Source organism: Cavia porcellus, unplaced genomic scaffold (genome assembly GCF_034190915.1).
Source record: "Cavia porcellus strain 051 isolate PalLab524CR breed Dunkin Hartley unplaced genomic scaffold, mCavPor4.1 scaffold_12, whole genome shotgun sequence".
Taxonomy (NCBI): domain Eukaryota; kingdom Metazoa; phylum Chordata; class Mammalia; order Rodentia; family Caviidae; genus Cavia; species Cavia porcellus.
The window spans coordinates 80,106,839-80,514,019 of NW_026947495.1; the positions used below are offsets into that span (position 1 = coordinate 80,106,839).

Here is a 407,181-nt window from a genome sequence, read left to right on the forward strand (position 1 = left end):
AGACAGAGCCAGGGTCCTCAAGCAGTCTTTCACGTTTCCTGGAGTTATGGTGGGGCTTAGAACTGGGGGAACCAGAATCCAGTCCTGGGGGCTCTCATGTGAGCTCCGCTGGGAAGGCTTCCTGCTCTTCACGGGTTCTTTCCAGTAAGATGATGCACCTTGAGATCAGCTGCAGCCAGGCATAGTTCTAAGTATAAAAGGGCCAGGGATGTAAGAGCCTGCGTGGCAAGCACAAGGTCATAAGTTTGATTCCCGGTACCCAAAAATTACCAAAGATAAAAGAAAGCGCTTCACAGGCACAGGCAGGTCTGGGCAGCCGAAGAGCTGAGGCGTGGATTCAGCGCTGGTCCTTCTCCAGGTGGACGCCCTTCTGCTCCGCCTCCCGTGCCCAGTGCGGTAGCTTCTGCCAAGTTTAGGTTTCTGAGCACTGCTTGTCAGAAAGCAGGAATCCAGAGCGGGACAGTGGCACGGCCCGTAATCCCACACTGGGGAGGCTGAGGTAGGAGGATCACTGCAAAATTCAAGGCCACCCTGCAATACACAGTGAGACCCTGTGTAAAAACGCAATGCAAACAAAACAGAGAGATCTGTGGGGTTTGGAAGGTTAATCCTTCAGGAGAAACAGCCGGGATTGGGCCAGGCAGGCCCAGAAATCCTTTGTATTATTTTCCCATTCACAGACAGCTGGGGTGCTCCTTCTGGAGCACCCCAAGATCTCCCGTTACAGCAGGAATCTTGGGAGTTTCACCTTTCTCCTTTTGAGGAGAGTGTCTTGATATCTTTTCACACCGTCCAGTCCTCAAGCTGTTTGGCCACACAATTTTAATAATTGTTTGTTTGAGACAGGTCGGCCTTATATGACAAGCATGCTTAATAATTCTGTTTACTCTCATTTTGTTTCTTTCCCAATTTTAATAATTGTAAAAGATTGGCGTGGCTCAGGTCCCTATCTGAGGAGCCACAGCCTAGTGGGCTGAGAGCATCTTGCTCGAGTCTGCAGATAGGGGGCCAGGACCACAGCGGGGCTGAGCCCGAGGATGGGATGCAGCACAGAAGATGGGGCGCCAGCGACTGCTGCCCTCTCCCTGCACCCCAGCTTGGTCCTTGCCGCAAGGCTCTGGGGCCTCCCTGGAGACGGTGTCTCTTGGGCAGAGGGCGCAGGGCAGAGAGGAATCAGGCCCCGAGCTTGCCCACCTCTGCCCACATGAGGCTGCAGCTCCACCCCGAAGCCCGCGGTCCAGGCCCTGGTACACTCTTGTCAGCCTAAACCGCCAACCTCGAAGCGCGGGTCTTTGCCTCAGCGCGTGAAACTGGAGACTGTGAAACAGGACCTGTGACCCATGTGCTATGAAGCAAAGCACAAGTCCAGTTGCCTGGTGTGGTGGCGCACGCCTGTGATCCCAGCACTCGGGAGGCTGAGGCGGGAGGATCACCTCCAGGTCGAGGCCAGCCTCTAAATAAAACACTCCTCCCAAGGTGAGGATGAGCTGGGCTTCTTGGCGACAGCCCTGTAGAGCAGAGAGAGAGATAGAAGCCAGCCTCTTCGCCCCAGTCTCCGCCGCCCAAAGCCACAAAGCAGGGAGAAGTGGAATGGGCCAGGGCAGATCCTGGGCTTGGGAGCCAGCAGGAAAAAGGCCCCAAACCCCGGGTCCCTGGGGCTAGGCAGATGGTTGCCATGGTAACTCAGCATCCAGGATCAATTGGTGTTACTTTGTTGGAAGAGGGGACCAAAAGTTTGTGGTAAATGAGAGAGAAAAGGCTTTTTTGGAAGAGGATCCAAAGTGGCTTAAAGATTCTGGCTTGAACTTTTGAATAATTAAGTGTCTTGGGAAAACAAAACAGAAATGCATCAAACCAGTCAGCCTCGCTCAGCCTCAAGGGGCAGACACGGCCGAGACAGGAGCACTAAGACAGGAACCCGAAGGCCTCCTAACTTATCTGAACAGGATCCACACCTCCCCTCTCCAGGGAGGTCTTGCTGTGCAGCCCAGGGTGGCCTGTACCTCCGGATCTTCCCGCCTCAGCCTTCCGAGTAGCCAGGAATAGGCAAGCAGTGCCATGTCAGGCACACGGGCTCGTTTCTGTGGGACCCGGAGCTCTATGAGAACTCTCCCACCTCGGCCTCCCGGGTACTCTCAGTGGCGTCCGCGTGCGACGACTCTGCACCCCTGCTTGTGTCTCCGCAGTCCACCCCGGGCCGTCACAGCTTCATTTTCCTTGTGGAGGGGCAGGGAGGCTTCCCCGCACAGTTCATCGCGGGCCGGGGGGGCCCCGGTGGAAGCTGCTTGACTCCAAGGCTCCAGGACCCCGCCCGCTGCTGTCGATGCTGGGTCTGAGGACTGAGTCGTGGGATCCATGATCCCCTTGTCTCAGGGCTGTGGTTTTATTGGAAAGTTTTTGGAAAATTACTATGGACTAGGAAAACAAACAACCTTTAAGACAAGGTGCAGAACTCAAAGGAAATCAGATCTATGGGACAGGCCCAGGCTCCCCTCCTAGTGTCAGAATTAGTGATTTATCCAGAAAACCTGGAAGCCAGGCCTGCTGGCTCACAGATGTAACTTCAGCACTTGGGAGGCTGAGGCAGGAGGATCATGGCCAGCCTGGGTTACAACATCAGACCCTGTCTCCAAAAAAAGACAGGATCTTGCTATGTACCTCAGTACCCTAGCTAACGAGAGCCTCTGATAGGAGTTCATGGTCCTCGCACAGAGGCCAGGTCTGCAAAGACCGACAATAGAGGTAAGATACCAAACAGAAACCAAGACGCACGAAATGGGGAACTTTCCCATGGTGTTTGCTGCTAGGTTTCAACTCAGAAACCCAAATGCACGGTTTGCAGCCAGGAATAAATGAGGGCGACCCCGTGCTTCGTGAGCGATAGGCGTGCTCAGGGTCGAGGGTGAAAGTGCCTGCCAGGGAGAGGCGGGCATCGAGGACAGCGGTGTCCCCCACCTGTCCCCTCTGAGTCCAGGCTCCTGTCTGCCCCACAAGCCTGAGAGGCCCGGCTTTCTCCTGGGTGCTGGGAAAACTTTTTAAGACCACGCCAGGGCCTCTGCAGTCGCCTTGAGTCAGCGCCTGGTGGTTTCCTTGCTGGTGAGCCCACCAGGAGGTGCCCACAGCGGAGAGGCCGGCAGGGCTGTGCCCAGTTCCTCACGGTTCTTTCTGTGTTTAGGCTTTTGAGACAGGATCTTGCTATGTAGCCCAGGCTGGCCTGAAACTCACAGCGATCTTCTTGCCTCAGCCTCCCAGCTGCTGGAATTGTAGGCATGAGCCACCACGCCTGGCGGCTACCCCTTTCCAAAGCAGTTCTGGGAATCCCCTTTCCTGAGTGTTTCCATGAGATGATCAAAAACAGTGACCGCTGCTGCCCAGCACCGTCCACCGGAAAGGCGGCCCCTAGAAACCTGAGGCTGCCCCTGTGTCCACCTTACTCACCAGATCGGGCACCCTGTGACTCCTGGCTCTTCCCCAAGTCACGAGGACCATGGAAGGGCAACGTTTCGAATCCATGCAGGACACTGAGGCAGCCAGGCCGGCGCAGCTAAAGACCCTCAGGAAGGAGCCTGGCAGTGATGCCGGGTGGGGTGAGGGGCCGAGTGTGCTGGTGCAGGGGGAGGGCGCGAGGGGGCCCGGGCAATGTACCTGCCACTGTCATCAGTGAGGTGCCCCCTTCCCCAGTGCTCAGTGCATGGAGAACCTCAGGTCGCCTTCATGTCTGCGCTGCTGGCCACAGGCCTTGGGCTGCCGGGAGGGGAGGGCTAGAGCTGGCTTCACCCGGCCTGCGCAGCGTCCTCCCAAGGCTGCACATTCTCAGGACCCTTGCTCTTAATGTGTTTGGTTTCTTGAGACAAGGTCTCGCTGTGCAGTCCAGGCTGGCTTTGAACTCACTGTGTGGCCCAGGCTGACCTTCCTACCTCAGCCCCCTGCTGCCTTTAGATAGTTAAAACAGCAGCTCCCTGCGTGACCACCCCTAAGTCCAGGAGTGGAAGGAGCAGCTGAAGCACGGGGAAGTGGGAGGGTGAAAGATGCCGTCCTGGACAGTGAGCTTTCCCAGGCCTGGCCGGGCTCCCCCACTTCCTTGTCCCGTTCTGCAGTCCCCCCATGAGACAGGCGTGAGCTGCGCTGAGCCGGACACCAGGGAGCCCCGTGGGGACCTCTGTTCCCAGTCTAAGGGTGCAGGACCAGAGGACCAAGGCGGCCCAGCCCGTGGTCAGGGAGGGCCACGACAGGCACAGTGGCCCTGGGTGCTGGGGACAAACCCAGCCCTCCACTTCCTCCACCTACCAGATGACTTAAATAATTTTCTTCCTCTTGGCTTAAATACTTTGCATATCCAGAAAGCCTTTAGATTAAAAAATAATTCTGGTTCCCGTTTTATTTTCTTTAGTGACTGTTGCTTCTGTTTTAAGTATGCAGATATACGTGGTCCTGGCACAGCTGTCATCCCAGCCCTCCAGAGGCTGAGGCAGGAGGATCACCATGAGCTCCAGGTCAGCCTGGGTCACATAGTGAGACCCTACCTCAAAAACAGAAAAGCAAACAAAACACTAAATAGGTGCATGCTTCCAAGAATCCTTTCAACAGAAGTGATAGGATTTGGTAGATTTTCCTAGCAAGTCAGAAACTGGCTTAGCAACATACCGAAAAAAAGTTTATACTAGATGTTTTGTTATTCATAAGCTTCTGTTATTACTACTTAGATTATCTAAGTGTTGTCTTTGCTCTTCTGGGAGTACCTGGGGTTTAATTTATTCTTCTACTCGTTTAAGGTGAAAACTTTGGCCATTCACTATAGCACTGTTCCTCTCTTCTGATTTCAGTATTTAGTGTTCTGTGAAATTTCATCTTCAACATGATTCCAACCAGAACCCAGGTTTTGTTATGTTATGTTGTAGTTTTTCACCCATTTCAAGATTTTTTTCTTTGCTTTTTTCTTTTATTGGGATTGAACCCAAGGAGCATTAAACTCTAAGCCCAGCTCTTTTTCTTTTTTTTCTTTATCCTGAGACCGAGTCTCACTAACCTGCCTGGGCCGCCTTGGGCTTCCGCCCATCCCGCCTCAGCCTCCTGAGTAGCTGAGATTACAGACGTGCACTGCCACGCCCGGCTCCAAGTACTGTCTTCTTTTTACTGTGTGCTACTTAGAAGTATGTCACCTGACACAAATACTTGAGGGTTTTCCATTAGTCTAGGAAACTTGATTCCTCATTTCTGCTGAGGAGGAGAGATTTTTTTTCCCTCCCCAGCCCCCGGTTCCTGGCTGGAGGTCGGACTGGAGAGAGGGGCAGGAGACTCACTGAATGGCAGTTCTTTGGGGTGGGGACTGGAGTGCAACCCATCTACATCATGGGGGAGACCTGCAAGGGAAGCCTGCTTGGATGCCTGGGATGGACAGGACAGGAAATCCAGGAACACAGCGAAGAGGAACTGTGCCACCTGGAGGACAGGGGCACAGCAGGGGACAGAGACCTTCCTGAGGGTCCATCCCTTGGCCTCTCCCACAGGCGGGGACATGCAGTCATCTTTGCTCCAACTCCTCCTGCGTCTTCTGCGGTGCTCTGTGTGCGCGGCTTCCCACCTGGCAGTTGAGTTGTCTGGTAATGTGAGAGCTTTTGTCTGGCGGATTGGTTTGGTGAGGGTGCGATTTAGCTTGTTTAATTTTGAGACAGGATCTCACTGTGTAGCTGTGTTGATTAGTTTTCTCTGGTTACTGAGACAAAAATACCCGACGCCCAAAATTAAGGGAGGAAAGGTTTATTTAGCTCACAGTTTGTGGAGGTTTCGTTGTGTACTCTGCTGGCTCCAGGCAGGGTGGCACGGGGCAGAGGGCAGCTGTCAAGGGAGGCAGAAGACAGCAAGAGCTAAAGGGGAGAGCACGGAGAGAAGACTCCTTCTGTCCCTTACGTTTTATGCAGGCCACTTTAGGGTGGGTGTAGATTATGGGTGTAGACCACCCATAATCCCAGCATTGGACCGTGAATCTTACACAAAATCTAGAAGTCCACCTCCCTGACTGCATGGGGCTTTGGGGCGACATTCAGGTACCATAACAGTAGCCCAGGCTGGGTTTGAACTTATGATTCTCCTGTCTCAGCCTCCTGAGTAGCTGGATTACTGGCATGCACCACTGCTCCTGGTTGCGTGACTTTTTTTTCCCTTTGATTTTTTTTTTTTTTTTTTTTTTTTTTTTTTTTTTTTTTTTTGGAGACAGAGTCTCTCTGTGGAATGCAGGCTGGCCTTGAACTCACAGTGATCCTCCTGCCTCAGCCTCCCAAAGGCTAGGATCACAGGCATGCATCACCACACCTTGCCTGACTTTTCAAAAAGAGGTATGGGTCATGTTTGTAGCCCAGGAATCAAACATTACGTGGGGAATACAGATGATCACTCTTTTTAGAATAGTACCTCTTCTGCCAACAGCTGTATTTTTGTGTTTGTTTCTTTTTAAGATTAAGGCAAAGCGATATTAATTTTACCCCAAGGCTTTTGCAGCACCCCTCAGAACCCCGACAGGCACCCAGGATTCTGGTCCGAGTCTGCAGCAGATTTGAGTGGGCAGTGTCCCTCAGCCAGGCTTGTGCAGCCCAACGGCCAGGCTGCCCCGGCCCAGTGCATGCATCAGGTCTGCAGCGCCAGGCCCAGCTCAGCCCTCCGGGATTTCAGTTCCCTAAACCAGCAATACATTTTCTTCCTTGTTGTTCTTTAATTCCCTCCAAGAAAACCTGGATAGAAATCAAGCCCAGCCAGTTCTGCTGGTTCTGGCCCTGAGCGTCACTTCTATCTTTAAAATCACTGGGCCTTCGCCATGTGCTGAGTGCTTTTAATTAAGCCAAATAAAACAAGCCTTAGCCTGAGCACGGAGCAGTGTGATTCCAGATTCCGGGCTTTACTACGGCGAGTGGGGGGGCAGCCAGGAGAGGGTGACCTGCGGATTTCTTCAGCCTGACGCTAATGTGAGGCTATCCTCTATGCAAACGTCTCTCTTAAATATTCAGCTCAGTGTGGAAACACTCACAGGCTCACAGTTTGTTCTTTTGCTCTTAGCTCATATTCTCCTACATTTCTTGTTGATTTCTGCTTCTCAAACTTCCACAGATTCTAACCACAAAAAAGGACCTCACGCCTTGTTTCCTTAATCAGGCAGGGTGATTCTGCTTGGTAGGATCAAGCTGTGTTCTGTTTTGTTTGAGACATGGTCTCGCTGTACAGTTCAGGCAGGCCTTGGGTTTGCCACGATCGTCCTGCCTCTGGGATGACAGGCGTGCACCACCACACCTAGCAGGAACAGTTGGTGCTGAGGACCTGGAGGGACCTTGTCCCAACCTTGAGGACCAGCCCCTGCTGGACAGAGCCCTGCTGCACATGGGCTGGACTAAGGCAGGGCTGGTGTGGGAACACAGCATTAGGTACTGACCTGCCTGCGCTGGCCAGCTGTGAAGCAGCCACAGACTCGAGACCTACAGGGCCCAAGAGAAGTCTAGAGGCCTAGGCTGGCAGGAGGGCGGCTTCCTCCTGTGTCCTGCACTTAGAGCTTACACTGGGCTGCCCTGGGAGGCCACGGGAGCCCCTGGGCCTGCCGACTTTGGAAACCTTTCCCTGGGCTCTGTGTGTGTCCGGGGCACCCAGCTGCTGCTGCTGCTGCTGTAAGCAGAGAGATGTAAGGTTTTCCCAGGCCTGCCAGGGTCCTGGTGTGGGGACAGCCTGCATGTGGCCCCAATGGCTACGGTTGTGACCATTGTCCTCTGGCTGCTGAGCAAGAATCGCCAGTCCTGGACGCCCCCCGGAACCCCCTGGACAGTGGCGTGGTTGCAGGGCCGTGAGGATGCCAGCAGGGGAGGCCCGAAGGCCACCCCCACGTCTTCCCTTCTCAGCGGTCTTCCTCGCGGGGGGTTCTCGTCCTTGTGTTTCACTCGACTCAGTGGCGGCTTTAGGGTCCTCTGCAATGGGGTCTCTTGGGCCTGGGGTCCAGTCCTGACTCTCCCCTGACTGTCCCCTGAACAGAGCTGCACGCGGTCAGGGTGGTGCCTGTGAAATACTCAGCAAGGGAGGAGATGAGCGAGCTCTGGCCGGGGTAGGGACAGGAAGGAAAAGGGGTCTAAAGGGAGAGCGGCCCAACGCGTGGGGCACTCGGGAGGCTGAGACAGGAGGACCTTGAGTCCGAGACCAGCCGGGGCTGCATCCTGAGACCCTATCAAAAACCAGCAAGACAGATGCATCAGGACAGGACCCGCACAGCACCGCTTTTCCATGGAGGTGGATCTGCTTTCCCACACTGCAGGGCTCTCCTCAGCCTCATTGCCTGCCAGGGAGGCGACGCGGGCCGAGAGGTTTTGTTGTGTTTAGTGCGGTGAAGATGCCAGGTTCATTGCCCAGGGCACCCGACCTACGCGGCAGCCTGGGTCTCAGCTGCTCACTGTCCCAATGAGGTGTAGGAAGCTGAGACTCAGGAGTGGGCGGAGTGGTCACAATGCTGACAGCCAGGATGGCAGCATCAGGACTGGACCCCAGGTCCATCAGACCCCGAGGACCCTACTCCTGCGCCACCAGGCCTTTGCCCACAGCATGGGGACCCAGGGCAGGAGACCTCGAAGGCCAAGTCCCCACCCACAAACCTCAGCCTGGATCAGATGTCAGCCACGGTCACCTGCTGCAGAGATACCCAGGTGTGATGCACCCGACAGGAAGCCATGAGTGATCTTCCAAGCTGGGCGGCCTCATACTTGCTTTTTAGCTTTTAATGGGACTGCTCAGGTGGGATTTTAGAACTGACTTGTGCAGTTAACCATCACTGTCAACTTGGCTGCACTAAGGGGTGACTGAACCGTGGGCCACTGTGATGTTCAGTGGATTCCCACTGATGTTCATAGCTCGCTGTGCCGTTAAAAGGTGGGACCCAGCTGGAGGAGCTGGGGTCTCTCTCTCCCTCCCTGTGCTGTGCTCCTGGCCATGAACCCGGAAGCTTTGCCTCCTCCTTCCATCACGCCGTTCCTGCCTTGGAGCCAACCATGAACCGAATCCTTTGGAGCCGTGAGCCGAGATGAGCCTCCCCTTTCTAAGCTGTGAGTGTCAGCTGGCTGGTGCGCCCCTCACAATGACAGCCGTCCTTGCCTTGCCACACAGGTGGACCAGCAGCAGTACGGGAATGTCAGCCACTTTCCAAAAAGAAAAACCCCCGAAACCAGGACCCTACATATCAAAAATGTTTGCTAAGTTGTCATCCCAAATAAATAATTGAAACAACATTTTTGGTAAGCAAGCCTACACACACCTGTGCTCCGTGTTTTCTTGCTAGGTAGAACATTGCAAGAATTATTTAAAGCTCTGTAGTCTTTCAGCACATGCAGGTTGCACTGCGACTTTTAGATTCTGCATCTCAACATGTAAGCTGAAGGCCTGGGTGACACGGAAGAGTCCAGCTGAGTGAGCTGACTCCAAGAGACTCAGAGTTCAGCTCAATCCTGGAGAAGCTGACCGAGATATAATACAATGTGTTCTCCTTGGGCCCTGGGGCGTTTATTTAGCAGCAGAACCACTGGGAACCCAGCCTGGGGCTCACACAGTTCTGGGCGCTGTGGGAGCCGGGAGAGCTGGGGTCACGGGCTCCCCTTTGCCCCGCTGGTGTCTATAGAAGTGGTGGCAGGCAGGGACCTGACTACCAGGCGCCGTGGCCTGGGTGCTGGTCTGTCTCTGCCTCCTTGCCCAGGGATTTCTGAAGTTCTGGCTGGTGAACTGGGCCTTGCTACCCCCAGCCCCCAGCCCCTCAGTTCTGAGGCTCTGGCTGCACCTGACCAGGTGCTTGGGTTGCATGGTGCGCCAGTCTTGATCCACCAGAGATGAAGGGGTCCTCTCCTCCACCTCTCGGACCATGTGGCAGCCTGACACTGCTGGGGTGCACCAGCTCGCACACCTGCAGGGACACTGTCAGCCAGTCAACTGGGAGCAGCAGGTAGCTGCAGGCCTTGTCGTTCACGGCCTTGGCAATGGGCTTCGCGTTGGTCACTATGAGGTCATCTGCACCTGCTGGGGTCACGGGGGACTTGAAGTCAAGGTTGCACTGCACAGAGCTGAGGAGCTCAGATGAGGAGCTAACCGGAGGGTGCAGTGGTTTTATTGCTGTGCTCAGCAGCCTTTGACACACCCCGGCCCGTGCAGTGGGTTCTGTCATTGTCACGCAGCTCCTGGCCTCCTAGATGCCACTGCAGGCACCGAAGAGAACTTTGGAGGTGCAGAGGTCAATGTCAACTGAGGGGTTCCCATGAGGGCCAAAGCTCCCTTGCGCGTCTTGAGTGTGGGCATGTGGGCTTCAAGGCCCAGAAGGAGGGAGAGGCTGCTGCAGATGCCATGGTGCACGCACCTTAGGTGAGATGCTGGTACTCCAGGCCCCGAGCAGGACATTTTGCTCTTCAGTAAAACCCTAGCATCTGCACCCTGCTCTCTTCATAGAGCGATCAGGCAGGCACTTGCATCCTTCGGCCTGGCCGGCTGGGCCTTGGCGCTTGCCTGGCGGAAGCTTGTGCTTGTCCCAGGTCCCCTCTGTGTCCCTCTCTGCCCTGACCCGGGCCCAGTACAGAGGGGAAAAGATGGGGGCAGGCTCACCTGGGACGTTTCCGGGACAGGAAGCCGGGTGCCGTGGAGTCCAGGGGTCCCCACACACAGTCGCTTTGCAGGTGCCACAGCCTGGGTGCCGTGGAGACTGGACTTTGGGGAACCCCAGAGGGGCGCAGTTTCTTCTGTCTGTTTGCTCAGTGCCCTGGACCCCCCTCTCCCTGGTTAGCCCTGCCAGCCAGGAAGCACAGAAAGCCCCACAAAGGTGCGTGTCCCCGAGTGAGGGTTTACGTTGTTGAGCCATATTTTGAGTGTTTCAAGAGAAAAAAAATAATGCTGCCATTTATTCATTCATTCACCTGATGTCCGGTTATTCTGCGGTGCTGGGGGCCGAACCCGGGCCTCCTGCGGGCTGAGCGAGCCCTGCACAGCTGGGCTGCACCCCAGCCCCCGCGCTTCTCTGAAGTCGGGGGCTTCAGAGCTTGTGCTCGGCTTTGGTCACTGTGTCCCTGAATCGTGCGCTGTGGAGCGGAAGGTGTGGATGGGGGGGAGGCTTTCCCACTTACTGGAAAAGGGGACTTGGTCTTGGTCTCGCCCACGTAGTGCAGGCTGGCCTGGAACTCACAGCCATCCTCCCGCCTCAGCCTCCCGAATGCTGGGATTACAGGTGTGTGCCACCACATCCAGCTTGAAAAAGGAATCTGGAGCAAGATTAAGCAACTTACCTCCATTTAGACCCCTCCATGCCATGCCCTGTCTCCTGGACCCCTTCCCATCTGCCCCCGTCTGTCTGTCTGTCAGTGTCTGCAGGTCTCAGCTCTGGCCCTGCAGTGCTCTTTGGGGATGCAAGTGTGGTCTCCGTTCTCTCGGCCTCATCCCACAGCAGGGCACTGTGGTGTCCAGGTGGATGAAGACCATTCCGGCCAAGCAGGCAGGGACCCCGCGGGCCGAACCGGTTCTTTCAGGACAGAGGCCATAACCGCTTTCCAGGAGCCCGCTGGCCACTCACGCTCCTGAGAAGCTTCCGTCTGTTCTGTGCTCGCTGTTTTCTGGGCCCCTTCCCCCGGGGCAGCCGCATTCTCTTCAGCTGTTAGTGTGTGGTGGACGGTGGTCTCCTGTCCAGGAGCAGCTGGCGAGACTTTTCCCTCTTTGGAGGCCCCGACTCTTCGGCTCCTCGGCTGCTTCCAGAAGGGTTGGATGTGCTGTGACCTCCACTGGTGGTTCCTGGCACCTCTCAGAACCTAAAGGAGAGCCCAGCAGAGAAATGACCATAAATTAGGAGCTGGATGTGGTGGCTCACACCTGTGATCCCAACCCTAGGGAGGCTGAGGCAGGAGAATCACCTGGGTTTGAGGCCAACTTGGGTCACACAGTGATTTCATTCCCAGGCTGAACTACAGAACAAAACGCTGTCTCAAACAAATAAACAAAAACAGAACTCAGAAGAGAGGGAGAGGGAGAGAGACGCAGCTGGGGGAGGACAGTATGGAGGAGTTAATGTCCTAAGGCTTTGTCATGCAGTTGTGCTCATGGGCACAGAGTGAGGTTTTGAAGCATGTATATGTGAAATGGTTAAATCAAGCCGGTTACATTCACCACCATCTACTCCGAAGTTTGGAGCTGAGAACTTCTTGTGTGTGCCCCTCACCAAGTGTGAGTCATGCGACATGCTATCCCTGGCCTCGGTCACTGGGCAGAGCTGGACGTCACTGGCACTGATTTCCGCTGTGTCTCCCAAGCCTGGTGCCTCGGATCAGCATGCCCCCCACTCCTGGCCATCCTTGGGTAACTGCTGTTCCACTGGTTCCCCCATGCATCCCACACATTCGGGGTTCCCCCTGCCCATCTGTAGAACAGGTTTTTTATTTACTCACCCGCAGTTAGGTTGATCCTGCATCTTGGCCATTGTGAGCAGAGCTGCAATAAACACGGGTCAGCAGACATTTCCTGGGAATAAGGGTTTCAGTTCCTTTGGCTGTAAACGAGGAAGTGAGTTTTCTGAATCATGTGGTAGTTCTATTTCTGGTTTCTGGAGGACTCTTCACAGTTTTTCCTTCTGGGGACCCTCATTTCCATCCCTGCTCTGGGGCGCCGTCTCCTGTGCTCCACACCCTGGAAACTATTACCTTTCACTGTTTTTTGATTTTGTTTTTGTTGTTTTGAGACAGGGTCTCACAATTCAGGCTGGCCTTGAACTCAGTTGTGTAACCCAAGCTGGCCTTGAATTCACAGCAACTCTCCTGCCTCAGCCTCCTGAGTGATGGGATTCCAGGCCCCTGGCACGTTTCATCTTTTTGAAGACTCCCATTCCGACAGGAAGGAAATGAGTGATTGTATTTGGCTTCAGTTTGCATTTTTGAGTGTAAGGTGATGGTGATCTTCCCTTGGCTCTGTTTGCCTCTCATGAGCCTTTTCTTGGAGCGAAGTCTGCCCCGTCCTTCCCACATGCTGGACAGGTCACCTTCTCACTGGTGCACTTTGGAGCCAAGGGGCTGGGACGCGTGAGCCCCTCGGCCTGGAGGCTGCAGCGGTGGAGTCAGGTTCTGCCCGCCCTGTCCAAGCCTGGTCTCTCCCACTCTTCTGTCCTGCTCTGTGCCAGAACCAGTGCGTAACACACACGGGACAGAGCTCTTTTTTTTTCATTTTCAAACGTAGAATATACCTGTAAGGCTGATCACTGGTAATCCAGGCCAACTATGCCCAAAATGCTGTACTCAGGGTACTCAGGGTAGGGACATGGCGTGCCTCACCATGCAGTGACACCAAACTCACAAGATGTCAAAGGGGCCATTGCGGAAAGGAGAGCAAGCGTTTGGAGAGGGGTCGCATGGTGAAGAGAACCTTAAACATGTGAGGTAGCAGCTACCAAGCGTGGTGTTTTGGGTACAGAAGTCTGTTTTATTGCTTTAATTGCTCTCTCTCTCTCTCTCTCTCTCTCTCTCTCTCTCTCTCTCTCTCTGAAACTTCTGGACAAAGAGCAGAGACCAAGGCATTTATGAAGTCAGCCTTGTAATTGCCAGGAAGCAGCGAGCTTGCCAGGAATCTCCCTGTGAGCTCCTAAGGGGGGATGAGCTCATGGACGCATACACATAAAGTCGGATCATTACAAAGCTGAATTAAAATGCATTAAATGTGGAACTCTGGTATACACCCCGGAGGGCTCCCCAACATGCAGAGAGCAGGTGAACAACCTGGGAGTTTAAAAGGGGACCTCAGATCCTCCCAGGCTGCGGTCCAGAGGTACTAAGCACCGGACCAGAAAAGCACTTTCCAGAAAGTGCTGTGTGTGAGGCCCTTGCCTCTCATGGACACGGCTGAGTGCAGATTTAGGAAGCGTGATTTGCCTTCCCTCTCTGTGGTCTCCACAGCCCCTGGACCAAGAGACGTGTGTCACTGTCCCCCGAGTAGGCGTTCACTGAATAAAAAGGTAAGGATGTATGTGCGGGCGTCTCCCGGATCCTCTCCCGGGGTAAGTTTGGCTTCTTTGCAGTTAGGTGTGTGGTGCAGCTTCTTAGCAAAGCTGTCGGTAAACAGTCAGGTGCTTCTGTTCATCCTGCGCTGCGGGGATAACAGGGAAGCCCAGCCCAGAGTGTCCCATCCAGAAGGGGACCACGTGGGGGCCCAGAGTTTCCTGCAGGCTAAAGGAGACACTTTAAAGGCCTAAAGGTAGAAGAAAGGGGCCACCGATTGAAAGGGAGAAATAAGTGGTTTTTTTTTTACAAAAGCAAGTTTAAAAACGTGAGTTAAAATCTAGGGAGCCCTAAGACAATGAAAAGCATTAAAACTGGGAGAAGCGGAAGGGGAAGGAGATTTATGTGCAAAAGTAAGATTGGTTTACATCCCATCATGTGCAGCAGTCAGCTGGACATTGTTCTCAGAAATAACCACAATGTGGGGGCGATTCCTCGCAACAGGAAGTGCCCGTGCTGAGACAGACAGAGGAGACTGCGCGTGGCATCCAGGAGGAAACGAGTCCAGCGCCTGGCCCGGGGTAAAAATAGCGGGCAACCTGTCGCTGTGATCCCGGCAGCCACGCACTCAGAGGGCAAAGCGGGGAAAGAAAGGAGCGCCGGCCTGTTTGGGTTTCCTTCCTCACCGGGCTGCACCCGCAGCCACCCCATAGGTCTGTAGTTCACTGAGATCTAGGGGAGAGTGGGGCCCCAAACCAGCCAGGTCCTGGCAAGCACCCCGCCGCAGGCCTGAGCACGGGGGCCTCTGGCAGCCAGCAGCCCCCCGGTGGGTTTTGTGATGAAGCTTTCATTTCGGGGTAACACCGGGCACCCTCAGAACGGGCACAGGGAGAAGGAGCCTTGCCTGCTGTACCTAAGGGGAGGCGCCAACCTCCAGGGCCCTGCAGCACAGGGTCCGGCCTAATTCAAAGGAGGTGAGCGAGCTCCAGACTGATTCTCATCGCAAAGCCAGGCGCTCCCCTGTGAGCCTCCTTCCCGCTTTTCTTCAGCAGCAGAAACTGCACAGAAGCCTGGCGGCCCAGCCCAGCAGGGAGGCAGGCTGCAGGCGGAGCTGGAGCTGGGTGCGGAATTCCGCTGATTCCCGGGCCGCTGGCAGCTCGCTTAGGCTCCGTCTCCCACACACCGAGCAACCTGTTTCATGCTCTTTCCTTTGAAGTGATTCCATGTTTGGGGCCCGTTACGCCATGAAAGGCTTTGTGCTTCCTTTCTTGGTTATTTGGGGAATAATAGAAATACCAGCCCGTTTGCCTCCGAGCTAAACCCAAGTGACTGCAGCCCAGGACCCTGCTTTTTTACACTTCGGGTTTTAATATTTGTTATTTGACATTTTCACCATTCTGCCTCTAACTTCCCTCTTTTTTCTGCTCCTGGAGACCGTCCCAGGCCCGTGTGTATTCTAGGCCAGGGCTCCGGCCTTACGCTTTGCTTTTTGTTTTGGAAACAGGATCTTGCTAAGTTGTCCCTGCTGACCCCAAGCTTGAGATCTTCCTGCCTCAGCCTTCTGAGTAGTTGTGACTCCAGGTGTCCCACCATGTCCAGCTCACCCCACTCTCTACTAGACTGAGGAAATTTTATTTTCCTACAGGCATTTGAATCTATAGCAACAATCATACATATGCCCACAATTACTCAGAGAAAGTGTTGTGTAGGTAACATTTATTTTTAAAAAATCAGTGTCTGCTACGTGGTGTAAGCCTGAGCCCATTTCATTTCCTGCGAAGGTTTTCTCAGGGGGTAAAGTAACAATCTAGCTCCAGGGTAAAGATCATCTCACCAGGGCAGTATAAGAAAAGTGGTTTGGAGGCGGTGGACCCAAGTTCAAATCCTGCCTGTGCCTGCCTAGCCCCTTTGCCCTTGAAACCTGAAATCCTTGTGTCAAGTGGAGATGCTACCCTGCAGCCTGAGGGGGGGCGGGCAAGGCCTGGCGAGGGCTAAGCGCAGGAAGGGACCTCAAACACCAGGAGAGTCTGAGCTTCAGGGCACAGCACCCGCCCCCTGTTATTTAAATGAGCCTCACTGTGCCCTCTTGGCAGCTGTCTGCAACCACTCAGGGTGTGGGAAGGCCCTCAGGGCCCTGTACTCCTGGGAATCAGACTGCAGGAGGAAAGCTCCCCTCGGAGTCCCCAACTCCCCCTGCTCTGTCCAGCTTCCCCTGGGTCCCCCTGGGCCGTGGACTCCCTGGGGAAAAACAAAAGGAAAGGGCTAAAGAAGGTAGAAAGTTCTTGATGCTGGCAGAGTTCTTTAAAAAAACTGAAGACAGGCATGGTGACACCTCATAGTGCTTGCACTCAGTGAGGCTGACCTGCAAGTGAGTTTCAGGCCAGGCCTGGTACGCCATGAGTTCAAGGGCAGGTTGAACCGTGAGATAAGACCCTCCCTCAAATAAAAACAAGCAAAAAAAAAAAAATACAGCATAGAAACAAAGCACACATGAGTTCAGTGCAGCCCAGTGACAGAGCGCTTGCCTAGCACATGCAGGGCCTTGGGTTAATCCCCAAGACCTCGTGGATGGATGGGTAGATGGATGGATACAAGGATAAAAGACAGGTAGACAGGTAGATGGGTGGATAGATAGCTGGATATATGGGTAGACTGGTGGATGAATAGATATATATATATATGGATAGATGGATGATAGATGTATGGGTAGAAGAATGGATGGATGAATGGATGAGTACATGGATGAACAGATGAACAGATAGATAGGTGGATCCATGGATAGATAGATAGATAAATGGAAATGGGGTGGTGGATAGATATGTGTATGTATGTATGGATGAATGGATACATGTGTGCATAGATGGATACCTGGATAGATAGATGGATAGACAGATAGATATATGGATAAATGGGATGAGTGGGTAGATACATGTATGGATGTAGATGTATGTATGTATGGATGGATGGATAAAATTCCCTTGTTTACTTTTCTTATCCTTTTGCTCCCAATCTCCTGGATCCATTAGTTCGTTTTTTTTCCAAAGAAGAGTCCAGCCATGCACACCCTCTCATTCTTGGCCAGTCTCAAATTCTGGGGAACAATATGGGAAGTGGCCTGAGGCCGCTTCAGTTCTGCACCTGACCCTGAGCTACTTGTTTGCTTCCTGGTCTGTCTCTGCCATTTTCTTCAAGAGGGCATCAAAGTGACCCTTACCTTGGTGGAGTGAGAGGGGTCTGCATCCCGTGACCCTCGGACAGAACCAAAGTCCCCAAGTGACTTAAATCCATGCTCTTTGCGTGCTTCACCAGGAGAGTGGGGGAGAGACAACAGACAGAGACAGAGACAGAGACAGCAACAGCAGACAGAGACAGAGACAGAGACAGAGACAGAGGCACTGACAGCACAATTTGCACCCAGGTGGAAAACAGTCCACACCCACCCGCCATGGGTCAGTTTTTCCTTCACTCTTGTCAAACCCTCAGAGAACAGGGAGCTCTGGGTCCCCCAAAGCAAAGGCAGGACCTGTGACTCACCCACCCAGGGGTTCACGGAGTCACCCAGGAGAATTAGCTGTGGATCGGTCAGGGAGAGGCACAAAGCGTTTGTGTTAGGTGGGATTTTAGAAGTCTGGGCTCAGAGTAGACTGCGGCTGAGAGGGTGTGCGGGGTCCGGGTGCAGGTGCCCTAGGGTGTCCTCTGGTGGGTGTCGGCAGAGGTGTGGCCCACGCAGAGTGCTCACCCAGCTTGGAGCTGAGATTCTGGGCCCCCTTGGGGAGGAGCAGTCTCCAGGTGGGAAGCCCAGCCGCAGCTCAGCTTACAGCCTTGTCCTGTCTCCAGGACCCTTACATTTTTCCCGAGTGGATTTCCCCGGAGGGAGAAGGCTTTAAGTGACTTTGCGTGCTAAAGCCGTAGTTTTTCTTTCTTTGTTTTTGGTACTGGGAATTGAACTCAGGACCTTGCACTAGCCAGGCAGGTGCTGCACGGCTGAGCTACATCCACAGCCCTCAGGTTTTTTTAAGTACAATTTTCTTTCTTTCTTTCTTTCTTTCTTTCTTTCTTTCTTTCTTTCTTTCTGTCTTCATGCATTCATTTGTTCAGGTTGTTTGTTTTCTGAGACAGTGCCAGGCTATGTAGTCCAGGCTGGCCTTGAACTCACTGTGCAGTCCAGGTTGACCTCAAACTTGACCCGATCCTCCTGCCTCAGCCTGCTGGATGCTAGAATTACAGGCCTGCACCAAAGTACAAAACAATTTTAAAACGACTGTATTTCCCTGCCTCCTTTTTACCTACCTTTGTTTTTTTTCTACCCTGCCCCAAACCCGAAGGTGGTCTGGTCCTCATTTGTGTCTCTCCACTGTGAGTTTTCTTCTAACTTGTTTACTCTGTGCACTTTTTCCTTGTGGAATAACAGATGTACAGCAAAGTACACTAATCTTAGAGGGAGACGCTGGTGAGTGTCGATGGTGCGCGTGTGCATGGGTGTGTGGCACTGGGGTTTGAACGGGGCCTTGGGTGTGGAGCGTGAGCAGTCTCCCAGCCTCTGGGGATGTTTGTCACACTCTTGTGACCTGAGTAAACTCAAGTCAAGACCTGGGTGTGCCCGGCGACCCAGCCAATTGGTTCCAGGTCCCCATCAAGGCCGTCTGATTTGAAGTCACAGACTTGCGGGGCAGGCGTTGTCGGTATTGTTTAATGTCTGAGGTGCTTGGGTCACGATTCAGTCGGTGCGATCCTTTGTACGGCTTCCCGGTCAGCAGCCCCACCCAGCACGGCCCCTCTTCCCCGGAGCCCAGGAGCCGCCCAGGGGCGCCGGCCACCCTTCCTCACCAACAATTATTCTGATTTATGATGCTATGATTATTTTCACATCAGTGTTCAAAGGGAAATAAAAACCCACTGTTGCCCCAAACTGAAGGAAAAAAATAAGAGAAAGGAGGAGATTGAGGGACAAGGATCTCAGCGGGGATCCGCTCAGGGGCCATAAGTCTCCAGGGCCCAGGCCAGGCTGACCACCTCATACTGGGCGTCTGCTGGATGATGTGAGACTTTCTCAGGCTGGGGGGTGGGCGGAACCCCGTCAGGTGCAAGTTCCTGCCTCCTGGGCAGTCAGGTTGACTGTCAGTGTTCTCAGGGAGAAGCTTTCCTTGTCCTCTTCCTGATGAAGAGCCTGAGGGGGCATCTTAGGCCAGTGCCCTGGGGAAGCCCTCTGCTGCCCCCTCTCACCTTTTGCATCCTTATTCTGTCTCTGAACCTGTTTGCTTCCCTAAGCGCTATCATGAGACATTCAGATGTGTTTCCCTCACCCCCAGGCTCCACCAGCTCATAAATCGATTACTTAGCCTGGGTCTTCTTCCTATTTTGCAGATGGATCATCTAGAAAACGGTTTAATTAAAATAGGCAGTGATATAATTAGCAAAGTTTTTTCCAGCAGTCTATGTTTTATCACAGACATGTTGGTTGCTTTCCACCTGATTTTTTTCCCCTGGTACTGAGAATCGAACTCAGGACCCTGCACTGGCCAGGCAGGTACTTGTGGCGCTGTACACTGAGCTGTATCCCTGGCTCTACCCTTAAGGTGGAGAGCAGTCCCTTTTATTGTGTGTTCATTTGGGGAGTGTTGCTTTATTTTTAATTTTGTCGTTGTTTGGTTCTAAAGGAAAACAAGTTTTGTAACATGCTTGGTGAATGAAGTTCGAGACACTTTATTAGAAATCAGTTATGCCCAGGTATGACCTGCTTACAGGCAGTCATTTGGAGAAGCGGGTGTGGTGGCCCATGGTTCAGGTGGTAACCCTAGCACTGCAGGCTGAGGCAGGAGGATTGCAAGTTCAAGGCCAGTCTGGGCTGTAGATGGAGACTCTGTCTCAAAAAAATCACTGAGTACCACAGAAATGCACACATGTGGCTTGGATGTGTTTACAAGTGGCCATGCAAACATGGCAACACAGTGAGCCTGGTTGAGGAATCAACCATTCAACAAGAGTTCATCTCAAGGGAACGAAAAGACTTCTCAATGTCCCAGCTTGGCTTTTGGATTTGGTGTTGATTTTCGGTACCAGGGATGGAACCCCCAGGGCCTGTGTACTGAGCTATAGTCCTGGCATTTTTTGTATTTAGACCATGTCCTGCTAGATGACGAGATGCCCGAGCTCAGCTCGCCACTCTCCTGCCTCAGCCTCCCAGAGTGCCTGTGGCTGCCCGTGGGTACCGGGAGCAGTTGTATTTCCAGACTGACTGGAAGCTGCCAGCCGAAGTCAGGGAAAAGAAAAATATTTGTGCTGAAGGGCAGTGGCCCAGGAGAAGCGGACAGCGGGTGTGGGTGGGGTCACAGCGCCCCTCGGAAAGTGGGGTTCAGCTCCTGAGCTGTCCTTCGGGCTTGGGGTCCCCTCAGGAGCAGCCCTGAGGACGAAGTCCACCCGAATCTGAAATAATAGCAGCGTTTCTGACGCACACAGCGCAGTAGCTGCGGCTGGGGTGGATTTGGAGTTTGGGTGTCCGAGGGTGCTGGTTCCTCCTCAAGGGTGGCTCTGACTTTGGGGTGGGGGGCAGCTGCAGCAGGCAGGCCCGGAGGGTCTGCAAGTGGACCGAGTCCTCCTCCACGCCTGTGTCCCCAGCCACCCCACGGCCCTCGCTCGCCGCTGGGACTTCCTGTGTGGGGACCCTCACCGTGTTTTTGATGAGAGCTGTCTTTTCCCTTCTTTTTGGCTGCAAAGCACAGTGGTTTGCTCTGTTGCTGTGACTCTGGCTGTGCTCATACAGGCCACCAGCTCCTTACCCTGGTCCCAGCGCTGCTGGCAGGGCAGGACACAACCCTGGCTTTGCACGCCAGCTGGAACGCACTGCAGGGGACCCAGGGTCTCCTTCTCAGAGTGCTGGCAGTGCTGGCAGTTGCCTGAGATTTTTTAAGAAAAACCAGCCGACAGATTTCCTACAGAAACCCATTTTGTGAAGTTTGTCACTTTTGCTTTCTGGATCGTGGACAGGAGTACCCAGTGTGTTTCACAAACAGGTGTGCATGTTCTAGAGTCGGGGACTTGGCCTTGCCCCCATTGGCTTAAATAAAAGGAGACAAAGTGGTCTGGTGTTTTGGGGAGTCCAGGAAAGTCTGAAGTCACAGACGGGGACTCTTCCAGATCCCCATATTGGGGGGATTTTTACAGATTTGGGGAGTGCAGGGATAGGAGAGCACCTCGGAGGTGAAAGCCCTCAAAACTGAGTAGAGTTTTGAGAAACACAGGTGGTGAACCTTGCCCGTCAGGAGAGTGATCTCTAAGGTAGACAGTTTCACTGCTCTGGGACCAGCAGCCCCTGTCTCCTGGGAATCTGAGCTTTTCCAATGCAGTCAGGGATTCAACCCCAACATGGCCTGGTCTGTGACATTCTCAGGGAGTAGAAATCTAGCAGACCCAGGCTGTGGGCCGGTTCTCTGAAGCTCATAATGAGCCGGTTGTATTTACCTGTAGAAGGGTTTTGGAGGATAATTTGGGAGAGGTGGGTAAATAGTGTTACTCCGTGTCATGATCCAGAGAGACCCGTAGGTTTAGGTGTGGCCTATGACAGGGCGTCTGCTGCTGCTGCTGCTGCTTTCTGCCTGTTGGGGACCTCAGCTACTGGCTTGGCCTCAGGTGTCGCCCTCGGGCTGGCTGATCTGGACCACCCCTTCGTGCCTGGCCGGTGCTGCTCTGGACCTCGGTGATCCTTGCTCAGTGTTTTAGCAGTGCAGGGAACCAGGCTCAAGGTGCATTTGCACCTCTCTGTCCCTCTGCATTCTGTCCCCGACACCAGGCGTCCTCGGTCTCCGATTGCTCTCTCCCTGCAGCCGCAGGATGAGAGGTGGGTCTCCCTCGCGTTTGGGTACTGACATGGTCCTGTGTCCTTGGAGGAACGACCTCAGTGTCCCAGGATGCAGGCTGGGGACAAAGACAAGAAGAGGTGCATCCAGAGCACTCAGAACCGGGCCTGACCCAGGGCGGAGCTGGCTGAGTGTGGGTCTATGTCCTGCCTGCCAAGCTGTCTCCAACTAGCTCCTGAGCAAGCCAGAGCTCTTCTTTGTTTGTATGTAGTTATGAGCCTGGCTTTAAAAGAACCAAGTGATTTATGGGGACTGGGGATTTAGCTCAGTGGCATAATCGCCTGTCTTGCAAGTGTGCAGTCATGAGTTCGATTCCTGGTACCAATAAAAACGAAAAAGACAAAAAAAAAACCAAAACACCAAGTGATTTTAAACACAGCAGCTTTATTTTAATTGGGCGTGGTGGTGCACACCTGTGATCCCAGCACTCAGGAGGCTGAGGCAGGAGGATCACCAGGAGTTTGAGGCCAATCTGTGCTCTGTAGAGTGAGACCCTGTCTCAAAATCCCAGAAATAAATAAATGAAACTCACTACGCTTAGACACGGGCCACCACTCACCCTCCCTCTCCAGATCGGGGAGCCTCCCTGTTGCCGTGACACCCCTGAGCCGAGCTGTCGCCCCGCAGTGCTGAGGGGAGAGGAGGGCGCCCAAGGGCAGCAGGAACACCCACTCTGCTGTGGGGTGATGACCCAGCTTGCCTCGGAGGAATCGGTCACCCAGGACGGGCACTGTGCTACCAGGCAGGGGCCTCTGAGGTCTCGTCTCTACCTCAGTTTCCCCACTCGGTCTCGCCAGGTGTCCCCTGCCTGGCTGCCGAGGCTGTATGATTTTCTTCTCCTTTGTTAGTTATGTTTTTATTCCTGTGTGTGCTGAAGGGTGGGTTCAAGACACGCTCTCATTTTATAATCCAGGCTGCCCTTGGGCTCACCACGTAGCCAAGCTGGCCTCAAATACGAAGTGACCCTCCTGCCTCAGCCTTCTAAGTGCTGGGGTTACGGGTGTGCACCACCAGGCCTGGGTTTCTGTGTCATTTTCTGAATTAAACACTCCGCCGTTTTTGGAGGAAATCGCACCCCCCTACAAAGCCAATGGTAAACAAACACTAGCATGTCTTTCCATCCAGCCACACTCATCGCTGGCCACCCTGAGCTGTAACAGACCCTCTGTTCCAGGGCCAGGAACCGGCTCGCCACACTGAGGCCCAGCACCGGGCATTGCCACCTGTGACTCAGCCTTTGATCCATGGTGCATGCTCGCTGTGGACACAGGGATGTGGCCCTGTGTTTCTGCAGGCTCATCTGCTGTCCAAATATCACGCTTTTTATTTACTTTTTAAAGGTCGGAAAGTTCTGCCCCACTTTCATAAACCCGCCTGACCTCGTGACTTTGTGCAATAAACACGCCCTTGGGCAGCGGGGGCAGTGGGCAGGCGGCCCTCTCTGAGCCCCTCTGAGTCTCTAGAGCTCTTTCTCCCCGGAAATTCTGCCTACCTTTAAAAACAAAAATATTCAACAGCAAACACTGAGAAGCCAGAGCAAGCACGAGTCTGAGTCCGGAAGTCTGGTCCTTGGGGATGAGCACCCAACATCTCCAAGGCCAAGGAAGAGGAGGCAGAGCTGGCGAGCTCGAGGACAGGACAGGCTCCGCCCCTTGTGGGGTCTCTGCGTCCAGCTCCGTCTCCGGATCCCCAGGGCTGAAGGTGACTCGGGGTGGCAGGAAGGGACGGACTTCTGCGTGGAGCTCACGATGAAAAGCAAAGAAGCCCCGCACTGCGCGTGCCCCCTGGCCGCTGGGCACGTGAGACCCTGCTGCGCATCTGCTGGAGTCTTCTCGGCCCACACAGAAAACTATTTCTGCAAACACTTTGGTGGAACAGACTGAAGTTGCTGATCGCAGCCAGCAAACCCACCGAGAGCCCGGTTGTGAGATCTCCAAGCTGGCGGAGGCAGAGGGCCGCCTCCTCGAGGGCCCTACTGGGCCGTTTATTTACTCAGAAACCTTTCCCCGCTGGGGACTGAGAACCCAGGGTCTTGAGCATGTCACATGCACGGTCTACCGTGTAGCAAGCACCATACTGTAGCCCCGGCCTCAGTAAATACTTTTGTTTTGTGTTGTTTGTTTTGTGAGACAGGTTTTGTATGTAGTCAGATTGGCCTTGAACTCCAGGAGATCCTCCTGCCTCAGCCTACCTAGTACTGGGATAGCAGGTGTACCGCTGTGCCTGGTCCCCAATGTTTTAAAGGCCTCTTTGGAATTGGAAATCGATTGCTCTGTGGTTGTAAGGGTTTTGATCTCTGTGGTGTGTGACAGTCTTGCTGTCTTGGCCTGTGCAATGGGGCTGTTCCCTGACTGAGAAGTGGATGAGGCTGGGGTTTGATCCCCAGCCCCACAAAAAGTAGAACTCACTGGGAAGCACCCTCAGGTGTGTCGTCCCCCGTCCCCCGTGTCCCCCACCCTCCCAGAGGCTGGGGATGGGATTCTCAAGCTCTCCTGGAGAGGGCTGCCTTGGACCGCCCCCAGCCAGGCACTTCAGGTTCATAGTTCCCCGGGTGAAGTTCCTGTTGCAGTTCCTGTGTCTTCTGTCTCAGAAACCGCTGTCCCTGGGGTGCGGCTTGTATAAACCGGTCCTGAAGGACCAGCGGTCTCTACCTGCACTCCCTGCTGGCTCATCCCATAGAAGCCGGGAGAGGCCGATGATCTGGGAATGAGCCGGTCAGAGCCCGGTCAATCTGCCTCCAGATCCTGGGTGTCTGTCGGCTCCGGGTTTCTTCTGCTCACTGTGGCCTCCTTTGAGTACAGAAGAGCTCGAGAGAGGCGGGGGAGGCCAGGGAATCCTGCAGTTAATTATCAGTATATTCCTGGATTAATTCCTTCCAAGGAATCCGTGATCACGTCACCAGGCCTAGGCGCCTTGCTGACCCTCTCTGTGAACCCTACAAACACTGGTAAGGTAAGGAGAGTATTTCACAGATAAAGAAGAGGAAGGCCACAGTGAAACACTTCCCCTGATTAGTAAGGGATGGCGTGGGGATTGGAACTCAGTCCACAAACCTTCTCCCTGCATCGCTCGGCCCCTTGCTGTTCTGCCTACTGTGTACTTTTCAAAAACGGAGAAAGTACAGCCTACTATTTAACGTGGGACTTTCCCTCGGTCTCGGCAGACTTTCCCACAGCCTTGCAAGTGCTCTAAGGGTTCTGTGGGCCACTGAAGGGTTCTGTGGCGGCGTCCTACCATGGTCAGAGGACGGGCCGGAACTGTCCCAGCCACCCGGCCCTCGGGGCCTGACGGTCCCGCCTGAGGGAAGGTGTTTGCAGGAACCTCCAGGTTTGGAAGGGAAATTGTGGCAGAGGTGGTAAAAGACCTGCAAAAAAACATCTCAAGTGTGGCCTCAGAGAAGTCTGGGCTTGAGGAGCAGGAGAGGAAACAGCAGGGCTCCCGGGGGTGACGTCTGCACGTCCCTGGTCCCCGAGGTGATGACCAGAGCGGGATGGGAGAGGCGGTCACAGGGAGGTGGAGGAGGACCCCTCCCCCTGAGAGGGGCCCAGATCACCGTGCTCAGTCCGGGGTGGTCCTGCCAGGTCACCCAGCGTCTTTGTTTCCTGACTGCTGGTTTTGACTGTTCCCCTATCCATGGCAGGATGTCCCCAAAGCCTGATTTGCTTTTTGTTTGCTTGTTTTTGAGTCCTAGGCCTCTGAGCTGCATCCCCAATCCCTTAAGTACTTTTTTTTCCAGTCTCTCTGATACAGGGACTTACTATGCAGTTTGGACTGGCCTTGAATTTATTTTGTAGCCCAGGCTGGTCTCAAACTCGCAACAATCCTCCTGCCTCAGCCTCCCAAGTGCTGGGATTACAGGCATGCTCCACCATTCCCGGCTGGTTCCTTAAGTGTAAACTGTAATATTTAACTATTAATACTTCTGTAATAAGGTTAGCTTGGAGTTGCTTCACGGCTTAGTTCTTATAAGAATATAGAACCACTCTATTCACCTCCATTCCAACCTTATCCCAGTGTTATATAGTCTTATACAGTATTCCTTTTCTAAATATTTTATAAAAATACCCACTGTTCTTGGTTTCATTCATTCATTTATTTGAGACAAGGTCTCACCAAATAGCCCAGACTGGCCTGGAACTTGCAACCTCCCTGCCTCAGCCTCCGGAATAGCCAGGATCACAGGTGTGCACGCGCATGCCTGGATATTTGACATACTCTTGTTCCAGAAGGGAATATAGGGGTTGGGGCTTGGTGTGTGTTCTTAAGAAGAGGCCAGTGAACCCAAATACTCACTGGTGCTCTCCACCTGTGCCCTCAGGAGAGTAAGTTTTACCTTTTCTCTAACTAAGTTTAAGGCAGCCCCTCACCTGCTGCATGCTGTCACTTTCAATCAGAAGTCTGTTCCTGAGAAGGAAACATGCTTGACTTTATGCATCTGCTAATTTTCAGCCCCTTCTCCCCACCACCCCAGCCCAGGCCTCTTACTGAGCATGGGCCACCCCACCCGGACCCATGTTAAGCAGAGCACAGTGTCTGCACTATCCGAGACCATTACTGTGTCATGTGCTTCCCAGAGAGTCTCTTCATGAAGACATCGTGAATATGTTTGAAACATCACACGGGTATTTCATCAGAATTGAGGTGTTTTTTATATTTGTTAAGAAAACAAAAACAACCAGGCATGGTGGTGCACGCCTGTCATCCCAGCACTCAGGAAGCTGAGGCAGGAGGATCGCTGAGAGCTCGAGACCCAGCCTGGGCTCCATAGTGAGATCCTGTCTCAGAAAACAAAATAAAAAATAAAAGTCCAACCAACCAAACTAAAATCTACACGCTTAGAGACACACACACCGTCCCCCAGTTCCTTCTGCCTGTCCTCTCTCCCCACAGGGACCTAAATCGGGGGAAATCAGAGCAGGGCCCCACGGTAGGTAGGAGACAGCATCGCTGTTTCCCTGCAGTCTGACCGCGCAAGGAGGAGCCCAGGAAGAGCCCGGCCCGCAGCCTCCCACCACCGCGGGCAGGCGGGCTGTGTCCCCGAGCCTTGCGCCTTTTCAGATGTGGCCGCTTATCTCCTGGGCAGGCAGAGAGTAAACACCATCCCCCGGCGGGCCTTGAAAGCTCCTCCAGACACAGAGCGCCCCAGAGGACAGTGCACAGCAGGCACGGGTCCCACCGGACGGCACCTTCTCATTTGCCGCTTATATAAGCAGGGCACCCTCAGCACTGCCCTCGCACCCAGCCCAGCACCCACATGGAGTACGGCCAGGGACAGGGCTGAGCCGGAGCGTGTGCGATGCGGCTGAGCCCTCTGCGCTCCCAGGGCCCTCTGTGGACAGCAACCACGTGGAGGAGTCTCTGCGGTGATGAACTTAGCCATTTATTCATTCATTTCTTTCTTTCTTTAATTTATTTATCAATTGTTTCTGAGACAAGGTTTCACCTTGAACTGATTAGGTGGCCCAGACTGGCTTCAGATTCATGGCAGTCCTCCTGCCTCAGCCTCCTGCGAGCTGGAAGGACAGGTCCGTGCCACCCTGCCTGGCTGAACTGAACTGAACTTTCAGAACGAAAACTCTGTAGTGAGCTGGGGTGTAGCTCAGTTTGATCTCCAGCACTGCAAAAGCAAACAGTTATCTATAGGTGAGTTCCTCACTGAAATATGTATCTGAGTTCTACACCTGGTGACAGCTGCTGCTAACATGATTATAAATCTCTGAGGGCTTTGTCTCCTGACAATTTCAAGACCCATCTTTGCTCTCCTGTGTGTGTGTGTGTGTGTGTGTGTGTGTGTGTGTGTGTGTGTCTGTATGGGTGAATGTGGTGTCTTTTTTGAAACAGGGTCTTGCTATGTGTTTCAGGCTGGCCTTGGGCTCACTTTGCAGCCTAGGCTGGTCTCAAATTTACAAATGATTCTCCTGCCTCAGCCTCCCAAGTGCTGGGATTACAGGACTGCACCACCAAACCTGGTTTTTTGTTTTGTTTTTTGAGACAGGATCTGGACATCTATCCCAGGCTGGCCTTGAATTTGAGACGATTCTCCTGCCTCAGCCTCCAAAGTGCTGGGATGACAGGCATGCACCACTGCACTTGGTTTTGCTTTCCTAATCTTGAGGGGTATGAAGATTTCTTGGCTCTGTCCTGCCCCCATGATCTCCCCATGGAGATAGCCATTTTAGGGTCAGAAACACTAACATTTATCAAGTTTCCCTTAGGAAAAGAAGGCCTCCATTGGGCATGGTGGTGCACGCCTGTGATCCCAGCACTCTGGAGGCTGAGGCAGGAGGATCACCATGTGTTTGAGGCCAGCCTGGCCCACATAGTGAGTCCAAGGCCAGCATAGAACACACGTGTGAGACCCTGTCTCAAATAGACAAAAACAAAGAAAAAGAAAGAAAAAAGACCTCAGTGAGGTTTGGATAATCGGACCCCGCAGGCGGGGTCTCTGCTAGGGCTGTGTTTCACTTTGTTTCTTCCTTCTGGGTGGCTTTCTCTTGAGATCGGACAGTAACACATGCAACTCCAACTAGACACATAAGACCCAGAGTACAAATACTCTCTCTTAGTTCCAAGTCTGTATTACTAACCTGTGTAACTCTTAAACAAAACTTCTAGAGTTCTGTGGAAATGAAAGGAGAAGCGATTCTTTTGGATTCTTTGGAAAAAGGAAGCCACAGGGCCAGGGATATAGCTCAGCAGCACAGCGCCTGCCTGGCAAGCACAAGTTCCTGAGTTCAATTTCCAGAACCAAAACAAAAAAGCAAGCCACATGTCCAGATTTTGGGGACGACATTGGAGCTCACTCTGACACAGCACAGACCCCTGGCGTGTGTCAGCTGTAAAGTATCTGTGCCTAGTGGATAAGAAAGGACTGGGGAATCTCATCCGCGGCTCAGAACTCCCCCGAGCGAATTCTCCCCAGGGGATGTTCTCTGTAGAGTGACTTATCGGTAGCCCAGGCTCACAAGGCTTATTGGCAGGAGAACTGATAAACGGAGGGAGCCTGGAGACACAGTTTCTCTCCTCTGTTGCTGGCTCTTCTTATCTCCCAGTGTTAACCGAGTTTCCGGGGACAGTACCTTCAGTGGTGCGTCTGTCAGTGACCTTAGCCATCAAATCGTCCTTTAGGGCAGTGCTTTCCAAGAGGCAATGGTCTCTGCTATAGAAGAGATGATCTGGGGCTGCAGCTGGGCAGAGGTGTCTAAGGAGCTGCTAGTTCCGACTCACTGGGGTGTTTGGTAACCCCAGGTCCTACTGCACTCAGCATCCAAGGTGAGATCCCCAAATACACCGAGCGGTGAAGTTCCTTGCAGAAGAGGGACCACTGTCAAAACCAAACTTTGCAGGCCTCAAAATGAGACAGATGTGCACACCTGGGAGGCTGAGGCAGGAGGATTCCTCGTACGTTCAAGCCCACCCTGAACTACAGATTGAGAGCTTGTCTCACAAAACCAAACTGTAACGGCGACACAGGGCCTGGCGCCGGCTGGACGTGGGCTCCACCGCTGAGCTAGCGTGCTGGTCCGAATCCTTTGGGGAGAATTGATTGACTTCTCCAAGGAAAGGTCAGAATAACCAAGTGGCTGCCAGCTTCAACTGTGATACTTATTAATAATTGGTTAGTTGGCAGTACTGCCTCAGTGGTCACTTTACATCAACCACTGTGCACGGCCATGTCCGGTCACGTTGGTCACACCTCCGTCCTGGGCAGTGTTCGCCTAGTGTCCCCACCACCCTGCGGCCGGCGACAGGAACCGAAATGGTCTCTGTCATCACTGTGCATTGGGACAAATGGAAAAGAGTCGCAAGCCAGGTAGGAGGCTCGGGAGGAGCACTCTGAGGACAAGGGGAGGACCGTGGTCCAGCTGCTGCGGGATGTGGACAGATGAGTCCGAGAAACGCAAACAAAAATAAAAATGAAGTAGAGGAAAAAAACACAGAAATGAACCTCGGTGAAAACAGAGCAGATCTCAGCAGATACCCGCACAGAGGTTCGGGCCTCCACCTCCTCCTCCCGGGCAGCCGCCCTGAGCTGCCGATGTCCGAGTCCTGTCCTTCCGACCCCCCTTGGAGCGTCCTGCGGTTCCAGCTCCAGGGCCTCCCCGCCTTGCACTGCCGGGGGGCTGGGACCTGGGCAGGCACTGAGACCTCCCGTCCCTTTACCCAGCTTCGCCTTCCTGTCCCCGGCTCTGCCTCCGGGGAGGATCTCCTCATCCACTGTCTACACCACGCTCCGGTGCCCGGAGACACAGCCGCACTCTGGCCCACTCTCACCTCTTCTGCCCTGCACAGTGGCCGCTGACCCCAGATGCTAGACGCCTCGTCCAAGTGTGACAGCCACCAGCTCCGCAGTGAGGACGCGAGCACCCGTGTCTCCCTGTGGCTGGGTGAGAGGTCTACGCCTGCAATCTCAGCTCAGCGAGGTCCCGCGCCTGCTGGCAGGTAAAGCTCTCGGAGCGCACCATCTGCCCTGCACCTGCCTGAAAGAAGTATTTCCCCTGCTGTGGAGACGCCCTGCTGATGACTTCACTTGAGATCTACACTGAAAACGCCAAATCACACCTCCAACTTAAAAACATCTGACATAACTTAGCCCCAAGCTGCACAGCAACTTCATTTTATTGTACTTTATTTTTTCTCTGTTCTGGGGATCGATCCACAACCTCGTGCTTGCCAGGCAGGCACTGTGCTGCTACGCTATCCGGCAATTTTAAGAAATTAGTTATTTTTTTAGCCATGCATGGTGGCACACACCTGTGATCCCAGCACTTGGGAGGCAGAAGCAGAAAAATCTCCACGATTTCGAGGCCAGCCTGGGCTTTCTAGTAAGGTTCAAGTGCACACTGAACTACATAGAGAGACCCTGCCTCCAAAAAACAGACAAAAATTACTTACAGTCCTTTCAATAATACTTTACTTCAAAGCTTAAAGAACTTTTTGTTTGTTTATTTTGGGATGCTGGAGGTTAAACCAGGCACCTCCTGCTTGTCAGCAAAACCCTCTGCTGACCCCTGGGGATTCTCACTGAACTGTAGTTGAAATTGTTTGGTGACTTCTGGTCAATTTTTCTCACAGAGGTTTACTCAAAGTTGTTGATGGCCTGTTTTGTTTTCTTTTATTGCTTCCAGCTGGTTTTAAAAACATGCTATTGAATGGAAGTATGCTAATCCTTGCTGGGTCTTCGCTTTGAAGTTATTTCTGAAAAATATTCTTGAAAGCAATCTCGATTTGTGGCTAAGAATATTTATAACCTCTAGATCCCTTTGCAGAAGAGAGTGGGAAAGTGCTGGTCCACTCCCTTCTAAGCAGAAAGCCACCAGGCTTCTGTGAATTCACTGACTGCTGCTAGGAGCTCAAAGGACAAAGTGGCCGGATGTGTTCATGGCACAGGGTGGCAGACTGCGCTAGTGCAGGGTGACCACCCTCCCGGTGTGACTGCAGGCTTTGCAGCCTGCGATTACCGAAGCTGCTCCCCTGTACCCTAACTGTGACTCTCAGTTTGGTAATATAATTTTTATTACAGAGGCTCTCCATCCAAGAACTTTAGAGATCGGGATTTCTGCAGTCACTATTTTGTTTTGATATTAGAGAACAGGAATTTCATTTTGCGTTGATTAGAGATAAACTACCTTAGGGAGCGCCTTGGTTTTACTGGGTTGATTGATTGAATGAGACAGGGTCTCGCTCTGTAGTTCTGTCTGGCCCTGAACTTACTACATAGCACAAGCTGGCATCAAACTCATAGCAATCCTCCTGCCTCAGCCTCCTGTGTGCCTGCAACTTAGTTGTTCTTATCAAACCTTTTCCCATGAATTTGCTTTTGAGTGGTTAATGTTTCATTAGAAAGTGTGCTCCCAAGATCTCTCTTTCATTTTTATTTCCATCTTGTGTGGCTCCCCTGGCATGAGGGCAAGTGCACAGGCTGTGAGCCGCGTCTGCATTTGCACTGACACAAAGGCGAGGGGCATAGGAGACCCCCCAAAATATTTCTCTAGGAGGCCAGTTTCTTTCTCTTGCATTTCTTGGATTTAAGCACTGGGTTTTTGGGATCTCACGAGTGATAAAGGTTAAAAGGTAAAAAGGGTTAGAAGGCGCCATATCTGCATTCAGGCGTCCACAGACGGGCAGGTTGTGTTGGGGAAGAGCTTGGTCCTGTGACAGAGGGTCCCCAGCCGACCTCTGTCTCTCCTGCAGCGTCCGACCCCGTCTTCTCTGTGCTTGGTGGGCGAAGGCCAGCCGCCTTAATGGGGGTGATGAATACTTTTCTGTTGATCTGCTCTGCAGTCTGTGATTTGATTTCTTGATACATGGATAAATATTTTGAAGCTTTTGCCTCCGAACACCTGGCTACCTTGTGATTCTGATGATAGTAAAAAGACAAATGCTCTTCAGTCCTTGAGTTCTTGGTGCTGGAGTCTCGTCCTGTGAGAGTTCTAATTCTGTCTTTCATCAGACCTGCCTCCATCTACACCGCCCATGCTGGTCCTTCAGCGGGGCGAGCCTCTCCCAGCCCCAGCCCTGGTGAGTGCCTGGCCAGTGCATTCTAGTGCACTGGCTCGTTTTGAGGTGTTCTGGCTCGTTTCGGGGCGTTCGGAACGTAGCAAACATGAGTGATTGGTCCCTTGGCACTTTCTGAATAGTGACAGATTGACAGGAAGTCTAAGATTACTTCTAGATAACATTGCTTTCAACTATGAGAAACAGAAATTCATCCAAAAGTTACTCATGCAGTTAAAAATAAAGAAGAATTAGCTCGTGTGACAAGCACTCAGGAGGTGAGTCTGCACCAGGGTTAGGCGGCCCGAGGTTCTGTGCTCGCTTCGGGCTGCCCTGCTCTTCCCTCTCTCTTCTCTTCTCAGATTCCCGTGTGCTTTGTTCTCTGGGAAGGTTATTTCCATGTAGCAGACACACACATGCACACACAGACCCCATAAGGAGAAAAGGAAATTTCTGTTTCCACATCTCTTGTTCAGAGGAGGAACTCTCCTCCGAGGTGGCTTCGGCCCGCTAGCCAGACTCCTGTCATCTGTAAACAAGACGGGGTGTCACACAGCTTCACACAGGTCAGGCTCCAACCACGAGACCCCTGGCTCCTCTGTGGGCTTTTCACAAAGTTCAGTTTGCTTTTCCTAACTGTGTTAAAATACTGCTTGTCTTTCCCAAATGCAGAAAGTAGCTACGACGATAGTTTAATGCCTAGGAGATCCGAAATTTATAGAAGATTTCAGTTTAAAAAAAAAAATTTTTTTTGAGACATAGTCTCACTATGAAGTTCACTCTGGCCTTGAGCTCACTTTGCAGCTCAAACTCGCAACAATTCTCCTGCCTCAGCCTCCCTAGTGCTGGGATTACAGAGGTGCACCACCATGCCCAGCTCTGAGTTTTAAAAATTTTATTTATCATTTTGAGTGAGGCTCTCACTATTTAGGCCAAGTCTCATCCTGCCAGCCGGTAGGTGCATGGGAAGGGTATCTGGCTTCTGTCTTGCTGGGCCCCACGTGGTTTGCAAGATTACAGGAAGAGCAAATGGGCTTGTTGTGGGCCTCCCGGACCCAGCATGGCTTCTCCCGACTCACAAGCAGGGCAGACTGGCTTCTCCCTAGCTTTTCTTCCGACCGAGTGTTGACACAAAGTGGTCTCAGCCTCTGTCTGCCTCCTGCAGCTGGTTGGACTGTGACGGAAGCGCCCACTGTTTTCAGGGAACTTCTCTTTCCAGCTGCAGGACTGCCAAGGTGGGCATTCAGACCTGGGCGTTTTGCAGACGTCTTCCTGATGCCTTCACTGCACGGAACTTGTTGGAAATGGTAGAGTGTGAGCTCTGGGTGAAAACGAGGCGTGAAGAGGTGGTGGCCACACTGCGAGCCTGACCTTCTTACCGCCCTCATTCACTGTGCAGAGGAGCAGGTGCGGTGCTGATGGCAGGGACAGTGCTATTGTCCGGGACGAGGAAGGAACATGTCAGCCCTACACCCCCACCACCCTGAACCCACCTTTCCCCAGCCGAGAGGTGTGTGCTACACCCTGCCGGTGCCAGAGTAAAGCGCAGATTAGCGCAGAAGATTTAGAGCAACGCAGGCAGCATTGCTCTGGTCTGTGTGCAGATTCCTAATCGCACTAACAGTCTGGGAACTCCTGGTTCTGGGTTTTAGCACAGTATCAAAGAAGGGCACCAAAATTATTTGAAAAGGCTATTTAAAGGCTATTAAATTGCTTTCTCTTTCAACTACATTTTAAGAGACTAGATTTTTGTCAGAGACAGAGTTAGAGACAGAGAGAAAGAAAGCAATCAGTAGGTTGAGAACAAAGTAACACACAGAATACAGAGTCGCCCATAAGTGTTACTGTCTTGTCCTCCTCCTCCTCCTTATTCTTCATCTGTGTCTTCTTCTCTCTGAGGCAGGGTCTCCCTATGCAATTCAGGCAGGCCTTGAGCTCACTTTGCCACCCAGGCTGCTTTTGAATTCTCAGGGATCCTCCTGCCTCAGCCTCCCAAGTGCTGGGATTACAGGCATGCACCACTATACCTGGCTTCACTGTCTTCTATTAAGAAGAGAATTCTTGCTTCGAAAGCTGTAATTAGTTTTCTGTATAATATTGTTCATAGGAATACATGGCGGGTTATTATTTTTTACTTTTAAATGATATTTGTACATTCTTCTATGTGGGGCTCCTAAACTGGAACACATCGGTCAGTCGCTGTGAGCTCTTTCCAGTTAACCTCGAGGGTCTCAGAGCCAGGGGCCTCTGGCTCCCTGGTTTCACTCCCTGCAGCTTGGTCGTGAGGCAGCTTGGCCCCGGCCTCTCCTGCACGCGTCACTTTCTGTGGTCACAATGCAGCCTCCAGTTTTGTCGCAGGGAAGAGGCAGGGATGAGTGGCATATGCCACAGTCAAGGCAACAGGATTTTCCCTGCACCAAGCGCCAATCCACAGCTGGGATCTCCCTTGGGAACGGCCAGCAAAGGACTCCCGGGGCTCAGGCACAGCAGCCTCACCTGCAGCGCTGCCGGGCTCCCCATCCCAAGCCAAGGCTTCTTTCCCGCTGCACTCAGCATGGGCCTGGGCAGCTCACTGCTTCCGCCAGAGCCGGGACATAGCCTGCTTCTGCCTGCCCTGTGTGTACGGGGTGCCCCGCCTTCCCTGGTCTCCTTCCAGGGTGCATAAGTCTTGGTTCTTCCTCAACAAAACGGTGACTATCGGGCAGCAGATTCAGATGTTTGTACAGGATCAGAAAGAACAAAGTGGTCATGGGGCTGGTCCTGCTCAGCCATAGGGTAGGGCACTTACCCAACATGCACAGGGCCCCATCTCCAGCAGTGGGGAGGGGGGAATCACCAGTAAGTCAAGGGTCCCGTCAGATGACCTGGTTAACAGTGATCGCCTTTATTAGCCATGACCAGAGACACAGGAGCTATGGGAAGGATTTAAAATAGGAATTTTCAGCCAGGCATGGTGGCACATGACAGTAATCCCAAAGCTCGGGAGGCTGAGGCAAGAGGATTGCCATGAGTTCAAGACCAGCCTGGGCTACAAAGTGAGTTCACGGTCAGCCTGAAACGTGCAGAAAGCATTTCAAAAAACAAAACAAGGTAGGGACTTTCATCTCATTTGCACGAAAATGGACGGAATCAGAGCCCGTGAGTTAAGTGAAATACGTCAGGCAGAGAAGTCCAGGCAGCACAGGGTTTCTGTTACATGAGAAGCAGCTACGCGCCACCACCCATCTACCGCGTTGCCTTCCTGACATGCACTAAAAACAAGAAAAGAAACAGGATGGGCCTTTCTCCTTTGGATGGGACACTTAATACCCATAAAGAGCTGTGGGTAGAGCTGCCCCGGGGCAGCTGGAAATACGGCCTGGCCTGCATGGGAGAGATGCTGCTGGGATTATGGCCGTGGAAGTCTCAGTGTGTAGGACAACATTGGGAGACACTACATCCTCCCCTCAAAGGTCCGTGAGTTGCAGCTTGCACCACACACACCCTGCTGAGGGATGCTGCTCTCTGAACTGCCCTCAGAGCTGTTCTGTAAGCCTGAAACTATTCCACGAAGCTCGTCTACTTTCCGAGCCACAGTCTCCTCCTCCTTGCTGACTTTCCAGTCTTTGTCCTGCGTCCTAGGATGACATCTAACTTGCAGAAACTCCTCCCTTAGCATCCCTAGGGCCTTCTGTCGCCTCCCCAGACAGCGGCTCCCTGCCTCGCTGCCCTCTCCGACAGGGGGAGGAGTTTCTGGGACTCCTGAGCCATTTCACCAGGGCCCTGAGCACTGGTGTGACCGGAGATCGAGGACTAAGCTGTGAATCAGAGCAGAGAGGCATGTAAGAAAGCTTCCAGAGCAAAGGGCAGCTTGTTCTTCCTCAGTGCACTGAATCTCATAACACACACTTGGATGAGCGCCCAGCTGGCTTTGCAAAGCCCTAAAGCATTCAAAGAAAAAAAAAAAACAAAAGAAAAAGAACCTAAAATCCTAGTGCAGTCCGAATGAGCAGGAAGGATGCCGCTTAAACTTTCCAGCTCGGCACCGAGGAACGGAAACGGTTTCTGTCTGTTCCTGCTGCTCCTCCACACACGGACGCTGGTTGTCCTAACCAGGGAGCCACGCGGTGAACGGTAATTATAGGCACATCTGCCAGCATCCTTGGCATGCCCCGGCTTCGCCCGGACGCTGAGCACGCAGGATTAGAGGGAGGATGGTTTGAGGTTAGGCCTCATTTAAATGCCTGCAAGGACTTGATCTCCAGAAATGCTATCAAAATGTGTTCCAACAAATAGGTAGTTTTTTTTCCACCACGGATACCTTCTAGTGGTGAAGCAACAAAAAATGTTTAGAAGATGAAAGTTGTGCTCATTTTTGTTCTCTGATTGGTCCCTTTGTCCTGTTAACTGATGAAGTTTTAAAATTTTAAAGGAGGCAAAAGAGAGTGAGTTGGCCCTGTGGTTGGAGTAGGATGAGACAGACCGAGGCCCTCCGGGCTGATGACGGAGTCCCTGTGACATGCAGTCTTCTCGTCTTCAGCCGCCAGCACCCTGGCTCCGCGTGTCCGGGAGGAAGCCTGGACACTGCATGATCGGCTGCCATGAGCCCTGGGGACTGCTGTGCTGGTTCCGTCCACACTCCCTTACAAACACTGGCATCACACGGTAAATAAGGGGCTCGGCAGAGACTGCCTGGGCCAAGGCCAGAGACAGAGCTCCTGCTGGAGAGGAGGCTCTGCAGAGGTTCCTGAAGCCAGATGAAGCTGCCCACCGGGCAGGCTGCATCAGACTCCCACCTGCAGGGGAGCAGAAAGAGCTGGACGCTGCCCGCCTGGGGCTTAGGTGTTTGGCACTGCTTGGTCCTCTCGCCTTTCCCCCACTCTTTCACCCTCTCCCGGGACCTGTGGGAGAAAGCAGAGAAACCAAGCAGAACGCCCAGGCCAGTTGAGGAACTTGGGTTGGTGGTAGGGATGGAAGCTCAGCTTGAACAGGTGAGAAAGGGGTCCAAGGAAGTGCACCCCAGGAACCAGATGCTGCTCCCACTTCCTTGGGAAGTTAAATGACACTGCAGGGACCCACGCAGATCAGCCAGCCACACCACGCCCCTTTCCCCCCATAACTTGGGGGCTGGCTAAGGCACCTGGGCGGATAACTTCAGTAGGTCCGTGGTGGTTTAAAGAAGCACCAAGCTTTGCAGATTGGTGTTGGATGAGAGACAGGATCGGGAAGTGGGATTCGAACCTGCTTCTTTGTCACCTGCGGCCTTGTCCTTTTACGAGCAGGGCTCACGCCCCAAACCCAAACTGGTGGGATTGCTGAGTCCCAGACAGGCTGAAAACCAGCTTCTGTATTTCTGACAAGGAAGAGGTTAGCAGAACTCCCACACTGCAGTAAATTTGTGGGAGCTGTCACCCCTCTCCCCTCCTCAGCCAATCCTGAACTGGCCTCCTGTCGACCATTAAATGTACTTAACCTTACGGAGCACTAGTTGAGATACTGCACAAATGCAGTAAGGATTTGAAAGATGTGCTCTGCCTCCAGTATGAAGGTGCAATATTACAAAATATAAAATGCACATAAAAGGAGCTGTGATTAGAATATCAGAGCTTCACTGCTAAACGCAGCTGAATGTTAATTGTGTTAAACGTAAACGGGTTAATTTTGAATTTCCTCAAATGCGGTGATCTGTTTTGGGATGGAGACAGTTCCTTTAAAATCACATTTGCATCACATTGCAGGAATGCCTAGTGGCCTCGCCCAGGAGCAATCTAACCACTTTATTGAACTTGGAAGTGGTGGGCTGGGCCAGTGCATAGACGTGCTGGTGCTGCACATACACTCTGGTTACCTCAGAGCCCTGCCAGCTACAAAGGTACTGGGGTTTTCCCTTCATCTTTATGCGTCTCACTATGCAGTTTAGGCTGGCCTTGAACTCACTTTGTAGCCCAGGCTGGCCTTGAACTCGCAGAGATCCTCCTGCCTCAGCCTCCTGAGTGCTAGGATTATAGGCATGTGCCACAGAACTTCAAAGATACTGTTTTGAATTTAAAGTGTGGAACAAAATGACAAATTCCTTGCAGAAACTTATTTTCAAAGTTCCATCAAAAACTCCAGGGGCTGGCACACAGTTCAGTGGCAGAGCCCGGGTCCAGAATGCCTATGGCTCTGGGTTCAATTCCAGCAGCAGCAGCAGCAAAGCCAAAGCGCTGCTGTGTGGTCCATCCAGTCCCCTGCTTGTTTGACACAGTAGGCAGCTTGTTTAATTCCCATTTATTGTAATGCTTTGTGTATTTACTCTTACTGTTTTTCCTCATTTTAGTCAGACTCTCCCCACCCAACTCTTTCTGCTAACTTCAGTTCCCAAGAATTCCCCACCCCCAGGCACTGCACAAAGGGAAGTCCTAGGCTGAGAGCTTTCCTCTGGCTCTGTTTCCGCATCACGGTGCCCTCGAGGCCTGTTCGGGGCACAGTTCAGGTCACGGCGCGCATTTCTGTCTGCCTTTGGAGCGGGTGTGCACGTACGGGGCATCGTGGTAAAAAAAGGGAGTTAAGGCGGATAAAGCAGACACTCTGAAGCTGAAGCTGCAGGACCAGGTTAGGGCCCGGCTCGCAGTGGGGCTCTGCTCGATTACTCTCTAGCATTTCTCAGACTCTGCAGTGTCTCTCTCCTCCCACAGAGTTTTCTACTTCTCTGTTTTCTGTTGCTGCTGGAACACAGCACCCCATCATCGGGGGCTGAACCTGCCTCGGGTGTGTCTCCCCCAGATCTGCACATCAGAGCGCTGCCATCAAAGCTTTCCTTCTCTCCTCCTGGACCAAAGACTCGGGCTTGTCCCCTCTTCCTGCAGCTTTCATTTGCATCGCTGTGACCCCTGTGCCTTTGCACCAGCTCCCTGTGACCCTGAGATGACAGTGGCTTCTGATCCCTTTTTAGCCTTCGTTCTGGGGATTAGAGGCTGAGGGCCCTGGGAAAGGGCCTTTCCGCCCCCCACTTTTGCTGTGTCCTGGCCTCCACTCTGCCTGTGATTAGGCCGCCTGCCTGCTCAGAGTCCCTACGAGGCACCCTGGCTGCCCCTGGCAGCATTCAGGTTCCTCGGGGTGCTGTGGGTCTCGGGGCCCTGCTTGCCAGCGCTGTCATCTCTCCTGGTGCCCATGCCAAGGACACGGGCAAAGCTTTGTCTCTGATCTCAGACCCAGAAGCCTGCGTGGTCCTCGTGGCCTCCTCCCCCTGGAGTCACCGGGCACCTCCTGCTGGAAACGGGAGGGGAGCCTACTTTTGGCCTCTGCTGAAATACCAACGCATCCTTGTCTCTACCCTAGCACTTGCCACTCTGCAAGGTCACCCCCAGAATCCCCTCCCCCGCCGCGCTGTGCTGGGGTGGTGGTGGGGATAATCACCCTGCCACGGCATTCTCTGTACTTAGTAGCTTGCAAACCATAGAAGCAAACTTCCAAAGACGTGGTCATCCCTTAATCCTTGTGTGTTTTTCCAAATTAGGCTTGGGAGGGTGTAGACGCACAGGGCTCTCAGGCCTGGGACATCCTTTTTAACTTTCTAAGTGAATTTCACTTTTACTCTGAGAGGAGGTAACTTCCTCCACTTGAATAACCGGTCCTTGAATGGCACATCACCGGGATGGGAACCATTAACACAGCTGATTCTGCTTAAATTTTAATAAAATCTTACTGATCTAAATAAATACTCAAGGCACTAGTAGATCAAGCCGCTGTGAAAAGGGGAAAGCTTTCCGCTGGATGAATGACCAGATGGGCTGATTGACATTCTCATTTGAACATCGCTCTCGGCATCCCTTTAAGTTAGTCAAGCTGAGAGAGAAAGCAAGAACAAATGTTCTCAATGTAAATATCTTGCTGTGTTTTTGTTTTTATTCAGTTGTTTCCTGTAGCATTTAAATTCTCTGTACAGAACGACCAGCTGATGGTCCCTTTTGTCTTTTCTATTTTTAAAAAAAATCACCGACATTTCCAGCTGAAAACCTCGAGCCCTAACGTGGTCATCATGTAAAAGGCAGGGGACAGACAGCTTCCCGAGCCCGAACTGCCTGGATCGGGCCCTCAACGTGTTGGGGGGCCTCCTCTGTGGTTTTTTGTTTGCTTTTGTCATTTTGAGGGTCTTGCTGCGTGGTTCAGGCTGGCCTTGGACTCACTTTGCAGTCCAGGCTGGGCTTGAATTTGCAACAATCCTCTTGCCTCAGCCTCCCGAGGGCTGGGACTTCAGGCCTCCACCAACACGCCTGGCCCCTACTCTATGTTTTACAACCGGGACATCAGGACACGCAGTCTACACAGCTGTCATAGGTGCTGAATGAATCACCATGCTGCAAGCCTTTAAATGGTGCTGGGCATGGCTTAGCTCACGCACCCTACGGGAAGAGCAGAGTGGGACCTGACCACTTGGGACACAGCGTTGTCACCAGGCCGGGCTGTGCCGTGAGGAAGTCCTCCAGGCCGGGCCAGGGTCACCCAGGCATGGGGTGAGGGCAGGGCTGGGCCAACCGCCAACACCCTAAAATTCCTTTAAAGACAAGCTAGACTCAGTGCTTTATGGGATTCTAGAAGGACTGCAAACATGGGTTTTTTCACTAAAAATACAACACAATTTGAGGAAATTTTAGAAGTCCCTGGCCACCTTTGCTTTGACAATTCATTTACTGCCTTCCCTAATATTTGGATTCTCACATTCTTGGTGTCAAACTTTTTCATCAGCAGAGGTAAGCAGTAGTTGCCAAAGTGAATGTGTCTTGATTTTCAAAGAGGCCCTTGATTCCTCTCATAAATGTCAGTTGTGAGCTGTCTCCTTATTAATTACCTTGAGAGCCTTAGGGAAGACTTGAAATTTATTCCTATGTGGTGACATTTTAAAATGGATTTATTAATTTCAACTAGTTTTTAAAAAATCTTTTAAAAATATTTACATGGTAACGCACTACTAATGGGTTCCGTCTCCGTTACTGGGCCTTGGTGGAGGCAGCACCATCTCGAATTTGCAGTATCATGTGGCTATTTTCGCTGCTCTTTTCTAATTCCTCTGGGTTGAAAGTGGAGTTTGGGGAAGGTCATTTCTGTTGTGCCACTGGAACGCGAAAGGCTCTAAGTGGCTGCCTCGTGGCCTCTGGGTCCCCGCGGTTGGCGGACGTGGCTGTCTGTGCGGCTTCTTCTTCCTCCCTGTCACCTCCTCCTCCTCGTCCCTCCTTCTCCTCTGCTGCTGCTGTTCAAGGACTTGAACTCAGGGCAGCTCTACCCCTGGGCTTAAAATTTTAACTCGAGGCAGCGTCTTCTTTTATTAAAATTGCTCAGGGGGCGTCCAGCTCCTGGCGGCACCAGGGCCTTGCTGGACTCTGGGGCCCTCTGCCACCGAGAGCCACCCCAGCTCCCAGGCCTACCTCTTCATCTTCGTGTTCTGTGAGTGGACCCGGCTGGCCGCCAGCAGGACCCAGAGGCCGGCCATCTGTCTGCAGCCTTCTTTCTTTCCTGCTTTTCCTTCTGAGCCCCAGTAGTACCCCTGGGAGTCTAGACACCGTTTTCTCCTGCCTTAGAACTTCCTCTTCAAAACACACCTGAAAAAATTACTGCAGAACAGATGCTTGGTAAGTGACAGTGGCCGCTGTCAGAGCCGAAGTCGCGGGGTCCCCAGGCCCAGGGATGAGGGGCTGAGTGGAATTCCGGGGACCGCCTGGCTCTTTGGCATTTGTTTCTTCTGAGTGAGCCACGAACCCCTTTCTCTGGAGCAGTCTGCGTTTTATTTATCCAAGAACGCGCCACAGTGATCAGGTTTTCAGTAAGCCTCCCTGCTTCCGTCCTTCCAGCAGAGGCCTCAGGCTAAAGGCCTGTGTTTGCCCTGCCGCCTGGCCTAGGCCAGGGATGGCAGACCTTTCTATCTTTGCACATAGTCTGCAAGTGCTGGGCTGCATGAGGCTGCCAGCTCAGGACAGTTCCACCGACAGGTGCCTGGGCTGAGTATGTCTCTGGGCCTGGCCAGCTTCCTCTCTCAAAGTGGTGAAAAGGAGGCGTGGCACTGGGCCCCGCTACAGAGGGTGCCCAGGGCACTCAGGGCCACAGCTGGCACCCAGGGCCCGGTGTGTTTGCCAAGCTCTCTACCACTGAGCTGCCACCCCAACCCGGGATGGCAGATCTTCATAGCTCTGGACAAGCGGCTGCCCTGCGGTGCCCTCTATGACAAAGGTGACTGGTCAGGCGCTCCACAGTGTGCCTGGAAGAGTGGCCACGGGACAGACAGTCCCATGGCTCTGGCTGCAGGCCCTGAGCTGGAGTTTCCGTCCCCAGTGTCTAAAACCGAGAGCTCTGTGAGAACTGTCCCTCCACTTTCCCACGTCTTCCTCCCCCCGTTTTTGACACCTCTCCTAAAGCTTAAGCTCTCTTGACCCCACTGGTGTAAGTGCAGAGTTCAGTCTTCCTGCGGGCTCTTCCCTGCTGGCCTGTCTTGGTCACTTTTCTCTGTTTGTTGAGATAAAATAACTAACAGGAAACTTCATGAAGGAAGGAAAAGTTTACGTCTTACAGTTTGTGGAGGTTTCAGTCCACACTCAGCTGGCTCCAGGGCAGGTGGCGTGGCACAGGGGCCTCTTCTGGCTAATCCTATGCAGGGGCCACTTTCCCCTCTCCAGGGCAGGTGTAGCACTTAAAAATCTCCTTGCCCTTCTTTGTACAGGAGGATGTTTAAAAGAACTCTGGCTCCCTGCAGAGTCTCTCAATTAAATTTCTAACTTCTCAAGCTGACACAGTGTACCAACCACAGCGCCGCCTTGGCCTTTCCCGAAGTACCCTGGTCAGTTCTGAACATTTTATCTTTTAGGAACTTACTTATTTTGCCTTACAGCACCTGGATTTGACCCAGTGTCTCACTCAAGCCAGGCAAATGCTGAGCTGCTGAGCCACAGCCCCAGGCCTCCCCTCCTTTCCCAAATGTTTTACTTTTTATTTGGAGGCACAGTGTCACTAAGCTGCCCAGTCCAGCTCTGCACTGTCAACCTCCCGTCTCAGCCTCCCAGATCACTGGGGTTACAGGCAGGTGCCACCACATCCAGCTTTTCTAAGCAGAAACATGAAGCTTGCACATATGAATGGGGTCACTTGTAATGAATACACACGTACACGCTGCATGACTATCAGTTTAATCATATTTATTTCTCATTTACCAATTCTGTGTGGGGAAAACACTCAGCGTCCTCACAGCATTCTGAAATGTTGTCCATAGTCATCACCCTGGACAGCAGGACCCTGTAGTTCCTTGCTCTTAGCTAAGTGACTGCCACTCTAAGTGGTAACTGCCATGCTAGACTTCTACAAGGTCCGCTGGTCAAGGTTCTACGTAGCAAGGACATTGTGCAGCCCTTCCTGATTTTACCTGGCACGGTGACCTCCACTTCTATCCATGCTGTCACAAGGAGGCTTTACTTTTTATGGCTGAATAGTTCTCCACTGTGTATATGCCACTTTTTTATTCATTCATCAGCTGATGGATGATGAGGTTGTCTCCATGTCTTGGCTGTTGGGAACATTGGGAACAGGGCACAGTTAATGTGGCAGCAGAGGTGTCTCCTTGATGACGACTCTTATCGCTCATCGGGTAGAAGGGAAGTCCGGTTTACGGTACAATTTCCTTCCACCTGGGCTAAAGAGTGAGCTGTGACATACTCCTTATTCCCCGGCTGTAGCTGGCTCTCTTCTGGCAGCAGGACACAAAACCCACCGGAGTTCTTCTGTCACCTCTCACAAAGCTAGACTGGCTACATTTAAGATTTCAGGGCCGTGAAAGAACCTTGTGGCCAGGCATGGTAATGCAGGCCTGGAAGCCCAGCACTTGGGAAGCTACACAGTGAGCGCTAGGCCAGCCTCAACCACTCAGCAAGACCCTGTCTCAAACGAAATTTGGAAATTAAGAATACCGAGACTAGACAGTCTGAGTAAACCAAATAACGAAATAGGCACCGTTTAGGTATAACCCGGCCCTCCCTCTCAATCCCAGTTCCCATCACTTCTAGTGGTTCAGGTGAGATTCTTCATGAATCAAATGAGAGGTTCTACGTTTCCAACATCAGGAAATAACCTTCTCTAACCTTTTTAGTGTATGTGAAACTGGCACAAAATAAAAACTCGTTGTGTAGTGATTTCACCTCATATGCAGTGGACAACACAACATGTGATTTTGTGTGACGCTGCAGCTTATTAGATTTCTTCCCTAGTAAGGAAAGTAACAGAGTAGCTTGCGGCTCACTCATTTATCCTATCTAGTGATTTCGCTCTAAACCCTGTACAAATCAGTGTATAAATGTGAATGTAGCGGGCAGCGGTGGTGCACACCTATAATCCCAGCACACCAGAGGCTGAGGCAGGAGAACTGCTGGAATTTGAGGCCAGCCTGAGGTACACGGTGAGAAGTTGGGGTCAGCTGGGCTACACAGTGAGACCCTGCCAGGGAAAAACACACACAAAAATTACAAAGTGAACATACAGGATACTTAGGTAAGTAGATAAGCATGACAGGAGACATGGCCGCTGTTGTTTCATATGTAAGAGACAGCATTTTATTTGCAGAAAATCTACAAACCACAACAACAAAAATAATGACCCACAGACAGATCCCATTTCTGCTCTAGTTACAATTGTGTCAGCAGAGATATCAGTTTTATATTTAAAAAAGAGGAAAGTTTTGGTGTTTAAATACACTTGACAAACTTCATAGTGAAAGAAAAAAAACCCAAAAATCTCATTCCCATGAGACTTAGAACACCTAACACAGATTTTTCCAAAATGGTCAGCCCTCTCATGTATTTTTCCTCATGCACCTTTGTGGGGCCAGGAATGAGCCAGAGGGTGTTCTGGGGTGCTTACACCAACACACACGGAACAGGCAATCTGCTGAGTGGAGTTTCCCAGAATGCATCAGTAGGTCATCCGTGCAAAGCACTGGGTATATCTCATGAAATTAGCTTTCTGCTTTAGAAATATACCCCAGCAGTTTGTTTTTAACACATGTTTGTAGTACATGATGATCACACCCCTCATGGGAAGTCAGTACATGTGTATCTTATTTTTAAAAAAATTCCTCTCCTCCCTCAATTCATCTCCTAGGTGCCTTTCCACACGCAAAAGATCTGTCTGGCCACTCGTGGGCTTCTCCTTTGTTTTGGCAGAGTAGTGCTCCATTGTGTATAAATACATCCCTTTTTTGTTGGTTTTTGAGGCAGTGTTTTACGATGTAACTTGGGCTAGCCTTGAACTCACCATGCAGCCTAGGTTGGCCTCAGACTTGTGAGTGCAAGGATTATATGCACAGACTACCATGCCGGCACCACATTTTCTGCATTCATCTCTCTGTTGATGGATTTTTAAGCTACTTCCAATGTGTGGCTATTGTGAATTGTGCATCTATCTATACATGAGTATGCATGGAGCTCTATTATAAGGTGTCTTTAGCTCTTTTGAGAAGATACTTAGAAAGGGAATAGCTGGGTCAAGTTTGGTGAATTAGCATTCTGAATTGCATAATGGCTGCATTAGATTACATTCCCACCAATAATACAAAAGCACACCACATCCCCCACCTTCACCAAAACCTGCTATCATCTGGCTCCTTTATGATGGCCATCTTGCTGGAATATGAATCTCATTACTGTTTTTGTTGCTTGTTTTTGACAGGGCTTGCATACTGAATTTAGACTAACCTTGAACTATGTAGCCTGGGCCTGCCTCAGTTTGTAAAGTGCTAGGATTACAGGCGTGGCCACCATGCCCAGTCATTGTTGTTTTAAAGTTTAATGGCCAGCAATGTTGAGTATTTTTTCCTGTATTTATTGGCCAGTTGTATTTCTTCTGAGAAGATTCTGTTCATTTCAGTTGCCTATTGTTTGAGTGGGTCTTGCATTTTGGAAGTCTAGGCTTTTTGTGTTCATTACATATTCTTCATTATCAGCTCTCTGTCCAAGAAATAGGTAACAAACTTTTCCCCTATTCTGTCGTTTGTCTGTTTTCTCTGTTGATTGTTTCCACTCTGTGCAGATTTTAACTTGATGGGACCCACTTGGTGATTTTTGGTGTTCTTATGCAGTTGGGGTTCTGTTCAACTATAATCCTAGCACTTGGGAGGCTGAAGCAGGAGGATCACTGTGCGAGGCCAGCCTGAACTATATAGGTAGACCCTATCTCAAAAAAAAAAAAATAAAATAAAAACATATAATTAGTAAAAAACAGGCAGCAACCAATTAGACTAAGACTCACTGAATAATGTCTGAGCCTGAAGACTCCACCTTGGCCCAGCAGAAGCCTCTGGGTTTCTACCTGAGGATATGTCCAGCTAGGGCCATGCGGGTATCTGGCAAAACTGTTGTTCACCAAGTTGCATGGAAGTCGTGTTTCAGTATCTGAGCCTAGCTAAACGTTAGCCCTGCAAGTATGGAACCAAAAGGCAATGCGGGTGCCCTAAGGAATGCAAGTGCTGCATCTTATTTGGGAAGAGTATATCACGCATCTCTTTAAGGTGCACATGTGTATGTTCAATCAAGTAATTTTGAACCTCAAAATATCAGGGAAATTCAAGAGTTTTTTTTAATGATTTGGGCCCAAAGGATGTACCATAAGGTCTTTATGCACTCTAGAAGTCTTCAGGTGTAGAATGAACTTTAGAACACTTTTAAAGCCATCTCATCTTGTCTGTAAGCCTGAGGTCCAGAGACAGTCTCTCTCACAGTTAGTGGCCTCGGACTTGGAACTCTTTCCTAGTGCCTAGGGTTTTCTCCTTTTGCTAGCAGAGGCAGGGTCCATGAACTGGTTCCCCCAAACGAAGAAATAGAAAAAAAACCAAAAAGCATTGTAAGTGTATGAGCTACGCACTTGTGAGCAGCACAATGTGCTGGCACCTGAGCGCCTTTCCTTGTTGGTACACAAAACCGCCGTCTTTGGAAGGGCGTCACCATAACAGTACACGGGATAGCAAAACCTGGAGGCCACAGCAGTTGTGGAGCCCGACTCTCTTTCCCTCTGCACTGTATGAGGCAAACTCCTGCACCTCCGCGCCTCTGCACCCTGAAACCCTGCAGCCCCATGCCCCGTAACCCCTGCACACCCCCGCCTCTGCGCCCCCCAACTCCAGGCTCACGCAGGCAACACTCGACCCCGACCCAGCCGCGCAAGCCTGCGCAGGTCCTCGATCGCGGCCATGCTGCACACCGGGGCGCCGGACTAGCACCTTCGCGGTCGTCCCCTTCCGGGTGCTGGAGCGCGGGGAGCAGGGGGGAGCTCAGAGCCGCCCCGGGCCACCTCCTAGGGGCGTGGGCGGCGGCGGAAGCGCGGGGCCGAGCCTCGCCCCTACCCCGGGCTGTAGAGACGTGCCCGCTCCTCGCCGGAGCTCAGGCTACAGCCGCTCCGACGCGAGCCCCGCCGCGGGGACCTGGTTCCCCCGGGCTGCAGGCCCGGCCGCCCTAGCCTCAGTGGAGGCCCCGGGTCGCCTCTCGGCACCGCTCACGCCTGGCCGCCCTCACGCGCCTTCGCGCATGCGCCGGCCGTCCCCTGCGGCTCCCTTTCTGGGAACAAAACTAACGCCGAGCCGCGGAGCTCCGCAATTTGCGTAGACCCGCACTTCCTACCGCTCCGACCCTCCGAGCGGCGTCCGCGAGGGGCGTCGCTTCCCTGCGCGAGCGGCGCTTCCGGAGCGAGCAGCGCGTACGCCCGTCGCGTAGCGCCCATAGGCGGAAAGGTTGCGCCTGCGCAGAACACTCCGCCCGCCCGGTACGCTATTAGCGTAGCGTGGCGAGGGACGCCCGGGCCTGCGCGACGCAGTTGGCGCAGCGGGCGTTGGTGAATCCACGACTTGGTGCAGCCGGGTTTGGTACCGAGCGGAGAGGAGATGCACACGGCACTCGAGTGTGAGGTAACTATAAAACCCCGATTTGTTTACATTCCCTCCCCCAGAACCGGCCCCGTGCGCCGCGGAGCCTGCGAGGTCCCGGACGCGGCGGCAGGCGGGCGAGGCGGCGGCCGGGGCGGGTCCCGCGGGGCGGCGCGGGGCTGCGGCGGGGCTGGGCGGGCGGCTGGCGGCTGGCGGCTGGTGGCGGGCGGCGGGGACTCGGCTCGGCCCGCGCCCGGTTCCTTGGCGGCTTCGCCCGCGATCCCCGCCGGCCGCTCCGCGCCGCGCCGCGCCGGGCCTGAGCGGGCCGGCCGGGCTTTGTTCTCGGCCCCGGCAGGGGCCGGGCGGCAGGGAGCGGGACCCCGGCTTCGCCTGGTGCCGGCGGCCCTCGGGCCGGGCGCGCGCGGCCGTGACGTTGAGGGCTCGCGGCGCTCACGTGGGCGCCGCACGTGGCGTGGGCCGGCGGCCGGGGGCTCGGCGGAGACGGCCCGGCGGGGGCCGCGGCCAGGCGATCGCGGGTCCCCTCCTGCTCCTCGGGTTTGCCTTGGGAGCAGCTCCTGGAGCCGCGCCAGCCCGCGGCAGTGCAGGCTCTGTGCGGCCTCCGGGACGTGCATCCGAATCGTGTGTGAGGGAGGAGTAAGTCGTGCATTGCAAAAACCACAGGTCAAGAATTTACTGTAATGCTGTCGAGAACCTGGACTTCCAGATCTCGGGATCGGTTTACACCGCGGCTCCCTGCCCAGAAGTTCTCTGACTACCTTCGTGGTGCGGGTCCGCGTTTCCCTAGACCTTGAGAACCCATGCCAGCTAACCCACATCCTGTCTGCCTGGAACATTTCACCAGAGATCGAAACAAGTATCCAGTATCAGTGATACCTGCTGTGCAGAAAACGAAACAGGGATATGCTGGCAGGCAAACGTTTCAGTTTTGTGATGTGTAGGAGGTTTGGAATACCGTCAGGTAGGATTACAGCAGAAGCCCAGGGTGAAATATCCCTACTGCGAGAAAGTATTAGCTCCCATCAGGGTTACCTGGATGACTTAACTAGCCAAGATTAATTGATCCTGAAAAAATGTAAATAATTTAAGGTGTTTCATGTTGTACTTCGTGCCTTCCTTTGGGAATGTGAAGAAGTAATTCTATTTTGGTGGCTAATTACAAGTAAGATACGCCTGTCTTTCCTCTGTCCAAATTCTCAAACCTGAATCCGGTCTACCTGCGGACACTTGGAGAAGAATGACTTTGAATGACTGGGGCTATTTGAAAAGCTGCGTTTGGGAGATCTTTCGTTGAGATGTGGTTCACTCAACATGTTAGGCCCCAACGTATTTTGGGATTTGGAGTTTTTGGATTTTTGTTTTGGGAATGCACAATTTGTGATTCAGTCATAAATTTCTGTTCCACTAGCAAAAGCGAGCACAGTTCTTTTGCTGTATTTTTTTTTTTTTTTTTTTCCTTTTTTGAGCACTGGCTTTAAAATACTTTTAGGATGCCTCAGGCTTAGAATGCAGGTACTGTTGTAGGGGATGTGCCCTCCCCCCCCCATTCCTAATTTATGGAAAGGTACGATGTAGGTATCAGCATGAAAAATTATTCAGCAGCTGGGATAATCACTTGTTTTTTTTTTTTTTTTTTTTTTTTTTAATTTGCGTGCTGAGGATTGAATCCAGGGAGTGCTGTGCTGCATCTTCAGGGTTTTTTGCTCAGTTGTCCAGGCTGGCCTTGAAACTCCTGCCTGGGTGCCTTCCCCTGTCTTTTCAAATAAAGAAAATTTACTTGTCAGTATTATTTTGTGTTGTCCACCCTGGTCTGTTTTCAGTATTGGCCAGTATTATAAACGAGGGCTTTGGGGTGGCATTAAAGATTTGACCCCTGTATCTACTGTTAACACTGGTTACCTTAACCATCTTGCTTTCAGTGATTTATCTATGAACCTTAAGCACTGAGGTTTACCTTCTGCGCCTACTGTGACCCTTGAGTGAGGCAGTGAACCTAAGTACTGCAGATCCATTGTTTAATCATCTTAATTTTCTATATAATTTCATTTTCTCCAGGTTGTGGAATACCTTTTCTTTTCTTATAATTTTGTAGTCCCCCGAATAAGGTTTGGTAATTTCTGCCACTCCTTTGGGAGGAAACAACTACTCTGCTGATTTTGGTACTCATGTAATAACTAAGGAGTTCTCTGCCTTTCTTGTATTTTCTGTTCTATAATTACACACCTTTTCCCCTGCCAAACTGCCTTCTTGGATGGGGAACAAACACCACAGCTTTTTGACACGTAGTGCTTATGAGCATTAAAGGAATTTTCAAAGCTTGTTTGTGTACCTCTTTAATCCAGTTTAAAAAATTCATTGAAAAAAAACCCTTAAATTTAGCACTAATTTAGGAAAATACTTTGAATAAAATTGTCAGCCTTTACCTGTGTATTGTGTCTTATGAATGAAAACATTCCTAAATTGGACATAAAACAGGAAATGGAAGAGAAATGTAATCAAAACAGCTAAATCTTTAGATAACATTTCACTTTAAACCAACTTCCGTGATTGTCATTCTCTCTTTTTTTTTTTTTTTTTTTTTATTGGTACGGAGGATCGAACTCAGACTGCCTGCTTGCAAGGCAGGCGCTTATGCCACTGAACTAAATCCCCAGCCCCTAGGACTGTCATTCTCGTGAAGATGGTGTGGGAATGCTGGATTTTAGTCCAACAGCAGAGTTGGTGGGCAGCATATTCAGGGCCCTCCAAACCCCGCAGCCATGGCTGTGTGCTTGTGATCTGGGCAGCTTCCTAGACCTCCATAGCACAGGCTCTGCCCACCTGCTGCCCTGTGGCAGTTTGCTGCTGCCCCCTAGTGTTCGGTTGCCCTTAAAATTTAGTTTTTTAAAATCTTTTCACCTGCACCCTGCTGGTGCCCCTGCCCCACCTTAAATTACCTGGTGAGTCTTGAGTCCCGCACATCTGGTCCACCTTTCCTGACCTTACAGCTGTTTAGAGTCCTGAATTAAATGGACTTGATCCTTCTGAGTTGTGTTATTTGATGACTTTTTGCTTCCAGCTTTCCAAATAAAATTTTGGGGTGGAGTTAAAAACCATACAGTGTTAACAAGTTACTTTGTGAAAGCGTATGTGGTTTTTTTAAAAGAATAATTTGAAGGTATATTTTTGAAGTTAGTTTTTTATAGAAATAACAATCTGGGCTACTTGTCTAACCCTAAGGGTGTTATAAAATCTTTTTTGGCTTAATTTAGTTCCATATAACTTGTTTCATCTGTATTAATAAAGTTTGAAAATGTCAAATTCACATGGTGAGCTTTTAAATTTATTTTGAGCTATGACATACACGATTTTTGAAGAAACAAAGATTCAGGGTCCTTTCATAAAAACAAGATTTCCTCTGGTTATTTATGTAAATGCTCAGGTGTCAGGGTGTACAAGTTGTCAGCGTTCCAGTCTTACCTTTTCCTTATTAGTCACTGTAAATCCTGTGGGTGGGCTCCCCAGTGACTTTTAGTTTTCCTGATGTAATTAAATATTTTCTTACGGTAAGAATGTACTGGAATATGTAGAAACGGTAGGTAGGTAGTGAAGCAATTTACAGCAGTTCTAGGAGTTTCCAACTGCTTAGGAAATCACACGTGATATCCAGAAAAGTTAAAACACACAGTAATTTATTGTCATCAGGTAAATAAAATGGTATTTTTCTATGTTGTCAGAACATTGAATGTTGAGTCTTTAGACTCAACATACAGAGTGGGATATGTAGTATGTGCTTGATTAGCTGTTAGAGTGAGGTACTACTGGTGGTTACAGTTCATACATGTATCAGTGTAAAAGCCTGTTCAGGTAGCATTGATCTTCACAGTCTGAAACATGACTGTGTAATTCTGTAAATGCTTTGCAATTCCTCAGTTTAAAGACGGTTCGCTGCTGACAGGGAGGAAGGGTCAGATGATAGTTACTACTTCCAGCGGGCGGAGCTTCACCCTCCACACGCACCCTCCTTTTGGAGATGACCCGTCCTGGTCAGAGAAGGTTTCAGGGATGAGAAAAGTGTGGATGTCGTAGGAAATAGCCTTGCATTATTGATGTAGGAGCATGTAGGTCATGGGTCAGCAGGCCGTGACCCAAGGGCACATTCACGGTTTTTGTGAGTCAAGCGTTCCTAGGTGGCAGCCACCTCCTGGGTCCCCCCATTCTGCACTTCTGTGCTGTCTGTCTGAACTGTCAGGGTTGGGCAGGTCCCACCCGGGTCTGCCTGTGTAATGTCCCAATGTTACACCACATGTTTGCTTACGTTTTTTCTAGAAATGCGGTGGCGAACAATCCTTGAAAGCTCTGAAATGCTCGCCATGAGTGTTCTAGAACCCGAATGAGTAAATTATAGGAGTAGCAGGACAGTCAGTGAGCACGTGAGCGTGAGTCCTCAGTGTCGGTGTCCCCAGGATCCTGCTGCTCACCCGCTTCCCCCCTTCATTTTCCCTCCTCTGGAGAAATCCCAGTGTTCTGTGCTTGGGTGTGTGGCCCTGGCCTGAGCTCAGGTGGTCACTGCAGTCTGGACTGTCCCTTCTTCTGTAGCCTGGCCCACAGCTTTCTCACTAGTGGAAAAGCTGCTTGTGCCTTCCTTGTAAGTTCTTCAGAGTAGGAAATACATGATCTATATTTATTTAGCTTTTATGTAGTACACGCTTGCAATTCGCATAGCTTCAGTCAGTCACCTTAGGGAGTAGATCCATATACCTAACATACCTCAGTTCTGTGTTTACTCCTCTGTCCAGCCTCCACCCACCTCCCTCCCTCCATCTCTAAGATCTCCTTCCCTCATTTGCATTGCTTTTTCTTACTGTTTTCTTTTTCAAGGCAGTTTCTCTCAGTAATCCAGGCTGGTCTTGAACTCACCTTGTAGCCTAGGCTGGCCTTGAACTCACAGTGACCCTTCGGCCTCCGCCTCCCAAGTGCTGGGGTAACTGGGGGTGCACCACCACCCCAGCTTCCATTTCCCATTATTGTCGTTAATATTGCTTCTTTAGCTCATTCCTTTGACAGCCTCCTCCCGTGTGTACTGGTTGTGGGTACTTGGGACATGCACGTTTGACGCTATGCCTCCTCCTCCCTGCTCTGCGGCTTGCCCTCCCTCCTCTCTCTCTCTCTCTGTCTCTCTCTTCCTTCACAAAGCAGTGCAGAGCTAGCTGCATGCTCGCAGGCGCGGGGATGCACACCCAGTCTGTTACCTGAAGGGGATCCTGCGGTTGTGCTTCATGTGAAGGTGCACAGTTTGCAAGCTGTTGTGAAGGAGACCGTGGAAGGCTGGTTTATACCGCTGGTTAGTATAAGCGGAGTAATACTTGGCGTGCTACATTACAAAAGGGAGGCAACAAAATAGAGGCCGTACCATCAGGCACTAGTCACCACCGCATTATGTATAAAAGTGCATGTAACAATCACATGCTGCAGTACGAGTGACACAGTGTACGTGGTGTGATTGAAAGATACAGAATGCTCAACAGCTTTACCACAGTAAGAGACACATGGTGAGTAACCCCTTGGAACACTGCTTTCCCTTGGTACATGTATGTATCTCTGTCTTAGCCACCTTGTGAAACCTCTGGTCTGTAATGTGCTGTGGTGGCCGCAAGGTCAAGGTCCTGAGGCAGGTAGTTCAGAAGGTTTACCTCTTGTGGTCATTGCCACTTGAGTCAGAGGTCGCGCAGTGCCAGCTGCATGGAGAAGCTGGTGCCCCAGCATCCTCGGAGCCTCCCTATCTGCTGGGCAGCACCAACCTGCCTCAGTGTGCGGGAGAGTGTGTTATGCGGGGGAGTAAAGGCAGTGTGTCCTCCCGTGTGGTATTTTTAAGGTCGGACATTCACCATGTACTTTGATCACACCCCTTGTATGTGTTATAAAATAATGAGATTGTGTTTCCTGTTCCCATGAATATTTAGAGTAGAATATCACTTTATAACTAATATTTGGGCTGTGCTTTTTTCCCTAGGATTTTGGTTTTAAATAAGATGTTCAAATTTTCTCAAAGTGAGTAATTTAGATAATATAAATGGCATAAATTCAGTTTATTTTCAAGAAAATCATACCAGTTTTAAAAAATTGAAGGAAATCAGAAAGATGTGCTAAAACTTAAGTTACTAAAAGATAGTACAAAAAATGCTCTGTAACTTCACTGTAAATATAATTTTGTGGATTTATAAAACAGCCGCTAAGGTTTTTCCTGAGAATTTTCACTTATAAACAAGTACTTGAAAGTATTTATGAGACTAAAATTACTTTCTTTAGAGACCATGGTATTTTAACTTGATGCTTAAAAAGCTGTTAAATAAGGGGGAGAAAAAAAGCTTAAACTTAGAAATGAAGAGCAAATGCAAAACATGGGTTGCACTGTATGCACATGAGAACCGGTAAAACTGCAGGGAAAGAGCTCCGACAGCTGCTGGGTCGGGCCTGCGGCCTGCCGCGTGCAAGAGCTAGCACCCAGGGCCAGTGGGATCTCCTGAGGCTCATGCAAGGATAGCAGTACTGAGACAGCAGGAACAGTTTTAAAACCAAAGCTGAGAAGGCAGCGTCATTACCACTCCAGACAAGCACTCTGTCCCTCCACAGGTGGCAGGGCCACCCACAGCCTCCGAAAGCCACGGTGGATGAAGTGGGCAGCTAGACCGAGAAAGCTGGAGGAGGTTAGAGCCCCACGGGCCTGCCCCTCACCTGGTAATTAGTTACAAGAAGTTACCGGAAGCAGTAGCATCAAGTGGATTAACATGCATGCCTCATCTGACTAAATCTTGAATTATAAGTGTTTTTCCCTCATATGTGATTTGGTTTTTATTGGTTAAGAAAACATTTTTAAAAATTACTGGTTTTTTTTTTTCTGTAGTCAGACTTCCATGTGAATATAGTTTAAAGAATGAGGTGGTTCTGTGTATGACCCCTGGTCCTTCCCTGTCTTTGCCCAGAAGGATCGGGAACCACCTTAGGTCCTTGCTGCTCCCGGCCACCCCAGGTGGCTGTCGCCCTGGGGCTGCCTCTGCCAGCAGGAGGGAGAGCCCACACTCTTTCCACCATGGTGCACTGTGCTGCATTTCCTTGGCCAGCTGTAGTACAGTGTGGTCTAGAACATCATGTAATAATGTCTTTTGAGGCTGTAAATGTTATTTACGGCTGGTATGTTGTAGTAAACTGTTACTTTTCCTTTCCTGCAGTCTTTTTTTTTTTCTGGTATTAATAATTTTCTTACCTTTTTCTTTGTAGTTCTTGGTGTCATACCAGAATCTCTGTTGGCTCTGTTCTGCAAGGCAATTCTGTAAGAAGGGAATATGGTTAAGAGGCCCTGTTCAGGAGTTCTCGTAGTAGTTTTCTTATGTATGAGAAATGTTAGCCTTGGTAATAAAATCGTTACTGGATTGGTAACTAAAATTGGTGGTGAAGCAGTGAAGCAGCTCTGGCATTTGGATCACGTGTTGGAAGAGCCTGCTAGATGGTCAGACTGTATCATCCCACTTTGTTGGACAATTATGAGGCCCTTGATGACTCAAAATAATTACAAGGACAGCTATAATTAATTTGGCAGAAAGCTTCCGTCTGGTGAAGCAATAGCCTGTTGTCAGCAGCATTACACACACACACACACACACACACACACACACACGTGTGCGTGCACACGCGCGCGGCAATGTCATATAACAGGAACTGCCCTGGAGGTCTGTGTCCACGGCCTCCACCTCCTCACCTCAGAAGGGTCGCTTTAACTGGCAGTTTTCACTGATGCCAGGCTCCCGCGAGGCAGAGGCTGGCAGCTGCACCACAGACTTACAGAGGAGAAGCGGGGAGGGGGTTGCAGTGAAACAGATCTGAGGCGGTGGCAGGAGCTAGTCTGAGAGTAAAGAGAGCTCCCTGACTTTACTGCAGTCTTAGAGGCACCTTGGCCGGAGGAGGTTAGGACCTGCTACCCAGTTAGCTAAAATAACAAACACTTCAGTAGCTTCGGAAGCCTGTCAGTATTTGATGTCTGCCCATGGCTTCCCAGCCAGTGTCTTTACTAATCTAATCTCAGATTCTTATTGCCTTCATAAATAGAGCGGTTGCAGTAAAATTATAGATAGCTTTCTGTACTGTCTGGTTCCAGGTTCTCTGCAAGCAAAGGTGGAAAAGGGGAAATGCCAGTTGTTCAGACTTTTAGTGAGAAATGTAGCTTTGTACGTAAATGTTTCAAACACCATGAAGATGGAGTTGGTGGGCTGTTGGTGGCTTTGGTTCTGTAAACAGGAACATTTAGAGTCAGTGTGTCTTAAGTTAGCAAAATGGGGCAAGTGTTGAATCATGCCCGAGCTAGCTTGCATCTACGGTTTTCACTGGAATGAATTTCAGTGAGAAAGACAGAGATTACAGAACTCTGCTTCCTCGTTTATTTATGTATTGGGCTCCTTTGGTTTCTGAGGGGAGCATGCGTTGTAGATGAGCGAGCTGATGGAGTGAGGTGCTGAACGGCAGCCGTGCAGCTCTCGGAGGGTTTTGTGTTTCCCGCTGAGAACCCTCTCTGCGCGTGGTCCTCTCACCAGTGGGGATTTAGTACGGACTCCTCTATTACCTGGAGGGCCTGACTGAGGCCGCGTATGCGCTGTGGGTGTTTCCTAGCCTTCTTTCCAAGGGACTTGCCCTTGCTGCTGTACTTTCGTAGTTTAAGTGAAATATAATGAATGCCATGTCTAATAATCAGACTGTAAGTTGTATACTTGCTGCCCAAAGAATTTTGTAGACATTAGTGCAGCCGGTAGGTGCAGTGGCAGTGCTGGGAGGAACTGGATAAAAGGTTTCTGATGCCAGGGTACAGAGTTAAGTAAAAATAACATGTTTCATGGATAAGTCAGAAATAGCTATGAAATCCAAGTTAACTTGCCATTAATAACTTACTGTGAATAGCATTTAAATAGTGCAAAAAATTATATAAGCCTTTCACCACATCAAAAATACATACATTATTTGGTTCTCTTAGTTGATGTAAAATAAAACTGATAATAGCACATCTTGTAAGGAGTAATAAGCGAGAGATTGCAGCTCCCCAAGGACTCGAAGCTGAGAAGCCACAGTACGCTCAGGCACAGGTCTTTAGCTCCTTGGCTGCTGTTTCTCAGTGGACCCATGTTCTCATCACCCCTGTGCACGGAGTCTGCACCCCTGGTGTGGAGTCACAGAAGGAAGCGAGATTGAGCCGTGCTTGCTCGCATGCCTGTGAGGACAGGGGTTCACCAAGCCGTTCGCGGGTGGAATTACCATTCTGCTTGTGCAGGCGAACATACCAGGATAACCTGCTTTATGTAAAGAAGTCCTGTAACGAAACCTTTACTAACGACGTCCTTCATAGGGTTGAGGCACTCCAGGTACATTTATTAGACAGTCACATTAGCTTACGTACAGCATGGTTACTTACGTGATCTCAGTTGAGTGATTTCTCTTTGAATTTTTACCTTACGGACTTTCAAGATACCAGTTGGGAACACTGAAAAGACTCATTTTAAAGCCGTTCTCAGCAGTTTTTAGTATTTTTAAATGACTGTTAGTGTATTTTCTATGTATGTGTGTCAGAGAGAATTGAGATGGGAATACTAACTTATGGCTGTTACATTTGCTCTTCAGCTTCCTGGAGTAAAACATTGTAATTTTTTGAAATAAAATGAATTGAATAAATTACACGCAAGGTGTATACTAAATTGATTGGCTTTTATAGTGACAGGCGCCTGGAATATTTTAGCATTTACTATTATTTTTCTTATTTTGCCCAGGAGTTATTTAGTAAGTAATCACATGATAGTCACAGTCACTTTATTGATTAGGTACTAGGAGCCAATTTCCTTCCCTTTTAAGAATGACGTATGTAGTGTATGTTGGGCTGGAGGCTGCAGTGTGGTCCAGGGTGTGTGGGTTTGCAGATGCAGACACGCTGCTGTGGGCGGAGAATCCCGGACTTGAGTGACCCAGGAGGGCCGCCCTCTCCACACCTCCGGGCCGAGGAAGTCGGGCTGTTTCGCTAAACGTTCTCAGGCATCTGCATCTTTGTTCACTTGTGTAAAATAAATGATCTTACTTGACAAAATGGCTGTGGGGGGACTTACGTTAACAGTGATACAAAACATTTATTTATTTAAAATTTATTTCATTTTATTTATTTTTTAATTTTTTTTTGGTGGGGGGGACAGGGTCTCACTGTGTAGCCCAGGCTGACCTCAAACTCACAGCAGTCCTTCTGCCTCAGCCTCGTAGTTGCTTAGGTGGCAGGTGTCCACCACCACACCTGGCTACTTAGAGTTTAAAATTTTACACAGTAGACATGACAACAGAAAGCCTGTAAATAAAGACATTTCTATTTTGTGGAGAATAGCAACCCTAATTTTTTCAGTGTTAATAAAATTTGTGCATCTGTAGTGCGTGCAGCATTGTGCTGAGAGACCCGTACATTATAGAATGGCTGGCTGAAGCTTACGAACTTAGGAAGTACCGCACAGGTTTTGGTAGATGCTGACAACACGTAAAACAGGCTTCATCATGAATGTGCATGCTTTGCCTTGTGGAGCCCATTTAATTTCCTCTGAGGTCAGAGCTGTGATGTATGTAAGTACTGTTGAATTGAGTGCCCTAATTTCTGTCTTTAAGGATCTAGTTAACAGGCATACCCATGTCCTCGGTGAAGCACGGTCTTAAGCCACTGAGCTAAAACCCCAGCCCAACACTGTTATTTTTTTAAGAATACAAGTTAAAAATGGTTGAGATTCAGTAAGATCTCTAGTTTAATCATTTTCACATAGGTGGCAGTGTCTCCATTTTGAAATGTGCTATACCTGTATAAGATGTTACCACTTGGGAGAGTTGGATAAAGAAGACTCGAGATAAACATTTTTACGACTGACTCTTTTATTTCAGTATAAACAGACTCATCGCTGAGTGTTCGGGGGTCTCCGGGGCAGTGGGGGTGCACCTGTGGCACGCGTGCTGTAGTGGGCTGTGTGTTGTTATTGAAAGGTCTGAGAGGTTCGCGTCACTGTCCTGGAAGCCCCATGGCACAGGGTACTAGGTGAATGTTGAGAGCAGACTCCCTCTAGGGGGTAACAGCTGACTTTATTTGAACTGAACCGCATCTGTAGACAGAAGGCAGCTGCGAAGCGTGAAACTCAGCCGTTGACCTGGAGGGAGGGACGCCACGCCTACAGGCAGCACCCCCTGAGGATGGGAAGGTGAACGGGGGCCCAGGGTCCACCCACAGCTCCCCTTGGCCTCTCCCCGCCTCCACCCGGTGTGACCACTGTCCCTACTGTGTAGACCTGATCTCCATGTTAAACACGAGCACACCGGGTGGAGCCTTCAGCTTGTAGCAGGGCGCACTCTGGAAGTGAGCAGCAAAGCATCAAAGTCACTTGTGGTGGCAGCTGCTGGCTATTACTGGAATTCACTTTTCCGTGTCTTGTCCAGTGAGGCTGTATGTGTGTTGACATCTCCAGCATGTCGTGGAAGTCTTGAGTGGATAGCTCAGTGTGTCTTTGCCAGACTGAAAAAGTATTCTCAGTTACAAAAGTAACACTTTGAATTCACAAAACCCAGAGATCCAAAACAAATGACAAACTAGGGTATTTTGGCTCAGGCAAAGCTGACTATCAAGGCCCTGCAAGGTTTGGTGGGATGTGGGTTTAGGAACCGTATCCCGTTTTTGTCTGCGCCCTGAAGAATCCCCTTGTGCTGTGCAGTATGAAAGGACGGGGTGCTGTGAAGCTGGGGAAGCTAGGGATATTGTAGGCAAGGCTGTTTCCCGCTCGTGCCGCGGCGGCAGGGCCGGGATGTGCTGAGAAGGAGCGCGCACTCCACTTCCTTGCTGCGGAAGGTGGAGTTCCCGAGCCGACCTTCCCGTCTGCTCTTTTCCCATCAGCTGAGCCAGCTTCCATCCATCCCTGTATCCCTCCATCCCTCCATCCCCTGAGCTGTTATCTTTGGGTGATTTGAGAGGAAAATCTTGCTTTTGCGGGTGTGGGTGCGGGCGCTGGGTGTTAAAGCTGGGTCTTTTGTATTTAGCTACATCTCGGCCTTTCTGTTTTTACTTCGTGACTGGGTCTCTCACTAAGTTGACCTGGCTGGGCTTGCTCTCCTCTTGATTCAGCCCCCTGAATAGCTGCGGTTACAGGGTTGTGCTGCCTACCACACTTGGTAAAACTGGTTTCTCTGTCAAACTCTTACAGGTAGGAAGGCATCTCTGCAGGAGCTGCTTGGCCGTGCTCACACAACATGCTTAATCCGGGGTTATTTATTCATTCTGTTTGAGACTGAAGCTCCTGTGTTGCACTGGCTGGTTCTGAACTCTTGTGAGCTCATGTGATCCCCTCACCTCAGCCTCCTGAGTGGCTGAGACTGCAGGTTGCTTCCTCAAGGCACACATCTGCTGTCATACTGGATAGAAACCTGCCCAGGCTTTAAGTCATTCCTGGGCTACTGTTGTGTCTTTGCATTCTTTCCTCCGGTGTACCCTGGAGTGAATGGATTGGAGGGCCCAAGGTGCTTACAAGCATCACAATAAATTAAGCATCTTGAACAAATTAGGTGCCATATAGTTTAAAAAGAGCAGCCAGTGGCAATTTGAATGTCAAGTATGCCACCCGAGGTCCATGCTCTGGAGTCATTCCCTTGGTGGTGTGAGCTTGTGTGTGTCCACCTGCATTGTGGCCCCCGTCTGCAGTGGAGACCGCACTTGTGACACTGATGTGCCAGAGGGTGGGAGACACACGCAGGATATCGCCCTTTGCTGGCTGCTCTGGAGTTCACAGGCCTGCAACCACTTGCACACCAGTGAGTTGGCCTTTCATGTTCATTAATACACACACAAAATTGATGTGTTTTAAACGGTGACTGAAACCAGGCATGATGGCACACGCCTGTGACCCTAGCACTGAGCAGGCTGAGGCCGAGACCAAGGATTGGAGCCCAGCAGTCTGGGTCTTGTAGCGAGTTTAAAGATAGCCTGAACTGCATAGGGAGACCCTGTCTCAAGAAACCAAAAAACAGGTACATAAATGGTGACTTTACTCGCAAGACTGTATAAGAAACTGAAATACTTGGATTAAAAAATGTCTCATACTTAATGGAGCTTTGGAATTAAATATATTTTATAGATTATGTGTTAAAATTCTTAAGCCATACATTCCACATACAGTTCAATCTAATTTAATTGGATAATCATTCACTCAACGGAAGAAAGCATCATTTAAAGTAAATAAGAGTGTTCCATACTTCACTGGTATAAACAGAGGCTCAAGTGTGAGTAGCTTGCTGCAGACTCATGAGGACAGATCGGAGCCTTGCTGCTCTGGCTCTGGACGCGCTGCAGGAACCTGCATTTGTAGTTCCCTTGTGATCTGGCTGTGGGATTAACCACGGATCCAGGTCACGCGGGACCAGTCTTACAACATGGCAGCGTGGTGAAGTGCCCTGTCCCTTTGCCTCTGCCCATCTGTTCATTCCTTCGCAATGCTGGGATCAAAGCTAGGCCCCCTGTGGGTGTTAGTCCGGTGTTCTGCTGAGCTGCACCCCTGCCTGGCTTTTCTGTCTCTAAGGGGATGGAGTATCACAGGTGCAGTTAAATAGGCACAGCTGGTCTGCCTTTCCCTCCAGCAGTGTTGCCACTGATGGATGCACACGCAGTGTATCTAAAAGGAAGGTAATTCGACGTTTTAAATCGTATGTAAACAGCAGGGCAGGTAGCTCTTGTGATGTCATTTCTGGGGGGCTGTGCCTTGAGAGTATTAGTAATCACCGCTGCCCTCAGACTTGTATGCCTCCTTCCCCAGCCCCCACCTGAGTTCTGGGCTTACAGGTGTGTGCCTCCACCTGGCTTGCAGTTTACTTTTTTATGTTTTTGAAGTATTCATATTAATATGTGTTCCCTCCCGTGTGCACAGTGTGACCACAGTGGTTGCATAGTATACCCCACTTATTTTATCTGTTCTTTCACTGGTACACTTGGTCGCCGCCGCAAACTGATGCTTCCATACCAGCCATCATTGTGTGTTTGCCTCCTTTTCCATTTGGGGGGTGGGAGTGGAACTTAGGACCTTGCACTTCTCAGGCAGGCGCTGTGCTGCCTAGCTGTGTCCTGAACTCTCACATCCTTCTCCTGGGGGCTGTCTGTCCTAGGGTTCGCCTGAGTTCTCCCTCTCCCAGTGCACATACCTAGGAGAGGCAGCTTCTCAGCCCAGGGCAGCAAGTGCTGATCAGCTTTCTCCGAGCTCAGTTTTTCTTTTACGGGTGTTTGGCTTTGGCCTGGGCATGTGATACAGACCTGATCGTCAGGGAAGGTTTGGGGGGACTTGAGGAAAGGTGGTCCTCCCTGGTTGACACGGGAGAGAGCTCCATCTGTTTGGAGAGTAAGTGCAGAGTGACCATAATGACAGCAGTGTCTCCTCGAGATGGAGGACAGGCCTGCGGATGAGGGTGAGCCTGTGGGTGTCGGAGACTGCAATGGGTCATCCATTCTCTCTGCTCCCTTTTATGGGCATGTTTTCTTTGATTAACCAGCCTGTGCAGTTTGATACTTGGAACCAAAGCATCACAGTACAAGGCAGCTCACATTTGAAAAATCTTGCAGTAAAAATTCTTGAAATTGTTCCCTTGCACCCAAATGCAGGTTTAGCTAACAGAATTTGGGGACTATAAAATGTGTCCGTATTCCATTTGGTATATATTTCTGCTGGCAGTGTTTGCTAGTATTGTTTGATTTCAGTGGCAGTGTTGTTACTATCTCCTGTGTGTGCCTTGGAGCATTGTCTTGATTTACATCATCCAGATTAACAACCCAGTCTCCAGTGGTCTGTAGCTGCACCGTCTCAGCCTCCCCGATGCCCAGAATCCATTTGGAATGTTTGCTGCCTTTCTCGGCAGTTTGATTTTCTGGTAGATAAGGTGGACCACAAGCCTGCCTTTCTGTTGGCTAGCACGCACACGAAGCACTCTGTATACTCCTGGTCCCCTCTGGTAAGGACATGAGCGGAAACTTCTAGCACTGCCTCAGAAAGTGGCTTCCGTGATAGGATGAGTGTGCTTAAAGAAAGGGAGAGTTTTTTTTGAAGGGATCAATGGCAGTATATCTTCTACTATTTAAGCACACATCGTACTTTTGGATCAGCCAGTCCATGGGTATCTTTTATGTAGTTATCTGTATAAGTAACATTAGAAGTCTTTTCTTACTGATGTATATTTTATATATTCTGATCTTCTGTATGCATTGTTTACACACATGTCTTACAAATTATCTTCTAGTACATGACTTGTTATAAGCTTTGTTTGACATTCTTTATTGTAATTTTTAAAGAAATTAGTTAATCAAAGTTTTTTCTTAGTATCATGTTTTGTGTCTTGTTTAACAAACCTTCCACCAACCCTGTTCACAGCAACATCCTTCCATGTTTTCTTGTTGAGGGTGGGCTTTTGGACTCCTGTGTGGTGTGGAGGAGGACCCTTCTCACGGTCAGCACTCTGTTGATTCCTGACCCGTACCAGTTCCGTGAATTTGGTTAGCGTAACTTTAGGAAAAGTCTGTTAATGTTAGTTATCTGGATTTTGATTGTCCAAAAGAATTTTTGCTTGTCAAGTTGTTGGGGTTCTGCAAAGGGAAAATAAAGGGCGCACTCACTAAGGGTCAGCAAAATGGGTGCTGCCCAGCCAGCCTAAGCAAGTAGTTTCTATTGAGATAAAGAAGAAGGAAACTCAAATTGCTTGGGCTCAGCAATTGTTTGCTGCTTGTCCTCCAGGACCTCATGTTTTTACCTTGGGCGGGGGGCAGTGTTGCAAGGCCTGCACTTCTCCCATAACATTGTCGACCAGATGTGTCCTGGACAAAATGGAGTCAGGGTGGCCTCCCTATATCAAGTCACACGCACAAAACAGCCCAGCTACTGCATGTTGATCAGCCTTGAATTAAATTTGTATATGGCTTCTACACTTTGTAGTGTTTCAGTAATGTCTTACAGAATTTTGCTTTTAATGATCCCATAGGTCTCATTTACTCTGTTCATTTCAAGGCATGATGTAATTTTGGAACACAGCTTCTCATTGTTTTCTACTGGAGGAAATTTTGACTTTTAGCACTATGGGGTATCGCTCAGTGGCAGAGTTTGTGCTTGACAGGCCCATGGCCTTGGATTCAATCTCCAGAGCTTGGAAAAAAGCAGGTTTTGTGTGCCACTGCTCCGGAGAGCAGGGCTGCACTTCGATCCCCTGCGGTGAGGTTTCTTCCCAGTTATGGCCTATCTGGTTTTCAAAAAGGAGTCATTGTCCCAGTCTGGTTTGCTTGTTTTTAACTTGACCCGTTACTTACTGTGTCCGCGGTGTGCCCTGAGGGTTGCCCTCTAGGGTCTGGTGACTGTGAAGCTGCTCCCCGTTGGCGCCCCCCACCCCGAGGGCCGACTCTGGTTCTTGCTGTGGTTGGTGAACACACCACACATCCCGACCTCCGGAGCCTTTCCGCTGCTGTCCTCTGGTGTCCCTGTGCGTGCGTTTCTCTGTGCGTGTGATTCTCTGCGCGTGTACGTGCTCAGGGATGCAGTCACTGTCGGGGGGGGGGGGGGGATGTGCTCCCCTTCCGCTTTTGTCAGATCGTGAAAAGAATTTTCCTGCCGGAGTCCACTCTCCGCTGTCACAGCGCGTGTGAGGGTCACCTAACGCCACATCCTTGCCTGCTTTTGTTACTGGCAGTCTTTTGTATCTTAGTCTTCTTGGTGAGTTTTTTGGACTCTAATGCGAGTTTTAATTTAAATGTCCCTAATGACTTCTCAGTAATGGGCTTTTCTCAGGCGGTGCTTGCACATGCTCCATTGAGTCGCTCCATGATTTTTCATTGACTTGAGGGAGTTTCTTACATATTCTTGACTGTACGCTGTGATGGTCTTTTGCCAGCCCACGGCTCGGCCCTTTGGTTCATTGATTCTGCATTGGGGAGGGGGACTGAACCGAGGGCCTGGTGCACAGCTCCCCCACCAAGCTCCACTTCTGGCTCATTCTGAAAGTTTTACTTTGACACAGGTTCTTGCTAAGTTATCCAAACTGGATTTATACTTGGAAACTTCTTGCTTCAACCTCCAAAGTAGTTGGGATTATAGGTGTGCACTGCTATACCAGCTGTATCTTTTCTTGAAGACCTTAAAATTAGTTTCTCAAGTAAACATAAATCTGTACTTTCTCCTTACAGTAGCCGCTGACTCTGTGTAGGTGCTGGGCACTTGAAAAGCTGTGAGTCTGAATTGCAGTAACCGTAAAATACATGTCTATTTAAAAATCATAGCACTGAAGCAATGTCCTGAGGATCAGACTCACTCACGGCCTCATGCTCGCCAGGCAGGCACTTATGCCACTGAGCTAAATCCCTGGCCTGCCAATAAACTTCATATGTAAGAGTTAAGTAGACTGTGATAGGAAGTTAATTTCATCTGTTCTAGAAAACTTACAAATTATATAATAGGCTTACTATATAAATAATTTCTGGATTCTAGAGACGTGCTGTTCTCAGAACTTTCTGTAATGAAGGACACCTTCCATAGTCTGCAATCCGAGATGGTGACTATTAACTATGTACTGAACATTTAAAATGTGTTAGGGTAACATTTAAAATGTGTTAGGGTAACAGCAAAGCTGAATTTTCCATTTAACTTTGGTAGATTTGGAGTTAAATTTCTGGGTATTACTTGTGGCTATTATAGAGCAGCACAGTTCTTTATTGCTTTAATATTAACTGTCTCAGATTTAGGTTCATAGTCTATCTGTAATTGATTTTTGTAGGAGTCGGGTTTTATTTCTTTTTCTCCTGAGAGGAAATAGAATTGACCAAGCGGCAAGGATACGAATGTCCTTTCCTGCTTTCAGATTCTTAGTTTGCTTTGGCCTATTTTTTCACGCGACAGATGCCACACTGCCTTTCCTAAGCGGCAGAGCAGGCTCTCGTCTTTCCCCAAGAGTGTGTTGGCCTGCTCGCCTCCCTGAAGGGCTGATTGGGATCGTACCGGATCTGTGGCTCATCCAGTCCTGAGAGTCGCACAGCCCCTGTGCAGGGCTTCCCCATGGGCGCCTTCAGTGTAAAGGTCCTGCACGTCTGGCCTTAGGCTTATTGCTGTTTGCTATTACAAGTGCTAGTGGTACTGTTTGTCACTTTCATTCTCTAATTCTTCTAATAGATAAAAATAGGACCCATCTAGGCCATCGCTCTCACATGCAGCAACATTACAAAATTAACCTTTTGGATTTTCTTATCAAATTCTGCCACTTGTGAGTAATGACAGTTTGATTTTTTCCCCCCCAAATTCTTCCCCATTTTATCATTTTTACATCTTTTTGGCTTACTTTACTGGCCAGTTCCTTTGCATGCAGAGATCAGCAGACTTCTTTCTAGAGAGCCAGCCAGGCCTACAGCCTGTCCTCCTGGGGTAAACAAAGGACACAGGCCCTGGTGTTCACGTGAGGTCACTGTGGACCTTGAGCTCTGAGCGGCCAGTGCAAATTGGTTTGGAAGACTGCGCTGTCATGAGTGGTTAAAAAACCCATACAGCCTTTCTCTTTTTGACATTACTAGGGATCACTTAGTTACATCCCATGCCATCTGAGTTCCCCCGGCCCCAAACCCCTTCTGCCCCAGCCCCTCCAGTAGCTGCGATCCAGGTGTGTCCTCCCTCCCCCAGATGAAAAGGACCATTTTTATAGGGAACTGGAGAAGGAAGAACGATTTGAGCCACAAAGGAAGCAGGATGAGGCCTTGCCCTGGGGGGCTGGATCTGTGGGAGGGGCTGTGCAGATGGGTGTGCGCTGCCACACACTAAAGCTCGTCTCTCCTGTCTTGCAGGAGGAGCAGAAATGAAGGTGCACGTGCACACCAAGTTCTGCCTCATCTGCCTGCTGACCTTCATTTCCCACCACTGCAGCCACTGCCACGAGGAGCACGGCCACAGCCCCGAGGAGCTGCACAGACACCACCACGGGGTGGCGGAGCCCGAGCCCAGCAGGTTCTCCTTGCAGGATGCCGAGAACGAGCAGCGGTACTACATTGAGAGACTCTTTGACCGATATGGGGAAAATGGAAGGCTGTCCTTCTTCGGTCTGGAGAGACTTTTAACAAACTTGGGCCTGGGAGAGATCAGAGTGGTGGAGATCAGTCACGAGGACTTGGGCCATGACCACGTCTCCCACTTGGACATGCTGGCTGTCCAGGAGGGAAGGCACTCCCACTCACGTGGCCACCAGCACGCCCACGGCCCCAGCAGCCCAGACAACCAAACTGCAAGCACTGCCACGGCTCGGAGGAACCACAAGTGTGACCCTGAGAAGGAAACCCGCGAAGTGTCCACGAGGTCCGATGACAAACACGTGCATGACCACAGCCACCGCCCCCATCACCACCACCGTCTGCACCACCACCTCCACCCCAACGGCACTCGCCACGTCCGGAACGACACCACCACCCGTGGGCAGCGCGGCGAGCCAAGCCACGCACCATCCACAGAGACCAACAAGACCCAGGAGCAGGCGGAAGTCAAGCCGCGGAAGGGGCGGAAGGACAAGGGGAGGAAGAACAGCGAGAACTCGGAGGTCATCACGCCGGGCCTCCCCCCGGCCCACGCCCAGGGCGAGCCCTCCGAGCACAATCGGGTGCACAAGCCCGACCGAGTGCATAACCCCGGCCACCCCCACGGCCACCCGGAGCACAGCGGCCATGACCCCGGGCACGGCCATCAGGACCACGCGCCCGACGATGAGGGCGAGCTGCGGCACGCCCGGAAGCGGGAGGCGCCACACGTCAGAAAGAGCGCGATGTATTCTGCTGCTAGCCACAAAGACCACAGCGAGGACGACCATCACCATGAGGTGAGTGTGGCCGCCGGACGTCGCAGGTCCCTGGAGTGTTTGGGATAAAGGTAAAGGTGCCCGTGGGCTGGTCAGTCGTGTTTTAACTTGCTTCGGCTGTTGGCACAAGTTGTCAGGTGACATTCCTGACGGAGTGGTAAATGAGCTAAGTCAGTGTGCCTAGTGTTCATTTTAGTCTCAGAGCGCAGTTCCTCAGAACTGTGTGTTTACACAGTTAGAAAATACATTCCTGCGAGGTGTGATGGTGTGTACCTGTAGTCCCAGCAGTTGGGAGGCTGAGGCAAGAGGATTGTTGTGAATTCAAGTCTTGTCTGGACCACATAGTAAGTTCAAAGCCAGCCTGAACTACAGAGCAAAACCTTCCTATCTCAAAACATGGAAACAAAAAGAACATTGTTTGTTTTACTTCTTCATTTTACCACGTTCCTATGAATTTCCAGGTTACATTTCACTGTTGCCATCTGCTGGTTTCTAAACACTTGCAAAGGAGGACTTTTTGTTACTTGACCCAGCCTCTTCAGGGGCTGGCAGGGTTTATTTTCCGTAATCCCGAAATCGTGGAATCCGCTCAATCTTGGAATCCGCTGTTGAGTGGCCCTGCCATCACTCTCCGCTGCTAGGCGTTTGGTGCATGCGAAGGGCCGGGAAAAGGCCTGCCAGGAGCCTCCAGGGCTTCTCTTCAGCTCTGCCACAGGGTGCAGGGCAAGTGTGCTGGACCAAACTGCAGGGGAAGCGGGAGGGAGGCTCCCGTGTGCCCTGGGTCTCCCTGCTCCAGCACACTTCCTCTGCTCACTCCTCCTTGGTTTTTAAAAGTTAAGCTCGTTAGTTTTTGTCTCCGTAAGGGTGTCCCAACACACTGGCTGACTCTGTCTTAGCGGTTTATTAAGGCTCAGGAAAACGTGTTGGGTGACTGTCCTGTTAATGTGCGTGTGACCGAAGGGCAGCAGCGTCACGCGTAGAAACCTGCCTTACCTTTGGCCTCTGTCACTGTCACCATCTGAGTGACCACCTTTGAAGTACGCTGTCACCAAATACTGTTTTATTTGGGGGAGTACCGGGGATCAAACTCATGACCTCACACTTGCCATGCGGGCCATACCCCAGGCCCCAAATACTGAGTTTCATCAACAGGAATGCTGAAATAGCATGGAGGTGGCAGCGTGACTTTCGGGTGTGCGACTGGGGCTCCAGGGCGAGGCTGGGCGCCTGCCCTACCTTCGAGGAGGGCGTCCCCCTCCTGGCTGAAGGCTCACGCTTGCTCTGTTTTCAAAGCTCCAGGGGTGCAGTCGCACCTTTTGCCTTCCAGCTCAGCGCCTCAGTCACTCTTGGCTGAGTTCCCCAGTACTGTGTTTGTCTTTTTTTTTTTTCTGGATTTTGCTGCTGCTGCAGCACTGGGCGCTGAACCCAGGGCCTGGCACGTGCTAGGCAGGTGCCCCGGCTACAAGCACCTCGGCCAGGGAAGGCGGTGGTGTTACGAAGTGGAGCCACCCACGGGCCCAGTTTGGCAGGGAAATTGTTTCTCTCATAGAATCTTGGAGTCGTGGTTATAAGTTATGATCTTTCACGTGGGCAGGAATGGTTAAAATCCATGAAAGGTCTTAAGATCTAGACTGCTGTAGTTGCACGTACCCTTGCCGGAAGTGCCTGTGCAGTCTTTATTTGGGTTAGATGCTGTGGCACCGCGATTTCCCAGGGTCCTGTAGAGTAGGTTTGTGAGACAGTGATTCTCGCCTATCCTTTGCACCCTCTCACCACGTGTGCTGTGGGTTTCCTTGCAGTGTCTGAACGGCACTCAGCTGCTGAAACACTTTGGTCATGGAGCCAACAGCCCCATCTCCCCGGCCCTGTTCACCTACCTGTGCCCCGCGCTGCTCTACCAGATCGACAGCAGGCTCTGCATCGAGCATTTTGACAGACTTTTAGTGGAAGATTTAAATAAGGAGAAGCATCTCATTCCAGAAGATAAGGCGAACATCGGGGCCTCAGGTAAGAAAGAAGTTCTAAGTTTTGTTCTTCTTAAAGCACTGCAGTACCTACACTTCTCTTAAGCTGTAGTTCGGTCAGATGCAGCTTGTAAAACTTGGACTTGCCCGAAGCCAGTTTAGGTGTGCACATGTGAAAGATCCTGGGAAGACAGGAGGAGCTCAGGGGCTGGAGGGGCACTTGGCTGAGAGTGGGCGAGGGAGCGGGGCGGAGGGGGAGAGAGGGAGGGAGGGAGGAGGGAGGCGGGTTCCGCACTGAGCCTCCTGCGGAGCAGGAGTGAAGGATGGGCCCTGTCCAAGTTAGGGCTGTGATGGTGGTGGCTCTCAGCGGTTAGGGCCTCTGGTGAGAACAGATGATCACGTGTTGTCCCATTCCCCCATGGCTTCACTTTACTATCCTCTGCGTTCCTTACACTTGCTGCTCTGCTGTGGGGCTTCCCTCTCGTCCCAAGAGCTTGCCAGATGTCACCTGCCTGTGCCAGCGTCCGCGCCTGCACCACTGCAGAGTCCAGCCCTGTGCATGGCCGGGGCCTTCTGCAAGGCTTTCTGCCTCCTGTCCTGGCCACACCTGAGCCACCCCAAGCTGTGTGCCGACTGTAGCCATGCCTCTCCCATCACACTTCTCAGGATGCGGCTCAGGCGTCCGGTGCTTCAGCTCTCCAGCCTTGGCTCGCAGGGCCCTGCGGTCTCGGGATCTTAGTGCACTTGGTTGGACTCGGGTGCTTCGACGCGGTGACTGCAGCTTCATCTCTACCCCAGTGCCTTGAGTGAAGGCAGCGCAGCATGTGACATAGGCGCTCAGGCGTGGCCAGGGCTGAGTTGCTGCGTGGCAGTTCCCACCCCGCAGTCGGATTCGGTCCCTGAGCTCCCATCGCTGGTACGCTGACCCCGCGGTGGACGCCTTCAGCACAGCAGGGTCTCCTGGACTGTCCAGCCAAACTCGAAAGCATTGAGGGTTACCTGGTCTGTGGCAGGGACACAGCTCTGCTGTGCTTACCCCAGGGGTGGAGGTCGTGTGCTACCTCAGGGCAGGGTAGTTACCCAGTAACTAAAGTGCTGCCCTGACTGTAGACTGGAAACTGTTCTAGCAAGATAAGGATTGAAAGCACAGAGGTTTCTAAAATGTCACAGTACAGGAATAAATAGTCGTGTGTAGGAGTATCAGATTCTAGCATGTAAGTTTTATCAGGTTAGAGATACTGCTTAAAGCTTGCAGGAATACACTGCATGTTCCAGGTTAAGTTCCCCAGGCACCTGCATTTTACATTTAGGTTAATTTTTTAATAGGAAAATAACCTTAGAATGCATAATTATGGTAGGCTGTGCTTATTGGGACTTTACCACATACTGAATTAAATACTTTTGCACAGATATTCCTGTATTCATTTCTATCTATCTATATCTATATGGTTTGGGGGGTTCTCTTCGAGACAGGATCTTGCTGTGTAGTTCAGGCTGGCCTTGAGCTCGTTTAGCCCAGGCTGATCCTGAATTTACAATGAGCCTCCTGCCTCAGCCTCCGAAGTTCTGGGATGCCAGGCGTGTGCCACCACACGCAGCCCTGTTCATTGGGCCTTGAGATGCATCTTGCAGTGCTGCCCTCGCTGGGTCAGATTCCTACGCCTGGCTGATCCTCCTGCCCTGGCCTCCGGGAGCTGACACTGCGGTGTCACCCTGCACTGTCTCATTGGATTTCCTCAGTCCTCGCGTTGGGCACTTTGGCTTCCAGCTGGGTAAGGAAAAGGAGGCTGAGAGGCCCACGGCTCCTGAGACAGGCAGGCCGCGCGCCGTGTGCTGTGCTGAGCGGCAGGGGTGGAGAGCAGGCTGTGGCCGGCCCGGCCGCCTCTCCGAGGGCAGCGGCTCTTCCTAGATGAGGATCCCGCGAGGCGCAGGCCCTCTAGTATCGCACAGTCTCGCTGCGGCTGGCCGGAGCGGGGCAGGTGGAGAGGAGTCTGGGTGAAATACAGTACATTCCTTCTGGGGGGGGAGCGAGAAGGGGACAAGGTCGCCCCACTTGTGCTGAAGTCAGCAGCTGTTTCCTCTAAGGTCTCTAGAAGGCGCCGTTGGTTTCCACATCGGCAGTGGATCCCAGCTCTTCACTTGCACTGTGCACAGGGCAGTACTGCCCTGACCCATTACTGTGACCACACTATTGACAGTGCTTGACGTGCGATACTGGAAGTTACAGGTTATTCACTCAGAAAAGCCTTAGAGGAAGCTATACTTGCTTTGCAAACAAGTACGTTACAGTAGTGAATATTGATTAGTGATTTGCAGGTGGTTACTAGCTTTGTCAGAAATGCAGCTTGAATTAATTATGTCCTGATAGATGCTAATAATTGTGAGTGAGAATGCCCTGCTAGTAATTATTTTTAATGACTGCTGCACCATTACGGAAGGTTAACTTGTTGTGTATAAATCTCCCATAGTGATACAGCCACTACCTCATTAACTTCGTTCAGATGCTGTAAACCAGACGCGCGTGTGCTGTGCTTCGTGGAAACCGATTGTTTCCCGGGATTGGCCCAGTCCTTCATAGGCTGACCTTGGCTTAATTACCAGGGTCTGTGAATGGGTCGCTAAGCAGGTTCTGCCAATTAAAATGCTGAAGCAGTGTGGAAATCTGCCATGTCTTGCACATGGTTTGCACCAAGTTAATTAGGAAGTTCCCACAGATGAGCGCTTCTTCTTACAAGCATGTACTTTCTCTCTTGATGAGAAAGGGGTTGGTGAATAACCGGACTTGAGGACCTTTCAGGTTTTGAGCGACCTAATTTGCAGAGTAAGTGAAGCTTGCCTCAGGCACGGAGTGCTCTTTATTGCCTGGGTGCCTTGGGTACAAGTAAAGAAAGTGTTTGCTAGCTGGTGTCGCAGTGCAGTCTGCCTGCTGTTAGTGTGACAGATAAGGGCAGCGTTTTAAGGACACTGTCAGTGGTTTTTCTTCTGCTGTAGCTTTTTGATTGTAAATAAATTGTGATTGAAAAGCACATTCTGCTCGGAAATCAAAATAGTTGGTTTTTTTTTTTTTTTTATTAGCTGCAATGCTTTCTTTCCTGTGCCTTGGAAACTAGGAAATTCAGATAGAGTTTCTATGAGTTTAAATTTAAATGTTTTACGTTCTAAAAATAAGCAAGTAGCATAAATAATTTTGTGTGATAAATTCAAAACAGCTTCACATTTCTGACAGTTTAAAAGGATTGTTTTCCTTTATGAAGATTACCGATTCTTAGAAAAATTGAGCATATTTGTGCTAGAGCTGGTTTTTCAAAACACTGAAAGTGAATGATTGGGAATAAGAAAACAGGTTTGTATGTGTACAGGGGATGGCAGAGCTGTGTTGCTAACAAAGCAGCTATCATGAATTGTAATCTATAGAAAATAACCTGGACGTTTTCCGATTGATTTTCTTACTCCTTTAGGACAGACAGGAATATTGAGAATTCATGTTAAATGGGAAACAAGTGTATTCTGATACTTTGATGTAGTCACAAGTTTGTTTTGTGGTACTCTTGTCTCAGCCTCTAGCTAGGTCTGCTTTTGAAAGCTTACTGTTTAGTATTCCTTGTTAACTTTCATATGTAATTTTATTTAATTTTTCTTATAGGTCTTCGTTTCTGTAAAACCACCTTAGTGAGGTAAATATATGAGTGATTAAATAAAGCATGTGGCCAAGAATTGTCTGAAAATATGTGATGATTTCATGGAGGAAATATGGTTTAAAAGTTGGAGGCCCCGGGGGTTAGCTTTGGTTTGTTTTGTGTTTTAATTCGGTGCCCGGCCTGGAACCCAGGGCCTCATGCCTGCTGGGCTCTGCCGGTGGGCCCCGCTCCCGATGGGCCCCGCTCCCTCCGGCCTCAGGGCCAGCTTTGACTTTGCTGTTCATCTTTTTAGTATCATGGTACAGTACATGTATCATATAGGTAGGCATTTGCATAATTGTTTCAACCTTTTCTTTGGTAAAAACTTCTCTTTTTTCATGTTTCCCTTTCAGCTTGTTTGTGTCTTTAATGTGAAACCAGTCTCTTGTAGACAGTATATGGTTGACATAATTTTTTTTTTTTTAGTCCTTTTTGCCAGTCCCTGTCACTTGATTGGAGAGTTTAACACATTTACAGTTAAAGAAATAAGAAAGACTCTTTGTCGTTTTGTTGTTTCAGTGTATGTTGGGGCCTTTTTATTTTATCCCTCATGTCTTGAATTACTGTCTTTTACTGTGTTTAGCTGATTTTTCTGGTAGAGAAATGTTAAGTTCCTCTCTTACTTTTGTGTGTACCTTATGCTTTTCTCTGAGTTACCATGGTCATTACATTTAACCCCCTGCAGGTGCTGCAGAGTTTTATTTACACAGGTCTGACTGGGGTAACACACCAGAGTCCCTGGGAGCTCTATCCTCACCTCTTTCAAATGCTGATGTCACAGAATTGTATGCTTATTTGTTCTGTGCCCCTAAACATGAACTAATGATTTTTAAAAGTGCGTTATTAGTTTCTTACTGATGTAAGAAATTTGCTGATAATTTTATTGAAGATTCCTAATATGTGATGAGTTGTTTCTGTTAAAACTTTTTATTGTACTGGAAGTGGAACTCAGGACCTTGCACTTGCCAGGCAGGTGCTTGTACCGCTGAGGTAGATCCCTGGCCCTGTTGAAACTTTAGAGAGTCTCTCTTTGGCTTTCAGGAGTTTGATTATATTCTGTTTTGGCATAGATCTCTGCTTTCATCTTACTTGAGGTTCATTTAGCTTGGGTGAGTTTATGTTTTTGTCATTCATTAAACGTGGCAGGTCTTGGTCCATGATTTCTTCTGATATTCTTGCTGTCCCTCTTACCATCTCTTCTTACAAGACTTGGAAAATAGAGATGCTGGGCCATTTGACAATTAGGCAATGCATTTTCCCCTCAGCTTTTTAAAGTTTTATAACTGTGCAAACATATTTGTACCTTGGTCACCTAAATGTATGTAAATTGTGACTGTGAAGTTGTCTGTCTCTGCATAAGCAAGTGCTCTACCCTGGGCCACATGACCGGCTTGATGTGCTGCTTCAGCGTGGTCTGAAATTGTAAAATGTATAAACCCAAAATTTTAAACATGCCTCTAGCCAATATTTTCTTAGCTTACTGAATTGTGTTGTATAAATTGTTCATCTTCTCAAATGTGTAATACAACAAGTTAATGAATGGTATTTACTCTACAGTATATTAAGATTTAGAAATTTAATTTGTTGCAGATGTCTTAATAGGAAAGTCCAGAAATATATGCATGTGTATTTCCCAGTGCAGAATGTAACATGACCCTAATAAAACAATCAGAATAACAACAAGGTTTATTCAACTAGATTTTTTGAAATAGTTTTTAATTTAGTATTTTAAGTTGACTGAGTTTTCTGGGACATTGATTTATAGAAATAAAATCAGTAATTTTATTGAATAATTTTGGTGAGTAGTTCCAGTGTATATTTGGTTAAAATAACTCAGATTAATAAAATTTATAATAGAGTTACCACGCCTGCTTACATACGTAGTATACCTAAGGTTTGGGTAGTTACTTGTTCTCTCAGAGTATCTGGGAATATGAATTATTGGCTTTCCCGAGTGATTCAGTACATGCTTCCTTAGATTCTTCGCTGACGTTGCTTTGAGGCTGTTGCTTTGAGGCACGTTGCCTCTTGGCTGGATTACTGCCACACTGAGGGCAGTGCCTGCCTAGAAAGGGAGGGGTGCACAGCACTGTGGAGAGGCGTATCAGACTCTAGAGTGAGGCTGCTCACCTCTGAGTGCTCCTTTTAGGGGTACCCGTTTACCCCACCTCCCCCTGCTGATGTTAGGGAGTCAGGAAGCTGCTGCTGTTGGTTTGTGGGGATGGTAACTCGACCAGCTCCAGAACCTCGTGTCTCAAATGTGGCCACCTCACCTGATTGGTTTTTTTTTCTCCTGGGATAATTTCTTATGTGCAGTTGTCAACATTAGTTGATGGAATCTCCTCCTGTCATTTGCTCCACGATGACAGTATTACCTTTGTAACGGTGTTTCTGTGACCTGGGTTCCTTGGAAATTGCATTCCTGCTCTTTTCTTTCCTCAAAAGTTTTGCAAGTATTGAAGTGACAGAACCCAAGTCTACCCATGGCAGTAGCAGGACCCTCATCCTTCTCATATGGTTGTGCGTTTACATCTTCTTTTGTCCCCGGGTTCCTGTTTTCGTCTGACAGCCATTATGTGTTCAGGGCAGGGTACCCTGCAGAACTTCTCTAGTGATGAATAACCCCCATGGGGCCGCTTCTTTAGTGGTGCGGCAGCCAGTGTTGGCTGCTGTGTCTTAATGCAGTGCCTAATGGATACACGTTTTTATCATAACGTTCAACATTTGGTGAGTTAGTGTCATCTCCCTGCTAATGTATTTCTCCTTGTTTTTGAAAATTTTAAATTATCCTGATGACGGAATGAGTTTTCCTTTGTTCACTTGTCCTAAGATACAAAATCTTGGAGCAGATTTATAATCCTGTTAGATTTAATTAGAAAAATAATGTTTTAGATTAAAACTTTAAAAAGTTCCAGTGAAATTTTCTTGGATTATAAAGCAGATTTTTTTAAAAAAATGCTTGTTTTTTGTTGTTGTTTGGTTGGTTTTTAGTTTAGGTGCTAGGAGGCATGGTGGTAAAAACACCAGGGTTCAGCACACTGGCCTTCGCTTCTGGAAGCTCAAGTGCTTTAAGAGTGGCCTGGATGAAGAGCTCTGTGTCAAGTCCCCGTTCCAGGTAGCACCACTGTGTTTCAGGGCTGCTGTGGTGATTTCTTTTGTATTCGCAGTGAATTTTGTACTGGGGTCTTTTAAAAAGTGAGAAATCGTGCAAAAAGTGAAACAAGAAAAGGTGTGGAGAAGAGAAATCCAGAATTGACTGAGCTCGGAATTGTCCTTTCGGCAGTAAAGCTACCCCAGGAAGACTTTTGTTGCTTTTTCATGTGAATATACTTTTCAGTTTTTTAGGCTTTGTACTAGAAAGATGGTTTTTAAAATTACGATACATTAGACACTTGGCTTCATTTAATGCATACAGGAGAGTTTTGTGGTCTTCAAATGGTTTTAGTGCTTATAGCCCTGACTGTAGACAGTAGGAAATTTTATTTAGATATTTAATTTAATTATCCTAAATATTAAGAGTGAGTGACACCTTTTTTTCATTTGAATTACTTTCTGAAGTTGCGGTCCATTGAAGATACTATTTATAACAATCTGAGTTTCATAATTCTTTTTCTAAGTATTCAAGTTGGCTATATTTCATGTTTTTGTTTTTAAGCACAATTGTGCTGTAAAACAACTTCTTCTCTTCTTTTTTAATTTTAAAAAACTTTGAGCGTAGCCTGGGGACGATGACTGTTCTGTGGCTCATGGGCCTTGTGTTTGCTCTTCTTTGGAACTTGGCAGTCGCCCTAATGCTCACTCCTCGTTTGTCCTCCTGCAGCGTGGATTTGTGGCATCATCTCCATCACTGTCATTAGCCTCCTCTCCTTGCTGGGTGTGATCTTGGTTCCCATCATTAACCAAGGCTGCTTCAAATTCCTCCTCACATTCCTCGTGGCGCTGGCTGTCGGAACCATGAGTGGGGACGCCCTCCTTCATCTGCTGCCCCACGTAAGAGACGTTTTCAGTTTTTACACAACTTAACGTAAGTAAGCATTTGGTAGGTCAGTTAATATCATCTCCTTCTCCTTGTTTTTGAAAATTTTAAGTTATCCTGATGAAGAGATGAATTTTCCGTCAGTAGCAAGCAGTGACATTATTATGTAGTAGTATTTCTGTTTTATTTGCAAATACGATGAAGTTTGGCTTTCTTCCTTTTCATAGTTTTAATAGCATTTTTAAAATAAGTTGAATCATTAGATTTTTAAATGCAGCAGTGGTGATCTGTATCTGTGTGATATATCAAGAAAGCCTTGAGAAAAATGTGTGAGTTGCTGTAGTGATAATGGGTATAGCCGGGGTCACAGCAGTGACCTGGTGAATGAGCTGGTGGGCTTCCCTTTATTTTTACTGTTAGTGGTCATGTTTGCTTCAATTTGCAAAGGACCCATACTCCCAGTTGTTCCTTCTGACTTGAAGCTTTCATTACAGTAACATTACAGTGGTAGAGGCATTTGAGTTTGCAGTCTCTGTTTGACCAAGAAATGTAGTACGCTTCACAGATGACTGAGCGAATGAAAGGGAAGACTGGTTCCTTTATGTGGTAGTTATGCAGAGTGCAGTTGGAGAATTTAAAATTACTCACATATGATCCCACTCCTGTGGAATCTAACACAGTTGCTCTTGTACAAGTTGAGAGTTGAACAGTGTTTACCTGGAGGGCAGAGTGACAGTGGGTGCGTAGGTCTTGGGTTGAGGGGGTCGGAGAGAGCATTCCAGGGGCTGCTGCACAGCAGGGTGGTGCAGAGACGCGTAATTACCGTTCAGTTTGTGAGAGGCTGGAAGGGAGAGTTTCAGATGTTTCCGGAAATGAGAAATGTGAAGGGAGGTATGTCGGCCTGGATTTGAACATGGTCTTCTGAGGTGCACATACATTGAAATATCACGGGCTGGGGGTTTAGCTCAGCGGCAGAAGCACCTGCCTTGCAAACATGCAGTCATAAGTTCAATCCCTGGTACCGATAAAAAAAAAAAAAAGAAAAGAAAAGAAAAGAAATATCACACGGTACCTGATCTATGTATACAGTTTCATGTGTCAGTTTAAAAAGTAGACAAGTAAAATTTAAAAACAAGATAAACACTAAAAGTTGTTTTTCTGTGTTTTCTAGAAGATTATAATCTCAGAATTATTCTTCGTTGTTGTAACAGTCGCAGGGTGGACAGGATCACGGCCACCACCATGCACACGGGCACGGGCACGGCCACTCACACGCGCACCCGGCCGAGAGCTTTGTGGAGGAGTACGACGCCGTGCTGAAGGGGCTGGTTGCTCTCGGGGGCATCTACGTCCTGTTCATCATCGAGCACTGCATCCGGATGTTCAAGCACTACAAGCAGCAGAGGGCGAGTAGCTTTAAGTTAGGGATTTAATTTGCGGAGATACAGCAGCAGAATTGTGGGTAACAGAGGACAGATTGTGGTAGTGTCTGATGACAGAATGGTGAGCAGGCAAGTCGTCTGCGTTTTGCAGAGCTAGTCAGTTACTGCAGTAGGTTTTCATATATTCCCTGATTTGGTCATTCTAGCAATCTTACTTCATTGTATCACTAAATATTACTATATTCAATAAGTTCAACAAACTTTCCGAAGCCTCACGTATAGAGACTGAGATGACAGTGAAAAGAATAAAATTAAAGGGAATGGGCTTTAATTTGTGAAACTTTGTTACATTACATTATTTAACAACAGGTATTACATCCATCTCCCAGTTTCATTTGGGTTAGTACTGTGCGCACTCAGCTTTGAAGTAGACCAGGAGAATCTCTTAGTTCAGTGTTTAAAAAGTGTACGGTTTAGTGTAAAATATTCATGTAGTTTGAGCCTGTGATTGATTCCCAAAGATTTTTTCTTACTATCTTGTAAAAACAGCTTTATGTATAGTTTCTCACTTAGAAGTGTGAACAAGGGGTTTATTGCTGGTTGTGGCTACAGATTTTATGCTGATAATTGGTTTTTCGTCTTGCAGGGGAAGCAGAAGTGGTTCATCAAGCAGAGCACGGAAGAGTCGACTATCGGCAGAAAGCTCTCTGATCATAAGTTAAACAACACGCCGGACGCGGACTGGCTCCAGCTCAAGCCTCTTGCCGGTACTCAGCAGTTCAGCCTTTTAATTCAGATGCTGAAATGTTGCTTCTAAACTGGGTTGTTTAGGGTTTCTTGCCTTTGTGACTTCCCTAATACTAGTTTCTAATATGCTTTTCCTTAAGTGTGTGTCTTCATTTTGATTTTATTGATTTTAGTTAGATTCAGCTTTATTTATGCGCAAGAGTGGGGCCAAATAGATCATGGGGTAAGAAATGCTTTGTAGTTATAGTTTATAGGAAAAAATAGGAGGAAGACAAACATGCCTTCTAAGAAGTAGACCAAGGTTGGGGCTGGAGATTTAGCTCAGTGGCTTAAGCGCCTGCCTTGCAAGCAGGCAGTCGTGAGTTCCATCCCTGGTACCGATAAAAAGGAAAAAGACAAAAGTAGACCAAGGTCTTGTTTATCTACTGCCCGCTCCTGCCGTATGGGTCAGCACCCTAAGGAAGCTTGCTTTGTACCTGAGAGAGGTGTCCCTGGCCTGCACTTACGCTCTCTGCATAAGCACCCACACATTCTGGTGCCGGGTAGAATGCACGAGGAGCCTTAGAGTTTTCAGGGAAACAGACATGTTTTCAGTGTCATTTCCCTCACTTTCCATCTGAGATTGTTCTTCCAATGTAGCAGATGCCCGCACAGAAGGGCAGCCTAGTCTGTAGAACTCTGCCCTGGGACGCAGTTGAGAAGGTCAGGCCATGGTAACACAGATCACTTTAGGGGCTACCCTCGGCTTTCCACACTGCTTATCAGATGTCACCTTCTGCATGAGCTCTGGGCTCCTGACCTCTGAGTGGTGTTATCAGGAGTACAAGTGGAGACTCTAGAGGACTTGGTGGTCAGCTGTTGGTAAACATAGGCAAGTTATTTAAATTGTCTTTGTCTTCATTTTCTTAAATGAGAGACGGTTAGAGTGGATCAACACTACCAGTCCCCCTTTCTCTGAAAAACGGTTTCATCTGTCTTTAGTTGATGAATTTCAGAAAACCTTTTTCTATTGGAATAGCTTCTAAATGCATTTAGGGAAACAGGTTTATTGAAGACTTTCGTAAGACGGTCACCTAGGGATGTTCGGGTGCGCTGGCGTCTGCCGGGGTTGCAGCAGCAGTGTGCATGTCAGTGCTGAGAAAGCCTGCCCCTTCTCCCACCCAGGGACCGACGACTCGGTTGTTTCCGAAGATCGCCTCAACGAAACAGAACTGACAGACTTGGAGGGCCAGCAGGACTCCCCTCCCAAGACCTACCTGTGCCTGGAGGAGGAGAAGAGCGCGGACCACCCCCACGGCGACGGGCTGCACGCCCTCCACGTGGCCGTGCACAACCACCACGGCGGGGCCAAGGCCACGCCGCGGAAGCACGGGCACCCCTGGCACCACAAGCACTCCCACCACTCGCACGGGCCCTGCCACTCGGGTTCCGACCTCAAGGACACGGGCATCGCCAGCATCGCCTGGATGGTCATCATGGGGGACGGCATCCACAACTTCAGCGATGGGCTCGCCATCGGTGCGTGGGGCCAGTGCGCGGCGGCTCGGGCTCGCGGGCTGTGCTGACCTCAGGCGCGGGTTCTGTCCAGAGCTCCGCACACGCGCTGCTGCTTGGCTCCTGTCGTTTGGGTTTCTGGAGTGTGGTTTTCTATTTGATAGGTATATTTGGAAGTGAAAACGTATTTGAGTTTTGTTTTGTTTTGTTTTTTTAATACTATTTTGTGTTTTTGAGACAGGTCTCACTGTGTAGCTCAGGCTGGCATCAAACTTCCAGTGGTCCTGCCTCAGCCTCCTGAGCACTGGAACTGCAGGCGTGCTCCCCACACCTGGCAGTATTTGGGGTTTGGGGGAACTGTAAACATGTTTATAGTATACGGCTTAAGTAACGTGGCCTCTCATCAAAACCATAGTCATCGCCTTACTGAAAAAGCTTCCTGAGCATTATATTTTCACATACTTTTATATATCTCTGAAAGAGAACAGTTGAATTTCAATCTTAGGTTTAATAAATTTTTCACATCTTTTAAAAAGAGATAAAAAATTTTTCCAGCATTAAAAATTTATTGTAACAAATTCAGATACACTAGCATCTTGGTAAACTGACCCCCTGTTACCAGTGTGGAGTCATGTGATCAGTGCTCGGTTTTCTTTAAGACCTAGAATCTCAACTCAGAAGCAGTCAGGTTTGATTTTGTGTCACAAACATAGAGACCTTGTTCCCAGGAGATGATGATGCTGAAGGAGGATTCTAGTGAGATTGTGTGACCTGCGTGTTCAAAAACGGTGGTCTGTGGGACGGGAGTCTGCCCTCGGTGTGAGGTGAGTGTGATGAGCATGAGAAACCTGGAGGCTGGCTTAACGCCACTCTTCCTGTCTCCGGTTCTCCTCAGGAGCGGCTTTCAGCGCTGGGCTGACGGGAGGAATCAGCACTTCCATAGCCGTCTTCTGTCACGAGCTGCCCCACGAACTAGGTAATTCTACCAGGTTTCACCACGTCTGAGGACTTACCACTTGTAAATGCGCCCCAGCTTTCCAAAATAGTGCAACATAACATGACTGATGGCGAGTATGAAGTCCACCCCAACGCCCCTGATTCAGCAGGCGCTCAGGTTAGACGTGCCAGCCTCCTTCCCTCAGAGAGGTCCTGACCTCGAGTTGAGCAGGACTGACGACCTGGGTGCCCCCGGGATGCTGCCAGAACCAGGCAGGCAGGCAGGCAGACTTCGTTCTCCATCCATGGGGTCTGGTGTGAGTTTCTCACGCAGGGAGGTGGGAATCCTCCTGCAGGCTTCTTAGGGGACTCGAGAAGCCTCAAGGATGTGTCTTCCTGTCAGGACCTAGAAGGTCCCTGGTTTGTCGCCTGCATAGGCGGTGACTGGTGACCAAAGAGACCAGCACAGTCAGTGTTCCTGCCAGAGCACTAGATGCTATGACAAGTAGGAACACCAAGATACTGCCAGGGTGTGGAGGCAGATTCATTTTACACTAGTGGGCACCCCTAAAATACCATGCCCTGAAGACTCAGGGAGGGAGGGTTTCATGGGATCTGCGAGGGGAAGTCCAGAGGCAGAGCACTTGGATGTCTCTGATTGGTTCTCGCAGTGTGTATCACATTAGTAGCTGTGCGTCACAGTAACCAGCAGTTCCAAAGTAACAAAAATAACAAAAACTGGAACTGGACTATTACCTGGGCAACCAGCAAACTAAAATATGCTGGTCAAGGGGGCATTTTTTTCTGTTAGGATTCAGCTCGGAGACCCTATAGCTATGTGATATTCTTTCTTCTTATGTGTACTAAGGGTTAAATTAAAATTTAAGATCAAATTCTTGTAATATGCTAAATTGTCCAGGGAGGTCTGAGCATTCACGGTATAGTTTGGCTTAATATGTATGTAAGCATTTAAGACAGGACTGAAGACCCTTGAAATCTGCCCCACACCCCATTCTGGGGATGGAACCCGGGGTTTCCTACTCATTTTATTGTTTTATTTTGAGACAGGCCTTTGTTAAATTGCTCAGGCTGGGTTTAAACTTGGACTCTTCCTGCCTCAGTTTCCCAGAGTACAGGAATTGCGGTAACATACTACCAGGCCCGTCATGTAGTCTTTTTGTTCTGAAGATTTCAGTAATGGGCATTAGCAGATGTTCATGGAAGTGTCCACTGGGTCACATTAATTTTACACCTTAGCAGGCACACCTCATTGCTTGTGCTCGCGAAGCCCTTTGACACCAGGAAGCAAAATGCTGGTTTATCAAATGATGAGGAGCCCATTTATGGGGAAGTCCTTTGATTTAATTTTAAGATGTTTATAAGTTCTTACGGAGAAGAGATTTGGAGAAAGGAGAAAACACGCAGAAGTCTTTGGGAATTTATAACCTAAAGCAAGACTAAGACAAAATAAATTTCAAATGAAGTGACTGACTTGATCAATCACTTTATCAGGTTATTGTACAAAAACATTTATACTACCAGCAGTCTATAATTGGAAATTAAATTTTTAAAAATGACTGTATAATGGCACAATAAAACCATGAGCTATTTAACTTACTTTAACCAATATGCATAATGTACGCTGAAACCCCCGGATCACCAACCAAAGAACTCAGAGGAGGGTTTAGGAAGAGACGCACACATCAGATGCACAACCAGAAGCCTCGCTGCCGTTTAAAGTGTTAATGCTTCCTGCAGATTTATTTAGTGCCTTCCCTTATGGAAAGGGAAAGGAACTTGAATAGCTAGGCATTTTGAAAAAGAAAAACAAAGTTGATATCAGGGCCTGTAAAGCCAGGATAATAAAAGCAGTTGGTGGTGTTAAAAGAATAAACTCACAGGTCAGTTAAAATGATGTCTAACAGTTAGATGTCCAAAGACAGAAGGTAAAAAAGCTTGGCTTTTCCCCACACCTCACACCGTGGACAAAAGGGAATTTAAAATAGATCACTCTGAATGGAGAATTTACAGGTACGAAACTTTTACAGGAAAACACAAGCTTCCTTGTGGCTTTGTTTCAGACTATTCTCAGACACAGCGCTTTTTACAGTGGAACCATTAAGCACAAGAGTAAGACAGATTATAAAGTGGAATTAAAAACTTAAAACAGTGTTAAAGAATAAAAAGGTGAGCTCTAGACTCTTAAAGATGATTTGAGAATTACAAATCTGACAGAAGGCTTAAGGACCAGACCATGCAAAGACCTCTTTCTTTAGTAGCAGGAAAACAGCCCAGCACAACAGTGGGCAGATCCGAGTAGAAGCTTCCCTGAGGAAGGAAGGCTGTGGCGGGCAGCTGAGCTCTCAGCTGGGGGACTGGCAGGGGGCAGCGGCTGGGAGGCAGTAGAACTGTCACGCGTTCCTCACGAGGAGGCCACGGTGTGGCCCACAGATCTCCCCCGCCTGTCTGTGGACTCCAGGAATGAAGCGTCAGGTGTGGCCCGGACGGCTTTCTGCGTGGGTACAGGGGCTTGCGTCATAGTCACCAAAAGCTGGGAGCAGGGGTGGTGTGCTCTGTGCGCAGGGACTGTCGTTAGCAATAGGAAGTGATCTGCTAGATACACAGTAACTTGGTGACTCCTACATGGAGTACGCTAAGTGGAAAAGGCCAAACTCGTACGTATTGGATGGTTCCATTCGTGTGATGTTTTGGGACAAGGCTGTGGGGTCACAAAGCACACCGAGATTCTTTAGCGGTGGTGCCTGAGGGAATTTTGGAAGATAGCAAACAGTTTACAAGTTTGGGGCGGTTAAGAATACACCGTATGTGTTTGTTAAAATTTATAATCTCTACATCAAAAGACACAAGCCAGGAAAAACTGCAAGTTATGCCGTATTTCAGTTTTAGTAGACACAGTTCATCCGGAGGCTTGGTTACTGGTGCCATTCGGCCCTCCTCGGTGGTGAGCCGATCACTATGCCATCTGGGTCGGGACCAGCACAGCTTGCCGCGTGTGTCCCGCCACGGTGCTGCGCCCTGGGGACCACGTCAGGCGCCCTCCAGCCACGTGGCCCGAAGGCTGTCCCACCGTACTACCCAAGGCCGAGCTGACAAAGGTGTCCCCGCAGCAGTTGCTGGGTGCACAGGGAAGCCGTCTTCACTGGCAGCTGTTAACCAGCTCTGGGCGGGGAGGGGTGCAAGCTGACCCCAAGCCAGGTCTCCGCAAGCGAATGAAGGTGTCTAGGGTGCAGCGAGGGAAGTGTGAGTGGCAGCATTGGGGCTGAGCTGGAGCTCGGTGGATGGGAGCCGCCAGGCCGAGCTGCACTGCGCTCCCTGGCGCGGCATCCGAGTGTCCGAGGTGACGGCACCGGTAGTTGGTAGCGGTTTGTTGGACACAGAGCCAGTGCCTCGTGTGACTGGACAGTGTCTGCTTATCTGTTGGAGACCAGGGCTCTGTAGCCTGAAGAACTGCAGAAGTGGGGACTGTATTTTTAGATCTGTAAATGTTAACATTCTGAAAAGAAGCCAGGCTGCGGGCCAGCCCTCCCGTGTGACGTGTCCAGGTGACTGGGCGCAGGTGCGCTGGGGACTGAGGAAGCTGTGAGGCAGCCTGTCGCCCTGCACTCCGAGGCTGAGCATGTCGCCTGTGACAGCGCTTGGCCCTCCTGGGTGTCTCCGAGCAGTAGTTAATCATTTTACCCCGTGTTGCAGCTGCAGGCCGGAGGAAGGAGGAGTCCCGGGGGCTTTTCCTCTGCGGCGTCTCCCACACGCCTACCTGGCTGCTCTGTCCGGGGAGAGGGGGACCTCGGCACGGGGGGCCTGGAGCCTGGGCAGCTCGAGAGCCTGTGCGTCTGCAGGGCCGCTCAGTGCCGCCCCCGGAGGGGTTTCAGGATTCAGGTGGATGCTGCTCTGGAGGGAAAGGGAGAGGAAGCACGGGAGAGCGCGCTCTGCCTTCCCAGCCCTTTCTCTCTGAAGGAAGAGAAGGAAGAGCAGAGCGCACCTGGCTCTTAGCAGGTGACACCTTTTGTATTTTTGTCCTAAAAGTACATTGTAAGTCCTCCTGCCGTGAACCACCTTTCCGTGCATGCAGTTCTTTGGTTTGACAGCTGTGGGCACAGGGCAGTTCTGTCCCCTCAGCAGCCCCGTTATGAAGAGGTATCCCCCTAATGTCACATATTCACCAGTCTCCCCGTTCATGTCAGCGTTCTGACTGTCCCCGTGTCGTGGCTGCAGGTGATTTTGCCGTCCTGCTGAAGGCTGGCATGACTGTGAAGCAGGCCATCGTGTACAACCTGCTCTCTGCCATGATGGCGTACGTGGGCATGCTGATCGGCACGGCCGTCGGCCAGTACGCCAACAACATCACGCTCTGGATCTTCGCCATCACGGCGGGCATGTTCCTCTACGTGGCACTGGTGGACATGGTAAGGGGCTCGCGGTTTCTTCTACCCTAAACCTGCAACTAGAGCGTGGTTCTCAGGCGGACGGTGTCCGGGAGAGACCTGGAGCCACGTGGTGCTTAGAGCGCATGGATGCTGTGTCCTCGTAGGGCAAAGCACACAGGGGAGCTCCCTGTGGGAGACAGTGGGATGCTGAGAATCTCTGATCATGTTGTGTCACTGTTTAGCATGGCTGCAGTGTCACACGTGGGCACAGAATAGTTACCTGTGGTGTTGGGACAGAAGTGTTCTTTCGCTGCTGAGCAGACTCTGTCTTTGAGCTTAGCGCGTGGGGAAGAGTGACCCTGTGTGGTAAGCTGGTCCCTTTGGGCATTGTGTGTGTTCCCAGACAGTCTGTGACTTCGCCCAGAGCCAGTGAAGCTGGACGCCGCTGGCCAGCTTCTCTCAATTGGCTGCAGGACTCCAGAGAGACACTCTCCACAGAGCTGGCAGTGCGGTGCAGGGCCGTCACAGGCGCCCTCTGTCTCGAGCAGACTGCCTCATAGTCTCGTTTCACGGTCACTCTGCTACGATCTTACCGCAGATTTAATGCCTGTTCTCAAAAGTCGTGAAACTTCAAGTAAAAGCAGTAACTCTATTTTATGTTCAGCCAGGTGTGGGCAGCCCGCTCCTCTTCCCGGACCTCTCCTCTCCCCGCAGCATCCTCTGGCCCCGTGCTTCTGGGACACCCCCCCACCCCACCCTGTGCGCAGTGTGAGGATGCACCGTGTTCAGCCAGGAGCCCCGCTCCCCCCAGCCCTGTACCCCGCAGCCTGCGTGTCCCTTCCTGGGCCGGCATCTCTGCTAACTCAGCTTCCCTTCAGCTGTCACCGCCCTGGTTCAGCAGATCACGGCTGGCTTTTGGGTTCCCCGGCTGTTCAGCAGGCAGGCAGGGCTACCTCTGGGTCCACAGCGTAGCTTAGTACACGTCCTTTGCTTGTCCTGGCAGTACTGCTGACCATGGATCTCTCTTCCTGCCTCTCGTGGGTGCAGGAACTCGCGTGGAGTGCTGTGGGGTCTGGGTCTCTGGAAGCAGAGTTTCACGGGTGGCTGTGCGTTCAAGGCAGAGAGGCGGCTGCCTGTGGGGCTGGGCTACACTGTGTGGTAGGCGTCCGAGGGAGGCCTGGGAACACACTGGGTGGAGGGCGCAGTGAGCCCGTGACGCTCACTGACGGCCCCCAGGCAGCTCCTCGGCTCCCGGGAACCGAACATGACTGCTGACCACACGAGTGGCAAACAAGGCGACAGTCTTTACAGTGTCACAGTTACACTGAAATCCGTAGGTGTTCGAGAGAAAAGGACACAATATGTGTATTTTCTAAGATTTTTATTGGCAACCAAAATCACACATTTTCTAAATGTGGTGAAGCAGAAATGGGTTAAACGTGGTGTCCTCATCGTGACAGGCCATGCAGCAGACATGGGTCTCTGGGGTGCCATCAGAGTGAAATGACCATGTCATTACCTCATAAAGCGCACCTCGGCTATCCGAAGATTTTTGTTTCTTCAAAGCCCTCTGATGTAAGACCTCGGCAGGGCTACACTGTTTCCTTCGAGGTCCCGTGGGGCGCCCAGGCGGGTCAGGGAGTGGGGCAGACAGTGGCCGCTCTGGAAGCTGCCTCACATTGTCACAGGGTGGGGGAACCTGGGCTGGCTGAGTCACTGCTGCAGGTCAGCTGTGCCTGCCCGGTGGGCGCAGCCAGGGTCACAGAAGAAAAGGTTCTCCAGGACTCGGCAGGAGGGACCCGAGAGGGGCTGCGCTTTGTAACCTCACAAATGCCCAGCTGTTTCTAAAGCTGCCTCTTCCTCTCCCCAGCTCCCGGAAATGCTGCACGGCGACGGGGACAATGAGGAGCATGGCTTCTGTCCCGTGGGGCAGTTCATCCTGCAGAACCTGGGGCTGCTGTTCGGGTTCGCCATCATGCTGATCATCGCACTCTATGAGGACAAGATCGTGCTCGACATCCAGTTCTGAGTCCTCACTGGGGAGCCCCAAGGACGCGTGTGTCCCTCTGCCTGGTGGCTGCCCTGCTCCCTACTGGCGTGCCCTGCTCGCGAGCCCATGGGGAGAGCCTGCCCCGAGACCGGGGCTCAGTGCTTGTCCCCGAGAAGGGGGCCCTCACCGTTGGAGACAGAGGAGGAAACTGGACTCTGAGAACTGAGGTCAATGTATGTTTGCTTCAGACTTTTTAAAGAATAATCATATAAAACACTAAAGTAGTCTCCTTATTAGTAGAAACTTCTGTGGCTATGCAGAAATAGAAATTGAACCAAAAAAATCATTTAAACCTTAAGAATATTGGAAATGAACTCTGAGCAGACACCTCTGCGTGCGGAGAGTGAAACGCAGTGCCCTTTACTCAGCTCGTGTCCACGCCCGGGGCAGGGATCGACTGGACGCAGCGCGGGAACCACAGGTAGAGTAGGAAGTGGCGGAGAGCTCAGGCTGCACTAGGGTATGAATTTAGCAGCGGGGAAACCCTTATTCTTGAATCTAGAGTTACTATTTTTGTATATATTTGCATAGTGTTTAAACTTGCAGCCTAAACTACTGAAATCTGTGATTGTGTGTTTGTGTGAGCTTCGGTTTAATGGCAGATTCATGATGGTTCTTTGTACTATTACAATACTTGGTGTTTGGGGTGTTTTTCTGTTTTTTCTTTAACCATAATTTTGTTTCGGTTTGGGGTTTATGGGGGAGGTGGGGCGTGTCAGAGCATGTCAAATGTTTTTTCCTTAAACATTACAGCCTTCTAGGACATATCAAAGAGATGAACCCAAACATAGTCTAAAGTCCTCAGTTTTCCAACTTGACAATACTAGTGAGGTCAGTTGGGAAATTGAGGTTCCAGATGTTCCAATTGCCAGTTTGGCCTGTGCTGTGAGTGGCTGTGAGCCACGCTGCTGTCCGTCTGTGCCCGCGCAGGAATGTCACTGCACGGTGACGGGACAGTCCCGGCGGGGCGGCCATCGCAGGGCCGGAGGCTGAGTGCAGTCTCTGGCTCTCTGTGCCAAGAAGTGCTGCAGTGCCTGAGGGCAGAGACTGGCGTCTGGCTCGTGCCTGTTCTCCAGCCGGTTGTACTTGCGAGCGATGCTTCCCGGGACTGGGCGTGGAGACCTGTAGCGCCAGTCTGCACGTGGACCCCAGCCTCACTTCGCACCAGTGCCACGCCTCTCTCCCCGCCAGGGGGTGGCCCTGGCACTGCCTGGCTGCCGTGGAGCTCTTCACAGACTGGCCCTCAGGCCTGAAAGGGTCAGCTCCATCTCACTGCGTCCTCTCCCTCCCGTCCCTTTCCTCTCCCTCTATGGAGTTTTGCTTCTTAAACAGAACCAGACCTCGAGAGCGGCGCATGTCCCTGTGTGAACAGGCAATTGATTGCCAGGGTTTCTCCCGGCCGGCCGGCAAGGAGGGGACCCAAGTGTCGTTACATCTTTAATTTATGCTTGAATCTGAAATCACTCCTGCTTTTCTGTGGCCTCTTTGTAATAAGTCGGAGTATTTTTTTAAACCACGAGATTGTTTTCAGCGTTGGGCACTGAATTGGGACAGCCCTCATCTCACCGCTTGGCCCTGCAAGCAACCTAGCGAAAAGGTGCTGACATTTGATTTCGCACTGCCAACTTCAAGGGATCTTACTTTCTGAACCAGGAAATACTTCAGTTCATTTCTGGGTTTTATACCCAAGGAGGATTCTGCATTCCAGCTTCAGACCCGCTTCAGTTAAAAGCAACAGCTGGAATATATTCCCAGTCTTAAAAATAAATGCCTCATTTAAAGCAGATAGGTTATGCTAAGGTATACAAAGTTTTATATTCTCTCGGAAGTGTATTATCTTTCTTTGCTAGATTTTCTTAACTTCATAAGAGGGCTGTAACAGTTGCTGCTAGTATTTTATAGGGTTCCACCCATGTTTAGTTTCCACATCATTTTTCTAATGTATAGTTTCAAGTCTTACTAGACAATCTTAATTCCACTACATTTCTGTTGGGCTCCAACATTCCATTAACTTGACCTGTGTACTTTTAACATGCGTTGTTGGAGGTGTTGATGTTACTTGTACAATGCTGTCACTGTGTGACATCCATATGAATTTTGATGTATATCACATTGCATTCAATCAGCTGTGATTATGCTTAGAGTACTTTAGGAACTATGTGCAGTGTGAATTTCCATTAACAGTGAGTCAGTGGCTTAAATGTGATGACGGTCCTGCAAGGTGATTCTTGCTAAATATCTAAACCTTTTTCGTTGTAACTGAAATCATTTTTTAAAAATTTATAAAGCTGGAAATGGTCATATGCTGTTTTTTTCATTGTCAACAGTGGTGTGTCATTTTATGTATGTTCCTAATGCCTATGGAACTCTCCCAAAATAAAGTTATTCCAAAAGAGCAGATCTGCCATGTTCCCTTTACTGCTTCGTGAGGTTTTCTAGATCAGCATGTCGTGCATATAAATACGGGCTGCATTCACACACGGTGCACTTGGAGTGAAGAACACAGTTACTCAGATTTATTGAAGCCAGAAAACTTGGTTGAACAAATACTCCGCCATCTCACAAGAAGTGGGCCCCACAATGGCCTCCCAAGGTCAGTCGTTGAGCTGGCACAGTAGCGCCACCCCCCGGCCAATCCAGTGCTCCTTGGGGTGGTCGGAGGGCAGGGTCATGGCAATCACGAAGTTGGTGGAGTGGCCCGTGGTGGACAGCGTTCCCCTCCGTTCACTGGTCTTGTACAGTGGCGCCAGGTAGCTGGGCCGCTCGAGTATGTCCACCCTCTTACAGGGCTTCAGCCACATCTGGAAGAGAGTGTGCACACCACCCGGGAGGTCAGGCTGGCTTTGTCAGTGCCCTGGCAGTGTCAGTTTCGTCAGCACTGCCGTGGCTTCACGAAACATTTTCAAAGAACTGTCATAACTAACTTCAGAGCCAGGCTAGAAATTAAAATGAGGGGGGAAAATGAGTTGTTTTGTTTTTGACACAGGGTCTTGGTAAGAAGTTGAAGCTGGCCTTGCATTCACTAGGTAGCCCAGGCTGGCCTCAAACTCAATGGCAGTCCTCCTGCCTCAGCTCCCAGTACTGGGATTACATGCATGCACCCCCAAAGTGAGTTCTTACTCTCAAAAGTATTCGTCCCTTTTCCATCGTACTCCGCTGTGGGAGACTTTCGGTGCTTACTATAATAAAACCAGATGGGCTATGAAGGGAGGGAATCACTACTGATACCCTATCTTCCCAGCAGCATCCCTCGGACCTCTGAAGACATTTCCTTCAACAGCGCCTAACTAGACGAACCCCTGCACGCTGTGTGTGGCCCCTGCTCAGAGCCCGGGCAGAGGTGCCTGGTCGGTCCTGCCCACTGCTGCTGAGAACCAGAGCAGCAGGTGTGCACAGCAGTGCACCCCCAGGTCAGTGCCTGGGACAGAGCTGGGACTCGGCGGGGGAATAGCCACTCTCTAAGATCCAGATGCTGGAGCCAGTGCCACAGTGAAGAAAGGAAGCACCCAGCGCCTGCTGCCACAGCTGCACAGCCTGGCAGAGGCAGCCTTGGCCCTGCAGCAACGCAGCATCCCCGTGATCTCGGGGAGCGAGCACCTCAGTGGCCGCAGAGCTCTCTTCCGGATGTGGCTCATCATGTATCCCAGGTTGGCCTTTAGCTTAGTTAAGGCAGTCCTCCTGCCTCAGCCTCCCACATGCTGGGTTACACTCTGCACCAAGCCCAGCTCCCCCTTCCTGTCCTGCACTGTGCCCCTGCTCTTCTGGGATACTGAAGGAGCAGAGGTTTGCAGGAGAGAGAGATGCCATGCCATCAGTGGGCGAAGAGTTAAAAGAAAGTTTGTGCCTCGGTTTACCTCTTGATGGCTCAGCATAAGATATCACCAGATGGGTTTGAGAAGAGTCCTCCACGGTGGAGATGAAGACCTCAACCCATCAACCCCTGGAACAGGTTTGCCAGTTCCCACCAGGGAAAGAATTTTCCAGACACATCGGTAAAAAGCAGAGAAAATACTAGGCAGAGTTGAAGGCACACACGCCGAGAGAATAGCAGTGCAAGCCCAGACTCGGGGACTCGTGAAAAGTCCACTCCCGTAGCAGGGTCTAAAGCCAGTGTGAAAAGTCAGCAGCTTCTCCATACACCAGGAACGGAATCTTGGAAAAAGCAGCCCCATGCACAATAGCCATCAAAATAATTCAAAATACCTAGGAATAGACTTAAGGAAGTGAAAGGCCTCTCCAACAAAAATTACAAAACAGTTTTCAAAAAATTGAAGAGGACACTCAGAGTTGGAAAGACCCCCACCAAGATCTTGGATTAGAAGTTATTCATACGGCCATACTCTGAAAGTGAGCTACAGATTCAATGCAAACACCATCAGAATGTCAGTACTGTTCTTCACAAGAGTGGAGAAAACATTCCTGAAATCCACAGAGAAGCAGAAACAACTCTGAACAAACAAAGCAGTCCCGAGCAGAAAGCAAAGGCGGAGATAACACAATACCAGATGTGAAACACACCGCAGGGCTGCGGCAGAGCAGCCTGCAGAGACCCAGACACAAACCCACACAGGGCAGCCACCTGCCTCTCAACACAGCTGCCCACACACCCTGGAGGAAAGACCGCCTCTCCAACGGGGCGCTGGAAAAGCTGGATATCCCCTGTAGAAGACTGAAGCTAGATCTGTCTATTTTATTTTTTTAAAGACCAAGTACATTTATTAGAAAGGAAAGTTATGAAATATCCTCATATCTTTCCTTAAGAAATTAGAAATAAAAGACAAAATAAAACCAAAAACAAATAGGAGAAAATAATAAAGATTAGAAATCCTCATCAAAATGCCAACACCATTTCAGAAAGATTAACATTTTGATTCTTACATTTCTGGAGAAATACAAAAGGCTGAGAGAATAGACTAAACAGCTTTGATAAAGGCACAGTAGAGCACCAACTCTCCCCCGTCCCATACTTATCACAAAGTTACACCAATCAGGACAAAACGGCATTGATAGGATAGGCAAAGCACCAGCGTACCAATATGAAGTCCCAAAATAGATACCCATGTAACAGACAATTGATTTCTGCCAAAGATGCAAAAGCAATTAAGTGGAGAAAAGATTTATCCTCAATAAATATACCAGAACAACTGGAAATCCACATGCAAAACAACCCAAACCTTATAGCACATCAGAAATTTCTTAAGACATCAAAAGTGAACTCAAAATGGTCACAGTGGGGTAAAGCAAAGCCAGGTGTGGCCTGATTCGGTGCTTTTGCTGGGCTCCTGCAGTTCAGAAAGTTTCCCCAGATCTGCACCCTGCTGGGAGCTGCTGGAGGAGGGAGCCGGCCAGTTCTGGTTCTGGCTTTGACTGCAGAATGGCTCCTGGCCAATCGCTCCCCGAGGCAGCACCGAGTCTCAGCACTCACCCCCAGCCAGCACAGTCCTCCACCTCCTCCAAGTCGTACTGCAGAGGCCCTGGGGTCGCCAGCCACCACTGTCGCTGTGACCTCGCATCCCCAGGCTCCAGCAGCTCCCCCCGTGCTGGGTGAAGGCCCTGCCAGCTCCCGCCTTCTTCTTCATTGAAGTTTTCTCTCTGCTCTCCCAGGGGGCTTCCATTCAGACTTCGGACTCTTCCTGGGTCCAGGGACCCTCCCTCCTTCCTGTCTCCCCCAGATGGACTATTCCCACATCTGGACGGAGGCTGTCAGAGAAGCTGTTTTCTCTGCTGCTTACTGCCCCACCGTCTTCCCGGAAGTCACCCTGGATCCCTGTCTCTCACCCTGTAAAAAGTCAGCTGAAGATGGAGAAGAAGACACAGAGGATTCATCAAGATGCCAGCAGAGGGGGAATTCCAGAGTGAGACCCCAATGGCTTAGGGAAGAACAGCAAGAATCGAGAAATGGGATCGTGTCAAATTAAAAACGTCTGCCCGGCAGTGGAAACAACCCACGAAACAGAGAGGATGGGAGAAACGCCAGCTACTCCTGACAGAGGATGCAGACCAGAATACATAATTTAAAAAACAAACGCCCAAGAACAAGTGTCGCAATCAATCGCCGGCAAATGAACCAAAAAGGCATGTTGCAGAAGATGAAATACAAAAGCCCCTAAGTGCATTAAAAGGTGCTCATCATCATCAGCCGTCGGGGAAATGCAAGCCACCCCACACGGTGGCCGGTGGCCGTCATCAAGAACACAGAAAATAGCAAACGCTGTGGGGCGGGGGGAGCCTTTACACCCGCCAGAGGGAGATAAATCCGTCCAGCCACTGACATCAGGGTGGAGGCTCCTCGGAAAGCTAAAAAGGGGACTGGCTGGGTCCCGCTGTACAATCCCGAGGCACAGAACCGGAGGAATCACAGTCAGCGGACTGCATGGTGGGGCCCCACGTCACCCCAGCGAGAGGCACAGCAGTGTCGGCCAAGGTGCCGGCAAGGAAGGGAGGACGGATAGAGACAGCGCTGCGATGTCCACAGGGAGCGCCCAGAACGATGAAACCAGGCGTCTGCAGGACAACGGGTAGATCGGGAATCAGCACGTTAGGGGAGCAAGCCAGACCCCAAGAGGACATCACACGTTCCCCTCCCGTAGGAGAGGACGGGGGGGGGGGGATGGGTGTGCTCCGTGCCTGACGTGTGCAGGTATCACGGGGCAGCCGACTGATTGCACAGCCTGTGCTGATCCTTACAGTAAGGCTGTGGTACCCTGTCAGCTGTACCACACTGTGCCTCAAGCACAATTTTCCAATGTAAAAACCACAAACAAAGCATAATTTCCTCCTGCTATTTATTGCATTCTTTCAGAGTCCTTAGCCAAGCTGCTAGGGTGCTAAGTGTGCAATCCATTGTGGAACTCGCCAGGCTTAAGCCAGTCAGTCCTGAAGAGAAGAATGGAGAAGCGACTACGACCATAAAAGTGGTCACGGAATTTAACCGGAGCAATCTTTTCTAGTGGTTGTCTTAAGTAATTAACCCTGCAGGTGATGGGGCTGGCTAAGCAGTTCAGGCTGGCTGTGAGTCACTTTGTATCCCTGGCTGGTCTCGAACTCACAAAGATCCTCCTGCCTCAGCCTCCTGAGTGCTGTGATTACAGGCATGTGGGCCACCATGCCCGGCTAAAACAGAATTTTTATGAAGAAGCCAAAAAGGCCACAAGTTTCTCTGTTTCCCCCACATAACGATGATTCCAGGTTATCAGAAGGGGAGGCCCCAAACAGTTTCTGCAGATATTAGCTACCACATCAGACTCGATGAACTCTCAAAACACTCATGGATGTGTTTCATTTTAAACCAAGGGGAATGTTTTCTTATGAGAATTTTTATTTCTCACTAGCTGACTTTATTCAAAGGAGTCACTACTTGATTATAAAACACATCTCCCACTCACAGCAAGCTACTTAAGTCTTAATGTAAAAGAAAAACCAAACAAAACGACTCGGGTTCTGAAGTGACAAACACTGATTTGCCCTGGTGACCTTCCGCTCCAGTGCTTGTTCTAAGGGTCCTGGGATACGGCAGATTTCTCACCCTTGGGCTGTAACCAGAACAGCACAGCCTAGATCCTGTCACAAACTGCATAAAGCTAACCACTGCCTTACGCCTAAGCAACAGTCACAATGTCCCTAGAGACGGTCATGTGTGGATTCCGTATCTGCAGATTTTCCTTGCTGGCCTGAGCTTCCTGACCTGACACCAGCACTCTCTGGGCAGAGCTCAACGCTGTCCACTGCGATCCCAGGCATGCGATCACAGCCAGCTGGAACCAGCATCCTGCTCGCGGTCCTCTGGCTGCCTCGGTGGGATCACCGTTGGTTCTGGGTTCACCCTGACCCCAAATATGTGGCACAGGGGCTCAAGTGACCCTAGGGATCTGGGGGCTGTGAGGGGCCGGATGGAGAGAGAACAGCAGCACTGCTGGGAGGAGCGACAGGGCTGTGAGCTTGGGTTAATTAATCAACACTAAACAGTGTCCTTAGACAGACGCGAAGGCTGGGCGTGGTGGTACATGCTTGTAATCCCAGCACTTGGGAGGCTGAGGCAGGAGGATGGCCTCAAGTTAGAGGTCAGCCTGAGCCACATAGTGTGTTTGAGGCCAGCTTGGACTCCATAGGGGGACCCTGTCCCCAGAAGACCTTGTCCCCCCAAAAACCCAGAAGTGAAACAAGATAGACTGCATATCAATCAACTGAGACGTGGACACTCAGCCCCCTTGTTTCCCCAGGAGCACTGGTCCGGTACTGGCTAACTCAAGGTTGGCAGCAACTTTACAGAACAGATTTGCCGTGAACATACATACATGGGACACATTTCACACACGTGTGTGTCTATCACGTAGACATCACTAGAAGATACTAACCACGGGCACTGTGTCGTAAAGGATCTTGGGATAGGATTCTGCGAGTTTCTTGATCTTCCTGTTCCAGGAAGCTCCATCCAGAAACAATCCATGAATGTAGACACCTAAATGAGAAATAAAAACATTAACAAAACGATCTCAGTGAGCAGTCTGATTGCGCTGCAGATCTGAAGTCCCTACCGGTGGCTCCTAGGCAGGCGCTAAGAGTCTGCGGCTGGTCCTGAAGCAAAAGCAGCCTCTCAGTGTTTCCACATCTGTATTTCAAGACATCTATGCTTTGCTTTGTAGAGTGATGTCACGGTAAAATTACATGTGGAAGACAGTAGAGGAAGGGAATTTTAAACTGGTCCACGGTATGAATCATTACAAGATTTATCTTAGCTGACCAATGATTATAATCGTGGTATCAGAAGCCGTGAAATCAGGAAGTTCTTAATGTAAATATTGGTCCCCAGTGACCGCTGGGCAATAGGAAGCAAACACTCCTCCGCAGACCTGATGTCCTGCAGGTCAGTGTGTCCTGTCCTCTTCAACTGTATTCCCACTGCTAGGAGTGCTCCTGCGTCTGTGTAATGCAGGGTGGCACAGGCGAGCTCTCCAGAATGTATGCCACATGCCAGCAGTTAAAGAGGAGCAGCGGGCTGGGTGTGGTGTACACGTCTGTGTCTGGGAGGCTGAGGCAGGAAGATCACAGAGTTCCAGGCCAGCCTGGGCTACAAAGTGAGTTCAAACCAGCCTGAACTGCATAGCGAGACCCTGTCTCAAAACAAACAAACAAATAAAAAATTAGTGTGCATTAGGGGAGCAATCACACAGGGCCACTGTCTCTGACTCTATGCATCTGCGAAGCCTGGGGGGTTGAACACAATATCTGCACATAAAGATGCTCACTGAAATGGTGTAGACCTCACAGGAAGCAGTGTAGAATTTACAGAGCCGGAAGTGTTCACTCCTCACCTGCTGTGTGGCCCTGACCAACTCACGGAACCTCAGAACCTTCTGCCACTGGAGAACAATTTGGAAACACTTTGCAGGCCCTCCACACCTGCTCCGTGTAGCTTGAGAACCTGTTAGCTGACCCTGGTGAAGTGTCAGAGCTGTGCTTCCGGTGAGATGGTACTGTCCCGTCCCCATCCCTGTGCTGGGCAGCATGATCACCATTAGCACAAGTATCCCCCTGTGGCCTGGGGACACTTGTGAGTGGCCACTTAAGTGGGCAGCTGAACAGTGGACGTTTGGGAAAACCCACCCTTTCTCTCTGATGGGTCTGAATTGACAAAGTAAATTTGGAGTAAAATTTCGGTTTTATTAATGAACCAAGCATTTGTCCAGTAGCTGTTATCCATGAAACAACAGTGACTTTGGGGCCCGTGAGATGCGACCTTCCCGAGAGGGACAGATGCACCTCTGCCGCCTGCTGACTCCCACGGGTCCCCCAGGCTCTGCCCGGCCACTGTCTCCTGCCTCCCTTCAGCCCCTGCAGGGCTCTCGATTGATGACCGAGTCACCCAGGCGGAGCCAGCAATGCGTCCAGAAGAGCCAGCACCGAGCCCTGCAGAAACCCACGTGGCCCTGTGCTTCTACCACACTGTTTGCAATCATGTTTTAACTGCACCTTAGCAGCCAGAAGCACACACATGTTCCAGTGTGTGTGAAGGATAGAGACCAGTGTGGGGAGAGGCCGGAAAGACAGACACTGCGCTCCTAGCCCAGGCTTTCTCAGGCAGGTAACTGTGTCCCCCGAGAAAGGGATCCCCTATTTCTCCAAATCATTTCATGCAGTCTGCTTTCTGATAATTATGTAAATGGCAAGGAAAGACACATAAGCTGGTTTCTGGGTGAGAATGTCTGTGTGTGCACAAAGTAATAAAATTCATGACTTAGCAAATATCTACCAGCAATTATCTGTCAGCCCGCGGCCAACACACTGATACCCAGCACAGTGGCTTCTCTAGCAGATGGTTCCGCCTTGCAGGACAGCATGGGAATACCACTCTGACTTCGCTGGTCATTAAATAAGCTGTGTTACGTGTCTTACTCCACTGTTTTCAGGGTATTTCTGGATGTTAATGCCTCCTTTAATGAAAGCAGCTATGCGTTAAATCCGTAAAGCACTGTAAAAAGGAATGTGAACTATTCCAGGCTATTGTAAAATAAAATAAAAGCTTCCGGGTACAGTGTCTAAGTTTAGCGTACAATGGTGGGGAATCCAGTACTCTGATCTTGGGTAATCACTAGCTTATAGACTCTATGCAGTGCTTTTATAAATTCAATCTTTTAGCTGAGTCTAAAAATTAATAACTGAGAGCCACTGTGAGTTCTGCCCAGACTGCAACCAAACGCTGCCTTCTGCCTTTTAAAACAGTGACGTGGGGAAAGCTTACAGAAAGAGAATCCTCCCGTGCGCGCATTGAATGCACTAAAGAAGGAAATGTAACATGACTGCAGAAATTAAGAGCCGAGCAGCAAGACAGGTGAATGGGAGAGGAGGGCTTCAACAGATGGAAGTCCACGCGGGTCTTTTTCTGGTGACCTAGCATTCCTTAAGATGGCACGGGAAGGGCAGAGTGTCCACCACACGAGTCTGGGCTTAGGAGCGGCAGGAGGTCAGTGTGAGCCAATGGTGGTGGGGAATGGCGAGGGGACATCCGGAGTGCCACGAGAGGATGGCCAGCAGGTGCCTGACTTACTGGTCAGGGCTTACTGGTCTGTGTCTGACTGCAAAGGGGGAAAGGCCACTGATAGCTTACTTAGTTACTGGGCACCAGGAAGTCACAATGGCTGGTTCCGCACCCTTCCCTGAGGGACAGAGGGGGTCTGGGGGTACAGGATCACCCTTCTTAGCCTTCCGTTAGCGCTTGGGATGGGCCGACCTCTTCCGCCCACTGAGAACACACTGAGACACAGAGATGAAAAAGAAGCCTGCAGCAGGGTCCTGCTTAGCATAAGGTCATCTTCCACCTCTTCAGTCACCCGGGGTTATTTGGTGCCTGCAGTGTCACTGACCTCTGAGCCCTCCGCTCTCCCCCCTGCACTGTACACTCCCCATAAAGAGCGGCTGGTTTGGAGGATCTGGGTCTCTGCCTGTCCTGAGGCGCTGACCTCGCAGCCCCCATCTGCGTTACTAAATTTGCCTCTGTGTCTCCCTTAATCCTTCTCCGTACCCCTCATACAGGCAGGTGGGGATCTCGGCCGGGTCCCTGATACTTAGTTGTCTGGTTTTTTTCAATGGAAGTCCAAGGGCTGACCTGACCTATTTATATATTCTTTAAAAGATTGTGTAGCTTCTGTATCGGACTAAGGATTGTCATTCAGCCATGACACCCTTGGAGGACGCCAGATGGAAATGGCTGTGGCAGCAGGGTTTGGGGCAGCACGTTTGATGTGAAGGGAGCAGAAGAATGAAGGCTGGCGGGTGGGGCCACTGACTGAAATTGCTAAGTTTTACATATTCAGGAGATGCCCGACAGCTGCATACAGCCCAGTGGATTGCAGAGCAGAGGGCTGGCCTGGGAGATGGAGGACATCAGCGAGATGTTTAAGGACCCCCAAAAGGTGAGGTCACATGGAGAGAGGGTGCAATTAGAACAGAGAACCAGTCCCAGAACTGAGACTCCAGTAAGTACGGGAGTGCAGCTCGGGTGTGGGCAATATGGAAAAAAGAGAGAAGCTGACACTCTAGAGGGAAGAACATATCCACAGACAAAGTTGGCACCGGTGAAAATTACTTCGAGGTTAAGATGCAGACCAGAGGAAATCAGTGAGATTTGTCAGCCGGGAAGCCATCAGTGACACAGAAAAGTATCCTCAGCGACCAGCAGAAAAAAGGCAGACAGCAAACAGACGTCAAGCACTCAGAGGCGGCAGGTAAAGACAGCTCTTCAGGGTGAGAGTTTGCTACAAAGGGGAGCAGACATATGGGGCAGTCACTGAAGAGTCCCGACGACAAGAGGGCTGGAACTGCGTGTCAGGGTTTAAGCTGCGAGACCCTGTAAGGCATGCCGTGCCGTGCCGTGCCGTGCCGTGCATGGCTGGGGTCACCCAGTCCTGGGACAGGTACTGTTGGTTCCAGAAAGAAGAGGCACAATTCAAGAAGGAAAACCCTAAACATCAGGAAAGACGTGGGAAGTGGAGTCCCGGGGTGCCGCCGTTGGCGGGCTTGTGGACTTGGTGCTATCTGCTGCTTCTTTTAGCTTGTGGTTTTCATAATGAAGGAAGAGGCAAGAGGGTACAGACAAGGACAAAGAGGGCAACAGAGGTCATCTGAGAGCGGGAAAACAGGTTTCCCAGGGGAGCAGCAGCAGGATTGCTTCCCATTACAAACCCCCCTGAGATCCGTGGCAATCAAGGTAAAGCAAAACCACTTCAGCACACTAATGCGCACGTCACCCGCCATCGAGATGACTTTATCTGTCTGTCAGTAGCCCCGGTGGAGCACGAATTAGCTGAGGGACAAGACCTGAAGCTGCCCCTGTTGCTTTCCTAGGAGAAGAGCAAGGGATTCAAGGGATTCACGCTCAGCGGTCCATTAGAAAGCAGAGCGGTCTTCAGAGAAAGCGACCTGCATTAACATTTGGACACAACACTGTTCCAAGTCAGCACCCTCTGGGTAAAACCTCAGAGTCCACAGCATTTAAAAATCAATACTATTTAAAGCAGTGGTCCTGTCCACTCAGTCTGAAGCAAGACTTCTGGGTAATCATAAAGGACCGAAAAGATAATCAATGCAAGAAATAAAGATTTCCTCAAGATGGGCTTGGCCAACATGAAACAAAGGCTTGTAACTGGGTGGGCATTTGGGACGATGCGTGTCAGAACAGAGAGCCCACCCCGGCCTCTGCAGGAGAAGCCTCCTCCTCTCCAGTCCTGCATCAACCGGTTCCCCATGGCTGACGCCACACAGTGGTTGATCATCACACACACCATTAATCTCATATTCTTTCTTTCTTGTTTTATTAATTAAGTTTATTGGTACATTTTAGGGATACATAATGACCACATTCATTACTAAGAATTTGTACCTTTACATGATATGACCTGATGCTTTTTCCCCGTTCCCCTCCTCTCCTTATTTACAAAAGCACTTCTGTTTCCCCCCTTTTCTCATACTTTCTTATTAGAAATAATTTCTAACTTTACAGAATTTTGAGAAACTACAAGAGACACACTCTTCCCCCCAGACTCACCTGTCGTCCCATTTCTGTTCCCCGTTGGCTCTATCATTGGTTCCTTCCCTCCCTGTAAAGATCCCCCCTCCCCGGGCCAGTGGACCGAGCACACTGACCGCCCTTTGGGCACCCGGGCCCAGCAGCCAGAGCCGAGCCGTGCACTCACCGTCCTCGGGCCCCTGCTTGTACTCCTTGTCCTCCAGCACTTCGTAGTCAAAGCCCAGGAGGTCGATGGGAATCGTGTGCTTCCTGGCATAGTTCTGCTGCGCGCCGGTCAGGAAGGCTTGAGTGAAGAAGAAGCCGGACAGCCAGAAGACAGGGGGCGGCCCGGACTCATACCACTGCTGCAGTGATGGGACACGGGCGCGGCTGTCAGTGCCTGTCAGGGATGGACCGCAGCCCTGCCCGAGAAACCATGTCCCCAACCTTCTGCCATCTCCCAAGGAAACCAGTGAACAAGCTCAAGGAACAAGAAGCCGTGCTCTTGAGGTTTGCAAAAACACTAAGGAACGCTTTCACGCTCACACCAGTTTAGGGGTCACATATGCCTGAATGCACACGGAAAGGTCTGCTTTATGCACGCCCAGTGGTCCCTCAAAAGAATCTCCAAACCTCAGCCCCTGCCTGCTGGGCACTGCGGCACAGTCTGTCAGGTTGCAGAGCTGAGCAGAAATGCACACAGGTGCTGGTCGTGGGGGAGTTGTTTTCAATTTTTTTCTCTCTCTCGAATTAATCACTAGCACCCAGTAGAATATCCTGGAAGTTTTTCCCTCACAACACAATAAAATCCAACACACGGAAACACTACACTATTCTAGAACTTTTGAAACAAGCAGGGCGGTGAGAGCTTAAGCATTGACTCAGCAAGGTGTCTTCTTCATTACCTACCTGACAGGCATTCTAATCGTGAGCTAGTTAAGTGATAATTTAACCAAGGGGGAAACTAGAGAAGCCAGAAGACATGCACTTGAAAAAGTTCCCCTGTAGAAGCCCAAGGCAGAGGCTCATCTTTCCAGAACAATCTTACCCCCTCGGTGTCTCCATCTCCTACAAGAGACGGCTGTATCATGAAAGGGGAGGTCAGTCATTTTACCTGTGTAGCAATTCTCCCTGCTTCTGATGCCATGATGGGAGATCTAGGGAACTAAGTGACCAGTAACGGAGGTTACTGCTACAAAGGACACAGCTAAGCACCAACACCGCCAGCTGAAGAGGAGGCGGGCTTGTGCCCATGCTACACTCCCCACAATGGGTCACTTCCATCTCAGACTAAAACGTGTTCAGCGATTTCCTGTCTAGAAGGCGGCTGGGAACACCTTGCTGGTAGCCTGCTGGCCCTCCAGGACACTCTGCCACGCTGGTCTGTGTTAATGTTAAACACTGAATTGAGAATCAGTATGCCACATGTCTCCTTCCCTTCAGATGCTATGGGAAGTCTGACTCCCCTGCTCCTAAAGGAGGTTTCAGGCAGGATCTCCACCTGCACCCCAGGAACCTGACCCTCCTCCACCTCACCAGTTACCGCGGGTGAGATTACCTGCAAGAATTTTAGTCTTGAAAGGAAGTCATTCACGTAGCTGCCCAGGGGTTTGAGGCTTGGGTAGGATTTCCCCATCCACATTCCCGGAATTTTGACGTTCAGAATGCTGCTAACGACTTCCTCCAGGTCCGTGGACATCACCACCAGCCCCTGAAAGACGGTGAGGGCAGGTGAGCAGGACAGCATGGCTTCATGCAGCCCTCCCCAGCACGGCTCTTCACAGTTCTCCTTCTCCACAGAGTGCAGCTATTCTCTTTGTTCAGTAGCGACACATGGAGTCTCTGAGCTCTCCCCAGAAAACACGAAGCTTGACTCTAACCACATTTGAAGGGGATCTATCAACCGATGCTTGGCCACTCACCACTAAACCCAGTCTAACTGTGCCTTCACCTCCTTGCCTTTCATGCAGGTGAGAATACATTTCCTGTCTGCCCCTTTAACGTCACGGTGATGAGCACACACTCGGGAGCATTACATGACCTGCTTTGAAAGCTTAAAATACTCTGAAATTCAATTGTGAAGGCCATTGTGAATCACTGGTTCCCACACTGTGGAATTTTGGCCACTACTTATTATCATTTCTGTTTCTCCTATAATCAAAAATATTATTTGAGTTAACATGCAGAGAAGATTTGAGAGTCAATTTTATGGACAAAGAATGCACATTTTTTAACCTTTTTTTCAAAGCCCAGTGAAACAATAGGGTGTGTATATATCTATGTCTGTCTATCTATCTACATATTTTTTGGTACCAGGAATCAAACTCACAACCTTGCACTTGCCAGGCAGGCACTGTGCCACTGAGCCACGTCCCCAGACTGGAGCTGCATCTTTGAAGGCACAAGCTAATGGTGGCAAAGCCTATAGACACAAGCAGCCACACTGCACCCAAAGCCCACTTATCTACGGCCCTGAGCCAGTCCTACAGTTAACCCTGACTTCTGAGGCTTTAGTTTAGAGAAAACAGCACATAAAGTAACATTCCTGCCTTCAAGGAGAGACAACACGTGTGCCATGGATTTGCCAACACTGGCATAAGGCCACTAATGCAGAAAATAAACAGAAGAAGGGACAACACAACCTCAGGAGCTAGAGGCAGATGGGCTGGCAGAGAGGGCACCAAGAACCAGCTAGGAGCTCACGGAGGGTCACTCAAAAAGTTTTACGCACTAATGGCCCAAGATGTTTTGGAAAGGAGAGTGGTGTTCAGTGAGAAGGATTTCGGGACCAGTCACAAAGTAAACTCTCAGACCAGCTCCCCCAAAAGGGCACACCAGCTGTCTGAATGAAACCTGGCAGGGCAAATGCAACTCCCTAGAGTCGGGTGCCTGGTTCCGCTGAGGTCCGGGTGTCGTGCTGAGCCCAGGGCTGGTAGGTGAATGCGTGGCCACTGCACATCGAGGTCCCCGTGGCTGCTTTTCCCTGCAGCTCCCACAGCGCTGACGTCAGCCTTTCTCCCCGGGAAGAGGAGGAAGACGAGGACAGACAGAGCGGACGAGTGTGCCTCAGTCACTATGGCGACACAACCCCATCGCCAACCTGCAGCCGTCACAGGGCTCCCTCAGCACGACGGGTTCCCACCTGGAAGGAAAGACAGAGCAGGCTCCCGACGTGAGGACACGTTTCTAAGTAAAGGGTCAACTTGTAAACCTCAGGGGACCACAGCTCTTCCTGCTGCTTCGCACAGTTTCCAACGAACGCATCCACACCTACACCAGTGTCTCCAAGAGTTCTGCTGTTCTCTCTTCTGGCAGAGTTAGTGTTTCTGTTTTAATACTTAGAACTTAGATCCACTTCAGTTTTAGTGTAGTCAGTGGTGAAAGGTCCAAGTCTGGTTTTAATCTTCAGCACGTAGAAAGTCATTTCTTCCAGCACCATGTATTGAGGAGGCTCTTCCTCCCACTGACAGTGTTTGGCTCCTTTGTCAAAGATGAAGTATTTGAAGTTGTTTCTGCATCTTCTAATCTGTCCATCAGTCCTGGGTCTCTTTTATTTACCTATTTTGCCAATGCTATGCTGTTTTTATCACTGTAGCTTCACAGTACAGTTTCAACTCAGGGACTGTGATGCCCCTGCCTTGCCTTTGTTGCCCCAAATTACTTTTGCTGTTCTAGGTCTCTTTTGGCTCCAAATGAACTTTAAGATTCTTGGTCACTTTTATTGGTCTTTTAAAATAAGGACTATTTAGCTTTGACATATTTTCTTTCCCAAATAGGAAGAGAACAGTGAAAGGTTATGGCAAAAAAGGAAATTTTAAGTCATTCACGAATCAAATAGTCCAATGGGAGGAACGGACACTTCTCAGTGACCTATGCTCATCAGCACTATTCAAATGTTTGATTCATTCACATGTTTCATTTCTAACTGTAACCTGCACGCTACTTACCTCTGAACTCACCTTCCCTCTCCAGCTCTACAGCCTGTGTCTACCAGCCACCCACGTCTCGTGGAGTCTGGGGCATTTTAAATTAACCCAGCCACAACTCCCGGACTTCTTTAAATGGCTCCTTCTCCAGAACTTTCACTGTCTTGGGGAAGTATTGAGGCGTCATCCCCGACTCCTCTGTGGTTCCCCAGGTGTCACCAGGGTGACTCTTCAGCGACCAAGACCACGCCGCTTCACTCACCACAGTGACAGCCAGTCGGGCTGCTCTGCCTCGATCCTTTCTATAGTGGTCAGCGCCAACGTGAAGAACGGAAAACACTTTGCTGCCCTGTTCAAAGCCCTCTGAAGCCGTCCCTTTCCCCTCAGGCTTTAAAACCTAATCCTAGACCTGACTTTGGCCAGGACGCTGTCCTGATGGGTCCATCCTGTGCCCTGGCACCTCCGTGGTGACTGAGCTGCCTTCAGGGCTCTGGGCTGGGTCCTCCCAGCTGGCTGTCACCTGGTAGGTCCCCCACCCCTGTCCTGACGCTCTTCCTCCTCAGCTCCAGGACTCCCCCTCTGCTGTCCTTTGGGACCTTGTCCCGGGTCACCTCTGTGCCTACTCCTGTCTTCTCGGTTTCCCACAGGGCGGGTCCCTCACCAATGCAGCCGGTGCTGGTTCACTCCACCCCACTCCTTAGTGTTCTGCGTCCTCAGCCTCGCCCCATGGCTCCCCATCTCCTAACTGCCCCGCTGGAAGCCTGTGAGCCCTGGAGAACGGGCGCAGCTTCCTGTGCTTGGAATCCAGAAGTGTGCCTGCACACGGCAGCACCCAGGACTGCTGACTAGGAACCGCTGCATGTCACCTGCAGGGTCGCCTCACCTTGATCGCCTTCTGGATGTTGATGCATGACTCTCGGATGGTCACCAGCAGCTTGTTGAAGCGCCCCATCTCCTGGACAAGGACAGTGTTCATGCTCTGGTTGTAGGTCGTCGGGTATCTCCTCATCGCTGCCTCAACGTCAAAGTTGCTGGGCAGCTTCCCCAGGATGTCACCGGCCACCTCGTTTACGACTTCTTCTGAGGACTTTGCACCAGCACCTGCAGAGCGAGACTGAAGGAGCCAAGCCATCACTCAGACATCTTCCTAAGGGCCCAGGAAGAGCCGGGAAGGGGAATCCCAAGGCGAAGCTTTGCAGGAGTGGATACCGTCCAGCTGCTTCGTTTATGACAAGATTTATTCAAGTAATGAAAACAATTGTGTAGTCAGTGTGAGGTGGGTTTGCATTCAGCTTCGGGGGTGTGGGAGCCAATGGAGGCACCCACTTAGGCGGAGGGGAGCCCAGGAGAGAGCTGGTCCCAAGTGGATCTGCTGCAGCTCTGGCACCTGGCAGTGGCCAAGAGCAGAGATGGAGTTTTCTCCTGGGACCAGCAAGGACAGAGAAAATCAGCTTATCTCCTCCCTGCAGCTGGAAGTCAGTGACTCAAGCCAGGCTCCCTGGAGAAGAATTTCCATTCCACTTTTGCTTTTTATGTTTACAGTGGCACTCTGTAAAGGAATTGATATTTTCTGGAAAATCTCTCCAACTCTGCTATGGTTGATACATTGTGTCAACTTAATAAGTTTAAAGACTTAAAGTAAGAGATTCAGCAGGGAGCCAGAATCCTTACTTTGTAAACATCCTCAGCCTGTGCAGAGGAAAGAACAAGATACACCTGCTGTGGGGCGGGGAGTAGTCGCCTGCTTACAGCTAAGGGAGGAAAAGAGACTGGCTCTGGCTGCCTTTGCTGTCTTCTACAGCCTTAAACTGTCGCCCCTGTGCCAGGCCACCCTGCCATGGAGCCAGCTGATCATGGACTGAAACCTCCACAAACTGTGAGCTAAATCAGCTTTACCTTTCTTCATTTTGGGTGTCAGGTATTTTGTCCCAGCAATGAGGGGAAACAAAGACAAACTCTTTAAAACAAATGTATGTGTGTGTGCATGTGTGTGTGTGTGTTTAGAGGATAAGCATCTTTAAATATGAATGAACATGTTTTTCTAGTCCAAGGAGGGGGTGTTTAGTTTCCTTTCTTTTATATTTCCTGCTTTCCATGACATACATATTAAAAATTTTATAAATTATACCACAAATATTAACTATGATTTTTACCTGTCTCTACCTACCCCTTACCACTTTAAGATCTTCTAAAGTTGCACAATAAAATAATTAAATGTTGATCAGTTTTAATTATGGGTTAGTAAAAAAGAGATGTGCTCATATAAAAATCCTTTACTACAATCTCAAAGGTGCTTGGTTTATGGTTAAGTATTTAAATAAATTTTAAAAATCACAGAGAACAGAAAAGACAGTGAAGATTTGGTCCAAACTAAGATCTATTTCCACTGTATTTCAAAAATCATATGCTGATTTTGATTTTGATTTGACATGCACATAGGGTACTAGAAACTCATTAGAAAGCTCATATTTTCTAACAAGAGCCATGATCCCATAAAAACAAACTAAATAGGGCCAGGATTTTACTCAGAGGCACAGCACCTGCCTGGCAAGTGTGAGGTTCTGAGTTTGATTCCTCGCATCCAAAAGAAAACCCCAAACAAAACTTAAAAATAAAAGTGCAGGCCTCTAAACTGAAAAATTGTTAGGAAAAATATTTTAATAATATTTAATACTTCTCCTTATTTATTTTACACATAGTAAGATCATATATGTAGGGTGGCAGATTTTTAAAGTAATATCCAACTAACACTAAGAATGAAGAGCGATGGAGTCCTATTTATTTGGAATTGTCTATCTTAGCTTTTTCCTTTCAATTATCTTTGCCATTTGGAACCATCTAAGGGTTGTTTTTCTTTTATCAAAGAAAAGTGAAATTTATTTTTAAAGAGTCATCAGGAAATTGCCCCTTTTTGGAGATCCTAGGCTGTTTAGTTCAATAATGTTTTAGGTGGTAACGATTTCCCTGTTCAAAATAGAGAACGGCAGTGACATAGACATCAAACATCTCTGCCAAGATGACAGACAACTCCAAAATCGCCCCTTTTTCTTCTTTATAGAATGTCTAACTGCAGTACAATCCTATGACGTCTCGCCACCATTAACCGGAGCCCTGAGCTCTGCAGTTTGGGTCTCCTTGCCTTGGAATTGAGAGTCCCCGAAGGAAGGACTGCTGAGCCATTCGGTAGCCACCCGGGACCTGGGATTGGGGGCCGGAAGGAGGTGGCTTATCACACTCGGGGAAGGTGCCCTGCTTGGGTAAGCTCGCCCGCTGGGTCTGAGTCATCTTCTGTTGGGCTGAGCCTGCCATGATCCGCAGTGCGACGCCCCATCAGCTTTCAATAAACCCAAGGTCACCATGTGTGTCCTGTTTTCACATTACTGCATGGTACACAAGTCACATGCTCCTAAAGATGTACTTATTAGGGTTTTTCATACAATTTTATACCCTTCGGGCAATAACTGATTTTAGTGCTACCAGTGTGTGTGCTTTTTGCCTCATTAGAAAATGTCACTATGGAATGGACTAGAAATACGAGTTTCATGGGCTCTTCCATTACTAACACCCAGCATAGCACCTCCAAAATTCTGGGTTTCTCAGCGCCTTTGCCTCTAGGTCTCACCCCAATTTTAGACTGGATAGCAATTCCAGACACAGGATCTGGAGCCAGACTGTGGAAGCCAGATTGCGTGGCCCTGAGTCCTGGCTCCCCACTGTACTCGCTGACTTTGGGAAAATGGCTTAATCTTTTCATGCCTGCTTTCTAGCTGTGAGATGGGGTTCATGAGAGCCCTGCCCCTGTGGGGCTGTCAAGAGGCAGCAGCGTGATGCACCGGGGATTAGTGCTAATGCACAGGCACTGTGGTGCCAATGTTAACCAACATCAGCTTCACCCAGAGATGCCACCCAAATGCAGCAGTTAGAATTCAGTCGGTGGGTAATGTGCTTGACTGGACACCCATCCTCATTTATTACAGTTTCTGTTAGTCACTACAGAAACTCTCGCCATTTTACTCATGTGCTTTGAAAAATTCAAAAACAAGTCAGCACATCTTCTGAGGGGGGGATGAGGCAGCAGAACTCCCTCCGTAGACAGTCTCCCCGGGATGAACGAAGGCAGCCCACCCAGGAGTACCCTGCCTCCGAGAGCTCTCTGGCAGTGCTGCCCCTGCGGGTGCTCCTGTCCCTCCCACCCGTGTTACTCTTTCTGCATTCACTGGTCCCACTCAGGTTTCGGATGCTACATAATCTCATAAGACCTGAGTGTGCGGAGGACTGTTCTGTGTGCACTAGAATCGCTGTGGAATGTGTTTTGCTACATTAGTAAGAGACTAAAACATAAAAATGTGTGAAATTCTAGATGGAGTCTGTTCTGAGTATTTTTGAAATTCTTTTTTTTTTTTCACTTGGAAGAAATTAAAAGGGGTGTTAAATGTAATGGGGAAAGACAGTACATTGTCAGAGAAAGACAAGCTGAAATTCCTAGGACGATGGAAATGCTCAAAGAAAGTGTCTTGGATCCAAAACAGAAGATTAGTGGGAAAAAAATCCCTTTGTCCACGAACTCTGTTTAAAGCCACATTTCAGGAATATGCAAGCTGTGACAGGATACCACACTGAGTGATTAAGTTTTTTAATGTTGCCATGAATGTCCCCTGAAATACCGCCTCTTGCTTTGAGCTCACTTCCCCAGGCAGTTCTCTTTCCCCAGCGTCCTGTGGGCTGTGGCTGCTGCCCCGATGTCCTGAATCAGTTCAAAGCATTTACCTCTCGGGGTCATTTTGACTCTGGGGAAGAGCCAGCAGTCACACCGTGCCAGACCTGGTGACTCAGGTGGCTGAGGACGGAGCCTCATGCTTTTACAAGTCTGCCCGTCCTTTGGGTGGTGCTCCGCAGCAGCACTCCCGAATTTCTGATCACACCTTAGAAAGACACCACAGAAAGAGGACTCTAGAACTGCGTGGGAAATGGCGGGAGCAATGGGATGAGCCTGTCTGCAGTGCCGGGGAGGACGGTGCAGGGGTTCACGGTGACATGTCTTTTGCTGTAATCGTATACTTGCTCGACTGCACCTCGAATGCACTTCCCGTCCTCCAAACGCCCCGGTCTCACCTGCCCAGGTCACACACCTGTGTAAGAAGGATGTTGTCGAACAGCAGCTGCGTCTCTGCCTGGTCTTTCGTGATGTCGGCATTGGCATTCATCCCGAAGACCTCGGGTGCGGGCGTCAGCGGCAGGTTCTTGGTGTAGTCAATGTAGCTCTTGTGCTGTGGAGGTCAAGACGACAGAGGGCGCTGGGAATCAGTCCCACCGTGGGATTTCACCCCAAAGGAGAATTACGACACTCAGCTCAGGCTGCACACTGAGGGTTTCCACAGTCTGGCAGTCAGGGACAAAGTTTCAAAAACAATCTGGACACATTCTGAAGGAAAGGGACCTGGGACATTCAGTTGGAATAGTTTTGTTGTTGTGTTGTTGTCTTTTGAGTACCAGGAATCAAAACTCAGGGCCTTGCATTTGCCGGGCAGACACTATGCCGCTGAGCTGCACCCCCTGACCCCCTGGAATAGGTTTTTAAACATGGGAAAGGAATTCTGGTATGAAAATTTAGAGATTTCCTCCAGGAAATGTTTCTGTCACCCTTGGAGTGTGTGTGTTCGCTACAGACCAACACCTGCCACCTGCAGCATCCACCTAGAGGGCGGCGGTGTCTGCAGTGGCAGCTACAGGAAGCGACTTGGTCACATGTGGCTGGACATCTGAAGCTACGAGGCTGTCCTGCCGTCATTCCCCAGAGGCCAGCTGTGTGACGACCGGGGATGGAGAGGCTCTGGCCAGCTCGCGTGTGTCATCCCCAGGCACCTTCTCCCAGGAGGCCTCAGCCCTGTCATTTGACCCCAGTGGCCCTGGTTCCCCTTCGTACAAGTGCAGAGCTGTATTATCAAGGTTACCGGCTGCTCCAGGGAGGCCCCCTCCTGTACCAGGCTTGTAAATAACTGCGTTGTACATACCGCCCGCTCCTCCTGGGTGTGTACTCACGTTTCCCGGGGACAAGGCCTCCCCACTCGGAGCCCTGAGCTCTTGGCCACCTGGTTCTTCAACTCCCTGAGGCCAAGACCCCTTGTGGACCCCTCCCACCCCAGCAAACCTGCGCCACCGCACTGGGGTGTGTGTGTACTGTCACCAGGCCCTGCATTTCGCTCCCGCTGCCCTTCTCCCCACTCACATCGCCAACAGGAGGGACGAAGTAGATGCCACTCGAGTCAAACTGGTAGTCTGAGTCGGCCACCAGCTCCAGGCAGAAGAACTTGTTCAGGATGGTGCGCAGTGTGCGCCGGTCCCAGTCGTCGGTCACCCTGCCCCCGTAGTTGCACTCCCCGGTCATGTAGCGCAGGGCGTCGAAGGGCAGCTCCTGAAACCGGGACTGGGTCAGAGCGGGGCGGCGGGCGGAGCACACGAGCTGTGGCCCTTCTGGTTCCCTCTCCAATGAAGGCAGACATCGCACAGGACACGAGCTGTGTGCTGCGCTCTGCAAGCTTCCCTGCCACGTGCTGCCGCCCCCCAGGGCCTCGCCCTCCTTTCCCGTTATTTCCTTTCCACGCAGTCAGTGCGGAGACTTGAACCCTCCACTCACGCGTGAAGGCCTCCCCCACTCAACCTGCCTTACGTGAGCACCTACTACGTGCTCCGCACAGACACCAGGGTGCCCGCCTACTGGTGACGGGCAGAGCAAACCCCGCACCACTCAGCCGGCCGTGATCCCGCCTGGGCTCTTTGCATCCCATGTGTGTTCTGACGCCTGGAATCATGTGGAATCAACTTCATATCTAGCTTGCCAACAAATCTTAAATGATTTTTGAGCCATGTCATGAATCTGTGGAAAAACTTTGAAACTGACATTTCTTTTCCAAGAAAGAGGAGTTTACAAAAGCAATTGGCCACACATTCTTTTCTAAGAGGCGGCGGCACCTGTCACGGCCAGGTTGACACCTGCTGGCCTTTGAGTGGTCAGAGGATGCACTGTTTTAGGGTACAGGGATCCCCAGTTCTCTCACGCTCGGTGCCCCTGTCCCAGGCGCGAGGCTCCTTTAGTTTGTACTGAAGTTTTAACAGTCTTTGTCCGTGTAGGTACCTATTAACTGGCATTTATTTATGAAAATTGCTTCTCCAGTTCTCTTTTTTTCCTTTTGCGTCATATTTTCTAGCATACAGAATTTTAGATGTTCGTGAATTCATATGGTATTTAGCGTGTTCACATCACAATTTCTTTTATCCTGAGCATAAATATTTATGTATCCACAAGTAGCATAGAGAATTCTATTTCTCACTGTTCCCAACAGGACGGTGCATTATCATTTAGAGAAAAAACAGTTGATTGTTCTTTTTTTAAACTTTGAGGCGGGGTCTTGCTAAATTGCTAAAGCGCCCCAGCTGGGCTTGGGACTACGAGTGTATATCACAGCACCTGACAATGATCAAAACATGAAACTGTAAAATTTTAATGTTTATATTGACATTTTAAAATGTTCCTTAAATATTATTGATTTTTAACTGTTTTGCAAGCTGTCTACTCTGTTCATGTGTTGAATGATTTTTTTTTTTTTTGAGACTGAGTTTCACTACGATGCCCAAACTGGCCTTGAATTTGCATCAGTCTCCTAAATAGCTGGGATTACGGGTATGCATTTTTCTTATTAAAAGCTCTTTATAAAGATATTGAAGCAGCCTGTCAAATAACTACTGGGTGTTTCCTCCAGTTTTTATTTATCTTTCATTTGCAGGGAGCTTAGTTGCTTATGGAAGTTTAATATGGTGCTATTTTATATGTACACAGCACTACTTTACCCAAGGGTCTTTTCAGCCACTTCGTGCCTTTTAATCCTCTTCTTCCAGGTGGTCACCTTGAAGCTGTGAAGTGTGCAGCTCCTCCACTCCAGGGATTGCCATCAGATTACAGCCCGGGGATGAGGCGGTTGCAGTGAGCGGCCACTGATAGAGTCAGGGGTCTGAAGTCAGATCTGCTCATACACAGACGGTGAATTCAGCAGTGCTGTCCTGTGAGCCACACTGAAGGACTGACATCCCCAATCCGGGACATCTCTGGGCCTCCTGTGGTGCCCAGCCACACACACAGGAGGAGTGTGTCTCGTTGCCCATCTCATGAAAATGAAAGAGATCCAGGTGCAGACGCACCTGCTCGGACAGGACAGCGGGCAGGGGCCTGAGGCCCGGCTGGCTGGCGATGCGGGCAGGGAGATGAGATTTCCAGGTGGTGTGAGCGGCAGAGGTGGCCACAGGGTGGGACATGCATCTTCACTTGCTCTCCAGCTCCGTCCCCAGCAATCCTGGCAGATGGGGGTCTCCCTGGGCACAGACGGGGTGACTCCAAGTGAGACCCCACACCCAGCAGAGGAGGGCGGTGCAGGCAGAGCAGACATTGGCAAGGTGACCTCAGGCTGCATCTGCAGCAGCTCACAGGACCCCGACCGGGGAGGGCCGGAGCTCCTCCACGCAGTGGCTGGTGAAGCGTGGTTTTGGGGTGACCGGGACTCGATACAGAAATGTCTGGGCACCTTGCCCTGAGGCCCTGGGGTGACGCCAGAGAGGCAGTTGGATGCTGGTGTGGGTGGCAGGATGTCCTGCTGCTCATGATGACATCGGTCTCCCTGGACACCACTCTCGTGGACATTAGTGTGGCAATTCTTTAGATGCTCCTGTAGAACCGAGGAAGTCCCCTCTCTCCCAGCTCCTGTTCCTGGTTTATTGCGTGTGCTTCTAACCACGATGAGTGCGGGATTTTTTCGCATGCTTTTCCTGTTCCTATCAACAGGATCAGGGACAGCTGTCTCTTTAGTCTGTTGATGTGTCAGATAATGTTAATGTCTGAATTATTCTGGATGTTAAACTAGACTTCTGTAGCTGCAAACATTTAATTGACATCATCAGAGACTGATTTAAATTAAAATATATTGTACTCTAGGTATTCAAAACAAATTGCTAAATGGAAGATCTCATTTTTTACTTTTAACATTGAAAAATATAATCTTTTACGTGAAATGCGTCATCAGATTTTCTTCTCTGTTGTTACAAGAAAGAAACTCATCAAACGTATTATTCATCTGTGTTTTCCTCATTGTGAATGCTATAAACCTGAAGGCCATCTCAACTTGTTTCACTGAGTACTGAACAGGAATTTGTCCTGAGACACAAAAGCTCAGATGAAAGATTTTTCACACGTTTACATACACCACTGAGCTCTCGGTCTTTATTTGCTGAGTCATTTTTCTTGTTTTTATATGGAATTCCATGCCTTCCTGTCTATGAGTCTTGATAAAAAGTCATAATTCACTAAAGGTTTCAAAAGCTTACATTGCTGACACTTTATTCATTTAATGAGTTAAATATTTCCAGGTAAATTTCCACAAAATTCTACTAAAATTTAGAAAACTCACTTTTTATGAAAAGCTCCTTATCCTTACAGGGGGCTTGAGCTTTCTCAGCAAACAGTTCTTCAGGGGTGCAAACATGATAAAAACCAGTCAGTGAACAAGTGTTAGAAAAGAGGCCCACAGGCTGCGTGTGTGTGCATGTGTCCGTGTGTGCGTGTGTGTGGGGTGGGGGGTGAATGAATGAGGGAGGGGGGAAGGCGGGAATTAGTGAATGGCTGATGTGACTCCCGTCTGCCTGGCTTCCTTCCGGAGCCTGAGCATCAGGTTGACACCGATGGCTGCACGGGTTTGCTTTCCTGACGAGTGGCCATGCCGTGAAAGGACAGTGACATTCCTCTAGCATAAAGTCATGCTCCAGAACAGGACACAGCTGGTCTGCTTGACTTTCTTTTCCAGTACAGAGCCCAGCCGATTCCTGGGCTTAAGTCCTTTGCAGAATGCATGCAATGCGATTCCTTTTCAGATCGCCCTGGGTGTGTATGTGTACATACAGGTAAAATGCAGGTTTCCGTGGGAATGAAGCACCATCTAACGTGCTGCTGGCGCCTGCCCTGCCATTCTTGTCCCGGGGAGCTCAGGGACATCCAGACAGAGGTGGCCGTGCCCCTCGGGTCACCTACCTCGTACTGGTTCAGGAACATGTGCAGCTGCTGGACGCTGATGCGTAGGTCCGTCTCATTGAACTCATAAGGAATGTTCCAGCCCAGGGGCCCAAACTTCCGCCGCTCTTGGACCAGAGCATGAAAGAAGCAGAGGCCATAGAGCAGTTTCTTGAATTCCTCCTGCAACAAGAAGGCAGTGCCTCACATCACTTCCCCGGCACCCCACTGCATAAATGAAAGTTTGAGGAATAAAAAAGATGTGGTATTTTCTTGCAACGGAGTACTACTCAGCCATAAAGGATGAACTGAGTTTTTTAATAGGTAAATGGATGCAACTCCAGACCAGACTCTAAGTGAAATAAAAAAGATACGCGGGGCTGGGGATTTAGCTCAGCGGCATAAGCACCTGCCTTGCAAGCAGGCGGTCGTGAGTTCGATCCCTGGTACCGATAAAAAAAGAAAAAGACAAAAAAAAAAAAAAACACCAAAAAGACAAAAAAACAGACACACATGTGTAAGCATCGTATTGTCTCTCTGATGTGAGAAAGTGAAATATGAGTAAATACAGTCTGACATGTACAATCGACATTGTGGAGTGGGAAGAAATTGTTAAAAAGGAAAGAGGAGCTAGGAATGGAGAAAGGAAGGGAAAGGAAGAAGTACGCAAGGAAGCCGCACCATCAGTGGCTCTTGGTTCCCTGGAAAGGAAGCCTCGTGCTAGTACTGGTTGGGGACTTTTGTGCCCCTACCTTGTACTCTGAGTAAGTACTCTGAAGATGACGGTATGCAATGCAGTAATCACTGTGTTTCTCCCATTACTTTGTTATGAAATTGTTTTATTTTTTCCATAAACTAAAAAATAATAAAAAATGAAAGTAGTAAAACTTGTTAGCTTATAAACATCATAGGAGAATATTTACTTCTAAGCATAACTGAAACAATTAGGTTTTTTAAAAAATCATCTTGTCAAGCAGCAACATGTCTATCTGAACACGAGCTGAGTCGGCTCACTGCTGTGTACACCCAGCGTTTCCGAAAGTGTGACAGGCTCGTCTAACAGTGTCACCTTACAGGATTTTGGGGCTTCCAACCAAAGCATCAGAAGGTAAGAATGTTACACTCAGCCATGCGCACACATTTATAGCAGCGCAATTCCTAATAGCCAGAGGTTGGAAGCAGCCCGCATGCTGTCAGATGAACAGAGAAGGGAAATGAGGCCTTTGCACACCACGGCACACTGCTGTGCCATTAGGGAGGACACACTTGAGTCATGTGTGGGAACATGGATGCACCTTGAGAGCACAATGTTAAGTGAAATAAATCGGACACACACGCTTAAATACCACGTAGTTTGTCTTATAAGAACCCCAAGTTATGAATAAAGAGCAAAATAAAACACAAGAAACAGGATGCTAGAGTTGCTGCAAATGGGAGGGGCCAAGAGACAGCTGGGAGGGGAAGGCAGGGAGAGGACAGGGAGGGTGAACCTGGGTTGCATCCAAGTACCAATTCCCCGTGGTGAAAGTGACCTTCACGTACCGCAAACACAGACTAATAAAACTAAAAAATGTAAGAAAAAAGAATCCCGAATTCTAATCTGTAGTCCTGGGTCACCATGAACAAAATTCAAAAGAGGTCAGTCCACCTGCTCGACCCCTAAAACCAACGAGGCGAACCTCACAAGACATTCCCCAACGTAGCCACTGCCGTGCCAGGAGCCTACCTGTCCCCCTGGCAGGGAGAAGGGCGTGCGGAGGCCACCATCCCAGCCAAGCTGGTGAGAAGGCCTCAGGCTGCTCAGAGGGGTGACATGGATTCCTGCAGCCTGGGCGCCCAGGAAGGTACAACACCCATGCCTGAGAGTCAGAGCAGCCATGGCAGGGCAGTCACTGCCACAGGGTGGTCACCACGTTCCCTCTGAGGGTGGCACCCAGGGTCCTGAGGGCAGACAGGCCTGGGGCAGGCACAGCAGCCAGGGGGTGAATGTGCTCAGGTCCATAGGGCTCGATCAGGGGTAAGGAGTGCTGGGAGCCAGGGCTGCGGCCACTGCCACGTGGGGCAGGTCACCGGCGGAGCTGCTGGGGCGAGCCTTCCCTTCGCAGGATACACTGGAAGGTGGCTTAAACTTGACAAAAGGCAAGCAGCATGCACTGAGCCAGAGAAGTGGAAGGAAAGCTCGATGGCTAATTCTGGAACTTCTAAAGCCGTGCTGGAGAGCCGACCTCACCGGCACAGGCAGGGACGTTGTCAGAGCCCAGATCGCTCAGCGTTAGAGGGAAGGATGCACAAACACAGAGCTCAGAAAAGCAGGGCTGACCCCTGGGCACTGAAACTGGACATGCCGGATAAATCACCAGGTCTAAAATGTGAGTGTGGTCAAGTACGTGCACTAGTACTTGGGTCATGTATACCCATGTGTATTCTTTGCGCGTATGCATTTCCACGTCCTCTCCAAAGAAGGCTCAGCACCAAAGATAATGCATGAGTTGACACCAGACATAGTCTGGAAGGCCATCTTCCACTAATGGGAAGCTGGGCTCTTCGAAAGGCATGACAACTATTTTTTTTTTTAAAACACAGGATCTGTGCTAAGTACAAAGAAACCAGTTTGAACATTCCATTGATCAAATCTGAACAATATTAGTATCAAGAGACTTAACTAACAAATTATAAGCCATCGGGGAAAGTCCTCAGAAATTCCAGACCAATTGCAGATTGCCGAACTGGACTGAAAAAACAGTCACGGCTTGCGGTAAACGCCAGCTGTCAAGAGTCGAATCCCAAGGCTGCAGCCGCCACAGGAAAAACTAGATGAGGCGAGAATCAGCAGCGGCGGCTCAGGCCGGGTGAGGTGGATTTTCACCGGGAGCAAATGTTTCCATGCCCTGAGATCTCTCTCCACAGACTATCGGTTGAAGTAGAGGAAGCTGTCCTTACACAGTGGAGAATCTCGGCTGAGACCTCATGCTCCTGGGTGCATCTGAGGACAAAGTGTCATCTGCATCGTGTTTTGGCTAAGAACTGGGACACATTCTAAGAGACACAGAAAGGCTGCAGAGAGGGTGCAGGCTCCAGGGGGCAACAGGAAATGGTAAATAAAGGCAAGGTCCAACCCGGAGCGATGCTTGTGTGAACAGAGAGAAGGTTTCAGAGGACAGTACACACTGGGACACAGACAGGCACTCAGACATGATGGTGCATCTTCTTAGCGGTAAGGACTGTCCTGAGAGAAGGGAATATTCCTGCTCATTAAAAATGTACACTGGCGCATTCAAGGATGAGGGACCATGGTGTAACCAACTCACCTGCTGCTGCAGTATGGCTGTGTGTGTGTGTGTGTGCACATGTGGACACATGTATGCACATATACAATCGGACCGCCACATTCTCTGCTGTGGATTCAACCAGAATTTTATATTTTGAAATTACTTTTAAAAAGTGCATCTGTGTGGAATAGATTTTTCTCGTGTCATTATTTCCTAGACAAGATGATTCATTAATGACTATTTTCTTAGCATTCACACTGTGCACATATTATATGTATGATGTAGGGGTATATAGTGTATGTGTGTGTGTTATATATAAATGCTGTTCCATTTTATATCAGGGACTGGGGCACTTGCAGATTTTGGCATCTGCGGTCCTGGAATCAGGCCTCTCTGCATGTAGGGGACAGGTCTGCCTATAGATCTGGTCTGCTGTCCGTGAGCATGTCTATCTCATATCTGCATCTGTGGTGAGAGAGGACAGACGAATGCTAAAAAACAGGAGTAAAATATCCCAAGTGACGGACATGGGTAAAGGGACAGGAGTGTTCCTTACGCTATTTTTATTCTTGCAATATGTAAGTTTAAAATTATTACCAAATAAAATGTCAAAACAAAAAAGCTGTGAGCCACTGCCCTGGCATTTGAGGTTCTGGTTTGAGTTGGGACTGTTTCCTGCCTTCCCGCACCTCTAAAACCTGGCGACTGCTGGTGAGATCTTTGGATCTAAAAGAAGGGAGGTAGAGTTACACCCTATAAAGGTCGCTGCCTCGCTGGAGCAGAAATCTCACCGCCTACGTGGAGGGACGGGATGCGTACCCTCAGGGCTTGATGACCGGGAAGACCAGGAGCATGACAGGCCTTGGAATCTCAGGTCAAGGTGTGAGGAGCTTACAAGCTTAGGTGCCTGTTTCAAGCGCCCAAGCTTTCATTTAATGAAAGCACTTCTTTATGTTTAATGACTTGGTGGGAATACAGGCTATGCACTTAGAGACCTCTATTTAGAGATCTCTATTTAGACATCAACCCTGTGAGCTCTTTAATGGCAACACCTCCCAAGGTTCACAACCCTCTTAAAGAAACTCTTCCATTTTCAATTATTGTGAAACAATTTTAGGTCACAGACATTCACGCAGAATTCTAATCATGGAAGCAAGTGGGTGTTTTCCCTGCTGCCTGGCGGTGCCGAGAAAGACCCTTATGAGCCCCATCAATCAGCGAGGGAAACCATTCTGGCTTGCATTATGGTTATAGTGAGGAAATATTCTTACGTTTTAATTTAGAGATATGGCTCCAATGGCTAAGGGCTCAGTTAATATCTTGAAACAAGATTCTCCAACCTTTGAGGTCTGGAGTGGGGATGGCTAACGGCTGACTTTCCGAACAGAAAGCTACATTATTAATGATCCCCCAGAAGACCTCGTGAGCAGCAATGAAGCCGGTGGTAAAATTAAAATAAAATATTAATAAAATTGACTTCAGCACACTCAATAATCAGTAATCAACTGCACTGCAGCCAGGGGGTCCTGCTTAATCTGCAGTTTTGCTCAGCACCCCATCCCGGTCACCCAGGGCCTTGGAACCGTGGGCCGGGGCTGAGGTAAGGAGATGCGGCCCTGACTCACAGGCTTTTTGCAGCTGCCAAAGAACTCGGGGTCAGAGATGGGGTCCATGAGGTACGACCGGATGATGTTAGCGCGCAGCCCTTTCGGGGCTTCATTGGTCATCTTGACTCCGTTCTGCAGCACCGACACGGGGAAGTTTGGAGAGGGGTAACTTGTCAGCCAGATCCGGAAATCGGGGTGCGTGGATTCTGGGCTTAACTCCTGGAAGAGAATGAATCAGATGCAGACGGGTAAAATAAGAGCCCCCCAGAAAATTTCAAGATCATACACACAAGGGTCAGGCTAGAAGGTGGAGGAAGCGTTTCTATAAGATACAGGTGTCACTGCTGACATTTTCAGGAAAAGTCCTAAAAATCTGTCTCCGCTCCTCAACGCACAGCTTCACACTGAAGGCCCGAGTGCCGTCTTTCTCTGGATGAAGTTAACTCCTACAGCTGCAAAGCCTAGCCAGGCACTAGGCAGCTCAGAGCTGGCCAAAGTAAGGACAACGGCAGCCCCCCAACTCTTCCACCTGCACCCGCAGTGCTAAAATGTTTACAGAAATCACTGTGAGCCCAAAGCTAGGTTAAGACACATCCTTCTTTCCAGAGCCAAGTGTGAGGCTAAGCATGCACTTAGATAGCCAGGGTTCACCGCGCAGAGCTGTTTCTAATGGCTGCTCTCAGGGTCTGAGCGCTGCCCGCCGTGCTGTGCCCTGCAGCGCTGAGCCGTGTTCTCCTGTGACCTCTGCTTGCTTAAGGGCTCAGATCGAGAGGAGGACAGTGTCTCCCTCAGCCCTGCCACCAGGGCCGCAGAGTCACACGCTGGGTGCCTGTCCTACTTCCTGTCCAGTCTCCTCCACTGCCTGTGTCACAGGTGTCCACATTTCTTGCAAATCACACATTTTTGTCACTAAAAAAATTTTGTGTGCTCATTTGGCAAAGAAGTAGGGTAAATAAAAAGGATACAGAGGTCTCTATAATCTTCTTTCTTTCTTTCTTTTTTGTCTTTTTGAGACAGGGTGTCACTATTGCAGTTTGGGCAGGCTTTGAGCTCACTTTGTAGCCCAAGCTGGTCTTGAACTCACAATGAACCTCCTGCTGAGGCCTTCAGGACAAACTCATCTGTCACCTGACGTCTTTGTGGATTGGTCAGTGCGTTGTCATTACCTAGGTTACTGAGCCATGTTTATGGGTTGTTTAAGAAGGGAGAGAGCAGGACTGGAGTCCTGGCTGTCTCCCGGGGACACGGGTCCTCTGTGTACATCTGCCACAATCGAGGGCCAGCACATCTGTTTACTCACTGTGCAGTGCGGGGTCTTCCTCCAGAAATTTCCACTCACCAAAGACAGGAAGAGTGGCGGGAAGCCCTTGAGGAGGGTGGGCAGGAGTCACACTGACCCTCCACGGCTTGCCAGCGGGAGGGCTGGATGGGAGCGAGGAGCCTCCCGTGTTTGCGGCTTGCCTTCACTACTGAGAACCCTGAGCTGGGTCCCAGCTCCCCGGGGGCTTGGCTGGATCTCTGAGCCCCGCTGGATGACAGGATTCCCATCCCCATAAGCCTCAATCCATGAAGGGACCCAACCGCGCGCCCCTCCTGTCCCTCTGGACAGAGTTCTGAGCGACAGCCAGAGCCCGGCTCACCTCGCAAACCTTCTCAAGGGTGGGCATCCAGGAGGTGGCCAGGTGGCAGTTCTGGAGGACCACCCACGTGCCCTCCTTGATGGCCTTCTCCAGCATCTTCATCGCGATGGGCCCTTGGCCTTGGCCCAGAGATAAAGAGCTAAGTTTAGCTCCCCCGTACCCCTGTGTAGGAGAAAAATAAAAAAGACATCACCTAACACTGCAGTTCTAGAAGAGTCCATACTGTCCTAGGAAACATGTTAGCATTAACTGTTAAAATGTAATGATGCAGCACCCCCAAAAAACAGGCCTAAAGCACTCAAAATTGATGAACACTTAGGAAGGAAGCCAGTCAGCCCAGGTGGGAGTCAGCCGTGGTAATAAGCGGAAAATCTGCAGGGTCTCTGGCTGATGTTATGAGGGAGGAAAAAAAACATTACGGAAACTTTCAGCTTAAGGAGGGGACCCCCAGGATCGGCTGTCCTGTAGCAAGCCACAACGTGCAAAGCTGTAAGGAAAACCGTGCAGGCACAGTTGAACTTGTCCTGCTTCTTCTCTCTCTTCATGTGAGTGCATTTTAATTGACGTGGCTTTTGCATACAATTAAGAGACTGAGCCCTGCTCACTAATTCAGTTGCAAGGGCTTCTCTGAGGGTTCCTGGGAATGTTTCCGTGGATGTGGCTGGATTCCACCCTGATTGTCTGCACTTCAAGGATCGTTCCTCTCCAGGGTAGTTAGCACCAGGCTGCCTCTCGGAAGGGGCCTCAAGTGACAGTAGCCGTGGACCAGGACAGTCCCCTGTCCTCTCTGAAGGCCCATGGCTTTGTCATTAGGCAGAGCTGTTTCATGGACCAGGACCCACACAGGGCCGTCTAATGCAGGACAGGGAGGAGCCAGAAAGCACGCCTGGGGTCACCACGGTCACCTTGATTGGAGAAGCAGCCCCATGCAAGACTAACCCTTTATGCTGCCAGTGGTGGCCCTGGACCACCCGAGTCCGGGCTACCACTGCCCTAACCAGGGGTCTGTTTCCATTCCACACCACTCCGTCCTTCACACACCATGCAGGATGGCCTTGTAAGTCCCAGGTTACATTGTGTCACTTTGTCCCTTAAAACCCTGCCGCTTCCTCCCACCCGTCTTACTCACAATCCTTACAGCAGCCCATAAAGAGCCCCGGCACCCCGGATCCCTTCATCATGACGTGTCAGCTTCACTGGGCTAAGAAGCACTGAGCAGATTAGCACGGCTGCCCCGGTCTACCTGGCTGGCCATGGAGGTATGAACACAGGGACTTCAGTCTGGTCCCTGGCCCCTTCCTCTCCAGGGCTGTCCCCTGCCCTGCTCCTGGCCACTGTGAACTGAGCAGCCTTCCTCTGCCAGGCCCGTCTGCCATGAAACTGGCTGGCATGGACTGAATCCTCAGAAATCATGAGGTAGACGAGTCTGTCCTCCTTTACACTTCGGATGTTGGGTACCGTGTCACAGCAACAGGACACCTTTTGTCTCTGTGCCTCACACACCTCAGACGTCTCTAATCATGACAGCCATGCCATGATACTTTATAAAAATACACAGAGTGCCTTGCTAGACAGTCAGTTCTCCAGGATGGAAAAAACACACCCATGCAAGGGAAACTGCCAAGTGGAGAGCATTTTAACCTGTAAGCTGTGTGACCTTGAAAAGCTGCACAGTTCTGTATCCTCCCAGAACCCTTTCTACACTGCTAAGCAGATCCCACCATTCCCCAGCCAGGACTCTGTGGAGTTAAGGCACAATGTGCCCAGTGGCTTGGCAAAGCTAACAGACTATATTATGCATTCAAAAAGAAAGTGGTGGTATTGATTTTAGAAATCTCAGTCGTATCATCCCAAATGTTATTTGATTATACCAATAGGGAGAAAAAAATCAACTAGAACACTGCCAGCCACCTGTTCATCACTCTGGCATCAGAGCATTTATAGTCAATTCATTCAGATGATTTTTCAAATGTAGAAACATTGGTAATAGAATTTGTCCACACTGATGGCGAACTTTTTAGAGTTTTCAGTGATAACAAACAGCCCACAGTGGCACGTGTGCCATGGGCTCACCACCGCTGGACCACAGTGTCCACTTGTCCTGGAGAGTGGAGGCTCCTTTCAGAGATAGGAGGGCTCAGAGGGACAGGGAGATGACCCAGACAGCTCCTCGCTGTCCTGCATTAGATGGCTCTGTGTGGGTCCTGGTCCATGAAACAGCTCTGCCTAGTGACAAAGCCATGGGCCTTCAGAGAGGACAGATGACCGTCCTGGTCCACGGCTACTGTCACTTGAGGCCTGCTTCACTGAGAGGTGACAGCGTTCCCTGGCCCAAGAAGAAGGAGAAGCCAATGTCTCTAAAGTCCAAATTCTTGTTTCCTAATTTGGGTAAGGATTTGTTTTTTAAGAACACTGCCATTCAGGCATCATTTTCTGGGGCTCCATCAACTCCTGGAGCCCCAAGCCTGCCTTTCTCTTACCCCTTAAGGTTTCGATCATAAACAGAGTTTTTGGGAAAAGTGACATCAGGTGGCCTCATCAGTCACACGGTACCTGGTCGTCAGCAAACTTCAGGAGTGCGGCCATGGGGTCTGCCCCAGGAGACAGCACGAAGATGAGGGGGGCGCAGCAGTGGCTGTCCGCAAACGCCTTGGACAGGTCGAAGGGGGGCGGCTCAATGAACGCGCGCCCCAGTTTGTTGGTTATGTACTCTTGCAGCATGGGAATGATCTGCAAAGGGACGAGAGTGCGTGTGAGAGAGAGTTGCCATCTCCCTGAGACCTGAGGGGTTCAGATGCAGAGGCGCTGGGCGAGCTCAGGTGTTGTTTGGTGGTCAAAACATCACTGAATACGCAAATAGTGACGGAGGAGAGTGGCTGACGCCACATTCCAAGGCGCTGTTCTTTCTGTTCTAACAGATTTTCTGGGCAAGGTAGGTAAAGGAACTCTAACTTAAATTTGAAAACACTGATTGTGTCCTGAAAACTCACAACTCAAAAACACAGAAAGTTTCACATAAGTGCTATAAAGTTTTTCATGCCACCAAAAGAGGGTTCAAATGTGTGGAGAGCCGCACACCCTGGAGACAGACAGTGCCCCACTGCGGGCAGTTTCTGAGGGCGTGTCTGAGAAAGAGCAGAAGCCAGCCCCGGGCTTGGGAACTCTGCTGACCGCCGGTGCCTGCCGGGTGCTCGCGTGGAGTGGAGCTGCCTGGGCCCACAGCACGCCACCCTCAGCTGCAGCTCAAGGGTCAACCTCAGCGTCTCCGGGTGACAGTGCCAGCTAACGGGACCCAGGCACGGTGCAAGCACATGGCAAAGCTGGCTGTGCCTGTCCCGTGTCGCTGTGTCTACGTCCACAAATCACGAAGCCGTGCACACTCCCTCCTCCTCCTCCTTCTGTCCTCGGTTTGCTGTGCTTTCAGTGAGGAGCTCAGCGACACCTGGAGCTGTGCCCGACCCCGCCTAGCGTCGCTGGCATTGGCATGGAGGGTATGGGAAGGAAAGCTTCAGGGCAGAAGGAAGCTCAGGCCGAAATCAGGGACCCTGTGACCCACTCAGGGTCCTGTTCCAAGACTTACAGGTGATTTTCACTGGTAAACAGTGAAAACAGGTATCAGTATGTCCTTCTCCAAGAAAATAAAAATATTTAAGCTTTATGCTGAGTCAATCAATTAATGACATTTTGGTTTGTGAAGTGAAATCTGTCAGTAACAAAAACTTCGGGCTAAGGGAGGCCACCGTCCCCCCAGGGAAGGAAGGAGGTGGGGGTGCCCGAGTAGGCTTTTTCTCCTCACTGCAAATCCCCACTGGATGGAGCTGAGGTCACAGAAACACATTATAGCTCATAGCTGACAAATTTCTCCCTGAAAGCTGACTGATAAGCTTCTTATTTACAGTTCAGAAGGGTAGGGCGGGGCTCAGGGCTCTTTATTTTGTAAATGGATACAAACATTCCAGCTGTCAGTATTTATGCATTTGATTCCTTTTTTTTGTCAACAAAATGCAATCAGAGCAACAACAAAAATCAAAAAAAAAAAAAATCAACTACTTGTTTCTAAAGGAACCTATAAACCTGCCTCAGCCTTCTTACTGGTGATTTAATGAGAATCAGTCACATTTTTCCAAGCCAGAGCAATAGAGAGCCTGGTATTGTGGCTTCTTTCCACTGCAAGGAGTTGGGTTTTAAGGGGAGAAAAAGAACAGGAGACCCCACCATCAAAAAGAAAACTCTGCTAGGTGCACTGTAAGCTGGGGGGCAATCAGTCACCAATTTGCCGGGGAGGTTTACAGGTTATCGCTTGGCTCAGAGGTGGCAAAGAAACAGAGTCTTGGACTGCAAGCCCCAACGTCCACCCTACTGCACTGGTAAGATCACACCATCCTGTGCTGGGAAGCACCCTTTAACAATTTAATAGCCAAAGTCCATCTTATGCCACCACCACCGTCAATCCGCACAGAAAGAGCCTGGTCACACTAGGGGTGAAGGGTTGGTGGCACTTCTCAGGTAACACAATGGCCCCTATTAATGGTTTCTGTGTGACAGCACTGTGTGACCTCTAGGTACTGGTGACTCGGTCACTGCACCACCCAGATAGACAGAGTTCAGCTGCAGTTCACGGTTACTAGTGGCACTGGCTTCATCCAGTGAAAGCTTATTCCCTGACCCTGCCAAGCCATCTGGGAGTGCACACGTAACTCGCGTGCCAACCCGCCATCCAGCCTGCTCGTGCCTCGTAAGCATCAACCCGAGATGCTGTGGTTTGGATCTCGGGCAGCCTTGGAGAACGGCAGCTGGCAGCTGATCGCCTGCATCCCGAGGTCTGTTCACACGTGACAGCAAAGCAGGGTCTGCTGCAGCCACGCGCCTCCTCAGCTGTGCACAGGGAAGAGCTGGGAACGTGCGTGAGCAGCGCGGTCACACACTCTGCACCCAGCCAAGGCCAGGTGTCAAGGCCCTGGCGAGATGGATGGACGTGCGGGAAAAGTTCTAAGACGGAGGGCTCAGGCTGGGCACAGCAGCCAGAAGCAGGACTCAGCCCGAAGTCAACATCTGCTGACTCGAAAACAAACAAAACACACAAACCAAAAGGAGAAACACCCCACTGCAGAAAACCCCTCAGCCCGAGTATGTAACTCCCTGTGTAAAGAGAGAAGGAACGTAGAAAGTGGTGTTTGATCTATTTGATGCTCAATGTATTATCAGACGGAAGAGTCAAATTTTAAAAAATGCAAAGCAGGAGAAATGATGCTTGCACAAAAAGAAAGAAAAAAGAAAGTGCCCCAATGTGGACATTGTTCAGTGATCACTTTTAATCAAACAATATAAACCACAAGGCTGGTTCCCAGCTACCGAGGGGAGGAAGGTCAGTGGTACCTCCAGAGCCACTCCTGTGTAGCAGTCCTTAGCTTAGAAAACAAGGGAAAAACTCAACATTTTAATGAAAGGTTTTATGAGAGAAAGCCACAGTAAGCAAGAGCTGGAAGCATTTCACTTTCTCCCTGCACTAAGACTCGGAAGCAGCAGCCTCTGAGGCTTTGCACTGAATTTTTCATGAAAATTCATTCTTTAAAGGGCTCCCAGGGGCAGGCTGCTCCCTCGGGTTCACAGGGAACCTCAGATCACCGCAGAACCCTCAGGGACTGGGGCAGGAGGAACATCAAGCCTGCTGCCCTGGCCTCACACTCCTGGGCCCCCCTCAGACAAAATATTAGTGCTGAAATTGTACTCTACAATCGTATTTTTTTTTTTTTTTTGTCTTTTTTGTTTTTATCAGTACCAGGGATCGAACTCACGACTGCCTGCTTGCAAGGCAGGCGTTTATGCTGCTGAGCTAAATCCCCCGCCCCTTATAATCATATTTATACAGAGATAAGAACAGACTTCTGGTTTTAAATTAACACACTTTCCTGGCCCAGAAAGTACTGTGGGCCCCACTGCGAATGGGGCTAAGAAGAGAGTGAACAGACTATAGCTCCCAGAGGAAAAAGTGCCTCCACCCAACACTGTCACTGCAGTGCACAAAATTCTATTTTTCTTTGTTTTTGAGACAGGGTCTCACTATGTAGTCCAGGCTGGCCTCAAATTCACAGCTTTCCTTTGGCCTCAGCCTCCCATGAGCTGGGATTACAGGCATGCACTACCACATTCAGCAAGAATTCTTTATTTATTTTTTGTCTTTTTGAGACAGGGTCTCGCTTTGCAGTTCAGGCTGGCCTTGAGCTCACTTTGTAGCCCAGGCTGGTCTCGAACTCGCAATGATCCTCCTGCCTCAGCCTCCCGAGTGCTGGTCAGCAAGAATTCTTAAATAAATTACTTTTGCACTGGCAAGCAGAAACACTGAAATGACACCCAGGATTTGGAGGCAGATTTACTGATGTCGATGGGCACTGATGGAGGTCATTCCCAGAATATCAGGGCCTGACTTCCGGTGGTGTAGAGCTTTTAGATGCACGAGGAGGTACAAAGTGAGCAGAGCAGCCTGGCAGCTCTGGTTAGCTAGCAGGGTGAGCTCATCGCTCACAAAGGTGGATTAATGACTGTCAGGGCCTGAAGCTTGGCAGAGTGGTGTGGTCAGGCATCCAGCACTTCGGTTACACTCTCGTAGTTACAGGGGCCAAGAAAGTCACTACAAAGCCACGAAGCAGTTACAGAGCTGGGCAGTTCCAAAAGAACAAAGTTTTAAGAAGGACAGTTTTTCTTGTATAGTTTTTTCCTTTCCCTTTTACTACTTAATTTGTTTTTTCTTTTTGGTTAGACTGGAGGTAATCTGTATTCATTTGATCACCTGTGAATACAGTAAAGTTTGAAATAATTATGTAAAACTTTTACTTGAGTGGTAACAAAATGGGCAGTTACGATATTTTTCCAGGACGTACACTATTTATATTATTCAGAGCCTACTGAAATCTCTGTGGGTGTGCGCCGATATATTTAGGTGAATTTATTGCATGTAGACTATAAGACCAATGATGATGTCCATGAGCGCAGGGATTTGCCGATGGACAGGTCCGCCGGCCTGCTGGTTCTATAATGTATTATTTAAAGAAGTCGGAAGCATTATCACCGATATTTTCCTTTGCTGTGAACCGTGACAAATGTCTCCACAGCAACACGTATTCTGCTGCTTTCTAAAGATGAAAGGGTACCCGGGCAGGCAGCAGGTGGAGGGCTGGCAGACAGATGCATGGTGATGCATGGTGTGCAGGTGGGTAATGAGGAAGGATCATAACAGGAGCAAAACAATAACAACACAACTGGTTAGGTGCTAATTTAGGTTTCAAAAAGTACTCAAACTTCGGAAAAAGGGCTACCCTAGGAGCAGACTGCCCCACCCCGTGATTACTGAGGAAACCCACATTGGAGTGGGCTGCACAGGCGGGTGGAGGTGGAGGGAGTCATGCAGCGGCCTCCACGGCCCACGTTACCTTGTCAGGCCGCAGGCAGCGGATGATGAGCATCCTCTGAAATTCATTCGCCTTCTTCTCCCACTCTTCCGGGAAGACCTCGTGGTGCGGCTCCTGGGTGACAGCAGTGTAAGGTAACGTTAGCGAGGATGCTAAGAGCAGGGCGCGGGGGGATGTACACAGCAATCAGAGGCAATCCTTCATAGCTAACTGAAATCAAGTAGGTGCGCATACATTTTATTGTTCAAGCTAAGATAAAGTATAAAATAAGAATGGTAAGAAAATTCAAAGCATCCTGGAGAAATCAAAGCTCACTAAGCGGATGTCAACACTTCTGCAACTTCAGGATATCCCGTGTGGTTTCTCCAGCCAGAATCTCCATGTTAAAAATAAATATTAAAATTTTAAAAAATAAAATAAAATACAATAGATATCGCCATGAATCAGCACAGTGAGGAAAGTATATACTTTCGGTTAGAAAGAAGCACTCACAAAATGTATCTGTTTCTAGGAAAGGTATTTTCATATTAATAAGGAACAATCAAAAGAGATCTGTACCAAACGTGAGTTCTTGTTCAGACCCAACCTTGTTATCAAGTACAACAGGTGACCAAATAAACCGTGGGCAAACCCAATAAAAAACAGGCAGGAGGTGGAACTAACAGAAACCAAACTGGTACTTTAATATCTGGCTGGTTGCTTAAAACATATCTAAATCTCACTTTTGTGCAAATGTAAATATATAACTGTAACTATGTGTTCAAACACTTTGGAATAAGCCTGAGGGTTAACACCTACCAAGCTGTCATAGACTTTTTTCCATCCATCCTTCAGGATCATGAACTCCTTGCGGATGCCTCTGAAGACAGGTAAGTCATCTAATCGACAGATCTCATCCCAGGATTTCTGAGGAAGCCACGTGCATGGATTGGCATAAGGATTATCCAGCCCAATGCCACCGGTCAGCAGAAACCTCCACTCAGCTTTATTGATCTTTGGAAGACGAGACACCATGAGGAATCAGAGGTGAGTTCATCGTTAGTGAGTTTACAGCATTTTAAGAGTTAGCTGCGTGTTGCTTTGCAAGTGTCAGCTATGGTCTCTGTGAAATTCCACCACTGACAGAGTACACTATTTAGGCATGAGAAACTAAAGTGCCTGTGATAACTAGTTTTCAAAAAGTTACGTTTTAAATAATGACTTCCCATCGCTTTATTCCACATTCTTAGATTACACATGAAAGTCTGGATATACCCTATTTGAATACCTGCTCTTCAAAATAATTAGAGTTCTGTTGACTTCAGAAATTGTAGAAAGAGAACCATTACTCTGTCATGTTCTTGATCATTTTCCACAAAATATAACGATTACTTTGAAACTTTTGCAAAAAATGTGAATAAGCTCTTTATCCTGTCAGAATTCAACTGATACATCACCATATGAAATCAATAAATCTTAAACACATAAATGTATAAAATAGGGATTTTAACACAACACTTTTCAATTCAAGTGCATCCTGTGTTTTAAATGAAGAGATTTAAAAATATTTAAAAATTTACATAAGATTGGTAAATCCCAAATCGTTAGATCTGATTAATTTGAACAAGTTCTCAAAAACATTAGCATTTATTCTATCATCTGGTAACAATAATAAGTATATTAGTAAATTTTTTTTTTTGTCTTTTTGAGACAGGGTCTCTCTATGTAGTTCAGGCTGGCCTTGAGCTCACTTTGTAGCCTAGGTTGGTCTTGAATTTGCAACAACCCTCCTGCCTCAGCCTTCTGAGTGCTGGGATTACAGGTGTGACCCACCACGCCTGGCTATTTAGTAAATTTATATGCATTGCTGTACGAGATTCTGATAAAAACAGGTTTGTTTTTTTTTTAACTAAGACATATCAAAATTAAGTGCTACTAACATAATAAACTGTGCTTGATTACATTCTATTTCTGGGAAAGTCTTGTCACCCCTTAACTGATGAGCAGCATCACTGTGGAACGGTTTGCAACTTTTTTATATGAATCCCCGTGCAAGTTAGTAAACCAACACAGCAACGTGTTAGCATTGTAGTTTTTCGTCCTAATGAATTTCGACGACACTGACCATGCGGTCGTGGATAAGAAGATTCACGGTGAGGCAGAAGGAGAAGAGGAGCTTGTCTTTTTCAAAGAGAGAGCGGCAGACGTTCACGTACAGAGAGTAGGTGAAATGGTCCCGGAGGATATGAAGCCTAGGCGGGAACAGAAGGGCGAGTGAGGAAGTGCGTTCTACAGAGAGAGACCCTGCTCTTAGGAAACCCGCTGCAAAGCACTTAGGGCTGTATTTTTCTCATAAATTCCTTGGCCAATCACCCGCCACACACGCAAGGATCTTCATCAACCAGGGGCCAATCTGAGAGCTCCTCCATGTAGAAACACTCCATTAGGGTGATATTTTTCTGTTGACTACTTTTCTAAAAAAACATTTTAATCTTCCTTTTGGAGAAAAGTCATTGCATGGTGTGTTAACCTGTTACATGGAGTGATCTTAACTACAAAGCCTTTCTGGGGTAAAACTTGACCAGTGCCTTACATAAATGCTTTCAAATGATTTATATTATGTATTAAGTGCATAGAGTAAAATTAATGACTTTTATTAAAGTAGCAGAAAATTTCATCCTGGTTCACTCTGCTCATAAATCCATAAAAGCTAGAGATACCACAACTTGATTCTATCCTTATTAATCACAGCGGCCAACCCTGGAGATGTATATAATAATCTCAGTGTTTCCAACTGACAGCTTTCTAGTAGGTGCTGACACGTGCGATCCGGCAGTTATCTGATGTTTACCAGTGATCAGTGGGCAAACATACCATCTGTTCTCATTGTAATGAGAATAAATTTTCTCAAGTGTTTGACCTGGCAGTGGATTCTTAATTGGAAACTTTTTTCACTGAGGAAAAAAAGATGAACACATTCACACTTGACCACCAGTGGTCCATGCATGACTGTCCTATGGGGCAGCTTGCACCCTCCTGATGGGATTGGCCCCAGATGTCTGACGGGGCAGTCAGTTCAGAGTCACCCAGCAGTGAGACACGGGTCACAGCCCCGTGAATACGTTGAGCAGGGCTGGCTGAAAGACCCTCCCTTAGTCCAGCCGCTCTGAAAAGCAGTGGGGAGGAGAAGGGACATATGCTGTCCCCTGGTCAGCAGGTCTGCTTCCGGGCTGCCACAGATGTGTTCACATCTGCTCAGAAAGCCCCGGTTGCTGTGCTGAAGCAACCCAAGTTCATTCATAACAGCCCTAATCTGGAAGCAAACATGCTCGACAGCAGAATGGACACTCTGGGCCAGCTGAGGGTGACACCGGTGTCTTCTCTGCTTGGCTGTTTGGGGAAGGGGGTCCCTTGTGCTCTGCAGCCTGCTGGCTGACTGCCCAAGATGAGTAGTGCATCTTGATTTAGTGCTTATTCAATAATAAAAGTGCTCTCTTTCTTTGCTGCCCTTGCAGAGAGAATTCCTGCGCTGGGGGAAGATTTAGGTGTTAATTAGGGCACCAATGTAGACGTGCAGTGGAGAGCTGGCTAAGAGTGACAGTGAGCAGGACACCAAGCCGTCCCAAACAGTAAGTGTGAGTTTCACAAACGGTGTTGGGAGCAGCGGCCACCTGCCCCCACAGGGACCCTGTATATGAGGTTCTAAAACAGGGCTAAGGCCCGCGAGGAGGGAGCTGGTGACTGGAAGGCAGGCAGGGAGTTCCCAGGTTGTTGATGACATCCTGTCCTGAGCTGGGTACACTCACAGAGATCCATCAGGGGATGGTTCTGATTTCCATGCATTTCTGCAGCTCTGTCAGTAACTTCTATGAAGGTTTTAAAACATATTTTCTCTACTCTTTGATTCCAGAATTAACCTTTGGGGTTACTGTGGTCATACATATGATCATCACTGTTTCTAAATTACGGAATTTAACTACAAAGAAAAAGCCACGTTTGATTGCTAGATTTCATCCAAACCTCACATGTGGGTAAAAAAAGATTTGGTTTTCTGTTTTAGATCTAAATTGACCCTTTGCCCTGTAAAAGCCTCATGTTTGGATCGGGGGTGTTTCCCATCAGTGGTCCCCCTATTGATAAACACATGGCTGAATGCAGTTAGGAGGCGGGCTCTGGTTGGAGGTGGGCTATGGGGGTGTGGCCTAGACAGTTTTTGTCCTTGCTCCTCCCCCTTTGCATCCTGGGGCCTACAGCATGAGCAGCTTCCTCCACCAGGCCCTCTGCCCAGCCTTGGAACTCGCTGACCATGGACTGACCCCACCAAACCATGAGCCAAAATAGACATCTCCTCTAAAGTGCGGTGTTGGCTGTCTTGCCCTAGCAGTGGGAGCGTGATCAATGCTGGGGTCTGCACCACAGCTGTGAAGAAGCAGGTGCCCTGTCTGGGGTGAGTTCTAATTTGACATAACAAGAGAAAACAAATGATCAAGAGTTGTGTTTAAAGAATGGGAATTGTTCTATCTTTTAAATATCATAAAAATGCCTTAAAATGACAGACCAAAGAAATATATTTCTCCAGACATCGACAGATAACTTGGGTTTAAAACTAGTTAGAGAATAACATTCTGATGATTATTCTTTTAATCAAGGTTGATAGTAAGAATTGTGGTAACAGCAGAACATCACTTATCACACAGCCACAGTGCAGTAGGCACGGGAAAACGTACTAGAAGTTTAATTTACCCCTCCCTTCTCCTCTGTCATGGGCCGAGACCTGAGCCACTTTGCCACGCCCAAAACATCACTTGTGTACTTTCTTAGTCTAATATTCAAGCCCGCAAAAATAGTGAATGATACAAACAGAAATACTGCTCTCTCTGGGATACTCAAAAATTTCAGTCCTGAACCCCGATAATGAAAGAAATTCAATCCAGATTTCAGTGAAATTAACGTTATGAGTTTCCTACAACTAATTCCGAACTGTGAGTGATGACTCTTCAGTTGTGTTTCCTTGACTGAGTGTGAGCAGTGAAGAAACGAAAGTTTAAAGCACAAGAAGTTTATAAAGGCAAAAGTTGCAATCAGTATCACTTTTGCTCATAAAGTAACTTCATGGTGGACCCTATTAAAAACGTGTTTTAATACCAAACTGAAACTGTCTCACTGATAACAAATCAAAACAATTTTATTCCCTCATAGTTTCCTATTAAGATTTTAACTCCATTATTTATTATAATAGCCAAAAATAGAATGAGTTTGTTTTGTCTTGTTTTTTTTTTTTTTAAGGCAGGGTCTCACCCTGGAGTCCAGGCTGGCCTAGTCACTATGTAGACGTGGCTGACCTCAAACTCATGGCAATCCCACTGCCTTGGCCTCCCAAGTGCTGGGTTACAGATGTGCCCCACTACGCCCAGCCTAGAATAAAGTTATTTTATGTAGATAAGAATCACACAAAAGAAGCTTCAATTACCACAAATAGCAAGGAGGTTTGAGGGCTTTTACCCTCATAGCTGACAAATTATATATATATATATATATATATATACACACACACATTTCTTTTTTCTAGCCTTATATTATATTGTGATCCTAAATCTCTGTAAATAGTTCCTTGGCTGACTAAATTTGTTAAATTTCCAGCACTCTTTTATTTCTGTACAGTGCTTAACCAAGTTCACTTTAGGCAAGTGTCTATAATGCTTACATCACTCTAAAAGAACAGTGAGAGCCAGAAGCTACGCTCTCCAGGCTATCACTCACAAGGGTTCATGTTCTTTACCTACCTCACCGGCAGGTGCTCTGACTTCTCTGAGTTTTCAATGGACAGGATGAAGAGGTTAATGAACCAGATGAGTGAATACTGGTACATGGGCTCGATGTTGGCCAAGTCAGCGATAGAGAAGAAGAGGATGGAGGAGTGGACGGCGATGGGGCGGTAGCCCATGCGGGTGCTGTCGATCTTTTTCTCCGTCTCTTCGGCCACTTCCTGCTTCTGAGAAATCTCATTAGCCAAAGCCTTGGAGGAAGACAGGATCTTAATGGCAGTTTCATCTTCTAATATATTGCCTTCTGAAGATGAAAGAACTTCTAGAATCTTGTCTTCTATTTCTTTTAACTGCCTGAAATAAAACACACTTTTCTCAGAAGAAAGGGGAACCCTTTAACATCACTTCACATACACGTTCTTTGAGAAGGGACAAGGAACTTGGAACCTAAAGAAATGCATCACTTTGTGACAAACAGCTGTGGTGGTGATGTCGTATAATTACGGTCTTGTGTTGCCATATGTCACAGAGATGGGCCTTCCTGCACTGGTTCTTCTCTAATGGCCATTTGTATGGTCCCCAGAGAGAAATACGGTGGGCCTACCCGCTCTGCCCTCCAGGACCCCAGCTGGCAGTGAGCAGGACACACCCATCACCACATTTGCTTTCTGAAATCTTACACAGCTTCTTGAGCTGTCTCCTTTCTATCAAGGATGCAGATATGCGTGGGAAGCATGTCATTCATACCATGTTCCAGCAAAAGCCAGTAGGAGCCCAAATTTTTTGTGCTAAAGCTTCGTTGAACCGTTCAAAATACATTACCTTGACTTGTGGCAGGTTTTCTAAGTTCTTCCAATGTCTAAGGACTTTCATGTAAAAACACTCAGTAATACACAACTTTTTAAATTTAAGAGAGAAGCACTGTGATTTCTTACAGTCATTCGAACTCTTCCCATTTGGTGTACCAGTTAAATTTAATAAAATTGATCTTTCAAATATACTGTAAGTCACTCGAAGTGATCATGAAACAAATCAAAATAATTCTGTGAAACCTTTTGTTCTCAGCTCCCTGTAATATCAGCGCTTGCTTTTCTTCCTCCAGGTCTGGCCTCTCTCGCGCCACCACGATGCCCAGCAGCTGGTCTTGCATGCCCTCTGGCGTGATCATGAAGTTCAGTAATGTCACCTGGAAGCAAGGAACGTGGTTTTAAAATGCATCCATGTTTTTACTGAGACAACCTCTGCTCACGGACCTCAAGCTCTAACCCGAAAAGAAAGCTTTCCCACGGCAGGACTTGTAGAGACCGGTGGTTATCATCAAAGATAGAGCGTGAGTGTGGGGTTAAGAGCCCACAAAAGTTTGTCACATTTGGAATTGTTGTACTTCCAAGGATTTGTTTGGTGATCAATTTGTTCTCATTTTACAATGGTCCAACTGAAGACTCTTTCATGCTGCGATTGGTAAGAATCAGGTTGAAAGTGATCCTTCACACTGGCTGATTTACATTTCTAGGGAGCCTACCAGTGTCCAAATACAAGAAATGTTACAAAGTGAATGATGAGAAAGAAGAATGCTGAGTCCTTGTCACCCGAGGAGTGTTTCACACTCTGATGCTGAATCACCACTGCGTGCTAAGAAACTGGCCTTTTCACCGTGTCCGTTGGGAGCTGTCTGCTGACACACACGGGCTCCCCCAAGCCACCTAACTGCTCCTGCACACAGATCTCTCAGCTGCCCACATCTTAACGTTCTTCCCCTCCTGGTTCTTTCCCACAAATAGGTATGCATGCTCCAGGTCTCTATTTTTAAAAAGCCAAGACCAACCAAATCATAACATCGCCCCACTATCTCTTCCAGCCATGGAATAGTATCTTCATGCTCACGACAACGTCGATGGAAACTGCTCTGCATTCATGCCCTTGGGCTCCGCCTCGTTCCCTCATGCAGGCCTCCCAGTCTGCTCGATGCCTGGACCCTCAACACCCTCAACAGTAAACCACAGCCGCAGCCACCGTAGGAGCCCCGGAGCCAAGGAACACTTCCTGAGCTTGGCTTCCGTCGGAATCCTTGCTTTCCTGGGGCTCATTATTTGGCAGCCTGCCTGGTCCCATGTCCCCGGGTGAGGGCTTGCCCGGGTCGCACGTCTTCCACTCCACGCCCTCCGCATGTCCTTGTCTCAGCCTCACTGGACTCTCTGGCACCCCGGGCACACCGCTGTGCAATGCCTCGTCAGGCTACAAGGTCTGCCCTGCTTCTATGCTCTCCCCTCCAATCCAGCGTGCGGATCACTGTTCTGGGAACCCCACTCTTCAGAGCGCACAGGCACTGGGGCAGCCTGGTTTCCTCACCTCTCTCCTGAACTAAAGTGGAAAGTGCTTTGTGTACTCGCTGCTCTGTTGCCTGGCATAAAGCAATGGGTGAGGGAAGGCAGACAGCTCAGGACAGGGTCAGGACGCTGACTTGGGCACAGCAAGTGCCCGGACACAGAGGAAGGGCATCCAGCCTGGTCGGGGAGCCAACGTTGCTCTGGGGACGGGAACAGCACAGGCAAAGGTGAGGGGCGAAGGAAGCCAGTTAGAGTGCGGGCAGCTCACAACCCCATCCCTGGAGAGCACAGGGGTGGACACGGGCGTTTTCTTCACAGACCACAGAGAAGCGAAGGGAAAGGTCACAGGTCTCTGCGAATCCAGCAGCCGCAGTCATCGGAAATGCCACATCACCCTTGGAAACACCCACAAGCTCAGCGAGTACCGGAAACCATCGGGGCGACAGGCTCCTTTTCTGGCCCAAGTCACCTCCCCACGGAAGGAGGTGCCCACGTGGCAGTGCCCTTGCACACTCAGATCAGCACTGAGCTGGATGCCAGTGACTGCCTCGTCCAAAAGCTCACAATGCATTTTACCGCACAACTCACCCGGATCGTGGCTGCTGAAAATATCTGCTTCAGCACGCTGAAATCTCAGCTCTTTGACAAATTAGAACTTTTAAATAGAATCAATAGAAAAGAAAACAAACAAACAAATGTGGCAGGTTATAACCAACCACACGCAACAGGCACACTCACGGGAGGGTCAGGGGCACAGCACCCACGCCGCTCTTGGTTTTGCTTTACCTGGGAAGTTTGCTGTCTAGAAGAGACTCAACCCACACTGGGCAGAGCCCGCCCAGCAGCCCAGGGTCAGCGTCCAGCCCTCCTCAGCTCCGCCTGTGCTACATACAAACTACACCACCGAGGCAGCCACCTACAACCCACTGAGGGCAGGCAGTGTTTGCCCAGCGGGGGAGAGGTTTCAAAAACAAGGGAGGTAAAGACGTTTCTAAACGTTTCAGGGAGTTGTACAGCCATCTATCTTCCATACGTACACAGACATACAGCTACATATGTATACCTGATACATATGTGTGTATATATGTGTATATGCATGTATGTATATGTATATACACACATACAATCTTTTCCTTTCTTCTTCTTCTTCTTCTTCTTCTCCTTTTCCCTATCCAGTTGTTTTCTTTTCGAGCTCTTTCCTAACCTTTCATTATTGCAGTATCTACTGCACATTTCGGATCTTAGTTCAGTGAGTTATTTAGCCCAGTGTGTCACCTGCTGGGGTAGCCAAGATGCAAAGGGTGCCCTTTCCTCCACACTGAGAAGGGGCAGCGCTCTCCTGACAGCCTGTCTGGCTTCTGATCTCTGTGTTTTCACCTTTGGTGTCCCAGTTCTGGCTTCGGGCTGAGAGAGTCTCTTTTTTTGCCTCGTCATGGAAGAGAATGCTCCCTCCAGGGGAACAGAGTCGTTTTGTGCTCCTGGTAAGGAGGTTTCCATTCTGGGGTCAGTAAGTGCAGACCAGCAGCCTGCGGTGGCCCTGGAAGGTGACTCCCACATCCCACCCAAACCCAGACGCTGCCTCACATGTCACTGAATACAGACCACGAGGACATAATCATACATTTGGATGCGGTAATAAGCAGTTTTTGAAACTCAGCAATTTGGAAAACTCATCTGTTATACAATTCTCTACAGCTGTGGCGTTTATTTGTGGAAGAATTAGAATTGAAGCTTCTCCCGTTGGTAAAAGGGTCTGAGTGCTGGGTGACATTGGCTTTGATCAAAGCTGTTGTTATGCTTGATCCATTGTGTCAAATTGAGAAGTTTAATGGAGAGACTCAGCGGGGGCCAGAGTTCTTTGTAAATATCCTCATCCTGCGCAAGAGCAGGGCACAGAGATTTTGTGAGTACTGCACTGCCTTTGGGGTGTGGGGTGGCCTGCATGCACTATAAGCCAGGAGGAGAGGCTTGCTTTTTTTGCCCCTTTTGCCCTGGCTGCTGCCTTGAAGTGTTGCCCCAGGGCCCGCCACCCTGCCATGGAGCCAGCTGAGTATGGACTAAAACCTCCACAAACTGTGAGCTAAATAAACTTTTCCTTCCTTCATTTTGGATGTCGGGTGTTTTGTCCCAGCAAGAGAAAAAAGTAACCAAGACAGCTGTCGGCACAGTGTGGGAAATGTGAGTTTGATTGGCTGGATTTCACTGCGTTCACCCAGAGGAGGCCTCCTTCCTAGTTTATTAATGTCACACCTTTTAAAATCGAGATTTTGCAAATGTAGCCATATATTCACAATTAACACTTAAAATCCTAGCAATGCAGTGTCATAATTTTATTTTCCTTTAGACTCCAAAGGATGATAGCAGCATGATACCATCCTCTGGGTGCTTTTGAAAACAAAACATACATAAAAAGAGCCTTAAAAAGCAGGATCAAGAGGAAGTGTTCTAATTCATAATGAAAGCAAGTAACTACCTCACTGCTTTCTAATCCCTGTTTAATCAGTCCCAGCAATTAAAAATAATGGAGCGTACGGTGCTCCAGGGATCTTCCGGAGTTCAACCCTGGCTCACACTCCGTTTCCTCCCCGCTGCGTTTTACGACTTCTCGCTAACCTGCTGCTAGAGAACACAGGTCTCTTAGGTTATGTGTGATACTTTCACGTTTTCCTGGAAAGTAAAAATGGTTTTGTTATTTATTGGAACACTGCTTCCCAAACACAGCTTTGGGATTTTATCGTTTCTTTTTCCAGTTATCTTCGAAATTCACACACTAATAGTAATAACCAACACTCGCCACTGAGCCCCAGCTCTCCGCCTAGCATGTCACGCAGGTGACTTCTGTAGCTTATTACGCATGCTTGCTTTACAGTTGAGGCGGTCTGCACGGCGAGATGAAGTCAGCTGCCTCTGATCCTACACCTAGTGCGTGACCGAGCTGGCCTGCATCGGTGCCTTCAGGACACCGCACATTCCCTCTTCTTACAGGTAGGTGACAAGTATTCCTTAGGTGTTTAGATGGCATGCTGCACTGTAACTACAGAAAAGCAGTGGCCAGAGATTTTCATATTTTAACGTTCTGTTTTTGAAACTAAGCTCGAGGGTTCTGCGTCTCCTGGTTCTCCAGGCACCCCGAATGTTCCAGGTGTGTCCTCAACGTGAGCTTGGGCTCACTGTCACTCCTCCCAGTTGTCCTTCTGCACCCCAGTTACGCTGCACACGCCTGGCTGTGCTAAGGGAGCTGTCCTGCTGTTTACCCCCCCTGGAGGGACCGAGATCCACAACCTGGTCCCACCTCTCTGCGGAAGGATGCCTGCATCCCTTCAGCATTTCCAGAGAAGCACAGCTGGATAACTTTCCCTCCATGTGTAACTTTCAACATTTAGGTCAGTGCTTCTTGTTACCCACCCTTCACCCCATGCGTCCACCCCACATTTACTGAGTATCAACCGGGACTGACAGTCAGGAAGGAAAACTAGAAAGAAGATCTCGCCTTAAACCTGTAGCTCAGCAGTACATCAAGCCACCTATGTCACAGACAAAAACTTTAAGCTAATTTTATTCTTTAAAGGAATTTTTAGTGTTTTGAAAGAATGGAGATTGAAAACAGTTCTTATGAGTAATTATATAAAAGCAGATAACACCAAGCACATTCTGGGCAGGGAAAATGAAGTTTCCCTCCTGAACTCCAATTCCAATAATTACCATATTATCATTTATTAAAAAGAAAGAATGTACCCACATTATCTATCGACTTTTAACAATGAAAATCTCAAAATGATATTAATTGTAGAAATTAGATTCTGATGGTCTCTCTTTTCCTAGCACACCGAAAGCTCTTTTATCACCTGCACACACACAAAAGCAACATTTGGGACTTTTTCTTTTTGTCTTTTTCGGTACCAGGGATTGAACTCACGACTAAACACTTGCGAGGCAGGTGCTTATGCCACTGAACTAAATCCCCAGCCTCCCTAAAAGCAACATTTGGAAATCATTAGGGCGGTGTCAGGAAATACAGAAAGGAACAAAGTCCAATTTTCTTAGGAAGACCGGTTGCTCTCGGACTCAAGAGGAACATGTAATCACTAAGTGTAAAGTCTGATAAAGGAGCGTTCACTGTGGGTGGCCCACCTTGACTGATGTTTCGGGAAGGTAATGCGGGTTCCTCAGCTTGGTGGTGATGTAGAAGCGGAAGTCGGGCGCGTACTCAATGATGGTGTCCCCGAGCCGGATGCAGAGACTCCCGCCCTGCTTGAAGGTCTGCTTCAGCAGAAGAGGCTCCAAGATGGGATCCAGTTCTTCCCCAACATTCTCCAGCAACACTGCAGTGAGGTCAGAGAGCGATTGTTAAGCACTGGCCTTAAACGTTCACTCTCCTGAGCTCTTCTCAGCCTGCCAGGCTGCGTCTGTCCTTAGGAATTCACAAAAGTGTTGTCGTTTTCTATGCATAGGGAATGATGCCATCGACATACTGCATTCCCAGGGAAAGAAGGGTTAACAGGTGGGAACCTGGTCCCCTTAGCTGCCTCCATAGGAGCCCATCAGCCACCAGTCCTGCTGTGTAGACCCTACCTCACCCGGATGCACTATGGGTCCTGCTGTGTAGACCCTACCTCACCCGATGCACTATGGGTCCAGGGAGGATGGCAGTGTAGCTGCCGGAGCAGAGTGTGCATTTCCCTGCCTGGCTCCTTATGTGGTTACTGTAGCTTTAACCATGAAACCCACTCGTGCTTGTGGCCAAACAGCTAGAAATTACAGGAAAGTATAAAGAAAAAATCAGAGAACTATTTCTGCTAAGACTTTCCTACTCTTTCTCTCCTTAAATATTTTCTTTCTTTGATTCATGCCACTTATATTTTGGTAGAAAATGACACGAAGCCATACAGGCCAGGCAATTGCTTACTGAATATATGATTTTTCTCACTTAAGCTTTTTTCTTCATCTTTTCTCATGCACATGGAGACTAACAACATATCAAATTTTGTGCCCTGATTATTTTGCTTGGTACATTAGCACAAATATTTTCCCATTATTAAAAAAGCTAGAAAATGTATTCATCTTCTCTCATTTTTTTTACTAGTATGAGTATTTGGAATTTTCTTGCTAAATAAATGTGCAAAACCTCCAGTTGTGAACACCTTTTTCTGATGTATTCTAGAGGAATCCGTGGATAAGAGGCCAGTGGTGTGTTAAGGCTCTTGACCTCTTCACCGGATCAAGTCTTGTGTAGGGATACTACAGAGCCAGCCTGGGCTCGGGCACTTTCTAGGGGCGCTGCCTGGCTGGGAGGGTGATCAGGGCCCCGGGACGAGAAGTACTTGGGTCTCGATTGCAGAGAAACTACAACATGCTCTGCACTTCGCAAGGTTAGCCCTGGCTAAAGAATCCCTAAAATGGTGCTCTTAGCAATTTCTGCCAGTGCTGACCCAAGGAGGGACGTCAGATGATCTTAAACTCAGTTTCTCCTTGCATAAAAAAGATTATTTTTCACGGTAAAGTAACGTGCATAAATTCTAATGTATGAAATACAGTCATCTTCTATTGTTTAGGTTGCTTCATTTTCCAGGATTATTATTAATGACACAGTCAACATCTTCTGGAATAAACCTTTGCGTTCATTTCTGGTTTCTTAGCTGGGTGAAGACCCAGAAGAGGAGCTAACGTTCAAGTGTTAGGAGCATTTAAAAATCTGTTTATGCTGCCAAACTAATCTCCCCGAAAGCTGTTTTATCTCAGAGATGCGATGGGCACTGGTTCTGTTGTGTGTTCTAAGTCTCATCTTACATCCTGTCACTGTACTTAGAAATGCCGACATCACACCGACACTGGGTTTTCCCATCAGACTCCCAACTTTGAAAGCCAGAGGCTACTATTTCCCTTGTTCTACAGATGAATCCGGCATGAGGCGCTAAGATAAAGCCAGCTAAACCAGCTAGTAAACAAGCCGGCTCCTGATGCACCCTCCGAATGCCCGGGTGACACTATCCGCATACAGTATATTTTTGTGACTTTTATAGTTTGATGGGTAAAATATATTGTTAAAGTTGGTGTTTTCAGCAAAATGTTTTTAGCTGCTTTTTGGCAAAGTGTATCTTATCTCTTGGAAGTTATGCTAATATACTTGCCAATTTTCCCACTCCTGGGTATGTTATTTACAGTTAGGTTCAGTTGTGTCAGAAATCCCAAAAGAGTGGTCACGCCAACAAAAGGGAAACTATATTTCCTGTGGACGGGATGCCTACCACGGTGCCTGGTACATAATAGTTGCAAAATAAATGTTTCTGTTTGAATGAATAAACAAGTATGCAAATAAAAGAAACATTAAAGAGGTATTTTTGCTTTTTTGATTACATGTGTATATAAATTCATTATACACAAGGGGTGGGAAGTAAAGTGCTAGGAGGCAGGAGAGGACAACAAGGAGGGCTGGCTACCAGCACTTCACAGTTCAATGGAAAGTCATTAAAAAGATCTTCTAGGGATGGGGATTTGGCTTAGTGGTTCACGTGCTTTGCTGGTAAGAGCGAGGTCGTGAGTTCGATCCCTGGTACCGAAAAAAAGGAAAGAAAGAAAAAGATCTTTTATACAGATTTATGTCTTTATCATTAATAATTTTATGACTAATATCAATGTAGACTTTACTCACTGGTATAGCTGATACTAATAATATTTCCTAGAATATTATCTTTCAAACCTTTGTTAAAGTAGCAGAATATCTTAAAACTTAAAAAAGAAAGGAGACTCAGCTTTCATCAGAATCAAGGCAGGTAGGTGAGGCAGGCAGAAATCTCTCTGCCTTCTCGACCCAGGCCCGGCTGGGAGGGACAAGCCCAAGCCACCGTCCCCACATTGCCCAGCTAAAGATCACTGTGAAAGGCTCCAGGAGTCTTCAGCGCTTATGTTTTAGAACTTCAGCTGTAACCGATTCTCTTACTTGACAGTGAGGTGCAAACATAACTATAAAATCTGCCATTGGTTTCTTTTTCTGCGAGGGATGAAAACATTCCACTTTTCTCTAATGATTAGCATTAGGAGGCGAGGAAAACAAAGCATTAGCCATTTAAAATGGATCCATTCCAAAATACCGGTTAAATCAACCCAAAGCAAGTCTCCGATGTGTGATGCAGGAGGCCCGGGAGGCAGGGTGGCCGGGGGCGGCCTCTGCACTGCCCTGCGCTCGCTAACTGTCTTAGTATGTCATGGAAATAATTAAGGCTTTTGAGCGATTGAAGTACATGTGGGCCCAAGTCCTTCAGGAGTGTCTTCTGTTGATTCTCGCAGTGCACTGCCTTGGCCTTAGATTGTAAGAGACCACGAATAAATTCTGGCAATTTACCTAATGAGATAGACAATTCTTTTTAAGGAAACAAGAGACAACGTTGATAACCATTGTTGATAACCTTGTACTCTGTTCTACACCATGTGCTATGTCTATCCTTGGTTTTGACTGACAGCTTTGTTTTGCCATATTTGACTGTATTCTCTCCCCCCCAAAAAAGTAATAAGCACTAAGGAGTAATAAAATCCAAAATGTGTAAATTTTGTTGTAAAAAAGAGAGGGAAAAAAAAAAAGAAAAAGAAAAAGAGCTCTAACGGATATAACAGCAAGTGTGTTTAGGGGTGTTAAATAACTGACTATTTCAATGTTTTTGGATCATTGAACACAGCTGTTTGCAGTCTCCCTGTTTGAATGTCCACCTTGTATTCTTTGATACTGTGATTTGAGCAACTATTTTCAAGATGATAATATGTAATCTATTAACAGGTGATTTCTTACTGTTATGTTTTTATTTTGTTGTTGTAGTTCTGTATTACGTGTACCCTTACACCGCTTTGTTTTGTTTTGTGTTTTTCTCTTTTTCCTCTTAAATAAAATAAAAAAATAAGTAAATAAATGCTGGCAACTGCTGGACCCCAGCTAGAAAGCCGGAGCTTAGTGTGCGGAGCCCTAGGTTCCCTCCGTGGTGCCACGAAACAACTGTGGACATCCTGCGAAGGAAGCACTGGTCACTGCTCCAAGTATCTGACACATGGTCACTGATGTCACCCTCACACTGCAGGGACACTGAACTGAGCTCCGAGTCGCAGATGCAGCCTGAGTCCAGAACCACTGCTCTGCCAGTCCCTGGCCCATGCGGATCAGCAAGAGATCACTACTTTGTGGCTTTATTACCCTGAGATGTAAGTGGTCCTGATGTTAAGGGAGCACCAGGCAAAACATTTGACATGACCCTCCCCCCGCCCCCATGTGAGTCCTGTATCCCTCAGGATGCTCTGCTCCACGCTGGGCTAGTTAGAGACAACAGCACTGTGCTGGGTAGTTTTTTAAAAGCTGGAAAAAAGGTTTTGAGTGTTTTTACCACAAAGGAAAAAATTCTTGAAATGATGAATGTATTTACCCTGATTTAGACATTATATAACACATATATGCATCAAAAGCACCGTATCTTACCCCAAATTATGTATAATTTTACTTCAGTTTAAAAGTAATCAATTTAAGAACACTAGTTGAGTGAACTGAATATTATGTCCATGTGTCCATTATATAAACTCAGAATTTTATAAGTAGATTTGTCACTTCATGTTTACCACAGCAGAACTTAAAATCACAATTAATATTTGATAACTAATTAATTAGTTTGCAGATACAAGACTTCTATAGGGTTACTGGGATATTTATTATGATTTGTCTATACTGTACTGGTTCTGGTAGCAAATGTAACCTGTTGAACTTTTCCTGGAGCTAATTATGTTGAATTCTCATGATGTTTACAGTTATTTGGTAAAAATTTGGTAGGCGACATGAATATTAAAAGATGATTAATACCCCCAGTTCTCTCAAATCAGAAGCATCCTGGCTTTTGTTCTGACAATGTGACATCTTTGTCAGACTGCACTCAAAATCCTTGTCAAGGGGCTGGGGATTTAGCTCAGCGGCATAAGTGCCTGCCTTGCAAGCAGGCAGTCATGGGTTTGATCCCCAGTACCGATAAAAAAGGAAAAAGACAAAAAAAAAAATTTTAAAAAAATCCTTGTCAAATTTCCACTTTTTCCACTCCACACCACTTCTGTAGGGAGGGAGAGTCGATGGAAGGACAAATAGAAAGCTTTACGTCATGTTGAGACAGTAAGGCATCCTCAAAGGGCCCTGTAGTGGCTGAGAATTGTGTCAATTTGAGAAGATTAGAAGTTTAACTAAGAGACTCTACAGGGGACCAGGGTCCCTCCATTGTGACATCATCAGCCTGTACAAGAGGAGGGCAGGGTGATGGTGTGTGTGTGAAGGAGTCAGTAGCCTGGTTACTATCTAAGGGAGAAGAGGCTTGCTCTCCCCCTTTATGCTTTGCTGCTTTTGCTGTCTTCTGCTGTCCTGCAGTGTTGCCCCTGTGCCACGCCACCCTGCCTTGGAGCCAGCTGATTATGGACTGGAACCTCCACAAACTGTGAGCTAAGTAAACCTTTCTCTCTTTCATTTTGGGTGTTGGGTGTTTTGTCTCAACAATCAGAGTAAAGTAATGAAGACAGGCCCCTTTCATGGTAGAAGGGCACAGGGAATGAGAGCCAAGGAACGGCAAGGAGCACACAAAAATGAAATCAGTTAAATGAGAAGAAGCATCACAACTGCACCGTGGCCGAGCAAAGCCTCTCTCCTGGGAGCCCTACCGTCTCCAGCATTCTCGTCTGATTATTGTCAGTCAGCCTCCCCTGATGACAAGCAGTAGCCCACACGGCTTCTCCGACATGGCCACGCGTGGGCCTGGGGTCCCCATACCTACCTGGGGTGCCGAACTGGATGCAGTTCTCCAGCGTACGGACGTAGTCAGGGTCGCTTAGTTTGATGAGCTGAAGGCTGTTGGTTTTTTCCATGTTCTTGACCCATTTGTTAGCCTGGCCTTGCGGGTCTATCATCAGAGGCCACCTCCTCGCGTTCCTGCAAGGGAGGACAGAGAGGCTGCTGGTCAGGTGACTGCTGTCTCTGTGCCCTGTCACCACGCACACACCGATTCCTTAAAGTCTACTGCCCCCGCAGTCTTCGTCTCCGTCACTTAGTGTGAGGAACTGTGCTCTCGCAGCAGACACACTTGGACCTTGTGGACACTGGAACAACTACAAATCCATCCCACGCGGGGCACTCGTGTTCTGTTACTGCTTTTGGAAAATTATCCTCTCCCAAGGTTGAATTAGGAAACCTTTGCCTCTGTTCCAAATTACGGCTCAGAGACAGCCATCAGGGTGTGTGGAGTGGAACTCAGAAGCTCCTGTCCCCCACCAGGCCCTGCCATGACTGCTTCTGTGACTTCCCTTCCCCAGCTCCTCCTTGCCGTGCTCGGTGAGACAGGAAAAGAGAGAAAACTGCTCGCTCTTTTTCTCTCTCCCTAAAGTTATAATGATCTAAAGAAAAAAGGAAAGGCATCATTTCAAACCATCTGAACTTTTTGTGGACAGAAATACAGTCTCTGTATCCAATTTCCTACAAATGACTCAAATTTATCTTTTTTCATGTACCGGGGATCCAACACATGACCTTGCGCTTGCCAGGCAGGCGTTTATGCTGCGCTAAATACCCAGCTCAAGTTTATCCTCCTTTACATGTACAAACAACACATTTTGTTTATCCATTCATCTGTTGATGGAGCTATAGGCCACACCCAAGATTTAGCAGTTATACGTCATGCTACTATAAACATGGGTTTACACACAAATATCTGATGATCTCTCACATTAAAAACTCAAAGTATAAATAAAGAGCAAAATAAAAGAGAACATAAAACGGGGAGCTAGACCTTTTGCCAGTGGGATGGAGGGAGGGACGCAGGGGTGAGGGAGGGGAGGAGAAAGGAACTGAGCCGGTTCTGTCTGTGAACCAGCTCCCCGGTGGAATGCAATCATTGTGCCCTGCAAACATCGGCTCATAAAACTAAGCACGGCATTCTCTGAAGGTCAGGGTTTTGAGCCCTGTTGCTTTATTACCCTCTCGTTCCCTGCTAGTGATCAGAACAGCGGGGCCTCCACGGCGTGGGGGTCACGGAGAGTGAGCCCACATCTGTCCTCACTGCTTCTCTTAGAGGCTTCGGCGCACACTGCCGAGTCCCAGCCAAGCTTGTCAAGCGATGGACTGGGGTGTTTCCAAAACCAAGGAGAGACTTCATTTCACCCAAAATACTAAGAGAAGAGAACAGGAGCTCCGGAGGAGGGAGCAGGAGAAAAAGAAAGAAGCGGACTGGAGTATGGTGATGTTTTTAATTCTCTCTTGTTAGAAAACATAGAATTTCATTGGGTAATTTGTCTCCCCAAAGTGAAAGTAATATTCCTTTATTTTCTTTATTTTTAAATTTTCTCTTTTAAGAGAAAAAACACAGAAAAGAAAAGCAGAAAGCCAAAGAGACTAACAACAGCAAACTCAAGACAAGAACAATACAGGCTTTCAAAACAAGATGATAGGAACTTAGCAATGGTTGTTCTATTGTACATTGTTATCTTCAAAAAAGTTGCTTAGAGTAATATTTTTAACACGTTAAGCTGTGTGCCTCAGATGCTAAGGAAGACAGTGCTGCCTTTCCACCTCTGCATTAAATAACACGTTCGTCCGCCTGGCTGGCACTGACCAATTGCTCCCAACAGCCCAAAGGACAGCTATGTTTCAGCGCTCTGAGCCTGAGACCCGCATGAAGGTGTCTCCCGGGTGTCTCGTGTCCCCACCAACCTGGACTTCTGCCAGAGCCCATGGCCTCTCTCTTCCACAGGGACCCCAGTCTCTCCCAGCTCTAAGCCCCCTCCCCAACACAGCCACACCACGGGGTACTGCTTCCATGGATGAGTCTGGGGTGGGGGCGGAATGCAATTTGGTCCGTAATATAAATTACACTTCGGGGAAAAAGACCAAAAGGTTAGTGCAATATCAATGAAAGAAGAACCAAGAAGATGAAGAGGTGTGAAAGGAAATTAGACATAAGAAGTATGAACACGTAAAAGTTTCTCTCTGTCACAGATATGAAGTATTTTTAGGCTTGGAGGATTGTGTGTTAAAGCGTTTATGCTTCCCTAAAGAAATTTGGGGACTTGCACTTCTTTCCGCCTCTCCCACATTTTTTTGTAAGCCATGAGCCCCATGATCAGGCTGTTTCTTTGTCCAAAATCCACCTCTTCCTGTCTTTTCATGTTCGAATCCTACCCAGGATTCAAGGTCAGCTCAAAAGCTACAGCGTCTACAGAGCCGTTCTTTTGATCTCTTTTTTCTCTGAATATCTTTAGTAATTCATTCCGATTACATTCATGGGACTTTCAAAGAACACTAGTGTTCTACTATGGTAATTCTATAATTTTTTAAACTAGATCACCCAACTAAATTGTATATTTCTTTGTGGGAAGGGTGCATAATCATTCTTTTTTTGTGTGTTCTTTTTTCCTACATCAAATAAAACTTGTATTCAATCTACTGGTTTTGGCTTGTTTTGTTGTATTTTGTTTTGATTTTTAAGACAAGGTCTCACTTTGAACTCACTGCATAGCCCAGGTTGGCCTTGAACTCATGGCAATCCTCCTGCCTCAGCCTTCTGAGTGCTAGGATTATAGGCATGCACCACCACACTGGGGATCTACTAATTTTGAAAATAGCAAAAGACATCTGTCAAGGGCCATACAAATTAAGTCAATGAAAACTTTAAATTCTTTAATAGAAGATTACTCACACATAGATAATAGTGACCCAAAGAACAGTATTTCAAAATCAGAGGAAAAGCTTTAGGTGGTGACAAAGTAAGCTAAGCCCATTGTAGCCTAATTTCTATTCAGTACCTAAAAGCTCTGTCACACACACATGCACACATACACACACACGCACACACACTCAAAGCAGATTCTAGGAATAACAGGGGAATGCGAGGAAAGTCAGAATTGGAGGATGAGCTACGAGGAAGAGAGAATTCCCTGCCATTTTCTCCCTTTGTTTTATCATTTGGCCTGGTCAAGGCACTGTGCAGCGGACACAGGTTGTCAACACTCAGCCTGGAGAAACGAGAAAGTGGCCGTCAGCGAGCCGGAGAGCAGGCGCTGGGGTGAGGACCTAAGCACCTGCGTTTCTTCTTCTCTTCTGCATCTGCGCGAGGTCACCTCAGTCCCGGAACTGAATTCCCAGGGTGGAAGCAAGCAGTGGGACAGTGGCCCGAAGCACTGAGCGGACAGGAGTCTCGCTGCATGGGAGAAGGTGGCGAGGCGGGATCCTTCTGCCCTCCACAGGCTGCGCAGGACGCTGCAAGTTTTTCTCCCTTTGCTTTTGCCAAGTGTCGCATGGAACTGTGCAACTGCATGGGAAGATAAAACTCGGACAGAACTGTCTCTCCGGCTAGAAAACAGGAAGGGGGTCTGTGGGGTTATGGAGACTGCAGGCCCGTCCTCAAGAAGAAAGACGTGAAGCCAGCACAACCCACCATGGGGATTCAGACACAGGTCCCGGGCTCACTGCCCACACAGCAGAGGCGGGGAGCTGCACCAGGAATCTGAGTTCCAGGTTAAACTGAGTAAGGCGCACCGAGGAGCAGGTCCAGAAAGCTTATCCAAGGCTTGCAAACCCAAACTGACACTGGAAAATGTCACCCACTGGAGGAAAGACAGATGCCGAGGTCTAAATCTAATCGAGTTCTCTGACTGATAAAAATAATCTCACCCAGAGGATTTTAACAGGATCCAGGGTTTCCCACTCAGAAGTCCACAATACAATCTAAGACTACATGACACACAAAGAATTCTATTACAGCACAGAAAAATATCCTTCAAGAATAAGGGAAAAGATAAAGAGCCTCCTATTAAGGAAAGGAAGGAAGCTTTGGCCGGCAGACCTGCCCTGAACAGTGAAGTCCCCAGTCTGCACAAAGCGATGCAACCAGAAAGGTGCAGGTTTAGGAGAAAAAGAACAGCAACACAGTGGCGAGCTGTGTGGTGGACACAACAGTGTCCCTTTTATCTACAGTGTGCCAAAGTGTTGAGATAAAAATAACACTGTCCAGAGGGAGTCCAGTGAAAGCTGTTCCAGCCAGGCCAGCAGAATTAGCAGTTTTCGATTTGCAGATTATCACGAAGAACTGGTCCATGCAAATCTTGAGATGGAGAAGTTACAATCTGGTGTCTGGGAGACGAAGACCCAAGCCAGCTGTTGGTGTAACTAGGTGTCAGTGGGCGGGCTGAGAACTGGGCGAGCCAGTGATGCAGATCCCAGTTGAGGGCTAAGGTGAGGTGCAGTGTCCCAGCTCACACAGGCAGGAAGCAAAAAGGGTGAACTCCTCCTGCCTCTGACCTTTGTTCTGTTCTGACTTTCAGTGGACTGGATCCTGTTCCACACCGGGAGGGCAATAAACTCACTGAGTCCATGCTGGTCTCACCCAGAAACATCCTCAAAAGGACACCCTGAAATCATGTTTAATCTGGATGGCTCTCATCCAGGCAAACTGATGCATAAAAATCAATCCTTAGATGCGGAGATATCACACAGATCACTCCTATATGATGAGCAAGGGATGCATCAGCTTTCTGTGGCTGAGGCCGAGTCTGACACACCCTGTTTAAATAAGGAGAGGTTCGTTTCGGCTCACGGTTTCAGAGGCTTCGGTCCAAGGCAGGGATGCACTGGTGGGAGGATGTGGTAGAGGAAAGTGGCTCACCTCAGCAGCCGGAAGCGGACTTGAAAGAGCCGGAGAGGAAGGGGCCAGGAGCAGAGATGGCCTCCAAGATCTCACCCTGCAACTCACAGACACACGCAGCAGTGTGCTTCACTAATGTCCCAGCTTTCTCCCGCCAGTCCAGATGAACCAGCACAGTGAGGAGAAGGAGACCTATGTGGTTGGAAGGCTTCTATGTTTTCCTTGAAACAGTAACTTTAAGTACACTATGAAATTTGTTACTAAAAATTCCAAGTGCTGTGGAAACACCAGTGCGTAAGCAAAAAGGGAATACTATAATTACTTAACAATCAAAACAGAAATGAGGAAGAAGCTAATAAAAATCAGATGTAAAAACAAAAAATAAAACAATGAAAGAGTAGATTTAAATTGAATGGCACCATTAAACACATCAGCAGCCAATAGTTTAAATACACTGAAAGAGAGAAGTTGTCAGATTAGGCTCCATAAAGATACAGGATCTCATTGTACTCTGTCCTTAAGATACCACTTTAAACTTAATAGGAAAGCTATGTTAAAAGTGAGGTAATGATATAAAAATATCATGCAAATATTCATCAAAAGAAATCCAAAAAGTAAACTTGAGAATAAGAAAAATTGTCAGAGATAAAGAGGGATATATACAATGATAAAGGGTTGATTCACCAAAAATACATAGTAGTTCTTGTGTACTTATGTGCAGGCATCTCCAAAAAGCGCTCTGAAATAAATGGAGATAAAACTGGCTTAGCTTAAGAGACAGCAAATAGGAAACCAGCACAGATGTCAAATACATAAACCACAGGGCTGTACATATAACTCAGCCTGAATAACATCCAGTGAGCCTTTTGCCTATAATACCAGAATGTATATTTTTCCACATGTGCATGGAACATTCTCAAGTATGGACCATATTTATGCCATAAAATAAACTTGAAAAAATGTAAACAATTGGAATTATAAAATGCATGTTTTCTGGACATAACAAAGAAATTATAAGTTACAACAATAACAGAAAATGAAAATATTTGGAAATTAAACAATACATTTTAAATGATCCATGAATCAAAGATGAGGAGGTCTCCATGATAATTAGCAGATATTTTAAAAGCAATGAAAAATAAATAAAAACATATCAAGGATGAAGTGTTGCTCAGTGGTACAGCATTTGCCTGTCATGCATGACCCTGGGTTCCACCCCCAGCACTGCAAATAAAACATCAGGATGTATGCTATGTAGCTGAGCTGATAGTTAATGAAAAATTTACAATATTATCTCCACAGTCTAGAAAAGAAAAATATAAAATCAATAATTTAATCCCCCCGCCTTAGGAAACCAGAAAAAAAAGCAGGTTATGATTAGAGAAAGAATAATAAAAGAAACAATAAATATTACAGCAGAAATCAATGAACTTTAGAGAAAAAGAATAGAGAAAAACAATGAAACCAAATACTTGTTCCTAAATTGGATTAACAAAGTTTATCAAACTCTAGCAGACTGATAGTCTAAGAAAAAGAAACAAGATACAAATACAAAAGTCAGGAAAGAAAGAAGAGATTATCATTACAGGCTCTACAGACATTAAAAATGGTAAGGGAATACCACAAAGAACTCTGTACCAAGAAATTTAATAATATGGATGAAAATGACCAATTTCTTGAAAGACAAAAACTACTAAAACTCAGAATTCAGAAACAGAAGCTGAATAGATCTTCTGCTATTTTAATCACTGAATTCATTTTCTTTCAACAAATAAAATTCCAAGAATAATTTCTTGGATCATGTCTATCAAACATTTACAAAAGGCATAATTTTTAAATTTAACGCAATCTCTTCCAGAAGCCTTCCCAATTCCTATTATTAGACTAATAGTACCCTTTTAGCAAAACCATACACATTACAATAAAAGAAAACACAAAGCAATATACCTCATCAACGTAAATGTAGAAATCTTCGATAAAACATTAGTGAATTGAATGAAAATCCAGGTTTATTTTATGCTGGGAACGCAAGGCTGGTCCAACATTCAACAATCTGTATAATTCATTATATTCGTAAAAATTCACTGAACATAAAAATCTATAAATTCATTTCAATAGATCTACCGATGTGGAAAAAATGAAGATACAGGAAAAGCACTTGACAACGTTTAGAATCCATTAATGCTAAAAGCCCTCAGCAAATTAGGAGGAAATTTCTTTCACCTGCACCTGCAGTAACAGCTGCGTGTGACGGTGACACTGCAGGGTTCCCACCTGCAAAAGTGTCCACTTTAGCCCTGTTCATCTTTACACCCCCCCACCCGGAGTAAACCAAGGAAAAGACAGCAAGGACACAGAGTTTAGGAAGAAGCGAAACTGTCACTACTTGTAAACAGAATGAATGAGAGTACCCAGCGGATCTACATGGAGGGTCAAATTCCTAAAAGGCTGCAAAGTACAAAGTCAGTATGTCACCATCTCTTTCAGAAAACAGGAAGATACTTCTAATTAGTCATGCCTAGCGCTAGTAAAAAAAAAAATAGTACCACTTACAATAGCATGCAGCATTGTTTTGTAAAAGTATTGTGTGTAAATATGACAGCAAAACACTAATGAAAGAAGTCAAGGGCCTAAAGAAATGGAGAAACATTACCATGTTCATGAATTAGCAGACACAGTAAGTGGTCAAATCCTCCCAAATTGATCTGTCGTACCAATGCAGTCTCAACCAAAATTCCAGGAGAATCTTTTGTAGTATTTAAAAGCCAATTCCAAAATTTATGTTGGGGGATAACCACTAGACAAAATAATTTTGGAAAAGAATAAAACTGTAAAACATATTGACTTCAGGGCTTCCTGAGAAAGTTTCAAAAGTCCTCTAATACAGCACAGCACTTGCATCAAAACAGACATAAAAAGTAAATAAAAAAAACCTCAGCAACAGATTCATATAGCACTCCACAAAAAGGCAAAGGCCAAATTCATAGGAAAAGGATAATTTGGGGGACACACTGGAATCCCCACCCTTTATTCCCCTACTCCGTGTCTGTGTATGTACACAAACACAAGGTTGCTCTATACCCAGTAATAATCAGACCCCGCTCCCCTCTCTCTCTCTCTCTGATACTGGGATTAAATCCAGGGCTTTCACACAGAGTGCACCCCCGCCGCTCCCAGCCCTTCTTCTGTATGTATTGTAAGTTTTGGGGCAGCCTCTCCTGAAACTGCCCAGGCTAGGTTTGAACTCTCAATCCTCTTGCTTCGGCCAGTACTATAGGCTTGGGATACCACACCCAGCCATCAGGCTTGTTTTCATAAATGCTCTCAGTGTCACAACTTTTTGATGCTAAAACAGGACCATGTTTGACTTCAGCTTAGAATATTTGTTTTTAAAAATTAGGTTTCCAAAAAATAACATTAAATTAATAAAATTCCAAAGGAGATGTTCAAAAGGCAACACTAGTTTTTAGAATGATATACACCAACAATCATTGTGGAAAGCTACACGTAGCAAGCACTGGATTAAATAGCTTCACTCTTCAAAGGAAAATAAATACTGAACTCAAATGAACATGCATTCCACTCTATTTATTGCTTGCTACTCCTCCATTATTAGTTTGCATTATTTTTTGACAAGAAAAACATTTTTCTCCATGCAATCTTTTTCCTTCCGTCAAATGCAAATCCTTGAATCCACAAACGCTTTAATGGTTCCCAAATGGAAACTAAATTTCACAGCCCTCGGTGTGTCTGGTTTTGACAGTATTGATTCTTTTGTTATTATCTAGAGAGGATTGTTATTTGGGGCTCTAGGGGGTTTTGAAAAGTACTGACTTCTACTGTGACAATCCCTGCTCTCAGCAGCCTACACAGACGGACACAGAATTTGAATTCACAGCGGTTGAGCCTTTCAGAGGGTTTTGCTATTTTCCTCTTTACCCCCACAAATACCAAAAAAAAAAAAAAAAGCAAGCAAGAGAGGGGGAGCGTTGCCCTCCATTATTGCAGCTCCTGACACAAAACTCATGTTTCTCTCCTGCGAAATGAAAACTTGCTGTTCTGTCTGTTTGTTATATTTTAAAGTGGGGTTATATCCGGCATAGGTCTCATCTGCTCACCAAGCAAACAATCCTAACTCTACCAGAGTACTGTTCAGATACAATCCAATTACATTTGATGCTATCATGAATCTTTTCAATTCTAATTAACTGATGACTTTTAGGTGTTAGTAGTCCCAAAAGTTAATTATTTTTTAACTTGCCCAAATTTCATACATTTGTCCAGTTTAGGTAATCTGCGAAAAGCACTGAACCCAGAATCAAGTCCTCCGTGAGCACTTAGTCTTGGTTCTTATCATCCAGCAAGCATCTCTGGAAAATGCAGTACCAGAAAAGACCAGATACTTCTACCAGCTCCCTTTCAAACTACTCGTTCCAGTCTCTCAGTACAAGATTACCGAAATACATGGACTAAAGCGCCTGCCACGGTTCACATCTAGAGGTGCCCCCAAAGCTTCCTGTGCTCACAGATGGGGCTTTTTCAAGGTGACTGGATCATGGTGGGTCACCCTGGATCAGTCCACTGATGGCTTACGGCTGGGTGTGATGGTGGGAGGTGGAGCCTTGTGGGAAGGGGCGGGTCCCCCTCAGTTTGGTCTGGAGATGTTTGTACAAACAGCCCTCCTCTGCCCTTGATCACATGCTAGTTCCTGCCTGCCACTTTGTGAGCTGTGTCTTTTCCACGAAGCCCCTCTCCCACACCACCCTGCTTTGGAGCCAGCAGACTATGGCTTAAAACCACTTCAAATGTTAGCTAAAATAAACCTTTCCTCCTTGAGTTGTGACTGTTGGAATATTGTACCCCAGCAATGAGAAAAGACAAAAGCCAAGAATGAATAATTCTAGTATTTTCTTCTTAGTGAAGTATTTTGCATTTTTATTAAAAAAAAAAGCAGATTGTGGGATCTATGACCCATTAACAGTTTACTGCCTCCCTCGTTCCCAAAATGTGTGTGTTGTCTTGAATAATAATCTTGAAATGATTTGAGTTTTGAAATTTTAAAAATTAGAGTGAAATCCATCAAAAATCTTATTATGATTAAAATATAACGAAACCCCAAAGAGAAGGTACATTTATTTTATAGAAAATAAGATGCCATCTGTCCTCAGATGGACATAGTGGCCACAGACACCTGCGAGGGGCGAGCAAGGTATGGAAACTGCAAGTCCCCGCTGTGCTGTGCAGAGGTTGCACCGCTCTGCAGGGCTCCACCAGCGAGACTCCCAGCGCTCAGGGAGAGCTTTCCTGAGAGGAAACCTGCAGCAGCAGCAAAGGAACTGCCGTTTTTCATGTGTAAGTTGACTGCTTCTGCTGGACAAAAGTGAAAAGCTGGCGTTCTAAGATTTCAGGAATTTCCCATGTCCGTCAGTCTCTATGGCACCTGGCAGCTGGAACATTAAAGCAGATGCTGGTTGCCAGTTACTATGATCAAGCAACTCAACAGTGAACTAGCTGCTGCCACAGAAGCATTTCACATGTACTTACAATCTCCGCTTTCTCTGCATTAATTTGTATTATCATATCAAGGAACCCTGTACTTAAGTTTAGTCTCCCGATAAAAGCCTTGTGATGTTTTCTTAAAATTAATTCAAGATTAGTGCCCGAAAAAATTTAAGGGAAACATTTACTTTATCCAATAGAACTATGTGCCTTAGCCTTTTTTTTCCTAGCCATGAGAAAGCTTTGAATACGCTTCCAGAGCCACTGAGAGGTCTATTAGTAAATGATTCCTTTAACTTTCCTCTAGATGGTCTCATCGATTTTTATCCTGTTTCACATTATCATCAAATCACACATCATCAAATCTTTATAGAACAATTCAGTAAATAAATGCTAAAGAAATCCACATCAGGATAATTTATTAAGAAGTAATAAAAGAAAGAAATATGTTCACCAGAGTCTTAATTGATGGCAGGTTTTCACACATACTAAACACAAAAATTAAGAGTCACTAGCCATCATATTTAGTGGTTGTTTCTATTTTAAGATTTTACAATTGTACTGTAGCAGAAAATGCACACACACACACACACACACACACACACACACACACACCACCAGTACACTTCTGTATCTGTTAGTTGCCCAGGTAACAGTTCCTGTTCCTTCTGTTTCTTAGAAACAGCTGGCAACTACAACGTGTATTGTAGGAACCAAAGACCACCAAATACTCTGCTTCTGTACTTCCTGCTTGCTTATCCCACATAAGCCCCAAACTACCAAGAATCAGGGACTGACAATTTTTTCTGGAGGTTAAATAAATCTGCCTTCAAATCATGGCTGATGTTTAGGTGTTACTGTTTGCCGTAGCAATATCTTAAACATTTTCACTGTACGTTGAACACCATCATATCAGTTATTTTTTTCAGTAGTCAACTAACAACTAGTCAAAACACTTGTGCAACACAGAGCTGAGTATTTGCTACAGATGATAGAAATACCTGTGAAATTCCCAACGTAGTAACCCGGAAAGGCTGACCTAGTCTGGACATGACACAGGGGATGAATGTCTGTCTGCACATTGGGACCGGAAGATGCCCTGGTTTCCAGGACGTGAGGCTGGGAGGAGGTGGCGTGGCTGGACAGGCAGCTGGGCTGTCCCCGCCCAGTCTCTGTGGCATTCAGTCCCTTACCAGATGAGTCCAGGAAGGGTGGCCACATCCAACAGCCCAGAGAGCTCAGAAACATACCTGGAGAATTAAAACTGGTCCAGGACTAGGACTGAATTTGGACTCCACCACCCCTATCGCCAACCCTCTGCTGCATGTTCCATGAATGAATAGCAACCAAACTCCATGTTTTCTGGGAATGAAAATTTAGACTTCATTTATATGGCAACATTTTGCTCTGTCTCCTAAAAACTGGTTAACAGTTAAGCAAAAGCCATTTCATTTGTTTGTTTACTGTGGTCTCTAACAGTCAACTATTTTAATATGAATAAAAGAACAGACATTCATATTTAAGTAAGCTAGTTAAATTTTCTCAATACTGTAAAATTTACTGCCTGCGATTATCAAAGGCTTGCAGATGAATGAATCTTCTGGTTATTTAATAAAGCAGTGAGAACCGTGTTTGCTTACACTATGATGATCCCGTTGTCGATGGAAAATGAGTCGGAGGGTAACCCGGCAATGTTCCAGGCTCGAATCGTCACTGCCTCTCCCAGGGTGCTCATCAGTGAATACTCATCGGAGCAGGGTATGTCTCTTTCTTTGCACAGATTTGTCCACTCCTTGGTTTGATTCTTTAAAACATCCAGAGAAACAGGAAGGAATGAGGCTGGGTGTCACCAATGGGAAATTTTGTAAACTCCTCAATAGCACTTCGTTCACTGAGAAAACAAACCTTTTTCTGGCTACCAATAATGGATAGGATAACTAAAATATACAACACGAAGTCCCTTAGATATGTTCTGTTGCCCTTTGTTCCTACCAGAAAACTCCAAAGCAACCAAACAGACCCAGAAGGCTTGCAGCTTGGGCTGGGCTGCTGTGGGAGGGAGCAGGGAGACTGGGCATCCCTCACCTGTCTGTAGTTGGACGTGAAGGCGCCCAGGTAGGCCACTACTCCCGAGGAGATGAGGATGTCCCCAGTCAGGTTGATGTACAGCTGCCCCAGCTCCAGGGCCGAGTGGCTCCAGCGGGTCTTCTCTCCTCCCAGGCCTCCAATCAGCTGCTCTGCCCGCTCTAGCTTCTTGCTACATAGGTCAACCTCAAAAACAAAAGTCAGCCTCTGTCAACATCTGTGGAAAACATGAGTTCCAAATTCTGCAAGACCTCACCCTCACAGATACTTACAGACTTCTACCTAGAGTTCCTTTTCTTTTTCTTGTTTTAATTTTGTGGAGTTCAATTTCAAAACAAAATTATTGCAAGATACCTTTAACCCACGCTGGCTCCACGCGTGCCTCTGTCTGCCTTTCCCTCCCTGAGTGGTCACTGTCTAATTCTTGTACTCAAAGTAGGTGCCCCAGAACCTCATGCTGCCCATACCAGGAGGGACACACAAGGCTGGCGCATGGTGCAGATACTTTCCCTGACCCTTCCTATGAGCCATGTGGGGCTGAGAGGAGAAACAAGAAGCCAATCTGCCCTTCCAATGAGCCAGCCAGCATGCATGCTGGGAGACAAGAAGCTCCACCACCACCCTGTAAGCAACCAGCTGATTTGGAGGAACACAGGCCGAGCTGCTAGCAACTGAGGTTCAAAACAACTTAATGCTTGCATTGTTTGATTGACTTCGCAGGCATAAAGCCAGCAGTCTGAACATCTATTTAGAGGGTAACAATATGCAATATAGCAACTCTAGGGGATTTGCTTCTGTCTTGTTTTTGAAACCCAAAGTTTTTCTCACTATTTTGTTTTGCTTTCCCTAATATTTTGTTTTGATTGGTTTTATTCTGTTCTGTTTTGTTTAATTTTATTAAGCCTGATGGTATCAGCAACAATTTTGAAGATAACAAGAAGCATCATGGGAAACATTGTTGATTTCCTCTTAATCTGTTTTAAAGTCCTGTATCACTTTCCTTGTTTTGCGTTGATTGATTTTGTTTTATTTTGCTTAGTTTTATTCTTTTTAAAATAAAAGTAAAAAATACCATTATATATTATTAAACTATTTTTTTCTTTTTTATTATTATACCAAATAATCATGTGGCGTTGGATATTTTAGGTTACAAATGAGCTAATCTGTTTTTACACCCAAAAATAGGCTGGTAAAAAAGGATAGAAATATAACTTTTAATACTTTAAAATACTTTCTGTATAGTTTCCATAAACACACATAAGCATTTTGATTGTGACCAGCAGTCTAACTTTGTTTCTATTAATGTGTGTGGACAACTAGTTGTAGACTAACAATAGGACACATCTTATATCAAACTGTAACCTTATACATGAACCTTATGGTTTGAAATAAAGAGCAAAAGAAAATAACAATAATCAGGCAGTTTAGTGTATGTGCTGCCTAAGCAAGCACAAACCGAGAAGTTTAGAGTGGATTATTTATTTAATAAAATAGCATAAAGAATCAAAGACATTTAAGTGTGCTTTAGAGATTAAACTTGAACTCAACTAATTTATTTACATTTTCTATTAATTGCCTGCATTTTTCAGAGGAGTGCATGTTATTTTGAAGTAATACCCCTTTGCATTTGCAATTATTCTATGTAGGTTCTGATTTTTTTAGTGCTGATTCTATGTGTTTTATGACTATGATAAGCTGATTTTATTGCAGTTTCCGTGCAGAAATAACTGAAGTAGACTAGAATATAGCACAACTATTAGTTTGAGAACACATTTCTGTAACTAGAGCTATTAAAATCCTTTTTAGTGATAACTAAATTTGAGGTAACTAATTTCCCGTACTTCCATTCCCCTCCACTCCAAACCCTCAGAGCTGGAGCACAGCTCGGCAGCCCAGCACTTGCCCAGAGTACAGGAGACCCTGGCTCGATGCTCAGTGTTCCTGGCAAAACATCTGGATGCACTGAATTTCAGATATTTTACTTTATTTTATCTTTAACTTAACTTACCCTGGAGGTCAGTACGCATGCACAACACATCTGGATTCCTTCTACCTCTGCTTCCCCTCTTTCCCTCCTCCAACCTTCCTCTTTGGCCTGTAGTTATCATTGATTTGATGATGATTTTAAGAGTTAAATCTTTAAAAGTTTTAACGATTCGTGCTTATAAGGCACAGTCTTCAAGGTGTTAGTGTTAACCTACTCAGAGATTTACAATTAAGCTTAACTTAGTACACCAATCAAGACATAAAACCCTGTTTTGTGCACAAAACATCAGCCAAACCTGATTTCATGCACGTGATTATGCAGTGTGGCGAGACGGGGTGGGGTGGGGCGAGCACACTGATGAAGGCAGCAAAGTGGGGGGCAAGGGGGGGGAAGCCACCTTGTGGTCGGACACCTGAGTTACTCTGATGGAATTACTAGGTGTTTTAACATTGTTTTTCCTAAAGGAAGACAAGTAGTGTTTATCTTGTGGTTCAGAATGAAAATAACTTACATGGAAAGGGGAATTCAACAATCAATAACAGTAGAGGCTTTTTGATTATGGAGTAAGAATTTGTCTTATGCTTCTTCCGAATCCTATACAAATTTATATTAAGTACATGCTTTTAGATGAATATAAAATACAGTTCCCATAAAGATAGGTTCGAAAGAACCACAAGGTATATAGTGGGTAATATTTTTGATTCTCCCAAATTTAAACATTTTCTATTTAAATCTCCCTCTTTAAATGTATTTTGCCTTTCTAATTATTTCCCCTCTTCCATTTATTCTGTCAGAGATGCTTATAATTTTGAAAAATGACTATGAAAAGTAGCCATTTGAAATTACTAAGCAAAACTATTTTAGCTAAAACTTTTCTTCCAAAAGCAGATAATGGATATAAGCATAGGTGTGTGTGTTCACCGTACATCATAATTTTCCAAAATTTTATGATAAGCAAAATAAAAAATGTAAACACATACAAGAGTCCAAAATGTTTATGGCAAGCAACTTCACACCCGTCTGTTGGTTATATTAATTCAGACTAAAACTGGTCACTCAGCAAACACGTCCCATAAGAGAGGAGGAGAGTGTCTTTTCTCTGTGCATCCTGAATTTACGTAACAGAAGTAGACAGCCTGGGACTGCCGGAAGGCAGAGCCCTGACTCAGATTCCGAGGCTCAGGTCTTAGACTCAGGGTCCAGAAGCTGGGCTGACCACGAGCAAGATGCTGACCCTTTAGCTGCTTCCCAGTGGCGTGAAGAGTTGCCGCCCCGAGAAGACTGTCCCTGGCATGAGGGAGCTCATCACCCCGCTCTCTTGGACGCTGACAGGATGCTTTTAATAGTAACTCTGAGCATTCTGAAATTGTGTTATCCTTGTTCGTTTTGAAATAAGAAAATTAGTGCAAAGATTAAAAACAAAAAGACCAATGCCTTACATAAGCACTTGATAAATGTTTATACATTATGACATAGTTTGATAATTATTTTCTAGGACTAATAGATGTGAGTAGTTAACCTGTGTAAACCATACGACGAACGAGATGGAGTGATGGTGGTGAACCTACGGCACATGTGCCGCAGCGGGCTCTGTGTTATGATTGAAAACTCTAAAAGGTTCACTACCGCGCAGTTAGAGCAACGGTTTTGGTCTTGATGTTTGTGGTGGACACTGTGCAACTCTGAGTGTCGATGCTGATCTCAGCCACTGTTGTGCAACCGTGTCACTCGGGGCTTCAGCGCCCATGTCCTTAACTGCAAGATGCAGAGATTTAATCACCTAGCACAAGAGTAAGCTACAGCAAAGACGGACTTTTCTTTTTTAATGGAAAGGACCAGAAAGTAACTATTTTAGGTTTTGTGAGCCAAACACAAGGCCAAACTGAGAACACTGTGTATTACACGCAGCCATTTACTTACGTGGCCATTTACAGTGTCAACACTCTATTCACTCCTGGGCCACACAGAAACAAGGTGCACCGTGGACGCTGCCAGAGCTCGACCAGGGAGAGAACAGGCCTGGACAGTGACCAGCCGCACACCTCAGCGACCACGTGCCTCGGCAGCACGGCAGCGTCTCCCTTGGTGCGTACCTGGTTTTCCAAGTCAGCCTTCTTCTGTTTGTTCAGCTCGAGGGTGTCCTGCAGCCGGGCCAGCTTGTCCTGCACGGCCTGCAAGGCTGCCTGCTTCTTCTGCAGCCCGTCCATGGCCACTTTGAGCTCCGCTTCAGCAGAAGCCAGTTTGATCTTTTTGGGAGCGACAATTTTTGCCACTCTGTGGGAAGTAAAATTGGAAAAATTAAATACCCATTTGATCGGATGGGACATTTTCTGTCTCTGAATTTACTTTCCTTTTATTCTTACAATGACTCAGATGACTTCCTTCTGTAAAACCCACTCTGATTTCAACATTCCACATTTCATCCAAAAATCAAACCTGATCCCAGACATGGGAAATGCCTCTCAGAGTGGTTATCAAAGGCAGGCAGTATTTTCAAATACGTAATTTGTTTGTTCCCGCTTAAAATATGGCCTGAGTGAATCTTTGTGATTTTGCAAAAGGGGAACCGGACGTTCACACAGAGTATTACAATGTCAAACTATGGCTTAATCAGTTAGAGCTTAATTCTGATATCGATGAAGTGAAGTATTTAATCTTATATCATTTTTGCCTTTTAATAAAAATCCTAGAATGTTCACTCAACCAAAACAGTTATAATTATGAATGGGGTAATAAAAGGGGTTATATGGGGAAAAGGATGAATCTACATTTTCTTTTCAGTATCTAGAAAATGGAGTTAGTCGTGTTATTCTTCTAAATAAATGATACAAAATGAAATTAAAATTCATTAGTAATATATCACTGAGCATGTGTAGTATATGATGATTTAAAGGCAGGATGTAACAGTTGTGCTTTGGAAACTCGGCAATGCCTACTCTTTCGTAATGCTTCTTCTATAATCCACATGCAAGCATCCTCAGCTCACTAGAAGATGCCTCACGCCAGTGGCTCCCAGAGGGTTGCCGGGAAACCCTGGGCACCCTCCCGATCTTGGCCCCTTCAGGGCAGCCCTGAGGTTGTCCCCAGTCCTTCTGGAGACCTCTGTGGGTTTTCATAATGCTCCTCAATCCAAAACAGCCGAGCCACACCCTATAGTGGACAGATGACGAAGCCAGGGTGAGGGGGGTCCTGCTGTCTCACTTGAGCCATGTCTTAACTGGTCTCGGAAAAGTCTAATAAAACCTCTTTTTTCTCACAGTCGTTTTTCTTTTTGGGGGGAGAAGGGGTAAAAATGTAAATTTCTAAGAAATATATGTTGTTAATACAACTAATGTTTTATTGTTCTTATTGAATAAACTATACAATTCTCCATTTTAATTCCATTTTTGTTTGTTGATTGATTTTTTCATTTTCCCATTTTAATTTCTATCATGGAGAAATAATCAAAAGCTTCTGAGGTTCTTCAATATTTTCTAAGAGTGTGAAGGGTCCCTGAGTCCACAAAGCCTAAGAAACACCAGCTTCGTCCTGTGTTAGGACAGTCTCGCCTCTAGAAGACAGTGAACGCTGACAGGTTCTGATGGCACCGTCCGAGCCACTTTGCCCTGGGGCAGCCGCTCAGCCGGTACTGTGCCAACACCCGAGCATGGCACACATGCCAGGGCACGCAGGTACTCACTTGTCATACGAGTCCATCGCGATCACCCACTTGCACAGCCCCTCCGCGGCCGTGGAAGCGTTGCGAATCTTCTCCGGGATGAAATCAGGGTTGGGGATGTAACTTTTTCTGATGATGTTCATATAAGCGGCAGGAATGTTGTCCTTGTCATACTCGTGCAGCGACTGGAGGAATCGAATGTCCCCAAGCAGTCTCTTAGCAGGGCCCCAGAAATCCTCGATTTTCTTCCCTGAGCCGGTCGGGTCAGGGATTTTGTCTGCTTTGATGCCTTTCAAGATGCAGATGGCTTCCATGACGAGCTTGACGCCAGCCGGCGGGCTCTTCATGGACTTCACCACGGTGATATCCTAGAAACAACGATGCTTCCATCGTGAAAAAGACATGAGGGCTTATACACGAATGCTAATTTGTCCCTGATTTCAAACTAAGCCGGAAGATACAGACATTCATGGTACCCGGTAGAGATAGCAGCAGTGGTAGAACTACTGGACTTCCAACATATTGACAAGCTTGTCCCAAAGGAAACATTAAAACAAAAGACAGCAGGTTCCCTCTGTGAGATACTTATGGCACCAGGTCTACTTCAAAACCAAGGTCAGAGTCTACAAGGTCTCAAGAACTATAAAGTAGCAGCCGCCTACCACAAACATTAGGTAAGTACAGAGAATTAGACACACCAGGTCCTTCGAATCCTACGGAGTCTCCTGCCATCCTGCTGTATATTCAATATGCACACTTTGGTTTATATTCACCTGTATCTTTTTCTATGTCTATATCTTACATAGACGTATGCTGTTTTAAAACATATAGACATATGCCGTATTTATTTTCTTTAAAGAAGTTTACTTTTGCTTTTCTTTAATGCCTGGTACAACTTTCATGCTGAATTTTGTATTTTTTATAGGGCTTTGGACACATATTGGCAAAGTGGTCTCCAGAAAATACGTTGTTACATTCTCCTATCTCACCCAAAAGTGCAGTCCAGATTCCTAAAGAAATCTACCTTTGCTTTCCTCACTGAAATAGTCCCTTTCTGCATCACATTTTTAAATATATTTAATCAAATCTAGAGTAAATAAATTAAACATTATAAAAGACTATTATTTCATGTATCACCAAAAATGGACACATGCCAGCAGAATATTTTGTTTAGTATATTCACACCCTAATCGCAAAGCATCTGAGTGTGAAAAGCCTGGGACTCAGCTACACTCGGGTTTGGTGTCTCTGCGGATTGGAACAGGAGTTCCCGAACGTGCTGGCACATCGAGGGCAGCTCACACCGTCGGGCAGCTTTTCTCCTAAGATTGAGGCACGTTATTTCTGTCAGTCAATTTCCTGTCAGTCAATTTCAACATGTTTTCCGCTCCCCTACATTGTGAGCTACTGTTGGGGTTGGCTGACACATGCCCGGGAAGCCTGGCTCTCACCTGCGCGGTCAGGGTGTCCAGGGCGGTCAGCGCCGACTCCAGGATGGGCAGGGCTCCGGCCAGGTCCGCGTCGCACTCGTCTTTGATGGCCTTGGCTGCCATGGCCTGATCGTTGGCCACGATCTCATCAGCCTTCACTACCTTTTCCGTTTTGGCGACTTCGATGGACTCCTTCTCGATGATCACCATCATCTCATCCACCTCCTTGCTGGCCACCCGTAACTGCGGCTGCAGGGCCTCCAGCTCCGTCTGCATCGTGGCCACCTGCGAGGACGCGGAGTCCAGCTTGTCCAAGCCCACCTCGTACCTCCTCTTCATCTTCATCACCTCACTGAAGGCAGAAGGCAAGACAAGCTGGTGAGGAGCTGACCTGCAGCACCGAAAACTCGGGTGTTCTTGAGCCTCGGGGGCTGCTCAGGATGAACTTAAAGGGCATAACATTTTTCAGACAAAGTTACCAGTCTGTCAAAAACCTGCATCGGTGACAGGAGATCATGCACAACTGCAGCAGATGGACAGTCTGTCTCTTTTTGTGTCTGCAATACCTAAATGTACGAATTCAAAGTGGTTAAAACACCAGATGCCAGGAGAGGGGTCTTCTACATTAAAATCAATCACGTCTTTCAAATCAATCATCTCGTAAGTTGATTCTAAAATATCATTTCTCCTTAAAACTTCTTTTTTATAATCGCTACTTTAAAGACTCTTGTGCTCAAAATACAGTGTTTGGATTGTTGCCTGAGGTGACAATGCTTTTAAAATAGGAATTTTTTCCTATTTTAAAATAGGAACCTTATCCTAAAATAGGAACCTTAAAATAGGATTTTTTTTAAAAAATTAAGACAAAAGCAAAAGATAAGATAGATAATAAAGCTCAACACTTTTGGTGCAGATGAGTAGATAACTGATCAGAAATAATGTCATGTTCTGACGGACACTTCAATTTAACTTTTCCCACGCATCATCTTATCTGCATTTATTGAAAACCATCCTTTTTCAATTTGTTTGCTTGATTTTGGAATTCTGGACGTGTTACAGTGCTTCAGTGTAAAAGGTGACGCATTTTAGGAATCCTCTGCAGACCACACGCTGAAGCAGGAAGCCAACCTGGGCTGGAAAAGATAACCGGAAGGACGGTGAAAAGTCTGCCATCAGAAGAGGAACAACTCCTGGACAGAAATGAAGCCGGAGGGCTTGATGTCCAGGGCTGCCTCCTACCAAAGTGGGTTTGGGTACAGGAGCCACTTCCGGCAGCCAGCACAGGAAAGGTCTCAGGCCTGGCAGCACAGTCTCAGCACCACACTCGCCCACACCCACCAGCTCCTGGCCAGTGATCTGAGGACCTACTGGCAGTGACACCAGGCAGGAGTGACCTACAGCTTTAGCCATAAAGGAAAGAGTGACCGCTGCGCAGGAATTCTGGTTAAGATAAAGGAGAATTTGAGAAAATAAATGTTTTTAATTTCAAAGAAAATTAAAAAGGAAAAAACTGAAAGATAAAATTTGCAAGGCAAACAAGAGTATCTGAAAATGCCTAGAAAATCAGGGCACTTCTGACCTTCTTAGAAGTTTGGATCTCATGATTAGAATCTTGCTTTTAGTTAAGAGCACTTTAAATATTGTGAGCACAACATCAAAGCCCTGGCCAGAAGTGAGAGCCAAAATCTAATCAGAATCTCTAAGAACTTTAATCCATCTGGAGAGGAAAATTAAGAAGAATGAACAAAAGAAAGAGAAAAGTCCATCATTATCTAAAAGAGCATAAGATCTACACAGAAAAGTAATTATCTTCAGAGCCAAAGAAATAATAAATGCCAGACAAGTCACATAGCAGTGTTTGGTGAAGTTTCAGATTTCACTGGACAGATGGAGAAGTTACTGAGGGGAATGAGGGGGAGGTTTTGCTTTTAAAGAACACACAGCAGACTCCTTTCAGGAAGAAGGTGCATGGATCGGGAGGAGACTCAGCAAGATGATAAATCTGGCCTTCCCAGGAGCCAGCCTCTGCCAAGGGGATCAGGTAGAGAAATATTTAACTTTGGAGCTTAATGTAAGTTTTAAAAATTTTATAATACTCATACCTAGTATAACTCTTAGAACCAAAGAAACTTTTGAAAACTTTCTCTGCAGTCTCACTTTGACACTGTCTTTTTTCTCGAGACAGGGTCTCACCAAGTTGCCTGGTCTTTGGAATCCAGGCGCACACCACCACACCCAGCGACACTGTCTAGAGCTCAGGAGTCTCTGGATGCTTTGCATTCACAGTTTCACATGGGAGTTTATAACAGAAGGAAAATTAGTCGTGTAAATCAAATAGTGGTCTCTCAGGTCTCAGCGGCTCAGAACCCACAGATAAGGCTTATGTTTTACCCAACTACTGATACCCAAATATTCATTTTGTCATGGTGCTTACTCAATATATCACTGTCAAAGAACCCTGGGGTCCTGCCTGGCGGGCAGAATTTTCCCTCTTGCAATAAACACAGCGACGCATTGATAATGTGTTAGGCAATGCATCCTCCTGCAAGGGTAAGACCTGCTTCCTACCCGCCAAGTATTTACGGATGAAGTCATTCCAGGGTTGAGCAACACTCTGGACACAACCGTTTAGCTACCAGAGCTTATGTAGAAATATGAAGCTTCACTTTTACCTTCTTTTCTTTTCTAATAACAGTTTGAAGGTGGAGATTAATTCGAGATAAGAGGTGGGAGTCACGTAGTTGTATCTCTGGAGCTCAGTATAGAAGGATGTTGACAGATTGATGGTCGAAGTGTGGAAGCTCTTACACATGTCGATGCAGCCGTTCCGGATTTCCACGGACATTTCGATGTCTTCCAAGAAGCGGGAGGCAACTGCATGCAGCGCGTCTTCAGGCCACGACTGCAGCGAAGAAAAGCACGTTAGTGCCTCACCAGGGTTACACATTTGCACGCTCAGGGCTGGACGTCAGGGGCCAGCACATGTCACACGCGCTGTGCATGGTTTGCTCCGGGATTAGGGAAATGGGCCAGCAATGTCTATTTCTGTGAGCATTTTACTGGTATTATCTCAGTTCTCCCCACAATTCTTGGGGCAAATATTAGCCTTTCTTCCTCCTAAATGCTGAATCATATAAATAACCATCTTGTTGATTTTTCTGGGGAATTTGTGGACATCTTAAACTCAAGAAGCCCAAATCACGATTCCTGTTTCTCCCTTCATAGGTACAGTCTCCCCAACTCGGAAAATAGCACCACATTCCCCAGGAAACAGGGACTGTCCTCCATCTCTCTCTGCTTCCTCAGCCCTACATTCCTTCATAAACAGGTGGTGCCGTCAGCTCTAAAATAGCTTCCAAATCCTTCTCCATCCTTCTGTAATTTCCACAATGTCCTGCCTCAGGCCTCTCTGTCATCATCCTGGGATATCCCACCAGTGGCAGGCGGGTTTCACACTCTGCACAGCTGCAAGAGAGTCAGCTCACAGGACACGTCCCTACTCACCACCCTGCGAAGTGCTTCGCCTACGTAGGATAAAATCCAAACAGCTTGCACGTTTGCTTACACTGACCCGGCCTATCCACCCGGCCTCAGCGGTACACTCCTCAGCTACTGTGCCTGGATCTCCTTGGTACTGGCACTTCTGTCTCTCAAGTTTCCTCCTAAAGATTACCTATTCAGAAAGCCTTTCATCCCTCCATGCTACCCAGTAGAATGAAATTACTTTTTTCTTAATTTGAAAGTAAGCTCAAGGACAGCAGAGAAGGTGTTTATTCTATTTGGCTTTTCTTCTCCAACTTTTAACAATAAGGCCTGCTACTTAGCAAGAAAGAGTTCAATAAATAGGTTTTTTATGAAATAATTTGACCAGAATGCAGAGGTTTGGAGAGACAACACACATTTCTCAAGGTTCTTAATGCTTATGTGTTAAATCCCACTCCCAGGATCTGGGCCTTAGCCCACAAAATTCCCACTAAAATGTGGAGAATGCCTTCTGATACATCGTTAGAGCCAGAGGGAGCACTAAACTACTGTGCAGTGAGCTCCAAATGGGTCTTCTCTGCCACCCTCAGCATCTGGCCTCTTTCTTTATCTGTTCAAGTTGGTGCGAGAGTTTACTACAGAAAATGTCCCTCTGGCTTTTTAGAGTTGTGTTAGGTTTGGCTACTAGAGACTAGAGGAAGAAGGAAGCAGCAGGCGGAGGCAGAGCAGGTGGCCTGGGCTTTGGTTTCAGCTGAGCAGTCCTCTTTCCACAGCTCCCTGCACCCCGTGAGATCCGGTAACGTGGTCTCCTTGCTGCCCTTCCATACCCAGCTGTAGTATCGGCCTCCTGCTGCTGTCCACCCCTTCCTGAGTCTCCCGCACCCCTTCTTAGTTGCCTTAACCCAGCCCCCACCTCTGCAAACAGTCCAAATCCTCAAATACATTCTGCTTTCAGGACACTGCTTGATATACACAATTCTAAAACTTCCTATACTAAAAAAACCTTTCTACAATATAATTGCATTCATAACTACATATGCTCAAATATTTTTATACTATATGATTTTTATAACTGCAGTTACATAAAATGCATAATGACAGATCTGAAAGTAGGTCAAACTACGACTTTGGGAGGAGGCTGTAAACAAGTCAAATAACCGCGACTAAACACCTGTGGACATCTGCCTGAGTTACACGGTGCTACCTGAAACCAGTCGATGGTGCAGCAGTTGACAAGGGCAGGGAACTTCCTGAGGCGGTTCCGGAAGGCGTCTCCGATGGGGCTCATGGCCAGCACCACGTGCAGCTGGTTGCGGCAGCGGTCGATGAACATGTTGAAAAGCGCCACGGGGCTCCCGTCGGTCTGCTTGGTTTTGTCCCGCTGGCGATCTAACTGCCGCATCTTCTCACAGATCTCTTGCTTCTCGTCTAAGGCGAAGAGGTTTGGAACCTCCCCGGCGTTCAGCAGGTTGTTCACGTCCTCTAGGAAGGTCTCTTGCTTAATCTGGGTGTCTGTGAACAGGAAGACGCCCTGCATGTCGCCCTCTGCACACTTCCGTAAGATCGCTTTTAGGTCTTCCCGCCACTCGTTGTTGCCGTAGCCCTTGGAGATCTCCACGTGGAAAACGGCATAGTCGCACATGTGGGCGGCCAGCCGGGTGACCGACTGCCTCCCACTGCCCCCCACACCCACCAGCAGGGCGTGGCTGCGGGGCTGCTTCAGGATGCGGGAGATCCTGCTGATGTGCTCGATGGCGAACCGGAATAGGACGAGGTTCATGGGCTTCTTGCTCATGTTGTTGTACTCCTCCAGGTGGGCCTCCACCGTCAGCCGCAGGGCGTCCACGTTCGCCACCTCCCTGTAGTTGGTGTCTTCCCGCTTGGGGTCGTGGAAATCACAGAACATTAAGCTCCTCAAGTCATCTTCTTGGACCACGCCGTCACCATCAAAATCCAAATGTTTAAAGAGCTCATGGAAATCTTCATACATGCGGCTTTTCAAAATTTCTTGAATGTAGCTGACAAGCCAATTTCTGTCTGAATTATCCAGCAGGCGATCGTAGTACACCCGAAGGACCTGGATAGTTTCAAAAAGTTATTTTAGGGATGAATGAAAGTTACGAAATAACAACACTGTCAGAAGATGTCTATAGGTTTGGTTAAAAGCTCAGTCAAACAGTCAAGACTGGCTTGAATTAAGTTCATTTTAAATATCAATTTTGACCACACCGACTTGGAATAATAAATAGTCACATTTACCCATCAGCTAAAAAAAGATCACTGAGGTCACATAGATACGAGGAAAATGGGGGCTACAAGAAGGCCAGGGACCACTTCTGCTTGTCACTTGGATGTGGTCACAGAGCTGGACACCGGTGTCCAGGGGTTGCCGCCTCATTCCTGATGACAACCCATCTATAATGGTAAATCAGTAGATGTGATTTGTTTTAAGTACATTTTCTAGTAAAAAAGGAGCTGTCTTGGATTAAGGGGGAGTTGTTTCTCTGTGTGTTAATTACTTTTGCTGGAAATCCTTGCCGAGGGTAATCTACCACATGAAGTGTCCGTTAGGTGCACATATTGGGACGGCAGAGTACCCAGGCTTGCTCCATACTGGGACTACTTCCTCAGAGTGGTACCAGCATGCCAGGCTTACACTCTGGATTGAACTGTGCCCCCATCTCCAAATTCATACAAAATGTGAATTTAAAAAACAGTGAGTGCTTACATTTTTAAAAGGTCACAATAAAGGGACCCCCTCACTTGAAGCACACTCAGCCCGTCACTCCTACCATTTTCTGAAGCAGTTCTGGAGTCCTCTTTCATGAGCACCTTTAGTTGTGCAATCACAGCTGCTTTAATGTCCAGAGCTGATTCCAAACGTTGACCTTTCACAATCATGATCATTTTCTCTGTGGGGAGGAGCCCGAGGCCCACAGTGCCAGACGCAATGACTAGGGAGGATGAGGATGCGCCATAAATGTTTTTACAGCCTGCCTGGGCTTCAGACAGCGCTTGGCAGCAGCAGTCCCTGAATTTCTGATCAGCCCTCATAAAGACAACTCACCAAAGAAGATGCCAGAACTGCTTCCGAAACTGGCGAGGAAGAGGGATTGGTGTGTCGGAAGCAAGGGGCAGCGTTCCGAGCAGGATTACCGGCCACGTGTCTTTTACTGTAATACTTTTCATTTAAACACTCAGCCCGTATTTTGGTCACACCTCGTGTGCTGAAGTCCTGACCTTCAATCTGACCCTGACGGTATTTGGAGAGAGTGTCCTTGGGCTGGTGATGAAGAAGTGACATCAGAGACTGGCCCCTGGTGTGACAGCACTAGTGTCTCCAGCACGCGCTCTCTTTGAGCCCCCTTTCCTCTCTGCCTCTCACAAACACTGATGCCACCTTGAGTTTTGACTTTTGATGTCCAGAATGGTGAGAAAATGAATCTCGACAGTTAAGGCCGGGCCTCAGCATTCTGTCCTGACTTTCCAAGCAGACAAATCCTCATGTGATACAGCAGTGCAGGCCTTGGTCAGCAAGACGGCGCGTCCTGACTGGGAATTTGGGAAAATCGCTCAGACTGTTTGCATCAGCTGTCGCCTAGCAAGTGGCAGTGAAAATATCTACTTTGCGAATCTCATAGGTTTGTGCCAAAACGCTTTAGAACCAAAATGTGCGATCATGGTAAACCACCCTGGTGTCAGGCTGACGGTACTGCCGCAGAATCATGGTTTAGCCGACACATCACTGGTTTAATATCACTGTTCCTTTCCTAACAATGGTGGCTGAAAAGGCAAACGGTGTGACCTAACGCTCTTGCAAACCTCAGCCAGGTCAACAGCTGTTTATGGGACAATCTAGTTTCCAATCTGAGCCAACGGCCACTGATTTGGACGGAGGTGGGGAAGACTTCAGACAGCACTCCCATGAGAAGGGGATGGAACGAAGCCAAGCCTGCATAATCAGGATCATTACCTGACATGGATCTAGACTGTTTCTATCTCAGGGTGAGCTCGCAAGACCCTCAGGCAGAGTGTCTCAGAGATGGTCATCATGCCTGCGGAGGGTCATCCGAGGCACTTCCTGAAATGAGACCCCAGGCCCCTGGTGGGCTCACTACCAGAGACAGTGCCCGGGATGCCAGGGCTTCCCTGCTCCTTAAGCCTGCCTCCTTTTCCTTACATGAGGTGCACACTCTCAAGGCTGTGATTCCAGGAGGTTTCGCACATTTGTGACCCTCGTTAGCACCACGGGCGTGGAGCTACTGAAGGTTCCCCGCACCTCTGCAGCCCCCGCCTGTTCACATCCTGTGTTCCCGACCCTCCCTCACCCACAGGGACCAGCTCTCTATCACTACTGCCCATGTTTTAGGTTTTTATTCTTTTGTTTTTTTCTTTCTTTCTTTTTTATCGGTACTAGGGATCAAACTCATGACTGCCTGCTTGCAAGGCAGGCGCTTATGCCGCTGGGCTAAATCCCCAGCCCCGGTTTTCATTCTTTTTGACACAGGGTCTCACTATGTAACCCATGCTGGCCTTGCATTGTCAGTGATCCTCCTGCCTCAGCCCCGAGTTCTGGGATCACAGGTGTGCACCACCAGGTCTGACACTTTACACATTTTTAAAAGTTAACATGTAAAACTTCCTACTGTAAATCTAGATATCTACCAAGGATGTAATTTCTGCTACCCTTATATTATAATTTATGCTTTTAGTTTCATGTCGAGTTATTAACTGCAGATTTTTAAACTAAAGGTAAAATTTGTCTCATATAAAATTTGTCCTTTTATTTTCAGCGTTGGAGATCAAATCTGGGCCTGGTACATGCTTGGTAAATATATCCTTGGGCCAAAATTCACTCTTAATGTGTATGCTTCAGCCAGACATGGTATTGCACTCCTGTAATCTGAGCATTTAGGAGGCTGAGGCAGGAGGATCATTGCAAGTTTGAGACCAGCCTGGCTACAAAGTGAGCCCAAGGCCAGCCTGAATTGCATAGTGAGACCCTGTCTCAAAAAGACAAAAATAAAATAAAGTGTATGCTTTAATGACTTTTAGAACAGTCACAAAATTGTGGCACTGTCAATCATGATCTAATTCCAGCACTTTCCATCACTCCCAGACATCCTCATGACCCCCTCCCGCCAGCCCTAGTAACACGCTCCTTCTGGACTTCCATACATGTGGGACCACACGTGATTTCTTTTAGCAAAGCGCCCCCAGGTTCGTCTATGACAGAGGACACATCACACCCCATATTTGGGCTGACAAGCTCTGCGGTGTGTTCCTGCAACCCTCATCTCTGCTCCTGTCCATCATCCCCTCTCCTGTCCCCTTCACCAGCTGGCACGGTGGGCTTCATGCCGGCATCCCACTGGCCTTCACGACATCGAACAGCCTCATGCATCCTAACAAAGTGAACTGCTGAATCCTTCTTTTGCCCTAGTCGTTGGTACCGTAAATGTCTGTTCTCTGCATCATCACACTGCAATAACGGGGACTGTTACCTCGTGAACCCACAGGCGCTTCATCACGTCCTTGGTCTCCGCCGTCTCCGGTCTGGACAGGCACACCCCCTGAATGACGCGGGAGAAATCCCGCAGGTTGAACAGATAGTGAGATTTGGCGGGCGTGGGCAAGAGGTTCTTCATGGCATCTTTATATAGCGTCATCGTGCCATTTACAATTTGTGTGGTCAGATCTAGAAATTCATCTGGAAATTTATAACTAAAGAAAAAATTAGAAATGCGGAATTATATTACATAAATGATACACAGTGTGACCAAACCGATGGCTAAATCAACCAAACTGATGTACAAACGTCTCATTTCTTGTTGAAATGATAGATTCTGACTGCTGCAGAAGCTGCTCCCCACTTGAGGCCTTGGGCCGAGCCGAGGGCCCTGTGGACTGAGCAGGATTGGTCCAGAGAATCCAAACCCACTCAAACCAGGACCAGACGCACCAGCCCACGCATGCATCCCTGAACCTAAACCCAGAGTCCATGAGCACTTCCCAGCTCTTCCACCCAGCTGTCTACACATAAAATCAATTAAAGAACACTGGAGAAGTGGGTATTTTCAAGGAAAAAGAAAAAAATCAAATTACATCACATTAAGCTGGTGGTGCATGTCTGTCTTCCCAGCACTCAGGAGGCTGAGGCAGGAGGATCGTTGTAAGTTCAAGACCAGCCAGGGCTACAAAGTGAGCTCAAGGTGAGCCTGAAGTGCATAGTGAGACCCTGTCTCAAAAAGCCACACTCATTAAAAAAATTACATCACACAGCAGAAAAAGAGAAAGAGGAGTGAAAGTGTGGGGCAGGGGGGGAGGGTGAGGGGTGCTGGGGTGGAGAGACAAGGAGAGAACATCCCGGGAAGGCTGGCTGTGCCTAGCGTCTAGCCTGACGGGCGTCAGTGTGCACAGGGCAGGGTAGGGGATGGGGTTCTCCTGAGCTGGGAGGAGCTCCGGGGTCACCCTGCTCAGGTCGGGCCTGGTCACCCTCAGCTCTCAGAGCACGGCTCCTGGAGGACGCCAAGGTCGTGTGTGGACTTGTCACCACTCCCCAGCAGTGACTGCTCAGTCACTGTGTGCTCCGCTCCACACCGGCAGGGGAGGTGGGGAGGAGACATGGCGGTGGTTCCCTCTCCCTGGCTGGGGACACCTTCCAGGAATCCGACCCTGGGAGACCGCTCATGTGAACATGGTTCCAAGAGACTTTACCCCTTGCAACAGAAAAGCTCGCAGACCTGAGTGACTCACCAGATCTGTAAGTGCCAGTTCAGGATCCTGGAGAAGATGGCAAACATGGACTTGTCGCTGAATTCATTGATGGTTATGATATTGAAATGTCTCATGTACCGAGGGGTTACTGGGTTCCGGCCACCGCCTAAGCATTAGAAAGGATGACCCGTAAGGTGTGGTCAGAATGGGCCAGTGCAATAGCGCTAATCCCTTACTGCCTTTAAAAGAGTTTGAGAGAAGTTAAAAATCACGACACACAGAGTTCAAAGCGACCAACTGTCTGATGTCAAAACTACTTTCTCCTCAAACTCAAAATGTGGCTTTTCCTGCTTGCATTGTCTGAATGAACTCAACTAACTGGACATAATAATTTTTTACAAGGATAATTTTGTTTCTGGAGTCAAACCTATGTTGGGAAGACCTTACATATTTATTATTTATTCTGGTACCAGGAATCAAACTCATAACCTCGAGCTTGCCAGGCAGGCTCTGTGTAATGGACATAATCTTGAGTAAGGTTTATGTTGACGAAGGAGATCACACCGCACAGAAAGAGGCCCTGCCCATGGTTAGTATAGAGATGAGGCCTCACACAGCGTTACCATAACCTGCCTGACCCTTAGTATCCTCCCGCGTCATTGAGGTTCACCCTGACACTGGAGGATCACTTCGATTTCCTCCACTGTGGGCGTGACTTGAGCCTCATTCCCCCAGCACCAGTCTCTACAGTAAATTCAGCTACTTTGCTGGTTGCCCGCAGTTTTCAAAATTGGGGGATCATCTCATTTTCATAAATTTGTTTTCGAATATGAGGCTTTAGGTAAGCAAGCAAAAATGTAACATATTTTAAGAGACATCGTCTTCAAAGTGTACAAGGCTGGGACCATAGCTCAGTGTACTCAGCATGTGCTTTACATGCACCAAAAACAAAATTAAAAATATAATAAAATATAACATATGGACATATGATGATCATCTTTTAAAGGAGATTCTATTGTGAAACCTTTGGTAAAAAGGGCTTCAGGAGTGTGTGGGATCTTTAGTACATATTTTGTAAAACGATACAGGTGCATGTTCGATGTTTAAAGGCAGATGACTGTAGTTTGTTTCTGTCACTGAATCGTACCATCCCATTTCTGAAAATACACAGAGTGTGTGGCAGCCAATCCTTGCACCTAGGAGTCACGGGCTCAGCCCATCAAACCAGCCACAGGTGTCTGTGACTTTGTAAGCTGAGGTTCAGCATTGATTCACCTGGACGGTTGGAAAGGTGCTGAGAGCTGGGGACAGAATGCTGAGAGGTCACCCTCCCCAGTCCCTCTCCACTGCCTCCTCCTGGAGGACGTTCGGGGTAGTGGCTCTTCTAGAAAATGAGTCTCAGGGGACGGCCGCCCAGCGATGTGGTCTGTTCTCCTGTCCAGCGCCCGAGCAGGGAGAAGTGGGCATGGGAGTAACAGTGACTGGCTGGGGCAGAGCTCCTGCAGCCTGGGAGCCACTTAACCTTTTATTTAGAAAAAGAAAAAGGAAATAAAGAAGGTCAAGATGGACCAGGGAGAGTGTGAGGACAATTACTGACCAGGGGCAAACTGTCCATGTGAAAGGTCAACTGAAGGTCAGGGTTTGGGGACAAGTACCAGGGGGACCCCTGCAGTACAGCATGTTCAGAGAAGAAAAATGTTAAAGTAGAATACAGACGTTCAAACTTAAAGTGTACCACTCGGAGTTCCGATCCTCTTTTTTGTTGTACAGTTTATAGAGCCTCACTGTCTTTTTTTGGGTACACTTGAGTATACAGTGCTGCGATTTCTGCTGACTGTACCACACTGCCTTGTAGATTTATGTTCTGTTCTGCATCACAGCGCTGCAGGTAGGAGTGAAGCAGACAGAGGCAAAGCCAGCGACTCGGAGTCTCTCTGACCGTGTCTCTGTTCCGACTGTGTAATGTACACACCCATGCACACTTGCTGGCTTAGTGACCAGTCCTCCTCCCGGCCTGGTCACAGGTGCTCACTCAGTCACCAGGTGAGGGAGTCTGCACCGACTTGAGGTCAGGACGAGAAGGGCTCAAGAGCTCTGCGTCCTTGAGTCACGTCACTTTAGACATCAGCAGAAGGCTTTTAGCCCCCCTGAAGTGTCCTCTGAATCTATACACTTCTCAGTGGACAAGGAGGAGGATATTTAAGGGCTCTTTTTGCCATTTCTCTCATGGAGTGCCTTAGCAGCCAGTCTAAACTCAGGGCCAGACGGCAATGGGACTTAATGGACCTGGATGGGGAGAGGGGTCTCTGAAACCAGGTTACTCTACACGGTTGAAGCTTTAAACCAAAGGAGAAGAGCCGCCCTGGGGTGATGGAGGTATCTGGGTTCTTGGAATGCAGGGGTGGGAAACAGCAAGCCACTTCCCGAAAGTGGGAGAGAACGGGTTAGGAAATGATCCAACCAGGGCCGCCCCCTTCACAGAGTCACCACTGTGATGCGTGAGGTCGGGGGGCACATAGTAAACGTGCACACACTAAACACAGCGACTCAGGGTCCAGTGAGGTTTCTCTTCTCCCAGTTACGTATTTAGAGACAGTCAGAGTGATCTTCTATCTTAAAAGTCACAGACTCAGAGCACGCACCTGGAGGCCCCATGGCACACATGATCTGAATGTCCACCAGTTTGATCACAGAGCAGTCTTTGAGGTCGTACCAATTCCAATGGTCCAGCCACTGCCTGAGTAGCTCGATGGGAGGCTGGGCCCCGTAGACCTCCCGAGCGGGCATGTTGACATCATCCACGAACACAACCTGAAACAAAAGGCAGCAGGTGCTGGAAACGTCCACGCCTCGATACAGCCTCCCACGACGAGTCAAACTATCACATTATTTTCTTTTAGCAGAGTATGTACATGGGAAGCAATAGTTTATTTTTCAAGCAAGAATAATATATATTTAGCTTTCATGGACTGGGGAGAAATTTTTCCTATTTCTTGTCCTCTAGGAATAGGAAGACCTCATTACTGATCTTTCTAGGTTACTAGTTTAGGTCTTTTTAATCCTTTTATAGGGGTTCTCAATATACCGCATCTCTTTTTCCTTGTATAATACTGAAATTCACAGAAATGGTGTCTGTAGATAACTGCATCCTTTGAAGTGAGAACTGCATACTTCAAGGAGCAATAGAGATTAAGTGATCTTGTAGCTGAGTTTAAAGGTTAGAAGAGCAACCAGTAAAGATTCTGTTGGGAAAATATGTCAGCAAAAGAGTTAGAAGGATAAATAATACCCCAAAGGAATGATCTACTTTTAATTCAGTGAGTGACTGCTGGTTTTTAACACCTAGGCATCTAGGCAAGCTGGTTACAGGGGTACACATTTATAATTCCAGCTGCTCAAGAGACTATGGCAGCAGGATTGCAAGTCTGAGGTCAGCTGGACAACACAGCAATACCGTGTTTCCAAAAGCACATCCAGTGCACAGAGAACTATAATCAGTGCTGTGGTTTAGATCAAAACTGTGCCCTCACTGTGTGCAGAGATGGGCTAGAAGAAAATGCTAGATCATTGTGGTTCTCTACTGACCCATGGATTATCCTGTTGGTTAGTTTGTAGTTGAGTGTGCTGCTAAGTGACTGGGCCTGATCAGAAGAGGTGGGTGACTGCTATGTGAGCGGGAAGGGCATATTCAGGTCCTTACCTCCTCCCTTTCCCTCTACTTCCTGGATGCCACGGGTTGAGTAACTTCCCTCTGCCAAGCCCTTCACCATGTTGTTTCTGCCTTGGAGCCAACAGACCATGGACTGAACCTACGAACCATGTGCCAAACAACTCGCTCCTCCCAATAAGCTTTAAGCATTGTGTATTTTGTCTCAGTGCTGAGAGTGGAATAATACTACCAGTTGTAGTAAATTTTTAATAAAAACTTGTGATAAACAAAACAAAAAATCCAGTCTCAGTGTGTTTGGTTTCCTTGTTCTAAGGGTAGTAGTGAACGTGCATAGGGCCAGTGTTTTATTACTGATATAGAAGAAGAAAACTATTACCATTATCTTGCCCAGAGGAGGACCGAACACTCCCTTTCTCCTTTTGTCCAGTTTTGACATAATAATATTCTGGGTTTGAGCTGCTGTAGTTTGTGCTGAGAAGTTGATGATCAGAGGTTTGTAGACTTCCTTATGGAGTTGATTTAAAAGAAAATTCTATATAAAAAGAAACAACAAATCAGAGCTGAAATGGTTTTGACATTTCAGAATAAACAGTAAACATCACTGGTGACAAAAACCTCAGATTCAGCCTTTCATGTCATGACATTGCAAAGAGATGGAATCTAAGGAGTGTCTTTCCACTTAAACACCAAGTTACCTTTCCGTAAGTTAGAAGACTTAAATTTATGTAATGGAATTTCAAAATGGAATTCAGTGAAAGCAGATAGCGTTCCAGCCATTCATAATGAGGATGTGTGTCGGGGAATCTCCCCAGGAGCTTTTCAAATACTCTTGCTTCTCCTCACCTAACCCTCTCTCTGTCCCTCAGGAGTTCCCATGAGGGCACATTCCTTCCCTAAGACAGGCCAGCTGGCGAGAAAATCTCGAGCAGATCACAAGTTCTTAATGAGTACTACCCACCATGCACACACATGGATAACAGAGCACAGGTGGAGCGCTTTTTGCCTTTCCAAACCTTCTGCCCAATAACTGCTTCCAGAATTCACTTTTATTGTTTAGAAGATACTGCATTGCTAACCCTAAATATCAGGTGGTCAAACAGTTCAAGTAATTTCCCTTTCCATAACACCATTATGCACGGAACATTATCATAATCGAGCAAGTGAAAGCACACTTGGAAATATTAACTCATTTATCAAGGGGACACTTTTTTCTTGGTATGGGGATCAAACGCGCCACCTTGGGCTTATCAGGCAAGCACTTGAGCCACTGAGCTAAATCCCTGGCCCACATTTTGTTGTTGTTGTTGTTATTTTTTGGTATCAAGGATCAAACTCGTGACCTCATGCTTGCCAGGCAGACACTTATACCACTGAACTAAATCCCCGCCCCCAGCCCACATTTTTAAAAAGGAACATGCATGGTGTTGCTGTTAATAACCGCACACAGTGCCCATGTCAGGAATCCCCAGAGGCAGAACAAGAGAAGCAGGAAGGAGTCACAGGCCGCAGAATTAGGGGTAGCTTTCAAGTCTTCCGCCAGCCCATGAGAGCTGTTTTGAAAATTTTATTTTCTTTTAAATAAAAGGAGCACACTGTAAAATGTGCTCTCTTGAAAATCACCTTTCAGGAGTTTTGTTCACATCTATAAGTACAAAAAAGGAAAAGCAAAGTGCAAAATAAGGACAGAGATATACTTTCATGACTTTTATGATTTAAATAACTATTTTCATGACTACCAAATTTGAATGCAAGCAAGACACGTGTTTGCTGGATGAATGGACAGACAGACAATGGACAGACAGACGGATGGTTGGATGGGTGGATGGATGGGTGGATGGATGGATGGTTGGATGGATGGGTGGATGGGTGGATGGGTGGGTGGATGGGTGGATGGATGGATGGGTGGGTGGATGGATGGATGGGTGGATGGGTGGATGGATCAATGGATGGATGGTTGGTTGGAAGGATAAACAAAACAAGAATGAAAATGAGTCTTTGCACTTGCATAAGTGTTGGCATAGAAAGTTTGGCAGTGAGCATAGAGACCTTTAAAATCAGAACTAAATCTAACTATGGTGTATAAATGGCTATAGAACCAAATCTTGGGGTAATTAATATTTAAAACTAATAAGAGCTGAAACGTAATATTAAAAGTTATTAGCAATAAAATAATGAAATTGGTGGTAAAAAGAACAGGGGATGCCATAGCAGTATCACACCCTCCTACATCTAAGTAGGAGGAAAGTGGGTCACAGGATGGAGACTGTCACTCACACCCCAATAACTTTAAAACCAAATTTACAGAAGATTATAGTCCGGAGAAAACTGCTTTAAAGTAGATTTAAATAATGCTAATAGAATTTTGAATACTTTACACAACCTAGTAAGTCACCAGGGAGAAAATAACACAATATCATATGAATAGATTAAAGAAACATTAAAAACTAAACAAAACTATAAATACAGAAGTATGACTCTTCATGACAATTTACCTGAGATAAATCTTCATAAACGATGCAGATTAACACACAAATACAAAATGCAGCTACATGTTGAGTCTTTTAACATGCAGACATACTTAAAGTACAAAGGATAGGCAGAAATAGATCATATGAATAATAAAACCAAAAGAAAGCAAAAAGAATGTAATTAAACAAGACAACAAATACACTATCATTCGGTGTACTGATCATGTCATATATGTTATAAGACCATTATCAAGTGTTTCCCTAAAGTCAAAGTTGACAAAAATTGATTAAAGATTAATAAAGAAGTACATTTTTATGATTCCTCAAAATTACATAAAATATCATGTTTTCATAGGCTACCATCAGGTAAACTTTATTCTTTAATTTAAATGAAATATCAGTATCTCTTATAATTCTCCCAAGAATAAATTCCACTTGGCCCATTAAAAAACTAAATGTTTTTTATTTTAACATATAACACTCTGAAAATTAAGTATATGCCTATAAAAACTATATGTTTTACAAATTTCCTGGCCAATTTATATGAGTTAATTAAAATTATTCTATGAAAACTATGTAGTTTTATGCAGAAGGGAAAATATTCAAATGTGAACAGAGTTGATATTTAAATGAGAAACAAAATGAATACTAAATTCTTTATTTTGTGGCAGCTATTTTAGTAACCCAATGACAACAATATGGTCCCCATCACAAGATTTTAACCTCTTCAACATATTGGTCTTAAGAAGGTGTCTTGTAAAGTTCTCTAAAGTGTCATTGGCATTCACTGCATTTTTATGTCATCTCTAGAGAGCTATTTATTTTTCACTGTTTATTAAAAAATATATATATCTAGACATTCACTAGTTTGAAGAGAAAACCACTTTAAATACTAACATTCCTCTTTAATGACTGAATTCAATGAGGTAAAACGTAAGTACATACAGGTAGCATCTGACATGAATTGTTCCTTCATACAATTACTTTTTAAAAATGAAACTGTCTCAGCATAGATTTTATTTCACTGAAGAAGAAACGTTTGGCCTTCAGCCTCAAAACTGTGCTGTTCAAAACCCAACGAAGTCTTAATCAATTGGGGCATCCAAATTCCACTTAAGGTCTTCTGTCAGTAGAATTTTGCTTAATACTTAAAAACCAACAATTTTAGTTCTAGAAATCCAGGAACTGCTCCTCAGTAAATAAAAAGGGATGAGAGCAAAGATTCAACTACAAAGAAAGTTCACTGCATCTTATATTGAAGGCAGAATACCGGAAAAGTTAGGAACTTGAAAAAATCATCAGAAAACAGTGATGTTCTTTAAATCATCTTGTAAAATAATAACAAAACAAGAGAACATTTACAGTATATAATGAAGCAGGAAAATGTTTAAAATTTAAGTGAAAAGAGAAAAGCAGGTTACAAATCGAGTTACCAATTTTGTGAAAAGTAGCGTTTTTAGCCGGGCGCTTTGCTACCTGCCTGCATCGGATGAAGATACAAAACACCGAAGCTGTATTTTCCTCCAGGGAAGGCCCTGAATCATGTCACCTCTCCACACTGGCTAGATAACATGGCTAAACCCCTCAGCTTCCTGCATTTTCAATCTCTTTTGATGGTGCACGCCTAATCCCAACACTCTGAAGGCTGAGGCAGGAGAATCACAGAGTTCAAGGCCAGATTGGGCTACATAGTGAGGTCAGGCCAGCCTGAACAAAGACTTTATCTCAAAAGAGAAAAGAAGAGAAAACACAGGCCACGCTGACACTTGAATGCCTCTCTCCTCCACCTGCTCAGATCTTTCCTGATACATCGAAGCGTGCGGTCAGTGATGAGAGCATGGTTTCATGATTTCGTGAGTGAGATGATTCAGCAAGGAAACAGTACCTGGACAATTATTTAACCATTTATCTAAAGGTCTTATGGAAGTATTAAATAATTAAATTTTAAAGATAAAATTAATAAAGAACTAGGAAGCACTATCATAAACTGGGGGAACACAGATGGCTGTGAGGCTGGGTGAGAGACGGGCGATGCCAGTGGTCCCCTCACCCTGGCCTGGACAGTGCCCCTGTCACTGCCATGAGATCTCAGTCACCAACCAGTGTGGCTCCAAGGATCACAGAGAAAAGCCAGCTTTTCACTCACAGTAATCGTCTAGAGAGAAAAATAACTCGGAAAATTAAATATCGAATGCAGTGAACTAAGACACTTTTATAGGGTGTAACTTTCACCCTGAACGAGCTTCTCTTGTTAAAATACAGACACACATGGGACAGTAATTTAACGACATTGAATGACATTGTCATCTGACAGCGGCTGCCTATGTGATAAATGCAGCACAGGACAGATGTGAAACAGTTTGGGCACAATGTCTGTAATCAGTTTTCCAAAGGTAGACAATTGCCCCAAGATCTCTGTGGATCAAACAAAATACTCGAGTATTTCCTAAAAATTACCTAAGCCTGCTGGTTAAACAACAGCACCCTCAGGACTGTTCCGCACATTCCAACCTGGGGTTTCTGTCACACTCACAGTGATGTAGGAGCTCTTCCCCGTTCCCGTCGGCCCCACAAATATTGAAGGCTTCTGATGTGTAGTCAGCAGGTTCATCAGCACAGAGTATCGGACTGTGTCCAGGGTCGGCACGATGATCTCATTGAACAGCACATCTTTAGGGATCGGAGGGGCGTCTTCCAGTTTCTTTATCCATGGTTCCCACCGCCCCACTCCCTGTCGGGGTAAAAGCCCATAGGGAAGTTATGACACACCCTGCCCTTGGCATCACTGTAGGAAAGATCAGGCCCAACCCACACCCGTACTTAACAACAGTTTACAAGTTAAATTTTATGGGTAAACTAGGAGAATCTTGGCTCTCAGGTGAATAAAAATGGAATGACAATAAATGTTGCTATATTTTGACATCCTAAAACTACTGCTTATACCAACTCAATGATCAGTTATTGGGTTGATAAATATTACATTCTTCAATAGCATTGAGAAAACTGCACTAATCAATAGATTAAAAAGAATTTCATTTGATCCATGTTAATAGAAAATTTTATTATTTATTAACATGGATCAATTGCATATCACTTAACCTTTATAGGGATATTTATAGGATTAGCTTATCATTTCAGGCATGATTTATTTTTTAAAAATTATAATTGAAACACAAACACAGTGTACTCAATCGTTTTTAAGCATATGGCTCAACAATGTTAACTACATTTACACTGCATTGTTACAAATCTACAATGCAACTTCCGTAAGAACATGGGAGATAGATAGCAGCAGCTCCTGAGGCTCTCTGAGATACCCCACTTAAAATCCAGGAATGGTGTGGTACGAGGAATCCTAAGCAAGGGGAAATATACCCTGCTGACCCAGGAATGAACTAAGCTAAGAGAAACCAACTGGAAATCCAATCCTGGTGCTATAACAGGAACAGATAAAATCTCAGCACATAAGCTAGAACCCAAGCCACTGGAAGCCGTGATTAGAATTTCCTGCTGCCGCTGCTGCATCCAAATTTGCAAGGTAGGGAGAGAGACACGCGAAATCTCTGAGAGTGGGAATCTGCAAATGGAGTTGGGAGTGGGACTAGCAGGAAGCCCTACATCGACTTGCGGTGAGTGAGTGGAACAGGGACCCTTTCATAGAGTAGGGACTCCAGCAAAGGACATACTGGGACCGGGCAGACTTGCCGGAACAGGGCACTGCAGTGACATTAGTGGCATATTCCCCTCTCAAGCGGGATTGGTGGGGAGTGCCTGGCCTGCATGACACCACTGACTAAGACCCAGTAGGCTAGCCCAAACCAGGTCCCAGTGCCTGGAGGTGCACCCTAACAGTGAAGCCTTCCATAGGTTGACTGGAGGGGTGGGCCCAGCAGAGGCTGCCCAGGTCTGTGTCTCCCTAGTACACTGCAGTGAGCGGGAACACCTAGCCGGCACAATTCAAACAAACTATAATGGAAAAAGAGAAAAAAATTGGGCCTCCTGCATTCGCTTGTATATAAGGAACAAAAAGTATGGGAAGAGGAAGCAACAAGAAAGGGTCCTCAGTCCCCAATCCTGAGAACACTGATCCAGGAAAGGGAAATGCAAAGGAAGACAGAAAACATGCAATATCAGACACGGCACCAATAGACATAAAGCTATATCTCCAGAGCCTCATAGACGAGTTTAAAAATGAAGTATTTCATGAAATAAAGCAAGATATAAGTAGAACAGTTAGAGGAATGCTAAGCACCGCCCAAGAAAAAACAGATGGTGGAATGGAAGAACAGAAAAAAAGGGGAGAATTGTTTGATGGAGAAAATAGAGAAAACATAGAATACGTGAAGCAGGTTCAAGGAGATTACCAGGAAACTAAAAACTCTATTGAAAGCTGGCATAACAGCTTGAAAGAAACTAAGGATAGATTATCTGAATTGGAGGGCAGATTTGTAATATGGGAGCATGAAATGAAAAACTTCTTCAAAATAACAAAAAAACAAATAGCAATAATACAAAGGCTAGAAGATAAGAGGATCTATAACTTAAGAATTAAGAACATAAAAGAAGAAGTAGGGACACAACCAAATGGACTGCGAAAGCTATTCACAGAAATAATCCAGGAGAATTTCCCTAATTTAGCAAAAGGTAAAGATACTCAGATGTATGAGGCATACAGTACCCCAGCTACCTACAACCCAAACAGAGCTACACCCAGGCATATAATAATCAAAATTCCAGAAATCCAATATAAGAACAGAATATTAAAAGCCACCAGAGACAATAAACAGATCACTTACAAGGGAACACCTATCAGAATTACAGCAGAATTCTCAGCACAAACGATCAAATCATGAAGAGCGTGGGGGGAAATAATTCAAGCTTTGAAAGATAACAACCTCCAGCCAAGACTGATATATCCTGCACAATTGTCCCTAGAAATTGAGGGAAAAACAAGGTGCTTCCAGGATAAAGAGGAACTAGGGGAATTTGCAACCACCATTCAACTCTACAGAGAATACTGCAGGATATTCTAAAAAAGGAAAATACCAAGACTTCAGAAACAGTGGCAGAGAGGCCACAATGAATGGACCAGAAAGCGAAATGAAAAAGACAAACTGACAACAAACGACAGAAAAAGAGCTCAACAGAAACGAGGCAGAGAAGATCGGATGGTAGCTATTTTGGAGAAAACAAGACATCATAATAGCTAGTGCTGATTTAGTATCATCTTGTTTTAAAGCCCCATCAAGCTTTTATTCTTCTGTCTCCATCGGTCTTAACAGGTTGTATCTTATTGGATTTTATTATATATGATAATATAAGCAAAAACTTTTATAGACAAGGAGATTATACAGAAACCATTGTTCATTTTCTGATAGTTGGTTCTAAATACCCTATAATACTGTCATTCTTTTGAATGGTTTTACACTGTCTTGATACGTTTGGTGCTACAGTATACGAAGTTATACTCAAAGATTTCAAGGAAAGAGACACTATGGTAACTACTTTTATGTCAGGATATCTTGTGGTGAAACACTATTTTGCTTAAATGGTTATGCTTTGACCTGCGCTGTTTTGTTGTTATGCACTCTTTTATCTCAGTCTCTTTTTCTTTAATTATTTACTTTTTATTTTTATCTTTTTAATTTAGGGAAAAATTAAAAAAGCAGGACACATTATAGTAACCCACTTTGATTTCCTATCAACTTGATTTGAAACCCTGTATAGCCCTCACCAGCTTGCTTTGACTGATTTTCCCCTGTTCTGCTTTGCTTGATAGTACCAAGTTCAAAAGTATAGGCAACAACTGTAAAGACAATAAGATTCATTATGACGCCCATTCTGGTTGACTATTATCTTCTTTTAAAGCCCTGTAATGTCTCCAATGTTTTGGTTTTATTCTTTATTGTTTTGTTCAATTTTATCATAACTGATGATATAGGCAATTTCTTTTTAAGATAGCAAGAGGCAGTATGGGTAACCATGGTTGATCACCTAGTATTTTGTTTTTACATTATCTGTCTATCCTTTTGATTTGACTGACTCTGTTCTGTTATGTCACATTTGGTTTTACTCTCTTCAAAAAAAAAGTAACAAGAACTGTGGGAGTAACAAAACCCAAAATGTGTAATTGTCATTGTACAAAAGAAAGGAAAAGAAAGTGCTCTAAATGATATAACTGCATGTATATTTAAGTGTATAAGATAGATAACCATATTACTGAATTTTGTTGGATCATTGAACAAAACCAGTCTCACTGTTTGAATGTCCACTTTATATGCTTTAATTTTGTAACTTGAACAAATATTTCTAAGATAACAATATGTAATCTATTAACTAGTGATTTCCTACTGTTTGTTTTTTCTGAAATTCTGTATCACTTGTACCCTTTTTGTTTTTTTTTTCTTTTTCTCCTTAAATAAAAAAAATCTACAATGCAGTAAAATTTCCTAATTTGTGATTATTCTGGGTTAATGTACTGCTATATTTTTACATCCAATTCGCTTGTGAATGAGAATCTTAACTTTCTTGACTGTTGTCAAAATATGTTAATTTTCTCCCTAGGAAAGTGTCACTTTCCTAATGCAGTCTAAAATCTAAACTCCCACTCATTTAAAGCGCATCAGAACTCAGACTCATCCGTCCCTTACTTCACCCTACCCAAAACCATCCTCACCCCCAACCCCATGAACCCCACGTATTCCCAGCCCTGGGTGGGACCCGAGCACTCCCACGGCCCACGAAGCGGCGTGACTGTCCCTGAAGAGGACAAGAACTCACTGAGGGCAGAATTATCCTTTATTCACCGCGCGTCTCCCAGAGCACAGCTGTGTGTATAGTGGAAATATTTTTGAGGTGTTGAATTACTGCAGATTCTAGACCTGATGAAGAAAATCACAACTTCCCACATACTTGACAACCTTTTCAAACACGTACACCATCATAGGAGGAGGAGGGAATAAGAATCAGAAAACCTGCACTGGGGAGTCACTGAGAGACTGTGTGACCCCAGAACGCTCCCTGGAGACTTCTGAACCCCAATTCCCTTATCCACAAAAGAACCCTGTCCCTCCTGTTTCACTGAGGTATTGGGAAACAAAGTAAAAATAACTGTGGAAAGTGTAATAAACTGTAAAGTGCTCTAAAATGCAGGGTCCTGTTAGTAACTTGAAATAAAATTAGCCAAGATAAAGCGGTGATCTTTGTGCTGGGCAAAGTGAAGAATTCCTGAGCGCTGAGTGGTAACACCTTTTAAGAGCCATAAAATTAAAAACTCATTGCAGTAATGCATTTTCTAAAAATTTAACTTCATCCTGAGATGTATCCACCATGATATATGTCCAAGAACAGTCATCAAAGGAGGCTTCATGAAATTTACAGAAGAGACATTCATGGGATGGGAAGGTGTTTTCTTTATTAAGTGAAAAAGGAAGCTAAAAATTGTCCATTGACCACGTGGCATGATGCCAATTTTACCTAAATTTATACATTTGGAGTAATATGTACTCCTGAACTTTGTCCTCAGGACAATACCTGTGGGAGTTGTTACACAAAAACAAACAGACACAACCCGAGCTTTACTGTCCAACCCTTTTGGGAGATGCTGGCATTTAACTGGCTGTGTCCGGACAGGACCTAGCCCCTTAGTGTTCTCAGGTACATGCGGATCTCTCTGCAAGAGGAGTCCTTGAACGCTATGTGCCAGGCCCTGGTGAGACACCATACTGTGACATTCTATTCAGAGAGTGCCACTGGGCCTTTGGGTATTGTTATCACCAAGCTGAAGCCCTGAGGAAAATGACCAGTCCAAGCCCCTCCAGTGTGTCTGACTCCAAAGCTGTTATATGTGTGCTGTCAGGGGGAGAGAGAGAGACAGAGAGAGAGAGAGAGAGAGAGAGAGAGAGAGAGAGAGAGAGAGAGACTCCACTTGCTCCAGACCCCTTACCTCAGTGATAAACTGATAATCATAAATAGTCCCCTTCTCAGGAAATGGGACCGTCAGCGCCTTGGAGGACACTTGCTCAGTTCCACTCTGTAATTTGAACCTATTTCGCGTCAGGTCTGAAATCGGGCCTTCCATGAGTTCTCGGAGGATCTTATTAAACTTCATCCGGTCCTCATCTGTACACGAAGCACCAATGGACCAGATTGTGGAGAAAATAAAAATGCCCTGCAATGGCGAGATGGGGAGAGAGCATAAGTTAGAGAGGGACCGCCGCTTCCCCTGGCAGCTGATGGCGGATGGGACGAGTGGGCCAGAAAAAACCCAGGGCTGACACCCAAGGACTTCGGGGCAACGGGTCATCTTTGTCACACTGAGTCAATTATCAATCCTTAAAGATAATACAATGCAAAGTACAAATTCCAGCCATACCAACACTTCAGAATGACTAATATGGTATAATGCATGGTATTAAATATATATATATGCATTCAAGAAATCAAGAGCTTGATATTAAAGGAACACTGAGATAACTTGATTAAGGTTTAGGGCACATTTGACAAGGAAATAGCTATAATATATGTTATTGATTTAAATTTTGACGTGCTGGGTTTAGTTTAAGTAGAACCAATTTCTCTTCTCTTATTTGCAGCAATACACAGAAATTAAAGTTTCCATCCTGCAAGCCAAAGACACCAGCATAGGCAGAGCGGGCAGGGGCAGACCAGGCCCTATGTGGGTGAGAAAATCAGTCCGCTTGTTCAAAATCAAATCGTTTTTTAAATGCTAAAGCAAACAGAGTCCTGACTATGCTCAGAAAAGCTCTAGACTCTAGTTCTTTTTTTTTTTTTGTACTGGGAATCGAACTCACGATCTTGCCCTTGCCAGGCAGGTCCTGGCCCTAGTCTCTGTCAGCCCGGCTGCCCTGTCTACTTTTTTGCACACACTGTTTCTCTTAGTGTCTACTTTTCCTCAAAAATTAATTGATTTTATAAAATATAAACTGTAAGAGTTCCACATTGACCACATTATAAGGATACTCTGAATACTACTCGCAACATTTTTGTTAAAAATATCCAGATTCTGTTGCTATGTGAATTTCTACTTGAAAAATTCCCTTATGATTACTGTATATTTTCTTGCTTTCTGCAACCTAAAAATATAACAATGCCCATCCATACACCTACCTTCCTATACACACGTATTGAAATTTGTTATCATGGAAAAAGGAAGAAAATTAAGGTGGGAAAACTAATTTTATTACGGTTTGGAGAGAACAGAGCATCTGTGAGACTGGTCAGGTGGCCTAAGATTTCAGCCGTAGAACTGGGGTGACCCTGGGGCTCCCCACAAAGCTCACAACACAGCACGGTAGCTGGTTAGGAAGCTCCCCCGGCTCCTGGGGCTCAGGGCAGGACTCTGCCCCTACCCTAGCTCTAGCCACTGTCCTGTGAATCAGGACACCGGGGAAGCAGGAGACACCTTCACTCAGAACACAGAGGCGAGGGCCTCACCTCGAGCAGAGAGTAGACTTCTCGGTCATTTCGCTCTTTGACCTTGGCTTCATCCACAAAAATATCCATGAAACAGTCTATGAGATTCATTAAGGATCGGACCAGGTTTGTATCTGTAGTCGGAGACAATTCCTGAAAAGTCGGGGGAAAATACATGCAACAGATTTAAATCAGGCATGTGATACAGAGGCGTCAAGCTGGGGCTTACTGAACTCATTCAATTCCAACAGCTACGTATCAGTAAGAGTTGCTGTCACAGTTCTTGCTTCCTGGAGAAACTGAGAACATCTGAATCCCTTCCCTCGCATGGAATTTCACTTTGGGAAATGCCGCTCCTTAACCTCTCCTACCAATTCTCAATTAAAAAAAAAAAATTACTGGCACATGTTTAGTTAGTTTAATCAAAGATACTAGTTCTGTGCTTTATTAACTTTATAAATCAAAACAGTCAAAGTCTCTCAGAAAAGGCAGTTAGGCTGCATTCCTACAATGCTTAATACATAAAATCCATCTTAAGAACGTATCTACAAGCATGGCTGTAACTCTAGGAAGCCCAGCTCTATGAAGTACATTTCCAAATCCTGAGGTCTACACAAATACTGGGGGAGCACAGCAAATGAGACGTGCTTGGCTTTTTGACACTGGGGTGATATTTCAGAGGGTAAACAAGAAGACTTTGGGGCCGCAAAGCTCTGTGGAGAATGCCCTGCATAAACCCCAGTCTCTGACACGGACTGTGAAGACTGGAAACAGCCGGCTTCTTATCACAGCCTCTGGCTCGGGAAGCAGCAGGAAGCAACAGTGAGGGCTGAGTTTCCAGCCGGGGACAGGGCACTAAAACCCAAATAGGGATTCCTGCAAAGGAGGCAGACCCTTGGGACTGCAGGAAGTCATGGGCGTTCGTAACTTCTTTCCTTATTTACTTTTTTGCTGGTGGTACTGGGGATTAAACCCCCACCTTCTGCATGCCAGTCAAGCACACCGTACCACTGAGCTATATTCCTAAAATCTCTTTAAGTTTTTAAAAACTTGAGACCAACTCTTGCTAAATTTCCCAGGCTGCACTGAGCTTGCAACTGTCCTGCTTCAGCCTGCCGAGTAGCTGGGATTACAGGCGTGTGCCACTAAGTCTGGCTTCATGATTTCTTTAAGAGACACAGAGAAAGAGCCCGCTTCAGGAAACTTTCATTAAAAGTCTTCTGTTTTGCTATAGAAAGGCTAAGTTCCAGTGTCAGCGTGTCAGCCCCTTCCAGCCTGCTCCTGACTTCTTAGGAGTAGCTCAGGCTACCGACCACTTCCTTTGTCAAACACCCTGGCCTCTGCCCTCTCTCTCATCTAAGTCACGGTGCGGTACACCTGATGGTCTATCCTTCGCTGCCCTTCCCCCTGGACTCGCCCTTTGAGTAATGAACATCAGCGGGATTTTAAACTTCATCTTCCAAATCTGTATCTTGAGCCACGCTCCTTCAAGTTTTCTACTACATGTCCAACAGCAAGAAAAATATCAGCCCTATTTTCCCAGATTTACTTGGAGCCAGTCATTCTAAAAGACCTGTGATCAAGACCTCCCCAAACAGAAATGGAGCGGACTTCATAACTTCCCGCAGGAGAGCTCCAGAGCTCACGGGGCTTTCTCAGCTCTCAGAGGTGCGGACGTCCATTCCCATGACCACTCTTCCTCCCCTACCTCCCCATCTTCCCTACTCCAGTGCGTACTGGGAGAAAGGAAAAGAAAAGTGGTCACGCCCATGTAAGGTCCTCTTTCCAATCCTTCCCTTGGGCACTGGATTATTTTAGAGAAAAAACCTTATAAAGTGGAAATTTAAAATGTACAAATCCATCAGAAATAAGCAATTACATTTTGGGTTATTTTTATTAAGATAGGATTGTGTAAACACATGAGTTTTGTTTTTGTTTTTAGAGAGCAAAGACTGACAGCAATACATTTTCTCAAATTCTAAGATTTAAAAGACTGTGGAGAATAATCATATAAATTAAAATCTTTTTCAATCTAATCAGAAAAAGAAAATGATTGGTTTTGCAAATGGGAGCGGGGACCAAGAATTGGAAGGAGGGAGGGAGAAGTAAGCGATGGAAAAAGGCGTGTTGTGTCCAACACCACGCCACACGGAATCATTACCCACTGCAAACACAGACTAATAAAAATCAGTTGGGAAATACGTTGTGCATTGGTCGATAACATAAAGAAACACTGAGTTGATATATTTCGGTAATTTGCAATTACCTTGCTCATTTTAATCTTAAACCTCCATTTCTCTCACCTTCGTATGCCTTCTAATAAACTCCACGGACACAGGCACCATCCTGTCAAACAGGCCCGTGATAAATTCCTTCTGAATGGCGCTGATCGAGGGAGGTAAAAGATTTAACCAGGACAGCATCAGCGGCCTCCAGCCTAGCATGTGCGGTTCCATGTAAATCATGCCACATCTGGAGACCTGGAAGGATGGCAGGAATCATGGTCAAGATGACGCTTACAGAGAAGCATGGTTATTACATGCTGGTGTGGGCCGCTCTGTTCTCAGGCAGGCAGAGCTCAGGTGACACCCTGGCTGGTCCGGGAAGGGCAGATGGGGGGATGGGTGGCAGCTGGTGACAACCTAGTGGACACCTTCTCACTGGCAGAGGAGGCTGGTGGCCAAGTGACCCATATCTGACCCTTCCTGCCTAGGTAGGAGATACTTTTTCTTGTGGATTTTAAAAGCAAAGGTCCTTGGTTTTCTGGGCCGGTCTATCCTGGGCTGGGGAAGGCGGCTGCTCCTGGGTCACTGTGCCAGTCACCTAAGGTGAGGCAATGTGAGAAAACCCTGATCACTACAGACCACGATGGTAGAGGAGGAAAACAGGGCATCAGGACAAGACGAGGTCCCAGCCCTCTGCTGCATCATGACCTGGAACACCTGTCCCTTAGAGTTCTCAGAAAGGTCTTGGAGCAAAACCTCAGTTTTATGTAATTCCATGACCTCTGGGCTCAGGTCTGACTTTACCAGATGAGCCCAGACACAAAAGGAGCCTGTCCTGTTCCATCTGTCCAGTATCCATCTGGGTTTGTGTTGACAGACATATCTGGGAATCACAGATCTCTCTCCAAATGAATACTGATATTTTTTCATTCAAAGTCAAAGCTGCTACATGAACTAAAAAGTAACATTTTCCAGTTCAGAAGCTGATGACAAAGTTGAGAACTTACAGTGGCAGGGGAAGCGACTTCTAAATCCATTGGCTCGAAAATCAGGTTCATCTGCGGTGACATCTGGATGATCTCGCCGCTCATCAGGCAGAGCTTCTTGTTGTCGTCCAGCACCGTGTTCATATTCTCTATCCACACCGCGTCCACGGGCCCATCAAAAATCAGCCACTTCCTGTCTGGAGTCTGTTTGATGCGCATTGTAAACAAAGAGCAAAAAAATGGGTTGAAGGAAATGTTATTCTTTTAAAATCAAAAATGTAAGTCTTAGAATTAATTTTACTATGCATATCCCAAGCGAGCCTTTGAATAAACTGTGTGCGCACACAGCTTTTGTGCCAGGCAGCGAGCGGCCTCGGAGGAGGCCGGCCTGTAATCCCAGCTGCTTGGGAGACTCAGGCAGGAAGATAAGAAGTTCCAACCCAGCTTAGGCAACTTAGTAAGACCCTGCCTCAAAATAAAAAATAAAAAGTGGGCTGGGGATGTAGCTCAGTAGTAGAGTGATCCTTCATTCAATCCCAGGATCGAAAAAAAGGCCCAATACGTGCACAGATGAATCCCATTGTTCATTGAGGTTTAATCTTCTCAAAGTTTCTGAACTCAAATTTCTGAGTGGATATTTCATCCAGATTTGTCTGTTCTTTGAGAATCGCAGATTGGTCTTAACATGCATCCTACTATCACATGCTCACATAGGTTGATTATTAGTGTGTATACACCGGATTCTTTCCTCCATGGGATGAACTTAAACCTAAGTGGGATGAACTTAAACCACACACACACACACACACACACACACACACACACACACACACATGGCCTTGCTGGGGCTGGCTGTCTTATGATGGAGTAGGAAATTCAAACCAACATAACAGTCACAGTCCCACGATTATTTATTAAATATGAAATTGTTTACATATTGCTCTGAATACAGTAAATGCTCAACAAATATGAGGCCAGGCCAGGTGCTGACTGAGGCGCAAATGCCGGTTCCACTGTTGAGATTCTCCCTCTGGGTTTCGAGTGATGATCTACCTGATTTAAGGCAGAAGTGGAGGAGGATTTGAACCCGCCTGGGTACGTTTTCAGCCCCGTGGCCGCCCATTCATCTAGGAGACAGACAGTGGTCACCTGCCTCGGGCTGCTCCCAACTCGGGACAGGTGAATCCCAGGGATATCTTGAGACCACATGTCCCAGGCTGTGGGTTTCCGTGCCTGGGTCCTGTCCCTCTGAGACTCACTGCCCTGTTCAGGAGACCTTGTGCGTCACAGTCAGAAGGACTTTGCCTCTCATTTGTGTCTACTACTTAGTTGCTGTGTGACTCCGAGGAAATAGCTTCCTCGAAACTCAACATTTCTGGGACAACGTTCATGAGAAATGCAAACTACATAGCTGAATCCAGAGTGGTCACACAGCCTGTGACTATTTCTGTGCAAATGAGGTAAACATGTACATTACCTAGAGACTTCCTGTGCTGTTCTGGGCCCCAGTGCACCCACAGTGGCAAGGCATGACCCGAGAAGCTACATCACTGACCCCAGACCTTGGCTGGCTTCACCCAGGCTCACAAATGTCTTCACGATTACTGGGAGAACTCTAGTCCGGGCAAGATCTCTGCTTTAGGAGCGCTGGTCCTTACCTTCCCACGGCCCCAGGTCTTTGTGCCCATAAGAGCTGAGATTTCTGTTACTACACAGACTCAGGAGCCCAGTCTGCGGGCTCCTGAAGTAGTAAAGACAACCAACGGTAGGATGTGTGGCCATCAGAACGGAGAAAACAATGCTAAAGCAAATTATTCAGCAAATAACCTGGGTGCCCCAGGCCGGGCCCCTTTGCTAAGCATCTCAGCACAGTCCCGGGAACCTGCCCACTGAGGGCTTCCATGCTGACATCACTGGTGCGTGGACTCTCATCATGAGTGGATGAGCAGGCGTGGGGCAGTGCCCTCTCCCGTGCCACAGTCAGCAGCGGGCACAGCTCTTCCCCACCCACATCCCAGCCACCAGCCCCTCTCCCTCCAGCACACTGGATGCAGGTGACAGAACTTCAAGACACCGTTTTCAAGATCGCCTTGAGGAGATGCAGCGATCAGTGGATGTGACCACGGCAGCATCCCAAAAAGTGGCCCAAGGAATCCAGCCCAGGGCACACACCTCTAACTCCAGCCACCTGGAGGACAGTGCAGGGCTGAAGCCTTGTCCCACAAGAAAGTGAAAAGATCTGAGGGTGCAACTGTCTGCTCCCTGGGTTTAAATCCCAGGGCCACACATGTGTGCCAAAGTGGGCAGAAAAGGAACCTTCCCGAGGGGACCAAAGGACCTGGGACTCGGATGCCCCTCTTCCTGGATAACCCGGCCTGGGAGAGCAGAGCGGATCAGAAACCTCCCACCCTGCGGTTTGTGTCTCACCGAGGAGGAGGCGAAGGCCCTGAAGCTGACTGCGAGGATCCCGTCCGACCACTCGTGGGACACCAGATCAAACTGTCCGTACAGCTGTCCCATGGTGACTGACTTCGGGTTCAGAACCGTGATCTGAACCTTGTTTTCTTCCATTAGCCCCTGAGTGAAAAACAAAACAAAAGCAATCACTGACTTATTTAGAGGAATACGATCTCTATTCATAAAAAACGTCACTGTATATACACAGGACCCTAAGGAGCCTATAAAGAAGCCACCAGGAGTCACTTTATTAAGCTCAAGGTCTACAACCCAACTGTATTTTACTTACAAGGCCAGTGAAAATCGGAAAGGCAGTGTTTTAAGGTAATCTTTACATTAGCATTTAAAAGCTCATAAAATGTATAATTTCCTATAAGAAATCGGGAAAGGTGGCACAAAATCTGGAGGTCTCAGACTGTGGAGCAGGAGTCGGCATTTTTATTTTGCAAAGGGCCACAGAGTAAATATTATAGGCTTTCCAGGTTTCTATTTTTCTTTCTTTAAAACACATTTTTAAAAAAATGTTAACACCATTGCCCATTACACAAAAGAGGCTTTGGGCTGAATGCGGCCCATGAGTTGTAATTTGCTGACCCTGGCTGCAGAATGATCTCTGAGGGGAAATTAGAACCTGTAAAGGCAGGGAAATATGTACTTCTTGTGAGGCGAAAGGCTTAATATTGGTAAATTGTCCATTTGGGGCAGAATCCTGGAAGTCATTTCTACGGCATTATTACAAGGGATGTTGGCACCCTTGGGTTACAAGGCTTTTAATTTTTAATTAATAGACTTTATTGTTTTAGAGCAGTTTTAAATTTACAGAAAAGCTGAGCAGAAAGTACAGAGACTCCCAAACACTTCCCTGCCCCAGACAACTGTTTCTCCAATAATCAACAATTTGCAGTACAGGAGTATATCAAAGGCTATATATGAAGTCGCTATTAATATAATATAATATACATTGTGATTAACGAAAGCCTGTAGTTTAAATTAGGGCTTAGGTTTTGGCTTGTGTAATTCTATGGGTTTTATCAAATGCGTGTGTCATATGTGATAGTACAATGTGGAATAATTGCACTACCCTGAAAGTGCACTGCAGTCTATATATTTATAATGACACACATATACACACACACACATATACAGGGAGAGAGAGAGAGTGTGTGTGTTCTGTTCTTCCCACTACTTCCAGAGCTTGGGATACAAGCTACCAACTTAAAGGAAAAATTGCGGCAATAATAATGTTACCCAGTAAGACAAGCTCAAGGTCTTTGGCTATTCTGTGTGTCCAAGAATAGCTTACTAATGCCACTTCTTACATTCACAGGCCTAGGAAAGCTCAATTCTCCTTAATCGGGATAGAGCTGCTGTCACCAAGAACAGATTTGTCCCAAAGGCTCGCGTGACCTCTAGCTCCTGCACCATGGCCTGGAGGGCTGGCACCTTCACGTACCACCATGTCCTCCAGCACACTCGGGTCACAAACCACACAGACGTCCTGAGCGACCTTGGCTTCCTCCTCCGGCGGGGCCCTGCTTTGTTCAGTCAGCACACGGCCAGTGAGGGAGAGAAAACCCAGCAAAGCACAAACAAGTAAAAAAGATAGGAGAAGGAAGCCAGCACAGAGCACAGAGTAAAAAGAATGAGAAGAAAAAAGGGAAGGGGAGGAAAAGAAGAGGAAACCAAGGAAAGAGCGTGGGCGAATAAGAGGAAGAAACATGACAGGAACGGCACGGCAGTCGGCATGGTGATAAATACACACGCACTGGGGCCCATGGGAGCACCAGACTGCTTCCTCCATCAGCCCCCAAATGGAAAAGGAAGAGGACAAGGAGATGAGGAGGAGGAGGAGGAGGAGGAGGAGGAGGAGGAGGAGGAGGAGGAGGAGGAAGGGGAGGAGGGGGAGGGGGGAGGAGGAGGAGGATGAACTAAACAGTGTCATATCGGTTGAAAGGAGGACTCCAGTGAGCAGTGATCACAAATCACACCCAGGACGCGAACACTGAAACTCATGCCATAAAGACAGCTGAGAATACACGCAGAGGTGAGCAGAAATGCAGCGCTAGCTGGAGCGGTGGAAACAGCCCAGTTCTGTGAGCACACTCCAGCAGGCCAGAGGCTTGTTCATTTAAGGAACTGGAGTGGTCATTATGTATGTACAGAAGCTTGTACTGCATACATAGCCTCAGGCACACACACAGACGTGCGTTCCTCTAATTAATCCACTAGTATCATTGTAGACATTTTCACCACAAATGCAACTTCCCAGGAAAATATTAGAAGAAAACTTTCAGGCTTTGCTCTATGTATTTTCAGACTTTTCTCTATTTTATTACCTTGACAATTAGAAAGACAAAAGACATAAAAGATTAGAAGGTATCACTGGTCACTTGAGAAATGCAAATTAAAACAACACTGAAATTCCATCTCACCCCAGAAGGAATGGCTGTCATCATGAAATCAACCAATAACAAATGCTGGTCCAGGGGCTGTGGGGAAAAAGGAACCCTTCTCCCCTGTTGGTGGGAGTGTAGACTAGTGCAACCATTGTGGAAATCAGTGTGGAGATTCTTTAAAAAACTAGGATGGGAGGTCCTTATTCAATGCAGACGTTCCCCTTCTGGGTACTTTTCCAGAAGATTTGAGAATACTATATCCAGTGATATATGCCCATGCAATGTTTATAGCAGTAAAATAGCTAAATCTTGGAAACAACTCAAAAACCCATCAACCGCAAAATAAAATGGATAAAAATGATGTGACGTTTTAATCCAATGAAATATCACTCAACTATAAAGAAGGATAAACTTGAGGCTTCTATAGGTAAATGAATGCAACTTGAGACCACACTCACATGTGTAATAAATCAGACTCACATGTGTAAATATAACACTATCTCCCTACTATAAAAAACTGAAAGACTAAGTAAGATCCAAAATGTACAACAGATATTGTGAAAGGGAAAGGGAAAGAAAATGCCCAAAAGTACAGAACAACTGGGACAGGGGAAAGGAGAAAAGAAAGAAGGGGAAAGATAGATACACCTACTACTAATCCCTATGAATTCATCAAAAAGAGCAGTTTGTGCTGTCATTGTTCGACTGATCGTTTTGTGCCTGTATCTTATAATCTGAACTACTTTGAAGATAACAACACGCAATACATTAACCACTGTTAATCTCCTATCATATTGTTTAGAAATTCTGTATCATCAGTTTTATTCTTTTTTCATCTTAAAATAAAAATTCTTTAAAATAGCAGGTAAATCTGGGGCATATTCTATATCCTAAACTTCCTACTTGCTTCATTTTGCTTTTACAATTTTATTTCTCTTTGACTCAGTCTTCTTGGAGTCGCCATTTGAAAGCACCTTCTAGAATGACATGCGGTCTCCCTTGCACAAGGCAGAGTGCGTTAACCTCACGAACCTTCTCACATATATCGTTCAGGGCACCAGCTAAAACACGGTAGGCGCTGGTCTTCCCTCCAAACGGTTCTCCGACGATCATAAATCCGTGGCGCACAATCATCATCTCGTATATCTGAAGAATCTTCTCCGAGAAGAACTTGGTCATTTGCAGATTCATGGAGACGCAGTTGTCTTTGATGGCTGCCAGCAAATCGTTGTAATCGGGCTTTGGTAATTTCACCCCAGGAAATAAATCTGAAGTAATCCCCTGATAAGAGATGATTTGAAATGTTTTTATACATTTATATTACATATGTATAAATATTTTATATCATTTGAAATACGTATGTAAAGATGGAAAGCAAGCTGTTAAGTAATAATAGGTCAAACCTCCTCCTGTTTTCTGCTAAAAGTTTTACAGCTTGAGCTTTTGTAGTTTTATGATATTTGTAAGTAGAAAGTTGTGCAAATAACATTACATGATTTCAAGGTCTATTACAAAGGTTGTCACATTGGGAAAAGGTAACAGACAATCAATATCATGGGACAAAGTGAGGGGTCCAGAGATAGACCCTGCTGTACCCAAACAACTCCCCACAGACACGAGGGCGGCTCAGCGTTTGACAGAGAGCCTGGACGACCAGCTGGAGCGCCTGTCTATGTTGCAGTGCTCCACACTACCGCACGCTCACATCTTTCACGCATACCTCAGACATCAGCGTGGAAGTATTTCAGCAGATATGTTGCATGGTTTGAGGAATGGCCCCCCAAATTTCTTGTCCACCCACAATTTTGGATGTGACCTTATATGAAAACAGGCTCATATCCATGTAATCAGTTAAGTAAAGCCACATGGATTAGGACACAGCCTTAGCCCAGGGACAGGTGTCTCAGAGAAAGGAGAAAGTCACACACAAGACCCTGGGATGACCCTGCGATGATGCAGGCAGGGCCGCAGTGACACAGGCACAAGCCAAGGAGCCTCGGGCACTGCAGAGACACCGGAGGCAGGCAGGCAGGAGGAAGAAGCCTTCTCTGGAGCCTCAGGAGGGAGCATGGCCTCTGGCTTGTGGTACTGAATTATGGTACGCTAGGAAATTAAAACAGTATAATCATATAATAATCACGGGTTTGGAAGGAACTCTGACCTCACATGTACTGTGCATGGATTCATAAAGTTAGTTACAAGACCTAAGGAAGTAATCTTCTCAGTCAGGTAAGACGGTGACCATCACCACCAACCACGTGAGAAGGATGACTATTCTTCTCACCCTGGAGGGAAAAGGGAGATTTCAGAGTCACGCTGCAATCAGTCCCTGCAAAGCCTTTACAGAGACGCTCCTCCCCTTTCTGCAAAGCAGGAAGTTTCCTCAGGGCAAAGCAGAGAAAAGGTCAGCACAGCAGGGTGGACAGAGCTGGCCACGGGCTGCATGGCAGAGTCCTGCTCCCCGTGACTGCCACAAAAGCCAGTTACTTTGCCTCTCGTGCCTCAGTTTCACCATGTGTTAAACAGGATAATGACAGCATCAGCCCATGGGGACGTCTGCAGCATTAAACAGAATACTCCCTGCAAGGCACTGCTTTGTAGGACCTGGCAAGGCTGGGGGTGCGGCTCCGTGGTAAGGTTCATGGTTAGCCATGTGAGGTCCTGGTTTGATGCCCAGCACACAACACACATGCACACATGCATGCACACACACACTCACATACAACACAAAGACATCTAGTCACACTTCCAAAGGCTTACGAAAGAAGCAACAAATTTTGGTGTCCAGTGACCCCACCAAAGCCAATATCCTCCCCTTCCTGCGGAGCTGGAAAGCTCGGAGGTGTCCTGCTTGTCACCATGGCAGAAGTGCAAACACTGGGGGAGGAAGGCAATGTCACATTGTGCATGGACAGTCCTGCCCAACAGGGACTTGTGCCTACTGGAAATGTTACCTGAGAAACATTGCCCAGTCCATGTCCCCAAGCACTGCACCGGCACAAGGACACAGGCACTGAAGTGTCTTTGTACATCCAGGAAATCTGTACAGTGCACCAGTACCAAGGAAACCAAGGGAAGTCATGGGGAGAAAGTGCACCATCTTCCCCTGCTGGTTTTCCCTGTAAAATATCTGCACTGCCGGCTCTAAGTAGGAAGGGCTGCCGCTGTGGAGACGGCCACACATAGTTGCTATGGTAACCAATGTCAGTGGACCACTCTAGTGGCAGGATCTCTTCCCCCATCACCAGACAGACACAAGGTCTGCAGTCTTTACGAGCTGACAGCCAGTGCCTGTGTGAGCTGCAAGGCAGCGTGCAGGAGCAAGGGTCTAACATGCACAAAGAGCCCGCCGGTCCTGGGACAAGGAAGGGGACCAGACGGAACCAAAGATGAAATGGAATCTTGGGCCATTACTCTTCCTTTCAGTTACCCTTAATCTGATCCTACTTGATTGATAATCTGATAACTTGATTGTCAAACTTGGTTCTTGTGTAAGATCATGCTTAAAATTTCATAAATGCCATCTCAGTCTTCTAAGGAAATTAAGCTCGTTCATTTTTTTCAGTCATTCACAGAACTAATGTTTACCAAGTGCCTATTCTGTGCTGAGGATTCAGTGGCGTGCTGGGCCAAGTTCCTTCCACAGAACCCACATTCTCGGGGAATTTGTAAGCAAATGTCACCTTTGCTGATCATTATATTCCGCAGTGAAGAAAACTTAAAAACCCCTTGTTCCTGAAACTCAGACAGCAAAGCTAGCTAAACACACTCCAAATAAAAACAAGGGGTGATCTATGTTCCTCGGCTCTGTGTTGTTCTTTATGGTTAAAGTTTCTTGCAGGGAGCTTTGAAAACACGGACATTTGATAAATGCATTCTTGAAAGAATTTTGATGCACTGGAATAATGAATATTCTTACCTTAAAAAGTGGTAAATCGTGGGCTAGAAATTTTGGCAGATTTACATCAATAATAGATCTCAGTAGCAAAATTTCTTCGTTTTCATTTGGGTACTTCAGCTGCAAGAAAACACACTCATGAGGGTTTCTGCAGCCGCACCCTCACTCACGTTCGCACAAACACAAACACAAATACAATTCCAACCGGCATGACCGCGGTGCTATTTCATGTGGTTTGGTTGCTGCTATAGAAACGGACATTTACACTCGCTGAATTTTTATTAGTTTGTAATAAAAACCTAGACTGAACTAGCTGCCTGTTCGCAGACACTAAACAAAAGGCTCCTAGCCACTAATTCAATGTATTTGGGTTACTGCCGTCATCTAGGTGTTGGGTAGAACTAGTTCACCCGATGCCTTTAAGACCCAGCAGCCCAGGGACGATGGTGAACATCGTTAGGAGTGGACAGTCATTCTGACTAAGTGGATTTAACTTTAAAACATATAAACAACGTTCTCTCCTTCATCATATTCCGAGGCCAAGACCTTTGCTCTGAATGTAGAGCTCTGCACTCGTCTCTGTGTTTTTCACCAAAACAACATCAATCATGTGTCTGCCGCTCTACCCAGCTTTGCTGTGTTCTGCTTGTTTTTAAAGGGGATGAAGCACTCAAAGACACCTGTAAGACATCCTGAAGGGTGTAAGTTTGACACCTCCTTTCTCATCCGCATCTAATTCAAAGTCACTATTCTAACAATCTGTGTTTCCTGATGCTCTTAAATAATGAACTTAGTACTCATAGTACAGAAACCCTTCTTCTTTTCAGGTTTATACCTCACTGGTATAAACCCGCCAGGCACCTACATGGCAGAACACAGCATGGTCTGGCCAACTTCACACACAGCACCTGGAGGCCCTGCTTGTGCCCGTGAAGTGGAGAGAGTTGAGGCAAATGCACACGAAACTCCCGACCATCGTGGGAGCCCGAGGTTGACTGAGAAGTGGTTTTGACCCTGAACTTGCTGTTTTGAAATTGCACCCACAGCAGCACCCACATAATCAACAAAAACCCAAATGCAGAATTATTCCACCCATTTTAGTGCTTAACAGCTCACTCGAGAGTTTCACCCACCTCCGTATGCTGGTTTGCCAGCACTCTCCTGCCCCCCAGATCTTCTCTCTAATGAATGTTGCTGGCTTACTTTGGTGGCCTCTGCCTTACAAAGCCCCTGTCTCCTTGCTGTCAGGCTTGTTGGCTCTGCCTCTCCTCGACTCCCAGTGCCAAAGCTGACCCTGTGCCTGAGTCCAGGCTTTGATCACTCAAACCACAAAGAAATCAGTGTCAGAAGCTTGCTACCCAAGGGGCCATTATTTTGAAGCAAATGTTCAAATTCTCTCTTGATATAACAGAAACCGGCTTCAAAACATTCCACAACTCTAAATTAGCTTTTGACAAAGAAGGATAGGTTAATTTGCAAGATTTGTTTGCAGCCTGACTTTAATGGCTTGATTGATGCCATAGTCAAGATTTCAGGGAAGACACAGGCTGGAAAATGCATTATCTAACCACAGGTAATCGTGACGTGCCGGGTTAATACAAATTGGGGCTTCTAAGCACCTGCATTTATTGCAAAACACAATGACTTGAAGTGATGTCAGGCTGACATGAAGTAGAATATCACTACTATAGATTACAATTCTTGATAACATTATGATAGAAGATAAAAATGCATGCCAATGTCCTTAGTTATGTTGCACATATTTTTAAATCTGTATCTTGTACAAATCATGAACATGAAAATTTTGTAAACCCCAAGGTCACATTATACTGTGACCTAGAATCACTTTGATGCCTTAAATACAGTTTTATTTCACAGGTCCACAAAATACTTCCAATGAAAAGTTAACCAAGTCTTTAAAAATTGGGTTTTTCATATAGTATGTTTTTACATGATTAGATTATTTCAAATGCAAATGTTTTATTGCAAATTGATTACTGCTAGGCCAGTTGGCTACAACTAATAATTACATTAAGTCACAATGTCTTAGGGCTTTTTGCATATATTTATCAATTACACATTATTTCCTTTAAAGTGATATAGGTTATATAAACTAGAAGCCTTCAAAATGTTTCTCAGCAGTCACCAGGCATAATGGCACATGCCGGTGCTCCCAGCACTCAGGAGACTGAGACAGGATCGCTGTAAGTTGGAGGCCAGCTTGACCTACATAGTGAATTCAAGGTCAGCCTGGACTTCATAGTGAGACCCTGTCCAGAAAAACAAACAAAAATAAATTCTCAGTGGTAAACAATCTTCTTCCCTGGTAGCACCCAGTTCTGTATTTTAAATTATGGAACAAGCAATCCTATCATGAAGAATCACACAGGTAAGGGTTTTTTATATAAAACTTTTTGTGGGTGCAAAACGATATTTTAGTGCGATCACTGATTCTGTTCGGTTAGCGAGAGCAATGTGTCACTCCATGAAGACACACAGACCAAGACGCGCGAAGGGGAGATTCCGGGTCAGAGGCGCAGAGTCTGTACCTTCAGGTTCCCGGCGGCAGTGAGCACCGACTTCACAGCCCGCATCCCGTAGTCATAGTGATGCTGCGAGGACAGCTGCTCCGAACACAAGCGGTAGGTGGCCACGATTTTCACAGACAGCGGCCGGGCAGTGACGAACCCACAGGAGTATAGGACTATTTCAGCGATCATGGCGTAGTCGGGGACCATCATGGCCACTGTGCGGAAGAGAGCCTAAGGGACAGGACAAGACAGGCCCTCTTTAAACAGGGACGCCCCGCAGCTCTGCCCTGGAAGTGTCCATCCGAGCATCACCGGATGAACAGATAAGGGAAACGTAACTGTACCCCGTGAGGCACTGATCTGCCACGGAGGAGGGTGAACCTGGGTCACCTGCGGGAGGACGGGTGCACCTCGAGGCCAGAAAGCTGAGGAAAGTCAGCCAGTCACATGGCTTTTCCAATACATAAATAAAGAAAATGAAAGATCACAGGAAACAGGGACATGGATCTTTTGCAAATAGCAAAGAGGGGAGGGGAAGCGGACGTACAAATGGTGAAGACGTGTTACACACAGGCACCAGCTCCTGGGGAGAGACAGAATCACTGTGCATGGCAAACATGTCCTAATAAAAACAAGTGTTTAAATAAAAATGACCATCACAAAAATAGCCCTGCTGTATAGTCACAGCATGTGATGGCTTTATAGTTTTTCTGCAATCATTAAATTATGAGGTTCAAGCCATATAAAAACAATTAAACCAACTGGTCTTCTTTTACACCCATATCATAAACAGAGCATTAACTTTGGTGTATGAACCGTTTCCATGTAAAAAATGCTTAGAGTCAGCTGTGCTGTGCTCCCCTCCGTGATGTGGGGGAGCTTCTGGTCTCTGCAGGATGTCTAAAGGCCGGGCTTCTTACCTGGGCTGGGAGATGGGGCTTCACACCAAACTGTACTTCATAACCTGGAGCGAGTCAGGCAGCCCTGCTAACGAGACCGTGCTAGGGAAAGGGCGCATGTGGGGACCCCCTGAGCCCCTGCCATCTGTGGTTGCTGTGCCCGTCTTCTAGGAAGTGTAACAATGGAAAGAGGACTAGGAAGCAAAAGGACCAGTGCCTGCATCTGCTTGGACAGCGGACACTGCAGAGGCACATGGCAGAGGAGAGCCAGGCTGCGAGCTGGGGTCCGGCCCCACAGCGGGAGGAGAGCATCCCCGCTCAGAAGTCCTAGGGAAGGGGCCACCAAAGGTCTGGGCAGACAGAAGGCATCAGACTGAGAAGACCTGTCGTCCAAGCCTTGGAAGCTGTGAGCAGGGGACCCAGGAGAGGAACTGTGAGAACTGTGAGCTGCTCTGCTGGCCCAAGGGCGGGCCAGAGGGTCACGTTTGAATGACCTTGTGTGTCCAGGCTTCCTTGCTGGAGGAAAGGAGAAGTCTGGGCTTATCTGTCAGGCTATGAAGTGGTGATTTAGAGACAGAGCAAACTTCACGCAGAGAGGTAGGTGGTGGGGGACGTTCTGGGCAGGGAGGCTCCTGGTGACATGAACAGCAGGGGAATGCGGCCTCTGGGAAATAGTCCCAATGCCCAGTGCTCAGAGGTGGTACTAAGAAACCTGAGCTTGAACTACTAGACAAAAAGGAGCCCCCAGTTTCTTAAAGTGTGGGGATGACATGACTAGACGGCTTGGGCAGACCACAGGGCAGCACTGCAGGGGGAGCTCGGGAGGGGAAGCCCAGGGGGGAGCCATGAGCCACATGGGAGCTGTCACCTCTGTCCCACCCCAGAGGACAGTGACGGGGTGAGACCGGGTGTGGTGAGGACAGGACCCACGGGACTTAGAGAGGACTTCTGTGAAACAGGAGCCCAGAAGAGCTTGTGAAGGGGAGGGGGTTTCCAGAACATTCCAACCACTGCTAACAGCACTTCCTGGGGCCCGGCTGCCTTGTTCTCCTTTTCTTTTTTACTTTGGATACGTTTCTCTTCCTTCAGATGTTAGATGTTTCCACAGACATTGAAAACAAGAGCTCTGTAGCAGCTCTAACCAAGGCAGCACAACAGGAGAACAACGGGAACCCGAAGAAGAGCTGTGAGCTGGAGGGCAACGCCGGGCTTGATGGAGAAGGAAAATGCGTCACCCCAGGAACCACGGGGCACATACTTGGTTCTGTCAACACGGATGCCGTGGGAAAAGTCTGTGTGGGGCACTGACAGATGCCACCGAGAGCCCAGTGATGGCTTCCAGCTTTTTATGACCAGCTCCTGACAGGGCTTTGCTTTCCCTGCTCTTATAAAAATTTAATATTATTTCTACCCTTTTTCCTATTTTGCTTTTTTTCTCTAAATAAAAATAAAAAATAAAAAATTATGCACTCTGGTTGCATCTACAGAACAAAAAAACAGCATAGCTGAGTGGAACATACGACTGGTCCAAGAAGTGCTTTCCAAAGGAAAAGTGCGAGGGAAATCTCAAAATGCTTCTTACATAAAGGATTCTCCAGTTTTTGTTTTTAAATCACACCTCCCTGAAGGAAAGCAAAGCACTAAGACATCCGGCACAGTGCACAGAAGGACGTGAGGCGGAGCCCAAAACACTGGCAGCAATTAGTCTAGCGAAGTCCTTCCAGTGAAGAAGAAACACTGCTCCCTCCTCCTGAGAAGCGGTGGGTTCCACACGGAACCGAGAGGCCGGGAGGACTGGGTCGGGGCCTGGTTTGGGAACCACGATTGCCAGAGCACGACTTCCTGGATCTTCTCAGTGCACAGTCATAGCCACCCGTGCCATCCCGGCTGCAAAGAGGCTCACAGACACACAGAGAAAACGCATTTCCCTGAGAAGCAAACACAAGCTGCTTGATTCAGTGAAGTGTCTGCTCTGTCCCAAGTGGGTAGTGTTTTGTTCTTTGCTACAACAACAAAGTCAGCACTGTGTATTCATGAGGGTTGATGCAGGAGGTAAACGGTGGCACTGGGATGCAGTTCACCACACAGCTGTCCCCTGACTCCAGCCCAGAGAGCATTTCAACCCCGAGAATAGCTCAGAGGACCTCTGCCCACCACCACATTGTTCATAAGGCAGGGAAACTAGACGACACTTACAGGTTCAGCAGGAAGAAAAGTGTAATGGATTTATAGAGTGACCCATGTCTCTAAAGATGAGAAAAGCTCCACGCTATAATATTAACTTGAAAAACTCCCACTGTACTGTCTTGTTTAAGCACTGTGTTTTTAAAAGGCATTTAAAACTGTGATCATTCAATGCAAATAGTAAGTAGCAGAATAGGTACCGTTTTAGTATTTTTATATATTTTGTACTGTGTTATAATCAGCCTTATTTTCTTTTATTTTTATCGGTACCAGGGATCGAACTCACGACTGCACGCTTGCAAGGCAGGTGCTTATGCCACAGAGCTAAATCCCCAGCCCCAATCAGGCTTATTTTAAAAGTAAAATTTGAAAATTGTACCTGGGGCACGTATGTATCTTTAAAGCATTCAAAGCTTTAAAAATTATCATCTAGAATAGTTTTCTAATATATTATAAAGCCTAACCGCATATTTTGCATGTAATTCCAGGGTGGTAATTCTTTCTTTTACGAAATGTTAGCACTTTGTAAACTGGAAAAACAGAGTGGAAGATGCACTCCCACCACCAGCATACCTTCAGATTATCTGGCAGCTCGGATCGCCCAGCATACCCAGGGTTCATGGTTATGAAGACAGCACAGGTAGGGTCCAGTTTTAGCTCGGTTCCCTCAAAAACTAGGATATCAGCGCCTGCATTAATGCCTGTGCGTAATGAAGACAGAACCGATTCAGCAGAGCCACACATAATGCAGCCTGTGTCCTTCATTACCGCCCATATTTCTTCTGTTTTCCACACAATGCCAAGAGAGACTCGTCCATTACCTCTTTGGATAGTAAGGATTTGTTGAGCAACCACAGAAAGTACTTCCAAATCGATTCTGTTGAACTCATCAAAGCAAGCCCAGGCGCCACAAGATAGCAGCCCCTGGGAGAAAAGAGTAATGGAATTTTTCAGCTTTATCTGATTGAATATTATGTTGACAGGCTGCAGTTTTCACCTGATCTTTTTAAGGATTTAATATCCTATCAAGGAAGTTGCTTCTTCACCTCTATCATTAAAGACAGCTTCCTTTTTCAATACCAATTCATTATTCTGTATGAATAAAGAGTTTGATCAACTGGAAAATTTTCCAATTTACTTTTTTTTTTTGCTTCCTGTATTTTTCTTGCATTTGGATGTGCACCTGAAATGTTGAAGTCTTTCTTACTTTTTATTTGCACACTGATCTATTTGCTGTTTCTGGGTGGACTCAGCGAGTGGGCTGTAACTGTTCTCCACCCATAGGGACCTCTGTTGCTAGCAAAACTGCTCTGGGAAGTGAACACCAGTGGCTGGCTGAGGTCACACAGGTCACAGCTAACTTTCAAATGGGACACTGGGTTGTCAGGAAAAACCAGGAACTCGGACATCATCAGCTCCCTCCAAATCCATGTTTACACATTAAAAAACTCAAAAAATCAATAAATATTTGTTAAGCACACATTATAGTGTGTGTGTGTGTGTGTGTGTGTGTGTGTGTGTGTGTCATATATGCCAGGCATGATGCGTGGCACTTTATAGATAAATTTTAGGCAAGGAAACTAACTCTGTACTCCTACAGTTAGCACAAGGCCTTGCTTTTGTATCCAGTGGATTACACTGAACCGTAATGGATTGAATGTGAACTCGATCTGTGTCAAGGAGAAGTACATTTTCATTATTTAGGGAAGAGTTTATCTACAATTGACCCATATAGCATTAGATAACGGAAGATTTAGATCACAGTGCACGGGATGTTTAGGAGGTCACAGATTCAAATAGCCATACTGACTGTGAGGTTTCCAACAGTAAGAACTACAGCATTTTAACGTGTACCCCCATTGCCAGCATGAACCTAACACAGAGCCAGTCTCCATATAATTAGAAGTGCTCGGCGACAAGGAAATGTAACACAATATATGTGCATGACTCTAAATCAAAGAATTAAGAATTTCACTAACTAGACTAACAAAAAGAACACCACACAGCACATATTTCTCTAAACACGTAGGACTATAATGGCTATTCAAACAAGTAGGCCTTTTAAATCTCACTATTTATTTCTTAAATAATCATTGTACTACATGCACAGATCATTACAGAGGGTAAATTAAAATGTTATTGTTTGCTTGATTTTTTATTCATCATAATTTTGACTTGCTTTTATTTCTAACTCCTAATTGTCTCGGTATCACACACACACAGGCTACTTCCCTGGGAATCGTTAAGGTAATACTTTAGTTCTATCTTTAAGATCTAGTAAATCTTTTATGTGAACACAGTTATGTTGCATTATAAACAGCTCCTCTCTGTGGGCAGTTATCCTATGATGAAGGGAGGAGGAGATGACGCAAACCTTAAAGAACTTTCCTAGGGCCAAGTAATCCAAGCCATCTGAGCAGTTGAACACAACGCACTGTTTGGCCACCGCCTTCGCCAAGTCCTTGGTGGTCTCCGTCTTCCCGGTGCCAGCTGGGCCCTCGGGCGCCCCTCCAAGGTGCAGGTGAAGGGCTCCAAATAAAGTTCTGAGAAAGAAGACAGGGGTCATCCACATGGAGCAGTGGTTTGGTTTGGTTTGGTTTGGTTTGGTTTGGTTTGGTTTGGTTTGTATTGTTTTGTTTTGTTTTGGTTTAATGCACATACAAAAAGCTTAAATTGAGAACCCAACATGCCATTTCCCTCTCCAATAATTCTTTCCTTCCCACCGACCAGAGCATCTCTGACAGGCTGCTTTATCTGCTCTTAGAGTTTGCTTCTGAATACTGTATGACTGAGGGAGTTTGCCAAATCCACTTTTGAAACTTAAAGGCGACTTGTGCACAGCATGGAGAATTCAGCTGACCCTGAACAACCTGGTCCTTTTGCTGCCCTTAGTGGCTCACAACAGAAGCCAACAGTGAGTGTTATCACACTTGGCCGTGTTTTAAAGAAGGAAAGGGAAGTCTTCCAACACGAGGAATGTGAAGCTGGTGAAGTGATTAATTAGGCTCCAGGCTGCACACATCCATATTGTCTTGAGGACCTGCCTGTAAACACAGAGTGTTTATGTATTTCCACATTCCGTGCTAGAGACAGAAAGCAGATCTTCAGAGCTGAGCCAGCCAGGCACAGGAATGGATCCACCCACGGGAATCTAGGCGCCTTGAAACACAGCCTGGCCTCTCTGTGGAGACTAAATGTATCCCAGCACCTGCCAGAGAAAGATGAAGAAGATCTACTCTCTTGAGGCCTGGGTGCAAGTCTGCACCATCCAGGGGCGGGAGGAACCGATTCCACGACCACAGCATGTGACCTGGCTAAGAAGCTGACATGGATGCTGGGAGGACCAGAGGAGACCCTGCAGCTCTCCTCAGAGGTGCGTCCCCAGCTGCTGTGGCAGGACATGCCGGGCTGCCTGGGAGCCACCTCCTCCTAAGACAGGGCTGGCATGGGTGGAGGAAACAGCTAGACACTAAGAAGCCAGGACAACCATAACTATAAGCTGTGCTTTAAAACAGACCGCAACTGCTAGGTCATAGCTGAAGTTACTCATGGCTCTCTGTATCAGCATTCCCTTAATTTCATGACCTAGAATCTTCCAGAAATGCAAAAATACCTATTTTGATGCAGTCCTGTTTATGTCAGTGGCCCCAGGCCTCATGCCTTTGCATTATCCATTTGTGATTGGTTCATTATTTAGCATTTAGATTGGGAGTGTGAGTGCCACACCAGCCTAGGGGTGGAGCCAGGATGTGATGTAATAGCAGGAGAAGGCGTGTTTTGCTTTCTTGCCAGTTTCCTTCTTGCTGTTTGCAGCCACCATGAACTGCGGCCCCACCATGCCACCCTGCCTTGGAGTCAACTGAGTGTGGACTGATACCTCCCAAAACATAAGAAATAAATCTTTCCTTTCCCAACTTTGGGCGTCAGGTATTTTTGTCTCAGCGATGAATAAAAAGTAACTAACACAGAATTTGGTACCAAGGAGTGGAGTTGTTGCTATGACTATACCTGATCATGTTTTTCATGAAGCTTTGGAAGTGGCTTGTGGGCAGAGTCTGGAAAGGTTCAGACATGTTGCCTGGATGCACAGAGCTAGAACAGCTTATGCTGTTCTGTAGAAAAGATTTTGGCCAGAGCTCAGGGGACCAGAAGATAGAAAGCCTGATGGTAAAGATCAGGCTTGGGAGGTTTTTATTGGAAAGAAGAACTGCATTTGTTGTTGGACTCCTCATGATGTATGTTATGGCTTGGAGAAAGTTTGTCTGCATTTTGCTCATGCCCAGAGATTTAGCCTGAGACTGAGACTAAGGGCAATGGACTGATTAATCTAGCAAAGGAAATTTCAAGGCAGTCGAATGTTGAGGCTATGGCATGGCTATTGCTGTGGGCTTTTAGCCAGCTTTATGTTGCAAATCAAAAACAAAGAGCCCAGCAGGATAATTTACAAGGCTGTGAGTTTGGCTAGAAGGAAAACTCCAGTAAAGTTGTGAATTGTAAAGACAGAGCTGACACTTTGATTGCTGAGAAGAAACAGAGAGATGGCCAGGGGGCATCCCCAGGAAGCAGCAGGTCTCCACCTTTTGCAGGCTCAAAACTGCAAAAGCGAAAGAATGCTCAGAGGGGAAGCTGCAGAACACCATGCTCCAGAATGGCAACAGAGGCCACATGAGGTTCCAGAATGGCAGCAGCCACATGAGGTTTTGAATGATGGCAACATCAAGAAGCCTTTCTTTACAATCAGGTTCACAGAGCCCAGTGATCCAGGCAATTGATCCCTACAGCCAGGAGAGAAAAAAGCCTGGCTACTGCTCTAGCTGGCAGCAAACCTTGGCGGCATCCACATGGTCCTGATTTTAGGTGCAAGGAAAATGCACAAATTATGAGGGTAAGACGACTTCCACCTCAATTGCAAAGGGCCTCCCCAGGCAGTGTGCCCCTGAAAGGGCAATTTGTAAAGATATAAAGATGAAGCCAAAGGTGCAGTGGAGACTCCAGAAGTTTGGAAAATCCAGGAACATGGGTCATCCAAGGAAAGGTGCAAAAAACAAGCAGAGAGGGTTTAAGAGAAAAGCTGCAGGAGCTGAAATCCATGGAAGTGCCCTAGGGGTGAAGTCACCCAAGCCTTTTGGAGCCTGCAACCAGATTGCTTCAGATGCTGAGCATGAAACTCTAGGACTTAATGTTCACCCTGCTGGATGTTGGTCTAGCTTTGTTTCTAATGCTTTATATTCCCCTGTTTGTAACTTTTGGAATGGTAATATATATCTTGTGATTTTGCATTTCAGAAATGTTTAACCTTGTTCCATTTGTACAGGGGGTTCCAGTTAAGAGTTTGCCATAGCTATCAGAGGACACTTGGGACTTGGACATCTCAGCAATGCTGAAAATGTTAGGAACTTGTCAACTCTTGGAGATGGACTAAACGTCTTTTGTACAAAGGATGTGCATGAGTCATTGGGGGCCAGGGGTGGAATGTCATGGTTTATGTTGGTGGCCCCCAAGCCTCAAGCCTTTGCATTATGCATTTGTGATTGGTTCATTGTCTAGTGCTTGGTTTGGGGGTGTGAGTGCTACACCCACACAGGGGTGGAGCCAGAATGTGATGTAATAGCAGGAAGAAGGCGTGCTTTGCTCTCTTGCTGGTTCCTTCTTGCTATTTGCAGCCTCCATGAACTGCAGCCCTGCCATGCTGCCCTGCCTTGGAGCCAACTGAGTATGGACTGAAACCTCCAAAAACTGTAAGAAATAAACCTTTCTTTTCCCAACTTTGGGCATCAGGTGTTTTGTCTCAACAATGAGTAAAAAGTAACTAAGACAAGTCCCAAACAGGATAGATGAAAATTAATCCACACTGAATAACATCACAGTGAGGAACACCAAAAAACCCCAAAGAAAGTTTTAAAAACTTCAATAGTGAAAAGATAGTTGCTTAGAAAAGCGTAATTAGCAGATTTCTCGTCAGTAGGAAGATGACATGGGAGCATCAGATTTGGAGGAAATACTATCTTTGATGGGAAACTACGGTTCAATCTATAGCCCTATGGCCAGTTAATCTGTCTACTAATAATTCACTGAAGACAACAGAGAGAGACTTTTTTTAGACAAAGAATTAGAACACACAGTTTTCAGATCCTCATGGAAACGACTGACAGATACAGCCAAAGTGAGCACGAAACTACACAGGAAGTAAAGCAAAGCAGAAAGCAACAGTGAGGAAAGAAAACCAGGTTTTTGGTAAAACTACGTAAGTACTGTCTGTAAAAATGCCTACCCCCATAGGAAACAGGGGTTTTCTGCCTCAGAATTTAAAGCACCAAACTGAAAACAAGAAACACCAGAGCCTTATTAACAGTGAAGTGGTTTGGCAGATCAGCCCCCATCAGAACGTATAAAAATTGGCCAGGAAGACCACCAGTGAGAGGCCAGAATCGAGGGCTTCTTTGGAAGGAGCTGCAGGTGTACTGTGTGTTTCACGTCCCTCTGCATGGCAGAAGGGAAAGAAGCACTTCCTTTTCCCAAGGTAACTGAGGGCTTTAGAGAACTTTCCAGAAAGCCTGCACACCATGTACTCTGTGGAGCTTGTAAAGCACAAGAACTGAGTACGAGAGATGCACTCTTCCTGCTGACCAAACAGAAGCATATCAGCTAGCTGATCCAGGTCCCACCAGCAGCAGCCAGACCTGAGCCATGCTGAGTGGGACCTCGTGCAGGAGGCCCAGGTGGGACAGGAGGGGACCCCAGCAGAGGGCTGTGTGTGGGGACCTCAGCCAGGGGCAGGGCTGGAGGAGGCCTTTCTACAGGGCTGAGGGACCCCAAGATCCCATAGAGCCTCCCGGGGGTGACTGGCACGTCCAGTCCTGCTCCATCGCTGACAGCACTGTTATGGTTTGTGTCCAGGTGTCCCTCAAAGCCTCATACAGTCATGGGAGAGGGGCTTTTCAGAGGTGGCTGGCTCTAGAATGCACGGTGCTGGGATTAAGGGTGAGTGATCTAAAGATCAGTCCACTGATTGGATTGGCACAACCCTAGTCCCAGTAGCCTGGATAAGACAAAAGGGGCACAAGGAGGCTTTTCTGTGCCACTCTCCCTCTCTCACACTTCTGCTGTCTTAGCACCACAAACTGGTGCCCTCTGTCATGTGCCACCCTGTCTTGAAGCCAGCTGATTATGGATTGAAACCTCCACAAACTGTGAGCTAACAAACCCTGCCTCTTTTAACTTTGGGTGTCAGGTGTTTTGTGTCAGCAATGACAGAAAAGTAACTAAGACAAGCACTAACCACCAAGAAACAGCTGCTACCCAGTAAACTTATCACATGTCAACCTATCCTTCCTCCTCCAGCCCCCAACATGTGGGAACAAAAGGTAGCCCCTGAAGGTGTCAATGCACCCTGAAGGTGCCATAAGAATGACAAAAAGCTGGGCACATCTGCCTTTCATATTCATGCTCTGAGCCTCAGTCAGGCTTATCCAGAGGAGAAGGAAGTTTTAAATCCTATCAGAGGTAATAACTTTGATATTAGATCTCTGCAGGCTTTTGCTCTCTAGGAAAAATAGTAATAATTATTAATGTTTTCAAAAGCAAGCATTCCTAAACTAGATTTCATCCAGGAACGGAAAATATTTGAAAGAGAAAGCTGAAAAGAACAGTGATAAAAAATAAAATTGTTTTGTCCTTGCATCCTGAAACCAGTTTCTACATTACACTAGTTAAAGTGAATAATTTTTGAAAGAAATTATAAAGCTAAGGTTAATATTTGAATTTGGAATATTAGAGATAGAAACTTGAACTAAAAGCAGTTGAAATTATTTCACTGTTCACAAAGACGACAGAAGTATTTATTAATTTTAGGCTTCATTAAGCATAGGCATTTTTAAATGAAAATTAATCTCTAAACAACAGAAATATGCGGGCTGGGGATTTAGCCCAGTGGCATAAGCACCTGCCTTGCAAGCGCACGGTTGTGAGTTCAATCACCAGATCAATTAAAAAAAAAGAAACAATAGAAATATGATCCTATATCATATCCCATATCGTATCCATAATGTATGAGAAAACATAAATTAAGAAAACTTAGTCACTTAATAAAAGCTAAGGCAAAGGCCAGGGTATAAGTGCCTGCCTGGCAAGTGCAAGGTTGTGAGTTTGATCTTTGGTACAAAAATACTACTACTACTAATAATAATAATAACAAAACAAAATCTAAGGTAAAAGTAGGGAAAACTAAAGAAAATGAAAATTAAAACTTGGGACTATAAAGCACAATACATGGTGAGTTGAGAAAGTCCACATAATTTACCAATCACATTAAATGGAAATGGATTAAAACTCACTCATAAAAGACGTACTTTCGCTTAGTTAAATCCCTGTTATGGTTGATATGTTGTGGCAACTTGTTTAGAAGTTTAGCAGTTTAGCTAAGAGACCAGGCAGGCAGCTCGGGTCCTTATTCTGTGAACACCCTGAGCCCGTGTAAGAGGAGGGCACAGAGGTGGTGTGAGTGCAGCGGCTCACGAAGCCAAGCGCAGGCTTATTGTATGAGTCATCAATGATATTTCTGAGTATTTAAGAAATGTTTCTAAAACGAAATCATATCTTTGACGAAAGAGCAAAGACCAGTCAATGGAGAAAGGATATTCTTTCCAATACACGGTGTACATTTACAGGCACTAAAGAGAACTGAGACACAAAATGGATTAAAAACTTATGTCCCTGCAAAAATTCTAGGCAGGAGTGTTTGTAGCTTCTTTACCCAACATTTGGAAGCAACCAGTGTGTCCTTCAAAAGGTGGCTAAATGGTAGCACAGCCACACCACACATTATTCAGAGATAAAAAGAAATGTGACATCGAGGTATGGAGATTTGGAGAAAACACAAATGCACAAGTGAAGAAGACAGACTCTAGATTTCAAGACTATGACATTAAGGAGCAGACTGAATGCACGTCAGAAGCGTGCGTAGCTGCCTGGGATTCAGGAGGACGGGGGACAGATGAATGCATAGCACAGAGGACATTTTTAGGAAACCATTCTGCAATCACATCCTGCATCTGTAAAAACCCGTAAGACTATAGTGTGCTGGACTCTGACACAGATGATGGCCTTCGGTTAGTCACGTGTCAGGATTAGTCCATCCCCTGTCACAAACGGAACCACACTAACACAAGACGTCAAGGACAGAAGAATGGGAGGTACTGACTTAGGAATTCCCTAGACTTTGTGCACATGTTTTCCACGCATCTAAAACTGCTCCAAAAGGTATATTTTATAAGAGGACGAGAACAGATAGTGAAGAAGGTAGGGAAGCAGGTGTATTTAGATCAGCAGCCGTGGTGCGTGACTAGATGTGAAGAACTAAGAAGGCCAAGGTCGCAGCTCAGCCTCCGTGAAGGTGACAGGGTGGACGGCTTCTCACCGCCATGGTTGGAGATGTAACCAGGCCCCTGAGCTAGTTTAGGAGGCTGCTTTTGGAAAAAAAAATGAAAATGCAAAAAGCTAGGAGGTCAGCACCAGGGCTCCCCAGCGGGCATGTGCATGGCAAAGCCCACGAGAGAGAAGGCAGGTGGCCGAGCCTGAGAGGGGCTGAGCGCGTTCAGGAGAACACGGAGCATGACACCAAGCACCTAGGACAACAGGCCCTCGGAAACTCAGGGTTTTAGGGGCAGGAACTGCATGACCCAGATGATCCAAAGGCAGCCAGAGAGTTTTGGGAAGAAATGAGGGATGAAGAAGGTCAGAAACAATGAGGGGCCAAGGAGATAGCTTAGTGGCACCGTGCCTGCCTAGCAAGTACAAGGTCTGGAGTTCGATTCCCAGTACCAGAAAAAAAAAAGAAAAACAGTGATTCGAGACACTAATACAGAGTAAGTTTATGTTACGGGAAGTGATTTGAAATTTTTAAATAAATTCATGGACTGGGGTGATGAGTTATTTCCAGTATACCCTTAAATTAAAAGGTTTACCTGTAACATCGGTCAGTGAGTGGGGTAATCACGAGCCTGGGTGAATTTCCCAGATATTCGTACCCGTATCGCAGACCAGCGTTGATCATCTTTGTTTCTAAATGATTCTCCTGCGGTAAACCAGATAAAGGAAGTTAGTTAGGACAACAAAGGTTTAAGCAACATACTGTCTCAGGCTCTTTAGTAAATAACCAGAGTGCAGACTTCCTTAAAATTCACTTGTCAGATGGCATGTGATTGCACTGAAGAAGCCAGGCCCTGGGACGCTGGTGTCCATGGGTGAGTCACTGAGGCCAGTGGCTTCCATGTTTCCCACGTGACACTTCTGAGCTTGTGCTGTGTCTCTCCCATCTTTGCATTCTTGTCAACACTGAGTGGGTACTAGGATCCTCACCATTTTATAGATGAGGAACTGGCCCTCTGTCACGAGCCTGTCCAGGGGAGGACCTGGCATTTGAAGAAATGCTCCATCACTGTGTCCCTAACCACTGCCTACACCGCCCCTCCAGTGGTTTCCAGGATGCTGGCTCTGGTCTTCCCTCTCCCCCTGCTCACACCTCTGCACAAGTGCCTGCGTTGTGAGGCCTTCTGCGCCCACGTCCCCAGTCCTCTGCTCCCTCTGCCTGCACCCATCAGGCCAGCGCTGCCCCGTGTACTGACCGTTCCTGCTTCTCCTGCCTTCCCATCACAGTTCCTGCCATCACTCAGAAAGATCCTTTATAAAATCCTTTCAGATCTCAAATGCCCTCCCCACAATTCTCATGGTGCAGAAGATGCCTGGATCCTGGGGATGCTCAAGTCAGCAGTGCAGCCACAAACTGGTAAGGACGGTGGCTGACTGTGCTGTCAGGAGGAGCCGTCCCTGGGGAGTGAGCTGGAAGGTGCATCTCCCTCCCCTGCTCCTCCCTTCCCTCCCGCATGGGGCGAGCAGCTTCCCTCCGCCAGGCCCTCCCACCGGGCTACTTCACCTTAGAGCCAGCCGACAAGCTGAGACCCCGAAACCTGGGAGCCCACATAACCCTCTCCTAAAAAACATGAGAATAAAAATAAAAAACTTCCCCCCTTTAACTCGTGGGTGTAGAGAGTTTTGCCCTAATGACAAAAAAGTGACAGAGAGACAGGTCATGTGTTTAGCTTCTTCTATGGATCAATAAGAAGCAACTTGAATGACTAAATTGGAATTTAAAAGTTTGATTTGTACATTCTTTAGCTGTATCATCTAAAATTTTTAAATTGGCTGGTCTTAGCATTTTTCAAATTGCAAGCATGGTGATTTGTCTACAACTGAGTAATTTTTGACCTAACTTTTTAATCTATGTATATAGTCACATACAACAATGCATTTGGGTACAGATACAGATCTAAACATAGATACTGATGATTCAGCTATTGCCTTCCTTAATCTCCAAGCTGGGTAGAGTCGGTCATCAGCAAAAAAAGTGTTATATTAGTGACACTATTTCCCACGCCAGCACACAGGCACAATTAAAAAGCCACGACCTGAACTTGCTCCATAATAACACACAGGGCTGAAACTCACCTGCCAATAGTACCTAAGCTGACTTAGCCATTCAAAGTCAGAGTCGTGACTGACGCGTTTTTGGACCAGTGTTGCAAGCACATCTCTAGCATGGACGTCCAGCACCACAAGGGCTCCCAGAGTAACGCGATTCTGCTTGGACAGTTTGCCCCGGACCAGCGTGACAATGTCATCAATTTGCTTATTACATTTTTCCAAGTACTGCTCGAGAGCCTGAAAGAAAAAAAAAAAACATATGATTTCCCAGTGTGACCAGAATCATTTTGAACGTGAATATTTTGAATTAGTATGGCAGTTGGGTCTTCTCTGTATTTTCCTCTTAAATTTCTACATGATGATTTAAAAATAATCAATTTTCCTTACTGCCAGAGATGCTAGGTTGACAAGCCCAATCTGGCGAGGTACAGTGGGTACAGGGGTTTGTGTCAGCCCAACGCCCTCTCCTTTTCTTTTTCAAGCCTTTCTCTGTTCTGTGCTTCATTTGGAACTGTCAATCATATTCACCCATCTCCATAGTAACATGGGACAGGGATGTGGGAGCCAATCAGAACTCACCGTAGTTCTTCCTGGGGAGCACTTCACACTGAGAGAAGAAAGCGCTTTCCTCTAGGCTTACTGGCTTTGACTATGAAGCTACAGCAAGCCTTCATCCTCTCCCAGAAAGAAGCTCCCACAAGACTAGAAAAGAGTAGAGGTGATGAAGCCTGAAATTCTGATTCTGTCTTTCACCCTGTGGATCTATTGGTCCCTCTGCTAACTTCCAAAGGGGGTTAGCATCGCTCAAAATATGAAGAGCTGCCATGGTGTGGAGGGGATTTGACTGTGTCCCCCAAAGTTGCCTTACGGAGCTGTGGTCTCCAGTGTGGCAGTGCTGAAGGAGGGGACCTTTGAAAAGTGGGGTCTAGAGAAAAATAACTAGACAGAGGGGCATCACCCTCATAAGGGATTAGCACAGGGCGGGTGGCTCTGGACCAGTTCCCCTGAGGATGGGTTGTTATTTCAGAAGAGATCCTGATTTTTCTCTTGCTTTCTTCCACCATGTCATCTTTCCCTCTAGCAACACCTTACCATGACGTCATGCACCACGTTGTGAGGTAAGCACAAGGCCCTGACCAGGCTGCCCAGCCTTGGAGTTGCAGCTTCCAGCGCTGAGCTAAGTAAACATCTCTGTAGCAAAGGTATTTTGTTATAGCAGCACAAATGGACCATGCCAGGTATCAATAAGCAGAACACTAATGGTTTTGCTGATGGTGAGCGAAGGCCAGTTCTAAGGACCAGCTTCCCTTGTCCTCCCTCCTCTGGTAGATGAATCTGACTCAAAGTCAGACAAGGGCTTGTGATGAAGAGCACAGCAGGATGATTGCAAACCACTGTGCCCAAGGGAGTGGGCAGTGTGCTCCAGGAGGCTGACCTGGTCACTTTCTCCACTCTCACGATGTTTGATAAACATTGCACACACAGTTTATTTCACCTTTTAAGAGCTTCTGCTGAGTGGCAGCAATGATACTGAAAGTGAGGGAAATCCTATGTGTCAATGCTCTGGTTTTCATGGAGAGAGACCCTTTCCCGAAAACCCTTGACCTTCAGACCTACACTTTTATTTCTTCCTGCAAAGGAAGTGACCTGTTGGTTGGCTGCAGAGATTTAAGCATGTGTCATTCATCTCCTTCTTCTTTAGGACTGCCTACCTACCAAGAATATGTGTTCCTCTCAAAGCCTAACCAATGGTCACTGGTGTCTTAGAGTTAGAGACACACATCAGATTAGAGAAGCAGGGTTGTTGCTGTGACTATATCTGACCATGTTATTTACAAGCCTTTGCAACTGGTTTGTAGGAGGAGCTTGAAAAACTTTGGAGATGGAAGGTGGAGAAGTCTTAGAAGGCTACAAGCAGAATCTGACTGATGATTTTGGTAAAAGCTTGGAATACCAGAATGCTGATAGAAACGCAGACAGCGAAAGCCAGGCTCACGAGGTTTCAGTTGGAAATAAGGATTCCATCTGGACAGCTGAACCAGAAGCCATGTCTGTTCCACTTACACAGAAAATTTATGTATATTTTGCCTAAATCCTGAAATCTTGTGGAAGACTGAGATTAAGTGTGGGGGACTAATTAATCTGGCAGAGTGAATTACAAAGCAGACCAACGCTCAGGCAGTAGCAAGGATACTGATAGTTGCCTTTACCAGATTTCAGATGACAGTCAGAAGCAAAAAGTAAAGCCAAAAGATGTGAAAGTTTCCCACAAGTGAAACGCCTGCCAACGTGGGACCAAGCTGAAGAGATCAGCTCCGTAAAAAGCAGCTAAGTACTCTGCATCAGGACAGCAGTAAAGATGCCTTGAAGATGTCTCAGGAAATCACCAGGCCCAACTCAACAAAAGTTCAAGCATGCAAAGGGTAAACTCTTTAAAAGACTGCTTTGAGAAGAGAATTCTGGGTATCCTACTCATTTGGGGTATCCTGGGAAGTATCATCGCAAGTTCAGCCATCCAGACACAGGCACTTACAGGCCACTGCAGCCAGGGTACAAGGGGACCTGGCTACTGCCTGAACTGGTAGCAGACTCTGGTATCATCCAGTTGGTGCTAGTTTTTCAGGCATGCAAAAAGCAAAAGTTGTGAGGTAATGGGGGCTTCAACCCAGATTTCAAAGGAAAGCCGGGGGGCTATGCAGTGAGCCCCTGAGAGGACGGTGTGTGAAGCTCTGAGAGTGAAGTGGAAGGTGAAATGGAGAGCCGATGAAGCCGGAAATTCCAGGAACACGGAATTTGTGCTGAGGAAAGCCACAGGCTGTGAGCAGATCCTCCCCAGGAAAAGGTCACATGGGCCGTCACAGGCAAGGTCACAGGGGCAGGGCTAGCCAATCTCTTTGGAGTTAACATTTCAACAAAACCTACCCTAGATGCTGAACATGAAGGTTCAAGATTTAAAGTTTGCCCTGATGGTTTTCAGTCCTGTAAAGTCCTTTCTAGTCTCCTACACCTCCTTTTTGGAATGGGAATATTTGCTCTGTGCCATTGTATGCTTGAAGTGTTCAATTTATTTTGCGACTTTCACAGGGGCTCACAGCTTAGAATTTTTCTTGAATCTCCAGCAATACTTTTTGGCAACTCTTAGAGTTGGACGAAACACATTTTGCATAATTAGATAAGCCTGAAGCTTTGGGGAGCCAGAGTGGTCTAAAATGTCCCCTCAAGGTCTCAGGAGTCAGACATGGGGCTTTTCAGTCACTGCACTCATCAGTGGGATGATCCATTGATGAGTTCATAGCTAAATATGCTGTTAGGAGGTGGAGCCTGGGTGGAGGAGGCAGGTGGATGGCACGTGCCTGTCCCTGGCTCCTCTTCTCTCTCTGCTTCCTGCCTGTTGTGAGTCGAGCACCTTCATCCACCATGCAGTTTCTGCCTGGGAGACAGACAACCATGGGCTGACCCCAGTGTAAACTGTAAGCCAAAGGCTTCTCCCCTCCCTTAAGTTCTGGGTGTTGGTTGTTCTGTGCCAGGGACAAGAAAGTGACTGAGACATATCAAATTCCATGCATGTCTAAATGCATTTAAACGTCATGGCTTTAGTTGGGCCTGGTGGCACATGTCTATAATTTCAGCACTCGGGAGACTGAGGTAGGAAGATTGCTGTGAGTTCAGGGTCAGCCTGGACTACACATGAATTCAAGGCCAACCTGAACTGCACTGTCTCAATCAATCAATCAATTAACTTTTTTTAAGAGTCTCATTATGCAGCCTCAAACTTGTAACAATCCTCCTGCATCAGCTTTCCAAGTGCTGGGATTACTGGTGTGTGCCAACACACCTGGCCAATGTCATGTTTTTATGATTTGTTTTATTTCGTTTTTGAGACAGGGTCTCGCTATGCAGTTCAGGCTGGATTTGACCTCACTTTGCCGCACAGCCTAGGCTTGAACTCACAGCAATCCTCCTGTCTCAGCCTTCCAAGTGCCAGGATTACAATCATGTACCCACCACACCCAGAAATGTCATGTTTTAAACTAAACATCCACAATTTCTAGATTCCAGTTGAATCATAGTCCCTGAAAATTGGGCTCACTTAAAGTTCTATCTCAAGGATAAGACTCGTGTTGAGTATAATTTATTTTTTAATTAACAGTAGCCACCTAGTTAATATTAAAGTCATCTTAATATTAATAAGTATTAATATTAAGTCATATTAAAGTGTAGGTATGTTAGACCATTGAAATAGTTAATGTTATCACTCAAAACATTACTTATTCAAAAATGAATGTATTAACAATTGAAATAGAGTAAATCAGCTGATTCCTTGTATACACAGGTAGTCTTACTCAAGACTCAAAAGAGCATTATACTACTCTATATCTGCCTCATCTATCTAAGCTTAGAAAATTTCTTTGTTCTATTATCTCCCTATTTTTTAAGGTAGAAAATATATATATACATACATATATAAAATAACAAGAGCAATGTTCAATCAGTTTTACACAATGTGAATAAGCTAGTGGTTTAGACATAGATTTTGGATAATTATTTGTATGAGTTCTCCTGCGCATCTGTGATTTGGAATTGTATTTAAGATCTGTACTTCGCTGCCTGCGGCATCCAGTGGATTTCTGAGTGGGCTCTCCCACTCGGCTGTTCTGGAGTGAGTCCATCCTCTCAAGGCAACTTTGGAAAAACCGCGGAAACACGGGTGCTAAGCGCTCACCTCCAGCCCCACTGCAATGGCCGTTTGCACTTCTTTCGTCCAAAACGTCTGGGACACGCAGAGCACCGCCTGGCCGGGCCACTCCCGCACCCAGTTAATGCGCTCGTTGTTTATATAGGCCTGGATGGCGCTCCCGATCACCTGGGTAGGAGAAGAAAATGCTAGCGACAAACAGGTTGTTGAACCAGCTACATAATGAAGACTAAAATTTCTACACAGATTACCCCACACTGCTCAGCATTCTTCACCAATAATGAAAGAATGACGTAGAACAGAACTGCTTAAATTCAAATTTATTCATATATTTATGGACCTAGGCATTACCTAACATTTTAATGTTGCCAATATAGTATCAACTTGTATGAACTACATTATGTAAAATAATTATTTGACCAGTTTTAGTGAAAAACATCCTATATACATTTTAATTGAACAAATAAAGGGCCAGGGCTTTAGGTCAGAGGCCCAAGCACTTGCCTAGTAAGGACAAGGTTGTGAGTTCGATCCCTGGCACCAAAATAAGTAAATAAATTTAAATCATTCCAGGTGAGGTACATCAAATGAATGGCTAATGCTTTCACGGTCTATGATCAGATCCCCACTTAGGGCACATAATCACATCACACAGTCCTCTAAAGAGCTCCTGTGTTTGGGGCTCACTCCGTCCTCAATTTTATGGGTCTAGAAGGCACCAAAAACCTACCCTGGAGAAAGGCTAACCTCTGTGAAAGGAGGTGCTGGGAGAACGGATTGTGCCTAGATCCCCTCTCACCACATACTAAACTAAGATCAAAAAGGATCAAAGATCTGCTTGAAGATAAAACAGGTAAAACTCTTGGGGTCACAAGGACTTTCTGAACAGAACCCTGGTTGCACAGGAAATAGGACCAAGAATTACCACATGGGATCATACTAAGTTAAAAAGCTCTGTGCAGCAAAAGAAGCAACCAAGGGACTGAAGCGACGACCTGCAGGATGGGAGGACATTTTTGTCAGCAGTGCCTTGGGCAGAGCCCTGATCCCTAGGATACACAGAGAACTGCAAAAAAGAACAGAAAAAAAGGCACAAAACGAAAGACCCGATCAAAAAGGGGCAAGTGGAGTAAAGATACTTCACAAAGAAACAGTAACGGCCAAAGAACTGAAACCCTTCCTCCAAGCACTTTGGCAAACAAAATCATAAGTATAGTTGAAATAGTCATAGATAAATCTACAGCAATGAGTTAACACTATTAGCAAACCCTGTGACCCGATGCAGGGCCCTAAACAGTGGTCACAGTGGACTCCTCTGCCCTGCCAATGGTCATGTAGAACGCTGTTTGTTGCTACTTCCAAAGACCTGTGAACACGCTCCCTTAGCCAGGGGTCTGACACACACGGTCATCCTAAGAAGATGGATTATTAAATCAAAGTAACCAACTCTATGGCTTGTAATATAATACAGAACAGGGAGAAAATGGGAAACTTTCAGAAGGTTTGATATTTACTGGGGGCAGTAAGGCTATTTTTAGGATGAGAACATTTAGACACATGGCAATGTCAAACCCAGACTCCACTGAATTTTAGCACTAATATACAGGAGACGAGGAAAAAGTAATTTCCTGCTCTCCGTTCATGGTCCCCTGCTCATAGGTTTTGTTTTTCTTGAACACTTGAATACAAAACCTGTATTATAGTAGAAAAGTGAACATGGGTGTGCAATCTCCACTTGTCAGTGTGACTTAAAATTCTCCAAATGACCGAGCTCACAGGGTGCGTCCTGCAATGTGACACAGATGCGGTCACCATGAGCTGAGGGCAGCAGGTACGATTCTGTAACATTCTGCTCCGCATCCTCCATATCAGAGAACAGAAAGACGCGTGAGTCTGAGGGGGATGGATGTGAACTCCAGGAAGGTGTGCAGGGGGCACCGAAAGGAGACCAGGTATGTACACAGGGACTGCCCGAAATGAAACAAGTGCATTCCTAAAACCCAGTGTTCTCCGGAAGCGTGGATGGCGTTTGTCACACTCCAAGTGAATCCCGACAAAGCAACTACCGCAGGCCAGCTGCTGCCCTCGGGTCACCTGTCCCTCCGGAAACGGTAATTCCTGCCTCCACCTCCCGCTACACCACCGCGCCTCTTCCAATGGGATCTTTATGGTGGCACTGCCGTTCCTGCATGCTTTCCTGAAAACAATAGCAAACACCCCAGCCACCTTGTGAATGGAGTTAATCATGATTCGCTCCAGCTCCACCAGCCACTTCTCCACCTGGCCTCGGGCCTTGGCGGTGGAAATGGTCTCCATGAGCTCCACCACCTCGCCTTCGCTGCTCTTCATGTGCGTGATGTCCAGCGTCTCTGTAAATTCCACCTTCGCGATTCCTTCAAAACATTTCTTCAGGTGAGGTTGCACCCTGGCGGGAAATCCATGCAAAGAGTTAACCAAATGAAAGCGACGGTTCCACATGTCCGTCCACTGTGTCTTCACTAAAAATTTGCCAATGAGCAAAGTGTGGGACCTGTGCTAGGGGCACTGAGCGTGGAAGGCGGAGCCCAAAACAAAAACCAAGCAAAGCACCACACAATCTCTGCCTACACAGAATACGAGGTCCAGAGGAGCTCAGAAAAGAGCAATAAAGTTATAGTTATAAAACCTGCAAAGCAGAGAGACACCCACAAGTCTTCATTTTTCAATGCAGTAAATTGAAAGATGTTCAAAGTAGCCATAAAAAACTATGTTTTTGATTTTTTGAGACAGGGTCTCCCTATGCGGTTCAGGCTGGCCTTGAGCTCACTTTGTAGCCCAAGCTGGCCTCAAACTCAGGGTGATCTCCTGCTGTAGCCTCCCAGTGCTGGAATTACAGACGTGAGCCACATTGCCTGGCTTAAGCCATTTTTAACTAACAGATGAATGCACCAGTTTAAAGACTCTTCAATACACCAAAGTAGCCATTTCAAACGAAATCTTCAGAGACTGCTTGAAAATTATAGCCTTTAAGTCCTTCAGTGCTTTAAGTACTCCGCAGTTTATCAAATCAACTGCTGTGACACACCCAACTGTTACACTATTCGGTGTAATAGGGATGGAAATGCGTGAGCCCCTCAGTTTGGCACATTACCAGTAACAGTTGCATTCATCTTTCAAACTGGCAGAAAGAAGCAGCTTATAAAATTCAGTTACAAATCTGAGGCTAAATTTATCTTTTTAAAAAAATCTGGGCCAGGTGACTCATTCTCTGAAGGCACATTATATAAAATAAATTTATCTAATAAGTTATTTATTCACTGCCTACTTTCTATCAGATACTTTTCAGCAGCAGGAAAATTTGGCAAAGATCTCTGCCATCGTGGAGCCCCACGGGCAGTAAAGAAGCAAAGCACAGTGTGCGCCTGGTGATCACAGACACGCAGAAAAATGTCTCATTTCACAACATTACTTATGTTTGGGGGCATTATTTAAGGTTCACTTGAAGAGAAGTCATTCTATAAACATGGTTTCACAGAGTTACGTATGTTCCATCTTATTCTAAGAGTTAAATTCAAGCAGATAGACCCAGCCTCGGACCACAGCCCATGGGAGGAGTTACCGGGTGGGATCTTTAGTCTCGGACAGGATCTCGAGAAGTTCATCGTTTGACAAGAAAAAGAATCTGGGGAAGAAGAGCCGTTTCTTTTCCAAATATTCATTCAGTCCTTTTAGAATGAGTTCCAAAAGTTCATTATTCTTTTTCATCTTTTCCAGCATTTTGTCAATAGTTACAACTGTCAGAACGTGTTTATTCTAAAAGCCAAAGAGAAAACACTCGACTCAAAAACCTCAGACAGTGACGTTGCATGGATTCATACATCCAAGGTTTAGCATTTCGAATCAAATGAAGGTTATGCAGATTTCAAGGTGAAAATTTGTAGTTATAAAGTCATCCTGCACTTTCCGGGTCGACCCAGCCTCCTTAACCCTTTGATCCTGAGCCACACTGCTAGAAAGAGAAAGAATGAGAAAGACAGACAGACGGACAGACAAGACAGAGACAGAGACAGAGAGACAGAGAGAGGCAAGCTCTGAGGATAAAGATGGGCAAAACAAAGTATCAGATACATCTTCCAGTCCCTTATTCTTTGAGGAAAAGTATTCTAGATAGTAAATCATCATTAAAATTACTGTTTTGAATGTGTTCCCAACAATAATAAAGTGGAGCAGTCCCTTTTCATAACCACAGTTTGAAAAGTAGGTGTTAGGAGTGGTGGGGGCAGTTTTCCGCAGAGACTGTGCCCACCCCACCCCTAGCAGTGTGGCTCAGAATCAAAGGGTTAAGGAGGCTGGGTCGACCCGCAGCACTGCGTGGCCCTCCGCTGCCCGGGGCTGGGCGCAGGTCCCCACTTCCCAGACTGCCAGTGACACAGGTGTGGCCGCTGGGATCCAGAGCCCGGTGCAGACAAGGGGACCCTGTGAGGGCTTTGCAGTGATTCAAAAGGACAGAGTGCTTAAAGAGCTTTCTTTTGTGCTGTAGAATTCAAAACAAGAACTATAACCAAAAGTTCAGATTGAGAACTCATTTTTTTAAAAATAGAGTATGCTGACTTCTAAAACTATCTGTATACTAATGGCTGGGTTTAAAAGAATCTTATTAAATACATATTAGACATATGAATCAAATATCATATAAACATATTAAACTAGAAAAAAACACTAAAATACTATCCAGATACAGTTGAAATATTTTTGTTTTTAAATCAGGGTCTCACTGTGCTGTTCAGATCGGCCTTGAACTCATGGCAGATTTCTGTCTCAGCCTCCCAAGTGCCTGGATCACAGGCATGTGCCCCTCACCCGTTTAAAATTCTCTTTCCCCCCACTTTCTTTCATACCTGATTAATATCACCCAAGCCTATTCTGGGTCATGTAATTCCACACTCAGTGTTTACCACTGACAAATTAGAGAAGTTCTTTATACATGGTCCTCAAAAGGTATTAAAATATAATATAGATTTCCATCACCAGGCAAATAACAAACATCATGAAAACATGCTAGATATTTATTAATATAATGGGGCATTTTAGTAGGTTTATGTGAAATTAAAGTAGGATTTTAAAATTTATGTGGATCAAAAATAATATTATTCTTCAAATAAACACTAGTTTCAATACTAACTAGTTAATTTCCACATTCAGCTATGACTGAAAGATCAATCAAAGCTTTCAGCTCTATACTATTTCTACAAGAATTTTATTATCACATGAGTTTATATACTTTGAATATAGCCCAAAAATATAATATTTTGCTTTGCCTTGAATTATAACAATGCAACTTGGAAATATAAAAATTTAATCACAGGGCAAAATAATTATCATTAATACTTGTTTTCACAATAAAGAGAAATTTAAAATATGCAATAAAATTAGATCAACTTACTTTTAGAGCACAACTTATTAAAGGAATTTTATTTACTAAGTTTTATATTTCAAATAAATATTGCACACACACACACACACACACACACACACACACACACACACTATAATTTAAAATGTGCCATTTTTCCAGTCCAATGGAGAATACTTTAATAAACCCAAATCCGAAAATGAAATTAGTGTTCCTCTAGCGCCATCTACTGGAAAAGTATACTTTTCTTTGCTAAAAAAAGAAAGCTGACTTGTTGCTGATAACAGGAAAAACTTACGAACTAACAGCACTTGTTTCATTCTTGCCAAAATAACTGATTGCAATATTGTTGTTTTTTTATATAATACCTAAAAGCTTTAAAATTAAGTTTTAAAAATAACAGGTTATATTCCCTTCACTAAATATAACTGTCAAACAAACAACCTAAAAACCCTGCAAAAACTTAGCAATTGAATAAATATTTTGCCAATCACTAGCGCGTCTCTGAAATGCTTAGGACCAGAGTGACTCACATTTCAGAATTTTTTGGATTTTGTAACATTTGAATAGACTTTTCCAGTTGAACATTATTAATCTGAAAATGCAAAATCAAAAAATAAAAAGCTCCAGATTTTGGAGCATTTCAGATCACAGATTAAGGACGCTTCACCTGTATTACATTGCTGAAGTCAAGCCTACGTAAGCAGATGGTCTCGGTGAACTCGGGTGATAACTGTGTACCTCTGTCCGCTGTTTCGGTTTCCATCCAAGATGTCTCCCCAGTGGCTGCGTTCCCAGGGGGAGCTTTGGTAGTGATGGGGTGGTGGGGCTCTAACTTGGTCAGCGGGCTCATCTGCTGGTGAGGGTGACCTTGACAGCATCTCGGGGAGGTGATGGAGACACGCAGGTGGGCCCTGGCTGCAGGCAGTGGTCATGGAGCCTGGCCTCGGGGACCCCTCTGGGCCCAGCCCCTTCCTCTCTGGCTCTTTTCCATGCTCCGTTACTCTGGTTTTTAGTGATGGGTGTCACCCCGCCATGTCCTGTGCCATGATGTTGCTGCCCTGGAGCAGCTGGCCATGGACTGTAAGCCCTGAAACCAGCAGCTCAGATGAACCTCTTTTCCTTTAAGTGGGTTCTGGCCGCACCACCCCCCACAATCACTGACTTGTATCAGATCTAAGGAAACGGTACATAAATGCACCATTTCACGCCCAGAAACTAAACTCCCGTCCCTCTCTCGGGACGTGAGAAGCGTGTTACACATAACAAAGCTCACTTCAGACAAGCGAGAGCCACGAGTTTCTGATTTCTTTTTTTTAAATAAAAAAGAGAAAAGTTAGAAAAGGAAAACAAAAAGCGAAAGGCATAAACAACAACAACAAACTCAATAAAGGTTTTCAAAACAGAATGAAAGAAACTTAATGATGGTTGTTATATTGCACATTGTTCTCTTTTTTTCAAAAAAAGAAAAGAAAATTAAAGAAAATAGAAAAAAATAAGGGAAGAACAATATCAAATTCAAAAAACTTATTGTAGAACCGCTAGTTGATACATTAATCATTGTCGTCTTAAAACATAGTTGCCAAAGTCACAAAATCAAAGCCTAGTGGCTAGACACTCAAAAACTGACAGTGCAGATACTTCTGTTCAATGTTCCAACAGAGATTCAGTAATATGGTCATCTGTCTTACATACTGTATATATCATTATACCTGTGAGATCACTTTCCTTCCCTTTTGCCTTCACAGTATCTATTATACTTCTTGAATCCCATTATTCTGTCATTTTTATTATTTTTTTACACTAGAGAGACAATGTGATATTTACTAATGTGAGCCATTTCACTAATGAGGATATTTCAAGTTGCCTCCATTTACCTATAAAGGCCTCAAGATCATCCTTTTTATGGCTTAGTAGTATTCCATTGTATAAAAATACCACATTTTTTTCATCCACTCTGCAGTTGACGGGCATTTTGACTGTTTCCAAGATTTAGCTATTACACATTTTGCTGCTGTGAACATGGGTGCACATATGGGTATGACATCACTTTTTCAGTTTTTCAGGGAAAATACCCAGGAGGGACATAGCTAGGTTGAGTGGAACGTCCAATCCTAGTCTTCCATTTTCTAATATCTAGTCTTCTGAGAATTCTCCATACTGGTTTCCACAGTGGTTGCACCAGTCTGCACTCCCACCAACAGTGGAGCAGTGATCCTTTTCCCCACAGCCTCGCCAACATGTGTTATCAGTTGTTTTCCTGATGGCAGCCAGTCTTTCCAGGGTGAGTTGAAATCTCAATGCTGTTTTAACTTGCATTTCTTGAATGACCAGTGATGGTGAGCATTTCTTAATGTATTTATTTGCCATTTGTATATCTACATCTGAGAACTGTGTGTTCCTCTCTGATGCCCATTTTTGGAGAGGGTCCTTGAATTTGGGGGTCTTGATGTTTTTCAGTTCTTTGTATGTTCTGGATATAAGTCCTTTGTCTGAGGGATTGTTGGCTAAAATTCTTTCTCATTCTGTGGGTTTTCTTTTCACTCTGTTGGTGATTTCTTTTGAAGTACAGAAACTTTAGTAATATGAGATTCCACTTGTTGATTCTTTGAAGTATTTCTCGTGCAGATTGCATTTTATTTATAATTCTCTGTCTACCCCTATGTCTTCAAGATTTCTACCTACCTTGTCCTGCAGTAGATTTAGCTTTTCTGTTTGAATGTGTAGATCTTTGATTCATTTTGACTTTAGTTTAGTGTATGATGATAGGCATGGTTCTATTTTCAGTCTTCGGCATGTGGAAATCCAATTTTTCCAACACCATTTTTAAAGAGGCTTTTTTCCAGTGAACATGTTTAGCCATTTTGTCAAATATCAGGTAGCTGAGTGTTTTTGTAGTTGTGCTTGCATCTTCTAATCTGTTCCATTGATCCTCAGGTCTATTTCTTTGCCAGTACCATGCTGATTTTATTACTGTGGCTTTGTAGTATAGTTTCAGGTCAGGAATTGAGATGCTTCCTGCCTTGCCTTTGTTGCCCAGAATTGCTTTTGTTATTTTAGGTTTCTTCTGTTTCCAAATAAATTTTAGGAATATTTTCTCTAGATCTGTAAGGTATGTTGATGGTATTTTGATTGGGATTACATTGAATCTGTGCAATAGTTTGGGGAGTATGGCCATTTTCACAATGTTGGTTCTTACTAACCAAGAGCAAGGAATATCCTTCCATTTTCTAATATCTTCTTCAATCTCCTTTCTTAAGAGTAGTATAATTTTCAGCATAAGGGTCTTTTGCATTCTTGGTTAGGTTGATTCTTAAGTATCTGACTCTTTAAGATGCTATTGTGAAAGGTGTTATTTCCATAATTTCTCAGTGAGTTTTTTGTTTGTGGACAGGAATGCTATTGATTTTTGAGCACTGACTTTGTATCCAGCTATGTTGTTGAATTTGTTTATTACCTCTAGTAGTCTTTTAATGGAGTTTTTGGGGTGGTTTATGTACAGTATCATGTCATCTGCAAATAATGATAATTTAACTTCTTCTTTTCCTATTTTTATTCCTTTTATTTCTCCCTCTTGTCTGATTGTTCTGGATAATATTTCTAGAACTATATTGAATAGGAGTGATGATAGTGGACATCCTTGTCTTGTTCTTGATTTTATTTTTTTATTATTTTGAAGGTAGTAAAATACAACAGAACAAAGCCAACTGAGACAGTGCAGTGAAATTGGTACAGAACTTCACAGCAGGTTACCGGGATAACAGCAATAGGTATCACAGTATATCTCATTATCATCACAATAGTTGTTCTTTCAATCATGTATAGCAAAATAAAATGAAGTACAGAAGATTATAGAATTTATCAAAACAGAATATTGAATAGAACAGTACCATTAATCAGAATAAAGTAAAACAGTAGTAAAAATACTTGCCTTCAAAAAGATGGTAGAAGAAAATCCCCCTTATTTGCTATATTGCACATGGTCAGTCGCCCAAGAGATGCTCGGATCTCTGGTTCCCATTTACTAAAGGGAGGCAGATGAAGTGGGATGTTTGACTCTGGGCTGTGCACCAGTAGGCTCACTACTGCTTAGCAGGGAGGCAAGCTGCTTGCTTGGTTTCCCAGCGTCCAAAGTTCCAACAAGGTACAGATTTCAGGAGATGCTGGAAGTCCTCCCCCTGGGGCGGCTGTAGCCTTGTTCCTGATTTTGGAGTAAAGGCTTTTAGTTTTTGTCCATTTAGTATAATGTTGGCTGTTGGATTGTCACAAATGGCCTTTATGAGATTGAGGGATATACCATCTATTCTGAGTTTTTGTAGGGTTTTTATCATGAACAGGTGTTGGATTTTATCAGAAGCTTTTCCTGCGTCTATTGAGAAAATCATGTGATTTTTATTTTTGGCTCTGTTGATGTGGTATATTATATTTATTGATTTGCATATGTTGAACCATCCCTGCATTCCTGGAATAAATCCCACTTGGTCATGGCGTATAATATTCTTGATGATTTGCTGCATTGTATTTGCCAGTATTTTATGGAGGATCTTTGCAACAATGTTCATTAGTGAGATTGGTCAACAATTCTCCTTTTTGGTTGGGTCTTTTTTCTGGTTTTGGCATGAGGATAATACTTGCTTCCAAAAATGATTTAAGGAGGACTGATTTTCTTTCAATTTCACTGAAGAGTTTAAGGAATGTTGGCATTAAATCTTCTCTAAATTTCTTATAGAATTCAGCCATGAATCCATCAGGACCTGGGCTTTTCTTTGTTGGTAAGTTTTTAATCATGTTTTGATTTCAGTAGCTGATGTTGGGTTATTTAAAACTGTTATATCTTCTTGAGCTTTAGTAGTTCATATGTTTCTAGAAATCTGTCCATTTCCTCTGTGTTTACCACCCATGTGAGTAGAGATCTTCAAAGTAGGTGTCCATGATCTTTTGAATTTCCATGGGATCTGTAGTAATTTCCTTCTTTTCAGTCCTTATTGCACGGATTTGAGTTTTTTCTTTATTTTTCTTGATAAGGTTGGCTACAGGTTTATCAATTTTGTTTATTCTCTCAAGAAACCAGCTCTTTAATTCATTCTTTGTATTTTTTTGTTTCAATTGCAATAATTTCTGCTCTAATCATTACAATTTCCTCTCTTCTATGAACTTTGGGTTTGACTTGCTCTTCCTTTTCTAGGACCTTGAGATGTAGCATTACTTTATTTATTTATACTTGTTCTGTTTTCTTGATGTATTTATTGCTATCTATTTTCCTCTTAGGACTGCTTTCATTGCGTCCCATAGGTTACAGTATGTTGTGTCTGCATTTTCATTGTATTGTAGGTATTGCTTTATTTCTTATTTAATTTCATCTGTAACCCACTGGTTGTTCAGAAGGTTATTTAATTTCCATGTATTTATGCAGGTTTTGCAGGGTTTTTTTGCCATTGATTTCCAACTTTAGTGCACTATCATCAGATATTATGCATGGGATAATTTCACTCCCTTTGCATTTACTTAACAGTGTTTTATGAGTTAATATATGGTCTATTTTGGAGAATGTCCCGTGTGCAGGTGAGAAGAATGTGTCTTCTGATGTGGTTGGGTGGAACACTCTGTAAACATCCACTAAGTCCATTCTTTCACAGGTATGATTCAGTTCTGTTATTTCTTTGCTGACTTTTTGTCTAGTTGATCTATCTCTTTGTGACAGTGAGGTGTTAAGGTCTCCTATTACAATTGTTCTTGTGTATTTTGTTTTTCATGTCCATTAGTATTTGTCTTACATAGTTGGGTGATCCTGTATTTGGTGCATATATATTTTTAATGGTTAGTTCTTCCTCTCGTAGTTTTCCACTTACAAGTATGTAGTGGCTTTCTTTATCTCTTAATCATTTTAGGTTTGAAGTTCACTTTGTCTGCAAACAGAACAGCTACTTCTGATTTTTTATGGGTTCCTGTTGCATGGAATACCATTTTCCATCCTTTGACTTTTAGTCTATGGGTTTCTTTTGGAGTCAGATGCGTTTCTTGTATACAGCATATTGTGGGATCCTATTTCTGGATCCATTCTGTCAACCTGCTTCTTTTGACAGATGAATTGGGGTCATTTACATTTATGGATATCACTGCTATGTACTGGCTTGACTTTGCCATATTATGTTCCTGTTGGTTTCCTGTTTTCCTCCCTTGTTTAATTTCTTGTCCAGCCTGGTGGTTTCTTTCTGTTGTTGTTCTGGAGATTGTGTTCATTTTTATCTAGTATGTCTTTTTAATACTTTTTATAGGATTGGCTTGGTAGATATGAATTTCTTCAGTTGTTCTTTGTCATGGAATTATCTTGTTTCTCCATTAAATTTGAAACACAGTTTTTCTGGCTATATCAGTCTGGGTTGGAAGTTGTTTTATTTTAGGGCTTGAAACACTTTACTCCAAGCTTGTGTTGACCTGAAGGTTTGTGCTGAGAAGACTGCCATGATTCTAATAGGCTTTCCTTGATAGGTGAGTTGTGTCTTTTCTCTAACAGCTTTTAGTAGTCTGTTTTTATGCTGTATGTTTGGGATCTTAATTATTATAGGTCTGGGTGTAGATTTATGTTAGTTATGACTGTTTGGCGTTCTATATGCCTCACTCATTTGTATGTCACATTTTTCCGCATGTTTGGGAAATTTTCTGTTATTACTTCTGTGAACAGCTTAGTTATGTCATTTGTGTTGTCTCCTGCATGCTCACTGATGCCTATGAGTCTTACATTGTTTCTCTTGGTGTCATCTTGAAGCTGCTGGATTGTCATTTCATGTTGCATTGTTGTTTTTGTAAGTTCTATCTTTTCATGGTCGCTATCTTCGATCCTGTGCTCAAGGTCTGAAATCCTATCTTCAGCTTCATTTAAACAGTTGTGCCAGCTTTGAATAGAATTTTTTGTTTCTTGGGTAACTCTTTGAATTTGTCTCATGGATTCTGCTTGTTTTCTACATTGTTCATCAAAGTTTCAATGAATTTCCCATGCTTCTGTATTTTTTAAAATATATTTCTTCCCTAGCTATATTGAGCAAATCCTTTACTAAGGTTGTTATTGCTGTCTTTACGTAAGACATTGCTTCTAATTTGATTCCCTCTATAGCCTCCTGGATTTGTTTCTTAATTTTTTTTTTTTTTGTCTTTTTCGTTTTTTTATCGGTACCAGGGATTGAACTCACGACCGCCTGCTTTCAAGGCAGGCGCTTATGCCGCGGAGCTAAATCCCCAGCCCCTGGATTTGTTTCTTAACTTCATTTGCTATCTTTTCAGAGATTTCTAGTGTATGATTTTTAAAGTCTTTCATTTTGCTGTTGCTTGTTATTGCACCCAATAGACTGGATGTCTGAGATTGCAGTTTGGTTTTCTGTTTTATCATTTTCACTTTCTGGGCCAATATTTTGTCATTTAATCCCAATAGTCACAACTGTCAGCAGTGTATGTCCCAGGGTCCTACTGTGTGGTTGATGTCTGCTGCATTGTTGGGTACATAGTGACTAGAAGCTACTGGGATCCTCTGTCTAGGCAAGGGGCCACCAAGTCTCCCACCAAACCAGCACTGCCAGTCCACTGCAGTTCAAGGTTCTTGGAGGGAGAATGGGAGCCAAATGTTCACATAAGTGCTTGGTCTAAGAGATGGGGAGAGTAGCCGAGGGCAGCGGGCCGAGCCAGGGTGGGTGCAGTAGTCCTCTGGGTCAGCAATGGGAGGAGTGTGCTGGGTCACTCACAGGCATGGCTCAGCTGCTTGAGCTGGGGCAGAGCTCGGAGGTCTTCCCCCACGTGGCAGTGGTGAGGAGGCACTGAGGTTCAAGCCAGGGTGGAGAGCAGTGTTCTTCTTCCACCAGGGAGACGGGGACTGAGGTGTGCAGGCTTGTCCAGCAGCCCGAGCCCGGGGAGAGCTCAGCGGCTTCCTTCTAGTTTCTGATTTCTGTCCCATGCTCTGCTCCTTCATGCCCATGTGACTTTGGACCAGTTGCTTGGTCTGTTTAACTTCCAAAGAGAGATACGAGCTCAGAGCTGGCATGAGAACTGAGCCAGGTAACAGGTCTGCAGTGATTAACACAGTGCCTAGAACCTTGTCCTCTCTCCCTCTCCCTGCCCGCAATCAGCAGGGACAGATGGACAGACAGACAGAGACAGACACTCTGGGGAAAAGGAGCAAATGAGACATTTGTATCACACATGTGACACCTACATCACTTCATCAGTTTTATGGAGTTAAAATGAACATCTTACAATCTACCATTCTTCGAGAAAGGTATTTATTGTAGTAAAATAAAACTGACTTTGAATCCCTTCATGCATTGCCAGAAAACCCTGGTCCACAGAAGGCAATTTTTGAACATGCACTGAGTGAACACAGGCAACTGAAGCCTGCAGACACCCAGAGGAACTCAAGGAACACATGGCTCTCTGTGCGGTACCTGTCTGCTGCTGAGTAACTATGTCCTCAGGAAACAATGAGAAGCTATAGCAGGAAGCTGCTTGTGACAGTGAAACTTTGTTGTCAACTTGACTGGTTTGAGATCCACCAGGGAGGAGCCCAGCACACTTCTGGGTGTGTCTGGGTGGTTGATGGGAGTGTCACTTAAGGTACTTCTGGTTACTCGCCCTTTCCACTCAGACACCATTACACTGCTGTTTCCCAGCTACCGTGAACTGAGCATTGTGTTCTGCTGGGCCCTTCTGCCATGTTGCTCCTGCCTTGGAGCCAGCCAACCACGGACTGAGACCACTGAACCCATGAGCCAAATAAACCACTTCCTCCATTAAGGTTTGAGTGTTGAGTGTTTGGTACCAGCTACAGGAAAGCGGACTGATACACTGATAGAAATTCAAATTTTGGAACTCCTTCTTTGACATTTTTTGTTTACTGAGCTTACAGAAAAAGCCATTAGTGTCCTATTTTCTGACCAAAGAGACAAGTTTACAACTTTTTTTATTTAAATTACTTTATTTGTTAATATTAAGAAGAAAAGGTAAAACAAATTTTCACAACAAAATAATGAAAAAGTAACAATTATTGATAAATTACACATCATCTTTAGTCACTCAAGAACAAAATATGGGCATAAAAATTTCTTCAATCAATATTAGCACAACCTTTCCTATTCAGTGAACTAAGTGACACTAATGGTATAACTAACTTGCATTTTTTCTTTTCCCTTCTATCCTTTCTCTTTTCCCTATCTTAGTTTCTTCTTTTTATTGAACAGTTTCCTCCCATTTCACAGTGACTATTGTATATTTTGAACCTTATGGTTTCACATATGTCACTGTGGTGTGATGTTTTTCAATCTTTCTGGGAAGATACACAGAAGGGGAATACCTGGGTTGAATGGGACCTCTAATCCTAATTTTTCCATACTGATTTCCACAGTGTTTGTACTAGTCTACTCTCTAACCAACAGTTGTAAAGGGTTTCTTTTACCCTACAGATCCAGCAGCATTTTTTATTGGTTGATATATTTTTTAAAAAGTTAAATAATTTTTTAATGAATAAGGAAGAGGATGAGATAAAAGGGGGCATAACAACATAACAATACAGGTTAAAGCATGACACTTTCAGCAACCTACTGCTTCACCACCAAATAACCCGACTTAATAGTAGTTACCCTAGTGTCTTTTTCTTTGAAATATTTGAATATAATTTCATATGCTATAGCATCAAACATAGCAAGACTGTGTAACACCATTCAAGTGGATGAAAGCATTGTAGAGTATTTAGAACCAGCTAACAGAAAAAATGATCAATGGTTTCAATACTATCTCTTTGCCTATAACAATTTTTGTTTATACTACCACATATGATAAAATCCAGCAAGTTACAACATGATAAAATCAATGGAGACAGAAGAACCATAGTTTGGTGTGGCTTTAAAACAAGATGTTATTAAATCATCACTAGCTGTTATTATGTCTTATTTTCTTCAAAGTAGCTGTTCATTGCATCACTAGCCATAATATCAAACAGCCCAGAATAAAGCCATTCCAATTAATGAGTGAAAATTTTATAAGGCTTCAAGGCCACATAATGGGGAATCATGGTTATCACATACTTTTATATATTTGAATCATTTCCTACACTAGGGAAACTATTCGGAGTACACAGATGTGAGTTTGATTTAGTTCACTTATGAGTATGGTTTCAAGCTGCGCCCATTTATTGATAAATACCTCAATGTGATCCTTCTTTATAGCTGAGTAGTACTCCATTGTATAGAACTACCACAGCTTTTTTATCCATTCCTCTGTTGATGGACATTTGGGTTGTTTCCATGAACTGGCAATTACAAATTGTGCTGCTATAAACATAGGTACGCATATATCACTTTGGTATGATGCTTTCAGTTCTTCTGGGAAGATGCCTAGTAGTGGAATAGCTGGAACAAATGGGATTTCCAATCCCAGCTTTTTGAGAAATCTCCAGACTGACCTCCACAAAGATTGTACCAGTCTACACTCCCACCAACAGTGTAGGAGAGTTCCTTTTTCCCCAAAGCCTCTCCACCACTTGTTGTTGTTAGTTTTCTTGATCCTGGCCATCCTTTCAGGAGTGAGATGGAATCTCAGTGTGGTTTTAATTTGCATTTCCCTAATAACCAATGATGATGAACTTTTTTCATGTATTTATTTGCCATTTGTATTTCTTCCTCTGAGAAGTGTGTATTCATCTCAGATGCCCATTTTTGGATTGGGTCTTTGAATTTTGGGGGTCTGAGTTTTTTTAATTCTTTATATATTTTAGACAAAAGTCCTTTGTCTGAGGGGGAGTTCACTAAGATCTTTTCCCAATTTGTGGGTTTTCTTTTCACTATGCTGGAGATTTTTTTTGACTTACAGAAACTTTTTAATAAGAGGTAGTCCCAGTTATTGATTCTGGGAAGTATTTCCCGTGCAGTTTGAGTCCTGTTCATGAATTCTCTACCTACCCCTATGTCTTCAAGGTTTCTACCTAATTTGTCTTCCAATAGATTTAGTGTTTCTGTTTTAATATTCAGATCTTTAATCCATTTAGATTTTAAGTTAGTACATGGTGATAGGCTTGAGTCGAGTTTTAGTTTTCGGCAAATGTAGAGCCAGTTTTTTCAACACCATTTATTAAAGAGACTGTCGTTCTTCCAGTGAACCTGCTTGGCTCCTTTATTGAAAATAAGGTGGTTGAGTGTGTTTGCAGTTGTGGTTGTATCTTCTAATCTATTCCATTGATCCTCTGCTCTGTTTTGATTCCAGTACCATGTTGATTTTACTACTGTTGCTTTGTAGTATAACTTCAAGTCAGGGATTGTGATCCCTCCTGCCTTGCCTTTGTTGCTTAAAATTGCCTTTGATATTCTAGGTCTCTTCTGGTTCCAGATGAACCTTAGGAGTGATTTCTCTAGATCTATAAGGTATGTTGATGGTATTTTTATTGGGATTGCATTGAATCTGTATGGAAGTTTTGGGAGAATGGCCATTTTCACAATGTTTATTCTTCCTATCCATGAACATGGGATGTCTTTCCATTTTCTGAGATCATCTTCAATTTCTTCCTTCAGTGTATTATAATTTTCCCTGTATAGGTCTTTCACTTCTTTCATAAGAGTAATTCCTAAATATTTCATTTTTATGGTTGCTAGTGTGAAGAGTGTGGTTTCTCTTATTTCTCTCTCTGTGATACAAAATCAATACTCAGAAATCAATAGCATTCTTATACACTAACGACAAGTTTACAACTTTTATGGGTCTTCTCTTGCTGGTCAAGTATCACAAATCTCACCAGCTTGAACGTTGATCTCTAGGTTAATTCTGACATTTGCAAACTAAATGACAGTGGAACCAGGAACCTGAAACTTAAACTTGGATGCAGAGAGTTTTCTAATTACTGCTGCAAGTGAGAGTCAAAGAAAATACACTTGTGTAGATGTAAGGGAATTAAGGCCCAGCCTGTTTGGGAAACTTCTAAAAGCATAAACCTCCCCATCATAAATTTCTGGACTACGTTAAATTAGTGAGGCCCTCGTTAGCTGTTTTGCACAAGAAAGGGAATGCAGTGGAATGAACGAGTAGAGACAGGAGCCCGCTTCAGTTTTACGATTCTCTGACTTCATTAGAAGCATAAATTCCATCATTAAGACCCAGAATATTCCTAGGATTAATGCAGATTTCAGGGCCCAATCATCTAAAATAGAGTTTTCAGAACTCTAAAATAGGGGTTTTTCGGACTCCTCAGAACTAGCAACCAATGGGTCTGCGTCAACTATTCGGTACCCATTAGGCTCCCAGCCCCTGCAAGGAAGCTGACTCCAGTCCCAGCGGTCCACCCGTCCCGGGGAGGCAGCCTGCACTCACTAAGCTTTGAGGATCCCAAGACTCAGCCCTGGCAGACTGGGGCAACTTGCTCTGCACCAGGTGAGTCCCTTGGAGCCATTTCTCCAACAACACATACTCGTGTCTTATCTCTGTGTTATGTTTTGGTAATCACCACAAGATTGCACACTTTTATTACTCTAGCTATCATGGTGACATGTGATCAGCGGTGTTTGATGTTGGTGTTCTAATCATTTTGGGAACACCACAAACTGCACCCACAGTAAACTTAATCAACACTATGTGTCTCCTGCTACTCCACCAATGGACCACTGCCCATCTCTCTCCACCTCCTCGGACCTCCTGTCCCTGACACACGGCAACTTGGAAATGAGGTCACTTAACAGCCGAGCAATGGCCACTAACTATTAAGGTCAAAGGGAGACTTGCAGGCTGCTTGCTTCAGTCTACAGCTTTAGTGAGAGGACCCCTGAAAGCCAAGATGGACTGGGAGTTAGGGTCCTTGTGCCTAACAGGAGGCCCAACTGTAAATGCAAGAAAAGGCCTTGAAGAACACCAAAGGCGCCGCTCTGGTGAACACACAGGTGATGCAGCTTCATGACCGAGGGACACAGCCTGAGAGGTCTGGGCAGACTGAGCCAGCCACGGTGGGGTCCCTTAGCCCAAGTCGCACCCACGCCAGCCCCTCACTCTCCGATTCTGCGAAGGCTGAAAGAGGTCAGGAAGGTGCAGAAGACAAGTTTGAAACTGACACAGGTTGTTGTTTTAAGAGATCTAAGGACCATAAACCTGCTGGGCGAAGCAGCTAGTGCTGCTGGAGACCCTGCGGGGAGCTGCCCAGATCCACCAAGGCAATGGTGTGGGGTCTCCGGTAAAGAGCAGATTTTTCAATACAGACAGAACGGTCTAATCGGAAGAACAGGCTATGTATATCTTTCATGGATCGTGAGGAAAAGTCAATGGCTGATTTCAAAGTTTGAAAGCATGAGCTGACTCTTACGAGGGGCTTGTGCAGCTGGTAAATTTAAGTCAAAGTTGATGCTCATTTTCCATTGTGAAAATCCCAGGACCCTTAAGAATCCTACTAAAGCTACCCAGCCCCTGCTGGGTAGATGGAGTAACACAGCCTGCTGGTCCACACAGACTGCTGAATAGTTTAAGCCACTCTTGAGTGCAGAAAGAAAAGATTCCTTTCAAAATTCAAGGTTGACAATGCACTTGGTCACCCAAGTTATGTCTTATGGACATATGCAAGATTCATGTTGTATTCACGCCAGCTAACCCATATCCATTCTGCAGCCCAAGAATCAAAGAGCAATTTGACTTCTGAGATGTAAGAAACTTAAAGATTTTTTTTTTTTGTCTTTTTCTTTTTCATCGGTACCAGGGATCGAACTCACGACTGCCTGCTTGCAAGGCAGGCGCTTATGCTGCTGAGCTAAATCCCCAGCCCCAAGAAACTTAAAGATTTAAGAACTCTTTCTGTAAGGTGATGCCAGCTATAGATACGCATAGACCTGGGCAAAGTAAAGAAATAGCTTCATGGAGAGGATTTACCAATTAGGGGCCACTAAGGACACCAGGACTCATGAAAGGTCAAAATATCAACATCCCCTGGAGTTTGGAAGTCAGTCCAAACCCTCACGGAGACTTCGGTGCTGGGCGTAACTGAAGATACGGTGGAAGCAGCCAGAGGACTAGAATTGAAGTGGGGTCTAAAGATCTGTGGTCTCCTGATGAAACTAACAGATCGTTCCCAGGGAGTGCAGGTAAGTGGATTCTTGAGAAGGGCCCTGCGGCTGATGAAGATACCAGAGACACCTGGTAAAATGATAGCAAAAGCTTCACAGTATTACAGAGACTCAGTTGATAGCAACAGGGTTTGCTATGACTGACTCCAACTCTGGAGATCCTTAAGTGGGGAAATGCTGTCAAATAGCATCACGCTTCTCTAGAGACGTCTCACATGAAGCATCCACAGATGTGGTGCACAGCCTTGTGGTCTTATTTTGAGAAACTTCCCAGCCACCCCAAACTTTAGCAGCCATTGCTCTGATCAGCCAACAACCACTGTCAAGGGCATAGCAGCATGAAGATCATAGCTCCCGGGGCACTCAGGGTCACTGGCATTCATAAATAACAAAGCATTTCTTACTATGATTATGTATAGGCTTTTTTAGACCATGCTACTGCACGCCTTCATAGACTGTAGCATACACGTAACTCACAGTATGGGGAAACTAAGAACGTGTAAATCGTTCTTATTGAAATGTTTGCTTTTGTGCTGTGATCTGGAATGGAAACCAAAGTCTCTCTGAGGTAAGCTGCAGTCATCAAGTTAGGAGATGGGAGAATCTAAAAAAAGGAAAAGGGTTGGATAAGGAGGGCCCAGAAAGGCGAAGGCCGGCCTGTGTTAAACAGGAAGCTCACCAAGCCTCTTCCTGAAGGTAATAACATCACGACAGCAAAGTATTGCTGTGCAGATGTTTCGAGACAGAATATTCCAGGAGGAGGGTCCGGCCAGTGGAAAGGCCTAGAAAAGAGTGCGTTTGGTATGTGTGATTAGAAAAAGCGGGGGAGGAGGAGGAGGAAGAGGGAGAGGTAGTGGGGGAGCAGGGAGAGGGGAACCAGAGTGTGGCCGGCAGCCAGTAAGTGAAATGGAATGTCCTAAGGACAGAGAAGTCAACGGGGAAGTGAAGAGATCACGAATTTTCTGTTCAGTGAAACTAGACTGTTTACTCCCCTGGATCCAAGAGCACCCACTTGCACAAGATTATCGTGACAGGTTCAACTGACAAGGCAAGGATTAAGAAGAAGAGCCGTGAGCATCTTATTGGGTGAACTGGTGAGACACATCCCCCATGCTCACCCCTTGATTCCCATGCCTGTGAGATCAAGCACACACTTCAGGGGAGTGAGGAACCCTAGAGATGCACCCTAGACTCAAAGCTCACTGTCTTCCCGCAGGCACGGCACGTGAGTTCTCGATAGGAGGCAGCCACCATTCACAAGTCAGTGCTCCCAGCAGGGCTGGAAACCTCATGAGTGTCGGCAAGGGACCACATCCCTCGCAATGCGGGTTCCTTGACAGGACAATTCTCCAGCATTTCGTAACCCAATGAATTAGACTCTTGATTGATTTTTATCTGCATCAAATTTACAGCCATGAAAAATAAGAGACTCTTTGAGGGCAATCACAGACCTCTGACTACACTGTAACAAGAGTTTAATAATTTGAATTGGCTATTTCTTTCAATTCTCCAGTGCCTTTGCACCAAGTCAGCCCATCTCCAAGACCTTGTGTTTTAATTCCCTGGTACCCTGATCTATTCCAGGAGCTGCTGGCCCTGGAAACTGCAATGAGAGACAGGCAATTTAGTAAGTTAGAGAACAGAAGTACTGGCAGAAACCAAGGGTGGAGAAATATCAAGGTGGTGTGGACGAATCATCGCCCCTTCCACACTGCAGGAGCCGACCCCTCAGGTCCCTCTTCGGGGCTGCCCAGCCCCTCGGGGCATAGCGTTGCACCAGGAGTACCACACGAATATCTACCATGGGCATCTGCAGCACTCAGCATGGTGAGGGGCGTCTACAGAGTGAACCTCCCCATGATCTCTACCAGCCCTGCCTTACTGACTTGTTTATACCCAAGTGACCATAGAGCCCAGTTTGATGAGAGGCAAACTGGTTTATGCTTGCTGTCCTGGATTCATTATTAATTGCCTTAACTCTCAAAAGTTCTACAGTTGGGATCACATATTGCATGATTATTCCATTTCCACACCTTGGCAACTGCTGGTTGACATTTACAAAATAAGTCAACCAGATAATTAAATGCTTCCTTTTGCAGGGCTATCTTTTATTACTCACTCACATAGAGCATAAATATGCTTCTGTTCTCATCTAATGACAGCTTCCACATCGCACCCCCAAACTTCTCTCTAACCAACCCTTCAATCTTGCTTTTTCTAAGTCCTTGTTTGCATAATCTGACTTGACCTCACCGTGGCCAATACATATCACACTATCGATCATGTCTCTTTCCAAGCAATGGTTAAAAACAAGCAAACTCATTGAAAAGATGCTGATGAGAAGGATTCCCATTCTATGGTCTTTTAAGACCACCCATAAAGTGGGGTATGTAATTTCCACTTCCGGAAGGTGCAAAGGTATGTTGCATCAATATTTATAAACTGAGCGCTAACTTCTTTAAATCATATCAAGGTATCAATGTCATGGACACAGGCCATCAAAGAGGTCAAGGTTGGGACAAGATAACTAAACAAAACTCTTGGACCTCCTTGGCTAACACATCAAAGCCAGCACCTCTGTTAACGCATCTGTGACCACATCTAACTCAGGCCTTTCCTCCGTGTCCAAGCACCACTACCAGACATTGTCGCTTCCAATTCTGCAGAACTCAGCCAAGGTTCCCAGCAATGGAACATAAGCAGTGTGAGGTTCAGGGTACCCAGGGGATAGAATAAATCCTGGGGCCCCCATTTCCAGTTCTCACCATCCAAATAAATAAAATACCCTTCGCATAACAGATCTAGAAAAGCTGCGAATTAAATTGCATTGTAATTTGGCAGCCCAATGGATTAGACTCTTGATTGATTTTTATCTGCATAAAATTTGCAGCTATGAAAAATAAGAGACTCTTTGCAGGCAATCATGCTCTCTGACTACATTGTAAGAAGGGAGTTTAACATTTTGAATTATGCTATTTCTTTCAATTCTCCAGTGCCTTTGCACCAAGTCAGTCCATCTCACAGTCTTTGTATTTCAAATCTCCTGCTTTACAGACCTATTGCAGAGCTGCTGGCCCACTGAAGACTTGGCGCATAAAACAGGCTATTCATTTCAAAGACCAAAAGCAAAAGTTAAAGTCAGTTGCTTTTGCACTGCATGCTGGGTACCACCAATGCCCACGCCAGAGACATGAGGCAGAAACTACCGTAGGGAGGCCATTTTGAAGACGCAGCCCTTCTGAAAGTGAGCAACTGTACCTAAAGCAGCTGCTCACGGTAAGCACCTTTACCTGTCCACACTGCACCAACCTGTGCACTTCCCCTGCCGAAACTCATCAAAGGGCAGGACGAAACAGCCCTCTTTGGGCCCGGCCTCAGGTGAATCCTCTGAAAAGCCAGACGGCCAGGAAAGATGCGCAGTGCTAGTCTACCAGAGTCTTCTCCAGCCAGCAGCACCTGTGGCTGGTTACGGGGGTCCTGGCTGAGCAGTAGGCAGCCCCCACTGTGGGCTTTGAGCTCAGAGTGTGACACAGGCTGCTGCGAGGCTGGTGATTCTGCCCAGAACCAGGAGGACTCCTGCCTGATCTCAGGCCGGTGACTGTGAATGGGTGCCTGGTGAGAAACATGAGGAGGAATCCCCATACTCCATCCAGGCACTCTCCTGATTCACTCAGAAGAGCGCACCAGCTGCAGATTGGGGACCAGTCTGGGCTTGGCTCACTCTCTAGTACCGAAACAGTGACAGCAGGCGCTCCTGGAAACCAGCAGCAGGTGCCTGAGAGTCACCCTGAGGTAATAGGGAAGTCACTACAGGTTCAGAGAAAGTCAGCAGTCTGTGTAGAAGTCCTGGAAAGACAGATGCAAACAAAGCCCGATCAGGAGGACCGAATAAATCCTTCAAGGCCCAGGAACTTCCAGGAAAACTTGACCTCACCTACAGCCTGTAGTAAGATGCCAGCAACAAAGCGCATGGTAATCAGTAGGACACAGCTCTCAGGTAGAGAATTTAACAGGAGCGTTTTAAGAAAACTCAGTGACATTGAAGAAAACAGAAAAATTATTCAACACCTAACAGAGGACATTAGCAAACAGATGGCAGTAACTTTAAACAACTCAAAGGGAAATCCCTGACTTGAAAATTCACTAAGCAAAATTTAAAGCACAATAGAAAGCATTAAGGGCAAGAGAGATCAAACAGAGAAATAATTCAGAATCCTGAAGTCAGGGTGTTTCAAAGTACATACTCAGAAAAGAAAAATAATGAAGAGTATTAAAGAGAGCCTAGGAGAACCTAGGGACAATTTTAAAAGATCAAACATCTAGGTTACAGGGTTTCAAGAGGACCAAAGGGTTAGAAAGCTTATTCAAAGAAATAATAACAAAAACCTTCCTAAACCTTGAGGATACAAATATTCAGGTGCAGGAGGTTCAAAGGTCAGAGCCAGGTTGAACTTAACGAAGTTTACCCTAAGACATCTGTGTCAGTCATCTTTACATTCTTGTGATGAATTGCCTTACAGAAGAAAAGATTTTGGCTCAAAGTTTCAAGGGCATTGTACATGGTTAGCTGCCTCCATTGCTATCTGCCTGTGGTAAGGCACAAAATCATAGTGGCAGAGATAGACTGAGACAGAGAGACAGAGACAGACACAGAGACATCCCCATCAGAAGCATGTGCCCAATGTCCTGCTTCTTCCAAGAAGGGTCTACCGTCCCAAATTTCCACAACCTCCCAAAAGCCACCAGTGGAGGCCAAGCCTTGAGCACCTGAGCCTTTGGGGACATCCCAGATCCAAAGTGTAATAACATATTATAATGAAGCTTTCAAAAATGAGAGACAAAGAAAGGATTCGCAAGGCAGCAAGAGAAACAAAATGGCCACCAGAGTGGTCCAGTGCTCCCAGCAGCTGACTTCTCTACAGAAACCTTCTAGGCAGAAGAGAGCAGCATGAGAGTCTCACCATACTAATGAAAAAACTGCCACCCTAAATGCTGTCCCCAGGAAAGCTATCCTTCAGAAATGAAGGAGAAAGCCATTCCCAGACAAACACAAGCTGAGGGACCAAGCCAGGCCTACAAGAAATGCTGAAGAGAAATCTTCAAACCAAGAGAGAGATGTCGAGTAAGTAGAAAAAATGAGCAGATGTAAGATATAGGTCACTGTAAGAATAAGTACACAGACTCAGAGACCTCTGCTCACTGCTGTTGGGAATGCGAATTAATACAGCCACTATGGAAAACAGTATGAAGTTTCCTCAAACAATTAAAGAAGAACCAGCATGTAATCCAGCAACCCCACTGCTGGGGGTACACCCACAAAAATGAAGCGGATGGAGGAGAAGTCTATGGGCACTGAGGTCCTATTCACAACAGCCAGGAAATGGAAATATCTGCGTGGTCACCAGCTGATGAACGGACAGTGAAAATGGTGCAGGTGAACCATAGGCCATTACCCAGCATCCTCAGAGGTGAAATGTGGAGAGGTTGATCAACCCAAGCTGAGTGACAGATAAGAGCCAGAAGTCTTGGGGTGCTACTGAACAGTGAGGTGATCACAGATAATAATGTACTGCCTGTTTCAGAGGGCTGGAAGAAAGGGTTTTAGAAGTTTTTATCCTAAAATTACAAGCGTTGCAGTAGACAGATGCAGTTAGCCTGATTTCAGCACTACACAGTGGATCCAGTACTGGCACATCACATGGTATCCCAGTGACACAATTTTATGTCTTTATAAATTTAATGCACTTTTCAAAAAGAAAAGAAAAGGTAGATAGATTGCCTCACACAGTGCCTGAAACACAACACCAACAAAATGGTCCAGCAGCTAGACAGGAACACACAGGACACCAGGAACACACAGGCCTGTGTGGCCTCAGTTAGGAGGTTTGTTTCTCCTGGCCCCGACCGGAAAAACAGCCAGCCCACTCTGCAGAATCATTGTCTCTCTTTCCCTCTTTCCCCCTCTTCCTGTCCTAACCTCCTCCCCTCTTCCTCCTTTTTTCCATCTGGTCCTTATCCCAATCCTAGATGACCCCACCAGAAGGAGAACGAGCAGAGACAGCTGTTCCCACATGACACTAACACAGGAGCCTTGGGGTCACCTCCTTCATGGGGAGGGAGAAGCTCACAGCAGAGAGGGAGCTTGAGGTCATGAAAAAGCTGAGTCTTCCAAACTACCCTGCTAACCCACAGGGCCAAGAAGGAAGCTTCTTCCAGTAGGAAAGGAGCTTTGGCCGAACATACAGGACAAAGCTCAAACATTATGTCATGTTTATACCCCAAGGTGCTGAGACACCTCAGTCAAACCTAATACACTAATCACAGCAATCAGGTTTTATCTTTAACCTCTGAGGCTTTTTGCTTGGCAAAGTACACCATTTAAAGAACGTTTGTCAGGCAAGTCCCAGAATGAAAGTGGTAAGCCTTGTAGGAAGCAATTAGTCTTCCAGCCTCTGCTACACAGATCATCTCATTAGATTTCCGGGAAAATACAGGAGTGTTGGAGAGTGCGGTCAAATGGTGCCCGAATGGGAACACACTGAAAAAGAAAATGCGGTTATTTGAAGGATAACTGAGACTCACAACCAAAGTAAGTGTCACCAAAGACACACAAAAAAACCATGATTATTTGGAAACAAGGGAAAGAATTATTCTTTGCTTACTGGCTGACTTTTAATTCAGCAGTTCTATAGGATCAAAAATGTGCCCTCTTATTTACTGGTTCAAGGACAGCTGACCCTTCCTAGGCACTGAAATACTTTCAAAACTCCTCACAGTGCGGCATTTTAAGAGGCTGTCCTGGACAACCTATTAAAAATAGAATTTTTAACTTTAAAAATTATACTAACTAGAAGAATTCAAGAGTCTACCTTTTATTTTGAGATGAACGGAAATTCTCCTTAACCCTTTCTCAATGAGAATGTGTGCGTGTTATAAGAGTGTTACATTGTGGGAAGGTACACTCTATGGATAGCAGATGGAATTTAAAATAAAGTGATTAGAGATGATTAGAGATTAGAAATGCTACAAAGTGACTCACAAAAAGTCTCAAGATATGGAATAAATTCCAGAGCTTAATTTTATAAAAGTTTGTTTCATACAGATTTGTTTGAGCTTTAGTATATAAAATGTGGTGCTTACTAAGCAAATATAAATATATAAAATGTGGTGCTCATTAAGCAAAATAACTCTATGTCAGTTTTCTGAATATTTTCCAAACAAATCAATAAAGTATCAGCCTTTGGGAATACACTTACAACTTTCAAACTTTAAATAATAAATATGCCTATTTTTAAGTCTGAAGATTTTTAGGACAGCACTCATCCTATTTTATAATCCTGTGCTTGATCAAAATACCCCTGCAGAAGTTTACATTTATATAAGATATAATAACTATTTTTCCTGTGTTTTTATTGCACAAACCATGCTTCAGAGGTGGTAAATAAACGCCTTCTGAATTAGGCAAAGGTATCCTGTTCTCTGTTACTGGTTTTTATTAAATTCCTCCTGAGCTTAAATGATCATCCTCGCTCCACAGAACTGCATCTGCTTTCATTTCCTCAGTGTATTCTGTTTGCATTTGTTGGACTCTCTGCAGTTCATCTGCACCCCACTTCTCTTTGCAATCCATTTTTTAGGGACCCTCACAGAGAAAGCTGCTGGTATTCCCACCAGAGCAGGGATGGATTAAGAGCCCCAGACAGAACCACAGGGCTTTAAATAACAATCCGAGCCGCACCTCCAGGACTGGTCAGGACAACATATCCACTTTGGCTTTTCCAGACTCAGCTGCTGGAACTGTAAAATAATAGCTGGGGGTGAACATCGAGGGAGAAAGAGAGCAGCTTACAGGAAACATCGCTGGCTTATGTGGAGTTTTGAAAACAGGCCAGGTCACTTGGACTGGATGACCACACGCACAGACAGAGCTTCTCACCCACCTGCTGGACGTTCTTCATTAGGTCCCGCCACGTCTTATCCACTGTCGTGAAGCGCCGGCCTTCCTCGGGCATCTGCGACATGATGTCGGGGGAGCTGAAGATGGGCTCCAGGTACAGCCACGTGGCCTGGACCTTGAGCCACTCGTCCAGGATCTCCTGCAGCAGCAGCAGCCTGCCCTCCCACTCCCTGTGAGGACACAGGGGCCGAGGTCAGCAGCAGGGCCACTTTCAGAGGACAAAACCCATCAGAGTGCACGGTGGCCACTGCAGTCTCCACCCGCTGTGTCCTCGAGGAGGAATCATGTGATGTGCCCAACAAGTCTGTTTCTAAACTAGTAACACCAGCACGCACATAGGTACATACACACACACACACACACACACATACACACACGGGGTGAAGACACACCTCTACACGGCCGCGCTGCACAGGCATCAGAAGAGCACACCTTTCCAAAAAGTTACAGATTCTCCTGGGACATGCTGGGGACAGTAAAAGGCTCTCAGGGACAGGAAATGTGGTTACATTAGAGACTCTTTCATTCCCTTTAACATTCTTTTTCTTTCCCTTTAATGTGGGTGCATAAGAAAGTTTATTTCTAGGATGAACTATTTCAACCTGTAGAAAGTAACTTATGGGTGCAACATACGCCTGAATCTACTGGCATGGCATTCATGAGAAGGGAGCATATTTAACATTACAGTGGGTTAGGAGTTCATTTCTAAACATGGAGAACAAATAACAGCTTCATTTCCCTAAGAGTAAATATTATAATTACACCATAAGCTAATATATTAACAGGCGCAGCTCTTGGGTCCCTGTCTGTGTTTTCTCCATCCTGACAGCATCTACTCGGCAGTAAAGAGACGAAGGTACAGAGAGGGGAGCACCAGGCTTGGGGCACCCTGTTGATGCACGAGAGCCAAGATTTGAAGCCGCACAACTGTAATCACTGGGCTTTCAGAGATGGGCCAGCCACAGAGACAGGAACCAGACCTAGCAGAAACCGGCCTTCGAGGCCGCATAGCTTTATGGGCATAGTAACACATTACTTAACTACATGTGGTGACCTGATATTTTGTATTTGTAAAAGCAAAACATGTAAATGGCTTTTTAAGTTCCCAAGCACTTTCAGATGGCTTTTTAAAACAATTTTTTTCAGACATGAGCACCTGCTTTCTTCCAGTGTTCTTCTCCATTACTCTAAGCCCTGTCTGGTGCAGGAAATTTCCCACTATGCACAGGCCGTAAGAAATATACAGAAGCACCTAGGAAAGCCCCCTGCAGGGGAGTGCATCTCCTGCTGACTTGCATACTGCTGCAGGGTGGCAGGAGGCAGGACCCCAAGCGCGGAGAACCAGCCGGTCCCAGCAGCGCGCGTTCTGGGAGTCCTCTTGGTAGAAACAGAGGCAGAGACAGCCGCGCAGTCAGCTTCCCCATCCCACGCAGATTCCCACAGAAGCCAGTACAGTAGCCTTTTTTTTTTTTTTTAAAGGTAAAATACAAACTGCTTACCACAAAGCTGAAAACGCTGACAGGGTAAAAACGTAACATAAAGGTCGGTGTCTGCTGCTTCAAAGTGCAGGTGAAGGTGACGATTTTGCTCCCTGGCACCTATTAGGTACCGTTCGTGCATTTAAGCAGAAATTAGCACAGATGTTTAGGGAACATCTCTGAATGCAAATTTGGAAAATATCATTTTTACCTCTAGTTTTAGAATTTAGGGGGATGACACAATGACATCGGATCTCAGGTAACAAGCAGGAATACCCGGTAGTAAAGGATGTGTAATCTTTCAAAAGTAGTGAAAGTGACCACTGCTGGCTGTGAGCCGCCTCCCGCGGTAAGCGCGAGGTGCACAACCAGCCCTCAGAGGAAACCTCACGGTCAGGAACTCAGGCTGCGAGCTCGAGCCCCGCTTTACCTTATCTGCTTCTCGTAGGGCTTGATGAAGGGCGATCCCCGCATCGTCTGCGTTTTGACAATGTGGTCATCCAGCAGCATCTGGATTTCATCCACTGCCGACAGAATGTAAGTCCCACTCTCCCTGTAGGGGAGGATGACGAACTCCATGGCGTCCCACTCCGCTATCATCTTCTCCATGGCCTTCTCCAGAGAGTATTCCTTGCTGGCAGACTCGCTGATGGCCTCGAACCTGTCGAGGTAGGGCTCCAGGTTGAGGTCTATGAAGGAGAAGACGGTGGAGTCCTCGGCCGGCTGCAGCGGGTAGCCCACGATGGCGGACATGGCCTCCCAGTGCCGGGGGCGCAGGCCGGGGTTGCAGACCACCTGCATCAGCGGGATGTACTGCTTGAAGTCTTCCACTTTGGATCTGACCTTCTTGGCCATGGCCAAGGCATTTGGAGAATCTTGTAAGGCCTTCTCCAACTTGTAGAGTCCTCTCCAATAATTCCCCACGTCCCCCTCTACTTGGTCTGGATTCACCTTGTTGTAGGGCCCTTCTGTCCACGCTTTGTACTTGTTGCTGAATTCCACGCTGGTTTCATAGAGACGGAGATACGGGTTCAAGCCATCTTGGATTTTTTTACGTTGAGGATATATGGACGGCAGCCAGCCAAAGGCCTCCTCTTCGGCATTAAACTGCAGGATCTGAAAAGATAAAAGATGGTGTAAAATGTATTGTTTCGAATGTGGAACTGCAAATTAAATTTTAAGGATATCTATCTCCATGTGAATCAGAAAACCCTCAGACAGTCCAAAAATTAAACTTCAATAAATCTGGAGAGATTGAGCAGGCATGTTTCTGGTTTTTCTTCTTTTTAAACTGACAAATAAATGCAGTCCATATTTATGGTGCGCAATATAGTGTTTTCAAATATGCATGTGTTGTTGAAAACTAATTAACATATGTACTTCCTTTCATACTTTTTCTGCAGTTGGAATGTTTAAAATCCTTCTCTTAGCAATGCTCAAGAACACAAAAAAATGTTTTTAACAATAATCACTGTGTTGTACAATAAGTATCTTAAACTTACAGTGGTACCTCATTGTAATCCAAACATTGTAATCCCTTTTCCCATTCTCTTTGGGGTCCAGGAAGTTTATTCCTGTGATCCCATTGAAACATTACTGGAATCTCTATGAGTTAACTCCAATTTACCACCTCCAGTGTAATCCATGGCGAGAATAAAAACACTAAGATACATTCATAGCTACTGGCAGCCAAGGGGTCCTGAGTTCAGTCCAGGTGAGGACTCTAGGAACAAAGGCCTCACCCGGTGCCTCATCCAGAATTTATTAACTTGTGAAGAAGGGAGTGGCCCAAGGATGAGTGACAGGGAGAATGGCAGGTGGAGTTGGGGGAGTCTCTGAGCTAGGCTTAGCTGGGAGGCTAGTAAGCCCCTCTGCAATATGCAGGGATAAGGGAATGCAGAAGGGCCAATCTGCATAACTCCACCGGGGTAGCATTTAAATGATTAGGAAGCTGTTACTTCAGTTTCTGATATGTAGTTTTGAGCCCTGGAAAGCCATGGCTCCTCATCTTGAGGCTCAAACCCAGTTGACATTCCTGGAGCTATTCGGCTCTGCCATTCTGCTGTGCTCAACCATTTACAGGGAGACACCACGTGAGGAACAGGAAACTGTCAGCTGGTTTCAAAGATTACACACTGCTACCTCAGCCAGCCCTACACACACTGCTTAGAGCTAACTGAAGGGAGAAGGAAACAGCTCAGCCAGCTCTGACATACCAGTACACAGAGACAGGGCTCTGTTTAGCTAATGCTTAAACAGTTGTTCTGTATTTGAGGAGAGCGTCCAAGTCATCTTCTACAGTACCTCGGTTTACAAGCTTAGTTCTTCCCTCGATTCTAGTTGCAAACTGATTGGATGAGAACTGAATCAAATTCAGTGGTTAGGCTTAATGTTGACCTTACAGGGAAATTGGATTTGGTTCCCATCTAGTTCAGTTTGCAAACAGAATTGCAAGGAGAGTTAAGTTTGTGAGCCCAGGCACCACTGTACTGTTTCTGTTTGATGGAAATTGCACATCATTGGACAGTGCCCTCCCAATCTCTGCTACCACTGACCTCCAGTGACCGCCATGCTACTTTCTGCCCCTAGGCTTTGACTTTTTGACCCCTGGATGAATGATGCAGGTTAAAGGTACCTTTCTGGACCAGAGTTATTTCACCCAGCACATCTGTCAGGTCCAACAATGACAGAACTTAATTCTTTTTTAAAAGTTGAATATACTCCTATTTCTTCCCCTTTTTAAAATTTTTTTCTTTTCTTAAATTACAGTTGCCAGTGAACAATATTTGGTCACATTAATGTGTGCTGGCATATTTGTGATTATTATAAACTCTCTGATTACCTGGCCAGATAGTCCTACTTTCAATGTAAGAAAAATGCAGGGCATCTTATGATAGTCTGCTTTCACATTTTTCCTTTTCATAAAAACTAGAGTTAAAACTCTCCAACACAATATGTGGCCAAAGGTCATGTTTTGTCTCTTTTGGCTTCTCCTAACAAGAAAGCTGATTTTGAAACAGCAGGGTTGGGAACACAGCGGCTGAGAAGAAAACACAGCAAGTCCAACTTAAAAATGCCGCTGAAATACCCATGTAGGCTTCTATGAACAACCAGCCATGATGACTCCCCCGTTACTGTTCAAAACTATGGTCCCAACTCTGAAGGAAGAACCACAGTGCAGATGATTTAAAAATGCAAAATAAAAATGGAGACACAGACCAAAACACAACTGTATCTTTAAGACAAAGAGGAAGGTCCCGAGATGCGCTAACACCAATGGAAACAACCATGTCATTCCGGTATGAAGCAGGAAAGGTCTACTTGGGTCATTTCTCTTATGCGATAATTAAATATAATCCAATTGCTTTTGCTTCAATCTATTTCTCTTTTCTTTACTTTCTTGTGTGTGTGTGTGTGTGTGTGTGTCTTTTTTTTGAGACAGGGTCTCGCTGTGCAGCTCAGGCTGGCCTTGAGCTCAAATTGTAGCCCAGGACTCACAACAATCCTCCTGCCTCTGCCTCCAGATCACTGGGATTGCAGGTATATGTCATCACACCCTGCTGTACTGCAATCTGCTTCTGCAAGGCCCACTCTGAAGTCACCTTTTTCTGTGAACCGGCTTTCCCCCTAAGCCTGTCTAACGCAGACCTTGTCCGCAGCTGCGTCCAGCTTGGTGTTCAGTGCCTGCGCCTTCTTCAGGTAGCGCTGCATGTCCTGCAGGTCCCCGAAGCTGTAGAACTCCTCGGCCTGCTTGGCGTAGCTCTCCAGCTCCTCCACAAACCGCTCACACCGCAACTAAGAGAAACAGCGTGCCTGGTTACCACTGTGAGAAGTTAAAATCCCCAGGCATCAGGAGAAAATTTAAATACTTGTAAAGATTATCAGGATGATTATTGCATTGTGTCACCAACAGAAATAAAGAGCTCATCTGGAAGAGGTTTGAGATCGAAAGCACACGCAGAACTTGGAAGTTTAAATCATTGCACTGAGGTTCCTTAAATTCTGAGACTGAGAAGCATACTCGGGGTTATCTACACAGGAAGTTCTAACGGACACATTGGCTAAGAATGTACTAAACAGCAGTATTCTTCAGTATGCTAAAGGATATATGCCAACAAACGATGCAGTATTTTTAAAAATCTCAGAATAATATTTAGGGACTAAAAGAATACTCTGGTTTGCTTCCTTTGAAGGCTGCAGAAATATCTCTTGCAGTTTCAAAGATAACTGGGAAAAACTGAATTTCTCCAATTCTTAGACACCAGTTCCAAGAACAACCCTTAAACATGATATTCCAAGGCTGGTTGTTTTGTTGTCCCATGAGCTCTCATTCTGGAAAGTATAAGGTAAATAAATCTAGATTTTAAAGCCTAACAGTTTTTGTTCCAGCATAAAATATGTGTTTACTGAGAAATTCTTATTATGATCATTGGTATCACAAATTAAATAGCTCTAAAAATAGCTATGAATGAAATATAAGAAATCAAACAAGGTTACTCAAAAATACATTTTTAAAAAATTTACAGATTATCTAGGTCTGTACTCTTTTCTGTAATTACCTGGCAAGTGTATTGTTCTGGTCATTTGGGGAGGGAAAACAAGAGGAAGAGTTTACTGACATTATGTGTAGTTTTTTTGAAATATTATGATTTACAATAAAGTACAGACAATTCTGGGACACCCAGCCATGTCATCTTCTAACATTCTATCATATAATAACTTAAACATCTAACATTTACTACCAGTGATCTTTTCTCACATATTTAAATTTTTTGACATACCTTAAACGTACATCAGAGATATAGTCCATAGTTTAAAATAAAAGATTTTTTTAAATTTTATTTTGAAAGTAATAAAAATGTAATAACCCAAGACAGAACAAAGCCAATCGAGACAATGCAGTGAAATTGGTACAGGATTTCACAGCAGGATACTGGGATGGTAGTAATAGGTACTATGGTATATCTCACAATAGTTGTCCAGTCAATTAGGTATAGCAAAATCAAACCAAAAATAGAACATTGTAAAACCAACTGAGAATACTGAATACAGCAAAAGAAATATAGCAAAACAGTGAAAACAACCTATGCCTTCAAACAGAAGATAGAAGGAAATCCCCCATATTTGCTACACTGCATATGGTCATCCTCCCAAGAGATGCTGAGACATCTATCCCCAGTAGCTATGAGGCGGGGGGTGGGGGTGGGGGGGCTTGATTTTCAGCCCGCGTGGCAGCAGGCTCACAGGAACCAATGGTTCTCCTCCTGGCCCTCGCAGGGGTTGCTTACCAAGAGGGCAGAAGAATAAGCTGCCTGAGTCCCACCATGGCCAGATCTTAGGAGTTTTCAAAACAAAAGATTTTTTGAGTGTATGAATTATTCTCCAGAACACACATTCCATGAATTAATTGTACTTTCTAATTGGGCAGAGACAGCGCGGGGCTTGTGATCAAAACCTGTCTCGGCTGGCCAACCTGGATCCAGTCTCTTTTTTTTTTTTTTTTGTCTTTTTCCTTTTTATTGGTACCAGGGATCAAACTCACGACTGCCTGCTTGCAAGGCAGGCAGCTTATGCCGCTGAGCTAAATCCCCAGCCCCTGGATCCAGTCTCTCAATCTGTGGGGATCTTTGTTTCTTCACCTGTAAAACGAAACTGGGACTACGCAGCCACTTATTCAGGGGGCTGGGATGGGGTGCTCACGGGGTCCTGTGTGCTCTGGTTTCCATGTGGCCCCCAAACACCCCACGTCGGAGACAAATCCCCAGCGGCATCCAGTTGAAAGCTGGGTCCCTCACAAGGTGACAGCCAAGTCCTCACACATGGACTGACGCCATTATCACGGGAGGGGGCTGATAAAAGGGTAGGCTCCCCGCCATCTCCTCCACCCTCCCCTGCCCTCGCTGTGTCACGCCCTCTTTCTCATGAGGGTGTTTCTGAATGCTTGTCCTTCTGCCTCCTGCTGTGGACTAATCCGGCAATCAGGATGGGACCCCTCAGACATGGACTTCCAGCTGCCAGAAGTGTGAGAAATAAACTTCTGGTCTTTGTGAATTGCCAGGTCTCAGGGATTCTGCTACAGGAGCGTAAAGCGGACTAAGACACTGTGTCAGTCACGGTGCTTGTGAGTAGATGTGAATGGAAAAAAAACAAAAATGAAACAACCTTGCTCTCAAGGACCTACAGGGAGACAGACTGAGAACAGCAGCGCTGTGACCCGACCTTGGGCCCACGGGAGATGCTCTCTGGTACCATGAAAGCAAAGGAGATGCCATTCTGAACCCCAGGGGTACGCCAGGGAGACAAGCTTGCTGGGGAGAGACAGGAGTGGAGACAGAGGGGGAAGCAGGGACTTGACCCTCGCTTGCGGCTATGGACCAGGGCACAGATAAGGAGTTCAGGTAGGAAGGAGGCAAGGCTGGACGGACAGACAAAGGCAATCCCAAATGTATGTGATAGGGAAAGCTCAAAAAGAAAGGTCTGGCTTTGGGTACAGTGTTTTGGAGAGTTCGCGTGATTATGTGACATAAAGGAGCAGGTCACCAAGAAAACAATGATGTCCCACCAACAAGAAAAACCTGAACTCAGCACCATGAACTCTACAGGTATATACAGTTTTAGTAAGAGTTATGTGGGCAATGTTTTCCAAAGTTTTCTCCCTAGTACCTTGAAAAATCAAGATAAGATCCCACAGAGATCAATAAACTACCCACTCACTTCTTAATCATCCAACAAGCATCATAAAAGACCCCAGTTTATGAGCACTATTTTCTTCTTTTATAGTAGGAGAAAGCATTATCTATGGCCTGTGAAATTAAGATGGCTGTGCTACGTAAAAAGCTAAAATTGAAACATTTTCAGAGAGCAAAAATCATTTAAAAATCGGTACCCATGATGCCTACCTTAAGACCGTCTTGATACTGTTCCGTCTTCTCTTTAATGATTTTCCTGTGTTCTTCAAAGATTTCGCCCATCCTTCCGTACCACTGGAAAACGCTATTGTTTAGCCTGATGTCCGCAGGAGAAAAGTTGGTGCACTCAATGAGGAAGGCCAGGCAGTTTTTGGAGTCCACTAATTTCTGTCCCAGTTCAACCATATCAGTTGCCTCTACTTTCTGAATGTAAGCCTGGGGGAAAGCCAAAGTGACAGATGACGCTTTAGAGAGCAGCCAGGGTCAAAACCAGCCCGAGGAAGTACACTGCATGAATATGCCTGATCTCACTAGAAAGAAAGGCTTTTGGTTCCCGATCAGGGTCTGCAGAGTACTTTACTTCTCTTCTCCCAGACACCTGACTACGAAGGCAGAGAAAAAAAAATTAAAAATACTTAAGAACACATAGAAAGCAACAGAAAACCAGAGGGGATGCTGCGGTTTGTGGAAGGTAAGAACCAGATGCTCGCTGATGATTTCATTTATTCCTCCAGAGTTACATTCTGGGGGGGGGGGGGCACCAAGTGCCCAAGACTGTGCCAGATGCAGAGTGACCAAAAAACCCAGCAAAAATCCCCTGAGGTTTGCCTCGAGGCGCTGCAGAGAGAGAGAGAAAACTGCAAAGGTTTAGCAGGGAGGATGCTGGACAGGCCCAGGCTTGCGGCAGGGGATGGAGATGTGAGGTGGGGGAGAGGGTAGAGAGGGGTGCAGCGGAAGGTTGGGCAGGGTGAATAAAGCAGAGTAAGCAGAGAAAGCTGCAAAGTGGGGTTCACGGTGGGCCTGGGGCAATGAATGGCTGGCAGGGCGTCAGCAGGGTGGGGGAAGGGAGAAAGACCCGGCTTTGAAGCTGGGGCCAGCTGCATGCCCGGCAGAGCACAAAACCTCGGAGGGAGGAAGAGCCTGCGGCTCTGGCAACACAGACGGACGCTCTGCCTGTACAAAGAAAAGGAAGAAAGGAAAACCCAACTGGACAGATTGGTAAGGAGTTCAGAAAGTGAGGAGCGTCTAGAATGCATGGAAACAAGGTAAATATACACAGCCGACGGTTAGTTGTATGCATCCTCTCAGAATTCTTTTTTCAAATATTAAATTTATAAAATTTTAATGATGCAGGTTCCCAAAGAAAACTGCTACCCAGCAAAAAATGAGAAAAAGGGCAACTACTTGTAGCTACCTAGTTCGCCTTGTCTACCTTGTGACCCAGCTTCTGTCCACGAAGTAACAACTCTCAACTTTTTAAAATAAAAAAATGTCAAAGCTCTTTTTAAAAAGTTTTTAATCTCCCTCTATCTCACTGTGCCTTGTACTTCAGATCTTACTTCTTTGCAGACACAAAGAAAAACAAGTTTGGAAAGAGAAGATTTCACAGCTAAGTACAAAGAACAGTAAGAAAGTAATTATGGAAAAGAAGAAACTTCTAACATTTGCACAATTCTGCATTGTTTTAAGTTGATGCTTTTACAATTAAAAAGTAAAACTGTCTATAACTATTTCATCAATATGACAATATTCCACTGAGGCTGTGTTTTCATGGTGCAAATCCAAATAAATAGGATTGAACCACAGTGGTTTTCACAAACAACAGATGTCTCCCTGGAAATACACGTGCATTTTAACTCAGTCAGCTTTCTTTGTAGTCAGATGGGTTTTTATTTTCCCATATTCTGACATATCACTGATTTCTATATTAATTGAATTTACCAGCTCTGCAGGAATAAACTTTTTTATGATATGGAAATATTTTAAAAACTGCACAATGAATGCTGTTTATTAATTCTATTAAAGATTATTGTGTATAAGGGAAATTCACAGTAAATAAGTCCCAATTCCTAATTGCTTTCAGTGATGGCTCTGAGGGCAAACAAATGATGCTCTTTATAGCCAGGAGCCACTTTTCCAAAGTAATTTTCCTTTAATGAAGATAAACTCACGGTTTAAGAACCAGCTACACTTGCAATCATCCATTGCCAAAGAATCTCATTTTGGCCTATGATAACTAATATAAAATACAAGATATTACAGGAAGAACAGTAGTGGGCCTCTGTGTTCTACACACACACGCACATGCAGGCACACACACAGACATGCTGAAAATCCCAATCTAAAGCCAAATAACTTCTACATTAAAACTGGCTCTAATGTTTTTAAGAAACTTGTTTAAGTGAATAAAGAGTGGGTATATATAATCACTAGAACTGCTACCTATTCAAAGTTTTGAATAGTTTTGAGAGTTCCACTTAAATATTTTAAAATCTAAAAATAAGAGAATTTTATTTTGGATTTTTGGAACACTAGAAAAAAAGAATCCAATAAAGGCTTAATGTTACCAGAATGAAAAGAGAAGAAAATGAAACGGTGGTTAACAGTTGTTTTGCATCATTTTATTTGCCGTTAGGCAGACTTCACAGAAGCAACATGAAAAGCCATCCCAGTGAGACGGTGTCAGCATGGAATAGGTTCTATGCCAAAAGGGTCATGCATTTCTCTGCAAACTATTACATAAAACACTAATTTATAACAAAATACAGCCCTCATAGAAAGCAAAGTTAAACATCTGATAAGAATTAAATATTCGCTGATGGAAAAGTCAGGAGGGACCGCGTGGTCCCCACCGAGACCGAGGTCAGCTCGGGACCCTACAGTCCTGCCCCGCCTCTCACAGGTGGGTGTGTGCCTTAGCCAGCCAGTCCTTCACCTCTCTGCTGTCTGCACCCCGAGTGTCCCCCCACGCCGACTTCCTAGGTCAGTGAGATGTTGGCTAGTGTGACACAAACAGGGACTTGGAAAACTATGTGTTCTATGTCTGTCACGCTGTGAGAGAACGCCCAGCTCAGCCCGCTGGGATGGAGACACGCTGGGATGGAGCCAAGGTGAACTGCTGGACAGCGGTTCCACCAACTGACCCCTGACGCAGCTGTCCCTGCTCGGCGAGGCACCCAGAGAGGACCCCACTGGGACAGAGGAGGAGCCCTGGGGAGTCCAGTCCACCCCACCGGGACAGAGGAGGAGCCCTGGGGAGTCCAGTCCACCCCACCAGGACAGAGGAGGAGCCCCAGGAGTCCAGTCCACCCCACCAGGACAGGGGAGGAGTCCTGGGGAGTCCAGTCCAAAGCCCTCATCAAGCTATGACTTTTCGCCTCGTCTGCCGCTGTCAGAGTGACTTAGACGGACGCACGCACAGCCGCAGTGCTCAGTAACGATACCTTCATCGCCATTAGTTCTGCCGTGTTTGGAGGGGTGCTGAGAGCTTTTTCAGCTATCTTCTCAAACTCCTCACACAACCTACAATGCCAGGCAGAATCCATTATTAAAAGATGCATGGTTAAGTTTCACACCCAAAAGTCTTCCTGTTTACTATCTCAGTCCTCCAAAGCATGAGAAAAGTAAGATTGTATCTGTTAGCATGTCATCTCAGGAATGAAATGCAAGTTTGTGTTCCTTTAGTCAGTCAACACGAGTGTAATGAACAGTTATTACATCCACAAACACAGTATGAAGGGACGGGGATGCAGAGATACATGACCTGGAGTGGCAGCCGCGGCGCTGTGATCCAGTGTGGCAGTCAGGACCCTAAGCAGGCACCTCTCCTCCCCCAGGGAGTGTGAAGGCCACACACATTATGAAGAGTTCTCACCTACCTCCAGGGCCCTGGGCTCCCTGTCACACTCCTCTGCACATGAGTTCACACATCCCTCACCTCTGGGCTCTCTGATTCTCCCTCTTCCCACACTCTGCCCTGAAGGAGGAAATCGTCTCTCTGCTCCCACTCCACTGCTGGTGCAGAGTTCCAGGCCGGCGTCTAAGGTGCTGGCTTGTGTTTTATTTCCCTTTCTACATTGCAAGTTCCTGCTGCAGATTTATTCATATTTTAAGCCTGGGGCCTATGCCTACCGCAAGGTTATAAAATAAAGCTCCCTTCTAAAGATAAATGTTTTCAATGATCTATTACCTTCTCTGATACCATAGTCATAAACATGGTCTGAGTATTTCTAGTGTTTTCCCCTGTAACAGATAGGAAAGCCACAGCAGCACAGTCACTGGGAGAGCAGTGACACCGGTGACACTCCGTGTCCTACATAAGCAGATATCTCCTTCATATCACCATGAGTGTGCCTGCTCAGCCTGGGTCAGCCTAGCCACAGAAGAGTTCCCACTCAAGACCACAGGTACTCGGGGCCTCAAGGCGAAATTACAGCAGAAGAAATGCCAAATTCGAGGATCTTTCTGACTGGTGACCACCGTGGTGGGAACCCATTTCGAAGCCCCACACATTTACAAACCCAAAGTTTTGGATCACTCATGCCAGGGCTCTCACCCACTGCTCCCGCCAAGTGACAGTCACTTTCCCTGACATCTCTTCCTTAAAAGCATGAACACACCCCATAAATACCTCACGCTCAGGTCCTGGTGGTCTTTGTACATCTTCACGATCAGCCTCCCACAAATAGCCTCCGCCCGTTTCGCCAAAGCTCTGATCAGTTCTTCGCAGTGCGCCTCAAACATTCCGAGGCGGACACTCTGGGACCCAGGAAACGTTTAGTACACGTGAGAGGAAAAAATCGGAAAAGATCTCATCATTTCGTCATTTCCCTCAGAGTGGGTTTTGCATGAGTGACCTAAAAACCTCAGAAAACTGAGATACTGCGAAATAAATAAGGTAGGGTTCAAATGTTGTAATTTCTCTGTATAAAAAAGCAATAGATGGTCATGGCAGAAAATTTGGCAGTTTAAAAGGACAAAAGAAGAAAATGTTAAATTATTAGTAGTACCTACTACACAGAAGCAAGCACATTTTGATGTAATGACTATAGTTTCCAAAGGGTTCATAGGCACGAAGCAAAAAAAAAAATTAGGTTCCTGGAATTATATAAACACTTTCTAATCAGCTCTGTGAAATTAGGGTCTCAGCTACCTGCACACAAAAGTCACATCTGTCCTTACGACCCCACGGCCAGGCTTTGCTACAGTGTGACGCATACCACAAGCTCATCACACACACTCCAGAGGACAGTGACTCTGATTCCTCCGCCGCGTCCTGAAACTGCGTGCTAATGACACAGAGAAATGCTCATAGGACAAGGTTCATAGCACAGTTACGTAAAACCAGCCGCTTACCTTTCTAGAGGTGTACTGTATTTCCTCTACTAGTTTTTGGTATTTGCGGATTTCCTCTATTATTCTCTCATAATGGTGATTTTCCTCCAGGAACAAGTCAGTGTCCTTCTCAGCTTTCTTGGAAATTAAGAAGTCGTACTTGTCATAGAGTCGCAGGTGCTCGGAAGGGGCCACACTCTCCCTCTGGACCACCTCCTTGATCTTGTTCTTGTGAGCACCTACGATTTCATCCAGGATGATGGGCTTCAAGGTGGTCGGCTTAGACTTACTTTCCTGGAAAAGGGGAGGGAATTGTGTACTTCTTTTAAAGGCTTGAAGCTGAAGTATCCAGGGCACTTAGTTTTGTAATGACATCAATATTAGAGTGATGTTGCTTTTTAAAATTACAGTGTCTTGTATGTCCTAATCTCCAATCCATAGGCAGATATTCAATCTAATCAAAGCATTGCTTTAAAGTGAGGAGTCTCATATAATTTTTTGTCTTCCCTCAGGCAACCTAGTTTTTCACTGTGGATGAGAGCACAGTTGCTTGAAAATATATACAAAATAAGATTTAGAATATAACCAGCAAAACGCACATTTTATTTGGGTGGCAATTATATGTTACCTGTTTAACCCACTACAATGCCTGTTATTAAAACAACATACACTGGCTCAAAGTCATATCATCATGCCTTGTTTTGTTTTGTTCCTACTCGCTGTGCAGCCCAGGCTGGCCTTGAACTCACTATGGAGCTCAGGCTGGCCTCCAATGCCTAGCAATCCTCCTGCTTCAGCCTCCCAAGTGCTGGTATTACAAGGTCAGATCATCATATTCTCTGGTCACAGATCTTTTTCCTCATGAGGAGAAATCTATCTAGAACAGAGAAGGACTGCTGGTCCACCCATTAACCGTCAGTCTGCAACTGCGTGAGCAAACACCCAGACAGATTAAAGGTCTCAGCTGCAAAGTTTGTTTTCTGCAGAGATGGGAAGGGGATGGGTAGGAAGAGGGGGCAGAGGGGATCAAGCTGCAGTGGCACATGGACACCTCCCCAAGATGGTGGCAATGACAGTGCATGGCACACGTACAGTAAGAATAATAGGTTGTGTTCTGCTATCACAGAATAACAGAGGGCGAGAATGGGCCAGAGGACAATTTGAAGGACTCAAACAGATCTTTTGTGTTTAAGAGAATAACTATGTCGACAACTGTCCCCTAAATTATTACTCTCCAGAAATCTACCAGAAGAAGGGATTTTTAACAGTGACATCCAGTGGATAATCCGCAGTGCTGGAATCCTAGAGAACTGCGTGTATAGCTCGGCTGTGGGGCATTAGCCGGCTGCGCCCTCTGTGGGCACTGCAAGAACTCATCGTGCTTAGGGCGCCCAGCTGCAAGAGGTACCAGCGCATCCTCTCCACCATCCCTGCGCCCCAGTGCTTAGCAGCACTCTGGCCTCATTGCTTCTGAAACAAAACCTTTAGGATTATGCTGCCTCTGCCATGTAGGGCATGCAATATGAAATTACTAGTTCCTGTGAAACTCATTAATACTCATAGAATGTGTCTTAAATTTATTCATTTGTCTAGCTTGTAGAGTCCATAGATCCAGCTTTCAAAATACAATTAAATACAAGGGCTTCAGAACTGCAATAGAAATTACAATTTTGATACAAAGCCTGATCACTCCTGTTGGTTCAGAGAAACGCTGTTTTGTAGGAGAGCTTGGCTTGCCAGTCAACAACATGAACAAACACCACTTCTGCAGTTTCTGCCGCAGATCCCTGCGTCTGTGTCCAATCAGCCCACTCGAAACGCTGTCGCTCGTTTCCAGTCCTGACTGTCAGAATCACCGAGGGGTGCACCGGGGTGGGGTCACAGGGAGCCTCTGGATTTGTACTGGAAAATGTCACCAGGGATTGCTGGTGTATGGAGTGTCAGAGTTATTTCCAGGTTCCAGGAAAGATCCACCTCTCAGAGCGCGACACCAATGAAAACACCATTCTTCTTCCCAGACGTCTTCTTCCGAGGGTCCTCATTCATCCTGCTCTAGACCTGTCACAGTGTCCTCCCCACATTAGGAACCCAGGAAACTTGGAGCCACTCCTTAGAGTCACAAAATCACCTCCAGTGTGTGCACTCGAGGGATTATAATGGGTCCTGCCTCGTCTTGAGCTGGGCAATTCCCCGTAACTTTATATTTGTCTGTTTCCCTGGGTACCTCCAATGCTTCTTGGAGAAGGCAGGATATTGAGACAGAAAAGAAGGCTACCAATGTGTTGGAATTACACACAGAACAAAGCAAACAGTAAGTGTCTGAAGACCTCTAATTAGGACAGTGTAAAGAACTGATACCCAGGAAACAACTGGTTCCAAACACACAAATCTGCTGAACAGGGCTCACCTCATATTCCCGTGGACAGCTGGGAAGCTAACCGGACAGGAAAGCCACAGGGCCACGGGAGAGGGGAAGCACTGGGGGAGGCCCCAGAGTGAGGAGGGAGGTCGCTGGTCCCCCTGGTCTCCCCAGCACAGCCAAGCAGGAATGGGGGGCCACCAGGGACAAAGCCACAGCCCAGGAGGACTTGAGTCAACCCCACGCACAGCCAGAACACCGGAGGCGAACACAGAAAATGAAGGATCCAAGGAGACAAATCTTTAGATCTGAGAAAGAGCCCTTGAGGGGAGGAAAGTAAGGGAAGTGAACTGTTTTTGCCTCGTTTCTTAGTAAAGAAGAGAACAACTTTAAAAAGTTGTACCCTAGGGCCAGGGATTTAGCTCATGGCATAAGAACCTGTCTGGCAAGTGCGAGGCCATGAGTTTGATCCCTGGTACCAAAAAAAAAAAAGTTGTGCCCACAGTTGACAACTCACAAAGTCCGTATGTGGACTAGCAGTGCTTGAAATAAACATTTACTATGTAAATTTAAAAACTCAGTAGAGTAAGAGAGACACACTTGCTACGTCCTCTCGAAATCCTCCAGTTCGCTTTACACACGCTCCTCCCACCCTGGCCACTCCTGGAGCAGCCCTGGAGTCTGCTCTTGTAAGAGTCCATGATCAAAAACAAACACAGTGGATGTTGCCGCCCAGTGCCATCTGACAGCAGGCTCGTGGAAACACGCTGAGATTCATCCACTTCACCCACGGGGCCTGGCACCCTGACTGCTGGCTCTCCCCGGAGTCCAAATGACTGTGACAAGTAAATATTCGGAATCAATTCAGAACATCAGGACCGTGGGGACAGAGCAACTCAAGACCTTCCCTGAACAGGACCCCAGAACTGCTTCAGAAAGTGCCAGAAACAATGGGAAAGTGTGCTCAAAGACGGGAGGACTTGGAGGGGGACTGAAGGCAGTATGACCTTCACTGTGGCACACTTCTTGTCACTTACATATTCAGCATATCATCTGATCACATCTCATGATCCTGTCATAATGAGGAAAAAGCCAGAGCAATAAATCACCAGGATCATGCGTCAGCCAACAGCAGAATCAGACAGACCAAGAAGACAGATGCTGGAATTATTACATATAAAACAGTCAAAAATTAATACATATCAAAAGAACCAAACGCTTAGTGAACACATGAGTAAATCCAAAGAATTATCAAAAGTGATTGGACCTATTTTAAAAAGACCTTATTAGAATTCCTGAGAACAAGAAAGTAAAAATTAGGAACTCAGTGAGGAGGATAATATGCTCAGAATGCAAACTTTTTTTTTCTTTTGTCTTTTTCGCTTTTTTTTATCGGTACCAGGGATCAAACTCACGACCGCCTGCTTGCAAGGCAGGTGCTTATGTCGCTGAGCTAAATCCCCAGCCTCCAGAATGCAAATTTTTACAATCACAATGTTCTGTGCAATAAAGCAAGGCACAAGTTGCACATCAAATGATTCAACTTTTACAAAGATATGGAAAATCTAAACAAATAGTTTAGGCATATGCAGATATTAGTAAGTCTCCTTTTTAAAAATTAAGAATAATAACTTCAAGATTCAAGATGATGATTCCTTTGCTAGAGGTCAGAGGACAGGAAGGGGTAATGGGAGCATTCCGGCATCAGAGGTATCTGCTCCTTACACCGGGCTACAGCTGCACAGGTGTTAGCTCTGTGGCTATTTAAACCTTGACCCGCTAGTACCCTGTGCTCTTGGATATACATATAACAGCTATAAACTATTTTTAAAAACATAACAGGGAGAAGATGGTACTGACTAATGTTACAAAACTCAAAAACCCTGAAAGATAAGGAAGCTTCAGATGTCCGTGTAATATTTAAATGGCTTAGACAGGATCTACAGAGACAAGAGCGCGCTATTTAGCGGAGAAAGTTTAAGTAATGAGGTGGGTGACAGAGCACAGGACAGCTGTACAGAGCTGGGGAAATGTGATGGAGGCCTGCAGCCATTGGCCCAAGTCCTAGGCAGACACCCATCGGGAGTCCTGACCCGCGGCAAGCTTGCGGGGGTGTCCAGCAGGGGCCTAGGAAAGGTCATCTATTCTACAAGAGAAGCTAATGCAAAAATGGTCATGTAATTTTTTTTTCTGAGCTGATCTTCCTGGGCAATTCATGTTCTGGGAAGCAGAGGGCACCTATGGATACCTTCCAGAAGTTACGAGAGGTGAACGCCACCATGCAAACCTAAGTAAAAAGAAGGTCCTTTCACTTACCCATTTGGAATACAATTTTGTCTCAACTCTTGGCACAAAGTTGACAACCTTAATCATGACATCGTAAACATTTTGGAGGATATCTATGTATTCCTCAAACTCAGGTTCAAATTTAATGGTGTCATTGTCAAGAATCAGCCTCATGATGAAACCGGGGTGTTCAAAAGCTCTGATAGAATCCTATGAAAAAGATAAAAATGTTTACATGTATAACCACTGGGAAGGACATTTAGCCATAGCTATAGGTGTATGTGTAAATACTCTGTAGACACCCACACCAGCTCCCACGCTCTCCACGGTGCAGCCAGGAGCTCGGCTGAAAGCAGACCACACGGCGGACTCCTTCCTCCAAGTTAGCCACAGGGCCCAGGTCTCAAAAACAGGACGACACACAGAGCAGTGGGTTTTGGAACCATGGAAGATTAAACCCAAGAGAAAGAAGTTCCAATTCCAAGGCCCTGTCCACACCATAACTAAGGGGAAGTTCTTCCCAAGAAAGAGAGAGAGAGCGAGAGAGAGAGCGAGAGAGAGAGCGAGAGAGAGAGCGAGAGAGAGACAGAGAGAGAGAGAGAGAGAGAAAGAGAGAGAGAGAGAGAGAGAAAGCACTGCCCATGGAATTCTCCCCAGCCTTCATGACCGCAATTTCCCAAGTGGGAGTTTCTACCTATTTCCCCTAATCTTTGCCTACCAGGATACTAATCACATATCCTGAATATGCGAGTTGACATTAACTGTTTTGCACAGCTTAAGTACGACAGGTCTAAAGATGTACTTCCTGCTCTCTAGTGCTAAAGACAGCTTCTCGTCTTCCTCCCTGAAAGAACTGCACCACGCGTGGCAGGAAGCGGCGGGGCCAGACTCACTGCGGGCTGCGCAATCAGGTCCGTGAAATCCTGCATGGAGACCAAAGCCAGGTCCTGCAGCTGTAGGGTCATGAGCGTAGCCGCGCAGTTGAAAAAAGATTCCAGTTTGGCACTGTTGTCACTGGTGGGCAGCTGCTTTTTTTTATTACCTTGGTAGTAAATATTCTGCACTTCTGGAAACCACCTTGAAAGAACAAAAGACTTTTTAAAAGTCAGCACTCTCGGTGAATTACTCTTCTTATATGAAGCATCAACAGTAATTTCTAGACATCCAAAGGTCATCATAAAGAAGGATATTGCTAAGTGACATTATCCAGTCTCGGAAATGTGAGTGCTGGAATATTTCACTTCTCTTAGGAAAGAAATTTTAAATCATAACCAGTAAAAAATAACTCCATGATGGGCTGTTATAAAGACATAAATCTTATTTCCAGAATAAGTGCTTCCTGCACTTTTTGAAGCAATATGAGAATTACCTCTACTGGACATTGTGAGATGCTTTTCTTCAGTCTCTTGACTGTTCTCCAGGGGACGTATTTGTTACTTTAGAGCTATAATAAATAACTGGTTAAAGAGCTTAAACCCACTAAGTATCTCATGCTATTCTGTTAACAGTTGCTTAAAGACAAATTGACACAGTCATGCATTTTATTTGCTCTTTCCCTGGGGAGGGACTGATTTAAAACAAAGTTTCAAATGCGTGTGCATGGAAAAGGGCGGCATCTCCATGATAAACCAGCAGTGCGATTTCACATGCACATCAGCGGACAGTGAAGTTTTCAACCCTGGCCAGCATTACAATGAAGTCAGATAATTTGACACTCAGTAAGGTAAAGGATTTGGATAGACATTTATCATGAGGCAATAAACAAAACCTGTACAAAGATGCCCAATGAACCAGTCAGTAAGGGCAAATGAAACCCACAGTAAGATGCTACTTCACACCCACCAGAATGGCAATAATCAGAAAGAAAGACCGTGCCTGCAGGCACGGATGTGAAGAAACTGGAATCTTCACATATTTGGATAGGAATGTAAAATTCTGCCATCCCACTGTCAGTTCCTCAAAAAGTTAGACACAGCGTTACCATATATACCAGAAATCCTATTCCTACCTAGGTATGTGCCTAAGAAAACCGAGAACACGTCCATACAGACCAAGCGTTCACAGCAGCGAGCAGCCACAGAATAGGAAGTGACTCCCGATGGAACCCGGGTCTCCTCGGCCGTAAGGAGCGCGCTCTGGAGTCGGTAGTGATGGGAATGTATGTGAGCCCCTCAGCTACAGCCAGCATGCTGGCGGATTTTCTGATAAGTGAATTGTATCACAACAGAAAACAGAACAGCAGGACCCAGGATAGGGTGTGGGGCAGGGTAGTGGTGACGAGGGTGTATGCAACGAACAAAAGAGACCCCAAAAACGTCCTCACACGATTTCTACATCGCCTAGGAAAGGGTTACAGCAGGAAGACTAGCTGGATTGGGAGAGAGAGATAAACATGGTTACAGACCTGCTAACACGACCTCAGTATAAAATTAGGAATAACGGCCTAGCACTCAGAAAACACGGGAGGTCTCTAAAACAGCCACAGCAGAGGAAGTCATGAAACTCTGAAGAGAACATACAGAAAAGAGACGAGACCGAGGGAGCCCCCACTTTTAGGGAATGATGAGATGGTGGCGTCAGAAAAAGACATGAAGAAGAACTAGGGAAGTCCCAGGGCACAGAAACAGGTTTCCAGAAGGCTGCACACCGGGCCACACGACTGCTGAGGCAGGGAGACGAGGACAGGGACAGATTTCAGGTTTGGCGCAGCGTCATCGTCAGTCACTGGCTAAGCAGGGCTCCACTGCGAGCCAATGGTCTGCATTTTCAGACAAGGTAAACACTCTGGCCGCTGAAGTGCAGACAGTCAGCTCTCTCCTGTACAGTCCATTAGGAAGCACTAAGAGATGAGCTAACCAATCTTTCTCAGCACAAATTTTTCAGTAAAGGTTTGTACTGTGCTTTCTACTTCAACAAGCATTTTGCTAAAATTGGCAGTGGTAGTGTATTCCTGGGGCGTCACCCTGAGGCATGGATCAACTTACGTGTTCAGAGGTCATTTCTTCTTTTTAATTAATTATGAGATTTCACTTTTAGCTTCTCAGTTTTTATGTTGCATAACATGTAATTAAAAGCTAAAATTCTTTCAAGTAATATCAAACAAAGAATTTGATCCTGACTCTGGAGAACAAAGGCAAAGGGAGGGTTTAATCTAAAGTGGTCAATATGCATTTCTAAGTGATGTCTGGGGATCAGAAGCTATGCTAGAAGTTTAGAGCCCTTTCTCATTTTAAATCTGATCTAATTTTCATGTCCTTCTTACATGAATTAATGACCCATTATAGAGATAATTTTCCACGTCACTCCAGGGTATACTGTCTGCCATTTTACAGCATTAATTACCCCACGTGGCTAGAACATTCTGAACGGTGAGTCCTTGGAGATGGTTAATTACCATTTGATAAGTGAAATGTCCATCAAGACTGTCAGCTCACTTACACAAGGCAGCTTTCCCTCCTGATCATTATTTAAGCTCTTTTTGCATTCCTTATCCAAAATCAAGAGGAAAGACATGTCTTGCATGTCTTAATAGTAGTTGTCAGATAGATTTCTGCCTAGTTCATGGTCCTCCCTGCACAGAAACCCATACTGCTCTCAGACCGGACTCAGAAAGCAGCTGTGAAGGGGAAAAGGGAGCTGGGAGTCACGGTCATTTCAGCCCCAGCACATCTAGGCTGCACTGAGCACCTGGCGACACATCACGACAAAGACAACCAGACACGAGACTCTGGGGAATGATCCAGAAGTTGTGCAAACGGGATTTTCTCAAGCAGTTATACAATAGACCCCGCCAGCCACATTTCCAAACTGATGTTTGCTCACGTGGAATTCCACGTGGAATTCTGCTCACGTTTTAAGCAGAATGTCTTTAGCAGTCTCTATGTGTCTCATGACGATGTTCTGGAAGATTGACAGCTCCAGGGCATCCTGGCGATTATGGAATTCTTCTGTGTCGACTAAACGTAATTTTCTGCAAGAGATAAAAGTGAATGCCAAGTCAAGAGGAAGGCTTCTCGGGCAGTTAGTACTTTTGCTAATCGGTGCCTTTTCAGAAAGAAAATACCATATTCCTAAGGTTTTTATCATTAAGAGTATGTTCTGTAAAAATAAATATTCATGAACATGCGATATTTTGAAGTGAAAACTAATTTATATTGATAAATTCAGCAGGAACATAGTCCGATCTTAGGAAACTACTGCAAAGTAGAAAAATGCAAAAACTGGGATTGGATGAGGAACATGGATTGCATTTGGCTTTTTAAATGAAGCAAAGGAGAAGAGATAGGTTCTGTCCTTACGGGAGTCATTCCTGAAACAAAACCCACCCAGGCTCTGAAGACAAAGCAGCCTGACCGGCAGCCTTACAGTGTGCTCCTTACGGTGTGGAGGAGTTCTCCCACCGTGGAGACTCAGCCCGCAAAATCTTTTGAACCTGTCTGAATTTTTTCTATCACTTGCTTGAGTCCACAGCGCTTAATACGATGCCCTCTGGGGGTACACGGCTGCAGATCTTTCTTATATGATGATTTTCTCAGTTAAGACTTTTCTCTGGCAGATGGCTAACCAAAATGAAAAACAGGATCAGCTCTTAGTACCACTATGGGACTCCCCTCATCTAACCACAGATGCCTTCCCTTGAGGAACTGCTGTTTAATTACAATGTGATTGAGTAATTTTAATGTTCTCTGGAAGACAGTAAACACAGTATTAAAAATGTCACATTTAGTTTTTTACCCAAAGACCAATGTAAAATACTGGTTAGTAAACAAAACACATTTCAAATCTACTTTTATATATTTCTTTCACATGCTATGACCCATCTCCAGTTGTACTGCACCTGGTACTTGACATTAATAATAATTAGGCACCATATAAGTACAACCGTGGCTAGAGAAGCTTTCTGACATCCTGTGCCAGACAAGGGAGTAACGTCGTGAATGTTTTACATCAAATATTTCTACAGCGCAGCACAACTGCATAGACTAAAAATCACCTGTCTCCCTCTACGCCTCTTGGGGAACAGGGTCGACATTCTTTTTTGTTTTAAAACTGTAGCTGGAAGTCCGGATACAGATGCACAGCTGGGAAGGAACACAATGAGAAATCGTTGCTAGGGCAGGAGCCCTGGGGTTCACTTTGCCACTGAGCCCCAGAGCCACTTTCCTTAGAATTTGCCTTGAGACAGAATTCAGGCCCGGTTCCATCCAGGATGCCCTGCGATGGAAAAGCCGTACAGGGCAACTTTCCCATGAAGTCTCTGTCCCATAATTTCCCATTTGGTCAGGGGGCTGAACTGCTAAACAGATGGTGACACCTCCCCGTTTTCTCAGCCGGGTCCCCTCCAGTCAGCCTGTGGGGAGCAGCGGTTGAAATCATTGGCTGAGACCACAGTCAGGAAGAAGGATATTCTTTCTTTCTTTCTTTCTTTCTTTCTTTCTTTCTTTCTTTCTTTCTTTCTTTCTTCTTCCTTCTTCTTCTTCTCCTCCTCCTCCTTCTTCTTCTCCTTCTCCTTCACTAGGCACTAACTTAAAGTTAGCCAGCAGAGGAAACCATTTATGTATGATGCAAAAAGCTTTAGAGTGATGAGTCCCCCAATCGCGGGAATCACTCCCGTGGCCCCCACCACCCACCGGTGACCCTCCCTCCATCTCCTCTGAACGCTTCCTCTCCTTTCCCTGCGGCCTCCACCGTCAGTGGCCTAGCGCTCCTGCAGCCACGCTGTCCTGGAAACTTATCACAGGACGAAACCCACTTGGACCATCGGCTCCAACCCTGCCTGCAGGTGCGGGGAATTTCAACAGTTCTGGCCCATCACCCTGGACTCGGCATCAAATCAGCCTCCAGCTTTCTTCTCTGGTTCTCAGAAATCATCTCCCTTCTTACAGGGACTAAGCTGCTCCCTCAAACTCCACCCAAGTATCTCCCTTTCTCACTCGGCCTGGGAATGTTTCCCTCCCTCAGAGACATGCTTTTCTCTGGCCAGTCCTCCTCAGTTTCTCTCAAACAGGATGGGAGTGCTGTGCACTATTTTCACTCAGCAGTACATCTTGGTGACCGTCCCATGTTGGTACAATTCCCTCGTTCCTCCTTGACAGTTGTACAGTGAGACCCACACACCGTGAGAAAGCATTGCCACTTGGTCAACTGCTCCATCATGAAGGATATTTAGATTTTTCCAGTTTTTACTCAAAAGCAAATGCCACATAAAGGAAGTTGTGCTGACATAATTCCCTGTACTTCCAGGTGGATCTGTAGGCTCCATTCCCAGGAGAAACACTGCCGGATTCCGGTGCAGTTCCTAAGTTTGCTAAGCATGTCTGGGGTCCCTCAAAAGGAAGCCCAGTTCTCCTAGCGTCCCCAACATGCATCGTGTCAAACGTTTTAAATTCTGTCCTCCTTGGGGGATGGTGAGCAGCTTCTCAGTGTGTTTTTCCCCCTTCTCTGTATTCTTTGTAGTAAGAGTCACAGTAAACATCTTTTAAATATATTTAAGTGATTTAATTTGTATCCTGAATGACCTACCAGAAAGGAATCCAGTGTTCATCTCAGTGAGTTCATAAATGTTAAAAACCCATGTTATCCTATGAGACAAGCTTAACAGTAGCTCTTAGCTCACTGTAACAGTCTTTTACATTCAACTTGTCAATTATATCACATAATTTTGGCATTCAGTTATGGTCTTCTTTTTATATGCCTTTGTTTTAGCAAAACTGCAGGTGTGGGTCAGGGACACAACTCAGGGGCACAGCGCCTGCCCGGGAAGCACAGGGCTGGAGCTCAAGTCCCAGCACCAAAAAAAAAAAAAGCAGGTGCACTGTTTTGGTTGCACATGGTGACTTGTTTCCAAGGCTGTCTCGGGCGTGAAGGGCTCGACGTGAGCAGATCCACTTCCATCCAGGGAGCACCCCACGGGGTTTCCGCGTACACGCATGTCAGAGGTTCGCAGGGGCTTTCCCCCCGCCCACAGCCCGCCATCAGACACCCACAGTCCTGGCCTTCCTGTCGCTCTGTCAGCGTCCTGCACCACCACCGCAGGGCCTGGTTTTGGACACAGCTGTTATTTACTAGTTTTTTTTACCCTAGCTTTGGTATTTTCTCTCCTCGCTTCTCTTTCATTATTTTGTCTCCTGTTGGGGACCACAAATTCACAGTGACTGGTTTTGCACACTTCCCTGTGCGATGAGAGGAAGGCCTGGGACTGCTGACAGCACCCCTCTGGGGTTTCCCACTGATTCTTCTAAGCATGGGGTCAGCTAAGCCTTTGTAATAAGTCATCTCAGGATTATACTCAAGGACAAGATCCTTCGAATGTAAGATTATTTATGCCCTCTGGAGTTGGAATCTTTGGATGGATTTTAACCCTTAGCTCGCCCCACCTATCACGGTATAGACCAAATAAATAGTGGCTATTTGGGAGTAGAGGAAGTCAAATCCAGAGACACTGACTTCCCAGCCATTGTTGGAATGCGATACTTGTCTTTGTTTTTGTATTTCTCGCAACGTTCTGGAGACTGACAATCAGGACTCTTGGCCAGGTTCCTGATAGTCTCTTGCCCCCTGACTTTGGCCAGCAGTCTGTGGAGCACCCTTCATGGACATGGGAGCCCCTGCTCTCAGTGTGTTCTGGGAATTCTGAGAATAGATGGCATCCTGGTGAAGCTGATGTACCACACTGTCTGACCTCACGACTGCACGAAAAATGAAGCCATAGGCCTTGTCAGGAAAGGTGTCCAAACCCCAATATCAAAAAGATAAAAAACAATAGTATCAAGTTTGAGGGTATAGGCAACCACTCTGAAGGCAACAAGATATTGTATGATGCCCATTATGGTTTGACTATTATCTTCTTTGGAAGTCCTGTAAGGTCTCCAATGTGGGTTTTATTGGTCTTGTTCTGTACTATTTTATTCAATTCTTTTATGCCAGCTGATATAGGCAACTCTTTTTAGGGTAACAAGAGGCATAATGGTAACCATTGTTGATCACCTAGTATTCTCTTTTAGCATTATGTACTATGTCCATCCTCCTGTTCTGACTCTGTTTTGGTTTGTCACATTGGGTTTTTCTTTGTTCTGTTTTGTTTTGTTTTGTTTTGTTTTGTTTTCCTCTTCAAAGAAAAAGTTATAAAAACTGTGGGAGTAATGGAACCCAAAATGTGTGATTGCTATCGTAAAAAAGAGAGGAAAGAAAGTGATCTGAAGGATACAACTGCAAGTATATTTAAGTGTGTAGGATAGAAAACCATATTACTGAGTTTTTGTTGGATCATTGAACAGAACTGTCTGCGATCTCACTATATTAATGTCCACTTTGTATGCTTTAATTTTGTAACCTGGACAACTGTTTCTGAGATGACAAAATGTAATCTATTAACTAGTGAATTCTTAATGTATATTTTTTCTCTTGAAATTCTGTATTACTTGTAGCCTTTTACTGTTTTTTTCTCTTTAAATAAAAATAAATAAATAAAAAGCGAGAAGCAGATGGGTAAAGAGGATGATAAGCCGAGGTAAGCAGATCAACAAACCCAGGCGCACAGTGAAAAGCCGGAGCACGCGCTGCTAGGAACAGGCAGTCGGACAGGCGAAGCCGGTTTCAGGGTCCTGGCCCAGCTTGATCGTGCTCATTTACTGTTCCCCTGTGCAGTAAAACCCGGGGTCCCTGGGCGTGGGTTTGGCTGGGCAGTGAGCCTGGACATCTCAGACCCCTGTGATGGGTTAGAGTAGCCCCCCAAAACCACGTGGTGGAAGGCTACGGGATTGCAGGGGTGCATAGCTGGGCTGCTGTTTGGAGGGGGGTCTGTGGGAGACTCGGGTCACTGGAACGGCTCATCTCCCTTCCCTGCTCCTCCCTTCACTGTCAGCTTCCGGTCCCCCATAAGGCCAGTGGTATTTCCACACCCCTCGCCATGCCTGCCTGCCCTGCAGCCAGTGATTAGGACTGAAACATGAGCCAAAATGAACCCCTCCTCCTTTTAGATGGCTGCTCCAGGTGCTGTGTCCCAGCAAAGAGGAAAGTGACTGAGACTCCCCTCTGTACCCCAGTTTTAGAGACAAGGTGCTATCTCCACTATCATAGAGCAGGAGCAGGCCAGCTCTGGGGATGCATGGAGAGAAGCCCTCTTGAGGAAAATGACACCAGTCCGTGCCACTGTGCGGATTTTAAAACTGTGCACTCGTGTGAGTGTAGGGCTGGAGCGCTGCCCAGGGCCTGGAGGAACAGGAGTGACCTGAGCTCCACCAGAGCTAACACAGCCTCTCTCATCCCAGGGGCCAAGCTGCTCTGTCCCAGCACAGCTCAGCAGCACCACTTAGCTCCCCAAAACAAACCTGGGGCCACTGGGAGCCAAAGCCTTCTGGGGGGCCTCAACCCATGCCGTCCACCTGGCCAAGATTAGCTAAGTCTCTAAGCTCTGCTGCGGATGTTCTAGATTACCTATTTATTTGCACTGGGAATTGAGCCCAAGGCCTTCTCATTGAGCGACACCCTCAGCCCTTTTTATTTTTTATTTTGAGATAGGGTCCTTCTAAATTTCTAAATTGTTCAGGTTCAGCTTGAATTGCAATTCTCCTGCCTCAGCCTCCCAGAATGCTAGGACTTACAGATGTGTGCCCTACGACTGGCTTGTTTTGCATAACTTTGAACAAAGTCTGACAATTCAGTTCCCTAACTGTGATCACCTTCACAGTACGTGTGGCCCTGCGCAGTGGGTAGAAATAAAGGCAGTGGTCACCTCTCGTTCTGTGGACCTCCATGCGGCTCACTTGAAACCACATTAGAACACTCATTGAATTTGCAGCACACGTTTGAAATTGAAGTTAAAATAGTAAACATAATTAAGGTGTGATAACAATAACATTCACTTCTCTTTTTAAAATCTCAGTAAGGCCTCCCAATACTCACTTATATGAGCTGTGCCACAAATCCAGCACGGCCAGCATCGTGGGGTTCATGGCATTCAGGTGATCTCTGATGTAACTACACGCGGTGAAGAACGACTTCCTCCAAGGTTTTGGCAAAACTTCCATTCTGAAACCAAAGAGGAAACATTTAGCTATCGTCTTTAAGTATCACAGGAAAGTACTGGCCTGGGGCTGTAGCACAACGGTGGGTGCTTGCAATAAATGGACTTCTGGGGTAATAATGAGTATATTTTAATAAAAAATATGATGTATCCCTGTAGGAACAACGAAACATGCAATCATGTTTTAAAATGTAGCAGGGACATGTTCTTTATGGGTTTGTATAATTTCCTCAACAGTGATTGGTTTGTGTCTTTAACACAGACAGTAACTAATTTTTTTCTCTGATCCTTCTGAGTCCATAAATAACTTAGTGATCAAACGGCAACAACCAGCTGCCTTCCATATGCAAAGGTTCTGTGTTGGTGTCAGGATATAAAACATTCAGAATTTCTCCTTTATTCGTAAAATAGTTCAAGGACACAATCCAGGCTGGATATGGAAATACCCTTGACCTTGGTCATCTCTTAATGTGTGACAATCACTTACAAGCCATGGTCCCTCTCTGCCATTCTCATTAGAAGACACATTTATTCTGTGACTCTTGTGACTTATGCAGTCCTCTTCTGTGCATCGCAGAAGTGCCATCTTTATCTTCCAGACCATGGATGGTCCCTAGTTTATTATAGTAGGCCTTCCAATTTTTTTTTTTTTTTTTTTTTTTTTTTTTTGCTTTCTCGTGGTGCAAAGGCAATGAATATGGGTACATATTCAGCAGCTGCTGGTGGGGGCTTGATTTTTCCTGGGCTAGCGCCATGCTGCAGTAGAAAGGTGCTCTCTCCTAGGGCTGGGGCATGGCAGGGCCCCATCACTCACAGTGAGCAGGGTCATCTAGGGGGTCAGACCAGTCACTCATCCAGACAGCACTGCACCGCTCAGCCATGACCACGTGTGGTTGGGCATAACATGCATTTTGGCCTTATAATATTCCCCAGTCTCTGTGGGCTCCAACAGGTCCATCTTGTGGCTGTAATATTTTATTCTCATGATCTTAAAGACATGGTCTTACATTATTATGTAGTACAAGAGTAACCCAGTTTTTCAGGCATAGATAAACACACCACTACCTATGCAGTTACTATAAAGGATGCTGTTTGTCTTTCCCCAGGACAAAACAAAAGACACTTCCCATAGAATTTATGTGCAAATGGCTACCTGACCTGGGTTTGGATTTTGGGGTTTTTTGTTTTGTTTTTGTTTTGTTTTGTTCTGTTGTGTTTTGTCATATTGGAGATAATTTGGAGCACTTCTAAATGACATAAAAGAACAAAGTAAAACTAAATTGGCTAATTATATAAAAATAAGTTTCATTCTTTAAACTATATAAGAAATTTATTCTTAAATGATAATCATTTTTAGAGGAAATATATGGCAGTTGGATTTTCCCATTTGATGGTCTGTATTTCAATCCACGCGTATTCTACCCATGAATATTTTCTCCAGTGGTGCTCCTCTGTCTCTCATGCCAACCGCCATCAAGCTTTATGCCCCTACCCTATCTGAAGCCTGTGCAAACTGCTGTGGAGTCTCAAACACCTACACTGTTTTCCACCAGATTCTTTTGTTTTAATATCCAGGTGTCCATGTGTCTATTTGTCCACTTATTAATAATGTTGTAAATGTGGCATGTTAAGATTTAAATACATGAATAAAGATCATGAAATATGTGCACATGCATTTACAGGCATTTTGTGCATATGTTTAGATATAATTTATAAACACACCTGAAAAGATATAGCCAGTGTGTAAAGACACAAACACATGCAGACATGGTCACATAAAACACACACCCACAGAGGAACCTACTCGGCACGGTGGGGTGGGAGCTCACTGGGCCTTTTATCATCATCCTTCTCTCTGGGGTCTTTTAGAACAAAATCAACTGAAAGAAAATGGAAAAGGTTGGATAAAGACTTACTACATAATTATTAATGTATTAATTATAGTGTATTTCCAGGCAGTTATAAAACTAGTTCTATTAAAATTAACCACTTAAATTTTGTTAGAGCTTTTTTTAAATAATGGGCTATTTGTGTATTTACAAAGAAAATATAGAAATTTACAAGAAACTACAAAAATTTATGAGAAAACCGGTCACATCAGCGTCTTTGAGCGCACCCAGCCCCTGACTTTCATTCACAGCGAGTCCTGATCCTCCCGCCTGGCTCTCAGCAAGCGCTCTCTGGAATGCAGGGATGTTACTGACCCTGACGGAAGCCCTTCAGAGACTGTCCTCTCTGCTCAAAGGCCTTCCCCACGGAGTCTCCACCCCCACAGCACCCACGTGTGGCCACTAGTACTGCTCACAAGGCCAGGGCACTTTGCTCGCACACCTGCTGTGGCCCACTCCTTTCCCGCCTGGCCAGCTGTGTCCCTCCTGCAGGGCCCTGTCCAGGCCTCCAGTGTGTCCTCCGATTCTCTCCTCGTTTTACTCACTGCTCTGCCTTAGGGTGTAAGGCTGTGCCTCTCTCCGTGCTTGCACTCCCTGGCTTTTCATCTTTGCATTTTTGAGATAATAAGAGTCTTAAAGGCAGTGAATGAGGCCTTCAGTGAAGGCCACGTGGTTTCCCCAACTGTGAATACAGTGTTCGTGATACCAGCTTTATTGTCACAGCCGATTGGAGAACATTTTTAAAAGTACAGATTCCAAGTACAAGGATTTGAATTTAGATTGGGCCAGAAACCAGTGTTTTAAAATGATTCTTGCTGGGTATGGTGACACATGAGGACCCCCACAAGTTTGAGGCCAGCCTGGGCTACATAGCAGGAACTCATCTGAAAATACAAGAGAAAAACTTGATCTTATGACTCAGACTTATCTCCATACCATGGGCCAACAAAATCTGCATGGAAAGGGTCAGATTATAACGATTTTCAACTTTGTGAGAATAATGATTCCATCAACCCTGGGCGCTTAAAGGCAGCCACAGGCAATGTGCAGAAAAGTGAGTGTGTACTATGTTCCGATAAAATGTGAGGTGCAGAAGCAGGCAGAGGCCAGAGGAGGCCTCGCCTCACAGTTCCCCAGCTCCTGGTTCACAGAAACATGGTGAGTGACCCTGTTTGAATTTATGACATCAGTAAGATTACTGCCCATTGGTATTTAATTTAAACTTTTGACTATTCTTATACGTGCGTCCTGTGTCTCACACTGATAGGCCATAGAAGGAATGTGAAGGGAAAGACTGTCTCCCAGGGGCCTGAAGCCTTGCATAAACTAGACACTCTATAAGGGAGCGCGGAGAACTGAGCTCAGGACCCTGCAGGCACTGTAATGCTGAGCTATATTCCCAGCTCTGTAAATACTTTGAGGGCTTGAAATTAACGTTCTATGATTTTCTTTAGGGCCATCCTTTATTGACGGAATCTATCCCCACAAATAGATTGAATTTTAATCATTTCTTGGTTTACCTCATTAATGGAACCTGTGTACAATCATAAATGATGCAGCAACCCTGCAAGGACAACGTAACCCAGGAAACAGTTCCACACGTAAGCGATTAACTTCCCACATGCAGAGAATCATCTATGCTGCAACACATATTCAGATTAATAAGCAGCGGGTACCACCAACTTACCTATTGACTTCTTCACACTGAGCAGATAATCTTCTCGCATTTCATCTGATAGTACAGCTATGCTGTCCGTGAGGACCTTCAGATGCTGCGGGACCAGGTCCAGGACGTGTTCCAGCCAGGAGTCCTCCATTGGGGCTACATGGTCTGTGTCGATCCCATGGTGGATGTAATAATAATGCTTCTACATAGAGGAGATGGGGAAATGAGCTGTGGAAATGTGTTTCTCAAAATAGAGAACCACCGAGGAAATCCAAGCACTGCAGCCAAGTATTTATAAATAATAAAAAGTACTTTCTTCAATTCATGTGAGCTTTTATTTTTGGTACCATGGATTGAACTCACAACCTTGTGCTTGCCAGGCAGGTGCTTGTGCCACTGAGCTAAATCCCCAGCCCATGTGAGCATTATTGGAAATCTCTTAAAATTAAAAAATATATATTTCATGAAAATTAAAATGTCACTTCATGAAATATCGAGTTATATTACCAAATTTCTGATGTACTGAACAAAATCCATGCTGAATTAGAGCTCAGTGTTTTATAAATTTAGAAAAAAATAGTTTTTATTCTTATACCATTAATAATCAGAAGCAGAGCTTAAAAGCAAATTAGTATCCCTTGTATGTTAATCACAGAAATGTTATGCAACAGGATGTGAAAAATTTCTAACTGGCCTGATAATACCCTATATAATTTCATAACTGCTATCACATTTTTTCATTCAAAATTCACTTAAAACCTGATATTATTTCTCAAAAAATAAGTATTTAACTTCACTATATTTTCACAAGTATCTACACTGTATTTTTTTTAAATGTCCTCAAAATACTTTCAAAATAGGAATGTGAAAGCCTTTAACAAGTGGGAACGGTGATGCTCGCCTACTCCCAGCTCTTTGGGAGATGAGTGAGGAGAGAGGATCCTTTAGGTCTACAGTGATGGCAAACCTGTCAGAGACGAGTGTCCCAGCTGCAACCCCAAACCCCCTTATTTATCACAAGCACCAACACTGCAACTAAACCTGAACACTGAGGCTTTAGATCAGAAAGAACAACTCCTACACCAGCTTCTTCTCTCTTAAAAGAGAAATAACACATGTGCCATAGGACACCATCCAGGAGTCTGAGTCTGGCAGGGGCAACATAGCTAGGCCCACGTCTCAAAGTTTAAAAAAATCTTGAACTTTGTAGTTGAAATACTTGAGGAAGCTAATACCTCTGTAAAGGGCTATTACACAATTAAAGTAATTTGTCAAAGAGAATAAAGGCATGTACAGGCCATGCATGACTCAGACTAACTTTAAGATGGAAAGTGGTAGCCCTCAGGGTCTCTAATTGTGGCCTTAGGTGGTAAAAAGGAGATTTATTCTAATTAATCCAGTGGAAGAACTTGATGGGACTCTGTATTGACTTCTGTACCCACAGAATTCCACAAGGGAGGAGCACAGAAAATGTCTTTGGTTGCTTCTTTCATTTTCAGCTCTACAGACAAAAGAAGTAACTCCTTACCAAGATGTCTTTCTCTATGGCAGAGGTGGTCATTTTTGAAATTTTGATTTCTTCAGGGATAGCCGATTCTAAACCAACCTCTTGTTGCCTAAGAAAATGACAAACACAATGTTTAAAAGATGCATCAAGGGTAGTTAGGTCACAAAATAATGGATATAAAATCAACTGTTTCCTACTAAATCACAAGAAAAAAACAAACTGTTGGACATTCTGTAGATAGTGTAAATGTGTTTTAGCACCATACCCCTCCCAGCATGCTTCCTCTGTGTTTGCAGGGAGACATTACACTGGAAGTGACTTAGAAGACCCAGTTGAAAGGCCACGGCTTCCTGCTGGTTATTCATCCTCTTCATCGCCACGAAATCAAGTGCTGCGCTATTCAAGACAGTCTGGTCATTTGGAAGGACACACAGACACAGTCTTCAGAAGGACTGCTCTTAGGTCTCTAGAGACGTACGTGTCAGCAGAGAGACACGGAACCTTGTGTGCTCCTCTGCATCTTTAATGGCGATGTGTTCATGTAATACTGTAGTGTTTACACTTCGATTCAGAGCCTGTCATATCGGAGCCACATTTTGGGACTTTTTTCAGCAGAAATACACAGTTCATACCTTCAGGGAAAAGTAAATTTTTCTGGAATACCTTTAACCTCTTCAGCATAATTGTGTCATGCTTTAAATTCCAACCCTGTCAGTAATGCTGTGTAATAAAACACTCCTTCCCCCTAACTGGTGAGTGGAGAGGGGAGGTTTATTGGACACCTAAAATGCTACATCAAAGTGGGTACCCATTTGTTTCTTGCAAACTTGGGAACCCAAAATTTTGTGAAAATTACCCTTCTTTAAGTTATATGAAGAAAAATAAATTACTAAACTACAATGATTTAAATTATATGAAGAAAAAAGTCACCACTTGGGTAGTTCCTGTTAAATTCAGGATACAGTAGGTATTCAGGAAATGTTCATCACGTAGAGGAATGTGAGTGTAGAGGGGCAGAAGGAGATCTCCCAGGTACTCAGTAGTTGGAAGGAGAAGAGCTGCTTATTCTAACCACAGACAGGATCCCATTATGTAACTGATTGTACAGAAAAAAGGAATCAATACAATAGTAAAATATTTCAGCAATCAAGAAATTGGTGTTCATCTTCTACCACGATAATGGGCATGACCTTAACGACTTGTGGGATTTTTTAACTGGCAGAAATGTTCATTTTACCACGAGCTGATTCCTGAGAGTTAAATGTTCTTCATTGTCTAGGAATAACGCGAGCTGGGAAGGATGCGGCCAGGCCAGGTAGGGAGGAGAGAGAAGGCGGAAAGGCTGTTGGAGCAGATACGGTTGCCCTGGCAGTATGAGTGAGGACCCTTTCAACCTTGGGAGTCTGTGACTCTGTCGTTCTAGGGCTAAGGGCAAAGAGCCTGCTCACCAGAAACAAATGATCAACCAATCAGATGACTGTTTTACTTTTGTTTTTCATTCTAGCAATGTGTGGAATACCACATTAGTTGCTTTTCATATGCTAAAGTATATATCAAGTAAACTAATTTAATTAGTAACCTGATAATTTTCCCATACAAAAATGTTCAGGTCCAAATGCCTTCACTAACAAGTTCTATCAAACAAGGAAGAAATAATACAAATTCTATATAAACGCTTCCAGAAAATACAAGCGATGACAATACATTCCCAACTCATTCCCCAAGACCAACAGTGACCTGATATCAAACTCCAGACTATAATAAGAAAAGTATGGGTACATATTAATCATGAATATATGCTCAAAAATTTATAAAATATTAGCAAACCAAATCCAGCAACAAACTAAAACGATTATACATAAGGACTGAGACAAAAGCCAGAGATCACTGTCAGGGACAGAGAAAAGGCATTTAACCAAAGCCCAGCAGCCACTCATGATAAAACCTCTCAACAACAGGAAAAAGAAAGAAACTTCCCCAGCATTAAGGGAGATCTTTTGTTTTTGTTTACATGTTTATTCAGTCCTTGTTCTCATTTTATGCATTTTTTAATTTAGCTTTTAAATTTATTTATTGTAAATTGGGAAGTTAATGCTTTTATACATTTGGAGGTAAAAAGGAATATTATAGTTTATAAGTACAAGTGCAATAATTAAATTCAGTAAAATATTATCACTTTAAATATTTATTATAATGAGAATATGTAAAATATACTCTTAGTGAGTTTGAAATGTACATTAGTATTTATCATATTTACACACTACGCAAAGATTCTCAGAGAAAAAACTTTCTTCTTTTCATGCCAAGGATTGAACTCACTACCTCATGCTTTCCAGGCAGGCACTTGTGCCACTGAGCTAGACCCCTAGCTGCCCCTCAAAGAAAAAACTGTTCCTTTCAACACCCTCTAGCCATTCTCTCCCCCGTGATCACCTCCTGCACCCTCCTCGCTGAGTCAGCTGTTTCAGATCTCACAAGTCAGAGCACGTGGCATTTGTATGTCTGTGCCTGGCTTTCCCTAACACAGTGTTCCTCAATTTTATCCAACTTGAGAATAACGATATTCTTTTCTTTTGTGGTACTGAGAATCAAACTCATGACCTCATGCTTGCCAAGCAGGCGCTGTGCCGCTGAACTATATTCCCAGCTCTATATCCTTATTTGTTAAAGCAGAATCTATCCCATTACCTATATATTTTTACTGCATTTTCTGTTGATGGGCACTTAGGTTGACTGACTCCCTAATTATGTTGAACAATAAACAGGAGAGCGATAGTATCTCTCTGAAAAAGAGATTTAATGCTTTCCATAGAACTGGGTAGTTTTCATGTTACAAGTGTTGCACTTTAAAAATGTCTATTTCCAAGTATTGTTCTTTTTATTTTAGTATGAATAGAATTACATAATCTCATTATCTAGTTGTTCTCTGCCATTAAATAGAAAAATCAATAGATTTTTGCTTATTGATCTCACATTCTAAGATTTTGCTAAGCTTACTTGTTCTTGTCTTTTTAAAGTTTCCTTAGAATTTCCTGTATATTTGATGGTGCTATCTAGAAATAAAGACAATTGTACTTCTTCATCGTCAAACAAGATGCTTTTAATTTCTTTCTTTGTTTTTTTTTTTTTTCCATTTTGCATGTTTTAGGTCCTTTGGTACATAATGAAAAAGCACTGATGAGAAGGGAATTCCTGATATTGGGGATAAAGCCCTCTGATTTTTACATGTGTGTAGAATATTAGTAGTAGATATTGAAAGATACCTTTATGGAGAAAAGGAAACCCTTGCCAAAGTAAACCCTCTAGTAGAAATGTAAATGAGCACAGCCATTGTGGAAGGTTCTATAGAGGTTTCTCACAAATCTAGCAGTAGAATTTCCATCCGATCTAGTGATCTCACTCCTGGGTGGTGATCACAAGGATCTGAAGTCAGTTTCAAGTTGTAGGAGAAGTCTCTTTCCTGAGAGTCTTCAGTTGTGCTTCCATGGCTGCCCACTGTTCTTGACTGATTCCTTGTCAGTTAGACTTTTGGGAAGAGCTAGAAGTGACACGGTGCCAGGTCTGTGGACAGGGTGGATGAGGACACACAGCCGCGACCTCACAAGCCTCAGCTCCTGGAGCACCACGCACTGCACCGGACCACACTGAGAACCGCATTCATGAGCAGGACTTCCCCAAACTGCTTCACAAGGGGCAAGCAAGGGGGGTAAGGACGTTTGAAAGGAGGAGTATGCTAGGGTTATGGTGACGTAATTTTACTGTGATGTTTTAATATTTAAACATTTATCTTATCATTCTCCATATAAAGAAAAATCTCTTAAATATGATTCCCAAGGCATGAACAATAAAAGAAAAAATGATAAATTGAAATTTTTCAAATGTTAAAACTTCAAAAACAACAACATTAAAAAATAAAAACAATAAGCTCCACATGCTAGTAGAAAACATCAGCAAAAGATTTCTATGAAAAGAACTTATATAGGAAACATACAAGAACTGTACCAATGCAAAATAAAGAAATCCAATGAAAAGTGAGTGAAATATCTGAATAGGTACTTAACCAATAATTTATATGAGTGCCAAACAAGAAAAAATGACCATGCATTAAAATGCATTTAAGGAAATACATTTTAAAGACATAATAATATGCAACATGTCTACTAAAATCACTAGACAGAGGAAACAAAACTAAAGAAATTGCGTTATTTTATGGGAATGCAAAATGGTACAGCCGCTTGGAAAACCTTCTGTGAAACCTCAGAAAGTTAAACTTGAACCTACCACATAACCCAGCATTTCTATGTCTAGGTAATTACCCAGAGAAAATTAAAAGACATGTTTACAAGAAGACTTTTATGCAAATGTTCATAGCAGTATCATTGAGAACAAAAGCAGAAACAAAGAGCATGAATGACATTAAAAACAAACCTATTGTATGATTCCAGTTCTATAAAATTCTAGAAAAAGTAAACCTATAGAGAAAGAAAGCAGAGCAACCCCTGCCTGGGCAGCAGCAGGAAGAGGGGACTAATTAGGAGGGGTACATGTACGACCCAAGAACTGTATTCTAAAAGTAAGTTTAGGTGTGCATTGCGAAACTATAGACGTTAACTAAAACTCATTAAATTTTACACTTACTTTACACTTACCAGGATAAATTGAATGATTTATAAATTCTCTCTCAATAAAGCTGTTTTTTTTTAAAAAGGTCTATGTGCCATGCTTAAAAATAAAATGTTCCAACAGAGAGAGGCTGAGAGGGGGACAGAAAGAGAGACAGACAGAGACAGAGAGACTGATTCAGCTATATGAATTTGATTAAGGGCTAAAACATCTATTGGAGGAAAAACTGGCTATCTACAGGAAGAAGACTGCTCACTTCGGCAGCACATACACAGACAGAAGACTGAATCTAGACCCAGGCATCTCACTGTGTGCTAGCTAAAATGGGTACAGATCTGAATGTTAAAAAAGGAGATAAAATAGATAAAATTCTTGAATTCATAGGCATAGGCAAGGACTTTCTAAACAGAACCCCAATGGCACAAGATATATTACCAAGAAACATTACAAATACGGTCATAACTAGCAGAGTACAGACACAACCTACAGAATGAGAAAACTTTTTTCCAGCTGTTCCTCAGACAGAGGACTATTTTCTAAAATATCCAATGAACTTAAAAATTAGAAACCCAAAATACAAGACCCAACTGAAAGGTAAGCAACTGATATGAATAGAAGTACAAATAACTAATAAATATATAAAAATATTCAGCATCACTGGTTGTCAGAGATGGAAATGTAAACAACACTGAGACTTCATCTCATTCAAGAAAAAATGGCTATCACCGAGAAATCAAATAACAACAAATGCTAGCAAGGCTGCAGGAGAAAGAAAGCCTTGTACACTGCTGGTAGGAAGGTACGCCAGCACAGCCACAGTGGAGATCAGGATGGAGGGTCAGCAAAACTAACAATAGAAATTCCATTTGGCTCAGCTCTTCTCTTTCTAGGTATCTTCTCTAAAGACGTAAAGACATACTACAGTGATACACACACACACATACACACACACACATTTATAGCAGCACAATTCATAATAGCTAAACTTATAATAGCTAAATCTTAGAAACAACCCAAATGCCCATCAACTGAGAAATGGATTAAAAAAAGATGTAGTATTTTTATACAATGGAGTACTACTCAGCTATAAAGAAAGACCACATGGAGGCTTTTGTAAGTAAATGGATATGACTTGAGACCATACTCGTAAGAGAAATCAAACTCACATGTGTAAATATCGTATTGTCTCCTGGGTGTAAGAAACTGAAAGAGTAAATGAGACACCAAATATTCAGTAAATATTGCGAGAGGGCAAGAAACTGCTCAAAGAGGAAAAACATAATAGCTAAATCTTGAAGCAGCCTATAGTCCATCAGCAGATGAATCGATAAAGAAAATGTGGTATTACACAAAATGGATCACTACTCTGCCATAAAGAAGGATACACTTGAGGCATTTGCAAGAAACTGATGTAAATCAGACATGCAAGCTTAAATGCCACAAGGTTTCTTCTATAGGAAAAATCCAAATTATAAAGGCAACTTATAAAGGGCAAAATGAAAGACAGATAACAGGAAGAAGGGGGATAGATCTTTCTTTAGTGGGAAGGGAAGCAAGAGAAGGGGGAAGAGAGGAGTGAGGGCAGGGCAAAGGGCCGAAAACAAGAACTAAGATGTTTCCTGCACATGGATCAGCTGCACTCAAGTAGCGTAAACACTGTGTACCGCACGCATGTACTAATACAAAATACAAACTGGTAAAAAATAAAAGAAGGGAGTGTGCAAGAGTCCAGTGGGACAAAGTTTGCAAAATGAGGACAAAGTGACGGGGCTCCTCACTCACAGTAACACTCGGCAGAAACGATGGGCAGCACTTGTGCCTGCTCACTGCCCGATGCACCGGGGAGATTACCATTACACACTGAGCCCGAACAAGGATGAAACTGAGCCCTTCACAGATAGGAAAGTTAGCGCTCCCTGCACAGTCTCACAGCGAGAAATACTAAGGGGTGAATCGCAACCAAAGAGAAAATGGAACTGTAAGTAGAGAGTGGAACGCAAGTAATTTTCTAAGAAATTATGTGACATGTTAGTAAAGCAAGTATTCACTAACTTAAAAAAAGAATATGCATATTTAAGATCTTGGGGGAATTAAACCACTTTTTAAAAATTACATAAGAAATGCTAAGTAAGTTAGAGTTAAACTAAAACAATTTTAACATCTGTGGTTCAGGAGGAAGACAGACAAAATGAACTTTAAAATTGTAAATTTAAATTAAGATGTCTAGTTTTAAAGATTAGGATGGTCATTTAAGAAACAAATATATTTCATCATTTTTAAATCCATGGCAATAAAGAGAAAATTGAGAACACTCAAGTGAATGAAAAGCAGGAAAAGAATTAAAATGAAGGCCATTTACGACAAATAGAACACAAAATACATTGGCAGGAATTAAATGTTCATAGATAAGAAGTATCAGAAAGCTGTCTACATCTGGGCTGCAGCTTGCTGATAAAGCACTTGCCTCACATGCATGAGACCCCTGAGATCCATCCCAGAGCCACACACAAAGATTAGTGGGCAGATAGATGATAGGTGATAGATAGATATACAGGCAGACTGGCAGGATTAAACAAACTACTAAGACTGAACTTCAGTAAGTCTGTCTCCATTCAGCACAATTAACACACAACAAAAAGGTTAAAAACAGACTTCTGTCTCTTACAACAGCAGGAAAGAGAATCACAAAAACTGCCATCTCTACTGTTCCATAAATGCTGGGTAATAACTTAGAAAGCTCCTTTGAACACCATGTTTGAAAAAAACAGTGAAAGACTAAACACAGCTTATGGGGCAGAGCTTGGGATTTTCTGATGATTCTTTAGTTAACTCCAACAAAGACCCTCATAAACCTGAAAGCCACCATGGGAGCCACGCTCAGTTTAAAAAGGGCTGGAAATAAGGGATACAGAAGTCACATCAAGAAGCTCCTCTCAGTCCCTCACGCCCTGATGCCCTGTGCTGTGTAACCTGTGCCCTCTCTCTGTTCCACCTGGCCAACCCATCAACTTGTCTCCAAAGCACCCAAACTCACTCAGTTACCAAAAAGCCAGCCGCCCGGCCCAGCGCCACTATGTTCTCATCTGTGTACTCATTCAGGGTAACAGTCCTTAAGTATAACACGTTTCTTTATCCAAACCTCTGGTGGAGGAAGAAGAAAGACACCTCATTTGTCTTGACCTGGGTTCCAGACAATCAAAAAGAATGTCTTCTCTGAACTGACAGACAGAGCGCTACTTGCACATTGATATTGGAATTGATTTTCAACAACTAGTGTGATCCAAGTGTGCCTAAGCCAAGAAAACAGTACAGTGGTGGGCCACGCAGGTGACATTCTGGTGGCACTTGGCAAAAGCAAACTCAAAGCTACTCTAGAGGAGGCATCCACCATCAATTCAGCTGCACAGGACTCCACAAATCCCCCCGTCCTTTGTAAGCACTCAGCCATCCAGCAAGTCACGCCAGAAGGGGTGAGAAAACGGGGTTCTGGGGTGACTTTATGCACTACAGTGGGTCATGAAAACCCATGGTTGTTTGCACCATAATGACACAAGAGAATGCTAAACAATTTGTACAATGCCACATGGAAATGAGACGAAGAGTAACTTGAGTCCTCCTCACGCTCCCTACAAAGTTGGAAAGCTCAGGCCAGGCTGGACGGGGCGGCCACAGCCTGCACTGCTGTGCCCTCCACCCCATTCCATGCCTACATGAAGAGTCCTACAATGTCAGAGAGGTCACCTCACTGTGTATCACCTGAGCTGACGAGATGGGGAAAAACCACCAGCCAAAGACTCCACTAGCCACATGGCTATCACCAGAATGTCCAGAAACTGTGATCACTCCGCCAATGTCAAGCACTCACGTTGGTGCCTTTACAATTCATGGTATTTCAAGGTGGGACATGCCTAACAGGGTTAAACTCGAACTCCTTCATTCCTTGTACATCAACATTGCAACAAGGCTTTCCTTGGAGATGCACACAATTCTAAGAGTTTTAGATAAAATTTCTCAGGGGCTCTAACTAGTGTGACACACTTTGGCAGCATAAGGAACTTACAGGATGACGTTAACAAGAGCACTTCGAAAGTTTTCTCGTTCTCTGTGAGGAGACTTGGCCTTTGACCTGCAGGTAGATGGTCTAGCATCTTCAACTTGGTGGAAGACTCTGTCTTTTTTTCCTAAGTGTTCAATGTATTCAGCTTGAATTAAAAAAAAGATTGTTCCTCTTAAAAGCAACATAAAATATTTAAGTACTTAGAATAAAACACCATTAGAAAATATAACAAGCTTTAAGTCTTCAAGAAAGTCTAATTTATTTTCTTTTATTTTCAGAAAGTTAAAATACTACTATCTTCTACTATCATAATAGAAACTTTTATTTCAAGAATATTCAATTGACTTACTATATATTTTGATTAATATAACAATTTTTCAATTACATTTACATAGGCCCTTTTAAAATGAACAAGATTAAAACTATGATTAAAGACAGTGCAGCCATTAAAAATTTAAAGAATAATAAAAAACAATATTAAATGTAATCAATCTGATAAGCATTGTATTTTAATGAGTCAAAATAATAAAACATTAAATGACTCATTTGAAAGTAATATTTATGCCTAACTAAAAATTTCTTAGAAAAAACTTCTCGGCCTTTGACACAGGTAAATTCTAACTACAACAAATAAAAGATTTGTGATAAACAGCCAAATTCCTAAAATATCAGCTCTTACAGCATTTACAAAGGCTTGAAATAATGAAGAACTGGAATCAATTATTTCTGAGATGGAAAACATTTGGGAGAAATTTTTCTACATGACATAAATGTCACTTAAGTTTTACATTTTTATGACTCTATTAACTAAATGTCACACAGTTTTTTCCCTGTAGAAAATACCTTTAAATTTAGAATGTAAATTAATGTTCTTACCATAAGACTGTTCATTTTTAACAGTAAAAGGCTCCGGGATCTCATTCTCCTGCTTTATATTCAGGTGGAAGGATGGAGCAGCCTGCTGCCACTGGGGCTTTGTACTCACCTAAACGAGACACTTAAGTGTTAGTGAGTGTTATGGTTTGTGTCTGGATGTCCACCCAAAGCCCCATGCAGTCATGCGGGCGGGCTTCTAGAATCTGTGATTGATTCACAGTCCAATGCTGGGGTTATGGGTGTGAGTGCTGCACCCACCCTGGGTGGGCAGCCTACACACAATGTAATGGGCAGAAAGAGTCCTCTCTCACGCTCCTCCATGTTTGCTCCTGTTGCTTGTGCTGTTTTCCACTTCCATGATCTATTGCCCTCTGCCATGCTGCTGTGCCTTGGAAGAGTATGGTGAACCCTCCACAAACTGTGAGCTAAACAGACCTTTCCTTCCTTCATTTTGGGCATTGAGTCTTTTGTCTCAGCAATGAGAGAAAGTAACTAAGACAGTGAGTAATACAGCAAACCCCTTTTCATGTACCACAGAGATATTTTAATGAAATGCACACATCTTTTCTCAAACAGATAAGGATGTCTGGGAAGACATAAACCATCCACAGCAGGCCTACGTAAGGCATGGTGTATTATGTCTACTCAAGCCGGGACTGGCCAGGGCGTGCAGCATTTGTGAGATGTTCTCAAAAGCCAGGCTGCCAGCTGGATGTACTCATCTTCAGCATTTGACAACTGTCTTTAAGCCTTCTTTTTTGTTTACATTTTAAAAACTGTCTCATAAAAGCATAAATATTACACATATCAGTGGGTTGCCAAGTGATATTCTGGTAGTTATATACGCTGTGTAATGCTTAAAAAGTTAAACACATCTTACTCCTCAAAACTTCATCTCTTGGTGGTGAAAACTTCCAAAATTCTTTCCTCTAGCTTTCTACAGATTATTATTTAGTCACTCTGCTGTGCAATACACACACAGCGCTCCTCACTCCTACCTTACCTACGACCCTGTACCACGGATCATCCCCCACACACACTCCCTAGGTGCTGTGTCCATTTTCATCTCTCATTTTGTGTCTTCTCTCTCTCTTTTTTTGGTTCTACTGTTTTGTCTATTTTAACTATCTTCCTGAAGAACCAGTTCTATTTTGTTGATTTTTCTGTATTGCTTTTTACTATTTCATTTATTCTTCCCTGATTATTATTATGTTTTTCTTTGCTATTAAATTTGGGTTTTATTTTTCCATTCCCTTTAGATTGAAAAATTTGTTTAGGGTTTTTTCCTTGTCGTCTTGCATTTTTATTTGGGATCTTTCTGCGTTTTGCTGCAGGATGTGATTGCTATAAACATCTCTCTTAGTATTCCTTTTCTTATATGCCACCGGTCTTGGTATGTTATGTTTCCAATTTCATTTGTTTTAAGCAATTTTAAAAATATTTCTTGATTTCTTCTTTCATCTACTAGTTGAATTAAGTTGTGTAATTTCCATGGATTTGTATAGTTTCTGGAGTTTTTCTTGTTTTGTATTTCTAGTTTTGTTGTATTGAGATCAGAAAAAATATTCTAGATGATTTCAACTTTTTAAAACTTTTATTTTGTAGCTTATCATGTGTTCTATCATGGACACCGTTCTATCATGGACACTTATCATGGACACTGTTTCAAGTGCTGTTAACAGTGTGTATTGAGAAGCTAATGAGTGGAATGTCATATGGATGTCTGTTAGGTCCATTTGGTTGAGTGTAATTTAGCTCTGTTGTTTCCTTGTTGATTTTTTATCTGAATAAAAGTAGAGTATTAAAGTCCACAACTATTATTATATTGGAGTCTATCCCTCCCTTTATGACTAGTAGTATTTGCTTTATATATTTGGCATATGTCTTCCTTGTCTCTTTCTACGTTTTGGATTTAAAGTCTATTTTACCTAAGTACAGCTATATTTGCTTTTCTTGGATTCTATCTATAGAATATCTTATTCTCGCCTTCATTTTTAGTCTTAGTGTCATCAGAGGAGAACTGAGCACCTTAGCAGCAACATTAGGTCTCATTTGCTTATCCATTTAGTCACTCTAGGCCTTTTAATGCGAGAACACAATCTATACTCATTCAAGGTAATTACGGATAGCTAAGTGCTTGCTACAGCCATTGTGTAACTCGTTCTGTAGTGTTGTTTATTCTCTTTATTTCTCCTCCTCTTCTAGTCTTCCTTTGTAATTACACGGTTTACTTTAGTAGTATGTTTTGATTCTTTTAATAATTTCGGTTTGTAGGTTACAGATATTTGCTTTGTGGTTACCATGAGGCTTGAAAAAACATATCTTGATTATAATAAACTATTTTGAAATGATAGCAAGTAGTATGATTTTAAATAACAAAAACAAAAAAGAAGAGATGAGATACTGATAAGAAAGTCATATACACCAACTTCCCTCAGTGAATGCATTTGTCATGTATCATAAACATATAGCCAAAAAAAGAAAGAAAACTACATTTGCAATCCATTCTTCCCACATTTTGAATTTTTAATATTCCAGTTTACACATGTATGGCCTCTGCCTTAACATATTAATGTAGTTATCATTTTTAATTATTTTGTTTTTAGCCTTCATACTAAAGATACGACTGGTTTGCACAGCATGCTTCCCATATTTTAGAACATTCTGACAATCACCCTTACAGGGTTTCATATCTTTCCATTTCACTTCTTACTCATGAAGATGTCTGTCTTTTAGTTTGAAGAACTTCCTTTATATTTCTTGCAGAACGGGTCTGGCAGAAATATAATCTCTATTTTTGTTTTGTTTGGGAATCTCTTTATCACTTCCTCATTTCCAAAGGACAGCTCTGCTGGGCACAGAGAAACCTTGATTGAGAATCTTTTTTTGGCCTTAGGTGCTGTGAAAAAGCTCAGGCATTTTCTACAATATTTCTATAGACAAGTCTGCCGTGAGGTGAGCTGGGGCAGTACTGTTTCTTTGTTCTAGCAGCCTTGAGCATCTTTTTACCTTTCACTTTTGAGTGCCTGATTATAAGATATCTTGGGGTAAGCTTGTGGAATTAAATAAGGAAACCTTTGGCCTTCCTGTTCCTGACAACTCTATCCTCTTCTAGGTTTTGGAAATTTTCTGTTATTTATTTATTTATTACTAAGCTTTCTGCCCCTTTAGCATTCTCAAGTTACTCTGGAACCCCCACAACTCAAGTAATTACTTGAACTATTTGAATACTGTCCAAAACTTTCTGTAGGCTTTCTTCATTCCTTTCATTCTCTTTTCCCTCTTTAAATACATTTACAAGTAGCTTCTCTTCCGGCTCACTAACTCCTTCCTCCATTTGATCTACCTTGCTTATTACAGCTTCCATATTGAATTTTCTGAAGGTACTTTTCAGCTCAAGGGTTTCAGTATTTTTAAAGTGCTCCTATCACTTTGTTGGGTTTTTCTGTTAAGAGTATTGAAGGGTGTTGGGAGCCGCAGCCGACACCGGTCGCCTTACTTGGCGGACGTAGGGCCTGTGGGTGGGAGCGGAGCCTGAGCTAGATTGCCCCTCCCATCGAGTGAGCCAAGTTGGCGCCTGCTTCCTGCCCCCTGATTGCGCTGGCGACTTAAACAACCCGCTCTGTAAGATAGTCTGCCTAGCAACAACTGATGTTAGCCAGTCAGCCCGCATCGCGCGCTTTAAACTGATTGGCTACTGTCACCCTATAAAAGTGAATGCCTCTCCCGCCACGAGAGAGGAAGCACAGAGAGAGATAGAGAAAGTCCACCGGCGAGAAAGGGCTGGTGGCAGAGTGGAGGCCTCGCGGGGCCCACGCGGAGACAAATAAAGGCAAGGTTGCACACCGCCAGACTTTGTCGTGTGTCTTTCCTGCCGGCCGGGAGCGACCCCGACAGAAGGGGGCTGGGGATTTAGCTCAGGGGCATAAGCACCTGCTTGCAAGCAGGTGGTCATGAGTTCGATCCCCGGTACCGATAAAAATGAAAAAGACAAAAAAAAAAAAAAAAAACAGTATTGAAATGCTTTCTGTCTTTTCTTTAAGTTTTCCGGGTTTCCTTAACACAGATGTTGAATTCCTCTAGAGTTCTCCTATGTTGATGGCTACCTGATCATTTTCTGACATCTTATTTGACTGCTAGGTGAGGTCACAGTTTCCTGAAAGCTCCTGATGTTACTGGCATGTCACATTGCCTGAATATCTGTTCCAGTCTTCCTAATCTAGCATTATCTCAGAAATTCCAAACAAGCAGCTTATTTTCTCTGACCTTATAGAAACATCAACTATCATGCCCAGGTTCACCAGGAGTCTGCTCCTGGTGTGCTGCAGCTGTCTCAGTACTAGAGGGTAATCCATGCCCAGGCTTGTCCCAAGTACACTGCTGATGTGATGTTTAGAAAGAACCAGGAGCATAACTAAAAAACTAGTCTTTTCCCACAACTCTCTCCTCTGAGCCAGGGTAGGTCCAGGTGATTCATCCACAGTTACTGGCCAGTGATCAGGTACTGCAGAATTTTACCTGACTCTGAGTAGAGTCATCATGGCTAGACTAGCCAGAGGCTCCTACATCACACCAATGCCACTCAGCTATGTCATACCCTGAGCCCACAGCCTGCCAAGCCAGTACACCAGAAGGGTAGGAACAAGGGCCACAAGCTACAGACTGCCTATTATTAAAACACAGACTCATAGCTGAAGACTGATGCAACCAACCCCAGTGATGCCAGCTAGAATAGGAGCCCAATAGGCTGGGGCTGTGTGTCTCCCCCTAGGACTGGACTGTCCCAGAGGTGCAGATTGCAAGCAGAGCTAGGGAAGGGGGCTGCCAGGATCTGCCCAGGATTTGGTTCTACCAGCACAATGCTAAGTTCCAGGGTAAAGCATGCTTACCACCCTGTCCTACTACACAGGGTCTTGTGTCAAGCAGGGCTGCCTGAAGTTCAGGTGGTGTTAGAGAAGCCAGGCCCTGGCTACACAGGCTGGTGCTGAGCCAGTGGCACCCAAGTCTCACAAGCTGAGGGGTGCACAGAGGCTCACACTGCAGCTGGCAGTTATGCAGGCCCAAATCTGAGTCTGCACTGGTTTCCAGGTCTCGGCTGGTGCTGGGGTGTTCTAGGGCCCCAGCTGTGAGCCCTGGTCTCGCAGCAGCTGTGTTCCCCAGGTTTGAAGACAGTGGATGGTAACAGTCCTTGGCCACCACAGCTGATGCTAGGCTAGATAGTACTCACGTCTCAGCCACACGGGGCTGGGCACTCTCAGGAGGTGGGCAGGCATGCTCTGGGCCTACTTCAAGGAAGGCAATGGTACAAGCTGAAACTTTCACCTGCCCCACCATTGCATAGGTCTCCATTCAATGCCAGGACAGATCTAGAGGCTCTGTGTGTGAACTCCAGCGCAAAAGGGGCCTTCAGTTTATAAAGGTGCTGGATCTCACCATGACGGTCTAGCACTGGGTTCCAACACAAAAGCCTGTGCCAGTCCATTGAGATCTACTCTGTACTCTTCCCCGCAAGGTCTGACACAGTTCCAGCAGCCCTGGCCTGGAGAATTAGCTCAGATTTGTGCATCACAGCAGACAGAAGAGCATTTATATCTTTTAAAAGGGCAATGGCTAATTAGCTCTCACCAAGAACTGCAACACCAAACCACAGAACATGACTGGTGAAAACTAAGCTCCATCAGCAAATGCAGACAGGCATATTTTAAATCAAAATCTACAGACTTAGTAATGCTAATAATTTAGTCGATTTCTTCCTGTCAGATCTAGATCAACTTGTTAGGCCACACTCACAGTACTCCTCCTTCTGCCTAATTTTACTCTCTCCTGCCCCTTCCTGCTTCCCAAGTAAACTACCGACACACAGGCTTTGTGTCAGGTTCTTCTTTCTCAGGAAATACAGGAGCACACTGTGAAAGTCAGTGACTTTCCGTCCAACCATCTGCTCCTGCATTCTCCCACCCCTGTCTTGCTCCAAAAGGGATTTAAGACTCATGGGAGTTCTGTGGGCAGAAGGGTGTGGGTCACCTGCTCACAGAGGCTGGGAGCCACCTGGGCCGGGTCAGCATAATTTCAACTGCAACAGTCACTTTCTAGAAGAAGCAGGGCTGTAATGAAAATCGCTCGAGGTAGTGGTTACTACTAGGGATCTGTTAACCAAGTAAGGTGCAAATAAAAACCAATTTAAGTCAGTGGATTATTTTTTAAAATACTGTTTCTCTTGAGACATATAAAACTTAAAGAACAATAAAGAAAAATCAGCCAAAAAAGCATTGTAGATGATTATGTGATTCATAGGAAAGGGGTTTGATTCATCGCTGCTACAGACAATAAGTACTTTTAATTGAGTTTATACTTCTAAATCCACGTACTGATAAGTAAAACAAATAAAGAGCGATTGATTTGTTTTTAAATTATTTTTAAAAATTTTAAAAAGAAATAAAGTGCCTATTCCATTGTAGGTTTTTAACTTTTAAACTAGAAATTTAGCACAGCTGTGCAGACCTAGGGGAAACTAGTTCAGATATAGTGGCTTTCTCAATAAAAGCTTATTTTTACTGAAAATGTGTATTTTTAAATGCTCAAAATCATTCACATAACAATATTAACTCCAGTATTCTACATGAAAATGATCATTTTAAGTTTTTCTGTATGAAATAATACAAAGTCAATATGGTAATTTGAGTTTAGCTCTTAAAAACATCTCTCAAAACAAACAACAGACAAATCATAAAGATTATACTAAGAGAAATAAGCCAGATGAGAAGGACAAAGGTCGCTTGACTCCCTTATACGACATGTCTAGGTGGTCAAACAGGTAGAGGAAAAACAGTAGGACAACGGTTTGCAAGCGACCAAAGAGGGGGGAGATGGCAAGTTATCATTGAATGGGGCAGAGGATCTATTTGGGAAGATGAAGAGCGTTCTGGAATGGATGAGAGGGATGGTCTGACAACAATGTGAATTACAGAACTGTACACCTAAAGCAACAATTAAGATGGTGTTATGGTTGATACATGGTGTCAACTTGAGAAGTTTAGAAGTTTAACTAAGCAGCTCAGCAGGGAGCCAGGATCGTTCATTCCTTTGTAAACATCCTCATCCTGTGCAAGAGGAGGGCACAGAGATTTTGTGCGTGGTTCCCCCATCTGGGTTGGGGGTGGCCTGTGTAGAATATAAGAGAGAAAAAGAGGCTTGTACTCTCCCTTTTTTTGCTCCTGCTGCTTTGCTGTCTTCTGGCACCTTGAAGTGCTGCCCCTGTGCCAGGCCACCCTGCCTTGGAGCCAGCTGATGGCAGGCTGAAACCTCCACAAACTGTGAGCTAAATAAACCTTTCCTTCCTTCATCTTGGGTGTCGGGTGTTTTGTCTCAATAATGAGAGAAGAGTAACCAAGACAGATGGTAAATTTTATATTGTGTATGTTTTATCATAATTCCAAAATACAGTGATTACACTGAAACTCCACTTACGCTTACACCTAAAGTCATAAGAGGGTAACTGAATGGCTTTAAAAAGCCAACATAATTACTAGACAGTAAATTTTATTGCAGTAAAATCTAACTCATCCAGCATTTTATCAACTGAAAATGCCCATGAACTGCCTATTCCACAGAATATTGATAATGTGGACTCAAAATAATGAATAAGGATATCAACATCTAAAAATCTTCTCAAGCACAGACTTTTAGCACTGGAAAAGCCAATTCTGCTGACATCAACAGATCCTCTCATTTTCAGTCCCAGGAACTGAGGATCTGAGGAATAAATGACTTCCAAAACATCACAGAGCCAAAGGGACAGGGCTTTAACCCAAGCTCTCACTTCCTGGCTCCAACACTCATGCTTCTCCTACTGGCCCACCTTGGCAAATCTTTCATTCATAACACTCACGTATTCTGCGCATGCATCTTTGTCACTCTCACGTTACTGAAACACAACACCCAGCACCCACAGTTTAAAGGAGGAGAGGTTTACTTTGGTGCATGTCTTTAGTCTACAGTTGGCCAGCTCCAAGGCAGGAAAGCATGGCGGGAGGGCCTGAGTGGAAGAGACCTGCTCACATCATGGTGGTCAGAAGCAGAGAGAGCAGAGAAGGGAAGAGAGGGAGACAAACCCTTCCGGGTCACACTCCGAGTGGGTCACACCCCCAGTGGGTAGCCTCTTCCAACCAGAGTCAACTCCCCAGTGCCCCACCTTAAATTATAGGATGCCTATGATGCAATTACCCTTAAAAAGCTCTGCTTATGAGCTTTGGGGAGTGGGTTTATCCAGATATAAATCCTAACAGCATAGTAAAATTATAGTTCAATGATGGTGACTCTTTTAAAGTTTTCAATAATAAATAGCCCACAGAAGTACCTGTGCCACAGATTCACCACCACTGATACAGTAACTTTATTAAGGTATCTTTCTTAAGAGATATACCTTGAGAATTTTTTATCAGAAAAAAAGCAAATTAGAACACAAAATTCAAAATGAGAAATGAGAAATTTGATTATTGATTTTCAGGTTTGAGAACTAACATTTTTTAAATGGCAAAAATTTATTAAGAATGTATAGTAAGTTTAACATTTTTTAAATGGCAAAAATTTATTAAGAATGTATAGTAAGTTACCATAGACAACTGTGGCAAAACTCTTCCTGATACCTTGGATTTGTCCTTGGATTTATCCTGCATAAAAAATGAGGAAGAAAAACTTGTTTAATCTCTTAATGCCAAAATCGATTCACTCAACCAAATTTTACACTTTACTAAAAAAGTCAAGCATGTATTATCCCACTGGTCCAAACATACATTCTACTATTTTTAATGTGCTCAATGTTTGTCTTAGAATTCTTTTGTTTAGAGCAAGATAATAAAGAAAAAATTGTCAAAAGCTTTAGAAAGTATACAAAGCTTTTCATCTATCCCAACTTTGAAGGATTTATCTGAACTTACTGTTCAGAGCTCACTCTGTTTTACTTCCCTTCTGTATTGCTAAAATGTCATGTCCATTCTTACCGAAACACCAGAAAAACCCACTTCCTAAGGTGACAATGTGTTCAAAGCAACAAGTCCCCAACCCCCGTAAGTATCACTTGTATTCCTCAGCAGCATCTGCCATGCAAAAGTGCTGCTGCCCCTTGGTGGTGGACAGGGATGGCACCCAGCGAGGAGAAAGCTCTGGCGACAGTGGTAACACAGTGTGCTGATCTGTGCAGCAGATGGTGGGAGCGCTGCCCCCCTGCTCAGATCCACCCTTCTGCCCTCCTTTGGGCTCCAAGCTCAAAGCTCCAGGAGCCCCGAACACACCTCCCCTGCCAACGCCACACCACGGTGAAGGACACTGAGGACACACCATGAGAGCGAGGCCTTTCCTCCTGGGCCCAGGGCTTCCTCTCCTGGGATTCCTGGTGCAGACACCAGCAGTCAGCGCCCTGATGGGGCAGCCTCCCTCCCCAAGCTCCCCTGGCCTTCCCAGGGTGGCTTCCCTGGCCTCCTCATGCCAGGGGGAGGCTTCCTTCCACCTCAGCCTCCCGCAGTGCTGTCCTCCTGCCAGCCAGGCCAGGAACTGCCCCTCCATGGTCCCTCTAACAGTGACCAGAGCCAAAGCCTCTTCCAGGCGGTCTGAGCCCAAGCTCGGGGAAGGACAGCCCTTCTGCATGTGTCCCTTGGCTCTGTCCCTTGCTTGTCCTTCACACCTGCTGTCCCTGCCTCTGTACCGCAGCTGTGCTGTCCAGACAGCACCCATCAGCCTCCTGTAGGCACGGAGCACTTGTACTGTGCTCCTCTGAGATGAGGATGCAGAATACACACTAGATTTTGAAGACAGTGCAAAACACAGAGATTACAAGTTATCTCATTAATAATTCTTTATATGAATTTGAGTGTATTTGATATTGTCTTAAGAAGTTTACACTAATGAACTTAAACACCACCCTGTGAGTTCTATTCCACCGCTTTGGTGCCCGGGGCACGGAGAAGGAAAGGTGTTCTTCCACCTGCAGGAAGTGCACAGTCCCGTGAATGCTACTGAAGGAGAAAGGAGAGGGGCTGGGCTCTGCAGGGTGGCTGGTCTCCACAGAGCGGGGCAACAACAAGCTACTGAAGGCAGAGGGAGCCCCCAGAAACGGGGGCTCTGAGAGAACGGCAGGCTTGAGGGAGACGCTGGGATGGACCACGAGGGGACCCGGACCAGCTCGGCCGAATTCATCCTTTCCTTCCTCGAGGAGGTACTGCCCTCCTGCCACGTCCTGGGTCTTCAGCCACAGTCAGGCCTAATCCCTCCCATCACAGAGGCTACGTTCTGGAGGTCACAGGGCCATTTCAGAACAGATACACCATGTGACATCGGGAAGTAATGTGTACAGCGGAGAAAAGCCAAGCAGGGGAAAGGGGAGGAGCAGAGGGATGCCAGTGAGAGGAGGTGGTGAGAGGTCTCTGGAGTCATGTCTTGGTGGGGACATGGATTAAGGGCAAGGGGGGACGTGGAGCTGGATGGAAAGCTGCTACTATGTCCCAGAGGACACAGGCTTTGGGGCTGGTCTGGTCTGGCCAGCAATACACATCCACCGCAGTCCCTCTTGCAGTGACCTTAAATCCCGGCTTGCTGGACATGGCCATGGTTGACACTTACTGCCCCAGCGTAAGTATCCTTTGCTGTTGATGACACGTCATTCTTGGTGATAAATTATGTTGTTACCCTATGCATCGTGCAGGGACACACAGTGTACTCTGTATAAATGGTCCCAGCAGCAGTGAACAGCATACAGGAGGAACAAGGGAACCAGCAGACTCTTGAAATCACCCAGACAATGGGAGACGCATTTCCGGATGGTGCCGGAGGTCTCCGCAGCACAGCGCTGAGCACACCACTCCCAAGCACTGAGGGTGAGGAGCACTCAGAGGAGCCCCATCTTCATCTTGGTCCTCAAAGCCCCCCTCAGTGAGCTCCAAGCTTTTCCATCTCAGACTCTCTTGTTCCTCTGTTGCCAGCTGAGTGATTCGCGCTGCCCAGAGAAGTTAAGAGCTGCCCCCTGCCCCCCTCAACGTCTGGCCTCGGAGGCAGGGTGCACCCCGCAGTGTACCCCCATAGGGGACCACTGACCCCCGCTGCAAGGGAGAGGCCCTGCAGTGTCTGAGACTTCGAGGCCCTGTGTTAGTCACCTCCTCAAGGCCACCACCCGCCCTCCAAAGCTCCCAGATAAAATCTGGTCCTTTCTGCAAAATGAGGATCAAAAAGTTTACACGGTCTTTCTTAACTTCAGGTAACAATTTAAAGAACCAAAATTTATCAAAAATAAAAACAAAAATTAATAAACGTGCCTAGAAATCTCTTCTAGGGTAAAGCACCCGCCGGCCTCCAGCAGGGACCTAGCACTTACACTGCGCTCCACTGGAATGAGATGTGCAGAGCACACACCAGGCTCTGAAGACAATACGAAACACACGAATACAAGTTATCTTGTTAATAATGCCTTATATTACTTTTACATTAGTTTCATATTGTTCTTTACATTAGTTTCAATTGTTCTTTATGTTAATTTTATTTTGTTCTAAAGAGTTTACATCAAGGAGCTTCTTCAATATTCTCAAAAACCACGAGGTAAGTGCTCTTCACGAAAGGCATTTTGCCCACTTGCGGGAAGTACACAGTTTAGAACTAGGAAAGCCACCCGCTTCAAGATCATCAGATCCTCTGACTTTCCTATCGAGAATCTCAGGCTCAGCAACTGCTGGAATGTCACGGAGCCTGGCAACAAAGCTGCCACCCAGGCCCTCGCTGCCTGTCGGGGACACTCACATTCCCCTCCCCACCACCCTGACAGGCCTTGCACTCCTAATACACACGAACCCTGCACATCCCAGGGGATTCTAGAAACAGGGAAGTTATTAATCCAGATGTTTCCTAAGATATGTGCCTCAAAGAACATCTCCATCAGAACAGAATCAAAGGAAACACAGAATTTAACATCAGAAAACCAGCAACATATTTTCAAATTATTGAACTGCAAAATTAGTAAACAATATTATTATAAAAGCAACACAAGTGATGATACGTGGTAAATTACCATGGACAACTGTGGTCGGGACTTTCCTGGTGCCTTGCATTTCTCTTTGCTGACTGGTTTATCCTGTAAATATAAAAAAAATGAAACCTTTAGCATCTAGCACTAAACACGATTCACTCAACTAAACTGTACAGCACGTGGGTCATCCAAAAGAGTGCGCTAGTTACTCCTGTATGCATAGAGAAAATCCTGTGAGCCACTAAGGCATCACTTGCCAAGTTTGTTCAATGGGAAACTGATTGTATTTACTCCTGGGAATTTACCTGAATCTAATTAGTGTCCAAAGCTCACGCATCTGCACCTTCCTTCTCTATGGAAAAAAATTCCTTCATTTTCCAGAATAACCCACTTCCTAAGGTGACGATGTGTTCAAAGCAACAAGTCCCCAGCCCCCGTAAGTATCACTTGTATTCCTCCACAGCGTCCACCATGCAAAAGTGCTGCTGCCCTTTGGTGGTGGACAGGGATGGCACCAGCGAGGAGAAAGCTCTGGGGACAGTGGGTGCTGATCTGTGTGCTTCCCTGCTCAGATCCACCCTTTATGCCCTCCTTTGGGCTCCAAGCTCAAAGCTCCAGGAGCCCCGAACACACCTCCCCTGCCAACGCCACACCACGGTGAAGGACACTGAGGACACACCATAAGAGCGAGGCCTTTCCTCCTGGGCCCAGGGCTCCCTCTCCTGGGATTCCAGGTGCAGACACCAGCAGTCAGCGCCCTGCCCAGGGCAGCCTCCCTCCCCAAGCTCCCCTGGCCTTCCCAGGGTGGCTTCCCTGGCCTCCTCATGCCAGGGGGAGGCTTCCTTCTACCTCAGCCTCCCGCAGTGCTGTCTCCCTGCCAGCCAGGCCGGGAACTGCCCCTCCAGGGTCCCTCTAACAGTGACCAGAACCAAAGCCTCCGCCAAGAGGTCTGAACCCGAGCTCGGGGAGGGACGGCCCTTCTGCGTGTGTCCCTCAAGCTCTGTCCCTTAGACCTGCCCTTCACATCTGCTGTGCCTGCCTCTGTACAGACAGCACCCACTGGCCTCCTGTAGGTACTGAGCACTTGTACTGTGCTCCTCTGAGACATGTTTACATATTTATTACATAAAAACAGAGAATGGCCTTTATGCCACTGCTGCACTGGTTTACAAGGCTGCCACAACAATGCATCGCAGGTTCAGTGATCGAAACAACATGGGATTCGTTTCTTCGTAATTTGAAGTCGAAGTGTGGACAGGGTTGGTTTCTTTTGAGGTCCTGTGCTTCTCCTGGAGTCTTCGTGTCATCATCACTCTGCCGGGTCCTAATTCCTTTTTCCTACAAGTCCTGTTGGGGTAGAACCCACCGCTGAGACTTCAGTCTAAATTAATCACCTTATTAAAGACCATCTCCAAGCACAATCACATTCTGAATTCAGCATCTAAAGGGAGAGACACAACTTTAATCCAAACCCTTAATAAAATTTCATGGTGGAAGTTGGTGAAGCCTCCTTGGATGTGGCATTGAGACACCTGGTAACCCTAATGCTTAGCAAGGTGACAGCAGAGAGGAGCCCAGCTCTCGGGATCAGGAAACTAACTGTGGAGAAACAGAAGACAACCATGAAAAGACCAAAGCCGCCTAGGGCTGCGCACCCCAGGAAAAGCCCCCCGTTATTATCAGCATGGAATGCAGTATGGGGTTCTGTGTGACAGTGAGCCCTCTGCACGGCAACTATGGTGGCATTGCCAGCAGCCACGTAAGGAGGCTGAGACTGAGCTGCTCCTGGATCCAAAGTCACAGAACAACTCCACCTCAGGGTCTCTGGGGACAACCTGCCATATTGTCCTCTTGGAAATAGTTGTTCAAGTTACAAAAGTGAAGCATACAAAATAGACATTCAAACAGCGAGACTGCAAACGGTTCTTTTCAACGATCCAACAAAAACCTAGTAACATGGTTATCAATCCTACACACTTAAACATACATGCAGTTATATCTTTTAGAGCACTTTCTTTTCCTCTCTTTTTTACAACAGCAATTACACATTTTGGATTTTATTACTCTTACAGTTCTTATTACGTTTTACACTAGAGACACAATGTGATTTTTATAAATATGATTATTTCTTTCACTAATAAGAATAGTTGTCTCCATTTGCCTATGAAGGCCTCATGATCAACCTTTATATAGCTGAGTAATATTCTATTGTATAAAAGTACCACACCTGTTTTATCCACTCTGCGATTGGTGGGCATTTTGGTTGTTTCCAAGATTTAGCTATTACACATTGTGCTGCTATGAACATGGGTGCGCATATATCGCTGTGATATGACCTTTTCAGTTTTTCTGGGAAAATCCGCAGGACAGGAATAACTGGATTGAATGAAACCTCCAATCCTAGTCTTCTGAGAATTCTCCATACTGACTTCCATAACGGTTGCACAGTCTACACTCCCACCAACAGTGGAGCAGTGTCCTTTTTCCCTGCATCCTCACCAACATTTGTTATCAGTTGATTTCTTGATGGCAGCCATTCTTTCTGGAGTGAGATAAAATCTCAATGCTTTTTCAATTTGCATTTCTCGAATGACCAGTGATGGTGAACATGTATTTATTTGCCATTTGTATATCTACATCTGAGAACTGTGTTTTCATCTCAGATGCCCATTTTTGGAGAGGATCTTTGAATTTAAGGGGCTTGATGTTTTTCATTCCTTTATATGTTCTTGATGTAAGTCCTTTTTCTGAGGGGTTGCTGGCTAAAATTCTTTCACATTGTGTGGATTTTCTTTTACTTTGTTGGTGATTTCTTTTGAAGTGCAGAAACTTTTCAATAATATGAGATCTCAGTTGTTGATTCTTTGAAGTGTTTCCCGTGCAGACTGCGTTTTGTTCATGAATTCTCTGCCTACCTCTACGTGTCCAAGGTTTCTGCCTACCTTGTCTTCCTATAGATTTAGTGTTTCTATTTTAATATTTAGCTCCTTGATCCATTTACACTTTAGTTTTGTGCATGGTAATAGGCATGGTAATAGGCATCTAGTTTCGGTCTTTGGCATGTGGAGAGCCAATTTTTCCAACACCATTTATTAAAGAGGCTATCTTCCTTTGTTTAGCTCCTTTACTCAAATATCAGGTGGCTGAGTGTCTTTGTAGTTGTGCTTGCATCTTCTAATCTGTTCCATTGATCCTCAGATCTAGTTCTCTGCCAGTACCATGCTGATTTTATCACTGTGGTTTTGTAGTATAGTTCAAAGTCAGAAATTGAGATGCCTCCTGCCTTGCCTTTGTTGCCCAGAATTGCCTTTGCTATTGTAGGTTTCTTCTGTTTCCAAATGAATTTTAGGAGTGTTTTCTCTAGATTTGTGAGGTATGTTAATGGTATTTTGACTGGGGTTGCATTAAATCTGTATAACAGTTTTGGGACTGTGGCCATTTTCACAATGTTGGTTCTTCCTAGTCAAGAGCAAGGAATATCCTTCCATTTTCTAATATTCTCTTCAATCTCCTTTTTCAGTGTAGCATAATTTTCAGCATATAGGTCTTTGACATTCTTAGTTAGGTTGATTCCTAAGTATTTCATTTTTTTAGATGCTATTGTGAAGGGCAATATTTCCATATTTTCTCTCTTGGTGAGTTTTTGTGTACAGGAATGTTACTGATTTTTGAGCATTGACGTTGTATCCAGCTACACTGCTGAATTTTTTTTTACCTCTAGTAATCTTTTAATGGAGTCTTTGGGTCTTCTATATAGAGTATAATGTCATCTGCAAATAGTGATAATTCAACTTCTTCCTTTCCTATCTTTATTCCTTTTATTTCTTTCTCTTGTCTGATTGCTCTGGCTAGTGTTTCCAGAACTATATTGAATAAGAGTGGTGATAGTGGACATCCTTGTATTGCTCCTGATTTTAAAGTGAAAGCTTTGTTTTTGTCCATTTAGTATAATGTCGGCTGTTGGTTTGTCATAGATGGCCTTTATAATATTGAGGTAGACACCATGTATTCCGAGTTCCTGAAGGGTTTTTATCATGCACAGGTGTTGGACTTTATCAACATCTTCATCTTTTTCTGCATCTATTGAGATGACCATGTGGTTTTTGTTTTTAGCTCTGTTGATGTGGTGTATTACATTTATTGATTTGTGTATGTTAAACCATCCCTGCATTTCTGGAATGAATCCCACTTGGTCATGATGTATAATCTTCTTGATGATTTGCTGCATTCTATTTGCTAGTATTTTATTGAGAATCTTTGCATCAATGTTCATTAGTGAGATTGGCCTATAGTTCTCCTTTTTGGCTGGGTCTTTCTCTGGTTTGGTATGAGAGTAATACTTGCCTTCAGGAATTATTTAGGGAGGATTGCTTCCTTTTCAATTTCACTGAAGAGTTTAAGGAGTATTGACATCAAATCTTTTCTAAATTTCTTGTAGAATTCAGTTGTGAATCCATCAGGACCTGGGCTTTTCTTTGTTGGTACATTTTTAATTATGTTTTCAATTTCAATAGCTGATATTGGGATATTCAAAATTGTTATATCTTCTTGGTTGAGCTTTGGTAGTTCATATGTTTCTAGAAATCTGTCCATTTCCTCTGTGTTTTCCACTCTCTGTGAGTCAAGATTTTCAAAGTAGGTATGTATGGTCTTTTGAATTTCCATGGGATGTGTAGTAATTTCCCCCCTTTTCAGTCCTTGTTGCATGAATTTGGGTTTTTTTCTTTTCTATTATAAGGTTAGCTACAGGTTTGTCAATTTTGTTTATTCTCTCAAAAAAGCAGGTTTTTGGTTCATTAATTCTTTGTATTCTTCTGTAGTTTCAATTGCACTGATTTCTGCTCTACTCTTTACAATTTCCTCTCTTCCATGAGCTTTGGGTTTAACTTGTTCTTCTTTTTCTAGAAGCTTGAGATGAAGCATTAGGTTGTTTCTTTGTGCTCATTCTGTTTTCCTGATTTGACAATTTATTGCTATGTATTTCCCTCTTAAGACCGCTTTCGTTGCATCCCACAAATTACAGTATGTTGTTTATGCATTTTATATTAAAAAAAATTAAAAGAAAGAAGGAGATTAAGATAAAAGAGGACATAACAACATAGTAACACAGGTCAGAACAGAACAATTTAAGCAACATAATGTTTCACCACAAGATAACCCAACATAAGAGTAGCTACCAGAGTGTCTCTTTCCTTGAAATATTTGAGTATAACTTCGTATATTAAAGCATCAAACACAACATGACAGCGTAAAACCATTCAAGATAATGAAAGTATTACAGGATATTTAGAACCAACTAACTGAAAATGAACAATGGTTTCTATATTATCTCCTTGTCTATAAAACATTTTGTTTATACTATCACATATAATAAAATCTAATAAGACACAACATGATAAACCAATGGAGACAGAAGAACAAAAGTGTCATGGGACTTCAAAACAAGATGATATTAAATATGCACCAGCTATTATATTGTCTTGTTTTCTTCAAAATAACTGTTCATACCATCACAGACATAAAATCAAACAACCCAGTATAAAAGCATCCAAATAATGGATGAAACCATTATAAGGCTTCAAAGCAATATAATAGGGAATCACATTTACCACATTCTTTTATGTACTCTTACCATTTCTTACACTAGGGAAACTATTCGGTATCTATACACATGAGTTTGATTTATTTCACTTATGAGGATGGTCTCAAGCTGTGCCCATTTATTTATAAATATCTCAATGTGATCATTCTTTATAGCTGAGTAGTACTCCATTGTATAAAAATACCACAGCTTTTTTATCCATTCCTCAGTTGATGGACACTTAGGTTGTTTCCAAGATCTGCCTATTACAAATTGTGCTGCTATAAACATGGGTGCACATATATCACTGTGGTTTGATGTTTTCAGTTCTTCTGGGAATATGCCTAGAAGTGGAATAGCTGGAACAAATGGGACTTCCAATCCCAGCTTTTTGAGAGATCTCCAGACTGACCTCCACAATGGTTGCACCAGTCTACACTCCCACCAACAGTGCAGGAGAGTTCCTTTTTCCCCACAGCCTCTCCAGCATTTGTTGGTGGTGTTTTTCTTGATCCTGGCCATTCTTTCAGGAGTGAGATGGAATCTCAGTGTGGTTTTAATTTGCATTTCTCTAATGAGTAATATGATGAACATTTTTTCATGTATTTATTTGCCATTTGTATTTCTTCATCCGAGAATTTCAGGATTGGATCTTTGAATTTTGGGGGGTCTGATTTTTTTAATTCTTTATATGTTTAGAAAGTCCTCTGTCTGAGGGACAGTTCACTAAGATTTTTTCCCAGTTTGTGGGTTTCTTTTCACTATGCTGGAGATTTCTTTCGATGTGCAGAAACTTTTTAATAAGAGGTGATCCCAGTTAATGATTCTGGAAAGTACTTCCTGTATGGTTTGATTCATGAATTCTCTACCTACCCCTATGTCTTCAAGGTTTTTACCCAATTTGTCTTTCAATAGATTTAATGTTTCTGTTTTAATATTCAGATCTTTGATCCACTTAGATTTTAATTTAGTATACAGTGATAGGCATGGGTCTAGTTTAAGTTTTTGGCATGTGGAGAGCCAGTTTTTCCAACACCATTTATTAAAGAGACTGTCATTCTTCCAGTGAACCTGCTTGGCTCCTTTATCAAAGATAAGGTGGTTGATGGGGCTGGGGGTTTAGCTCAGCGGCATAAGTACCTGCCTTGCTAGCAGGCGGTCGTGAGTTCGATCCCCGGTACCGATAAAAATGAAAAAGACAAAAAAAAAAAAAAAAAAACAAAAAAAAAAAAAAAACAAAGATAAGGTGGTTGAGTGTGTTTGTAGTTGTGGTTGTATCTTCTAATCTATTCCATTGATCTTCAGCTTTGTTTTGATTCCAATACCATGTTGATTTTACTACTGTTGCTTTGTAGTGTAACTTCAAGTCAGGGAATGTGACGCCTCCTGCCTTGCCTTTGCTGCTTAGAACTGTCTTTGCTATTCTAGGTCTCTCCTGGTTCCAGATGAATTTGAGGACTGATTTCTCTAGATCCATAAGGTATGTTGATGGTATTTTTTATTGGGATTGCATTGAATCTGTATGGAAGTTTTGGGAGAATGGCCATTTTCACAATATTTATTCTTCCTATCCATGAGCAAGGGATGTCTTTCCAGTTTCTGAGATCACCTTCAATTTCTTTTTTCAGTGTATTATAATTTTCCCTATATAGGTCTTTCACTTCTTTCATGAGAATAATTCCTACATATTTCATTTTTTTTGGATGCTAGTGTGTGGGTGTGGCTTCTCTTATTTCTCTGTGATTTTGTTGTCAGTGTATAGAAATGCTTGCTATTGATTTTTAAGTATTTTGTATCCAGCTACATTGCTGAATTTATTTATTATATCTAAGGAGTCTTTCAATGGAGTTTTGGGGGGTCTTCTACGTAGAGTATCATGTCATCTGCAAATAATGATACTTTAACTCTTCTCTTCCTATCTTTACCCCTTTTATTTCTCTCTCTTGTATAATTGCTCTGGGTAGTATTTCCAGTACTATATTGAATAGGAGCGGGGATAAGGGACATCCTTGTCTTGTGCCTAATTTTAAGGTAAAAGCCTTTTTTTGGCCATTTAGTGTAATACTGGCTGTTGGCTTGTCATAGATAACCTTTATTATATTGAGGTAAAGACCATCTATTCCAATTTTCTGTAAGATTCTTATCATAAATGAATGTTGGACCTTATCAAAAGCTTTTTCTGCATTTACAGAAATGATCATGTAATTCTTACTTTTGGCTTTATTGATATGGTGGATTACATTTATTGATTTATGTACGTTGAACCATCCCTGCATGCCTGGGATGAATCCCACTTGGTCATGGTGTATGATCTTCATGATGATTTGCTGCATCCTATTTGCCAATATTTTATTAAGGATTTTTGCATCTGTGTCATTAGGAAGATTGGCCTGTAGTTCTCTTTTTTAGTTGGGTCTTTCTCAGGTTTTGGTACTAGAGTAATATTTGCTTTCAGGAATGACTTAGGAAGGATTGCTTCCCTTTTAATTTCATTGAAGAGTTTGAGGAGTGTTGGCAATGTCTTCTTTGTATTCTTGTAGAATTCTGCAGTGAATCGATCTGGGCCTGGGCTCTTCTTTGAAGGTAAGGACTTAATTACATTATCACTTTCATTAATAGAAATTGGGTTATTCAGCAGTTTTACATCTTCTTGACCTAGCTTTGGTACTTCATATGTTTCTAGGAATCTATCTATTTCTTCTGTGTTATCAACCCTATGAGAGTAGAGGTTTTCAAAATAGGTGCTGCTGATCTTCTGTATTTCTACAGAGTCTGTATTGATTTTGACTTTTTCATTTCTTATTGCATGAATTTGAGCTTTTTCTTTCCTGTTTTTAATAAGATTGGCTAGGGGCTTATGAATTTTATTTATTCTTTCAAAGAACTAACTCTTTGATTCATTGATTCTTTGTATTGTTTTCTTAGTCTCTATTGCATTAATTTCTGCTCTGATTTTTATACTTCCCTCCCTTCTTTGGCTTTGGGCTTGACTTGCTCTTCTTTTTCTAGCTGTTTGAGGTATAGCATCAGGTTATTTATTTGTATTTGTTCTGTTTTCCTGATGTGGGAACTCAGTACAATAAATTTTCCTCTGAGGACAGCTTTCATTGCATCCCACAGATACCAATAAGTTGTATTTGTATTTTCATTTGCTTGTAGGTATTGCTTAATTTCTTCTTTAATTTCCCCTGTGACCCACTAATTACTCAACAGTGTGTTATTCAGTTTTCATGTGTTTGTGGGATTTTTGCTGTATCTTTTATCATTAATTTCTAATTTCATGGCAGTACAATCCAATAACATGCATGGGATAATTTCAACTCTTTTGCATTTATTTAAATATGTTCTGTGAGCTAATATATGATCTGTTTTAGAGAATGTCCCAGGTACTGCTGATAAAAATGTGTATTCTGATGTTGTTGAATGGAGCACTCTGTATATATCTATCAAGCCCATTTGTTCACATGTGTGATCCAGTTCTGTTATTTCTTTGCTGATTTTCTGTCTGATTGATCTGTCCCTTGGTGTCAATGGTGTGTTAAGGTCTCCTGTTATAATTGTGTTACTGCTAATTTGGTTTTTCATTTCTATTAATAATTTCTTTATGTAGGAGGCACCAACAGAGGACATTCTGGGACTGGGCAGACTTGCGGGAACAGGACACTGTAGTGACTTCAGTCACATATCCCCCTCTCAAGCGGGACTGGTGAGCAGTGCCTAGCCTACGTGACGCTGCTGGCTGAGACCCAGTAGGTAGCACAGCCCAGGTCCCAGCACCTAAAGGTGACCTGGAGGGGCGGGCCCTGCATAGGCTGCCTGGTCCATAACTCCCTGGTGCACTGTGGTGGGCGGGAACACCTAGCCAGCACAATTCAATCAGACTGTGGCCAAAAGGGAAGGAAGCTGGGCCTCCTATATACGCTTGCATATATAAGGAACAAAGAATATGGGAAGAGGGAGCAACAAGAAAGGCCCCTCGGCCCCCAATCCTGAGAAACAGGCAGTAGCAGACACCACACCAATAGACATAAAGTACTATCACCAGAGCCTCATAGACGAGTTCAGGAATGAAGTTATTAATGACCTGAAGCTAGAAATAAGCAGAATAGTTAGAGAAATGCTAAGCACCACCCAAGAAAAAACAGATGGTGGGATGGAAGAACAGAAAAAGAGGGGAGAATTGTTTGATGGAAAAAATAGAGAAAGCATAGAATATGTGAAGCAGGTTCAAAGAGGTTACCAGGAAACTTAGAACTCTATCGAAAACTGGCATAACAGCTTGAAAGAAACTAAGGATAGATTATCTGAACTGGAGGCCAGATTTGTAATATGGGAGCATGAAATAAAAAACTTCTTAAAAATAACAAAGAAACAAACAGCAATAATACAAAGACTAGAAGATGATAAGAGGATCTATAACTTAAGAATTAAGAACATAAAAGAAGAAGTAGAGACACAAACAAATGAACTACAAAAGCTACTCGCAGAAATAATCCAGGAGAATTTTCCTAATTTAGCAAAAGGTAAAGATACCCAGATGTATGAAGCATTCAGGACCCCAGCCACCTACAACCCAAACAGAGCTACACCCAGACATATAATAATCAAAATACCAGAAATCCAATATAAGAACAGAATATTAAAAGCCATCAGAGACAAGAAACAGATCACTTACAAGGGAACACCCATCAGAATTACAGCAGACTTCTCAGCACAAACCATCAAATCATGAAGAGCGTGGGGGGAAATAATTCAAGCTTTGAAAGATAATAATCTCCAGCCAAGATTGATATATCCTGCACAACTATCCCTGGAAATCAATGGAAAAACAAGGTGCTTCCAGGATAAAGAGAAACTAGGGGAATATTCAACCACCAATTCAACTCTACAGAGAATACTGCAGGATATTCTAAAAAAGAAAAATACGAAGAATCCAGACATAATGGCAGAGGGGCCACAATGAATGGAGCAGAAAACAAAATGAAGAAGACAAACTGACAAGTAATGACAGAAAAAGAGCTCAACAGAAAAGAGGCAGAGAAGACTGGATGATAGGAACAGCTATTTTGGAGAAAACAACGTCATAATAGGTAATGCTGATTTAGTATCATCTTGTTTTGAAGTCTCATCAAGCTTTTGCTCTTCTGTCTCCATTGGTCTTAGCATGTTGTATCTTATTGGATTTTATTATATGTGATAGTATAAACAAAAACTTTTATAGACAAGGAGATTATACAGAAACCATTGTTCATTTTCTGTTGGTTGATTCTAAATACCCTGTAATACTGTCATTCTCTTGAATGGTTTTACATTGTTTTGATATATTTGATGCTACAGTATACGAAGTTATACTCAAAGATTTCAAGGAAAGAGACAATATGGTAACTACTTTTATGTCGGGATTATCTTGTGGTAAAACACTATTTTGCTTAAATGGTTATGTTTTTTCTGCGCTGTTTTGTTGTCATGCCCTCTTTTATCTCAATCTCCATTTTATTATTTACTTTTTTATTTTATCCTTTTAATTAAGGGAAAAATAAATTTTAAAAAGCAGAATATATTATAGTAACCCACTTTGATTTACTATTAACTTGATTTGAAACCCTGTATTGCTCTCACCATCTTGTTTTGACTGATGTTCCTCTATTCTGTTTTGCTTGATAGTACCAGGTTCGAAAGTTTAGGCAACAGCTGTGAAGATAGTGGGATTCATTATGACGCCCATTCTGGTTGACTATTATCTACTTTTGAAGACCTGTAATGTCTCCAATGTTTTGGTTTTGTTGGTTTTGTTCTTTACTGTGTTGTTCAATTTTATTATAACTGATGGTATAGGCAATTCTATTAGAGATAGCAGGAGGCATTATGGTAACCATTGTTGATCACCTTATATTATGTTTTTACATTATCTATTATGTCCACCCTTTTGATTTGACCGACTCTGTTCTGTTATGTCACATTTGGTTTTACTCTCTTCCAAAAAAAGTAATAAGAACTGTGGGAACAATAAAACCTAAATGTGTAATAGTCATTGTACAAAAGAGAGGAAAGTGCTCTAAACGATATAACTGCATGTATATTTAAGTGTATAAGATAGAAAATGATATCACTGAGGTTTGTTGGATCATTGAACAGAACTGTTTGGTCTCACTGTTTGAATGTCCACTATGTAAGCTTTAATTTTGTAACTTGAACAAATATTTCTAAGATGACAATATGTAATCAATTAACTAGTGATTTCCTACTGTTTATTTTTTTCTGAAATTCTGTATAACTTGTACCCTTTCTCTGCTTTTTTTTCTTTTTCTCCTTAAATAAAATTTTAAAAAAAATTGTTTTATGTAACTGGGTGCTCTGGAATTTGGTGCATATATATTTAAGATTGTTATCTCTTCATCTTGAAGTTTTCCCCTAACCAGTATGTAATGACTTTCTTTATCTCTTCTGATCATTATTGGTTTAAAGTTCACATTGTCTGCAAGCAGAATAGCTACCCCTGCTTTTTGGGAGGGGTTCCTGTTGCATGAAGTATTGTTTTTCATTCTTTGACTTTCAGTCTGTGAGTATCCTTTTGGGTTAGATGGGTTTCTTGTAGACAGTATATGGTTGGATGTTGTTTCTTGATCCATTCTTCCATTCTGTTTCTTTTAATTCGTGCATTGAGACCATTTATATTAATGATTATAACTGTTATATGTTGGTTTATTATTGACATGTTATGTTATGTTTCTGCTGTTGAATCTTTATCTTTCCGGTCTGTTTAATTGTCTGCTTTGCTTAGTAGTTTTTTCCTATGCGTATCTAAACTGTCTTTCAGTATTCTTTGCAGGGTTGGCTTGGTGATCATGGAGTTCTTCAGCTGTGCTTTGTCATGAAAGTATCTTATTTCTCCATCGATTTTGAAGGACAGTTTTGCAGGGTGTAGTTTTACTTTTGGTTATGACTATTTGGAGTTCTATATGATTCACTGATCCTGATGTCAGTGATCCTTTCTGTTCTCATGTTTGGGAATTTTTCAGCTATTACTTCTCTAAATATCTTTTTGACATCCTTTATGTTGTTCCCTTCTTTTTCATTTATCCCTATCAATGGTATGTTGTTTTTCTTTGCATCATCTTGCAGTTATTGAATTACTATTTCCTGATGCCTTGTTATTTTTAAAAGATCTTGCCTTTCCTGTTCAATAGCTGCAATCCTGTCTTTGAGGTCTGAAATTCTATCTTCACTTTCACTGAGGCAGTTTTTACAACTTTCAATGGAATTGTTGATTTACTGTATATCTCTTTGCATCTGCTTTATGTATTCTGTTTGTTTCTTATATTGTTCATCCAGGGATTCTACTTTGTTTAGTTCCTCCAATTTTTTTATCTGTGTCTTCTTTAGATATGTTCAGCATCTCTTTCATTTCTTTTATCATTTCTTCTTTTACCTGGGAGATTATTTCTAGTTTGAATTCCTTTACAGCTTCCCAGATTTGCTTCTTTATTTCAGCTGCTATTACTTCAGGTATTTCAGGTATATGGCATGTATTTTCTTCTATGTTCATAGCTTCTAAGGTTTCTTGGGATGGGCTGGAGGCTTGATATTGCATTTTGGTCTTTCACTTTGTCATTTTACTATATTTCTGTGCCTCAAGTGTTGTTCCAAAGCCTCCCCTGAATGTGTCTCCTGTGCCCTAGGCTCCTGGGACTGAATAGAAGTTGCTGAGCCTGGTCCAGTTAGACCCTCAGGCCCTCCTGTGCCACCTTCAGTGTTCCAGGTAGCTGGGCAGGCACCTCACCACTGTGGATAATGGGTTAAAGCTCTCCCCAGGTGAAGACCAATGCCCTGGAACTCACTTCACCTACTCTCAAAGCCTATAATTGAAGGTCAGTGGGTGTAATATAGTTGGTTCACAAAACCTCCCAAGGCTAGTCTAGTGTGCCTGGGCTCTGGACGGGTCCTTAAGCTCTGGAAGAAATGATCTTAAAGTCTCCCAGGACTCAGGGTGGCATGCAAACTTACCCCAGCCCTCTGCTGAGTTTCCCAGTTTGGTAGAATGTCACTGGGCATGTCCTGGGCAGGCTTGAAGCCTGCCAAGCGCAGCCTAGTATGGCTGGGATCTGGGCAGGTCCTTGGGCTCCAGAAGAAATGATCTTATAGTCTCCCCTGGGCTCCAGATGGCACACAGACTCACTCCAACCACCAGCTGAGTGTCCCGATTTGGGAGAAGGTCACTGGGCATGTCCTGGGCAGGCCTGAAACCTGCCTAGTGCAGCCCAGTGTGGCTGGGCTCTGGGCGGGTCCTTGAACTTTGGAGGAGATGATCTTATAGTCTCCCCTGGGCTCTAGATGGTGCACAGACTCACACCAGCCACCAGCTGTTCCTGCATTTTTATTGAATTGTAGGTATTGCTTTATTTCTTAATTTCATCTGTAACCCACTAGTTGTTCAAAAGTTTGTTATTTAATTTCCATGTACTTGTGTAGGTTTTGCCATTTCTTTTGCCATTAATTTTCAATTTCAATGTGCTATGGTCAGATATTACACATGGGATCATTTCAATACCTTTGCAGTTATTTAAGAATGTTTTATGGGATAACATATGGTCTATTTTGGAGAATGTCCCATGTGCAGCTGAGAAGAATGTGTATTCTGATGTGGTTGGGTGGAACACTCTGTAGACATCTACCAAGTCCAATTGCTCACAGGTATGATTCAGTTCTGTCATTTCTCTGCTGACTTTTTGTCTAGTTGATCTATCTCTTTGTGACAATGGGGTATTAAGGCCCCCTGTGATAATTGTGTTCTTATATATTTGGTTTTTCATGTCCATTAGTATCTGTCTTATATAGTTGGGTGCTCCTGTATTTGGTGCATATATATTTATAATTGTTCATTTTTCCTCTTGTAATTTTCCACTTACAAGTATTTAGTGACCTTCTTTATCTCTTTTAATCATTTTAGGTTTGAAGTTCACACTGTCTGAAAATAGAATAATTAGCCATGTTTTTTTCTGGGTTCCTGTTGCATGGAATACTGTTTTCCATCCTTTGACTTTTAATCTATGAGTTTCTTTTTGGGTCAGATGTGTTTCTTGTATCCAGAATATTGTGGGATCATAATCCATTCTGTTAGCTTATTTCTTTTGGTAGGTGACTTGAGGCCATTTACATTTATGGATATCACTGATATGTACTGGTTCAACTTCACCATGTTATGTTCCAGTTGTTTGCTTTCTGCTTTCCCCCCTTATTTAATTGCTTGTCCTACCTGGTGATTTCTTTCTGTTGTTGTTCTGGCGATTGTGGTCATTTTTATCTCTATCTAGTATGTCTTTCAATACTCTTTCTAGGGTAGGGTTGGTTTGGTTTCTAGGGTAGGGTTGGTTTCTAGGGTTGGATGTGAATTTCTTCTGTTGTTCTTTGTCATGGAAGTACTTTGTTTCTCCACTAAATTTGAATGAAAGGGGCTTGGGATTTAGCTCAGCAGCATAAGCGCCTGCCTTGCAAGCAGACGGTTGTGAGTTCAGTCCCTGGTACCGATTAAAAGGAAAAAGACAAAAAAAAAAATTTGAATGAAAGTTTTTCTGGGTACATCAGTCTGGGTTGAAAGTTGTTTTCTTTTAGGGCTTGAAATACCTCACTCCAAGATCATCTTGACTTGAGGATCTGTGCTGAAAAGTCTGCTGTGATTCTAATAGGCTTTCCTTGATAGGTGAGTCGTGTCTTTTCTCTTAACAGCTTTTAGTGTTTATGTTTTTATGCTGTATGTCTGAGACCTTAATTATTGTATGTCTGGATGTAGATTTATGTTGGTTGTGACTGTTTGGCATTCTATATGCCTCACTTATCTGCATGTCTGATTTTTCCCCCATGTTTGGAAATTTTCTGCTATTACTTCTGTGAATATTTTAGTTATGTCATTTGCATTGACTCCTGAATCTTCACTGACGCTTATTACTCTTTATTGTTGCTCTTGTCATCTTGAAGCTGCTGGATTGTCATTTCATGCTGCTTTGTTATTTTTAAAAGTTCTATCCTTCCATGATCGCTAATTATGATCCTGTCCTCAAGGTCTGAAATCCTATCCTCAGCTTCATTTAAATGGTTTTGCCAGCTTTGAATAGAATTTTTTGTTTCTTGGATGTCTCTTTGGTTCATGAATTCTCCTTGTTTTCTATATTACTCATTCAAGGTTTCAATCAGTTTCCTATGCTCCTGTACTTTTTTCTCTATTTCTTTCTTAGCTCTGCTCAGCAACTCCTTTACTAAGGTTATTTCTATCTTTACATGGGAGAGTACTTCTAATTTGATTTCCTCTATAGCCTCATGTAGTTGTTTTTTATTTCACTTGCTATCTTTCATGAGATTTCTGGTGTGTTACTTTTGAAGTCCTCTATTTCAATGTCTCCTGTACTTGCTCCTGGTGGACTAGATGGTTGAGACTAGATGATTTTGTGTTTTCATTTTTCCATTTTCTCCTTTCTAATTAATATTTGGTCCTTCAATCCCAGGAATGTCAACTGTTGATAGTGTGTATCTTGGGGTCCTAATGTGAGGTTGATGTTTGTCCAATTGCTGGGTCCCTCAATGACTAGGTGGGCCAGTCACCTGACTTTTCATTGCAGGGCCTGTTGGGTGAGTCCTATATTCTTCCTGGGCTGACAAGCCTAGTAGTACTGATGTAGGTCAACTTTTAGTTCCTACTATTACTTTGTCTTCAGGTTATTCCAGGTCACGCAATCTCCCTGTCTATAGTGTTTGCGGCTGGAGTCATGCAAGAAGTGTACGGCTGTAAGGGCCAAGGTCCCAGGGCAGCATGGTGTTCCTCACTGGTGGCTGGAGTTACTCCCCATATTCTCTTGAACTAAAAAATGGCATCACCATTCACCTTCTGATTTCCAGCTAACATCACTTGACCTCCTGGACTCCTCTGTTTCTCACATTGTACATTTAATCCATCAGCAAATCCTTTCAGCTCTGCCCACATTTACCCTGAATGAAACCTCTTCTCATAGCCATAACTGCAATCCTGGTCCAAGGAGAGACAGAGAGGGAGAAGAGGGAGATCAAGGTATACAGGAGAAAGGGAAGGAAGGAGCAAGAAAGAGTCCTAAATCTTACACACTTTCCACATACCTGAACCCACAATGTCATCTTTGTGTTCCTCAGTTAAGTAAACAAACAAAAAGGAACAACAGTTCATTTTGCAGTTTGAGTTCCACTGTATTTACTAAAGAACTACTCTTGCTCTACTCCTGCTCATCCATCACAAATATTTTATAAAAATACATCTATACATATATATATATGAATAATCTATTCAACAGTCTGCTCCCTTATTTAACTTGCTCATCTTTAATCTTTTATTTTTCTATTGCATCTCTACCAGTCACCACCATGGCAACTCTTCTTATCATTAGATAGGCTCTTATCATTAGATAGGCTCTTATCATTAGATAGGGCACCACTTGTGAAATCTCAATCTTAAACATTTCTTTGATCACCACAATCTTTGCTTCCTGCAAGGATAAGGGTGTTTATGTCTTTTGATAGGCTTATATTTGGACATAAAGATTCTGAATGGGAATTGCATCATATCATAAGATTTGAACAGCTAACTTATAAACTTAATCCAACTGATTAACTGACAGGAAATTGTCCATGAAAGCTATGGTCTAACAAGAAACGTAACATCCTTACAAAGAATTTTAAAATGTTTTTGATGGTCCTGCTCCCAGTATTTGAATAAATAAATGTATTCAGGAAAAAGAAGAGTCAGTATCACAGTGATGCCAGTTTTCTCCAAATTATTCTAGAAATCCAGTGCGTTTGTAGCAAACATAAAATAATCTTTGTGATGGTTGTGTTATTAACCTTGGATGGAGCCTCATCCTTTTTCGGGGTGCTCTGTGATGGGAGGCTGAATACTATACATGAACACCATCTGTGCCCTCAACTGCCAACCAGTGAGATGCATCCCCATAGAATGCAGAGCAGGAGAAAAGAATATGAGGATATTTACTTCTTAGCACACCCTGTTCCCTGCAGGTCTGAATGCTCCTGGAGCTCAGCCCCTATTAGGAAGTGACTGTTCCAACCTCTAGCTCTCGCCAAGATCTCAGCAACAGTGTCCAGTAGTACTGACCCATCAGGTGCAAGAATGCCAATGGCACTGTGCTGCTAGTAACACCTGGGTGCCTCATCACCTGCTTGCTCCCTGAACCCTGTACACACTCCACAAATGGTCTCTTTATGTGACATCTGCTTTCTGGTAGGATCCTAATGCAATCCACAGGAAACTGACAGACGTGATCTTCCTTAAATGGTCAGGGTTCACGGTTAGGTTTTACTGTGTTGATTCTCATCTACTCACCTATTGGAAAGGTTATTGTAACCCTGATATAACCCAAATAAGTGTGAACTGCTCAGGAAACTGACAGATGTGATCTTCCTTAAATGGTCAGGGTTCAAGGTTAGGTTTTACTGTGTTGATTCTCATCTACTCACCTATTGGAAAGGTTATTGTAACCCTGATATAACCAAAATAAGTGTGAACTGCTGTCACCCAATTCACAATAATCTCTTAAAATTAACAAGGTTGACATAAGCTAAGTGCCCTGTGCTTGAGATATGGTTATTAAAGTTGTCAGAGTCGTGTTGGCCTCACAGAGAACTTTTTCACTCTTAGCTCTTTTTAAAGTTAAAACATTGTAAAGCTACAATGAAATAAAGCATGATGAGTACTGAGAAAGTGCAAAAAGTACTTGCTTCTACAACTAGAAAAAGCACTGGGGCAGAGAATAGCTCGTAGCTTTTGCATTCCCTTTGCACATAAGCACGAGTCACTTCGTGGGAAACTCCTGGTCTTTGGATATTTGTACCTTTAAACGTCGCAAAAGTTCTTCAATGGAAACTCAAAATGCCTTCGATTTCAGCTAGTTTATAAAATGAAGTACATTGTAACAGATTTATCTTTTTTTTTTTAGGTATCTAACAAGGAAAAACCCCATACTGCTATCTCTGAGAAATGCCATCTCACTATATACCTTATTATCTAGTAAATAATAACTTTACTACTGATTGCTTTTCCCAACTGAATGAATACATAAGCAAATGTCACGCCAAAATGGCATTTCTACAATGGCATTTAATCCATTCTATTTAGATTAAAATATAAAAATTTTCACCTTTTCAACATGGAAACTATCTTCTAAATTAGCACAACTGAAGGTATCCAAGGTGATGGAAACTATCTTCTAAATTAGCACAACTGAAGGTATCCAAGGTGAGTTTTAAAATTACAAATCAAGCTAGAGAAGGAGAGAGGGCCTCCTGCCATATAAAATAATATGTACAAGGAGGAAACATTCATATCTGTATGGGGGGGACTGTGTGGGGGTTACTGGCACTGGAGATCAAACCCAGGACCTTCACCCTGAGGCACTTCCTCAATCCTTTATTTTACCTTTTGGTTTTGCAACAGGGTCACACTAAGTCACCTAGTTGCCCTGGGCGTTAGCTTGCAATCCACCTGCTTTAGCCTGCTGGGTCGCAAGGTTACAGCTGTGTGCCACCACAGTCTCTAATGCCTGTTCTTTAAGGTCCCACCAGCTCTTCAATAAAACATGCCTTTTTCCAGAGTGGCAGGGTAGACATTCATCTCCCAACACTGTTTCCAAAAGCCGGGGCAAATTTAACTTCCCAAGGGTATTCAGTGGATGATGCTTTTTAATTGTAGATGCGTTAGAATTGGGAAGTAATATTCAAGAATGCCACTGTAAACGCAATACAGTGCGTGATATTTCAAATTTTGACAACATAGGATATTCTTCAAGGTCAGGTCAAAGACTGATTGGGACATCAAGCTAAGAAGCTGTCAGTCCTAGGAGTATACTGATACTGATGATGATTACACCTTTTTTAAAAGAAAGACTGATTATCATATTACATGGAAAATTACCAGTGAGGTCTAGTAATTATTGCTAGCTTTCTGTGTCTTGTTTTTGAATTTGTGTTTTTTGCTTGCCACTTATTCTTTTACTACTAATTATAATATGGTACATGAATCAAATGTCTGTTTTACAGTTCCTGGTTTTATTATATATTTTAAGAGAATCCTGAAATAAAATTTTCTTGAGCACTCAGATACTAATCGTTTATTTGATTAGTTAGTGAATTAGAGTCAGCATTTTTGGTTAGCAATCTGCAACTCAATAAACAGGAGATTACATCAACTTTTAACATCATTTCCAATGAAACATTGACATTACAACAAAAAAGCCTTACAAAGCAATGAAAAATATAGGTTAATACCCAAGCATGCTAAATAAAATTTACAGGCATAAAAACAAATGTGTTTCTCCCACACTGGTCACATGGTCTTTTTATCATTTATCTTGGTGGAGGAGCTGGAGTTGTTTCCTACCTAGCAAGAAAAATGCCTACAACTACAGCTTTCCTGTTCTATGCGGGCATTAAAAAGACTGTTGCTCTTAAGTTCTAGAAAGATCTCAACTTCCCCCCAAAAGAGTTTAAATTACTGTGGTATAGTGACACATGTTTATAGCAACACAGTTAAATTTCAGTAGTAGCTGATATATCCATTCACAGACGAACGGATAAAGAAAATGTGGAGACTACTCAGCTGTCAAGACGGAGATACTAAGGGAAATAAACCAGACACAGAAGGTTAAATATCACATGGCTTCTCTGAGAGATCTAAAATATAAATTATTTAAAGAGCAAAATAAAAGAGAGATGGTAGGAAACAGGGAAGTAGAATCCACGGAGAAAGGCCACCTGGGGAAACAGGCAGTAAGTAAGTGTATGTTACCCAAGAATCCTGGGCCAAGATGAATGCCATTATTACGTACTGCAAACACATACGAATAAAAAATCGGAATACTCAACGAAAAGATGATCTTTTTTAAAAAAGTAACTAACACATCACGCACCTTTATTACAGGTTACAGGGATATTTTTAATAAATGCCATCTGCCACCTCCCAAACTCTTCCATCTATAAAGTAGTGTCCTATACGGATAGTGTGACAGTATTTATTTGAACTTCACAGTAAGCCTAGAGAGACAGTTGTTCTGATCCTCCTCTTCACAGAGCAGGGAATCCAAGGTGGGAAGGACTAAGTGACCCAGGCCCGCAGGTAGGCGGAGCGCAGCTCTAAACACCTAGGACCGACACTCACACCCCAGGCGTGGGGCTCCGGGCGGCTTCTGCGCAGGCGCACCGCAGGCGCCGCGTCTGGTTGTTATGGCGACACCGCGGGCGAACTTCTGGAAGGCGTTCAATATCCCCAGCAGACGAGGGGACTGAGAGGGTAGGGGGTTCCGACCCGCGGGCGACCTGGCCGCCGCTGCTCTCTCACCTGCTCGCCGCTCATGCCGCCGGCTCTCGCGGCCGCACCGAGTGCTTCCCGGATCGCTCCCGCCCGGCCTCGGAGCACTGACGCCGGAACCGCGGCGGCAGTGGGGAGCAGCAGTCTCCCCGCGCTCCCGCAGTCCGCTCTCTCAGCGCTCGCAGACCAGCGTCCCGGAAGCTGCCGTTGCTAAGCAACAGGTCGGCGCTGTTCCACTTCCGGTCTCCAAGTTCTGGAACTGGCTGTGCATCCCCACCGCTGGAGGGGCTTTCCGGGCCTCAGTGGAACCTTCTCTCCCGTGGGGGTGGCTCCCAGGGACACCTTTAACCCACGAGGATCGAAGACCCTCGAATTACCCCGGGAAATCCCCAGCCCCTGTGCTGTCGTCTGCTCGTTGTACTTGGAAGGTCTCGAGACGGGTGGAAGGAAAGGACTGCAAATTTCAAGGCTGACTTGGGCGAGTAAAATGAGAACAAGGCATACAAGGATGAGTTGGGTTTGGTTTCGTTCCGTTTTTTAAGTTTATGTGTTTCCAGGGGACGTTTTCTTCTGCTTCTTCCCACATACTGGAAGATTATCTCAGGAAGAACATGAGTAAAGAAACCTTTAAAAATTCACTCAAATGCACGTCCACAGATGGCTGCACTCTGAAGAGTGCTGTGCGCCCCGGGCACAGGAGAGAGACCCAGGCATCCCTCAGCGCAGGCTGGGGGAGGTTCAAGCAAGCATCGACCCCAGCAAGGAGGTTGGGGGGGGTTAAACGGGGTGGGGGGGACCTTCTGGGACCACAGCAAGCTTGCTTACTCCTCAATGGAGATGTGGAGGAGGTGTGGAAGCCGAGGTCTGAAGAAGATGTGGCCCGGCAAGAGTAGATTTGGGTAAAGGGAATTAAAAGCTAGAGGGACAGCCGAAATGATAAGCAGGCACCATACGAACTTAAAGGCTCTATAAAATGTGGTAAGGGGTGTAGGCCTCAGGGCCACTGACCTCCATTTAAAAGTTCTGTGTTAAGAAACAGCAAGCTTGGATCTAAATATTGAAGTGGGATCAGTAGAGACCCCTAGTAGCCCAAACAGTCTTGAGAAAGTACATAGCTGGAAGAGTAACACTGCCTGTTTTCAAAACTTACTATTAAGCTACAGAGATAAAAACAATGCCTTTTCAACAGTGCAGAGAAAACTGGATCACATAAAAAAAAGATAAAGTTGGATCCTTACCTATTATAAAAGTTTACTCAAAATGGATCAAATAGCTAAAGGTGGGAGCTAAAACCATAAAATTCTTAGAGGGAAAACTAGGGTGAGATTTATGACTCCAGATCTGGCAATTATTTCTTAGACATGGCTCCCAAATCAACAATAAAAACAAAGGAAAAAATAGGCAAATTTGACTTCATCAGGATTAAATACCATTGTGCATCAATAGACACTATCAACAGAATAAAATGACAGCCTGCAGAGAGAAAATGTTTGCAAACACATAAGCGTAGAGTTAATATCCAGAATGTTCATAGACCTTAGCATAGATGTAGAGAATTTGGAACCCTGCGCACTACTTGTGAGAAGGAAACTGGTACAGTTAACATGGCAAACAATGTGGCAGTGCCTCAAAAAAATGAAAATAATCATGATTAAAAAAAAATTCCCTTCTGGAATTCCCTATGTACCCAAAAGAGTTAAAAACTGAAACACAAACAGGTGTGTGTATACCCGTAGTAGCAGTATCCCTAGTAGCCAACAAGTGGAAACAAGCCAAATGTCCTTTTTTGAATGAATGGAAAAACAAAATTTAGAATATATATGCAATGACGGTGTTTTTAAGCCTTAAAAAGGAAGTGAATTCTAACACGTGCTATAACATGGATGAACCTTGAAGACATTCTGCCACCTGAAATTAAACAGCTATAAAATAAAAATGGTTCCACTCACATAGGACCCATATAGGATACAAATTAATATACATACATAGAAAGCCGGATGGAATTTGCCAGGGGCCAGAGAAACGGAGAGGTCAACGAGGTAAATAAAGAATGGTTGCTTAATGCGTATAAAGCTTCATTTTTGCAAGACTTTTTCTTAAAAAGGCTTTGCCTTGTCCAGAGTGTACCATGTGGCCTGTGAGATGTGTGTCTACAGCCAGTGCGTGTTATACATGCTGTTCAGAGGGCAGAACATAATTTCTGAACTGGGGACTTGAATTTGAAGTTAACACATAAATGACATCAGAATCCATGAGCTTAGATGAAATGACTCAAGGGGGCTTGTGTCGCTAAAACAGACGGAGCCTTGGGGACCCTAAAACTAAACACCGCCAGTGTTTAGGAATTGAAAAAGGAGACCCTTTAAAGAGCACTGAGCAAAAGTGGCTAGAAATAAAAAAGGAACTCAGCATTTAGAATCACAGATACACTCTTTAGAAGGTAGAATACAGTCAAAAACTCCTGAAAGCACCGTAAGGATTCAGGAGCAGCCAGTGGCTAGCGCAGTGACACAACCACAGAGGGTCAGTGTAATGTGAGGGGAGGGTTTGGGTCCACAGACCACAAGTTTCAAACATTTGGGTTATGAGCAAAAGAAACAGACTTGGTATCGGGAGCACCAGGCTGTGTCCCATGGTGACAAACCGAGGACGGAGAAGGTAGAGTGTAAACAGATTTTCCCAAAAGATACAAAGACAAATAAATAAAGCCCTGTGAGCTGGGAGGGGGTCCAAGGAGGACCCTTGTGAAGGCTTCGTGAGGACCTGGGCTTTAATTAGAAGGGATCCTGGGCCGTTGTGTAAGCAATGTGCTCTCTGTCCTAGGCAGGGCCCGTGCACCCTGAGTCAGTGGCCTGCGTGGCCACGCTCTGGGACGTCCCTGCTGAGAGACCCCTGGCTGGTGTTCTGGATCCCCAGAGGGCCATGGCTCAGCAGACTCTGTTTTGGGCTTCAAGGTTCTGCTCTGGGACCTCTGTCCATACTGCTTAGTAGAATCCTACACTTGCTTCGATAATTCCTGTTACATTAAGATTGTTGATATTTCTTGAAACAGGGATTTGATATATTTTGGCACACAGGAGAGTTCAGGTTGTGTTTAAATGCAAGCAAAGAGGAAAGAGATAAATGAAAAGGAAAAGCAGGTCAGATTAATTCCAGGTACAGAACTACCCTGGAAGGACATTGGATCAAAGGAAGAGAAAGCCTTCATGGAGAGGCGGGCAGTTACGTAAGTCTGCCAGTGGGTAGCTGGGGACATTCCTCCCAGAAGTGAGTTTCATTTTTACTGTAACATAGAAAGAAAAATCTTCTGGTAAAAACAAGAAGGAAATTAAGAGACTGATGAGAAATTTGAGAAAAATGAACAAGTTTTGAAATAAATGGCAGAAAATGAGGGCAGCGGGAAGGGACAGCTGAGACCCAGAGGGGTGACCTCAGGGCGCTTCCGGGCAGGCTCGGGTTAGGAGGACAAACCCAGCGTGCAGTCCCCGGCCAGCGGGACAGAGGACGGTGCAGCGAGAGTGGAGACTCCTATAAGAAGGAAGTAGGAGAAGGAAGAGTCACAGCCCCGAAGTCCCTAGGGGAAGAAAGGACATTAAAAGGGGACAAGCAGACCGAGAAAGAGGGTGGGCGGGCGTGTCAGCGGAGACCACGGCATGTGAAATAAATTCACAGGCGGGAAGAACCCCGGCGAGGGGACCACACTGAGCCGGGAACTGCAGGAACTCTGGATGTTAAACGTGTCCCTGTGTGGCCATGGAGGTGACCCATGGAGGTGACCCACGGGAGATGAAGGATCTAAGCTGCGGAGGGTAGAGCTACTCCCAGGTTGCCACAGCAGCGGCAGACAAAGGTGAACTGTGAGCCCGGGTCTTAAATCAATAAAACACAAAGAGACCTTGTGAGCCTAAGGTGGGTAAAAGTTTGCACTGGAAAACAAAGGATAAACGTTGCATCTCCCAAATCTGGAAAGTGGAAACCACAAACTGCAGTAGAAGGTCCCGAGGGAGGGATGGGGCACTGAGAACAGGGCGGGGATGTAGCGGATCTTGTTTCATAGCAGGAGGCACAGCCGCAAGAGTTGAAAGCTGGTAGGTTCTAGAGGCTGGAGTCCTCCAAGTAGAAACAAAGAAACAAAAAATCGATCAGAAACGCCTAGAACTGATGCTACAGGCAAAAAACAAGTTTAATGACTCCAGGCCCTGTGCCCAAAGAAGGTCCCCGGAGTCCCCAGGTGTTTGGAAGAAACTGAAGGTTCCTGCAGAAGTCCAGGGTCAGCCCCATCTTGGCCTTCTTGCTTCTTGGCTCCTCTGTGGTCTCCTCTTCCATTTGGCCCACCTTGAGAGCTGTGATTGAAATGGGCGCAGCCCAGGTATGCTGACCTCCTGCGGCCTCTGCCAGGCCCATTTAGAGATCCTCTGGGGTTCGCTTCTCATCTGCAGAAGGCTCTTTCTAAATTTGTCTTTGGCAAGGCCTCTGGTCAGAACTATGAAAGGAAAACAATTTTGTAAAAACTGGCAAATGACAGTCCTTTTGTATTTGCCAATTACCGTGATCTCTATCAAGCTAAAGGAATGTGACTCCCTGGCTGGGTTCGCACAGTAATTCTCAAAGTAATTACAGAGAGCAAAGAGCAAAACCTGGCCTGACCTGGAGTAGCCCCTGTCCTCGCTGTTCAGGTGAAGACCAGCTCGAAGCGCTGACAATGTATTTCTCACACTGAATTTTAGATGAGATGCCCTGGGCCACTGGATCCTTGGATGTTAGAAACTGTATCGCTCCTCTTCCTGTCTCTTTGAAAGACTCCCTCACACGACCATTTGGACAGTGCTATCCGCGTGCTTTTAATCTAGCGATCTACAGACATGGAAGTCCATTCTAAGAGAAGGTATCTGGGAGCGCAAACTGGTTACCCCCGTAGACAAGTGTGGAAAGACCCAACGGACAGCAGAAATTGACCTCCTGATTGTCTGGTTCCCTACGCACTGCATTTATCAGCTTGTGTTTCCTCTCGCAGTTTAGATGTTTTCTTGTTGCTTTTTGTTGTTTGCTGAGATCTTAGTCATGAACCAAATGCTTACTTAAGGTTTTTATGCCCGAATTTGTGCTGCCTATAAGGGAATCTTCTATAAGAAGCGTTAGTGTTTTCCTTTAAAATATACTCGGTAAGTTTAAGCAGCTGCCCAGTTCTACCTTCTTACGTTGTTATGCGTTGTGTTTTCACCACCGTCACTGAAAGCTCAGAGGTGTTTGTTATCCATCATTGTCCTGAAGCAAGGTGGCAGCTTTTTATTCTCAGGGCATGGCCAAGGTTGGGGAAGCAAGCCAGAATGTGGCGTCCTCCTCCCTGGCTGTGCTCCTCTCTCTCTGTAAGCTCTGCTCCTCCTGGTTAGGACTGGTCTAAGCAGGGAGGGGAGGTGCAGAGGTGGCCAGGCTCCCGCTCTTGCTTCAGGGAGGAGAACCTGTGAGCCAGGGCCTCCCGACAGGAGGGGCATCCAGTGGAATACAGCTGAGATGTCTTAGAGAGTGGGGACCAGCTTGGCAAGTTCCAGGCCTGAAGATGGCCAGGGATACAGTGAGGGAGAGTCCTGCTTTCAGGACACAGATCATGAGCAGAAATGAGGTGAGCGCAGAAGCAGGCAGGTCGGTGAGGAGCCCCTTGGAGAAGGCCAGGGAGCAACCCAGGGTAGCACGTGGGGAGAGGAGACAACGCGGTAAGCTCTGGGAGAGAACCTGGTGCACGGGTGGGGATGATGCCTGTTCGGCACTTGTGTCTGAGCCCCTTGGTGGCTGTGTCACCTTTAGAGTGAAGGTGGCTGGGAAGGGGAGGAGATGAGGGAGGATGAAAGGAGTGAGACATTTGATTTAAATGCTCTGCTCTGAGATGCTTATTGGGTGCCGAGCAAGGAGCTGAGGAAACTGGAGGATATACACTGCTGGATGTGTCTCGGGCAGGGTGTAGATCCGATGTTCACCCACAGAGGGACGGGAACCAAAGCTCCTGAGACCATCAGGTGATGGAGTAAGTAGGAGGAAAGGAAGGAAGGGGAGAGAAAAGAAAGGAAGGAAGGAAGTTAGGTTGTTAGCTCAAGCACCAGGTCTTGGAGCTGCTGTTTTCTCTTTTTGGAAACTTGAAACTTAAAAATAACAGTGTTTTTGTTCTCTTAACAGAGTTATGCAAGTGCGTAGAGTTACAACAGACAACTTTGATACAAAAGAACAACAGCTATGAAATGTGGTTGACAGTTCATGCATACGGTATTTGTTTGTGACAATATTGAGCTATATATGGAACATTTCCCATAAAAACAGCTAATGATAGTGCTTTGTTACCACACGTTGAGCTGCTAATCACAACCAGGCCTGGAAAAGCACAGACCACTGCATTAGGTTCTCTGAACACTAGAGGGAGACATTCTCACTGGCAAATCAGGAAGCAAGCAAAACCTTTAGGGCTTTTCCCCTCTTCTTGTAGAACTGCTCTTTTAACACAGAACCTCAGACCCTTTTAAATGTTGTTATTTTCGCAGTCATCCAGACATAGACATAGAGGCAGCCATTAGTACGGGAGGAGGTCATGTTGGGGTGAGTAGCCGGCTTCTGGGTTAAGACTGCTTTCTTTATGCTGACAAGGATGCTGCTGTGCTTTGAGGTGATCATGAACCAACAAGACGTGAGCCAGCTGATTTCTATTCGGAGAAGCACGAATCCCACCCATCGCCACCCCCAGCAACTCCAGGAATTCTGGTACTGTGCTCGTTGTGAGAAAAAGTGTCAAAGGCCTCTAGAAGGCGTGTGTCTATGGACACAGATACCCCCCACCCCGTACCTCATCGAATTCCTTCCTTCTCAGGTGGCTTAAAGGTCACTGGCACAGAGTTTGCTCTGGGCTTTTTATTTGCCCAATAAAATGCTTTTCAACTTTGCGAGGTAATCACAGAGATATGCAGTGTTTTCACGATCGCTTGGGGCAACTCAAAAACTTTCTCTCTATTTACTTTGGTAATCTTTCCAAAGAACACACTGCAAAATGTCCTCCCTGATCAAAGGTGGACTGTGAGACCTGGCCAACAATCTTAGCCGGCAGCATGCTTTCTTTGACCTTGTAACTAATTTAATAAGTCTCCTTTTTGGTAACCTGCACACTGAAATACTTTAGTAATTAAAGGAAAGAGTGGCTTTTCTATGGCTAGGGCAGGAGTCTGGAGGAGGAAACTGGTTTCTCTCTGAAACCAGAGCTCAGCTGAGTTCTGCCTCCCTCACTGGTTGGTGAAGGTCCCCAAGTTATTTTGCATCTCTAAACTGTTATCACACCCCAAGCTGGGATCGCGCGCTTCATTGCCGGTGGGATTGATTCATGTCATCCTTGAAAGCAGACCAGGAGTGTGAGCAGCCACCTTCCTCTTTCCTTCCACCTGAAGCGCTTTAATGAAACGACTCTGTAATCCGTGTGGTCAGAGCTGGTGTGTGCCGGACTTAGAAGCAGAGTGTGAGCTGGGCCCCACGTCCAAGGCAGTCCTGTAGGAGTGCAGGACAGAGCCAAGCTCCCGAGCGCCCACAGCCGGGCCACGCCCTGACCTTGCTGAGGTGCCATGTGCTTCAGGGTCCCTGCGCCTCAGTACAGGGAGGGGGGCGAGAAAGAGACAACCACAAGTTAGATGAGACCTCTGTTCTTAGAGAAACCATCTCCGCTTTCCCTCCACAGATGAAAATTCTGCTTCCCCTGCTCCAGAGAGGCCCGTTCCCCTGGAGATGTGTGCAGCCTGCCGGAAGTCACCTGTCCCCACACTGGCCAGTCAGCCTGCAGGCTTGTGTGGTGGTCACTGACTGTCTGCAGCCGGCTGGGCAGAGCCAGGCCCTGCTGTGCGACTTCACTCCGGCACACTTTACAGCGCTGGTCGGAGCGCTGACCACGTACCTGGGTGTTTTTAAGTTTGATAACAGAACTCACCAGGGTGAGTGCGCAGATACAATTTGAATCGCTTTTCTGGTAGCATCTGAAAATTGCCTTTTCCTTCAAATTATAGATTCTTAAAAGAATAGCACAGTGGACTTCTGTTTGTGTGCTTCACTCAGGTGTCCACACTGGTTTTGCTGAGTAATCAGTCAGTGGAAACAGATAAAAGTGATCATGATGGAAGGGTCACCATCTACAGCTAAAACACAGCAAAGAGAGTGTGGGACAGTCACTTTCATTACTGCTGAGCCATTTTTCTTTTAAAACCCTATAACTGAGTCTCATTATTGGTCATGAAATATATGGATGGTTGTTTTCCGGTACTGGGGTTGGAATCAGGAGTGCTGTACCCCTAAGCTACATCCCCAGCCGCCATCAGCATCTTGCCGCTCACCTTCATCGTCATCATTGTCATCAGTTTCACTCTGGGACAAGGTCTCACTACGCCGCCCAGGCCAGCCTCAGACTTGTGATCGTCCCGCCTCAGCCTCTCAAGCCTCTGGGATTACAGGTGTGCGCTGCCGTGCTCAGCACAAATAGTTTGATGACTGTAGACATAACTGCATTTTCACAACACCGAGGACTGGAAGAGAAAATGAAGTCTTGTTATTTATTATTCAGGCTGCAGAATAAAGAGGTGTGGAAGCTAAAATTAGAATGCTCTTCAAGGCTGAGAGAGAGTCACACATGACCCGGATCACCTGTTCTCCAAGTGTCACACCATAACAGGGAGCACGGATAACGCTCGGTCTTCACGGCCAGGTACCGCTCCGGGACCAAGCTGACCTGTGACACTGTTTTATGGTGGCCACACCCCTGCTGCGAGCCGCACGTAGGCAAAGGTCCACGTCCCCTGAAGGGCCGAGCAGGCACGTACTGCCTGAGGTCATGGTCACGACTGAAGCTGCATTCTTTCACAGTAATCACAGGCAGATACCTTTTAGACGGGCACTCAGGAGAAAGGAAAGCAGGTGCAGGAGTCTGCACGTAGCCTCCTTCGCTTCTGCGTTTAACGACTGACGATCGCATAATTAGCATTTTCTTTTAAAGTCTGTGCCATTTGCTCCTTCTCCCCATATCCCGATTCTCCAGCAGGGGTTCTCGCCCACTAACCCGTTTCCTCTGCACCTGACCACTGTGGAAGCCCCGTAACCGGACGTCCTTCCCACGGGCATTGACAGAGCCCTGGGTCAGTACAGCCTCAAGCCCACTTCTCCCTTCTCCCACCTACTGTCCAGAACCGCGGGCTGTGTCACCTCCTACTTCAAACTGTCCTCTTGGCTTTGGGGACTGCCAGGCCTCCTTGTCCCAGCTCCCCTGTTTCCTCTTTCGTTCCCGTCCTGCACCGACCTCCCCAAAGCCCTGCTGGACCCCCGCCCTCTGCCCCAGCCACGGCTCCTTGTCACCTTGGCCCTTTGATGCCTGACACCGCGTCACCACCAGGTTCTCTGGTTCGCCTACCTGTCGCTGTGTCCAGCTTCTACGTGGCTTTTCCCTTTAATTTCCATACTGCTCAAACTGCTAAGCTCAAAACGCTTCTTGATGATTTTCATTTCCCTTTCAGCCTTCCTGCCCTCTGAGTTCCGTGTCTTGACCATCTTTTCCCTCTGTCCTTCAAGTCCAAATCCATTTATTTATTTCCTGTTATTATGCTTATCAAATATCTTACAGCCCAGGCTTTCCTTCAGGTCCTATCGCCCCTTTAAATCCACTTTTTGTACCCACGTAACTGTGTCAGTTTTTGAATTGTCTTTTCCTTCTGCTGGCCTACTCCTTAGACACTTCTCAAGGAAGGAAACACTAATGTAATGAGATGACCCCTTCTTGGGTTTGGCATGGTTCACTCTGTCTGTGAAGAGTGTCCCTCAGAGCCTTGCTCCTCCCCGTCCCCGGAGTCCCCTGCGTCTCTCCACGCAGAGCTTCTCCGCTGCCACCCTGGAATCCCCGCTTGGACTGACTCACATTTTCCCTGAGGCTCCGTCCCCGCATTTCCTGCGCCTCACTTTATCCCAAGCCTATTGGTCACCTCTGCCTCAATGAAGCTTTAGCATCCAGCAGTGGTCTGGTGTCTCCGGGTGAGAATTAACACAGCGTCACCTTCCAGCTGGTTAACTGTTATTTCTCTTTTTCCTTTCACGTATTTTTTCCATGTTTCCTTGCTTTCTAAATCCTAGGTTAAAGATCTCCTCCTCCACGTGGTTTTTTTTTTTTTTTTTTTCCTACCACTCCAGACACTCAAATCCTCCAGCTGTGGCAGGCAAAAGTTTTAGACACTAATTGAACAAATGCAAACACTTTCCGGTTGTTCCATATTTTAAAGATTGACCTCAGTGAAATTAATTGACTTGTGAGACCTAAAGGATACACACATAAATTAACAGGGAAAGATGTTATTTTTCTAAGTTGAGGCATTAATATTATTAATAGCAGCAATAAATAGAAGTGAATTCTTAGAACTATTGCATTCTCAGTGGAATTAAGCAATGATTTATCACTATAGTTTAAGAAATAGCCATCACCACAGCCTATGGAATGATCATCCCCTTTATAACTTTTCTCTAATTGTAAAAGTGAATTTATGCCATAGTAGTGGGTGTACACTGGTGTCCTTCTATCAAAATCGCAGAGGGGGATGGAGTGAACCTTGCTCAAACTGGCGGCAATGTCTGTTCATTGTTCTAATAAATACAGCACACAAATGCTACTGCGGTCAGTGGTAATTTAAACTGGGGTGCGAGAGACGGTGGACATGTGAAAACTCTGTCCTCAAACCGTAATGATGGAAGATATTGTAATGTATCTTTTAAACTGTAGACAAGTCCTTCTCCCTTTAGGAAACTGCCACGTTTTTGTACTACTTGGTTTGATCTGCTAATCTTTTACTCTGGGTTCTCACACAGTCAGGATTTTCTTTGTTCATAGTGTCCTTGTTCAATTTTATTAGCAAGGTTCACCCAGGCTTTAGTTTGGAATCTTCCTCTTAGTCTTAAGATTTTCTAAGGTTAGAATTATGTTGCTTGAATGTTTCATTGAATTCAAATATAGAACTTTCTGACTTGGTGCTTCCCTTTGAAAAGTCTTAATCACTAATTCAATAATATTAATGGTTGTAATGCTGGTGGTAGCATATGCCTGTAATTCTAGCACTCAGTAGGCTGAGGCAGGAGGATTGCTCTGAGTTTGAGCTGGGCTACCCAGTAGGTACAAGGCTGGCCTGCACTACAAAGCAAGACCCTATTTCAATAATAACAATAATGATGATGATGGTTATAAGACCATTCAAATTTTCTACTTCTTCAGTCTATTTTGATAAGATATATATAGATAATATAATACATTTCATTTTAATTGATGCATAGTGGTTTTATATATTTATTAGGTACAGTCTGATACTTTAGTTTTTATCTGATCCATTGAGTCATAAGGTTGGGCGTCATACCATGTACGCAATTTCTAGCAATCAAATTGGAATAATTAACATATTAATCACCTTAAACATTTAACATTTATTAAGGCCCTGGAGAACTTTTAGGATGGGCACTAATTACCAGGAAGACCAAGCGTGGGACTGAAGTCTCCTCCCCTCCCATCAAGGACGGGCGGAAGGCTGGAGACTGTTCACCAACAGTGGTCAGTGACTTGGTCAACCATGCCTGAGTGACGAAACTTTGATAACACACGCCTGAACAGCAAGACTTGGGAAGCCTCCAGAAGGGTGAACACATCACATGCTGGGACAGTGACACACACAGGGTGTGGAGGCACTGTGCCCAGCCCCACCCCACTCCGCGTCTTGCCCTGTGTATGCATATTTTCCAGTTCCAGAGGAGTATTCTCCACCACAAGGCTGTGATCAGGATGACAGAACTTCACTGAGTTCTGTGAGTCTTGCTTGGGAGTTATGGAACTGCCAGAGAAGTCGTGAGAAACTCAGAGTTTGTAGCTGGTCAGGCAGAAAGATGTGCACTCCAGATTTTCCAACAGATGGTGGGGTGGGACCGAGCCCTGAACCTGTGGGATCTCTGCCAGGACTGGGTGGTTAATGTTTGAATCGAATGAGATCCTGGGACATTATTGGTGTCAGAGAATCAGATCGTTGTGAGGAAGACTGGGCAGTGTGTGTCATTCAAAAACCTAAAAACGCACTAAGAAAACAGGTGGTAGATTCTCAGGGACGAGTTTCCAACCAATCAGTCCAGCCCACACCCCAGGACCTATGGTGTCCCCCAAGCAGGTGACAGGTGACAAGCCTAGAAAAGGCCTGTGAAGACCAGAGCCTCCAAACTGTATGCGTCTCTAACTCAACGCAAACTCATCCATTCTTCTCACCATTGTGCAAGAATATCATCATTTTCTACATGATCCACCACAGGAAAAATTACAATTTTGAGTGACAGTTTCGGCTCCAGGCTCTTTCATCTCATTGCCCCCCACACACACACACACAATTGGTGGATGAAAGCCACCAGCTGCGCTGAACAGACATTACCTATTGAAAATAATTTTTAAATTGGTGACTACTAGAAATTGACTCTTTTCTCACCTCTTGACCAGAACTAGTGCAACACAAACTCTTGGGTAAGTGTGAACCAAACGTCCTTCAGGTGGGTTAACCAAGGCCACAGTGAAGAGGGCAGAGTGTTAGGTCGTGTATTTGACTACTTGCACAAGGCTATCTGTTACCTGTCATGCATGACCCAGGTGTTATCTGAGAGTCCACTGAGTCATAAGGTTGGACGTGCATAGCAATAGTCCATCACGAAATGGGAACAGTATATACATGATTGAACAGGGCAGGTCCAGAGGGTACAGGTAAATGACATGAGGACGTTGCCCAGATACCTATGGCTCCCACGCCTGCTATATTGCTTTGTGTTTGTTTCCCAGCATGCTTGTATGGCCTTGTGGGGTGCACCCTTCGGTCAGCTGTCAGAGCAGGAGAGGGCAAGGGCCTCATTTATGGACTGTTCTGCATGTTATGTGGGCACCACCCACAAGTGGGCAGCTGCAACATGACAGTCCCTTTCCTGGACTTCCCTGAAGGACATGGTGATGGGAAGTTATCACAGTGGGCAGAACTTTGGGCGGTGCATCTGGTGGCACATTTTGCCTGGAAGGAGAAATGGCCATAGTGTGACTGTGCTCTGATTCATGCACGGTAGTCAATGGTCAAGACCGTGGAAGGAATATAACCGGAAAATGGGTGTCAAAGATAGTTGGGGAAGAGGTATTGGATAGACCTCTCCATACGGGAAGTGCTCACCAAAAGATGACCTCATCAGAAGAGGACTTCAACAATCAATGGATGAGATGACCTATTCTGTAGATAGTGCAGAACCTCTTTCTTCAGCCACCCATGTCACTGCCCCAGCCCATGAACAGAGTGGCCAGGGTGGCAGGGGTGAAGGCTATCACAGGCTCAGCAACACGGGCTCCCCTCCCCAAGGCTGACCTGGCTACAGCCACTGCAGAATGCCCAGTGTGCCAGCAGCAGAAACCAACACTGAGTCCCCGAGATGGCACCATGCCCTGGGGAGCAGCCTGTGACCTGGTGGCAGGTTGATTACATTGGCCCACTTCCATCATGGAAGGGACTGTGCTTTGTCCTCACTGGCATAGACACTTATTCTGGATATGGATTTTCCTTACCACACATAACACTTCTGCCAAAACTGCCATCCGTGGACTCTGGATACCTCCTCCACTGTCACGGAATTCCACACAGCACTGCCTCTGATCGAGGAATACATTTTATAGCCAAAGAAGTGAGGCAGTGAGCTCACGCTGATGGAATTCACAGGTCTTACCAAGGTCCGCACCATCCAGAAGCATCTGGGTTGATAGAAAGGTGGAACAGTCTTTTGAAAACACAATTGAGTGCCGGGTTGAGTGCAGGACTGGGGCAAGATTCTTCGGAAGGCTGTGTATGCCTTCAGTCAGCCCTGACTCTGTGGTACTCTGTCTCCCGTCGCCAGGATTCACGGGTCCCGGAATCAGGGGGTGGAGGTAGAAATGGTATCACTCTGTCACCCGCAATGATCCACTAGAAAAGTTGTGCTAGTATTCCTGAGACTAGGTTCTGCTGGCTCAGAAGTTGTTATGGTTAATACATTGTGTCAACTTGAGAGTCAAGAAGCTTAATTAAGTAACTCAGCAGTTCTACATCCTAGGGTACAGAGGCCATGCCCTTATCTCTGGGATGTTATTCATTGTGTTTCCTTGAGAAGTTTAACTAAGCAACTCAGCAGGGGGCCAGGGTCTTCACTTGGTAAACATTCTGATCGTGTGCAAGAGGAGGGCATGGAGATGGTGTGAGTGTTACTTACACCTGAGGTCAGGTAGCCTACTTACAATATAAGGGAGGAAAAGAGGCTTGCTTTGCCCTGGTTTTGCTCTTAGAGCTTTTTCTGTCTTCTGCTGCCTTGAAGTGTTACCCACTGCCATGCCACCCTGCCTTGGAGCCAGCTGATGGCAGGCTGAAACCTCCACAAGCTGTGATCTAAATAAACCTTTCCTTCCTTAACTTTGGGTGTCAGGTATTTCATCCCAGCAAAGAGAGAAAGGTACCAAGACAGAAGCCTTATTTCCAGAGGGAGGAAGGCTTGTACCAGGAAGTACAACAGTGATGCCATCAAACTGGAAGCTAAGGTCAAGTCACAGTGTTGTCAGGGGTGATTGACCCCGACTGTCAAGAGGAAATTGGACCACCACTCCACACTGGAGGACGGGAAGAATACACGCGGAGTGAGGAGATCCCTTAGGGCGCCTCTCAGTGTTTACCTGCCCTGTTGTTAAAGTCAGTGGGAAACTACAACCACCTAATCCAGGCAGGATGACAAGTGGTCCAGCGCCCTCAGGAAGGAAGGTGTGGGCCACATCACCAGGAAGGAACCAGGACCTGCTGAGGTGCTTGCTGACGGCCAGGGGAATACAGAATGGGGAGTGGAAAAAGATCATTCTGAATACCAGCTACGACCCTGTGACCAGCCAGGTGAGCAAGGATTGCGGTTGTACAATTTCTCTCCTGATGTGATTCTAGTGTTCTATAATGTTGATATGGTTAATAATGGTTTCTAAGGATCGTTAAACCTACATTAAAATGTTCCAGTTATGAAATAAACACTACTGGTGAGCATCGCCCAAGAAAACTTGCCTTCTATTCTGGGGAAGGACCTAGTGTGCTTCCATTTGTATGCAGGACAGTTACAACTTTATGAGCTCGTCTCTGTACCTGGAGACTGGGTTAAAGAAATGTGTCTGGTTGTCAAGTTGACGAGGGGTGGACTGTGACGGTTGAGTGATTGTGTCAGTGGGGAACTTTAGTTAAGAGAAGCTTAACTAACTGGACTCAATAATTCTACACTCTAGGCGTAGAAGACCCATGCCAGGGCAGTGGTTGCCTGGGTGGTACAAAGGGGGCCTGAGGAAGGTGGACCTGCTTCAGTTCTTCAGAGGAGCGCTACTCTTCGCCTCCAGCTTGGACCTCATCTCCTGGCTTCGGGTGTAGACTCCTCAGCCTTCCACTGTGGATGCTTCAGCCTCTGTTGCAGGCCAACAGCCTTGGCCTCCTGTTACGGACTCCCACAGGACACTACAGTGAGCTCCAGACCGGGCCTGAATTCTGTGTTCTGCAGTGTGTAGACAATAGCTCACATGCTTCCTTATCCGACTCTGGGGAGACCATCATAAGCCAATCTTGTAAGTTTCTGTACATTTCTATATCTTGTGTTATAGCTGTCTCTTTTCTAAAACACTGACTGGTACACCACTCAACCCAGCTGTACTCAGGCTGGTATTTTTATCTGCACTGGACTGACTGATTCAGAAACCAACAGAGGAAGAACTATCTCAGTTGCTAACCTCACTGGAGATGCACAGAGTTTCTCAAGCGAGGGGCAATGCTGACCCAGAAAGGCTCAGTGCACCAGTATGGAACTCAGCTGTGTTTATCTGTTTCCCATCGCTGTAGATAAAGATCCAAGAAGAGGTGTCGAGTAAAGAAAAGACATTTGTTTCTCGCTGTTCTGGAGGCAGGGAGTCCAACAGCTTGGTGCCAGCATCAGCCCGAGGTTTCCTTCTGCACTGTCGCATGGTGAAGGGCATCGCATAGCGACACAGAGCAGGTGTGTCACTTCAGGTCTCTCTGCCTCTTCTCTAAAGCCCACCACTGGGACCCCATCCTCTTCCTCCAAAGGCTCCACCTTCAAATGGCATCAGCTGGGGGATTTGGGGAGTATGCTTCTAACCCACGGGCCTTCAGAAGCTGCATTCAAACCATGCGTCCACATTCCCCAGGGATTGTGAAATGTTCGCCCGCACAGAAGTTGTCCTAAGCGGCACCTTCTCCTGCTCAAGCTCTCAGTCCTCACTGCAGAGCTCTGTGAAAGCTCTTCTACGAGCAACTCCATCCTAAGCCACCGGACTTCCTACGTCCTGCTGTGACTGGCGCCGGGACCGTGTCCGACAGGCCCTACTGCAGACCCGCACTGTCCACGGAGAATCCTCTTTCCTTAAAGGATTTATCACTGCACACAGGAGTGAGGCCCATGGTTGGTGAGTTCCTGGTCTCCATCTGTTTTCTACTTTTGGATCCACTTAGTTGGGAGCCCCTTCCACAGCTCAGCAGTGGTGACCCGGTCCTGGCCCTCACGTGGGACACATGTTAGTGCTCAGCCCAGTAACCTGGCACTGCGCGTGCTCTCCTCTGTAAGAGTCTTCAGACTACAACTTGAAGGGGAGAATTTCCAGGGGCCACATTTCCACCGAGGTTTGTCACACATACACACACACATACACACGCACGCACACCTTAGCTCTTCTAGCATCTGCTATAATCACTGCTCCCACACTCACAGATATGAAACGACTTCATGTAAAGAGATAGTTAACATTTTCTGTCACCAAACTTCTACAGATCACTCCGTGGGATGTTTAGTGACAACCTTGCATGGGATTGTCCTTCCATAGAACGTGGGGCCTAGCCAAAGCTATACAGAGGTTTGCTCAAGAACATTTCTTGTTGGATCAGCCTTTATTAAATGCTCCTCAGGAGCTGATATTCTGGGAACAAAATATTACGGGTAAAGAAAAGCATGTGAGGTTTCCAAAAGCAAATGCGTATGTAACCAATGAAAGGATAAAATTTCAAGGCTTGTACACTAAAGCAGCTGTTACATGATTTACTGGAAAATTCCTCCAAAACATAGCAGAGGCTGCCGGCTACAAAGGAAATACTTTTCCTCCAAGTGCACAGTGTTAAAATTCAATATGTTATGTACTCAAAATACCTTCCTGTTAAAGTCTAACCCTAACCTCCACCGTAGGGACTCGACTCCTTCCTTCCCGCTGGAAAGCCATGGCCCCTCCGGTGTGAGAGCCCTTGTGGGAGCCCTGAGCCCAGGGACACATCCCTCCCCGCAGCTTCCAGCATCAGCAATGGGCTAGGGCTTCATTTCTCATGCAAAAGGGACTCACAGTGCATGGGGTACGTCGTCACATTTCACCCTCGCTTAGAGGAATGAGCTTAGCCAAGCCAGCAGGATCACTGTGTGACCACCTGCACTGGACACAACTGCAAAGGACAGCTGGCAGGGCCAGGGGGAGGAAGAAAGCAGACGGTTCCCAGCACCTGCTTTCACCCATGCGGCGAGCAGCACCCAGAGGGACCTCGGGTGCCATGGGGCCGCTGTGCTCCCATGGACACCTAGGGGAGCAGACTCTAAGCCCCGAGAGGGTGCAGGTGCTCCTGGGTGTCAGCACATGGCACAGCCGCTGCCCCGCATCCAGGGCACACAGAGAACCCAGTGGGCTATGATGCCCCCAACCACCCCAGCCAGCACCCCATCCACTGGTGCTGAGCCAAGGGCAGTGGTAGGAGTGAACGGCAGCCCTTAGGCTGACATGCAGAGCCGCACCTGGCAGGGGCCCACTGTTGGTGCCCAGGCTGCCCAGGGTGAGGGCCTGGCCACCTCCTGACAGCGCTCCTGGCTGTGCTAAGGTGGGAGCCGCTGCTGGGTGTGCAGATAGTGACAGGGACTTTGGGTTCAGAGGCACATGGACTTGATCTGCCCTCCAGCTGAACGGTCTCACTTTCCTTAAGAAATAAACACAGAAGTGTCCAGTGATGACAGGAAGCTTGACAGAAGGGACAGTCTGTCTGGAACTGTGACCTGTGAGTTGACTGTCCAGCTTTGGTTCTGATGTTTAATGTTTTGCTTCCCTATGGAAAAAGATGGTCTTCAAAATGATGGGGGACTCTTTGTGACCTGAACTCTGGACAAGGCCCTGACAGGCAGGGACCCAACGCTCTGGACACGAGGACTCTGCCCAGTCCCGGCTTCGCCAGCAGCTCCTGTGGCTGTCCTAGGTCACAGAAAAAAGTGAATCAGCACCTGTCACTTGGAGGTGGCCCTGGACACCTGGGGCCAGTGACAGAGTGAGTTTTTATTAGCGTGCTAGAGACAGCTCACATGCCGTCCTGCTGGGCCTCTCGTCCTGAGCGGGCAGCTCCCTGGGTCCCGTCTTCTCTCTGCTCTCTGTGTCCTGGCTCTGGTCAGGGACCAGCTGGCCCTGGGCATCTGGTAGCCAGGCCAGGTCCTGCAGGCGAGTTGTGCTTGGCCAGCACCCTTGACTGAAGGGTGATGCTGGATGCAGCCAAAGCAGAAGCGCTGCCTAGGGACTGGGCAAACACTCTTTTCTTCCCTAGAAAAGAGTGGGAAACCCAGGAGGACTGAGCAGCTGGATTACCCACTGCACCCCGCCCCACCTCTGGACTTCCTGTCAGAGAGATAATAAACTCTTTATTGTCTAAACCCCATTATACCTCAGGAAAAGTGCAGCCAGGGGACTCTGACTGCTGGGAACATGCATTCACTACTTCTGGAAGAGTGGTGAGCCCCAGGCTGTCAACACCAGACAAACAGAGGAGAGACACACTCGTGGTAAGCTGGGTAAACTGAGACCATAACTGAATCTGCCCGTCTGTAAAAGGGAAGAATTTAGAGGCACATCCTCCTGAGTAAGCACAGGTAACACTTTTAAAATTGTCCCGAGAACATAAAGACTCATTATAGAAATAAAAAAGCAAGAACAAGTAATCATTCTGGGACAAAATAGAAAACTCTTACAAAAGAGGCTCGAGGACATTTAACTGCCTCTGCTGCCAAGCCGGAAGGGCCATCTGTGGCAAACTGGTCCTGGCACTCAGGGAATCGGCTGGTGCCTTGACTTTGGACTCCCAGGTGGTGAACTCCTATTCATCAGAACTCGAAGGTGTCCTGCAATCGTAGCCCCACAGCGAGGAGGAACCGCAAGCCAAAAACTGTGGGAAAGGGGCTGGGGATTTAGCTCAGCGGCATAAGTACCTGCCTTGCAAGCAGGCAGTCATGAGTTCGATCCCCAATACCGAACAAAATAAAAAAGACAAAAACAAAACAAAACAAAAAAAAAACCTGTGGGAAGCTCCTAGAATCCAACAAGGCAAGAGCCAGACACTTCCCTCAGCCTCCAGCAAGGTGCAGAGATTGCCCCAGCTTTAGGCTTTGACCATCAGAACTGTAAGGGAAGAAATCTGTGTCACCGAGTTTATGGTCATTTGCAGCGCCAGGACCAGGAATACTTAGGTAATGAAGGAGGACAAGGGCCTTGCCCCTCTGGAGGTGTCTGCAGCCTCAACTCCACATGGCGTGAACAGTGAAGCACCGAGCAGCTCACACATTAACCATGGAGCATGAGAGTCAGGTGCTTGGTGGGGGTTCATCCAACACTCAGGGCGTCATCAGAGAGCCCGACGACATTTTCAGATGTTTGCTCTGTCCTTCCCAGCTGAAGTTCTTCCGGTTGGCCGGCTGACGGTCAGATGGTGGCTGCAGCTCTAGGCACTTTGTCCTCACGTGGTGTCACCTCCATGCCGTGTCCCTTTTTAAGAATGAGGAAAATGTCCCCAAGGTCCCCAGTACACTTTGCATCTGGTGGTGTTACCAAGAATGGAGTCATTTGGCTGCTTCTGAACCAGGCATGGGGGGCTGTCGAGGAGCTGAGATGGGCTCCCCAGGACTGACCCCCTCAGCAACCTGCCTCCTGCTTTGTGTGAGTGACTCTAACAGAGTGGCTCTGTGACTGAGTGCTGACTTGGCCCCCGTATGACAGAAGAACAAACGCAGGCAGAGAGCGAAAACCGCTGCTCATCGTACGCTCATCTGCAGGGAGGGCAGCAGCGGCGAGGGTGGCTCCCAACTGCATTGTAAAGGGAAATAAAAACCGTTGGGGACACGTGTGCTGGACACGGGTGTGAACGGCGGGAGATTTTCCATCGGACTTGCTCTGCTTTTTGCTGTGGGATTCAGCACAGGGGGCCTGCAAACCTAACTGAGGGCGAGGGTGCAGCACAGGGTGAAGGTGGGGTGTGGGTGAGAACCAGGGGAGGGGGCCCAGTGTGGAAATTACGCCCTGCAACGCCTCAGCTGGAGCAAGATGGGAGACTTCCTGGGGTTGATACGGAATCAAGATCACCTAGCTTTTCCCACCTGACGACTAAGGTTTTTGATGTATTTTATGTATTTTATGTGCATAGAACTATATTGCCAGGCATGGAGGCACAGACCTAGAATCCCGGACTCAGGAGGCTGAGGCAGGAGGACCACTTGTGAGTTCAGCCTGAACTCCATAGCGAGACCCTGTCTCAAAGAAAACAAACAAACAGAACTACACTGATATTTTTCTGAATCAACATCTTGTGGACAGAGTGCTGAGCTACAGCAATTCTAGATACAAAAGCCTGAATTATGCTCTGGCTATTTAGTTTTCTAATCACTGTGCATCAATTTTACTGCTACTTGGTTTAGATAAAATACAACGCAGTGATTTTATCAGTTCTCACAGAGAGCAGGGAGCAGTAAACATCGTGTCCCACTCATTAAGGAAGCCTGAAATGTGGGCACTCTTGTGCTTATGCTGACAGCGAAAGAGAACGAGGCTTTCTAAGGACCACTGGGTTGGAATTTCTGTAACAAGTGAATGAAGGTTAACTAGTTATATTAGGGCTAATAGGAGTGTCAGTGACACTTGAGGATGGAACATTGTAGATTGTGTGAGGAAAGTAACCCAAAAAATACAATAATTCCAAAATTCCAAAACTCAAAAAGAGAAATGGAAGGCCCATTTATGATAAAATGGAGAGCTTGAGACACAAAAACCTCCTTAGTGAAAACAATTCCCATCAATGGCAGAACCTTGACTTAATTTTGACTGTTTCAACAGATCAAATATCTAGAAAGAGAAAAAACTTTAAACTGGTCATTTATCTGGATGATTTCAAATAGATGTTTGACATACAAAGGAAATAACAAAAACAACAGATTTTCTTTTTTGCAGAACTCATATCTATAACTGTCACGTCTTCAGCTGTTTCTAGACAGAAGTGAACCTGTCACCGCTGGCTGAACACGCTCCTCCTCGCATTCCGGGTCCCCACACTCATTTATGCTGCCAAGTGCTTACGAATACGCCGCTTCCTCTAACAGCTGCGGTTTAAATCAACACCTCTGGGAGACACTGAATTACGCTGGTAAAGTTTCGGTTAATCTAATGCATTTGGAAACAACTTTGGGAAAAAATAAAAGCATCTGACAGTGGCTGGTTCCCGCAAAGTGGTTCTGCTCCTATAAATCAGTATTAACACAAAATTCAGAGAAGGTCAGTAATGTTTACTCATACGGTACTTACACTGGCCAAGATGACAATCTCAGTGTCTAATAATTATAAGATCAATTAATAAAGTGTGATGTATCCACTGGATAAGGTACTACTTTCTACAAAATTTATAATAAAATGAGAAAATTCTTGAATACAGTAACAGTTCAGGGACCAGCATATGGCAGAATGCAAAACTACTGTTTACATTTGATCTTAACAATCTGAAAAAATGTATGTGTCTAGAAGAGTGAAAGGACTCTATGTTGCCTACCCATGAGCAAGGGCAAGAATAAATCAACTGTGAAATAACAGCGATGAAGTCCGACCCTATAAACGGGAATGAACCCCGGGATCTTGGTGAGGTTTCTAAACTACCTTTTGCTAGTTTGAAAACAAGTTAAATTAAATATGATACCATCGAGACTCACTCACAGATACATGTCCGTGTTCGTGTACATGTGTGTGCACGTGTGCACACGTGTGTGTGTGTAGTGAAACTAAGGAAGGGGAGGTGGGAAACACAAGCTCTGGGTAACAGCCACCGCCAGCAGGAAGGCACAGGGGCGGGAGGAATCGAGGAAGAAAGAGGAGCGGCGGAGGCAGGGACCGGGAGCGGGAGCGCTCGGCTTCCTGGGGGGGGGGGTGCTATCACTCTGTCACTTCACGATGAATAAAGTAAGTAAAAAGACGGCCACACGTGGACCAATGACAACAGGGAACCATAACGAAGAACCCTGACTTACTCAGTTCTCACTGGGATTAAACTGGAGATGATGACTGGGTTTTTCTTTTGATACATTTCCACAATTTCTTTATTTCTATGATTAGCTTTGAACTTTTAAAATGTAAAATTAGTCCACTAATCTGGAAAATATGCACAATTTTTAAAAAAAAATCAATAGGAACATCTAGATCTGGATAAGCCGGGCTTGCCAAATGTAGATCAGATGACTGGACCAAAGGCTCAGATTTATTAACAGGAAGCTGTGACAGCCAGTGTTACATTTTCTAGGCCTGGTTTTGTGCTGAGTCTCAGTGATTCAGATTTTTCTCCAAGGATCTGATTGAACTAGACCTTCAGTGTAACAGTCTCCAAGTTTTATATTTCCTTACCACAACTGGAATAGCTAACGTCACTTTAATATTAATCCGTTTTATCTTACGCCACATATTGTGCTAAGTGCTTTTTGGTCACATCCCAGTTTAATGCTGTCTAAATATGTGATGGTTACTAAGGGTCTCTGTCATTTCCCTGATGTGGGGATGGAACATCTGACACCCACAGCTGCAGGGAGGAGAGGTTTGTTTTCCTCTGGTTTTAGTGAATTCAGTCCGTGGTCAGCTGGCCCGGAGGCAGAAATGACAGCGGAAGGGCTTGGTGGAAGAGAGGTGCTCATGTCATGGTGGGCAGGAAGCAGAGAGAAAAGAGGACACAGGAACAAGAATGCACTCTTCCAGGCCACACCCCAGTGACCAGCAAGTCAGGGAGAGCACCCCATGATGCAGTCACTTTCCAAACATGTGAGGCATTGGGGACGCTTTAGATCTAAACCATGGCACTGACGCTATAAAGGTTGACAGAGGAGGAAACAGCTACAAAAACAGTAAATGCCTCGGCCGGCATCACACGGGCAGTAGGGCATCAGGAGACTCAGAACGGGAGCTTAGACTTACGGATCAAACCTCCTGTAGGAACAGCCATGCTGATCCCAATCAATGTGTGTTTACCAGATGGAAGCATCATATGTCTGAGAGAGGAGCCTGGGGCTTCTGTCTTAGAGTTGTGTGTAAGGATAATTTTAAGAGCAGTGTTTCCCAGGGCCGAGACCTGGGGAAAGAAATCAGAAAAGATACTTAGAAGGCAGCTACTCCGGTGCTTACGGTGTGGGTCCTGGGCCAGCACTGCTTAGGTTTACAGCCCGGCTCTACCACCTGTTAGGTGTGAGACTTGGAGAAGTCACTGAAGCCTTCTGTTTTGCCTCCCCTGGTTGTGAACCTGGGGTAACAGTACGCCTGTCTCACCAGACGCTGAGTATAAACTAAGTTCGTCTGTGGGAAGCTCTTAGAACAAGGCTTGGCCTGTGACGGTCAGGAAATGTCAGCCGTGGTGGCTCTGGTGTATAATCCCACGATTCTTTATCTCCTCCTCTTCCTCTGTGTTCACCTTTGTCCTCCCTTCCTCTTTCCACCACACTCCATCTTGTTGTACAGTCATAGGCTGCTCTGAATTTATGTGGTATAATGAAAAAAATTCCATCATATAATTATGAGAATAACAATAGTTAATGCACTGTGTATCATTATCTTCAAAGTAATTACTCAGAATACAAGACAAAATCTATTCTCCTACAAAGAAGAAACAGATAATAGCACAAGACTTTTTTCTCAGTGAGCTAAGAGAAACTAGCAGTGTAAATGAAACGAATTAGCCAATATATTAAGGTACACTTTGCATTTTGAGGCAGGGCCTCTCGCTATGTAGTTATGACTGGCCTTGAGCTCACTATGTATCCCATGTTGGCCTCAAATTCATAGCTAGCCGCCTGTCTCAGCCTCCTGTGTGCTGGGTGACAAGTGTGTGCCACCACACTGGACTAACTCTGAATTATTTGGGAAATGAATGAGCTATAAAAAATAGAGAAGGGGAAAAATAGCAAATGGAAAATAATCTGTAGAATATAATATTATGAAACTAACTTGTTTGCCGCACTTGGGGTAAAACCAAGAGTTCACACATCCATGGAAAGCACTCAATATCCCCAGCCTGCTTTTACTTTATATTTTGAGACAGAGTCTTGTTAAGGTGTCCAGACTTTCCTAGAACCTGCGATCCCCCTGCCTCATCGTCCCAAGTAGCTGAGGTTATGGGGGTGCACCATCACACACAGCTTAAGCTCACTTTTATGATATGGAATAGACATTCAAAAATTCAGGAGATGGTTCTCTTGTAGTTGAAGGAACATAATTCTAGAAGGAGTTCTGAGTTCGGCGCTTTGTCCCGACGATGCCATAATCTTGACTAAGCCTCAGTCCCGCCAGCCTTGGTCTCCTCACCCAGGAGATGGAGACCACAAAGCCTGGCCGCCCACCTGCATCCTCCCCTGCCCCGGGGTGGCAGGCTTGTTTCTGAGCCCCGCAACCATGTTCACAGTAACCGTGTGCTCCAGGAGCAGTGGGAGGCGAGGCCTGCAGGGTCTGTTGCTTTGCCTGATTTACAGTGGCGGATGTGTGTGCGTGTGTGTGTGTGTGTGTCCACGTTCAGAGATGAAGGAGGGATAGGAAAGTGGGTATTCCAAGAGTTAACGGTAGTATTTACAATATTCAAATTCTGGAAGATTTACCAACCACGAACATGGAAGTGACAGCTGGCATTTATTGTGGCAGCTGAGGAATGAGTCACCGTCTTTCTACAGAGCACACACTTCCATCCGACGTGCACGCATGATGGCCAGGATCTATCGTGTCCATGTTGTTTTGCATTTTTAGAACATTTAAGAGACTAGAAACTTTAAACCCAGCTGCTTAGGATGGAACATTTGTCCCGAACATTATTTGACAGGAATTTTCTCTGTTCACATTCAGTTATTTAGCTGGAGAAGGATGATCTTACTCTGCTTTCATGCTTATCACCCTTGACATTTTCCATAAGTGGAAAGTTTGTTCCTTGGCTGACATCCAATCAAAGGCTGGATTTGGTAGACCAGTCTTCATGGAGAAAAGAATGTGGGTCTCTAATTCAATTACAGATGGGACTGAATTTGAGAGCCCTGGACTATTTGCCAATAAATAACATTTTTGTAGGCACAAATAATCTAGCAACTCAGCATTTTAGTTTTGAGTCAGGTCAGAAAAAGGTCTGCTTTGGGCATGTTAGCCACCCTGAGCTCCGGTCTTCAAATTTCCCTGTATTCATGTCCTTTGACAGAAGAAAAGCCCCTCGTAGTCCAAGCCGACACCGAGGAGTGTTCAGCTGCTCTCCAGATAAAAGGACCACGGGTTTGGCATCTAAATAAAGGAAGAAGACTGCAGGGAAAAAAATCTAAAACCTTTTTCAACACCTCATCAGGATATTTGGTATTGAGCCAATTTTATAAAATCTTGCTTCTTGAAATAGAATAAAAAAAGAGACAAAAAAACATGAAAAACATGCCTTCTCATAATAAAAGAAATGAAAAATAAAACAAAATATTATTTTCTCTTACTAAATAATGACTTGAAATTTTTATAGCACCTAACGTTAGCAAAAGAAAGAAAATGGGAATCCTCCCTTAGTTGATGGGCCTTTGCATAGTATAATTTTTCTGGAGGAAAAAAATCCCTATTTTTTACATCCATGACCTTATCATTCAGCTTTAAGAAATTATTTTAAGGAAATAATTTTGAATGTACACAATGATTTGCTTAAAGAATAATTCTTGCATTGTTTTCAATAACAGTTTAAAGTCTGAGATGTCCAACAATAAAGGATTGCTTAAATAAAAGATGTTACACCCACGAAGTTACACAGTCTGGAATCAATATAAACAATGTTATTTAGAATATTTTGTGGCTTTACTTGTAATAGATCGAGTCACAACATGGTAGAGATAAACCAACATGGTAGAGCACACAGCGATCTAAATAGATTCCTTTAAATTTTTTGAGTTTTTACTCTTTGTAAAGTAAATCTATCACTTTAGCATGTCATTGCAAAAATAATAAATTATAAAATATAATGTAAAGCTGCTTAAATACCTATGAACTTCTCAATGTTATTAAAGCAAATAGATACTGGTACTTATACTTGGTTAGAGTAGTTATAAACATTTGCATTCTATAGTTTTTAATCAGTGTAATACCAAATAGTAGAGGAAGTAGTATTCGTTGAAGCCGCTGCAAACGTGTAGGACTGCCGTGCTCTCCCTGGGGTGCTCTGTACACTACACAAGTGCTCACGCGTGGTTCAGCGGACGGCAGGGATGTGCGAGCTTGAACTCTAGCCCTGGAAGCCTGCAGAAGTAATAACTGCAGACAGATACAGGCACTTTTGCGGTTCAGTCCAAAATGATTGCAGAGAAAGCAAACACTCTGGTAGCTTGCTTTTAATTCCTCTTTGCCTTTCATTGGCTCTCACCGTGGACTGATTATTTGGGTCTTTTCCAAAGTTCACATGCTGAAGCCCCTTCAAAGGGATGATATTTGGGGGGGACTTTGTAGCGATTAGATCATGAAAGAAGAACCGGGGCGAATGGCATCAGCACCTTTAGAAGATGAGGCCAGGCCAAGATGATCTCTGTCCCCACGCGAGGGGCTGCAAGAAGGCGTGTGGCTGAAAATCAGGAGCGGAATCAGTCCGCACTGATTCTTGGACATTCACGCTTCAGAATTGAGAGTAATAAATTCCTTCTGTGCAACCCCAGCTCAGAAAAAAGCAGCCCGTGGTATTTTGTTACAGCAGCTTCAAGTAACAAAGGGAACTGTGAAACTTCGATTGATTGATTTACTTCGCTCTGCTAAACAGGGAGGATGACAATGTTACCCCTGCTGATGGTTACGGGTGATGTGGTGGGATTTATATTGTAGCTGCCAAATATGTGCTTGGTGAACTTTGCCATCGTTATACAGACCGCCACACCATGGGACACTGAGAGCTGCTCAAGTCTGAGTGTCCCGCTCCTGTGAGCCACACCATTGGCAGGATTAGTCAGCAATGCTGGGTAACACATGGTTCTCAAGGAATAGAGAGCATGGTTGCGATGAGGAACTGAGCTGGAAAGACCCTTCGGTTCCTTTGTGTGTGTGTGTGTGTGTGTGTGTGTGTGTGTGTGTGTCTTAGAGGAATTTTTGTTGGAAAAACAAGGAATGGAGAGGAAAGAGCATGTTGCAAGTGAATATTGCAAAGCCAAGCAAAATGGTAAGTTCACTGTTTTGTAACCCAGAATCTGGCCCAGATTAGGCATCACTAGGAATTACATACTTATTTTTTCTTGTTAAAAATTCTTTAAATGTTCCCAAACTTAAACGGATAGGTGAAAGTCTCCAAGCCAACAGATTAATGTCGCAAAAGCCAAGCAGTAGGTTGTGTCAAATCAAGGAGCTCGGGCCTTGGGGACAGGAAACAGTGACCACTTTGTGCAGTCACTGGCTTGACAAGGACCAAGCACAGGAAGAATTCACTTCACGGGGGAAATTTCTAGGTTCACTGTCACCCTCAAAGCCCAGTCCCCCGCTGATGACTCCAGCCCCACATGCTTATCCGCTCAGCTCGTGACACAGCAGGAAAAAAATTGTTTCCTAAAAAATACAAAAGCTTATTTTTCAGTTCTTAAAAAGAGATATAATTTAGAAAAGGGATAACTACAAACAACACTTTCTACTGAGAACAAAAACCAAAGCAACAAAATATTTCTGGACATTCCCGAGAAACCACGATGGCAAATCTCACTGGAACTGTCATTTTGGTGGAGGCTTTGAAACCCCAGTGCCCAGCAGGAAATGAAAGGGCCCTGGGACACGGAGGGACCAAGGCAGTGTCTCCTCGAGCCATTCCTTTGTGCACTGCAAAGAAAGTCCATATTTTTAGTAAAACTGCTATCACATTCTCAAAGAGCAGCCCTGGACGGGTTTCCGCAGCGCTGTGCCAGCATTGCCGAATCACTGCGGATCCAAACCCACCAGAACATTCTGTTTTTCACAAGTAGTTTGCCTTAAAATACTTTCCCGTGGGGAGGAGGGAGAGGGGATGGCAGCGCGGAATGAGACTTCGGCCGAGAACAAGGGAAATCTGCGAGAGGTCCGAGGAGAAGGCTGCGAAGCAAAGTTCTTTTTTAGGTCTCGGTGAATTCCTCAGCAATTTGTGGTTTGCCTTGAAATGACAGCAGCTGCAAGAGCTGTGGTCACAATCCACGCCTGCCTGCATCACGGGAATATCCTGGGGCTTTGAGAAAAACAAGCTGTGGACAAAAACATGTTTTTGAAAGCTCTATGGTCCTCTCTTTCGGTAACAGAGGAGGAGAGCAAACAAAAGGAAGCCGGGAGCTGCCTGTGGTCAGGCTTCACCGACACTGCGAAGCGAAGCCCAGTGTGGACACTGAGACTGCACACTGTTCTGACCAGCAGATGCCGGGCTGCCCTGCAAGAGACACAAAGCCCAAGAGAAAAGGTGGGGCCTTGGGTTTAAAGCCACTCTAACTTTCTGGTATTGCTCATGAAATTACCATATGGGGTCCTGAAATGTCACCACAGCTCCCCAAATCATCACAGTTCCTTAAAGAAAACCCATTATTTTAGTTTTGCAATTTTTGTGTCACTGCTGAGATGATTTTTCCCACCCCATGAAACACCTGATTATAAAAGCAATGCCTGTTGGTCACAGATGACGGAACGGTGAGGAGATACCACCTGTCGAGGCCTAACATGTTGACTGCGTTAGCTTTCTGTTACTGTGACGGATTCCTGAGACAGCTTCAAAATCACAAAGGTTTGGTTTGGCTTCTGGTTTCCGAGGGTTCAACCCATCTTGTTTGGCCCTGTTGCCTTGGGTGATGGAGCCGCAGAGCGAGACAGGAGAGGTTGCAATCCGTGGCCCTTTCAAGGACACGTCCCCCGCCTGATGTCATTTCCTCCACGGGCACAAGCCCGATGACCTCACTTCCTCCCACAAGGCCCGATCTACTAAATCCACACAGGTCCTGGAGACCACGGCTGGGAACCACGCCTCCCGCACACTAGCACGCCACAGCACTGGCACAGTTTTTTCTTTGTTTTCCATTTTTTTTTAACCTACTTGAAATTATACTGTATATGTGGGTTTTCACCCTTAATTTATCATAGAAATTTTCTGAGGTAATTACAAGCACTTCAAACAATATTTTAAAGGCAAGATAATGTTTTAACATGCAAATTGTTGTGATTTGCTTACTAGTTTCTTGCCTTTTACTGAGGCACATACGTTGAATGGTTTATTATTTTAATTAACTAGGAGTTTGCCTTGCTAAACTCTGACAGAACTGTACCTGATAATGTATCACCACATGCTGTGGATATTTCAGCTAGGGGTGCCAAGACCAGATGTTGATTTATCTTTCTTTACTTTGATGTAGTTCTTCAAAACTCCAAGAGACTTCTTGCCAGATATGGTGGGGTACACTTGTAATCTCAGCACTCAGGGGGCTGAGGCAGGAGGATCACCACGAGTTGGAGGCCAGCATGGATTACATAGGGCGTTAAAGACCAGCTTAGGACTACACAGCTAGACCCTGTCTCAAAAATAACACTCCCCCCCAAAAAATCAAGGATTGTCATATGTAGCTAGAGTATAAAAAGAACTGCAACAACTCTATAAAATGCTAAGCAACCAATCTGAAAGGATAAGATTCTCCTCAACATTGATAAAATATTGCATGGATATTTCTCTAACGAATACATCAAAATGCCAATAAACACACAAAAATGTTCAACATTATTAATTATCAGGGAAACATAAATCAAAACCATGAAAGGGTACAAGTTCACATACCCCCAGGACACCGATAATCAGAGAGACACACCATGAAACAGGGAAGGGAGGATGCTGGGAAATTGGAGCCCTCAGAAATTGCCATGGGAATGAAAAATGATCCAGCCAATGTGGAAAACAGTGAGCCAACTTCTCAAAAATCTAATCATATCTCCTATGGCTCAGGGATTCCATTCCTGAAATGAAACACACACCAAAGAGAAATGAAACACACAGCCACACAAAAACTTATACATGGATGTTCACAGCAGCATTATTCTTAATGAAAACATATAAACAGAACAAATGTCCATCATTTAGTAAATAGATAGAAAAATGTGGTGAATTCATACAGTGGAATATTATTCAGCAGGAAAAAGGAATACAATACAAACAGATGCTGCCATATACATAGATGTGAAAGCTCCATGCTAAGCGGAAGACATCAGTCATGAAAGACCATTTGTTTCATGGTTCCATTTACAAAAAATGTCCAAAATACATATTCCATAGACACAGAAATTAGAGTTCCATTTCTTAGGGGTAAGAAGGCTGAGAGGAGACAGAAGGTAATCATAATCAGCTGCAGGATTTCTTTTGGAGTGGTGGAAATGTTCTGGAATTAGTGGTGATGGTCACAAACGTCTGTGAATATACTGAACAACATCGGTTTATAGCTTTAAGTCTTTAAATGGCTGAATTATAAGGTACATGAAATATACCTCAACAAAACCACTGCTGACAAAGCTAAAAGATCTTAGCACATCATGAAAAACGTTCAGACACACACTGGCTTATTTTCCATGCCATATTCTGGCAATACAGTTTTTCTGGCTGTGAATCTCCCTTTGGTAACAAATTTCTTTATAAATGCTTGAGATGACCTTGCAGTTCAAAGAGTTAATTACTGAATTTGTCAGAGTTTCAGCTAAGCATAAGTTCCTGCCATATTTCTCAGAAAAATTAATTTAATTCACAGGCTTTTTAAAGTTCAAAGCAAATGTGAATATTCCCTCTCCGGGAGAATGGAATAATGTGGAATAATCCTTAGCATCTTTGGTTCGACACGTTGCAAAATTTTTGTGAACGATTCTGTAAATCTCACATGCTGGGAGGTCATTTCCATCGTTAGCTCTCCAAGACTGAGCACAGCCCACCACCAGTTTGATGCAGTTGGCTTTGCGTTGTTCGCATGGATGGTGACAACTCACAAGAGTCATCTTTTTGTGCAGTCTCACAGATGGGAAAGGCCAGCTGTGGAAAAGCATGAGAAGTCGTAAATGTTTCTGGGTCATTTTCTGGAGAAGACCTCTGCTAGTGAGGTGCTGTGCCGTGAATGCATCTGGGACGCCCTGTGAATAGTTTCGGAGCAGGCAGAGAACTGAACGCCAGGCCTTCCGGGAGCTGGGAAGGAGGTGTGGATGGATGCAGCGAGGCCTTTCCCGGGGCAGACATGTTCCCTGAGCTCCCACATGGGAGAGCACCCACCTCACACGCAGGGAGCCAGCACTTCCTCTTTGTGGGTAAGAGTCAAGGTCAGACTGCCTCCTGTCACGCACCCAGGCCCTGCCCTCCACCTGGCTTTCCTCTCTTCCTCCTGGACAACAGTCTGTGGAAGACTTGGCTTCATATGCAGACCCGAATTGTGGAAGGTATTCTAGCGCGATGCGCTGCTTCTCCGCTGAGCTAGGTCACCCCTCATTTATTTAGCTGTGCTGCGTCCACATCTGAATTTCTATCTTCGTGGCTGGCCACACCTTTCGTTCCCCAGTCACGCAGCCAAAAGCCAGCATCATGACCAACCCAGACTGAGCTCATCTTCCCCGCAAACCTGTTGCTCCTCCAACGTCCTCTAGATTACTAGCAGACAACCACAGAAAGGGATGCTTACAAGAAAACCCTAAAGGCTGGGACCCAGCTGGTGACAGAGCTCGCAGGTAAGTAGGGAGCCCTGGGTAGGTCCCCAGCACTGGAAAAACAAAACAATCCTCCATGGCATCCTTCAGATGTTCCCTTCTCTTACACCCGAGTGGCGCTGTCAGTTCTACCTCTCAGATCTTGCTGGGAGCCCTCCCTCTGCTTCTCAGACCCGCCAGCCTCTCGCCAGGAAAATGGGTACAAATCCTACAAGTGGAGTCTGACTTTGCACAAAGCCCCTTTCCACAGGCCGTTCAGACAGCACCTCAGAGATGACCTTTCTAAAACCCAAGACATGGATGTGGCAGAGTCCACCTTCAGACTCTTCAGAAAGGGTCAAAGCCCGGCTCAGGGCCCCCCCCTGCCCACCCCCCCCCCCAGCCTTTCCCAGCAGGGAGCCAGGAATTTCTACTCCTGCAGCCTGCAGCAGGTCTCCTGAGGGCTGCTTTCACAAGACTCTTTCCAGAACATATAGATAAAGAATCACGGAGGCTTTTCTACCGGTTTCTGCTCCCTGCAGAGCCGGCTGTGTGAACGTAGGTAACGTGTACAATACCTGTTTGTGTAGCACAAAAGGCTCACCAGGAAGCCCGGCGTTGAATTATTCATGTTCTTGCTTCCAGCGAGCGGTTACTGTGCTCCGTGTGCCACAAATACTGCAACCCAGAGCACTGGATCCTAAACTTAATTGGCTTTATAATACACCCTCGGTTCTTAATTAAACATACATAAATCAACATTTGATTCCAAATTTTAAAGGGTACAGAGTCCCACTACTTTCTCTTAGTATCTTAATTAATCTTGAAAATGTACCTCAAATATGTTATGATAGGAAAGGTAAAGATATTTGAGGTCAGGAAAAATTGAGCTTATGGTCGTTTATGCAACTTTAAAAACTTGTCTAACGTTTAAGACTCAGTTCCCTAAGCCACAAAATGAGGGTGATGCTTGATGCAGGATCATTCTGCATGTACAAAGAGAGACAAATGAACAAAAAAGAGACAAATGTAATTCTGACTCACAGTGGGCCCTTGGGAAACTATTTTTTCTCCTTTATTTATAAGTTATAGATCTCAGAATACAGACACACACACAGGCGGTGCTTTTTACGTAGACACACAAACACCCCTTTAACAAAGACACTTCCTGCAAAGAGATTCTGAAATTAAATTATTCAGATACCATACTGTGGGCTTGTTTGTCGGATTTGCCCAGGGGCGCAGGAGCAAAGCCAAAGTAATTAAATCTCTCACAATTTAGTAATACAAAGGTCCCAGCCAGCGGCCTCTGTTTCGGGGAAGAAAGAAGACGAGTCTGTTTGTAGTAGCCATGCTTAATGGTGAGTGTTAAATGAATCAGGACCAGAACTAATCAAAGAAGCAAACAGCTGATGGCTGCTGTTGTGTGGAAGAAAGAGGCAGTGATGTTCACACAGGTTAAAGCGGCCAAGAAGGCCCCGTAAGGGCCGACCACTTTTCCTCCCTTTAAACCTGTTTTCAATGGGCTTTAGTCTGAGATTATTTAAATATTCATTTATTTCAGAGGCCTTTTTGTGCAAATCTGTTTAAAACCCAATCACGTTCTTATTAAATTGGGCTAAAAACTGCTTTCAAGGGAAGAAACAAACTACAATATGTCACCTATGAGATGTGACTTTGAATGCTGATATAGGCAATTCGTCCAACTATAATTATAAATGTAGTCAGCAAATGATCGGGGGGCCAGGGACGGTCATGAAGCCCCGAGATTTGTTCAGGATTATTGATTTAGAGGGTAAGGAAGGGCTGTGATGTGCAGGGGAGACCTGGAGACTCCGATGTTTTCCTCATTGGCTCGTTCTGTCTTACGCTTTTCCCCACGTACATTTCACATTCATTTGTTGGTTATGCGGTGTAACTAGGGTGAGTGTACTTTGCAATTGTCTCTCTAATTGGTGACCCAGTTGCATTGTCTAATGTGGCTAGAAATATAGGGATAATTAGCATATATCTTTCCTTTAGCCTTTCAAAGGGATATTATAACCACTAAATTTAAATTCCAGTGGTGCACCACAAAGGGTGGAATCCTCCAAACTAATTATAACATAAACCCTTTCTCACTTATTCTGAGAGTTGACCACAGTGTGGGGCTGGCACGGGGCCCAAACGTGAGACCCAATTCAGTTCCTACCACACTTGCACCCACCCTGCCCACCAGAGCCGTTCTGGAAGCTTCATTTGTAACCTATTTTAAGGGAAAGCACTTAATGTATTTGAATGAACTGGAAGATTGGTTTGTGTCCTCAAAGGCCGTCAGTCTATCTACAGACAGAACACTGGGCAAGTCTGTGAAGCCCACACGGGACCGTGTTGGAACCTCTCTCTTCCAGGGGTGCCTTTGGTAGAGAAAGACAACTGGGAAGAGCTTTGCTTTCAGGTGTGGTGATGTCACAGATGTGATAAGTGCCAGAGGCGAGTGAGTCTGGAGGACACGCGGGCCGGGCAATGAGTTTCTGGCAAAGAACCGTCTTCCGTGTATCGCAGGCCCAGGAGGGCCAGACTGTGTCGCCTGAGGACCTACTGAAGCTCACATAGAGGGGAGCTAAGGGGACCTGACCCGGACCAAGACTTTAGGGAGCCTGGGTGCGGCCCCTCCCAGTCCTCCTCCTAGGTCGAACCCGACTGGTTCTCACTCAACAGCCTGAACTCTGTCCCTGGCCAAATCCTGCCTGGGAGCCTTGGCCCACCCTGGCGCTAAGCACTGCTCACCAAGCAGCTCTCCACAGGGGACACCTAAAGAGATGTCAGCGCAGCCAAAGTGACCGCGAGACGGCTCACACAGTGGCCCCATTCAGCGGGTCCCCTTGGGAATGAAGCCTCCGAGGGAGACTGCGGGGACACTGTACCCCTAAAACTTGACTGGGCACAGGATATTTTGTTTGCCACCTATCTTTGCCACTTGAAGAGGAATGTGACTTTGGGAAACACAGCTGACTGTGTCAGTTAAGATGCTGTTGGTTGCTAACAATGAGGGACCCAGAAGAAAACGGTTTCACCCCCCAGGGATTTACTTGTACCAATGCTGAAAAGTCAGGAAGGCGATGGGGCTGCCACTGCCCCAGCGACTGCAGTGGGTCCACCGGCATCAGGACCAGCGGCTGCAGGACTGGGGGGCAGTCATTCAGAGGCTGCCCTAGGGATTTCAGGGCCGCCCTGAACCCAAATGAACAAGCAGAAAGAGCTCCCTCGGTGGAGGATGAGAAGGAAGGGGCTGGGCTGGGCACCCCGGCTTGGCCATGCGACAATGTCTTCCATGACAGAATTACCTTGAGGGCCTTTGTGCTGTGATTTTGTGCTTTTGGCTTCCACTAAAGGACACCGTGAGGTCCAGTTGCATGAAATCTGCTGTCGGAGGGTGTTGTTCAGATGACAGATGTACGGCGATGAGACCCACGCAGGAGCCCTCCCGGCTGTCGGCCTCCCTTCTCCCGCCACCCTCAGCCCACGGCAGCATTCGCCCCACATCCCAAGGCCCGGTTCAGCCCCGGCGCTGGTCAGTCATCTGCAAAGCCCTGTGACCCTGTGAGCATGCACTGAGGGACGGAGGGGGCCGGGCTCCCCTAAGATCCTGTGCCGTCTCTCCCTGTTTCCTGCTAAGCCTCTTCCACTCATTTCAAACTTTTCCCCAACAGACTTAAGTATTTGCAAATAAATTCCCAAAGGAAGTTTTTGGGGTTCCACCCGCTTTAAATGCTGTTGGATACTTTCCCTGATAGAAGCATCATCTTTGGCTATGAAAGGGGAAAATAGAGGCCGAAATTACAAATCAGCATCACGATTGCCTGGCTGTATACTTCATGCAACAAACATGAACCCCAAATCAAAATGTTCAGTCCTCCGTCTCTCTCCTGACAGGCTGCAAGTTCTCCCCAGCCGGCACTGCTCACCGACCCTTCGCTCCTCAACCTTTGCACATCTTTGCCCTGCCACCACCCCATCTCTGACTGCTTCACCCCTCAGCAGCCCGTAGGGAAGAGAGGCCAGTGGGCCCTGCCTCACGCTTGTGGTCATCCTCACCATCTTCTCTCTTTTGTCCGAGGATGGACACCCTTCCTGCAGGCCAGGTGCCTTGCATCGTGTGCGTGTCACGTCACCTTCCTGCGTCTTCTGTCCCGGCCCTCTAGTCCCCTTCTGCCCTCAGGTATGGCCGTAGCCGCCCCAAGTGTCCTCCTCCTCCCTCACTGCCCACAAATATTCCCCGCTCCTCTTTATCCTGGGACATGTTTATTTGTTTGGTCTTTTGAGACAGGGTCTCATTATGCAGTTCAGGCTGGCCTTGCGCTCACTTTGGAGCCCAGGCTGGCCTTGAACTCACAACCACCCTCCTGCCTCGGCCTCCTGAGTGGCTGGGATTACAGGAGGGTGCCACCACACCCGGCTTATCCTAGGATATTTTAAAAACACACTCCAAAGTATTGTTCTCCTTCCCAACAAAATTTCTCTGAAGACTGATCCATGCCTGGTCTCTATCTTATTTTTTCTTAACCGCTTGCAAGCGCTGCCTGCCAGAGAAATGGTTCCGTTGGGCAGTCATTTCTTAGTCCTCTTCCTCTTCCGCATCTGCTGGAGAGAGGCTCGGTGCAGACGAGGCTCACGTCCCCCTCACTGAGCACTGAGCACGCTCCTCCGCAGGGTCTCCAGCTTCTCCAGTCTTAGTCCTGCTGAAGGGAGGAGAATCACTAACACGCTGCAATGATCCACATGGGCCCAAGCCACCAGCTGCCCCGCTGCCTCGTTTTGTGGGAACCTCATTTATTTCACATGGCTGATGGTCACTTCCATGCTTCTGCTTTAACAGAAACCGTCCGGCCGACAAGCCTGTCAGGTGCAATGACCGGCTCTCGTCGGAACGTTCCCTGGCTGTGGGAAGCCTGGATGCTCCGGATACACAGATTGAGCTTGAGGACTGTGTCCTCGTAAGAATCTAGAGGACACCGCAGGAAAACACATAAGGGGACGGGTGTGGAAGCGACATCAGAAGCAGCCACTATGAACCACGGAATTGGCTGGACCTGGGCCCACAAACAAACTACCACCTTTAAAATCCACGTGTCCATCTTCTGAGCACCATGGAGCACACTGCCACTTGTGGCACTTTCTAAATCTGTCTATGCCTGCTTGTTCCCAATTTATGTGGCCTTGCCATGGACAGGACCTAATGGTAAACAGCTATCCTGAAAAGGGGATTCGAAGAGTTCCTGTCGAAGGCGACGACAATCAGGAGGGTAAATTATAGGGCTGGAAACAGTGAATTATAAAATGCTGTAAGACAACAGACAGTGTGAGGGGGAAAAGAGCACACTTTAAGTTTTAACCAGAAGGCTCACTGCTTTGATAATAAAGAGTCTTAGGGGCTTTTGCTGAAATGTTCACGGTGCCTGTCTGTATGCATTAAACCACACGTTTTCTGGTTAAAGTTCTATCACCTGTTTTCTGATCTTTGGAAGGCAGACCCGGGCTCTGTCCGTGCTGACCCTGGAGGCAGAGTGCTCCAAGGGTAGCTAACTGCACTCTGTCTCTGAACTCTGCTGGTGCACACCTCGGGGTGTCACTGTGCCGCCCTCCCTTGGGGATTGGTGGTGGGACACAGGTGCTGTGGAGTGTGGCCCTTGCCTCTCACGAGGGTCAAGCGGGGGCCTGCCTGGGGGTCTCGGGCCTCGGCTTCTGCAGTGCTTCCTGCTGGGCCCCTGTGGCTGCTCCTGCCCACCTGTCAAAGGCAGAGCTGCCTCCCCTGGGCAGGGCTCTCTCTGCAGTGTTGGCTGGCTGCCGAAAGGCTGGATGCTTTGGATACTTGAGGTCACCACCGTGACTTGGCCAAGGAGAGGTAATAAAATCAGCAATAGAATAAGCTCTCAGCTAGCCCACTCCAGTTCTCGTGTCCTGTCTTCTAAGCGGTCCCCTGCTGCATGATCTGTTTCAAGGTCCACCTCCTTCTTCCTTTGCTCGCAGGGGAGTGAGTTCCTAGCAGGCCAACGATCAAGCTCACTGCTGTCACTGATGTGTCCAGCAAAGAATCCAAGTGGATCACATCACTGACCACGTTGGCTCATACGTGCCGCATCATGAGGAGAACGCAGACTTTATTCTGACCCCGTTTACTGGTCTCATTACAGACCAGAGAACGGCACCTCTTACCTCCTTTACAAGGGTCCTCAGGACCTCGCACGCAGTAGGGAAAACCACCCAAATGCCACCATCCACCAAGCCCCCATGCCCAGAGATCCCACCCGAAAAGCAAGCGACCTTTCATAGGTCATCACACGCACCAGAGTCCTGCTGTGGGCGGCTGCGTCACCTCTTCACAGCCACTCTGTCTTCCAACTTGCAGGAAAAGGGTTCGAGGCGAGTCAGTTGCTAATAAAATCTCTTAAAAGGGTGGTTTATTTTCACATTTCAGTTAGTGAAAATATTTAAAAGCACCTTTATGAGAAGACAGTTTTACATTCTTTGTCCTTTCTTATTTAACTAGTTGGTTTCTTTATGGTAAAACAATGTCACTTCTGTGGGGATTCACGCAACTCCGTGTATTCCATTAACTCAGGGAAACACGCAGACTGGCTCAAGATTTCCCCAGAGAGAGCGAGAGACCACACAGAGGGTTTTAAGAAGTAGCTCATATTTCAAATTCAATCATTTCTTCACCTTTATTGTTTGTTATGGCATGACTCCTGTAAAATGTCTAAAAATATAACAACAGTCTTTTAGAAAAGTAGTTGTTTCCTCATTCTCTAAGCTTTACTTGATTACTTAATACTGAAGACAAATAAGAATCAAAACTTTAGAAATAGCTCATCTACCCAGCTGTAGACAAACAAGAGCCCCCTTCAGCATCTGCAGTGTCTACTGGACCAACAAATGACTTCTTACTGAATAAACATTTCTTATTCATGAAAGGATAGCTCCTTTGGCACCTGAGTTGAGTACAAGATAGTAAAGCAAAGACGGCCTAAAAGACGATTGTTTCAAGGCTATATGTATCTATCTATATGTACACATATACACATATACACGTGTGCACACACACAGTAGAAACAACTGTTCCTTGAAAAATGAAGAAGGTATTAAAGGAATTCCTCATTTAGTCAAAACAAGTCATGGTTACTAAACACTAAAGTTATCTAAAGAACCTGAACTTCCAGAATGAACAGTCTAGGGGGTAACATCTAACTCACAGGGCAATCTGAGGTGCTTCTCTCTCTGTTAACATAAACACACAGCTTGACATAATCACACGGCCATGAGATCAGTTACCTTTACATCATACTGTACAATGATCACCGGGTAGAGATTCATCAGAGCCACCCAAGGGCTCCCCACTCAGCCCCAGGCAGAACCGCCATATCCCGGGCCGTCTTCCCTCCATGCCGCCTGCGCCACTCCCAGCAAACAGCCCCTGCAGAGCCGGCTCAGCCTCTGTGTGTGCCAGGAACTGCAGGCGAGAACCTTCCTGTCATGCTGGCCTTGCAACTGTGGCTCCTGGCACTGGCACTGGCCTTGGAGGTGGTGCAGTGTTTTCTCTTCATGTTATTTATTTATTTGGAGACGGGGTCTCACGATGTAGTCCAGACTGGTCTGAAACTCAGTTATGTAGTCCAGGCTGGCTTCAAACTCACAGGGATCCTCCTGCCTCAGCCTTCTGAGTGCTGGGATCCCAGGCGTGCACCACTGTGTCTGGCTGTGTGTTTTCTATGTGCACTTTAGGACCCTGAATGATGAGCTTCTATTCTAAGACTTAGAACACATCTAAGCTGACTAGGCTGCCCGAGTCTGTCAATGTTTTCTCCCATGCTCCATTAGTACACGTGGCTAAAAGTTGGCCCCTGCGTTTCACCTGGGTGTCTGCCCCTCCAGACAGCCCCGAGACTGAAGAACCCCAAGGTCCTGGCCTACCAGGTGCCTCCACCTCCCTGGGCTCGCTGGACGTGAGGCGGCCGAGAACAGGAAAGGCGGTGAGGTGAAGAGGGAGGCCCGCGGCACTGGGCTCCCACGAGCTGGGGGGACCCCCGCCTTCCGGTGCCCTCTCTGCCCGGGTTTCACTTAGCAAATCACACACAGTAGAAACCTAAAAGCAGCTTTAAAATATCTGTAATTGAAAACCATTTCAGTGGTAAAATGGCCCTGGGGCATCTGTAGAGCGGCGTAATTTTTGGCTTAAAATTGACACTGTTTTCCCCAACCAACCGTCAGCAGTCAGAGCACAGAGCTCACCTGTAGCGCCCTCATTTCCCTCAGTTTCCAACATAGCATAACCCAGGCCTGGTTTCTTTCTATACATAAAAAAATTTTAAGTTCATTTGAACTTGAATTCATTCATTTACATGTGAACTCCCATCTACAATTTCAATTTTTTGAAATATATTTCAAAATTTTTTTGCCACATATTTAAATATTTTTCTTTATCAAGCTATCTCAAGACGGGAAATAATATTATGCTCGCAACTGGAAACTTTGCATAAAAACCCTTTCTTAAATTTTTCTCTGCAAAAGTGCATTTACAATATAAACATAACATATACGAAGTCACAACCCACAAGCGCTCTGCCTGGAGTGGATTTCAACGTTCACTGTCCAAATGAGTCCGAGGAGAAAGTGCTAACACAGCACATCCGAAACGAGTTCGTGAGGACTGGGCAAAGAGTCGTCGAAGCGAAATCTTTTGGAAACCATGCTGCCGTCCTCTGGGATGTTCTCCTTGTCTTCCCGGTCCCCACACGGTCCAGTACAACAGGGTTTCGACGTTTTCTCTTCGGAGGACCTCACCGAATGGTCCTGAATTAGAGAGGAACTGGAGGTTTCCTCGGGGTGAAAGAAGCCTCCAAAGTCCCACTGCTGCAGCCAGGAGTGCGCCAGGCAGGATTCCGCCGAGGGTCTGCTCCTTGGAAAGAAAGCACCGAGGGAAACCTGAACACTCCAGCCAAGTTGGAAAGTTCTCATTTGACAGATTCTAGACAACTTTTTAATTATTATGAAAACACTGCTACTCATAGGATAACACCCAAATAATGCTGCCGAGACTCGCAGTGATGAGACAGCTAGTGTTACTGAGTGCTTAGCTTTATGCCAGGTGGCCTATACATGTTTCCAGGATATTACGATCACAAGAAACCTAGACAATGGATGCTACTGTATTAAAGGACACCAAGAGACTTGGGTTTTCCCAAATCCTCCCATCTTGTAAATGGCACAGGCTACAGTTAGGATCCTGGACTCCCCCAAAGCCCCACGTGTCAAAGGCCTGCCGCCAGCCTGTGGCAATCCTGGATGGGAGAGGAGTCTGCGGGAGGCGGGGCTGGTGGAAGGAAGTTAGGTCACTGCCCATGTGTCCCCAGATAGGAGATGAGGACCCCAGATTCTGTTCCTTCATCTCTGAGCTTCCCTGCTGCCATGAGGTGAGATTCACTCCACCACCAGGCTCTGCTCGTCACAGGCCAAAACGAGGCAGCCAAGCACCCACGGATCAGAGCTGTTGGCGCAGACAGCCTTCACTTCCACGGTGACTCCTCAGGTATTCTTCACCTAATGTAACACTAGCACCAACACAGAAGGTGGGCAGTAAGGGGGTGCTGCTGGGACTGCACCTGCTGATGTGGTTCGGAAATCCTGGGCTCTGTTTGCAGGAGGAAACTGACGAAGTGTGGCGAAACAGGTTAGGAAAAGCATGGAATGATCCAAGCAGTGCCCAAAGGTCACTCTGGTGGGGCTTAGACGACCAAACACTGACATGAATGTGGACAGTAAAGACCTTGCTGCTGAGGCGTCAGGTGGAAAGGACTTTATTAGAGCACCACCTTACCTCTGGCAAAGACGTGGTCAGTGTTTGGTCTATGCCTGAGGCTCTCTGGCAGGCTGAGCTTCAAGGTGATGGACCCATTAACCTGCAGGCACAGCCCTGATGCCATGGCGTGGGTACCGTGCACTGGGTGCTTTGGGCCAGATTTAGTGAGAACAAAAGGAGCAAGGAGAGGCAGCAATGAAAATTTACACTGTGGCCAGAAAGCACAAGTAAAGTTTCAGCTCAGGGTGATACAGGAGAGATTCTCTGTGGGCATCTCACACATCCCACCCACCGCAGGCTCAAAGATGTAAAAGTGGAACTCATCCAAGGACTGGGGTACCCTGCTCACACACAGATGCCTTAGGAGCTCTTTTCCCAATACCTGCCCTCCCACGCTCCTCCAGCCAGCACTCAGAGGCTGCTGCAGCCACAGTGCAAGAGGCCCCACGTCCCAGCTGGAAGCAGATGCTGCAGTTGTCCACAGGATGCTGCTCTTGCAGCAATGTACAGTGCAAGAGTTTTGGAGTTGGGAGGCTTCCACCATGATTTCAAAAGAAAGCCTGAGGCCAGGCAGTGTGATCCCTGGGAGCAGCCTGATGAGACAGGCACAGAAAAGCTGAGAGAGAAGTCAGCGCTTTAGCGGCAGTCCCAGACCTTAGGGATGCCAGGAACCTGGACTTCCTGCAGCCAGAAGTGGCAAGTAGTGAGCAAAGCCAGCCTGAGAGAGGCTGCGGCGGCAAGAAGGGGCTGCCCAGGGACCCTGGAGCTCACACCATCCCCATGTGCCCTGATGGCGGACTCGGAGCTATGGGATTTAAGCTTTGTCCTACTGGGTACCGGTCGAGTGTCAGTTTGATTGTTCCTTGTTATTTTCTTGCTCCTACCTTTGGGAGTGGGAACCTTTACCCTGTGCCACGATGTCACAGGAAGATGAACTTTGTTTTTAATGTTTACAGGGCCTCACAGCTAAAAACAAGACCCTGAGTCTCAGGGAACTCTGGACATGGGATTTTGAGCCATGCTGGAACTGTTCAGACTTTGGGGACTCTTGGAGATGCACTGAATGCATTTTTCACTATGAGATGCACATAAGCCTTTGGAGCCAAGGGTGCAGAATGCCTCCCAAAACCCTTGTGCTGAAGGCTTGGCCACCTGTCTGGTAGGAACAGGGAGATGGGGACCCTGTTAAGAGATGGGCCTCATGGGAGGAAGCTAGGTCACTGGGCATGTCCTTGAAGAGGTATGAAGACCCTGACCATTCCTCTCCTTTGCTCCCGGCACCAGGAGGTGAGCAGCTCTTCCCCACTGTGCACTCCCCACCACAACGTCTGCCTTGCCACGGGCCCACGAACCGTGGAGCCAACCAACCACGGACTGAGACCTCTGAAACCCTGAGCTGAAACATGCTTTTCCTCCTCTGAAGTTGATTTTTCAGGCATTTGTCATACACTGTCAGTGAAAACGAACACGGTACAGTAAAGGGAATCTTAACTCTGGAGTCTGTGTTTGAATATTATACCCAATTATTTCCCATGAAGGTAAAAAATAAAATTTTCTCTCTTCTCTCATTCTCCAATTCTACCTGCAGGTATTTTCTCTACATATGTATAAACGCACACACACACATTCACACACAGTACATCTGCCTGCAGCCTGCAGTTTGCTTTGTTCATTCACTTGATGATGGATGGCAAGCATCTTTCCACATCAGTACAGTCAGTATATTAAATAATGGCTGTATCATTCATCACTCTTACACATAGGTGCACCATCGTTTACTAACCAGACACCTACTGGTGCTTTCAAAACTTGGTATCATAAATAATGCTGCAGTAAGCACTGAGAAAATGTTCTGGGGAACTTCTGATTACTTCCAGAGAATAAATTAGCCATAATATTATTAGGTCTCTATATTTAGAAAGATAGTTTCAACTGACCTCCAAATGACCTTCTAAGGTCTATGAAAAAAATACAAGGTTTTATAGAACTTTCACGGTTTACTTTTTGAACTTAAATCTTACTTTTCACTCTCTCATGAGTGATGTTTTTCTTTTTTATGAATGTGGTACAGGTCAAGCTCAGGTCTTAGGCAGGCGAGGCAAGTGATCTACCAATGAGCTGTACTCTAAGCACATGAATTTATACTTAAATATGGAAGAACCTTAAAATTAACTTTTTCCTAGTAAAATTCTTGGAAGTACAACCAATATGGAAAGATTGTTAGTAGGAAAAAACTGTAGTGTTTCTAATTTAAAAATTAAGTAAGTCTTCTGCAAGTGACTTGAAAGCTGCACTTAATGTTGAGATTTCTTTCACTGCAGAAAAAAAGATCTGCCTTATGTTCTAGGTAAATACAGATTTTTAAAAATTAAAACTGGCCAATTCAAGTGGAAGACATCCTATAATTGCAGCTACTAAACAACCATCTTGGAATGCTGCTTCCTTTAGTTACACCTACGGAAACAGAATAATAAGTGGAAAAACATCAGGGAGTCACCCCTGTAGTCCCTCGCCAGCCCCGCCCGCCTCTGCTGTGTGCATCTCACTGGGTGGAAAGAATCCACCTGGGATTGCTCGGAGAAGGCGGGCCGGAGGAGCAGAGTTTCTGGACTCCTGACGTGTACTGGAAAGGCAGTTTATCATGGAATTCACAAACGAAAATCTAGTCAAAAAGCTTGAAGGTATATGTTACTCTAACAAAAAATAAGTTTAAAAAAACCACAATCAGGCATGGTGGCGCATGCCTGTAATCCCACCACTCAGGAGGCTGAGGCAGGAGGGTCACCAACAGTGAGGATAAGGCCAGCCTAGGATACACAGTGAGTTCCAAGACCAGCCTGGACTACAAAGGGAGATCCTGTCTCCAAAAGAAAGAAAAGTAAGTAAAATTATGTGTCACTTGGGTTGATAAAAGCCTCGGAGGAAAATTTAAGTAATTCATTTTCTCTATCACTTGTATTCCTTAAAAGCAGTAACTTCTAAATCTTGAAAACAAAGGCTGGTCTTCTATAATGGTTATCCAACACGTTAACTTCTTAAGGTTTGCTTTCTGTCTTGGAAGTATAATGATCAAATATCAAAATGTTTCAAATCAAAGGAAAAACACCTCTGTATAACTCTGAGCATGACTGCATATGTTTTTTTAGACTGTTTTTTTCTCATCACAAGAATTAATATGATCATTAACAAACATCTGAAAATCTAGGTAAAACATATTAAGAAAATTAAACTTAGGGCTGGGGATTTAATTTAACAGTATAAGTGCCTGCCTGGCAAGCATGAGACCGTGAGTTTGATCCCCAGTACCAAAAAGTAAATAAATAAATAAAAATTAAATTAAATTAAACTTGCTTATATAGCCAGAAACTATGGAATCATTATTATTTCTACTAATCATTCACATTCAGATATAGTTTGTAACAGTTTAGACTTGAATTAGTCCAATAAAATAATTAAGAAACTTGAGATTTTTTTTTGTCTTTTTCTTTTTTTATCGGTACCAGGGATCGAACTCACGACTGCCTGCTTGCAAGGCAGGTGCTTGAGATTTTTTAATAGATAAAGAATATGAGTCCTTCAGGAGATTAATCGTCAGTGATAAAACCCTAAAAAGTAAGAAGTTTGGGGCTCCCAGTCCCGGGGCTCCCCACTCTGCCCCTGAAAGCGAGTGGGGCTGAGTGGGGAAGTTGCCCATGAGGCAATCTCCACCCTGGATTTCAAGGCCCTGGTACAGAAGGCTGTTACAGAGTCTTACTCTTCAAGAGCTGACAATCCACAATGCGTACCTGTTATTCACCTATAATTAAACTATAAATCACTCATGATAACGTCTTACCATAACCAGCCATAGTATGCTAGACTTTTTACTTATGTTTGTTTTCAAGGGTTAGCAGATGGTTAAGAAAGAAAGAACCCAAAACTCTTCTCATTGCAAACATTCGATTGTATATTTTCTATCTGAAATTATATACATTTTTTTCTTTTTTTTTTTCTATCGGTACCAGGGATCGAACTCACAACTGCCTGCTTGCAAGGCAGGTGCTTATGCTGCTGAGCTAAATCCCCAGCCCCTGAAGTTATATATTTGCTATTTATTTAGCTTTTATGCCATCTTTACATTTGACCTGAAATTTGAGTACATGTTTAAGAACTGTGTACCACTTTAGAATGTACCTTCCTTAATAGACACATCTTCTTTGGTAATGGTATTTAAACAAATGAATGTTCTACTTACTCTGGATTTTTAACCAGAAGGCTCTGGATGAAGTCTGTGGCCAGCTGTGAAACACATGAAAAGGTTTCATTTGAATAATCTACGTTAACTTGAGAAATATTAAGATATGTTTCTTGATTATCTTCTCCCACGAATGGTGAAGTGTGAGTTAGCAACATATAGGCAATTACACCAATATTCCTAAAAAAAGGAAGAATTCCAAATCAATTTAATGTTTAAAATATTTGTATAATGTACAATCAATATTCTACACATTTCTGTTCTAAAAACTGATGCATTTAAACTACAGACTTTAACTGCTTTTGATGGCGGGGTCCCTCCATAAACCCCTGCTATGGAGCGCCCCCAGCCACCCTCTTCTCCCAGCAGACAGCACTGCCTAAGGTTCCCAGGAGGCTGCCCCACTGCGGGGCTTTCTCCCTGTCAGGAGCACAGCCCTGCGCCGGCCGAATGTATTCTTGTATTCAACTGAGTTTTCATCACTAAAGCGGATTTTCCTGGGCATTTCTGAACTTCTGGCTGGGAGACTCAGTGTTACTTAAACAAAATAAGCAGGTAAACATTCTCCTATGTTATAATAGTGATACTTGAAAAAAAATTTTTTTTTTTGTCTTTTTCCTTTTTATCGGTATCAGGGATCGAACTCACGACTGCCTGCTTGCAAGGCAGGTGCTTATGCCGCTGAGCTAAATCCCCAGCCCCCGAAAAAAATTTTTAAATGAAGCCTTATAGTTTACATTTGGAATCAAAGAACAGCAGAATGTACACTACCAAACTTTCGCTGCTAGGTAACTAAACAGAATCTTACCACATATCTGTTGCTGTGGTAATGGGATCATAGTTCAGGATTTCTGGAGCTGAAAGAGAATAAAATATAAATTCAATACTGACAAACATTATTTTATACTAAATTAGAACTGAATTTTGAAAAGCAGAGAGTGATAAAACACAAACAGAAATTTAGCATACTTTTAATTGGCCTGTGATCAGACACGTAAGCATGTATAATATTAAACAAGTTATGACTAAATGCTTCATAAACACTAATAATATTCATAGAGTAACTGGTGGTTACGTAGTTTAAAAGAGCCAATATTTTAATATTAACAGAGAAAACAATTATGAATAAATAAAATGTTAGAAGCTAGAATAGTTTTAAATTTTTCATTTTATTACTGTTAGTAATTAATTTGCATTATTTTATTAGATTGAATTTAAATTTTTCTTTTCAGAGAAATCAGATCATATTCATTTATAATGACATTGTGAACAAATTATGCTTCTTAGAAATGCTAAGTGGATTAAATATTCCTTTTAAACTCAAAATCTCATTTGCTAAGCAGTTAACTTCCAGTTATCTCTTCACCAGCCCCCAAACTGCAAAATGAATTCTCTATACTTTCACAGCATCACCACATACTGCTATGTTGCCATCACATCCAAACTAGGACTTAAGCTGGAACATTATTGTCTCCTTTTTTTCACCATACAGTCAAATACTTTCTTCAAAATGAATTTATTTTCTAATGTCCAACTACTTTGTAGTCTTTGGTAAACTACCCGCAACTATTTGACACACTCTTGTGAGCTGTGTTTTTAAAGTTTACCACCATTTATTTGAGGATACATATTGAGGTCCGTGTTAGCATTCCAAAGTTAGTCACTGACACTGCTTTTCACTTCTGGAAATGACTGTCTGGCTGAGTGGTAACCTGTTGTGTTTAGCTGTGACTTTTCACTGTCTATATAGGGACAGCCACACAAACAATAAAAAAGGTAAATAAATTTCTAGCATAAGTCAAAATACTCTATATGCCACTCATGGAATTTAAGAATCTTTCATACGCATGATCTACTTTTTGACTTGGGACAGTATTTCTAGATAATCCAATCATAGGTCCCTTTCTGGTACCTGTCTTCAAAATCCTTCTTTCACTGCCCTATATAAAACTTCCCATTCATCAGCAGTAGCAACAAACAGCAAACTCTCTTGCCAACAATTCCTGCAAAACCAAAGATATCTGTATTACAGACAGCTTTGGAGCTGGGACCACAGAAAAAGTGAAGTCTATCCAACAATCAGGCTTTAAAGGCACTCAAAGGCACTTGATTATGGCAGTGTTACCTTTTCCATTTTTCTTCTGTTCCTAAACTAATTTCCTTATTACTGTTCTCTTTATGTAGAGACAAAGTCTTTATATGAAACATGACACTTTACATGTGTACTGCTCAACTCCTCTGAAATATGAATGTGTCAGTACCCACACACACTATGATTCATTTAGATGTGTCATGACCAAGTTTCCGTGCATTAAAGTACTTCAACTAAATGAATCCCAAAATTACATGCTGGAAAAACATAACAGGGTAGGACTGTATTGCTGTTTTTCTTTGATTTGTGATGTTAGACATAGAACCCAGGGCTTTATATGCTTTATATGCTATATGCTAGGCAAACACTACTAACACTAATCAACAGCCTTCAAATATAGTTTTAAAAAGTATCATCTACTTAATAAATTTCAAAATGATGTAGAAAATAAATGCGAATTCTTACCTAAGTATTCTGGTGTTCCCATGATCTCCCGAAGTTCACATGCATTCCCAATTTTTCGAGACATTCCAAAATCTACAATTTTTATGTCTCCAAGAGGATATATACTGCTTAATAATATATTCTGTGGCTAAATAAAACAGAACAAAAAATTATAAGTACTTTAACATGCAACTGAATAATACAAGCCTCAAGCTGGAGGTAAATGAACTGGAACCTACTGCTTATCTATCACGCACTTCCTTGGGTCACCTGCCAACACGTACGGCACCTCTCCTGAGGAGAAACTCTGCTCAAGAAGGATTTTCACTTGAAGGTTAAGTGAGTACGAGACACACAGAACCCGGAAACAGACACAAGGCTGCCTGCTGCTGCCCACAGAGTCCAGGTAGGCTCTTGGGGAGACGACACTGGGCGAAGCCCTCAAGGATGTGCTCACAGGAAGGGGCCTGGGAACGGCAGAGACGGCAGGGACGGACAGGTGCCCACGTGGTGAAGCAGAGGCGCTTCAGTGCGGGGCCGTGACTGTGCACGAGCTGGGTCTGGCCGCTGCCAGGTCTGTAGCATAGATAAGCTACAGTCTGAGCTGTGTACACACAGCCGCTTCCTAGCTGCGGTACAAAACCAAGCCCAGTAGCACAGCGGGCAAGCAAGCGGGGCCCCAGCGCCGCCTAGAAACCAGCTGTGGCTGCCCGCTGGCACGCTGGCTTAGAAGCTTGCACACCAAGGGCAGAGAGCGAGCCCAGCCGCCGTGCCCCTTCATGTCACGTGTTACCTCACCTTCAAGTCAAGGTGCACAATATTATTCTGATGTAGATAATAAACTCCTTCAAGTATTTGTTTAATGAGTCTGATAATGTCATTTTCAGAGACCATTTCAGCCAGCTCAGGTAAACACAGGTTGAAAATTTCTCCACCTGCAGCACTGAAATAAAATTCAAATAACAGAAACTTAAAAATAACTTTTAAAGACCATATACCTGTTAAGTCAAAGATATACAACCATGTAAACTTCTGTGTGTGCAAAACACACACAAGCACACTTAAAAACAGGGTAGAGGGAAGGATCGTCAAAGAATAAAATAAATGACAAGAACTCAAACCTTGTATTAATACTTGAAAATGTAACAAACTGAGTCACTTTATAATCTAAGGCAGTAGTGCGCCTTAACTCTGCAGTAAAAATAATGGAAACTGCAGCTAATGCTCTGAGCTCTGCTCTCTGCATGGATAAATCTGCTTATGTCTTAAGACTTTCGTCTACGCTGAGCTTCATGATACCACGTGAGGTGTGTGGTTATTCCCATTTTACAGATGAAACAAGTACGAAAACGCTAAGCAACTGCTAGAGTCACACAGTAAACATGGTGTCGTAATAGGAATCTGTATAATGTGGTTAAGAATCCACATTCTTAACCAATATCCTGTCTTGCAGCTTCATGTAGAAAGCTCGGGACCAGAAGCCAATGATACGTTTAAAGAACTGAAATCTAAAGATGCTCAAAAAGGCACACTGAAAAACCCCTAGGTTTGAAATCAAACAATCCAAACTGAATCCTAAATCTGCTATTTATTGGCAATACAATTTAGGGTCTGTCATTTATAGTACTTGAGTTTCCCCATCTGTAAAACAGATCTCACTAAACTCAACAGATTTTTGAGAATTAAGTAAAAATAAGATAAAAGTGGTGAAAGTGTCATGCAAAAAAATCCAGACGGTTGCTCATCAAATTTATGCTTGGGAAAATTCAAGTAGAGCATATTTTATGTTATCAAGCAGCAACTCAAGCTAGAAAAAACTACTCTTTATTTCTCTGGTTCACTGGTTCCTTTGACCCACAACTTCCAGAAGAGCATCTGGCATGCATTCTTCAGAGAGTCTGAGCTGGGATTGAGAAGATCCCGGGAGTGCCAGGGAGAAGAAAAAAGTCATGAGCACCTTATAGGAGCCCTGAGAAACAATGGTGATCTCAGCCTAGATACACTGCATCTGTCACTCGCCACCGAGTCATCAGCAGTGTGCCACCGAAGCCACAGAATTTGCTAAGTCATGCTGTGCAGATGTCTGCAGAAGCAGCAGCAGAGCCACACAGGCGCCACCCCACCGCCCACCAGGACTCGGAGAGCTAAGAAACTGACTTCCCATCTGCCTCACGGCCTCTGCGGAACACAATCTGCAGGACAGTGTGCCACTCTCAATTCACAGTGGGAAACTCCAAAATAAGGTACACGAGGACAACTGCGTAAATGCTTTGTTGTTGTTGTTTCTTTTTTGCCTAAAATAAATCCATCTCCATAAACGGTGAGTATTTAAACTCCTCCTGGTGGCCCTACAGCCTTCTGGAGGTCCCTCCAGGGAAGAATGACAATGGCGACACTTTCACTCTTCCCTTTCTGGTTACATGATCTGATTTTAACTAAACAAATTGTCTCAAAACAGTGACTTAAATATATTCCTCCAAAACATTCAAGATGTATGACTAGTAACATTGCATTACATAATATTACTAATGTAATTGTAAGAAAATGAAGAGATGAACTTCAGAATCTTTGAAAATAAGTTCTTTGCTAGGCACTTCATGAGACATACACCCAAAGAGCCATGCTGAAGAGGCAGTGGCGGCTGCCCCAGGCCCGCAGAGGGAGCACAGACAGTCTGCGGTGTCTGCAGAATCGCAGGGCTGTCACTAACCCGCTATGCAAATGGGGATGAGATGCCTGCTTGCTCCACTGAGACGCGAGAATGAGGTCCCCAACCTCCGATGTGGGACTTACACTGGCTAATGTATGTGAGGTACCTGGCCCCAGAGCTCTCGCAAGGGTCACAGCAGGCATCCCTGGAAGCGTGCATCCGGTATCTGACCTGGACTACACATCAGTCCCTAATATGGTGGAGCAACAAACATTAATTCTACTCTAGACAATATCCAACCTTTCTGCATTTAAGGGCTTCTTGTTGAACCCCATTTTGAAAGTAACTTTTAAAGTCTTGCTAAATTAAAATTTGCATTCTTAAGTGAAAAAGACTTACAATAGAGTATACCCAGTAGATTGCAACTTCACTTCTGAAGCTACACATGTATAGATCAAGCAATAAGAATGATTCTAAACTACAAGAATGTGCCGTAAAGTAATCACAGTTTACATGGGTCCTACATCTTTTAAATCTAATGAATATGTATTGCTTTTATAACCAGGAAGAGCGTCCTAAGGATTTTTTGCTTACATCAAGAATAACACACTGTGACTGCCAGCTGGCCCTGCAGTGTCTCCCCCTCAGGATTGGACACTGACCAGTGTCCTGCAGGACTCTGCCCACAAAAGAGGGGCACGGTGGAGAATCGAGAGTTAGAAAGAGTTCAGAGGAAGGAAGGAGCGGACGACACAAGCAGCAGATTGCAGAAGTTCGCAGGAATCAGGAACAGAAAGAGGAACCGTGAGCAGCAGACAAGTGGACCCTTTTTATGTAACAAGTCCCCCTGAGCAGTCACTCACACACACACACACACACACACACACACACACACACACACACACACACACACAGAGGCAGATAACACTGAGGTCAGAAAAACCGCCTGCATCATCATCGGCCTGGCAGGCACATCCAGGGTCCCTGAAGGGACACTAACAACACACCCAGAAAGCTGGAGCGTGCCTCCACCTGTCCCTGCGTTTCCCGCTCGGTGCACGGTCTCAGTGCTCCAGCACAGCTGCCCTGTGATGTGAAGCTATGAGCCGTACACTGTCTATATCTGCGTTTGCCCCTTGCAGCTTTCATAACACAGTTTGAGACTCAGTAGAAAAGGAGAAAGTATATATGGAAAGACTCCAATAACATAATAAATATGAAGTTAATATAAGAAAAGCTAAAAATCAGAATATTTTATCTTCCAAAATGATGGATGTCTGTGGATACTAGAGTCAAAACTTTCAGAAAAAGAAAGCAGTATCTCCATTATCCAAATTACAGACCTAGTCATGCAGCTTTGGAAAAACACAGTAAAGATGTTAAAAATAAGTATTTCTAGGGATCCAAATGAAGTAGTTTTTTAACTTTTTATACTGAGTTTCTTTAAATATATATCTCAGGGGCTGGGGATTTAGCTCAGTGGCATAAGCACCTGCCTTGCAAGCAGGCAGTCATGAGTTCAATCCACGGTACCGATAAAAAGGAAAAAGACCAAAAAAAAAAAAAATCTATGCCAGTGGCAGAAATAATGACAATGAAGTTTTAGAATGGGAAGAAACCCATCAGAGCAGTTCCTCATGCCTCTGAACTAGAACGTGGGATGTGAATGTCAGGCTTTCTTGGAGGAGTTTCACAACTCAGATACCAATGCAGCTGCGGTGCTCAGTGCAGTGCTTGCTGCACGGTCAGTTAGCAAGGCGTGCTTTTATTGACACCATTTATATGCTGGTAAAATGCGCCACTCTGGTGATGGAGATCATGCCAGGAGGTAAGGCTTTTGCTATTTTACATACTTTATTATAATCTGCATCACTTTCTGCTGGGTCTATAATATTCACCTAAAAGATAGTTCATATACAAAAATTAGAAATTAACTTTTTGTAATTTCTTGACCAAAAAGAAAATATTATATAGGTCTCACATGATCTCACAGAATTGTCTCTGGTGAGTAAAAGCAAGTTTTCCTTTTCAGAGGTACTGTTAGGTTTAAGAAAAAAAAACAAGGTGTAAAGGAGCATATATGGTATGCTGCTTTTATCATAGCTAAAAGAAATACAAAGATGTATAAATTCACTTACACTTGCAAGAAGCAGCATGTGAAAAACAAGCCAGAGGTTGAGGGTGTAGCTAGCTCAGTGGTACAGTATCTGTCTAGCATGCTGAAGACATTGCAACATAAAGGAAAAAAGAAAAAAGAAAAGGAAAAGAAAGAAAGAACAGAATGAGCTAGAAATGAATAAATACAATTACCTACAAAGACTAAGTGCGAAGACAATAACAAGAATAGGAATGGTAGCAAGACTTGGTAGTGTACATTTTCATGTATCTTTGAGTTTTAAACCATGCAAATTATTTTTATAATTTCAAAAGTGTTTTTAAAAGAATTTACAAAACCAAATCCTAAATTAACATAAATAGAAACAAACACACCTAACTACATAACTCCAGCTATTTGCCCTTAGTGCAGGGATCCAGGTCCAAGCTGGTTAGGAAGGAACCAGGCTGATTAGGACACAGCAGGGGAGAAAGCGGCACCTATGTTCGCAGCTCCTCCCCATCACTGGCATCTCAGCCTGAGCTCCACTTCCATCAGATGAGCAGTGACTCTGGGTTCTCACAGGAGTGCAGACCCTACCTTGAACAACATGTGCGGGATCCAGGCTGCATGCTCCTGCTGGGAATCTAGTGCCTGCTGTCTGAGGCGGGGCTGAGGCAGGGACACTGCAGCAGGTACAGAAAGGGGTGACTGCCCACAGAGCAGAGTTAACCAGCTGCTTGCAGACTCCTATCAGAGCCCTATCGGTGAGTGGCAAGGGTATTTATGCTGCACAACTGATGTAACCTCCTTGGATCACCACACTTCCCCAATCCACAGAAAATCTGTGGTCCACAAAAACAGTTCCTGGTACATGGGGCCACTGCCTTAGGTTATGTTGCAAATTCAAAAAGAATGGCGACAAAAAAGTCAAACTTCACTGAACGGTTTGGTAACACATACTGCTACACTCAAACTTTTCTGTATATGTTGCTGGGTAAGACAAATGCTAAGTGCTGTCGAGGAAGCAGGCAGATAACAACAACAACACATTATGTGAGGAGTGATAAAGAACCTTATGGTGGTAGACTAAGAGTGGAGTTGTGAGAATAAATTCATGATTTTTACAAATACAGCTTCCTAACACTAGTGTCAGGCAAGGTCCAGGAGCAGTGATCACCCACTGTCCGTGAGCATCCCAGCATCTCTATCTTAGTTTCTAAGTATGATTCTGCACCAAAAACTAGAACTTCCTGGAGAAAGTGACTCTAGAAACCCTGGTGTGCCTAAAGCAAGGAAGTCCTCAAACACTAACATGATCATATTAAAACGACACATCAATAACTTAAAAGGCCACATGATAAATTTAACCACTGATACATTTTGGACAATTTCAGCATAAAAAAATGGTGGTAGCAACTGATTAGACTCCATCAATTAAAACACAATAAGCTATTATCACCACTTTCAGACCTCTATTGTAGTAGTTAATTCAAGTATAGCAATTGTTACTGAAACCACTGCATGAAAAGTTGTAAGAACAAGAAGGTATTCCCAGGTCTCTAAATATCACTGCACACATGACCAATTACAAACAGGAATAAATGGGAGAGCTGGCACATTGTGTCTTACTCACGGTCAAATTAAAAAAAAAAAACAACTTGGCAGTAATGCCACCAGAAACAGCACCACCTACACTGTCTTCTTGATAAAAATGTTAAAAATCTAATGGAGAAAGAAGATCCAGAATGTATAGCATTGCATGTGTTAAGTGATGCAGATTTCCCCAAAAATGTCAAAGTCATGAAAAATAAAATGACTGAGGAGATTTAACAAGTACAGTGTATGAATTTTGATTGGGTTTTGTACTGGGGAAAAAAAACCAATTCTACAGAACAATTTAGAGACAATCAAAGAAATGTTTAAAGAATGACTATTAGATGATATCATTGGCTGAATGTTAACTTTCCTAAATTTGATGCTGGTGTTGGCTGTGTAAAAAGTGCCCTGTTCTTTGGAATAAATATTTCATTCAGCATGCAAGGGGAAAATATTCTGATCGAAATTTGGTAAAATAAAAAGAAAAACAAGTATGTAAGGTGGCCTGAGGAGAGAACGGAATTGGCAATAGTCCCAAGAGTGAAAGATTACACCATCTTATTTTTACCATAAGAATTATGCCACCTTACTGGACAAACCTCTCTGACCTAATTTTTTCTATACACTAAAGCTACCTGATATGATCAGACCACCCCAAAATGACAGGCACAGTAACTAAGCCAAAATCTCAGCAATAAACTCTAGTAAATCTTAGTCATTCTGGCAATAAATATATTAATTCACTAAATACTTGCTGGGTGCTTCTCCCTTCCAACCAGCTGTGCACACATCAGTAAGAGTTCTAGTTTACTGGGAAGGGAACCCGAATCAGTTTTCACAGTAGTATGAACAAGAGCGATTCATTAAATATGTCGATACTTTTGAATGTATTTTGCTGTTGCTGTTTGGATAAGCCCCTAAGAGGAGAGTTTATGACACTCACCAGTGTACCTGTGTCTAGCCGTCCTCCAAACTTAGTATTTCATTACAATTTTTGAAAAACATTATCTACTTTTTATATAGTTCAAGCAGAACTGTATAAAAATCTATATAAAAGCAGAATATAAAAACTATATAAAAGTGCAGAATCATGCAAATAGCATGCAGATAGCTAAAGAATTTTTGACAAAGTAATCACAAATGTCTGAAAAATGAAATCATACTGGTGCTCCTGGCCTTCCCTGCAATTCTAATTAATACTGAAGACACTGTGACATGCCTTAATGTGGAATCTTGAAGCTCTGGGAAATGTCATAGTATTTATACTTAATTAACTATTTGTTAGGTTACAATTTAAAAAATCAGTATTTTCACTTTTTCAAGTTGATACCAGGCAAATCTATTTCCTGGCATAAAAAACATGAATATATATATATATATACACAGAGTCTCCATTCTTAAAATAATACTAAAGTAAAGCTGATATACTTTTAAATTCAAAAATGCAATGATGCAAGATAGCTATAAAAAGTTACTATGGTTCCTAATACATCTTTTTTCTAAAAAGTAACTTATCTTGTTTAATATAAAATAGATTTATTAAAAATTGCCAAAACCTGAAAGGTATTAAACATAAATTTAGCTGATGCTTTCCAGTTGCTGCAGATGTGCAAACACATTTTTTATACCTGTGTAGGAAATACTGGGTACTACTGAAAGAAACATGTAAAATACTGGTTGATACCTACAGCTATTTTAACTTCCCTCGACTCAGACCAACTCACACACTGTTGACTATTTGAGGGTCTTTGATTTTTCTTTGATAAGATATATAACTTATTTCTTGTTGTTACATGCTTAACAGCGTGTGTTTGCAAACGCACACACCATGTTTCTTTGTTAAACAATGTACTAGGAGTACCATTATGCAGTTTGCTTTTCTGTTCTCCTTAGATCATTTCCTTGGAGGTGTTTTCCAAATAGATGGGCAAAATACATTCATTCCTTCAGTTCTATTTGCCCATTAGACTGTGTTTCAGGAAAGTCTCAAATTCTCTGCCAATAGCAAAATAAAACTACACTTATTTCACCCCGTCCCTTAATGTTGAGTAGTAACTTATTTTCTCTTTTTTGTGAAATCTTGAATATACAGTCTCTAATATTTTATCGACAGATGTAAGCTTTTTACCATACTTTTTATCATTTTTATGTCTGCCAATTTCAATGTACTATGTTCTATCAATTAAAATTAGTAACTTAAACTTATAAAATATACCGTACTTACTATTCCAGTATCAAAATGATCTCAGTTGTGTTTTCATAGACCTCATGAAGATTAATCACGTGGGGACAAGACTTTGCCAGTTCAAGCACAGCAATCTCATGGAGAATTTCTGCTCGACAATCTTGTCCTCGTCTTCTCTTTTTAAGAAATTTCGCAGCATATTCTTGGCCAGTAGATTTTGATATACACTGTCGAACCACAGCAAACTTTCCTCTGGGGGTGGGGTGGGGAGAAAAGGACAAGCAATTTAACTTTTGAATAGAGAACAACATTCATCTATTACAGATATTGTTATAAGTGAACTATAAAGTCTAATTATTTATGCCAATAAGAATCCGTCTTAATTCTCTAAATTGAATCAAATATCATGAGTACTTTTATAACATGTATAGTATATGTAAAGAAATGTAAATGACAAAGTATAATACCAGGATAAGACGATTATAATTATTTTCTGCTACTAATACATTATAATTGCAAGCATATCATCTCATTTGCATGCCTATTCTGAGCCATACACTTGACATAAATTATTGTGTTTAAGTATCACAACAATTCTATACAGCAAATGCTATTCTGTTTTGCAGGCCACAGAGATGTGTAACTTGGTCAAAGTGAAGATTTAAACAGGTCTATTTCCAAAGACTGTACCCTAATCAGGGTATCATACCGACTTGATAAGCAGAACACTTTTTCTTAAAAAAAATCCAAATGAAAAATGGGTATATGACTTGTTTAACTTTATTAATACAATAAACAATTTGCTTTTAAACATGAATTTTAGCAAGTTAGGAACTTTCTATCATAATTTGTGAGTATTCCATCAGTCCATCCTTAGTCACGGTCAGTACACTATGCACCCTGTAACAGATAGGAAGATCATACATCCCATGGAGAATACGTAAAGACATTTCTTGATCAACTAAGAAAGTCAATGATTCTCAGCTTTTAGGTACATTAAGGTCATGTTCATCATTTTAGGAATAAGTGTGTTTTCAGCTCTTTCCAACAACAGTGCTTAGCTCCTTGGTCAAAATTTTAAAAATGTAAAACTTGGTTGCCATGGGTACAAGCCTATAGTTACCCAATACCTAGCTTCACAAAGGGCTAAACCTATTTTGAGTCAGAGACTATCAACTAATGGATGCTACCGGCTTGGCTACAGGAAAAACGTGCACCCACCCTAAACAGGGAGTGCACACTCAGTTCCAGAGTTTTCAGGCTTTGCAGCCCATCCATAAGCCTTCTAAGCTTCTAAGCTTTTTAAGCCTTTTAAGCCTTCTAAATCTAAAGGATCCAAAATGAAGAACTTCCACATATTCTCAAGCTATTCTTTAGGCTCAAGCTATTCTTTAATTTGTTATACTAACAAGTCGGGTAGAAGTCATAAATCTTAACTTTTGTTCTGCAACTTCTCTAGCCCAGTTCCCTTTTCTAGAACAACGTATCAGCCCTTAGCAAGGAAAACCATTCTTAAAACAGTTGCTATTTATGGTGCCGGGGGGAACAAATTGCTTGATTGTTTTCACTTGCTATTCCCAAGGACCAGCATGACAAACATCCCTATTCTTCCCCAAATTATTCAAAATTGGTGGCAGTGAAAACCGCTGTAAACCAAACTGAAATGCACAGAAGAGTAATTGAGCTATAATCTGACTTCTACATTTATGAAAATAACTAAGTAAATATGATGTACAAACTTGATTCTTTGAAAGCAGTTTTAAGATTTGAGAATGTTTCTACAATGTATTTCTCACTCTATTAAAAAAACCACACACGAAAACTAAGTCAATTCCTTAACTTTTTATTCAAAGTCTCTGGCGTTTTATAAGTTTTAGATTGAGGAAATTGAGTGAGAATAAAATGAAATGATGTGTGAAAGGTCACCTATGGAATGGTTGTGTCAAGAACTAACCTGGACAGTGAATTTCTAACTCTCAATTGTAATCAGTAGAACATGAGTCATTCCTTTAAAATAGTTTTTCTTTTTCTTCTGTGAGGTTTCTCTGCAAGGTTTAATGTGCTTCTGCCAATTACTACTTAGACTCAGAAGCAAAAACTTGTCCAACAGAGAAAGGAAACTTCAGGCTTCATGAAGAAATTAACCTTGTAAACTTCAGGAAACAGAAACTAGTTAGTCAAGAAAATTATACTTGTTAAAAGAAAACCAGTTTTAGATACCAGTGGTGGCAGTGTAGCCCTGCTATAACTTTATGACTATAATTACAAGAGTGAGTTCCCTCAGAAACAGAGAGCAAACTGCAGCCCCAGCGTCAGTGTGCCTTCCATGTGCTCTGAGAGGCCTTCCTAAGCCAGGGTGCGAACACTGACTGATCTGAGACACAGGCGCCCGGAGGACAGGGACAGTGGCTCATCTGCTCTGTGGCCACCAAGCAGAAGAGCCAGGAGGGGAGGGGTGCACCAAAATCTGCATGCAGGCGCCTCCCTCAGAACAGGAGCCCAAGCCACAGTCCTGTGGCACAGCTGCCAGAGTTATGCCCCCACTGCAGTGGCACTCACGTGGTTGGTCGGGGCCCTGCACTGGAAACATTTCTGTGTTTTCAAGTTTATTTGCAATTCCAATGCAATTTTATATGTGTGTATATATTCATTTACTGTTGCACAAGACACATATTCTTGCCATAATTATCAGATGTCCTAGGAAAAAGCCAAGTATTTTTTCCATCCTAAAATACTACTTGTAGTGTAGAAGTCTCAGCGATATTCTTCCCTGTGTAATGCTCTCTATTAAGTTGAACAAACATTCAAGACCCTCAAGAACGATGGGTAAGTGGCACCCTAAGGGCAAGGCCCAGTGGGCTTCCTCGTGGTGCAGGTCCAGTGGTCCAGCAGTCACCTGCTCCGTTCTAGCGCACACAGTCACTGTGGGGGCTGGGATGGCGGCTGCAGAGGAAGCTGACGTTTATTTCTGAATCTGCCTGGCCTGCCTGACCACAGTCCTATGAAACCACCCTCCTTTGGGGGAGGGACGGAAAATCTACCCAACGTGGTAAAAAACAGGAACAATGCAAGGGGTTCTAGACTAGTGAAAAAGTGAACTTAACTTTTGTGTATTTTAACTTTTATGTATTCTCCTTTGGACTGATAAAGAAAAATACATTCCTAACACTGACATCTAAAAATCAAGTTTTAAGAAATCACTTGCCTTAGAAAGGTAACTCTGCCATTCCCTACACCCTAGAATGATATGCATGTATACAACGAAACATGCAGCCCTTGAGAAAAGCAAGATTACAATCCCAATTTCCACTGTACAAAAACACAGGATGTTTAAGATTAGTTACACTATTGGAAGTACTTTAAGTACGCTTTTGGTAGATGCAAAGTAATGATTAGTTATGCATCAAAGGCTGCTAATTAAACACATCTGCATTTAGCGTTTGACCCGTTAGCCCATCACAATTCAGACACTAATCAGATCACAAAGACATGTGGTGGGATATTAGCAAAATGAATTTGTTTTAATCAGTTTCTACCATAAGTTTTTGCTCTAAAGTGTTAAAAAGCATACTAATTCAAATAACCAGTATTCATGATGGCATCTCATTTATAAAAAAATTTTATATTATTGATGTCATACTCATCCAAGTTTAACTTCTGTTTTTCTCAAAGAAAAAACTATAGGCTTTATAGCTGCCACGGTATCTCTTGTTTTGTAAATTTAATTTAATAAATTTAGTACCCTTATCCATGAAAGTAGTAACTTGGAAAAATGTTTTGCATCCAGTGTGCTGTTGACAGCTTTGTTTATCTAATTCCCTATTCGTTGTAACTGCCGCACGTTTGTAATAAAAGAAAACCTGGACCCATCTAGATCACCTTCCCAGCAGGCAAGACGGAAGTCACACCGCTAAGCCCACCAGGACCCCAGATCCATAGCAAAGCGAGGGCCACCTACCTGCAGCTCAGGCTGTTTTTCTAATCTATCATGTGATGCTGCTCAACACAGATGCCACATTACTAGGGGAAAAACAGAAGAAGGGGAGGGAGGGAGAGGAGGGACAGGAAGACAGAAGCATGGAGAAATGGGGAGAGGCAGGCTGACTGCTAACGACTTCTTGGGCATCTTTACTAAAGTAGCCTTTATTATATCAATGAGGTGTCCAAGTATAGGCCTCCATTCTAGGAAACAAGGAAAACACCAAAGGCTCAGCAGAGGGTAACCGCTTTGAGGAAGGCCGTCTGGAAATCCGATCGCCTGATAAGCATGGAAGGAAACCGTCAGTGCTCAGCTATCTGAGGTATCTGAAGAGTCGCCACATGTATGCATGTTATGTGCAGCTACAAAAGGAGAACCACGTCTACAGGGTAGATACTGGCAGAACAGAAAACAGGACATTCTATGCTAACAAGGTATCACAAACAGAGCAGACAGCTCCTCAGGGAGCGAGTTCTCCGCCAATGAAGTATGCAAATTGATACTGGATAATAGTTTATTGGCAGAAATTATAGGAGTGAAGGCTGCCCTGCACAAAACTGTACCCAGATCAAAGTCCTTCCAATGCAAACCTTCCATGGTAACTAAGAGCAAGCTACAGATGTAAACTGACCACCATTTCTAACCGTTAATTGCCTTTAATATAAAGCTTGGGAGACACTGAAGTTAAAAATTTGGTATGGCTTTTATGGCTTACAGGACTAAATGATCTTGTGATATCAGGTCATTCCTTGGACTTAAGAAAATTATATCTTGGTTAAGCCGACGGAAAATTTCTGAAGACTGGCCTTATAGAATGCCCATTTTTTTTGTAACACAGAATTATACTGCCAGACATGAGTTATCTATTTTGTTTAATTTAGGAAAGAAATGGGAGGAGATCCCCTAACCATGCACAACATCCTAGGAATTAAAATATGTTTCATTAAACCTTCTATAGCACTGTATCAAGCACTTTAAAAGTATTAAGACATTTGACCCCTGGAACAGGTAAAATTACCTTCATTGCTTCTTAAGATGAGCTACCCATGGCACAAAGAGCTTCAGTAATTTAATTGAGGTCACACACCTAGTCAATGACAGAGCCCAGATTCAGGCTCAGCAGTCCACATGCTGACCTCCTCCCATCCCATCTGCAGAAGAGGACTGAGACCTGGCGGGACTCCAGGCTCGGTGGGGCGTCTCACACAAACTCACTAAACCCTCTACAGATTCAATTTCTGTCTGTGTTAGGGGTAGACATCACTGTTCATGGGCCAAAGTGAGTTTCCAGCTAGAATTACAGAAATAGAAATCCACAATTTGAGTTTAAACATAGCGTACCATCGTCGTTTCCTTACCTCCCAAGCTCTTTAGATGTAAGTGTATAGAAATTATTAAAGTTTTCCATTTTGATTGGAGTTTGAGGGGCTGTCGTTAGCATGCCTGAAATACTTCGGCAATCAAATCTTCGCCGTGCCATGTCGATGACTCCAAGGATCAGCTTTTCTAGTCACCTGTTTTACCTGTGGAAAACGAAGGCGAGAGAGGATGCAACTTAAATATAATTAAGAAAAAAAAAGATGTTATCTCTGACAGGATGTGTGCTACATTATACATCTCCAAATATAGCAATAAGGTAGAACCAAAAAGAAGCAGATTATTTAAAGAGCATGTTTTGCCCACAGGAGGGAAAACCAGAAGCACACACACGAACAGGTGTCACCTCCACTGCACCTCAGTAAAGCTGTGACTTCATTTCACAGTAAAACTACTGTAAAAACCCTCCCCACTTCTTAAAAATAGGTATAAAATTATAATACAATCATTGGTTTTTAATTCAAACTCTCTCCACACCTTTCACACGATTAGTAATTTAACACCACAGTGTCATCATTTTTTATTTTAATTTTGTATGGTCAAACAAATTTAGTGGTGATTTCAAATATCATGAGTTATATTACCAACATTTGAATGGCTACAAAAATAATAACCTGTTGCATGGGAGGCTTGATTTCAAAACCACTCCGAAGCTCTCTTAGTCTTCCACTGTCTCCTCTGTCCGGCCATGGCTAAGAGTGTAAACATTTTGTTGGATGAGTCACTGACAGAAACCAAGACCAAGTTCTAATCTACACCTCTAGTTCATATTTATCAAAACCACTGGGCTATTTATACGCATCAAACTGCTATTTCATATAGACTGAATCCTGACAATGGGGGACTACACATTCCAAGACACAGGACTCCAGGCTTGCTGCTATGCTGCAAGATGAAGTTCAGCACTGTTCTTCCAGCACCCACCTGTAATAACCCTCGGCTGTGCTCCCTTGTGCCACCCCCCATTATTTTCTGCTTGACATCTATTGTTCTGTACCTCAATGCATTTCAATGCCAACCATCTTCTACTTCAGCAAACGCTCAATGCTGGAGTTCAGTGTTTTCAGTTCTTTTCTTGGTTTTACTCTAAGGCAGTAAAATGGTTTTCCCTAAGTCCCTGCCTCTGGAGCGGGGAGATCTGATTAGCACTGGGCATGTCTCTAGGAGTCTAAGGGCAGGAATGCAGAATTATGAAACAGCAAGGTCTAAATCCCACTCATCCACTATCCCAGCTATGAGACCTTCAATTTTTAAACTTCACCACTGTAGTAGTCTGTTTTTCTTCACTACATTGAAATTCTTGGGGCAGACTATTTTGTAAAGAGAAAATACTTATTCTGGCTCATAATTCTAGAGGAGAAAGGCTCGGGACCATGTCTGGTAATGGCCTTCTTGATGGCAAAGTCCCAAGGTAGCACACAGCACTACCTGGCAACACACAGAGACTGCCCCCGTCTAAGTGTCTGGCTTCTTACTAGTCTCAAACCCTTGTGCTGTTCCTGTTTTTCACCACATTGGTAGCATCTGTCTCCACTGCTGGTCTTACCATGGACGACTATACCACAGGCAACCATACGACTACAGATGCAGCTGGAAACCATGCCGGACAGTAACACTTGTTACTCCACAAGCCATTTTGGAGACTGTAATAAATTTCATTCTGGATCTGAATACACTGGAACTCAAGCCATGTCTTTGGAAAAGCACACCTTTCTGATAATCAAATCATAAGATCACCTATTTACAGCTGATCGCCTCCATCACTAACGGCTTTAACTATTCTGTGGTATATTTTAAGGTCACCTGCCTTCTCTGTAGTGCACTTGGACCAGATATTGCAACCTAGAACTTGGCTGTTTCTCCTCTTCTGGCCACTTTCCCATGTAGTGCAGCATGAAAGTTACCTCTCTCCCCCAAACTCTCCACAAATATCCGGCAGGCCTTCACATAAGATCCATGAAGTCAGTGTCTGTCTGTTTCTCTCTCTCCTTATATCTTCTATATTCCCCACTACAGTCTCTGAAATCCAATAAACAACTCCCAGAACCTTTCTTGTCTTCTACCACAGTACACAGACTTATAATCAGTCTAACTTGGCAGCGTGTGTTACTGCATTTGAAATCCATTTCATAACATTTTAACAAACTATAATTAATAAAAATATTTTAAGGGCTTAATAAGTAAATCTGTGTGTTCGTGTACAATTATAGACACAGTGGGTGCTAGAAGGGTAAGAGAAGGTGCAATTAAATTTTCAGTTACACAGCACTACTAGAATAATGGTGTCTCACAATTTTTTTCAATTTTTCCATTAACTACTATTATAATAACTACAATAAGACTTCAGACATAAATCAATGAAGGTGAGAACAGAAGGAAATGTTAGGCTGGATGTGGGCCTTGCCTTACTTGAAATGAAGAAAGCAACTACGATGAGACTCAGAGCAAGGCAAACAGTCCCCATAACCCGCAAAACAGCTCTGTTAAAGTATTCATCATGACATCCATTTGAAGTGCATCGAGTAAGAGCGCTACAAAAGTAGAATTTACAATATGCAGTAATGAACTAAGTAGTCTGCTTTGATTCCTTGGCGCCTACAAGCTAACACTCTTAAGGATGACACATAAAGGCCACCAAAGCTGGGGCACCAGTTTCGTTTCCTGCCGCACCATGAGCTCATATTTGTCTCCACATCCTCGTTACCCTTCTCAGCCTCAGACACCTTACAGCATCCTCAGATGGCTAACTCCACACATGCTCTTCCTCAGGAAGCCTTGCCCCAAGCCCACAGCTGATGTAAAGGCCCCTCCTTTATAGCAAGCAGCCCCTTGCCATGCCTACATCAAAGGTCAAACGGCAGCCTGCCATTATGTTGAGCACCTACAGGGCAGCAAACTTTTACTCTGTGTCTGAACAACAAGCCTGGTGCCTGGAACCTGGCAGGCATTCAAAATATGTTCAATAAACAGAACTACATGGATAATAAAATATAGCAAAGTGAATGTTTAGGTGTGTCTCTTGCATTCAAGGCATCAGAAGTTGGGATCCATCTTGACATCACAGGACCAGCGCTCAGGAATGCAGTCGGCCTCTGCTTCACTCAGAATTTAGCTAAATACACATTTAAATTGCTACTAGAGAATCCAGTTCAAAACAGGGTGGCCACACAGCTCAGAAACATAGATAAAATTATTTTTATTATATTCCACATTGCCAACAACTTATTTTATAATTATCAGACTTTCTAGAATGGGTGACACCTGTTTTTATGGTTAAAAATATCAATGTTTTAAGAACAACCTCAATCAGGAAATGTAACCTGGTTTGAACTGCTTATTACTATTGAACATATAGTTCAAAAATTCAGTCCCCCCAAATCACAATAGGAAGCCAGCTAAGCTAACTCTAATCCGACCCTTCTAACACATACTATCCAGCATTGAAGTCCCCAGGCCTGACTGCCAAGATGGTAAGGCCTGACACTGTCTCTTCCCACCTTCAGAAAGGCGTTAATGGGAATTAAATCCTCTAATTGTGCAGCAGGGTAAGAAGATGTTGAAAAATGGAAACACAGTGGGCCAACAAACACATGGCGTCTGCCACTCATCAGGTGGAAAATTAGGTTTCTGGTGTACAATAAATTACTGTTTACCTAACAGCACCACTGAAGGACTGTTTATTCAGGAACTATTACAGCGCAAAAGGAACCCGAGTCTTTCAGGATTAAAGAGGAAACTACCATCTCCCTGGTAGAAGTTCTCAATGCTTATAGCATAACTACGCCCTCTTTTGGAGTACTGGGAAAGGATAAGAGATGAACCAAAACATGCTGCATATAAATGTTAAAAGAAATGAACTAGTTCAGTGAGTTTAAATGTTTTGGGAAAAAAGATAAATCAAAAATATGTAACAAAGTATGTCTTGAAAATTGCAGCATTTACTACAACACATTTAGATAAAAATATGTGCTTGCAACTTAATTCATAAGAACACTCTGCCCTGTCCTGCTGTGCATTTTACTCAGTTCAACAGGCTCTCCTTTGATAATAGTCTACCACAACATATACAGTACTTAAAATCACTGGCTTTTGTCATACAGAAGACAAAGCAACTGAATACATTTAAAATTTTCCAAGTGACTGTTAGTATTTCTAACACAGTATATATATACAAAGTGCAGAATAACACATTAAAAAACCAAGAATCGATCAAAATCCTTTCAAAGTAGTAGTCAAGGGACAGGGATGTGGTTCTGTGGCATAGCACTTGCCTAAATGCCCTAGGCTCTGGGTTCCATCACCAGGACAACTCACACACACACAAAAAAATAAAAATAAAAATAAAATAAAATAAAATTTAAAAAAGAGCTAAGAGTATACCTCTCAACTGCCAACTTTTACACAAGGAAATATATATTATAATATACCATCTATATTAACTTACTAAAATATATGTACCAAAAAGTTTAAGATAGTTTAAGAGTTTACTAAATAAATTAGTAGTTGATCTATTTGACTCCTGGCTTCCTCTTAAATGAGGACAGAAATTTTGATATGTCTGTCATAAAATGCCTGAATTTCCTTCTAATGTCTTACTCATATATTGAAACAGGGATCAATAGTCAAGTCTCTCTACTTTCCTAAAATCTGATTCTACCCAAACCAAACAGTAATTCACTATTCAGTGATTCCAAAAGGAAATGCAATCATTCTATCCACACACAAAAACTGGTCTCAGATTACAAAAACTTTACTTTTTTAACATGCCGTAATTGAGTACATATATATTATTTGAATCATTGGTCCACATTTTGGAAAATGATCTAAAATGTATTGCATATTTAATAATAAAGCAGCTATAAATAACCCCAATGATTCATGCATTTGACAACATTTTAAAATTGAGCATCTGCCCAGAGGGCACTGTTTCCATGAGCTAGTTTAAAAAAAAAAAATACACAATTTTATGGTACGTGCTTTAAAAGAAAAAGCAAACATTTAGAAACTGCTAAAAACTGCTGGCCAGTTCGCCATCCTGCTGCACAGTTCGAGCCTTTTTTTGATCTTTTCCTGCCACAAAACTGTGTTCCTGGGTTCAAAATGCCAGGCTGCAGAGGCTGCCACCTTCCTGGAGCAGTCGTTCCCAGAGACTGCGCTGTCCTTCAAACCCTCTCAAACGCGGGAGGTGACAGGGGCCACACCACCCTGAGCATCCCGCCAGGCTCAGCCCAGATCCGGACCACGGTGTGAACGCGAAGTCCGCCCAGCCGCTCATGCACGTTTGCGGGCTGAAGTCCGGGCGCCTCCAGCCCCAGCCCCAGCCCCAGCCCCACGGGCCAGGCGCTCCACCCGGCTGTGGCGGCTCGGGCAGCGCGCAGCTTGGAGCCACGCAGACGGCGCCCTCGTCCTCGCCTCGTCCCGGTCCCGCGCCCACGGACGCGCTCTGCACTCCACGCGCGGGCGGCGGCGGGCAGACAGGAGCGGCCTGGCCTGCGCCCCGCGTCCCCAGTCGTCCCCGAGTCCACCAGGGCCGCGCAGGGCGCCAGGGCCACGCGGGCCGGACCTTTCACATCAGGTCCCGTCTCCCCAAAGTTCCCTCATATCCCAGATCCCGTCACCCCGGATCCCGTCACCCCCAAGTCCACCTCAGCCCGGATCCGTCACCCTGAAGTCCCTTCACTCCGGGTCCCATTCACCCCGAAGTCCCCCTCACCCCGAGTCCTGTCACCCTCGACCTTTCACCCCGAAGTTCCCCTCCAGCCCGACCTCTCGCGGACCCGGCCGGACACTCACCGACCCCCTCAGGCTCCCAGAGGCCCCTCCGCTGGGCTGCGCGGACCCTCGGAGACCCTTCCGGACAGGGCCACAGCAGTGACGGGGAGACCCGGCGGCGGCGGGGACTTGAGCTAAGTTACAGTTGAGGTTTAAAAACTGCAGCCTGTTCTGGGGCGAGGAAGCCGGCAAAGCCCCGCCCCTACCCGGGAGAACCAATCACGGCGCGTGAGGAGGGCGAGGCCGTCACGTGGCGGGAGGGGCGGGATGGCCTGCGGGCGGCGCGTGCTGGGGGCGTGGCCTGCGAGGAGAGGGTGTGGCCGCCGCCACCGCCCCGCCCAGCCGCGCTGGCTTGTCCGGCTCAGGACCGCCTGGGGCAAGTGGGACGCGCGGGTGGGCGGGGCCAGGGCGGGACGGGGGGCGGGGCCAGGGCGGGACGGGGGGCGGGGCCCGGGAGGTGCTTGGGCCTCTCCTCTGCACTGACCCATCCAGGGCCCAATCTTTGGCCTTCTGGGAGAGGAAAAAAAGCTTCCCAGCTGCCTTCCCCGCAGCACCCACCTTTTGGTACCTAGAGGAGACATTCCCTGTGCCCTCACCTGCCCCAGTGCACAGTTGGTTGCTCCTGGGCAGAAGCTCCGGGGACCTGTCTTGGTCCCTCAGGCTTATGCTGAAGTCCATTCTGAGAGTCGCCTCCCCTGAGGCTGGGCTGCAGGCAGATGGGGAGAGAGACAAGGATGCTGAGGTTGAAGACCAAACCTGCTCAGTATCGCTCTCGTGTCTTAAAGACAAGGGAAAAGTCCAAAGGCCTGGGCCAGATAGCACCATTTCATGTGGCATGTATATCACACAGGACAGATGATCCTGGATTATATGTACTGCATATACATATATATCACCCAGGATTGGCTGCAGAGTACATTTTCAATTATTGTTTAAGAAAATAAAGACTACTGGGAAAAGACATTAGGAGTGGACTCTTTTGCAAGACTTTAACACTCAGCCACTGTATTAAAGAGGTTTCCTTGTCATAGCACAGTAAGCCAAGCATGCTCCCATCAAGCCATGGGTTGCTTCTCCACAGTGTATTTCTCCCGAGACATACGGATCAGAAGCATCGAGGCCACCTAACGCAGCATGAGCTGCCCGTGCCCAGCGCAAGCCTCCTGGGGCAGAGAGCCTTGCTAGCAACAAGCTGACTTTCTGCTGTGATAATGGGTACAGACTGAAGAAACCTGACGTGAGGACAGAAACAATGAAAAGCTCCATGCTGAAACTTCAGGTGACTTTTCAGGTGACTTAGGCGTCTACAAACCAGGGAGGATGTTCCTATCCTGTCTGTCACCAACACCATGGACTTGGCACTGGCCGGTCACCGGCTACCTCTTGAATGGTGGTGGAGGACTGCACACTGTGGGTGGTTTCTGTGGGGTGTGTGTGTGCGTGTGTGTGTGTGCCTCTGTGTGTGTAACTCTGGACCTCCGAATCGCAGCGTCTGATCCGTCTCCTGATCCTGGCGATCCTTTACACTCACTCCTCTTCCTTCTGTCACCAACCCAACCCTCTGACACAGGCAGATTTTCTCTTCCTGTCACCACTGAAAACCGATTCTCTGCTCTAACCAGCCAGCCTTCTCCGGGTCTTTTTATTAACTTTTTATTTTTATGAGTACATATTTGCAGTCATTGTGGGGGCATCGGTGCATGTGCAGAACGTATTTTCATTCTTAGCTAGGTCCCCTTCCCAGCCCATTCCTCCCTCCTCCTCCCCTCTCTCGATCCCCTTTCCATTTGCAAAAGATCTCTCCGTTTTCTATTATCTCTTTTATTTTATTCTTTATTTATACTTCGAGTTTCTTATGTAAGAAAACCACATGATATTTAACCTTGTGTGTCCAATTATTTCACTAAATATTATGTTCTCCAGGTAAATCCACTTTCTAAAAATGACTCAAATGTATCCTTCTTTACAGCAGAGTATACTCTACTGTGTGTAAATACTACTTTTTCTTCATCTCCTCATTTGTTGATAGACTTACAGACGTCTCCCAAGATTTAGCTGTGGTGAACTGTGCTACTATAAACACGCGTATATGTACTGTGATGTCTTTAACTCTTTTAGGAAAAATCCCTGGGAGGGGAATAGCTGGCCTCGATGTTCACTACCATCCTCATCAGTACTGCTGTTCATCGATTTTCAGCTTTAAGGGGCGCATTCCCAGAAATCAGAATCTTTGCTGATTTCTACTTCGCCTCCCCAATCTGACTGTTTATTCCTGGCTCAGGGTTTATGCTCCTACTTAACCTATGTTTCTAGCTAGGTCCTCAGCCCTTGTGCCGAAGCACGCAATCCGAGAAACATCCAGTTAGCTTTGCGATGGGTTCCACCCTGGACAAGAGACACCTTCAACTCCAACATCGGCGTTCTTCTTCCAGACCTGAAGATCAAGCACCTTGCTTTTCACGTGTGCACAGACATTCCCCCAATCAACTGTCCATGTGTCGCTTGGCCCGCCCCTCCAAACACCACCCGCTTCAGGCTGAATAAAAGCTGGAGGCTTGTCTGTCCCTTGAGGATTTAGCCCGTGCCTGCGATAAAAGCCTTTTTCTTTTTTCCTTTCTTTTCTCTTGCTTTTCTAACACAGCACGCAAAAACCTGTCACCGCAGGTCTCTGCCACAGTGGCTCAATTAACAAGGAATTCCAGGTTTTAAGGCTGAGACTGTGGTGCCCGCGGCCTTCCAAGAGAGTTCAAGACTCAACACTCCCCTCCCCTCTGCCGCATTATCCGCACCCTTCAAAGCCCTGTCTAGGGAGTGTCCTGCTCTCACCACCTTCAGTGCCAGGTGCCCGTGTGGCCTCAGAGTCGTTCTGTGGTCATTGCCCCAAGCACACAGCGCATGAAGCTCATTTCTTCGAGCTGCATCTGACCAGGGGTGTGGCCGCAGATCATGTGCGACCATGGGTGGCTCCAGGTCAAAGTGCATCCCCTCCTACAGCAAAGTCCTAACACTGCTACCTCCGAACAGGACTGCATTTGGAGACGCAGCCTTTAAAGAGGCAACTAAAGACAAGGCCATATGACTCCCAGATGGCCGGTGCCCTTGAAAGAAGAAGAGTTTGGAACACAGACACCCAAGAGGTGGCCCCGTGAGAGCAGGGTGCAAGGGCCACTCTTGGTGGGCCGAGCCAAGCTGTCTCAGAAGAAACTAGACCCAACACCTTGACCTACAGATGTCCGGTCTCCAGAGCTCGGAGAAGCTAAATTTATGTTGGTAAAGTGGCCCAGGCTGATAGGATCTGTTTGTTTGTTTGTTTGTTTTTAAGCCCTGCAGTTTCATAACAGTGGCCCTCACCAGGCACCACAGGTAAGTTGCCTGAGGCTGAGGATGGTGGTGCCTCCTGGCCACTCACGTGAGCCTCTACCTTGGCTATGTATGATCAGGCCACTGTCACCACCACGGCTTGACCCTTCGCCCCACCAGGCCAGCCTCTGCATGTTGACCCCAAGGTAACTCTCCCTGATTACATGACGGCCCCTTACAGGAGGGTGGAATTTTATGCAGGACTAAGGCTTCACACTCAAAAGCCTGCCTGTTGATGCCACCTCCTCAGGAAGACAGCCCAGCTGTCCTTTTTCACGTTACGATCCTATGGTTCAATCTACCCGGAAAGAGTCAAACAAGCACCACTACCTGTGCACAGCTAAGAACCAGCACTGTGAGACCACCAGAAGGGAGCCAGGCAGGCAGGTGGCGGGGGTGTGGGAGTCCGCAGTGTGTGCAGAGGCCCAGCTCAGCTCTACCCTACAGGGGTGCCAGTCCTGAACCGAGACCTCTCTGGAGGTGGGTGGGCTGCTGCCCACGGTGGGAGGCTTTACCTGCGTGCCTTTAGGACATCCCAGCATGGGAAGCACTGAGAGCTGCAGTCTAGACACCTCCCAGCCCTGGGTTGTCATCAGACAATCTGTGAGCGAGGTAACTGGGGCAAACCCTTCCTGACGCGAGCAGTGACTCAGATAGTAAGTGTCTTCCTCCAAGGGTGACACAGTTCTTTTCCGTGAAACACCCATGGACAGCGAGGGCCACTGTGCCAACCCAGCAGCCCACCACAATGTGGGAAACCCAGCTTCCAACGCCGTCCAAGAGAAATGTCACACATGGTGGTTCTTTAAAATACTCTGGGGGCCATATTTTGAAAATAAAAAGTGGTGAAATGATTTTTAATGATGTGTTTGACTGAACTCAATATATCCAAAATACTCTCATCTTTGTATACAGAGCACGCTATTGAGGTATTTTGCTTTCTTTCTGATACTGTTTTAAATCTGGTATTTCACACTTGCTGCCCTTCCCAGTGCAGATGCTAGGTTTTCATTTAAATACTTTGTGCTTAGAGTTCAAAAAAGCAGATTCACATACTCAAATTGTTTCCAACATATGCAGGGTTTTCAATCACTGGGTATAGTATCAGCTTCTTACTTAATCTTAAATAAAATTCAGTCACACAAGCCCCATTTCCAGTGTTGCATAGCCGTGGCTGTTTGGCAGCTATCGTACCAAACAGTGTAGCCTACAGGCTAGCAGTGCACCATTGGCGTTGGGTATAAACCTCTGACTGTTTGTGGAGTGGTGCAAACAAAGAAGGTTTGCATAGCGTCAGAGCCTCTGGATGGCCAGCACTCCTTCAGGGGTCCTGTTGTAGAGAGGAGGGAACTTGAAGAAAAGATAGAAACTTAACAAAGATCACACACCCAGCCAGTCGCTGCTGATGGCGAAACGATAATTTATGTCTACTGATTTGTAACCCTAAGACAAGCTCACCTCCTACATCAAGCATACTTTAGGGAAATGTAATTTTTAAATGTATTTAAATAATCTCTTGAGATATGGACAAGAGGAAGCAAGCTCATGCCCTAACTGCATTTGCAGAACCTGAGAAAAGTGCATAACACCACACCACAGGAAGGTCCTGACTCCAGCACAGTTTGGAGTCCGTGTGGTCAAATCCCCAGGTGCCTTTCCTCTACCTTTTGTGGCTTCCTTTCCTGCGAGCCCCTTGGCTCCACAGAAACCCCACCCACCCCAAGAACATCTGCCCACCCTTCCCATCTGCTGCTGTCCTCTCCAACAGCAGTGGGCCACAATTTGTTTAAGGCTGTGCTTCAGAGAATCCTCCACATTTGCAAGCCAAAGTGTCCAGCAGAAGCTGCAGCAAACAGCACTGTGCCACAGCCACAAACCCACTGAACCTCGAGTTCCTGCCTCAGCGAGGTGGTGAGAGAACAGGATGCATGTGGGGGGCAGTGTGTGACCTAGAACAGTCCTGGGTTTGCAACCCAGTTCTGCCCCCCTTCTAGTATGACTTTGGGAAATCCTGACTTTTCTCATCTGCAAGTTGGGGACACAGGGAGATCAGCTCCATGAGACTGAGATGTGGGAAGGCACACTAGGGAGGATGTTCTGCAGGCCCCCTGTGGGGAAGGCTGTCACCCCTCTGGCCCAGGACTTTGTCCTCTGGGGCCCTGGCAGGCTCTAGGTACATATTCAGCTGATAACTTCAGAAGATCCTGGGATGCAGCACTCCTGGGAAGGAACAGGGCTAGGGAGACCTAGGTTCCAAATGAAGCTCTAAGGTCAGCAGTGACTCTCAGGGGCCTCTGTGGGGTAATGAAACCAGCCACTGAGATCTCGGAGAATCAAATGTGGACTAGAGCAAAGCCACGCAGTTAGGGTATAACATTGTCACTGCGAGGCGTTGAGATTACGCCCAGGGCTGCTCCCCAACCAAGCGCCTCCTTTTCACTTTCCTAGGAAACTCCGTCTCCCAGCTGCACATACTGTGAATCACGACCTGGGAACACGAACAGACGGAAGGGGCAGGGGAGAAATGGTTAAGCTTCCAGGAACCTTTCACTGGGTGAGTCTTCTTACTTCAGGCAATGGCAGGGATGGATATGCCAGAGCCAACATTTAACCCCTGCCAACTCACTCACCAGGGGGATCTTTGCCTCCCCAGGCTTCAGGGAACAGCACCAGCATGTGGGGGTGGGGGGTAGGCGGGGGTCACCCAACTCCACAATCACATCGAACAGTTGCTCATGTGAGAAGTGGCGGTTACTGGCCATCACAGTGTCTCTGCCATCCACAGTGGTCCAAAGCCTCTTTCAGACTTTTTGTTGTTAGCCTCACACACAGGGAGCATTTCACAGCTTTGTTTTACAGGAGGGGAATTAAGTTTGGGGATGCGCAGGAATCCTTTAAAGGTCAGGTTTATGAGCAAGCAGCCCCGTCATTTACAAGCTGTGAGAGCTTGGGCAGGTTAGAAAAATCACTGTGCCTCTGTTTGCAGGTCTGTAAAGTGGGGATAATAACAGACTTCCCACGGAGTATACGTTGGAACAGTGTACCCATAATGAGCCTGCCTCTGTCCTCGATGTGCTGCTGCAGTGGGCTGCTGGGGTAACGCATGTGTAATCCCCACACGCTCTTCTACTGTAAGGTGCTGTATTTTCCTCCTTCAGAAATTGTGAAGGCCTCACAGTAGCCCGAGCTGTCACTTGGACAGCCACACTTCAAGCCACCCTCTGCTGCACAGCCTTTCTTTCCCTGTGGACAGCCTGTCACCAGAGCGCCTCACAAAGGAGCACGGGACCTAGGGGTTTGACTCACCTCGGTACTGGACCCAGCTCAGTGGTAAAGCATCTAGCTAGTGCGTGTGATGTCCAGGGTTCCATCCCCAGCAGCGTAAGTCAATCCAGTTGGTCAATTGATCACTCTAGTCCTGGAGTCTTATTTTCATCACTGCGTTTCCTCTCAAACCTGCATCTACCAAATTGCTTTTTCATTACAACGACTTTTTGCATCACAAATGCAAAGGGAGGAGTTTAGGCTGTTGGGAGTATCAGTGGATTAGCGTCAGCAACGTCAGGATGAACTAACGCTGAGCTCAGTATAGTTCAGATGGTTCCACGTGTGGATATTTGTTGACCTGGATAGCTAGGTGGGGGGATGTCCACGTAACTGCCCTTGCTCTGTCAGCTGGGGGTCCCTACTGGGGGTCCCTGTAAAGCAATAAGCAAATCTGGTCTTGTTTCTAACTCTCTAAGGATGGAACAAGCATTCTTGGGGAAGTGGCTGACTCCAACCCCAGGGATAGAGACCCTACACACAGATGGGACCTGGGCAATCTGATAGCTCCTCAGAAAAGGATATGCAAACCCACAAATACTACACACCGTGGCAGATTATGCCAGAACGCCCAGGAGCCAGGTGGAAGAACTCCCGATGACCAAAACCAGAACAATTGGAGCAATATAGTAAATAAAGCAGTGCTGAATTATAACCCAAAATATAAGGGAACAGTCCATGAGTTCTTACTGATATAAGTGAATCACTGAATTAAAAAGTGGCAAAGAATAAACAGATCTTCCATATAGGGGAATTACGAGTCCACCAGGTAAATATCCCACCTCCAGATGCATGGGGCAGCGGGTCACACTGAGTGTGGGCTGCCCATGATGACGTCCTTCCACAGCCTAGAGAATGGAACGGGAGGAGTGGAAAGTGTAGAAGCCTGGCAGACCAACTTTAAGCCAGACGATCCACAAAAGTCACATCAGTCCTATGCACCCTCAACCTTGTTCGGTGAGATTGATACTGCGCCCCTCTGTTTTCCTCCCCCAAATCCACAGCCCTGTTCCAACCACAAGAACAATGCCAGACGAGTCCCACTGGAAAGTCATTCTAGAAAATACCTGGTCTCTTATCCCCAACACCGTCAAGGTCAGCAGAAAAAAGGCAAGTCTGAGAAATGGCCCCAGTCAAGCCGTCTAGAAAGATCTGAAGACTAAATGTAACAGGACATTCTGGATGGGACCTGGGAGAGAAAAGCAGTGTTAGAAAACAACCAACGAAATAGACTACATGCTTTAGTTAGAATTTTTAATAGCCCGTGTGAGCGGTACATAACGATCACGTCCGTCGTGGAGAGTTGGTACACATATACACCTTAATTTCTTCTTCCCCTTCCCATTTTCAAAAAATCCACTCCTGTTTCCTATCGTCTGTCTTTTATTTTCTTTATTCTTCAATTTATTTATATTTTGGGTTTCTTATATAAGAGAAACTATATGATATTTAAACTTGTATGTTTATTAATTTTATGTAATAATATGGTCTCAAAAATACATCCATTTTCCTATAAATGACTCATATGTCCTCATTTATAACGGAGCATAGCTCCATTGTGTATAAATATCACATATTCCATGTCAATCCTGTGTTGATGGACATGTGATCTGCTTCCAAGATTTAGCTATTTTGATTTGTGCTGGCATAAACATGGGTATGCAAGTCACTATAAGATGCCTTCACCTCCTTTGGGAAGACGCCTAGAAAGGAAATAGCTAAGTCAAATAGCATTTCTAGTTTTAGTTTTTGAGGAATCTCCATAGTGATTTCCACAGCGATTGTAATTTACATTTCTAACAACAATGTAAAAGGGTCCAAGGATCCCCCCTGCACCCAGCAGCCTCACCAGCATTTCTTACTTTGTTTGATTCCTTGCTGAGAACCGTTCTTTACAGAGTAAGATGAAATCCATTTCTCTAGTGGCCAGAGATGCTACACATTTTTCATATTTTTATTGTTCCTTTGTACTTCTTCTAAAAAGTGCCTATTCACTTCAATTGCCTATTTTTTGACTGACTTTTATTTGGGGGGGGTCTAATTCAATAAGGTGTTAATATGGTCCTCTCATATGTGATAAATGTACCCTCCTAATACATAATAATAATCAGGGAAACTGTCCTGGCTTATGCAGAATCTCTCTGTAATATAACTCTATAACAA

At 45.6% G+C, this 407,181-nt stretch overlaps 3 protein-coding genes and 2 long non-coding RNA genes across 10 annotated transcripts; 2 read left to right on the forward strand and 3 right to left on the reverse strand.

Moving 5' to 3' along the window:
• Nucleotides 1–5,741: 5,741 nt before the first annotated feature.
• On the reverse strand, nucleotides 5,742–12,814 carry LOC134478344 (uncharacterized). Its single transcript, XR_010050943.1, has 2 exons — nucleotides 12,423–12,814; nucleotides 5,742–11,789 (listed from the first exon to the last, which is right to left on the reverse strand). It is a non-coding gene; the product is annotated as an uncharacterized LOC134478344 (long non-coding RNA).
• Nucleotides 12,815–26,955: 14,141 nt separating this feature from the next.
• LOC134478228 (uncharacterized) lies at nucleotides 26,956–32,192 on the forward strand. The gene is made up of 3 exons (XR_010050716.1): nucleotides 26,956–27,174; nucleotides 27,269–27,454; nucleotides 30,104–32,192. It is a non-coding gene; the product is annotated as an uncharacterized LOC134478228 (long non-coding RNA).
• Nucleotides 32,193–47,694: 15,502 nt separating this feature from the next.
• Nucleotides 47,695–91,039, forward strand: Slc39a10 (solute carrier family 39 member 10). Its single transcript, XM_063259470.1, has 10 exons — nucleotides 47,695–48,194; nucleotides 67,033–68,051; nucleotides 69,830–70,037; nucleotides 77,492–77,661; nucleotides 78,859–79,053; nucleotides 79,676–79,796; nucleotides 80,941–81,294; nucleotides 82,166–82,246; nucleotides 86,440–86,630; nucleotides 88,462–91,039. The coding sequence occupies exons 2-10, from the start codon at nucleotides 67,044–67,046 to the stop codon at nucleotides 88,618–88,620; spliced, it is 2,487 nt and encodes an 828-aa protein (XP_063115540.1). The 5' UTR covers nucleotides 47,695–48,194; nucleotides 67,033–67,043; the 3' UTR covers nucleotides 88,621–91,039.
• A 90-nt stretch (nucleotides 91,040–91,129) lies between these two features.
• Dnah7 (dynein axonemal heavy chain 7) lies at nucleotides 91,130–330,785 on the reverse strand. Its single transcript, XM_023562205.2, has 65 exons — nucleotides 330,086–330,785; nucleotides 309,180–309,242; nucleotides 305,743–305,799; nucleotides 297,131–297,239; nucleotides 296,258–296,399; nucleotides 287,596–287,683; nucleotides 286,089–286,269; nucleotides 284,317–284,392; nucleotides 282,392–282,517; nucleotides 276,339–276,458; nucleotides 273,382–273,565; nucleotides 272,519–272,698; nucleotides 267,865–268,137; nucleotides 267,140–267,267; nucleotides 265,953–266,031; nucleotides 262,720–262,944; nucleotides 259,469–259,615; nucleotides 256,251–256,936; nucleotides 254,326–254,512; nucleotides 230,526–230,719; nucleotides 229,154–229,352; nucleotides 226,955–227,095; nucleotides 222,256–222,468; nucleotides 220,716–220,825; nucleotides 213,128–213,296; nucleotides 211,575–211,677; nucleotides 211,327–211,454; nucleotides 207,689–207,901; nucleotides 205,161–205,259; nucleotides 202,274–202,522; nucleotides 198,816–198,965; nucleotides 196,410–196,592; nucleotides 195,481–195,657; nucleotides 193,199–193,330; nucleotides 191,688–191,912; nucleotides 186,276–186,473; nucleotides 181,651–181,806; nucleotides 180,247–180,415; nucleotides 177,644–177,770; nucleotides 176,392–176,611; nucleotides 172,092–172,964; nucleotides 170,077–170,306; nucleotides 167,426–167,756; nucleotides 165,996–166,342; nucleotides 164,410–164,590; nucleotides 160,330–160,515; nucleotides 159,885–160,048; nucleotides 147,889–148,043; nucleotides 142,241–142,431; nucleotides 136,835–136,968; nucleotides 135,801–136,136; nucleotides 132,143–132,269; nucleotides 130,837–131,031; nucleotides 130,060–130,152; nucleotides 125,186–125,362; nucleotides 122,633–122,794; nucleotides 121,011–121,211; nucleotides 116,138–116,299; nucleotides 112,295–112,480; nucleotides 111,198–111,335; nucleotides 106,952–107,182; nucleotides 103,701–103,853; nucleotides 102,330–102,507; nucleotides 96,996–97,099; nucleotides 91,130–91,442 (listed from the first exon to the last, which is right to left on the reverse strand). Exons 1-65 carry the CDS (start codon nucleotides 330,098–330,100, stop codon nucleotides 91,236–91,238), a joined length of 12,063 nt encoding a protein of 4,020 aa, XP_023417973.1. The 5' UTR covers nucleotides 330,101–330,785; the 3' UTR covers nucleotides 91,130–91,235.
• A 3,427-nt stretch (nucleotides 330,786–334,212) lies between these two features.
• Nucleotides 334,213–398,494, reverse strand: Stk17b (serine/threonine kinase 17b). Of its 6 annotated transcripts, XR_010050944.1 has the most exons (10): nucleotides 398,356–398,494; nucleotides 392,544–392,708; nucleotides 387,246–387,458; nucleotides 379,476–379,620; nucleotides 378,699–378,825; nucleotides 376,950–376,998; nucleotides 376,142–376,321; nucleotides 338,404–338,592; nucleotides 338,004–338,208; nucleotides 334,213–334,538 (listed from the first exon to the last, which is right to left on the reverse strand). XR_010050944.1 is itself a non-coding variant. In XM_013145266.3 (9 exons), exons 3-9 carry the CDS (start codon nucleotides 392,663–392,665, stop codon nucleotides 370,725–370,727), a joined length of 1,119 nt encoding a protein of 372 aa, XP_013000720.1. In that variant the 5' UTR covers nucleotides 392,666–392,708; nucleotides 393,177–393,254; nucleotides 398,356–398,494; the 3' UTR covers nucleotides 368,751–370,724. The 6 variants fall into 6 exon arrangements, 4 of the variants coding, with proteins under 4 accessions (XP_063115541.1, XP_063115542.1, XP_013000720.1 ...); XR_010050945.1 differs by lacking the exon at nucleotides 338,004–338,208; XM_013145266.3 differs by lacking the exons at nucleotides 334,213–334,538; nucleotides 338,004–338,208; nucleotides 338,404–338,592 and adding exons at nucleotides 368,751–371,007; nucleotides 393,177–393,254.
• Between the last annotated feature and the right edge of the window lie 8,687 nt (nucleotides 398,495–407,181).

Coding starts and splice junctions, on each gene's coding strand:
- Slc39a10 (XM_063259470.1), top strand. CDS start 67,044: ATGAAGGTGCACGTGCACACCAAGTTCTGCCTCATCTGCCTGCTGACC. Junction 70,038..77,491: donor GGCGAACATCGGGGCCTCAG/GTAAGAAAGAAG, acceptor GTCCTCCTGCAG/CGTGGATTTGTGGCATCATC. Junction 79,054..79,675: donor AGCACTACAAGCAGCAGAGG/GCGAGTAGCTTT, acceptor TTCGTCTTGCAG/GGGAAGCAGAAGTGGTTCAT.
- Dnah7 (XM_023562205.2), bottom strand. Junction 211,678..213,127: donor CCCTAGGAAAGTTCTTTAAG/GTTTGCGTCATC, acceptor CTTTTCTCCCAG/GGGCTGCTATCTTGTGGCGC. Junction 172,965..176,391: donor AGCGCCTGTGGGTTCACGAG/GTAACAGTCCCC, acceptor GAAACTATCCAG/GTCCTTCGGGTGTACTACGA.
- Stk17b (XM_003463343.5), bottom strand. CDS start 392,665: ATGGCACGGCGAAGATTTGATTGCCGAAGTATTTCAGGCATGCTAACG. Junction 376,999..378,698: donor GGGAACACCAGAATACTTAG/GTAAGAATTCGC, acceptor ATTCTCTTTCAG/CTCCAGAAATCCTGAACTAT. Junction 371,008..376,141: donor CTTCTGGTTAAAAATCCAGA/GTAAGTAGAACA, acceptor TTTCTTTCCAAG/GAGCAGACCCTCGGCGGAAT.